This window comes from Botryllus schlosseri, chromosome 8 (assembly GCF_051294905.1).
Source record: "Botryllus schlosseri isolate E-star chromosome 8, Bs_hap1, whole genome shotgun sequence".
Classification (NCBI taxonomy): Eukaryota; Metazoa; Chordata; class Ascidiacea; order Stolidobranchia; family Styelidae; genus Botryllus; species Botryllus schlosseri.
Window position 1 is genome coordinate 16298825 of NC_137243.1, and position 573485 is coordinate 16872309.

General features: G+C 40.5%; 20 protein-coding genes, 3 long non-coding RNA genes and 5 other non-coding genes across 42 annotated transcripts; 21 read left to right on the top strand and 7 right to left on the bottom strand.

The window, feature by feature from the left end:
- Positions 1 to 2299: 2299 nt before the first annotated feature.
- LOC145445086 (uncharacterized) lies at positions 2300 to 98845 on the bottom strand. 4 transcript variants are annotated; one of them, XM_080323206.1, is made up of 33 exons: positions 98615 to 98845; positions 98130 to 98494; positions 93369 to 93512; positions 92186 to 92286; positions 85117 to 85248; positions 81048 to 81169; positions 79932 to 80041; positions 79667 to 79822; positions 76328 to 76421; positions 75557 to 75853; positions 72272 to 72423; positions 72078 to 72188; positions 68970 to 69111; positions 66970 to 67153; positions 66734 to 66908; positions 63106 to 63255; positions 62135 to 62275; positions 60102 to 60261; positions 57146 to 57301; positions 53962 to 54031; positions 25066 to 25345; positions 17698 to 17778; positions 17587 to 17633; positions 17063 to 17182; positions 15646 to 15764; positions 14440 to 14547; positions 13257 to 13580; positions 11080 to 11229; positions 10211 to 10317; positions 8021 to 8128; positions 6061 to 6219; positions 5893 to 5982; positions 2300 to 2924 (listed from the first exon to the last, which is right to left on the bottom strand). In XM_080323206.1, exons 1-33 carry the CDS (start codon positions 98703 to 98705, stop codon positions 2808 to 2810), a joined length of 4863 nt encoding a protein of 1620 aa, XP_080179332.1. In that variant the 5' UTR covers positions 98706 to 98845; the 3' UTR covers positions 2300 to 2807. The 4 variants fall into 4 exon arrangements, with proteins under 4 accessions (XP_080179332.1, XP_080179331.1, XP_080179333.1 ...); XM_080323205.1 differs by having other exon boundaries at positions 53962 to 54034; positions 98615 to 98843; XM_080323207.1 differs by lacking the exon at positions 17698 to 17778 and having other exon boundaries at positions 53962 to 54034; positions 98615 to 98844.
- Positions 25634 to 52936, top strand: LOC145445088 (kinase D-interacting substrate of 220 kDa B-like). Of its 4 annotated transcripts, none has more exons than XM_080323211.1 (19): positions 25637 to 26616; positions 26683 to 26844; positions 28465 to 28629; positions 32175 to 32402; positions 32755 to 32836; positions 35115 to 35268; positions 35516 to 36013; positions 36948 to 37145; positions 44652 to 44756; positions 46008 to 46202; positions 47591 to 47646; positions 47726 to 47776; positions 47826 to 47888; positions 49435 to 49524; positions 51385 to 51517; positions 51707 to 51800; positions 51866 to 51989; positions 52482 to 52550; positions 52618 to 52936. In XM_080323211.1, the coding sequence occupies exons 1-19, from the start codon at positions 26592 to 26594 to the stop codon at positions 52808 to 52810; spliced, it is 2685 nt and encodes an 894-aa protein (XP_080179337.1). In that variant the 5' UTR covers positions 25637 to 26591; the 3' UTR covers positions 52811 to 52936. The 4 variants fall into 4 exon arrangements, with proteins under 4 accessions (XP_080179340.1, XP_080179337.1, XP_080179338.1 ...); XM_080323212.1 differs by having other exon boundaries at positions 25638 to 26616; positions 47835 to 47888; XM_080323214.1 differs by lacking the exon at positions 28465 to 28629 and having other exon boundaries at positions 25634 to 26616.
- A 15455-nt stretch (positions 98846 to 114300) lies between the features above and the next one.
- On the top strand, positions 114301 to 130698 carry LOC145444387 (uncharacterized). Its single transcript, XM_080322353.1, has 14 exons — positions 114301 to 116688; positions 120667 to 120864; positions 120921 to 121007; positions 122238 to 122340; positions 122402 to 122526; positions 123584 to 123672; positions 124067 to 124612; positions 124669 to 124721; positions 125456 to 125623; positions 127226 to 127343; positions 127708 to 127817; positions 127877 to 128064; positions 129020 to 129121; positions 129435 to 130698. The coding sequence occupies exons 1-14, from the start codon at positions 116506 to 116508 to the stop codon at positions 130464 to 130466; spliced, it is 3102 nt and encodes a 1033-aa protein (XP_080178479.1). The 5' UTR covers positions 114301 to 116505; the 3' UTR covers positions 130467 to 130698.
- Positions 130699 to 138712: 8014 nt separating this feature from the next.
- On the bottom strand, positions 138713 to 140780 carry LOC145445493 (uncharacterized). The gene is made up of 4 exons (XM_080323679.1): positions 139889 to 140780; positions 139690 to 139825; positions 139441 to 139627; positions 138713 to 139195 (listed from the first exon to the last, which is right to left on the bottom strand). Exons 1-4 carry the CDS (start codon positions 140048 to 140050, stop codon positions 139015 to 139017), a joined length of 666 nt encoding a protein of 221 aa, XP_080179805.1. The 5' UTR covers positions 140051 to 140780; the 3' UTR covers positions 138713 to 139014.
- Positions 140781 to 148338: 7558 nt separating this feature from the next.
- Positions 148339 to 150814, bottom strand: LOC145445496 (BTB/POZ domain-containing protein 1-like). Its single transcript, XM_080323683.1, has one exon. It carries the CDS (start codon positions 150745 to 150747, stop codon positions 149182 to 149184), a length of 1566 nt encoding a protein of 521 aa, XP_080179809.1. The 5' UTR covers positions 150748 to 150814; the 3' UTR covers positions 148339 to 149181.
- Positions 150815 to 152092: 1278 nt separating this feature from the next.
- On the top strand, positions 152093 to 175160 carry LOC145445494 (nucleolar transcription factor 1-like). Of its 3 annotated transcripts, XM_080323680.1 has the most exons (22): positions 152096 to 152325; positions 154777 to 154845; positions 156003 to 156061; positions 159176 to 159301; positions 160048 to 160104; positions 160166 to 160345; positions 161860 to 162027; positions 162453 to 162569; positions 164052 to 164182; positions 166614 to 166803; positions 168014 to 168075; positions 168553 to 168748; positions 169021 to 169098; positions 169238 to 169389; positions 170112 to 170223; positions 170444 to 170602; positions 171314 to 171370; positions 171433 to 171546; positions 171698 to 171808; positions 172015 to 172152; positions 173898 to 173948; positions 174824 to 175160. In XM_080323680.1, the coding sequence occupies exons 2-22, from the start codon at positions 154788 to 154790 to the stop codon at positions 174995 to 174997; spliced, it is 2490 nt and encodes an 829-aa protein (XP_080179806.1). In that variant the 5' UTR covers positions 152096 to 152325; positions 154777 to 154787; the 3' UTR covers positions 174998 to 175160. The 3 variants fall into 3 exon arrangements, with proteins under 3 accessions (XP_080179808.1, XP_080179807.1, XP_080179806.1); XM_080323682.1 differs by lacking the exon at positions 172015 to 172152 and having other exon boundaries at positions 152093 to 152325; XM_080323681.1 differs by lacking the exon at positions 171698 to 171808 and having other exon boundaries at positions 152093 to 152325.
- A 6321-nt stretch (positions 175161 to 181481) lies between these two features.
- On the top strand, positions 181482 to 185030 carry LOC145445107 (endonuclease domain-containing 1 protein-like). The gene has a single exon (XM_080323244.1). It carries the CDS (start codon positions 182858 to 182860, stop codon positions 183932 to 183934), a length of 1077 nt encoding a protein of 358 aa, XP_080179370.1. The 5' UTR covers positions 181482 to 182857; the 3' UTR covers positions 183935 to 185030.
- Positions 185031 to 185051: 21 nt separating this feature from the next.
- LOC145445092 (beta-galactosidase-like) lies at positions 185052 to 189763 on the top strand. The gene is made up of 2 exons (XM_080323220.1): positions 185052 to 187586; positions 188791 to 189763. Exon 1 carries the CDS (start codon positions 185052 to 185054, stop codon positions 186951 to 186953), a length of 1902 nt encoding a protein of 633 aa, XP_080179346.1. The 3' UTR covers positions 186954 to 187586; positions 188791 to 189763.
- LOC145444308 (beta-galactosidase-1-like protein 2) lies at positions 189731 to 203937 on the top strand. The gene is made up of 12 exons (XM_080322251.1): positions 189731 to 189872; positions 192485 to 192732; positions 194508 to 194689; positions 194745 to 194888; positions 194950 to 195046; positions 195994 to 196137; positions 196201 to 196367; positions 197149 to 197202; positions 198462 to 198692; positions 198754 to 198999; positions 200375 to 200550; positions 203384 to 203937. Exons 1-12 carry the CDS (start codon positions 189849 to 189851, stop codon positions 203768 to 203770), a joined length of 2100 nt encoding a protein of 699 aa, XP_080178377.1. The 5' UTR covers positions 189731 to 189848; the 3' UTR covers positions 203771 to 203937.
- Positions 200805 to 371766, top strand: LOC145445111 (uncharacterized). Its single transcript, XM_080323249.1, has 8 exons — positions 200805 to 200816; positions 362419 to 362533; positions 363495 to 363623; positions 363692 to 363808; positions 369086 to 369179; positions 369243 to 369427; positions 370655 to 370741; positions 371520 to 371766. Exons 2-8 carry the CDS (start codon positions 362448 to 362450, stop codon positions 371605 to 371607), a joined length of 786 nt encoding a protein of 261 aa, XP_080179375.1. The 5' UTR covers positions 200805 to 200816; positions 362419 to 362447; the 3' UTR covers positions 371608 to 371766.
- Positions 224278 to 226051, top strand: LOC145445511 (uncharacterized). Its single transcript, XR_013917060.1, has 2 exons — positions 224278 to 224909; positions 225791 to 226051. It is a non-coding gene; the product is annotated as an uncharacterized LOC145445511 (long non-coding RNA).
- On the top strand, positions 228086 to 229393 carry LOC145444778 (uncharacterized). Of its 2 annotated transcripts, XR_013916787.1 has the most exons (3): positions 228086 to 228231; positions 228488 to 228582; positions 229146 to 229393. It is a non-coding gene; the product is annotated as an uncharacterized LOC145444778 (long non-coding RNA). The 2 variants fall into 2 exon arrangements; XR_013916786.1 differs by lacking the exon at positions 228488 to 228582.
- LOC145444940 (transcription factor E2F3-like) lies at positions 239089 to 246168 on the top strand. 2 transcript variants are annotated; one of them, XM_080323005.1, is made up of 9 exons: positions 239089 to 239241; positions 242626 to 242731; positions 242793 to 242956; positions 243014 to 243172; positions 243816 to 243965; positions 244066 to 244180; positions 244530 to 244635; positions 244926 to 244962; positions 245352 to 245492. In XM_080323005.1, the coding sequence occupies exons 1-8, from the start codon at positions 239153 to 239155 to the stop codon at positions 244955 to 244957; spliced, it is 921 nt and encodes a 306-aa protein (XP_080179131.1). In that variant the 5' UTR covers positions 239089 to 239152; the 3' UTR covers positions 244958 to 244962; positions 245352 to 245492. The 2 variants fall into 2 exon arrangements, with proteins under 2 accessions (XP_080179131.1, XP_080179130.1); XM_080323004.1 differs by lacking the exon at positions 244926 to 244962 and having other exon boundaries at positions 245352 to 246168.
- On the bottom strand, positions 315263 to 321150 carry LOC145445113 (glutathione peroxidase-like). Of its 2 annotated transcripts, none has more exons than XM_080323253.1 (6): positions 320059 to 321150; positions 318777 to 318877; positions 318182 to 318326; positions 317433 to 317587; positions 316711 to 316795; positions 315263 to 315633 (listed from the first exon to the last, which is right to left on the bottom strand). In XM_080323253.1, exons 1-6 carry the CDS (start codon positions 320137 to 320139, stop codon positions 315583 to 315585), a joined length of 618 nt encoding a protein of 205 aa, XP_080179379.1. In that variant the 5' UTR covers positions 320140 to 321150; the 3' UTR covers positions 315263 to 315582. The 2 variants fall into 2 exon arrangements, with proteins under 2 accessions (XP_080179379.1, XP_080179378.1); XM_080323252.1 differs by lacking the exon at positions 320059 to 321150 and adding an exon at positions 319292 to 319454.
- LOC145445105 (GTP-binding protein 10-like) lies at positions 356380 to 359211 on the top strand. Its single transcript, XM_080323242.1, has one exon. It carries the CDS (start codon positions 356648 to 356650, stop codon positions 357815 to 357817), a length of 1170 nt encoding a protein of 389 aa, XP_080179368.1. The 5' UTR covers positions 356380 to 356647; the 3' UTR covers positions 357818 to 359211.
- On the top strand, positions 359262 to 362418 carry LOC145445093 (natural resistance-associated macrophage protein 2-like). Its single transcript, XM_080323221.1, has one exon. It carries the CDS (start codon positions 359262 to 359264, stop codon positions 361005 to 361007), a length of 1746 nt encoding a protein of 581 aa, XP_080179347.1. The 3' UTR covers positions 361008 to 362418.
- Positions 371767 to 386046: 14280 nt separating the features above from the next.
- LOC145445097 (guanine nucleotide-binding protein subunit alpha-14-like) lies at positions 386047 to 425165 on the top strand. The gene is made up of 7 exons (XM_080323228.1): positions 386047 to 390738; positions 392755 to 392900; positions 398048 to 398165; positions 408724 to 408874; positions 416196 to 416289; positions 420802 to 420971; positions 423434 to 425165. Exons 1-7 carry the CDS (start codon positions 390717 to 390719, stop codon positions 424128 to 424130), a joined length of 1398 nt encoding a protein of 465 aa, XP_080179354.1. The 5' UTR covers positions 386047 to 390716; the 3' UTR covers positions 424131 to 425165.
- A 4611-nt stretch (positions 425166 to 429776) lies between these two features.
- LOC145444363 (mitogen-activated protein kinase 8-like) lies at positions 429777 to 443185 on the bottom strand. Of its 2 annotated transcripts, none has more exons than XM_080322331.1 (8): positions 442778 to 443185; positions 441712 to 441809; positions 441520 to 441655; positions 439999 to 440222; positions 438694 to 438856; positions 434383 to 434618; positions 433601 to 433791; positions 429777 to 431647 (listed from the first exon to the last, which is right to left on the bottom strand). In XM_080322331.1, exons 1-8 carry the CDS (start codon positions 442940 to 442942, stop codon positions 431592 to 431594), a joined length of 1269 nt encoding a protein of 422 aa, XP_080178457.1. In that variant the 5' UTR covers positions 442943 to 443185; the 3' UTR covers positions 429777 to 431591. The 2 variants fall into 2 exon arrangements, with proteins under 2 accessions (XP_080178457.1, XP_080178456.1); XM_080322330.1 differs by having other exon boundaries at positions 429777 to 431650; positions 442778 to 443184.
- A 17480-nt stretch (positions 443186 to 460665) lies between these two features.
- Positions 460666 to 464278, bottom strand: LOC145445109 (uncharacterized). 2 transcript variants are annotated; one of them, XM_080323246.1, is made up of 3 exons: positions 464012 to 464278; positions 461856 to 461920; positions 460666 to 461795 (listed from the first exon to the last, which is right to left on the bottom strand). In XM_080323246.1, exons 1-3 carry the CDS (start codon positions 464107 to 464109, stop codon positions 460990 to 460992), a joined length of 969 nt encoding a protein of 322 aa, XP_080179372.1. In that variant the 5' UTR covers positions 464110 to 464278; the 3' UTR covers positions 460666 to 460989. The 2 variants fall into 2 exon arrangements, with proteins under 2 accessions (XP_080179372.1, XP_080179371.1); XM_080323245.1 differs by having other exon boundaries at positions 460666 to 461798.
- Positions 464279 to 464792: 514 nt separating this feature from the next.
- Positions 464793 to 486580, bottom strand: LOC145445095 (uncharacterized). 2 transcript variants are annotated; one of them, XM_080323226.1, is made up of 9 exons: positions 485417 to 486580; positions 485164 to 485206; positions 481473 to 481637; positions 481311 to 481406; positions 477998 to 478075; positions 477411 to 477934; positions 472686 to 472782; positions 472534 to 472630; positions 464793 to 465271 (listed from the first exon to the last, which is right to left on the bottom strand). In XM_080323226.1, exons 1-9 carry the CDS (start codon positions 485429 to 485431, stop codon positions 464941 to 464943), a joined length of 1446 nt encoding a protein of 481 aa, XP_080179352.1. In that variant the 5' UTR covers positions 485432 to 486580; the 3' UTR covers positions 464793 to 464940. The 2 variants fall into 2 exon arrangements, with proteins under 2 accessions (XP_080179352.1, XP_080179351.1); XM_080323225.1 differs by having other exon boundaries at positions 477411 to 478075; positions 485417 to 486572.
- Positions 486581 to 497954: 11374 nt separating this feature from the next.
- Positions 497955 to 509043, top strand: LOC145445291 (fibrinogen-like protein A). The gene is made up of 5 exons (XM_080323471.1): positions 497955 to 502107; positions 502171 to 502325; positions 502385 to 502481; positions 503753 to 503849; positions 506769 to 509043. Exons 1-5 carry the CDS (start codon positions 501870 to 501872, stop codon positions 507076 to 507078), a joined length of 897 nt encoding a protein of 298 aa, XP_080179597.1. The 5' UTR covers positions 497955 to 501869; the 3' UTR covers positions 507079 to 509043.
- Positions 502587 to 503393, top strand: LOC145444117 (nucleoredoxin-like). The gene is made up of 3 exons (XM_080322045.1): positions 502587 to 502736; positions 502811 to 502987; positions 503059 to 503393. The coding sequence occupies exons 1-3, from the start codon at positions 502667 to 502669 to the stop codon at positions 503391 to 503393; spliced, it is 582 nt and encodes a 193-aa protein (XP_080178171.1). The 5' UTR covers positions 502587 to 502666.
- A 12060-nt stretch (positions 509044 to 521103) lies between the features above and the next one.
- Positions 521104 to 522829, top strand: LOC145445413 (uncharacterized). Its single transcript, XR_013917009.1, has 2 exons — positions 521104 to 521329; positions 522393 to 522829. It is a non-coding gene; the product is annotated as an uncharacterized LOC145445413 (long non-coding RNA).
- A 3701-nt stretch (positions 522830 to 526530) lies between these two features.
- On the top strand, positions 526531 to 526602 carry Trnal-caa (transfer RNA leucine (anticodon CAA)). The gene has a single exon. It is a non-coding gene; the product is annotated as a tRNA-Leu (tRNA).
- Positions 526603 to 528314: 1712 nt separating this feature from the next.
- Positions 528315 to 528386, top strand: Trnah-gug (transfer RNA histidin (anticodon GUG)). Its single transcript has one exon. It is a non-coding gene; the product is annotated as a tRNA-His (tRNA).
- Positions 528387 to 539324: 10938 nt separating this feature from the next.
- On the top strand, positions 539325 to 539396 carry Trnal-caa (transfer RNA leucine (anticodon CAA)). The gene has a single exon. It is a non-coding gene; the product is annotated as a tRNA-Leu (tRNA).
- Positions 539397 to 539401: 5 nt separating this feature from the next.
- Positions 539402 to 539473, top strand: Trnah-gug (transfer RNA histidin (anticodon GUG)). Its single transcript has one exon. It is a non-coding gene; the product is annotated as a tRNA-His (tRNA).
- A 1636-nt stretch (positions 539474 to 541109) lies between these two features.
- Trnah-gug (transfer RNA histidin (anticodon GUG)) lies at positions 541110 to 541181 on the top strand. The gene has a single exon. It is a non-coding gene; the product is annotated as a tRNA-His (tRNA).
- Positions 541182 to 573485: the final 32304 nt, after the last annotated feature.

Sequence of the window (573485 nt, forward strand, 5' to 3'; positions counted from 1 at the left end):
CCAGCCCTCATCATGTACCGGACCATGACCTGACATCGATCTCGCCTTCCGTTACTTGCCACCTGAAATTATCGCTTGCCACTTTATATTATCTTCTTTTACTTTCATTCAGTGTGCAAGTGCAATTGTGCATGCCTCCTCTTTACATCGCCCAGGCCCAGGTGGGTGTCTGATCTTAAGACTACTCCTAGTCGTTTCGGCATCTTCCTATCATTCATTGTATTGCAGTCTTGTGATGTTTTGAAGTGATGAAATTTTATGAATAAACTTGAACTTGAACTCCGGCGAAGCATGACTAGCGACACGCTGCAACGCAGAGCTCACTGGAGTTTTCAATCATCGTATGATCATAGTGTCCTATATGGTGTCGACCAGAGATGAGCATGGATTAGGATTAAGTTTTCAAAAAACAGGATTTGTGAAATTTTGTCGGATTTGGATTAAACATTTTTTTCAGAACGGATTAGGATTTGGATTGGATTTACCTATTTTCTGGGAGATTGAAATGTCGTGTGGCGAATGGCGACAAACTTTATTCAGATCAGTTATTAATGTACTTATGGTTACTAAGTTATCTTGAATCAAGTGAATCGTTGGTGGTGAAAGAAAATTTTCGAATCCCTCCATTGCATATATTAGTATTTTTTTCTGAATTTCCAGTTGGAATCGGATTAGGATTGGACATGGACTTGAATAAGAAAAAGTTATGGATTAGGATTTGAATTTGGATTTGAAGGTTCTGATTTGGATTGGATTAGGACATAGAAAATTCAAATCCGCTCATCTCTGGTGTCGACACAAGCAAATCTCACGGCTCAGTGAAATTGTATCACGTCACAATTTCCATTTGGCTACAGGCAATTTGACGGTCATTTTTGACCAGCTTGCCGAGCATTAAATTTGGTAAAACGGGTATCAATCGAAAGCTGACTCTCCACTGATGACGAAAATATAAATTTTATTCCGCTCGTGGCCCTGGAACTCCCACAATCAGCCTCAAATTTTGCATTGTTATGGAGATTGGCATTGGGACGCAACAATGCTGTCTGGCGAAACGAGAGATTGGCATTGGGACGCAACAATGCTGTCTGGCGAAGCGAGAGAGTAACGAGAGAGTAACTCTCTCGTTTCGCCAGACAGCATTGTTGCGTTTCAATGCCAATCTCCATAACAATGCAAAATTCGAGGCTGATTGTGGGAGTTCCAGGGCCACGAGCGGAATAAAATTTATATTTTCGTCATCAGTGCAGAGTCAGCTTTCGATTGATACCCGTTTTACCAAATTTAATGCTCGGCAAGCTGGTCAAAAATGACCGTCAAATTGCCTGTAGCCAAATGGAAATTGTGACGTGATACAATGTCACTGAGCCGTGAGATTTGCTTGTGTCGACACCATATAGGACACTATGGTATAATCATCGGTTGTGACGCTAATGGATTTCTCAGATTCATTAGACCTGGTGTGAGAGGCCATAGTAGCCGATCACTATATATTACAATACTAAAACTAACAACAACAACAACAACAACAACCAATCAACCAACCAACCTATAATGCGCTTACAAAATCATTGCTGTTAGCAAACTACTTGACCGAGTAGAAGCACATAACAGCCAGGGATATCTAGAACAGAGTTGATAAGCAGCAATCCACTGCGGTCGTGATCTTTCAAGTATAGCTTAACCAATCAAGAGCCGTGATTTCGTGATTACTTAAGCTTACCATATTTTGGAAATCTAAAAAGAGGACACTTTTTCAGAAATTTGCAACGTGCAAAACCGGGGTAGAATTCTCAAAAACCGGTGAATGAAAGGTCATCATTTCGCTCAGAGCTAAAATCACCGTTTTTCACTCCGAAATACCCGCCGGAGCGTCACTTCTGTGCTAATTTGCGGCATATCACTCGCAATTTGCTCTAAATCTGACCTAAATTTTCAAAAAAGAGGACAAAAGGGCGTCCTCCGAGGACACTTTCAAAAAAGTCAAAAAAGAGGACAAATCCTCTTAAAAGAGGACGTATGGTAAGCCTATAGTGATTACTAGTCTTCTCACCGTTCTATGGGCGAGATAGCGCAGTGGTTACGATAAGCTCCTCTTCCCCAGCGTCGCTGTTCTTGCGGCGACAAAAAAGCACAGAAAAATACCCGATGAAAGGGCGCACTCACTAAGAAGGAAAGCGCAAGAAAGAGCCGTGGAATTGAGACTAATATCGAAAAAGGAACTGTGAGAGCGGACATTGAAATAACCTGGTTGCTATCCAAGACCGCGAAATAAGAATATCCGTCGAGGGTCATGATATGAATTAATGAATATGTTTATTCGTCTAACAGCAAAAGCGCATCATGATGATCACTGCAGAGTGTGAAATCCGTCTCTGCACAACGCATTCCATGCAATTAGTGGGAAGGGTGGAACACGACGCACTGCAAGGATGAATCACCAGCGACTCTACACTACATGAAGCGTGATAACCTGAATTGTCAATTTATTAGTTCATAAATGAGCTTGAGCCAGGAACATATATCTAGAATTATATCAGAACAATCAAGCAGATTATACGAAATAAATCGGCTAGTGATGAACTGTAATACAAACTTTATAAACATGGCTTTCCTCCGCAAGTGATTATATCTTGGTTCACAGTAAAACTGGTTAAAATACTTATGCAATTAATATTCTTATAAAATGTAGTATAATATAGTATGTGGTGTAATTGCTGTGCATTGAATCGGGCAGCGTACGAGTGATTGCGCATTTCGTACATAACTGCAGTTGTGAAATGTGCGGTCAGCGGTCAATATAGTAGCTAGGCCGTCAGTGGGTTGGCTACGATGCGTTGGTGAATATCCAGAAACAAAGGCACGTAGGTTACGAAGTCAAGGAAGGATAACCCATCGTTGTCTCTTGTCAACTTCTTCACCATCTGGAAAGCATGGGCATACCACGAAAATCAATACACAATAAGAACTTCGAATTTATCTGCTTCCTTATCAATCGTTTCAACACTACGCAGCAGTTGCCTTCCAAACCTACACCGTCCGCATTTGCTTTTAGAGCCCCCTATCGTTCATTTTTATAGCCAGCGCCCCCAATCGGCCATGTTATGGCCAGCGCCCCCTTCACGCTCGCGAACGCCCCTAGCGGGGAGCTGGCGCCCACTTTGGGAACCACTGCACCATACTGATGACAAACACACACTCTCTCACTACTAATAAACGGTGATCAGATAGGAAATTTAGGGAGTAGTCGAATAGCATGTAGCATATACTTGCACTCTTTCTTAAACATTTGTTCGACCCAAGCGGCTGAGCTAATTAGTAGAAATATTTTTGATTTTGTCAAGTGGGATGCAGAGTTTGGTTATATTTTGCATCGATTTTACAAAACGTTGTCACTTACAAAACCAGACGATGTATTTACTCTTTCATAATATCATGGTATAATTCCAAAAATTGCACCAATTTATGACTACATCAGTATAGTTCTGTGTTGGTCGTGATTTGGTTGACATTTTCTTCCTCTAATGCAGTGTTTCTTAACCTTGTCGCCAGCGCCCCCAAGGGGCGATTTGGATTTTTTAAGGGGGCGGAAACGCTCAGGGGGCGATATAGGGGCGCTGGGCTCAGGGGGCGGTATGGGGACGCTGAAGAAAAATGGCGTTGCAGTAGAGGGTGCAGTAGACACATATGATTATATAGCAGAACAACAGTACCATGTATCTATTCGATAAAATCTGTCAGATCACGAAAGTTTTCGTCGCGCTAGTCGCGAAATATATGCCGACGACGTTTCTAACATGTTTCCATATATGCAGTGGTTTATTATAATTCATATAAACTTAGTTGAGCGTACTTTTAGATCGCCAATTCCCCGTTAAAATACTCCCATCACGCAACCTAGGGTTATTTTCCACAAATTGTTTCGAACTAGGTATTTTATCCCGCAGCGAATAGCGTGTCGAAATCGAAGAAAGAGGCACTGTACCACTTTTAAGAGTGAGAGCCCTTTGTACATCAAATATGCTTTGAAGCTTTTTGGTCAAAATGAGGACCTAAATATATTTGTATTTGAGAGCTACAAAATCACCAGAATATTTCTTCGTCGTAGCATAAAGGATGATACTGCATGTTTAGTGTTGTGACCCGCACAAGGCCTTACATGAACATTATATAATACGGGTTGTTTTGGTTTGAATACATTCATGTTAAAGTTAATCTGCCAGATGTTATGAGCCCGTACCCGATGGTTGGTAGCGTTAATTATCCGAGTGGTCCTCGGGCGCGATTCAAGCTATTTCCAATAGTGAAGTCCCAACCCGAAAAGACCGATCGACCCATTGCTTTTACTATCGTCATTAATTTTTTTTTTGCCAGACCCAGGTAATTTTTGAAAGGGGGCGCTGTCGGAAAAAAAGGACGACTTGACTTGACTCCGCGCTTCAGAGCTGCAGATCGAATCGTGACTCGGAGCCAACTTTTCGAGTCAATTTCAAGTCATCAAGTAAACGGTGTCGATTAAATCTCTATTTCTTGTTTATTTTCGGATTATTCGCGATACGCCGGTGTGACTCGTGAGAGCAACCAGTCATTCAATGACTGTAACTTTCACTGATCTTCCAGTGAAATAAATAAATTGACCGAAAACGAAATGATCACAGCTTACAGTTATGTTCTAGCAGTAGAATAATCTAATAGCAACGCATCCCCGTTTCTTAAACGGATCAGTGCTTACATAGCGCAGTGCCCACCTTAACCAACCATATTAATCGGACGAATATAGCTCATGCGTTTATATTCGCACGGATGTGTAAATGGGTAGTGTATTGTACCATATCAATTTGTTTCAACTTCTTGGCGCTTCGTATTTGGTCCTCTATTTTAGCTCACGTACTTTATTAGCAGCTCTACCTGTGCGTGAGCGAGACAACGCCTTTTTGCATGTATATTTAACTTTATACTCGTTATTTGATTCAAGATATATGACCATTCAATCTCTTTCACACACCTAGCAAAATGTAATGACTTGGAATCATCACTCATACTTCGAAAATACAATTTGACTTGAATTGTGACTTGACTCGTGAATTGACTTGACTTGACTCGACTTCACTCGAGTCACCTCCAAAAAAACGAGTGACTTGACTTGACTCTAGTCACCTTCGAAAATCGATTGACTTGACTTGACTCGAGTCAAAATTTGCAATGATTCGAGATGACTCGTAGGTATAGGGTGATATTTACAGCCCAGATCGACCGTAGCGATATGATTGGGTTGCTTTACGTCGAAGATTTTGACGTGAATTTCTGCATCGAAACGGTTTCGTCACCAGGGATATCTATATATCCAGGTTCGGTACTCTCGTCGTTTCAATCGTTGCATCCACAGTGAATGGAGCCACAAGCCACAATTTCACAACGGGTTTTATTACCCCCATAGCGTTTGCGTCACTTGTACAAAACCCTATGTCAATGATACAATAAATGTTTTATCAGGTCGTAAACCAAATGAGCAACATACAGATCTTACATCAAGACAAGCGAACGGCTGGTGATGCATTATATCGACTATATAATATTCGTTCTCCGGAGTACGACGTTATCTTTTATTCTTTTTTATTCGGTGTGCATGCCTCTCATATTTATTATTTTCTAAACATCTGTAGGCCAAGGTGAGTTTTGATTGAAAGACTATTTCAAGTCGTTTCGACTCCTTCCTATCTTCTTATTGCATGACATTCTGGTGGTGTCTTGAACATACGAAATTCCTAATAAACTGAAGTGTATAACAATATGAATGATACTGCTTGCTTCGATGAACAAGGAATGTGAACATGTGAGCTGGTATACTTGCGATGTGCGATGTGTTTTTGTTCCGTTACTTAATATAATTACCTGGTAGTACTGCGGCGATGCGTATCCGCTCGACCGAAGTTCCGATTGCAAGCATTCAATATTCGAACCAAGCAGATTATCATATATCTCCTGTTGATGAAGATACACAAACATAGCATTTGTTTCGATTTGAGCGCTTGGTGAAAGTATATATCCATTTCGCCTTACTTTGCACTTATCGATCTTGACCGAAAGCGCTTGCGCGTCCTTCGTTCGTCGTAGCTGTCTCACCAAAGGCTGTATTGACTTGGCGCTTTCACTCAGGGCCGCAAGTATACAAAACACCCGGAAATTCACGCCATTATGCGGTCGCAAAAAATCCAATGCCTGTAAATGACGCGAGATGAGAAAATTACACACCCCAAATGCAGATTTAACAGTGCCTTGAGCAATATGTGGTATGAATAGTTTGCTAATGGAGTAGTGAGTGTGCTTTATGATAACTGCCAATACTGCAGGATCACTATTTTAAATATATATACCTGTATATATACTTAACGATGTGTTTCCATTCAATGACTTAATCGGTCAATATGCTGTAGGGCCTAACCAGTTGTAGAGTTGATGCAGGGGGTGTCTGCGAAAATTTAGGGAAGTTATTAATGCTGTTCCGCATCTTTGGTAGGGCCAATTGGTATTAGTTTTCCTTCGTTACATGCTGTTATTTCTTGTGCTCCCTTCAGGATTGTCGGTATAGTGGAAAGATATTGGATTCGTCCAAACCAGGTTTGTAACCAAGTCACATGTTCCGAGTCACAAGTCAATCTCACTTTTATAGTTTTGACTCGAGTCAAGTCGAGTCATTTTCAATTCACTACCGAGCCAAGTCCGAGTCCAAGTCACGGAGCGGAGTGTCGAGTCTGACTCATAGTGTTTTGACTCGAGTCCGAGTCCAAGTCATTTTGTTGACTGTTCATTTCCGAGTTAATGTCCTGTGAAACCCACTTTTTACAACTCTGCTCGGTGATATGGAATGGTTCGCATCCATAATATACTAATTTTTCTCACTTTTAACAGTTTCTGGTAGGGTTTTCAAGTACCAGTACTGATAGACGCAAATAATAACGGTGTGATAACTTTACTATTCTTCGAAATTACAATAAAATGCCTGTCTTGGTATACCCAGTCTCGAGTCATATGACTTGGTCCAAGTCATGCGCAATGACCCGAGTACAAGTCGAGTCAATACACAAATTGACTCGAGTCGAGTCGAGTCATTTTCCGTTTTCAAGAAAATGACTCGTGTCACGTCGAGTCATCAAAAAATCGCGACTCGAGTCATTACAACCCTGATCCAAACGTAGGCCTATGCAAGAAACAAATTTCCTTCGTGACGAGGAGAACACAATTACAAATGGGTATTTCTATATGGGGCGCATCATTTTCCTCTGCTGTTCGCATCTGTACTGTGGGGCTCAGATTACAATGGACACTACTATATTAGAATCGCAAATCAACTCGCATTGAGCCGCGCGTAGTGCGAAGAAAATCACAAGAATAATTAAAACCGCTCAATAATCAAAAACTCGGTAGTCAAACCCTATAGTTTTCACTGGGTCACAAAAACAAAAATCTATCGCATTCCACATTTAACTACATATTTATTAGACTAAAAACTATACTATATGTATCATTTGTGTGTCTGGGAACGCCGGTAAAAAACATTGATATGGTATGCTGTGTTTTAGCTAGTTGCGTTTTTTTAAGGTCGTTAGTTCTAGTTCTAGTTGTGAATTTTGAAAATTGAATAATTCTAGTTCTAGTTCTATAGTTGCGAGTCATAGAAAAGGAGTAGTTTTACTTTTAGTTATAGTTGTTTATTTTGGAAATCCAGTAGTTTGTAAGTCCGGCGCAAAGTCGTAGCATTGCGTGATCAAATATCATCATTGCCATGTGCGTAGATAATGGGAAATAGTGTCGTATTGCGAAAAATAACATTTTACTAACGGTCCACACCGTGCCTCATAAGTTAGCAAATCGAAAAGTATTTCAAATTCTTGGCTGAGACTCGGGTACCTCTTATTTAAGGACTACATTACCAAAAGTGAGGAATTATTGGGTGTCTTTCACCCCATGTAAACAGACATTTCGCTCACCGGCGGTAGTCAGAAAAAACTCGAACTCTTACCTCAAATATCGCAGCGCTGTCCCGTCTGGATATCTGACCATTCACATCTCTGAGTGCCTCTGGAACGTCGTCAATATCTATCACAGGATCATCCGTAGGATGCAGAGCCTACAGTAAATCGTGTACGCTTCAGGTTCATACCATTACAGGTCTTTCTTGCTGCCACAGGCAAGCCACACAATGTAGAGAAAATCAATAAACTGCCCAATATATTTTGCACAGAAAATGTTCTCTACTTCACCTTATCGTGAAATCATTTTCATAGTAATGAATCATGAAAAAAAGATGCGTTTACGCCTGCACACCATCGAATTAAAGTAAGAAATTGACACCATATACCATACGGTAATCACAAATTCATTCTTGTAGTAGCCTACTATTTTCTCGTTCGGTAGCCTATGCAATATTTTCGTTACCGCCTGGACCCCCAAGAAGTACGCAGGACAAGTAGCGAAGCATAATTATCGACTGGAACGATGGATTACATATAGTTTATTATACTGGAAATTTTGCCCTTCGCGGTCTGCGGGTCTCTGCTTACCCTTGCCGTCATGCTTGCAGTCTCGGCTCACCCTGGTATTTATATATAGAAATATGAGCATAACATGATATCATTCATAATTTAAAGAAATATTGACTGATGGCATATCGTATTGGTAATATGTAGCTGTAGGCCTACTAAACATGTATCGAATGATAGCAACCAATCTGTTCATTGTATAGCATTGGGAACTAATGTGAACAAAATTCCAAGTATATATTTAGGGTGAATCTACACCGATCCAGAATGGAAGGACTCGTGCCTGAATTTTAGTAGTGACGCACAATTTGCACTCTCCAATACTACGGTTTTGTAATCGATTCAGTCGACTAAAAGACAATAATGCCGGAATTAGGAGGTTTGAGTAATATGCATAGCGCAATATTAAGTAATGCGCAGAGCAAATTATATCATGCATCATGCAGTGAGGTGTGGTGAGGTTCATGATTGGGAAGGCAGACTCCCTTTTGGAATCAGCATCGTTTGATTCAGCTGACGACTCGTTTCTAATCGCAATATCGCTCTTCACAACAAGGCTATGGAGTCGGTAAATTTTACCACCAATTCAAACTCCGACTCTGACTCCACACATTTTCCATATACCGACTCCGACTCCCGAGTCTTTAAACGTACCGACTCTGGCTCCGGCTCCGACTCCGACTCCTGAGTCGAACCTACTGACTCCGACTCCGACCCCAACCCCGACTCCAACAGTATTACCAATTTACTTCGAAAATTATATGCCACAGTGACGGGTATATGATTATCATATAACCATTAAACATATGCAAACATGTGATTAACGACGGCATGCAAAACTGTTTCATTGTGGCTCAGCTCGAATTATTATCTAAGCAATTAACATGAAAGAATGCCTTTCTATCATATTTTATAAGTTCTTATAACATGGACTCTCTAATATCCTAATATGTATGAATCATTCAAACAGGACATATATATAATCCTGTACAATAAAATGTAGATATAACAATCGAAGTGTAGCTCTTGTGTATGAGTCAGCAACTAATACAGAGATGTAACTTACTAATTTTCCCATTACACACTATACTGATTACAAGTACACACAGTCTCACTACTAATAGACGTTGGTCATTTAGGAAGTAGTCAAATAGCATATGTATAATCTGCGTGCACTTAGCCAAACATTCAAGGACAATAGGACTTGCAGTCTTTCTTAATCATTTGTTCGACCCAAGCAGTTAATTGGAAACGCCATTTTTGTCAACATTTGAGGAAATATTTATTCCATTTCTTAAAGCATAGCTGCCAAACATTCTTCTTTTGCTTCTTGTAACTGGGATTATAATAGACTGCAAGAAACTGTGCAACATTTGCATATTTGAGTGTATGTCTCATAAGTACTGAAGTCATTGTCATGTGTCGTTGGATCCACTGGGTGAGAAGAGGTGAATCGTTGTAGCAAAAACGATCATAACTATTTTTCTGAGAATGCAGAGATTTCTGAATATTTTCGGGGTAGGTAACGCTTGAACCGAAATATGACCTAAAGATGTATGTTGTTGTCGATTGACGGTTCTTGTGGGTCCAGAGAGCATTTTATATCTTTCAGCCCATCGATCAGACATCTCCCCTAACCATTTGTGTCACAAGAACAATTTCACATATACCTGGAATAGCTCGCTTTGCTGTCGGACGAAATTCTGCCTCCTCGCCCGTTCTGCCTGTTTCGTTTCCTTTTCTGTTTGAGCCAACGTTCTTTGCATCTCCAACCGGACTGTAAATAGGAATTTGGGGTTTATCTGATCATCCTGGTCCATGAAGTATTTGGCCGGAAAAATCACTAGGGCATCGTTTTCAGTAATGACGTGACGCCTCGGATTCATTTTGACACAATATGTTCGGCTCGTCTGATTTTTTTCATGGACACGGTGGAGAGGGTCAATAAGCGTACCTTCCGTACGTTTTAGTCTGTGTGTATTCAGGATATATCGCGAGTAGTTGTCAAGTTAACGCGATGACAATCTAAAGGATTTTTGTGGATATATACATTACCAAATCGCTCTTCTACCAGTAAACCGATTTATATAATAAAATTTAGGTAGCAATAAAGATTTTATTATAGCAACACAGCAATCATTTACATGCGTTTCATATCGTATTTTTCCCGAGTTACATATTTTCCTAATTGTGGATAGCCTACTCATTTGCCACACACGCCAATGATATGAAAATTCAGTGGAAGAAAATTCATTATATTCAAGCTTGAATTTAGATCCAGACAATTATAATGTAGTAATGCTTCTTAATTTGTTTATACACTGACTAGCAGGAGCGACTCGCTTCGCAATGACAATGTATATATTGGGCAACTGTCAATGTTTCCTGGTAACCTCGTGATCGCGAGTCGTCAGCATATATTCGCTTCCTACGGGCGAGATAGCTACTATTGAGCATTTGTTTATCTTCCCTTGGCTCTGCGTGATATATTATTAGAATCATAATGTCACTGCAATCGCCTTTTTAAGTCATGACTTACCTCGCAACTTGTCAGAACGAGATTGAAGTCTCGCTAGTTTTTCTTCGAGCGACCGTAGAGTAGAATGGTTGAATTGAATCACTGGATCGTTCTCAATAGTTTTCTTTGTTTTCTTATCGAGGATACTCATAATTTCCGTATCGTCGAGATCTGCAAATGAAGTCAAGAAGTCGTGATTCTGGGGAATGGGATCAGATTGTTGCTTTTACGGCTTTTGATTGCGGGCGGATATTTCGAAGGCAATTTGTCGGTTCATGACGTCGAATTTCGTGAAGTCAACACTGATTAAGGAGAGAGAGAGAATCGCATCTCTCGGTCTAATTGCTATCCCTGAAGCGATTTTTTTACCTAACAACCGGAAGATTACGATCTAAAAAATCAAAATTTTGGCATTTTGTTACCTTAAAAAGCTTCATTTTGACCAAATTTTGATCTAACGTATGCAAATTAGGTGTTTCCCACATAATGTCAGAATTGAAGTACTTATCGTCGTCTCTGGTTGGAACTGTCTGCCCTTATAAAGTAGTTTGGCCTGCAAAAAAACTTTTTTGACTCAAAAACTGACAAGTTTTACATGGAAAAACTTTATTTTAACGAAATCTGGCCCTGCAAAGGATTCCAGTAGTTACATCACTCGTGGTGGTAGTAATAATAATAAAAAATCGTTGTAGTACAACGAAAGATACTTTCTTACATTCTCGGGTAGAAAGTGTCTGTCCTTACTAAGTAGCTTGCCAAGAATGGAGAAAGAACATTCAACAGCAGCAGTTGTTGGCTGACATAACACTCAAGTTTGTGCATACACTGCTGGTGACACACCGTGTTGCTTCATCCTGACAATGGTGTCTACGTCACAATATTTCATCATGCTCTCATGATATAAAAACAGGGCCGGCCAACCCGTGGCCCGCGGGCCACATGTGGCCCGCGAGACGGTTTTGAGTGGCCCGCGAGGTAATTTCCGAGATTTCTAATATCATCAAATATGGATTGCACCGCAACACTTGATATGTGATGACTAAAATATCTGTTCCGACGCATTGACGGATCCATCAGCCAGTCACATAATGGTATATCTTCGTACACTACAATACAGCAGAATAATTTGCGATAGATATATCAAAGGTTAAAATTGTCTACAAGCTTAGCGCAATATAATGTCAGTCGATTTCTTGTTTTTATTATTGTTGCCCTTTTGTGAAAATGGAAGAACACCTAATTTATCAGATTGAGTCTAACTATATTCGCGATTACGAGACAAAGTGTCGTTCAACATATGCGACCTTGCGTTTGCGCTCGCAGTAAGACCGTCGACTCTGAAACCTAGGCACGAAATGATTGACGATGTTGGTCTCAGCTTTTGATATCGATATGTCCATGCGCCATGGCGATAGCCCAGTCATCGCAAACTTAGCCCAGCGATACAGTCAAGTGACAATATTATTAACCAATGAACTTTAAAAAAATTTCGCGCTTCGCGCGGATAGTGGTCCGCGCAAAAGTTCGTCAATCGAATGTGGCCCTTTGGCCGAAAAGGTTGGCCAGCCCTGTATAAGAACCATGCAATGTCCACGCAGTCTTGTTTCAGTTAGGATATTGCGGGTCGTTGAGCATAACACCATATCAACCTAATTGCATTATTTGAATGTTTATGATTCACAATGAGCAGACAAGGGCCGTCTACAACGGTAGGCCTATAAAGTAGGCTACAAGCTGTAACATTTCCAATGATAATTTCACCGACTGTGCCAATGTCTGCGATACAAACGAAATGCAGGTTGCAAATTTTTTTTGACTTTGTAAACAACTTTGTCACTTTTTGACCTAACGCTACAATTTTGACAAAATTTTAGTTATCACACCAACGCACACTCTGATTTATCTATGACACAGAGATTTGTTTTTTGAACAGCAAGTCAAAACGAAAGAAAAAACGAAAGTAGGGTAATTGTTTGCGATAGATTCTGGCGACAACTAGCCCGTGTCTCCTCACGCTTCCTCCTCGCGATTACAATAAATTAAAGTGATGAATACAATAGTCAGCTATGCTCGGGATGGATAATACGAGATATACATTTGGGCTGCGTCATGTTTTGGGGATTTCAGAATGATGAGTGATTTTTAATTGTTGACATGTTCGTAGTGATCTGAGCAATGAGCAGCATTCAAATGATTACCTTGCAGAGGAAGTTCACGCCGTCTAGGACTTGTTCTTCTCGCATCCACTATCCGTGGCCTACTCAGTGCAGAAGGTAGTGGCGTTATTTCCGACTGTTCTTCGAAACCGACCCTCGCCGATTGATTGTAGTGATATTGAGAGTTCACTAGTAGTGAATCCATTTCCGTCTCTGTGCTGTCCAAGGTCTGCTGCGTTCTCATCAAGGTACCGCTCGTTCGACTGGTAGCCGCTCTTCGTCTAGGTTTACGGTAAACTCGGAGAAGGTTTGGGTTCTTTAATACCAGTTCCCTTGCAGCCAGCACTCGAGAGCGCTCCAAGCCTCCTGAATGTGAAAAAATGTACCATCGCTTATCGTTGAGGGTGTATAATAGCTCGTGGGAATCAAGGCAATTCTAACCTAACCTGTTCGTACGCACTAATTCATAGACTCATACAACTCGGACCAGACGTGGTCAGTAAAAACGTCATGGCTTCGAAATCAAGTTACCAAAAAGGGTGTATGTTATTTTCATCCTATATTTGGATTGTTTGATTTTGGTTGTGTTCCGACTTGTATGGACTGGACATTTCAGCAGTCCAATTTAGTACCTTCACACCAGGCGGATACATAAATGTACTTTTCAAAATTATTCTTGGGTGATTACAAAACCTCTTATTCTTTACTTTTACTTGAATTAGTTTTGGCGTGCCATAATCATTGATAAATTAGCACCGTAACTTGTACTCGTGAAATAGCGATATGATGATTAAGTCCAGGAGAGGCCAGGGTATATATAGTCTTGAAGACTGCCATGTTGATGCAATGGCGCAAATTTTTCCACTATGACAATGATATGGAGCAGTTTTCGAAACGAATCAAATTATAAGTAGGAATAGAGTGGTTCGAAAAGTGTTCAATCTGTACATGTCCGAATATTCGGAAATGTTGCATGAAATAAACAGGTGCAGCCAGTCAACCAAAGCAGTCATTTACTCGAATAATCAAGAAAAGGGGAATTACTCTTACTGACCACGTCTTGAATTCAGCGACACTACTTTTTGTTTACAAATCCAAACAACTAACTAAATACAGGTTTGTAGTGATTTCGAGAAGTTTTTTTTATACATAACGGGATTATTTACTCGAAGAACAAACATATGTGATAGCTCTAACGTGCCATAAATGTAATTCTTTCACCGACCTCTTGCAGCCTTTATTTCATATTCTAATTCTTCGATGCTTTGCGACAAGTTGTCCCACAAAAACTCGCACTTTTTAAGCTCTTCGTAGGCCGGTCCGACGTCATCATCTGAGATAAGAAAATTGAAAGTCGCACCGTCGTTTACTGCTATATAGTCGTTTTGCGCATCGTTAGATCATTTTCGGTAGAATTTGTAATTAAAATTGATCTCAATGAATTAAATATATCCTTATACTGCATACTTAACATTGTGAGCATGTTGAAAACATGATTTGGCATTAACCTCTGCGATTAAAATATTCAATAACGGCAGATTACAATACAACGCCGAATGGCGTTTAGTATACGTTGTCCACAGACAGACAATTTTTCACTTCTCATGGTTCATTTTACATTTGTGCTGTGCGCAATATTAAAGCATTGTGCATCGCGCTATGTTATATCGGTGCGGATTTATGCTCCACAAGCAAAACTAATTGTCCCTTCCAAAGATTCGCCATGAAATTAAATAAAGTAGCTAAACTGTAGAAAATCAAGGCATAAACGTATGAAACTCGCGAACATAAGGCGATTGACCCTCATCAATTGATGTATCAGGGCTCTTTAGTATTCATTATACAGCATTCGGAGGCGGACTTGGACTCGTTGCTGCCAATTTTGGGACTGAAAATATGCAAGTTCCATTTGGACAGTCAAATCGTTCATAATGAGTCGTCCAAAATAGATTAGGGGTCATGCTATGATTGCTGTCATTATTATATATATTATAATAGTAGGCTAATGAAAACGGAGAATGGTGGGAGTTAGCAATTATTTATCTCAAGTGGCCAAATCACAAGCGGAAACTATTGTGGTGGGCCGAGTCAAAAGTTTAAACTATAATCTGCGGCATATTGATTTCATTTCCGGAAAGGATTGAATGACATTGTTTGCACGTGCTGCTAAATGGATATTAATTCGGGATACCATATGTCCCATTTTATGAGAATTTGTCCTCTTTTTTCGATAAAACTAAAATGTCCTCCGAGGACATCAAAATGTCTCTTTTTTGGCGATCCCTCCTCTCTTATTGTTTTGAGTGTTAGGCAAATATACAGACACGACTAAAAATGGTTAGTTCGTCACTGTCCGCGGAAATTCGAATTTAAGGTACGGTACGGAAAATTGACCTTTCTTTTAACGGCAATATAACAGGCTTTTACTCACAATGCAAATCTCTTGCAGCCTCCACTCTTTGCGCTTTGATCGATCTCTCCTGCTCCCGCATCTCCATCAGCATGATGTGCTTGTCGAATATATGTCGATACCTCGGTAAGCGATCTTCCCTGCAACAATGCGCGTTTAACGCACTTTATATTAAATTTGATTTTAACCGGCTCACGCAATCTCTCATGGATTTTTCGAAAGATGTGTCTACCATGGGATCGCCGATGAGGAGCCCAGAAAAACCACCGATACGCAGAAACTTGGCATAGTCGAGATTAAAATCAGCTAACATCCGTTTCATAGCGGAAGTGATCATCCAACCAGCAATAAGGTGATACAAATGTAGGGTTGCATTTAAAAAAATAAATTTGAAACAGAGATGTTGAAAACAGGGGCCTTGTTCAAAACATGTTTTTCAGGACGTCACAAATCTTTAATTGTGACGTCACAGTGGATTGGCATTGACAATTGAAAATATAGGGTAAATATGGCTCCTTTGACGAAAAAGGCTACCGACGCCTGCCATAATCGGACAAGAAATATTTTTAGCCTGCACTACATCGTTATGCAGCATTTTTCCGGGCCCAAAACTGATTATCTTGATGTTCTTTTGTTTCCTGTTTTATTTTGCCCTTATATTTAATTGAAAGTCGATATATATATATATATATCCGGTCGTGGTCATCATCATCAGAACATCAATTCTATGCCGATGATTTAGCAATATCTACGTTCCATAACTGTTGAACTGGCGACGATTTGCAGGGTTTCAACCATTCCATTCCATTCCACCGAGCGAGATAGTGTAGTGTAATGGTTATGCGTCCGGCTTCTCGAGCGGTAGGTCGTGGGTTCGATCCCCGGCCGGGTCATACCAAAGGCTCGAAAATTGGTATCCGCAGCTATCCTGCTAGGCGCTCAGAAATCACGGATAGTATGGAGGAGAAAAAAAACGGGGGCGCAGACTAGATGACCTCATGGGGCCGTATCGCAACTCCGTCGTCAAAGCATCTCGATGGTGCAGGCGAAAAAGAATATCATATCTCTCTCTCTCCCATACGTCGACTATATCGGGTGGAATTCAACTGAAGGCTCATACAAAATGCTTTTTCGAAAGTATTTGCACAATTATGGCTTAATTATACAACATTGATTTTTAAGCACTGTTTTATACAAGGTCTTTAAAAACGTGATTTGTTTTAAATGCAACCCTACTCGCGTAGCTATAATTGTTCGCAATCTCACATTATTAGTAAGAAAGCATCATTAACCAGCGATAAATATAAAATACAGCGACAGTAGTGTCGAAAACGGCGAACTATATAGCGACTCGAGGGGCGTGACGATAACGGGAACGTTGGCAATCTTCGCTAAAGCCTGCTTGAATCGGCAAGGCAATAGGCATATGCAGGGTTACCTAATGATGCAATATTTCTTGAGCACATCTTCTACGGTACTTCCAACCTCATACTCCAGCTCTTCGTCAGACTTGTCCATGCTCAAGCTCAAATCTTTCTGCAATGACCGGATTGGCCGCCTATGAGATACACAAATGACACAGAGAAGTAAATTTGGCGATTTTGATCACGTAAACAATATTTAATATACCATGCTGTAAACCGACCATTCACACTGGTACTCTGGTACTTAGTTCGGTATTGCTCGAAACAAAATTGATTGGATTGGATTGCTCGCTCTACTCCCCCCTAATCACTAATGTATAACCTTACTTTCCAAGTGCTAGCACTGATGTAATTTTATAAAAATATCTGGAGGTGTGAGCCGTTTTCATTTGTTATAGCATACTACAGATGTTTTCGCCACAATACAGATGTGATATCGACCCACCATGTTCATGTTTGCGACCAGTTCTCAGATCACGTCCAAAAGGAGCATAAACAAACACTCATATATCTAATACCAATAATACTTCTAACCCACCTGGCCTTCATCGACATTCTGTCAACACGGTGTGATAAATCCCGTCTCTGTAAATAGAAATAAATCAATAGGGATCAGTGGCGACTCCGAAATTGTGGCTTATAAACTCACTGGCTCGCGAATTTCATCTCGCTGCTCCAATTGTGTGTTTGGATTTGAGATCAACTCCGGAAACAGAGGGATTCTTTTACTCTATTGGCGAGGTATAGAATTTGTCAGACATGAAGTAGTTACTCAACAATAACATGTCAGTAACTATTGTTGAATGTGTTCTTGAATTAAAATTCAAAAATAGTTGGTGAATTTGCAATTGTGATATTGTCGGTTCGAATAAATGTAATGAAATAGCCAGCAGCAAATGCCTTTTTGCCTCGGCCCACATAATATAGGGAATCATTGTGGCTGTGCCGATTCAGTAGTAACATCGTACGTTGTTCACACTGCTGATCTTTCCGCCAATTAGCTCCTCGGTTATCCTCGCTACTCTTAAAACTACAGACTAGACGAAATTAATTGTTGAGTCTTCATTGCAGCAAGAGATATATTTATTTATCGTCGATGCGACCTTGTCGAGTGAATGTCCCCGTTACAAATGCAGACCCGATCGACATTGCGGCATTTTTGAACAATGAACTCGACATATTGAAACGGATTCAGCACTACTGGAGAAAACTGTCACACTTTAAATTCCAAATTTTATTGTAGTTGTAAGACACGACCTGCAAGAGCTACAAGACGACATCCCGATTACCTACGCTGAATTAGGGCGGAGATAATAAAGTTGGATTAGCAACAAAGTCGATTATCGCGTTCGTTAGCATTTATCAACCCAGGATCAAGTAAACCGGTTGATCGCAGCGCATAAAGTGTTAATCTCATGTTTTACCAAACCGGAACAAACCATAGATAACTAGTTATCTACAAAAACTGCGTATACCATTCCTTTTCCTACGTACAAATACCAGAGGTGGTCAAAGTAGTCAAGAAAGCTACCTAAGTAGAAGTAGAAGTAGCAACGAAAAAATCTACTCAAGTACGAGTAGAAGTACTTCTTACATAAGCAACCTAAAACTACTTGAAGTAGAAGTAGAATTGACTGACTTTAAATCTACTCAAGTAAGTAAGTAGTTTTAAAAACAGTTATTGTTCGTTCGCATGGACTGTCAAAGCTGCAAATTGAGCTATATGCGGAAGGTGCAGAGAGCTTGATGCATCCCAGGAGGCATCAATTTTTTGACAGAATAAGCATTCTTTCGCATCATGGGATGCAAATTATAGTATTGATATGGAAATGCGATACTAAAGCTTTGTTTACTAGAAGACCCCGTTTTAGAGAATAACATGGCATGGCGCCTTACGCCATATCATAAGGCTCCAAGTTTAGGCGAAGAGCAATACGGAAAAGTTGTATCGGATACGGTTTCAACACTTTTTGCGATTTGGAAACGTTAATAAAAAATATTGTGGATCGTAAAATTTATATTTAGTGTAGCTTTATTTTCGGAAAATCGAGGCATTACTATACTTGCTTTTATGCTTCAACATGTATGTTCTGCTGACAAAAGAATTGAAAGTACTTAGAACTCAAAGTATGATACTCGGAATTGAAAGTGAAATACAAATACCGCTTCTAAAAAGCGGAAAATAAGTTTCATGTCTTTTGTCCATAAAGCATCAAAGGTGATCTAAAAAATCTGCTAAAACAATTGTAACGTTAAAAAAAGTCGGATTTTCGAGATTAGCAGGACACGTCAGGGGCTGCTAGATTACGTTATGATAGGTTGCGAAACGGTAGTTTCAACGTTATGGTGGGTCATTTTTACTGTAGGCGCCAATGCGGTGTGAGGGGAACCAAGCAATCCGGTACCTAAATTATATTCACCGATACTTACGTAAAAACATATTTGTCACTCCATGACTATACTGTGCGCGAAGCGCAACAAAAATTTTGTGCTTTACTTGACTTTTATGGATATTAAATGTTGGTACTCCGTGAAAACAGTCCCAAAAATCCTCAGGCTATCTTTCGTATTGGGGATTAAACTACTTCTACTTGACAAACTGAAAATAGCGAAAAGTAAGTAAGTAGATCACAAAATATCAAAAAGTAGAAATAGAAGTAGAGAAAATCAGATCTACTTGAGTAAGTGCAAGAAGTAGAGGAAAACTACTTGAGTACTTCTAAAAAGTAGAAGTACTTCGTTACTAACCACCTCTGACAAATACTTCCGACAATGATAACTGTCTCCCAGTTAATAGCTTCACTAAACAATCAACGAATTATGTATCCGTCATTGCAGAGCGACATCAATATTCTATAATCCGTTTCTTTGCTGTACGTTACGAATTGGACAAGACTTTCATTTCGTGATGATGATTATTCTGTCTATTGCAGTGACAGTCTTATCGTTATCAGCAGTCTGCTGTTTCATTCAACAAATTGACAACTGACAGCGTAGAACGCGTTTTCGCATTATGAGGCAACAGAAAACTCGGGACACCGCGACTAACCATCACGCGTAACCTTTTCCAACTCTATGCGTTGCGATTAGCAGTATTTAATCACACGATTAGCATTTCCCCGGATCTGCGAACTTATTATCTCCGCCTTAGAAGTTCGTAAATGTACTGTTTATTGCCTGCTTACTCCATAGTGGATGGTAAGAAATAGTCGACGAATGGGCCTCGCTTGCAATTTCAACTTCATACTACGCAATTGCCTTAATTTAGGTGTCAAGTCAATTTATCAGAAATTAATCGTAAAATAGTGAGCTATTAAGGAGTCCTCGTTACTGCAGTTCAACTACAGGACTAATAGGAAGCCGATTCTTTGCATCCAATGTATATGTGCAACTGAATGTTACTAAGCTTTAATTATTAACGGGGTGAGTTGACCTTATTCGACCTCATTTGTGATAATGCGGTAGGGTACACAGCACTGGTTGGACGTAGTACCAATTATAGTACAGTGCAATAAATAACTCGTGGCTACAGCGTTGGTCTCGCGGGCTGGCTGGTCTCTCCAGAAACCAACCATTGTTAACCAATGGCGGTTACATACCCGGATCAACAGTGAGGATAGCATCAGGGAAGGGCTTCTGTCGTTAAAACCTTTGCCAAATCATGATACGATTAACTGTGCAGAACACTGATACGCTGTGTCAACCTCACGCGCGGGAGTAGCCGAAAGACGCTACTTCATATAGTCGCTGCTTTACCCAAATCCCTACTGGTAATATTGCCAATATTGCGAAAAATATATCCGCAATCCGCACGCCAAGTTCACCAATGACGGAAACTGACTTCGATGAAAGGCATTACACAATTAGTAATTGTTATTGCAAGTACTTATTGATGACCACATGGCAACGGTGCTCAACATGCGGCCGTTTCAACGTAATCCAATTGGTAGGGGAGACCGGGGACAATTGCAACAGTTTTTGTGTTTTCGAACATTGCGTGTTGTTCTCGTGGATATTTCATTTCCAAACTTTTATATAAAGAAGCCAACAACTTGATAGTTGATATAAAAACTAAAATGGATCTCAATCAATAATCAATCATGGAAATTTTGGGTCGCGAAAATCGTCGCTAAAACGTTACAATCACCCCGTACCCCGGGGCAATTGTAACAGTGTTATTTATAACTAAAAACCAACGAAATGAATAACAATAATGGGAGCACAAATTGTACTATTGAATTAAACTAAAAAAATAGAAGTTTGAACGCTTCCAGGCTACGCCCCATCGCATTGTGGGCATCTGAATAAATTATCATCCTTCGTGCCTTCTGCATGAGCTCAAAGTGTACAAGAAACACATTCATTTCATCATCTCCCTACACATATTCGGCCTCTTCTACCAAGGTGCTGTAGCTCAGCGTGCATAATGGGTTGGGCATTTGGTCACCTGCGAAGGTGCGAAACCGACCTGGCTAAAATATCTTTGTTGAATAGGCCGATGATAGTGTAGCAAAACGAGGACACAACATTGCGTGGCATCAAAGATAATGGTAATCTTCTGTTCCGTACAAAATTAAAGTAAATTGTTCACACCAGATGACAAAATGTAAGTGGACTATGCTCAAAGTCATGGGATGAGATTTCAGTCGTGGGCAAGCTCTTAAGTGGCCATATTGAAGGTCGACACAACAAAAGTTGATCAACACATGAGATAGGGTGGTAGAATCACGGAAATAACCGGACCCTAAGATTCACAAGAATACTTCTGTATGGCCGTTTCGACTGACTATCATGTTAGAATTGGTATGACCAGGTAGAGTCTGTTCTGGTATTAAACTTCTGGCTGTTGCAAGATTCATCTGCAGTAGATAATTAGTGATACCAACGTATGAACACATATATTCAGCATTGAAAAGATATTGTAACGGGGCAAAAGTAACAGAGTGTTACAATTGCCCCTGACACGCTCGACCATGATTAATGTCTCAGGATGGTGCCTTGCCGGCTACGTGAGTCCTAGTTTCCCTATCATCACGGTAGACTATGGTAACATTGTTCCAGCTACATATATTGCATTGTAACCACTTGAAGTTTTATTCTTCAGAACAAATTTTTCCAGATCATAAAATATTTACTCAAGGGTCCAAAATTTCGTTGTTTTTTTTTGAAATTATTCCGGGGTTTCGCGTCGTAGCTCAACGTAACTTCAAATATATTAGAAGACATAACTACCGCATGTGCACTCAAAATATGAAGGCGATTTCTTTATCCTACTAGCGGTGAGGTCGATCGTTACATTTGCCCCGTGTTACATTTGTCCCAGGTCTCCCCTATGTGTTGGCGGCCATCAACATGCAATTTGAAATTACGAGTTGACCCCCAGATCTTTGAGAAATTTAGTCAACTTAAAAAATTTCTTCACTTTCAGTTCAGTGCTTCAATGCGACTTGTTTTTTTCGATTTAAATATAGTAGTGTCCTTGCAATCTATGCCCAACTACCAATATTGTTGAAGAAATTTATTCACGATTTTGACAAGTTTTTAACTGAATGTTTTGAAGCTCGCTAATTTTCCGGCTGTCGAGATGTCAGCTTTTTAATTCATTTTGGAAGTTTCAATGGAAGTTTATGGTTTCTATGAATTATGTTTGGTCCAATGATTTATATACTTAAATATAACCCTAAAACTAGAAATGTACTACATGTTAAATATATTCTTGCTTTTGAGCAAAGAGCAACTTGCCCGTCGATATTTTGCGTTGAAGATGTGCTCCGTATATGGTGACACATTTATTTATAAAATTATGAAGTAGTTTTGCAGGTGGTTGTTGTTGTTATATGTAGGGTGCTTGAATACTATGGTCTTGTGCACCAGACCACCTCGAAAATAATATATTTGCAAATCTTAGATTGATCGGGTGATTAATAGGAATTCAATAACAGGCTGAATTGTATATGAACTCGATTATAGGGTCCGTACTGTCATGCCGACATGGTTCCGTCTATCATATAGATCTGCAGGTATGTCAAAATAAATTGGGTTGCGACCGGATCTAGTCTAGTTGATCGCTTGCGAGCCTAACCAGACAAATATTGCCAAAGGTTACGTTCAAATCAATATCATTGCTGTTCAATGGGATGCGTCATTATCAAGCCTATGTGAGTAATAAGATATTTTCGATAATTGGGGCTCTATTCTACCATCACCCTTATTCGCAAACTATACATTTGATAAACTTACAATCAATGTTCCCTCTTATCTGCGCACGTACGCAATTGCGCTGTGCTCACACGGCCTCTGCGCTCAGAAAATCTAAGCTGCGCCCAAAAAATCCGAAGTGATGACCTTTTTTAGTCGTTACACACTGTTGTCCAAGAGACCGCGCAGTGAGTTGGTGAGTCCGCGGAGACTCGTCAAAAATTAGAGGAAACATTGCTTACAATAATTGGTCTCATTAACCATAGTAAAGCTGTTGCTATTGACTCGCGTGACTCGCGAGGATACAAGAGATTTTGTTGTGACCATAGACGCTTCAAATTCGGTTCATCAAAAGGTTACGAAACCTCCAGACTGAAGTAACTCACCAAAATAAAGAAAGAGAAATGAAGAAATGATTGTTGTCATGACTGATACAATTTTAAAGTGCGATAGGTGATTAGGCTTATCATTTCGGAAGTACTCAGGTAGTTTTCTTCTATTTTCGGTACTTACTCGAGTAAATCTATTTTCCCGCTGCTCCTACTTCTACTTCGTAATATTTAGTGATTCACTTAGTAACTTTCCGCTATTTCAATTTTGTCCGGTAGATGTAGACGTATTATATTCTTCCAGTAAGATAGAGAGAGCGAGAGAGAGCGAGAGAGAGAGAGCGAGAGAGAGAGAGAGAGAGAGAGACAGAGAGACTGGGACCGAGAAATTAAGAGACTGTTTTCACGGAGTACCAACTAGAATTTAATTTTCACAAAAGTTAAGTAAAGTCCAGAATTCTAGTCGTGGTTAGCTGGAAACAGATATGTAATGAAAACTATGTTTCACGAAAGTATCGGTCAACATAATTTAGGTACAGCGGGTTGCCTGGTTCCTGTCACACAGCATTGTGGCCCAAATGACATGTTTCATCAGAGTGAATATGTCTCGGCAAAATTATCGTATCGCAATCTAGCACCAAATGACGTGTCCTAATCTGGAATAGGCATGAGTTTTGAGCATTAGACCCTGTTTTATCAGACCACCGTTGAAGCTTTCTGGACAAGCTTATGCTGCGGAACAATCATCCTGGAATGAGCATTTTCGACTTTGTGAATAACTAGCTTTCCGTGCATTTTTTCCTTGAAAACTCTTAACTCGTGTGCACTTTTTTCCCTTCTCGGAATTCGAGGTGATGTCTCAGACTTGATACTAATCATAAGTAGAGTGTATAGACGTAAGATCATCGCCGTACGGTTATCATGTGTCGCAGGAAAGATGTTCGAAATCTTCCGTCTTGAGGAACTATTTACTTGGAAGTTTATATTGATGAAAATCCTAACTCTTGATAGACATGTACTGCATAACGCCTGCATTTTTTCATTTACCCAACATTTCATCGCGGGCGTTATGTTGGACATGCCGGCTCTAAAGGTTATGAAGCGATTGAAAATTGACGAACAGAACAGAATGGCGAATTAAACTGTGGATGTCTGCTTATGGTTCTCGACCATCGAACTTATACAAGAAGTTATCCCGATAACGGACAGCAAGAACCAATATATTAGTCAACTATTTTGATGATTTTTTTTATTCTACATATATTCCCTTTACTAGCAGAAAATTATTCTTTGTGTCTCAAAAAATCCGAGAGCATACAGAAGTATCCGTTGTTCAAGCAGGAAATCAGTACATCGTCAAGAAAGCCGGATTAAGTCGTTTAATTATAAGTTTCCCATTTGCTCTCCTAATCCTCAATGTCACGTCCGTAGTCTTGGGCCATAGCACCCTGCACGAGAATAAATTCGAATGAAATCCCCTTAATACTCACTGGCAATTTCGGTGATGAGGATTTCCCAAACGCTGTCTTGAAATGGGCTGCCTCGTCGATTTCAATCTCGTCATCTGACGGAACCGAAATAGAAGGATTCTGACTCTCATTCCCTTCTTCATCGTTAATTCTTTTGATATTTTCATCTTCCTCCTCGGATGATTCTATTTGTTTACGTTGTAATCCATCTCCATTCTTGTTATGCGGAGATGAACCTTGAATTTGCGACGCAGATTTCAAATTCTCGTTTTCTATCGGCGAAGAGCTGCGTTCGTGCTTTCTGCATGGACATAAGAAAACGTCCATTTATATAAACGGCTTTGATGTTGAAGGAGAAGTTACATATATCAACAGCTGGAGTTATACAACACAATACCTGGAAATCACTGATAATCACATAAATTCAATGGTAGTCTAACAACACGTGGCATGACGCATATCCACGTATTCATAACCGTGCTGCGACATCGTGTCTCCCAATTGGTTTACCTATCGATATGTTGTAGGGTATTCACAACGTAAACACAATTCCTCTTGCATACTGCCGTGTTGCATAGGCCTACATTCCTGTCACAAAAATTGATCTCATTATCTTCGATGCTATTTCCGATTTCTGAATAGCTAAATGTATGAATGCATGAGCTTGAATTATGAATATATGTTTGGTGCAATGGAATATGAAGCAATTCTGCGGGAAATCATTTCGTCTATTGAGTAAAGTAATGTAGCCTATGGTAGAAAGCAACGGCGAGCAACACATGTCGACGGTAATTCTGTTGAGCGTGTACCCTGGACAGCGAGCAAACGGCTCGCCATTGCCAATGAATGAGTTCGGTACTGTAATGTGTTTGATACTGTTCGATACTTTGCTACTGTATCGCTCCGGTGTTTTGTAGTAGCTGTTGCAGTTGTAGTTAAGTAGTGTCATACGGCGATTAGTTACAAAGTTGAAGACAAGGCTGTTTTACTATACGGAAGATATGAAAATCAGAATCTCCTAAATGTGCGCAGGAGCCTAGTTGTCTTACTCGGCAAAATTGTATGCCATATATTTGGTCTTTAATAGGATCGACTCAAACAATGTAAAGTTCGCCCTCAACTATAACGATTGTCTTCTTGAGGTAGCCTATCTTTAGACACAGTTTCGTCATAATATCGGCTGACAAATATGTAAAACTCATTATCTGCCTTCACCAAGAAAGTGGGCTGGGACGGACAAGAATGGCAGTTTTCGTGAGAATCTTTCAGCTGCAGTTCGCATACGGCGGCTTACTGCGGAAAACGGCAGCTTTCAACTGTAATTTGAGGCCACTTCATATTTGGAGCGCCGTGCCCCTTTAACAATAACAATATTGACCGGCAGCTTTATAAGCTAAGTCTGAAGCAACCGAATGAGTCATAGAAAATTTGCCTACGTACATGGTTAATATGTTGTTGTTTCCTCATTCTCAGATAACGCGCAAACTATAACCATACGCTGCGCATCTCGCCCGCAGCAGCTGGTAATATACAAAACAAAATAGGATATGTATAAAGTCAGAGATCTATCAGGTATAAGATGTCTGTAAAGATGCTTGGATAGTAGTTTTCGATGAAATTGTCTAAAATTCGATGCAGGTAACTTGATCAATGATAAGTCGGACCAATGCGATCGTTTGGGATATCATGTTTACGCGGAGACTTTGGCTGGCTGTCTTCACAACTCTCCCGCTCCTCTGACGGTAGGAATATTTGGATCCTGGGGTATTGGGAAGACTTTCATAGCGAAAAGGGTCAAAGGTAAATTATTTGGATTTATTTAACGTGCACGTGCAGACGAATGTAATCACTCATTTCTTCATAATAAAGTCGCTTTTCCAGATATTTAATATGCTATATGTGATTGGTACATTCTCATCATAATTATTTTCAGTAACCTCCTTATATGAAAGTAAATATGTGAATATTTGGAATCTTTGCGATATTTCGGCGATTCGTCCCTGTCAATTACACAAATATATGTTTGTGGTAACGGGAATCCACATAGCGTTTTCCTAAAATAACTTGACATTGACTTGGACTCCGAGTATGCGAAATGTGGAATGACTCACAAGGACTTGGAGACACATTCCATGTTAACTTCGAGTCAGCAAATATTCGACTTAGTAAAGCATTCTACGCCGTTGAGCCGCACTAGAAATGATCAAGTCATCATGATTCCGTTTATGTTTTCGAATGGTCAATTCCATCAGCGCCGACATCGCAGACAAAATGTAGATAAAAAGACTGTGCCTATAGCGAAATACCATCATTGCAACCAACAAGTATAAATTCGTTGAATCGGTCTTGTTTGTTTGGAACTAGCTGGCACTGCGCTCGATTGAAAATCTATGTGTCACCCATTCCTGAATCCACTTCGGGATATATGCGGAAATGCAAATAAAAATGATTCACGAGCACCAACAGTTTTGTTACAACGATGTGATTTGCGAGCTGTTTCGGAAATCAGTCGTTAAATTCAAATGCACATCGAAGGCCTGTATGAATGTTGGAGACGGCTGCATACATTTCCAAAGGCAGAGATGTTTAATATCCAGTTGAATGGTTGTTCATTAAAAAGGTATTTTTCTAACAACTCAAGTTGGTCCTTCCTTGGCAATTTCAACGAAGTTAACGAGTAACAACCTACGAGACGCTCAAACATTATTTCTCGTGTAGCCAAATGACTCCGGAACTGCCTACATACCGCTGTCACGCAGCATTTCAGTCAAATTACGTAACTTGTGATTGAATTATACCCAAATTAGGCAGTACATCCCGGAAGTAGTATTCTCCGCGACCTAAATAAATAATCCGGGACTTAAATCGTCTCGATAGCTTAGAGCTGACATGGAACCAATTATGCAAATGTCTATAGCCACATATACTTATCCATCTGCATCCGCTCGCAGACTTGAGATTAATGGGAAACTAAAATAATGACGAGTCACTTTGAAAATTTGCCTAATTTGACTAGTGACTTGACAATTTTTATACGACTAGACCTCACTCGAGTAAAAATTTGTGGTGACTCGAAATAACTTATGACACAAAGGTAATGAGTCATATCACGGCTACTCTTACTAAAGACATACTGCTCACAGGTCGCGATAGATAATATAAAATGAAACTAAACACTCCTATAGATCTGATGCAAAAGACCATTGGCAGTCGTGCATCAATAAGAAACTCATTCCACCACCACCACAACAACAGGGTAGTAACTGACCCCAACATGGTACAAAACCAAAATGCTAGATGAAGCTGATTTTCTTGCCACCAATTCAGCTCATCGAACCACTAAGGCTCGCAGAAATTACGCAGCGAGATGGACTTTGGCGATGTTAAACTGAATTGGAGACATATTATTGTGTCATTCAGAGTTCCTGATGAAATTGGAAAGGGGTGAAAGTATATCCAGCAAAACTAGCAAGAACCGTACCACTGGGACATCAACGTTCGAATCGTATCGCATCCTATTTATCGTGACTACCATAGTGTTGGGTTTGGCTACATCGGTCGTTATTTTGGATCATCTTAACCGAAGTGAGATTTCAACATAGAGTAGCGACTAGGCATGGTGTGAACGTAAGGTTCACGTTCGCGTTCTGTGTGTGAACCTCGGAAATTTAGAGGTTCACGTTCACAAACGAACCTTGGTAGGTTCTGCACTGTGAACCTTTTTCATAAATTAAAATTTTCGCCTCATTATAACATCTTTGGTTGAAATTTATTGCATTTCAACGGCGGGCCATTTCTATGCATGGCGCTGGCAGCATAGAAAATTAACACTAAACGAGCATGCGCCTTGACATTCTCAAAAATTTTACCTGCTTTGTTACAAAACTTTGCTCGAAATATCCAGCTTTCCGTTTGTGAATATTTAGTGACTCTCTGCTGTGATTTTGACTCGCAATGACACAACATCAATAGCGAAATACAATGTAGTCAGCGAATGATGCTTTTGTAGCCAATCAATGGAATTGATATCGTTGTCTGATGTAAAAAAAATCCAGCAGGTGTACGGGGTCAATCTTGACTTCATATGTCTATACTCTATTGTATCATAAAAACAAAATCCGTGCGATTCGGGTGTTGGCTACTGCTGTATAACTTGTTAATTGGTTATTATCGGTAGCGAGTATAGAAACCCGTTTTACACTCTGCTCAATATCAACGTCGCAATACCCAGACACCGAATACATTGTCCGGTCTGGACTAGACCGTTAAGGCGTAAGCTTATATTCCCTTGCAAGTCTTCGCCGAAATTGTTGGCAAAGCGGCGGAAGATATTGATTTTATGGGATTATTATAACATTTGATAGCCCTAGTTGATACATTTGGCGACGTCTAAAACGTGAATATGTACTTCAGCATTGTGGCATTATGCGGCCCGAGTCGTCGCTAGCTATCGTGTACATTAATATTGGCTATCACTTCACTGAAATGTAGGGATGAAATTAGCTATATGACGTCACGGGACGTCATGTGGTTCACGTTCGCGTTCACACAGAACCTTTCAAAAGGTTCGCGTTCACACGAACCTGAATCTTTCACAGGTTCACACCATCCCTGGTAGCGACACTAACCCATTTCAAAGCCTGAAACCGAACAGCGTTTCACACGATTTACCCTTATCTGGTAGGGATAAGTGTGAATTTCGTACTGAAACTATGAATAATTGGGAGTGGGCCGCGGTAGTAGTAACTAACAGTAAATTGGTAAAATCAATGACGTCACCATAAATTACCATAAATGACGTCACCATAAATCGCTCCAGGCACCCTTGAAAATACGGTTTCGATCGATGCGAAAGACATACGAAAATATTTAACGCGTAAGTTGATGATTCTTTAATATTTTCCACACGACACGAGATGTTGCCCACCACTGGTATAGAGGCTCAAAGCTCGAATATACTGTCCACTGTCCATCCACAGAGTTGACTGTAAATCATTCATGCGCTCGTATAGAACATTTTAGTGGTGAACGCAATATTTCCTTGAAATTGCTCTAGTTTACCGATAGTAACCGAGCACGTGAATATATTGAGAGTAATCCAAAAAAGATTCAAACTGATGATCCACCTGATGGGTGGAAATCCCGAGCATCTGAAAATCCTTGCATTCGTAACATAAGCCATGCAGTTGAACTCGGCCTTTTGTGTGCGTTTACAATTCGTTTTACTTTAAGATGACAACACGCCATTAAGAATCATCAAGTCTTATGCCTTGTAGGTATTATTATTTGAAAACTAACATTACGCAATGAATTTTGCTTCCTTTTAAGAAATTCAATCAATTATAATTATTTGGCCTCAGGAAATTATAATGTCATTCTCATTTCGTAGTGAAAGTTTTCAAATCGTTTTCATAAATGCGTCCACTGAAAAATATTACATTTGTGTATCACGATGCAAAGGCTCTTTCCAATTTTGAGGTGTTTCGATTCGTGTTAGCCTACAGCAGTGTTGGGATGACTCTTGTCAAATTTTTCGTATGACTTGACTTGACTCGAGTCACTTTACAAAAATGACTTTACTCGAGACGGCGCTTTAGAAATGTGGATTGACCCGTAACTCGGAGCAAAATTTACCAGTCAATTTCAAGTCATCAAGTAATCGGTGTCTATTAAATCTATGTATCTTGTTTATGTTCGGATTGTTCTCGATACGCATGTCTGACTTGTGAGAGCAACCGGTCATTCACTGATTGTACCTTTCACTAATCCTCCATGGTTACATCACAGATAAATTGACCGAAAACGAAATGATCACAGCTTACGTTTATGTACTAGCAGTAGAATATAGCAACGTATCAATGTTTTTTTTTTATCAACGTCTCAGTGCTTACATCGCGCAGTGCTCACCTTAACCAATCCTCTTGTATGGTTTGAATATAACAAGTATAGTTTATACGTTTATGTTCTCACGGCTGTGTAGATGGGTAGTGTATTGTACCATCTCAATTTGTTTCAACTCAACTCTTCGTTTTCGATCCTCTATTTTGACTCACGTATTTTATTAGCAGCTCTACGTGTGCGTGCGAGCGATGTCACGCCTCTTTTAATGTATATTCAACTTTATACTCGTTCTTTGATTCAAGATATATGACTATTGACCAATCAATCTGTTGATCTTGCAGATATCTAAATAAATGTAATGACTTTGAATGATCACTCATACTTCGAAAATTCAATTTTACTTGAATTGTGACTGGACTCGTGACTTGACTTGACTAGACTTGACTTGACTCAAATCGACTCGACTTGACTCGAGTCACCTCCAAAATACGAATAACTTGACTTGACTTGAGTCAAAATGTGCAATGATTCGAGATGACTCGTGACGCGAAGGTAGTGACTTGATCCCAACACTGGCCTAAAACCAACACATTTAAATGTTCACCTACTTCGGTAAAATTACAAAATTCAATTCCACTGATATGTAAATCGTTCAGCGATTGTACATGATATCAATGTACGTCCGAGTCACAAGTCAATCTCACTTTTGACTCGGGTCAAGTCGAGTCATTTTCAATTCACCACCGAGTCAACTCCGAGTCCAAGTCAGCGAGCCGAGGGTCGAGTCTGAGTCATGGCATTATGACTCGAGTGCTAATTCAAGTCATTGTGTTTACTGCTCAGTTTCCGAGTAAAGTCTTGTTAAACCCACTTTTTATAACTCGGTTTGGTGATATGGAATAGTTCGCATGTATAATATACTGATTTTCTTCACTTTTAGCAGTTTGTGATGGCATTTTCAAGTACAAGTACTAATAGACGGAATCCTAATAGTGTGGTTATTTTATTATGCTTCAAAATTACAATGAAATGTCGGTCCTGGTCGTCTGAGTCTCGAGTCATAGAATTTGGTTCGAGTCATACACAAATTGACATATTATTTCCTGATTCGAATCAACTGTCGACGCCCGTTCACGCGGTTCGTTATCGCAAAGATCTAATTTGATATTTTGAAAAGCCTGTAAATTGAAAGCAATCATGTTAATATTCTTAAGGGAATAATTTTGGAAAGTTTACGAAACACTAATCTATATCATGTAATCAGATTAGTCTTTCTATTTATCATACAGGGGGAGTGGTCCAGTTATCATCGTCCAAGTCTTCTAATGTTTCGTCGAGCGTTATACATGATCCGTTCTATTATGCAAGCTGGACATCGTTCTGGTTGGTGATTCTTATATTTCTGGTTACATCTTTACCAGTGTTCTTCAGATGCAGTAACAAGAGTTGGAAGAAAATTAAGAAATATAGCACAGTTTTACTCTACACCTTGTTTACAATAATTCCCCTCAAGAGAGGTAAGTGTGATTGTATGTCGCGTTTATGTATCGACAGATAGCGACGCAAAACGTTTCGTAACTAAACTTTTATGATGGAGTAGCTCGAAATATATAGCTACACCAGGCGAGATTACGAAACGCTGGGCGGCCCATAAGACAAATTCTGAAAATGTAGATAACAACCATAGAAAACTTATAGCGATAAATGTCGTGTAATGAGAATGACTGAGGACTAAGTTGCACCGTGCAAAAGTAGATGGCATCGAATACGATTGTTAATCTCAGTGGCTTTTTGATAACTTATGGTATGGTATGGTATGGAGGTAACTGATGACCTCCAATTTAATCACCTCTATTACTCTTTGCACAGCATCAACTCCCGATGCAAGCATCGTAGATACCCAGTGCGATGTAAAGTACGAGCCAAACAGCAATAACCAAGACAAGGACAGGTAATCGAAGTCAACATCATAGTAATCTTTTGTGTGAGAGTTTATTTTCATTATAGACGACGGGGGTTGCATATAAAACAAAACGTGTTTTAATACTATTATTATCAAAAAATGTAACTCTATTCCAGCAACAGTTTTATTTGCAAATAATGTAATAAAAAATACAGGAACTGCTCAATTGAATACATTTATAAACAAAGGTGGTCAGTAACGAAGTACTTCTACTTTTTCGAAGTAGTCAAGCCGCTATCCTCTACTTGCAGTACTTACTCCAGTAAATAGAATTCCCTATTTCTAATTCGTAATATTATGCGATTTACTTACTTTTCGCTGTTTACAACTTGCCAATTAAAAGTATTATCGTTGTGTCATTATTACATGAAGTAACATTACGTTTATGGCATTCTTCGTCCTGTACTAGAACCGAAATAATCCAATTTAAATGTATAATTTTCATCTGCAAGTGATCAGATAATGGCCAAATATAACCCATAAAATTAATACCAATATGCGTCAATGGTCCATTTTTTTAAACGTCCATACGATTCAAATTAGTTTTCCTTATAAAGACAGTCCTAGGTATGACGTATAACCAGGGTTGCCATATCGTCCTTATTTCTAAGATTTGTCCCTATTTTGAAAGGCCGTGTCTTGGAAAACTCAACTGTCTTTATTTTTAAGAAATGTCCTTATTTTCGACTGGTGCCCTTTTTTGTCTTATTATTAACAACTACTACTACAAAACTTCTATCGTTTTCGCCCGGTATCCGTGATGCATAATATTATAAAATTATTTTTTTGCGTCGTAATTTTATGACACCATGAATGAACGGAACTCCCGTGGTGTACACACCACATGATTTGACTTCTAAGTGGTGAGATAGCTATGGCAGCAGTGAGTGGTATAGCAGTTTTGGCTGCAACCCTATACCAAGCTTTCGCAGCGGACGTCGTTTTAGCGGTAAACAGCAGTACCAGGTTTTCTGCTGTTTAGTCTACTGCATAATAAGCTGTGGGGAAGGCAGCATTTATTGCGTTGTGCAAAAGGGAGCAGTGCAGTCGACACTTGGGTTAAAAAACAGTAAAGCTATAAATCATTGATAATTATAATCATATTGCACAAATAGTTTTAGCTGCTAATAAGGCTAAATCTGATTAGTTATAATGACCAAGCGCAAAAGCGTTATTCGTGACGATTATGAGAAAGATTTCAAAAGTATCAAACGAAGTTGTTCACAAATATTTTTCCAATAGTCTGCCTCCTGTGTTTGATGACTTTTTCATACCTGCTAAACATGTCCATTCCCATTACACGAGATCCTCGTCTAAAGGAAACATCTACTTACCCCCACCCAATAGCAACCTAACTAAGAGATCTATCGACTACTCGGGACCTGTCATCTGGAATGCATTACCGCCACATATCCGTGAATTGACTTATAATAGATTCAAAAAAGCCCTACTTGATCACCTGTTGTCGTTACACTAACACTGTTGCCCTACCTCGCCCAGACATTGCTTCATTGATCATTTGCTACCATTGTTTAATTTTTTTCTATTTTCCTTTCTTAACTAAACATTTTTTTACAGCCAGACTGTTCAGAGTCAAGTGTACCTGTTTGATGCTGGTGTGATCAGACTAGATGACCTTCACGGTCTTATCGATCATTCCTAGCTAATACCGAATACTGTGCACGCATATTTTCTGTACCACCATCACTGTCGTTTGTTATGTATTTTGGTTCGATGAAAATAAAGACTCTCTCTCTCTCTCTTGACGGGCAAGTGTTTCGCTCATTGCAATATCTGCAATTGTGACATTAACCTGGAAGCCACATAAGTAATACCGCTTTTTCAACCAACACATGTACAAAACGCTTTTATAATGCCAATCTAATTTTTCGACTGTCCTTATTTTCGGGTCCTTGTCGATGGCAACCCTGCGTATAACTATAGACATATTCGAATTGCACTCCTATACGCAGAACAATATTTTGTAGTGTCATTTGGCCGATGCAGCAACACATATATAGGCCTTACAGCGCATATAGTATACAAATATAGAAGATGGCGTCTTTGTAAAAGGGACGAGAACGGATGTACCTACAGCGATGATATCGGCGGTAATAAATGTTGTGGTAATTAAGATAAACAAGAAAAGAAAAAGGTGTCATGGATAGGCATGTTTACATTGGGGAGTAGGCAATATCAGACCTCATTTAATCGAAGTAGGCCTTTTTTGATTGAATCGATTTGACATCATCGTATATATTTCCAGGAAAAAACTGAAGACCAAGTATATATTTGTTGATTTTAATGCCTGGCAGTACGTCGGAAGTGATGTTCTATGGGCAGGAATCATCCTTAATTTGGCCAAGGCAGTGGAGAAGGAATTTGGAGCATTTAGCGTCCGACTGTTTCGTCTATTTCAGGTAAGACAACAACAAGTGTACGTTATGCTTTGGCAAATCAGAAGTTGGCCTGTAACATCGACGTGACTGCTAGCATTTGTAGAGGGCCTCGCCACGCCATCCGCCCCTCATTCTACCAAGCGACATGATTCATCTTTGTCGACAATCTAGGCACAAACTTTAAATGTTGGTAATAAAATCGTAGTCAGTGTATATAAGTGTAAACAGACAAAGAATGCCCAGTCTATAGGAATCCATTATCTTTTAGAAAGGAAACGGCTACGAAGAATCTCATAACGATGATATTTCGAGAAATGGCTTTTATCTACGGCCAAACGGACACGAAACCGAGAGAGAATTAAATAAGATGCTTCGTCATTTTGGTCTACTCGCAAACATTAAAAAAGATGAAGGCTCTTGGTGGTTTATTAAATACTATGATCCGATTGACGAAGAGGAAGCTTATCTAAACCTTATGAAAAACCACTATGAAGTCAAAAAAGACATCTCCGGACCATCTGTTACACCTAATCCTCCAGGTAATATGCACTCCAACCCTGCATTCAGTGGTAATGGATCGGAGCCGGAGTCAGGTTATGCTCATAAAGTCGAACACAACGGGTTCTGGCAGTACATGAAAGAGAAGCCAAGAAAAATCTGTTGTTGTCCGAAACTTTTCTGCTTTGTTACATTCATCACATCATTCATCGCAAGTTTGGTCTGTTCAAGCATATTAATGGCAAGCACGTTTGGTGCCAATTTAAAGGTGAGTGCACCCAGCAATGGGGATTGCTGCTACTGCTGCTTAACTATACATATTGGCTTTAGCAGTGGTTCCCAACCGGGGATGAATTTTATGAGTACAGTGGTGGAATTCCACAAAAACCTTAAACACTTTTTCATTGAAAATCTTTCCTTAATCATGAATATATTGATTTTTAAGTTCGTGTGAGAATACAATAGGACCAATATGACATTCTGGATCGTAATTCACGAGTAATAGGCCCACCAAATTGAACGGAATACCAACGTTCGGTATCGAATTACATAAGCATGGTGATCGATACATGCTAAGCTAGCCAAATATAAACAGTGGATAATAAATATATTTATTCAACAGTATAATAGCATGCCCCTGTAGCCGTCACAGAAGTCAAGCCCATATTATTATATAACGGCGTGATGAGCTCTCTTTCCGCGGTTACTCGTCCATCAGTGAACTCGATAATTATGCGTTATATATGGGTACTGCCTTCGTTCGCTTGATCTTAACTAACAGTTAAGGCCTTTACAATAGTGAAGTCAAATATTGCGAATTTGTAGTGCCTGAAGCTGCATATTACAGCGGGAAGGCAACTCTGTCGGCTAGAAGTTAGGCGGAACGTTCACGCGTGAAATATCAGTTTTGTAATACCGAACTTCGCGGATAGTGACGTTTGTGACGTAATTGTTCAGTTCATGTTCATTTGTCCACGCTTTGCGTGAAGTCAATTACATCGGCACTTGGCAGTGCTCTCGCAGTAATTGTTACTGCGGGTTTGGGGTTTGTAATCGCGATTGTCCGCTTTTCTCGACATATGATGGTAAATGCTCATTGCTCATTCCGCAGTGCGATTGTTCTAATGCCGCCCCACGACACTCATCCATGTCTCGCAATAGTCGTCCTCGTAATAACAAGAGTTTTCTAAACCTACTTTCAGCAACAAAGCGAAGGTGATTTTTCCACTGGAATGACCCTGATTGCGGTGTTGCCTCCGTCGCTCCTGGGAGCAGTCGTGATATTGAGATTCGCGTGGGCGCTGTTTGATTCACAGATTCGACAGATAAAAAATGCCATCAACGGCGTGAAAGGAAGCATTACAGCTGGACTGGGACTAATGAGCACAATTAAGGAAGAGGTAATGTCTCATAAATATTTACACTGGCTTATTTTCCTTTACTCACTTCCGTTGCCCTAATGCTAACCCAATGATGTACAGCGCGTTCTGCTGATGTGCTAGTGAATGTGCTGTATACACGCATTTAAGGGGCACTGCTCTCCAAAAATGATGTGGTCTCAAATTGAAGCGCAGATCGAAATTATTTTGGCCGCAACCATTTTCCTCAGAAAGCCGTCGCAATGGAGCTGCAATTAAATCAATTTTACGTAAACCCCGTTCCGCTCCAGCTACCGCGTTTCTTAACCCGTTGTTAAATTTCTGGCGTGATGTCTTCACCGTCGCACTTGCTCAACGCGACCTCCATATTGTAGCTTTATTTCTTTATGTAGTACGTGGAAAGCATATGATATGCCACTTACTTTGCCTCCACAGTCCATATGATACAACAGCACGGACTTGCAACACATGCCACTTGCAACACATGCATGTATTTGTATAATCATCATACTGGTCGAGGCTCGGCTGTACGCTAGAGGTACTGTTCTGTGCTCGAACATTCTCAAGGACACATTCCAATTTACCATAAATACTAGACACAGGCCTCAACATGGAATTATCCGAATGAAGTCACAGCCACCGAAATCGTTCTTGGCCAATGGGTATTGTCGCAATACCGTACGACGGTATGCACTTCAAAAATGCTATCATTTTACATCCATAATAATGAGTCACAATCGGCACCACCTTCGATATATCATTCTTGTGAATTTTGCATTCGTTCGTATACAAATTATACATCTATATTAATTCCCTATTCGACCAGACGGCATTTGCACAGCAGGGTACCGGTAGCGTACAACAGAGCCTCGACAGTATGGTGATTATACAAATACATACATATGTTCAGGGTCGTAACAGCACTTCGCCAGTGCCCTCCCCCCCAAAAAAACGTTGGTCTTGGGCCCCCCATATGATGATAAACTGGACTCCCCCTGAGGCTTTTCGTCGTTTACCGCTACTTATCTTCTACATTGGGGTATTTTACTGAGTCAGCCTTTCTCGTCTAAACGCGCGAAGCGCAAAAAATTACCATGGTTAATGATTGAATCGGTCAATATGATCGGGAATTGCATATATATTGCTAGCAATTTTTATCCTCTCTCCGCTCACGTAATCAGATGTACCGGTAGAGCGGTGTGAGGTGCGTTTGAAAAGGTACGACCCCTCAATAATAACTAAATATTTTCGGGCGTGTACTCGTTGGCAGAAACGAAACAGCACTTCGTCAGCCCCTCCCCCCAAAAAAAAAAGATGGGTCTTGGGCTCCCATAGGATGATAAAGCTACCCCAATCACGTTGTTCGCTTTTGCCACGAAAGTATAGTCGTACTGCGTAGTGAGCCAGCGCGAAGCGCGAATATCTTCGATATAATTTATGATAAAGTCGGTCAATAAGATCGGGAATTGCATGCTATCAATTTATTGTCCTCTCTGCTCACGTAATCAAATTTACCAGTAGAGCTGAGTGAAGTGTCTTAGCGACAGTAGGGTCCGTTGGTAAGACTCCGTAACATGATGTTATTTCGTGACCTCTTGTCTGCTATATCAAAAAATATATAACCTCCCAAACGTACTAAACTAAACTAAAAGACGCACACGATTTCAAATTGGTATTTCTTCACTGGCATATAATTTTTCCCTGCGGGATAGTATTTGTATTGTGAGGTTCAGATTTCCAAGACAGGAACATTCGGCACCAGTCATTTAGGCGACTATGGACAATTAAACCTATGTGTATTTTGTATACATAACGAAGTTTTTAGTCAGCATAAGGGCAGTCCTCTTCGGCCAAGGTTTTCTCGCTGCCGATCGTTCTGGCACACTTCCTGGAGTCGCATGTTATATGGCCTAAAACTTTTTTTTTTTTTTTTTTTTTTTTTTTTTTTTTTTTGCGGCTCGCCGTATTTCCTGCCCTTCTTCGACCCTCTCTAAGATTTAGGGTCGCCTCCGGGTCAGGGGTTTTTTAATATATTTTCCAACTAAGGTGTGCTTGTTTCCAACTGAGTTGTTTTAAAGTTGAAATTAATATACGTTTTCCTTCTTGCTTTTTATTTTCAGTGGTTATTTTTGTCTTTTACATACCTTATTACAACCAAATACTCCAACTGCTGCGACGGGCAGAAGGGGCAGTATCTCCCATTGCGTTGGAAAAACTGACCACCCGTCGCGAGCAGTTGGGGGGTTTTTGTTTTGGGTCTCCATCCTCCCCTGAGGGAGTTTTTACTATTTTTTTGTTTTTGGTTGGCGTTTGGATTGACCAAGTTTTATCTTGGAACCCAGCAAACCTCCCCAACGTCTTGCGTTTTTCTTCTTGCCTCCTCTTTTTGCTTATGTTAGACTCTGTGGTCTATCTAATTTTTCCGTCAGGTCTTTCATTTCCGTGTCCGGGTATTCGAGTAATTTTAGCCTTTGTCTAAGCGTGCCGCACGTTTTTTTGAGTATTTCAGTTACCACATTCTGTGTACTTTTTGGTTTTTCGTCCCCGTTTTCCAGTTGGATTCGGCTATGTATTATTTTATGTCTGTAAATGGCCAGGATCACTTTGGCCTGTTCTTTTCTTTTTTCTGTTTCTTCTCCTTTGATCAAGTGATTTTCTGTTATTTTTATTTTTTCTCCTTTTTCGTCCCGAATGTAATTATTCAGTTTTCCTAGTATTTTCTGGGCGACGGGGCATGCGTACACGACATGTTTTGCTGTCTCCTCTCCGTGACCGCATCTCTGACATTTGGTGTTCACTCTTTTTCCGTTTTTGTTGTTTAGGATATTTTTAGAAATTCTTTTTGCCCCAAAAAGATATCCTTCGTGGGCTACTCTGAATTCTGTGATCCTTTCTTTATTAGTAATAATCCTTTCGACATTTCCTGTTTGGAAATGGATATTGCCCCACTCGATGTTTGAGGGGGGGGGGGTCGAGCCCGTATGTTCCTTTTCGAACGTGGCTTTTATAGCCTGATAGAATTTTTTCTGCGTAGCCTCTTTTATTTCCTCCAGAGGCCAGTTCAGACTTTCTATAGTTTTCGTTATTTCCCTCCAATCTTGCGGGAGTTCAGTTTTATGTGGCATGTTGTTTGTAAACAATGCCGTGTTCCACTTCCTGATTGTTGGGCCTAGACAGTACAAGGCAAAGAAATGCCAGAATTCTGCTGGTCTTTCTAGGTTTGCCAATACTTTCACCTTTTCGGCCCTAACGGCTCTCATTCTGGACTGTACGTGGGGGATCGCCATCCCCCCTGGACTTTTTGACGCACAAGATTTTTGCGTGACACCATTTCCATTTTTTCCGGGTACCAGATAAATCCGAAGAATAGCCTATTTATGGTGTTCACTATTTCCATGGTTGGGTCACTGGCTATGGTCCTAATTATTATTTTTGGCATTATGACAGTATTCAATATCAATTGTTTACCATACCAGGTTAAATTTCTTTTTCCGAGATCGAATAGTTGGCCGCGTATGACCTGTACTGTTTTTGTCCAATTTTCGTTATCCTGGTCTTCGCCGAATTGTTGTCCCAGTATTTTTATTTTTGTTTTTATTTGGCTTTGGAGGTGTCCCGCCATGTGAATATCCCTCGGGTTGTTCAAGGCGAGGATCTCTGTTTTGTTTTTATTCAATTCTTGGCCCGTGGCTTTTTTTTGTAGCTCAAATTCTTTGTAGACGTGTACGACCGAGTTGAAGTCCTTCGTTATGGTCGTTACGTCATCTGCGTATTGTTGAAGTTTAGACTCGTGTTTGCCAATTTTGATGCCACGGATATTTACGTTTTTTCTTAAGCGTTCGGCTATAGGTTCAGATGCGATATTATATAAATATGTACTCAGGGGGCATCCTTGCCTGAGGCCTCTCTTTACGAAGATGTTTTTCGTGCAGGCTCCGTTTATGTGGATTTTGTTGATCGAGTTCTGGTAAATCGTTTTTATTAACTGGGTAATTTTTCTCCCCAAGTTGAATTTTCCCATAATCTCGAAGAGAAATTGATGGGAAATAAGGTCAAATGCTTTGCGTTGATCGAAATTTGATATAATGATTGGTGTATTTTTTATTTCTGCATATTCCTTTATGGCCCGCACGTTTCTGAGGACGTCAGTCATTTGCCTCCCCGGAATAGCCGATTTTTGGGTCTCGCCAATGATATCCCCGATGTTTTCACGTATCCTGTTGGCGAGGATTTTGGACAGAATCTTGTAGTCCACGTTGGTCAGCGATATTGGCCGCCAGTTTTCTAGTTGGTGTGGGTCGCCCTTTTTGAACAGTAGTTTTACCGCCGAGGCTCCCCACGAGCTACAGATTTTCCCAAAATGAATTGCGTTATTATATAGCAGCCATAAATCGTCTTTTATTAGTTTATAAAAGGTTTTATAGAATTCTGCTGTTAGTCCGTCAGGACCGGGTGATTTATTGTTGGCCTGGTCCCTTATGGCCAGCCTAATTTCGTCTTCCGTGATGGCGGAGTCTTGAAGGTACGCTTGTTCTTGTGTAAGGGACCTGCTAACTGAGCTTGTAAGTTCTTTCCTGAGCTCAACCTGTCCTTCGTGGGTCTGGCCCCACAGTTTATTGTAAAATTCCCAAGTGGCGTTCAAGATTTGTTCTTTCTCTTCCACTAGTACTCCGTCTTCCTGTGTGACCGCGTCTATGATTTTCTGTGTTCTTCTGTTTTCTAGGCTGCAGTAAAATTGGTGTGTTGGTTTTTCTTCTTCCTCTAGCTGTTCTTTATAATGAATCTTCATGAGGAAGTCTAGTTTGTGTTTCTCCAACTGTTTGAGGTTTTTTAAGCTTTGTTGCCGTTCGTTTGATGTTGTATTGGGGTTTTCTATTAGTTTTTCCCAATATTCCCGTTGTTCGTTATTCTTTCTTTGTTTTTCCCGGCCGAATTGTATCGCTACTGCTTTTGCTTTTTCCTTCCACTCATCCCACCACGTCTGTAAATCGCCATACTTTGCTTTTTCAAATGAATGTTCCGTGTACAGGTTTTTTATTAATATTTTGAATTCTTGTTCTTGGTAGTGGGATGTATTATTTATCCATAATCCGTGTCCCCATTTCAGGAAACTTTTGTGCTTTATCACAACTTTTTGGAAATAGTTGTGGTCTGCCACAGCATTTACTTTATATTCGCTTTTCCTAGTGTTCGTACATAGATCTTTCGTCATGTAGACGCGGTCAATTCTTCTAGAATTATACGGTTTGGTGATAGTGTATATTCTCTTTTCCGGCTCTCGCCATCGGAATATATCTAGAAGTTCTTTTTCGCTTATGAAGCTTCGCCACTTGTTTGCGGTTGTTGTAAGCTTAAAATTCCATGTATTTTTCACGTCTTTTTTTGACACTACCATATTGAAGTCTCCTGCTACGATGGTGGAACCATGCTCATTCTGCAGAGCCTCTATTGTTTCCTCAAAAAACTGTTCTTGCACATTAGAGTTGGTGTGTGGTGCGTAGAGGTTATAGATGCTAACTACCTGTTTTTGGTCTTTTGTTGTAATAGCAGCGCTGTGCAGTCTGTTTGGGACACGAATATAATGTTTTACACTCATGTCCCCCAGCCATTCCTTTCTAATGAGTATCACGGTGCCCTGATAGTATAGTTTTGTTGGCTGGTTTGTCCACCTGTCGTGTTTGTCTAAGCAGTTTATGAGTACCTCGAAGTTGTGTTTTTCTGCCCACTTTGTGATAAAGTTCTTGTTTATTTTGTGGGTTTCTTGCAGACAATAGATGTCTACTTTTTTTTTTTTAATAAATTGTTGCATTAGAGTCCAGTGTCTTTCCAACCCATTCACGTTAATAGTCAGGAACGACAAGGTTGGGATTATTTTTTGGAGAGGACTGAAGATGAGGCTGCTGTAGTGGTATCTGCATTTCCTCTTACGATGCCTGTCAGTAGCTTTCTAGGTTGTGTTGGCTTTTTCCTAGCCATCCTGCTTTCTGGGCTCTCCTCACTCGGCCTTTTGATAGGCGAGGCCGGTATTTTATTGCGGAACGTATACTCAGTCATAGTTTCCGGGACACTCGGTTTCCTTGCAGATACCGGTGTCCTCGGCTCTGGTGTAGCTGTTTTGGTTCTCGATGTAGTTGTCCATACGGACGTTTGTGAAGAGAAGGTTGCCATATGTGTAGGAGTTGTTTCTTCTTCTGAGTTGTCTGCTCTTATTTCCTCTACGCTATCACTGTTTTGTTCAGTGTGTTCATGGTGTTCATCATTTTGTGTTTCCTTCTCTTGTATTACATCTGCACTGTCCTCGATACTTGATTCCTCTCCTATGACTAGTTCGCCGTCCGAAGGAGACTCGCATGTCATGTTATCTTCGTTTTCTCTGTTTGTTTCTTGGGTTGTCGGGTATTCCTGCCTCAGAATGGGGCATTCCTGTCTTCGGTGTCCCGGTGTTTTGCATTCAATGCACACCACCTGGCTCTGACAGTTTCTTGCAGTATGCCCCGACTGGAGGCAATTATAGCACTGTGGTGCATATTCACCGGGTGGGCGATATACTTTGCACCACAGCTTCCTAATTCTGATAGCTGGTGGCAGTTTTCCCCGTTTATAGTTTTTAATCATGATTCTCCTGTATCCGTTATGTATTTCACTGCCTTTGTGATTCACCTTGATTATTTTGGTGACTTTATGTCTTGGTGCATCGTGGCGCGGTAATGGCCGACCCCGATATGCCCATTTCTATAAATCTTGTGTAAATCTCGATAACTGGCAACTTGAAATTGCGCCTGGCACGAATATTTTTTAGAAAAGTTGCGTAAATATTCAAAAAATACTCTATAATTTATGCTAATTCACGAAATTATTTTGGGCCCTTTTCGAGCTTGCCCCCCCCAATTAGAGGGGGTTGGGGGTGCGGCAGTCACGGTCCTGCATATGTTGCAAGTGGCATTTAGAGTCCGTGCTGTTGTATCATATGGCCTGTGGAGGCAAAGTGAGTGGCATGTCATATGTTTTCCACGTACTACATAAAGAAGTGAAGCTACAATATGGAGGTCGCGTTGAGCAAGTGCGACGGTGAAGACATCACGCCAGAAATTTAGCAACGGGTTAAGAAACGCGGTAGCTGGAGCGGAGCTGCAAGTGGCATTGAGAGTCCGTGCTGTTGTATCATGTGGAAACAAACTGACTGTCGCACCATATGTTTACAACATACTAAAAAAAAGAAATTGAGCTACAATATGGAGGTCACGTCGAGCAAGAGCGACAATGAAGATATCGCGCCAGAAATTTCGCAACTGGTTAAGAAACGATGATGCGCAGCCGCGTCAGTTGGGCCTATGAAAAATTCATTTAATTGCAGCTCCCTTACGGTGGCTTCCTAAAGAAGATGGCTGCGGTAAATTTTTCTTTTTCCGATCTGCGCTTCCATTTCAGACCACATCATTTTTAGAGCGCGGTGCCCCTTTAACGTCAAGCGTCGAAGATGATTGTAATTACAAAGTTTCTTCTCGTAAGTATGTCAGTGTGTTACAGGTTGAAACGTTGAGCAACTTTATTAACGTCATCAGATTCACTCATCAGATTGAATACAAAATCGTTATCACCGTGGATGATTTGGATCGCTGTCCACTTGACAAGGTAACATAAGATTAATTGACCACGAGGGACATGATCTATATATGGAATAATATTGAAACAAATGTAGGAGAATATGAAAGGCAGGAATAAATTAAACGGAACAAGTGGGATAACTATGTACAATGTACATTTCAGCGAGATCAGGTCGCGTAGTCTTATTTCTTAAAAGAAAACCTCTATATTCCTGATAGCTGATGATGGAACATCTCCCAATCTGGATTTAGCTATGAATGTGGCACTTGATAATTGAGAGAAAAGTTAGCGGTCGATTAAGAAAGTTGTGAACTTGTGTAGCATGGTTTCGCGCCAGCTACGGCAATTGTGGCAGCAGACGAAATATTCACTTATTGGGAATTGAAATGACATTAAAATTAGATCAGTTATCATCCGACTTTTGAGTCGATATCCCCTATTGTTCTCTTGTGAAGTGGAACTTTTCTGCCGATAGAAAAATGTAACGTATTTCTAATAGAAGCAATAATTTGAAAATATAGCCCAATAATTCTTACTGAGTACACAATCATCAGACCAGCGATAATCTGGCACTGCCAATTCAACAACAATTTGCTAGGAAGAAATGAAGACGACAGTAATGATTAAAAACATGGTGGATGGAGTGATGACGTCATCGGACAGACCAATATAATTATTATCCGTGGGAGTTGACCGGCATCGATATTTCGACGGGGTCAGATATCGTTGACGTTCTCCATGTAACTGTTTCGGAAACAGAAAAATGTCCAGTGGCATATTACACAATTCAAAGTATCATTAGGGACATGGTCGGCCTTAGCAATTTCGGCAAATTTCATGATGGAGCCCTTGCGATCCTATACTATGCAGTTTTATGTGTGGATTAAAATCCATCGCCTATAAGGGATGCTCTGATCTTTACTAAATCTAAAATTTCTAGTACGATGAAAATCTCAGTACTCTCTGCCTCACCTATAAAATAGGCTAATACAGAATGCATTATTCAAAGAGAAATTTGAGGGATGGTATAAAAGTTCAAATCCACACCGCTGTAAGTTTGCTGGTGGCACAACGTCTGTGAAACATAAACCCTGATAGGAGGTTCGCCGAAGTTACATGTGTGTACTTACCATTTTTATTTCTATTGTCTGAGCTATCTGCAGGCCAATAATTGACTTACAAACCGCAGCTTTCCCAGGATGGTATAGTTTGGAAAGTCCTGGTGTAAAGGTTATTTAAGATGTACGTAAAACTAAATAGGCTATATCTATGTCACAGGTGAAGAGTGTACTAGAAGCTATAAATGTGTTGCTGAGTGACGAGTCATCGCCTTTCATTTGCCTCATCGTCGCAAACCCAAGAGTTGTATCGAAATGCATCGAAGGTGAAATGGCCAACGCTTTGATAGAAGCGCGCATTACTGGACACGAGTACATCAAAAAGATTATCAATCTACCTTTCTGCATACCGTCGGTAATTATTTTCAAGTTTCTGCGTGTTCAAAATGGAGTAAATCGTATGTGTCGTGATCACTAAAATTTTACCAGTAAGTGGGAAAAATATTTAGCACGATGGCCGCATTCAATACATTCGCGGGCTACACTGAAGTGAAATTGAGATTATAAGCCAAAATATAATCATTTATTTGATGATATAGTGATCAAAGAAATGGAGATAATATTAATTTGTTGATAACTCACTCTCGTCAGAAACACTAACGAAGTTTTACATAGCCGGTCATCCGCAAAAACCAATTTGTCAATATTGGGGAAGAAAGTATAGGCTGTACCGATTCTTACAACAGGATGGAAATTTGAAATTATTAGCAGCGATCTGATCATAGATTTTCTGATTCCGGTTTTGGTTTAACTTCAGAAAACACAATACTGACAGCATCATAAACCTTCAAATATTCTCCAGGAAATGGCTTAGTGTGTTACAGTGTAAAACCTGCCTTTGTCATGCTCTTGACATCAACATAATTTACTGTTGTTTCAAACATTTTATTAATTCAATTGTTTTATTTTTCAGCTCATAATTTAACAAACTGTGCCTATAATCATGGTGTTTGGTTTAAAGTGCTATTTCAAATTGTAGCCACGGTTGATCACTTGACAAGTCATACATATTGCATTATCTCCGACGCCGAAATAGAAATACATTTCAGTCGATTCTTTATTGAAAGCAAAGAATTCATCTTCAACTTGATTGTTTAGCTCAACATAGATAAGTTGTGACCGAAGTTATGAATTAGAAGTATATAACTGTCCATCGGACGATTCAATTTAACGCGTGCGCATCGAGTTTTCCAAGTACAGCACCGAAAGCAATAAACTTGCTGGGTCGCCAATCTAACATTACACTCGTGATCCGACTTAAGTCATTTCCGTTTATACTTCTGGGATGTTTATCAACCGAAGTATTTCAAAGTACGTGGACCACGAGGTCATGCTATTGCCCAAAGCAATAAAATTAGAAAGAATACTATAGTGAGACTATCAGTTCACGATGAAATATATTAAGAAAGAGTTTAATCAAGTCGCTTCAACTCAGTTTATCAATATTTTTACAACGTGTACATGCGTTGGGCCTCACAAAATGTCGTCGGCGTATTTGGCCCACCAATGGTCTGTACTAATTTGTTTAATACCGAAGGAAGCACCCTGCCGGAATATAAATCCCGAAAAGTTTCTCTTTCGAATTACCAAGTTACAAACAGTTAGATAAACATCGGTTAAATCAAAACACAACGATTTTGTTCGTACAATGTACATAAGCCCAACATGACAGGCCAGATTTCCAATTTGACAATTTAAAGTAGAAAAATTAGAGCCGTCCATCTTCACCTTAATTATTTACAGGTTAATTCTCTAAGACGGTACTGCGAGGGCGTAGCTGATGTTGCAGACGGTGCAAGGTTCGTTGAATAAAGTTGTAGAATTGCAAAATGGCCTATTGTATAATATCGAATGATTGAAATATTTTGATTATTACAGGAATGTTGATACTCAACTTGGCAGACAAGATTCAGTTGATTTCGTAATAGAGTAAGTCGCTTCCGAATCAAATTATTATGCTATACTCATTCAAATAAAGTTGTTACAGGAAACCCATTTTGGACCATTTAAAGTTGGAGGACGATACTGACAGTGATCCTAGGTACACCAATCAGAAGTAGCTGATCACGGACATTCCCGTTTAGCCCTAACATACCGGCCTCGGCTATTCTGCTATAAAACAGACAAAGTTGGTTATTGAAAACTTAATTGTAACTGAAACTTAAATCTCGAGCGACACGCGCGTGACTTTTCATTGATTGACGACATGACTAAGGTCATCATAGCCATTGCGCATTTGTATAAGTGCGGACAGTGAGAACCCACATATGATGGGTATGGGAACGGATGGCTCAACCATCATGAGCAATGCTCATTGAGCATGTTTTGTAGGCCAGGCCCTAGCTTCTGTCCGTTGGTACGGAGAGCTGTCAGGCTGTACGTGAATATAGCTTTCTGCTATAATCAACAAATTATTGCTATTGATTCAACCAAATTGGTTGGTGTTTCATCTCCCTCATGGGTGTGAAACATACCACCCGCGAGCCGTATCCGGGCCTCGAAACAATTCTGAGTAAAGTTGCTTGTATTATGCAGCACATTTCTGACAATGTTTGAGATTATGTTAAGAAATACTCCCTCAACATAGAAAATGTCGAACATATTTAATTGTTTATAAGCCGCATTAAAACCATTCGCCGGCGGTGTTGAGTTTTCACTCTAATCACTATCAGAAATCGGTATCATTTACACAAAATTCTTCTAAGGAAAAAGAGCTGTGCGTACTCAATTCATAGTTTTGTGGAACAATTAAACCGAAATAGCTATTCAAAGAGGCGAAAGGTCAATGCGAAACCGTTGTATAACTCACATGGAAAATATAAAAGTTACGCAACGAGTACAATTCAGATATCTGTTGTCGAAAATCACTATAACTTCTGACGCAAAAGATCCCCGGCATTCCAAAAACTCCGATTGTTGATTTATTAATAGTTTAACTAAATTCCAGCGTCCGCGGTTATAGTTTAATCTCTGGTATTCCTCACAGCGAATACGTAGCGCCAACCACGCATCAAGACTAAAACAAATGGACCATAGAAATATGACCACTGATATCGTCATTAAAACCACTGTTATAGCGGTTTATAACTGCATTCAATCGGTCGAGCATCATAATTTTGGCAATTCCCTTGTTGCGAATAAAGGGGCTGTTAGAATTGAGCCCCTATGATTCGTAATAGGAATATTATGTAGATAGTCTTGAAAACATAGCATTACAGTAATGTGTTTGAATCATTCGACTAGTCCAGCCGCAATCGGCGAAAAGGTTTGAATCCAGCCCGTAACCCAATTTGTGTTTGACACTCCTGCTCTATGGCGTCTGCATTTAATTGACTTATGGCTCCCAGCAAAATAACCGACGCTGATGCAAATGTAACGCCAGCTTTTTCGAATATATCCATCGCATGTCCTACATGCGGCAGCTACAATATTAAATGAAGCCACAATTTTTACAGTAAATTGATCGATGCAACTTCATAGAAGTGACCATAGTGACCATAGTGACCATGACCATAGTAGTCGAAACAACATGAACAACCAAACAACAACTTCATTGAACATTGCTGAGTAAGGCTCTTTCTCCACAGTGAAACGACAAGCCAGTTTATCAGCGACGATACCCAGAGACCAGAGAAATGTGGATTCGCGAATTTCGAGAGTTTTGAAATCAAATGCAGGTATTGTCTAAATGTCAACTTATCTGATCCATATTTGTTGCTACTTAATTGATTTATATATGCGTTTGTTTATTAATGCACTACTTACATAATTGACTATATTTCGTTATACGGTTTCAATTTAAAATTTCACTTTACTATTAGACTTTAGCGTATACACTGTACACTGTACAGGCATACTTTTCGAGTTAATAAGAGAACATGAGACGAGAAACATTATAGCAACGATTCTATCAAACCAATCAAATGATATTCAATATGAAATTTTGCTCCTCTGATAAATGTGATACCTGTCATATGCGCTTCCGGAATATTATTATATTATTACATATTGCTCGCGTTCAAAATAGCGAATGTTAAAACAGTGACTGTCATATAGGGTTACCATGTGACCTCCTTTAGGAGGATTTGTTCTCCTTCTTCAGGAAATCGAAAATGTCCTCCGAAGACGCCTAAATGTCCTCCTTTTTGAGAATCCATCCTCCTTCATAGCTTTGAAAGCCAGGTTAATGGGCAGGTCGAACTATAAAACGCCATAAATGACGCGAAATCTGTAATGCGAACGTTCCAGCGGGTCATTCGGGAGTGGGACTGGAAAATTGAACGTTTTTAGTCAACAAGACATCAGTATACGTAAAATATTGAGTAATTCGGGAGTTGAGTCAGAAAGATTACTATTTTTTTTGGTCAACACAAGAAGATTCCTAGTACAAATTTTATAATCAGCAGTTTTTAATCCGTTAATCCAAGCTAACCTGAACCCTAAATTTTACTCGCAATTCTGAATGCCTCTATATTTTCAATATATCGCTATGAAAATTATGACAATACACTCAGTTTTTGGCATTAGATCGTCTGAATGCCTGGATATTTTAAATACCTCGTCGTTATGTTACTCCAGCTATAGCTATATCAAATATTATCGCCTTTAAAGGACCATTTTCGCTGCGGCTTTGTTAGAGGATTGATCATTATTTTATAATATCACTGTGAAAATATCGGTAAAATTTGTTTTGAACTGACTGTATTGCCCCATTGTCATTTTTTAAGAATAGTAGAGAAAAGTCGTGATAGGATCCGGGTCGAACAAAATTTTGAGTATTTGATTCGACTCAGCTATATTTCGATTATATACATTGTACATCTAGTCACTAGTCATCAGTATCACTGGTATAGAATATCGGGCAGGGGTCCCCAGCCTGTGGGCCATGGTCTCCTAGAGAGGTACGATCCTCTTTCAACGGGACTATGAAAATTTACCATTTCTAAGTCTATTCCACGATAACAAAAGAAAGAAATTAAATTTAAAATAAAAAAATTACAGGTTCAAGCTGCAAGAAAATATGCAAATATTACGCTAAACTTAATGAAATTTTCATGTTCTTATCAATATATCGTCGTGAATGTGGTTTTTTTAGCAATGGGACTTCTGAAACATGGCAGTGTAGCGTATTGGATATTCAACGTGACATGCCGCTGGATCTTTTCACCGCCAGAGCAAAACAAACCCAACCATTACATTGACTTAATATGTAATAACTAAGTAGAATTAATGTACTATTATGTTTATTGTATGTTGTATTATTTATATCATGTTATCATAGCCTTTATAAGAGGCTATACTATTTTATCATGTTAACTACAGGTTAATGTATAAACCAGTATAAAATAAGGATGAAAAATGAAAAGGATGAAAATAATGCCATCGTTTTTTCAACATTTTCATAGAGGGCTATGAAAAATTGTTGGAAACTCCTGCTATAGAGTAATTTCCATCAGCTAGTATGGTGTCTGGCCTAAGTCTGAAATATTTTGTTGACGGTGCGATCTCTTACTTCTAACTGAGATTTCATTTCAAAGGAGTCTATTGGAACAATCGGACGAAGAAGGAGATAACATTCACAAATTTCTTATTCGCAATCCTCGCAATGTTAAAAGGATTATGAATGTTCTGATGATAACATTACGCTTGCTCAAATCAATAAGGGAGAAAGTGAGATCTAAGCAAAAATATACTTCGCATGACATACATCTCTGAGAGTCTTATCTGATCATTGATAATGAACCCAATTCATGGGCTTTGTGGCGCTTACCGTCCGTAACATTTGTCTTGCTGACTTCCGGCCTATTAGAGCTTGTTATCGACCATAACACCACTATGAATATTTGGCGATTTTTACAGGAAATATTTTTCAATTGGTTATCAGCGAAGTCATTCGAGCCGAAGAGGGGTAAATTGGATGATCCAGCAACATCCATCACATACCCCGTTCACGGTACTTTAACGATACAATTATCCATGATAAATTGTTTATAATAGGCCTAACATTTAATTTTCTAGTGCTGCAATTCGGAAATGACCCAGGTGACGCTAGTGATTTGTTGAAATGGATAATACTGACTGACCAATGGCCGTTTATGATGAGTTGCATCGTATATCATATCGAAAATGGCCATTACAAAGAGTGAGTGTGTTTTGGTATCTTTATAATAGGATAATATTGCCATTTATTGCGACCAGTGTTTGAAATTACGTTTGGACCGGAAGGCGCGATACTGTTGATGCATGAAATACTTTCTGATGTAAGCTTCTGAGCGAAATCCTTTGAACGGTCGTTGCACTTGAACATACGATTTGGATAGTATACTTGGAATTTTCTTGTCCCCTGGCAGATCATGCTATCGCGAGCCACGTGACATTTCATCAGGAAAATGAAAAGTATCATGATGGGAGATTTAAAAATCATCATATTCGGACCATTTCCTGGCTCATAAGCTACACCAACAAGTATAGCAAAGTTGTATTCGTGGATATATGTTCTGCAGTTATAGAATAATATAAAAGCAATACATAGAAGTCAATATTAATATTTTTCACATAGTATATCATGATTGCTGTATTGTATGGTCGTCGATGTTGTAAAATGCCTACAGAAGGCTACATAATGATTTTGCAGAACTTTTGAGGACAGACGTAGTCACATCAGAAGATATAGCGAAAACGGAGAATTGTTGAGAATTCTGGAGTGAGTTACCGCTAGGTTTTTATACGTGGAAGCGGGGTAATATTATCCAGTCGACTTGTCATTTTAGGACAGTCGAGAAGAAATTGGGGAAACGTCATGAATCTTGCAGATTATCATCACTTGACGGCAATCTTACTTCACTGAGAAACTTCCTTACCGAGTGGGATTCGTTGACTATCCGAAGACTAGTGACGCTTTTACAATTCACCGTGAACCTTGATCTTTCATTACAACAAGAAATAAAATTCCTCATGTATTGAATGGATCAGACGGCCTCTATATACCTGATAATTCGGGCCGTGCAGTTTCATGACTTCGCATTCATCCTCCTTATATGCGATTATGTTAATGAAGCGAAGTGTCATTAAATAAATACTCAAAATCAAGGGATGTGTAGTGGTTTTCTTTATCAGTCGATAAGAGACGAATAAATATACTTGCAGTGAGCCGGATGAGATATTTCCGTCGGATTATTTTGGTCGGTTAATCATCGCTATCAGTTTTCAACGCTCAGTTTTGCAAACTCAATCCCCAATCTGAGAGTGCGTGAGCCTAAAAATTCCTTTCGGGGCGTTTGTGACTACAAAACAGACGGAGACCATTGATGTAGGCCTACGCATATATCGCACAATACAAGAGTCGTGCATCAAAAAGCTATGAACTGCGTAGAGGCGTACAACTGGTCGCCTGTAACTCATAGAGACGTACGCCCGTCGCCCTTATACGGCAGAGATGAGCATGGATTAGGATTAGGTTTTGAAAAAACAGGGTTTATGAAATTTTGTCGGATTTGGATTGGATTTGGATTAGACATTTTTTTCAGAACGGATTTGGATTGGATTTACTTATTTTCTGGGAGATTGAAATGTCGTGTGGCGAATGGCGACAAACTTTATTCAGATCAGGTATCAATGTACTTATGATTACCAGGTTATCTTGAATCAAGTGAATCGTTGGTTGTGAAAGAAAATTTTCGAATCCCTCCATTGCAGAAATTAGTATTTTTTTCTGAATTTCCAGTTGGAATCGGATTAGGATTGGACATGGACTTGAATATGAAAAATGTATGGATTAGGATTTGGATTTGAAGGTTCGGATTTGGATTGGATTAGGACATAGAAATTTCAAATCCGTTCATCTATGGTATACGGGCGCGAAACTTAGCATATCACAACATTTTAATGTATTTCCTTCTATGTATGAGGCTTAGGTTGCGATCTGCTAATAAGTGATTTGGGATTGGGTCTCGCTCTAAATGTTTGAGAACCATTACTCTATTCTAATAGATTCCAGAGACTGGTAATCAATTCATTTGCCATCTTACCTATCAGACTGCACGAATAAAAATTTCCTGCGGATATAGCATTCCATGGTAATTTATCATCCAAAACTGACGATTGAATACGCTCACCCTTCTTTTTCTTTTTCTGACTCAAACTTTGTAACACGTGATCCATCTGCTTCAGAAGAGCTAGTTTCCGCTGCTGCAAAATATGGATGAGTAAGTAAATGAATGAACGCAAAATGTCGCAGTTAAAATCACGCCAAGCCACCACTATTAATCACCGCGTCAATTGATTAATCCGCGTATACTTTCAATGCGGAATCCAGTCTCTGTCAACTTTATTTCAACTGTGAAGCGTGTAATGTACCCAGAGGTGGTCAGTAACGAAGTACTTCTACTTTTTGGAAGTACTCAAGTAGTTTTCCTCTACTTCTAGTACTTACTCAAGTAGATCTGATTTTCTCTACTTCTACTTCGTAATATTTAGTAATCTACTTACTTACTTTTCGCTATTTTCAGTTTGTCAAGTAGAAGTAGTTTATTCCCCCAATACGAAAGATAGCCTGAGAAATTTTGGGGCTGTTTTCAAGGAGTACCAACATTTATTATTCATAAAAGTCAAGTATAAAAGTCCAGAAATTTTTTTGCGCTTCGCACACAGCAGTTATGCAGTGGCAAATATGTTTTCACGAAAGTATCAGTGAATATAATTTAGGTACCGGATTGCTTGGTCCCACTCACACCGCATTGTCGACTATATCAAATATTTCAACACAGTAAATATGGCCCACCATAACGTTTGAAACTCCCGTTTTGCAATCTAGCAATTACCTATCATATCGTTATCTAGCAGCCCATGACGTGTCCTGCTAATCTGGAAAATCCAGCTTTTTTAACGTTACACCTGTTTTAGCAGATCACCTTTGAAGCTTTATGGACAAAGACATGAAATATATTTTCTGCTCTTTTTCAGTGGCATTTGTATTACACTTTCAATTTCGATTATCATACTTTCAGTTCTAATTACTTTCAGTTCGTTTGTCTGCAGAACATAGGCTACATGTTGAAACATAAAAGCAAGTGTAGTAATGCCTCTATTATCCGAAAATAAAGCTACACTCGATATAAATTTTACGATCCACAATATTTGTTATTAACGTATACTAATCACACAAAGTGTTGAAACCGTATCCGATACAACTTCTCCGTATTGCTCTTCGCCTAAACTTGGGGCCTTATAATATGGGGTAGGTCACCATGCCATGATATTATCTAAAACGGGGTCTTCTAGTAAACAAAGGCTTAGTATCGCATTTTCATATCAATACTATAATTTGCATCCCGTGATGCGAAAGAATGCTTATTTTGCCGACAATTGATACCTCCTGGGATGCATCAATACGAATCAAGTTCTCTGCACCTTCTGCATAGCTCAATTTGCAGCTTTTGACAATCCACGCGAACGAATTAAAACTGTTTTCAAAACTACTTACTTACTTGAGTAGATTTAAAATCAGTCAATTCTACTTCTACTTCAAGTAGTTTTAAGTGGCTTGTTGAAGAAGTACTTGTACTTGTACTTGAGTAGATTTTTTCGTCGCTACTTCTATTTCTACTTGAGTAGCTTTCTTGACTACTTTGACCACCTCTGAATGTACCTCGAAACCGTTGCATTGTAAATATATGACTTTCACCAAACATTCCATGCCGTCGCTTACATGGCGCTAAATATACCGCTTACATTGATTATAGTACTGACTCTGCCGCAATCATTTACTCCGTTCGCCAAGAATATATAAGCTATAGGTTGACAATTACTTTCAATCACTGCCCCATAGCATATAAAGCGGATCCCAAAGAAAACACTATTGTCCGTGACGCACAAAGACGGAAACGGTGACAGGCTATACTTAAAACTCACGATTAATAATTATACTTATGAACTTTATTTGCAATTGCTGCGGAGTATACCATGAATTATAACCCTGTGTGCCGATTTTCTCGGGATATATCCAGAGGTGGTCAAAGTAGTCAAGAAAGCTATTCAAGTAGAAGTGAAGTAGCGAAGAAAAATCTACTCAAGTACGAGTAAAAGTACTTCCTTCATAAGCAACCTAAAACTACTTGAAGTAGAAGTAGAATTGACTGACTTCAAATCTACTCAAGTAAGTAAGTAGCTGTGAAAACGATGGTAATTCGTTCGCATGGACTGTCAAAAGCTGCAAATGGAGCTATGCGGAAGGTGCAGAGAGCTTGATTCATATTGATGCATACCAGAAGGTGTCAATTTTTGACGGAATAAGCAGTAGTCCTCATCATGGGATGTAAATGATATAGTATTGATGTGGAAATGCGATACTAATCCTTTGTTTATTCGAACACCCCGTGTTAGAGAATATCATGGCAAGGTGCCCTCCCCCATAATATAAGGCCGCTAGTTCAGTCGAAGAGCAAGGTATGTCGGATACGGCTTCAACGCTTTGCGCGATTAGTATACGTTAATTACAAATATGGCAGATCGTAAAAATGCTATATAGTGTATAGCTTTATTTTCGGAAAATATAAGGCATTACCACACTTGCTTTTATGCTTCAATATGTATGTTCTCCATACAAAAGAACTGAAACTGTAATTAAAACTCCACGTATAATACTCGTAATTGGAAGAAAAATACAAATAATACTTCTAAAAAGCGGAAGTTCCACTTTTTCAGACTTGGACACGTCATGGGCTGCTAGGTATAATAGGTAATTGCTGGATTGCGAAACGGTAGCTTCAAAAGTTATGGGGGGCCATACTTCTGTGATGAAGTATTTGATATAGGTGACAATGCGGTGTGAACGGAACCTCGCAACCCGATAACTAAATTATATTCAGCGATACTTTCATTAAAACATATTTGTCACTCCATATCTACTGTGGGCGAAACGCAACGAAAATTCTGGGTATTACATGACTTTTATGAAAATCAAATGTAGGTACTACATGAAAACAGTCCCGAAATTCCTTGGGCTATCTTTCTTATTGGGGGATTAAACTACATCTACTTGACAAACTGAAAATATCGAAAAGAAGTAAGTAGTTCACAAAATATTACGAAGTAGAAGTAGAAGTAGCGAAAAAAATATCTACTTGAGTAAGCATCAGAAGTAGAGGAGAACTACTAAAGTACTTCAACAAAGTAGAAGTCCTTCGTTACTGACCACCTCTGGATTTATCTACGAGGAAAATATGAAGGGATGAATGTAAATCACGGTCGTTGTACTGTACACGCCCCTTGCTGGTATGAAGAAAGATTATATTCATTTACCCGAAATCATAGTTGCGATGGGCTTCAAATCGTCAGCAGACACAGGTAAAGAGAGTAGAGATGGCGATCGGCTTCGGGAAGCTTCTTTTCCAGACTTTGGTGCAGATTTTCGTTTATTCGCTCTCATTTTCATCCTTTGCCTGTCACGCCTTGACACTAACGCGTATAGAAGAATCAGATGTTTAGACTGATGGCGTAACGTCGTAACAGAACCATAGGAATAAAGTTGCTTAGGCGGGCCCAATTAGAATTCCAGAGTAGCGTAAGCTTGTTGCAGCGACCTTTGTTTATCACGGACAGAGGTGGTCAAAGTAGTCACCGTCACTACTCAAGTAGAAATAGAAGTAACGCCGGAATTTCTACTCAAGTAGAAGTAGAAGTGATAGTTCACAGGTAAGTAAGTAAGTAGATATTCTGCGCTTATTTTTGCCTACAAAACTGAAAACTGTCAAGTAGAAGTAGAAGTAGTCAAAATCATAACTGACCACCTCTGATCACGGAACACTATATAGGGCCAGAATTCCGGATTTATGATACCAACCAACCTCATACAACTGGCTCATTCTATTACCATATCAGCGTGACGCCAATATACTGAACGAAAATGATTTTTTGTAATAAGGTGGTCAGTAATTTAGTAAGGCGAGATTGCGAGATAGCAGACTTATTTTAATTGCTAAATTGCCAATAAACTACTGATACAAATATTTTGCTGTTTAGAAATGTTTTGTTGGGGATTGTAGAAAAATTAAAAGTTGAATTAGCAAGGTCAATCACGGTGACTTTGAAATATTGACAAAAATCGATTTTCTCTTGTGATATACATATATAGCCTTTTTTCACAAGAAATTCAAGATGAGCTGCTAGATAGAAATGGCTTGCCGTTATATCTTCATTGTTCATTGCGATTGTTGCGATCATACCCAAATGTGTCGTCGGAAGCGTTACACGGTATTATTACATTCGCCACCACCTATTTTGTGGATTTTCAAGACACGACCACGTATTTCAAGAAACGCAGTTGCAGAATCTGCTTTGAAAGAATAAAAGTCAGCCCAATATCTACATAAATAGTGAATGATGTTATTTTCAGGAAAATTCGACTTTTTTTGCTGTTTATCACTAGCCCACAGTTATGATTTGCACAGGACAGATGACGATTGTGCGATAATTGAGCTAAATTTGAAGTAAAACTTCAGGGGTCCGCGGGGTCCGTGACGGTTCAAACGGGGTCCGCGAAGACAAAAAGGTTGAGAAGCACTGGTGTAGGCAGTGTTTCACCAATAGCCTCCGACCAAGGTAGGCCGTGCTGGAAGTCGTCAGTTCAAGAATCAGAATTTAATATTGATCTTGTGTAACATAACCATTGATATGGAACCGACATGAATACTAATAAACAAACATCGGGCTTCTACAATCCGGAGAATGTCCACAATGTATTTAAGTCACATAATTAGTTTTACATATGGAACAAAAATCGGAGTGGAAAAACACAGGTCGAGTGAGGCACATTATAATTTGCCACACCAAGTTCTAGGAAGAGGCATGCCAAGTGTTGTTGCTGCTTGCTGGCAACCCGAGCTAAACATGCAATCTACAACCCTACCACCGATTTGATTTCTATGAAAATCATTCTGGTTTCAGACATCATTAGCGTCGCGAATCCAGGGGTAGTGAATTGTATCTAGACAATTCGTCTAGTCCAGGGGTGTCAAACTCAACTAGCGTCGCGGGCCGGACTGAGTGCATCCAATATCTCGCGAGCCGAACCAGGTCAAATTACTCCAAAATGTTATCTCAATGTTCATGCCTTTGTTTTGCAATTAATTTATTCAATATCAAGCTTACATAATATTATATGACATTATATTATGGATAATAGGGGTTCTATTCCATCAACACCTTTATTCGCAAACAACGGAATTGGAAAAATACGTTGATTGGCAGGTTGAATGCAGTTATAAACCGCTAAAACAAGGGCACTGACGACGATATTTAATTGGCATGTTTCTAAGCTCCCTTTGATTTAGTCGTATTCTGGGGTTAGCCCTGCATATCTGTTGTGTGGAATACAGGAGATTTAACTGTAAATGTAGACGATGCAATTTGGTTTATTATGATTAAATTGCGATTCGGGTTTCTCTGGAATCCGGGAACATTTCAAGTCAGAATTGATACAGCCGTGCAACCACATATATTTGAATTTTCATGTTCTCCAATATAGTCTGCATTTATCGATTTCACAATCGTTTTCGCATGTGTGATTAACCACTTTTTCGACCATTCGTCGTTTAATAACGGTATTTATCACTGAAATCTCAACATTTCTTGGAAATGTGCTGGATAGCACAAGCATTATTCAATGTAATTGGAATTGCTTCGCAGGCCGGATGAAATCGTCTGGCGGGTCGGATGTGGCCCGCGGGCCATATGTTTTACACCCCTGGTATAGTTCGAGTTGAGTCATACCACGACTGTTGCTGTATTTTTTGTCGCAATGCAGGGTGTCAGGAGTTAGTACCCCGCCAATCATGAACCTTAACAGAGCTGGTCTAGAAAGAAAGAAAAATTCAGGAACTTATCTGGTTAGAGCTAAACGTTATGATAGGCCGTTGTTTGCAATACCTCCATAACTCATGGTGCCTTTACGTATTTCAAATGGCACAGCAAAGGGTCGCGGTAGCCCTGTTAAAAACCACTGTTATAGGGCATACTTACCAATATAATCGATTGGCCTAAACATGTTTGTTTTGAGGTATTCGTGGTGCTTTTCGACTGCATTCGTCATTTACACCAGGCCAATATTCTTCGTTTTTATTCCGTAAACGCCGATTTGCAGCACGGCCCACTTCGAGGCTTTTCGTAAGACGCAGCGTACACGGATAAGATGGCGAGGAGTCGCCTATAGCCTACATGTGATCGGAAATGCAGTATGAAATGGATTTTATCCCAATACCTTTGATCTTGGATGAGTTCCCCTCTGGTTTCTTCAGCGTCACCGGGCCGGTTTTCGGAAATTCCCGACCAGTGATAGAGTCATGCTCACTGATCATTGACCCATCGGGACTTCGGATTTCAACTTTCCATTTGTCACGGAAGTCTTTCGAGTTATAGTTCTGGTTCGGAAATATTCGAATAAAACATCAATCGCGAAATCGTAAAATGTTAAGTGCTAGGTATTAATGATGCATCATGATTACAGATTACATTAGATGCCTGTACTGTGCACTGAAGAGTGAGCGTCATCGGTAAGACGAAAAACGGATCATGTGAAACGTAGATATTGGTCACATAGTTTTGTGGTAACTATGCCCATCGCCAATGTTAGAGAGCACAGCGTTGTACTGACGTAGATATTTAAAACGTGGTTGGTCTACTGTGATGCCTATTTTGTCTCGATATTATGCATTATTTCTGCCCGCGGCCTCTATACGAAATTTGAAAAAATGGCCCGCGACCCGTTTTGAGTTGGTGATCCCTGGTACAACGATCCTGGGGTTCGCGAAGAAGACATTTGTATGAAATAGCGAACGATCAATAATCAGGAAACTTATTCACCCAACTCCGGTCGCTGTGAATTTACCAAAAGAGACCATTTTCTGAGGTGGTGGTGCTCGGAAAATCGGTTTTCGAGTCTACTTTCTGTTGTGGCGACCCTTTTTCGCGTCATATGCTGAATAAGCCTTCTTCACGTGCATTTTCTGACCGTGTTAATTAAACATATCTCATTGGACGTTCTAACATTTTCTTCCCCTATCGCCCTCAAATAGTCACCATCATCGAAAATATATTAGTTACCGCGATACCGGGGCTATTTCTCGCTGTTCCTATGATAACTTCACTAGACAGTCTACTTTACAAACTTAAAGCGTAAAACGTAGGTAGCTTTGCCAAGACAACTGTTCCAGTAAAAGTGAAAGCAGTCTACAACATGACCATTTCACTAAGTAGTACAAGTATGTAAAGCTACTTCGGTACTCCAAAAAGTAGAAGTATATCGTTACGTACCACCACTGTTTACATTTACCAGAGTCTTGTTTAGAGTGCGCTGCCCCTTGGTGTGGCCTTATTGGTATATAGTGTTCAAAAGACTTTCATTATCAAATGCAGCGACTTCCAGTGATTAAATTATCACTGTACACAGGGCAGTTCAAAATAAAACTTTTTTCCGGATCCCAAGGATTCACTGATAAAATTGTTAGGCTGCCTAAAAAAACGCTACACACCCAATTTGACTCAATTCCTACCAGTAGAAGCCAACGCAGAGACAATTGAAATTCATTATTTATTATGGAAAAAAATGAAAAAAATAAGAAAATGTTTTGCAATTTCACTTTAAACCTTATGAAATTGTAGAGTTGTCTACGAAAACGATGCAAAACAAATTTGACGCAATTCCAACCCGTAAAAGCGAAGTTATTTGAGTTTTTCATTAATAATTCTGGGTTTTCTCATCGTCAATGGTATTTTTCCAAATTTAAAACTGTAAAAGTTCAATAAATTCGCTTCTATCGGTTGGAATGGAGCAAAAATTGTTTTTCATCGTTCTTTTAGGCTACTTAACAATTCTATGGGGTTGACAGTAATATTTGTTTGTTTTGATGTTCATATTGTTTCGACTACATTGGTCATTTTACACCTGGCCGATATACTTTATTTTAGATTCCGTATTTACCGACTTGTAGCACGGCTCACTTCTAGGCTTTTTATAAGACCCCGCTTATGTGGCGAGGAAGAGTAATATTTGATTTTTTAAAATATTTTATGTTTAAACCAAAAATTGCAATTGGTTCTGCGTCGGCGTTCACCCGTTGGAATGGAGCAAAATTTGGTGTACAGCGTTTTTTTAGGCAACCTAACAATATACGCCGCTTCACCGGAATCCGGATAAAAGTTATTTTTGAACAACCCTACATCTAAATATACTGCAGTTCATCTGGGATAGATAACGGTCATGCATTTCGCAATCAGTGGAATTGAACAGCTTACCCGTCTCAATACGTCGCGTTCATAACGTTGCTCCCTTTCAACATTTAGTATGCGATCTTCAGATAATGCCGGAAGGTCATAAAGCCTGTTCTCCGAGAACGGCGAAGAGGCGCGAGTTGGCCTGAAATCACCTCTTTTCAACTACAAAAAGAAATCGGTTTGACGTTGGTTGAGGTGACTTCGCCCAAAGTGGAAACTAATGACGCTATAATGCCCAAGTCGAAAATTTGGAGGGTGCAATTCGCGACTTTCGCCCCTGGAAATGACACGGGCCAAGAAGACTTATTCCAGTAAAAGTATATGTCACGAAATTTGTGAAATCACTCAAACAAACAGGCTTCCTGCACATAAGTGAAATAGGTACACGAAGTCAACGGACTAAATACAAGCCAAGCAACAGCTGTTATAGCGCAAATATAGCATTTCTAAGGCTTTTTAAACTCTTGGACAACCCATCCATGTTATTCCGGTTATGTCATGGACGGTATCCATCGAGGGTCTTACTCCTAGTCACGTTTTTCGTCTGACCCGGCCGTGAATCGAAACCACGACCTACTGATCAAGAAGTCGAACTCCCCACCATTGCGCTGTCAGAAGGTTACAAGGCGAGGTGTGAAACTTAACAAACTGAGAAACTCCCCACAAACGACAGTCTTGAGACTCTCCGATGGTGATCAACCAAAATTATCGTCGTACATCATAGTACATCGTACGTCATAATTCCAGTAACTTGAATCTTAAAATTATTTTCATAACAAACTCTATCACATTCGGATTTTGACGCACAGAATTAACCCCATCCATAGGTGTTAAGTAGAGCCGATATTCAATAGCTGCTTCGAAGCCATATAACCTTAAGTAAGCGAATAACATAAAATATATGTGACCTGCATTTTTACCGGTTAAGCTTGCTTGGGTAGGCCTAGGCTACCTAGAACAGTACATGAATGATTTCAGTCATCAAAAGTTACCATGAAGGGTTTTGGTGCTTTCCAGAGACGTTGGCGCCTTTTGCCGGTTATTGGTGATACTGATGTCTCTTCTCGATAGTGGTGGCCATCTCGGAATGCTTTCCTGCGTCGCATCGTTTCAGTCAAACGTATTTGATTAAATTCAATCTCCTGAATGCATTGGATAAAATATCAACTTTTACTTCTGACTTGTCTATATAGAAGTGGTTCCCAAAATGTTTGGAGCGCTACGTAAATCTGAGTTCTATTAGCATCTCGTCAAAGGAGTCATATTGGACCTATATTTTCAATTGTAATTCCTAATGCGTCATATAACAATACCAATCAACGGTGACGCCACAATTGAGGATTCGTGACGTCACGTTTGCACAAAATTGAAGCTCTCTGCTTGGACGTATAGTGGTGTTCGTCATTTTTATATGTTTGTTGGTCACGCTCTTGACCAGCAGTTTGCAATTATTTTCCACCGCGGTCCAAATGAGAAGCAGGAAATACGTTGGCGAGACGAGTCAAAAAATTTAGCGGTATTCTCAAGCGTATAAATTTAATTGATAAATTTAAAGCAGTGAATTACGCTGTTAAATAATAAATGCTGCACAGTGGATGTGTTCATATTAGGGAATGAGAAATAACGGTTAATTATCGAAAAAATAATATTTATTAGCCGTCATATTTCGAAACAATATTAAACATGACATATTTTAAACTCTCTTTAAGCCCCCATCCGCGTTTTACTATCAAGACATTAAAATGTCTTTGGTATAGTATAAAGCTTTTTGTCTTGGTCGCCGCCTGCCGAGCAGTGTGCAGCTTGGCGAAATAGACGTGTTGTTGAGTGAAGTATGCAGTTCGTCTGAAATTCACCCTCGCTTGACCGAGAGTGCTCGTTTTTGTGATAAGACCGACTTGTATCATACTCCTTAACACGGTAACCTGCTCGACACTAACTACTAAAAAGGCAAATTTACCCATGACTTCAATAAACAAATATTTAGTGCTCCAAACCATCTTTAAATTTCAGCTTTCGGCTTTCTTTTCTGAAATGCCCGTTTATCCTTTATCGGTGCTGATGACATATATTAATCGCGGGTACGGATTGACTTGTTTTACGAATTAGGGATCTGGAAACGTATCTTGCAACAATTTGAAGCCCAGACAGGCGGTTTAATGAGTAGCCTAATGTAACAATGGCAATGATGCAGGTTTGGTGACATTTTGTGACTTGAATTGTTTCGGTGTAATTTGCTACATTGACTTTATTTTGAATCTGGATTACGCGTGCGACGTACTAAGGCTGCGTAATCGCGGCATATTACTGAACAGGCTTGAACGCAATCGAATTCCCGGTTCAGTTTATACAGCCTATGGTGTAAGTCTACCCAGCATCCACGAAGGTTTTATGTTTCGAATCCAAGCAAACTTTTTACAGACCGCTCATAATAGCTCCTCGGGCCACACTTTGCGCAGGACTCCTCTTGAAGATAGTCGCTATGCGCTTGGCACCCAGAAACCGCAAGACTCACTCAGGGGACTCTGACGAAATTATTGATGAAATCGGTTAAACCAGTGGTTCTCAACCGCCGGTCCGCGGACCGGTGCCGGTCCGCGACGACATTCCTGCCGGTCCGCCAGGTAAATTGCAATTTTATACTTTAATTTCAAGATGCAATGTTGAAGGTTGGTCCATTGATAAAATAAATAAAACATCAAATTCTAAACTGATTCATAACTTTGTGAGGTAACATTAGGGCTGGAAACATGTTCGATTTGACTTAAAACTTCAAGACGTTTCATTTTACGACATGCGAGCGACAAATACAGAACAGATACGAGCTCCATCATCGCTAAATAGCGCAATTTGATCATTGGTTTTCGATTCATTCATTTTGTGCAGGACCGTAACTGGGACACCCCAAACCGCCTAATTGGAGAGGGGCCGAGCTTGAAAAGGGCCCAAAATCATTTCGCCAATGAACATAAATCAGCGTATTTATTTAAAACTTTTTTCAGCATTTTTCAATTTCTTTTCGCGCTTTGCACGAATTAGTGTGCCTAAATGTCTTGCTTATTAGGTGCCCTTCTCCGAGAAATATGCATGATTTATAGGGATTTCGGCGTCAGCCAATACCGCGTCACGACGCACCAGCACATAATGAAGTTTCGGTTAACATGGGACTCCGAAAGGTGGACCAAAAATTCGGCCGCGAGAAAACCGCTTCGGTTGTGAATGATCGAAAATTTTCGCCATTGGCACGATCATTTACATAAACTATCTGCTTACGCTAAGTAGAATAGATGTGATCACAAGTACAGGTGAAATATCCACCCAACTGTAGGGTCTGGGGACGAATCCCCCGGAAGTTTGGCTTATCGCCCTGTGGGGGTCCCAAGACCAACGTTTTTGTCGGTGGGCTGAAAAAGTGCTTTTTCGTTCCGGATTTGTGGATGGCCGGTATAGCTGCTGTAAAGTGTTTTCTTGCGGCACGCATTTTATTCGTAGTTGGCAGAGTAGCCTTCGTCTGGTGGCAGTGGGAATGAGCAAGGTAGCACGACAGGATACTTGGTTCGACTCCGAAACGCTTCTACTCTCGATATTATCAAAGAGAAAAATATTATTGGAGTTGGCGTGGTCACTTAATCCCACGGCCTTCGGCGCGAGAGACTGTAAACGACTCTCGGTGGTAGCACGTTTATCTGACAAGGCAATTTAACCTCGACTCGGCAGACTCACTACCATAAAATCACATGGATGCCATCATGAATATAATTAACTACGATCAAAACCCTCTAAATGTCACTCTCTAGCACCATATAATTGCAAAAAACGGTTGCATACTTTACATTTTGGCCTCATTTCAATTTTGAAAGTTCACCGGTCCGCCAAACATTTTTTGAAATTTTACCGGTCCGCGAGGCGAAAAAGGTTGAGAACCACTGGGTTAAACCACAGATGACAAGACGTATACGAAGGAAATTGACGTTGATAAATACCCGGTGACTTGTGAGGGGAATAATCTTGCAAATCAATCCGTTGCTCAAGATGACCTATTTATGGATAACATTGACCAGAACGTGGAGAGGGAAAGCAGTTGTATTTGTTGCTCTACGCAGCGTATAGTATACTACGCACACGGCATATATGCCGCGGACTCCTCTGAGTAAAGTTGTTGTGTGAAAATAATTCTTGAATACAAGAACCACATTTGAGCATTTCTTACGGTAATTTTCGTCTGCAGGATATCGTGGCTAAAAAAATGAAATAAATGGATATGTTTTAAACAAGGTCCACGTTTTAAACTTGTTCGTTAAATTGTATAATAGTAAGCTACACAGTTTTATGTAGGGTTGCATTTAAACAAACGCTGTTTTAAAAACACTGTGTTCAAAACATGTTTTGAACAATCTTCTAAAAAAAATGCATTTAAAAAAAATTGTTTTTGTTTTCAAACGTTGTATAATAAAATATTTTTGCCGACTGAATATAAAGATTTTTTGCCGTCACTGTATAATCTATATATATAGATCTACGCATGGCCGATACTAAACTGAGGTTAATAACCCAGTCCGTTATCGACGCAACGTAGTATCCAATTGCATTTTATTTTTAGATGTAGAGAATCTCAAGTACCTTCGCTAAAAACTCTCCTTCACTTTTTCGACGAAGTTCTTCCGTTGCGACCAGCTTGTCGTACTTGAACTCTGCACGAGCCGCTTCAATAACTTGGGTGAGTATGTGACTATACGAAGCTTGCCATTCTTGGATCTGATTTTGTATTGTACCATCTGATGCTTCCTTCATGTTACTTCGTTAAAAATTATTGTTTGTAATTCACCAAGAGGAACATAGCAAGAGGCTATAGGCACCTTCGACTATCTTCACTCATATGCGGAGAATTAGGGGGCGGATACGAGCTCGGAAACAGGCGTTTTATTCTTGAGGATGGTTCCTGTTCGCAACTTGCCCTTATTTCCCTCTCTCCGAATTCAAATTTGCCGTCCCTGATAAAATGGTCCCGGTTTTCAATGTATCTTTCAATTTCAGGATCATCTAAAATGTATATGATCCAATTTCAGGAAAGGAACGGACGGAGTTTATTTTTGTCCTTGATGTTTTTGCGGCATATACACCGACTCATGATACACATACACACGATCTGTGCATATGCATACCATGAGTGCATGATGTGCATATGCCGCTGGACAAGGAAGTGCAGATATAGCCTTTACGGCTTTCTAAGTCATGCACCACCTCCCCATGCTATCCCAGTAATGCATGAGCGCCAAGCAGGGAAGTCATGGATACCAGTGTTATTAATCGGGTCTTTGGTCTGACCCGTCTGGGGATCGAACCCACGACCTACCGATCAAGAAGCCGGACGCTTCACCATTACGCTATCTTGTCGGTTCAGCTAATTTATAGGTTCATACGACAATCAGGATGACTCGAGTCATGACTTCGTGACTGGCGTGAACTTTGAGTGCAACCAATCACTCAATGACTGTGCGTTTTATCAAGCCTCCATTGTTATATCGCAATTAAATTGACCGCAAACGCCGTAATCAGAGATTACAGCTTACGTTGTTACAAACAAGGAGTAAAGCAATCTAATAGCAATGCATCACTGTTCTATAACTGATCACAGTGCCCAGGACTCATATAACTAACCCTCTTTTATGATTTAAATCGAACAAATATCGTTCATGCATATATATATTTCTCATCAACAATTGGAGCAACCTCATATTGTAAATCATGGATATGTAGGTGGGAACTGCATATTGCATCATATAATTTTTTTTCTACTTTCCGTATTTTGACTGATTTAGAGACCAGGGCTATACCGTTAGTTGCGTAGTTTAGCAGGTCTACGTATGTGTGAGCGATAGAACACCTTTTTTGAGTGTATATTTCACTTTATAGTCGTTCCTCGATTCAGAAAAAATAGTTAGCAAAATGCAATGACTTTAAATCATGCCTCGTACTTTAAAATTTCAACTTGACTTGACCAGTGACTTGACTCGAGACTTGACTTGACATGAATCGAATCCTGTTCGAAAATTGAGGGACTTCACTTGACTCGAGTCAAAATGTGCAATGACTCGAGATGACTTGTGACTCGAAGATAGCGACATGATCCCAACACTGATGTCGATTCAATTACCACCATATAAGAGGTATTCCATTTTGCTATGTAGAGTGACTGAATAAAAGGTGGGTTTTATCGATTATTGTTCGAAAATGAAAATGTTAAATATACACAAATACACAAATACCAGCTAGACAAGGTGGCTTTTAACCAGGCTTACCATATTTTGAGATCTGAAAAAGAGGACACTTTTGAAAAAGTCGGAAAGCTCTTGGTGATTTTGAAACCTTTCCGACGATAGTAGTATACTGTGTCGACTAAAAAGGTCATCACTTCAGCTCGATTCCCGAATTACCGACTTTTTTACGATAATTTGTAGTGTTGACAATAAAAGGTCATCACTTTGGCTCGACTCCGGTTTTATCTGATATCTTTCGAAACTCTGACGTTCGGGGTCAAGTTTTTTATCGAATTTTAATACGTTTTCTAGACAACATGACAACTTCTCAAGACAGAGGACATTTAGACTTTGAATTTATTGAAAATGGAGGACAAATCCTATTTTAATAGGACATGTGGTGACCCTATATTTTAACCAATCCCTGAGATCGATAAGTACTGCAGATGGGATATCAAAATGATATTTTAAGAGAGAAATTATAGACTTTTTGGGCGAATCATATCGGGTGTAGGCTATGGTCAACGAAAATGAAGACTGTCCTCACATCTTCACAGAGCAGTAACGAACAATTTTGGTTTTTATGCTACACATCTTACTCAGGACTTCAGTAACCGCCGACACGAGTGATGAAAAATTGCCTCCTCTTCTGACATAAGCATCGAGAATGTCAGGGTCGTCCGGAAACTTCTCTAGGTCTTCTCTCATAGAGCTGTCATTGAATATTTCTTCACCCACTTCCTAGGAATTATATTGGAGCTGCTCAAACCCATATCTTGGATATATCAAGTTGACGAGTACTATGTAGGAATTATAATTATAGCAATATGAGAACGAAATAAACGGACTGAAATTGAGAGGTTCGCGTTCACAAACCAACCTTGGTAGGTTCTGCACTGCGAACCTTTTTCATATTTTACAATTTTCACTTGATTATAACATCTTTGGTTGAAATTTATTGCATTTTGATTGCGGGCCACTATATGCATGGCGCTGGCAGCATAAAAAAAATCTACACTAAACGAGCATGCACGAACATTGACAATCTCAAAAATTTTACTTGTATTGTTACAAAAGCTCGAATATTAAGTGACTCTATGCTGTGAGCTTGACCCGCAATCACACAACATCAAGAGCAAAATACACTACATGTAGGTAGCAGAGATGAGCATGGATTAGGATTAGGTTTTGAAAAAACAGGATTTGTGAAATTTTGTCGGATTTGGATTGGATTTGGATTAGAGATTTTTTTCAGAACGGATTAGGATTTGGATTGGATTTACCTATTTTCTGGGAGATTGAAATGTCGTGTGGGGAATGGCGACAAACTTTATTCAGATCAGTTATTAATGTACTTATGGTTACTAAGTTATCTTGAATCAAGTGAATCGTTGGTTGTGAAAGTGAATTTTCGAATCACTCCATTGCATAAATTAGTATTTATTCTGAATTTCCAGTTGGAATCGGATTAGGATTGGACATGGACTTGAATAAGAAAAAGTTAGGGATTAGGATTTGGATTTGGATTTCAAGGTTCGGATTTGGATTGGATTAGGACATAGAAATTCCAAATCCGCTCATCTCTGGTAGGTAGTCAGCGAATGATGCTTATTCGACCAATCAATTACATTGATATTGTTGTCTGATGCGAAAAAATCCAGCAGGCGTACGGAGTCAATCTTGATTTCATATGTTTATTGTATCATAAAAACTAAATCCGTGCGATTGGGGTGTTAACTATACTGCTGTATAACTTGTTAATGGGGTAATATCGGTAGCAAGTATAGACACCCGTTTTAAACTGCTCAATATCAACGTAGCAATACTGAGACTCCAAATACATTGTCCGGTCTGGCCTAGGCCGTTGAGGCGTAAGCTCATATTCCCTTGCAAGTCTTCGTCGAAATTGTTGGCAAAGCGACAGAAGATGTTGATTTCATGGGATTATTATATCATTTGATTGCTCCAGTTGATACATTTGGTGACCTTCAAAATGTCAATATGTACAGTAGGCTACTTCAGCATTGTGGCATTATGTGACCCGAGTCGTCGCTAGGTATCATGTACAATGTACATTATAGGCTATCACTACAACACTGACATGTAGGATTGGAATTCAGGGATATCTAGAACTATAGAACTATAGAATAGTTCTATATTCCCTGTTGGAATTAGCAATGTGACGTCACGTGACGTCATGATGTTCGCGTTCGCGTTCACACAGAACCTTCAAAAAGGTTCGCGTTCAAGCGAACCTGAACCTTTCAGAGGTTCACACGATCCCTAGTAAATACCATCATTACAGTACAGACTCACATTTGCAAGATACTGTACCGCAAATTTTCACCCTTACAAGGTTTATTAAAGTATGGACCGTAAGGGTATAATTTTGGGTCGACACGGTGCCAGAGCTATCTGTTAATGTTTGTGAAATATTTGTTGAATTTGTTGCAAAACATCCTGCGATAGTTTTCATATATCCAAGGTCACTGTGTTGGGTACTGTAGCCAATAAGCGAGACACGCAGAAAACATGGCTTTATCGTGAGAATTCATGATAACATTTGTCCGACTGTTTTTTTCTGGTAAACATGGTCGAAGACCGTTAGGATGAACTAGTGTAGGGGTGTGAAACGAGCTAGTTCAGACCTATGAGACTTATTTATTTCGATGTCAACCGTCGGGGCACATGAAGACGTAACGTTTTGGCCAACAAGCCGCTGATAACATGCGGTCCCTAAACATAAGCGGCGACAAAACCTTGGCCAGAAAATGACCGATCCCGGATGGCCAAACCTTCCGATACGGATATGCTCCGTCGTCGGCACGGAATGGTCGCGTTCTTGCAATCTGATTAGACAGTAGTCACAGTAGTACAACTGCGACACGCTGAGGAATTTAATTCATCATAATTTGAAATCGCCTACGTCAGACATGTTTTGTATAAGATGTGCTGCATATAGAATTGTGGTGTGCGCGTTCTGTATGAATTCCTTTTCATTTGTGAGGCTCTGGTCGCGAGATGCCACGAAAACCCAGAGTTGGGTGATAGTATAAAAAGCTGCTTTACCGTTATTATACTGTAATGAATTCTCATGTTATATTGAGCTAAAGAGCAGAACGCACGGCGTCGTGAGATTATTTACTCTTCTCATTTACTCGCGAGACAGAAAACGGAAAATCGAAAAAAAAACAGAACACAAGTTGGAGCAACGTTTCGTATGGTAGCGAGCTCTAATGTGCCTACTCCTTGATCGTTTTGGACCTTATTTTCCAAGACATAGGGCAAAAGCCTCAACACAAACATGTGATTTTTTCACCCTTTCGACAAACTGGAGCCTCCGGGACCTTTGTGTCAGCTCTTAAAAACGATTTCTGCGCGCAAGCATTATTCACGCTGTATTTTAGATAGCAGTGCAGACCAGATTTTAAGACTAGGCCATCCAAGCACTAGTAGACGTTCTTGTACAAAACCCAACAAATTGTTTGGCCGAGAAAAAGTTGCCATTTTAATGAGACACTTGACAGCTTAAGCGACATAGTAGGCAAATTGTTGCACATCTGAACAAAATGTTGTTAAGTACCTTCATCTTTTTTGTATAGCAATTTTAGGTTAGTTTGTGCGAATGAAATTTAGCTTACAAAAAAAAGTGCGAATGGAGCTCAAAAAGTTGAAAAGCACTGTTATAGAGTACGTGATGTAGGTACCTGCAATACGTTTAGATTTCCACCGTCTTCCACGAATTTTTGAGCTTGACGAGAAGATAAGGAACACCCTTCGCCAATATATTGTTTCAGAAATAAGACTTTACCACCACTCTAAAAATTGGAGTTGAATGTGACATGAGCCCGCGGTCATTGCAATTTTAGTTATACAGAATCAGTCACGAATGAACATATACCTCGATGTATTTCCGCAAGAGATTAGCGAATGAATAGTTCTTAAAATGCTTTTTGGCAAATATTCCGATGTCTTCCAGCAGCTGCAATTTTCCGGAATATTTTTGGGCATATTGTTGAACGAGAGAATCTGGTGATCCGCTTCGAGAAATTCCTATTTCAAAAGAATATAACCCCATGATTCATAAGATGGATTTCATTAACAGATTACGTTTTCTTCACTGTCAGGAAAAAAGTGAAAATTGGTTTACTGAACTAGTTTTTACGCGGTGTATACAGGGTTTCTGGATGAGGGAATGTATGGCGCACCGACTACGAAGTCATTTCGCATCATGACACAGGAGCGCTCAAGTCATATATATTCTTTTGGGCACAATTAGATATCTTATCCTATAAGGCAAATTACGAATACTTAGTTTTCCACACACAGAATTCGATAATATGTTGTCTGCTATAAAACAGATTCCTATAATTGGCCGATGCCTGTTTTAGGAAAAGTGCGTGTCTGCTGCACTCGACCAGGGCTTTTTATTACGTGATTCCATTTAAATTTACGTTTTGGATATGCGTGCGTAGTCTAATTCCATCAGTAGCGACATCGTATAAACAAAACAGCCTCTAACCTCCGTCATAATGGCGTTACTAAAACAATGCTGTAGCTCAGTGGTTCTTAACCTGGGGGTAATTACCCCCAAAGGGGTAATTCACCAATTCTTGGGGGGTAATTCGTATTGATGTTTTTTATATACTTGTAATGGTGCACTGAAGTATTTTCGAACGTAATTACTAAATATTAATGTAGACTAACATATATATTTGTGAGCTTGTATATATTTCGTTTCACGTAACACACCATCCCTGCTGTGATATCATAGTAACCACTAGTGATTATGAATAGCAGGGCCGAATGTAGTTTAGTATAGTGCTAGGTAAGTCCAATTTATTGTGCAGTGGTGCACATCATATATTGTTGCGCATGCTGGCAAATTGAGAGACAACAAGGGGCGTCTAAGTTTAGCTCTACACCAATAATGCAGTAACAATATCGTAGAAATATAGTTGTTAGCATTGAAAAGTGTAGTGGTCCAGTCTAGGCTGTAAAATTAAGTCTGAAATCATCATAATGACTTTTGGCTTCGCCTTCAAAAGGAATAACCAATCTATGTCATGATGGCATTGAACTTTCAAATTGAATTTCTTTGAAGTTATTGCTGTGAAGTAGGATTTTCTGCAATGGTATCTATCAAAACGAAATAAGTTAGCGATTAACGATTGTATGAGATGCTGTTCATTATCCTACCCTTTGTATAGATTTGGCGACTAGATAACACGAAAACAGCAACTGCCGGATCCTATTGACTTGATATTTTTAACATGCTTTTGATTGTACATAATGTCGTCATCTTTGTGCTCTTATGCAATTAATTGAGTGCAAGCTGTAATTTGTTACTTTTTGAAAAGGGGTAACTGCATCCTGTCATTTTCTTCTTGGGGGTAACGATATGAAAAAGGTTAAGAACCACTGCTGTAGCTGATTCTTCGAGCAGTTGAATGTCTGTGTATCGCAAATGTATGAATTCGTCTCGGGCTATGTGTCAGATCGCAAATAGACTTTTTGAAAACCAATAGAATGTGCGATAGTTTTGGAAAAACGATTAGTCGGTTGTCGAATTCATATCGATACTGGCTGTCTGGATATTATTTGAACATAGAGAGACAGATATATATCTTATATTCAGTTGAATGTTGATTGGTTGATTATTAAAAAATCATGTTTTACTGAGAAAACCAGTTGGTCAGTTTTGGCTGCACATTTCTATACTTAACACGCACAAATTTTGTCTCTACTCTATGCAGCACATAACGGATATATGTAACTTGCGGAAAAAGTGAAGATTTCGCGGTAGATGGCAGCTTGATATACAGCCCTACTTATGTATAGGCCAAAAAGAAGTCCGCCATCCCGGAGTTCTATATATCCCTAATGCACATTAGGGCTCTTCAAAAATGACTTTTTTTCTCTAATCGTACTGGCTACTCGATAAAATTGTTAGGTTACCTAATTTAAGCCTACACACAAAATTTGGTTCAATTCCAGCCAGTAACCGCTTTGCTATAGGAGAAGAAAGTTTCTATTTATTATATAAAAATAAAAAATGAAAAATTTGAAAATTTTCTGTTCACCCCATGAAAGTGTTTGGCTGTCAATAGAAACGATGCTCACCAAATTTGGTTCAATTCCAACCAGTGGAAGCGGAGTTATTGCCGTCGAAAAATTTTGATTTGAATAAAATAGTATTTACGGTGACCGATTCTTTGTTTATTTATTATAGTTGTGCTCATCGTAAATACTATTTTATTCAAATCAAAATTTTTTGACGGCAATAGCTCCGCTTTCACTGGTTGGAATTGAACCAAATTTGGTGAGCATCGTTTCTATAGACAGCCTTTCATGGGGTGAACAGAAAATTTTCAAATTTTTTATTATTTATTTTTATATAATAAATAGAAACTTTGTTCTCCTGTAGCAAAGCGGTTACTTGCTGGAATTGAACCAAATTTTGTGTGTAGGCTTAAATTAGGTAACCTAACAATTTTATCAAGTAGCCAGTACGATTTGAGAAAAAAAGTCATTTTTGAAGAGCCCTAATACACATATGAGATTAGCCAGATCGGCGCTGCGTATAGCCTTCATACAGAATTTCAGACGATAAACGTCACTTACATTGAAGTGTACTCCTACAGTAGGGGTTCTTAATCTTTTTATAGTAAGCCCCTAAATTTTTATTGAGTTTTTGCGGAGCCCCCAGCAGAAAATACATCACCACTTATATGAACTATGGCATAGCCTACAGCCGTTGATATCAAGTAAACCACCGTTTAAACATGATCATTCATTCATTTAAAGAACCCGTATAACATAGCTTATGATATCTCAGTACTATGCAATATCTCATTGGCAGCTGCAAATACAGTTTATCAACCAAGGTGATTTTGCACATCTGCTGATTATTATCGAATCGCCTACGTTTTGCATAGTCAGTATCATCTACTACTTAATCGTTGGATTGATTAGTCAACGAACTTGCCGTAAATCCATGATTCATTTACTCGTTTTATGATTTTGATTGGCCTTTCACGGAATCCTTAAAACTAGTCCGTGGACCAACCCAATCACTGACTTACAATTTGTTTCAAAGCAATATTTGTTTACTATAGTTCACCATATCTTGGCCCGTACAACACTCAAATATGACGATTTTTATTTATGTAACGCTATAGGCTACCTGCGGCACGATCCGTTACATATTGCAGTAATTCGTCGAGCCTCCCACCCTTCTCCATAAATTCGAGTAGCAGAGACGCTCGTTTGTGTTCGTTCTCACGTTCGACATACTGCCGTAACCTGTTTACAAGTTGCGATCTTTTCGCTTCCTGCTCTGTCGAAGGTGAAATCTCGCTTCCTGTGAATTGATTGCCTTCGGCCCCTAACAAAAATAATGAGAGTGCCGACGCGTAATGCCGGATGATTTCAACATTTCCGCCTTTTTCCTCGTACGCGACGAATGATTTGTGCTGATCACCTGTAAATGGAATCGATACGTAGCGGAGACAGAGAAGCAGTTGCAATATCGATACTCATCCCTATGGTAGAAAAATGTATACATAACCCTACACAATGCATACATTCCCATATCGCAGGGGTCGAACATAATTGGCCGGTTAAAGAAATTTGTTGTTGTTTTTTCAGGCCAAACTACTTCGTAAGGACAGACAGTTGCTACTAGAAAGGAAGATAAGTAGCACAATTCTAACATTTTGGACTGAAATACCTCATTTAAATACATGTGGGCAAAGTTTTGTCAAAAAATGTTTTTTGGGTCGAAATCTTCCGTTTGTAGGTCAAAAAATCACCCTAGTTATCACAGACAGGCCTAAGACTGTCACTGATTAGCTTATTTCACTGTTTGAAGATGTCGTCAAGTTCATTCACATTAGCCAAAATATCGATTTATAGGCTACACCAAATTGATATGGGCTCATATAATGTAACTTACCTTCCTCCAAAAATGCAAGTAAAATTTCCAAATCCCCGCCTTCTTGAGCAATTTTCGTAAACCATTTATAGAATTGAAGATCTTCGTCTTTTTCCTTCAAACATATTTGAATTGTCGTAATGCACCCATTTCAGATTACTTATAGATTTCATATTATTAATATTTCTCATCGAGGATATCATGATAACTAAGGATTCGTCTTCAGGGGCGGGCAACTTCTCCAGTCGGCGGGCCGGATATATGAAAATTAGGTAGGGGAGATGTGGTACCGATGGATCACTGGGACCGAAAATACTTGAAAAATTCTCCATGATAATTCCATGATTACAGTCCGTGAATTTATCTACAATTACATGCTGACAGAATCTTTCCTCACATGCAAAAAAATTCGACCTGCGTGAGTTATGGGGTCTGTGACGAATGATTCACGTTTTAGGGGGTGTAAAGTAAATTTGGATCGACATTTGCATTTTTCTATATCACCTTTCAGACTAACAAACCCGCCATAATTTTTGATGTGAAGTATAGGGCTTGTATCTTGGTATAACATGGCACATATTTTTTGAATCAATACCATCCTCGAGTGGACTATTTTCAAGTCAATTACAATATTTATGGGGTGGGGGACCTATGGTACCATAGCCAAATCAAGCAAAATAGATGGACCAACTAATCACTTAACAACAGAAACTCGCCTACGTATATATAGGCTGTTAATCATAGTTACCTGTGGTGCTTCATCGCTATTACGAGGTATTTGAAAGTCAAATGTCGATTTGCGGGTGATATGTATGTGGCATTAATTTTGTAAGTTTAGGCGTAAATCAAAACATGATTTTATGCCAACATTTGAGTTGATATATTCTATTTTAGTATTGAAGGTTGCGACTAAACATTCTTCATTGGCTTGCTGTAGCTTACACAACAAAACAAGTTAACAAGTTTGAGTTTTTGAGCGTATGTCTCATAGGTTCCACGGTTGTGTGTCTTTGGGCCCACTGGGTGGGGACCGATGACACGTTCGAGCAACAAATTTTAAACGCATATAAATATTTTTTGAAAAGGCGGATATTCATGTAATGTCCGCGATAGGTTGAGATTGTATCGAAGTGTTGAGACAGCAAAAGATCTGCTATTCTCGGCTGAAGATTTGAGGGCCAGAGATCATTTTGCAATTTTTGATCCATCGGTACCACATCTCCCCTACTTGGCGGACCAGATTGCTGAATCGATGCATTATTTGCCCATTTATCCACATACACAAGGAATTCATCGTATTTAATGAATGTATTTTAACGACAGCAATGTCACTTCAAAGCCATTTCTCGTCGATGATGATGAAGGCAATGTGGATTTGAGAACAGCATTGTCATACGCAGGCGCCGCCAAGTCTGCTTCTATCTGATCAATTAACACACGGTGCAATCCTTAATTAAGATCTCAAGGCGTTTTATAAGCCCTGTACCTCAAATTTACCAAGATTTCAATTCATTAGGGTTGAGTACATGGTAAATGCCGGGCTTACGCGTAAGCTCTACTCTCGCACGCTGTTCACACACGTATATAATAACATACCGCAGTCACTAAACTTTGACGTTTAAGCAAGTAGTGGGGAATCTCGGCAGCCGGGGGCCGCGGGCCGCATTATCATGTACGACGGGAAACTGTCCGCGAGCCGGACAAAATCCCGTCGCCGACCGCATCCGGCCCGCTGGCCGTATGTTGCCCGCCCCTAGTCTAAGTGAAGTTTTCGGCGAACATCCATATTGGTATATAATACGGACCGAAAATATCATTATGCGCTTGCGCATATTCGGTAAATAGCCAGACCGAATGGCACCAATGTGAGGATGGTGCAAACCCCTGAGACGTTCTTGGTCGTGTGAACGCGAACCATTTTGAAAGGTGCTATGTGAACGCGAACGTGAGCATGAACATATGACGTCACGCTACGTCATAATGCTAATTTTAACCCTACATTTCTTTAAAGTAATATAGTAATTTACACGATACTTACCAACAACTCATGCCACATTACAATGCTAAAGTACATGCTGGCTTTTTAAAAACCACCAAATGAATCAACTATAACAATCAAATGCTATAATAATTCCATGAAATCAACATCCATTTCTACATTGATATTGTTCAGAGTGAAAAAAGGTTTCTATACTTGCTACAGATATAACCTCATAAACAAGTTATACTGTAGCCAACACCCCAATCGGATGAATTTGGTTTTATGATACAATAAACATATCAAATCAGGATAGATCCAATACGCCTGCTAGATTTTTTACGTTAGACAACGATGCACTCATTATATTTATTTCGTTGATGTCAATAATTGATTGGTTGAAAAAACACTAATCGCTGACTGCTTCCCTGGCTATTTCGTTCTTGATGTTGTTTTATTGTGGACCAGGTTCACAGCAGAGAGTCACTAAATATTCACAAATGAAAGCTGGATATTTCGAGCAAACTTTTATAGCAAAGTATCAATATTAGCATGATCAGTTTTAATATGAATCGAATCATTTTAAAACCCCACAAGACTGCGATACATTGAAAAGATAGGAAGGTATCGAAACGACTTGGAGTAGTCTTTGAAATCAGACACCCACCTGGCCCTAAGCGATGTAAAGAGGAGGCATGCACACTGAATGAAAAGTGAAAGAAAATAATACAAAAGGACAGGCGGCAAAATGAGGTGACATGTGACGGAAGGCGGGATCGATATATCATGTCGTGGTCCGGTAAACTTGAGGGCTGACTTCTATTTATTCAAGCAAGTCCTGCCAGTGCCATTTGGAAAGTGGTCCGAAGATGAAATGCAAAGAATTTCAACCGACGATGTTTTAAAAACGTGAAAAATTGTACTGTATGAAAAAGGTTCACAGTGCAGAACCTAACTAGGTTCGTTTGTGAATACGATCCTCCAAATTTCACACTCCGAATGCGAACGGGAATTTCACGTTCACACCATCCCTGCTGTAATGAGTACCAAAATTTTAAAACATTTATAGACATATATTTATTTATTCGTGTATTCATATCAGAACAGTTGAATAATAGTAAAATAGCGTGTGTGGTATGTACTTAATTGAACATTTTGATGAAGGAAACCCAGGTTTATAGTAGATGTCAGTGCTAATTCCGCTATCAGACCCCGATATCTATATGTCGATATCGAGAATAGTTACTAGTGAAAAATGTTGTTAACCAAGGCCCAGTGACGGTGCGCATTCGAATTCAGACGATGGGATAAACGTGCTTTTTGTAAATTTCCGCTTACCCAATGCATTGCAGAGGACACATATAATTGCAACGCAGGCATACCTGAAATATTTCTTTTTGTTGTTCTATGTTTTTCTCCAGTTTTTCCCTAATGTATCGTCGTAGCACAACCGTGTAATCTTCGATTTGTTGTACATTGACCCCAGTAAGCTTGAGATCGTTCAAAACATCATTGTCGAAATTGGACTCCAAGTATTCCTACAAAGAGTTTCATGAAATTCAGGTGATTCTGTGTCTTAAAATCACATATATACGATCACAATCATTGCGTTCTGCACGAACGCAATTAGAAATATCTGAAGCTTACTTTCAGGGCATTCACATCTCCCCCATTATCGATGAACGCATGGAATAAGTCAATAGTAAAATCGTCTGACAGCCATATCGCTGCATAATCGGTCCCGATAAGTGATTCCACTGCAATGCATAATTCGTGCAAACACTGTGATATTTCACAGTTATACAAACAGTTGGAGCGCGACAACGAATGAAGGACACGGATAACAATGCTCGTTAGATGAGATTCATCACGTTCGGTTCATTTGTCTTTCTTCGTTGTAATTACACTATACGAAAGGTTGCATTTAAAACAGGAGGTGTTTTTAAACATTCAATTTAAAACATGCTTTAAACAGTGTTTCAAACGAATTTCATTTCAACATTTTTTTTCAAAAGTTTTATAATTATACCGTAATTGTGGAAATACTTTCGTCAAAATGTTCCGTAAAAATACTTTCGTAAAAATACAATACTTTCGAAATATGAGCCTACGACCGTCCTGCACTGATATAATCGACGTGTACGAAATGGACCGATCTAACTAAATAGTCGTCGGTTCAACACTTAAAGCAGGTATAGTTATGGTCGCTATATATCATTGTTACGGAATGGAATATGACGAAAGGCGCGAACGTAAAAATGCTGCATAACGAGTTCTTGGTCAAAGACATTTATAACTCGTTTAGGACCGGGTTCGGAAACCTTTTTCGTTAAAGAAGCCATATTGAATCTAGCTAGATTCCTAATTGTCATTGTCAATCCTCAGTAATGCCAAAATGGACTATTCTTTCCGTCATGGCTAATTAAAACAAAAATCAACAACAATAAAAACATGATTTAAACAAGGGCCACGGTTTAAAGTTGCTTCCTTTCAATTTATTTTTGTTTTAAATATATGCCTACTCGTATGCCTATTGCTGCCTATGATATTTCAAGTGCAACAATGATTTTAAGGCAACAGTCTACTACATCTAGTATACTACTGTAATGATTAGTAATTAAAACTTGCAAGACTTCTCAATGCATACACCTTTTAAGTGAAAATTTGGCCATCTACAATCCCCAACTCACCGCTAATGGTGATACAAGTTTGGTTTTAAACAGTGTCTTGAATTTAGCCGTGTCGCAAATCTCATCTGCCTACCAGATTTACGTTGGTTGTTTATCCAAACCGGGTCATCCAATCCAGCTGAGCTTGAAAGCATCGGATTCCTGCGATAAATGGTGAAACCCCCGCCGGTTCGTACAGGTGCTTGATAATGGTAGCTGAAAGTTCACGGCAACGCCACATTGAAAAATACGCACTAATAGTTATTACTCGACAAACTTTTTTACGTGAAACAGCCTTGTTTAACAACGCACATACTCAGCTTATACTAAAGATCTTTTAAATCAGCGGTTCTTAATCTTTTTTCCTGCAGCACCCCTTTCGAAAATTGCCTGGGCCTGGCGCCTCCAATAAGGACGGTAGTAAAAACCAGGGGTAGAGATCGAAGTTCAGTCGGTATTTCCAGGTTGGGATTTCGCTTGAATCGCGCCCGAGGACCACCCGACTAACTAACGATATGATAATTGTATGTGCTATATTCGGTATAAGATCAAAGTTGTTATAACAATCATCAAGTAAGGGCTCATACCATCTGGTCGATTAACTTTAACACGAATGTATTACAAAGTATCCCATATTATATAATGTTCATGTAAGGTTGCAAGGTTGCGGGTCATAACACTAAACAGTATCATCCTTTATGATACGATGAAGAAATATTCTAAAGATATTTAATGTTGTAGCTCTCAAACACGAATATATTTGGTTAATCATTTTGACCAAAAAGATTGCAAGCATATTTAATGTACAAAGGGCTCTCGCTCTTAAAAGTGACAGATATATATCTTATATTCAGTTAAATGTTGGTTGGTTGCTTATTAAAAATCATGTTTTACCGAGAAAACCAGTTGGTCAGTTTTGGCTGCACATTTCTATACTTAACACGCACAAATTTTGTTTCTACTCTATGCATGCACATTGCACATCAGGGATATATAGACCTTGCGAAAAAAGTGAAGATTTCGCGTTAGATTGCAGCTTGATATACAGCCCTACTCATGTATAGGCCAAAAAGAAGTCATCCATTCTGGAGTTCTATATATCCCTAATGCACATATGAGATCAGCCAGGTCGGTGAAGGGTCTCTTTCTTCGATTTCGGCGCGCTGTTCGCTGCGGGATAAAATACCTAGTTCGAAACATTTCGTGGATAATAACCCGAGGTTGCGTGGTGGGATTATTTTAACGGGTAATTAGCGACCTAAAAGTACGGACAATTAAATTTACATGAATTGAAATAAACCATTGCGTACATGGAAACATATTTCGAATGCTAATTTGCAATGAGAACTCAGGGATATGGGCTATACAGCTCTTGTTCTACTATGTAATCACATGTCCCTATTGCGTCCTCTAGTGAGACGCCATTGCTATTCAGCGCCCCCGTACAGCACCCTGAGCCCCCACCCCCACCCCCATATAGCCCCCTGAGCGCTCCCCCCCTTCAAACTCCAAATCGCCTCTAGAGGGCGCTGACGACAAGGTTAAGAAACACTGTTTTAAATCATGACTCCCCAGTAATGACTCAGGTCACCCCGACCCAACACAAGTGAAGAGGCTGACATAAGACTGTATACTAGGCGTGGGTATCGGCCAATGGTTCTCAGCCGTTGGGCCGTAGCCCACTGATGGGCCACATACAAGTATTCTGAGGTAGGCCGCAGAGCTACTTTGGAAAAAATTATATAATATAGGTAAAAAGTTTAGTTCAGGTTTACATGCTCTTGGTATTCCCACAAAAATATATCCATTTCGCCGCCTTTATTTTTATTTCGAGATGTTCGGCCGACTCTCATCAGCAAGAGCAAATGTCAGCAATGCATTCAGCTGAATACGAAATACTAATATGCTATCGTCGCTACTGTACGTATAGCTATAACAAGTAAACAGGGCTCATGAATGTCATATTACCCCTAGGGCTGGACAAAATCAAGTAGGCCTACCTGAATGCTTCGATTCCATGTCGATCGAGTATCAAGCTTCGAGTTGGGTGAAGTTTACGAGAAATGTTCCTTATGAGGTCATAACAATACGAATGACTTGGGAAGTTCAACTATATATGTAAGTGTTTGCGACCACAGCGAAAATAGCCCCAGTTGCAATACATGAAAAATAATTCAAAACTTCTCGACCATGCCATAATATGACCAATCGCGAATTCGAGAATTCGAGGAATGTGAAATTCAGCATTGTGGCGTACAATGACAGCGCAGAGAAACAATGACCAGCTGAGGAACAGATGGATTTGCCTCACTTCGAGATGTTTACAAGTTTACAGTCTCAGCAAACTAGTGAGCAGTCGCTAGAAATGGAAACTGTTGATCCATTTTCTTCTGTAATATACATAACCAATACCACTGATGCTAGATAGGCATGGCTAGGCTGGACGTTCATTGAAAAATCTTTTAAATTTGGCACAAGTCATATCACGGCTGCACGATAATTGAGCTAAATTTGAACGAAAACTTGAGGGGGTCCCTGACGACCAAAAGGGGTCCGGGAAGACAAAAAGGTTGAGAGCCACAGCTCCAATCTAAAGGGTCAGTGCCTCGCCAAACGTCACCGCATACGCCACTGTCACGAAAAGTCACGAAAAGTCTCGATAAGGGTAGTGGGAAGCAACCGACACAACTAAGCGCTGGCTATTTGTAGCATTTTTGAAATACCGTTTTTTGTATGGAAGAAGTTCCAAAATTCGTGTATATAATAATTCGAAACCTAGCGGGCCCCCAGGTGATACCAGTGATACGTATAATTTATATTATAATTAGAGGTCGACCGATTATCGACCTAGCCGATTAGCGATAAACTGTGCTTCCTGCATTATAATCTACCTCTACTGGACTGATATGCAATTCTGTATCACGTTTTGCTTTTTGGATTATCCCAGATTTCAATTAATGCACGCAATTCAGCAATAATTCTTTTTAATTTCAGTTTTCTCGTTTGTTGTTCAGCTTTCTGTGGCATGTACAAGTGCCATCTTTCCTAGTATATAATATATTTGGTGAAATGTTTCTATGCTCCTTCCATATTAATATCGGCCTATGATATCGGTTATTGGCCTTGTGAGTGTGTCGATAATCGGTATCGGTATCGGCCTGCAAAAATCAATATCGGTCGACCTCTAACTATAATATGTCTTTCATTGTTACTATTACGTCACTAACATACTTTTTTGTATAGTTCAGCAGAACTCTGAGAGGTTGGCCACGGGATATTTTCAAGCCTGAAAGTCGGCCGTGGCTGTTAAAAGTTGAGAACTATTGGTGTTAGATGTACCAACCACATGAGTGGTTCAACGATTAGAAGTCGTGATATTAGATGAATTATTGTGAGCTATACTGAGGAAGTATACCAGATCTTGCAGCCACTCACAAATTCTTGGTGTTATATCACCTCAAACACCAGAATTCAGAAAAAATAATGTTCAGTCAAATTCATTCATTTTCCACATCGCTATTATTTAGACAGCGTTAAGTTGTTGTTGTTGCTGTTGTAGTTATTAGTTGTTTATTAAAAGAAAAATTTGGCGCTTATCACCTGTTGGTCAAGAAGAGAGTGTCGCCCATTAGTTATTGAGGTGTCGAAATTATAGACACCAGAGAAGAGTTCTCGAGGACACATGTCGGAGGAAGAATATGGCTCCCACCGTAACGAACTTGTTGACTGACACGCATATTCTTTGATACGTTGTGGAATTTGTTCTCGAAACAAGGTCATATATTTGAGTTTATATTTTGTAATGTAATACCCACCCCTAGATGGTAAATGACTTTTTGGATATGGCGAACAAAGCCACTTGCGTTATAATCGCCAATCAAATAATAATCAACAACAACAACTTGTTGGTCTTTTCCACCACGGTCAATAATGGCGTAAGAAGAAATGAAGAACAGTCAATGATGGCGTACGTAATGGTTAGAAGACATAATTTTGTAAAATAGCGTTAATTAATGCCACCTTATATTCCTTCAATTGCTTCCATCACCACAAAATGTCCAAATAAATAGATTGATACGATCCGATATATTCGTGAGCATGATCTCCCAGTTTGGTAAATTAAATTTAGAATGCATATCAAACAGCACATTATAAGCACTTACTGCGGCCCTCGTTTGTGGAAACATCCGAAACACAGTCCGAAATTATCAAAAGTTTCAACTTCTTTGCCATCACGTAAGGTGCGAAGCCATGGTGGTTCGTGTAAGGCCAAACGATCAGACAACGAAATGAATCTGAATATGTAATATATAAATAAATATAATATTAAGATATCTATACGGAGGGTTAGTGTATGAAACTAATTATAAGGAGTATATGGATAGTTGACACTATAGATTCGATGTATAGAGCAGTGGTTCTCAACCGTCGGTCCGCGACGACATTCCTGCCGATCCGCCAGGTAAATTACAATTTTATACTTTAATTTCAAGATGCAATGTTGAAGGCTGGTCCATTGATAAAATAAATAAAACATCAAATTCTAAACTGATTCATAACTTTGTGAGGTAACATTAGGGCTGGAAGCATGTTCGATTTGACTTAAAGTTCAAGACGTTTCATTTTACGACATGCGAGCGACAAATACAGAACAGATGCGAGCTCCCTCATCGCTAAATAGCGCAATTTGATCATTGGTTTTCGATTCATTCATTTTGTGCAGGACCGTAACTGGGACACCCCAAACCGCTTAATTGGAGAGGGGCCGAGCTTGAAAAGGGCCCAAAACCATTTCGCCAATGAACATAAATCAGCGTATTTATTTAAAACTTTTTCCAGCATTTTTCAATTTCTTTTCGCGCTTTGCACGAATTAGTGTGCCTAAATTTCTTGCTTATTAGGTGCCCTTCTCCGAGAAATACGCATGATTTATAGGGATTTCGGCGTCAGCCAATACCGCGTCACGACGCACCAACACATAATAAAGTTTAGGTTAACATGGGACTCCGAAAGACGGACCAAAAATTCGGCCGCGAGAAAACCGCTTCGGTTGTGAATGATCGAAAATTTTCGCCATTGGCGCGATCATTTACGTAAACTCTCTGCTTACGCTGAGTAGAATAGATGTGATCACAAGTACAGGTGAAATATCCACCCAACTGCAGGGTCTGGGGACGAATCCCCCGGAAGTTTCGCTTATCGCCCTGTGGGGGTCCCATGACCAACGTTTTTGTGGGTGGGCTGAAGAAGTGCTTTTTCGTTCCGGATTTGTGGACGGCCGGTATAGCTGCTGTAATGTGTTTTCTTGCGGCACGCATTTTATTCGTAGATGGCAGAGTAGCCTTCGTCTGGTGGCAGTGGGCATGAGCAAGGAGCAAGACAAGATGCTTGGTTCGAATCCGAAACGCTTCTACTCTCGATATTATCAAAGAGAAAAATATTATTGGAGTTGGCGTGGTCACTTAATCCCACGGCCTTCGGCGCGAGAGACTGTAAACGACTCTCGGCGGTAGCACGTGTAACCGCTCGGCTCCGGAGCCATAATGACTCCGGACTATCTGGTTGCGAGGCCAGTCATGCGTAAGGTAGCATGCGGGATTGGGAAAAGAGGAAGTGATTTGGAATTAGTCTTTGGTAGGAAGTTGGGTTTTGGTATGGAGTTGGTCTTGGATTGTCTTTGTGTGGAGTTGTTACTGTGTTAAGTCTTGGATTGGATTGGAAGTGTTGATGTGTTTATTGTGCCTGCCTTCGTTGTAATATATCCGTCGAATCTGCAATGTGTCTCTGGGTCCAGTCGAACCTGAAGTAACTTAGCCGCATTCAGTTAGATAGCGAAGACTATACGACCGAACGGCTACAAATGGCGAGCACGCAGCCTGATGCTGGATCCGGTATAGAGATGCCGCTTGCAGTAAGAGACGGATGCGATGGACTTGAAGCAAGACAGTTATTAAAGAGGAAAGAAGAAGTTGCACTTGCACGGTTTTTTAACAAGTTAGCAAAAGGAATGCTTGGGAAGGAAGCACGACGAATTGTGAAGTTATTGGACACTCGTGCTGTTGGGGAAATGGATAATGTGGCACGTGGTGGCTTGGAGCATGTGTCGGTATGCTCGTCTGTTGGAAACTCTGTTATTGATGTGACCCTGGAAGAGGAGGATTTCGAAAAACCGCATGTAGAGGAAATCGTTGATGTGTTGGCATGTGAGAGTAAAGTGGATTTGGTTTCTGAAGAGATTTTTACTGCACCTGTTGATGATAATGGATCTGAGATGGTAGTCATGGTACCATTGAAGTCGTGTGACGAGATAGTTGATGATAATAATGATGATACTGATGATGATGATGATGATTGTCAAGGTGAAGAAAAAGGTTTGACGGAGGAACATTTGGCTGAGGATTGTGGAGGTGAAAGTGCTACAGTGGCTTCGTCAATTGGGAACAAGGGCTTGGTTGGTCGAGAAGTATATGTATTGGGTATATTTGGTACTTTGAAGTCGCTGGTGGACTGTGAGCTGGCCATTGAACGTGTCAATGTGAATGTAAAGGAGCCCTCGCACCGTAAAACTTTTACTTTGAGAGATATTTAAATGAGATGGTGGGTCATTAGGCTTTGACACCGGACTTGGACTATGCCCCTGATATTGAGATGTTAGAACTGTGATCTTGATTCGACAGTGACCTGCTATTGTTTTTGGGTGTATTGATACCTCGTGCTTTGTTTCTGTTATTGGCTTGGTTTTAGCGCATGGGGTTATGTTGTGGAGAACTGTCTGTGACAAATGGTTGCTTTTTCGTAAGTGTTATTGGATTTTTGTGTCTGTTATTTTGTATTGTGGACAGTTGCGTGACCTTTTGGAGGTATTGTAGTGGCCTTCTTTGTGTTGTTGGTGGATCTCACTAATGTGTTGTATTTATTATTGGTGGTTGTAAAACGTTGTAACAAGTCTTGCCTGATTCTGTTTGTTCTTTGTACATATTGTTGCCATTTTTTATACTCTTTGCATTTTATACTCATTTTTTGTTTGTTTTCTTTCTGCTCCTTCTTGTCGCTTGTGAGTGATCTTTGCTACTAGATCACTCAACTTGGGAACGGGGATGTGTAACCGCTCGGCTCCGGAGCCATAATGACTCCGGACTATCTGGTTGCGAGGCCAGTCATGGGTAAGGTAGCATGCGGGATTGGGAAAAGAGGAAGTGATTTGGAATTAGTCTTTGGTAGGAAGTTGGGTTTTGGTATGGAGTTGGTCTTGGATTGTCTTTGTGTGGAGTTGTTACTGTGTTAAGTCTTGGATTGGATTGGAAGTGTTGATGTGTTTATTGTGCCTGCCTTCGTTGTAATATATCCGTCGAATCTGCAATGTGTCTCTGGGTCCAGTCGAACCTGAAGTAACTTAGCCGCATTCAGTTAGATAGCGAAGACTATACGACCGAACGGCTACACACGTTTATCTGACAAGGCAATTTAACCTCGACTCGGCAGACTCACTACCATAAAATCACATGGATGCCATCATGAATATAATTAACTACGATCAAAACCCTCTAAATGTCACTCTCTAGCACCATATAATTGCAAAAAACGGTTGCATACTTAACATTTTGGCCTCATTTCAATTTTGAAAGTTCACCGGTCCGCCAGACATTTTTTGAAATTTTACCGGTCCGCGAGGCGAAAAAGGTTGAGAACCACTGGTGTAGAGGATATCATCAGACGATTATTTCCAGCAAATGAGACTGACAACGGAATAATCGCTACCCGTCAATTCAAACTGATATCTACGAAAGCACGCGATTTCTTTTCCCGACGGACTCTCTCTCATGTGGACAAGGATACTGGTAGCACCGGCTCCATGATGAGGGATCATATTGTCAGTTATGATAAATAATACAATATAATACATTACATCATTATACGATAGTCCAACTTATTTCTACGTGTAATTTCGTATAAGCTCAAAAAAACAAGATTACGAACCAGTGGACGTTATTTCAGCTGGGATACACAAATAGATTGCTGATTATAATTACTGATCGATCGAAGATTAAATTTATCGTCGATAGTAGGGATGGTGTGAACCTCTAAAAGGTTCTGGTTCGTGTGAACGCGAACCTTTTTGAAAGGTTCTGTGTGAACACGAACGTGAACCTCATGACGTCACGGGACGTCATATTGCTAATTCCAACCTATCCTTCAATGAAATGATAGCCTATATTAATGTACACGATACCTAGCGACGATTCTGGCAGGATTACGTCACAATGCTGAAATACATATTGACGTTTTAAACGTCGCCAAATGTATCAACTGGGGCAATCAAATGATATAATAATCTCATAAAATCAATATCTTCCGTCGCTTTGCCAACAATTTTGACGAGGACTTACCAGGGAATATAAGGGAAGGAAGGGACGTAGTTTATTTTTGTCTTTGATGTTCTTGCGGCATATACACCGACTCATGATATACATACACACGATCTGCGTATATGCATACCATGAGTAGCCTACATGATGTGCATATGCCGTCGGGCAAGGAAGATGCAGATTATAGCTTTGTAGCGGGGTTGGGATGACTCGAGTCATGACTTGACTCAAGTCAGACTCGAGTCACCTTTTTCGTATGACAGATCGGAAAATGTATTCGGCGTCTGAGTATTGCTACATTGATATTGAGCAGTGCGTGAAACGGGTTTCTATACTTGCCCTCGATATTACCCCGTTAACAAGTTATACAGCAGTAGCCAACGCCTCAATCGCACCGATTTGGTTTTAATGATCCAGTAAACCAATGAAGTAAAGATTGACCCCATACGCCTGCTAGATTGATTAGTGGAATAAGCATCATTCGCTGACTAGGCCTACGTAGCTTATTTCGATCGTGATGCTTTGTGATTGTGGGTCAAGCTCGCAGCAGAGAGTCAATAAATATTCACAAACGGAAAGTTGGATATTTCGAGCAAACTTTTGCAACGAAGCAAGTAAAACTTTTGAGATTGTCAAGGTACATGCTCGTTTAGTGGTGATTTTTTATGCCTATAGCGCCATGCATATAGAGTGGCCCGCAGTTGAAATGCAATAAATTTGAACCAACGATGTTGTAATGAAGTGAAAATTGTAGTATATGAAAAAGGTTCGCAGTGCAGAACCTACCAAGGTTCTGTTGTGAACGCGAACCTCTAAATATCTGAGGTTCACACACAGAACGCGAACGTGAACCTCACGTTCACACCATCCCTAGTCGATAGGCATTCGAAATTTCCGCAGTAGTATTTTAAATAACGACTGATCTTAGGACGCTTAACCTCTATTATGTACCGAAATATCGACGCCAATACAATTGATAGTTGATAACTGACAAAATGCGCATATCTTCGTATTTCTGACACACTGCACAGTCACAGTGTCACACTGATCCAAATTATCGTCACGTAATATAAACACACTACGCGTCCACAGGTGGTAATTAGCTTAATCATTAATAAGACCATTCCAAATTGTCATAATGAATACAATGCAGGTGGCACGTATACCATTATAACTGATTGATGAATCAATGCTTTGTTATTGCGATAAAGGCGATGTATACACACTACACAATCGCACAACAAATTTGCGAAACCGAATGTAGCACACGAGTTTGCGACGTTGTCAACGGCGTAGGTTATTTGACCAAAGTCAAATATTTTTCAAGAATCTGCAAAAATTTTGATAAGGCATGTCGAAATACAAACAATTTCTAATGAATCAATACTAGTCAGCCCTCAAGTTTACCAGATCACGATCATATCGATCTCGCCTTCCACCTCTATTTGTCGCGTGTCCTCTTATGTTATCTTCTTTTACTTTCATTGAGTTTGCATACCCCCTTCTTACATCGCCTATAGGCCATAGGTGGGTGTCTGATTTCCATGACTACGCCAAGTCGTTTCGACACCTTCATATCTTTAATTGTATCGCAGTCTTGTGGCGTATTGAAATGATGAAATTGTTAATATTAAATGGAATTCAATTGAATGTTATAGATCTCACTTACTGAAACTTTATTCAGCGCCTTGCTTGAAAGACTACGACTTCAAAATATAATGATGCTTTGGTCATAATAACATGGTAATGTAAATTTCTAATTACAATTCCTGTGGTGATTTTAGATGGGCTCTTGGAGTAAAAATTGAGGTTTGGAGGCAGAGTATTTCCAGAGTGAGGTCCCGATAGGGATCGTTATGAAAATATCGCTGTCGTCCGGGTCAGTGGTCCGGGAATATAGACATGCGTAACCCATAATATAGCGCCGACACCCGGCAACAGATTGAAAATTCCATAAATCCACAAGCCTTGACGATTTGCATTGTTGTAGTTCAGTGTTTCTTATCCGTTTTTTTGTGACTGAGCGAAAATTTGGGGTTCCGCAAAGTCAGGGGTAATCGTCAGCAACTAGTAGAGAATTGTAAAGAACATAGTATATCAACAATCCTATCACAAAATATGATGTCATCAGCATGAAATTTCGAATGAAAGAGCGTTCAATATACTATTTTCAGGTGGTACACGAACTCCTTTTATTGACAGAGTTTTGGTTGGTGTATTTTGATAAAAGTCGACTCTAAGGCACACACATGGCAGTGTGAACGGCCCCTCCAGACGACGCGAAATCTGTAGTCTCGATAATTATTCGCACACAGATCGGGTTATTTAACAGATGTTTGCCGATGGCAGAATTAATGGCCTTTGATCGCTTAGCATCAAGCTTGAGCGGATGAGTTAAGGATGAGCTTTTCACCGAGCGTTATGCACGTGTTCTGGTAAATCTGGGGACATGCTGGTTTATGCGTTCCTGCAAACGCTTTTAACGTTCTTCCCACATAGGCACAAATTGCACAATCACAGTGGCACTTATATTCGTGTATTTCCACCCGTGTACCACCCCTGATACGGGTATGAATATACACTCATGGCGCACGAAAACAGAACGTGCCTCAGACTTATACAGCGGTATAAATCAAATACAACATTTTAATTCAAGTTATGCATGCACGTTGGAACGTAGGAAGAGGCATGCAGGATTTATGAGCGCCTTTGGGTGTGAATGTGAATACACGATCTTTTCGCTAGCCTAATTCATTATTAGCGTGACACTGGGATACCCATAGGCCTTTCATGGTGTAATAAATTAAATTACATCGTGCTGAGAATACGAATTATTATATGTCCATCTAAATGTAAATTGTCTTACTCGACAGGATATATTTGTGGTGCGACATCCTCGAAATCAACCTCGCTGAGTTGTCCATTGTACGAATGTAAGGAATGCTCCGTCAGCAATCCTCTTTTTCTCTAAAAAACATAGCTCGTTTCGTTTTAGCAATGCCAATCGACTGTCTCGGAACTCTAAAGTAAACAATATTCCGCCACTTCTGTACATTAGGTTTATGAAGGGACACGAGGACATAAAGAATTGAAGATCGAAGGTTGTAGATACGAATAAAGGCATGGCAAGAACCAAGACCTATCTAGACCACGGCACAGCCGAAGCTTCTACGACTACTCGCCGCTGTTAACACTCTCATTGCATGCGATTTACAACAAATCAGAAAGTCATTAACTAATATATCCAAGGTCTACTCGAGAAAGTACTGCGGCCACGCCACGGGGTGTATGGTGGTATGATATAAGCACAATGCGAAAGGCATCTGATTGTAACACAAACTTGCCTAACACAAGTCGTACATATATAAGTATTTCGAGCCCGCTAGCCAATACAACCAGGCCCAGTGGAGCATGTTTCGTTCGTAATATAAATCAGATTTACAGAGATCATATGGATGGCATTAAGCGTATACCAGTTTCCCTCCTAAAATATAGTTTTATTCAAAACATGCAACGAATCCAAATCACCTTTAAGCAGAAGGCAAAAAATCGATATGGCAGTGCTAACTAGGGTTGCATTTAGAACAAAAATCATTTAAAAAACAAACATATTTAAAACATGGCCCTTGTTTAATACATCTCTGTTATATTTAGCCATGATTTCATGCTGACGAAAAGTAACATCTGAAATTACAGTACGGTGGTTTGAGCTAATATGACACGGCATTGAATGCTCAAAGGTGGTTCTTGTATTCAAGAAATATTTTCACGCGACATGATCATTGGGAGGAATCAAGACTGTGTTGCATACGGCATACAACGACTGCTTGAGCATCACCCGATTTTCATCAATTTTATGGCTGTTACCCGTCCACCCCATTGTAGGACACATTGGTGCAAGTGATATATAACATGCGAGTTGTAATTGCTGAACAACGACGGTGACGAGAGCTATTGCCATTCCCTGTCGTATATGTCGAGTCGACTATTTCTAGGGCAAGTCGTCCGAAGGTTCATACTAACTACACTACAACCCCAAACCTACTTACCACTACCAACGTTGTATTGTGTTTTCTCTCTCTTTCCTCTAGCTTTGGTAGAGATGGATGCAGACTAAGAGAAATTCTTTTATTGGGAATCTTCCATTTTGAGTAGTCCGGCTTCATTTTTGGAACCAGAAAGCCATTTGCAATCTAGAGAATGACCACCAAATAATATTATACATCAGGTCGCAAGCAGAAACTTCGTTGTAACGAAACACAAAACTATGCCGATATATTGCTATTTTATTTCAATGACAGCTCATATGATTTTAAAATGACACCCGGACAGATTAAGTTCAGATTTCTGCGACATAAACACAGTTGGTGTCCGCAAGAACAAACACTAGTGACTAGATCAGGGGTTCTCAGACCTTTCTTGGCCGTGGCCCATTTTCCGGTTTAAAAATGTGCTGTGGCCCACCTGATATCTTACAGTCATAATCCTGTTTAATGCGTGGTCTGGTCATGGACAGCGCCGATATGCCTATTTCTCTAAAATATGCGCATGCATTTTTCTCTAAGTGATGATATTTAAATCTCGATCTCTCGGGATATGAAATCGCATGAAGCGCGAAAAAAAAATTAAAGCTGAAGAAATATCCTCCAATAAACGACCAACGAAATAATCTTGGGCCCCTTCGAGCTGCCCCAATTGGGGGTGTGGGTGCGGCAGTTACGGCCCGGGTAGATCATATGCTAAAACTCCTAACTAGATTATTTTCGTCCTCTGCTCCATTCGCGACGCGAAACACAATGATGAGATCCCCGCACTGTGCGATTAGGACTAGAGTGATACTATTGGGGGGAATATTATAATCATTCTGGGCCGCCATCAAACAATTCATTGGTGAATGGGGTACTACAGAGAAGTGGAGAAAGATTTTTCAATATGCATGATGTAGGCTACTTTGTATGTCTTGTACCAAAACAACCGAAGTTGCGATGTCAGAATATTCAATCCAATGATACAATCAATTCCTGGGACTCTTTCATTATGTACAATGATTTCCAGTCCGGACATTTTAAACCGACTTCCAAGATTAATGCGCTCCGGTAAATCCTCAATCCATAAGATTCGTTGCGGTGGTGCAGTATACCTCCGCCAGAAGTTGCTAATAATTTGCAATTACGGCTATTTTTAGCTTGCAATAATACGGCCTGCCGAAGTACAGTAAATCTGTACATCAATTGCACTTCATTGCGAGTTCATTGCATATCCCTTTCAAAGGCATACGACATATGACCCTGCTGGAATACTTGGTTACTTCAGCATTATCTTCCAGTTAGGCCTATTATACGCTTGAAATTTTTTTAGCTGCCGTTAGCTGTTGGTTGTCATAGCCAGTAAAAAAGCCACCGTTTCTCCCTAACGTTTTCGATTTGTACAAGCTGACTTCATACGTGTCACTACGTCTAATCAGAGTCGGATGAAAAGCTTCATGTAGCCTCCGTATAATTAGATAATACGCATGTATTTTTAGCGAAAAACATAAGAAATATAACTGAACTTACATTAATTCTGAAATTTTCTAAATAGCTCTGTGGCCCACCTCAAAATGCTCTGTGGCCCACCAGTGGGCCATGGCCCAACCTTTGAGAACCCCTGGACTAGATCATTACGGACTCTTTTCTTCAGTTTTGAAACCTACCGATTGAAAATAATTCTTGCAAAAATATGCAAGACGGTCGTTAAAATACAAATATGTCAATTCCATGGATTGACTTACAACCACCTTAGGCATTTATAACCGATAGCAGACATGGGGTAATCGTGATTTGTAATCGTAATCAATTACGACGATTACAGCTTTTTCAAGTATTCGCAATCGCAATCGACTACTTTCAAAAAAATCGGATTATTCCTAATTGTAATCGATTATTTACACATCATCTAATCGATTTCCTTGTAAAAAACGATTACGTTTTACTGGTGCTAGGGACTATATGACGTAAACTGAACATTCAAGAACAAGGTTGTTGATAGCATAAACGTCAAATTTTCTAACTGCGCTGACCCTTATTGCATCACAAGTATTAGCTTCGTTCGTCATTGCGTTCGTAATTAGATATCGGTCTAGTACAGAGGTGGGCAATTATTTTTCTCCGCGGGCCAAATGATAAGCATAAAATACGTTGGCAGGCCGAGTGAATTCTGCAGCGTATTTTATGACCGAGTGTCTGTCTTTGTGTTTTTGTCATAAGACCAACTGTAATTAAAATCCTTAGTCTCGGCGACATGCTTTGGCACAAACTAAAAGGTCTACCTCTTGGATGGTTGGAACCGTCGGTTCAACAGTTATAGTACGTAGACATAGCTCATTGGTACGGAATGAATGTTCTGACGATGATGACCGCCGACCGTAAAAATGTTGCATGACGATATAGACGCGGTTAAAGATATTTTGGTCAGTATATGACAGGGTTGGAAGCCTATTTCGCCAAAGGAGCTTTTTCGGCTTCCTTTTTTGACATGTCCGTTCATCCTTTGTGTGTGATAGATATTATGAGTCATATAGTAATTGCGAGCACAAATTGACTTATTTTAGGAATTAAGGATTTGGAACCGTACCACGTAGCCTAACAATTTTAAACACAGACCGTATAATGCGTTATGTGACAATGGCAACAAAGAAGGTTTGAACTATATGGAAAGAGCGATTTGTTGTGACATAATTGCTACTCAATTACTCATACTTTGCTACAGTTACTTTATTTTGAATCTGGATTACGCATGCGAGGTACGTAGGCAACGTTATCGTGGCGTAATAATTAAAAGGCTTCAAAGCAAACGAATTTCCTGTCCAATTGATACAGCCCATGGTTTAAGTCCACGCATCATCATTCAAAAAGCATGTTTTCTGTTTAAATTCCAGCATACTCTTGCGGGCCGCATTTGGCCCGCGGGCCGCACTTTGCCCAGGTCTGGTCTAGTAAGATCGATAGAACCACCGCCATGTCGTATATGTCAGCCATCAGGTAATCAATACACATCAGATGCCACTGCCTCACAGGAAGAGAATAAAAATCACCACTATGTCTAGCCAGCGGAAGCAAAACAAAATAGGCAAGGCTTGTGTGAACCTGAAAATGGGGAAGTCGCATCGGGGTTTTCGGGTGCGTGTGCCAGGCCGTTTTCACCCTCGGCTTTGGAAAGTATGTTTCGGGATTCAATCTGGCGAATGCCCACTCAGCAGTCCACTGTGCTACTTTCTTTATTCTCTCTCAATATGTCAAGGGAAGTAATTGTTGGATACTGCAGTCTGCACTTTATTTAATATTCCTAGTTCTACCATTTGCTTGAGTTTTCCATTATATGATATATATATAGATGCTACTTAGGCAGTTTTACATACAAACAATTTCATTAAGACATTTGGTTGTAATTATCCAGTGGCGAAAGTCTATCTCCGTATTATATTGAAACATAAAAAGCAAAAACTATATATGTGCTTTGTGCATATATTTGGCAACTGGAAACATTCGAGTTATGGGTGCACCCACGTAACTCGGGAGACATGGCGAGAGCATCACAGTCCACAATGTTGGTATAATTTTTGACAGGCACATGCCGTGTGGTGTCCCGTTGTTACCACAGGTTGTGTCCCGCCTTGTTCTAAACTCACATGTGGTCCGCACTAGTTTAGTGCGATAGGATACATCAACCAAATATCAAATAGTCGCCGTTACATCCTTGAAAGATATTGTAAATTCGCTCCAATCCATGAAATTACTATCCCCCTGTATTTCAGATCGTCTTATTTCACCTAAGTTTAGTTCGAGGAATGACATTAAGAACTCTGTAAGCCCTCATCAACGCTTATGATAACCATGGTAACGTTGGCGACTTATCGCTGGTGTGCCGACAGCAGGCTGTTAGATTTTGCCCCTCTTGATCATATGTAATAATGATAAGATATCACCACAGACTTTTCCATTTTGACAATATAAAATAATTCGTTTTTAGAATTAGACCGAGATTCCAACACAAAACAACGGACATACAATTTTTGTCTTCCAGTATAATGTGAAAGAAAAGTATTTCATAACAGACTACGCAATGTTGAAAATATTCTAATTACTTGTAGTTCTGATCTGATGCACAACGTGTTTCGTGTTATGTTGCAACAAGTATGTCCTATTACGGGCATGTAATATATATCAAAATATCACAGCAATGCCACACCATCAAAACAGGCCTACTATACATTAACGATTGTAGCCTACATAAGGCCTAGCCTACATTGTACAACGTGAATTGCTCAATGAGCAATGCTCGTGCTCAGTGCTTATCTCCAACTTGGACGACATCCGAAATCACGAATCAATACGCTATTTCGCAGACATCGCATATGTAAACTCTGTTATATCGAATTAGGTTAGACGAAACAGCCTGCAGTCATCTTATAGGAGTTCACGTTCGTGTGTTCGAGCTAATCTTATAGATATCCGTTATCTTAGTAAAGCACAAGCAGTGACTCTGCGATAATGAAGAGGCGACACGCGGATTACACACGTATTGTTTTCGCAGTAGTGAATAGATGCATATTGGAGGTGACCATGGGCGTATAATTTATGAAGGGAAATATTCTCAATAGCTAACACGATTTAAAACTTCGTTTCAGTCCACAGGCTTAGCCAAATGCAAATATTTACCAACTGTGGAACTACATGTCATAATACACGAACTATCTTGTCAAGACCATGTGATTCGAAGACATGTTTTATGACAAGGCATCAATAACTGAACTAAACCAACAGTATACTTACATCCTTTTCCTCGACTGGGAAATGATCAATATTTTCTCCCCTGATTAAACGCCGCCTGGCATTCCAGATAGCTCTCTGATATGTTGTATTTAGCCAAGAGTCCTTCATTTTTCTTTTCAATACACCCTGTATAAATCGTTGATATGTGGAATTTTGATTCCCTGGCTTTTGTTGTGTCACCATCTGGTTACGAGCAACGTTCGATTTCCCATTCTGAGCCGATGTATTTGACAGCTCGTTATCTCGCCCAATCGATGATTCCTTAGCAACAAGCTCAGGAAAAGACAATAACCCGTTTTCCGTCATAACTTCATCCCTGTCGGTGTCGATATTGACCGACGAATCGAATTGCCAATGATAGTAATCTAAAAATGATACACATCGAGCAACGCTAATAAAGAGTATCCCATTGTTTTTATGAAGAATAAAGTATCAGATGATGATCGCTATAAATCCTCGATCATATATCTCATGGCAGATGTCACCTCGTTCTCCACTCATGGAACGTGTGGCTTCCTTGTCGATTCGCGGTTGCTCACTCAAGTCAATACGCCAGACAATGTACAGAAAAACCATAAATATGTTGCCCTCAATGCTAGCGCAAATAACAATAATCTCAACCTAATCGCACGTATATCTGTCAAGCGCACTTATAGCCGTTTACTAATTTTGGAGTGGTCGGTCGTTCATTCAAATCTCATCAGCTAGAAGCTTTATTCTGTGTTCAACATGTTTACTCGTCTCGTTCCTGCCTAATACGTACCAAACAGCCATTGCGCAAGTAAGGATCAGTAAAACATGAGCAAATATTTTAACAAAAGCTGTTAAGATGCGCTTTCCAACACGCTCCGTTTGATCAGCACTACTTGAGCCAATTCATTTAGGCCCTATATTATATTCCGTATACCAGGGGTCAGAAACCCCTTGCACAGGTACCGCGCGAGATGATAAACTTGAAATATTTCTTCGCGCGATTTAGTGCCACATGCCATCCGCAAACGAATACGGAAAATTGAGCTTTCTATAGCTTCCATATGATTTTTAACTCCACTTCTGAAGAGCTTTGCCTCCTCCGAAATCCTATTTTGATATCCTGTAAATCGTATCCCTTGCCTCACGCATACACTCGTACAGGGTTCACGCAAATCAGATACACGACCCGACTCATGCAGGATTCTGTTCCTGCATCCAACAGCGTATGAAGCAAACGATACCAGTAACGATCAGAGTAATTTGTTTGAGTACTAAAGTAGATTATATAGCTAGGGATCGTGTGAACGTGAGGTTCACGCTCGCGTTCGGTGCGTGAACCTCAGAAATTTGGAAGTTCGTGATCACAAACGAACCTTGTTAGGTTCTGCACTGTGTACCTATTCACAATATTACAATTTTCCACGTCATTATAACAGTTTTGATTGAAATTCCTTCTATATAAACGTAAGACCAGTCTCTGGATGGCGCTGGCAACAAGCAAATATATTCAGACCGTTTGAAAAATTTCATTTGCTTTCTTAGAAACGTTTGCTCGAAATAATCAGCTTTCCGTTTGTAAATATATACTGACTATCAGCTGTGAGCTTAGCCCGCAATAACAATTAACATCAACGAATATGATAGAGCAGTGGTTTTCAACCAGTGGGCCACACAGCTATTTGCGAAATTGTGGAGTTTGTGAAAGTTTTGGTATATTTGTCATATCATTTCCGCAAACTTATATTCGTATTGTCCAATTATAGTTGGGTCACATCAAGCTTTTCAGCCGACTCCGATAAATAAGATGTATAAAGTGGGACCATCGCGTCACAAATACAAGTCGATAATGAGCAAGCATTGCGGCATAAGGTGGCCTGAGTCGTCGCTCGGTTTCGTGTACATGAATATATCACTTTGCGGAATTGTAGGGTTAGAATTAGCAATAGGACATCACGTGACATCATAGGTTCGTGTTCACGTTCGCGTTCACATATAACAGCGATTCTCAATCTTAGCCACAAAATTCACGAAACGGTCTCTTTGCAAATTGTCAACTGCCTAGTTTTCCCGTACAAAGTCAACACAAAACAACATACACCAGACCAAACTCAGGGAAAAATTCGTTTTCAATTCGCATTACAACACTGGGAGCATCACGTTCATACGCGGGTTGCATTTGTACCGCGCAGGATTACAATGACTGGACTATTCCGCGACGGCTGTTTCGTTGCCTGCACATTTTAATGTGGAAGGTTTCATCCAGCATGTGGCGATCAATTTTGGCCACGACTTTAATGCCGCTGATCTTTTCGGCAATGCACTTCTCGCGGAATCGCATGTTGGACAAACCTTCGTGTGTCTTGGTGTGTAGGCTACCCTACTGCGAGGAAATGGTCATCGCCGAATTGCCGGTCATGCACCCGCTGGTTTCACATCCATAGACTATCAAAGTATCTCAATGGCCTCAAGCGCTACTCTTATTAATTGCGAATACAGATTGACTTACTTTTGTAAAAATATGCGTACTGTGCTCGGGAGGTGGTATACTCACAACCAAATCCAGAAATTTAGTGATACTAAATCGCGCCATGCCTGACTAAAATTTCGAATTGAATAACTCCGCATCAAATACTTTCCTTTATGTTAAGTGACGATATAATTTCGGACCACCTTCGACTCTGGTTTGAAAAATAAGTTGCCTGAATATTTTATATTGCAGATGTTTGTTTGTTTTTATATCACGTGAATTTTTCGAACTTGCTTCGCGGTCCTAAAAAAATATCTCGCAGAACCCAGTTTGAGAACCATTGACATAGACTCAGGGGTCACCGACGCTGTGCCCGCGAGCGACCGGTGCAAGCCGGAAGATGACTTTCTCCGCTTCCGTGTGAGGTTTTGATGTGCTATCACATAACTAGCCTGATGCAATCTCGTTGAAACTTCGGGCTATGTGCTTGGATAGAATTTCATAAGATGTGTTTGACACTAAACTCTGCACACTACCGCATGGTCGATAAAATTAACCATCGCATCGAAGAGGCCGACCATGATCGCCCCTAACATATACGAAGGAGTAGAGACGTAGCCTATACGCACTACACGAACGTCGTACGTACACATGGATGCCAAACGCATATCAACGCAGATCGTTTTGCACGCGTGAGGATAGCAATACCTTAATAGTTCTACCGGCAGGGCAGCCACCCGCAGTTTAATTATAGTTCTAACAAACCGGGATAATGACCTCAGCGGCTGGGAAACTTGTTAACTGATATAATTTGATCAACCTTACCTCTCAATTCTGGAATTGGTCTCCTGTAACATGACGTTGCGCTCAGAGCCTACATTATACCGGCAGTGCCGGCACGCTATCTAACAATCGCAATGTGGATGGCTATCTTTGTCATTCTAATTTGAAAACGTGAACATCACTTCCAAAGGAGTTCATTTCTCGCTGGTGATAGGAAGACAATGAGGATTTGAAAACTGCATTGTGATACAGGCGCCACCATCTAGTTTTCCCTGCATTCAGCCGCGGCACGCGATATGTCGGGTAAAGCGAATTCGTTGGGGATATAGATTGTGGACATGGCAGCAATTTCGATTAGTCAAATGTACAAACTTCACACCGAGCCCGTTTTAAATTACTATTAATTGTTTGCTATAGACTAGAATTATTTTGCGCTTAATTGCAAAATTTCGAATAAATCTCTCGCGGCACCCTTGCGAGACGTGAATTTGTTTTTGTTTTTATTAACACAATCGGCACATATCAACACTTGGGTCATTTGCGCTCGCACAGTAACTTCATAAGTTCGTGTCTTTTGAGGTCTGTCCGCTTTCTTGCGTACTTTTTCTGGTCGAGCGATGCGTCCGGCTTCTCGTGCGGTAGGTCGTGGGTTCGATCCCCGGCCGGGTATTACCGAATACTCGCAGCAGCTGTCCTGCTAGGCCAGAGGTCTCAAACACGCGGCCCGCGGGTCGCATGCAGCCCGCCAGAGCATTTTGTGCGGCCCGCGACGACATTTTAGATTTTTATTAATTTGACAATATATAAGTGTCACATATATCTTTTCAGGTTATAAAGTGAATATTCCCTCTTAAATTGCCCCGAAAGCCTGAAACTATTCATCAGACTTCAGTATCACATCAGTTGCAAACGTTGCCGCAGTGGAAGATTCACTATTTCGCCACATTTCCAATTCATGATGACAAAACCTGACCCTTAGGCGATTCGTGACTGAAATTCATGAGTTGGACTTGGACGCGACCTTTTTTAGAATTACTCAGACTCGAGCTAACTCGATGGCAAAATGAAAATGACTCGAGAGGACTCTGAATACCGTGATTTCGTTAGAACCATGGACGCAACAAACTAGTCGCGTACAAGGGGGATAGTAATAGATCAGAAGGTCGCAGCTTGGTATTTCGCTAACTAAGCAAGTAGTTTTGGCAACAATTGGCAATCTGTTAGTTATATCTTTGGTCGCTAAACCATGTTATTATGGTCACTCAAAGGTTCCCATAGTACCGTAGTGGTACGCTCCAACGATGTAACAACAATGGGCCGTTCGGCGTTCCGACATTTCAATCACTAGGACACATTCATCAATATATTTATATTATATTTATATTTTTTCTGCTCCGATTATTGAAGATATTTGGCCATGAGATTAATAGCCTACTTATCACAAGTATACACGAATCCTGGATTGGAATTACAATAATCAACCTAAAAATGTTTTGATATCAGATCAGTCTCTATTATCAATCTGTTAAATTCAAAATATTCACAGTAGCTGCAAAATTATAACCCGATAGCTTTTATGATGGCATCATACGTTTGTCCGTCCATATGGTGTCTATATCTTATAATTAATATATATTATGATTAATCGTTGAGTTGAGTACAACAACAATTATATTCAGATAGTTATAACTGTGATGATTCTTTTCGTGTCAGGCCTAAATTGATACAAGAGTAAATCACATTTTGACGATGTGTGTTTACTGTCAGTCTGGTGAATCGGCTCACTTTCAATAGGACAATTCATTCCCGCCAAATAAGGCCTACTTGGAAAGACATAGATTACCCCTATAAATGATGCGGCCCGCGGTATCGTCAAAACTGAAAAACTGGCCCGCGAGCAGATTTGAGTTTAAGACCTCTGCGCTAGGCGCTCAGCAATCACGGGGGTGCAGATGACCTCACGGCCGTATCGCAACTCCGTCGTCAAAGCATTTCGATGGTGCAGGCGAAAAAGAATATCATCTCTCTCTCTCTCTGCTGCCATCTTTCTTGAATTCGGCTCTCTCCTCCTCTGGGCTTCTGAAGGCGCTGTATTTATAGCGGGGTCGGCGATAAGGAGCACATAAACCTCCGACACATAGAAACATGGCAGAGTCGAGACTCGAACCAGCAACCATTGCTGCCGTGCATGACGGTGTCGCTTAGCACACCGCGTCATCTCGCTTTCCAGCGAGACGTAGCCTAAATGCCTCAGAGTGCCGAGGCACGCCGGTTGAGGACCACTGTCTTAACGGAAACTCGCAATATCTGGATTGTATCCAATAGGCATAAGTATGTTCACTTCGACTACGTCACTACGTGAAGCATTATTCATTATGACACTATTTTATGTGTACTTTATGTTACTCTCCTCCGTGGTAGGGTACTTTAGAAGGAACCAATTATCATTTCGTGATCCTTTACTCAACATTCGATTATGCCGCCATAGCTATCCTCTTATACACCAAGTGACTGTGAATTGTAGCTAGAATGAAAAAGGTCGGGCGCGAGAAATCGTTAGCTATAGCTATATATAAAGTTTGACAATGGATATAGTGCAACTAACACGCCTCATCGCAGTCGTCGCATTGAGTACCAAGTATATCAAGTACTAGAACCAAAATAAAGTAATCGCGAGTAATCATATAATCGTATAATTGACTATATACTTCGAGAATTTGCTGTAATCGTAATGACATTTAATCGCAATCGCTTAATTCAGAAGTAATCGTTATCGCAATCGATTCCGTTCATGAAGTAATGATGAAACTAGGCAGAGTGGTGAAAATTATCCCTCTCCTACGAGGTAGTTTTGTTGGGCACGTGTATTGAAAAGATGACATTTGACATGGTATCGGGGCTAGGGATGGTGTGAACATGAGGTTAACGTTCGCATGTGTGTAAACCTCTGAAATTTGGAGGCTCACGTTGGCAAACGAACTTCAGGCCACTCTCCGCGTGGCGCTGGCAGCATGGAAAGAAATTCAGTGCCAAATCAGTATCCACCTTGCCAATTTCAAAAATTATGTGCTCGGAACTTCCGACATCGAATTGACTAGCTCGCATCACGACGATTGTATGCGGACTATAATTGCGCGACCGCAGTAAACGATCATGAGCTGGAATGAAGTTGCATTCGTTTACAGGCATAAACAATAACACACTGTCCAATTTCGCGCTATGATTAAAATCGATCTTCAACAAACGTGAATTTGCTCCTAATTCAGAGAAGAGAAGGTGTTTCGCGGCATGAGCGCCTCCAAATCGACATTTACAGCAAGGTCACGATTTTATCCTTTTGCGTCGCTAATATGTTTGGCTGATTACTTAGTTATTACTCAGCTAACACAAGCATCAGTCCTGATTTTTGAAATGCAAAGTGATCATTATTTTTCGAACCGCAACCGTATGACGAATACCCATAATACATCAGTTATATGGAAGCCGCAGCATATCTAACCGAACCAGGTTTCGCACATTTCTATGAACATGGTTAGAAACGGTGGTGCCGACGACGCAACAATTCTTGATATTGTGAACGATTACCGGGGAATTTTGTGAATTCAGACAATAGCAAGCATAGTATATTATGAATTACATCGGAACCGGAGCTGCTTTTCAAACAATCGGCCCCAGTCCGGCTCCGGCGCTTGAATTTTCTGTAGAGCTTCGGCTCCGGCTCCAGCTACAGCTTCGCTGAGAATACGCTGCTCCGGGGCTCCGACTCCGGCTTTCAAAGCCCTGCTGCACGGTCGTATCGATCATTCCTATCTGATACCTACCGTGCAGTACATGCATTATTTTCTCTACCATCATCATTGCCATCAGTTATTTTACGTGTTTTGGTTGGATGAAAATTAAGACTCTCTCTCTCTCTTTTCTTTCTGTACAGTCAAGCTGATCGAGTCTTCATCGAAATCACAGGCAAAGCGACGGAAGATATGGATTTTGTGGAATTATTGTATGATTCGATTGTTCCATTTGATACATTAGGATTAGGTGATGTTTAAAAAGTCGGCCAACAACTTATTGTTGTGTGTGATAATGATCGAGCAGTGGCGTTGGAAAATCCGACGTCTCTGCTATCAATCAGAAACGAGCGGATTTGAAATTTCTATGTCCTAATCCAATCCAAATCCGAACCTTCAAATCCAAATCCAAATCCTAATTCATAACCTTTTCATATTCAAGAGAGAGAGAGAGAGAGAGAGAGAGAGTCTTTATTTTTCATCAAACCAAAATACATAACACACGGCAGTGGTGGTGGTACAGAAAATATGCATGCACAGTATTCGGTATTAGATAGGAATGATCGATAAGACCGTGAGGGTCATCTAGTCTGATCACACCAGCATCAAACAGGTACACTTGACTCTAAACAGTCTGGCTGTAAAAAAAGTTACAGTAGTTAAAAAAATAAAATAGAAGAAAAATTAAACGATGGTAGCAAATGATCAATGAAGCAATGTCTGGGCGAGGTAGGGCAACAGTGTTAGTGTAACGATAAAGTCAATGTCCAAAGTCCATGTCCAATCCTAATCCGATTCCAACTGGAAATTCGGAAAAAATACTAATTTATGCAATGGAGGGATTCGAAAATTTTCTTCCACAACCAACGATTCACTTGATTCAAGATAACTTAGTAACCATGAGTACATTAATAACTGATCGGAATAAAGTTTGTCGCCACTCGCCACACGACATTTCAATCTCCCAGAAAATAGGTAAATCCAATCCAAATCCTAATCCGTTCTGAATTTTTTTTTCACAATTTTTTCACAATTCTAAGTCAAGCCAGGCGCGAACTGGAGTTGTAGAGCGCACAGCATAGGCGTTTAGTGAAGCACTGCTAGAGCTCAGCTGAGATGACTTTAGCATACCGAAATCAATTCTAGTTACCCGCATCCAAACCGGCTCAAAATCAGTAAGCCCATTTACATGACCGTTTGGGTAAGCTTCGAAGCTGACTTGTCAATCCGACTCTCTCGTTTTTGAAAAAGAGAAAAAGGCAGACGGCTTCAATCCGTCTTGAGCTCAATCCGTTCCGCAGAGTCGCTTGGAGACGACTTGAGCAGTACCGGTTCTTGAAAACGAATCCAGACTACAGCAACATACCAACATTTCATGTTCATATTTCACGAAACCGGCACGTATTTCAAATGGGTGAATATGAAAGCTCTATCAGTACATGATACTGCTTTTATAATATGCACGTGGTCATATTTGTTCAGCGTCACAACTAATGAAGCGAGTACAGCCAACAATATAACTTGCACAACTCACAATCAGAAAGAATATATACACGGCGTATTTGGTCATTCTAGAATTGTGTTGAAGGTATTTCTGGATATCTCAACTGCCGTAGCATATTCCCGAGCTGAATCCCACAGTGCTGTGTATCACTCGAGCTGCGATAAACATGACCATGTAAACTCGATCACTTTGGCAAGCCGTCTCATGACGTCGCTCCAAGACGACTTGGCTTCAAGACGACTTGACCATGTAAATGGGCTTAGTGTTAAGCGGATAATGATTTTTGATAATCCGAATCCGTCCGACAGATGAGTATCTGATTATTTATATCCGCCCAAATCTGAAGGTCCTACTCCAGAAATCCGCGAGAATCTGACGAATCGCATCCAAGAACCCGGAGAATCCGCATTGAATAACAAACATCCTAATTGCAAAACTGAGCTGAGATACAGTTAGGGCAGGGGCGGGCAACTTATCCGGTCGGCTGGCCGGATATCGGAAAATGAAGCACTTGGCGGGCCGGATTACATAATATATACATTATACCTTAATTAAGTATTTATCCACCTATCAGACATGTGGTAATCGCGATTATTAATCGTAATCGATTACGACGATTACAGCATTTTCAAGTAATCGCAATCGCAATCGATTACATTCGAAAAAATTCCGAAGTAATCGTAATCATAATCGACTACTTCCCATATCTAATCGATTTCTTACTGAAAGAACGATTACTTTTTATTTGTACAAGCGCCATGATATAAATTGAACATTCGTGAACGATGAAGAGATAGTATACCAGGTTCGTGATAGCACACACGTCTGATTTCCAAATGCTATCGCTCATTATTACGTCAGAAGTAGCCTATTAGCTTTGCTCGTCATTGCGTAAGAATTATCCACAGTAAATAGTAGGGATGGTGTGAACCTCTGAAAGGTTCAGGTTCGTGTGAACGCGAACCTTTTTGAAAGGTTCTGTGTGAACACGAACGTGAACCTCATGACGTCACGTGACGTCATATTGCTAATTTCAACCCTATCTTTCAATGAAGTGATAGCCTTCTAATGTACACGATACCTAGTGACGACTCGGGCCACATAATGCCACAATGCCGAAGTACAAATTGGTGTTTTAAACGTCGCTGAGGCCGGAGATAATTAAGTGTGCTGATCCGGGAGAATGCTAATCGTGTGATTAAATACTGCTAATCGCGACGCATGAAGGTGAAGAGGGTTACGCGCGATGGTTAGTCGCGGTGTCCCGAGTTTTCAATCAATTGGCTTCATCTGTTGCATCATAATGCGAAAATGCGTTATATATTGGCTGCTAGTTGGTGAATAAAACTCGAGATCCCATAATCTTCATAATGAAACAGCAGCCTGCTGACGACGATACTGCCACTGTAATAGGTAGAATTATCATCATCGCGAAATGAAAGTCGTGTCCAATTCGTACGGTACAGCTAAGAAACGGATATCGCTTTGCAATGGTGGGTAGTCCTACATAATTCGGTGATTGTTGTTTAGTGAAGCCATAACCTAGGAGACAATCGGCACGGTAATTATCGGGAATAATTAGACGTAGGAATGGTACGCAGTTTCTATACATAACTAGAAATCTATAGTTGTTCCAGTTTGTTAAATCATGAGATTAACACTAACTTTATGCGCCGCGATCAACCGGTTTCCTCAATCCTGGGTTGATAAATCCTGACGAACGCGCTAATTGACTTTATTGCTAATCCGACTTTATTATCTTCGCCCTAAATGTATCAACTGAGGCAATTAAAGGATATAATACTCCCATAAAATCAATATTTTCCGTCGCTTTGCCAACAATTTCGACGAGGACTTACCAGGGAACATAAACTTACGCCTTAACGGTCGAGACCAGACCGGACAATGTATTCGGCGTCTGAGTATCGCTACATTGATATTGAGCTGAGTGTAAAATAGGTTTCTATATTTGCTACAAATATTACCCCATTAAGAAGTTATACACTATACAGCAGTGGCCAACACTTCAATAGCACGGATTTGGTTTTAATGATGCAGTAAAGATACGAAGTCAAGATTGACCCCGTACGCCTGCTAGATTTTTTTCATCAGAAAATGATATCAATTTCATTGATTGGTTGAATAAGCATCATTCGCTGACTACGTATTTTGCTCGTGATGTTTTTGATTGCGGGTAAAACTCACAACAGAGAGTCACAGACGGAAACCTGGATATTTCGAGCAAACTTTTGTAACAAAGCAAGTAAAACATTTGAGATGGTCAAGGTGCATGCTCGTTTAGTGTTGATTTTTAATGCTGCCAGCGCCATCCATGGAGTGGCCCGCAGTTGAAATGCAATAAATATGAACCAAAGATGTTGTAATGAAGTGAAAATTGTAATATATGAAAAGGGTTCACAGTGTAGAACCTACCAAGGTTCTGTTGTGAACGCGAACCTCTAAATTTCCGAGGTTCACACACAGAACGCGAACGTGAACCTCGCGTTCACACCATCCCTAGTAAATAGATATTCGATGTTCGTAGCCTACATTAGTGTCAGTGGTGCCACTCCTAGTGTTTTAACACTAGATCTAGTGTTTTTTGGTCGTCCTAGTGTTCTAGTGTTTTTTTTCACACAATTTTGCTAATCTAGTGATTTTCTGCAATTGTGCGAACAAGGAGTATTCTAACATTAGACTACTAAATTAGACGCTAAATTTATCGCTAATAAGGCGATTTGGTGTCTCTGGCTGTGCTTGTTTTCAACAATTCTATGTGGTGGTGCAGTAACAAGCAATTATTACGTAACAGGGTGCGCAGTAAATCCGTAGTTTTGAGCGGAAGTCTCGGAAAAAATGAAGAACGATTTCGCTATAATGCTCTGTTATTTCTTGTTGAACTCACCCTGCAGATTCGGGCAAGATTTTCATTTGCCGAGGACAGCATACTTTCGTACTTTAGTGTATTGAATCCGTTAACAGCCTTGTCAACACAAAGAAAAATAAAATCAATCGTTCCTCTAGCTGTGCAATTTTCCTCTGTGATATTATTTGATGAACTTAATGATTTGTCGGAAGAATGGGCTGCTTTGGCAAATTCGCAAAATGAGCTGCAGGTTATCAGTCAATGCCCTCCAATTTTGGCAAAAATTGAAATATGTGCACAATGGATTCGGTGAATCAAAATCCCCTTTACTGGGGAAGCTCAGGACGAATCTCTTGGCATTGCTACATTCCGCTGCATGCATGGAAATGAAGTATGCTGCACATGTACATTAGACACCTCCCATTGTTTGGTTGAAGATGTACGGCAGTGAGCAAGATGCCACAAATAAGATACTTTATGTTTGATCGATGGTGTACAATCGAAAGATTATTTTTATAATGCCGTACAATTCGAAAGCGACAATATTTGATTTTTTCTTACTCTGTTGAAATCGTTTCATTAATTTTCGTTAAATAATCATGCAACATATAAATTCGTTTCATTAATTTTTGTTGAATAATCATGCAGTATATCATACATACGTATCGAATTAATGTTTAGAACACTTCTTATCTATGGATTTGTACCTTGGTCATCATGATTACTTGGCAACGGTAAATTGTTCCTGCAATTTACTAATCTAGTGTTTTTTTCGCCAATCTAGTGTTTTTTCACGACACAATCTTGTGTTTTTCCACGAACCTAGAGTGGCAACACTGATTAGAGTGATTGTAAGAACACCCGCCGTGCTGTATATCAGGCTATTAACACGTTCCACCCGCCACTCCCTCGCCGCAGGATAATTAATCTCCATTCTGCCTAGTTTAAAATAGTAACTTATGTATTGATGTTTGGCTATGCTTGGTTAAACGCAGTTTGACCGTTGCTACTTGGCGAGCAGTAGGCCTATGTAGTACGTACGTACGTCGTACACGTACACCGGACAAAGATTTGAAATTTTGTACTCGACAAATAAAACAATACGGTTTCCACAACGAAGCAGTAAAATCAACAGCTGGTGATATGTAGCCTATCATAACCGTGTTTGCCGTTTCTCGTAACGGCAGCTTGCAGTACAATATCTGTATGAAGTTGAAGGCAGAATTTTATGTTCGCTTCATCGGGCCCCAGCTTCATCATATTCTCATATGACTCTACTTGAAACGGGCGTCAATCGCTGTTTCACAATTCTTTACTCATCATTGGGACCTGCCGCCATGGCCATGGGCTTCTATACCATGTTAGCGTGGGTTGTAGCTAGAATCTGGACCTAAACAGCAATTCGTCCCCCAGTCCAAACGTTGGTCTTTGGCCCCATATTGAGGTATTTTCAAGTTGAAGATTGAATTTCGTCAATATTATTGGTAATTGCATTATATTACTATTAATTTCTAATCCTCTCTCAGCCCCGATGGTCAGATTTACCTGTAGAGCTGGGAGCATGTAGTTTATAATTATAACGTTCGGTATCTTGTTATAATTACTTTAGTTTATGTTGTTAATTCGTGTCCTCCGGTCTATTAAATAATCAAAAGATATTGAAGTGGCGCAAAAACTTTGGTGAGACGCACACACAAATTGTCATGTCTTTAATACTCTGTGGGTGCCCCGGGTGGCATTTGCATTATGGGCTCAGATTGGAAGTACCGGACTATTAGTCACGTCCACCCAGCGCGGCTATTGACAATGAACACGTACCCAAAGTTTCGGCCAATGTCTTTCTTTAGTAGCACACTTCATGAAGTCGCATGTCCTAGTGGATTGAGATTGACAATTGAAAATGTAGAGTAAATATAGCTCCTTTGACGAAATATCTGGACTATAACTGTTGAACAGACTAGGCTATTTTGAGGGTTCCATCCATCCCGTATCGATGTACGTCGGCCAATTCGGATGGTAATTGTCCGTAGGCTCATACAACATGTTTTTTGGAAAGTGTTTACACAATTATGGCATAATGTTACAACATAAAAAACACAATTTAGATTTTCTTTTAAAGCCTTTGTTTTTAAAACACCTTTTAAAACATGTTTTAAACAAAGTGCTTTAAACAACCATTTGTTTCAAATGCATTCTACTATAAATTATGCATGACTTTTTTTAGGGGGAGACGTATGCATTTCAAAATCAAGCTATGACAGAGAGAATTTTCAAGTTAATTAAATCTCTCGAAAAGACTCTATAATTTATGTTGGTTTACGAAATACTTTTGAGTCCCCTTCGATATCGCTCCCCACCCTATTGGGAAATTTGGGGGGCGGCGGTTATGGACCTGGCAAGAATACAAATCGTTGGATGCGATAAGTCGACCTCTATAAAAATGGGCAATCGGTACATTATGACGTATCAAGAAAATGGCGCATCTTTTTTTAAAGGAAGTTTGTTATCTCATTTGGCCTTTTCAGCGCAATCCATATATTGTCTTCCGATATAACTTCTAAAATGAAAAATAAATGTAATCGTGAGTAATCGTGATTACTTTTCCAATATAATCGTAATCGACTAGTTCCTGATTTTTCTGTAATCGTAATCGTAATCGTAACCAAGTCATTCAGAAGTAATCGCAATCGCAATCGATTACATTCATAAAGTAATCACCCCATGTCTGCCACCTATACAAGGAATCAATTGTATTTTTAGGTTTAAAGCTATTGAAGTCAATCAGACATCTGTGGTCGTTCAATACCATCAACTAGTTATTTGAACTCTGGTTGCATGTCGTATGCAGAAACCCTTAGTAAAGACCGCACGCGAACATCAGTTATATTGGAACGCAGCCCTCCTCGTTGTTAATGTTCGTGGCAGTTTTGGGATCAAGGCACTACCTTCGAGTCACATAAGTCATCTCGAGTCAAGTCAAGTCACTCTATTTCCAAAGGTGAATCATCGGGTCAAGTCAAGTCACTTGATTTTCGGAAGTGACTCGAGTCAAGTCGAGTCAAGTCAAGTCACGAGTCAAGTCACTGCTGGTCAAGTCAAGTTGAAATTTCAAAGTACTAGACATAATCCAAAGTCATTACATTTTGCTAACTGTTTTAAATACTGATGAAGTACCCATTTATTCTGAATCGAGAAACGCATAAAGAGTTGATTATACGCGCAAAAGGCGCTGTATCGCTCACGCATACGTAGAACTGCTCAACTGCGCAAGTATAGCGGTATAGCCTCACTCTTTAAATATCAGCCAAAATACAGGATAACGTACGAAACCTCAGAAAGTTTAAAACTGATATAGTTCAATAGGCCTACCCTACCCACCTCCATATCCATGATATAGGCTACAATTATTAACGTATTAGTGATATTCGTTTGATTCAAATTATATACAAGAGGGTTGGTTGAGGTGAGCAAGTTTACGACCACGTGAGCTATTGCATAAGCTCTGATCACTGCCTTAACGATCAATTCATTTGTGATATAACAAGGGAGGTTCGGTAAAACGTAGAATCATTGATTCATCGATTGGCAATCCGAACTTATACAAGATACAGCGATTTAGTCGACATCGATTTCTTCATGACTTGAAATTGACTCCTAAATTTTACTTCGGATCACGAGTCAATCCGCATTTCTGATTAAGCGTCGAGTCAAGTCAATTCAAGTCCTTTTTCCAAGGTGAATTGAGTCAAGTCAAGTCATACGAAAAAGGCTACTCGAGTCATTCCAACACTGGTTCATGGTCGAAAATGTATGTGGACCCGAACAGAGCAAGTAGTTTATTGTCCATCTTTCTCAGATTGGCAAACTTGGATTCATTCTGTGACGCATGAAATTTGTCAATACTTTCAGAATAAAATTTCACTTTTAAAGCAAAAACTCTCGGCGGGCCGTATGTTGCCCGCCCCTGAGTTAGGGCATATATTCGCAGAAATCAATTGTTTTTCAAAGCGGGTGGAAATAGACCAATCCATTGTAGATGTAGCCTATAGATCTACATAAAACATATTGGGTTGCTCGTTCGGTAGGCTCTGTTGACTCTTTTTTGTGTTGAATTGTGTTAGTTTCCTTTCGCTGCATCGGTTGATGACGTGTTCAGGGTAGCCGCGCGCGTTATCAAGTAAGATTTTGCGGATGTTGTCAATCTCCGTCTCAGATTGTAATCCGAAGATATCATCAACGCTCTACACACGAGGATCTATGCGAGGGTGCCTATGAGCTGGATTTTTCTGCGTCGTGGACTAAATGAATTGCAACGTAGGTATCCTATCCGTGATCCGATGGATGCTCAATGCTCATCACTGCTCCGAATGGGTTGGAAACAGTCCTCATCCTCAGTTGCGATGCTCAGATTACATGCGCCATTGGTGGCAGAATGATATGATTACACTTTGCCGTTAGGTGTCTTTTTGTATCAAATATTCACTGCGCATAATTTGACAGTCCATAGGCTACTCTCACTCTTTGAGTAATTAAATTGAAATTAGTTTTCTCCTTGGAAAATATTTTTTAATCTATGTCCCTTGAAAATCGTTACCTGGTCATCAAATCATGATCTTAAAACTCAACAATTGGCTCTTATTTAACTCGTTTGTATCTCTACCCAATTATATTTCCAGTGTCTTCTTAGGAAGGGCGTGACGGGTTAAATTTTTATCGGAGGCGCATGCGCAGAACACTAAATCACATCTGATGGAAGATGTGGAAGGCCGTGTACTCGGTGTACTGTTGGTTTGTGTACTTCTCGATGATCGACGGGCCTCGGAAGTTATAGCGTTTAGCCGTCACCTGATGTAATGCTGGGTTCTCATACGTTCATTTCATGGCATATTCGCATATAGTCTGAAATTATGCGTACGCTTCAGCATATTTTGATTGAATGTGACGCCTTATTTAGGGCGAGAATTAAATCATTATGGTGGGGTTTGTTGAAAATTTGTCTGCTGCTCTATAATTTGAACTCGTGGAGGATTTTTCCGAGTATAAGCGATGAATGACTATCCAGAGAATGAATTGTATTGCAATACCTTAATTGTTGTAAGTTTGTTAGCTTTTATAGTAATATTTTATCAGTTCAAAACCCCACGAGATTGCGATACAATGAAAGGATAGGACAGAGTGACGGAGTCAAAACGACTTCGAATATACCTTAGAAACGAGAGCCTTCAATTGAGTAATATAACCATATTGAAAAAGACTCGAATATTGGTAACTGACACTCGTCACGGTAATGGATGGTCAGAGAAACTAGTCGAGAATTTGAAAAAACATGACCAAATATGACGTCGTCGGCATGAAAATTAAAATATTTGAGGTGACAATTTTAAATTTTGATGCCGAATGCCGATGATGTCTTATATGTTGATATACAATGTTCACCTCAATTGACTTCTATAATATATAAGTTAAATTTAGTTGCTGATGATTAACTCTGACGAGTGTCAACAGAAAGTATTCGGGCTCATATTCAATTGTTTATGGAAGCTCTTTATCTCACCTCCACGAGCTTCCCAGAAAGAGTCCTCTTGATTCTTCTGAGTGTGAGGTTGCCACTCTGAATCAGTACTCGGTGACCGCCATAATAATTTGAATGGAGTACATGCCGGATGCCAATCCAGCCGCTGCCAGAGTACCACCCGTTTACGCAGGCTTGGGATTGATCTTGCTTGTTAGCTGTTTGGTTCTTTAGAGACAGCAGGCCTGAATCAATCTTGAGACCACTGGTTTATGAGACCAAAGGTACGCCGTGCAACCACTGAGCTATGGTGACTTTTTAACACTAATAACCAGAGAACTAAACATACAAAATATAAGGCATGTGCATTGCTCAGTCATACACAATATATAAAAGTGATGCTTCTTCGGTTCGGTATAGGTCCACTTCTCCCCATGTGTTACATACAAATTATGCTTTGTTAGTGTTCACTGCTGGACCTATGGTGGAGAAGAACCAGCAAAGTAACGAAACATAGCATAAAATAGACTTGAAAAACCCGTACAGGCTAATAACTGGGTACAATTTTAATCACGCAATAAAGACAATGATGAAATCAAAACTGTCTCATAAAAGTGAAAAGTACTTCATGGATATGGAATAAATTGAAGATCCTAAAAATGGTATAGTAACATTATGGTTCTTTTCTGTCAATTGAAAAGGTCATCAGGGAGGAAAAAACAATGGTAATGTTCCAATTTCTGCTTCAATCATTAGCTCACTATGTGACTGGGTATGTGGATAATGAACGTACATAGTTTCTGTATTTACTGAGGTTTCTGGTTGGTGTTCTGTGAATTGGTAGCCCAATTATATTTTTTGCTCCTGTGACAGTTTCTGGATGGTCCGGTCCGTTTTGATTTCATTCATTTGTGGTATAAATTTGGAATTGTTTGGTATTCAACGGCAGTTTACTTTAGGCAGCTTGCGTATCGAATTGACCGCTGTCAGCCAATGGACTTGGCAATATAATCAATATGAGTGGCCTACATTTGAATAAATACAATATGTCTTAATGTGTAATCTGAATATTGAATTAGGCCTATAATAAGAATGAGTGAGTGTTACTCACTGCTATATGTTGCGGCGTTACTGTAGTCATTGCTTATCATTTATTGCTAGTCTTGCCCGAAGTTCAGTAATAGAAATTGCATGTTGTTTCACCATCTGTCTGCAGTGATAATATGATCGTTGAATTTGATATTGTTCTTTTGGGGATCAGAAGTTGCTGTTCTGTATAACTTAAGTTCTGTGTAAGTTAATGTAGTTGTTCCGCTGTATGGTAATGATGTCATTATAACAATATCGTGGTAAGGACTAATAATCATCGTCATCAAATCTTTCATACAGACTTGCATTGCATTATCAGATATCTCATTGGACTTTACGGAATTAAGTACGTCAACTTGTTGTATATTTCCAACCATCAAGCAAAGCCAAGAAAATGCCGATACAAATTCAAAATATTCATGATCAAGATGACATTGTTGATTGTCCACTTTGCATGGAAACATTGGAAGTAGACGACATCAATTTCTTTCCTTGTGAATGTGGATATCAAATTTGCAGATTTTGTTGGCACCGTATTCGAACAGACGGTAATGGGTTATGCCCGGCTTGTAGAAAGGTAAGTCCATCAACAATGATGAATCCTTCTTATGGGTTCGTGATAGCTATATCGTTTGGGTCCACTTGTTTGCTGCGATCCTAACAATTCAACTAGGCGTGGACTGTTCTGGCATATCAACTTCAGGCGAACCGAGCTTATAAGTTGAATCCACATTCCTAATCAAACTAGTGTATAGCATAGATGTATTGTCGAGTCGGGCCAAAGACTTGATTTTAAAACTGGTATGCATGGCTTCCCTGGTATAGTCACTTCGGAATTATATGGAGAAAAATGATGGTGCGGACTCGATACCCTCATTTCAACCGTAACATCACTTTCATAGTGTGGACGAAAATATAACGCCTCCATCCTTGCCCTTCTTCCGATTCGAGCCACTTGTTCAATTATAATTGTGCTGCTACAGAACCACGTCGCGTTGAGTGCCTGCCGAGGGCATTTCAAATGCACCAGTACTGTAGTTGAAAACATTGTACTGCCCAGGCCATGCCCACCTCAGAATCTTTCATGGCCTTTTTGAGTTCACTCAATCTCTAGTTTTCATGATCCCTTCAATATATCTTGCCTCAGCAATAACACTGGTCAACACATATTTTTAGGCAGACAAAGGAAGAGTGGTTTTGAGGGTGCTGATTCCGAATATGACCTTAGTTTTTTCTAATTGGCTCTTGTTTTGGAGCTAACCAATGGGGCTATTTTGACCAAAATGTCCCATTTTCGCTGTAATGGCTAGATAGAAAATCAGCTCAGTCGTACTATAAAGTTTAGAAGTTTGATCTACTTGTTATCTTTACACACAAAAGACTCTTTTAAATCAAAATACAGCATCAGCACTATAATTATTTAGGTGTATTAGATTTATCATAGTTATAGACTTTCCCGTATATCATGTACATAAATAAACTTATTTCATGGATATATATAAGTATTTACCTAGATACTCAAATAACATGGCAATAATTCAATCAGTTTTACGTCGGCCACCTATTGCAAATTTGAAATAATCACTTGGAATATAATATTATTCATATACTTTGAACCACAATTGTTTTTTGTATGATTTTTGCCTGTAAGCAATTTAGTGCAGTTTCTCGAAAGGTTCCAGCAATGGTCTTGCCATAACTTGTTAATCTCATCTGCCCTAATATCTTTTCTTTTGGTGTTTTGATGTATTCGTGGAGCCTCTCGCCTTGCTAATCAACAAGATCATCAGGAAATATATCAAGATGACTGAACAGGAAGTGAATTTTTATGCACCTGTTTGTTTCAAGTTTTCCATATGCAGATATGAATTTTCAGACCAACTGTTTGTAGTTGGGTGCTTTGTGATCACCTATAAAGTTTTATTTACTACATCTTAATATAAATTCCATGCAGTGAAGGAAACTTCTTAATATGAAATTGAAATCTTTCATCCGTATTCAAATCTAAAATCTATTAAAGATACCAGATTTAAGGTTTTCGTTTGATAGGGATGATACTAGGTATACCCTCTTTGTTGACTATGTGGAAAATTATCCATCTACAATTTAACAGGCATGAGACACATATGAGTATTGTAGTTGAGCTTTTCAAAGACAAATTTTATAGCTTTATACTCCTCTTCTTTAATCTTGGTAGAATGACCAATTGATACAGCAGAATGTGTATTTCTGTTGTGTGAAAGTACAATTTTTAGGCTTGACAAACTGTTTTTTTGACAAACAAATATTTCGCACCAGGTCATTTTAATAATAATAGAATGACTGAGAAGGACATGAGGGCTCCTCATAGTCAATTATCTGTTTATGCGCAGTATAAAATTGAGAAAAACTATGATTTTCTTCCTACTAAGTGAAATATTCAAGGGTAAATACAGTAATTTTGGGATTTCTTAGGGGTATAAATATCTTCTGATCAAGAGCCAATCTGGCAAAATTAATGTGATATCCGTAATCAGCAACCTCGAAAACGGCAAAAACGGCTCTTCGATATTCTGCCAATTTTTTTTTCTTTTTTTTTTGTTTTGTTGACCAGTGTAATTCCTGTAATTTTCTACAATTACTACCTAGGTTCTTGATGATACTTATCAGTTGAAATTTGAATCATAATCAGATGAAAAAATTGGCTCTCCAATCCAGCTTTGAAGTCCAGAACACTCTATACATAATAAATGGAGTCCCCAAGTTGTAAGGGCAAATTGGACATTGTAGTCTATTAATTAATTCCGCAGGCTCGTATCTCTATGGCATCTGCTAGCCCAAGTAGTTTTGTCCTATGGAAAGGGTGGTTCATAAATGAAGCTGTAAGTGGGAGAAAAACAAAGTGGGTCAGAGGTTGTATGAATGTGAACATCAGTGTCAAACTTGATGTTGGATGTGCATCTTCTATTTAATTTCTGGTAATCTTCGACTGGTCATGTGTCGTACGTGAAGACGTCATATTTGAGCTGGGAAATACTTGGTACTTGATTTAAGGATACTCGTGAAGACTTGAACGAATATTGTGAACCGACCAGCGTTAACAAAGCCACCTCTTTATATTTCTTACCTTCCGAAATAATTATATTGTTAACACCAAATTCGCTTTTTAATTTTTTGTAGATGGTTTTATTCATATTCTGAAACATGATTTCCAATTTCAATTTGAGGAGCTTTTTATAGCTGTCTTGTCAATTTCATTTTCTTGAAAGTCTATCATTTCAATTTCCAAATTGGAAAGACCAAGCCATTGCAACTTGGCATTACAAAGTTTTCAAATTGAATTGTATAGGACAGGGGTCGGGCCCTTTTTTATGGTGCCATATTCGCCCGAAATTTTGAATTTTAATTCCCAAAAAGCCATACATCGGCGTTGACTGTTTTCGTGACGTCATTGAGGCATAACATCAAAGTTAAGAACATGGGACTTATTGCGTGCGTCATATTTTCATGCTCTACAACCCTACGTTGCTAGGTTGCGAGCAAGCTGCCCAAAAGTCGGGATTTTGGACGACTATATTTCTAAGTTGAATTTGCGATTAGGAATGTCAATTCCTAAGGAGTCTATTTCTCGCCAATGATCAGGTAGACAATTTGGCGTTGAAAACTGGTAAATATATAAATAATAATCAATTGTCATCCAGCAATATTTTGACATAAAATTTTAGGATTTTGAAAAAGGGACTTCCAAGCCACTAAAACCCCTGGGTGTGATTTTCTAGGACATACAAAGACTTGCCGCAGCTACCACAAGCATGATGACAAAATAGTTCAGCGATATTGATAAATAAGATGCGAATTGAGTGGCAAAGTAGGAATTTATCAAAGAGCCATATTATATCTTCAAAAGAGCCATATATGGCTCGTGAGCCATAAGTTTCCCGACCCCTGGTATAGGGGAAAGAATGAACTGCCGCCATAGTAACATTCAAGTCTCAAAACCAGACAGATCTTTCTGGCAGCACATCTGCGGCCTCTTCGTCAGCTGAAGATGCTTAATCGCATCATCGTTTTGCCTGTGATCATGTGTTGAATTGGTCAGCTGGTAAATTGCTCCAACAGTTGAGAAAATATTTCAACTTAGCCTGTTCAAGGTCCGCTACAAGCACAGCGAGTTTCTCATCAAATGCTTAAACATGCATGCACAATTAAACTTTGATAACAGTGTATTCACGCGTAGTATTCCTATGTAATTTGTACTACGGCATAGCTGTAGTCAACTTGGGATAATAGTGATATTTTTTTCAGTAAAAAGTTGAAACTACAAGTTGGTCACTGGAATCCAAATTTAGTGGCTCGTCTTCCCAGTCCTAAAGGTCTAACATAAATTTATTTTATCAACTCAATTGTTAGGTTGGTAGGCTGTCAATTACTTGCATGTTGGCATTTGAAAGTGTCCCCATATTTAAGTGAATTATTATCATAATTTCTCTGATTCAGATGCTCATCCCACCAATTTACTAATGTTACAGCTTACCCTAATGAATTGTATACTAATTTGCACCGTTATGAATTTTAGCCATATCCAGAAAATCCAGCCGAGTTCAAGCCATTGACAGATCAAGAATTACAAAAAATTCGACAAGACAAAAAACAAAAAGAAGTTGCACGTAAACAAAAGATCACTGACAGCAGGAAGCATCTTGCTAACGTTCGTGTTCTTCAAAAGAATTTAGTTTTTGTGGTTGGTCTCTCTCAGAGACTGGCTGACATTGAGGTACTTCACTTGTTGGCTTTACCGTGTGCTTGGTTCGTCTACCTGTTTCTTTGCAGATATTGAAGCGTCCCGAATACTTTGGGAAGTATGGGAAGATATTAAAAGTTGTTTTGAACTCCAATACATCATATGCTGGATCTCAGGTACCGTAATGAGTATGGATAGAGATGCGTAGCAGTTGACAATTTGTAATCATCGACTGTGCTTAGTCTGGTAGTCTAAACCAGTGGTTCTCAAACTTTTTTGGACATGCCCCCTTTTATGATAGTGAAAAATTTTGCACCAGCCTTATCGTCATATCACAAAATACAACCAGAATGCCGGCAATCCCAACAGATACTTTGATGGCATGGAACACCATGACTGTTGATGAGAGAATTCTCAAATATGAAATTCGGAGTATACACGAAGCAATAACTATGAATTGGACGTAAAGCGCGAAAAAAAATTCAAGAGACCGCAGCTTCGCGCCCCCCTTCAGATGCTTCACGCCCCCCCAGTTTGAGAACTACTATCTAGATTTTACGATCATGTTCGCTTCTGAGACTCTGTTATGATCATCGCATAGTTTGGGCAACTGGATTATTTTCCGCTTTTACTAAATTGTACTAGAGTTTGTGGATTTTGCAAAAACTTGTAAATTGAGTTCCGCATTAGAAAAAATACAACGAGAATCATATTCAGTTCATAGCAAATTAGAATTCATTCTCGAGCTGTAATGGCAAATGTTTGTACACCACGCTTGTCTGGTTTTGCACTACCGGTATTTACTTCCCGGGGGAAAACTATATTGGAATTAACTTACAGGCATTACTCCTTAAATAGTCTAATTATGCAACTTGAAATATCTGGTCCAAGTCGGAGTTATATGCTTATACCGACAAACGTACCTAATGACAAGTTTTGTTGCGTCTAATTCGAGCTTGCTGATAGTGATACCAGCTGCTGCTCCAGTTCTGTATGCTCCTGGTTTTACTACATCGTCCGTCCTAGTGATCACTCACTTACAAACACTTCTCTCAAATTACAACAGTTTTTCAGGAAATTCGTGTAGCATTTGTAGTACCGTAATAAGTCGAGATTTTGGATCGTATTTTTTGCCACCATTGATATGTCAATATGCGTCCAATTCACCATCATAATGTATCGGATGGTCTCGAATTTCGTGACTCCAGACTTGACTTGTTACCTGCACCTTCGAAACTTTGATTCCCAATGCAATCAGAATTCTAGTTCAATGAGTTGTCTTCACAACATTGTGGGTTGCTATATGCACTGTCAATTGGTGACTTGTACTAGTTGTCTTGTTGTAACTAGATCAGAATGTCGCCACTGAACCGTTAATTGATTTGAGTGCTGGCAATTTTTTGCAGAGTCCAAGTTGCAGTGCTTATGTCACTTACTCCAAGATGGAAGAATCCCTCCGAGCCATCCAGTCGGTTAATAACGTTTATATCGACGGGAAAACTTTGAAAGGTATATGAAATCATTCAAAAGATATATTTCTATCTGGTACAAATCATACAATTATTTTCAGCTTCTTTGGGTACTACAAAGTATTGCAGTAACTATTTGAAGAATCAAGTATGTCAAAAGCACGACTGCATGTACCTTCATGAAATTGGTGACGAAGACGCGAGTTTCACGAAGGAAGACATGCAGGTCAGTAAATTCGTGGATTGCTATCTTTGGCGGTTGCACCCCTCATCTTGCATACAGAATAATACGGGTTCGATTCCCGTTGGATGCGCTCTCATAAGCGTCTATATAAGAGTCTGAACTATGATCTGCTGTGGCAACCCCGCTTGTGGTGAAGCTGAAATACTACTCTCGTTCAATGCTTTAAATAAGCCTTGAAGTGCTGCCAGTATGAAATTATTTTACATAGGCACGCCATAGCACACAAACGCATAAAGTTTGAACAGCAGGGTATGGTAAGGTCATTTTGAAAGATAAGCTGTTTGACAGTCTTAACATAAACATAACCTATATTATTGTGTGGAGGGAATTGGATTTGAAAAGAATGTTCCCCTAGAAATCTGAGTATGGCTGAATTGGCTATCTATATATGGATGTCTCTCAACCTATATCATTCGATGGCATGTTCAATCGTTTCGCGTTGTGAATCAGAGTGGTTGAAGGTTGACTGAGCGAGTGCGCCCTTGACAGTACAATATCCGAGATAAGTTCGCGAGGGGTTCAGTAACAAAGTACTTCTACTTTTTTGAAGTAATGGAGTGGTTCTAGCAGACTGGAACTGTAGTTCAATTGGTATATAGATAGATTCGCATCACATTCAAGAGTGCAATTGCCATGAAAACTTGTCAAATGCAGACCTTATATGACGACAGCAGCTTCTATCTTCGAGTGTGGCAGCTATTTTCATCACCATTGGTCATTTTGTGTTCGTTGCGGTGATACATTGCCATTTTGAAAACATTTAACTGCTATGGACAGACTGAAGGCTACAACTCCTCATCCTAAACTGCTTATTTGAGTATGCCTACTTCTTCAGGCCTCTCGTATGATACTTCTATTCAACATGGTTTTGAATATTGCTACTTTTACATGTAATTGCATGGAAATTTATGAAATTACTTCTACCTCTACTTTAAAACCAACAATGACTGTTTCGACGCCTCTGTGATTGGCACACCCTTGTTCATGACAATACAAATTCCGAATTCATGATGATATTTATTCAATAAATTTTTCCCAGATGGCAAAGCATCAGGAATACGAACAGAAGCTAATCCAGCAAATGATACAAAAGGAAATTCAACAGGAAATCCGGGCCAAAGCAATGAGGTGCAGTATCGTGCTTTGTGATTTAATACATTTATAAACATGACTCTTGTTCGGTGTTATGCATTAATTAAATGGTAAATACACTCTGCTTGGCTCCTGCAATTGGTGTGTATGGGTTGCTGGTTTCAGAATGTCTGTACCCTCTGAATAATAATTGTTAGCTGTCGCTATTAGCTGGGCAATAACGGAATTACTGCTTCATGCGGTCAACATATTGGTATACAGGGGGTATTCAGGTACAAATCGTTGCGTTATGTTATTATAAAGCTTGGGGATTATAAGAAATATGGTTAACAAGCTGGTATCTCGATGACAATTGCCCAATGGTCTGATATGCTTCAATATTCATTGGTCTTGGCCGAGGTATTTGCTGATGAAGAATTTATGTCTTCAGGCAAGACGGTACAGGAGAGAACGGGGGCGGGTCAGAGGGCAGCAGCCCTCCCTCCAGCACCATCACTTCTGGCCTTTCGGTGGCGCAGGCCGTGAAGAAAAATACAAAACCAGCGGGCGAGATGTCCAGTAGCTCTGATCATAAGTGTCTGAATACTGGCACACTGCTAGAAACTCCTGACACTCAAGAAGACAATGCTCATAATAAAAATATCGCTAAAGGACCAAATATTTCATCTGGTGAAAAAGAGGGTGGTGGTGCAAAGGAAGCCAATGGGAGCAAATCTTCCTCTCGGCGAACTACGACTGGGAAGAAGCAATCTACAACAGCAGCACAGAGTCAAGCTCCAAGACATAAAAAACAACATAGCTCTGATTCAAAAAAGATAACGCCAGAGTCCGCGAATGATAAAGCGGTAGCCTCGAGTGCGCTAAGTGCGTCTGTGGAATCTTTGCCGCCTTTGCCTTCGACTCCATCTTCTTCTTCATCACCCAATGCGTTTTCGGCTGAACCTTCTCAACAGGACACAAAACTTTCAGAAGACAGGTATGTCGGAGTGAAGTAAATTGTAAATTCTGTGAATTCAGTTGATTTGTCTTCAGACTGTCCCTGATGCGAACATCTGCACTACCTATTGATATTCCAGCTTCTTCAGGTCAGTAGCAGATGTTTTTTGCTTATACAAATAATGATCGTGACTTGGTTTGTTATCGGGTGTGGGGAGAAACACAATTCTGAATGCTCTATTGACTAGTGCTGAGTAGCTTGACTTGGAGTAGTTCTGTTTTAGAAATAATATAATCAAACATTGGAAAGGGAAATCTGTCACAATGTCATCCACAATGTATGCATTAATTGATTAACAGATTTTAGTTGACACGTGGGGCGATTTTTACTTCAGTTCTGTTCCCATACATTTTGGCCGAATAATGCGGTTTTCCATTGTCCGAATTTAGCGAATTTGACCGTGGTTGCATCGCCAACAAATTTATTAGAAATTGGCAATGGTGATTACTTTACTTACTACTATTGAATGGGAATATTTAGAATTAGATTCGCAAATGGTGCGAAAAAATTTCAAGTTGAAATGTTTGTATGTGCCAAGTCAAACTATACATATTATTGTGTTATTTTGGCCCTTCTCTTGACCCCGCTACCCATGACCAAGGTAAATCAGGAACCCATTTTGTGAGCCACACTCCATTTCAAATTAACGCTTCTTCATGGATTATAAATCTCAGTGGTTCTCAACCTTTTTAATCTTGTAGCACCATATCAAAGGGATATATAGTACACGGTGCCCAAGCACTGGATAAACTTTACGATGTTTCAAGATATCGAAGAAAGATATAAAATAGTGCTATTGCTGAACCGACATTTGCTTTGCAGAAGATTTGGATCGCAGAACTCCTTTGAGCGATTGTAGTTCTTCGATTGGACAAAAGTCTTACGTTCAAGATGGATTTGTTCACGAAAGCAGCGCCGCGTCAAATACCAATTCTGTTGATACCAGTAGCTCAAGTCTTGCCAAGCCAAAATTTATGATGATGCATAAAGGTAAGGACAATTATGGTTCTTCCGTCACAATTTGGAATAGTAGAATAGTATCCTAGGACTCTAGAAGGCATGGCAGGCATGTTGAACGAAGTTTGGGTGTCAAGATTGAGACGCTCTGATGTGAACTGGGCATGTCCAGTGAAATATATGAGAAATCTGCAGCTTTGTTTTTCAGTGCTTTCCTTGATAAGCAGCAAGATTACTCTTCGGAGCCTGCCTATTTTGATTGGATCACTAGAGATCTATTGTGCAATAACTATAATTCTATTCATATGCAAATGAATCGGTCAAATTGCCTTTAAATATGAAGCCAAATGAGATCCTAGTACGCCTACCATAATGGTTCTGGGTTCATATCCACTTTTGTACTCAATCGACGTGGATTTTCGTGTTTTCTTTCAAAAATTCCGTCTTTTGTTGAAAATGGGTTAAACTTGCCTTTTGTGCTCAAATATTCCCCCTTCGACGGGCTGCATGTTTCCCATGCCTGTTCAATACTGATGCTGGGTGTAAAATGATTCGGCTAAGGAAAGCAACTTCTTCAACTGTAATATGATGCAGACACGGGTTACTTTTAATCGTGGAATGTATACCTTGTGTTGGGTTTGTCATAATATTGGTAAATCGCATCATGTAGTGATGTGATGAGGAAAGGTAAAAAGCTAATATAAAAATGTCATGTGGTTTTATGCTGGAATTAGACTGCGTTGGAGTCATTGCGTAAACATACTACATTTCTTGTCATAGCCGTTGTAAGGTAGGAATAAATACTAATTTAATTTGTTTGTCTTTATGGTATGAATCTATTTGATGAAATATAGTAGTTTGGTTTTTGGTATATATTGTAGTTTAGTCCTCATCCATATCCAATTATCCATCCATGATATGGTCGATAGGGTGCAATATGGTTGTTAAAGTTTTGGAGTTGAATGGCTCTTTGTAGGGAGAAGTCAAAGTAGTCATTGGTGGTGCTCAGTACAAGTAGAAGCAATGTTGGATGTTTCTTGATACAAGTAGAAAGTGGTCTGCACTCTGCAATACCGTACGCGCAGTGTGACTCATGTTGACGTAAATTGTGCAATTTTCAAATTATGATATTTTGCCATTACACTATGTCTACATCACCCAGATTCCACATGAAAGTGAATAAAATCTTCCGATCGCTGACAGTACATTAAACTTGGCAAAATCTGGATCGTCAAAGTAAATAGTTTCACTTCAAACAGTGTTAGTGGAAGTTTTCTGAAAAGTAACTACTTGGATAAGTGATAATAGCCTAATGGACAAAACCCACTGAAGTATGGTATTTTGAACAAATTGCAGACCTTTGTTACTAACCACCTCTGTTGACATTGTTTTGTATGTTTAGATAGCTTCAATTTGTGCGTGATACCTGCAATACTACACATAATTCATTAATATTGTCCTGTCCGCAAAAAATATTAATAAGAAGAGTATAAATTTATCACTCCAACACCTGGATCTACTATTTCTGTCTGTTTGTCAGTTATTATTGTGCTAAATTTAGTTCTTTGACGAGTTTTTCTATTCAATGTTAGCTAAATGCATATTTCATGTACCATTAAATATTTTGTGTTTCAGAATACACTGAAGGTACATCCGCCGCAAATGTTGTTTCAAATGGTCTCGGGTTCTCTCCATTTGGAATGAATCCTACAGCACCCAATATATTGCAAGATATCTGTTCACAAGACAGCATGTGAGTCTGCTATTTCTCGAACATATTATGCGTTGTAATTCGTGCCGATTTGAATTTTGTATTTATAAACCATGCCATGAACTATGTAACTTTTTCAACTGCAATACCATATGTGATTGTTATTGCTAGATGTAATTATCATCAGACATGTTCCCATATTTTTGGAATATGTTGACCTGAATGTGCACTAAGTAACATGTGATCGTGCCGTAGTATTAATTAGGCCTATGCTTTCAGTAAGTAATGGACCAGGCTCATCGTAGCCTGCTCCCCTATCAGTGCGAACAGAGTTGTGAATTTGAATATGTTTTCAAATCCTATTTTTGAAAGTTTTATCCTTTTTGATGGTCCGGTTATTCTTCAGAATGACAAACACGCAACCCGTGTCCCGTGTCATGCCTGCACCACCTGGATTGTCTTCCGTCGTTACAATGCACTCTGGTAATTGGCCGGCGCCGAATTCTCGTTTATGTGGTAAGAATTGGGTTTTTGGTGTCACTGACGGGTGTCTGATTTCTGTTCTTCTTTTTTAGATTCGATGCCTATTCAAAGCAGTCATGACTGGGAGGCGGCGTTTGGATTCAAGTCATCTGCGAACGAGACGGGCGTATCATCTGTCGATGATGAGTTGGGATTCGATCCTTGGCTGGAGTGTAGTAAAGGTTTTGCCGATTTAATGAAAGAGGAAAAACATACCAAAACAACTTCCGACACTAACCTGGTGAGATTATTGTACAATTTTCTCGTTTCTTCGTTGTATGACTTTCAATGGATCAGTGACTTTTACATTATACAAATTGCTGCTCGACATTGTTTTGCAGTTTTTTGAAGCGCTGCATTGTTCGGTTGCTGAGACAATTACTGGTATCAATAACTCATGCGCCTACTTATCACCGAATTTGATTCAATCATTAATGTTCTCAAGGAATGCTTCAATCGTATTGCAGGAGATTCGCTTCAACCTGATTTACCAGTGTTTTGATATATACACGGTTGCATGTGTACACTGGAATTAGAATGGGGAATGTATGGTTAACTCCCTTACATTTCTCATCAAAAATCTGAAAAATGTTTTGTGCCCGATCACACCTTTAAAAACATGATGTCTTTACCATTTCTCATCTCATTCCACAAATTGAATAGAGCAATGCTTCTTACTCTGGGTTCAGTCCATCCTTGGGGTTTGCCACATTGATTGCTGGTGGAACTTGAAAAGATAAATTACACCGCTATCAAAAGAAGTTTGTCTGAGTTCTGACGAAAACAAACTCTACATTTAAAGACGATTTGATAAATATTTTATTATAATTAACATATATTTTATCTGAAAAATGTGAGGTGATAGAAACAAAATAATGCTAGATTCGGATTCAGCGATAAAAAAGACCCAAATACAATCTGCTGTAAAATTTGTGTAGACCAGTGCTCGGACTAGATCGCAATTTACATCTAATTTTTATAACTGTGGAGAGGTTAATTCAATCCATGTATGAAGCTTTTAGGTTCCTTTGCCTCCCCAAAACGCTTAGAACCATTGGGCTACATCCAGGGCAGGCCTATGATTTGGAGCAACCAGATATGGAGTCGCGAGTCGCTAATTAATTTGAATCCACTCAGCACTCCTACTCCCACCTATCTATTTTTGCGGTTGATTCCATCTATTTTCGTAACTTCAGGGTAATACTGTGCCACAGTCATCAATGGCTTTTCAAAATCTGTTGGCTCAGACTTCTCGACCGTCCTTTGCTCAAGACCGGAATCTGCCAAAGTCGTCTCAGGTACCAAGATATCATTCTACGGTTTTGTAATTTTGTTGCTATGTATTTGCTCGTGGATGAAAAAGAGTGACGATTTGATCTAAGTCGGTAGTTCATAACCTTTTTCGACTTATCGCCCCCTTATCAAGCTCGACACAAAGTTTTGCCCTCATATTTACGGATCTGAAAAAATCAATATAGGTTTTCAACAATTGGTTATACATGATTTTTAATCGAAGTAACATTCAGTTATCAGGCCCATTTGAATATAGACAAATCTCCATCTTGTTATGCATGTGATCCTTCTAACGAATCTAATTTTCTTCATTTCCAGGCAGGATTATCCGACTTGGTCAACGGCTTCTCTAATCTCTTCACAAATCCTGCGCAGATCTATCCTCAGCAACGAATGCCATTTTCGTCGGAACAAAGCCGCTTTTTACCTCAACAGAGACTGGTGCCGGATATGCATGCATCGTTGGGACAGAACCAACAGAAAAGGCAGTTTGGCAATGCCGGCATGCACCTCCCGCCTTCCAAAGATCCACAATTATTGAAAGGCGATGGTAACATTCAAGAGATTCAGAATGAATTTCGAGCTTTGCTGCCGAGCGTGAATATCAATTTTACTCATCAAAACCACGCCCAACGCTCTGCTTCACAAAACTTGGACCTTTCCCTAGGTCTCTCCAATTTAGGAATGCCAATGGGCGGAGCACCTCATAAGCAACCTATATCTCAGCCACCAGGTATTGGAAGCTTGCCGATACAGAATAATCCTTTTATGAACAAACAGCATGTCATGTCACCCACGGGATTCAACAATAGGCATTCTCAGATTCGACATGCCTGGGGTGGCTTGGATTCTGCATTCTCAAATCAAGGGATGTCGTCTAATAGAATACCTGGACCTGCCGGCATGCATTCGTTATTTCCAGGAGTTCGTTCTGAACCCGAAGTCGCGTCACCATCTTATCCACCAGACCCGGCGATTATTCAAGGGCAAGGTTTTAACCCGACAATGCGGCGCAATAGACTATTTGAAAACTCATTTGCCGGGCCTGGCATGGGTAACCAGAATAATAATGGTAGTGATGAACAACCACATTGGATGAAGTCACTACAGTCTATGATGGATCATGACTCGCCCACAAGTCCCCAGCCTGCCTCGTCACACAGTCAGGGGTTTCCACAGCAGCGCACCAATAATAACATGCCGTCATGGCCTAATATGTCGAATTTATTCCCGTCGAACAGTGCCGGCTTTAATAACTCGCAGCCTCCTCCAGGCTTTCAAGTCAGGCCAACGCTCAGCAAACCGACCGAGTTTGGAGCGTTTCAAAATTTACTGGAAAATCAATCCTGACAGGGTCGTGTAACTTCTGTTCGGTTTTTGGCTTGGTACAAGCCCGGTGGAATTAAGATCTGGGATTGAAGTTGTCTGCTTCATACGATTTGCTCTGTCAGGATGATAGGTCTGCTCATTTCTTGTGCGTTTCTTATGAATGTGGAAATAAATGGTCTTCTCTCGTTTGTCTTCGGTAACAAGGATTCGTCTTCTTCGATAGTAACTGTAATACAGCGTTATTTACTGAAAACTCGCATTGTATTGGTTCGTTGTGTGCTGTCAGGAAACCTTAACTGACGTTTTGTACAATAGAGTCAAATAGTCGCATTTCGCCTAATTCACATTTACTAGTTTCATACTGTCCTGTATAGGACTCGACAGGCAATAGCTTTCATTTGTAACTGCAAAGAAAAAGGATTGCGTAATATATTCATATTGAAATAAACCGAAATACTTTCGGCTTACACTAGTTGGGGGTAATCGTTAGCAACTAGTAGAGAATTGAAAAGAACTTGTATATCAACAATCGTATCACCAAATATAACGTCACCTGCATGAAATTTCGTTACAACACGTTGACGACCAACGTGATTGTTACGGCAATCCAACTGGTCCTGCAACGCGCTCTCAACAAAGTAATGTATAGTCTATGGATACAAGTGCAGTGTTAAGAACGACAACGTTTACAGGACCGCATAAAACAGCATATCTTAAGTTCTATTGGAACACGCGCATCACGCTCGAAGGAAAGCTCGCCATTGGCAAACGTCTGGGAGAGGTCGTGCATAGTAGGCCTTCATCGATCTTTTCGACTCGGTTATTCGAAATTTCATGCCGCTGACGTCATATTTGGTGACAGTATTGTGGATATACAATGTTCTTTCCAAATCACTACTAGTTGCTGACGAGTGTCAGCCGAAAATGTTCGGGATATTTCATTATGAATACATTATGGAATTGTATATTGGAGTTAGTGATAATATCCTAAATGATGAGCTCTGACTTACGGTGTCCTACAGATAATCTTCGGTCGTTTAGAAGGGAATGTATATCGAATAAATATCAATTCTCTTGAAAAACGCCCATATAACATTACTGACCGTATCAATAATTTTAAATGACTTTTGTCTAGTTTGACATGAGCTCCGAAAAGAAAGTCTTCAAATATCGTTCCCACTTAAATGCAGGGCATGGTATGGATCGATATTTTGGTATGGAATATGGAACAATGCAAGTATGGTATGGAATGGACGATTTTAATCCATGGTATGGATCGACATTTCCATACGTCCATACTTTGGTGTTTTATACATTTTATCGTGATCTATGCAAGCTTCAAGAAGCGTATACGTTGTTCGCTGTTCACGGAATACGATCGCTTTTGTTATGTGTGAACGTGAACTATTGAACGCTGTGTGGGATCAAATACAGTACACGCTTGTGCAACGGTTTTACGAGCACTTGGAATGACATGATTTTGTGGTGTAATAATGACAACAGTAATGTTGATCCGATATTCTATTGAGTCTAGACACGACGTCTCCGAGCATAGTCTATCATGTGACGCAGTAATTGGTAATGTTGGCTACTCCAACTACCTCATTCCTTGAATTATTATATTGAATGTATTTTATCGATAGCAATGTCACTTCAAAGCCATTTCTCGCCAATAATGAAAATACAATGTGGGTTTGAGAACAGCATTGACATACAGGCGCCGCCATGTCTGCTTCTCTCTGATCAACTAACTCGCAGTGCAATCCTCAATGAAGATTCCAAAGCGTTTGATAAGCCCCTTACCCAAAATTCACCAAGATATCAATTCATTAGGGTTCAGAGTAGGCCTAGGCCTACATCGTAAATGCCGATAATGCAAGTCTTCTCGCTTCGAAGAACTTACCCGTAAGCTCCACTCTCGCGCAGTGCGCAGACATATATATTAACCTCCAGTCACTAAAATTTGATGTTTAGGCAACTAGTGCGGAATCTCGGCAGATTGGGGCCGCGGGCCACATGATCATGTAAGACGGGAAACTTTTCGCGGGCCGGACAAAATCTCGTTGCGGGCCGTATGTTGCCAGTCCCTATTGTGGACATTCCTAGATAACAATCCAGTGTTGGGATGACTCGAGTCACTTTTTTCGTATGACTTGACTTGACTCGAGTCACTTTGCTAAAATGACTTGACTTGACTTGACTCGAGTCACTTTGCTAAAATGACTTAACTTGACTCGGCGTATCAGAAATGTGGATTGACTCGTGAATCGAAGCAAAATTCACGAGTCAATTTCAAGTCATCAAGCAATCGATGTCGATAAAAATCACTGTATCTTGCTATCGGATTGTTCGCGAAACGCTGGTGTAACCCGGGAGAGCGACCAATAATCCAGTGTTCGTGCGTTTTACTGAGCCTCCATTGTCCCCTCACAAATAAATTGACCGCTAACGAAGTGATCGAAGCTTATAGCTTACGCTGTCGTAAATTAGCGTAGTAAAGTAATTTAATAGCAAAATGCTATTACTGTTCTCTGTTATTACCTGAACAAAACTTCTGATTTTATTGAAATTGAATTCGAAGATAGTTTATACAGTCCTCAACCATTGGGGCATGCTCGAATTATATCACATCAATTTGTAAATGGGTAATGTATTGCATCTTACCAATTCGTTTCTCTCTTTTGGCTGTTAACTATAAGCTGACGCTATGCTATTACTTACGTAGTTTAGCATTTCTACGTATAGCCTATAGTTTTGAAAATAATTTTGATTCGTTTGCATGCACTATCAAAAGCTGCAAATTGAGCTATGCGGAAGGTGCAGAGAGCTTGATTCGTATTGATGCATCCCAAGAGGCATCAATTTTCGACAGAATAAGCATTCTTTCGCATCATGGGATGCAAATTATAGTATTGATATGAAAATGCGATACGACGCTTTGTTTACTAGAAGAACCCGTTTTTGAGAATATCATGGCATGGCCCCCTTCCTCGTATTTTAAGGGCCCAAGTTTAGGCGAAGAGCAATACGGAGGAGTTGTGTAAGATACGGTTTCAACACTTTGCGCGATTTTAATAACAAATATTGTGGATCGTAAAATTTATATTTAGTGTAGCTTTATTTTCGGAAAATAGAGGCATTACTACACTTGCTTTATATGCTTCAACATGTATGTTCTGCAGACAACAGAATTGAAATTAATTAGAACTCAACAAAGTATGATACTCCGAGTATCATATTCGGAATTAAAAGTGAAATACAAACACCACTTCTAGAAAGCGGAAAATATATATCATGTCGTTTGTCCATAAAAGCTTCAAAGGTGATCTGCTTAAACAGGTGTAACGTTCCAAAAAGCCGGATTTTCCAGATTAGCAGGACACCTCATGGCAGTGGCGGCTCGTGACAATATCGGGTGGTGGGGCAAGGGCTGCGAGCGACTTTTATCAACATGACGTCACAATGGCGTTTTCCAACGTAAAAAAGTAACTTTATGATGGTCACATGAATTTCCCGACAACAGTGATTTTAACGTAGGTGCCGCGAGAGGTTTGCCGGTGAGCCGTGACTTGAAGTGTGGTAACAAATGTTTTATTCATTTATTTTTAATCAAAGGATTATTTTACAAAATGTACGTGAACTAAGAATCGTCCCTATGCAACGAATCAAGTATCAGGTCATCCTTAGTAGCATGCGTTTTGATTTCATGGTAGAGTTATAGATTACGCAAATCGATAGACCCTAAAATCCGACCGTCACCCCAAATTCGAAATCCGGATCCAGTCCGGCCAGGTAAAAAAAACATTGAAATCCTGCTCCTGAACCGGACTGTGGCCATCTCTGGTTACGACCAGGTGATAATAAGCAACCAAAGCGGAGGCACCCGGCGTACGATTGGATCAATAGACTGGACAACTTCTAGACCTCTCATTTTCGCTCTAAAGGCAACTGCGTAAACTACGTACGGAATAAAGATTCAATACGATTCATGTTCGCACTTGACTTGACCTGACTAATTCCAATGACTAGAACTCGAGAGATTGCGTAAGCCTAACTGGAAAGGTCAACGAGTTCGGACACATACGCAATTGTTATCTCATAGATTGGGCCTGTCATATTATAGATAACTAACCTACCCTAACCCGTAGGTTAGTTATCTATAGTCATATTGAATCCAGAACATCAATTTGAATGGTCTTTGAAGAACTAAGGACAGCAGCCTCGGAACTTCGGTCTCGGAACAACGTAGGACATTTTGGCCTTGAAACTGGAGACTGTGACACAACACATACGGCTTACTGTCTATAAGTCTGCTGCGAAATCGCCGTTGGAAAATATATTAATATATAAATACATGAATAAAAGCCGTAACTTAGTATACTGTTACAAGAAATCATCGAGAAGTAGCATACGCAATCTCATAACCCATTCCGGTATGGTACACTGTCAAAATCAATGCAAACAGACGAACACCGAACTTTGAGTAAAATAGATCGAGGAATAGGCTGATCGAATGATCAGCTGTTAGCCGACATCGAAAATGAAATAGCTATCGCAATTGACAGGGGATTGTAAGCAAATGGTTTGAAGGCCACAATTTCACAGTGAAATGGACATTGGCGAACATAAAATTATGCGAATACTTGAATGCAAACCGAGAATCTTGGTTAGCTGTTTCATGCGATCATCGACTCGAGATATACCATTGGAAATATCCAGTGGCGGCTCGTGACAATATCGGGCGGTGGGGCAAGGGCTGCGAGCGACTTTTATCAACATGACGTCACAATGGCGTTTTCCAACGTTAAAAAGTAACTTTAATATGATGGTCACATGAATTTCCCGACAACAGTGATTTTAACGTAGGTGCCGCGAGAGGTTTGCCGGTGAGCCGTGACTTGAAGTGTGGTAACAAATGTTTTATTCATTTTTTTTTAATCAAAGGATTATTTTACATAATGTACGTGAACTAAGAATCGTCCCTATGCCACGAATCAATTATCAGGTCATCCTTAGTAGCATGCGTTATGATTTCATGGTAGAGTTAGAGATTACGCAAATCGATAGGCCGTCCGAAAGTGTTTCGTACACGATCCTGGTGTGTTACGACCACTGAGCTGGTGGTTACGAGTTACGAACAGGTGATAGGCAACCAAAGCGGAGGTACCCGGCGTACGATTGGATCAATGGACTGGACAATATCTAGACCAGGGGTCGCCAACTCAAAATAGGTCGCGGGCCACTTTTCCAAATTCCTGGAGGCCGCGGGCCGCATGACATCAATATCGATATAAAAGTAGGCAACGCAGTTCAACAACCACGTCTGATAACTCTACGTTATTACAACGCTGTGCTTTCTAACATAGGCGACGGTTATAGTCACCACAAAAGAACTAATATTTTATTGAACAAACACAAATACAACAAAAAGTATCATGATCATCAATGTCATTATATTTTGGACTATGAGCTGTACACGATACCTGACAATGACAACACTCTTTAGCCGCTAAAACAGGGGTGGCCAACATTTTTGTAATTCACGGCCGCATTTCGCGTACTCATGTAGCCTGCGGCCGCATACCGGTGGTTAGTCGTGATAAACTAGCTGGGGCCAAATACCCACGTTATCATGTCATGTCCATTGCCGGTACACTCCGAACTAATCTATATGCACATATCGGCTTACTATGCGCACCAAATCGTTAGTAGTTATGTTGTAAAGAGCCACAGAGAAACAATCTGTAGTCGCGCGAAGCGCGAAAAATTTTTCATGTTCATGAGTGAATTTCGTCAATAAATATTATTATAGTTTCACATATTACTATAAAATATTTATCCTTTCTCGGCCAATGTGATCAGATTCCCAGATACAGCTGATGCAGGGGGTATCTGTGAAAACTTAGGGTTGTTATTACAAGTGTCGACAGCCGCATAATTTTCCTTCTACTGCTGCAGATTGGCCACCCATGGATTGAAGAATCAATATTGGGGTTAGCTATACACGGTAGGCCTACTTGCTAGACAACTATCTCCTCGTAAAGCATGGTCTTTTGGAGCGCCCGAAGTCGTTTTGCAGGCGTCTCGGTCTTGGCAGTAGTGGGCCATTGCACGTCAAGGCAATATGCCCATTCGTGCCAGCAAATTCTTCATCCATGGAATGATATTACCATGCCGAAGCCGTATCAACTAGTGAGTAATAGTGATAGTGGGCACATAGAATGGCTCACTTTGAAAAACAACAACATTATGTTTCAACTGAAATCAATTTTAGCGTTTCAACATGATTTACTAAGCGTTTTTCTGAATTTTTTTCAAATCAGGTCGCGGGCCGCAAAATAGGACCTCGCGGGCCGCGTGTTGGAGACCCCTGATCTAGACCTTTAATTTTCGCTCTAAAGGCAACTGCGTAAACTAGCCTACGTACGGAGCAAAGATTCAATACGATTCATGTTCGCACTTGACTTGACCAGACTAATTCTAATGACTAGAACTCGAGAGATTGCGTAAGCCTAACTGCAAAGGTCAACGACTTCGGACACATACGCAATTGATATCTCATAGATTGGGCCTGTCATATTGAATCCAGAACATCAATCTGAATGGTCTTTGAAGAACTAAGGACAGCAGCCTCGGAACTTCGGTCTCGGAACAACGTAGTACATTTTGGCCTTGAAACTGGAGATTGTGACGCAACACATACGGCTTACTGTCTATAAGTCTGCTGCGAAATAGCCGTTGGAAAATATATTAATCAATAAATACATGAATGAAAGCCGTAAACTTAGCATACTGTTACATGAAATCATCGAGAAGTAGCATTCGCAATCTCATAACCCATTCCGGCATGGTACACTGTCAAAATCAATACAAACAGACGAACACCGAACTTTGAGTAAAATAGATCGAGGAATAGGCTGATCGAATGATCAGCTGTTAGCCGACATCGAAAATGAAATAGCTATCGCATTTGACAGGGGATTGTAAGCAAATGGTTTGAAGGCCACAATTTCACAGTGAAATGCACATTGGCGAACATAAAATTATGTGAATATTTGAATGCAAACCGAGAAACTTAGTTAGCTGTTTCATGCGATCATCGAGATATACCATTGGAAATATCATCACCGATCTCGTTATGGAACGCAGACTAGATTAGCACAGACAGACACCGGCTTTTGCGTGAGATCCGCAATGATGTGGGTAGGCTAAGTATCAGATCAGCGCGCATCTCTACCATACTCGACCTCGAAAACGAAATAACTGCCTAATCATTGAGCGTCAACTTTAAGACTTGGCACCGCGTTCGATACTAAAATCAAGACATACCGTGCAAAAGCGGTTCCCTACTATTACCGAGAATGCTATTACCGAGATGGACATTACCGAGAATGGTATTACCGAGAATGGACATTACCGAGAACGGACAATACCGAGAACGGACATTACCGAGAATGGACAATACCGAGAATGGACATTACCGAGAATGACATTACCGAGAATGCTATTACCGAGAATGGACATTACCGAGAATGCTATTACCGAGAATGGACATTACCGAGAACGGACATTACCGAGAATGGATATTACCGAGAATGGACAATACCGAGAATGGACATTAGCGAGAATGCTATTACCGAGAATGGACATTACCGAGAATGCTATTACCGAGAACGGACATTACCGAAAATGGACAATACCGAGAATGGACATTACCGAGAACGGACTTTGTCGAGAATGGACATTACCGAGAATGTATATTACCACTGACTGACACTGTATGACTGGTACCGAACACAGTGGACTTGGATACGACCAAAGTAACCATAGACCATAACTACATTACGTACAGATTACGTACCATATTACGTACGTATAAGGCAGTAGCGACCAACTTTTTTACCCTTCGCTACCATTACTGTAAGAAGCACGGGCGTAACCGATGCCACTGTCAGCAGCAGATTGGGATTCCGGGGTTGAAACGATAAATATGACAAAATTAAAAATGTTTGGCGCGCTGCAGCATACGAACAGTTGCCGAGCCCTGAGATAGACTATGAGCTTATATTCCACACTCATCACACTGCATGTCCTATCCCCAGCTTTGACTGCTCGTATGCAAAGGTGATATAGGATTCGTGCTATATTTTCTCGCCTCTCCTTGCCTACTCGTTACTTCTAGGGCTTGCAGAAATAAGAGACTGAGGAATTTCGGATGTACACTATCCCCAAAAAATCTAGTCTGCACTTTGGAAAACAATCATTCGTTCAGTAGACCTGAAGTTTATTATTTATATGGCATGACTGACATATAAATACAACGAAACAAACGAAGTGAAAGACACTCTAATTGACTTTACACGAGAGATTCAGATTGTAAATATGTAATAGTGATTGCCATAGATTTAGTAGCACTTAGGTCTATTGAAACCTAATATCCGAAAACTTGCGGAGCTCTGCTCCGTCCTCAGAAACCTCAGGTACGAGCAGGGCTCCGTAAGCTGGTAATTTTAGTTTCAATAGACACGGCGTTACGCTAAATCTGTCTTGATCGCCATTATATATTTACTCAGTTAAGATTATGTGCCACTCTCTTCAGAAAAGTTTCTGGCATTGGGTCATTCGTCCATGTTTCCTCACAGAGTCGCTTCAAATTTTCGCTCAGTGTAACGTATTTCTTCTTTCTTGTAGGCGGTTCTTGACCAGAGAAAGTTTGAATTAAGTCCACTTGCTTTTGTATGACATCCTTCCTTCAAAAATATGCCATGTTTGTAATTAGTATGCCATGTATAATATGCCTGAATCTTAGGGCGGAGATAATAAAGTTAGCTGATCCGGGAGAATGCTAATCATGTGATTAAAACTGATTGCTCTTTTTATTATTTTTTCGGATATGACGATAAGGGGCGCGCGAAATTTTTCACTATCATCAAGGGGCGTGTCTAAAAAAGATTGAGGACCGCTGATCTACGGCAGCATACAATAAAAAACTTACTTAATACATTCTAAAAAACTCCAAATATTCACGTGGCACCCCCCAACCAGTACGCCGAAGCCACGATGCCATCCTTCAACGGAGTTGTTCGTTCGGTGCATGTCATCGATGGTACGTCGCCGCACGTTCCACACGCTGGGTGGGAATAGTGCCCGCCTGACACTGCCTTGTTGATAGTTTGTGCTACCTAACGCAGAAAAGATAATGATTGAAATATGCCTATATTGATAGAATTGTGCTACAGCCTACCTATATATGTATCTCGAAAATAATTAGCCAAGTCGTCGGCAATACTTGGCCAGCCGTTGGCAGAGGAAGTCAATCTACGAAAGCAACGTTCTACGTCTGACTCCGGCACAAAAGCCAGGGCCGTCAAGGACTTTACCTGTAACAAAACCTCAAGTTATTATCACTTAGCGATAACGTCATTGGCTATCCAAAGGCTTGCCTGAATGGAGAAGTCGCGATCAGATAGATATTGAGTTTTCAATCCTAACTCCTGCACCTTTCTTTGTACACTTTGACTGAGATGAAACAGGCACCCCGTAATTTTAACATTCGAAAATTCATCAGAGAATGCCCGAATGGCTGCCAATTCAAAGTCGTGCATAAGGGTTGTGGGCTGCAATGAAGGCCTTTTTTGTTTTAGCACCTGTTATTAAATGCATCATTATTTGTTATTAGCCTTACATAGTTGATTATGTAGAGATTGCAGAGTAGAGAAAACTTCTAAATGTAGGCCTACCCCTATATATAATCTACGGGTGGTGTGAACGTGAGGTTCACGTTCTGTATGCGCCCTAGTGTTTAAATGACCATTGTTGTCAGAAAACACTATGTGAATACCAGAAAAAGCAACAATACCACATGTGCAAATTGTGATTATTCAACTAATCAATTTTTTAATTCAACGAAATTTAGGTAAAGAATGCATCGATGTGAAATGTAAAATCTAGCAGGCGTACGGGAGTTGCCTTGATTTGATATATTATCATGAAAACCGAATCTGCTCGATTACGGTGTTGGCTACATCAATTTCAGCATTCGAACAAGACTTTACTCGGTTTGATAGCTATACGGCTGTACGCAGTCGAGTGCACCAACATAGGAAAGTTGTTGTGATAAGCATGACTCGCGGCTGGCGTAATTTACGTCATTTCGGCAAAGGCATCGCGTAAGGCAGTGCGCATTGTAATTCGAGTATAGTTGGTATTTCCTGCGGACGTTTACTCTGCCTCATATGAGACCAAACTCAATGTTATTGGTCTTATAGATCCTATTGATCGTACACAACCAACTATATGTATATTTTCCAGCTGCATAGGGCCATCGGAAGTAAATATATTTTCATTCTAGAGCAGAACGAACTGTTGGTTGATCTCAAAGAAAATGTCATTGCTGGATAGCACTAATTTTTAGTTAAATTTAACAACACTTGTAGCATTTACTTACAGACATTGCGAGCTGCCGTTACTCGTAAAAGCATGATGGTATTTGTTAAAGCATAGTAAACACTACAAAACTATAAATAACCATACCTTTGAACCACTTCTTTGGCCTCTACTGTGCCAAAACTAGCACAGTGATTATGTTCTTGGGATTGCTGTATGATACATGGTGGATCCGACCCATTAATGACTTTCAAGGAACACCGACATCTACTTTTGTCGTAATGAGTGCAAATCCAGTACGAGATGCCCTTTGACAATTTCGTTTTCCGAAATATGAATTCACCGACGGCAATTAACATATTTCCTCGTGGGGAAAGAATAAATTTTCCCAATATATTAGGACCTGATTGCTCCGCCATTTAGCCACTCACGTCTCTTAGCTGACCAACACCAGGTTAGAAAATTCTGAAGACAGGAAGTCGATTCACTCGATAAGATAGATTTCTACAACTGAATTGATACAGCAGCGTTGAAGCCGAAAATCGTTAAAAGACATCTAGAGAATTGGATAAGCAATTTGGATCTGACTTCCATCTGATATTTGCATCTGAAAGTTGGTGGTAATTCTTCGACCCATCCTGCTGCCAATCGTCAGCTATTGTAAGCGCTCGCTTCCCGTCGGAATTGGCCGGCATTCTAGCTCAATGTTGCGTGAATCGGAAAGTATAACACAAGTACATAATTAGCTGATAAATCGCGCACATGCTTTTCTGGGTCAACTCGAAATAATAAACAACAATGGCCTATTCCCGCTGATTAAAAGGTGTAATTCAATCTCTACCAAAGAAGCTTCTCCATCTCCGAAAGACCACCAAATTTTGTCTGCTCCATAGAAATGTACCAGTTCCACTGCGGTCATTGCCTCGAATATTTCAATGACGTCTTTATCTTGGAAGGAGTTTACTACATGTCATTTCTCTTAAGATGTAGTAAATAAAACCTTTGAGATGATCACAAAGCACCCAACTACAAACAGTTTGTTCGAAAATTCGTAGCTGCATTTCAAAATCTTGAGCACAAACATGAGCAAAAATACACCCCCTGTGTGGAACAGTACCACACCGGATATCCGACAGTCGTCGACTATGTCCGCATTCAAGTCGAAATACTAGCAATTTCCACTAAATGAATACTAGTCCAGTGCTCTTCAACCGGGGTTTTCGTACACCCTAGGGTGTACCAGAATTTGCAAAGGGTGTACCATTCGGATGGGGTGTACACTGAATAGGGGTGTACCAGACGGCAATAACTCCGCTTCTACTGGTTGGAATTGAATCAAATTTGAAGAACATCGTTTCTATAGACAACCTAACACTTTCATGGGGTGAACAGAAAAATTTCAAATTTTTCGTTATTTATCTTTATATCATAAATAGAAACTTTCTTCTTCCGTAGCAATGCGGCTACTGGTTGGAATTGGACCAAATTTGGTGTGTAGGCTTAAGTTAGGTAACCTAACAATTTTATCAAGTAGCCAATACGATTAGAGAAAAAAGTCATTTTTGAAGACCCCTAATGAACAGGGGTGTACCACGTCGAAAAAGGTTGAAGAGTACTGCTATAGTCTGCCCTCAAAAGTACTGGGGGACCACGACCTGACCTCTCGATCTCGCCTGCCGTGAATGCCACCCCGCTTGCTTGCTTTTCTATACTATCTTTTCTTTTACTTTTCATTCATTTCTTTTACTTTTCATCCTAGGCCAAGGTGGGTGTCTAATTTATAAGACTTCGCCAAGTCCTTTCGACACCTGCCTATCTTTTCATTATATCGCAATTTTTGTGGTGTATTGAACTGATAAAAATTGCTAATAAACCAATGATGATGATGATTATACCCGGGCACTGTGGGACGCTCTGTGTGCAACGCGGTACATAGCACGTACGAGTCGTGGCATAGAACTCGCGGGCCTTGTTGCACGGCCTAGTCTAGAGACGGACGATAACACTGGCCCCAAAAAAATCCATCGCCGTAGCCTCAGTCGAAATCAGAACTGGAAGTAAAGCAGAGTCAATGTTGAGGAAGTGCTACCTTCTTGTTTTAGTTCCAACAGTAGGCTATATCTAATTCATGTAAAAATATCAATCATCATGGTGGCTCATTAGCTCGCACAAAACTACGGGAATTACTAATTAATAACATCGATCTCGCCTTCCGCCACCTCATTTTGTCGCTTGCCTTTTATATTCTCTGCTTTACTTTTCATTCAGTGTGCATCAGGGCTCTTCAAAAATGACTTTTTTTCTCAAATCGTACTGGCTACTTGATATGAAATATATCGTACTGTGCAAACTCCTTTTAATTGCCAATAGCTCACTGATACTAACATTTTGCTGCTGAGAGATGTTATGTTGGGGTTATGTTTGCGCAAAATTGGGATTTGAATTTCTTTGTACCCGCAAAATTGTAAACAATAGTTTGGGACAGAAATTACAGACTATAAATTCCTAATCCGTCCCAGCAAAGTTATTGAGACCTCGCCACGAAATATATTTTCTTCTGTGATACACAATAACCACTATTCTAGATTTTCGAAAATCACTTTCTCAATATTGGGGCCATATGTTGCGAATATAAACAAAGATATCGTCGGAAGCTTTTACGCGTTAATAGTATATTCGCGACCACCTATCTTTGAGGAAACATATTTTAGGTAGTCGTTCATATCAAATCTCAGGCGCGGATTTTCAAGCCACTGCCACGTATTTCAAGAAATGCAGCTACAGAATTCGTTTTGAAATATTAAAAGTCTACCAAATTACGACATATATCATGGTGATATTTCAGGAAAATACAGTTTTTCCGGTTTAGCACTCTACAGTTAATGTGTGCACAAGACTGATGACGGTTGCGTGATGACTGAGCTAAATTTGACTTTACCTTGAGTCCATAAGCGCGAAGTTTCAGCCTGCTGGTGCCCGGCGTTTATCTTGATCTCCCAACGTCATACCATAAAAACTCCTTGTAAGTGCACTTGGTGACATTTCACATATTAAATCGCTTCATTTTCAACGTGTTCTCGTAACACGTGTAGCAAAACAAATATAGGTCATTGCGACACTGTCTGTCTAGCTACATCACTCATTTTTTCAACATACGTAAAACAATGATGGAAATTTCGTAGGTTTCGTAAAAACGAGTGTAAAAGTCGAAAATTGCGATTTTTCAAACGACTATTCCGAGCCCGATCGGTTCGGTTAGTCTGTACAGCAAAGGGGGAGATCGCTTATCGCGTCGACACCCTCGGGTGGTATCTGCGACGTGAGGTCGCCGAGCATTAGTGCGCCAAAGTGTATTGTCGGTACTGTCCATTCTTGGTAATGGTCATTCTCTGTAATAGCATTCTCGGTAATGTCCATTCTCGGTTATGGTCATTCTCGGTAATGGTATTCTCGGTAATAGACATTCTCGGTAATAGCTTTCTCGGAAATAGCCATTCTCGGTAATAGTCGTTCTCGGTAATAGCATTCTCGGTAATGTCCATTCTCTGTAATGGTCATTCTCGGTAATTGTATTCTCGGTAATAGACATTCTCGGTAATAGTATTCTCGGTAATAGCCATTCTCGGTAATAGCCATTCTCGGTAATAGTATTCTCGGTATTGTCCATTCTCGGTGATGTCCATTCTCGGTATTGTCCATTCTCGGTAATGTCCATTCTCGGTATTGTCCTTCTCGGTAATAGCATTCTCGGTAATAGCATTCTCGGTATTGTCCGGATACGTGCAAAAGCTCATGACAGATCTAGGTATGGAACATCGTTAAAATCAATAGAGACCAATAACGGCTTTTGCGTAAATCTGTTAGCGATAAATGAAGAGTCAGCTCTCACTCGACTTTGGAAACGAAATTACCACCCACATAGTTCAGTGACAAACTTAAAACTTGTTACAGCGGTCGATACTAACACTTACTGTGCCAAATGTCATGACCGATCTCGGTATGGAACGTCAAAATCAATGGAGACCAATGCCGGCTTTTGAGTAAAATCTGTTTGCTGTACAATGTACATGATAGATCAGCACACACTGAACTTCGGAAACGAAATTACTACCCTTATCTTTAAGTAGCAAGCCTGAAACTTGGAGCAGTGCTAAATACTACCTTCACGACATATCATACCAAGTTTCAAGAATTATCATGGTGCGAAACACCGTCAAAATCGACATATACCAGCAAAGGTCGACTCAACGCATATCATGGTAACCGAGTTCAGATATAGATACGATTGTTACATCACACCTTAAGGGCGACAGGCATAGTTGCCCCACTTGCTCGGCCATTTTACGAATAAGAGAGAGTAAATCACCGTTTCTTTATTGTGCGCGGCTTTGAGAGAATAGATAGTGAAATCTTGTTATGAGCGCTACCGGGGCAAGCCCCGGCTGGGCATTCACAAAGCGAAAACACAGAAGAGAATTCGATTTTCGCAGAGACTTCGCTATGTATGGGCATTTGTTAGCGAAAGCACAAGAATAATGCGGGTTTCGCTGTGATCTCGGTATATACTGATTGCTGTGCGTCTATAAATGGTTAAATTGTTATTGAACAGAATTTTAGGTGGGGCAATGCCCCAGTTGCCCTATAGGACGAGCCGCCACTGCCTCATGGGCTGCTAGATAACAAAAGGATAGGTAATTGCTAGATTGCGAAACGGTAGTTTCAAATGTTATGGTGGGCCACATTTACTGTGATGAAATATTTATGAATATTAAATGTTGGAACTCCGTGAGAACAGCCCCGAAATTCCTCAGGCTATCTTTCGTATTGGGGGATTAAACTATTTCTACTTGGCAAACTGAAAATAGCGAAAAGTTAGTAAGTAGATTACAAAACATTACGAAATAGAAGTATAGAAAATTAGATCAACTTCAGTAATTAGTACCAAAAGTAGTGGAAGACTACTTGAGCACTTCCAAAAAGTAGAAGTACTTCGTTAATGACCACCTCTGGTTACTTCAGAATTGAATTAAAAACGCATCGATTCTAGGACAGAGTCAAAAATATGCATCATTGGTTAATTTCTAGTGATTGTTTTAAATGATTTCGAGGCTGTGTGTTTGTTTTGCATGATTAAACGTCTCGACAGCTCTGAATATTATAATCTTTACATTTTAATTGTGGTTTCTGATTTGCCATAATATTCTACTATGAACCAGTGTTGGGATGACTCGAGTCATGACTTGACTCGAGTCACTTTGCTAAAATGACTTGACTTGACTCGGCGTATCAGAAATGTGGATTGACTCGTGACTCGGAGCAAAATTCACGAGTCAATTTCAAGTCATCACGTAATCGGTGTCGATAATCACCGTTTCTTGGATATGTTCGGACTGTTCGCGAAACGCTCGTGTAACCCGCGAGAGCGACCAATCATTCAATGATCGTGCGTTTCACCGAGACTCGATTGTTCTCTCACAAATAAATGACCGCAAACGAAGTGATCGAAGCTTACAGCTTAAGTTGTCGTAACTCTATTAGTAAAGTAATAGAATAACAAAATATCTACTGCTGTTCTTACCTTAACCAAAACTCTTGTGTTATTGAAATTGAAGTCGAATATAGTTTATATAGTCCTCAACCATTGGCGCAGGCTCGAATGGTAGCCTGTCATATCTATTTGTAAATGGGTAATGTATTGCATCTTATCAATTCGTTTCTCTATTCTCTATCTTGGCTGGTAACTGTAAACTGAGGCTACGCAATTACGTATATGTGAGCGATACAGCGCCTGCTTGTGTGTATATTTAACTCTATATTCGTTCATCGGTTCAGAATCAATGACCACTCAAACTGTATTTCAGACAGCTAGCAAATTGCAATGACGAAATCATGCCTCATACATACTTCGAAAAGGCAACTTGACTTGAAATGTGACTTGACTCGCGACTTGACTTGACTTGACTCGAGTCACCTCCAAAAATCGAGTGACTTGACTTGACTCGAGTCACCTTTGAAAATTTATTGACTTGACTTGACTCGAGTCAAAATGTGCAATGACTCGAAATGACTCGTGACTCGAAGGTAGTGACTTGATCCCAACACTGCTATGAACCGTAAGTTAGGGTTACCATACGTCCTCTTTTAAGACTTTTTTGAAAGTGTCCTCGGAGGACGCTTTTTTGCCCTCTTTTTTGAGAATTTTGGTCATATATATAGCAAAATTCGACTGAGATGCCGTAAATCAGCATTGAAGTGACGCTCTGGCGGGTATTTCGGGAGCTGAGCGGAAAGATAACCCTTTTTTTAGTTAACCACCGGACAATGTGAGGGGAAAAACTGTATTTTGAGCACCGAGCGAGAAAGATGACCTTTTTTTTAGTCAACCGACCACAGATTGGGTAAAATTTACCATTTTTTGAGAATTCTCCTCCGGTTTTGCAAGTCTGAAATTTCTGAAGTGTCCTCTTTTTAGATTTCCATAATATATTAACCCTACCATAAGTGGTCGAACTGATCAGCGTTGCTAATCAAGTAGAACAAGTAAAACGCCTCACATTTCTACTCAATTACAAGTAGAAGTTGTAATTTCTGAGACATGTCAAAACTGCTTCAAGTGGAAGGATACTAAAGGAGGGGTACTAAAGTCAGTATGTGTCTAAGTATATTTGGTTGTGGGGTCGCATACTTTTAGCAGTTATTACTCGGAGGTGTCTACTACACATACGAAATTGCAAGATGCATCTTTTCGGCTGGAGCACAATGACTATTTTGACATCCCCCACTGGTGGAATCTTCGAAAATATCTTCAGCTACTATGATACAGGGGCTATTTCACGCAGTTCTAATGACAATTGAACTCACGAGAGTGGTGGAAACTCATCTCTAAACTCCATTCTACTTTTCAAAATACGAATTGCAAATCCAAAATACTGTTCAGGTAGAAATGGAAGTAGTCTGATGACATAAACACGTCAGTAAGTACTGCAAGTCGACAAAACCTACTGAGTACTCCAAAATAGCGGTATTAATCGACAATCGACATATATGTTATCTCAAAAAGGTGATGTGATGGAGCAAAAATAAAGCAAGATTCTGATTCAGCGCCCCCAAATTAGGTACCGTAAAAATATCCCAAAGAAATTCTGGCGCACAGATCGTGTAGACCAGTGGTTATTCAATAACTCGAAAATTTTGCTTCGAGGCACAAGTCAATCCACATTTCAATCCACCCCCAGTCAAGTCACTCAAGTAAGGGGACTCGAGACATCCTAACACTAATCTCGTGTATCGCAATCTGGTGACGTATTGATCTGATGAAATCATTTATAAACTGATACTGTATCACTATGTACATTATGTGTCTGGAGCGAATGAAAATAAAAAGCCTACGATGACGTCACCAAGTCGACTACTTCTACCCTCTACATCGTATCACAATCTTTAATGAATGAACAACGAATCTTACACACAAGCACAGCCGTGACATTCGCAGTAAAATCCTAGCCAGTAAGTAGCCTATAGTTTATTAAATGATACAGAAAACTGCAGATACGACAAAAACAATATAAATGACGCAGACAGCAATTTAACAACAACTTTAAAATTCCTTGCCACAAACATAAGACTAACCAAAAGTAACATGTATCTATTTCATATCATCGCTGATACTGCTCCCATTTTCCCAATCAGACAATAGTCCATAGCTACAATAAGGCTTGAAGCAAGTCTCCTACTCATAGGACTGAAAAAACCATGTATAATAAACAGTATACTTGTGACAAACTGTAACAAATTGTCTGAAATATTATAGGGATAATCAGGGAAATATAAATATTATTAAAATAATAATGACGAAAAAGCTACCGGTAGTTGGAACCAGACCACATTAATTAAAAACTATCTAAACAATAGCTGAAGCCATTTGTGCGAGATTTCAAATATCCAATCTCCAACTATATCCATGCATTGCCTCGTTGAATGCTTGAAATATATCCAGAACCAACCAGTATTTTTTGAAAATCAAAATGTCCAATTGAGCAGTTGTCATTTTCAGTTTGTCTTACATCGTAACCAAAATTAGTTGCCCACCCTTGGTAAGCAGAATGCCGAAAACCACGTTATGACATGGTCATGGAGTATTAAACGGCGATTAGATATATTGCTATTTGCCATGGAATATGACTTTGAATTCTACTTATTATACTCCCACTGCAATTCGCGTTAGCGAGCAAAATTGCTATCTGCCATCACATCATTATAGGACCACATCCACATAACATCATGCAGAGATAAGTACAGGACAACGAGATTTGAAAGAAAAATGCTACTATGAAATCAACTGATCTCATTGTCAAGTATAGAAAATGATTTCCGGAATCTGGCCATCATCGGCTGTAGTTCCATTATTATTACCAGGTGTCGCCGAAAATATAAACGTAGCTTTTGCCCCGCCAGGGTATTCGTGATTAATTTTTCGATGACCTCTGATACCGTAATAGCTGTCTGGGCCAATCAGTGTGGCACATGCTGAGTAGCTTACGTTTGGTGATATCTCAAGAGGTTCTTTGAACATTACACGGAATTTTTTATCAGTGCCGTCTGCATTAAATCCAGTATCGTTCTGGCCGAGTATAAAGCCATTGTCTGTTTCAACAATTTGTATATTGACTTGATAGTCAGCTTGTCCGTGAATTGAGCCAAACAATCCAAAACCTACGACATGTATTCGGCGGTTGACTTTGAAGCATATCCGGTCGCTTGTACCAGAATAACCCCACCGTTGAGCAACGTCTGCGAAGCGAGAAACACATTGTTCTCTTCCTGTCAAGCAACATCTTGGACGATCTGTGAATTGGACTCTGGGTTTCGGATTCAAATGAAAGTACATGAAAAGATCGACCAGCTGTCTATCTGTAAGGATTCCAGATTGTCCAGGTCCTTGGGCAAATTCTTCGATTGACATTATCGGAAAACGAATGAGATTGATCGCATTGCCCAGAACTTTGCGTTTGTTTTCTTTTGTTGGATCCAACTCTTGTCGATTACACTCTGATTCAGCCCATCTTTCTGTGGCTAAAAATAATTTACTTTCTCGCACACCCAATGTGTCGCGTTCTAATACTGATACAAGCGTTTCAATATCTATCTCAGTGAATCCGTCCGCATTCAATGCTTCCGTTGTGTTTTGATCGATGCTTTCCAAACATAATGATGCTAGATGAGGTTCATCAAACAATCTAGCTTGAGTGAGGAGCATAAATGCATTGTGGGGTCCGAGATTTTTCTTCAAAAAATTGACACAATGTGATTCAAGAGCAGGAACAGCATACTTCTTAGCTGTATATAATGTCGTCATGACCGTTTCTGGACCAATGTTCACTTCGTCCGTGTAAAGGAATCTTAGCAATTCCAAAAAGGCAGCAGGCTCTACATCAGGTAATTCCACTTCACTAGATTGAGTGGCGAGAATTCCATTAAACATCGCATCAAACACAGCACTCCCAGCCGATAGAACAAATTTATGCGCAGGCACTCTCTGCGTTTGCATCCCTCGTCCCACAATGAATCTAACATCAGACAGAATTTCGCTATTGTGCAGATACTCGAGCCGATCTTTGACGGTTGTCTTTGTAGCTTGCCAGTTATAATGAGGCCTCGAAGGCCTTTGGATTGGTTGTGCTACTGCATATGGACGTCCGTCCCCATGATTATTCCCCCTCAAGTTGTTGTTGGGAACACCAGCGACTGCTCCTATCGGTTGACGGTTGTTTCGTGGTAATGCGGCAGCAACACCATTATTGGGTTCAACAATATCATTGTCCGGATTCTCTTCCACCATTGCAACATTATTTTCATCATTTGCATTCTGCTGCCCAATGTTATTTGCGACACCTCGATCAACATTAGCCATAAGCATAATTACTGCTACAAAAAACAATGTCTTCAAATAACGTATTCCAGTTTGTTCCTCTTAGTTATGGTAGCCTACCGTATCTATATTTGAGCATAGCCTACTTGTACCTAGTCATAATGAACGGTTCTACTATATTCATATGCTCATGATACACAATGTATTAGGCCTACAATGCGATACACGCAACAGACGTAACGAACACATAGGAGGATGTCGAAACTCAAAATGACTGGGTAAAATCTATCAGTCTTCCATCTACCTCAGACAACTGGTATTACTAGTATTATGATCATGATATGCATATGCACAGATCCTGTGTATACATGAGTCGGTTTATATGCCATAGAAATATCAAGGACACACTGACACACTAGGCTACTGTACGTCCTATTCCAATAGATCTTTCCAGCCGCCATGGATATTTTTCAACTTTTACTTTCAAATAGTTGATTTCAAGACATTCTGAACGGGTTACTTATTTATGCACACCTACGTAGCTCAAGCCAGAATCATCTGAAGGAAAACCACGCTGTTCGTTCTCTGGAATTAAACCCGCTACACACGTTCATGACAAGGAAATTTCTGTACATTAGTGACAAATCAGCAGCATTGTCTAAAATCACAACAAGATATTTACTGTCAAGATAGGCAGACTTAACATTCTTGATTTTTCAGTCGCCAAAATCTTTACAGAAAATTGTAAATTTAGGTTATCAGTCGTGTAATTATGTCTGTAGCTGATAGTGCTCATTTGAATTTTTGATACTTGCGCATGTGCAAATGTCTGATCTTAAATATGAAGTGTAGGGGTCTGTTCACTAGATTATTCAGCTATAACTTCTGTCGTGGCCACCATTTTCATGGTCTTGCCATCTTGCAGTCTTGCCATCTCATGGATCAAGGGTTCCAGCCAGAGCCAGGGATACAGGGGACCTGGGCCTGATTGGAATCATGTATCAGGTGAGCAGCGATGATTTTTCAAGTTACAGTAATGTAATGAAAATTACTTGAAAATAAAACGTAGTGTGAGCACAGGACAGCGATTCCCTCACCTGGGCGCAGTGACGAAGATTGGGAACCATTGATCTAGCATTTCCTATGTCAGAATTGCTGGCTACTTCTACTCATTGCTCCAGTATAATCATTTAAAAATGTTATTGCCCGTACGGGTGTATACGCAACAACTCCCTGCCCTATATCTACATGCAGTCTCCTCAGCCTAACTATACTCCTCACTCAGCGTATCGAATGCGACTTTCTACCCAAGACGAAACTAGCTGGTCGATTAAACTTTTGGCGACATATCAAAGCTTTCTTTTCGGCAGAGGTCTCTCGAATCACCGAGAGAAACAGAGATCGGTAGAAATTAAAGCATGTGCCTGGAATAACACGCTCTGATTGGGCGAGTTCTCACCGAAAGCTTTGGTTCGCAACTCCGGGATTGCTCGTTGATCTTCTGCTCGTGGTGGAACTGTTTAGTTTTTCACAGCGATAGATATTTGCGCAATAATAATTAAGGGTGCAACTGCAGGTAACATTCGCCAAACGAACAACTGCGTAAGGACGGGAAGAATTCAAAAAGTGAGTCATTTCAGTCTATCGCTTTTAATTGCTGTTGAGGTTCTTGAGCCTGCAATTTCTACTGAATCATAGTCAGCCCTCAAGACTACCGGATCACAATGTGACTTATCGACGTCGTCTACCGCCACATGCAACATTCATTTTGTCGCTTCTTTTTATGTTACCTGTAGCCTTCCTTGAATCCAGTGTAGCCTACATGCCTCTTATTTACATGCTAAAGACCAAGGTGATGATGATGATGAATATCAATCAATCAATCAATCAATCAATCAATGGACAGATTATATTTTCCAATGGGATCTGACTATCAAACAAATGGATCATTTGATGCATACAACAGGCATATCAGCAACTCTATTGATGTGCTGCACTGACGGAATGAATGCTGGTTTGCCCACGATGAAAATGTTTTCAATTCCTATTGCAGTTAATGTGGCCACTGCCCCTAGTAATTTTCAACTAGAGTTGCTAGACATGCACTCAGAAAACGAGCTCAAGCAATTATTTAAAGGTGAAGACTTACTTGAATTTTGAGTCACGTTTCAGAGGGAATGTATCCCAACTTGATAACCAATGCCCAGAAAAACGATTCTAGATCAACTTATGTATGTGAAGCACTTTTTCGCAAAATAGCCAGAATAAAAAATCAATATCGCAATCGATTCACCGATGACTACCTCAAGCAGCTACTGCGTACTGCATTCTCTGCAATTACTCCTCGCTTTTGAAGCTCAAAGTCAATGTCAAGTTGGACAATGAATTGATTTGTGTATTTTTTGTGTTGGTGTTGCTATTCGTTGATATGAGCTTTCATGCTTAATAATTTTTGTTATACCTAATGAGTGTGACTCGTGTGACTCCAAATGTACTCTGAAATTTGAAGTGCGGCTCCAACACCAAAAAAGGTTGAAAACCACTGGTTTAGACCCTGTCGTGGGTTTCCAACCTTTTTCCACTCGTCACCCCCTTATCAATCTCCACACAATTTTTCGCCCTCCACATTTACGAATCCGAAAAAAGAGGACATGATTATAATCTGAAAATTTGTTCACCTAACTCTGATCGCTGGTGAATTTACTAAAAAAATACCATTTTTCCGAGGTGATAGGTGGTCGAAAATTGATTTCCGCATCCACTTTCCGCCGAGTTGTCCTTTTTTTCGCGTAAAATGCAGAATAAACCTTCTTCACATGCATTTCCTGGCTGTGTTAATTAAATATATATCTCACTGGATGTTCTAACATTTTCGCCCCTGTTTCTCAGAATCGCCCACTGGGGGGCGATATCCCACACGTTAGGAACCAGTGCTTTAGACCGTTCTTGGCCATTTGCAAGGTGAAATCAAACCGTTGCCGTTTACAAGATTTTTACCCATTTGCAAGGTGTATCGTTGCCCCTTAGTAAGATTTCTTGCCCAATTGCGAGGTAAGAACACCAACCCTATCGCTTATTGTCAACGGTTGCTATGATATGGACTTAGATTGGCTTATATCTCAGTCGTCTATTCGTGATCTATCAGCCCATGATGTCAGCGTGTACTCGAAGATGGTGTGGACGTTGGGCAACATCCGGTATTGGACTGACGACAGTATCATCGAGATGCCCCTTACAAAATCTTTTCACCCATCTCAGTATGGCACACTGTCAAGATCAATTTAGAACAATGCTGGTTTTTGCTAGATGCCACGTCATCATGTACACATGCATACTCTACTTCGATAGCAATATTGCTACCCTAATCATTGACTGATAACCAGGGCAAATTTTTGTTGCATTCAAATCTGTGGAAATTTGCCTTTATTTTTCACATAAGTTGCAGTTAAAAGTTGCAATTATTTTTCACAAAGTTGCATTAAGTTCTGCAAAAAGTGTCTTGAAAAATCAAAAAGGTAAAAAAGGTCCATGAAAAAATGGAGAAAAGTTGCAATATAAGAATCCTTCAATCCTTCAAACAGCTCAAAACACCATACTACATACCTTCTAAGTATATAGGAAGCTGCCGGAAGCTGTAAAAAAAGTTGCAAAAGTTGCAAAAACTTGCCCTACTGATAACCTTAAAACTTGGTGCAGTGTTAGATGACATCAAGATATAGGCCTACCTTACAAAATCTTGTCTCTGATATCGTAATGGAACATTGTCAAAATCAACGAAGATGTGCTTTTGCGTAAAATGATAGCTGCAGACAGATCAACAATAAAAAAAATATACCATTTAATCTCGAGCGACTTCAGTTTTTTCGACAGTGTCCGCACTTCTTTTGAGTACCTGGTGGTATATCAAGGCTTGGCTAAAAGTTACTTTTTTTAGTCACCACCGTGGCTGAACAGTAGGGCTGTTCATACATAACTTGTTTTTTTCAAATTTTACTGTCTACACATAGTTTTACTTCACTACCTTGATTCAATTCCAATGCAATCCCATCGAGGCATCGACGAAATATTTTTTTTCAGGTCGAAACGACATGAGCCGGAAATCTGCTGCAAGAGTCCCAAGCCCGAAAGCAAATAATAATTGCATTGGTGAGTTGTTGGCTCTCATATTCCTGAGATATGGGTTGGATAGTCATAGATAGCCGTAGGCCTACAGTACACATACAGAAGTTCGATAGCAGATTCTCGGGAAAATGAGCTGGTCTGCGGTGGCACGATGTAGTCCTACCATGCTGTACTAGATATGCTTTAGGACAGTGGTTCTTAACCTGGTGCTCCAAATCCAAACTGAGGTTTTTACACCAAATGCGAACGTGAACCTCGCGTTCACACCATCCCTAGTATTAAGCCATGCAAGAACGGTGATCAATCACGTGATAAATCTACACGAAACAGTGAGAATAAAAATCAAAAGCTTTTAGCGGGACAGAAAATTATTTAAAGAGAAGCTATCAACTCTAATTACAAGCTAAATCCTCAAAACACAATACTTCCATGGGCCCGTATGCCACAACCATGGCATAAACATGGCATTGAGTTTGAATAACTTTACTGCATAACTGTATGATGATACCAGATTTGCTTCATCAGCAGTAGCGAAAAAATCGACTTTTCCGTACCACTCTGTTCTACAATATGAACGGTGGACGCAGTTGTGTCGAATTGAAAGCTACTATGACGCTGGCACGGTCTTATATGGGATCATTGAGGATTTTAACTGTATGGATCGCTTTGTTTCACTATAATCACACGTCTTGTATTAAAACGAACGAAGCAGGCCACCAAATGGTAGAACTTGTGAGACTGTCTGAATTAAAGATATGCTTTTGACGACGGAGATGCGATATGACCGTGATGTCACCTAGTCCGCAACCCCGTTTTTTTCTCCTCCATGCTATCCGTGGGTGTTGAGCGCCTAGTAGGATAGCTGCGGATACTAGCATTCGAGTCTTTGGTCTGACCCGGCCGGGGATCACCATTACACTATCTCGCTGGGAAAGGAGTTTTTCAATTTTAAAACTTTGTTTCGTTCCTGAGCATTTTGGCCGAATGAAGCTGTTGTCCCTTGTCCGGGTTATCTGGCGTTCAAATTAAGGGGGATTGACTGTATACATAAGTTATTTTGTGGACTATCATTTCGATTTGCTCCACGTAAAGCACGAGCTCAACAACTGATATCCATGTCTCCCCCAACTCGTCCTTTGAAGTCGAGACGCGGAAAGTTTATTTCAGTTTTGATACTTTAGGTAATGAAGAAGGCTGGGACAATGAAACAACCAAGGAGCTACTCCATAAAATGAAACAAGTGAGTTTTCATGTAATAACGGGAGTAGATCACCAAACACGTACGATCTATCTCTTTTGTTTCGTCTCATTGCCAACTATCACGGATGGCGTAATCGATTACGTCGATCACAGCAATTTCAAGTGCAAGCTGTGTTATATGCAGGCATATATTTGTACCATTTCAGGAACCAGATGCCCAAACTGCCCGAAATAAAATTTTGAATATGAGGATTTTTGAAAATATAGATTTCATGTTTTTGATAAAAATGTCAACTAAAACCCTTGGAGGGTCCGTGGACTACCTTTCAAGGGGTCCAGGAAAACCTGAATGAAAGTCTTTGGTTCGAGGTCAAAATGTCAAGTACTTAAATTTGGATATACACGCGCAATACAGGCTGCATTTAGCTCAATTCGATAATATATACCAAATTCCTAACTTTACACATGCTATAGAACAGTGGTCAGGAACCTTTTTCGTCCGAAGAGCCATATCGGCCCAATTTTTTCTATTTTAACTCCCAAAGAGCCATACATGGCAATCAACTGTTGCGTCACAATTGAAAATTCGTGACGTCATGGTAGCACATGGGATTCGTCGTGTGCGCCTCATTTTCTCCGCAAAAACTCGTACTAATCATGCTGGTAAACGTATTCGAACATGTGAAATTTCAGTTACGAAAACGTAGCTTCGTCGTGATTCTCCTTTTAAATGCGACAACCCATGATCACATGCGTGACAAGTGGACCCAAACATGATCACTACAGCAGTATATACCCAATGTAAGGTCTGATACATCAGGGACATGGGGTCCGGGGAGGCCAGCGAGGCAGTTCGCCACCTGTCGCCAGGATGAGTGAACGAAAATTGTGAAAATTTCAATTACTATTCGTATTTTTTATCGCTGTTAATGAATGACTGAACTTTAAACATTTTCCTCCCAAAATTAAGCGACTTGCATATTTATTATTTGAAAATGCAGCCCGATGCGATAGGTGAGGCACAGACGGGTCAAACTTCGCCATTGATACCGCAATTCATCGTGAATAGCTTAGAATTTATAATAACTGTTGTACAATTAAATAGTATATTCTTATTGAAATGAACCCGAATATTTTCGGCTGACACTCGTCAGGGGTAATCGTCAGCAACTAGTAGAGAATTGGAAAGAACATTGTATATCAACAATCGTATCACAAAATATGACGTCACCAGCATGAAATTTCGAATGAGAGAGCGTTCAATGTACTATTTTTAGGTGGTACACGAACTCCTTTTGTTGACAGAGTTTTGGTTGGTGTATTTTGATAAAAGTTCCATTTGTGTGCCTTGGAATCAAGTTTTATCAAAATACACCAACCAAAACTCTGTCAACAAAAGGAGTTCGTGTACCACCTAAAAATAGTACATTGAACGCTCTCTCATTCGAAATTTCATGCTGGTGACGTCATATTTTGTGATACGATTGTTGATATACAATGTTCTTTCCAATTCTCTACTAGTTGCTGACGATTACCCCTGACGAGTGTCAGCCGAAAATATTCGGGTTCATTTCAATATGAATATACTATTTAATTGTATATTGAAGTTCTGTACCTCCAAGAAGCTCTTCAAATAACTGATGTGAACTGAATGTAACTGTTGCACTGATTCCAAAAATCTACACGCTGATCGAGTTCTCAATTCTCAAAGTTTCGGCGAGAACATAAAACGTTGCGTTAAACGCGTCCTTTTTATCGCAGTACTACACAGCGACTTACCAATCAAGAACGTGGATAGCTATGGCGTTGTTTGTAATTGTGAATGTCACTTCTACGGCAGTTAATTTCGCGCCATAGATCAGGAGGACGGGGCGTATATTAGGGCTGTTCAAAAATAACTTTCTTTCCCGGATTCCAGCCATTCACTGATTAAATTGTCAGGTTACCCTAAAGAACGCTGCACACCAAATTTGGTTCGATTCTAACAAGTATAGGACTCCGCAGATCCAATTAAAATTTTTAATTTATTATGGAAAATTGAAAAAAAAAATTTCCAAATTTTTCTGCCAACCCCATGAAATTGTTGATCTGTCTTCAAAGACGTTGCAAAACAAATTTGAGTCAATTCCGACTAGTAGAAGCGGAGTTATGTGAGTTTTTCGTTGATAAATCGCGGATTATCCACCGATCAAGGATAATCCGATAATTCTCATCGAAAAACTCACATAACTCCGCTTCTACTGGTCGGAATTGACTCAAATTTGTTTTGCAACGTCTTTGAAGACAGCTCAACAATTTCATGGCGTTGGCAGAAAAATTTGGAAATTTTTTTTTTTTCAAATTTCCATAGTAAATTAAAAATTTTAATTGGATCTGCGGAGTCCTATACTTGTTAGAATCGAATCAAATTTGGTGTGCAGCGTTTTTTAGGGTAACCTGACAATTTAATCAGTGAATTGCTGGAATCCGGGAAAAAAGGTTATTTTTGAACAGCCCTAGCGTATATATTTGATAACTGCGTTGTCATTCATGGGTATCGCCATGTCTCCTATTCTCTTTGATCAATCAACGTATCGTGCAATCCAAGATTTCGAGTCGGGTATTACATCGAATTCGCCAGTGATATTGGTCTCCGGCGCGACATCAACTTAAATTTGGAAATTTTTAAAAGGGCTGCCCGAGCCCCTAACCCTGAAGACGGTACTGTCTTTACCTCTCAAGGACATGTTTATACGGTCACGAGAAAAATTATTCTGGTCGCGATGAAAATTTACTAACAAGTTGCTGCAATATTGAGCAATTCGGTAAAAAATTATATATTCGGCAAAGAGCCATATCTTATACCCAAAAGAGCCATATATGGCTCGCGAGCCATAGGTTCCCGACCGCTGCTATAGAAGAATGTCTACATGATTCAATCACTGACGGACGGTAATTTTACACACATGCGAATCGCGAATTGAGCTTAGATATTGCAGAAGCAGTCGGTTTCGTATCGAGTGAATTCGCTTTCCAACATCGTTGTCAGTTCGGTGTTTAATCTTGCCGTTTCATGGCACAGAGTTGATACTGCACATTTAGTGATAAAATCTGAAAAATGGCAAAAAGGCAGGCAAGCCATGGTGCAAAACCAAGTTGTATGTTTGTTTTCCAGGTTATACCAAAGCCGGATATCACAAAGTATAAGACCCAGCTTGAAAAATTTGAGTGGTCCAAGATTCAAGTTGCCAAATTTACATCGGAAGAATGTCAGACTCAATGGTCACGAATTTGCAAAAAGGTTTGGCATCTTTTTGTGCATACTGGATAGCCTACATTTGAGAGATTTATATTAAATGAAATGGTACTTTGTCCATGATAAATTTCTAATCTTTTAATAATCTATATCAGCCACATCTCCAACGATTATTCGATCGGTTCTCAACAATGCTGTAATATCATTGATGCTTTCCAAGTTTTTACATTTTCACCGGCTGCTGTGGCAGCATAGCAGTCATTGCTTCAACGGGGAATATTGCAGTTGCAGTCTATTTGTGAATTGCTCATCGGCATGGAATTATTAAATCATTTTGCATGGGCATGAGCTTTTATATGAATGACCACTAGGACGCGAACTTGGTACATCCGCTTCATACATACCACATTGAGTATAACGTAAATGCATTCTTGCTCATCGAACTAATGCTATATCATCTGAAATCTGTTTCTTGGCGTAGTGCCCAATGTGGTAGCATGCTTGTTGCTTCAGCCGGCTCTGGCATTACCATATGAAGTTACTATTTCATTCGCTGTAGATGGCAAAAGGCACACACAGTTCTAGATAACTTTGAAGTTACATGATTAAGAAATGAAATAAGAAGTTCTTTTACACAGAATTTAATCGCAACGGCGAGACCCATTTTTTACTCTGCGCAACTCGTGTTTGGGTCGCGACTATATTTTGAGAATCGCTGCCATAGAGGTTACCCAACCCACGCCTGGTCTCATGATGGTCAGACTTGACTCATGCTCTGTATAATGTTGCAGCTCAGAAAGTTCAAAACCCTGTCTGATCTGGTCGCTGATTCTTTGGAGTATGTGGAGGTTAGTAGAATAGTGTTGTGTTTTGAAGTGTGCCGACTAACAAGCGCTGACTATTCTTCAGAATCCTTACAAAGGAAATGTGAAGAAGCATCCAGACCATCCAAAAAGGCCGCTGACTCCATATTTTCGATTCTTCCTTAGTGAAAGAGAAAAATATGCGGCATCACATAAAGATATGTCCAACTTGCAGATCACTAATGTGTTGAGCAAGAAATACAGGGAGATATCAATGGTGGAAAAAGTGAGCAGATAAAGATTTAGGGAAATTACCCGTATCATATGATATTTCATGGGATGATAGTCACGAATGAGAAATGATATGCATTTATCATCTATTATCTATTTGTCTGATATTGAAAATATCAACCAATTTCCATGTAGTGGTTGGTAATAGTAAGCAGAGAACTCCTCGTACCTGGAAAGGATTCTAAATCCAGGCTCTCAGCTTAATACCTATTCAACTTCCATAATGATGTCGAGTAAGGACTAAAACTGAATGGCAAATAAGCAGAGTTGGTCAAAGTAGTTGAGAAAGCTATTCAAGTAGAAGTAGCGATGCAAAAATCTACTCAAGTACGAGTAGAAGTAGTACTTTCCACAGCAACCTAAAACTACTTAAATTAGAAGTAAAATTGACCGACTTTAAACCTACTCAAGTAAGTGAAAAGATTCGTGACATGTTTGCATGGACTGTCAACAGCTGCAAATTGAGGTATGCGGAATCTGCAAAAAGCATGATTAATATTGATGCATTTTAGGAGGTATAAGTCATGGGATCATCATGGGATGTAAATGATCGTTTTGCTACAGAAAAGCGATCTATGACAAGGAAATGGAAAATATCATAACATGCCGTATCGGATACAGTGTTGACACTTTGCGCGATTATTAGGCTGTAGGCCTAAAATATTGTGGATTGTAAAATGACATTTGCTATAATTCCTGCAAATTAGAGGCAATGATACACTTGGTTTTTAACTTAAACATCAACATGTATGTTCTCCAGACAAAAGAACTGAAATTACTTGAAGGAACTCAAAGTAATGATACTGCGAAATTAAAGAGAAATACAATACTATTTCTAAAAAGCAGAAATATATTTCATGTCTTTTGTCCAGAAAGTTTCAGCGGTGAGCTGCTAAAACAGATCCATTTTTTTCAGATTAGGATACGCCGTGTGCTATTAGATTTACGATACGATGGGTAGATACTAGATTGCGAAGTGATAGTTCCAAACATTTTGATGAGCCATATTTACTGTGATGAAACATGTCATATTGGTGAAAATGCGGTGGGAACCCGCCCGCCACCTAAATTTTATTCACTGATACTTTCGCGAAAGCATATTTGTCACTCTATATTGACTTGCCGCGAACGCGACGACACTTCTTGGCTTCACTTATCTTGTTGGTACTGTGTGAAAACAGTCCCGAAATTCCTCACACCCTCTCTCCAATTAGAGAAATGTAATACTTCTATTTGACAACTCAAAACAGAAAAAAGTATGTATGTAAATCGAAAAATATGAAATAGAAGTAGAAGTAGCAGAAAGTTGGATTTACTCGAGAAGTAACACACGTAGTGGAAAACTACTAGAGTATTTCTAAGAAGTAGAAGTACTTCTTAACTGCCCTCGTCAGCAAACAGGTGAAATGAGATTTTAAAAATGAACTAACAAAAGAACTAACTGTCACCGTTAACTTGAAGCTAAGTATCAATCAGACTCTGATCCCGTTAACCTACATCTCTTTTCAGGACAAATACATGGATGAATGGAAACTGGAAATGGTAGAATACAGAGCGAAACTGGAACAATTCAAGAAGGACCACCCCGAATATTATGATAAAACTCCTCCTCGTTTGTCGAGAACACCGTTACAAATCTTCAATGGGGAGCTTTCCCCAACGTTGACTTCTGAAAACGTAACGATTAGACGCCAGATTCTGTAACACGACTATAATTATGTAAAAATGCTAGGCAGAACTGATTTCGCTATAACAGTAGCACAGATCCACTATTTTTGCAACACGGTAATTATCTGAGGGTAATTTTAATATCAGATATTTATCATCACTGAACGAATCATCTTTCCAATAGAAGGGGAACTTAATTTGAATAATATCCTAAAATACGATAATAAACTTGTATTGATGTTGGCAAAATTTTCCACATGGATTTATATAGATCTGCATACAAGGATATCATAATTACATTATGCTTTATGGCATAAAAAAGAGGTCATCATCACCCAGCAATGGGGCCATGTTGAGGCTTTGCCGAGAGCAAGTGCCAAACTCTTTTAGTCACCAGCATCAGAATCTGCTAATGTAGCTATTTTGTTTTGAAGCCAAGTTATACGAAGAGAGAATTAGACGACATTCTCCGTAAAAAGTACCATGATTTGGACGATGATCAGAAACTACCATATATCTTGAAAGCAATCGAAGAACAGGAAAAATATAAGGTAAATAATGCTTGGAGTCGCTGTTGCCAATTTTCCTAGACTGGATAATAGGATACTGGCCACCAATCATATTCTATTGTTCTTTACATGAACTATCGCTCAGTTCTAGAGTTTTATTGGATACGTCTGATCCCTATTAACGGTATTATTGAGAGGGGAAAAGAAATCATTGTGATCTTGTTCAACACCCAGAAACGGAAATTATTTTCAGCATTTAGAAGTACCCTACCACATGTATTTTTCCGATATCTGACCCCTGATCGTGGACTGCAACAATCTGGTATGCCGTGATTGGTTAGGTACTAATATCTTACCTTCTTTTGTTTAAAAAGTCGTCTCATCCCATTGATGGCCAATTTATCCCCTGAAAAGTTGTTACAGCTAAGCCAGTATGATAGTAGATTCATCGTTTTCATCTGCCTTCAATGCAATACCCTACATCAGGGGTGTCAAACATACGGGCCGCATCCGGCCCGTCAGACGATTTCATCCGACCCGCGAAGCAATTCTGAGTAGATTGAAAAATGCTGGAATTGTCCTGCACATTTGTGAAAAATGTTGAGATTTCTGTAGGAAACACTTCCATTAAATAATCCCTCAAAACAGCAAATGCCAAGCATGTACAATATTTACATAGGGCACTAACTACCAGACTGCGGTGTTGCGGTTTCACTCCAGTTACTATTAGGCACTAGTCGCCAGTCGGTAACATTGAAACCCAATTTCGAGAAAGCAAGAATTGCACAATCAGTGCAGAGTTTTGTGGAAAATGAACCCAAAAGCAATTGTTCACAGAAACGGAAACGCCAATGCGTAACCGTTATATACAGGTTACATGGAGTTAGATACACAAAATATAATTCAAATATCTGTAGTCGCACTGCTGTATAACTTCTTGATCAAAAGATGCCAGAGCCCCAGAGAAACCCCAACCGCGATTTAATGATAATAATACAACCAAGTTCCAACGTCCGCGTTTACAGTTGAATCTGTTGTATTCCAGTCAACATATACTCGGGGCCAACAACAGGTTACGACTAAAAAGGGAGCATAGAAATATGCCAACTTATATCGTCATTAGTGCCACTGATTCAGCGCTTCATAACTGTACTCAACCGGCCAATCATTGCATTTTTGCCAATTCCATTGTTCGCGAATAAAGGCTTTGCTAGAATATAACCCCTACGATCCGTGATTTGATTTAATGTACCATTATGTATAATATATCAAGTCATAAATAAGGACATGTGGTAACATTTTGGTAACTGTTGACTGACGGTCCGGCCCGCAAGAGATTTGAATGTTTGAATTTGGCACGAGGCGCTATTTGAGTTTGACACCCCTGCCCTACATCAAACCACCGTTAAGATCAACCTTGAAACTTTTCATTGTTTGGATCTTAATGGGCCACAGATCCGATGTCATATTTTGGACAGTAATGGAATGTTCGGTATCAATTTCAATTCATCGACGATTTTGCAGGAAGAGCTTGAGATGTATAAAAAGTCACATCCAAGTTTTGTTCCCACTGCATCACAAACCAAATCTACTCTCACGCTTGCCGATTGGCGAATTCATGACAAAAGTTTGGGGATGCCTGACCGGCCGCCAGCGTAAGTAATGTCTATATACATCCAGGTTTGCCATTGAACTTACCTAGGATTACTTTGAAATGTATGTGGCGAAATCTCCTATCAAGTAATGCTAGGAATAATGTTTGTGTCCTAACAATAGTAGCTGTGACTTCAATGATGTGATCTGATGAATTCTGAAAATTTTTCCAACGGAAAATAGTAACCCAATTGATAAATGATCAAAATTGCTGAAATATTATTGGCTTATAGGGCTACAACTGAAACATGATCGCATCAATGTGAATAGGCTGTTCAGTGTTGAAATAGTTCAACTGGAACATGTTTGAATAAACTCGTGAAATCATGGAGGTGGACTTTATAGTAGTTGTAGGCAGGAAAGGCAAACTTCTCTGGAATTGATAAGGCTGGAAATAATTTGGGATATTAGTTTGTATTGGATTGGACATGATCATCTGTAGCATTTGCTTCATGTATATGTATCTGATTCTCGCGCAAAAATTGTTTTCAAGGTATTGGAGGAATTTATTCAACAACATTCAAATACCAAGTTATTACAGTCATCTTATAAGCAGGGTTGGCTGCAATGATTCAAGTATTCATTCTAATGAGTTAGGTAGTGAGATATGATTTTTCGAGTACTGAAATAGAGTTAATTTAGCAACGAAAACAGCATACGAAACTTGTGGTATAAAGCTACAAATTACCTTGACACATTGAATTTCGTGTCAGTTACTCACTGTAACCTAATTAGTGGAGTTAAGGCCGTAAGGTACTGCTGAACTAACAAAATTTTCCAAATTTTTTTTATTGCAGAATCCTAAAGTATGAAACTAGTTCTTTTCAAAAATGTATTGCTCTTGTCTGATTTCGAATTTAAAGTATGCTAAAACACGATTTGAAATCACCCATTTTCGCGGAAATTCACCCCCCATACAAGTTCATTTCTTTAAACTCACTCAAAATTGTCTATAATCCTTCTGCCGTGCTGATATTATATAATAAATAGAAGAGCCATATCTGTAATCGATGAAGCGTGACTTTCAAAACATTCAGCAGGCCAGCAGCTGTTCGCTCACCTGGGAATAGCTGAAAGCTGTCCATATTATGAATGTTGTTTATCATATTGTGTATTTTTCAAGATTTCCTTGGTATATTTTGATAGCTAATGGTTTAATTGACCAGTGGGACAAAGACATACACTACGAATGCATTTGGCAATAGTAAAAGATAAAACCATGGTAGAAAGGTATATCAATGGTTCCTGAACAGCTGAACTGAACAATCTAAGAAATCTTTTGAGAAAGATTGGAGCTTCTTTTACCGCATTCAACATCTGATAATGGTGGTTTGGATTCGGAGGAATCATTTTCCTCACAATTTCTACATTTTTGATGCAGTCGTTCCTAAGATTGTGAATTATCTGACTGTGGCTCATCTGGCAAAGGATATTGGAACTGCATACAGGCTACTGCATAAGGGTTATGCAACTCAAATTCGTATTGGAGTGTCATTGATGCTAAAAATTGTATGTTTGAAAGGTCTCGGGGGGAAATATGGATGTAGTATCTTCACCCATACCACCTGAAATGGGTATTTTGACAATGTCGCAGTATTCTTGATATGTTGTTTCATCTTTACAACATCTAACTGATGTCCAATTCAAGGTTTGCAAATTTATCGAATATGGTATAGCAGTTTTGAGTAAAAAATCATCAAATCACTCATACTTTATATGACTTATTTTGTATTTAGGTACGTTCAATTGTCTTCAAATTTGGCTATGTACTGAATACAGCATGCCTGCACCATTTAAAAGCAACAGATTTCAAATACCTGCTCTATATTTTCACCAAAATATTTTTCAATTTTCAAAGTTGATTTTCTCCCAGTTCTAGTTTTTGGTAATATGGTGTCACGGGGACAGGAAATTTTGATATCAGAATACCTTCAATCCTGATCAAACTTGGCTCAGTAAAAGCAGTAAGACTGTTCTACCTGCTAAGACTATTGCTTTTGCTATAGGAGTTATAGTGTGCTTACTATGGTACTTATTATCTGAATTTTATGAAATAATATCGAAAATTCGGCACCGTACTAGTACCAAACAAATATTTCGTAAAATTTTTCTTGAAATCGGAAGTTTCACGCATTTCAGCAGGTACTTAGAGGCCTCAGGACACTTTATAAAGCATTGCTTAGAATCTCTTAGCATCCATGGATGAGACAGGCGTTTCCTCGTGCTAACCGTCCGATTCACCAATCTCCCCCCCAATTTGGGCCCAAGGAATCATTGTGAAATGCTGAAATTTATACAGCACATGAAGTTGAGTATGAATAGCCTACACACCAATTTTTGGGAATCCAGCATTTACTGTTTATAAAATATCGCAATTTGAAAATTTTGTGAGTCTAGCAGTACCTTACGGCCTTAATTTGTCTATTTTTGCAGGAATGGTTACAATCTTTTCTGCACTCGAACAATGCTGAGTGAGGAAATGAAACATCTCTCGAGTCGCGAGAGAATAATGCAGTGTGGTCAGAAGTGGAAATTGCTCACCACTGATGAAAAGAATGCATATCAAATTGAATTTCTTACTATGAGAGAACACTATCGAGTCTCAATGAAAGGTTTTCTCAAGGTTTGTGTATTTGTTGGTTGATCCAACATTGTGGTGCAATTTTCAATCCTTTTTGCGAGAACTAATTTATAACCTCCTTCATTATGAATAGAAATTTGGTAGTTAAAACTAGCATGCTGGAGCGGATTGTGTCAATGAGAAAAGCTCAAGGCAATACAGGCTAAAATTCCTAAGTAACTCTTTGCCTGTAAGCATTTGTTGAAATAATAAACCATCATTCTGCAGACCAGACAGGGTCGTCACAATGTTGACCACAATCTGCTAGACCAGTGGTTCCCAACCTTTTTCGACCCATCGCCCCATTTTCAAGGTCAACACCGATCATCGCCCCCAAATTTTGTGCACCGATAATTGGGCATACAGACTGTAATCACCGGCGGGTTGACTAAAAAAAAAAAAAAAGTCATCTTTCTCCGCTCAGAGCTGAAAGTAACGTTTTTTCTGTCAGAATTGCTAGGTGGATGACTAAAAAAAAAAAGGTCAGCCGTTTTGACGCGTCATCGCCCCCTTCGCTATTTTCGCCCCCCCGTCGCCCCCTTTGTCCATTTTCGCCCCCCTATCGCCCCCCTTGATCGCCAAATCGCCCACGTTGGGAACCACTGTGCTAGACTGATTCACCTTGTCAGAAATTATTGCTGTCAATACTATACTGTTAATGAGAATACGATAGCCAATCATGTCACTGGTCACTGATACACCTGACGTATATGATATTGATTCCCTTCCATTCCTGTGGTTGCTCAAAGATAAATCCCAAGACTTTCAGTAATACTTGCAAGCGTGATCCACAGATCTATACGCAGACACAGACATATTCATTGCGCAAAGTTTTTCACAGATGATACCCATTGCATCTATTTATTCATGGTCAAGTAACGATTCGAATCATCCCAACAGGCTAACACTGGTCTGTTATTTGACCCGTCTGTAGATCAGAGTATCCCAACCTTTTTATAGGCCCGTTCTAGTTTCCGGTTTCAAAATGTTCTGCTGCAAACCTCTAAATTTGGCACAGTAGCCTGATTTCTAAAAAAATATTGAAAACCACTTTGTTATGGAAACTGCTCTGATAAGAATGGAATCAAGAATTAATTCATCCGAGGTTCATTATTTTGTCTTCAAAGACTATCTAAAAACTGCATTGATTACTATATACAGCCATGCTTTTCTGTCATTGGAATGAAGTTGTGCACTCTTTTTGCCTCTTCAGAGCCTTCTTCCCCGTCAAAGAGAAGAATATCTTGAGAGAAAAAATGAATATGAATCCAAAAAGTAAGTTCACCAGTTTGGTTGTAAAAAGTTTACTTGAATTACGTAGGCCTGATCCTGTCTTTTTAAAATGGCAGGCCTCATAGGGTGAGGGTATAGAAGTGTCTTGTTGTAGTGATAACTTGATTATATCTAATATGCATCATATAGCCTTCTTGCAAAACCACCTCCATTGGTATTTTGAAGCAATTCTGCAAATTTCGAGTACGGTTTAATATGCGATGTTGGATAGAAGAATTCAAAATCCACAACAAATCTATCACAAAGTAGAAAATTGTTGTTTCATAGTTCTGATATATTCCTATGGTTACAATATCGCATAATCTCAATTGACGGAATTGTGAATTGAATGCTTGTTGTTATAGTGCAAAGTTAATGTAAATATAATAATAAAGCATAAGATCTACCAGTTCGATGTGTTTCTGGATTTTTCTGGAATGAAAAAAGTGTGATGTACTAATGTCACATACCTTCATATAGGGGCTCGAAACGGAAATTAGTGACACAAGTAAAGGAAGAAGTCATAGACAGTCATGTGTCATCTGAAGAAGCTGCAGACTCCGAGTCTGGGTCATCGTCATCTGAAAGCAGCTCGGACGAGGAGGAGGAAGAAGAAGATGACGACGGAGAGGATAATGTTGAGAATCGATCTCAATTATCAAATCAAAAAGAAAAAGTCAGTCAAAATTTGTTGCTTTATATTTGATATCAAAATACGACATCAAGATTGATATGGCAAGCTAATGAAGCTCATGAGTGCTTGGTCACCACAGTTACTGTAGACAAAATGCATGTCCTAGGCCCTTTTCCGCACAAATTCATTATTACTGGTGCCTTATGATTCAAGTTAACAACTAGTAGCTTGAAATTCATCATATCATTGCGTGAAACATATCTTTCATTTACCTTTATAAAACACACTGAAATTATCTATATTATTTTATGCAGTTCAATTCGTCAGCACCGTTACGACCGACTACTCCGATATCCGCTTTATTTTTATACCAAAAGGCTCACAGGGAAAAGGTATTCTGCTCTATAGTCGGCTGGCTCAGCTCATATTATTTGTCAAAATTGTTGTATAGAATTGTGTCATATTGTACGGGAATAGGATATTGCTTAAGGAGGTGGTATAAATGCGCGCAGACTACTATCACTTTTCCAGTATTCCGCGAAGTATCCAAAGGCTTCAAAAAGTGAAATTACGCTCATGCTAGCCAGAAAATTCAACAATTTACCTCAAGAACGAAAAGCAAAATATCTTCAAAAGGAAAAGGAGCAGCGGGCTCTACACAACGAAAAAATGAGGAAGCATATGTGAGTGTGTTTATTGTACGCAATATGTGTATATCAGTATGTAGTGTTATAACTAGAGCTGGGCATAAGTTAGTACCTGAGATTCGATTCCGAGGCTAGTTTCAATGTTCGAGTCGACGCAAGTATGCAAGTACTTAATTACAGCAATCATTATTTTTAGTTCAATATGTGCCTTTCTGAAGCCACCACATCATCCCACATTGTGACCATATCCCGCGGGTAGGTCCCTACTGCACAAAAATATCATTTACATGAATTTCGGAGGCTTGTGCAACCTGTTTTTAGAGACCAATTGAAGTTTTGAGGCTCTCACACCGAGAAGAAAGTATTGATACTATAGTATTTGCCAATGTTATAATCGCCGTAGAATTCCTGTTGTCCTCAATACTCAGTTCGAATGGTTATAATAAATAATGCTTATCTTTTTTGGGCATTGGTTCTCAAACCTTTTTAGACGCGCCCCCCTTTATGATAGTGAAAATCTTCGCGCCCCCTTTGTCGTCATATCACAATAGGCAACCAGAATGCTAGCAATCCCAACAGGTAGTTTGACGGCATGGAAAGTTAGGGCTATTGATGAGATCATTCTCAAATATGAAATTCAGGCTGATAAATTGGAAGCGCCCTTCAGGTGCTTTCACGCCCCCAGTTTGAGAACCACTGGCCTTGCGGCTAATCTTATTTAAGAAAAGTGTGCCAACACTTCTCACTTATGTCCTCAGGCTTGCGGAACAGGAACAAGCTCAAAATGCAACAAATATGGAATTGAAACCAATTACCGGTGAGCAGATATTTCAAGAGCGAAGCAAAGAGAGTTACTTGAAAAAAAACGCGGTAAGACTGTGAGGTTACATTGTTCAGAAGTACATCAGCTCATATTGTTTCAGTGCCAATTTGGCCAAACATACACGTATTTATGAGACAGAATTCAAACAAAATATTGGCAGCATACTGGCACTCTGAAACGTATTATCATTTAATCTGTATACAACCTACGTGGGCTCAGGCGTGTGGATTTTTGTCAAATTATTTGATTCGTAAATCTTCCGGTCAGGGTGATCACGACAAAGCTCAAGCAGCAATGCGTAAAGCATGGACCCAGATGAACAAGGAGAAAAGAAGTAAATATGTCAGCATCGCACACGAACGAAATACTATTAAAATTGAGGAGCATAAGGCAGCAAAAGAAGCTGCCGAAGAAAATAAAAAGAAAGTAAGTGCTCTATCATCATTTGCCCAGCACACTTGTCGCAAGTCTGATTGCTCTTCTGTAAATTTGCTCCCAAAACAAATGTTGAAGCAGTGATTTTTTTGTCAACAGCACCAATATGGCATGGTATCCTCATTTGATTTTTAGTATTCATACTAAATAGCAAGTCACAAGTCAGGTTTTCATGCAGTGTTCTTGTTCATAAGTAAATCTGATTATATATCAATTTACCAACCATTGCTTCCACTGCGGTAAATTCAAGCGAAGCTTCTAAGGCACTTTTGCAGATGTAGGCCTATTTGCTCGCCCCATTTCAATTGGTTATTCGCCTATGTTTGTGAAGAGGTGGTGGCTACCTAGCAGTTGCAGAAACTGCAAAGATGTTACCTAAAAATATAAGTATTGATGGATGCTTCAACATTTTTGTTTCGAAGATATTCAGATGTCATTTAGAGTTGCGACAAGGAATTATCTCACAAGATTCCCTCAGGAATGTTCCAAAACATGTTTCACCCTGTTAGCCTGGCCACTGAAATTAATCAAAGACAAGGTATATTTCACGTTGCGTGTCTGTTTCCATTTCCAAGTAAAATGTAATAGGTTATACAATGATATAGATGTAATTTTTCCCGACAATATACCCTCACCAGTCCTCCACCCTGGATGTTTTTCAAATTAATATGATTGCTAACAAGATAAAACTCTTTTTTAAAGAAGCCACCACAAAAATCACCTCCTCCATCCCAGGAGATGCATTTATCACAGAAAGAAGTAAGTGACGATTAATCCGTAGTGACCCTTCTCAACTTTATTAAATGAATCAAATATCTCAGCTAAAATCATATTTATCGCTGGAACCAAGGCCGGTGGCAAAAGATGCTCAAACTCTCTTCAACAACGAGATGAGACCAAGATTTATGCATCTCACATCCACCGCCAGAAATCAGGTTTGTTAGAACATCATTTGTACAGTGCCATGCTTTTAGTCATCATTAACTGGACCTATTCGTGGATCTTGTGGATTTCACTACCTCACTCACTAGCAAACCTGTTTTGTATTTCCTTCGATTTGTTTAAACATTGTTTATGATCCCTCAGGAACTGACAAGGTTATGGTCAGAATTGGCGACAAGTACAAAATCAAAATACCGTCAGCGGGTTCAAACTGGTTTGCAGGAATATGATAAGAGACTACAACGATGGATCAAGGTTTGTTGTCTGATTCCCTGGCAGTGTGCTTGGCGCTGTACTAGGTGCTGATTCTTGGAGGGTCATGATAATGTGTATGTCAATACTCTTTATCAATTTTCACAGGGATTGTGTGTGCGATTGCTTAGCTTTGCATCAACACTAACTTTTATTGTTAGTCTTTTGTAAGCCTAAATGCAATTGAAGATTCACCCAATAATTTTTAGTCCCTTCCACCCAAAGCCTACGAAGCATATCAAGTAGCACAAAAGAAATTGAAACAGACGAAGAACACATCAACTGCCATGAAGCGCAAAACGGAAACCAACAAAACAAATAACTCAAAGAAAGCAAAATTGCAGGAAGTAAGCACTGTACTTGGTTCACCCTTGATTTCGCTAACATACTTGAGTATACGCCGTCACGAAATGACGTCCAATGTCTTGTATCACTCTCTTGAGACAGATGACCTTCATGTCAGTTCAGGTTCAGTTTAAATCGGGTGTCAAACTCAACTAGTATAGCGGGCCGCACCAGTCAAATGATTCCATAATGTTACCTTGAAATCCATATCCTTGGTTTCCACTTGAATACTTTATCGTCAAGCATATTATTATACGAACCATAGGGGTTCCATTACAGCAACACGTTGTTCGCAAGTAGGGCTGGGCACAATGATTCGAGTACTCGAATCTGAATCGAGTATAAATTTTAATGATTCGAGTCGAGTAGTAAAAGGCGATTTTTCGAGTATTGAAATTATACGCTCCTCCTCACTGAAAGTTAATTTGTCAACGAGAATTGTAGTTTCGATACTAATTTTCACTGTTGAAGCCTTGAAACTTTCATTGTCCGCATCGCAGCATACGAAACATGAAGTACAAAGCTACTAACGTTACTGGAAATAGAACATTTCCGAAGTCATGGTCATCCCACAATACTGTCACCAAGTGAAATGAAATCGGTATGGTCGAAAAATACCAAAGTATCTTTATTGTGATGGATAACAGGCATTATATTCTTTGTGGTGGCATAAAAGGTACCTATTTGAGCTTTGACATATTACATTCTGTTATGACGTCATAATGAGTGATACTCGATTACTCGACTCGAAGCATATTGCGTGATTCAGAATCGAATCACTCAGGTACTCGATTTTGCCCAGCCCTATTCGCAAGTAATGGAATTGGCAAAATACAATGATTGACCGGTTGAATACAGTCACAAACCATTAAAACAGTGGCTCTAACAGTGACATAAGTTGGCATATTTCAATGCTTCCTATATTTTAGTCATAATCTGCTGTTAGAACACTGCTGTTGGAGTTTGGTTCATCTGGCTATCATGCAATCGGGATACGGGTTTCTTTAGAGACCGGGAACTTTTCAGTCAGAAATAATACAGCATTATGATCACGGATATTTGAAATATATTTTGTGCAACTATAATATTCATCATTTACCTGCATATAACGGTTTTGCCCTGGCATTTTTGCCTCTGTGGATAACTACCCTTTAATGATTTCTTCCATTAAACTAGAAATCCATTGTGCAATTTTTGCCTGCTCGGCATTGGGTGACAATGTCGCCGACTTGCTCCTAAGATTGAAACTACAATACCATTGTCGGATGGCTATATCTTGAGTGAACATCCTCGACATTTACTGCCTCGGGAGATTGTTTGAAGAAAGTTTTTCCCTACTAAAAAACTCAAAATATGTTAGAAATGTGCTGGATAATTCAAGCATTTTCCAATCTACTTAGAATAGCTTCGCGGGCCGGATAAAAGCGCCTTGCAGGTCGTATGTTTGACACCCCTGGTTTAAATGGTAGAGTTATCAGATTAAAAAGTTGATTATAACAATCTTCCATTGCTATATTATGATTACATTGAAATGCTACTATTGATTACCACCAAAGATTACCTACCTCATAATTGACTGTATATCATCTGTGTCAATTTTTACGAAGTTAGATCAGTTATCTTCGTTCATAGCTCTATTGAATACATTTGTGAATATACTGACTATGACACAAGATTTTGCGCCAACGTGGTAACAAAACTGAAATATACCCATCTAAAGAAAAATATTTCTCGCGTGAATTTACAGGATTCCGAGTCGTCCGATGAAAGCAGTGATGATAATGATTCTTCATCTGATGTAAGTATGATTGCTATTACATCACTTGAGATGCGAATAGAGGGGATGAGTTTGCGAGTTCCCTTTATTGACAGATAGTTTTTTCATGTCTTGTCACAATTACTGTTAATCAACCAAATCGATGGCCTTGAAAATCTGACTGTTCTAATAGCAGTGTTGGGATTAAGTCACTACCTTCGAGTCGCGAGTCATTTCGAGTCATTGCGCATTTTGACTCGAGTCAAGTCAAGTCAATCGATTTTCAAAGGTGACTCGAGTCAAGTCAAGTCACTCGATTTTTGGAGGTGACTCGAGTCAAGTCAAGTCACGAGTCAAGTCACATTTCAAGTCAAGTTGCCCTTTCGAAGTACGTATGAGGCATGAATACGTCATTGGTCGATGTGTGGGCAACTACAACTCAAGAGCCTTAGTCAGAATCTGAATCTGTGTGCCTGCTATCTGTTAGTTTAAAAACTAACTCTTTTATTTACTTTTAACGTGAGAGAAAGAGAACATAAAAAAATGTTTTGTCTCAAATATTGATTTGAATATGACCTGGACGTATCAAAAACCATTGCTTCAATGGTAGTCCTCATTAATCTCATTCACTGCTAGGACGCTTCGATTCCCTAAAATTCAGTTAGTGCTTTTATATGAAATCCATTCTCAGAGAACGAAATTCTGGAGGAGATAATTTTCTGGCAATACCATGAAGTCACATTTTCACTGTAGCATTAGACTGTCAATGATGAGACATCCCTGTGACGAGTACACAAACATTTGATAGTGATATTCATAAGAGAGCATATGCCTTCAGATTAAAACCTGTGAATATTATAATGGTTAGTCTTGTTACTCACGATTCAAATTTTCACAATGACAATGTGCTTTGTCAGAGCGACGACAGCTCGTCTGATGACGACGACGATGAGAAGGATAGTGCCTCTAGTGCTGGCAGTGATCGCTTGGAAGACGGAAACAAGAAAGGAAAACCTTCGGGAACAAACATCAACTCGAGCGATAGTTCATCAAGCTCATCGTCAGATGAAGACTCTGATTCATCCGATTGAAAATGGACGGGCCTAGTCGCCTTCGCAGCAATGTGTGTGCCGAGCCAAACCGAAATTGTTTACAGGTTCACAGCTCGTTCTTACCGGGGGGGTTCACTGTTCGTTCTTACCAGGGCTTTGCTTGATGGTTTTGAAGAGTAATAAACAAAGTTGAAATCCCATATTATATATATTCAATGAAAGAAATGGGGGCCCAGGGCCGGCCGTAACTGCCGCATCGGAGACACCCCGACTGAGTGGTAAACTCGAGGGAAGCATAAAATTATTTGATAACAAAGTAGATGGAGACATGGAGTATTTTTGGAGGTTTCAGGACATTTATTCAACTTCAATGGTTTCTTCGAAATCAGCTTAAACTAGTGCTTAACGGCCACATAAATTGTAATCCGTGATTAGTAATATGCAATCGAAGCGACCTCGTTTACGACGTCGATTTCGACTCGCGTGCTCTGAGAAACACCAGCTCTCTCTACAGGACGAGCGAATTCACGTTATACTTCTCTCAATTAAATTGTATTTGCACGCATATTCGTTTACAAAGTAATTCTTGAGTTAGGATCGTGATAGCCTTTTTGATTGGACCGCGAAATAGGACAGTTGTTTGTGTATGCCTGCGAATTGAAAGTCATTCCTGCGCTAAGTGCGCATATTCAATTGCAAAGAATTGTCGCGATGTCAGACTCGGAACTCCATTGTGCCATACGCATTACGCAAGTTGAGGAATTACTGATTAGATGCGCGCTTTCTCGTTTGCTATCATCTCTAGGTTACTAATTCTTGTCTGCTTTACACACTCGTATTCCCTCGAAGACACTTATATAAGTGTTTGATCTGTTATTAACAGCACTGTGCAGTGCATTGTGCAGTGCACGGCGTTGAACTATGTTGTCAAATATTGATGTAACAAGAGATGGCGGAAATTCTGAATTTATTCGATTGGTTTGAGCGGGAACCTTTTAACTTCCAATAAACGTAATTGCTGGACGGACTCTATCGGGCACAACTATGTCGCGGATCGAATTTCAAACCATCGGGATTTGTATTTCTATTGAAAAGGTTGCGGCAGGCGCAGCCATAATGCTCCTGCAGCAATAACACCTGGATAATTGACGTAATCTGTCGGAAAAATATAGTATCTAGATGATGATTTTTAGGATAAAACTAACTATTGCTTTATCAGTGCACTACAACGCACATGTTAGTACTAGAAGGAATATTAAACTAATCTATAAGCCCATATTCATCCCCTGAAGCACGAGATAACTATCCACAAACACACTATTTTATGTTATATATAGGAAGAGACAATATCTCAAAAACAGACCCAATTCGGCAAAAGTTGTGCCATTTTCGGACTCAGCGCCCCTGATATACCCCTGAATCGATCTCACATATCATGATTTTTAAAGAAAAAAATTTATTGCACTGTGACGGGCTCTACATTTTCCAAGACACCTCACTCAGCTCTACCAGTAAATCTGATTACGTGAGCAGAGAGAGGACAAAATTTCGATAGCAATATATGCAATTCCCGGTCATAATGACCGATCCAATAATGAATTATAGATAATTTTCTGGCCTTGCGCGGTTAGGCCATATGGACGGGCTAAATAGCAGAATAGGTCTCGCTGTAAACAGCGACAAAACCGCACGGCCGGATTGTTGGGGATCTAGGGGTTAAATTATTACCCTACGATGGTTGTTTGGTTGATCACCCTGTGGGGGGCCTAAGACCAACGTTTTGTGGGGCCTGAGTGCTGTTTCGATCCTGGGTGTAATCCGAGTCACAATTAGTCAATCTCACTTCCATAGTTTTGACTCGACTCAAGCCTAGTCATTTTCAATTAACCACCGAGTCAAGTGCGAGTCGAAGTCAGTGAGTAGAGGGTCAAGTCCGAGTCATAGTGTTGTGACTCGAGTCCGAGTCCAAGTCGGCGCAGAGATAGCGTAGTGGTGAGCGCACACGCACTAGCGCACTATCTACGCAGCGGCCCGGGTTCAAGTCTCGCCGTCAGAGTTTGTTTTGGGTTCCTCGACTCCCGTGTTGCTGTTTTTATGGCGACAAAAGCCCGGCAAAAAGACATGATGCAGAAAGAAAGGAGCAGGTAATAACGTCTGTGAGGACCGAGGACGAAAGATTAACACCGAAGAAGACCGTGACCGGGTGCTAGGCCGAGGTGGATGCCTGGTTAAGAGACCACAGCTGGTCGTTTTGGCATCCCACACATCTGTTCATTACATCGCATTGTGTATTGTGTATCGCATTGTACACCGTGCCTCTTGGGTAGAGGAAAATATAATGTGTTCATTATATGTTATTGTATTGTTTTCACTGTTCAGTTTTGAGTTCAATCCGGCTCAGTCCCCATTTTTCAACTCTGATCGAGTGATATAGAACGGCTCGCATGCATAATATCGTCATTCCCTTCGTCGGCCCTTTTTTCCAAGTATCATCAGGACTGATAGACGAAATAGCAATAATGTGGTGACCCCGGTCTTGGCCGCCCTAGTCAATCAATCGATTATATTTTCATCTGCCCAAGACACACATAATGAACAATGCGCTGTACAAGACACACAACGCAGGGAAGCGAGTGGCGCAGTGTGCTAATTAAGCGACACCGTCACGACACCAATGGTTGCTGGTTCGAGTCTCGGCTCTACCAAGTTTCTATGTGTCGGAGGTTTATCTGGGCTCCTCATCGCCGACCTCACTGCCCAGAAAGTACAGTAAGCCGAGCTGGACCCTGTTGGCAAAACGTACACAGCGAGTGCATCACCCACCAGCAGAAGCAATTCAACTGGGAAGTGGCGCACAGGCTTCTAAGAACGAACGAACGCTTGCAGACCCAAATAGCCGGACCTGATGTGTGGAACAGTATCCCGCCGGCCATCCGACAGTCGACGAGCATGTCCACATTCAAGTCGAAATACAAGCAATTACTACTAAATAAATACAGTCCATCCTCAAGATTACCGGACCACGACTGACCTACCGATCTCGCTTCCCATGACATGCCGCCCTATTTCTTGTCGCTTTCTTTTTCTATACTGTATTCTTTACTTTCATTCAGTGTGCATGCCTCCTCTTTACTACGCCTAGGCCAAGGTCGGTGTCCGATTCCATTGACAAATCCAAGTCGCTTCGACATCTTCCTGTCTATTCATTGTATCGCATTTTTTGTGGTGTATTGAACTGATAAAATTGCTAATAAACCAATGATGATGATGATGATAGCGACAACAACAAGAGACTGTGTACTATGCGGACTCAGAATCGAAACACACGAGCACATCTTTACTGCATGTAAGTGCACTAAAATCGTTCTCAACCTTTTCATAGAATCGTGGCAGAAGATAACGAAAAGAAGGCTGGAAACAAGAGACTTCAAACTGATACTGGATATGACAATTGGAAGCGCACTAACAAGTGAGGAAAAAAAAATTCCCTAATAATTCTGATATCCATATATAAACAGGCAGTCTGGCGCGGCAGAAACATCAAAAAATACGAGAAAAGAACAATTGGCGCAAAGTGGATCGCTGCATCACTACTGCAAAGGCTCCGTATGCGTCACAGAAAAGACCCGGGCGAACCGACGGAAGAACTACTTACAAAAATACAGGAAGAAATAAAGCAAGCAGCAAGGATGATGTGAGTTACCTGTAATTCACAATAAACCACAAATGTCAAGTACAGTAAGCCGAGCTCGGAAATCGGCAACAAAGATTCGAAGAATGAATGCGTGTGTAAGAGAGAGAGCATGGAGAGTCGCGAACAAAATATGCATTGAACTGTTGAAATTGCCATTGTGCCATTGTCGTGGAGCACAAAGCCTCATAACTAAGCACCACTGTCATAGTGTCATATTAGGGCTCTTCGAAAATGATTTTTTTTCTCAAATCGCACTGGCATCTTGATAAAATTGTTAGATTAGCTAATTTAAGCCTACACACCAAATTTGGTTCAATTTGCGATTTGAGAAAAAAAAGTCATTTTTGAAGAGCCCTACTGTCGTATCTTATCAATACAATACAATACAATACGTATTTATACAATGCGTATCTGTGGATGGTGTCCGTTCGTCAGAGATTCAAATCGAATCAGGCGTACCACAGGGTTCTGTTCTCGGCCCATTGCTCTACCTCATGTACACGAAGCCAGTCGGAGATATTTGCCGTCGCCATGGTTTCTTCCACCATTGCTACGCGGATGATACACAGGTCTACGGTATTATGAAAAATAGCAATGATTGGGAGAGCGTGTCATCCAAGTTACAGCGATGTCTTATTGATATTGAGCTCTGGATGACACAAAATCGTCTCAAGTTAAACAAAGAGAAAACTGAACTCATCATTTTTACGCCAACCAGACGCCCCATCGACCACAATCAATTCACCATCAGATTCGGACCAGACACCATCCAAGCCAAGACCTGCGTACGTAACCTAGGTATTCACTTTGACGGCATGCTCTCAATGGAAAAACATATCGACTATACATCAAAGATCTGTTTCATGTATATCCACAAGATCAGTCGAATCAGGAACTACCTATCTGAGGATGCATGCAAAGCCATAATACTGTCGCTGGTGATATCACGGCTTGACTATGGAAATGCTCTGCTTTACGGGGTAAACCAAAATTGCATCGACAAGCTACAAAAGATCCAAAACATCGCTGCTCGTTTGGTAACTCGGTCAAGGAAGCGTGATCACGTAACACCGATTCTTAGATCTCTTCATTGGTTACCCGTGAAATTTAGGTCTGAATACAAGCTTCTTCTGTACGTCTTCAAATGCATGGAGGGAAGTGCACCAGCGTATCTTCGTGAGCTAGTGTCAATGTATAATCCCGGAAGAGCGCTACGTTCTCAGTCGCAAAAGCTCTTGTCCGTTCCAAGAGTCAGAACATCGACCTACGGCGAGAGAACCTTTTCTTCCTCGGCCGCCATTCTGTGGAACAATCTTCCAATTTCTATCAGACTATGTGACTCGCTATATGTTTTTAAACGCAAAATCAAGACCGTTTTATTCACACGAGCGTTCGAACCAGAGTAGTGTTCATTCCGCCCTACAACTATGCACTTCGTCTTTTATACATATCGTTTACTTTTATATTTTATTGCCTTTTATGTACAGCGCCCTAGTGTAGTAATGATATATTGTTATATTCGGCGCTCTATAAATTATTATATTATTATTATTATTATTACACACAACGCGATATACTGAACAGATAGGGGATGCCGAGCGACCAACCAGATGGGGTCTCTTGAACTGGCACCCACCTCGACCTAGTGCCCGATATTACAGTCTTCTTCGATGTCATTCTATCTTCCTCAGCCCTTTTTAGAAGCTATACCTTGTTCTTTTTCTTTCTTTTATCGGGTATTATTTTCTGGGCTTTTTTGTCGCCGCAAGAACAGCGACGCGGGGGTAGTGGAGCCCGGAATAACCTCTGTCGGTGGGAATCGAAGCAGGGCCGCCTGCATGGATGGCTGACGCTCACCACTACGCTATCCACCTCCGTGTCAAGACATTTGAAAAAAAAAATGACTTCAGTCAATTCGAGTCAAGGTGGGTGTCCGATTCCATAGACAACTCCTAGTCGCTTCGTCATCTTCCTTTCTTTTCATTGTATCGCTTTTTTTGTGGTGTATTGAACTGATAAAATTGCTAATAAACCAATGATGATGATGATGAGTCACCAACAATTCGAGTTGAAGCGCAGTGAGCCGTGCAGATTTACTGTGTCGGACTATAGAATGTAAACATGGAGTGGCAACGTCCGATTTTGCAGCTTCGTTGCGCTTCGTTGAGGCTGTATCCAGTATTGTTTTGCATAATCGACTGTAGGATTTCTTGCAATCCACAAGTTATCTTCCATAAATCAGAATTTACTGAATCTGGTCTTGATCGAAAGCTACTGTTGCACTGATTCCAAAAATATAAATTAAAATATGGTCAGGCTAAAGACTTTGACGAAAAATCGCCCTCAACATCTGAAATGTGCATTTGCGGATAACCGCAAAACAATGACCCGTTGCGTCTCTCAGCTGGTGCCTGAGAGAGAGAGAGAGAGAGAGAGTCTTTATTTTCATCCAACCAAATACATAACAAACGGCAGTGATGGTGGTACAGAAAATATGCATGCACAGTATTCGGTATTAGATAGGAATGATCGATAAGACCGTGAAGGTCATCTAATCTGATCACACCAGCATCAAACAGGTACACTTGACTCTGATCCAATTCAAATTTATATTTTCGAAATCGGAGCGACAATAGCTTTCGATCAAGACCAGATTCGGTAAATTCTGCGCTCTATAAGATAACTTTTGGATTGCCAGAAATCCTACAGTCGCTTACGCAATTCAGTTCTGAAAACTGCCTCAACGAAACGGAACGAAGCTGCAAAATCGGTCGTTGCCATTCCATGTTTACATTCTACAGTCGATAAGTCGGACACTATGGTATGCATGAGCTGTTGCGCTGGTTGATTGCTGCAAACAAATCTTGCTGCGAAAGCCTAGCCAATCAATCAGGTTTATTAATATTTTCATCGTTTCAAAACATCACGAGACTGCGATACAATGAAAAGATAGGAAGGTGTCGAAACAACTTGGAGTAGCCATTAAGATCAGACACCCACCTTAGCCTAGGCGACGTAAATAAGAGGCATGCACACTGAATGAAAAGTAATGCAGAGAATATAAGACGCAAGCGACAAAATGAGGTGGCATGTGGCGGAGGGCGAGGTCGATGTTAGGTCGTGGTCCGGTAATCCTGAAGACTGGCTAGTATTGATTTAGAAGAAATTGCTTGTATTTCGACTTGAATGCGGACATGCTCCTCGACTGTCGGATAGCCGGCGAGATGCTGTTCCACAATTGGGGTCCGGCATACCTTTGCCAAGCCATATAGTAGCTACTAGCTAGCAGCTATGGGCCGATGCACACTTATTCTTTCGTCCTGATGATGTAAATTTAAATATGTGGTGGTACCTATTGTCAACTATCGTAGTTCGCAGTTGCCAGAATCCAGTATGGAATCAAGATACCTTTTCCGCAATTCGTTGCATGTGGTTGGAGTTTTGAACCGTTGAACTAGACTTGAGTAGACTGGAACCACTTTACAGTTGGTATTAAACCTTATGAAATCTGTCGTAAGTGACCCACTGCACAATGTTTGGAGGGCTTGATTGGTGTTATTCAAATGCATGCAACCGAATCTACCCAGTCTCAGCCGTGGATCACCGGGATATTTGAAAAACAAATGGACGTTGACGCTGAAAAAATCCACATCCAATATTTCACCCAGGTTACCTACAAATTACTTCAAGAATAACTGTTGAACAGGAAACTGAAAGTCACCTATTACAGTCCATGATTTTGAATTTTTTGTCCTTTGTTAAAGTTCAAATATAGGCTAAGTGCTATATTAACACAACAGGTCCTATATAAAATTTTCGCTTTGTCTAAACACGAGATTCCAAAACAAGTTATACACTATGTTGAAAATGCATTGTATCATACTGCGATGGTTCAAATTAATGCTGATTTCCAACTTTGAAAGCGATTTATTTTCGAGCGTTTCCAGTGTCTTGACCATCGATTCTATACTGGAGTACCAGTAAGTGCCACCGGGACAACTGTACCGGTACTCACTTTCCACATTCAATCGGCGCTCGATAGGCACCTAAAGCGTTCAACATTAACAAATCACCTTCCAGTCTGACATTTAGCTTAAAATATGAATACAAAGTATATTTCTGAATTGAATCTGAAAGTCTCATGGCTTAATTCATTATTTTTGTCCTTATTTTAGCTTATAGCCTAGTACTAATTCAAAACTGGCATGACTTCTTCTGTTGTAAAGTTTTTGATTGGATCTTTCCTGCCGTTGCTGGTATTGCTTGGCAGCTGTTTTATGAATGGTAAACATGATAATGAAAACAGTATATTTTCGACTTTGCGGAATTCGGAGGGATCTGATGAAGTTTCATATTGTGATGAATTCTTCTTCGGATCGTACTTTCCAAGCATGAAAGGAAATCAAAGTGATTTGGTAAAGCTGTGCCAGACCCAACAACACACTGATTACCAAGGACCAGCAGTCTATGCGACTTTGTTCAATGGTTATGAAAGAATTCCTGTTTATTCAGCTACACAAGTACAATTGTACCCAAATTGCTCCGGGTATTCCAGACCAGACGAGAAATCATGGTCACGAGTATCATTAGCTTTATGTGATTCTTACGAGTCCGAATCTGCCACCCCTTCCCGCATCGGCCATGGTGGTCAGCAATTGGAAAAGTGTGGAAAGTACCAAGCACTGGATAGCGACTACAAAGGCAATAAGGAAAAAATTGATGTGGACCGAGGTCACCTCAATCCAAATGCAATCAACTGCCAAGACCAAGAAAGGCAAATGGCCACTTTCACGCTTACAAACGCAGCCCCTCAATTTGCAGCATTTAATGAAAATGCATGGCGGCAGTACGAATGCATTACTGAGTATGTGATACTGAATCATGTGCCATCAGAGAGGGTGTACGTAATGACTGGAACATGGGGCACAGCTAAAGATGCACACGGCAAGGCAATGTGGATGAATGCAGACAGCCCTGACAAAAACCCTGTCAAAATTCCGGGATATTATTGGAAAGCAGTTTGCTACCCTGGTAATGAATGGGAACATAAGGATGCATGGGGATTTGCTGTTATCCAAGAAAATGTAGTTTCAAATTTGCCATCTGATCCTGACAAATTCTTGAACTTGAGCATGTTTTCGTCCAAATACTTCATGGACGATATGTTTGGCAAATCTTGTTTGGATGCAGGTATCGGTCCTATCCAAAATTACTTTCCTGTGTGGCAAGAGATCTTAAATGCGCAATGTGGTAGTAAGCCGAATATAGTGTGCAATCGATAGTTATTATACACTCGACATTGAGCAGTGCCTGACCTCTGACCTTGGTCACATTTTTTCATACATGCCTTATCACTCAAGACTTTTGACGTACGATTTTTGTAACGAGAGATTTTGTCACATTGCCACTCTGCCAAGACGAACACAATCACAGTTAATAGGCCTATGCAATGCTTTATATCAGGGGTTCGCGAACTGGGGGGGCACGAAGCTGCTGTCAAATGAAAAACATTTTCGCCCTCCATGCGATTTTCTCAAACTCTTTGTTAATGCTCTGTGTATAGTCCGAATTTCACATTTGAGAATTCTCTCATGAGCAGTCATTAAACCTGCCATGCCATCAAGCGATCCGTTGGAATTGCCAGCATTTTCGTTGCATTTTGTGATATGACGATAACGGGGCGCGAAATGTTTCGCTATCATAAGGGGAGGGCCTGTCTAAAAAAGTTTGAGAACCACTGCTTTATATTGAAACATTTGAAAGTAACACCTTAACACCGTCTCTGTGCAATGATATGCGATCCATAAAAGAAGTTGACTGTGAGCCTCTTTATTTTCGTTGTATCAATCTCATGAATCAGTCATATTTCACTTGCACACAATGCCGAGGCATGATGATGCAACTGAGATACCTGTAACCCGTTGTTTTTTCCAGCGCAACAAATTTGCAGTGTTTTTGAAAATATTTTCCATTGCGTGAATCACAATTTAGCATGTCGCTCCCAAGTCTTGCATTCAAATACAGTAATTTTGTTTTATAAACTGTGAGATTTCTGTACGATGTATGTATCCATCTATTATATGTCATTTCTGTTTTTGAATTCTTACAAACTAACTGAAGTGAGACTAAACGAAGTTCATGTATTACTGGGATATCACACAGTCCAGTTTATAGCTTATCTATTGATTTCAGTATGTCATCTCGAGAATTGTCATGATCCAATGCCGCTGCTTCAGTTTACTGTACTGTGATGTGCCATCCTTTTGAAATAAGTATAGAATTTTTCTGTTTACAATGTATGATAAAGAAAACAAAGTGTTTGCTAACAGGGTAAGGTCAATTCACCCCGCATAAAACACATGCATTTTTGCTACTCAGGTGCTTGTTACTGCGAATGAGATGATGCATGGAGCTAGAATTACTTTGGGGATCATTGTATCGGTGCTGCTTATATCTCAAGTGACAGGAAGACGATTCACTGTTAATTACAATGAGAACACATTCATGAAGGATGGGAAACCTTTCCGATACATATCTGGCTCCATGCACTATTTCCGTGTGCCACAACTGTATTGGAGAGACAGAGTGCGTAAAATGAAAGCGTGTGGTTTAGATGCAGTCGAGCTGTATATCCCGTGGAATTTTCACTCCAAATCCAGAGGAAGCTATAACTTCCATGGACAAAGGAATGTATCAAACTTCCTGGATATCTTGAATGAAGAGGGGATGCTTGCAATTGTGCGGGGATTTCCTTACAGCGATACAGAATGGAATATGGGGGGTCTAGCCAGCTGGCTACTCAAATCTGATCTAAATCCACCGGACAATAGAATCTTCTTGCGTACATCGGACAACAGATTTTTGTCATCTGTGTCTGATTGGCTTGATGCGTTGATGCCGATATTAAGACCACATTCATATGGGCGTGGAGGCCCTATTATACTTGTACAAATCGAAAACGAATACGGAAGCTACGCTTATCATGATGATAAATATTTAAAGTTTCTGTACAATGAATTACACCGCCGCATGGATGATGAGAATGTTGTATTTTTCACCACCGATGGGGATAGTAAAATGGATCTGCAGCGGGGCCGGGTTGATGGTGTACTTCCAACAGTTGATTTTGGTCCAGGTGACTCGGTCGTAGATGCGTTCAATCTGCTACGGGCATCTCTTCCACATGGACCCCTCGTCAATTCAGAATTCTACACAGGGTGGTTGGATCATTGGGGGGAAAAGCATCATCGCACCTCTTCTGCCGTTATCTCCAAATCAATGGATGAAATTTTGTCTCGAAATGCTTCCGTGAACTTCTACATGTTTGTTGGTGGAACTAATTTTGAGTATTGGAGTGGATCGAACGGTCCAGTTGTGAATCAGATTATTACAAGTTATGACTATGATTCTCCCATCAGTGAAAATGGAGATACTACAGAAAAGTATTTTGCAATACGAAAAGTGATATCCAAGTATAAATTATTGCCTCCGATACCTGTACCGCCTAACGTAACCAGACGATCTTACGGAGAAATTAACATGATTAATAAAGGCCCGTTTTGGGATCACCTTGACATTCTCTCCCCGCACGGCCCTGTCAAAAGCTCATCTCCACTCTCTTACGAAGACCTTGATGTTGTTGGAGGCTTTGTACTTTACAGCACTGTCATAAAAGAAGCCCCGCCTAAAGCTCAGTTCTTGCAATTTGTCAATTCGGTCCGTGACATCGCAAAATTGTATTTGAATCGGGAATATGTCGGTTACATTGAGAGGGGTTCAATCCGCTTCCAATTGCCATATTTCATCCAAACTGGAGATGTCCTTGATATCCTGGTTGAAAGCTATGGTAGGATATGCTATGGTGTTAGTATGAATGATAGTAAAGGAATAGACGGGAGTATCCAACTCATTGGCCAGAATGACACATCCCTTACGCTAACTGACTGGGAAATGTGGGTTTTAAATTTAGAGAATTCTGTCAAGTCAACTATTAGTGCAGGCCGAACCTTTACGACTCCATCCATTTTCACTTCTCTTCCATTCAAAATTGAGAAGGTCGCAGACACATTTATCTCGTTCTCAAATTCTGGTTGGGACAGTGGCTATGTAGTCGTAAATGGGTTTATTCTTGGCAAATACAATAAACGGGGACCGCAAAAAACACTGTATTTACCAACTGAAACATTGGTGAATGACGGTTTGTTGCAGATAAGCATACTTGAAACAAACCCTCCTGAATCATGCTTGGCAATTGGTACCACTTGTTCCATTTCCCTGGTTGATACGCATGATCTAGGGTAGTTGATATGAATGATTTTCTGAAATACTGCTTTAAAAGGCGGATAGAATCAACCCAAAATTATATATTTCTGAATGTGAAACATGTAACTTGCTGGTATTAAATAGCTTTTAGAAAAATTTCAGCTTCAAGTAACACACTAACTATAAACATTACTTGTATTCAAACTTGTCAAGACATCAGGTCAAACCAATCTGTATGTCATATCTCACCTGCCAGCGATTGGCTGCTATACTGAAATCAAGTCATTGTGATAATCAAATTACACGGAATGTAATTAAAATTCGAAACATTTACTGTAGCACTTTATGCGGTGTAAACCAAGCAATGTAGACATGTCTGCTGAATGCGGTGATTTCTATTTCAAGTACAAACTCTGAACATCAATCATTTATATTAGCACCAATGACCAAGTCATCTATTTTGTTGTATATCCCCTGTATTAGCCTACATACGATATTGGTTGTATCACTTGAAATGTGAACAATTAGTGTGTTTTCACGACTTCGGAATTCTGTAAGAATATCGTAAGATCCGTGATATGTCTTTGAGTAGGCTAAGTGTCAAGTTTGTTTGATTTCGTGGATATTTGATGGCATATACCAGGAGTATCATGTAACTAGTTATCAGAGGTGGTCAGTAACGAAGTACTTCTACTTTTTCGAAGTACTCAAGTAGTTTTCCTCTACTTCTAGTACTCATTCAAGTAGATCTGATTTTCGCTACTTTTACTTCTACTTTGTAATATCTTGTGATCTACTTACTTACTTTTCGCTATTTTCAGTTTGTCAAGTAGAAGTAGTTTAATCGTCCAATAAGAAAGATACCCTGACGAATTTCGGAGCTATTTTCACGGAGTACCAACATTTAATTTTCAAAAAAGTCAAGTAAAACCCAGTACTTTTGTTGCGCTTCGCGCACAGTAGTTTTGGAGTGTCAAATATATGTTTTCACGAAAGTATCGATGAATATAATTTAGGCACCGGATTGCGTGGTTTCGCTCACTCCGCATTGTCGCCCATTTCAAATATTTCATCACAGTAAATATGGCCCTAAATAACGCTTGAAACTACCGTTTCGCAATGTAGCAATTGCCTATTACATCGTAATCTAGCAGATCCCCTTTCTGTACAAAATAAGTGAAAAATATTTTCCGCTTCTTTGTATTTCTCTTTCAATCCCGAGTATCATACTTTGAGTTTTAATTAATTTCAGTTCTTTCGTCTGCAGAACATACATGTTGGAGTAAAAAAGAAAGTGTAATAATGACTCTATTTTCCGAAAATAAAGCTCCACTGTATACAATTTCACGATCCACCATATTTTTTATTAACGTATACTAATCGTACTAAGTGTTGAAACCGTATCCGATACAACTTCTCCGTATTGCTCTTCGCCTAAATTATAGGGGCCTTATAATATGGGGTAGGACGCCACGTCAGGATATTTTCTAAAACGGGGTGTTCGAGTAAACAAAGGGTTAGTATCGCATAGTCATATCAATACTATAATTTGCATCCCATGATGCGGACGAATGCTTATTCTGTTGAAAATTGATACCTCCTGGGATACATCAAAACGAATCGAGCTCTATGCACCTCCCGCGAAGCTCAATTTGCAGCTTTTGACAGTGAACGAATTACGACCGTTTTCAAAACTACTTACTTACTTGAGTAGATTTAAAGTCAGTCAATTCTACTTCTACTTCAAGTAGTTTTAGGTTGCTTATGAAAGAAGTACTTCTACTCGTACTTGAGTAGATTTCTTCGTCGCTACTTCTACTTCTACTTGAGTAGCGTTCTTGACTACTTTGACCACCTCTGCTAGTTATTCAATGAGGCGGTATACAAGATTACTGCAGTAACAGTTGCATTTAAATGTTTTTCCTTGGCAGAGGTTTCAAAAGTGAGATTGAACATGATTCGTCGTATCATATGTAGTCTCTGCAGTGCTTTTAACAACATTTTATGGCAATGTTTGGCAGACTATGTCTTTTTGACTTCATTTTCAACTACTATGCATTTTGTACACTGACTCATCATTCCATTTTTGTCATGCGAATGTTTTTCCTTACCAGATGAATCATAAGTGAATCTATTGAACATGATTGCAAACTAGAAATCGCCAAGTTTATGTATCAGTTTCACTGCGGTCGTTGCCCCGAATATTTCAATGACTTCTTTACCTCTGAATCAAAAGCGCACAAGTACAACACACGCGCGTCCACGTCGTCCAAATATCATATGATCGACCGAAAAGATCATCGCTCCATCAAATATGCCGGACCTGATGGGTGGAACAGTATCCCGCCGGCAATCCGACAGTCGACGAGCATGTCCACATTCAAGTCGAAATACAAGCAATTACTACTAAATAAATACAGTCCATCCTCAAGATTACCGGACCGCGACTGACCTATCGATCTCGCTTCCCATGACATGCCGCCCTATTTCTTGTCGCTTTCTTTTTCTATACTGTATTCTTTACTTTCATTCAGTGTGCATGCCTCCTCTTTACTACGCCTAGGCCAAGGTGGGTGTCCGATTCCATTGACAAATCCAAGTCGCTTCGACATCTTCCTGTCTATTCATTGTATCGCATTTTTTGTGGTGTATTGAACTGATAAAATTGCTAATAAACCAATGATGATGATGATGAAATCTGTTGTAAAACGTGACTTGAAACTGTTATTTGAACTCTGCATATCATGTGAGGCCTCTGCTTTAAAGGATATTTTATAGCAATGTTTTATGGCTGACTATACCTTTTTGACATCATTTTCAACTACTATGCATTTTTCATGTTTTGTACACTGACTCATCTTTCCATTTCTCACACATTACTATTGATTCAGACAATAATAGCCAATTACTTCCACACCACTGATTCTAGTAGCAATGAGTTCAAAGATTCAAAAACGAGTGAGTGCATTTTTTTTAACTTCACCCAAGTCCAAGTAGTGTTTTTGTTACTAATAATTTTAATAATAAATTATTATAATAATAATAAATTTTGAACATTGTTTTCCAATTTCTACACTTCAGAGTAGCCAAATGTGTTACACTTTCAAAAGTTACAAAGTGAATCCCCCGTCCGCAAAAATACGAAAGTAGGACGTATACTACTAAAAACTGGCAATTTCTATATCATTCTTGTGTGCACAATAGTTATGTCCAATTCATTACAACAGGATTTCCCTTTCAACTTGATACCGTGCCAACTCGGAGTTGAATAAATTTGAGAAAGTCGGTGAACCAGATCAAGATATTTGTGGCATGGAATCACCAAATAATATGAGAACATTTCAGCTTCTCTGGCTCAGTACTACCATGTTATGACGTTGCGAAAATTGATGATATTTTTTACTATTAAATCAGATACTGACTTTTCGTTTGAAGTGTAATATCGACTCGGCTGTCATCAGCAAACCTAAATCGATCGGTCTAGTTGAGACTCCTGAAAACGAACATGGATCCAAGGTCTAGATCAGAGGTTCTCAACCTTTTTGAGAACCGGTAAAATTCCCAAAAAATTTTGCAGACCAGTGAACCTTCCTAAATTGAAACTTGATTTTAGCTGCCTTTCTGATATTAGGCTACATGTGCTGTACACATGATTCATGATTCCGTTGTATTTTCTGCAAGCCGAAGTCCCCTGTTAAAATCAGCAACCAGGTTTTGGTTTTGGTATCTTCTGAAAGAAAAGCAACTTTGCTATTTCCTAACTATTGAAATTTAGAAATTAAATAAATAAATAAATTTTCTACAAACTATGTCTAGCTCACACTGGTCTTGAACGAGTTCTAGGCTTAGAACCAGTATCACACAACACTAAATCTAAAGGAGACCACGAATTCCATATTACGATACGTGTAGAAAAATACGTTCTAAATCAATTTTAAATTTTATGTGCCAAGTCATACTGTGCTATCAAACTTTATGGCAGGGGTGGGCAAACTACGCCCCGCGGGCGCATGCGGCTCGTTCTGTGCGGCTCGCGAGAGTCTAAAGAAAGTTTTTAAAAATATTGATAAAATGCGTATTAAAAATCGAAATAATGCAGGGACTTGATTAAACTATTTCTTAGTGTATTTAACCATGATATTTCTAAAAATTTTGCTCCCCCCGCGATTTCCTGACAAATTCATAATTGTTGCTCTGTATTTAGTCTGATTTTGACATTTAAAAATCTCTCATCCATAGTCGTAACCTTCCATGCCATCAAACTATCTGTTAGGTTTGCTAGCAACCTGGTTGCGTTTTGTGGTATGACGATAAGGGGGCGCGAAATCTTTCACCATCATAAGGGGTGGGTGTCTTAAAAAGTTTGAGAACCACTGTTCCAAGGTAAATACTTCCTATGTTATTTTACACAGTTTGAAAAGTTTCAACTGCTAATCATCACAGAAATCCGAAACGAGATTGACATAATTCGGATCACAAGTGGGATTTCAGATTGGCATAATTCTGATTACGAGTGGGATTTCAGATTGGCCACTCCAGTTTTAAATATTTCACTGATGTGCTTATCAAAACAGATTCGCGTGTGTCTTAGGTAGATTCGTTCTCTGTATGCATAGAATTGGGGCATTTATATTTTATCTACACATAGTAGAAGCGTGTTTGAAGCTAACATGGTTATGATTCTGTGAGCATTATGTGTCCTGGAACTGAACCAAAAGTGAAATTAGTAAATCTGGGAACAGATCGCTGCTCACACATTTAAATTTCAGTCGAATCGAATCGAGAATCGAGACAACTGACTTCCGTCTCTATAGTTTTACCATATTGAGGTCGACCAGCCTATGAAATCTCGCCACTTTCTTCCTCATGCGCGTATGATATCATCAAAGCAATGTTTGGTTTGTTTTTAATAAGCACATATATTATCTTCATGTCCTCACTATGCAATCAAATACCAATATTGCGATTTGGTTTATAATCCCATTTTATATAGTGCGGCCCGCGAATGGATTCAGATGTTGAATGCGGCCCGCGAGCTCAAAAGTTTGCCCACCCCTTCTCTAAGGTTTGCCAGAGTGATATGCCGGATGTCACGAACGAGCTATTTGCTTATTTAAATGCAACTAATATCTCTGAGACGTCTGATAGTGGACACTTGCCTTTTACTGCAACATCAAAGTCCGGTAATCTGCCAAATTCCGCGAAAGTCTGATTGCACATATTGCTACTCGTACTAGATGGGTGTGTGATGTCATTATTGGTTATCCAGAGTTCGTAATTTGTTTATGCGAACAACACGCGATAAGATTATTGACGATAATCATTTGTCTCGTTAGTAGCCTACTGGATAAGGTGACCAAAGTAGCGACAGTAGGCAAATTATTCTGTTATATTACTGAAGTGGTCTATATTCTATTCAAGTAGGTCTACACATATTGGTAGAGATTTCCAAAACATGCCATGGTATGGCCAGGTATGCAGCTGTAACTTGTTCCCATAATTTCATGACAACTACTTGCATGCACTAACAAATTACTATAGTTCACTCGTCAACTTTTTTTTCTTTTCAGCGCCTTGCCACTTTCTTTGCACTCTCAATCACTGTCGTTGTTATTTGGAAGTTGCACATGTCACTGCAAGAGATTGATGGGGATGAAGGTGATCTTGCTGTAAAAAGAAAGCAATTTTTCTCGATAGTGAAAAATCGTACTGGACTGAAGGTTGAGAAGGCCGAATTCCGCTTGGATGGTACACCATTTCAAATAATTGGCGGGTCTCTGCATTACTTTAGATTTCCGGAAGAATATTGGTACGATAGGTAAGACCCCTCATACTAGGCAGCGAAAGAATTCACAAGACATTCATGATGCATTCTTTGATGCACGTTCATTCTTTGAAATATATTATTAAAAGCTCACTGCTTGCTAGAGAGCAACAGTGCACCTATGACTTTCTTACATGTGCCGTGCCATGTTGAACTGGCTAGTTTGCGCGCTGAATCGTGACCTTAGCTAAATTCCACCAATTGCAAAATGCCTATTGAACAACTGTAACTTGTGATGACTTTAGCGATATCAGATGGATTTTGCCAAAAACCAATATGCGTTTCTGTTGCAGTTGCAGGTATCGAACAAGACGTCAATGTAATTATAAGCATCTAGTTGACATTTAAGAACAATCTGCAATTCTGCATCAATACTGAGCTATTATAGCAAACTTGATGTTTAACATAATATTTTAACAGATTACATCTCTTTATATTCACAAGTCGGGTAATGAAATACTTCACTGTTTTTGCATCCTCAACTTTATTTTGTTTATATCGAAATTAAGTATATTAGGTAGTGTCTTTTCATCTGGAGACAAAAATTCTGCATGTGACAGTAATTATTGGTATTGTCGATCAGTTCATCATTTCCAAATTCACATTTTTTTCATTTCCTATTAATTTCCGATGTGAAATCAGCCAGCTATTTATACCCAGTCATAATATTTTTTATCTCAGAATTAGTCTTAGTGTTCGGTGCATTGATATGCTGATATATGTTCATAAGCTCGATATGCCAATGAAATATCAAAGAAATCTTGGTGGAAGAAGTTATAAGGGACCATTTAGTAAATCAGCTATAGACATTAGACGTGCATTAAATTCAGTGTCCGGTCAATACCAAGAAAACCATTACCGGGAATGAAAACCACCTAGAATCGACACCACCGAGAATGCAATATATGCAATGCAGGCATGTTATGCATATGTACATTGTACAGGTCGCATGTATGTGCATCGCGGCTTTGCCACATTCGGTGTCCATTCTCAGATATGAATTTCTCGACAACGCCGTATCAGTAAGTTAGATTCTTGGCATTAGCCATTCTCGGTAATGTCCATTTTCAAAAAACAGTGCTCTACTAAAGTCGTTCAGGGGTTACTTTGGCCACCACAGGAAAATCAATAAAAAATGATTGACAGCATCAAAAAATTATTGATTCCGTGTTTTATCCAGTGGCTGCGTTTCATATCGTTTTTTTTATACAAACTGTGGAATACATTACCCTTCGTATTCAATTGCAATGAATCGATACCTTATGCGTTCTGGATTATACTTTGTTTTGGCATGGTAACATTTATCCTTCTTACTATACTGATAAATTAGTAAGTTGCCCCTAGTACCTAGTTAGTCAATCTCAACAGTTGCTTAGTTTTCTTTGTCTTGAATCTGCTGTGACGCAATAGCCTATTTTAACGTGATGCCCAGTTGAAGAAATGCTTACATGATGTAGGCTATAATGCAACATTGTTGCACAGTTGAAGAAATGCTGTAGGCTATTGTGTGTGTTTTAGCTACTGCAAAGGACAGCAACTTGCAAACTAAATACATCTAAAGAAATGTCAAACTCTTTACGTTCCACTTAGAACCACTGCTCTGCAGTGGCGGGCTCTAATTTTATTGCAACTTTTATGTCTATACTTAGGTCTCATATATTTTCATTTCAGTGGAATTTAATGCAAGTTATATCCTTTGCTTCATTGCTATTATTCTGTGTGTGTCGTTCGCAACAATATTCGTACTCCTGAAATATTTTCGTCTCTAGATTATACGCTCTCAAAGCTTGTGGATTGAACACGGTGACAACTTACATTCCCTGGAATGCCCATGAACCAAGTCCTGGTACTTTTGACTTTTCTGGGATGTTGGATTTGCCAAAATTCTTAGAAATCGCTCAACAAATTGGGCTTCATGTAATCTTAAGAGTCGGTCCATACATATGTGCCGGTAAGTGTAGGCAGATTCTCATTTATTGTTCCTCCTACTAATTTATAATGTTTAGAATGGGAGTGGGGTGGTCTTCCTAGCTGGCTTCTACGTCAAGATGGGATCCGTGTGCGATCTTCCGATCCTACCTACATGGCTCATGTCAAAAGTTACTTTAACGCACTGTTACCTAAAATTGTGCCCTACCAGTATATTTATGGTAAGTTTGTTGATTGATGTACCCGGAAAGCCTGTGATAATTTGCGTTTCATCTTTACTAGGAGGCCCAGTCATAGCTGTTCAAGTCGAAAATGAATTTGCGACATACTCAAGTGACACGCGACACGTCATAGCGCTTCGTGATATGATTAAGGAAAGGTATGCAGGTCTACCGTGTTATTGTAAGTTGCTGTTACTAAGTAGGGCTTACTGTTAGACTAGCGATTCATAAATTTAGTTGAAGAAGCTCAGGGTAAGGGGAAAACAAAGTATTGAAAGTACCCAACTAGCTTCAAACAGCACACACCCACATTTATTTCTCAATAGCAATTATGCGAATTGAAATCCATTGTAACAAATAGTGCTATTTCATAACCATTTTGTTTACCATGCGAATTACTCATGCAACCATGGCAAACGACAAGGTATGGCCATTTCACTGATAACATTTTAATTCTTGTAATCTACCTTCCACAAGTAAAATTTAACTAGTCATGGAACAAGCCAACTTGAGACATAGGTGCAAATAGATTATTCCTATTTGAATATCATAGTCAGAAAAGTAGAGGTCCTCGTATTCCAAGGATAGATTACTGAAATCTGCGGGGATTTTCAACTGATTGATCTATGACAGGTTATTCGTAGAGCTACTGTTTCGCATCAAAAGATATCTGTGAACATCTTTTTAGCAGTTATTGTCAATTATTGTATTGGCTTCATTTGATAGCTCGATGGTTTGAGATCTAATCTCGCAACATGCAGGCCCGAATATAAATCGCATCGACCACTGTTGCTTCAGAACCCAAGAATTGCGGTGGGTTGCAAAAGGCGTAATACTTCAGCTCAGATATAATGTAGGTCACTGAAAAACAATGATAAATAAGATTTTGTGCTTATTTGCTATTGCTACATCACAACAACGAATATGGTAGTGAATTTTGTTGGCTTCCAAATCAGTCCAAAGCCTCGAGTGAACAAATTTTAGCACTATCTTAAAAGTTCTCACAATTCATATCCGTGCTATGTTTGTTCACTAAGTTACCAGCACAATAGGACTGCGCCATTCGATGTTCAAGAAAACATCTCGCGCTTTCCTCTTTCTTTAGCGGTATCAAGGAATTCATGTTTGTTTGTGATGATCGTCATGGCACGGAAAAGAATTTGAACTACGATGGTATGTTGAAGACGATCAACTTCCAAAACCAGGCCGCCGACGCATTTCAACTTTTGACCAAGACACAACCTGATAAGTAATGGAGACGGAGATGCACCGTTCGTTTAAAGTTAATACTTGTGTCATACTTGCCTCTCAGCCCGTTGTTTGTGTCTGAATATTGGACCGGCTGGTTCAACACTTGGGGTGGTGAGAATAACAACAAAGGCACTCCTTGGACGAAATCTTTGACTGCGGAGAAATTTGAATCTAATACAGCAGAGGCGCTGGATATTGGGAAGAACGTGAACTTCTACGTCTTTGCGGGTATGTTATGCAACTAATATTCCGTGTCACCAGATCTTGACTGATATATTGATCTGCCAATATTTTGACTTGATATATCGCTGATATTGCTGATATCGTCAATTTACATGGTCCATTCATAAATAGGGGGTGGGAAGAGAACATTAAAATGCTAGTCAGCGACACCTTCCTATCTTTTCATTGAATCGCAACCAAAATGGTGTGTTGATCTCATAAAGTTATTAATAATAAACTGAACTGGGCGGAAGTCCCTTGCCTGAATAGAGATCTCCCATGAATAATTGACCTTATGTTGCAAGTCTATTTATTAGCATCCAATGTTGAAATTAACAAATTTGGAAGATTTTCCACGATAAAATGTTTTGATGAAACTTGCAAAAGTGGAGAGCTGAAAATGGGTGACATTTGTGAAAAAATGTGCTTTCTGTAACTATGCCTCCTATAACATCAGAAAATTTAGTATGTGTTTACAATTGATATTGATATAGATTTAGTTTTCAATACTATTATTTTGATATAGGAACAAATCTCAATTTTATCAGTACAAACAGGTGATAAAGGCTAAACATTGTAGTTGATTGGATTAATCTTCTTGAATTTTCAGCTATCCTAAACCTTATTATCATTGTGGACTCCAAATTTCATAACATAGAATTATAATCAAATTTACGGACGCTAGATTTTGCAAGCGCTCGTTATCTTGATAATTTATGATCTTGAAAGCCGCAAGTCAAAATCGTATTTGGTATACAGAATGCAATCAAAATTTCTTAATTTGCAGGTGGAACAAACTTTGGCTTCATGAACGGAGGATTCAAGAATAAGGCAAGAATAAATTGAATGTTGTTGACACACTGTCACACACTGTCGGAAGGAGACAAAATTTGAACAGAAAAAAAAAATACTTGAAATGTACCAAATGATAGATGATGAAAATGGGCTGATTTAAAATGTAGAATATACATCCTATGCTGAATTAGGGCTGGCTTCAAATTAAAATTAGACTATGTCTGTCTCACTGAGTCCTAATATGTATGGAACTTAGGCGCAAAGGTTTACCAACACATGCTGTACAAAACATGTATGATATACTCGATAAAGATCATCAAAATATGCGACTCAAAGCAAGTCATGTAGAATGTTTCGAGTCACATAGCTTGATCGAGTTACGCTCAATGGCTCGAGTAGAAGGCGAATCATATCTCATTTTTAGGAGTCGTGCATAAATGAAGACTCGAGTTGAGTCAATGCAACCCTGGGATCTATTGATGTGACTATGATGGATATGAATATCCGGAGTTTGTTAAAATGTTAACTTCGGGAGACATCGAAAAGTGGGTTCGCAGGAATCTTCTGCTCCGTATCATGTCAGGTTTCAACGCATTGCGGCAAATGACGGAATTAGGTTGAGAATGTCTTTCTGACTGTCGGTAAACGCTTCCTATTCCCAGAGTTTGGCCAAGTGGTCACTGATGCTCCTCGGTAGAAGTATTGATCTCAAATTCAAGCCAAGTACCAGACATACTGGCATTCAAAGTAGGCTGAAACCACTTGAAGGGAAGGTCGAAGTGGAAGGCTTCCAAAGTACCATAGATGTTGTGAAATTAGTTCGTGCTTCAGACTTTATTGTTCGAATATACAAACTAAACTTTAAGAACTTTTGAGGTTTTCTTTGTCTAACACAGAATGGCTGATGTTGCACAAATCAATTCTATATAAAATCTCTGGCTAACCTACTGGCAACAATCATATATCACAAGTGAAATCTACAAAAATCTTCACAAACACTACTTTTTATTTGATGTTTTGAAATTTTAATGGTAAGTGGGCTGTATAAGTAAAAGCTATCTGGAAACTAAACCTCTTCAAGAAGAAAGTACAAGTTGAAATCACGTATTCTGCTGGTAGCCCAAAATTAAAATTAAAACAACTTCGTTATTGTTACTGACCTATCCTTTCTTTGTACCGCCTAGCTAATGCACTGCAAATTATACATCAGTTTCAAAGCAATCGTTTCTATGTTACCGACACAAGTTGGGCAGTAACCTCGTGAGTCGTATCTAAATAGTAGTGCTTGATTAATGAAACATTGATTTTACGTACAATCTACCGAACATATTCCAAGTGACGGAAACAATGACTTTTACGTAACTTCAATTAAGGACGTCATCTCACCCGATACCACCAGCTATGACTACGACGCGTTGATATCGGAAGAAGGGAAATTGACTAAGAAATACCATATCACGAGACGACTCTTGCAATCTCGAAAGCCTCATGAAACGTTTCCGAATATTCCCACCGAGCGTCAGTTAGCAAGCTACGGTAAGTCAAAATTGGTTGTTGCAGTCACCCTCCGCTCAATAATCTCTAACAATCAACGCAGCTTCGGTTGTTCCTGACGCTTACCTCAGCATTTTCGAGTTGATGAACGGTTTTAAGAGCTGGATGATCGAAAGCCAGTTTCCGATTTCTTTTGAAAACTTTCCGGCCGTTTCAGACAGGCTCGCTGGCCAGTCGTACGGTTATGCAGTCTACGAGTGTGATTTGAATGTCCAAGATGGACTGAATTTTGATATGAAGCAAAGCGTGCACGATCGGGCTCTACTGTTTGCAAATCGAGAATATCAAGGTATGTAAGGAGTATGACCTAAACCTAAAGCCGTAAGTATCTGTGAAGATAATTTAGGTAGTCGGTGGCGTGGTTCCGTTCAAACCACAATGCCGCCCTTCTGACATGCTTTGTGACAGTAATTATGGCTCATCAAATGTTTGGGACTACCGTTTTGCAATCTAGCATCCAGGGTTGTAACGACTCGAGTCACGATATTTTGGTAACTCGAGTCATTTTTTCAAATGCGAAAAATGACTCGACTTGATTCAATTTGTGGATTGACTTGACTTGTACTTGAGTCATTGTGCATGACTTGGGACTAGAACAGCCAAGACAGACATTTCATTGTAAGTTAAGAGAATAGTAAGTCACCACATTATTGGTATTTCGTCTATCAGTCCGGATACTTGGAAAATAGGACCAGAAACTGTTATGACTGAGGAAAATTACGATATTATGAATGCGAGTCATTCTGTATCACTGGAGCAGAGTTGAAAAATGTGGGTTGAACCGAAAACTGAACAGTGAACATGATGACGTGAACTCAGATTAGGGTCACAACATTATGACTTGGACCCGACTCTCTGACTTGGACTCGGACTTAACTAGGTGGTGAATTGAATATGACTCGACTTGACTTGAGTCAAAACCAGAAAAGTGAGATTTACTTGTGACTTGCTTACAACACTGCTAGCATCTGCGTATCGAATCCTAATCCAGCAGCACATGACGTGTGCTAATCTGGAAAGGTAGGTAGTCTCTGACTTTTTTTGAGAGCTGAACCTGTTTTAGCATACCACTGTTTCTGGACAAAAGACATGAAATATATCTTCCGCTTTTTAGAAATTATTTTTGTATTTCTCTTTTAATTCAGTTCTTTTGTGTGCAGAACTTATACCTTGAAGTTTAAAGCCAAGTTACAGTATATGGCGTTTCTACGATCCGCATGTTTTTATTAGCGTGTACTAATCGCGAAAAGTGTTAACATAAAACTTCTCCGTAGTGCGTATTACTCCTTGTCGAAACTACAAGCCTTATAATACGGTAAGGCGCCATGCCATGACATTTTCTGTAGCAAAATACTAGAATCGCTTTGCTATAGCAAAACTCATTTGCATCGCGTGGTGTGGTCGAGGGGTTATGCTGTCGAAAATTTATACCTCCTTCCGTATAGCGAAGTTTGCAGCTTTTTGCGGTCCATGCGAACGTATTATGACTGTTCTCACAGTTACTTACTTGAATAGATTTAAAGACAGTCAATTCTACTTCTGCTTGTAGTAGTTTTAGGTTGCTTTTGAAAGTACTACTTCTATTTGTACTTGAGTAGATTTTTGCATCGCTACTTCTACTTCTACTTGAGTAGCTTTCTTGACTACTAATTTTTTTCCCTCAGGCACATTACTTTCCACTACAAAGGAGCACACACTCAAGATTCAGCCGTCCCCTTCAGTGACAGTGAGCTTTCTGGTAGAGAACCAGGGCCGGGTGAACTGGGTCAGTACCGGTGACGATTACATCTTCAAGGATCAACGCAAGGGAATCGTTGGCAATATTACTGTAAATGGAAAGGTATCTGCAATATCTGTGCTTGCCGCTTTTTCCATGCATTTTGATCTCCTGGAATCCTAAAACGTTTGGATCACACTCCATGCTCTTGGTGAAATCCAGAGGTGAATGGTAACAAATTACTCCAGTATGTTTGTTTTTTTGTCTTTGTAGGCTACTTGCACTTCTAATCCAAAGTTTTTGAAACCAAACTACTTATCTTTTGTGTTTGTTAAGTAGTGTTTGGATAGATTTGCATCATCTTTTTCACTCAGATTGTTGTATTAACTGTAGCCCCTAGAATAATGGTAACAGGATGTCATTTCAAAACTTACACTTACTTGTAATTCTGTATGCATCTAAAGCAGTGGTTCTCAACCGTTTTGGTAGTGAAAGATTTCGCGGCCCCCTTATCGTCATATCACAAAATCGAAACGGGATGCTAGCAATCCCAACAGATTGTTTGATGGCATGGAAGGTTATGATTGTTGATGAGAGAATTAAAAAATATGAAATTCGGTCTATGTAAACCGCGAAAAAAAATTTCAGTTGACCGCTTCTTCGTGCCCCCCTCCAGATGGTCCACACGCTCCTCAAGTTGAGAACCACTGATCTAAGGCATTCCGGGTTGTAATGACTCTGGTCATTTTTTTTCAAATGCTTAAAATTACTCGACTCGAGTCAATTTGCGTATTGACTCAACTTGTACCCTTGACTAGGATGGCCAAGACAGACATTTCATTGTACCTTCGAAGAATAGTAATGTCACCACATAATTGGTATTTCCTCTAGTAGTCCTGATACTTGGAAAACAGGGCCAGAAACTGTTGAGACTGAAAAAAATTGCGATATTATGAATGAGAGCCATTCTACATCTCTCGAGCAGAGTTGAAAAAAGTAGGTTTAACCGGATTGAACTCATACCCTCTACTCACTGACTTGGACTCGGACTTGACTCGGTAGTGAATTGGAAATGACTCGACTTCACTCGAGTCAAAACTATTAAAGTGAGATTGACTTGTGACTCGGAACCTTGCAACTTGGTTACAACCCTGCCAGCATTTTACTTCTACTTTCACTTCATTGTGGATGCTTAGTTATGCATGCGTTTCAATGTGTGCTCGACAAGTGTCACTGTAGGATTATAATCCATTCGTTGTTTGATTGATTGTTTGGTTGGTTAGAAATTTCAATATTGCATAACAACGAACAATGTGCAGGGAGCGTTATTGACAATTTTCGAATGAATGCATCGATTCACAAAATTCAAATTCATAAATCCGTCTTTGGTTCACAGGGAGAGATAATAGTTAGTTTCACATAGTCCATACTCCCCGCGTTTACTCTCAGCACCCCCCCAATCGCCAAATTTGTAGCTAGCGGCTACTTCGAGATCAGAAACGACCCCAGGGTGGCGCTGGCGCCACTTTGGGAACCGTTGCTTCAACTGAATAAGGGTCTTGACCAATGTTCCCTCTAAGCTGCGCACGTGCTCAATTGCTCAGTGCTGACACGTTCTCAGCACACAGAAAATGTAAGTTGCGCATAAAAAATCCAAAATCCGAAGTGATGACCTTTTTTTAGTCGTTCGCTGTTGTCCAAGGGTCTGCGCAGTGAGTTGGTGAGTGTGTGCACTGTGCAGACTCGTCAAAAATTAGAGGTAACATCGGTCTTGACTACAGCCATTTGTTCGGCAACTTTTTTGTACTGCGTCTTGTTCCAGTAATCCGTCAAGTGATTAGAATTTCGTCAAACCCATCTTGATTTGAATCTATTGAATCCATGCAAGGTTCATGTATCCTTTGATATGTTGCCGATTCATTTGCCCAAATTGTGCAGGAATATAGATTCCTTACAATTAAGCATAGGTCGTGAAGTGGACATGATATCATAAATTATATCAAGTTGGCGTAGAAAACTTACGGTTTTAAAGTAGGTCACTGCAGCAATTATAAAATAAGATTGAGATGAAATACCAAAAGTTGTTCCGATTGCATGTGACAACTAGCAAATTTGCAAGATGCATTTCTGCAACTAATACATAATCAGTAACGATACCTCATTTTATGCAATTTCGAAACAACATTTTTTTATCTTGAAAAATAGGCCAGTGGGCTATATTCCTAGGGTTACTCGTATATATATCAGGAGCTCTTAGACTTTTTATCTTGGAGATTGGTCAAATTTCAGAAAAAAAAACTTATGGGGACCTTCGAAAATTAAAAGCAACCTGAATTGCAATTGTGACACCGATATACAACTCTTAAACGACTTGTATCTTACTTTTTAGCTTTTAGGCACAATTCATGAAGCATTGTGACAATGTGAAATGTGACAGATATAGAGTATAAAGTAGGACTATGAACTTCATGTTAAATCACAATGGTACGGAACTGGCAAATTTCCTAATCACTGTAAGTTTTAATATTTTATCAATGGCAGCGTATTGCATTTTGTAATTGGGAACTAAACTTTTAATATATTCTTAGGACCGGGAAGGGGCTTGACACATACCGGCATTTAACAACCACTGATAGAAAATATTATTCAAATTATCAAAAACTGGTTTACACCTTCAAAAATTTTAAATGAAAATACTTCGACTTCAGTTTAAACGGAAATAAAATTGTGTAAAATTAAAACCTTCGAAATACTGTTGACTTGTCTTGAAAATCCCTGCTTCAACATCAGTAACATCAATAATTACTACGTGCACTACTGCTTGTAACAAAATATAAAACATAGAATGGTCCTCAGGCTAATAGCTATTTTTGCATGTACCCAGCCAGCGACTATGTTTAAACATTTGCTGGACTCTGACGGTAGACTTGGGTAACTCTACTTGTTTGTGTTCTAGATCGTTTCTGGTTGGAGGACATGGCCCTTCGACTTCAGCGATCAATTCCTTTCAAAGCTTTCCGGGTACATCAAGGACAACACTTTGAAATGGAAGAAATACAAGCTTTCAGATCACATTAAGGGCCCAGCTCTACTGAAATCCGAGTTGACGATAACTGAATCCGAGCCAAAAGACACTTTCATGCAATTGGAGGATTTTGAGAAAGGTTTCGTTGTCGTGAATGGACGCAATGTTGGCCGTTATTGGAATTCGGCCGGCCCCCAGCGGCGACTTTTCGTGCCCGGTGTGTGGCTGCATCGTGGCAGAAATGAGATTCTAATTTTTGAAGAACTCCGTGTAGGCAGCGTCGTGTCTTTTCACAAAACTTCAGGCATTTCTAGTTAGTTTTTTTTTATTCAGTGACATTTTTCGAACTTTACTAATTTGATTGTTAATTTGCTTCAATTACCGTTCTGCCATCTTGCTGGTGCCTTTTTATGCGAACACTTTTGTCATGCAATAGATATGTAGATTATGCAATATCGTCGAAATATATCTTCAAATATATTGCAGTAGTTCGAAATTTATGTGTCGGTAAGTCACTGGCGTAAGTTGGTCTTGAGGTTTGTTGTGCGTGAACAGTGGTACTCAAACTGGGGTCCGGGGGGACAATTTTTTCAAGACCACAAAAAACCCTTCAAATTATCAACACGATCCCAAATAAATACATAGCCTATTTTCTAGATTCTAGAATTTCAAATTTTCAGACAAATTATTTCACACGCCAAATTCGAAGCCCGAAGATGGCACAGAATTTGGTGAAAAAACGTAGGGGTTGGGAAGTATTTATTCAATCTTAAACTTGTATTCACGCGATTTACTTTCACTAGATTTCTTTGATTTATTAGCCCCGTAATTAGTGGGGTAGGCCTACCCCTTCCGGAAATACATACGCATAATTTGTTACTGAGTAGAATCTAACAGTATTCACAAATATGAAGGAAAAGTATATTCCCAGGCTATCGATTGAACCCACCTGGATGCTTATCTTGGAGTGCAGGCTACAGCCTGCGGGTGCCGACCAATTCTGAGTTGGGTAAGTTTCGGCCTACATGCAATTCTTCCCAGAAGATCAGCAGCAATGCAACCGTGGCCCGAAATGTCCTTTCAATCTTAGAACATGAATGCTAGCTCCTTCTCACGAAAGTTTTTTCGATCTAGTTCGGTGGACGGTGGTTCTCAAACTTTTTTTGCACGCCCCCCTTTATGATAGTAAGAAATTCCGCACCCCCCTTATCGTCATATCACAAAATGCAACCACACATCCGCCTAGGGCCTAGGCCAGCGGTTCTCAACCGGGGGTCCGCGAAGCAATTTCAGGGGGTCCGCGAGACCTCTAAATTTTTAAAATTGTTGATAAGCTAATTTTTATTTTATTTTTTAATTTGAGAAAGCATGAGTCAGTTACGCACCACAACTGCTAAAACCTCATGACTCATATCATCATAATAATCGTCTGACATGGACTATCGTAGCATAGCAATTTACAACGTAGCGCTACGCTACGCTACGTTGTAAATTGCTATGATCGTAGTGTGGAAACTCATTTTCATTGCCACTTTTCCAATAACCTGCTGATACAAACATATTGCTGTTTAGAGACGTTTTGTTGACGTTTGTGGAAAAAATAAAAATATGGAGATAGTTACGTCAATCAGTCTCATCAAATTAGTGAACAGCCGTTTGAAATAACAATTTGGAGGTGACGAGTAACAAGGCCTTTATAGGCCATATCGTCACCTCCAGTCATCGTTTTATGTTTGACGAAGCAATAAATGTCTGTCTGTCTGTCTGTATATTCATATTGAAATGAACCCGAATATTTTCGGCTGACACTCGTCATAAATCGGACAATATTATACCTATGCTCTTAAAGCTCGGCTATCAGATTTGGCGCATTCTTATTGCGGATGCCCTATCGACACGGCTCATTTTTTATGAACAAGGAGTGTTTCATTGCTACCAAAGCATTACGCTCCAACCCTGAAATTCATATCACCAGTTATATTGGTATGCAGCCTTGTCTTGTTAATGCTCAATTGTTCATGGTCCAAAATATTTGCTCGTAAATATATATGTAAACCAGAGTTGGATCAATTACATTATTTCAGTTCAATTACAATTACAATTACAATTACAATTACTTTCATGCATGTTTCAATTACATTACAATTACAATTACTCCATGCTAAAAATATCAAATTACAATTACAATTACAATTACTCCTTGCATGCTTCAATTACATTACAATTACAATTACAATTGCTGCTGTTGAACATTTAATTAAATAATCATTAATTCAACCGTGCTCCTTGACAACCGTAGCGCCGTATTTAACAACAATTCAAGTCTAGTTCAGATTGTGTAGTAATAAATGCATTTATGTGCGTACATACCAGAGGTGATCAGTAACGAAGTACTTCTACTTTTTTGAAGTACTTGAGTAGTTTTCCTCTACTTCTGGTACTTACTCAAGTAGATCTGATTTTCACTACTTCTACTTCTACTTCGAAATATTTTGTGAATTACTTACTTACTTTTCGCTATTTTCAGTTTGTCAAGTAGAAGTAGTTTAATCCTACAATCAGGAAGATAGCCTGAGGAATTTTGGGGCTGTTTTCACGGAGAATCAACATCTAATTTTCATAAAAGTTGGGTAAAGCCCAGAATTTTCGTCGCGCTTCGCGCGCAGTGGAGTAACACTATGGTTTCACGAAAGTATCTGTGAATATAATTTAGGTAGCGGGTTGGCCTGGTTCCGTTCACACCGCATTGCCGCCCTTCGTCCATATGAAATATTTCGTCACATAGTATATGGATCATCATAACGTTTGAAACTGATATTTCGCAATCTTAGCATTTACTTATCATATCGTAATCTAGCAGTCCATGGCGTGTCCTAATCTGGAAAAGTGGACTCTGACATTTTTTTTAGTTTTAGAGCTGTTTTAGCATACCACCTTTGAAACTTTCTTGATTAAAGACATGATATACATTTTCCGCTTTTGGAAGTGGCATTTATATTTCACTTTCAATTCCCAGTATTATATACTTTTAGTTCTAATTAATATCAGTTCTTTTGTCTGGATAACATACCTGTTTATAAAAGCAAGTGTAGTAATGCCTTTAATTTCTGGAAATAAAGCTGCACAATATGGCGTTTTTACGATCCGGCATATTTTTTATTAACGTTTACTAGTCGCGCAAGGTGTTTACACAGTATCCTATACAACTTCTCCGTATTGCTCTTTGAATAAACTGCGGGCCTTATAATATGGGGGACGGCGCGATACCACGATATTTTCTAAAACGTGCTGTTCGAGTATGCAGAGGAACAGTATCGCATTTCCATATCAATAATACTAGCATTTTCATCCCATGATGCGGACGAATGCTTATGCTGTCGAAAATTGGATACCTCCTGGTATGCATCAATGTGAATCAAGCTCGGCACCATTCGCATAGCTCAATTTGCACCTTTTGACAATCCTTGCGAACTAATTACGATCGTTTTCACAACTACTTACTTACTTGAGTAGATTTGAAATCAGTCAATTCTACTTCTACTTCAAGTAGTTTTAGGTTGCTTATGGAAAAAGTACTTCTACTCGTACTTGAGTAGATTTTTTCGTCGCTACTTCTACTTCTACTTGAGTAGCTTTCTTGACTACTTTGACCACCTCTGGTACATACTACATGGTAAGCTATGTAAGATGTCATGGTGACGTAATATAAGCGTGTTTTGTATGCTCGGTAATTATGGCTCACGTAATTGGAATGTAAAATGTTATTTACCTAATTTCCTATGGGTTAGGATTAAGAATAGGGTGCAGTATGTCGTTGAAAAAGTATTATAATATATGCACGTGTGGGATTTGCGTGTATAGTATATAATTAAAGATATAATATTATTTTTATCGAGGGACGTTGGAATTAGGATGAGGAGTAAAAACAAAACCGTGCTTTGTCAGATAAGACGTTATATAATATCCAGTGGTCTGGTTAGTTAGCCAGACGAAGTAACGATGCAGCATCGTGATTTGAAATCGTATTGTAGATTGCCAACCCACAGAGAGATGCGCAAGATGTGAGTCACGGATGAATGCACCGACAAATGTACTGCAGAGCCGGCTAAAAGCAGCAAACTTTGTAGTCCTAAAGCTGGCGATCTATGCGTCCAAATTTGATGCATCTGGTCTTTATCGTAAGCTATTGATGTACTAATTCCGAAAATACAAAATAAAATCTCGTCAGGGCAATGTAACTGCTCCAAAATAGCCGTTTAAGGCCGACTGTTCTGAAAAGTGAGAGCGCTGCAGCAGCATGACCACAACAATTACCAATTACGCCCAGCGATTGTTCAGAACAATGCCGATTCCCAGACTTTCACGACTATTTTGGGATGGTACCATTGCCTGGAAATATACTTTTATTGCGGAATCAGTGCGACACTAGCTTTCGATTAGGACCATACATATTGAATTTCGACGCTTGGATCGCCAGCTATGGTACTATAAATTCTGCTGCTTTTAGCTGGTTCAGCAGTTCGCTTCTCGCCGTATTCAATCGTGAGTCACGTGTTGCGAATCCATCCGTTGGTTAGTAATCTAAAAATTGTATACAATGGCAGCCGAGGCCAGCATAGCGGTAAAAATAATAAAAAAAACTTCGCCGGCAAGGGCGCAGTCAAGGGCTTCCGCGAATGGATCCACCAAATCCCTTGTCGACATTTAAAGAGAATGCATTATAATTCAATTCTTTTATGTTGTGCTTGTCAGGTCTCAATAGCAACTTAATGTAATTGTATTTGTAATTGAGCAAAATTTTTGTCAAATTACAATTACAATTACAATTACACAAAATAGAAATGCCTCAATTACAATTAAATTACAATTACATAGAAAAATGTAATTAATTACATTCAATTACAATTAATTGATCCAACTCTGATGTAAACCAGAACAGAACAAGTCGTTTCATGACAGTCTTTCTCTGGTTGGAAAACGGGGATCCATTCTTTGAAGCATACAATTTGTCTCTACTTTTAGATTAGGATTTGACTTTGACGGTAAAAACTCTCTGCGGGCCGAATCCGGCCCGCGGTCCGTATGTTGCCCGTCCCTGCGCTAGATGCTGGACGTGATATGTTCATAAAATATGTGTTTCTTCATTTTGGTGCCATAAATGTTTCGATCACACCAAAAGTATCGTCGGAAGCGTTATGCGTTAATATTGCATTAGCTTCCATCTATCTTTGCGGAAATGGTTTTCGGCACTCCTCGTTCATATCAAAACGAAGACGCGGATATTCAAGACACTACCACGTACTTCAAGACATGCAGCAGCAAAATTAGCTTTGAAATAATAAAAGTCAACCAATTTCTACATAAATAGTATGATGTTATCTTCAAGAAAAATCATTATTTTGCTGTTTATCACAAAACCTACAGTTCATATTTGCACAAGACAGATGAAGGTTGCACCATAATAGAGCTAAAATTGAACTAAAACTTGAGGGGGTCCGCGAGAGTCCGTGACGGTCAAAAGGGGTCCGCGAAGCCAAAAAGGTTGAGAACCACTGGCCTAGGCGATGTAAAGATGAAGCATGCACGCTGAATGAAAAGTCAAGCAAATAATATAAAAGGCAACCGACAAAATGAGATGGCGTGACATGCCACCCCATTTTTGTCGCTTGCTTTTCTATAGGCTACTATCTTCTTTTACTTCTCATTCAGTGTGCATGCCGCCTCTTTACATCGGTTAAGGTGTGTTTCTGATTCCAAAGACTATAGTATACTCGAAGTCGTTCCGGTACTTTCCTATCTTTTCATTGTATAGGCTACTATCGCAATTTTTGTGGTGTTGAACTGATAAAAATTGCTAATAAACCGAACCGATTGGGGGCCGTAGTTGAGGCGGAGAGCGACACGGAGAAGTTGTAGCGGATGAAAATATATCAACGACAAAATATCAAACGTCCTATAATAGATCATAGATCAATAGATCATCAACGCTTTGCGCGAATAGTATGCTATATATCTATAGTAGGCTTACCATATTTTGAAAATGTAAAAAGAGGACACTTTTTCAGAAATTTGCAAGATGCAAAACCGGAGTAGAATTCCCAAAAACCGGTGAATTTTTCCCACTTTGTGATCGGTTGACTAAAAAAAAAGGTCATTACTTCTGCTCAGAGCTCATAATACCGTTTCTCTCTCCACATTGCCAGGTGGATGACTAAAAAAAAAGAAAGGTCATCTTTTCGCTCAGAGCTAAATTCACCGTTTTTCACTCCGAAATATCCGCCGGAGCGTCACTTCTGTGCTAATTTGCGGCATATCACTCGCAATTTGCTCTAAATCTGACCTAAATTTTCAAAAAAGAGGACAAAATCTCAAAAAAGAGGACAAAAGGGCGTCCTCCGAGGACACTCAAAAAAGTCAAAAAAGAGGACAAATCCTCTTAAAAGAGGACGTATGGTAAGCCTAATCTATAGACCTAATAGACGCTAACTAAAAAATCCCATAAATGTTTAATTTAACTTCCGGAAAATAGAGGTAATACTGCACTTTAGTTTAAACTTCTCAATGCCCAACGAAAATCCTGGCCTTCACCTAAATGTTAAAATTTGTTAAAATTAAATGCTTAATATAGGCATTCCGTGGAAACACCTTTTCTCTGCCGCAGTCTCTAGTCTCTATATATAGTCACTAGAATAACATATAAGACTTTCACTTGACAAACTGCATATAGTGATAAAGGTGAGCAAAATCACAAAATATTACGAATTAGAAGGAGCGAAAATTAGAATTACTTGAGTAAGTAGGCTTCTGCAAGAAGAAAAAACTACTGATGTTTTCTGTCCTTGTCCTGTGAAACGGCGATTCGAGTTACAGCGTTACCGATGAATCACAATATCGATCCATATCAGGGCGAAAATTGATGAAGATTGATATATGTACAGGTACAGTTACGTACACAAGTCAGAAATAGAGATGGCAGTGTAATTTTATAAGAGATTTCCCTTCAAAATAAGTAAAAATCTTATAAATATGATAATCTATGGCCATTGGCCATCTTGCATAGGTTTAAAAAGGCCGATAGTGTCAGTAGTTAGTATGATCGCTCTGGGGGTGGCAGGGGTTCTTATGGGCCCGCTCGCATGCGGCTGGGAAACTCGTGTTGGCATGCGGCTCTTATTTCTTATGGGCCCGCTCGCATGCGGCTATTGCGTCATATGGCCCCTCTCGCACGGTAACTCTTTTCAGTATAGGGATCGCTCGCATGCGGCTGGGAAACTCGTGTTGGCATGCGGCTCTTATGTCTTATGGGTGCGTTGGCATGCGGCTATTGCGTCTTGTGGTCGCGCGGTAACCCTTTTCGGTATAGGGATCACTCAACCGGTGCCTCGAAACTCGTCTTGAACCGGTGACCCTTTTCGGTATATGCATCACTCAACCGGTGCTAGTATAGCCATCTCTCGCGCGGTGTTGAATATGTATCAAGTAAATAGTCATGTGAATGAACCTTTGTTAATGTGTATATCGTGAATTATTATATATGATGTAGTTTAGTCGTGACAAATGACCGATCGTGTTCTAAGTCTTTCCTCGCTATTGATTGCTAGCTGAATAATACTTCAGATCGGATTATTCGCACCTTCCGTACCGCTGTTTCGCACCTACAGAATAGTCTGCTGTTCACAGTCGCAACAAGAATCACAAGTATACACATTATACATTGGTTGAATTTATTACTCTGAAATCAAACTCTTCACAAAAGCACGCACAATCGTATCATTCACTTTTTTATCATCCCCAAAATTATTCAAGTATTCCTTGGCTGAAAATCCTTGTGCTCTTTTTATCAAGAATGCAATAGCATGATCTCCACACACATCCGAAGTTTTACTCTGTAGCTGTTTCCCAGTCACGGAAAATTCATCCGGCTCCAGGAATTCGATTATCTGAGGTTTTAGCGGTCCGAAACCTAGCGAATCATGAAAATGAGTATCGTCATCTCTGTATATACACACCCAGTGAGACCCAGGCAAACTCGACTCGTCGTAATTAATGATGATAGCGAATTTTCCGCTAGTTGGTTTCTTTGGTAATTGGTCTACTGGATAAGTTCCTAGATATAGACTTCGCGTATCAGGATGGTTATAGAGAATATCATTAATCTCAGACAGAGCCGGCGTAGACGGTGATTCCAATACCAACAACATGCTAACACTCCAAATAGGTGTGAAATAGTTTGCAAAGCCCCGCAATCGCTGACAACATAATGTCTCGGTCATAGCCATCTTTTGCGACTTGGCGCTACAGACATCGATCGCTCAAGCGTTGAAATTTTCGTAAGCAGTTTGTCACAGAACCGGATTTCACTGGTAAAATTTAATAAGTAACGAATAACAGAACCGTCGCAGCGGGTGATTGGAATACCGACAAATTATCACTTATTTCTGATCCAACCCTAATCCTTTGGGAAGTTGACGCTTATTCAAAAAGGTGTGAAATAATTGTAAAACCCTACGTCACTGACATGACAATGCATCAGACATAGCGATCTAGTTATAGCACGGGTCGGAATCCATTCGCGAGATGTTCTATAGGCAAATTGAGATAATCCGAGACCGAATATTTTGACTTTGGCGTAGTGTGAATTGAAATAGGAATGACAAACATGACTACCATCTTTCCAAGTACCATTTCGATATTATACACACATTGATTTGAAACAAGTAATGGAACATCACAACTCTATTCACGATCCGACTTTCGGTTTGTCAAAGAGACATTTTAACATCTTACCATACTCAAAAGAATTATTCATAATATTAACCGGTGTTAAAAATATAGTTTTCACTTACTTGATTATATTACTACAACTTGTAAACTTTATTAATTCATCCTGGTTAACACGAATAGTGTTGCTCGCTTGTAATATTCACATATTGATCTGAATAATAACAACTCATGAGAACCTACAACTTTATTAACGAACTAGTTATTTTTTACGAAACTGGAAATGCAAACTCTATTCGTCTCGACATCTCAACATCTTACAACACTCGAAAGAGTCAATTATGAAAACACTGCCAAGTAAATCCGTTGTACTGTAAAAGCGATTGATAGTTTTCACGACGCGACAACTACAAATCAATGCTTGCGACTTGCGACTAACATTGAGTGTACGAGATTTGAATATACGAAAAATAACCGAGAATTAATTTTTCGCAGATGAATCCGTATACTTTAATGTAAGCTATCATAAGACAAGTAAGTCCTTTACGATGACATTGATTCACAATCCGATATTCTCATTATACACATTTTGAAATCCCATCATACCCATTTTCGAAATCAACTCTTAACGAAAATACGAATAGTCGTGGCAACTCGATTATAATCAAAGTAATTCATGATTATACAGATTGTATTACACCCAACACCAAAATAAAAGGACTTTTTAGTTGATTAAATTCATATCATTCGTCTTCAACTTGTGTCTTTTCTAGATTGCACGGACCAATTCGTTACGAGCGAGTTGCAACCAAAGTTAAGAAATCTTTGTGAAATCTTTGGATGAATATAGCTAACACAATCACTTATCGCTGTTTCAAGTATTTCACAGGTGTGTCGCCTATCTAAAAGTATGCATGCGTTCGATTCCCGTACCGACTGTCGCGGTATTTATGAATTAAGGTAAAGATGAAGCACCAGTGTCGTTGCTGTCGGAATTCGTGACGGCGAATTGAAACATACACGCATTACACAGTGTGAAAATATCACTTTGGATATCGAAGGGTGATTAATACTTAATCCGTCCACACTCTCTATAGAACGCGCTAAATGTAAAATATCGTGAGGTTACACTCTAACACTTTGATCATTACAAAAGCAAATTGGTATATGTTTGCTAGAAGCATCCTGTTCAACTAGAAGTGTCTAGTACACAACACTCGTAATATCAAAGAAATACTTGCTACACTGTAATTCACTTAACGTGTTTTGCATTGTTGTTCATTTGTAGTATTGATTGTTTTTGAACCCCCAAATAATAATTCCCGACATGAAACCAAACCGCTGAAAGTCGTTACCATCACAACGAAACAATTTGTACGATGTTTGTCAAATGCATCCTATAGTTAGGTGTACTAGAATTATTTGTGTAACACATACGCCGACAATGCAATCGAAAATTTTTCCGTTGTCATTCGCTAAAGTAAATGTCATCACAATACTCATCAAGCTGTCATCTGTAAATCAAGATTACATCCAACTTGTAACTGTATCGTTTAACTACCGGGTTGCATCAGTTTGCTATTTTTGTCATTTAGTGACTGCTGAACATACCAAACGATACACATTCACTTACGAAATACTGTGTTGGTCGTAATTTCCATCATCGTGATAATCGAAGTACATTTGTTTCGAATTCGTAACAGCCGACTATGACACGACGATCTTTGGAAAAGTTATGCTTGGAAGATTGGTTGTATATCACGAAAAATAATTACCACTCATATTGATACTGTTATCCCTTGTTCGGTATTTTCAAACGAGTAAAATTTATTACTTGAGTTACTCCGCTTACTATATTCAAATGTAAACACAGCTGTCTTTCAACATCACAAAGACATCGATATAAAGTATACAATCAAACGCAACAAGTTTTACTTTTGTAGGACACTAATTATTATTCCACGCATCTCATTTCATACTAAGTGTATATGAAAGATGTTCATGGTACACGAATATATTCGCTCATGCTACGAACATACGCAATGATTGGTGACGCTTTCACACTTTTCGATTTACTGTAACAAAAACAACAACAACAGTTTTCACTCTCTTGACTTACGAAAACAACAGACGAACCTTCATTCAATATTTTGTTTTTGTCAACAAGTAACTTTTTCATGAGACCCCCACTACTCTTACAAAAGTACGAAAGATATTTACATCACACAAAGTAATCAACTTTACTCGATATTCTCACATTACGAAACTAAAGAATGGTTGGTTTGACTCTACAAACTGTTTCGTTACCTCAAGACCTTTATTGTCTGAATGGTTGTTCATGTGTCTTAAGAACCGAATAGTTCAACACAGCACTAGTACCAACAGAAACATCAGAGTTGTTTACACAAAAGTTTGTATGTGTACAGTATGCGAATACCATGTGTAAGTCCAGCACAATTGCGGTATCCATCCGAGTTTAGTTAACACAAATTTATTACAACGGAGCCACGTAAACTTTCGTGAAAGAAAAGCATACTCACTTCCAGAGGGTTATTTCAACGCCATAGCAGTACTCCAACAACAAAGTACATATGTTTTCTAGTCACCGTCCTTACATATTTCACATAGATCAATCTACTTTGCTAACGAAAAGTGCTGAGTCACCACATGATTACCCTCACAACAAAACAGCTAGAAGATATTATCATACAAAAATATTCCTAACCCTTTGCGCACCAGTGACAAATCATACAACAAACATTTTTTGTGAGGTGAATTGCTGTTCAGTGTCAAGTCTACCTGTTGAAACGTACATTAAAACAACACAGTCACAATTCAATTAAAACCACGAATCTATTTTCATTTCGTTGCATACAGAAAAATAAATTTTAATTTCCCAAAACATACTTGTAGTCAAGAAATATTTTTATTAATCAAAATCATCGACTTCTGTTTACGGTGTTAGTGTGCGCATGTCATACACGTGGGGACCGTATTAAAATGGACACGACACGACTGAATGTAAGGAGATAGAAGTCTATCGCATAGATTTACATGTGGTCTTCGCTATGGTTTCAAAAAACGAATCATCTCTTTTGCGTTGATCTAGACCGAGCAAGTTAGTTAATGGCCATGATTGTGTTTGTCATATGCGAATGATAGGGTTACTGTCAAATCTACATACAACAACCTTCTGGTACTCAAAATAACAATTTCATTCTCTCCCTTCGTAGTCATATACCGCCAACTCGGCTTTTTTGTTCATCGACAGCGGCGTTTAACAAGACCAACTACACTGAACCCACGACGTTTACCTATGTAAAATTACCACTTTCACTTGACAGTCCGTCGTTTACCTGGCTAAACATATCATTTTCCTTTGGAGATCTGATGTTTACCCAGAGTAAGAAACCTTTTTCACTTGGAAATCTATTTTTTCCCTGGGTAACAAACCTTTTTCACTTGGAAATATATTTTTTCTCTGGTTAACAAACCTTTTTTCACTTGGAAATATATTTTTTCTCTGGTTAACAAACCTTTTTCACTTGGAAATATATTTTTTCTCTGGACAACAAACCTTTTCCCCCGGGTAACAAACCTTTTTCCCTGAGCAACAAGCCATTTTCACTTGGTGGTCCGTCGTTTACCTGAGTAAAAATATCATTTTCCTTTGGGGATCTGGCGTTTACCCAGTGTAACAATACATTTTCTCTTGGTCATCTAGCTTTTCCTAGAGTAACAAAACCATTTTCATTTTGAAATCTGACAAACACACCTGACAATTTGGTATTTGTTGTATTGACGATAGTTTGAAATAGATTACAACGAACAGTGACGGAAATATACACAGACTACCGGTTTCAGAGTATACCCCCATCAGACGTATCACATCAATATCATCGGTTAACCACATACAATATGCTCTTGTACACCGAAATACATGTTTTGGAAAATTGGACAATAGGCTTCGATAGTTCTGTGATGTCCGGGTTCGTGCTTTGGATTTTCCAGAGTCAAAATGTCTGAATAAAACACCTCCTTGACGATGGTTGGTATGTGGATAACGGTGTTCGGAAAACGGTTGGATTTATGTCACCCATCGCGATAACAACTCCAGGTCGAGTTTTCCTCCCGCACGTTTACTATATTGTGTCTTTATTGGTCAATGTATGTCTCGACATTCAGTTTGAAATCGGAAACCCTGATAAAGTACGTAACCGGATCCGGATATCAACTGTGAATCGATAAACCAATGAACAATATTCAAAGTAAACATGTTACACCCTGTGTTTCCACGACAAAATACCATCCAGACATACGTCGCGCTTGTTTGCCCACACCAGTATACGCGCAAATGGAGGTGTGTGACATTGCATGCAATGTGTTGGTATACAAACATCGATCCACAGACATTATCATAGCCGGTAATTTTGATGTAGATCGAATGTCACTCGATAACAATGGCATACCAATAAGCCACATTGCAATGACTCTGAGTCCGCACTATTACATCGATATTTCGACACCGTTCACTGATTTAGTCGATGGTTTTATCCCGTTGTAACATTACAAGATAGTCATGACCCTATCTCCAGACAGTCACCCAGGCCAATTGGATACATCGGGCAATATCCAGCGTGTTGTCGACACCGAAGTTTTCTGCTGAGACTGCAGCGTTTGACCAATGCGAACTATCGAAGTACGGTGCTCGAAATGATTGCGATCAGTCTTTCACTAAATCACGATGCATGGATGTCGCTACTCCCACATAACGACTCCAGATAAATATCGTGCAAATCTCGGACTGATACTGTGGTCCAATAAGGTGTGTTTCTGTGGAATGAAGACTGCAATCGTACACCACAATAGAACACTACCTCGTGATTTCACACGCAAGCATATTACACACTTTCGTAAGGGTCCAGTTCGTCCGGCGACATTTCGAAACGGTCATCGCCACAAGAGATCGGGGTTGGTCTCGTCATATCGGAGTATTTTGAAACGACATCACCACAAGCCATTGACGTTGGTTTCAGTTGGTCATATCGAAGAACATGTCAATCCGTTTTAGAATGCACCGTTTTTCAACTCCCCACACTATAGTGTTACGACACAGACAAGAAGCGTCGGTGGAAATGATAAAACACGGAAGGCATACTTTGGTGTTATTTGATATGGATTTTACACCAGACGAACCTCACATTCGAGCGATGTATTGGAATGGCGATTGTATTATTGATGTCCAGGGAAAAGAAATGTATCGATTTATCGGTTTCGTACATATCCAACAAAAACCAGGGTATATGATTGTGCATGGTTCGCATATTTGACTGTGATCACAATATTGGTATGTACTGTACAGTTCACTTTCACCATCGTGCGAATACCCATGTTACGGTTTCTATGTTTGTGTGTCTGTATGTCATGCTTCAGATTGACTCAGAGTCATTGCAATGTGGCTTATTGGTATGCCATTGTTATCGAGTGACATTCGATCTACATCAAAATTACCGGCTATGATAATGTCTGTGGATCGATGTTTGTATACCAACACATTGCATGCAATGTCACACACCTCCATTTGCGCGTATACTGGTGTGGGCAAACAAGCGCGACGTATGTCTGGATGGTATTTTGTCGTGGAAACACAGGGTGTAACATGTTTACTTTGAATATTGTTCATTGGTTTATCGATTCACAGTTGATATCCGGATCCGGTTACGTACTTTATCAGGGTTTCCGATTTCAAACTGAATGTCGAGACATACATTGACCAATAAAGACACAATATAGTAAACGTGCGGGAGGAAAACTCGACCTGGAGTTGTTATCGCGATGGGTGACATAAATCCAACCGTTTTCCGAACACCGTTATCCACATACCAACCATCGTCAAGGAGGTGTTTTATTCAGACATTTTGACTCTGGAAAATCCAAAGCACGAACCCGGACATCACAGAACTATCGAAGCCTATTGTCCAATTTTCCAAAACATGTATTTCGGTGTACAAGAGCATATTGTATGTGGTTAACCGATGATATTGATGTGATACGTCTGATGGGGGTATACTCTGAAACCGGTAGTCTGTGTATATTTCCGTCACTGTTCGTTGTAATCTATTTCAAACTATCGTCAATACAACAAATACCAAATTGTCAGGTGTGTTTGTCAGATTTCAAAATGAAAATGGTTTTGTTACTCTAGGAAAAGCTAGATGACCAAGAGAAAATGTATTGTTACACTGGGTAAACGCCAGATCCCCAAAGGAAAATGATATTTTTACTCAGGTAAACGACGGACCACCAAGTGAAAATGGCTTGTTGCTCAGGGAAAAAGGTTTGTTACCCGGGGGAAAAGGTTTGTTGTCCAGAGAAAAAATATATTTCCAAGTGAAAAAGGTTTGTTAACCAGAGAAAAAATATATTTCCAAGTGAAAAAAGGTTTGTTAACCAGAGAAAAAATATATTTCCAAGTGAAAAAGGTTTGTTACCCAGGGAAAAAATAGATTTCCAAGTGAAAAAGGTTTCTTACTCTGGGTAAACATCAGATCTCCAAAGGAAAATGATATGTTTAGCCAGGTAAACGACGGACTGTCAAGTGAAAGTGGTAATTTTACATAGGTAAACGTCGTGGGTTCAGTGTAGTTGGTCTTGTTAAACGCCGCTGTCGATGAACAAAAAAGCCGAGTTGGCGGTATATGACTACGAAGGGAGAGAATGAAATTGTTATTTTGAGTACCAGAAGGTTGTTGTATGTAGATTTGACAGTAACCCTATCATTCGCATATGACAAACACAATCATGGCCATTAACTAACTTGCTCGGTCTAGATCAACGCAAAAGAGATGATTCGTTTTTTGAAACCATAGCGAAGACCACATGTAAATCTATGCGATAGACTTATATCTCCTTACATTCAGTCGTGTCGTGTCCATTTTAATACGGTCCCCACGTGTATGACATGCGCACACTAACACCGTAAACAGAAGTCGATGATTTTGATTAATAAAAATATTTCTTGACTACAAGTATGTTTTGGGAAATTAAAATTTATTTTTCTGTATGCAACGAAATGAAAATAGATTCGTGGTTTTAATTGAATTGTGACTGTGTTGTTTTAATGTAGGTTTCAACAGGTAGACTTGACACTGAACAGCAATTCACCTCACAAAAAATGTTTGTTGTATGATTTGTCACTGGTGCGCAAAGGGTTAGGAATATTTTTGTATGATAATATCTTCTAGCTGTTTTGTTGTGAGGGTAATCATGTGGTGACTCAGCACTTTTCGTTAGCAAAGTAGATTGATCTATGTGAAATATGTAAGGACGGTGACTAGAAAACATATGTACTTTGTTGTTGGAGTACTGCTATGGCGTTGAAATAACCCTCTGGAAGTGAGTATGCTTTTCTTTCACGAAAGTTTACGTGGCTCCGTTGTAATAAATTTGTGTTAACTAAACTCGGATGGATACCGCAATTGTGCTGGACTTACACATGGTATTCGCATACTGTACACATACAAACTTTTGTGTAAACAACTCTGATGTTTCTGTTGGTACTAGTGCTGTGTTGAACTATTCGGTTCTTAAGACACATGAACAACCATTCAGACAATAAAGGTCTTGAGGTAACGAAACAGTTTGTAGAGTCAAACCAACCATTCTTTAGTTTCGTAATGTGAGAATATCGAGTAAAGTTGATTACTTTGTGTGATGTAAATATCTTTCGTACTTTTGTAAGAGTAGTGGGGGTCTCATGAAAAAGTTACTTGTTGACAAAAACAAAATATTGAATGAAGGTTCGTCTGTTGTTTTCGTAAGTCAAGAGAGTGAAAACTGTTGTTGTTGTTTTTGTTACAGTAAATCGAAAAGTGTGAAAGCGTCACCAATCATTGCGTATGTTCGTAGCATGAGCGAATATATTCGTGTACCATGAACATCTTTCATATACACTTAGTATGAAATGAGATGCGTGGAATAATAATTAGTGTCCTACAAAAGTAAAACTTGTTGCGTTTGATTGTATACTTTATATCGATGTCTTTGTGATGTTGAAAGACAGCTGTGTTTACATTTGAATATAGTAAGCGGAGTAACTCAAGTAATAAATTTTACTCGTTTGAAAATACCGAACAAGGGATAACAGTATCAATATGAGTGGTAATTATTTTTCGTGATATACAACCAATCTTCCAAGCATAACTTTTCCAAAGATCGTCGTGTCATAGTCGGCTGTTACGAATTCGAAACAAATGTACTTCGATTATCACGATGATGGAAATTACGACCAACACAGTATTTCGTAAGTGAATGTGTATCGTTTGGTATGTTCAGCAGTCACTAAATGACAAAAATAGCAAACTGATGCAACCCGGTAGTTAAACGATACAGTTACAAGTTGGATGTAATCTTGATTTACAGATGACAGCTTGATGAGTATTGTGATGACATTTACTTTAGCGAATGACAACGGAAAAATTTTCGATTGCATTGTCGGCGTATGTGTTACACAAATAATTCTAGTACACCTAACTATAGGATGCATTTGACAAACATCGTACAAATTGTTTCGTTGTGATGGTAACGACTTTCAGCGGTTTGGTTTCATGTCGGGAATTATTATTTGGGGGTTCAAAAACAATCAATACTACAAATGAACAACAATGCAAAACACGTTAAGTGAATTACAGTGTAGCAAGTATTTCTTTGATATTACGAGTGTTGTGTACTAGACACTTCTAGTTGAACAGGATGCTTCTAGCAAACATATACCAATTTGCTTTTGTAATGATCAAAGTGTTAGAGTGTAACCTCACGATATTTTACATTTAGCGCGTTCTATAGAGAGTGTGGACGGATTAAGTATTAATCACCCTTCGATATCCAAAGTGATATTTTCACACTGTGTAATGCGTGTATGTTTCAATTCGCCGTCACGAATTCCGACAGCAACGACACTGGTGCTTCATCTTTACCTTAATTCATAAATACCGCGACAGTCGGTACGGGAATCGAACGCATGCATACTTTTAGATAGGCGACACACCTGTGAAATACTTGAAACAGCGATAAGTGATTGTGTTAGCTATATTCATCCAAAGATTTCACAAAGATTTCTTAACTTTGGTTGCAACTCGCTCGTAACGAATTGGTCCGTGCAATCTAGAAAAGACACAAGTTGAAGACGAATGATATGAATTTAATCAACTAAAAAGTCCTTTTGTTTTGGTGTTGGGTGTAATACAATCTGTATAATCATGAATTACTTTGATTATAATCGAGTTGCCACGACTATTCGTATTTTCGTTAAGAGTTGATTTCGAAAATGGGTATGATGGGATTTCAAAATGTGTATAATGAGAATATCGGATTGTGAATCAATGTCATCGTAAAGGACTTACTTGTCTTATGATAGCTTACATTAAAGTATACGGATTCATCTGCGAAAAATTAATTCTCGGTTATTTTTCGTATATTCAAATCTCGTACACTCAATGTTAGTCGCAAGTCGCAAGCATTGATTTGTAGTTGTCGCGTCGTGAAAACTATCAATCGCTTTTACAGTACAACGGATTTACTTGGCAGTGTTTTCATAATTGACTCTTTCGAGTGTTGTAAGATGTTGAGATGTCGAGACGAATAGAGTTTGCATTTCCAGTTTCGTAAAAAATAACTAGTTCGTTAATAAAGTTGTAGGTTCTCATGAGTTGTTATTATTCAGATCAATATGTGAATATTACAAGCGAGCAACACTATTCGTGTTAACCAGGATGAATTAATAAAGTTTACAAGTTGTAGTAATATATTCAAGTAAGTGAAAACTATATTTTTAACACCGGTTAATATTATGAATAATTCTTTTGAGTATGGTAAGATGTTAAAATGTCTCTTTGACAAACCGAAAGTCGGATCGTGAATAGAGTTGTAATGTTCCATTACTTGTTTCAAATCAATGTGTATATAATATCGAAATGGTACTTGGAAAGATGGTAGTCATGTTTGTCATTCCTATTTCAATTCACACTACGCCAAAGTCAAAATATTCGGTCTCGGATTATCTCAATTTGCCTATAGAACATCTCGCGAATGGATTCCGACCCGTGCTATAACTAGATCGCTATGTCTGATGCATTGTCATGTCAGTGACGTAGGGTTTTACAATTATTTCACACCTTTTTGAATAAGCGTCAACTTCCCAAAGGATTAGGGTTGGATCAGAAATAAGTGATAATTTGTCGGTATTCCAATCACCCGCTGCGACGGTTCTGTTATTCGTTACTTATTAAATTTTACCAGTGAAATCCGGTTCTGTGACAAACTGCTTACGAAAATTTCAACGCTTGAGCGATCGATGTCTGTAGCGCCAAGTCGCAAAAGATGGCTATGACCGAGACATTATGTTGTCAGCGATTGCGGGGCTTTGCAAACTATTTCACACCTATTTGGAGTGTTAGCATGTTGTTGGTATTGGAATCACCGTCTACGCCGGCTCTGTCTGAGATTAATGATATTCTCTATAACCATCCTGATACGCGAAGTCTATATCTAGGAACTTATCCAGTAGACCAATTACCAAAGAAACCAACTAGCGGAAAATTCGCTATCATCATTAATTACGACGAGTCGAGTTTGCCTGGGTCTCACTGGGTGTGTATATACAGAGATGACGATACTCATTTTCATGATTCGCTAGGTTTCGGACCGCTAAAACCTCAGATAATCGAATTCCTGGAGCCGGATGAATTTTCCGTGACTGGGAAACAGCTACAGAGTAAAACTTCGGATGTGTGTGGAGATCATGCTATTGCATTCTTGATAAAAAGAGCACAAGGATTTTCAGCCAAGGAATACTTGAATAATTTTGGGGATGATAAAAAAGTGAATGATACGATTGTGCGTGCTTTTGTGAAGAGTTTGATTTCAGAGTAATAAATTCAACCAATGTATAATGTGTATACTTGTGATTCTTGTTGCGACTGTGAACAGCAGACTATTCTGTAGGTGCGAAACAGCGGTACGGAAGGTGCGAATAATCCGATCTGAAGTATTATTCAGCTAGCAATCAATAGCGAGGAAAGACTTAGAACACGATCGGTCATTTGTCACGACTAAACTACATCATATATAATAATTCACGATATACACATTAACAAAGGTTCATTCACATGACTATTTACTTGATACATATTCAACACCGCGCGAGAGATGGCTATACTAGCACCGGTTGAGTGATGCATATACCGAAAAGGGTCACCGGTTCAAGACGAGTTTCGAGGCACCGGTTGAGTGATCCCTATACCGAAAAGGGTTACCGCGCGACCACAAGACGCAATAGCCGCATGCCAACGCACCCATAAGACATAAGAGCCGCATGCCAACACGAGTTTCCCAGCCGCATGCGAGCGATCCCTATACTGAAAAGAGTTACCGTGCGAGAGGGGCCATATGACGCAATAGCCGCATGCGAGCGGGCCCATAAGAAATAAGAGCCGCATGCCAACACGAGTTTCCCAGCCGCATGCGAGCGGGCCCATAAGAACCCCTGCCACCCCCAGAGCGATCATACTAACTACTAGTGTCATAGTGGTGAGTCTGAATGTTTCGATTTACAACACCGCTTTTCTTTATGTAACATTCTATTACTTTTCAACGACTACTTCACCTCGGAATCAAAAAAGTCGTTTCAGCAAGATCAAGACAGCGTAATGGGTAAGCGTCCGGCTTCTTGATCGGTAGGTCGTGGGTTCGATTCCCGGCCGGGTCAGACCAAAGACCTGATTAGTAACACTGGTATCCATGGCTTCCCTGCTTGGCGCTCATGCATTACTGGGATAGCATGGAGGGGTGGTGCATGACTTAGAAAGTCTCAAAGGCTATATCTGCACTTCCTTGTCCAGCGGCATATGCACATCATGCACTCATGGTATGCATATGCGCAGATCGTGTGTATGTATATCATGAGTCAGTGTATATGCCGCAAAAACATCAAGGACAAAAAATAAACTACGTCCTTTCCTTTACTTTCCTAGCACCCTCCAATCTTTTCATTATATCGCAAACCTGTGGTGTATTGATTTGATAATAAATTGAGATATACATTAAAGGTCAACTGCATGTCCGAAAAGACTTTTGCTTATTTCGTAGATTATGTGGTTAGGAATAAGAAAAAAACAATGAAAATGAAAATTACATGATAGTTTTCAAGTAATTTAAATTACAAATCGAAATTCCGAAAAACGGACCCGAAATCATCCAGCCGTGAAATGACGTCAAGTAGTTGACACAACAAAAATCCTTGTTATTCCTGTTGGCTGTTAGGTGGGATTCGTTGCTTAGATTTGCTGTGGATTTGAGTCATTGAGTGAGATCATGAAGGCTGTGAAGGAGGTGATTCATAGAGTCAGATGTTATGTCGCGTATGGTTGCTCCAATACGCAATATGCCGTGCCCACAATGTCTTTACATCGCTGCCAAAATCCATCCGTATACCGTCAGGCGACCGGACGCCGCTAAGACCAAAAGTGCGGACTTATAGACAACCAAAGGCAGAGACATTTTCAATGACGTATCCGATATACGCAACGCGCAATAAAGTTGACTGTTGACCACGGAAACTCTCACACGTAGTGCCGACGTACTGCAGTAGTGCCGTTCATACTCTATTTTCACGCACCAGTGAAATTGTGGTAATGGCAGAGGAACGCACTTCTAAAGCTATGCAAAGTGTCCAAAATCGGTAAGTGAAAATGTACTGTGTTAGCTAGTATTGTAAGAGTGTAACTAACCGTTTATAGTAGTATTGACTGTGGTACGGTAGTCATCAAAGTAGTTATTGTTTACACGCATGTGCATGTGCAATCATCATCATCATCATCATTGGTTTATAAGCAATTTTATCAGTTCAATACACCACAAAAAATGCGATGCAATGAAAAGACAGGATGATGTCTAAGCAACAAGGAGTAGTCTATGGAATCTGACACCCACCTTGGCCTAGGCGATGTAAAGAGGAGGCATGCACACTGAATGAAAGTAAAGAAGATAGTATAGAAAGCGACAAGAACTAGGGCGACATGTCATGGGAAGCGAGATCGATAGATCAGTCGTGGTCCGGTATCTTGAGGATGGACTGTTAGGCAAATAACTGAAATAAGTATGCCTTGAAAAACTTTGAGAGTAGAAGTGTACGTAGTCTGAAATAAAGCCACTTAAAAATCAATCAAGAAAAAAGATGTATAAAGGCATTAGTTAATAGGAGTCTGTAACCTGCTGACTTCATGATCTATAATGGTTATGTCGCAGACCTCATTTTAATGGAAGAGTTGCTATTACTTTTGAAAATAAACTTCTGTTTGTGTACATGTTTAGTCATATAATCATATTAGTTACTTGAGTTACTGAATGAAGACTGTCAGATATCAGTGACTAAATCTCTCAAGATATCGACAGCTCAGTAAAAGATTAAAACGTATCACTATCACCATATAGCAGTCTAAAAGTTAGGTAGGATGCAGTTGGCAATCCTTCATTTTTATAATACTTCGGAACAGCATTTGGTATACTGCCTTTGATTCGACTTTATTATAAAACTCTGCAATGTTTTTGCACCTGCTTTAGATTCCTGCAATGAAGAAGTTGACGCATGTATTCAAGCAAGACCAGATACGGCGGAGTCGACCAAGTCTATTGCGATGGCTTCCTCATTCAACTAGCGGCATCGTGAAAATTAGTTGAAGCCATTGCTGGACAAAAGAAGCTATTGTTGGACACAAAACTATATTTCTCTCCCTGACACAGTAGTACTGTTGATGGATTGGTTATGTTGCATTTATTATTTTCAATACAATTATTCCTTCGCGAAGCATTGCAAAATTGAAATCCTTTGAATTTTGATCGGATGTACAGACAGGATTTCTCGTTGGTTTGTGTTGCAGAATCCCAATGGCCAGCAAACAAAACTTCCGTACAGTTTTTCTCAGCTTCCTGAAAAGCATAATTGTTGTGTTACTGACGGGTAATTTCTTGGCACACGACTCAACGTTCCATGTGAATGAGACTCATTCGCTCATGCATCAAACTAGATGGTATAATTATATGACAATATTCCTGTTGATATCTATAGTGAGATATCTCTCTGATTGAGCTACTGATTGAAATCCTGGTAATGCTGTGATGCACTAATAATTCGTTAGTTGCTCTCCCACTAATAGTTTGCATAAGTTGGCAATAACCTCCATCCTCTATCCTGTAATTGATAATACCAAGATTAATAACTGAAAAGAGGTAGGGTACTCCACCAAATTACACATACCAATGTATTTCATTTGGTATAGACAAGCGGCTTCAGCTGAACAAGCCAGGCTGATCATGCTATATATTACTAACCTCCTTAGGTTATCCATCAATAATCATATTCAAACGACCCCTCGTTTTCGGAGCAGCAAGGAGATCCACTGATACGGGATTAAGCTCATCAACACTTGATACGTGTTCACTGTTCAGTTTAAACATTACTTTCGTAAGCAAGGGCAAAAAGCATACTTACATTCGTCATCTGAGTAATCGCACTCACTTGGTGAATCCATTACAAGCGAAACCTCCGCGATAACTAACTAATATAATCGCCCTGCTACTAGGGTTGGGACTTCGGGATCAAATTTGAAATCCCGGGATCGGGATTTCCCGGGATTTTAACTTCTCAATCCCGGGATTTCCCAGGATCAGCAAAATATTAAAATACACCTACAATTAAAGCTACACAAATAGCATTTATCCCTTGTAATAATGACGCAAAACGTGAGAACATCAAGAGCAGTGATTCCAAACCGCGGCTCTAAAGTAGCCTTCTTACGGCTTTGAGTGACCTCTAAATATGCCACAAAAATATAATGGACAACAGTTATTGTTTGTGTCTATGAATAGTTATAGGTTATTTCTCTATCTAAATGCTGAAATGAGGGATATTAGTTATGCCTAAAGCCGTTCAAGGTAGCTTGTGAAAACAGGGAAGCAGAATTCTTGCAGACTAGCGTCAAACGCATGGATGAATACCCGTCAGACAATGATATATCTTGAGTTCTGCTGATCGTACACCTTTATATATCGACTTTGTGAACAGTAAATTTCAACAAAATTTTACTGACTTCAAAGTAACGGCTTTTATTCAAGTATAAATTGCAATTACTCCCACATTATTCAGCGAATAATTCTCCTGCAACGTTGTGTATCAAGTGCTGGAATGTATGAGGATTGAGGAGGTATCACATAACCACAAAATAATAAGTTATACTAATGATATGCATTTTCAGTTTATTTCAATGTATAGCAGTTGCCAATCTGCGTCTATAAATGCTAATATAACCGATATAGAATCAATAGAAGTACATGTGCATGTGCATGTGCATTGTGCATGCTTTTGAGATAGCTAGATGGTGGAATCCAGAGGTAGGTTACTAGCTACCTTTGAATTTTCGTCATAAATATATAGCCTACTCGAGTGTTTTAATGCGGCTCCCTACGTATACTCTGAAGTTTGAAATGCAGCTCCGACATCCAAAATGGTGGATCCACTGATCAAGAGTATCGTCGTTTAGACGGTTCGTAATTTGTGGCCGAAATATCCTTAAAATATGGGTGGGGGCGCCGGACCTAGGCAATTTTCAAAAAGGGGTGCTGCAGGAAGAAAGGTTAAGAAACAATGTTTTAGAGTTAGACAATCAGTCGAGTTTGTGACACTGCTTCATTACCAAAATAAGAGATATAGCGCTATGTAGGCCTTGGTAGATGCTGTTTACAAATCCCGGGATTTCATTGGGGTTAATCCCGGGATCGGGATCGCTACAAATACCGGGATCCCGGGCTCGGGATTTCTCGGGGTCCCAACGCTACCTGCTACTGCAAAAGCACCAGCCCTATAGACGATTTCCAGCGCTCTGGCGCCAGTAGTGTATGACTGGCCAAGATTAGAACCAGCCACATTTTGCTCCCCTGACGAGGTTATTCGCCGACGTTTCTGAATACCTCGCCATTGGAATGCAAGGAAGCCGCGTATATATAAGGTGATTTAATATTATTTTATGCTAATATCTTGTAAGAAGTTCAGCTTGGAACTGTAAAGAACGTAGTTCTTGGCTTCTTATTGTCGCGAACAGATGCATGGCTACCGGTGTAGCCTATGCATATTCAACAGTTTTTACGTTTGTGGACATTGAAAGGCTTGCACTGAAATTCACTTGACCTGGAAATAATAGATTATTAGCAATCTTCCCTCTAAGCTTCGCACGTGCGCAGTGCTTACACGGTCTCTTCACACAGAAAATTCAAGTTGCGCACAAAAAATCTGAAGTGAGGACCATTTTTTTAGTCGTTACGCACTGCTGTCCATGTCCAAGGCTCTGCGCAGTGAGTTGGTGAGTGTGCGCAGACTCGTCAAAAATTAGACTGCAGTGGGTCCCAACCTTTTCGACCCATCGCCCCCTTTTCAAGGTCGACACCGATCATCGCCCCCCAAATTTTGTGTACCGAAAATTGGGCATACAAACTATAATTACCGGCGGGTTGACTAAAAAAATGGTCACATTTTCGGCTCGACGTCTAATTTGACACAGTTTTGTAACTAAATTTCCGTGGGTTGACTCAAAAAAAAAATCAGCCGTATTGACGCGTCATCGCCCCCTTCACTATATTCGCCCAACTAGACCGCCAAATCGCCCCCTGGGGGGCGATATCGCCCACGTTGGGAACCACTGAATTAGAGGGAACATTGATTATTAGGCCACAAAATGTTTGTAGAATACATGGATTTCTGTATTCTCATTTTCTCAGACACAGTACCGGTACATATTAATTTACTGTGTTCGTTTATTGACATTAATGCTGCATGAAACTTATTTGGAGATGATTGCCTATCTTGATGTAGCATACCCAAAACGGCATAACAATATTGACTCCTATATGCTCATTCAATCTTTAGTTTGCAAAGATGAAGACATACATGATTGCAGCCAAGTGCCTGACTGTCAGCATTCAATGAAGCTCCATCGCATCGGAAGGCATCTCATTTTAGTAGTGAAACTATGGAATGTAAACAGTCTCTCAAGACTCTCCCGTTACAGTAACAGCTGAATCCATCGACAATGGCGAACTCGAACTGAAGGACGTACATTTCACGACATTATGATCTTACTGGTCTAATAATTGATTTTCGAGCGTAAAATTGACTTGACGAACACTCTGATGACCCAGGGGATGCTCGAAAACCCCAGATCTGGGTGGAAAAAACCCAGGGGTGGCCTGTCTCACTAGCTGAAACAGCTTCGGCGATGGTAACAGCATTTAATCGAGACAGAACCAGCTGATATGAATGGGTGGGGTATCTTGGCTTGACGTGCCACGGCGGATCGAGATACTGCCAAGACTGAGAGTCTTAGAAAACCACTTAGGGATTCCCACAAGATTAAGAGATGTCTTTCAGATAGTACTGTTATGCAAACTGTTGTTGTGATGTGCTTCATGCAAACCATCGAACAAAGAGACGCTTGGTGGCGGCTCGGAGTCGTGGGGGAGGAAGAAGTGGAAGCGTGTAGTGGACGTGGGGGAGTCTGTGTGTTGCTGTTTCAGTTGACGTGTTTTATTACTTATTTGAATATATACATCTTCGAGTACAAGCTATCGCGGCCAAGATGACAAGTGTCAAGTTAACGGATATCGTCAAGAATTACGTGGATTATGGAACGTCAGGCGACTTTGCAGAATGGACGGAGAAATTGGAATTGGTTGCCAAACTGCAAAATTCGACTGCGTCTCTCGTGAACACCCTACCTTTATTGCTCGACGGGCCGGCATTTGCAGTGTATAAACAATTGCCTGAGGAGACGAAGAAGGATTATAAATTGACTAAAAAGGGGTTATTGGCAGCTTTTGGAGTGGATTGCTATGTGGCATATGAACAATTCCGTAACCGTGTACTTCAAGTCGGGGAATCGGTTGATGTGTTCCTGTCTGATCTGAAGAGGTTGGCAATGTTGATGGGTCTGGACGGGGATATAGCTAATCCAATAATTAAGTGTGCATTCATTGCTGGTTTGCCTGCGGCTGCCAAGACACAGCTTAAGTCTATGGCTGAGGTAGAGCAATTAGAGTTGGACCGAATTGCATCTCGGGCACGTGTACTATTGCCCACAAAAGATGGTGAAAGTGTGGTTTGTGCTGCTGGGGCTCCGCGCAGAGTATACGGCCCATGCTACATATGTAAGGAAGAGGGTCACATCGCCAGAGACTGCCAAAGTAGAAATTCTACTGGTGCACGAAGATACTATGACAATGCTCCAAGGAAGTGCTTTGCTTGTGGACAATGGGGGCACATCGCCAGACAATGTAAAGGGAATCCGGCTGCGGGAAAAGGCCAGGGAGGGACGTTGGCACCGGACGCCCCCTCCGCATCGCATTAGGAGGACGAAAGGTGCTACCATTTGTGCCAGTGGAGATTTGTGGCATGGTGACAAATGGGCTGGTGGACACTGGTTGTGAGCGGTCAGTTATTCATGAGGACTTATGTAAACAACTGGGTCTGACACCAAAAGGACCTTATATAGTTGTGGAAATGTTAAATGGGACACTTACTACTTGCCCAGGGTGGGTGCGGGCAAAGGTGACGATTGATGGTATTGCTGTAGAAATCGAGTTCTTAGTGGCGTCGGATCTGGTGTACAATGCAAAGATAGTGCTGGGGGATGATATCGTGAAAGTACTTGGTGGTGTTGAGGTTGATGCTGACCTAAACGCGAAGTTTGGACTTCGTGCGATTAAAGCATGTGTTGCAACGAAGGTTGCCTCGAGTATTCAGCCAGTGGAAGTAGTTGACTGCGATTTCAAAGCTGTGTTCGATGGTGAGAAGTGGACTGTGGAATGGGTGTGGGAGAACGAAGAAGAGCCGGAGATAAGAAACCGCTGTGCAATGTACCCAGTTCCATCAGAGTGTCGTGAGGCCTTTACTGGCGAAGTTGATCAGTGGATCAAAGATGGGTGGCTGCAAGAGTATTGTCCTGCAAAGCATGGGCATCAAGACGGATTAATCCCGCTCATGGCCGTGAAGCAACCGAATAAGCAACGTAAAGTGCGGCCGGTGATGGACTACCGAGAACTCAACACTTATGTCACGAGTCACCCCGGTCTGGACACTGCGGTATGTCAAGAAAAGCTAAGGTCTTGGCGAACGACCGGTGAAAATGCATATGTCCTTGATCTGAGAAAAGCGTATTTGCAGATTCATGTGTCAGAGCGACTGCAGCGGTTTCAGGTTGTTGAGTACAAAGGCAAAAGATACGTCATGACGCGAATGGGATTTGGGCTGAACGTAGCTCCAAAAATTATGTCAAAGATTATCGGCACGGTTCTAGGTCTGGATGAGGAAGTGGCTCAAGGAACAGATCACTATATCGATGACATATGGGTCGATGCGAGTGTTGTCGATGTTGGAAAGGTGAAGAATCACCTGGCCAAGTACGGTTTGCAGACAAAAGAGCCAGTGTCGATATGTGATGCTCGCGTACTAGGCCTTAGAGTCATGGCAGAAGAAGGCGGAATGCGGAAATGGAAGAGAGATGGAGAACTTCCTGTGGTGGCGGAATCCCTGACAAAGAGAGCACTGTTTTCGCTGTTTGGGAAGTTAATAGGACATTATCCTGTGGCGGGATGGTTAAGAGTGGCATGTAGTTATGTCAAAAGACTTGCCAACGACGTTGAATGGGATGCAGTTGTTCCAGAGCAAGTGAAGACTTTGGCCGAAGATGTGATGGCTAAGGTGCGGAAAGAAGATCCAGTCGGTGGGATTTGGCGTGTGCCTCCTACTGGTCGGGCGCAAGTGTGGTGTGATGCAAGCAATCTGGCTGTGGGGTGTTGCCTGAGAGTAGATGGTGCCGTTGTAGAAGACGCGGCGTGGATGCGTAAGCAGAGGGACAGTGGGCACATCAATGTTGCGGAGTTGGAGGCAGTAGTGAAAGGATTAAACATGGTGCTGAAGTGGAATATAAAGAACATTGAAGTGGTTACGGACTCGACCAGTGTGTACAATTGGGTAAGGTCTATACTGGAAGACAGTCACAGACCAAAAGTGGGTGGGATAAGCGAGATGGTCACGAAGAGACGGTTGGGAATAATCTCGCAGCTCATTGAGGAGTATGCTCTAAAGTTGACGATTCGTTTGGTTCCATCAGGTGAGAATATTGCTGATTCCTTGACAAGGGTCCCGAAGACCTGGCTGAAACGGGTGGGTCTGGCGGTTGGGGTAACAAACGCATTAAGGAATCAAGTGCGCGAGATTCATGAGAAGCATCACCTAGGAATCGCGAGAACACTTTTCCTCGCACAGAGATGTATCGCGGATGATGTGAGTCAGGAATTGGTGAAAAACGTGGTCGGAAATTGTAGAATATGCCAACAAATCGACCCCAGCCCTGTTAGATGGGAACATGGCCAGCTGTCAGTGGAGAACGTGTGGGAGCGCTTGGCATTGGATATAACTTACGTTGGTAACCAGCCATACTTGAGTATGATCGACTGCGGGCCGAGTCGATTCACAATCTGGAGAAAGGTGGCGAATGAATCAGCCGAACAGATTATCCGGCACCTTCAGATGGTCTTCTTGGAGAGGGGACCGCCATCTCAGATCCTGACAGATCAAGGCGCTGGTTTCACATGCCAAAAGACAGTTCAGTTTCTCAAAGATTGGGGAGTTACGCATATGACGAGCTGTGGCTATAAACACTCTGGAAATGGGATCATTGAACGAAACCATAGAACGATTAAGAGAATGGCTGCTCGGTCTGGAAGAAGTGTGGAGGAAATGACGTTCTGGTACAATCACACTCCGAACGCAGAAGGAATTGTCCCGGCGGAAGCTGTCCTCCGTTATCCGGTAAGGTTGCCAGGATCTCCCGTGAACGAAATGAATAGATCAACCGATGCAAACCCATATGTGGTGGGAGAGGAGGTTTTTGTGAAACCTGGAAACGCGAAGTGTTTTACGCCGTGGAGGGAGGGAACTGTGACAGGGATAGTTGCGGATGCTGTGGTGGAAGTGGACGGCAGAAACAGGCATGTTGCTGATGTTAGGCACATGGTGGGGGAGCGACGGAAAATTGCTGGCAGTAGTAAGGTACCTTCAAGAATGTTGGAACTGGTGTTTGACGGGGATGAGGTGGGGGAGGTCAGGGATTATGACAATCCTGAACCGCCTGATGCTGTCAGTCGAAGAGACCTGGTCTTCAACCAGGAGGAAGTGGGGCAGGAGAGAGAGCACAACAACCCTGAACCACCTGTTGAGGGTGTTCAAAGAGTATCGGAAGACGGACAAGATACTGAACGCGCTTCTCGTGATAGGGTCCCGCCCAGATGGTGGGCCGATTACTTTGTTGACGTATGAGTGGACATTTTACCCTTGCTTGGTTTTTGTTCTTGCCTCGTTTTCTTTTTGCTGTCTTTGGGGTTACTACTGTAACTGCAATTTTGTGATCTTTAGATCAGGGGGGGATGTGATGTGCTTCATGCAAACCATCGAACAAAGAGACGCTTGGTGGCGGCTCGGAGTCGTGGGGGAGGAAGAAGTGGAAGTATAGAGACTGTAGGATGGAGTGACGACTGATTTAAATGCCTAATTAATATTCATCCGCGACATTATTTGTTTGCGTGGTTTTTCAGCAATTATCTTGTAAAAATGGATATTTATGGTATTTTTGCCCATAATACTATAAATATGAGATATTATACCGGTATTAGTGCATTGATATACCGAAATATCTATATAAGTTGAACTACTCTATTTACACTGCGCGCAATAATATTTTCAACTCCCTTTAGATAGGTCACGCTCCGCTTTGCGGAGGGAGCTACCCATTGTTACGTGTACCATTAATAATCCCACATTGAATTCAGACGGTGGAAAGTTGAGTGTTTGGTTGGTTTAATGCATGCTTATTGCTTATCGATGGGAATGAGTCGGAGTATTGGAGGTTGAATACTTATAACGGACTCTGTGACTAATTGGACGTCTTAATATGTTTGGCCTGATTAGTGAATATCTTGGATACTTGCGTGACGGTCTTGCGTTTGTTGCCGTACGAAGCGATGAATATACCGGTATATAATCGCTGCACAATGCGCACGGTCGGTGAATACCAGCGATGATTTATGATATAATAGCTATTATAGTGGCGTATTATATGATTATAGAGGATAACAATAATAGGGCAGGCGATGAAAATGAAACGGCATTTCGTTGCAGGCGAATTGGGTATGCCATATCATGGTCCTTCTGGAAGGCGTCATTCAGCAGAATCTGTATGTATTTTAACTTGCCGACGAGAAAATATAAGTCACTTACCGTACTATTGGAGGACATTGCTGTGATACTATAGAATTAGCGAGCTATCTTCATGTACTGTTCCGGTATGGTAATTGTTATTTGATTAGCAAAACGGAAATAAAATTCTGAGTATTATGCTTTCACAGAAATTTTGATTCCTTTACAACCGATACTTTTTCGTAAAAGTTATGGCCGAAGAATCATTGTGGGAGGATTGGGAATCCATCACCGAGGAGGAAATTTCCCAATGCTTTGAAGGATTGGATGAGTGGAGTGGAATAAGTTTTTACGTCTGTGAAGCCATATTTTCCACCGTAAGGGAACTCAAGGAGCACGGGAAAGTGCATAAGCTCCCGTCACCAACTGAGCAAATTGACATCGACCGAATAATGGACATTTTGAAGATTGCTTGCCGTAATTGTCATTCTATTTCCAGGCGTGGACCACGATTTGAGGAATTGGATTTAAATCTTATTGTTCCACTTGTCAAACGCTTGAATGCTGTGTTCTGTGACGTTGGTACTGATGGTATTTATCAATACTACTCCAACATTTGCCAGCAGGCAAGCAAACTTCTTGGACTGCAGCATCAGCTTCTTGCTGCATCTTTGCTCGTGAAGATTGTTGATGCACTTGTTCACCAAGCTGAGGAAAAAGTTTCCACTGCAAGAATGTCTGGTATCAATAGCAGGGAATCGGGTATGGTATATTGTACCAAATCTGGAAGATTTTTGTGCCTCACTGTCTCTGGCAACTCTTTTCTTGGAAAAGGTATCTTCCTTTCTTTTTATATGAATAAATATATCAATTGGAATAGTTTGGTGCATTGGTTTCTTGATCTGAGTGAGAGATACCCTGCATACCTTTATGATTGTGCTACATCTTTCAGGCAAATTTAGCTTAGGCAGAGCTCCCACTTTGAGTTGCTTTGTGGTTTTGAGCTGAATGATGTCGCTCTCCTCAAAATGATTTTCGAAGATTGCGGCTCTATTATAAATTACACTGTTAATTCTGTTGAAGTTGAGGCAGCTGCTTTACTTACGTCTCCTTAATGGAGCAACGTCTTGATACGATCTCCTTTTGAGGGGTCCCTGATGGAAAGAAGGAGGCTGGCCATTGCTGTGTGCTGCTTCTGGGCCGCTTCATTCCTTAACAGCTCTGGTCTTCGTACCGTGAATAAGGACCTCTTACGAGATTGATCACTACGCGGAATGTTCACATAGGTACATCCAGGGATAGCGCAGTTTTTGGCCATAATTGCCGCGGAGGATCTATTATTTTTAACTGCTAAAGACGCGAAATGTACAACGGGATATAAGACAATGCGATGTAGCCTAGTGAACAGGAAAGAAGATGTCAAAACGAACAAGTACAGTCTTCCAATGTAACATGGGCCTAATGCCCGATGAAACAGTGTACGATATTGATCTTTTGGATGTAGTGATAATCTTTTCGTCGCTCTTTTTCATCCGCTTTCCGTGTAGTCTATTCGTTTTTTTCATCGGTTGCTTATGCACAGAAAATAGTTTGGGCAGTTTTGTATCGGTATCAGCGGCCACTCAGTTACCGCATAAAGCCTTATCATTTATAGCATTGTCTACGAGTTTACGGGATTCGGCCGCGGAGTGTTTATCGCTGAATAAGGCATTGCGGGAAATTGATTTTAAACGTGTTCTGGGTGGAGGCCAGTTGTGAAATTTTTCTAGTGAGAACATATTGATGCTTCCTCGTAACATGCAAAATTTGAAACGTCTAGCTATAATATTTCCACCCTTTTTCGGCGGTCAAATTCGTCCATGTATTTCCGAAATCGCCTATACTTTTACATGTAAAATAGGACAATCGGACTCTCGCGAATGGAATTTTACTCCGCAAAGTCAAGCGTGACGGATCTAAACTTAGAACAATGGGTCGTCGCTCCATCCTACAGTCTCTATAGTGGAAGCGTGTAGTGGACGTGGGGGAGTCTGTGTGTTGCTGTTTCAGTTGACGTGTTTTATTACTTATTTGAATATATACATCTTCGAGTACAGTTGTCAGGTATCGTACGCAGCTCATACTGTAGAATAAAATGATATTCATGATCCCGATATTCTTTGTTGTATTTGTATTCCTTCAATAAAATACTAGTTCTTTTGTGGTAACTATGTGTGACATATTTCGTCTCGATGTTGCCTTGAGACTGGTATTGAGTTGGCGAACCCTGCTGTACAAACTGGTTGGATCTGTCTCTATGAGTATATAGAAAAATATCCACGTCAACACACAATCTGTCAGATATTCTCTTCACTTGGTGTTGCTCGACTGAAATCTTTTGCCACGGAAATTTAGATGGGACAGAGCCATATCTCGTATTCTGTCTGCAGCAATGCGTTAGCCTGATGTTATTATCGTGGAATTGTCTTCCATATACTTTTGTATTCCGAGAGCTCTAGTAATGTAAATCACTGACTGAGACAAGCCTTATATCACTATTGTGGAAATGTCTTTCACAGACTCTAATATTCTCTGAGTGATCTAGAAATGTAAATCACAAACTACAGACATACCGTATTGACAATTTATTGCTTCGTCAAAAATAAACAAATTTGACTGGAAATCATGAAATCACATGTAAAGGTCTTATACTACTCGTCGCTATTATTGCAGTGGACTAATACAGTGCACTCAGAGGATATAGCTCAGTGGAGGTAACAGAAGAAGAAACACAAATAAGGAGTCTAGGCAATAATGATATGCAGATTGTCATTATAATATGACGTTTATGATAGAAGTAGATGTTATAAATAACAAGTTTCTCACAAATATGCCAGTGTTACACAAACCTAAAATAAAATCCTTTCCACAGTTCCAACGTAATACAGCCTTTCTTTATAGCTTCTTGTCCTTTGCGATGGAAGCTACCGGTACCATTCACCATTCTCTCATTACTGCATAATGCTCATAGGGACGCAACAATGAAGGTGTGAGACACCATTCGGCTTCGTTTTTACATGCTATATGCAGGCACCGGCACATATAGAGATCTACAACTATAATGACCTACGTTACGCCCCTTCAAAAGTGATGGAGTATCAAAACCGCCGATCCGACATCTGGCCAGCCTTTCGTAACAATGGCGCCACCCATGCGCAGCCAGTGGAAATCGTCTATAGCATACATACGCAGCGGTCAGAAGAGATGTCAACCACATGACGTCACAATGAACATTTCGCTTTTTCTGTAAACATAACAATTTTGGGACTTTCGGTCCAAATTACGGCAATTTCCGATTAGTTTGAAATACGGAAAGTCGGCCATTTCGGTATGAAAAAAAATTCTGAACATGATTCCGCAAAGTTGTCTATGAAGATGCAGTTGACCTTTAAATGATGTATATATCATTGATAATAACGAACAAACGCGCCAAACACCGTCCTCTAGCGTTTTCACGCCGAATATTATTATAGATACACAGAAACGCCCACGCCCCACCCATCGATGATAATCGTAGCGGGAAATTTGATGCACTTCGCGCGCTTTGGAGTGGCCCCGGGTCCGAACTACTCATCTGAATCTTCCTACCGCCCTATATTTATTCTACGATCAAGGTATCTTTTGATTCGTGAGTATTGGGACGCAAGGCATTTCGTAGCATTCCGTCTCCGCAATATTTCGGCTTCTGATTGCTAGATGTGATCCTCGACATTGATAATGTAATGTAGTTTAGTGGTTAGAAGTAGAGGTCACTTCACGATCTGGCTATATAGACGTGAGTCAGCGCAACGGTTTTGTGTTATTTGTTGACAAAGTGTATTTGGAGATGTTTTGTATGGTAATATAAGTTTCCTGTCCCAGTATTTAAAGAGAGACCTGTATCTAATCGGTGTCCTGTCCTCACACTGTGTTTTATTTTTTATTAAGTTACTTTAACTTGGATAATCATCGCTGCTCACATGTTACATTAGGCAAAACGTACCGAGATTCCAGTAGGAAAAAGAGAGTGCCACTGTGGTGTGTGGAGTGGTACATTACATACCCTGCTCTTACTCGATTGTACGATAGGAAAGACATGCAGTCTTATTTCATTTTCGTCTCTGAACCATCGTAGTCCAGTGACAATGTACTGTTATGTTGTTGAGTCCTCCCACATTTCCAAGTAATCCCAGAGTACCAAGCGCCTATAGCCCTGAAAGAGGATGATGGTGGTCGATGCAAGTTTATTAGCAAGTCAGTGGTCTTAATCTGATCCGGCCTTAGTTCGAACTTCGAACCCATGATCATAGAATGTAGAAGCCCAAACCCTACCTACCACACTACCACTATGATATCTCGTCTTATGAAGTGAAGAACATTGGCAAAACAATTATTATGGTACAGTAGGTACACTAATGCAGTATTTGACATCCAGTCATCCACAAAACCAATAATGCTATAATTATTCCAATATTTTTAAGGCTTCAAGTGATGTCGATATCTTCTAAAATCTGAGCGATTTATTTATAAGGAAGTCTGACGTTATTGAAAAGTCTGCACTTATATGCAATTTGCTTGAATATTTGATGCATTCAAGATTGCTTTCATATTTTTCATGTTGCATCCACGGTAGTATAGTATATTTTACCACCATTACTTTAAAAATGCACTCCTTGGGACACAGAGTTTTTTCTGCTGACACTGCCAGAAAAAATCTAATGAACAACCTTGCATCTTTACAACCTGCACATAGGTAAGTATGTCGGCAGGGCTTCGGAGCAGCCGTAAATTTGCATTGCTCCGGCTCCGGCTCCGGAGCTTTCTTCTATCATACATCTGCTCCGGCTCCAGCTCCGGAGCAGCATTATTACCACTGCTCCGGCTCCAGCTCCGGCTCCGGCTCTGAAAACTATCGAAGGTGTCTGTCTGTATCAGGGGTGAGCAACCCGAGGCTTGCGGGCCATATGTGGCCCGCGAGAAGGCTTCGAGTAGCCCGCGAGCTAATTTCACATTATATTATCGAAATTATGTTATATTATCGAAATTGAATTGCTCAGATTGTGAACTCGCTAGGCCAACCAAAAATATCATTAGTCTAGCCACGGCACTTGGGATGTTATTGATGACTGGACTAAAATATCAGTTTCGACGCATTGGCAGATCCAGGGTCCAGACAAATCTTAGTAAATCGTCGTATATTACAATAAACTAAAAAAAGCACTTTACTCCGTGTCACAGCATTAAAATTCTGATGCGGCGTTTTAACACTGGCACTGTACTTATTACCATTATGCCATTACCATTACCATACAGCTTAGTTCAATCTTTAAATGTGCGATTATTATTCAACTCACAACTGTAACTGTAGTAAGGGCAAAATGGGCGGATATAACGACGTGATCAATAGAAATTCGATTTGTACCAAATGGGCAATGGTTTGACGTTCGATATTGGTGCACTCGTTACCAGTCCATCCGGTGTCGATCAAGTTTATCGGAATAATATTTTCCCGTTAAAATGAATCGAAATAAACACTCTGCCGTGCACATTGCGCCATGCCCATAACGAATTAAACTATGCCGTATGCACATTGCACATTTACAAGTTTACGAAACAGATGATTACAAATTGGAAATCGCGTATCAAATCAGTAGTTTGTCTCCAACATAGAATACTATGGGGTTTTGGCCTACTCTTCTGCCATCTCCTATTTAAGCTCGAAAATCCTTACTGGAGATGACAATGATGCGCAGTAATGAATTGCAATTAGCATGCATAATTGCATACTCGCAATAACACTGTCCACTTTCGCGGCCCGACTAAAGAACTATCACGAAAAACGAGTATTTGCTCATCCGATTCATAGCAATGATGAGACGGAATTTCTCGGCTCGTGCTCGTCATATCTACATGTGCAACGAAATAACGTTTTTAACATCTCTGCCATTTCGCGTAATACATTGTGATCATTATTTTCGAACCGTATACAATTGGCCAATAAGGTTGTGCCGATGATGAAATTGCGGGTATGCCGAATACCCACAATATTCACAGGCATATTTCGCATACCGAGGTTCGGCACTCATGTATGAAAATTGAACATTGAACATACGACTGCTCTGCTGTTAAACCCCCAGGAACATGGTTGTCGGAAAAGGTAGCACCAAAGAGGAAAAGATTCTTAATATCGCGAAGGCCCGCTGTTGAATTCGGTGAACTCAGCAGATATGGTTGTTGCATATATAATAGCATCTTATGAAATACGTCGGAGCCGGAGCTACCCCTCAAATAACTGGCTCCAGCTCCGGCTCCGGATGAATTTTATATAGAGCTCCGGCTCCGGCTCCAGCTCCGGTAAAAATGCACGGCTCCGGCTCCAAAGCCCTGTATGTCGCTGTCAATTTGTAGTCTGACTGTGCTTGTCATTGTTTCAAAACTCGGTTTACTACACTTATATATGCTGTATGTTCAATATTTTACCATGCATTACATTCAATGCCGTTACCGTATGCCCTTGCTTGTGCAATTTCTCTGCTGACTACGCTAGATCTAGCTTTAACCCCCTATGGAATCTCGGTTCATTTTTTGAAATAAATCTTGCGTGATGAGAGCTTTTCTGCATAGAATTGAACAGAAAGTTCTGAGTGACGTTGCCACCAATTCACTCTCTGGGCTTTAACCCCAGTGGTTCTCAAACTTTTCAACCTTGCCTGTGATTGCTGTGAAAACCACGAACCATTTTGACTGTCTGGTTACTTTTGAAAGAGATGCAACTATACGCTGCTATCTTGATTCTAATATAATATTGTCAAATTTCACTAAATTGCACCGTTGCATATTTTCGAATTTAGTTTGAGAAGAGTTCTTGGGTTCACATATTACTCGAGTCAAAGGACCGGAAACTAGTTTTCGGCTACTTTTAAACAATTTGATAAAGCACTTGCTTAATTTTGAGATGGGATATGTGAAAGTAGACTGTGGACTCTATATCACATCAGAAATCGTTTCAAATTATGTTATAAATTTGTGAATTTACTCAAAATTTTGTGTTTCGTTTTCCTAATTAGTGGTCAAGACTTCAACTTCTTGCAATTTTGCAATTAAACTGAAATATATTTGGCGGACCTGCCGGAAAGTTAGCACAGACCATCGGTTGAGAACCACTGCTCTAGCTCACCCCACTACAAAACGCAAGGCCGTCAATGTCACTGGAATTTGTATATTAGGCCACTGCTATTCTTGCGCATTTGAATGAGTTCATTGAAGATTGTTACGCATATCAAACCCTGCATTACCTGTGCATTGACGTGATCAGTTCTATTGAATTCAGCCCTTTATCTACTATTTATACGAAGTATAATATGTGAACAGTAAATTGTAGCAATAGTTCTTCTGATCAATACCAATCGTTGCTTTGTAAATGCACAAAAACACAGCAATTGACCAATTTTGATGGCAGACCTTCAGCCTTTATTTGTAGTCCAGCTAGTTCCCACTTTGCCTGCATGTCTGACCTTGTCGAGTTGTCAGTGTTTACTACAAATGGCTTTTGGTATTAATATAGGCCTACTTACCAGTGTATTTACTGTATAGTTGGCACTTGCTCATGCTCATATCAAGTACAGTACTCCTACTTAAAGAGCACTGAATTAGATTGCCTTTTTTGCCAAGGGGTTAAGCTGCTCGTCTACTTTTAATCCTACGACGTTGTTTCTCATGTTGAAAGTCGATTTATCGGTGAATAGAACACTTTACAGTATATTAATGCAAGAGGTTGTAAATTGCCAGTTCGGACTACAAGCAAATTGCCTTCCATGACAAGCGTAGAAGTAAAAGTAATTGAAAATCAAATTGAACAGACTGAAGATCAAAAATGCTTAAGAACAGACATACGCTCCTCTCTGGCGTCTTGTTTATTGTATCTTGTATTGATTTACATGTAGTTTTTGCAGTTCAATGCATTCTCTTTACTTCAAGACTTGCTAATTGTCAAGAAAAATACCAAAGGGTTTGCCATGCAAAACTTTTATACCGTGTAGATATGTTATGGGACTACAAGCCACTTGTTCAACATGACACTTCTTACAAATAGCATCAGCATCACCTGTATTCCTTCGTTATGCATGATTTTTTTCAGCGACTTTTCTCCATCTAATTCCGAAGTTTGGGACAGTCCGATCAGCAATCTGCGTTGTACTCCCACCTGCCAACCTGATATGGCTACCCATTCAGTTTTTTCTCTTGTGAGTATTTTGTTAGTTTTCATTTTTCGCGCACTAGATGTAATATCCTTTCCTGCACCAGGACACACAAATCACGGAAGATAGCTTCAAAACGCCACTGAAACGTCATCACACAAATAGTCAAGAGTCGACGCCATCTTCTAACAAGAAGCAGTGTCTGTCTTCGGGAAAGTCTCCGTCAGAGAAATCTCGCTACGATACGTCGTTAGGACTTCTCACGAAGAGGTCGTTTTCACTCGTGCTTTGTGCAACCTGTTATATTACCACTGTCAAATCTTTTAGGTTCATTGAACTGATGCACGTCTCGCCTGATAGAATATTAGACTTGAATTATGCCGCTCAAAAATTGTCAGTTCAAAAACGAAGAATCTACGATATCACCAATGTTCTGGAAGGAATTAAGTTGATTGAAAAAAAATCAAAGAACAAAGTTCAGTGGTCGTGAGTTAGCCTATTTCTACCTTTTTGCATTCTCCATTTTATCCAACTACCAAATGTGCCTTGTTGCCACAGCTTGAAATATATGTGCGTCAATTTTATGATGTAGACCTACATTTCATTCAGCGCAAGCTAATTGAAAACGCCTATGATATTAGATATGATGGGATAAAATGGGTGACTTTGAGCAAAGCTATAACAAAGAAGCATAGCTCTCTCATAGGATATGTTAACAGCCCTCTAGCATCTTGCGAAGAACAAATTTTTCTTGTGTAGAATTAGAAGAGGGAAACCAAGTAGTCGTCCATGTAAAGTTTTACTCAAGTAGCTTGAGGTAACGGTCCGTAATTATAATATGCGAGTAGCTCTCGTGATGGTGAGATGCTTCCATATGACTGTTTCGTGCCACAAATAGACGACATTTGAGACTATAATTCTGTGACGTTGATGCAGAATATATACTGCACAACTTATAGGCTGATGATGTGGTACAACTGAACTAGCTTTGGGGCTCGGAAGCAACCAAGGTCTCGCGTCTTCCAAATATGTAAGAGTGGAAATAGTGCAAGTACTGGGGTACGAAATGAGTTCATGACTGAATACTGATCTCTTGTGGAAAGGGTTCTGAAAATTTGTCCAATTTCAGAGTGCCAGACGCATGTTCATCCGAAGAAAGCAATACGCTACATAGCCATATGAAAGATATACAAACGCTTCAAGACCAAGAGGATAAACTTGATGAACTAGTACAGCAACAGAAACTTGAGCTGGAATGTCTGTCGGAATCAAATTCATTATATCCTTTTTTAAAGAGTTTTCTTTATCACTCAATCTATTCAAATCTAGCCACTCATCGCACTTTATAGGTAATAACTTTCCTTAACAACAATCATCACATATTCTTATGTGACTTACCAAGATATTCGCGGAATATCGTGCTTTTCTGATCAAATCGTGATTTGCATCAAAGCTCCTCAAGACACCAAGCTGGAAGTCCCTGATCCTGAAGAGGTATGTATGATTTGCAGTTATGTCAAAGCATTGGTGACTATTGTTCCCATACTGTAAAAAAACCTATTCGCACTCAATCGCTTGCAAAGGGTCGAGTTGTCTTGTATAGAGGTACAACAATTTGTATGCATGATGCCATACACACCCACCCAGCCCTAGTGATGAGATTCAGCAGAAAAACTTCGAGTGTATTTGTCTTAGCAGCATAGTTATTATTTGGTGTTTGGTGCTGCCATTCTGAGGTTTGTTGTCCACAATATATTTCAAATTTGAAATACCGCAGATGTGCAATACCATTAAAATAAAAGGCATCAACCTCGAATAGCCAATATTTGTTTTATGTTTACAGAAAATACAGATGCTTCTAAAGAGCACGAAAGGGGAGATCGAAGTGTATCTGTGTCCAGACCCAAAAGATGTTCAGTCCTGTGCTGATGATGAATCTCGATCAAGAGGTAATAACGCAAATGTTATAGACCTGGTAATTGTCAAATTATTTTGATAAAAGTGGATCACCTCTATATACCGTAACTGTAGTGTCCATTAGTGGAAATCGTTTGACAGTTGAAATATCACCATCAACTGGGACCTGGGTCGTGTTGATCGCCATGGTACACCATCTGCTGAAGGCTATGGGGATATAGGTTTATAAGTGAACACTGAAGTAACAAGTGTCCAGAACGTGGATTTACTCTATCTAATCAAGAGAGTTACTGCAGCAATCGTATTTCCTTTTCTTCCACAGTATATCACAATCTTATGTCATCTATCGAGTAAACATGGTAAGTGAAGGAATAGTGAATGCTGTCAGACGACTCACGGCTGCTTGTCTGTTTGCTTGGTCTGAATTGGAAATGACGCACTGTTCGGTCTGCTCAGCAACAGAGTACTACTTGTATTTTTCTCTGATCACTCGAGAGCAGATTTCCCACACTTGCGCCACTTGTTTTGAGTGTTTCATTTTTTGTTCTTGTTCACTTTTTAAGTCGCATTCCTTTCTAGATTTCATCAAGTGAGATTTGACTCTATTGAGTCTGCATTATTTTTACGAGAAATCCTCATAGCCGTTCGGCAATATTGTGTATCATTGTTGTTGCACATGAATAGCCGCTATTTCACTTGATTTTAGTCAAATCCTAATCACTCATATTTATTCAATATTTTTATCCAGGTGCCACTGCCCAAGATATTCCGGGTACTGCAGAGAACAGTCAGTTTTTGTTGCAACAAACGGAAGATCAATATCTGGTGGAGGATTCCGGCATTGGCGACACGTCTTCTCTCCTCATACCGCTCTCTCCCTCGTTTGACGAGAACTCGTACATGTTCAGCCTTGATGACAGCGACACGATTGGCGATCTGTTTGACCTGACTCAGACTAACCAGAAAGAAGTCGATGTCCTGGATACTTGTCTGTCCCCCGTGAACCTGGATAGAATGTAGCGATCTGTTATTTATTCCTTACATGTTAAATAATATATTCTCTATAGGGGAGTTTGTCTCTAGTGCGACTCATCCAATCATAATAGCCTCAAACCTATGTTACGTTGATAGAGCGCTTCCTTCTGTAGGCTTGCCAATGTTATCTTGGGTTGCCTTGTCTTCAATGAAATTGGAAGTGCCTGAGATATTTCGTTTGTGTATGTGGTGTGAATTGTGTTATTTGTATTTTTTCTTTTAATCTGGGCTGGGTTTCGAGTCGCCTATCGATATAAGTCAAATTATGAGAGCCAACATTTCAGTTGAGTAACAATCGAGCGGCAGCACAGTCGCACATTGCTGGGAATATTTTTCATGTGTCCACAAAGAAGGTATTTACGCAAACGTCATTGTTACTAGTATGAAGTCGTAATTGGTTGTACTCGACTTGAAATCGAATCATCCATGTACTTGATTTGGCCCAGCCCTTGTAATAGTATTTGTCTGTCCTCCGTGTAAGACGATTTTCATGTGAAGAAAAGTCTAATAGACACGTGATTTTCATGGAATGAGTTGGGAGTTGCTTCATTCGGACATTCTTCTTGTCCTAAGTTTGGCAGAAAGCGTCTACGTAGTGGTGTCAGCGCCGGATTAAGATTGCCGGCTCTTGACAATCCTTTTCAGGTGGCCAAAACTGGCATGGCTGATGCAATGTGATCTCACAAAAGAAAATGCCGCCCTATCCACATTATTCTCTCCAGACATCAAAATGTATTTGGGATACTACATAGTCTTGGTCACTGCCTTCTGAGCGGTGTGCAGCTTGGTGGCATGTAGCCTTATTGTTGTTGGGCGAAGCCTGCAGTTCGTGTGACAGCCGCCTTCCCTTGTCTGTCTTCGTGTTTTTGTCATAAGGCTGTCTTACATAGGGTTAACATCAGAGTTGGATCAATTGTAATTAGTAATTGAGCTGAATGTAATTAATTACATTTTTCAATGTAATTGTAATGTAATTGTAATTGAAGCATTTTTATTTTGCGTAATTGTAATTGTAATTTGACAAAAATTTTGCTCAATTACAATTTCAATTACATTAAATTGCTATTGAAACCTGACAAGCACAACATAAAATAATTGACTTATAAATTATAATGCATTCTCTTTAAATGTCGACAAGGAATTTGATGGATCCATTCGCGGAAGCCCTTGACTGCGCCCTTGTGGGCAAAGTTGTTTTTATCTTTACCGCTATGCTGGCCTCGGCTGCCATTGTATACAATTATTAGATTACTAACCAACGGATGGATTCGCAACACGTGACTCACGATTGAATACGCCGAGAAGCGAACTGCTGAGCCGGCTAAAAGCAGCGGAATTGATAGTCCCATAACTGGCGATCCAAGCGTCGAAATTTGATATGTATTGTCCTAATCGAAAGCTAGTGTCGCACTGATTCCGCAATAAAAGTATATTTCCAGGCAATGGTACCATCCCAAAATAGTCGTGAAAGTCTTGGAATCGGCATTGTTCTGAACAATCGCTGGGCGTAATTGGTAATTGTTGTGGTCATGCTGCTGCGGCGCTCTCACTTTTCAGAACAGTTGGCCTTAAACGGCTATTTTGGAGCAGTTACATTGCCCTGACGAGATTTTAATTTGTATTTTCGGAATTAGTGCATCAATAGCTTACGATAAAGACCAGATGCATCAAATTTGGACGCTTGGATCGCCAGCTCTAGGACTACAAAGTTTGCTGCTTTTAGCCGGCTCTGCAGTACGTTTGTCGGTGCATTCATCCGTGACTCACATCTTGCGCATCTATCCGTGGGTTGGCAATCTACAATACGATTTCAGATCACGATGCTGCATCGTTACTTCGTCTGGCTAACTAGCCAGACCACTGGATATTATATAACGTCTTATCTGACAAAGCACGGTTTTGTTTTTACTCCTCATCCTAATCCCTACTCTACGTCCCTCGATAAAAATAATATTATTACTTTAATTATATACTATATACGCAAATCCAACACGTGCATATATTATAATACTTTTTTCAACGACATATTGCATTCTGGAATAGTTCGAAAACGTTTTTTCTTTTTATCAATTAACGGGTATTTGCGCATCATGAATGAAACATGAATACTTGAATTGTTGTTAATTACGACGCTACGGTTGTCAAGGAGCACGGTTGAATTTATGATTATTCAATTACATGTTCAACAGCAGCAATTGTAATTGTAATTGTAATGTAATTGAAGCATACAAGAAGTAATTGTAATTGTAATTGTAATTTGATATTTTTTAGCATGGAGTAATTGTAATTGTAATGTAATTGTAATGTAATTGAAGCATACAAGGAGTAATTGTAATTGTAATTGTAATTTGATATTTTTAGGATGGAGTAATTGTAATTGTAATGTAATTGAAACATGCATGAAAGTAATTGTAATTGTAATTGAACTGAAATAATGTAATTGATCCAACTCTGGTTAACATACGTCGAAAATGATATGCCACAGTGATGGTTAAATGACTATCATATAGCCATTAAACATGCAAACATATGATTAACGGTTGCATGTAAAATAGTTGCATTGTGGCACAGCTCGAAGTATTCACTATAAAATTACCATGAAAAAAATGTATTTCTTAATATCCTTCTTTTTTTGTATTATAAGTTTTTTTATAACATTAGGGCTACCATACGTCCTCGTTTAAGAGGATTTGTCCTATTTTTTTAATAATTTTGGTTAACTTTAGGGCAAAATTCGACTGTACAGTAAATCAGCTCCGGCGGCTATTTCGGGAGCTGAGACGGAAAGCTGACCTTTTTTAACCAACTGATAGTGTGAAAGAAAGACTAATTCGGGGTTGGAGCTTGAAAGTTGACCTTTTTTAGTCAACCGACCACGAAATGGGAAAAATCAACCATTTTTAAAGGATTTTCCTCCGGTTTTGCAATCTGAAAATCTTGAAAAAGTGTCTTTTTTCAGATTTCGAAAATATGGTAACCCCAGTCATAGCCTACATTACACACTCCTTAAACACGGCGACCTTCTGGGCACAAACGAAAAAGACGGGTTTACCCCTGGTTCCAGCAAACAAATATATAATGCTTCAAGCCTTTGCATTTCGGCCGTTTTTGACTTGCCCGTTCATCCTTAATGGGTGATGATGACGCATAGTAATCGCGATCGCACTGATTGACCTGTTTTGCGAATTAGGGATTTGAAAACCTAACATGTAACAATTTGAAGCACAGGCCGTGTAATTCATGCTGTGACAATGGCAACAAAGAACGTTTGAACTAAACAAGGGGTTCTCAACCTGGGGGGCGCGAGAAATTTTTGTCAATGTTCGTATAAATTGTGACTAAACATGTGTTTCACAACCATTCTGAAGAGACGATTATTGAAGATTAAACTTAATTCGTATTCTAGAAAGCTTGCCAAACTCAAACTCCAGCAGTCGCGCTCAACGGACTATAGGCTGACTTCAACTTCATTTGAGCAAATTTTTGATAATCTTTGAAGATATAAAGAAATTCCAATGTGCCAGTCAATCATTCGCCTACTTTATAGCTTTGGCATCTCTGTGTGCTAGGTAGCTGTTATTGATAGCTGGCGAACTGCACTGCCTAAGACAGACTTAGATGCAATATAGGTTGCCCGGTTTCACCCTCTATTTGGCTATAAATCAACATAATTTAATTCATTTCCAAAACTGATCAAATTTAGCATGACAGGACAGAACGACGCCGTGCTCTCTGTAGTCACTACCAGCATCAGGATTAGTCTCAGTGCAACCTACCTTGAAATTAATTGATGTCCTTTTTTGTTATTTCCAAACAGGTTTGGGGAAGTTTGTCAGCAATGTAAAAGACTAAACAACTGGAATGCGGATTCAAAAATGGGCGTAAGATATACCTTATTATGTAATATGTATGTGTGTATACTATCAGATCAGGGGTGGGCAGCCTGTACAGTGTACACTTGTACAGGCGCATGCGGCCGTAGAAGGGAATTTGTGCTGCCGTCGACGCCTAATTCAATTAGTATGTGTTGGCAGTCGTAGACATGCAAATTGCAATTACGAATTTTACTCCCGAATTTTCGAGAGATTTTATTTAATCTTGAAATTGTTTTCTCGCTCCGCGCAATTCAACAAGACTTCATTTTTCGATTTTAATGCCGTAGCGCCCTTCTTAACTGGAGCAGGAATGGGAATCCTCAAGAAATAACAATTCATTCGCGGCCCTGAAAAATTTTTGCGCTACGCGCGACAATGTATGCAGTCCCAGCAACTATTCATAACATTGCCACTCGCGATTTCGGTGGGTACAATAGGCCGTTGTGAAAAGTAGAATAGTTCGGAGTTCACTGGGAATGGATATGGACAGTTTACCATAGGTATTTTGCTTCCAGATCGTTCATTGCGGCTATGCCCTGCGACCATAATTAGCAAGAAGGTTGCCCACCTCTGTATTAGATGATGTGCTCTTTTTTACATGACGATAAATGTAAGGGGGTCAGGGGGGCGCGATTTTTTTAACCATCGCCAAGGTGGGCGCGTGTCAAAAAAGGTTGAGAACCACTGAACTAAACTAAAGAGTGACTTTAATTGTTACGGGAAAGACATTGCTACATTGACTTTATTTTGAATCTGAATTACGCATGCGAGGTACGTGGGGTGCGTAATGGCGGCATATGAACACTGAACAGGTTTCAAAGTAGACGAATTTCCGGTTCAGTTTATACAGCCTATCGTTTTAGTCCAACCAGCAACATTCTACAGTAGGCTTTATGTTTTGAATTCCAAATAACTTTTCGCAGGCTGCTCAGAATCGCACCGCGGGCCATAGTTTGCCAAGAAAAGTAGCTTTCAAAGGATGTCGGACAATCAAGTTTGTGCTCTTTAACAGCTGACTTTGCAGAAACTTCAATAGAACCGCGTATAAATATCTAATACCGCATCAAACAGGTAGGCTACACTTGACTAGTCTAGTTTGGCTGTAAAAAATGTTGGTTGAAAAAAATAAAATAAAATAAAAATTAAGCGATGGTAGCAAATGATCAATGAAGCAATGTCTGGGCGAGGTAGGGCAGCAGTGTTAGTATAGAATGTAAACATTCTATAGGTTAGTATAACGACAGGAAGTGATCAGGTAAGTCTTTTTTGAATCTATTATAAATAAGGCAATTCACGGATATGTGGTGGTAATGCATTCCAGATGATAGGTCCCGAGTAGTCGATAGATCTCTTAGTTAGGTTGCTCTTGGGTGGGGGTAAGTAGATATATTTCCCTTTGACGAGGATCTCGTGCAATGGGAATAGACATTTTTTGCAGGTATGAAAAAGTCATCAAGCACAGGAGGCAGACTATTCGAAAAGTATTTGTGAATAACTTTTGATTCTTCGAAGCGATATAGTTCGTCAACTCGCAAAATTAGATGCTTACGGTAGTAGGGCGATAAATTGAGACGTAAAGGTACAGATGAGATCAGCCGTATCGCACGGAATTGCAGGGTTCAAATTCTGCACAAAAATGTTGTACATGCATTTCCCCATAGTACAGACGTCTCAAACTCAAATGTGCTCGCGGGCCGATTTTCTACTTTTTGATGGCTCCGCGGGCCGCAGCACCAATAATAGGGGAATTCAATGTATTGCCAAGTAGGCCTTATTTGATGGGACCTTGCAGACTGACATTCCACACGCATCGTGAAAATGTGATTTCCTATTGCGAATTCATGCCCGGCATGAAAAAAATCATATTTTTAAATATTTGAATAAAATTGTTGATGTATAGGCTACTTGGCATAGTTTGTCAAAATAATTAGTTGTAGACATCATGCGAGAGTACAAATGCATCAGGACATCGTAAAAGCTGTCGCCGGGGCCTACGATATTCGAATATAGTAGGCCCCGCTGTCGCGTTTATAATTTTGCAGCCAGTGTACATTTGATGTGTCACAATTACAGGTAAAATTTAAGAATTTTTCAAAGATTGTTCACAGCGTTGGAGCAGTACAGCCTAATCCATTTCGGGCATAAGCCCACTCCTGATAACTAAGCTATATTGATCATGCCATAATCAAAGTCAAATAGAATCAGCGTTTTAGATTTACGTTCGAATATTGGAACAGATAAATAACAACTTGAACAGAATAAATACTGTGCCATAGCAATAGAAATGTGCAATCGCCGAAGACTCCATAGTTGTTACAGCTAAGCGTAGGCCACGACTACTTAATGCTCGCCACATTTAATTGGCAATAATAACATATATAAAGATACCCAAAGATGACACAGGATGTAACCAACCATACATCAAAGGGGCAACATAATGCCAATGGCGGTTTCCATACCGACCTGCTTAGATATCTAAATAAGCTACGCAGCGCAATCTAGGACCTTTTGATATTTTACCATTTCTTATACCAGTTTGATAGTTTGTTGCGTCCGTGGTTGTACCAAGTCACGGCAGTCCGAGACACAAGCTCATCTGATTGTAACGTTTGACGCAACGAGTCCGAGTTCGAGTATAATTCTACAAAAGATCGCGCCCAAGTCCAAATCACAATTTTCAGTCACGAATCATCAACGGGTCATGCTCTACCATCATAAGCAAGTAATGTCACGTAATAGTTGATCTTCCACTGCGTGGTAACTTTTGAAATTGATGTACTGGTGAAGTTTGATGAGTAGTTTCTGACTTCTGGAGTAGTTTAGAGCGATTTTCAAGTTCAAGGATTAAAAAAAATTGGTAATTATGTAGGCTATTGTCGAATACTTCGAAATATAAAATGCCGTCGCGGGCCGCGTGTTTGAGACCTCTGCCATAGTACGATTCCATATTGCAGGTGAGAGTGGAAAAGGGAGAAGTAGATGGTTCGTAGCATTGATCTAGAAACCAAAGATTACACCGCGAATTTATGTTGCCAGATATCTTGATTATTGAGTGCGCCCTTCCCCAACATAAATATACGAGTGATTTATAGAAATGGCCACTTCGGTACCGGCCATTACCACGCCATGACGCACCAAGACATATGAAGTTATAGGCCATGTAACATGCGACTCCGAAAAGTGTGCCAGAAGGATCAGCAGCGTCGAATCGGCTGGCGTCGAATGTTCCTGTCCTGGCGATCTGAACCCCACAGGGAAAATTATTTGCCAGAAAAGAAATACCAATGTGAAATCGTATGCATCTTTTAGTTTTGTACGTTTGGGCGATTTCAATATCTTTTGACCAATGTTCCCTCTAAGCTGCGCACGTGCGCAAATGCGCAGTGCTGACACGATCTCTGCGCACAGAAAATCTAAGTTGCGCACAAAAAACCCGAAGTGATGACCTTTTTTTAGCTCTTACGCACTGTTGTCCAAGGATCTGCGCAGTGAGGGTGAGCGTGCGCAGACTCGTCAAAAATTGAAGGGAACATTGCTTTTGACATAGTAGATATAGGAGGTTAGGGGTCCTACCTTTTCCAACACACCTCACTAAGCTCTGCCGGTAAATCTGATTACGTGAGCAGAGAGAGGATAAAAAATGATAGCAATATATATGCAATTCACGATCATATTGACCGATTCAATTACAGGTTATACAAATTTTTCGCGCTTCGCGCGTTTAGGTGAAGTAAGGTGCCTCACTATACAGTCCATCAAATGTAGGTGATAAGTAGCGGTAAAAGTGAACAGACCGAGGGGGTCTGGGGGGCAAAGCCCCCCATAACTTATTTTTATCACCCTATGGGGGCCCAAGACCAACGTTGTTTTTGGGCGGGGGCTGACGAAGTGCTGTTATGGTCCTGGACAAATCTTCGCGCGTTTAGGCGAAATAAGGTGCCTCACTATACAGTCCATCAAATGTAGGTGATAAGTAGCGGTAAAAGTGTACAGACCCAGGGGGTTTGGGGGGTGAAGCCCCCCATAAGTTATTTTATCACCCTATGGGCGCCCAAGACCAACGATTTCTGGGGTGGGGACTGACGTAGTGCTGTTACGGTCCTAGACGAATCTAATACGTCTAGTTCGATACGGGGCTAGTTTAATTTCTAAAATAAAGTTTCTGTCACGCCCGCAACCAATATCAATGGCAAATCAGCCGTACCCGACATCGCACGTCTTGGAATTATGGATTATGCCTTGCACGATTCGTTGATTCATTGGAGAGAATAGCACACATGTCGACCACAGCATTGCAAATGACATAATGCAGTTTCTAATCAAGATTTACTTCCTGATCAATAGCGAGAAATATGAACGTCCGTCGGAGTGACACAGATGACAAATTCAAATTGCAAGCATAGCCACCCGGTTGCTAATGAGCTTTCTGGCACCGCCGTTAGAATGTAGGCTTGTAGCGCAACTTTATGAATTAATAATGAGTAGTAAAGGTAACCAAATGATGTCACATGTCAGCTAACAATTATTACCTGAATTGAATCGTGCGCGACTAGCAGTGGAACGATCGAGGATGGCCACGCTCGTGGCCGCTGCACGGATTACTTGGAAAGATAGGCTTAAAGGGGCACTTCGCTCTAAAAACGACGTGGTCTCAAATTCAAGGGCAAAACGAAAAGAAAATTGGCCGTAGCCATTTCCTTCAGAACACCACCGTAATTGAGCTGCAATTTATTCAAATTTCCACAGGACCTTCACGCTCCAGCTGTCGCGGCTGCGCATCATTCCTTAACCCGTTACACGGCACGGACTTTAGACAGTTGTCAGCCGATGCTATGAAGGAAATATGTCTGACCAAAGACCTGACACCAAGTTTTAAATTTCAGAAGTCCAATCCCTACAACTAGTGCCAAGTCAACATGATACCTTACTGAAGTTGATTGGACCCATTATTGTATACTGTATAGCCTTGTGGGAGTGGTTCTCAACCAGGGGTCCGCGAAGCAATTTCAGGGGGTCCTCGAGACCTCTAAATTTGCAATGTGATTGAAAACCTAATATGTAATTTTTCAAATTAGGGAATACATGAGGCAGTTTCGCTCCACAACTGCTAACACCTATGACTCACATCATCATAACAATCGTCTGACATGTAATGTCCTGATGTGCAAATTCATTTTCAATTGCCAAATTGCCAATAACCTACTGATGCAAACATATTGCCGTTTAGAGACGTTTTGGGGGGTTTGTGGAAAAAATAAAAACATGGATATTGTAAGGTCAATCAGGGTGACTTCGAAATGTTTGTGAAACCTTGTCGAGTTGAAGTTGTCAGTCTCATCAAATCGGTGACCAGTCGTTTCAAATAAAAATTCCGGAAGTATTTCCCTATTTTGTCCCAATGAAGGGATTGAAACGTCGCCATGAAATTCATTTCATTCTGTGTAAATAACCACGATTCCAGAATAACTTCCGAATGAGATGCTAGATACAAATGAATGTGATATGTTCTTTAAAATTTGTTTCTTCATTTTGGTGCCATAAATGTTGTGAGAACGTCAAAAGTGTCGTCGGAAGCGTTACGCGTTAATATTACTATCGAATTTTACCAGTAGCTTTCGACCAAGACCAGATTCAGTAAAGTGTGCGCTCTGGAAAATAACTTTTGGATTGCCAGAAATCCTAAAGTCGCTTACGGAAAACAATTCTGGATCCAGCCTCAGCGAAGCGGAATGAAGCCTCAAAATCTGTCGTTCCCATTCCATGTTTACATTCGATAATATTACATTAGTGTGGAAATGGATATTCGGCATTCGCTCATATCAAATCGAAGATGCGGATTTTCAAGACACGACCACGCACTTCAAGACAATCAGCTGCAAAATTAGCTTTGAAGTAATGAAAATCTCTCCAATTTCTACATAAATAGTATGGTGTTATTTTAAAGAAATGTCATTTTTTTCTGTTTATCACAAGACAGATGACGGTTGCACCATAATTGAGCTAAATTTGAACTCAAACTGGGGGGTCCGCTCGGGTCCGTGACGGTTCAACGGGATCCAAAAAGCCAAAAAGGTTGAGAACCACTGTCCTTGGTATACACTCAGTTATATCGCTGGTGTTGTCAAGATGTAAAATTTTTGAAAAGTGACTTAACTTCTTAAACCATAAACCTGAAGTTTAAATTTGCCTATAGTGATTAGTCCATGGTATTTTTAATTTGTTACAGTGTTCTGGGTTTACTTCTTTTGATTCTTTGACTGTGGAAAAACTCGAAAACCACTCATTGTTATGCGAGTCTTATTACGCTCAACCGACTTTCATATCCCTCACTCGAATTGGATTGGATAGAAGGTAAATTTGCAACATTCAACTTTTGAGCCTAAGTAAAATTCTGTTGTTGGGAACTAAAATGCTTGACAATTTTGTCTCATATCAAAAGATTGCAGAGAACGTGATGAATTTGTCATTTGTAAAATTTTATCATAACGTTGTCGGTGTTATTAACTACACCCCCATCATAGTTTATGATTTACTCTTAAGTTTTAACCTAAATTTCAAAACTGGTGTATTTTTTATTGTCGATGTGATTTTTTTAGTTGGAAAATCTAGTGTTTTTTCACAAACCTCGAGTGGCAATTACACTCTTCTTCCGACTTTCCATATATAGATTTAGTGAAGCAATCCCTGTTATTTAAGTATCATGTTTAATTGATGATACGTATGTGTATCATCATTCCCCATCCCTCGTTTGTTGAGTTTGTGTAACAATAGATTGAAAATACCTCCACTCGATTAGCAAAGTTAAAAAAATTAGTTCATGTTGTGATTGAATGTAGATCAGTTATTCCTAAACTGCATGTGAAGCCGCAGAGATTCTCAGATGTGCCGATAACCTCTTTGGAATTTTGTTAAAGAATTGTCACAATATTTAAAATAAAATATTCTAGCAGCGACTTGACAGGCATTCGCGAAGTCATTGAAACTATCGAATTTTTACATTCGATATTGAAACCCTCAATATTATACACATGACACAACACGTATGATTGTTTATCTTCTCTTTAGTTCTCCCTATAAACCTGTGGATAAGGTCACTATGTTAATTGTGCAAAATTACTTGAGGTTTTAACAGCAACAATTGACATGGGTGAGTCTACACTTTATATTTCAGTGATACACGGAGCATGTAATTGTGTCAATGGCAACAGAGAATGTTTTGAACTGAACTATATGGAATTTGGAAACAGTGCTTTCTTGTGACTTTAATTGTTACGGCTCACTTCGCTATACAATGACTTTATTTTTAATCTGGATTACTCGTACGATATAGGTATAGGCTACGTAATCGCGGCAAGTAAATAAGCAGGCTCATAGTGAACGAAATTCCGGTTCAGTTTATGCAGCGTAATGATTTTAGTCCACGGATTAACATTCAAAAAAGTTTTTTGTTGTTCGCGGGCCGCTCAAAATCGCCTTGCGGGCCGCATTTGGCCCGCGGGCCACATTTTGCCCAGGTCTGCAAACGATTCCGTTCAGAACATGCGGAAGAATCCAACGTGACAGCCTTGCAGAGATATCGGAAAAAAGGACGAGCGAAAAAGTTTGGGGTTTGAGTTTCGTCATAAAACTTCAAATCAGAATCGTTGAAACGAAATCTCTTTGCAGATATTTCGGGACGGAAGGCAACGACGTAGGACAGATGAGTCACCCGGACGGCATTTCCTCAACGGCTGCTGATGATATCGTAGTCGTAGATGCTGGCAACCATCGGATTCAGGTTCGTCAGTTGTGGTTCAACAACTCGCGACCGCGCTACAATATATGCTTCAAGATCTTCGACGTAAATGGAAAAGTGAAGGGAGTCTTTGGAGGCAGAGGAGCATCAGTGGGTCAATTCGATTACATGCATGACGTGTGTGTGACGCCACGGGGACGGATTGTCGCCCCAGACTTTGGTAATCACCGAATCCAAATATTCGACGAACACGGGAACTTCGTTCAGAAGTTCGGAAGTGAGCGATCAGCTGACATGTACGTGACGTAACAGTGGCCGATTATCGTGACGTCGGTTTTTATCCAGGAAATGGAGAACTGAACAGACCTCATGGAGTAGCAACGGACGACAATGGGCTGATTCACGTTTGCGACTCAAGTAACCAAGTTCAAGTCTTCTCGAAGAACGGAAAGTTCGTTCGGAAGTTCGGTTCGAAAAGTTTGATAAGTCCGGAATATCTTTCTGTGACTTCATACGGCAGAGTAGGTTCAGACTCGTAAGTTTCATATCAACTCTCGTGACCTTTGATCTCATCGCAGGTCGTCGTCAGTGACCGCTACAATAATGTTCATGTTTTCGACTCGTACGGCCGCCATCTTTTTCAGTTTGGAACGGGAGGAACGAACGATTTTGACGAGTCTCAGTTCCGGAATCCGTCGGGAATCGCCACAGATCAATATGGCAACATTATCGTGTGTGATTTCGGCAACCACCGCGTTCAGGTTTTCTCGAGCGACGGAGAGTTCGCGTCTTGCTTTGGGAGCAAGGGTTCTGATCCGGGACAGATGAAGAAGCCAGTTGGAGTTTGCCTTCTGTCAGACGGAGGAATAGCGGTCAGTGAATATGGCAACCACAGAGTACAAATCTTTTGAACAGCGAGATGCGAACAGGAAACGTTCCGAGATTTATTTGCCTTTTCATGGATGAAACTAAGTTCGAGTCGCTCGGGCCTGTTGCTGAATTCGTGAAAATCGTGTCTCTGTTTTGATATATTTCATACGACCTCCTTTCGTGGTGTGCAATGATTGTGACGTCAGTGGATTGCGCTTCTTTGCAGTAAAAACCCTCTTCCGCTTGCAGTCCGCAAATCTGAACCTTCTCTCTAAAATTGATATTGCGTCTGCCATCGATATTTTTTCTAACCAAAGGTGATCTACTGATCAGTGATCACTGGATCAGTTAAGTGATTTTTTAACCTAAAAAACGGAGGATTTTGACACAACAAATGAAAATTTTGACATTTTTTTATCGCAAGAAACGTAATGTTAGAATTGTACTACTTATCTTCATTTCTGGTTGGAACTGTCTGTCCTTACGAAGTAGTTTGGCCTGAAAAAAAATTTTAACTTGAAAACTGACATAGGCTGTTTGCATGAAAAAACTTTGTTTTAACGAAATTGGGACATATGAAGAATTCCAGTAGTTGCATCACGCATTATGGTAGAAATAATTGAAATTTGTTGTAGTCAGGGCTTTGGAGCAGCCGTAAATTTAAACTGCTCCAGCTCCGTAATTTCCTATTATATTATCGAAAATGAATTGCTCAGATTGTGAACTTGCAATGCCAACCAAAAATTACAAGTCTGGCTGCGACACTTGGGATGTTGATGACTAAAATATTAGTTCCGACGCATTGGCAGATCCAGGGTCCAGTCCCATTTTCAGTAAATCGTCTTACATTAGAATAAACTAAAATAGTAGTGAAATTTTTCTCCACGCTTCGCTCGTTTAGTTGTCACAAGATTTCTTTCTTCGTAGCCTACCCCCTACTGAAAATGAGAAAAAAATCCGCCTTTTTCACCTGATTGAGTCTAACTGTATTCGCAATTACGGAAGAAAGTCTTTTCGCGTTTGCGCTCGCATAAAGATCGTCGACGATGAAATGTAGGCACAAAATGATTGCCGCATATTATCGGAGACCTTCGATATCGATGTGGCCAGACGCCGAATAGTCGTGTCCTTGCAAACTGAGCCTAGCGGGCGGTATACACTATACAGTAGACCCTCAAATTACTCAAGTAATAATATTATTGACCTATAGTTTATTTATAAACTTTGAAAATTTTACCCGCTTGGCGCGGCTAGTGGACCGCGCACTCGTTTGTCAATTGCATGTGCCCCTTCAGCCGCAAAGGTTGGCCATTCCTGGTCCATATAGATTACTAATCCACCCATAGGTTAGTTATCTATAGTAATCTAGAATCTGTGACATACCGTGTTGCTTCATTCTGACAATGTTGTCTACATCAAAATTTTTCATCATGCGCATCATGATATAAGAACCAATCCCCACGCCGTCTTGCTTCAGTCAGGATATTGCGGTACATTGTGTTATCACCCTACTGATCATTTAACGAAATACTTCTACTTTTTAGTAATTTTCCCCCTCTTGCTCACACTCAAGTAAATCAAATTTTCCGCTACTTCTTCTCGGTCATATCTCGTGACTTACACTTTTCGCTATTTGAAGTTTATATATATGTAGGCTATATGTGTACCCGATATACAATGTTCATGGGTATTTGGCGTCCAGGCGGTCTAATAAACGACTGTCCTCTGGAATCCGGCCGTACGCTATATGTTAAATAGCTGGTTCGTGGTACAGAACTTGAATATAGCTTTCAATACAACATCCATTGTAACAGAATATTTATTAAACTCGAAGACTTTTCGGGTGCCTCTTTTCAAGAGTTATCGGCACACTAAAGGGATTTAAACAGATTTAAAAGCAAAACCAAAAAGGCGAAGTATGGCGCAACAATCAAAATCACAGACCATGACATTCGCATTGTATCAATGGCAACAATAACTAACTATGAAGTATACGGACATACGGTACTATAGTAGCAACGCAATTCGGAAATATACAGTTACACGCATGAAACAACACGCACTGATGAGAAATTTTAAGGTTATAGAGCAGTTGTTTCCAACCTTTTTTCACCCACGTACCATTTCGAGGTTTTATGCAGTGCTCGCGTACCACCTACATAAGTTACGCGCGCTGAAGGCGGTCAAAAATGTTTCCGTCATTTATGACGTCATAATGACGTAGTTGAATCATGTGAGGCGTAATAGCAAATACTATTAAACTAGGCATTATCAGCCAGGGTTAATCGGATGCATGAAATTGTTTTTCACCACCAGTCACAAAAGAAGAACAACGTAATGAAATAACAGTTTATGATAGTGAAAAATTTCGCGCCCCCACCCGCCCTACCCCCTTTTTGTCATATCACAAAATGCAGCCAGAATGCTAGCAATCCCAACGAATAATTTGATAGCATGGACGGATATGACAGTTGACCAGAGAATTCTCAAATATGCACGCAGAGAAAAAAAATGAGTTGGAGGTAAATCGCGCGGAACGCGAAAACAAATTCAGTTTGTCGCAACTTAGCGCCCCCAATTTTGAGAACCACTGCACTAGCTGGTCGATGGGTGGCATATATTTGCTCACATCGCATCGAAAGTCATGCATGGGCGCAACAAGTCGGTTTTGTTTCTTCAACTTGATAGTCATCAGAGATCAAAATCCTTGCTTGCACTCCCACATAAAAGATTATGTGGATAATTTGCAGCAGGGGAATAGCGTGAGAAGTTCGAGTTGAGTATGAGGAGGTCATGCTAAGACTGAAGTTTATTGGTGAACGATCTTTGTGTTCAACCCCCCCCCTCCCTTAACTAATAACTCCCTTCGGTCGAAGAAATAACAGAATCTACTCGCGTACCACCTGGAAGACCTTCGCGTACCACAGGTTGGGAACCACTGTTATAGAGGAAATCTTTTTGTCTACGTAAAATAGGTTTGTTCAACTGAATAATAGTAGACTCAGCACTTTTAGATGAAACAAAGACCTACCACGCGCAATGAAAGTGAACATATTGTCATCATAGTGCTGTGCACAGGCGAGGTTTTCACTCAAATGCTGACCACTTGACGAAGCATATGCTTGGTAATCGTCATAGCAGTCTGTTTTGGCAGCCAATTTGCACTGACGTGCGAGCTCCGTGCGATAATGCATGTTTTTGACCGAATCAATTTTGGGATATGCTGCTTGATACGCTCAAACAATCTTTGAGATGTACGTCCTACATACCTGCTATCACAGTGGCACTTGTATTGGTAAACAACAGTACTTGCATTAAAGGCAGTAAGTACATTGGGTGAGTACCTTGGGGCGTCAATTTACTGAAGCAACGATCGCTTAATAAATGCAAAGACAGAATTTCGTGACTTGCAGACTTGGTCGTGAGGAAAGATGGCTCCACGAGTTCAGACTTGAACGAACTACAAGGTTTTCAATATGCGTTATATAGGGTTACAATAGTTTCAGATCCGTAAATTGGACACTGTTTTCAAGTTACAATAGAAACAAAAATGCGAAATTAATACAGATAATGCCAATTGCCGGATCGGTTTTCACGTGTACATCAAACATACATCAATAATGGTACATGCACAATGCACACGCACGTGACGCGTGGATACGTCCGATAATAAACCAGCATAGCACGTTTTATGAACGAAGATTGGTTACTTCTCTTCATTTGGAAGCAGATGAATGGTGTAGGGATGGTGTGAACGTGAGGTTCACGTTCGCGTTCCGTGTGTGAATCAGAGGTGGTCAAAGTAGTCAAGAAAGCTACTCAAGTAGAAGTAGAAGTAGCGACGAAAAAAATCTACTCAAGTACAAGTAGAAGTACTTCTTCCATAAGCAACATAAAACTACTTGAAGTAGAAGTAGAATTTACTGACTTTAAAAGTACTCAAGTAAGTAAGTAGTTGTGAAAACAATCCTAATTCGTTCACATGGATTGTAAAAAGGTGCAAATTGAGCTATGCAAAAGGTGACGAGCTTGATTCATATTGATGCATACCAGCAGGTATCCAATTTTCGATAGCATAATCATTCGTTCACATCATGGGATGAAAATGATAGTATTGATATGGAAATGCGATACTAATCCTCTGTTTTCTCGAACAGTACGTTTTAGAAAATAGTATGGTACGGCCAGGGCCGTAACTGCCGATTGCGCGATTTCAGGTTGCCAAATACCTTGATTATTGGGTACTCTTCCCCGAAGAAAAAATACGCAACATTTATAGAAATGGGCATATCGGCGTTGGCTATTGCCGCGCCACGACGCACCAAGACATAAAGTTTTAGGCCATGTAATATGCGACTCCAAGAAGTGTGCCAGAAAGATCGCCGGCGAGAAAACCTTGGCCGAAAGGTACTACCCTTATAATGACCGAAAACTTCGTTATATATAGGCATACAAAATAGCCTACACATAGGTTTAATTGACTGGCGCCGAATATTTCTGTCTTGGCAATCTGAACCTCACAAGACAAATACCATCCCGCAGGGAAAAATTATATGGAAGCGAAGAAATGCCAATTTGAAATCGTGTGAACTTTTAGTTTAGTACGCTTGGCCGATTCTATATTTTTTGAAAGAAAGGAGGTCACGAAATAACATCATGTAACGAAGTCATACCAACGGGTCCGCCCACCCGAATATGTTTAATTATTATTTATGGACTCTACAGTTTCGAAGACACCTCACTTAGCTATCCATGTAAATATGAGTAGATAGGACAATAAATTCATAACAATATATATGAAATTGCCGACCTTACTGACCGATTTATCATGAGAGTCTTTATTTTCATCGAACCAAAATACATAACAAACGGCAGTGATGGTGGTACAGAAAATATGCGTGCACAGTATTCAGTATTAGATAGGAATGATCGATAAGACCGTGAAGGTCATCTAGTCTGATCACACCAGCATCAAACAGGTACACTTGACTCTGAACAGTCTGGCTGTAAAGAAATGTTTAGTTAAAGGAAAATAGAAAAAAAAATGAAACAATGGTGGCAAATGATCAATGAAGCAATGTCTGGGCGAGGTAGGGCAACAGTGTTAGTGTAACGACAAGAGGTGATCAAGTAGGGCTTTTTTGAATCTATTATAAGGCAATTGACGGATATGTGGTGGTAATGGATTCCAGATGATAGGTCCCGAGTAGTCGATAGATCTCTTAGTTAGGTTGCTATTGGGTGGGGGTAAGTAGATGTTTCCTTTAGACGAGGATCTCGTGTAATGGGAATGGACATGTTTAGCAGGTATGAAAAAGTCATCAAACACAGTAGGCAGACTATTGGAAAAATATTTGTGAACAACTTTTGATACTTCGAAGCGATATAGTTCATCAACTCGCAAAATTCGATGCTTACGGTAGTAAGGCGATAAATTGGTACGTAAAGGTACAGATGAGATCAGCCGTATCGCACGGTTTTGCAGGGTTCGAATTCTGCACAAAAATGTTGTGCATGCATTTCCCCATACTACGATTCCATATTGCAGATGAGAGTGGAAAAGAGAGAAGTAGATGGTTCGTAGCACTGATCTGGAAACCAAAGATTGGAGCATCTCGGTCTTATCTGCATTCATACTTAGTTTGTTTGCTTGGAGCCATCTCGACACTTTTGGGAGTTCCATATTCACAGATGCATGCAAACCATCGACAGTGTTGGAGGTTATGAAGAGGTGAGTATCATCAGCAAATAGCGTTGTGCGGAATAAAGATGCATTAACAATGTCGTTAATATAAATGAGGAAAAAAGTCGGCCCAAGGATTGAGCCTTGTGGCACTCCACAAGTTATATCTCTGGTAGTCGTTCTTAATGACCCCAGTTTAACAAATTGTTTGCGGTTTGCCAGGTAGCTTTCAAGTAGAGTTGCTGAAATACCCCTGATTCCATAGTGTTCTAGCTTGTATCTTAAGATTCTGTGGTTAACTGTGTCGAAAGCTTTGCGGAGATCGATAGAAAAGCTGCAGCCACTTTCTTTTTGCTTGATGGTTTTGTAAAAGTCCGTTACAATTGATAGTATTGCATGGTTGGTGTTGTGGTTGGATCTGAATCCATGCTGAGTCGGAGACAGTACTGCATTCAATTCAAAAAAGTTCTTTAGTCGGCAGTCAATCAGTTTCTCAAAAACCTTGGCAAGATTTGGCAAAACAGATATTGGTCGGTAGTTAGAAATTAGCTTTTTACAGCCTTTCTTAAACACTGGCATTACTCTGGCAGTTTTCAGTGCATCTGGGAAGATGCCTAGACGTATCGACTCATTAAAGAAAATGCATATAACACAGTGGCGGCTCGTGACAATATCGGGTGGTGGGGCAAGGGCCGCAAGCGACTTGTTATCAATATGACGTCACAGTAGCGTTTTTCAACGTTCATGATGGTCACATGAATTTCCCGTAAACAATGATTTTTAACGTAGGTGCCGCGAGAGGTTTGCCGGTGGCGTGACTTGAAGTGCGGTAACAAATGTTTTATTCATTGTTTTTTATTCAAATGATTATTTTACAAAATGTACGCGAACTAAGAATCGTTCCCATGCCACGAATCAATCATCAGGGTATCCTTAGTAGCATGCGTTATGATTTCGTGGTAGAGATTACGCAAGCGCCGAGTAAGACTATACCAAAAAATACACAGACCAACTACCTACAAAGAGCATTCGCATGACACCTTGTGGTGTTTTAATCGTTCCATGCTCAGCAATTCTGTAAAGTGCTGCAGCGCCTCCGACCTGATTTGTATATGGTAGGATTCTCGTCCCGAAAGCGAGTCAAATCGATTTGCCCTCGTTTTTCTAAGCCCGTCCAAAAGTGTTTGGTACACGATCCTGATGCGTTACGACCAGGGGATAGGCAATCAAAGCGGTGGCACCCATAAACGTAAAACATTATAAAAAGCCAGCTGTTATCCATGGAAGATTAATTACGAGTCTGCCTGCCATCATTCAAGCAGGAATCCAAGCATTGTGTTAAATAGAAATGCGAGCACATATCGCATTAAACAATTTCATGAATAAATTATTTCATCTTGATGAATTTTTTACTTTTTTTCCATGGCCATAACAAAATATATCGGTAAATTAACTGTCAGTGTGCCTCGAGTAATAAGGATGAAAACCACTCACTTTTCCTTAGCCATAGACATGGTTGAGTTACCTGGGCTCACTTTTGATTGAAATTATTCGGAAAGAACATGATGTGTACAGTCGTCCGCACACCAGAATTAATTTATGTCTTGTATAAGTATTGTGCGCGACGTGATTTCTTATTAGCAAAATGTTCAATAACGAGTTTATTGAAATCTGGAATTCCCAGAACCACGTCGTTGTGAATCGAGAGAACAGCCAACGCATTAAGCCTAGCTTGGCCCATCCTGTTTCTGAGAAAGGACTTGATACGTTTCAATGTGCTGAAACTGCGCTCGGATTCCGCGGATGAAATCGGGGTGGTCAAAATGATATTCAGAAAGCTAGTTACTGTAGCAAAGTTGATCGAAAGCGAATTTTCAACTAGGAATTTTGAAAGTTCACTAGTGGTTTTAACTTCCGAAAAGGATGTATTAGAATACAAACAAGTCAACTCGCTCTCCAACCGAGCAATGTCGATCATCGGGTAATAACGAGGCACGCTGCGCAGTAGTCCAGAAGGAAAATGAATTTTGTAGGCAGGGAAATTTCTCGGATTTAACAGGGCGAAAGTATCCAACTGGTCACTATTCAGACGATGTTGGATTTGGGACATCAGTATATCGCAACATTCGTAAGCCGCAACAAGCAGGTTTTGCACACTTATCCCACGACGTAAAAGTGCTGTGTCACCAGCGAAGTTTACATTCTCCCGAATATGCGAAATTGCCTCACAAAAATGTGCAATACACATTTGCGCAGTAGTACCATCGGCCATACGCGACTGAAAAGTGCTGTACAGTGTATCGACGTGCATGAAGATGTCACAAAAAAGCTTCAAAAAGAACAAAAATTATTCGTCTTCCAGGAGTCGTTTAAGCCCCGCCGCTTCACGTATGGAAGTATCATCCCAGACAGGAGAGCTCTCAATCACTGAGAAGCATTCCAGAAGCTCCACCCTACTATCTGACACTCGTTGCACAACTCTGGATTGGAAGTTCCACCGTGTTGATACGCATCTAGGTAACCGGTGCTTGCATATGTCGCGCAATAAATCAGATCGCTTTGGCGAAACAGAGAAAAAGGAGGAGAACCCAGAAAGATTTGCAAAGAATATCTTGACAGAAGATATTCCTAAGCACATTTTTTTCACTACAAGATTGAGCTGATGCGCGTAGCAATGCAAAAAATGCGCATGCGGGTAAACTTCTTTCAATAAAACTTGTGCGCTATGTCGCGATCCGCTCATGACTGCTGCGCCGTCGTAGGTTTGCGCAATAAGTTTCGACTCAACTGAATAGGGCTGTAATGTTTTTTTTAATACGTAAGAAATTCCGACAGCCGTGCGATCGTCAACAGCCACAAAGCTGTGGAATCGTTCGACTGGCATACCAAATTTCGTGAACCGAAAAATCACGACTAGTTGTGACAAACACGTAATGTCAGTTGTTTCGTCAGACTGAATAGATAGAAATTCAGCGTCAACAATCTCGGTAAACAAATGCTGTAGATAGATGTGATATATCGAATCAAGCACATCATTATGAATAGTCTTTGAGGTACCCTTAGCTACTGTCGCGGTGTCGAGATGTTCGCGCAAAATGCTATCCATGGAAGCCGTGTATTTAATTAGATCCAAAAATACCCCCCTATTGAGAGAGCATTCCTTCTCATCGTGGCCTCGAAGGGGCAATTCATGAACTCCAATAAATTTAATGGCATCAATCACCCGAGAGAGAACATGCCTATTCTTATCTACAAGCTCATCGTTCTTGCAGACTGATACGCGATAACTTTCATTGAGCTGCGACATTACATTTACTCTGCCAAACAATTTATATTCAACTGCACTATAGCCATGTACACTTGGGATTTTGGTGCGCTTTCACACGCTCTGACAAATGCTTCAGATCGCGATAACCAATTTTGTTTCAACAAGAGCCACTGCTTCCGGTACCGGCACTGTCGAATAAAAGACAGTAAAAGCAAAACAAGGCGTTTTTATCCTCGCTATAAGTAAGCCATTCATTTTTATCGAAATGCGCTGAAGAAAAGGCACGAGTGCGTTTTCCTCCGGCGTACGATTGGACCAATGGGCAATTTCTAGGCTGATACGGACCTAGTCGCTTTACCTCTAATTTTTGCTCTAAAGGCAGCTGGCTAAACGGCGTACGGAGCAAAGATTCAACACGATTCATGTTCGCACTTGACCTGACTACTTATCTGCAGAAATGGAAATGACTATAAATCGAGAGATTGCGTATGCCTTACTGGAAAGGTCAACGAGTTCGGACACATACGCAATTGTTATCTCATAGGTTGGACAAGGAATGTCATATTGAATCCAAAACATCATTCTGAAGAACTACGGATAGCAGCCTCGGAAATTCGGTCCCGGTACAGCTTGGGAGATTTTGACCTTGAGGCTGGAGATTGTCACACGACACATACGGCTTACGGTCTATAGTGTCTACTGTCTATATGTCTGCTGCAAAATCGCCTTCGGAAAATATATTACCGAATAAATACGTGGATGAAAGCCGAAAACTTGGTACACTGTTACATGAAATCATCGAGAAGTAGCCTCATGACCGTTTTCGGTATGGTACACTGTCAAAATTAATACGAATTGATCAACGCCGAATTTTGCGTAAAATTTACTGAGGAATAGGCTGATCAAGCGATAAGCTGTTAGCCGCCATCGAAAACGAAACAGCTATCGCGCTTGACAGGGGTTGTAATTGTGAGCAAATGGCCCGAAGGCCACCATTCCACGGTGAAATTGACATTGGAGAATATAAAATAAAACTAAATATTTGAATGCAAACCGAGGATGTTAGTAAACTGTTTCATGATATCATCATCTCATCACCTATCTCAGTATGGAACACAGATACACCGGCTTTTGCGTGAAATCCGCAATGCGTTAGGTAGGCTAAGTGTCAGATCAGCGCACATCTCTACCATACTCGAACTTGATAACGAAATTGCTGCCCTAATCATTGAGTGCCAACCTTGAGACTTGGCACAGCGTTCGATACTAAAATCAAGACATACCATGTAAAAGCTCATGACGGATCTAGCTAAGGAGCATCGTTAAAATTAATGGAGACCAATACCGGCTTTGCGTGAAATATGTTTGCGATACATGACGGATCAGCACACACTCGACTTTGGAAACGGAATTACTACCCTAAACTTTGAGTAGAAACCCTGAAACTTGGGACAGTGTTAAATACCACCATCACGACATGACATACCAAGTTTCAAGAATTATCATGGTGTGAAACACCATCAAAATCGACCTATACCAGCAAAGGTCGACTCAACGCATATCACGGTATCCGGGTTCAGATATAGATACGATTGTTACATCACACCTTAGGGGCGACAGGCATATATGCCCCGGTTGCTCGGCCATTTTACGAATAGGAGAGAGTATATCACCGTTTCTTAATTGTGCGCGGCTTTGAGAGAATAGATAGTGAAAGCTTGTTATGAGCGCTACCGGGGCAAGCCCCGGCTAGGCATTCACAAAGCGAAAACACAGAAGAGAATTCGATTTTCGCAGAGACTTCTCTATGTATGGGCATTTGCAAGCGAAAGCACAAGAAGAACGCGGGTTTCGCTGTGATCTCGATATATATTGAGCGCTGTGCGTCTATAAATGGTTAAATTGTTATTGAACAGAATTTTAGGTGGGGCAATGCCCCAGTTGCCCTATAGGACGAGCCGCCACTGATATAACATCACCAATAATATTAAAGACTAGCTTCAGAAAGTGAGTTGGGATGAGATCGGGTCCTACTGCTTTGTTACTTTTCATTTCAGATAATACGATCGCAACTTCTCCTTTACTTGTCGGCTCAAGAAAAATGGATTTCTGAGGGCCAGGACTCAAGTACGAGAGAAAGTCATCGGAGGAGTCTGGTATTGAAGCTGCAAGATCCGGACCAATGTTGCAAAAATACTGATTGAACTTTTCTGCTACTGCAAGCTGGTCTTTGATGATGCTGCCATTCTCGAGTAGCTCGATGTCATCAGCACTCTTGGGAGCATTACCTTTAGTTAGGTTGATAATTCCTCCAATGGTTTTCCATGTGTTCTTGGGATCTTTGGAGCACTCTTCAAATCTTTTTTGGAAGTATGCTTTTTTGGCATCTTCTTTCATATGCGTCACTTCGTTTGCATATTTTTTGTACACTTTTTTGCCTTCGACGGTGCCTTGCAGATAGTAGTGCTTATGCATCCAATCCCTTGTTTTGATCGCAACTAGTATGTCATGACCAATCCAGGGTTTCGATTTCAAGCGCCTTGCATTCCGGCTGGCTTTCCTAATTGGGAAAGATGTGTCGAGGGCTGCCCGCAGTTCCTCAATAAATTTTTCAAAATGGCGGTTGTAGTTGTCAATTGTGAGTGGAGGAATTTTGTAGTTGTTGAAGGTATTGCTGACAATTTCAATATACTCCTCAATACCGCGTGGGTTTAAGGGCGTTCGAGATTCAAATTCTTTAGCACAATGTGGCAGGGCCAATTTCATGTGGCAGATGATGGGATAGTGATCAGTCATACTGTGTTGGAGCACAAAAGGGGACAGGTGATATTGATGAGTGTTGCAGTAAAAGTGATCTAGTAGAGTTTTGGATTGATCAGCTATTCTTGTGGGTTCAGTGATTATCTGAGCTATTCCATAAGAATCAAGCATTTCACGGTACCTTGTGTTAAAGTTGGTGGTCTTCAGCAAATCAATATTTATGTCTCCGATAATAAATATTTGTTCGTTAGCTGCCGTTAGCTTTTCCAGAATATTTGAGAATTCGTCAAGAAAAGTATCTTGCTTTGTTCCTGGGTGTTTGTAGATGACTGCCACTGTGAGAGCTTTTTGTACGTGTACAAATATATATTCTACGCCTTCGGTTTCAAATTTTACGTCGGGCATCATGTCATATCTCAGACCTTCGTTGATGTATAGTCCAACACCTCCAGCGTTCGTTTTAGATGGCGAGTGTAAAAAGTTGAAACCTGTCAGGTTAACATTAGTCGTTGGATGTTCTTTCAACTTGGTCTCAGAGATTCCGATGATGGTTGGTGAGCAATTGAACATTTTAAACAGGGGGGGGAATTTCATCTATTTGAGCTTGGAGGGATCTTGTGTTTAAGTGTGCAAGTAAAATTCCTTGAGATGATGGGATATCACTACTATTCGTTGAATTGATAGATCTGCAGTTGCTCACGTTGAAAAAGTTTTGAGTCATTTTTTAGTGTGGGTTGCGTTTGCAGTGTGAGAGCAGTATAGCAGTTTCTATTTGAGTTTATCAAGGTCATCCTTTGACTCAATGTGGATTCTGGGTGCGCCATCATTCTTTTTCATGTAGATATTTCCATTTGCAGTCCAGAGGTATTTGAAGCTTTTTTTTGTTTCGCAGCTCGCGCTTCAAAGAAAACATCTCTTCTGTAATTTGTTAGATTTTCGTTTAGGAAGAGTTGTTTCATTCCATCTACAGTCTACACCAAATTCCTTGATATCCCTTTTGGCCTTTTTCACTTTGAGGAATTCTTTTTTTGGTTTCTCTGAAGAGAATTTGGCTATAACCGGTCCTGTTTTGTCCTTATTTTTGAAGCGCACTCTATAACACTGCACAATCTGTGGCGCAGTAATGACTTATCAAAAATTTGCGCACCTGGCTCGCTGGCTCGCTGGCTCACGAAACGGTACCACTATAATTTCGTTGAAAAAGCGAACAACGTGATGGGGGCCGGTTTATCGCCTTATGGAAGCCCATGACTCAAGTTATTTTTTGGGGGGGTGGGGGCGTGACGAAGTGTTGTTTCGTTCTTGGCAACGGGTATACACCCGGAGATGTTTAATTATTATTGAGGGTTCCTACCTTTTCAAACACCCCTCACTCAGCTCTACCGGTAAATCCGATTACGTGAGCAGAGAGAGGGTAAAAACTAACAGCAATATATATGCAATTCCCGATCATATTGACCGATTCAGTCATCGGATTATAAAAATTTCTCGCGCTTCGCGCGTTCAGGCGAGAAAAACTGACACACAGAATGGACAGCCAATGTATATAGGATAAGTAGCGGGAAACAGAGCACAGGCTGAGGGGGGTCTGGGGAGTAATATAGGATACGGTGTAAACACAAAAATATGGTGGACCGTAAAAATGTCATATTGTGTAGCTTTATTTCCGAAAATTAAAGGCATTACTACACTTGCTTTTATACTTCAACATGTATGTAATCCAGACAAAAGAACTGATATTAATTATAACTCAAATTATATGATACTGGGAATTAAAAGTGAAATAGAAATTATACTTCTGAAAGTGGAACATGTATTTCATGCCATTAGTACAGAAAGTTTCAAAGGTGGTATGCTAAAACAGCTCTAAAACTAAAAAAAAGTCGGAGTCCGAATTTCCAGATTAGGACACGCCATGGACTTGCTAGATTACGATATGATAAGTGAATGCTAGATTGCGAAACATCAGTTTCAAACGTTATTATGAGCCATATATACTGTGATGAATTATTTCATATTGGCGAAGGGCGACAATGTGGTGTGAACGGAACCATGCCAACGCGCCACCTAATTATATTCACCGATACTTTCGTGAAATCATACCGGTCACTCCGTATCCACTGCGCGCGAAGCGCAACGAAAATTTTTGGCTTTACTCAACTTTTATGAAAATTAAATGTTGATACTGATACGTGAAAACAGCCCCGAAATTTCTCAGGCTATCTTCCTGATTGGAAGATTGAACTACTTCTACTTGACAAACTGAAAATAGCGAAAAGTAAGTAAGTAGATCACAAAATATTACGAAGTAGAAGTAGAAGTAGCGAAAATCAGATCTACTTGAGTAAGTACCAGAAGTAGAGGAAAACTACTTGATTACTTCGAAAATGTAGAAGTACTTCGTTACTGACCACCTCTGGTGTGAACCTCAAAAATTTAGAGGTTCACAAACGAACCTTGGTAGGTTCTGCACTGTGAACCTTTTTCATATATTACACTTTTCACCTCATTGTAACATCATTGATTGAAATTATTTGCATCTCATTTCTGGGTAAATCTATGCATTATGGCCCTGGCAGCAAAAAATTCAACTCTAATCGAGCATGGACCTTGACAATCTCAAACATTTTACTTGCTTTGTTACAAAAGTTTGCTCGAAAGATCCAGCTTTCCGTTTGTGAATATTTAGTGACTCTCTGTTGTAAGCTTGACTCGCAATCACACAACATCAAGAGCGAAATACACTACATTCAGGTAGTCAGCGAATGATGCTTATTCAACCAACCAGACATGGGGTAATCGCTATTAGTAATCGTAATCGATTACGACGATTACAGCATTTTCAAGTAATCGAAATCGCAATCGATTACATTCGAAAAAATTACGAAGTAATCGTAATCGTAATCGACTACTTCCCATATCTAATCGATTTCTTTGTGAAAGAGCGATTACTTTTTATTTGTACAAGAACTATGACATAAACGCAACATTCGCGAACAAGGAAAATACATTATACCAGGTTAATGATAGCACAAACGGCTGATTTAGAAACACCACTGCTCATTATTACGTCAGAAGTATTAGCTTCGCTCATGATTGCGTAAGAAGTATCCACACATTGTATGTAAATAGATATTCGACGTACATTGTAGTGTGATTGTAAGAACACCTGCCGTGCGATATATCAGGTTATCGCAACACTCCAGACGCCACTACCTCGCAGCAGGATAATAATCACGATTCTGCCTAGTGGCAAATGGTAACTTGTATATTGATGTATTGTTAAAGGTTATGCTCATAGTTAAACGCAATTTGTCTGTTGGTTATTGGCGAGCAGCAGGCCTATGCAGTACGTAACAAGGATGGTGTGAACGTGAGGTTCACGTTCGCGTTCTGTGTGTGTTGAACCTCAGATATTTAGAGGTTCACATTCACAAACGAACCTTTGTAGGTTCTGAGCTGTAAACCTTTTTTCACATATTACAGTTTTCACTTCATTATAACAGCTTTGGTTGAAATTTATTGCATTTTAACTGCTGGCCACTCAATGCATGGCGCTGGCGGCATAAAAAATATCATCACTAAACGAGCATACACTTGAGAATCTCAAAAATTTTGCTCGAAATAACCAGCATTCCGTTCGTGAATATTTAGTGACTCTCTGCTGTGAGCTTGACCAGCATTGCACAACATCAATAGCGAGATGTACTACATGTAGCCAGAGAATTATGCTTATTCGACCAAACAAAGGAATTGATATCGTTGTCTAATGTAAAAAATCTAGCAGGTGTACGTAGCCAATCTAGACTTCATATGTTTATTGTATCATAAAAACAAAATCCGTGAGATTGGGGTGTTGGCTACTGCTGTATAATTTTTTAATGGGGTAATATCGGCAGCAAGTATATAATCCCGTTTTATACTCTGCGCAATATTAACGTCACAATACTGAGACGCCGACTATATTGTCGACCGTTAAGGCGTAAGCTTATATTCCCTTGCAAGTACTCGTCGAAATTGTTGACAAAGCGACAGAAGATATGGATTTTATGGAATTATTATACCATTTGATTGCCCCAGTTGAAGCATTTGCCGACGTTTAGAACGTCAATTTGTACTTTAGCATAGTGGCATTATGTTGCCAGAGTCATCGCTATAGGTATCGTGTACAAGTACATTAATATAGACTATAGCTTCACTAAAATGTAGGGTTGGAATTAGAAATACGAAGTCACGTGACGTCATGAGGTTCACGTTTGTGTTCACACAGAACCTTTCAATAAGGTTCACGTTCACACGAACCTGAACCTTTCAGAGGTTCACACCATCCCTAGTACGTACGTACACCGAGCAAATACTTGAAATTTTGTACTCGCCAAACAAAACATTACAATTTCCACAACGAAGCATTAAAAATCAACAGCTGCTGATATATCATAACCGAACCGTTCTTTGCCGTTTATCGTAACGGCAGCGTGCAGTATCTGAATTAAGTAAAAGGCAGAATTTTATGGTCACTTTATCTTATTCTCATATGACTCTATAGTCTAAACCAGGGGTTCTTAACCTGGGGGGGGGGGCGTGGGAGGCTCTCAGGAGGGGGGGGGGCGCGAGAAATTTTTGTCAATTTTGTTAATGTCTGTATAGATTGTGACTAAACATGTGTTTCACAACCATTCTGAAGAGACGATTATTGAAGATTAAACTTAATTCGTATTCTATAGAAAGCCTGTCAAACTCAAACTCCAGCAGTCGCGCTCAACGTAGTAGAGGCTGACTTCAACTTCATTTGAGCAAATTTTTGATATTCTTTGAAGATTTAGAGAAATTCCTACGTGCAAGTCATTCATTACTTTATAGCTTTAGCAGTAGCCTAAATCTCTGTGCGTTAGATGCAATATAGGTTGCCCGGTTTCGCCCTCAATTTGGTTATAAATCAACACAATCTAATTCATTTCCAATACTGATCAAATTTAGCGTGGTAGGACTGAACGACACCATGCTCTCTGTAGTCACTACTAGCATCAGGATAAGTCTCAGTGCAACCTACCTTGAAATTAATTGATGTCCTTTTCAATGTTTTTTTTTGTTATTTTCAAACAAGTTTGGGGAAGTTTGTCAGCAATGTAAAAGACTAAACAACTGGAATGCAGATACAAAATTGGCGTAAGCTATACCTCATGTATACTATTAGATCAGGACTGGACAGCCCGTACGGCCGCATGCGGCCATAGAAGGCAATTTGGGCGGCCGTCGACGCCTAATTCAATTAGTATGTGTTGGCAGCCGTAGACATGCAAATTGCAATTACTAATTCACTCCCGAATTTCGAGAGATTTTATTTAATGTTGAAATTTTCTTCGCGCTCCGCGCAATTCAACAAGACTTCATTTTTCGATTTTAATGAAGTAGCGCATTTCTTACTTGGAGCAGGAATCGGAAGCCTCAAGAAATAAAAATTCATTCGCGGCTCTGAAAAATTACACTCCCAACAACTATTCATAACATTGCCACTCGCGATTTCGGTGCGTACAATGGGCCGTTGTGAAAAGGAGAATAGTCCGGAGTTCACCGGGAATGGATATGGACACTTGGACAGTTTACCATAGGTATTTTGCGTCCAGATAGTTCATTGCAGCTATGCCCTGGAATGCGGCCTTAGGCTACATAAGTAATCGAAATGCGGCCATGATTAGCAAGAAGATTGCCCACCTCTGTATTAGATGATGCGCTCTTTTGACATGACGATAAATGTAAGGGGGGTCAGGGGGCGCGATTTTTTTGATCATCGCCAAGGGGGGCGCGTGTCAAAAAAGGTTGAGAACCGCTGGTCTATACCTTAAACGGGCGCCGGTCGTTATTTTCCAATTCTTTACCTGCTGCTATAGCCATCCGCTTATATGCCATGATAGCGTGGGTTGTAGCTAGAATAAGGACCAAAACAGCAATTCGTCCCGCACTCCGAACGTTGGTCTTGGGCCCCAATAAGGTGGTCAATTTTCAAGTTGAAGACTGAATTATTGTCAATAATATTAGTAATTGCATTATCTTACTATTCATTTTTAAGCCTCTCTAAGCCCCCGATAGTCTGGCTTACCAGTGGAGCTGAGGGCACGTAATTCATAATTATATCATCTGGTATGTTGTTGTAATTACTTTATTGTATGTTATTAATTCGTGACCTCCGGTCTGCTATATATAGCATCAAAAGATATTGCAGTCACCCAAACGTAGATGACGAAAAGAAAAACTTTCGTGAGACACACGCACAAATAATTGCCCTGTATTTATTCATCTGTGGGTGGCCCGGGTGGCATTTGTACTGTGGGCTCCGATTTTAAGGATAGGATTATTAGTCACGCACACCCAGCGCGGCTATTGACAGTGGACACGTGCTCAAAGTTTTGGCCAAGGTCTTTCTTTAGTAATACACTTCTTGGAGTCGCATGTTGGCCGAAACTGCATTTGTCTTTTGGTATGTCGTGGCTCGGTAATGACAGGCACCGAAATGGTTATTCCTGTAAATTATGCATACTTTTTCCATGAGGGTGAGAGGTATGCATTTCAAAATCAAGCTATCAAGAGACATTTAAATCGCGAAGCCCGAAAAAAATGTTCAAGTTAATCAGATCTCACGAAAACACTCTATAATTTATTCTGGCTTTACCAAATACTTTTGAGTCCCCTTCGAGCGCTCTCACCACCCTATTGGGGAGTTTGGGTGCGGCAGTTACGGACCTGGCAAGAATGCAAATCGTTGGATGCGATAAATCGCCCCACATTAAGTTGGGCAATGGGTACATTATGACGTAACAAGGAGATAGCGTATCCTTTATTGAGGTAGTTGTTGTTATCTTATTAGGTCTTTTCGACGCAGTCCTTATATTATCTTCCATATATCTTGTAAGATTAGTTCTAAGAAGCAAAATAAATGTAATCGTGATTACTTTTTCAATGTAATCGTAATCGTAATCGACTACTTCCTGATTTTGCTGTAATCGTAATCGTAATCGCGTGATTCAGAAGTAATCGTAATCGCAATCGATTACATTCATGAAGTAATCACCCCATGTCTGCAACCAACCAATGAAATTGATATCGTTGTCTGATGTGAAAAAAATCTAGCAGGCGTACGGGGTCAATCAAGCTTGACTTTATGTGTGTTCGTATACCATAAAATCCAAATCCATGCGATTGGGGTGTTGTCTACTGCTTTATTGCTTTTTAATAGGGTAATATCGGTAGCAAGTATAGAAACCCGTTTAACACTCTGCTCAATTTCAACGTAGCAATACTCAGACGCCAAATACATTTTCCGGTCTGGCCGATACCGTTATGACGTAAGCATATATTCCCTTGCAAGACCTTGTCGAAATTGTTGGCAAAGCGACGGAGGATATTGATTTTATGATAATATATTATCATTTGATTGTCCCAGTTGATACATTTGGCGACGTTCAAAGCGTCAATATGTACTTCAGACATTGTGGCATTATGTGGCCCGAGTCATCGCTAGGTACCGTATATAGATTAATATAGGCCATCACTTCACTGAAATGTGGTGTCGGAATTAGCAATATGACGTCAGGAGGTTCACGTTCGCGTTCACACAGAACCTTCCAAACAGGTTCGCGTTCACACGAACCTGAACCTTTCAGAGGTTCACACCACCTGGTGGTATGATTAGACAAGTGAATTGCTTACAACGATAACCCCATTCCTCACAACATCATATAATATAAATTCTATGTATTTGTACATGGAAAAATATAAAATGCCGTGACCAGGATTCGAACCTGGATTACCACGGCCGCAACGTGAGGTGCTATCGGACTAGCCACCACACGATCACAGCCACCGTAGCAGAGGATGGTTTCGATCCATCCAGGGCCGTAACAGCACTTCGTCAGGCCCCCCTCAAAACTTTGGTCTTGGGCCCCCCATAGGGTTATTGACCGAACTTATGGGGCCTTCGCCCCCCCAGACCCCCCTGAGGCGATACCCTGTTTACCGCTATTTATCATATTCGTTGGGACTTTGTTTAGTGAATCAGCTTTTGTCGCCTAAGTGCGCGAAGCGCGGGAAATTTCTAGAATTAATGACTGAATCGGTCAGTATGGTCGGGAATTGCATATATATTGTTATCAATTTTTATCTTCTCTCTGCTCACGTAATCAGATTTGCCGGTAAAGCTGAGTGAGGTGTGTTTGAAAAGGTAGGACCACTCAACAATAATTAAACATCTTCGGGCGTATACCCGTTGGCAGGAACGAAACAGCACCTCGTCAGGCCCCAAAAAACGTGGGTCTTGCCGAAGAGTCATGATGCAGTCTGTTGTCGATCTTCGAGCCCGGAAACCACTTTGCACAGGACTAATCAGATATTTGCTCTCCAGAAACCAATTAAGGCGATTCGCTATCATTCTCTCCATTACTTTGCACGTGGTGTTCGTTAACGATATGGGTCGATATGACGCTGGGTCGAACCCTGCTTTGCCCTCTTTTAGCAATGGGATAATTATCGCGTGCCGCCAGTGATCCGGGCAATGCCCATCTTTCCAATATCTATTGAAGATTGACAACAGATAATTTCGACTGCCTTGGTTAAGATTTCTTATCATCTGATAGCAAATTTCATCGGGTCCTGGAGCTGTACTTTTTCCTCGATTTAATGCTCTTTCCAGCTCATTCATGGTGTAAGGCTTATTAATACCGTCGTCTGTTGTATTTTCTGCTTGCATAATTGGCACAATGTATTCGTTTTTGAACTCTTGTCGTCTGACCCTGAACTGCAAATCTAGATTTTGGTCGCAACTGACCGACGCAAATTGCCAAGCAAGCGCGTTTGCTTTATCGGCGTTGTCTGTTAAATTAATGCCTTGAGACTTGAGGCTATTTAGGACGTTCCACGTACGGGTTCCCATCATTGATCGTACTGTTCGCCAAACCTTTGTTAATTTCGAATTGCTATTCAGCGATAAACAGAAATTTTCCCAGTGTGATTTTTTGGCAGCTAGAATTGTTTTTCTTGTTTCTGCACGCTGCTTCTTGAACGCGATCACTGAATCAATATGAAATGATAGTTTCATTTTCAGAAACGCCGCTCGTTTGCGACGAACTGCTCTGGAGCAGGATTCGTTCCACCAAGGAACACAGCTCTTACTGTGGGGTTTTGATACAGGAATGCATGTTCGTGCCGCTTGTATGATTGCTTGGACCGCATGTTCAATAGTATTATCACCCTTTTGAAGTCCTGACATTAATTTGTGTTCAGCAATTCGCCTATACCTGTCCCAATCCGCTTTGTGGAATGACCATGAGCGAAAGTGATTTTCTGGTATAGCGATTGGGATATTGATCGTGTTGAATATGACAAAGTGATCGCTTCCTAGTAAGTGGTCTGTGACCCTGGTTTCTATTTTGAGTGCGATATCCTTTGATACAATGCATAAGTCCAACAGAGATGTGACACCAAAATCCGACGCGATGTTGATGCGAGTGCCTGTCGTGACGTTGGTAATCACAAAATCATTGCTGTCGATCACTTCGTAAAGGTTCCGCCCATATCTGTTTGTGCTGCTGCTACCCCATAATGGATGATGCGCATTAAAATCGCCAACAATAATTGATTTCGAAGACAGAGAGTTCATGCATGCTTCTGGAGTGGCCTTAGAAAGTGATTGATTTGGTGGAGCGTAAATGTTCATGATGTTGATCCCTTCGACCTTGATGAGCTGTGCTTCTATCGGGTCCAATCCGGTCAGTTCAATTTCCTCGTATTGTACCCTTTCCTTGATAAATAAGCAGACCCCACCCCATATATGTCTCGGTCTTTTCGAATGAGCTTATATCCCCGGATTTTCGGCTTGTAACGGGACACCAAGTGTGACTCTTGTATTACTATTATCTGCGGCTCTTCCGCTAATTCTTCTAAAAAATGTTTCAGCTCATTGATCTTTCTATATGTGCCGCGGCAATTCCATTGCATTATTGTGAAGAACGTCCTTTGTCCCTACCCGACTTTTTTATGACATCTTGTACGTCTTTCGCGAGGAGTGGACCCCCACCGTCAGTCACATTCGTGGTATTCTCGATTGTTGGCTCGCTCGTTTGTTGACTGTTATGCGATTCCATACACTCTAAATTATCCATCTTATTTCCTCCACTAAAGGTCAGATCGATCGCACCTCCAATATCGACTTGAGGAGTCGTCATCATGGCATTGAGTTGGTTAACTTGGTTGCCGTTACTCTGATTGAATGCGTGATTATTGGTCACCGAGATACCAAGATTTTCCCCCGCTGATTTTTCTATGATTCCTTCAATGTCGATTCGTTTTTTTTCTACAAAGCTTGTTAGCGTGTTTTTCATGACTTCGGCAATGAAATTAAAGGGACCGGAAACTATCTTCTGCACTATTGAGCTTTGTTGCTGAGATACTCTTTGGCGATACTGGTTTTCATCTGGTAGGCCTGGGAGGGCGTTTTTATTCGACACTTCTGGAGAAATGTCCGCAATTATATACGAGGTAGCGTTCGGTTTCGGCAATGGTGGGAATTCACTGAGAGGTGGCACTACCGGATTACTAGCTTCGTTTTGCAACGTATTCCGCGCAGTCCAATAGTCTACCTTGGTGTTCGCCATTATTTTCTGAATCCTAATTTCCTGTTGATACCTTGGGCAACCAGTGTATCGAGCAGAGTGAGAATTGCCGCAATTAACGCAGTGGAGAACACTACTGTCACACTTGTCATGGGTGTGGCGGTTTCCGCATTTAGAGCAACGCTGCGCGCTTCGACAATGCTTCGATTTATGACCGAAGCGATTGCAATTATAGCACCTAGTGGGCGGTTGATTGTATATACGAGGCCTAAATCGTAAGAATCCTATCTTAACCACGGCTGGCAAGATTGTCGACGCGAAGCACAAAAGCACTGATTTACCGGGTATAGTTTCTCCATCAGCGCGATAGGAGAATCTACGCGCGAACGTAACATGTTGGTTTGTCAACGAATGCAATATCTCCTCATCCGACATTTCTAGTGGCACCCTGGCACGTTTGTAATAACTCCCTTCACTTCTACTGGTCTGGTATTGTATAATTCCGTTCGCACCTCTATCGGATTTGTGCTCGATCCGAGATCGGTGCATGACAGTAACTTCGAAACTTGGTCACTATTCGCACATTTTACACATATATCTCCAGAAGGAAGGACTTTCACATCCTTGTAATTACCGCCTAGAACTGCGTATAACGATTTATTTATAGTCAACGGATTGTATTGCCGAATGCGCTTTTTTACACCTTTTATAATCACTGACTCATCAATACCAAATCGTGTAAAATTCCCCGTCGCTACCTCCTTCGAGGAAGGCTCAGGAAGTTCTGAATCTGCGGAGCGCTTCTGCGCCACGCCACTACCTGATATAACTTGACTGTTTAGATCACGCACCAATATGCGATACAACTATTGTATACAGAGCTACAGAACGTTTCAGCTGAAATAAGCCTACTGCTACGCAACTGTCGACTACGCGGCTAGTCGTTAATTAGGCGTGTCACTATACGAGATCACGATGAGACGTCTCGACGGCGCTCAACACACGAATCTGGAAACTGCCGTGTCGCAATCTAGCATTTACCTATCATATCGTAATCTTGCAGTCCATGCCATGTCCTAATCTGGAAAAGGGAACTCTGACTTTTTCTTAGCTTTACACCTGTTTTAGCAGACCACTTCTGGACAAAAGATATGAAATGTATTTTCCGCTTTTTAGAAGTAGTATTTATATTTCTTTTTCAATTCCCAATATCATTCTCTGAGTTCCAATTAGTTTCAGTACTTTTGTCTGGAGAACATACATGTTGAATTATATTTTCCGCTTTCTAGAAGTAGTATTTATATTTCTCTTTCAATTCCAAGTATCATACTTTAGGTTCTAATTAGTTTCAGTTCTTTTTTCTGGAGAACATACAAGTTGAATTATAAAAGCAAGTGTGGTCATGCCTCTATTTTCCGAAAATAAAGCTGCGCTATATGGCATTTTTACGATCAGCCATATTTTTTTTAAAATAACGTTTGCTAATCGCGCAAAGTGTTAACATCATATCCGACACCACTTCTCAGTATTCCTCTTTGATCAAACGTCGGGCCTAATAATATTGGGGAGGGCGCCATACCATGATATTTTCTAAATTGGGGTGTTCGAGTAAACAGATGATTAGTATCGCATTCCCATATCAATGCTGTCGTTTTCATCCCATGATGCGGACGAATACTTCTGCTGTCGAAAATCAATACCTTCTGGGATCAATATGAATCAAGCTCTGCAGCTGCGCCTTTCGCATAGCTCAATTTGCCGATCTTGACAGTCTATGCCAGGGGTCGGGAACCTTTTTCGACTGAAGAGCCATAATGACCCAACATTTCCAATTGTGTCTCCCAAAAAGCCATACATGTCAATCAACTGCTACGTCACAATTGAAAAAATCGTGACGTGTTGGTAGCACTAATATATTGGATTCGTAGTGTGCGCCATGTTTTTCTGCCCACATGCGTAGGTGGAGCCAAACATGGTCACCACAGCAGTACATACCCACTGCAGGGTGTGATACGTCAGTAACGAGGGGTTATATAGGGCAGGCAAGTGAGGCAGGGCCTCACATGTCGTCAGGGATGAGCGAGGGAAAATTGTGAAACCTTCAATGATTACACTGGTCAGCAGAATAATTTTTTTTGGCAGAACATCTGAGAGCCGTTTCTGGGGTTTTCGAGGTTGCTGATTACGAATATCACAGCATCAGTTTTGCCAGATTGCTTCTTGTTCAGAAGATATTTATACCCATAAAAAGCCCAAAATTACTGTATTTTCCCTCGAATATTTCACCTGATAGGAAGAAAATCGTAGTTTTTTCTAATTTTATACTGCGCATAAATAGATAATTGACTATAAAGAACCCTCATGTCATTCTCAGTCATTCTATCAATATTAACATGACCTGACGCGAAATATTTGTTTGTCAAAAAAGCAGAAAACAGTTTGTGAAGCCTAACAATTTTACTTTTGCACAACGAAAATACACATTCTTCTGTATCAATTGGTCATCCTACCAAGATTATTGAGGAGTATAAACCTATAACATTTGTCCTTGAAAAGCTTAACTACAATACTCATATGCGTCTCATTTCTTTTGACTTGCAAATGGATAATTTCCCGCTGAGTCAACAAAGTGGGTATACGTAGTATCCCTATAAAACGAGCAGCTTAAATCTGGTATCTTTGATAGATTTCAGATTCGAATACGGATAAAAGATGCCAATTTCATATTAGGAAGGAGTTCACTGCAGGGAATTTCTTTTAAGATGTAGCAAATAAAACTGTTGAGATGATCACAAAGCACCCAACCACAAACAGTTGGTCCGAAAATTCGTATGTGCATATGGAAAACTTGGAACAAACACGAGCATAAAAGTTCACTTCCCTTTCAGTTATCCTGATATATTTCCTGATCATATTGTTGATTAGCAAGGGGAGAGGTTCCACCAAGACATCAAAGCGACAAAATAAAGATATCAGGGCAGATGAGATGAACATATTATGGTAGACTATTGCTGGAACCTTTCGAGAAACTGCATTAAATTGTTTACAGGTGAAAATCGTACAAAAACAATTGTGCTTCAACATAAATGAATAATATTATATTCCAACTGATTATTTCAAATTTACAATAGGTGGCTGACAAAAAACTGACTGAATCAATGCCATGTTATTTGAGAAGTCTGCAACTATGATAAATCTAATACCCCTAGATATAGTGCTGTTGCATTTTGATTTAGAAGAGTCTTCTGTGTGCAAAAAATAACAAGTATATTGAATTTCTCAAGTTTATAGTACGACTGAGCCGATTTTCTATCTAGCCAGTACAGTGAAAATGGGAGATTTCGATCAAAATAGCCCTATGGGTTTTCTAGAATACAAGAGCCAATTTGAAAAAACTAAGCTCGTATATTCGGAATCAGTGCCCTTCAGAACCTCCAAAACCACTAACACTTTGTCTGCCTAAAAATATGTGTTGACCTGTGTTATTGGTATTTTAAGCGATTTGTTTATGAATGATTCGATTTTAAACACTTCTATCCCCAAAATCCCGGAATTTTCATACTTATTGTTAGAAAATAAAGCGCGAAAGGAGGGTTAAGGCACAGATGAGGTACAATCGGGCCAAGCTTCACATGTGATAGCGCAACTCGTCGTAAATACCTCGAATTTATCCCCAATTATATTATTCAAATAAAATTGGCGCGCTGATTCCGAAAATCTAACTATTGATCGACTTCTAAAGAATTCGGCGTAACATAATGCTACACACCTTTACGGCGGTTTGTTTGTTTGTTTGTTTTTGGTATTCATGGTGTTTGTCGACTACTATTGTCATTTACACCAGGCCGATATTCTTCTTATTTTCCGTAAGTGCCAGTAGTAGAGAAATGGTGGATATAGCCGCATATCGTCTTTTAACTTAAAGAAACTAAAATCTCTAATAAAATAAAGAAACAAAGGATAACGGACTTACGCATTTTGCAGAATTGCAGTTCGTGACGGATTGCTGCAAGCGATCTGATTGATATGTGGCTGTTTGATTTCCGTTTGAAATGAGTTTGGTGTAATATTTGTGACGTAATTCTCGCGGTTGTGGCGTGACTCGTTATTTATGAGTGGATTGATCACTGGTTCTGCCTGTTGATTTCAAAACCCGGCTGACCTATCGTGTCGCGCTTTCTGGAATTGAGTAAGGTTGCTATCTGCGTGTCAAAACTCGTTTGCGGTGAATATAATTTTATTATCAAGCGAGTAATATCGAAGTTATCGTATTCTTTGCTGTAATTTTCCACGTATGATCATCGAATCTTTCTGGATCTCTATGGTGTGTACTCCGACGAAACGGAAAAGTTCTCCCAGCATGACTCGGTGTATGATTGTGGGTTGGTTGATCCAATTTCTCTTGAATGTGATGGGATGAGGAAAAATTTGTCCATTGAACATTATATCTGTGAAGTCAACGTTCCTCTTGATTCGTATATGGGAATCTATGCTATATCTCAAGTCCACGGTCAAGGCGTTGGGCCAAACGAAACGATGCAAATTCACGCTTGCCGTTTGAACTGGCATACTCTGGTCCGGAACGATAACCTTTCAGCTCCGTATTAGAGTGATATATGTGTATTGGTATCATTTTCAAGGCTACTTGCAGAATTACGTAACTCACTATCGGGCGATGAACGGATTCCGAAACTAGAAATGGTCCTGCCTGGCGATTTAAAACTCGGCTGACCTATCATGTCGATCAATGATTTCCGGTTCAATTGAGTACGGCTGCTATCTGCGTATAATCAAAACTCGTTTGTGTTAAATTAAACTCGTTTGAATTTATTATCTGGCGAATATACTCAAGGTTACTGTATTCTTTGCTGTAATTTTCCGTGTATGACGATCGAATCTTTCTGGATCTCTGTAGTGTGTAACCCGACGAAACGGAAAAGTTCGCCTGGCGTGACTCGCCGTGTCAGCGTGTAATGGCGGGTTGATTGATTGATGGGTATATGATGACAATTTATGCTATGTTTCAAGCGTACGGTCAAGGTCACACGAATCGATGTAAAGTCTCGCTTGGTTGGATTGTCGTACTTGGATGGGGTGGGGGGCGGCTGACTAAGGGGCAACACATCCAAAACTACTTCCGTGACCCAATGTCAGTCAGGCGCAGAGACGAGCAGATGTAAAAATTTGGTATTCTGAAACCATCTTGCTCCGGCTTATATTTTAAAACTCAACTGGCGTATGATTTCTGTTGAATCTCTTAATTAATAATTCCCGGTTCAATCGAGTGTGAATGCAAGCTGTCTCTGTGGTGCACGCGTTATCAAATCAAACTCGTTTGTGTCATTGAGTCCATGGTAGGCCTATATCACATTGATATCATTGTAAGCAGACAGTTTTGAGTAACTATGTGGGATTCTATTGAAAACAGTTTTATTACAAAGAAGCCGAGATAAGTCCATCGCTGTTGCTACTTGCTAGCCGCCATTTTCAAGTGGTTTTTAACGACGTCCAAAGCTACTTCCCGCAGCTTACGACAGTAGAGGGCGAGTGTGACAGGAGCGAGCCTCGTATATACGGTACAAAGGAGTGTGGATTTGAATGGGAAAACAAGGCATTGGGGGATCTTTACTGGATTACTTTTGGATTTACGTTTATCCGGACCCGGATTTGTGGATTTTACATGCTACTCGCGAAATAATATCGCGGGCAAGTGATCCCCATGAATCAGCCGTGATCGATCGGGGGGTGATGCGATGATGTCAGTCGGGATTCAAAATACTCGTTTGGATTAATTACATCAAAGTAATCAGTTTTCTTCTGACTCGTGACTCTTGCATCGATGTGGTTCCTGTATTGAGAACTATACGATACTCGATTCCATTGTACGCTGACGTATCGGTAAAGTTCGCCTCGTTTCGTAGGATACTGGTGGAATGGCTTAATCTCGCTGAATACGAGTTTGGGAATATTTGGCGTTATATTTGAGTGATAAAAAACTTATCTCTAGGCAAATAGACGTACTTGCTGAGTGATTATAGCCTGCGACCCGAATTCCCATTGTCTCTGTCCACAATCGCTTGTGAAGTGGTGCAATGAATCGGTGATCCGGCTCCTATTTTTCATATAATCCGTGTAAGCGACGCCTTCTAGAAGCTCAGAAGTGGGCAGTGCTACAAGTCGGTAGCTAAGGGACACAAATGACGAAAATCATCCTGGTGTAAATGACCGTATTAGTAGTCTACAAGCCCCATGAATATAACAAACAACGAATCAAACTCTACCCCCCATGCTATCAACTCCAGCAGGACGTATTTTCAATATATTGAGATATGTAAACTTCATTGCTAATATTTTCAATCTTGCAAGCGAACCATCTTTTAAGGCGGCAATAATACAAGATTTGTCGTTATCGGCTAACGCTCTCAAGGGCGATTTGGTGTATGGATATGTGAATATTGATTACGACGGTGCGATCTTGGACGGTTCGCCGCGGTAAACAATCCTTCATATCAGGAAACAATCATGCGCAGTCTGAAAATATAGTCGAACATTCGTACCATGCTACAATACCAAGCACAAAGCGTTATTGGAAAAAACATTGCGATGAAGCAGCGATCGACATGCATTGTACAAAGACATAACAATAGTCACGCACACATACACACTAGTATACTAGTCAGATTATCGGACCACGACCTAACATATCGATCTGGCTTTCCGCCCCATGCCACCTCATTTTGTCGCTTGCCTTTCATATTCTTTGCTTTAGTTTTCATTGGGTGTGCATTGCTCTTTTCTACTTTATCTATGCCAAGGTGGGTGTCTGATTTCAATGACTACTCCAAGCTCCAACTCGTTTCGAAACCTTATGTCTTTCATTGTATCGCAGTTTTGTATAGTGTTTTGAAACGATGAAAATATTAATAAACTGACAATGATACACTAAATTCTCCCAAGAACAGCTACAATACAGTAACGGTCAGAGGTGGTCAGTAACGGAATACTTCTACTTTTGGAAGTAGTCAAGTAGTTTTGCTCTACTTCTGGTACTTACTCAAGTAGATATGATTTTCTCTACTTCTATTTCTACTTCGTAATATATTGTGATCTACTTACTTACTTTTCGCTATTTTCAGTTTATAAAGTAGAAATAGTTTTATTCCCCAATACGAAAGCTAGCCTGAGGAGTTTCGGGGCTGTTTTCACGGAGGAACAAGATTTAATATTTATAAAAGTCAAGTAAAGCCCAGAAATTTTGTTGCGCTTCGCGCATAGTAGTGATGAAGTGACAAATATGTTTTGATGAAAGTATCAGGGAATATAATTTAGATACCGGATTGTTTGGTTCCTATCACACCGCATTGTCGCCCATATCAAATATTTCATCACAGTAAATATGGCCCACCATAACGTTTAAAACTACCGATTCGCAATCTAGCAATTACCTATGCTAATCTGGAAAATCCAGCTTTTTTGAACGTTACACCTGATTTAGTAGATCACCTTTGAAGTTTTATGGACAAAAGACATGCAATATATTTTCCGATTTTAAGAAGTGGTATTTGTATTTCACTGCAAGTATCATACTTTAAGTTCGAATTACTTTTAGTTCTTTTGTCTGCAGAAGATACATCTTGAAGCATATAAGCAAGTGTAGTAATGCCTCTATTTTCCGAAAATAAAGCTACACTAAATATAACTTTACCGATCCATAATATTTGTTATTACCGTATACTAATCACGTAAAAGTGATGAAACCGTATCCGATACAACTTCCACGTGTTGCTGTTCGCCTATACTTGGGGCCTTATAATATAGGGCAGGGCGCCATGCCATGATATTCTCTAAAAACCGGGTCTTCTAGTAAACAAAGTGTTGGTGTCGCCTTTTCATATCAATACTATAAATTGCATGCCCATGATGCGAAACAATGCTTATTCTGTCGGGAATTGATACCTCCCATGATGCATTAATACGAATCAAGCTCTCTGCCCCTGCCGCATAGCTCGATTCGCAGATTTTGACAGTCCATGCGAACAGATTAAGACTGTTTTCAAAACTACTTACTTACTTGAGTAGATGTAAAGGCAGTCAATTCTACTTTCACTTCAAGTAGTTTTAGGGGGTCATTTTCGTTGAGCATTAAAATACGGTCTCTTGCAGAGCGTGACGGTAAAAAAAATGTGTGTCTCAAATATTCAGCGGAAACCGCCGTGCATTATTATACGAGACTCTTATATATGGCTTGGAATACAGCACCGATGCCTTGTAATTCAGAGGCTGGTGTATCGAGAGCGTCCATGGCAGTTGATCGAATAACCATATGAGAAGATGGTCAAATATGATTGTTTGCCTCTCTATTATAAATATTCTATTTCGGACTGTTCCTTGTATATTCCCGAAAGCGACGACATAGAGCCGATTATTACTGATCTCCCGATGTGAGAATGAAACTCCTGACAAGAAGCTTGTGATCTATAATGGATTACAGAATATCCCGATGTCAACGCTGACGTTCGTGAAAATGGTGCGATTCGTTATAGTTCTGATCTTGTGTTACTACCCCAAACAGTAGATTCTCGACTATAAAACGTTTATGTAGCTATAATTCGTATCCAAGTTGTTGAACTAAGACATATGACGGTAGAATCGAATGCCATACATAAAAACTTATTCAAATAGGCCTACCTATACTAAGAGTGAGCATTACAACGTTGAGTCACTTGAAAAGTTGTCGTGGTAGCAGAATATTGTTTATGAATCGATATGGCCAGTAACAGTTGCATTGTTCGCACATTTAATGCTATTTATCGATATCGGATCTCCTTATGAAATATCAGTGTGATAACCAAATGCGTGCCAACTGCTCTTTGTCGATGGAAATAAACACCTGTCTCCCATATTGCTGTCTGAAAACAATCTGTTTTCATGCAATACGCATATTTGCACCCCCAAGTCCTGCTAATTATGTTGTCCGTTCGTTTTTGTATTGACATTAAGTGTCTTGTATCGCTCCTTTGGCGATGGTAATTTGCCGGAAAAAGTCAGCACCTAAGATTAAAAATTACCCAGAGAACGAGCTATGTCTTCGTGACCTTTAATATTCACCTATGGTTTTGAATTCACAGCAAATGACATTATTGTTGCCAATATGTGAATTGCTATCGAAGATTCGTAGTAATGGTTTTGTGTGTTTTTAGGATGATATATTTCTCAAATAGTTTCCCAAAATGAGAGACTGTTATGGAAAGACACTTCGATCCGGATCCGCCAATACAGGGATGTGTATATATCGCGTCGGGCTCTCGCCGCTCCGAATTATATAGACTCGCAACGTTCGCCAGGTTTTCGAGATTATCGTACCCAAAACGTGCAGATTTAGCATCTGACGGATATTACTGGCTAGGGTTCGAAGACAAAATTAAATGTTTCGGATGCAGTATTTCACTCGAAAAATGAGTTGAAAAGGATTCGAATGTAAGTTGTCATGAAGCGAGTTGTGTTCGAGACGTTTTCAATATTCCCGTTGAAAGATCGAATTTCAGGAGTCTATTACGGGAATTTAAGTTCCAAATCGAGACACCGCAAGTCAATAACAGCGACATAAAACTTGCGAATATCATTGACCGAGAACACGCGTGTTTGATTAAGAACCTGGACTTGAAAAGGGAATCGAAGCGACGCGAAACCTTCGAGAAATGGCCCAGCTATCCAATACCCCACGCAGTAGGCGAGTTGGCGAAACAAGGGTTTTTCTATCTCGGTAACTTAGACAGAACGCAGTGCTTTAGCTGCTTCGGTGTTCTTCGCAATTGGAAACCCATAGACGACGTATCGGAAATACACCTTACACATTTTCCAAAATGTACTTTCGCGCGTGGTAGCTTTTCAGGAAATATCGCACTAGCTGAGCACGACCGCGGCAATTTGGACGACTTGCTTCACGAGAAAATACGACGGCTCACCATTAATGTGAAAGAACCAGATGAGCCCTCCGAGGATGAAAAACACTATATTGCTGAACTATTCCCTTGCCTAAACCCCGCGAATCCTGTAATGTCGTCCTTGTCACGAAGAATAGCAACCTTCGACGAAGGTTGGGATCCCGCTAAAATCAATGCTAGCGTTGAGCAACTAGCAAATGCGGGGTTTTATTACATCGATTCGGACAAGACACAATATTTTTTAACTGCAATGGTGGACTTCGGTGGGACCGGACAGACGAGGTTTGGACGGAACATGCTAAATGGTTTCCGCAATGCGAGTACGTACTTCGTATGAAAGGTGTCGAATTCGGGCGACGCATCGAAAACACATATCCAAATCTCAATCGTCCGATTATTAGAAACCCCATCACGAAGTTGGAGTTGACTAAACGCCAAAATGTTCTGCGGAATCGTCAATCAAACGATGGATCACCGTTGAATTGCATCGAAAATGGGAGAGGCCGTGACGTGTAAACGATGTGAAATAAACATAAATGAATATGACTATAGCATGTGGACATCTTTGTATTGTTTCTAGACTTGTGGGACTGACGTAGAACGCAGTGGTGGCAGTATGTAGTGTGATTAGGTAAAACCTGTAAATATCGTTTTTACATCTTTATACTTGCTTATAGAAGAAAAACCCTTTGTTTCGGTGAAATCTCGCCTATTATCTCCGTATCGGTCAACTTTTACCCCTTAAACGTGTGATAAATACTTCTTAATAAAGTTATGTTTCATTTTTTTTGCTGTCCGATTGTTAGTTTGCTTTGCTGATAGTAATGTTCCAATTTATAATGTTGTATTCTGTTATTAAGGTGTCGTATTCATCGTAGTTTAGCTTATAATTGTATTATAATGTTAGGCAAAATCGTGCTCTATCCCCTGGCACGTTTTTGGTCATAACTTTTTTTTTTCCCTAAGGTAAAAAAAATGACAAAATCCATCATTGAAAAGCTGATAAAATTATCTTTCCAACGGTATATAATACGTCTGCATGAGAATTTTTTCTAGGTTGAACCCAAATTCTACAGGTCTATTACTACGAATCTTCGATAGCAATTCACATATTAAAACCTATCACAATTCTGAGAAAAAAATAGAAGTACTTCATGACTGCCACCACTGCGTTCTACGTCAGTCCCACAAGTCTAGAAACAATACAAAGATGTCCACATGCTATAGTCATATTCATTTATGTTTATTTCACATCGTTTACACGTCACGGCCTCTCCCATTTTCGATGCAATTCAACGGTGATCCATCGTTTGATTGACGATTCCGCAGAACATTTTGGCGTTTAGTCAACTCCAACTTCGTGATGGGGTTTCTAATAATCGGACGATAGAGATTTGGATATGTGTTTTCGATGCGTCGCCCGAATTCGACACCTTTCATACGAAGTACGTACTCGCATTGCGGAAACCATTTAGCATGTTCCGTCCAAACCTCGTCTGTCCGGTCCCACCGAAGTCCACCATTGCAGTTAAAAAATATTGTGTCTTGTCCGAATCGATGTAATAAAACCCCGCATTTGCTAGTTGCTCAACGCTAGCATTGATTTTAGCGGGATCCCAACCTTCGTCGAAGGTTGCTATTCTTCGTGACAAGGACGACATTACAGGATTCGCGGGGTTTAGGCAAGGGAATAGTTCAGCAATATAGTGTTTTTCATCCTCGGAGGGCTCATCTGGTTCTTTCACATTAATGGTGAGCCGTCGTATTTTCTCGTGAAGCAAGTCGTCCAAATTGCCGCGGTCGTGCTCAGCTAGTGCGATATTTCCTGAAAAGCTACCACGCGCGAAAGTACATTTTGGAAAATGTGTAAGGTGTATTTCCGATACGTCGTCTATGGGTTTCCAATTGCGAAGAACACCGAAGCAGCTAAAGCACTGCGTTCTGTCTAAGTTACCGAGATAGAAAAACCCTTGTTTCGCCAACTCGCCTACTGCGTGGGGTATTGGATAGCTGGGCCATTTCTCGAAGGTTTCGCGTCGCTTCGATTCCCTTTTCAAGTCCAGGTTCTTAATCAAACACGCGTGTTCTCGGTCAATGATATTCGCAAGTTTTATGTCGCTGTTATTGACTTGCGGTGTCTCGATTTGGAACTTAAATTCCCGTAATAGACTCCTGAAATTCGATCTTTCAACGGGAATATTGAAAACGTCTCGAACACAACTCGCTTCATGACAACTTACATTCGAATCCTTTTCAACTCATTTTTCGAGTGAAATACTGCATCCGAAACATTTAATTTTGTCTTCGAACCCTAGCCAGTAATATCCGTCAGATGCTAAATCTGCACGTTTTGGGTACGATAATCTCGAAAACCTGGCGAACGTTGCGAGTCTATATAATTCGGAGCGGCGAGAGCCCGACGCGATATATACACATCCCTGTATTGGCGGATCCGGATCGAAGTGTCTTTCCATAACAGTCTCTCATTTTGGGAAACTATTTGAGAAATATATCATCCTAAAAACACACAAAACCATTACTACGATTCTTCGATAGCAATTCACATATTGGCAACAATAATGTCATTTGCTGTGAATTCAAAACCATAGGTGAATATTAAAGGTCACGAAGACATAGCTCGTTCTCTGGGTAATTTTTAATCTTAGGTGCTGACTTTTTCCGGCAAATTACCATCGCCAAAGGAGCGATACAAGACACTTAATGTCAATACAAAAACGAACGGACAACATAATTAGCAGGACTTGGGGGTGCAAATATGCGTATTGCATGAAAACAGATTGTTTTCAGACAGCAATATGGGAGACAGGTGTTTATTTCCATCGACAAAGAGCAGTTGGCACGCATTTGGTTATCACACTGATATTTCATAAGGAGATCCGATATCGATAAATAGCATTAAATGTGCGAACAATGCAACTGTTACTGGCCATATCGATTCATAAACAATATTCTGCTACCACGACAACTTTTCAAGTGACTCAACGTTGTAATGCTCACTCTTAGTATAGGTAGGCCTATTTGAATAAGTTTTTATGTATGGCATTCGATTCTACCGTCATATGTCTTAGTTCAACAACTTGGATACGAATTATAGCTACATAAACGTTTTATAGTCGAGAATCTACTGTTTGGGGTAGTAACACAAGATCAGAACTATAACGAATCGCACCATTTTCACGAACGTCAGCGTTGACATCGGGATATTCTGTAATCCATTATAGATCACAAGCTTCTTGTCAGGAGTTTCATTCTCACATCGGGAGATCAGTAATAATCGGCTCTATGTCGTCGCTTTCGGGAATATACAAGGAACAGTCCGAAATAGAATATTTATAATAGAGAGGCAAACAATCATATTTGACCATCTTCTCATATGGTTATTCGATCAACTGCCATGGACGCTCTCGATACACCAGCCTCTGAATTACAAGGCATCGGTGCTGTATTCCAAGCCATATATAAGAGTCTCGTATAATAATGCACGGCGGTTTCCGCTGAATATTTGAGACACACATTTTTTTTACCGTCACGCTCTGCAAGAGACCGTATTTTAATGCTCAACGAAAATGACCCCCTAAAACTACTTGAAGTGAAAGTAGAATTGACTGCCTTTACATCTACTCAAGTAAGTAAGTAGTTTTGAAAACAGTCTTAATCTGTTCGCATGGACTGTCAAAATCTGCGAATCGAGCTATGCGGCAGGGGCAGAGAGCTTGATTCGTATTAATGCATCATGGGAGGTATCAATTCCCGACAGAATAAGCATTGTTTCGCATCATGGGCATGCAATTTATAGTATTGATATGAAAAGGCGACACCAACACTTTGTTTACTAGAAGACCCGGTTTTTAGAGAATATCATGGCATGGCGCCCTGCCCTATATTATAAGGCCCCAAGTATAGGCGAACAGCAACACGTGGAAGTTGTATCGGATACGGTTTCATCACTTTTACGTGATTAGTATACGGTAATAACAAATATTATGGATCGGTAAAGTTATATTTAGTGTAGCTTTATTTTCGGAAAATAGAGGCATTACTACACTTGCTTATATGCTTCAAGATGTATCTTCTGCAGACAAAAGAACTAAAAGTAATTCGAACTTAAAGTATGATACTTGCAGTGAAATACAAATACCACTTCTTAAAATCGGAAAATATATTGCATGTCTTTTGTCCATAAAACTTCAAAGGTGATCTACTAAATCAGGTGTAACGTTCAAAAAAGCTGGATTTTCCAGATTAGCATAGGTAATTGCTAGATTGCGAATCGGTAGTTTTAAACGTTATGGTGGGCCATATTTACTGTGATGAAATATTTGATATGGGCGACAATGCGGTGTGATAGGAACCAAACAATCCGGTATCTAAATTATATTCCCTGATACTTTCATCAAAACATATTTGTCACTTCATCACTACTATGCGCGAAGCGCAACAAAATTTCTGGGCTTTACTTGACTTTTATAAATATTAAATCTTGTTCCTCCGTAAAAACAGCCCCGAAACTCCTCAGGCTAGCTTTCGTATTGGGGAATAAAACTATTTCTACTTTATAAACTGAAAATAGCGAAAAGTAAGTAAGTAGATCACAATATATTACGAAGTAGAAATAGAAGTAGAGAAAATCATATCTACTTGAGTAAGTACCAGAAGTAGAGCAAAACTACTTGACTACTTCCAAAAGTAGAAGTATTCCGTTACTGACCACCTCTGACCGTTACTGTATTGTAGCTGTTCTTGGGAGAATTTAGTGTATCATTGTCAGTTTATTAATAGTTTCATCGTTTCAAAACACTATACAAAACTGCGATACAATGAAAGACATAAGGTTTCGAAACGAGTTGGAGCTTGGAGTAGTCATTGAAATCAGACACCCACCTTGGCATAGATAAAGTAGAAAAGAGCAATGCACACCCAATGAAAACTAAAGCAAAGAATATGAAAGGCAAGCGACAAAATGAGGTGGCATGGGGCGGAAAGCCAGATCGATATGTTAGGTCGTGGTCCGATAATCTGACTAGTATACTAGTGTGTATGTGTGCGTGACTATTGTTATGTCTTTGTACAATGCATGTCGATCGCTGCTTCATCGCAATGTTTTTTCCAATAACGCTTTGTGCTTGGTATTGTAGCATGGTACGAATGTTCGACTATATTTTCAGACTGCGCATGATTGTTTCCTGATATGAAGGATTGTTTACCGCGGCGAACCGTCCAAGATCGCACCGTCGTAATCAATATTCACATATCCATACACCAAATCGCCCTTGAGAGCGTTAGCCGATAACGACAAATCTTGTATTATTGCCGCCTTAAAAGATGGTTCGCTTGCAAGATTGAAAATATTAGCAATGAAGTTTACATATCTCAATATATTGAAAATACGTCCTGCTGGAGTTGATAGCATGGGGGGTAGAGTTTGATTCGTTGTTTGTTATATTCATGGGGCTTGTAGACTACTAATACGGTCATTTACACCAGGATGATTTTCGTCATTTGTGTCCCTTAGCTACCGACTTGTAGCACTGCCCACTTCTGAGCTTCTAGAAGGCGTCGCTTACACGGATTATATGAAAAATAGGAGCCGGATCACCGATTCATTGCACCACTTCACAAGCGATTGTGGACAGAGACAATGGGAATTTGGGTCGCAGGCTATAATCACTCAGCAAGTACGTCTATTTGCCTAGAGATAAGTTTTTTATCACTCAAATATAACGCCAAATATTCCCAAACTCGTATTCAGCGAGATTAAGCCATTCCACCAGTATCCTACGAAACGAGGCGAACTTTACCGATACGTCAGCGTACAATGGAATCGAGTATCGTATAGTTCTCAATACAGGAACCACATCGATGCAAGAGTCACGAGTCAGAAGAAAACTGATTACTTTGATGTAATTAATCCAAACGAGTATTTTGAATCCCGACTGACATCATCGCATCACCCCCCGATCGATCACGGCTGATTCATGGGGATCACTTGCCCGCGATATTATTTCGCGAGTAGCATGTAAAATCCACAAATCCGGGTCCGGATAAACGTAAATCCAAAAGTAATCCAGTAAAGATCCCCCAATGCCTTGTTTTCCCATTCAAATCCACACTCCTTTGTACCGTATATACGAGGCTCGCTCCTGTCACACTCGCCCTCTACTGTCGTAAGCTGCGGGAAGTAGCTTTGGACGTCGTTAAAAACCACTTGAAAATGGCGGCTAGCAAGTAGCAACAGCGATGGACTTATCTCGGCTTCTTTGTAATAAAGCTGTTTTCAATAGAATCCCACATAGTTACTCAAAACTGTCTGCTTACAATGATATCAATGTGATATAGGCCTACCATGGACTCAATGACACAAACGAGTTTGATTTGATAACGCGTGCACCACACAGACAGCTTGCATTCACACTCGATTGAACCGGGAATTATTAATTAAGAGATTCAACAGAAATCATACGCCAGTTGAGTTTTAAAATATAAGCCGGAGCAAGATGGTTTCAGAATACCAAATTTTTACATCTGCTCGTCTCTGCGCCTGACTGACATTGGGTTACGGAAGTAGTTTTGGATGTGTTGCCCCTTAGTCAGCCGCCCCCCACCCCATCCAAGTACGACAATCCAACCAAGCGAGACTTTACATCGATTCGTGTGACCTTGACCGTACGCTTGAAACATAGCATAAATTGTCATCATATACCCATCAATCAATCAACCCGCCATTACACGCTGACACGGCGAGTCACGCCAGGCGAACTTTTCCGTTTCGTCGGGTTACACACTACAGAGATCCAGAAAGATTCGATCGTCATACACGGAAAATTACAGCAAAGAATACAGTAACCTTGAGTATATTCGCCAGATAATAAATTCAAACGAGTTTAATTTAACACAAACGAGTTTTGATTATACGCAGATAGCAGCCGTACTCAATTGAACCGGAAATCATTGATCGACATGATAGGTCAGCCGAGTTTTAAATCGCCAGGCAGGACCATTTCTAGTTTCGGAATCCGTTCATCGCCCGATAGTGAGTTACGTAATTCTGCAAGTAGCCTTGAAAATGATACCAAGAATACACATATATCACTCTAATACGGAGCTGAAAGGTTATCGTTCCGGACCAGAGTATGCCAGTTCAAACGGCAAGCGTGAATTTGCATCGTTTCGTTTGGCCCAACGCCTTGACCGTGGACTTGAGATATAGCATAGATTCCCATATACGAATCAAGAGGAACGTTGACTTCACAGATATAATGTTCAATGGACAAATTTTTCCTCATCCCATCACATTCAAGAGAAATTGGATCAACCAACCCACAATCATACACCGAGTCATGCTGGGAGAACTTTTCCGTTTCGTCGGAGTACACACCATAGAGATCCAGAAAGATTCGATGATCATACGTGGAAAATTACAGCAAAGAATACGATAACTTCGATATTACTCGCTTGATAATAAAATTATATTCACCGCAAACGAGTTTTGACACGCAGATAGCAACCTTACTCAATTCCAGAAAGCGCGACACGATAGGTCAGCCGGGTTTTGAAATCAACAGGCAGAACCAGTGATCAATCCACTCATAAATAACGAGTCACGCCACAACCGCGAGAATTACGTCACAAATATTACACCAAACTCATTTCAAACGGAAATCAAACAGCCACATATCAATCAGATCGCTTGCAGCAATCCGTCACGAACTGCAATTCTGCAAAATGCGTAAGTCCGTTATCCTTTGTTTCTTTATTTTATTAGAGATTTTAGTTTCTTTAAGTTAAAAGACGATATGCGGCTATATCCACCATTTCTCTACTACTACTGCCGCCTTATAGCACGGCCCACCTCTAGGCTTTTGCAAGAAACCGCTGACGCGGATGAGGTGGCGAGGAGGAGCCTAGGTAAACCTCCAACACTTAGGTATCGGGATTCTGAAGTCGACCTCGGTCGGACTCGAACCCGCACCCATTGGTGTCGTAGCCGCGGATTACACCACTGCGCTATCTCGCCACCTTTACGGCGGTTCTAGCATGCTACTTACGTTTCCTAGGGTTAGCATATTTTGGAATCGAGAAAGGAGGACAGTTTATCAAAATTTTCAAACTTAAAATAACGGTGGAAAATCCTGAAAAATTAGTCAAATTTTCCCCCCTTCGTAGTCGGTTGACTAAAAAAAAGCGGCTCAGGTGCCAGAATACTGTTTGTACCTTCCCTTTATCAGGTGGTTGACTAAAAAAAAGGTCAACTTTCGCTCAGCTCCCGAAATACCCGCCTGAGCGTTAGTTCAGTGCTATTTTATGGTATCTCGGTAGAATTTGGCCCTGTTTTTAAACAAAATTCTAAAAAAAGAGGACAAAATCTCAAAAAGGAGGAAATGTAGGCGTCCTCGGACGACGTTTTCAAAAATCCGAAAAAGGAGGACAAATGAGGACGTATGGTAACCCTACGTTACCAATCAAGAATTTGGAGAGCAATGGCGTTGTTTTAAATTTGGATTTGTAATTATTATTGATGTCACTTCTAAGGAAGTTTATTTAATGGCATGGATCAGGAAGACAATGTGTATTTGAAAACTGCATTGTCCTACAAGCGTCGCCAGGTCGAGATATCAATCAAGGTATCGTGCAATCCAAGATTTCGAGGCGCGCGGTGGCGGGTAGATCGAATTCGCCAGTTGTGTTAGTTGCCGGCGTGACAGTGACTTAAGTGTGAGGAATTTGAAAAGGGGGTACCAAGCCCTAACCCTGATTATCCCACTGTCTTGACCTCTCAAAGACATGTTTATGCTGCCACGAGAATAATTATTCGGGGCGACATGAAAATTTACTAACAAGTTGCTGCAATATTGATAAATTAAGTACAAAATTGAAAATTTGTCAAAAGAGCCATGTATGGCTCGCAAGCCATAGGTTCCCGACCACTGATCTATGCAAACTGATTAAGATCGTTTTCACAACTTCTTACATACTTGAGTAGATTTGAATTCAGTCAATTCTAATTCTACTTCACGTAGTTTTAGGCTGATTCTAAAAGGAATACTTCTACTCGTACTTGAGTAGATTTTTTTCGTCGCTACTTCTACTTCTACTTGAGTAGCTTTCTTGACTACTTTGACCACCTCTGCACGAAAGTGGGCTGGAGCGAGATCACAAGCCTATATTTTCACGCACAACGACAGAGTTAACTATGCCCGATGTAACCGAAAATTATATTTGTATCCAGTTATGCAAAATTTGTCCACTCTCAGATTGAAAAAATCCGCCTAACAGCCTGAAACACATTGGATGCAAATTAGTGGCCAATGCGAACCGAAAACTGACGGAAAATCGATTACAATTTGAGAATGGCAACAGAGCTATTTAAAAATGTAGCGTAGGTGGACCCGTCCGTTAATTAACAGTCAACTTGTTTTGTTAGACATTTTTATGTTCTCTTTATGTATGAGTTTTGAGAATTTGGCGACCAAGAAAATGTAACAGGTTTTGTGAATCTAGCAGCTTTTTTGAATCTATCTCTAGGTCGGGTAATCCACTGAGAGAAATAAAATCATTATTGATGGTCCTCTATGCTCTTCTTTTGTAGAGTTGCTAATATTCCAATCGACATTTCATTTTATACTTATCAATAGGGCGATTTTTTACATGTCAAAAAAGTCAAAATTAGGTCAAAATTGTAGCGTTAGGTCAAAAAATGTCAAAATTATTTACAAAGTTAAAACTTTTTTGCAACCTGCATTTCGTTTGTATCGTAGATTTTGCACTGTCGGCGAACTTATCATGTAGCCTACTTTATAGGCCTACCGTTGTTGACGGCCCATTATCTGCTCATTCTGAATCATAAACATTCAAATAAAACAAATAGGTTGACATGGTGTTAAGCTCAACGTACCGCAATATCCCAACTGAAACAAGACTGCGTGGGCATTGCATGGTTCTAATATCAAGAATATATATATATATACCGACTTTTCAATTAAAAGGGCAAAAGAAAACAGGAAACAAAAGAACACCGAGAGAGTCAGTTTGGGGCTCGTGTTAAGCGCCTCCATCGTAGGCAGTCGAGAGTGTCTTCAAGCGACAGCCCGAGTTGCGCTAAATCAGTCTCCATTGTCGAGTGCCATGTTGTTCGATTCCAGCCACATCTGCGCCATGGGTCCGTGGGAATGTGTCTGGTGATGGCGGCGGCTGGTTGCTCGTCTTGATGCTGCACTAGATGACTGATTAGGCGAAAGCGTCGTTCAGCTGCCAACAAACGGCATGGACCATTCATGTGAGTTCGCGCAATGCATGTGTGGATATGTGCTCCGGGTGGTGAATGCCGAGTGCGTAGCGGAGGATTGCATCGTGGATATCAAGAAGCGCGCGATGAAAAATTGTGATGTAGACACCATTGCCAGAATGAAGCAACACGGTTTGTCACCAGCAGTGTACGCACAACTTCAGTGTTGTCAGTAAACAACTGCTGTTGTTGAATTTTTTTTATATAATAGTTACTTTTTGGTTCAAGCTGTATTTGCGCAAAATTGTATTCGCACCCCAGAGTCATTCCTCCCCTACATCAATACTGAGAGAATACGAAGTTTATGAGCCACTGTATTCCACAACCATCGGAGCATAGGTGTGATACAGAGATGCACAGTTGCACATGCACATTGCACAGTATTCTGCATCAGATAGGAATGATCGATGCGACCTTGGAGGTCAACTAGTTTGATCACACTCGCATCAAACAGATACACTTGTCTCCACAACAGTGATTCCCAACCGCGGCTCCAAGGCCGCCTTATTGCGGCTCTGATTGACCTCTAAATATGCCACAAAAATAATAGACGACAGCTGTTGTTATTGGAACCCCCAAACGCATCAAATAAACTAAATGAGAAACTCCTTTCGCAAGATGAACACGATTTCAAGTTGGCATTTCTCGACGGGTGCATCATTTTCTGCTGCGGATAGCATTGAACGGCTGCTCGGATTGTCAGGACAAGACTATTCGACGCCTGTAATTTAGGCGCCTATACGAACAAACATTAGACAATTGAACTCGTGTATATCGAAGGTATCGGCGAACATGCGGCAGTCATTTTCGGCCAAGGCTTTCTCGCCGCCGATATATTGGCAACACACTTCTCGAAGTCCCATATTTAGCGAAAGCTCACATGACGTAGCCTGTCGAGGCGCGGTAGTGACCGGAACCGAAATGCATATTTCTAGAAATTATGACTATTTTTTTTGGGTGGGGGGATATGCCGATATTAAAACCAAGACGCGCGGGCAATGTTCCCTCTAATTTTTCACGAGTCTGCGCAAACACGCCAACTCACCGCGCAAGCCCGTGGACAACAGTGCGCAACCAGGCCCCCCATGGGGTGATACACCGAACTTCTGGGGGGCTTCGCCCCACAGACCCCCTCGGGCTATACGCTTTTTGCCGGTACTTATCATCTACATTGGATGCCCGTATATTGGTTGTGTCGCCTAAACGCGCGTAGCGCGAAAAAATTATATGATGCATGATTGAATCGGTCAATATGATCGGGAATTGCATGTATATTGCTATTAATTTTTATCCTCTTTCTGCTCACGTAATCAGATTTACTGGTAGAGCTGATTGAGTGAGGTGTGTTGGAAAAGGTAGGCCTTTTAAATAATAATAAAACATCTTCGGGCGCACCCGTTGGTATAATGACTTCAATAGCTGGTTCGTGGTACAGAACTTGAAAATAGCTTTCAATACAATATCCATTGTAAAATAATATTTATTGAACTCGAAGACTTTTCGGGTGCCTCTTTTCAAGAGTTAACGGCACACTAAAGGGATTTAAACAGATTTAAAAGCAAAACCAAAAAGGCAAAGTATGACGTAACAATCAAAATCACAGACCATGAAATTCGCATCGTAACAATGGCAACAATAACAAACTATGAAGTATTCGGACATACGGTACTATAGTAGCAACGCAATTCATAAATAAACAGTTATACACGCACGAGACAACACGCACTAATGGGAAATTTGTAGGTTATAGAGGAGATATTTTTGTCTACATAAAATAGGTTTGTTCAACTGAATAATAGTAGACTCAAGCACTTTTAGATGAAACAAAGACCTACCACGCGCAATGACAGTGAACATATTGTCATCATAGTGCTGTGCACAGGCAAGGTTTTCACTCAAATGCTGACCAATTGACGAAGCATATGCTTGATAATCGTCATAGCAGTCTGTTTTGGCGGCCAATTTGCACTGACGTGCAAGCTCCAGTGTACACAACGAAACCTTTGTTGCCCAACTCTCGAAAAGATGTACTTCCTGCCTTTAATGCAAGTAATGTTGTTTACCAATACAAGTGCCACTGCGATAGTAGGTATGTAGGACATACATCTCAAAGATTGGTTGAGCGTATTAAGCAACACATTCCAAAATTGATTCGGTCAAAAACATGCGCAAATGATCGCACGGAGCTTGCACGTCAGTGCAAATTGGCCGCATAATTGCTATAACTGCGTACATAGTCGTCAGAGTCCCATATGGGCCGCGAGTAGGTTTGGCAAGGTGCTCACCATTTTTGCTGTCAGCACGCCAAAATTGAAAGGTGGGTTCGCGTAAAATTTTCAAATCGGAATTAGGTGTCTCAAGGTCCCGACCATAAAAAGGTTGGGAACCACTGGTGTAATCGGTTAATCCACGGCCTACAGCTTCCGACACACTGCCGCAGAATTTCATGAATGCCGTCATGAACACAAATAAAACCCGCAAAATGTTCATCTCCCGTAGCATTCTTGCAAAACATGGTTGCATACTTTTATCGTAATTGCATTTCGAGTTTATTCAATTTTTGAAGGTCCACCGGTACGCCGACTATTTTTTGAAATTTTACCGGTCCACGAGCTTAAAAAGGTTGAGAACCACTGATCTAATACTCGATATAGGCCGCAATTCAGGTATCAAACACCCCCGCCTACTTTCGGAAAAGACTTCTTTCATTGTGCAGTCACCACATTGCCGCGTAGACTTTTATGTTGATCTAATTCAGGGGTTCTTATCCTTTCGAATTATCTGCATGTATAGCATACTTCTTGAAAATAATATTGCATAAAGTGTACGCAATTTAAAGAGAGAACACAACAAACTATAAATGTATTCACACATTCAAACATCACTTCACTGCGATGGATGAGTTTGATGCTACCATAGCCTTGGCTATGGTGCTAGTTCAAGAGTGAATTTATTTTTGGAAGTGTTTTCGAAAAATGTCTGTTACATAAAATTGTCACGGTGCCAGAAAAACCAAGTACCTTGCGTAACCGCGAAAACTCTCTCGCGTGTAGCCTACTTCAGTTTGAGAATAACTGATCTAGTTCTTTGGCTGCGGGATTTTCGGTATGTTCATTCTGTCAGAGTCGCAACTTTGAACAAATTCTATGAAAGACACAATCAGTGAAAACAGTATAAGGTAATTTATCTACGTTATCGTGCGATATTGCGTTATCGGCGGTTGTGCATATCGTATTATGGACTCATAAGAAGAGACTCATGTACGCTGTAACTTACTGCTTGAACTATCCGGAATACTAATCATATGTACAATATATCTGTGAAGGCAATATTGTCTTCTATTGAACTACCATAGTCAAGATCTCACTCAGAAGCGTTCGTATCAGTTACTGCCAGTTAAGTATTTTGTAAACTCTGCTATCCGCCCCATACGGACTTGTAAATACCATCGCAGACTATCGGACAGACAGCTCCTCCCATTGCAATGTTTATGTCAGACAGCATACATTCAAAAAAGCTAAAATATCTAAATAATTTCCCTGAAAACCTTGACATAGTCAGAGATGGGCTAGGAGAAAATGTCCCCCAACATCGGAAGATAATGGGGGTAAGATACCAGAGTAGATTGGACCCCGAAACTAGCACTTTATTCGTCCTGTAGAAGCAATATCGGTTTAAATCAACCAAATAAAGCAGTACAAATGTTTGTGTGAAGTCAATTGATTTACTTTTGACTGCTTGTGGTTTTTGAAGCGTTTTATACTATAAACACAAAGTATTAAAAGTAGTGCTATTATGTGGGTTATGGGACAATGTGGTGGGTACCTAACCCAAAAACTTGACGTGATAGAGAAAAACGGAAGTCATTTTTGAATTCAGCGCCCAAAAGTTAGTCAAATTCAATTGTCTGATCAAAGTCAACAAAAATTGTGTAGACCAGTGAATCAGTCTATTCCAGTGGTCGGGAACCTTTTTCTACCGAAGAGCCATACTGGCCCAATATTTTCAATTGTGACTCCCAAAGAGCCATACATACAAACCAACCAACTGTTACGTCACAATTGAAAATCCGTGACGTATTGGTAGCACTAATATATGGGATTCGTAGTGTGTGCCATATTTTTCTGCCCACATACGTAGGTTGAGTCAAACATGGTCACTACAGCAATACATACCCACCATGTGATTCGTTAGAGATGCGGGGTTAGGGGTGGCAAGTGAGACAGTGCCACAGATATCGTCAAGGATGAGTGAAGGGAAATTGAGAAACCTCCAATGGTTATTGGTATTTACTATCGATGTTTTTGAATGACTAGATTTTGAAGATTTTTATTCACAAAATCATGGGATCTTCATATTTATTGTTCGAAAATAAAGCGCGAAGGGAGAGGTAAGGCACAGATAAGGCACGGGCGGGCCAAGCCTCACCTGGGATAGCCAAACTCAATGGCTAAGAATTTATATTCACTGATATTAATCAAATATAATAGTCGCGCTGATTCCCAAAATCCAAGTACTGATCGACTTCTAAAGTATTTGGCGCACGTGACGCTGCGCTATATTTCGACATTTTACGGCGGTGCTAGATAGCTTTTTACCAATCAAGATCATTGATAGCTATTGCGTTGTTTTCAATTCGAATTTGTAATTGTGAATGTCACTTCCAAGGCAGTTCACTTCTCGGCGTAGATCACGAAGACAACGCGTATTTGAAAACTGCATTCTCCTACAAGCGTGACCAACTGACCGTGACCATGTCTGCTATTCTCTTTCATCAATCAAGGTATCGTGCGATCAGAGTGTACTCTGGTGCAATCAGCGTGTACTTGATTGGTGGAAAATACGAGGATTATCAACGAAAAACTCCAATAACTCCACATCTACTAGTCCGAATTGAGTCAAATTTTGTTTTGCAGCGTCTCTGAAGACAGCTCAACAATTTCATGGGGTTGACAGAAAAATTTGAATTTTTTTTTTTTAATTTTTCTGTATAAATTAAAAATTTTAATGTGATCCGCGGAGCCCTATACTTGTTAGAATTGACCCAAATTTGGTGTGCAGCGTTTTTTAGGGTAACCTGACAATTTAATCACTGAATGGCTGGAATCCGGAAAAAAAAGTTATTTTTGAACAGCCCTACCGTGTCAGCAGTGTGAAAATGCGCGCGAGCGCAGCTTAGAGGGAACATTGCTGACGCCCACTTGGGAACCACTAATTTAGATAAGCACTCAGTTACGTGATCTTGCCCAGCCTTACATCTATAATGTCCAATTACCCATACTCAAGAGTCAAGACTATGAGCGATACGGAAAAGTCGCGTCGTAAATACCACTATCTATAATTGGAATTGGAAAATCAGCGTTGATGATTGGGGATACAGATTTCTTTGGAATAAGATCCGCAAATATATAAAACCTAAAAGGTTAGCTGATTGAGTTGACGACCCGTTTGTTCACATTAGCCATCTTCACACGCAGCTAGGCTATATGTAGTTGTAGGCTGCTCCCCGCCTTCTGGTCTGCGTCAGCGGCGTCTTCGAAAAGCCTAGAAGTGAGCCGGGCTACAACCTACAAGTCGGCAGATATGGTATCATAATGTTATGATATCGGCCTGGTGTAAAATGATCATTGCAGTCGAAAACATCATAAACGCCACAAACAACAACAACGCAGGCTATGTTAGCAGCCTATAGCCATTAAGCATCAGACATGGGGTGATTACTTCATGAATGTAATCGATTGCGATTACGATTACTTCTGAATCACGCGATTACGATTACGATTACAGCAAAATCAGGAAGTAGTCGATTACGATTACATTGGAAAAGTAATCACGATTACTCACGATTACATTTATTTTGCTTCTTAGAACTAATCTTACACGATATATGGAAGACAATATAAGGATTGCGTCGAAAAGACCTGATAAGATAACAACAACTACCTCAATAAAGGATGCGCTATTTGCTTGTTACGTCATAATGTACCCATTGCCCAGCTTAATGAGGGACGATTTATCGCATCCAACGATTTGCATTCATGCCAGGTCCGTAACTGCCTCACCCAAACTCCCCAATAGGGTGGTAAGAGCGCTCGAAGGGGACTCAAAAGTATTTGATAAAACCAAAATAAATTATAGAGTGTTTTCGTGAGATCTGATTAACTTGAACATTTTTTCGGGCTTCGCGATTTAAATGTCTCTTGATAGCTTGATTTTGAAATGCATACCTCTCACCCTCATGAAAAAAGTATGCATAATTTACAGGAATAACCATTTCGGTGCCTGTCATTACCGAGCCACGACATACCAAAAGACAAATGCAGTTTCGGCCAACATGCGACTCCAAGAAGTGTATTACTAAAGAAAGACCTTGGCCAAAACTTTGAGCACGTGTCCACTGTCAATAGCCGCGCTGGGTGTGCGTGACTAATAATCCTATCCTTAAAATCGGAGCCCACAGTACAAATGCCACCCGGGCCACCCACAGAGGAATAAATACAGGGCGATTATTTGTGCGTGCGTATCATCTACGTTTGGGTGACTGCAATATCTTTTGATGCTATATATAGCAGACCGGAAGTCACGAATTAATAACATACAATAAAGTAATTACAACAACATACCAGATGATATAATTATGAATTACGTGCCCTCAGCTACACTGGTAAATCTGACTATCGGGGGCTTAGAGAGGCTTAAAAATGAATAGTAATATAATGCAATTACTAATATTATTGACAATAATTCGGTCTTCAACTTGAAAATTGACCACCTTATTGGGGCCCACGACTAACGTTCGGAGTGCGGGACGAATTGCTGTTTTGGTCCTTATTCTAGCTACAACCCACGCTATCATGGCATATAAGCGGATGGCTATGGCAGCAGGTAAAGAATTGGGAAATAACGACCGGCGCCCGTTCAAGGTATAGAGCAGTGGTTCTCAACCGGGGGTCCGTGAAGCTATTCCAGGGGGTCCGTGAGACCTCCAAATTTGCAAAATGATTGATAGCCTAATTTGTATTTTTTCAATTAGGTAAATCACGAGACAAATTCCCTTCATAACTAGTAAAACTTCACGACTAACATTACCAAATTGGCCGTCGGAAATGAAATATCCTACTGTGCAAACTCATTTTAATTGATAAATTGACAGCAGTCTAATGATACAGACATATCTTGCTATTTGAAGATACGTTGACGGGGTTTGTGAAAAAATAAAAAATTAGGGTATTAGTAAGGTCAATCAGGGTGACTTCGAAAGATTATAAGTTGTCAGTCCCAGCAAACTAAGGAGCAGTCTCTGGAAGTGGAAATTTTCGAACCATTTTCTTTTAAAATATACATAACCATTATTCAAGAGTAACTTCAAGATGAACTGCTGGATAAACATGGCTCGGCTGGACGTTCATTCAAGAATCTGTTTCTCTATTTTGGTGCCTTAAGGCGCTGTCGGAATCGTTACGAGTTCAAATTACATTCGCCACTACCTATCTTTGTGGAAATGGATTCTCAGCACTCAATCATATCAAATCAAAAGCGCGGGTTTTCAAAACACGGCCACTTATTTTAATAAATTCACCTGCAAAATTCGCTTTGAAATAATAATAATCGATGCAATTACTACACAATGTATGATATTATTTATAAGATAGCCTAAGTCATTTCGTTGCTGTATATCACTGCAATTTCTGCATAATGTAGGGTATGATATTATTTATAAGATAAGTAATATCACGGTTCCACGATAATTGAGCTACATTTGAACAAAAACTTGAGGGGTCCGCAGGGGTTCCTGACGGCCAAAAGGGGTCCGCGAAGACAAAAAGGTTGAGAACCACTGGTATAGAGTCATATGAGAATAAGATAAAGTGACCATAAAATTCTGCCTTTTACTTAATACAGATACTGCACGTTGTCGTTACGAGAAACGGCAAAGAACGGTTCGGTTATGATATATCAGCAGCTGCTGTTGATTTTTAATGCTTCGTTGTGGAAATTGTAATGTTTTATTTGGCGAGTACAAAATTTCAAGTCTTTGCTCGGTGTACGTACGTACTAGGGATGGTGTGAACCTCTGAAAGGTTCAGGTTCGTGTGAACGTGAACCTTTTTGAAAGGTTCTGTGTGAACACGAACGTGAACCTCATCGCGTCACGTGACTTCGTATTTCTAATTCCATCCCTACATATTAGTGAAGCTATAGCCTATATTAATGTACTTGTACACGATACCTATAGCGATGACTCTGGCAACATAATACCACTATGCTAAAGTACAAATTGACGTTTTAAACGTCGGCAAATGTTTCAACTGGGGCAATCAAATGGTATAATAATTCCATAAAATCCATATCTTCTGTCGCTTTACCAACAATTTCGACGATTACTTACAAGGGAATATAAGCTTACGCCTTAACGGTCGAGGCCAGCCCGACAATGTATTCGGCGTCTCAGTATTGTGACGTTAATATTGCGCAGAGTATAAAACGGCATTATATACTTGCTGCCGATATTACCCCATTAAAAAATTATGCAACAGTTGCCAACACCCCAATCCCACGGATTTTGTTTTTATGATCCAATAAACATATGAAGTCAAGATTGGCTACACGTACACCTGCTAGATTTTTTACATTAGACAACGATATCAATTCCTTTGTTTGGTCGAATAAGCATAATTCTCTGGCTACATGTAGTACATCTCGCTATTGATGTTGTGTCAATGCTGGTCAAGCTCACAGCAGAGAGTCACTAAATATTCACAAACGGAATGCTGGTTATTTCGAGCAAAAGTTTTGAGATTCTCAAAGTGCATGCTCGTTTAGTGTTGATTTTTTTTTATGCTGCCAGCTGCCAACGCCATGCATTGAGTGGTCAGCAGTTAAAATGCAATAAATTTCAACCAAAGCTGTTATAATGAAGTGAAAACTGTAATTAATATGTGAAAAACGGTTTACAGCTCAGAACCTACAAAGGTTCGTTTGTGAATGTGAACCTCTAAATATCTGAGGTTCAACACACACAGAACGCGAACGTGAACCTCACGTTCACACCATCCTTTGGCACGTACTGCATAGGCCTGCTGCTCGCCAAACACCAACAGACAAATTGCGTTTAACCATAAGCATAACCTTTAACCATACATTAGGGTTGCCATGCGCCCGGAATTTCCCGGACATGTCCGGAATTTCACTGAAAAATCCGCGTCCGGGAGGAATTTCTAAAATATGCCTAAATGTCCGGAATTCTGAAGGCTTGAAGCAGGCTCAAAAGTTTTTCGTAAATCACATAAACAATATTATTTTCATGCAGATTAATTCAATTCAAAATTGTTCTTCGCGCCGCGCACGAGTTAATGCAACGTATAATGATATTAGTATGGGCATCAGGCACCACCCTCGCCAAAAATGCAATCAAAATAAATATAAATAACCACCATTTACTGAAATAAGTCTGATTGTAATCGCAATTATAAGCTAACGGTATATTCCTAGAGTTGATTAAGGCCTGGTTTGAAATTTTGGGGTCGTTCGCCTGTATCTGGGGATCGCGATGATGTTGGACGTAATCTGCTTCCTAGGCCGTGAGTAAGTTTGGGCAAGCTGAATTTTTTTAGTGATCAGCTTATTCGGTTTTGAGCTTTGCCACGGAACATTTTCAAGTGGGAAATGAGGTCGCGACCATAAAAGGTTGGATATCACCGGATGTGCAACCTGCTGGTGCATTTTATAGTAGCCCAATATATGGAAGAATCAATATTATTGACAGAATTCATACATAAAATTTAACAGCCAAATGCATGTAGCAAGTGCCCAACAAGTTACATCGACTACCCTATGATGGGCCCAAGATCAGTGCTTTTTTGGGCGGAAGGGGGGAGAAAAAATGTTGTCGGACCTGATTAAAACATACATAAACAGATAGCCGCACCGACCTAACAGTATAGCAGGGCTGTCAAACACAATCCTGACAGGCCAGACACGGCCTGCCAGATGATTTCATCAGACCCGTGGAGGAATATTGCAGACCCTAGTAAGTAGCAATGGATGGCCCAATTCCTGACCTATGTTCCACTCCATTCCTGTATAGTGTATACAGTCGATGGGCAATGCTTTGCTAGTGTGACGTCATATTGACGGTCAATGTGTTACACCTCATTTTGAAATCCGCTAGTGGGCGCTGAAGAGTGTCCGGAATTTATGTCACAAAAATATGGTAACCCTACATCAGGGCTGGCCAACCTTTTCAGCCAAAGGGCCACATTTGATCGACGAACTATTGCGCGGGCCAGTAGCCGCGCGAGGCGCGATAATTTTTCGAAGTTCATAGTTCAATAATATTGTCACTTGACTATATTGCGGGCTTGCTGTATATGGCTGGGCTCAGTTTACAAGGAATGGGCTATTCAGCGCCTGGACATATCGATATTGAAAGCTTCGACCAACATGCGTCAATCATTTTGGGGCTAAGTATCATAGTCGACGATCTTTCTGCGAACGCAAACGCAGGGTCGCATATGTTGAACGACTCTTTGTCTCGTTATGGCGAATATAGTTAGACTCAATCTGATACATGAGGAGTTCTTTCATTTTCGCAAGGGGGCACAATATTAAAAGCAAGAAATCCAGTGACAACATGATGTGCCAAGCAGTGGTGGCTTTTGGGGTGGGCGAGGTTGGCGGTCGCCCGGGCCCCCCCCTGGTCGAAGGGGCCCCCTATTAGGATTATGCGCTTTTTTTAAGGATAATAACGAATAAACATGGAACTCCGTGTACCAAGCAAGAATATGATTCCGTATGGATGTGTCAATCATCATCCAATATCTGCATTTGTTAGAAAAGTCCCGTATCCCGATGTTCAACACGTCTCTGCATGCGGTAGAATTACTTAGTCTTGATGTAGTCTATCCTTAGACACATGCAACAATACACATAGTCGAATCCAGCTCCTGGCCAAACCTTTCCGTGGGAAAGTGGGTCTGGGGCGGAGCCCCACAGAAGTTACGGTTAGATACTTATAGCCCCCCCCCCCCGGTAAGTCTCCCCCAGGCCCCCCGTTCGTAAGGCCACCACTGGTGCCAACCATGTAGAAAATTTTTACTCTTGAAAAAGCGATCGCAAATAATTCTGCTTTATTGTACTGTACGAAGATCTACCAATATGTGACTGGCTCATGGATCTGCCAATGCTTCGGAACTGATGTTTCAGTCTTCACATCTCAAGTATTGCGACCAGACTAATCAAATTTTTGATTGGCCTTGCAAGTTCACAATCTGTGCAATCCATTTTTGAGAATAATAGAAATTTCGGAAGTTACCTCGCGGGCCACTCAAAACCTTCTCGCGGGCCACATGTGGCCCGCGGGCCACGGGTTGGCCGGCCCTGCCCTACATACATCAATATATAAGTTACCATTTGCCCCTAGGCAGAATCGTGATTATTATCCTGCTTCGAGGTAGTGGCGTGGAGTGTTGCGATAACCTGATATATCGCACGGCAGGTGTTCTTACAATCACACTACAATGTACGTCGAATATCTATTTACATACAATGTGTGGATACTTCTTACGCAATCATGAGCGAAGCTAATACTTCTGACGTAATAATGAGCAGTGGTGTTTCTAAATCAGACGTTTGTGCTATCATTAACCTGGTATAATGTATTTTCCTTGTTCGCGAATGTTGCGTTTATGTCATAGTTCTTGTACAAATAAAAAGTAATCGCTCTTTCACAAAAAAATCGATTAGATATGGGAAGTAGTCGATTACGATTACTTCGTAATTTTTTCGATTGTAATCGATTGCGATTACTTGAAAATGCTGTAATCGTCGTAATCGATTACGATTACTAATCGCGATTACCCCATGTCTGTTAAGCATGCAATTTAAGGTGGATATGGAGATAAAATGCATAGCTACACGAGGGAATGCATTTGCTCGGCATTGAATTGGCCGTTGCTACTCCACGATTCATGCATTGCCAATAGCGCGTTTTATTGTGCTGCGTTTATCCAATATTTAGCGAAGACTGAGTGAGGCACATTCGTCAGTGCCTCACCTGGCTATTGTTTCTCTGTGCTGTTATTGTACGTAATAAAGTAGAATTTCACATTCCTTGACGAGTTCTGATACTCTGACACTGTTGATATTCGGATTTTCGTAATCACTGCAACTATATAGCATTTGACTTCTACCAGTTTTCTGAGCTGTTTATGATGAATTGCATTATCCCAGGTGAGGCACGACTTGTCGGTGCCTCACCTATCCTTTTGTGCTGTATTTTTGAACAGGAAATATGAAAATTGGCGATTTTGGGTAAAAAAATGTTCAAATTTAGTTATTCGTGAACACCGACGGAAAATATCAACAATCATCGAAGGTTTTCACAATTTTCTTCAACTCATCATGACGACAGGCGGGGCACTGCCTCACTTTCCTCCGCCGACCGCACGTCATTGCTCTAGATCAGAGGTCTCAAACTCATATGCGCTTGCGGGCCAGTTTTCCAGTTTTGACGACGCCGCGGGCCGCATCATTTATAGGGGTATTCTATGTCTTTCCAAGTAGGCATTATTTGGCGGGAATGAATTGTCCTATTGAAAATGACCCGATCCAGCAGGACTGACAGTAAACACACATCGTCAAAATGTGATTTACTCTTGTATCAATTTAGGCCTGACACGAAAAGAATCATCACATCCATAACTATTTGAATAGAATTGTTGTTGTACTCCACTCAACGATTAAACATAATATATATTAATGATAAGTAGGGCTGGGCATAATGATTCGAGTACTCGAATCTGAATCGAGTATTAATTTGGATGATTCGAGTCGAGTAGTAAAACAAGATATTTTCGAGTACTGAAATTATACGCTCCTCGCAACTGAAAGTTAATTTACTAACGAGAATTATAGTTTTGACAATATTTTCCACTGAGGAAGCCTGAAACCTTAATTGGCCGTGTCGCAGCATACGAGACATATCGCAAAGCTACGAACGTTACTGGAAATAGCACATTTCCGAAGTCATGATCATCCCACAACATTGTCAAGAAGTGCAATGAAATCTTTATGGTTGAAAAAATACCAAACTATCTTTAATGTGATGGATATCGGGCATTATATTCTTTGTGGGGACATAAAAGGTACATATTTGAACTTTAACATAGTCCATGTTGTTGTGACGTCATAATGAGTGATACTCGAATACTCGACTCGACTCGAAGCATAATACGTGATTCAGAATCGAATCACTCAGGTACTCGATTTTGCCCAGCCCTAATGATGAGTAGACACCATAGGGACGGACAAACGTATGCCATCATAAAAGCTATCGGGTTATAATTTTGCAGCTACTAAGAATATTTTTAATTTAACAGATTGATAACATAGACTGATCAGATATCAAAACATTTTTAGGTTGAGCATTGTAATTCCAATCCAGGATTCGGATATACTTCTGATAAGTAGGCTATTAATATCTTCAAGGAGCAGAAAAAAATATAAATATAATATAAATCTATTGATGAATGTGTCCTATAGTGATTGAAATGTCGGAACGCCGAACGGCCCACTGTTGTTACATCGTTGGAGCGTACCACTACGGTATTATCGGTACCTTTAAGTGACCCTATTAACATGGTTTAGCGACCAAAGATGTAACTAACAGATTGCCAATGGTTGCCAAAACTACTTGCTTAGTTAGCGAAATACCAAGCTGCGACCTTCTGATCTATTAGTATCACCCTTGTACCCGACTAGTTTGTTGCGTCCATGGTTATAACAAATTCACGGTATTCCGAGTCCACTCGAGTCATTTTCATTTTGCCATCGAGTTAGGCCGAGTCTGAGTAATTCTAAAAAAGTCACGTCCAAGTCCAACTCACAAATTTCAGTCACGAATCGTCCAAGGGTCAGGTTTTGTCATCATGAATTGGAAATGTGGCGAAATAGTGAATCTTCTACAGCGGCAACGTTTGCAATTGATGTGATACTGATGTTTGATGAATAGTTTCAGGCTTTCGGGGCAATTTAAGAGGGAATATTCCCTTTATAACAAGAAAAGATCTATGTAACACTCATATATTGTCAAATTAATAAAAATCTAAAATGTCGTCGCGGGCCGCACAAAATGCTATGGCGGGCCGCGTGTTTGAGACCTCTGCTCTAGATATTATGAATGTCCAATATTGATCATTCATAAAGACTTGTGAACAAACATATTCTGGCCTTTATCGCATCATTCATATTAGGTACATCTTATGTGAACCAAGTTTCGCGCATCACAGCTACTTTCTCTCCATGACGCGAAAGGGTTTTGTAATAGCTTTTCTTGCGAAAGCAATGAATATATGATAAGTTCACAATTTGCAAAATTGTTGCTCGAAAATATAATACAAGATGAAAATTGCTGTGATACACTTTATAACTCATTCGACGTTATCTATAAACTTCGTTAAAATGACAAGACCATAGTATTCAGTGCTGGGGTGCCGCTAACTGATTATCACTCTGATAGGATGCCGCAAGGTCGTAAAACATTGAAAACCACTACTAAGCCAACATGAACCACCAACTCGACAAAGTACACAGTATAATCGAATTTATTGGCAAAAAAGAATTACTGTAAACAACATAATTGTCATGAGATTAGCTCCGAAAGAAACGCGACGCAACGCCAAGTCGAACCCCACGCAAAATGCACGCAGACACCGCCGCCAGTCGGAAAAGTACTCAGAAACCGATCTGCCGGCGACGCCTGCGAAACACCGCATCCAGCCTGCTTCAACTTGAAGCTTTAAAAGCAGACCTTCATAAATTCGCGAGGTCCGTTTGATGCCCCGTCACGTCTGGTACGGTGACAGTGATTCGCGATTGATTACAGAAAAGGAGAAAAGGAGTGGAACTACGCCTCCTGTTCGAGGAGTTTTTCAATCTTCCCCGTGATCTCTTTGCTCTGAAAACAAATACGGCAGCGTCAGACAATTTCTCACGTACAAGCTACAACAGTGGCTCTGTAAGCCTTTTAGCTTGCGGCCTATAAATTTCGCGGACGGGTGAACCTTCATACATAAAATTAGAAACAAAATGTAATGTAATGACGACAAATGGATCCAACCGGGGCGATCAAACTCATCAGCAAATATTAAAAACTTCAAATTTCACGATACATTTGCTGCTGCGCTTTTGATATTACAAATGTTATACGTGGGACTATAGAAGCTTCCGAAGGCGCTGTCCATTTTAATAGAGGAATATTCCGCTACCATTTTGATATTATACTTGTAGCAGTGGTTGTATTGGAGTTTGTGCAAGGCAAAGCTCTGCGGTAATGGGACTCAAGTTCATTTTGATGTTCGCCAGCCTCAAGTATACTGACGAGTGTCACAAGTGGACGAAGTGGTGCTGTCGAAATTTGACGGATTCTGTTTTATAATTACGATATTTCACATATGGCTGGTCTTTAGAGTTGTAGGGTACTTGGAAACAGCTTGGTACAACAATGTAGCATTGTGACGAGCGTACGACTATGCTCTCTATTACAACACGATGCAACGTTCTACATCAACACAAAACTTGAATTAATGGACGAGCGTCCAACGTATTTTGCAATTGAGATATAAATTGCGATATATCTGGCTGGCCGACTAGCAAGAAAGCTGACGCGGACTGGCATCGGCGCTTGAGAACGATATAATAGGTTGCGCCTACACCTACACCACGGGATTTTTCGTCACGTCACATGATTAAAGACCGTCGTTAAAAACAAGCGATGACTGGAAGTTGCTGTACTGCCGAATATGACGGCTACTATAAGCTTCCCACCGGGTAACACTTGACACTGCAAATGGAAATGACAATTCCACAAGTCAATCGGCACACGCGAATTCAGCCTCACACCTGTGATGTCATCATGGTAGCGAGAGACAGATGCATTTGCAGTTGCCAAATCATTCCCAAACAGTTTTATGTTTGGAAAACGAACTACATTAAAACAAGACTTAAGAGAATGGTCAAGTTAATAAGCCCTCACCATTGGACCGACGTTGGGCGCATATCGGGCGGCGACTTCTCCTTTGCGGTCGATCAAAAACTTGGAGAAGTTCCACTTGATAGAACTGAAACGCGAAGTATATTGTCAATATAGTACCGGTACGCAACCGGTAACATGCATAACTGTAGTTTAAACTCTAGTCGTGAACTATTCCTAATGCCCTAGTTGTCACAGAATAAGATGGGAAGCGACAATCCGTCTCATCGCACCAGTAATCTTTAAGCTTCAACAACCAGGGCCGGCTCACTGATCATGCGATAACGAGCAAGTCAGCATTATTTGCAATCGAAACAGTAGGGGAGATTCAAACGCTGTGCTCGTAGTCACTTTAAAGATACACGCTTACATACCGGCGTGGAATTGGGCATTATGTAAGTCAACGAGACAGCCGGCCTTCCTGAACTCCACAACATCGCAACTTTGAAATTGCGGCGAATCGATTGACACCAACACATAGCGGAAAAGTACAAGTTAATCATTTCATTACTAGTGGCCGTGTGCGTCACCAGCACATTGCGATGATTGCACAACGACGAGATTGATGGAGGGTCCAAGATTTTAAACACACAGTCCCACAACTGCTTACGCTTAAATATCGCAACCAAAACATATCTTACACAACAACGCCTAAAAGCGCTATGCAGATGGTGACAGCTGTTCCAGCGGCCCAAGCGAAACGCAGGTAACAGAGTGCTACTTACTTCGTCAGCGTCCCTTTTCCATATTTCTGGCTCTTCATCCATTTGAACAACGATAAAGCGCTGTCGCCGTTGACTTTAATTTTGGAAAAGAGGTCATATTTGGCGTTATACGTTTTTTGCGCGAATTCCTTGATATTTTCATTAGTTCCTGGTTCCTGTAAAACATCGCACTTTTATAAAGACTTGATTCCTTTGGGGGACATCAGGTAACATTTGCATCTACGCTTAGACAGACTACCACATTCCATTATACAACACGCCTTGGTTCACTCGATAACGTTAGGTTTCACAGGTCACGTACAGTGATCACACAACCGGTGTAACAAAATACATCCAGTTGTATAATCTTGGGCGTGATATGATTCAAATCAGGGTCTGCACACGGTATGGGAATACCTATTCATTTATTTACGTAAACATAGTTTCACACGTTGATAAACGATATGAAATTCTTTCGGCTCGATCATGCTGCAAATGAGCAACGTCATAGTAGCATGGCTAAATCACGATTTGAACGTTAATGATTGAAAGATACCGGTACCACAGATAATTAACCAACGGCTAAAACTAAGCTATAAGAAATTTGATAAGCATGTATATTTTCCATTGATTCGATTATTTTAATATCAAACCGTCACAAGATTGTAACAAGAAGTTCAACTTGGTTATCTATACTAGTGGAGTTGCTGATAGCAAACGACACATTCTAAAAACAGGTAAGCACGCTGTAACTGTAGTTTAACACCCACTTGGCTATTAAATTGGTTACACGGGAAAGCCAAAATGCTGAGTCCTTTTGCTGAGTACTTTTCATGAAGTTGTTCCATCTGTTGATAGTTGGATTTCGTCATGCCTCATTGCGACGCGACGTTTACTACCATACAAACTCGGCCCCTGTATGGAATGCGTCAGTTCCAGGTAAAGTGTTTGAAAAGTAATTTCAGCAGCCTATGGGTCAAAGATCATAGATACGGACATACGGTGTTTAAAGCATTGATGGCACACTGGCATAGGATCTAAAATCGTACAGAAATTGTTCTTAATACATGTAGCTATAGCCGAAAATGATTCTACTGCATTTCCATAGCCCGGATCGACAGGGACCAGGTGATATAGAGATGGACCGTCGTCCGTTCTACCTGAAATGAAGTAGGCAAGAACCCTATCATCCTGAAAAATTCAAATTTGCGACTGCAGCAAAATAAGGATTTCTGTGATAATAGAGCCCTACTATGTTATAGCAACCACAATACGAGCCCTTCTCACACCAAGGCGTGAACAATTAATTCATCATTGGAAGTTGAATGAATGCAAATCATGGCATGCATCATTCCAATAAATTACCTGTACTTGTCCAGAGAAACAGAATTGCCATCTATGTCGTCAACAGTGAACTCATAAATGGTTTTAGCCGTTTTCCAACTGTCATTAGAGCCAGAAGAAGCCTGTGAACCAATACACATATAGGAACACTAGCAAACTTCACTACAAAGGCGCGTGAAATTGATTGATGCTATGCCGCAAATCGTCTACTCAACAGTGCACATTCATAGGTCAACTTAACTCCATGCGAAGTATCACATGTCAAAACAAGCAATTGAAACTACACCTGCACAAGAGGCATACCGTACCACATGGAGTAAAAGCCTAGTTGGTATTTCAATCAAAATAAAATTAATTGGTTCTGTAATTCAAACTTGTTTATCCGATTAAATTTTTGATTTCAGCCAGTTGTCACCTTTGACACATGCGAAACTGGTATGCCTACAAGAGACAGATGTACGCAAAACTACAGGACACATCCAGCACAATGCAGATAAGAAACAGGATGGGAATTCCCTGACACAAGAACAACTTACCGATGACTGATAGTGGCGAACCGAGGAAGGCGATACATGAGCAAGAATAGGGCTTTTTCCATACTCAACAAATCTACACAAGGCTCTAATTCCCAACATTTCAATTACAGTATGGTGACGTAATTATTTATAATCAACTGGAAACATACCTTTCAGTATCAAGCATCTTTTATAGACACTTATTGCCTACCAGTCATAAATTTAATCACAATTTTTGTCGATATGGTACATCCATATGCGAAATTTTACAATAACCGCCATAGAAGCTCGGGTAAATCATGTTCACGGCAAGTAATTATGTACGTTGGAGGAATTTGTTTGAAATCATTTTCCATACTTACAGTATTGAGTATCGAGTATCTTAAATATCATAGGTTGTATCGAGACGAAAGACACTAGGTAAATCAATGTGCAACATATCCACATACTTGAACGATTAAGTCGCTAACAACTACAACTACATGACCAGCAATATTAGGCCCTAAATGCTGCGACGTTAATCCGGTTCGACAAAAAATTCTAGCATCATATATGTATTGATAATCGTTCGTTACACCAGTCAGCAAACACAAGATCTGTTACCATTCATTACATCGATTCATGTTAGTATTGACTTCACACCACCTTTTTACGGATCGTTCAAACCGAAGAAAAAAATGGCCAGTAGCCTATATAGCCGGAATAAATTGTTGAGTTGTAGCCTAGATAATCAAGTTCAGCACCAATATGCACAATCCACAGTAACAAATATTATGAAATTGACTCACCATAATATGATCTTGGATCAAATATGCCAACGCAACTAAACTAGCGAGAACAACAACTGCTTTGTATTTCATGAAAAACATAGGCAATTCAACTTATTACAGCTCCTTCATAATTTATAGATTCGTTGACATCTAGATGAGTGCAACATATAGCAAGAAACAGGAACAAAACATATCGTTCAAAGTTCAAACACAACACAGGCTTCTTCACCACTGCGGCTCATGGATGAATAGATTCAATACATGACAGTTTCATATCCAAAGATTAATACTGTTACTGAATGAGAGAAGTGCTCATTTTAATCTGCACGATCAAGGTGCATAGATGTATATCATGTAATGGAATTAAAAGTCAGCACCACGAGTTAAGCAGGTCAAATAATGTTAAATTATCGGTTAGATACGACTCCTTTGGGGCAGTTATCAAGAAATTACAACCTAACAACCGCTTTCATATTCACAAGTTACGGCACCAAAAAACCAGCGTACTCTTGCCCTTGTGGCAAATGAATCCGTAGATCAAATTTCTTGCGAAGATGTTGAGAATACAAGAGTACGGGTAACATTTTTTTCTAATGCGGTTCAATATAACCAACCAAACATTCGTATGACGTGCACCTGCCAGTAGGGGTCTACTTCAAGCTCAACATATGAAATCTGGGGGTAGCAATCTAAATATATAACACGAAAACATTGCAGAAGAGGACATATTCACTAAGTAATTCTACAATCTCAGAGTAAGTCCGATTTGTTACATTACATCAGGGTCAGTTTGTACTTCCCTTTATGTAAACTGGTACAAGATGCCACCAAAAGGGCTTGGGTAATGCAATATAAATTGCCCCCTATTGAGTCTCGGTTCATTTTTCGAAATGAATCCCGAGTCATGAGCTTTTCTGCATAGAATAATTAAGTAATTAAACAGAAAGTTCTGCGGGACATTGCCACCAATTCCCCTCTAGCCAATTGCCATGCCAGATTCATACAAGTCAACCCAGTCTCATAACACTAAAGCAACATGAACTGAAGGGTGGTGACAACTGACAATATTAGCATCATCAGCACTGTCGTACAGACTCTTGAGCTCATTGCATTCAATATCAGGCGTGCACTACTGCACGGGTAACCCTAAAAGGAGGGAACGCGGAAACTGCGGAAAACGCGGAACTCGCGGAAATGGCCCCTAAAACGCGGAAACTGCGGAAAATGCGGGAAACCTCGATTCCTAAAGCGCTGAAACAGAGGAAAACGCGGAACGCGGAACAGTCGGTCATTGACCTCTATAGATCACAAAGTAGGCACTAAAACGAGGAAACAGCGGAAAAGGCGGAACGCGGGACAGTCGATCATTGACATTTGTAGATCTCACAGAGGAACTCTAAAGTCTAAAACGACGAAACTGCGGGACACCAATTTTAGATTAGGGTTAGGGGAGGTGGGATATTAGGGTTAGGGGTTAGGGTTAGCTTAGGATTAGGTTAGGAATAGGGTTAGGGGAGGTGGGGTATCAGGGTTAGGGTTAGCTTAGGATTAGGGTTAGGTTAGGATTAGGGTTAGGGGAGATGGGATATTAGGGTTGAGGGAGGTGGGATATTAAGGTTAGGGGAGGTGGAATATTAGGGTTAGGGGAGGTGGGATATTAGGGTTAGCTTAGGATTAGGGGAGGTGGGATATTAGGGTTGAGGGAGAGGGTGATATTATGGTTGAGGAAGAGGGGGATGTTAGGGTTGGATATCATGTCCCTAACCCTCTTCTCCAACCCTAATATCACCCCTCTCCCCAACCCTAACATCCCCCTCTCTCCAACCCTAATATCCCACCTCCCCTAACCCTAATATCCCACCTCCCCTAACCCTAATCTAAAATTGGTGTCCCGCAGTTTCGTCGTTTTAGACTTCAGAGTTCTCTATGAGATCTACAAATGTCAATGATCGACTGTCCCGCGTTCCACCTTTTCCGCTGTTTCCTCGTTTTAGTGCCTACTGTGTGATCTATAAAGGTCAATGACCGACTGTTCCGCGTTCCGCGTTTTCCTCTTGTTTCAGCGCTTTAGGAATCCAGGTTTCCCGCTTTTTCCGCAGTTTCCGCGTTTTAGGGGCCGTTTCCGCGAGTTCCGCGTTTTCCGCAGTTTCCGCGTTCCCTCCTTTTAGGGTTACCCCTACTGCACTCACTCACACTGGTGCAATACTCATATCCGGGGGGGGGGGGAAGGATAGCAGCTAATCTACCATTACAGAAATTATTAAAGCCACGAGCGCTTATAAAACCGGAAATGTACCGTACTCAATTACTTCAATTACAATTCAAACAACATTCAAGCAATGGGTGTGGCACTCTGGTGCACTCTGCACTGGAATTCCTGGTTATTCGTTCTTCAAAATCATTCAGAATAAAACAGAATTAGAGCTTCTAGAATTTCCAACAATTCTTTCAATACATGCACTGCACGTACTGCATCGTAGTGCACGGACTGCAAACAATGCAATTGCAAAACATTAACATGCGTTTCTCGCGACCACCAATCAACACTATAGCACAGTGCTCCTCATGTACCTTGTTCGATGCGGATCACTGACTATGCTCGGGCTAGGTTTCCAGTTTCGAATATGCCCGTTCCACTGGTCACAGTGGTTAGTCATTTATAATACATTCAACGGACGGGGCACGTTACACTGGCGTAGCCAGAGGGGGGGCGAAAGGGGCGGTCGCCCCCCCCCCCCAAATTTTTTGAAAATTTTCGTAAAATCAATAGATATTAGAGTATTTTTGGGCATATGTATGCAACCTAAAATTTTTCTTCGCGCTTCGCTCGATTTAGTGTCCGTTGATTTTGTTATCGGTATCACGGAAAAAATATATTCCGCAAATACCCATTATTGAATTTAGCTTCATTCTCAATTATGAGAATACAACAGTACCAGTAGATACACTAGACTAGCCCGAGGTCGTTGGGTTGATTGAGTCTGTAGGAGTGTCAGTTCAGTATGGGGGTTGGGGACTGTTAGCTCCGGCAACTTCCGTTCCGGGACACACGAAGATATATAAAGTATGCTACATGCTACTCCGCAAAGTGCGCTCCCAAAATGATTGACCACCATAAAACCGACCCATGTATTCCGAAGCCTTCGATATAGATTTTCGGGTGCTTATAAATGGCTGGCGCCGAATGATCCTGTCCCTGCAATCAGACCCCTCCAACATAAACGCAACTGGCACAGGGAAATATCAACACCTCCCGTTAAAAATTGCTAATTTGAAATTGAACGAGTCTGATCAAAGGAGTTTTTTAATTTGGTCTGGTATGTATCAGCGATTTCAATCTTTAAAGTAGCGTCAATCTCTACCAGAGGTTACGAACAAAGTAATAAGAATGGACATCACTTGCTCATATAGACGTACCAATATTATTGATCAAATTCTTTCATTGATTCAAAAAAATTTCCGCTCCGCGCGACTAGGGCCGAAATTCACATTGATTGTTCATCACTTTATGTCAGCGATTTGGGCTCATCCGTACAACGACCGCCTAATAAGCTATAGTTGGCAACTGGAAGCTTCCATAGGGTATGTGTGTGTGTGCGTCTAAGAATCGTATGTATAAAGGGTAGTGATGAAATTGCCTATGGCTGGATGTACGGTTCTGCGAGATGTTCCCACGGAGAGCTCCCCTAAAGTCATAAATCCCCCCCCCCCCCAAACAAAATAAAAATAAATTGTTTTTCTGGCTTGGACCTTGCGTGTACTCGATCTCTTGAGTGGTGACAGCTTTCTACGCAAGTCATGAAGTAACAGCAATAAATGACAAATGTCCCATCCGGCGTCCACCCTCTAGAACAGGGGCGGCCAACCCGTGGCCCGCGAGAAGATTTAGAGAGGCCCGCGGGTTAATTCTCGAAATTACTAGCATTATCAAAAAATAAATTACCAAAACCGAATAACTAAAATTTGATTAGCCGGACCGCGAAATTTGGGATTTTGCCGACTAAAATATCAGTTCTGAGTTCCGACGCATTGGCGTAGCCAGGGGCCAGTCACATTTTTCGCAGATCGTCGTATATGACTATATAATGTACCATATTTCGCGTGGCTAGGTTGGGGATCCACACCAAGTCTTCATGTCATAATTGTCATTTGATTTTGATGCGTATTAATATAAGTATTGTTTTCAACGTTACCTATTATCCGGTACGCTCCTATCGGAAGACTAAAAAAGGTCATCAACATTCAAGTGGCCCGCGCAATGGTTCGTAAGTCTCATGTGGCCCTTTGGCCACCCTGCTCTAGAAACTCTAAATAGTCTTGCCGTGTGTTATGAACATATAGCTCAAGATGTATATTTAATTGCCCCCTGAATGTTTGATGACACCACTTCTATCAGCCCTGCCGGCAAATCTGATAATGAAAACGTATTTGCAATATGCAAAGACCAATATAATGAACAAATTTCATTCATTAACCATGAAAAAATTTCGCGATTCACGCGAAAGTGTTGTCGTCCTGGTTTTCCACAATCATCATTTGAACACATCCGTCTGTGAGTGGAATATATATAACGATCGCCCCAGATGTTGTGTTAATCATCCAATAAGTGCCCAAGTCCATCGATTTTACCTATTTTTTCCTTATCTTTAAGGGGGGGGGAGGAGGGGGGGTTCATTTACGTCATCGAATTTTTCGCCCCCCCCCAAATATTTTTTCTGGCTACGCCCTTGGGCACGTATCGTAAACATATTCATGCCGAGTTGTTGCTAGTAATTTTCCCTCTTCTACCGCGTACCATGTACAGTACATGTACTGTAAAGTAGTGTACTAGTCGTGAAAAACTGACTTCATGGTACTAGTGGACACCTGTGATGGTAGTACACCTATAATGTCCTGAAATCGTCGATTTACCAAAACCTTGACGCGGTAGGGTAGGCTAGACGTACACAACTCTAAGTAAAATAGATCAAAGCATAAGTACGATCTTACACAATGATCAAAAGCGTGTTGACGACGCTGTGGACTGGCGTTAGCTGCTCGCTTCAATTAATCAATCAATCAGGTTATTAATATTTTCATCGTTTCAAAACATCACAAGACTGCGATACAATGAAAAGATAGGAAGGTGTCGAAACAACTTGGAGTAGCCATTAAGATCAGACATCCACCTTAGCCTAGGCAAAGTAAATAAGAGGCACGCACATTGAATGAAAAGTAATGCAGAGAATATAAGACGCAAGCGACATCATCCCTCTAACAGACGAAGAATACTAGCCTCACTGTTCTGCTACTGGGGAAGGGAAGACGGGCCAACAGCGTGATGATTAACGCACGAGGGCGACGGTAGATAATTAGATTGGATCATACGGACGCGGGTAGTGGAGCTCCTAATCGTGCGATTCGGTCGAAGCGAACTAGTAAGGATATTGATAATTTCAGGTAGCTTAATCATTTTAAACGTCCACTTGATGCAGTTTTGACATGTATTGTAAATTGCTGCTTGTAACTGAGTAGAAATTTACGGCTTTACTTCTACTTCTATTTGATTATAGCACGTTTAGCCTACTGCAGCTGTCCCGCTGTGATTATTCGCCTATGAATATCCCTCCATTATTATATCTGGCAGAAGAAAACTACTTCTTGTTGTGATGACTCGAGACTCGTATATAAGTGTATGTAACACGTGTTAGAGCAGAGGTCTCAAACTCAAAAGTGTTCGCGGGCCAATTTCCTAGTTTTCGATGACGCCGCGGGCCGCAGCATCAATGACAGGAGTATTCAATGTCCAATTTCCAAGTAGGCCTTATACTTCACGGGATCTTGCACACTGGCATTCCACTAACATCGGGAAAATGTGACTTACTATTGTAATATTCACACTTGACACGAAAAAAAGCACATTTTCAAATATTTGAATAAAATTGTTTACGTGTTGGGTATAATTTATCAAAATAATGAGTTATCCACACCATGCGGCGAGAGGACAAATGCATCATGGCATCGTCAAAGCTATCGCGTTATATTATTGCAGCTATAGCGGACATTTGACGTGACACAATTATAAAGTAGAATATTCTAGAATTTACCAAAGATTGATCAGATATCAGAGCTTTTGAGGAGTGATCCGGGAGTCTGGTATAGCCCTGATAAGTAGGCTATTGTTCATGTCATTGCCAAAGTCAATTAAATCAGCGCCGGATGTCCCTTCAAATATTGGAACAGATCAAGAACAACTTAAATATAATAGTTATTGTGTCATAGTAATAATAGTGTTTCATAACCTTTGTAGCGATCGTACCCATTGTGCTTCTAATGAGATTTCTCGTACCCTCCGTCCATTTTCAACACAATTTCTGATGGTACCTATCAGAGTTGGATCAATTGGAATTTGTAATTGAGCTGAATGTAATTATTACATTTTTTCATGTAATTGTAATTGTAATTGAAGCATTTCTATTTTGTGTAATTGTAATTGTAATTGTAATTTGATGAAAATTTTGCTAAATTACAATTTCAATTACATTGTTATGGAAACCTGACAATCGCAACCAGACATGGGGTGATTACTTCATGAATGTAATCGATTGCGATTACGATTACTTCTGAATCACGCGATTACGATTACGATTACGATTACAGCAAAATCAGGAAGTAGTCGATTACGATTACGATTACATTGGAAAAGTAATCACGATTACTCACGATTACATTTATTTTGCTTCTTAGGACTAATCTTACAAAATATATTGAAGACAATATAAGGATTGCGTCGAAAAGGCCTAATGAGATAACAACAACTTTCTCAATAAATGATGCGCTATTTGCTTGTTACGTCATAATGTACTCATTGTCCAACTTAATAAGGGACGATTTATCGCATCCAACGATTTGCATTCTTGCCAGGCCCGTAACTGCCGCACCCCAAACTCCCCAATAGGGTGGTGAGAGCGATCGAAGGGGACTCAAAACTATTTGGTAAAACCAACATATTTTCGTGAGATTTGATTAACTTGAACATTTTTTTCGGGCTTCGCAATTTAAATGTCTCTTGATAGTTTGATTTTGAAATGCATACCTCTCACCCTCATGAAAAAAGTATGCATAATTTACAGGAATAAGCATTTCGGTGCCGGTCATTACCGAGACACGACATACCACAAGATAAGTGCAGTTTGGCCAAAACTTTGAGCATGTGTCCACTGTCAATAGCAGCGCTGGGTGTGCGTGACTAATAATCCTATCCTTAAAATCTGAGCCCACAATACAAATGCCACCCGGGCCACCCACAGAGGAATGAAGACAGGGCAATTATTTGTGCGTGCGTCTCACGAAAGTTTTTCTTTTCGTCATCTACGTTTGGGTGACTGCAATATCTTTTGATGTTATATATAACAGACCGGAGGTCACGAATTAACAACATACAATAAAGTAATTACAACAACATACCATATGTTATAATTATGAATTACGTGCCCTCAGCTCCACAGGTAAATCTGACTATCGGGGGCTGAGAGAGGCTTAAAAATGAATAGTAATATAATGCAATTACTAATATTATTGACGATAATTCAGTCTTCAACTTGAAAATTGACCACCTTATTGGGGCCCAAGACCAACGCTCGGAGTGCGGGACGAATTGCTGTTTTGGTCCTTATTCTATCTACAGCCCACGCTATCATGGCATATAAGCGGTGGCTATGGCAGCAGGTAAAGAATTGCGAAATAACGATTGGCGCCTGTTTAAGGTATAGAGTCATATGAGAATAAGATAAAGTGACCATAAAATTGTGCCTTCTACTTAATACAGATATTGCACGCTGCCGTTACGAGAAACGGCAAATAACGGTTCGGTTATGATATACATCAGCAGCCTTTGATTTTTAATGCTTCGTCGTGGAAATTGTAATGTTTTAGTTGGCGAGTACAAAATTTCAAATCTTTGCTCGGTGTACGTACGTACTAGGGATGGTGTGAACCTCTGAAAGATTCAGATTCGTGTGAACGTGAACCTTTTTGAAAGGTTCTGTGTGAACACGAACGTGAACCCTTCAGACGTCACCTCCTCATGACGTCACGTGACGTTGTATTTCTAATTCCAGCCCTACATTTTAGTGAAGTTATAGCCTATATTAATGTACACGATACCTATAGCGATGACTCGGACAAGATAATGCCACTATACTAAAGTACAAATTGACGTTTTAAACGTCGGCAAATGTTTCAACTGGGCCAATCAAATGGTAAAATAATCCCATAAAATCAATATCTTCCGTCGCTTTGCCAACAATTTCGACGAGGACTTGCAAGGGAATATAAGCTTACGCCTCAACGGTCCAGGCCAGCCCGACAATGTATTCGGCGTCTGAGTATTGCGACGTTAATATTGAGCAGAGTGTAAAACGGGATTCTATACTTGCTACCGATATTACCCCATTAACAAATTATACAGCAGTAGCCAACACCCGAATCCCACGGATTTTGTTTTTATGATACAATAAACATATGAAATCAAGATTGACCACGTACGCCTGCTAGATTTTTTACATTGGACAACGATATCAATTCCTTTGATTGGTCGAATAAGCATAATTCTCTGGCTACATGTAGTGCATCTCGGTCTTGATGTTGTGTCAATGCTTGTCAAGCTCACAGCAGATGGTCACCAAATGTTCACAAACGGAATGCTGGTTATTTCGAGCAAAGTTTTTGAGATTCTCAAGGTGCATGCTCGTTTAGTGTTGATTTTTTCATGTTGCCAGCGCCATGCATTAAGTGGCTAGCAGTTGAAATGCAATAAATTTCAACCAAAGCTGTTATAATGAAGTGAAAACTGTAATATGTGAAAAAAGGTTTACTGCTCAGAACCTACCAAGGTTCGTTTGTGAACGTGAACCTCTAAATTTCTGAGGTTCAACACACACAAAACGTGAACCTCACTTTCACACCATCCGTGGTACGTACTGCATAGGCCTGCTGCTCGCCAAACACCAACAGACAAATTGCGTTTAACTATAAGCATAACCTTTAACCAAACATCAATACATAAGTTACCATTTGCAACTAGGCAGAATGGTGATTATTATTCTGCCGCGAGGTAGTGGCGTCTGGAGTGTTGCGAATACCTGATATATTGCACGGCAGGTGTTCTTACAATCACACTACAATGTACGTCGAACATCTATTTACATATAATGTATGGATACTTCTTACGCAATCATGAGCTAAGCTAATACTTCTGACGTAATAATGAGCTGTGGTGTTTATAAATCAGACGTTTGTGCTATCATTAACCTGGTATAATATCTTTTCCTTGTTCACGAATGTTGAGTTTATGTCATAGTCCTTGTACAAATAAAAAGTAATCGCTTTTTCCCAAAGAAATCGATTAGATATGGGAAGTAGTCGATTACGATTACGATTACTTCGGAATTTTTTCGAATGTAATCGATTGCGATTACGATTACTTGAAAATGCTGTAATCGTCGTAATCGATTACGATTACTAATCGCGATTACCCCATGTCTGATCGCAACATAAAATAATCAATCAATCAATCAATCAATCATTTATTCGTCACGCCAGTGAAAATCCGGTACGGACCAGGATGACGACGAGGGGCCGCAAGGCCTTAGTACTACACAGTCACCACCTGTAATAATTAACCTATTTACACCGGTGTTCTATGCGTGCCGCGTTCTTACAACTAGATAATTCAGCCATGCTAAACTGTTTCCCATACTTCAGTAGCAACAGAAAACTTTGTGAATTACGTTATAGGCTAAACCACTGGTTCTCAAACGGGGGGGGGGGGGCGGCGTGCCCCCCTTGGGTGGCGTGAAAGCATCTGAAGGGGGGCGTGAAGCTCCGGTAAACTGAAATTTTTTCCGCGCTTGGCGCGATTCACCTCTATTTTATAATTATTGCTCTGTGTATAGTCCGAATTTCATATTGGAGAATTCTCTCATCAACATATATATATATCGGTTTTCAATTAAATAAAAGGGCAAAAGAAAATAGGAAACAAATGAACATCAAGATAATCAGTTTTGGGCCCTTATTAAGCGCCTCCAGCGTGGGCGGTCGTGGGCGTCTTCGAGCGATAGCCCGCGTTGCGCTAGCTCGGTCTCTATTGTTGAGCGCCATGTGGTTCTATTCCAGCCACCTCTGCGCCATGGCTCCGTCGGAATGTGGTTGATGATGGCGGCGGCTGGTTGATCGTCTTGATGCCGCACTAGATGACCGATTAAGCGTAAGCGTCGTTCAGCAGCCAGCAAACGGCATGGGACTGTTTTTGTGAGTTTGCGCAGAGCATTGGTGGATATGTGCTCCGGGTGGTGGATGCCGAGTGCGTAGCGGAGGAGTGCATCGTAGTTGGCGTTGAGTGTCTTAGCCAGCTTTTCTGTCAGCGTGAGTGCTTCTATTCTCATCAACAGTCATACCATCAAACTATCTGTAAGGATTGCTAGCATTCTGGTTTCATTGTGTGATATGATGATAAGGGGGGCACGAAATATTTCACTGTCATAATAAAGTTAGAGAACCAGTGGGCTAAACGAAATCTTAATATTTCAAAAATGGATGAACAGCAAATAAACTCTTCTGAAACCTGTGCCGAACCATTTCCCACACCACGATCAGAGTTTTATGTTCAAATCTCTGACCAGTACCGAGGTTTGCTGCAACAAGTGCAAAAAGAAATTCAAGTTTCCAACCAAGGCTTCATCAAACTTGATCACGCATTTGTTGAGGTGTTATCCCAATCTTACCTCCATTCTTGGCCCAATTTACTGGAGCCAGAAATTTTCGCACCCTAATGTTCATCAAATGCAATTTATCAGGAGGTTTTTTCTTTTTGCATTTATTTTAATTTTACACATCTTATCAGTATCATCCTTATCGCTGACGCCTTACCAATTACATTTCATTATCCTCACTCAGCTCTGAGTAGCCTAATCGTTTGATTACATTTCATTGAAGGTCCTGTAGCCTATTCGCTGTTGGTCGCTCAAACTTTTGGTTGTTAACAGTCGCTTGAAACATTGTTCTGTGTAGTAGTGTTCAGCAGGGCATGGTATGGTATGGTATGGAATGAGAATTTTCCATACTCCATACTTGCCTTACTCTCTCCATACCATACTTGCAATTTTCCATACCATACCAACATTGTTCCATACCATACTTGATACATATTCCATACTTTCAAATACTTCAATATCATAAGTATAGTACCTTTTCTAGCACCTATATTATTGATATTTCGGATGTCGTTATTGCTTCAACTAGCCATGATGCGAATCTAACTCCTGGTAATAGTTTTACAGAGTCTGTTTTGGTGAGGTTTTTCTAGCACCTATATTATTGATATTTCGGATGTCGTTATTGCTTCAACTAGCCATGATGCGAATCTAACTCCTGGTAATAGTTTTACAGAGTCTGTTTTGGTGAGGTTTAGTTCACAGTGGTGAGGTGCCGTGTACCTCTACTCGACAGCTTCCGCGAGCAAAATGAGATAATCAGCAGATTGTTATCTAGGAATGTCCACAAAAGGGACTGGCAAAATACAGCCCGCAACGAGATTTTGTCCGGCCCGCGACTAGTTTTCCGTCTTACATGATCATGCGGCCCGCGGCCCCAATCTGCCTAGATTCCCCACTAGTTGCCTAAACATCAAATTTGATGACCATGACCAATGACCATGAGATATGACCAATAAGATATCTCTGTATGTAAATAGTATATATATGTGCGGATAATGTTTCAGAAGAAATGTAATTATCAATCACATTGAGCATTAAGTACGTTCCGTCATGATTGCTTGTAAGCTCTCGTCGCTCAAGGAATGAGGTAGTTGGAGTAGCCAACATTACCAATTACTGCGTCACATGATAGACTATGCTCGGAGACGTCGTGTCTAGACTCAATAGAATATCGGATCAACATTACTGTTGTCATTATTACATCACAAAATCATGTCATTCCAAGTGCTCGTAAAACCGTTGCACAAGCGTGTATTTGATCCTACACAGCGTTCAATAGTTCACGTTCACAAATAACAAAAGCGATCGTATTCCGTGAACACTGAACAGCGAACAACGTACGCTTCTTGAAGCTTTCACAGATCACGATAAAATGTATAAAACACCGAAGTATGGAAGTATGGAAATATCGTTCCATACCATAGATTAAAATCTTCCATACCATACTTGCATTGTTCCATATTCCATACCAAAATATCGATCCATACCATACCATACTTCCATACCATGCCCTGGTGTTCAATACTCATGATTAGGAATAGTTCGAATACGTTCGAGTTTTTTTTTTTAATTAAAGGGTTTACGTATCCTGAATGAAACATGAATAGGTTGAGATTGTTGCTAATTACGTCGCTACGGTTGTCAAAGAACACCTCTCTGCCGAATCAATTACATGTTTAACAGTAATTATAATTGTAATTGTAATTCATTACATGTTCAACAGTAATTGTAATTGTAATTTGATATTTTTAGCATTGAGTAATTGTAATTGTAATGTAATTGAAACAGGCAAGGGAATAATTGTAATTGTAATTGCAATTGAACTGAATTATTGTGATTGATCCAACTCTGGTACCTATATTAAAAATCGAAAGGCTATTCACAGAAAATCGCGCGTAGCGCGAAGAATAATTTTCACTTGAATAAAATGGCCCGGAAAATATTCCACTTTTTGTTGGTTTGTAAGACAATTTTAAGCTATAGATATCACAGGTCGAATTACACAATGCATCTGGTACTCCCTGCTGATGCTGTACTTCGTATCCTGATGGAGTCCATGGACCCCTGGTTCAGAACCCCTGAAATAAAAATGTCCAATCGCCGAATAATCCATTGGTGTTACAGTTGAGTCCATTGGTGTTGAGTTGCTCGCTATTGGCGATGATAACACGGATAAAGAAACCAACTATCAACCAGGATGTAACTAACTATACATCATGTAGGCAACACAATACCAATGATGTTCATACTGACCTATAGTTGGATAGCTATATACGCTATGCTGCGCAAGCTATATATTACTATTCCTAATGACAGTTTGATAGCTTGTTGCGCCCGTGGTCATACCAGTGTTCCGAGTCACAAGTGTCGTTCTCTGATTTTGACGTTTGATCCGACTCAATTCGAGTCAATTTTATTTATCACCCAGTCAGTCCGAATCCGAGCAATTTTCCGCACGGTTTCGCAAAAGTCCAAATCACAATTTCCAGTCACGAATTATCAACGGGTCATGTTTCATCATCATGAAAAATTGTGACATAATATTTCATCGTTCACCGCATGGTAGCTTTTGAAAATGATGTGATAGTAAAGTTTGATGAGTTTTCAGTTTTTCAGAGTAGTTTTAGAGTGAACTTTAAGTTCTTCAAACTAAAAAAGATATGTGGAAGTTAAATATATTGTTGAATACCAGGGGCGGGCAACATACGGCCCGCGGGTCGGATCCGGCCCGCGAAGGGATTTTGTCCGGCCCGCGGACAGTTTCCCGTCTTACATGATATGTGGCCCGCGGCTCCAGTCTGCAGAGATTCCCCGCTGCTTGCTTAACTACGTCAACTTTTAGTGACTGTATGATATTATATACGTGTGAGCACAACGTGCGAGAGTGGGCTTACGCGTAAGTTCGTCGAAGCGGGAAGACTTGCATTATCGGCATTTACGATATACGCAGCCCTAATGAATTGATATCTTGGTAAATTTTGGGGTGCCGGGCTTATCGAACGCCTTGAAATCTTAATTAGGGAATGCACCATAGTGTTCTATATGGTGTGGACACAAGCAAATCTCACGGCTCAGTGAAGTTGGTCTACGTCACACTTTCCTTTTGTCTAAAGGCAATTTGACGGTAGTTTTTGACCGGCTTGTCGAGCGCGAAATTTGATAAAATGGCTATCGATCGAAAGCTATTGCAGTACTGATTGCGAAAATATAAATTTCATTCTGCTCGTGGTCCTGGGACCCTCCTATACCAGCCACGAATATTGCATTGTAACGAAGTTTGGTATTGTGACGCAGCGATGACGTCTGCGAGGAGGTGAGAAGCCGCGCAAAACACTAGCCTATTGGCCATTGTTGCACAACCGATTGAGCATTCACAATCTCAACTTTGTGCGCACTTGCTCCTGAGCTGCTTAGACGCCATGTGGTGGCGTTACAATACCAAACTCCGTTACAACGCAACATTCGAGGTTGATTTTGGGGGGATTACATTGCTACGAGAAGAATGAGCTTTATATTTTTGCAATCAGTATCGCGGTAACTTTCGATTGATACCCGTTTTATCAAATTTTATGCTCGGGAAGTCGGTCAAAAATTATCGTCAAATTACCAAATGGAAAGTGTTACGTATACCAATTTTACTGAGCCGTGAGATTTGTCTGTGTCCACACCGTATAGGATACTATGATTGCACCGTGTGTTAATTGATCAGAGAGAAGCAGACATGGCGGCGCCTGAATGACAATGCTGTTCTCAAATCCACATTGTCTTCGTCATTATTGGCGAGAAATCGCTTTGAATTGACATTGTTGTCGTTAAAATACATTCATTAAATACGATTTATTCCTCGTATATGTGGATAAATGGGCGAATAATGTATCGATTCAGCAATCCGGCCCGCCAAGTACTTAATTTTCCGATATACGGCCCGCCGACTGGAGAAGTTGCCCGCCCCTGCTCTACACGCAACTACTGCATCAACGTTTGAATAAACCGATAGTATTGAGTATAAGAAGAACTTCGAGTTACGAAGAACTTCACCACAAGGCAACAGGCTTCTCGAATTAAGTATTCCAGTATAACCGAAATCCCAAAATATTTGGTTATAGCCAGGGTTGCCATCTACATGGACCAAAAAATAAGGACAGTCGAAAAATTGAATTAGCATGAAAAAGCGTTTTTGTACATATACTGTGTTTATACGAGCCGTGGCATATCACATTTCATACTTTTCACCAGAAACAATCTGCTCCAGCAACTCCCTGTTATTAGAAAGTGCTTCATGGATCTCGCGACAGCTCAGTTCTAGGTTTACCTTTATTTAGGGCCAAAACAGCACTTCGTCAGCCCCCCCCAAAAAATAACCTTGGTGTTGCCCCCCTGGGGTGATAAACCAAATTTCATCTCCTCGTTAAGGCGAGGCGTCAAGCAAAATGGGAAAAGGCCGCACACCAAGTTTAGACAAAATCATTTTTGAGCGTATGGAGAAACAACTCCAGTAACAATACTTGTAGTCTTGGTCCTGGCCGAAGTAAACTTATTTGCAATGTTGGAATCCGGGAATATTGCTTTGAACAATTGCGATGTGTAATCGTTGGTGAGGAATGATTGCTGGTGTTTGACAGTATAGAATGCCTAGGTACCCTCTGCAGTAGCTGCCTTGTAGTCTGCGGTCGTTGGTGCTGATCGACTTGTGGAAAAATTATTCATCGACTGGCTCAAATTAATCGTCATAACACACTTCTTGTGTTTTGGGGTATCAATGTAAGTTGAAGTAGCGGTCTCTCCTATGGCCTCCAGGTTACTGTCACAATTGCAAATATTGCTATGTGCGAAACACTCGCCCTTCAATCTTGGTTAGATACCGTTGAATTCTCTCTCATAATCGACACGAAAAACATTTTTACGCCTGTTTATTTCAACTAATCAGATTTAGCCTTCTTTGTAGCTAAAACTATATGCGCAAGTGCAATATAATTTGGAGAAATTTATCAATGATTTATAGCTTTACTACTTTTTAACCAATGTGTCGACTGCACTGCGCCTTTTTTCACTACGCAATAAATGCTGCTTTTCGCACAGCTTGAGCTTATTCTGCTGTAGACCAAACATCAGTAACCTGGCATTGCTCTTTACTGCTAAAATGACGTCCGCTGCGGTAGCTTGTTACAGCCAAGACTGCTGTACCACCACTCACTGCCCTAGCTATCTCACCACTTAGAAGTCAAATCTTGTGGAGTGTACGTCACAAGAGTTCCTTTCATTTATGATGTCATAAAATCTCGACGAATAAGCTTAATTTTAGAATATTATGCAACATAGATACCAGAGGAATACGATCAAAAGTTTTGTAGCGGTTGAAAATAAGACAAAATAAGGACGCAAGTCGAAAATAAGGACATTTCTTAGAAATAAGGACAGTCGAGTTTTCTAAGACGTGGCCCTTCAAAATAAGGACAAATCTTAGAAATAAGGACGGTATGGCAACCCTGGTTATAGCTATACTTCTAACACATATCACCAGAGACTGAAGCTCTAATTGCTGCACTACTACTTAGTTAAAAGTTCTTGCTAAATACTGGTCCAATGTACATGCTTCGTTTTAGCATGTGTTTTTTATGCATGCGAAAATGGGAGATCGATATAGACTGCCCTGAATAGTTTCTATACTCGATACATCTGCAAAATCCTGCTATATGATTTTGCAGATGTATCAAGTCAAAAGTGTGATTACAAACCAATTCGCCTAAAAACTGCAGGAATTAACATTTCCTGGTAGTAAAATGCAGTAAAAACAAGTAACATGGGACTTTTCTAACGAATGCAGAGATTTGATGATTAACTCATCTGTACGGTATCTTCTTCTTGATGGGTTCACGGATAATCGCGGTTATTCGTCAAACGATAACGCTTGAAAAAAGTACGTAACCCAAGAAGGGAGCCTGATCCTCACGTGAAGTCTTTACAAGGGCTTCTGCGACCAATACGCAGCGAGTGTTTAAGGAACTTTGATCGACCACATATATCTCATTCTATTCAACAGCTACATTCACGTTACTGTTTTAGTTCAAGTATCAGTTTACTAATATTCTCATCATTTCAAAACACCACAAAACTTCGATACAGTGAAAGGATAGGAAGGTGTCGAAACGACTTGGAGTAGGCTATAGTAGGGTTACCATATTTTGGCATCGGGAAAAGAGGACACTTTTTCAAAAAAATTTTAACTTAGAATACCAAAGGTAAATTTTGAAAAAATGGTAAATTTTTCCCACTTCACAGTCGCTTGACTAAAAAAAATAAAGGTCAACTTTCTCGCTCAGCACCCAAAGTACAATTTTTCTTTCAAATTTATAGGTGGTTAACTAAAAAACTTTCCGGCTCAGCTACCGTAATAGCCACCGGAGCGTTACTTCAGTGCTGATTTACTGTATCTCAGTCGAATTTGGCACTGTATTTAACAAAAAATTTCAAAAAAGAGGACAAAATCTAAAAACGGAGTACATTTAGGCGTCCTCGGAGGACATTTTCAGAAACCTGAAAAATGAGGACAAATCCTCCTAAAGGAGGACGTATGGTAACCCTAGCTTAGTCTTTGAAATCAGACACCCACCTTGGCCTAGGCGAAGTAGACAAGAGGCATGCCGCATGCACATTGCACATGCACACTGAATGAAAAGCAGAGAATATAAAAGGCAAGCGACAAAATGAGGTGGCATATGTGGCGAAAGGCGAGATCGATATGTTAGGTCGTGGTCCGGTAATCTTGAAGGTTAGAAGAAACTTGAAGTCTATATTATATACGATTTATTCCTTGTATAAGTGATAAGGTGAATCAATATGCGATCAATGTATCGATTAGGAATCCGGCCCGAGGCCTGCCGACTTGAGAAGTTTCCCGCCACTGCAGTGTTGGGATGACTCGAGTCAACTTTCTCGTATGACTTGACTTGGCTCGAATCACTTTGCGTAAATGACTAGACTGGACATGACTCGGCGTTTCAGAAATACAGATTCGTGACTCGAAGAAGAATTTACGAGTCAATTTAAAGTCATCAAGTAATCGGTGTCGACCAAATCGCTGTGTCATAAGCTCGGATTGGTAACGATAACGCTCGTAGGGGCCTATGAGAGCAGCCAATCACTTACTGATTGTGAATTCTACTGAGCCTCCAGTGACCGCAAACGCTGTGATCGGAGCCTACAGCTTATGCTGTCGTAAACTACTAGTAGTAGGCCTAGTTGTAGTAAACTAGCATTGTATCTCAGTTCTAAGTTCTATAAACTACTCACAGTCAGGGCTTTGGAGCAGTCGTAAATTTTAAACTGCTCCAGCTCCAGCTTCGGAACTATAGTCTATCATAAATTAGCTCCGGCTCCAGCTCCGGAGCTCATTGATACCACTGTTCCGGCTCCAGCTCCGGCTCCGCAAGTTATCGAATGGTTCGGTTATGTAGCCGTCGCAGGGAACCGTCATTTTTTTGGGTATGCATGCAAAGTCCTGTGACGTGTAATTCCTTCGAGTCGCCTATCGATGACGTCATAGCCGCACTAGAACGCACTCAACTCCCTGTCATAGCTATGTACTGTAGTGTACAGTGTACACATTGTACACTTTGTACAGCTTTAAAACAGGGACGTGACGTTTTCATACCGGCACTGAGCTCGTTAATATCAAGCCATACAGTTTAATTCAGGGGTGGACTACCTTTTCGGCCAAAGTGTCGCATGCAATTGACAACCAATGCGGGGGCACATAGCCGCACGAAGCGCGAATATTTTTCAAAGTTTATAAGTCAATAATATTGTTACCTGAGTATTGTGGGTCTGCTGTATATCGTTGGGCTCAGTTTGCAAAGGCCGTACTATTCGGCACCTGGACTCAATCATTCATTTTCAGGAGGGGTAACAATATTAAAAGCAAGAAATCGAGTGACAACATATTGCGCGAAGCGAGAAGAAAATTTTTACTTTAGATAAATCTACCGCAAAATATTATACTTAATTGTAATGTACGAAGATCTACCAAAAATGTGACTTGCCCATTGATCTGCCAATGTGTCGGAACTGTTATTTTAGTCCTCGATATCTCAAGTGTTGCGGCCAGACTAATCAAATTTGTGGTTGGCCTTGCAAGTTCACAATATAGGCAATCCATGTTTGATAATATAATAAATTTCGAAAACTACCTCGCCAGCCACGTGTTGGCCGCCCCTGATCTAATTTAATTTTGAAATGGTGCGATTTGTTCTCGAGTAACTGCGAAAATGAGCGTAGGTCGCGACCTTTTCACCTGAAATCCACTTTCTACCACATAACCAATGGTTTGAAACTCGATATTGGCGCGCTTGTTACCAGCCCGTCCGTCGTCGATCAAATTAGTGGGATATATAGAAGGTTCCCCTTCAAACGAATCGAATAAACTCAGAATTAATGCCACCCAGAATCAGGTGTTCCATCAATATTTAGGAACCTTATTCAACGCCGTGCACTGTACAAGTAAGCAACGAATTAAATTACAAGCTCACAAATGAAATTGCGCGACAATTCAAAAATACGAGTGTATCAAGCAGACAAGAATTTATACACAAAATTGATGATCACAAATTGAAAAACGCGCATCCAATCACTAATTGCCCTCTTATATCCAACACCAGGGGCAGGGGGTTCGGACATCGCATTGACTAGCTCGCATCACGACAATAGTATGCGGACTATAATGGGCTGCTTTTATGCTTTTCCCTATTTACGTTCGGAACTCGTTACTGGAGTAAACGATCATATGCGTAGGAATGAATTTCAATTCTTAGGCATACACAACAACACACTGTTCAATGTCACGCTACGATTAAAAAACATCAACAAAGAACGAGCATTTGCTCATCCAATGCAGAAAGGCTAACGTTGTTTCTCGGCGTGCGGCATGCGCGCCTCCAAATCGAAATGTGCATCCTCTGGCGTCGCTTCTATATTCGTCTCATTTCTAATTATGGTTAAATTTCTCAGCTCACATAAGCATCAATACCGTTTTATGAAATACATGGTGATAATGGTGATTTTTCGAACAACATAATTGTCAATCAGTTTTGTGCTGATAAAGACATTGCGGGTATAACGAATACCATAGTACAGTAATTACGCAGCGAGCGCGGCATATCCAGCCTACCCATGTTTGGCGCCTGAACATGGTTAGTTAGAAAAGGTGGTGCCAACAAGGCAACAATTCTGAATTTTGTGAACGATACCGTAAAATAATGCGAATTCAGCCATTAGTAGTAGCATTGCATCTTATGAAATATACATCGGAGCCAGAGCTACTTTCCAAACAACCAGCCCCTGCTGCGGCTTCACTTGAATTTTATTTTGAGCTACGGCTCCAGCTCCGGCTCCGCTGAAAATGCGCGGCTCCGGGGATCCGGCTTCAAAGCCCTGCTCACAGAACCCAGTGCCCATAGCCTATAACCTACCCTCTTGAACACTCTAAGCCAGGGGTGGACAATCTTTTTAGTTCGCGGGCCGCATTCAACATTAGAATCCATTCGGGGTCCGCACTATATAAAATTGGGATACAAAGCCAAAATTCAATATTGTTATTTGAGTATATAGTGACCAACGACATGGCAATACTATATATGTATTTGTATATTTAAAACGAACCAAATATTGATTTGATGATAGCGCACACGCGTCAGAAACATCGATGAGACTTTAGAAGCTGGTCGAGTGGTTGTCCTCATGGTCAAAATCAGGGATGAAAGTCGGTTGTCCCGATTCTTAGAACTGGATGTAAATTTGAGTCTGTGAGCAGCGATCTGTTCCAGACATGGGGTGATCGCGATTAGTAATCGTAATCGATTACGACGATTACAGCATTTTCAAGTAATCGTAATCGCAATCGATTACATTCGAAAAAAATCCGAAGTAATTGTAAACGTAATCGACTACCTCCCATATCTAATCGATTTCTTTGTGAAAGAACGATTACTTTTTATTTGTACCGGCACTATGACATAAACTGAACATTCGTGAACAAGGAAGAGATATTATACCAGGTTCGTGATAGCACAAACGTCTATTTTTCAAATGCCATTGCTCATTATTACGTCAGAAGTAACCTATTAGCTTTGCTAGTCATTGCGTAAGAAGTATCCACAGTAAATAGATATTCGATGTACGTACGTCGTACATTAGTGTGATTGTAAGAACACCCGCGCCGCGCTGTATATCAGGTTATGAACACGTTCCACACGGCAGTAGCTAGCAGCAAGATAATTAATTACCACTCTGCCTAGTTTAAAATAGTAACTTGTGTATTGATGTTTGGTTATGCTTAGTTAAACGCAGTTTGACTATAGATAACTAAGGTAAACCGGTTTACCTTAGTTATCTATAGTTTGACCGTAGCTGATTGGCGAGCAGTACGCCTATGTAGTACGTACACCGGACAAAGATTTGAAATTTTGTACTCATCAAATAAAACATTACGGTTTCCGCAACGAAGCATTAAAAATCAACAGCTGCTGACATATATCATAATCGAGCCGTTTTTGCCGTTTGTCGTAACGGCAGCTTGCAGTGCATTATTATCTGTATTAAGTTGAAGGCATAATTTTATGTTCACTTCATCTTATTTTTATATGACTCTACTTAAAACGGGCGCCAATCGTTATTTCACAATTCTTTACCAGCCCCGACCTGCCGTCATAGCCATATATATCATGTTAGCGTTGGTTATAGCTAGAATCAGGACCAAAACAGCAATTCGTCCACCAGTTCAAACGTTGGTCTTTGGCACCCATGGGGTGATATTTTCAAGTTGAAGACTGAATTTCGTCAATAATATTGGGACTTGCATTATATTATTATTAATTTTTTATCCTCTCTCTGCCCTCGATGGTCAGATTTGCCTGTAGAGCTGGTGGCACGTAATTCATAATTATAACGTGTGGTTGTTATAATTGCTTTAGTGTATGTTGTCAAATCATGACCTCCGGTCTTTTATATAATCAAAATATATTGTTGTTTCCAAAACGTAGCAGACTATATGGAAAACGTTTTAAAGACGCACACACAAATTGTCATGTCTTTAATGCTCTGTGGGTGTTCGGGTGGCATTTGCATTGTGGGCTCAGATTGGAAGGACCGGACTATTAATCACGACCACCCAGCGCGGCTATTGACAATGGCCACATAGGCTACCTTAAGTTTCGGCCACGCTCTTTCCTTAGTAGCACACTTCGTGAAGTCGCGTGTTGGTCGAAACTGCAATGCATATGTCTTTTGGTGTGTCGTGGCAAGGTATTGACTGGAACCTAAATGCCTAGTACTATAAATCAGGGTTGCATTTAAAACAAAAATCAATTTAAAGCAAACATGTTTAAAACAATCCCCGTGTTTAAAACATGTTTTGGTTTTGTTTTTTAAGCCATGACGTCATCAATGTGGTTTGGCATTGACAATTGAAAATATAGGGTAAATATAGCTCCTTTGACGAAATATATGTACTATAACTGTTGAGCCGACTATTCTGAGAGGTTCCAACCATCCCATATCGATGTACGTCGGCTAAATCGGGTGTTAACGGTCCGTAGGCTCATACAACATGTTTCGGAAAGCATTTACACAATTATGGCATAATTTTACAACTTAAATAACACAATTTAGTTTTTTTAAGCCGTTGTTTAAAACATTGTTTAAAACATGTTTTAAACAAAGTGTTTAAACGATCACTTGTTTTAAATGCAACCCTAGTATAAATTATGTGTGCCTCTTATGTTGAGGGGGAGAGGTATGCATTTCGAAATCAAGCTTATCTAGAGAGAATTTTCAAGTTAATTAAATCTCTCGATAATACTTTATAATTTATGTTGGTTTATGAAATACTTTTGAGTCCCCTTCGAGCTCACTCCCCACCATATTGGGAAATTTGGGGTGCGGCAGTCATGGACCTGGCAAGAATGCAAATCGTTGGATGTGATAAATGGATAAATCGTCCTCTACAAAAATGGGCAATGGGTATATTATGACGTAACAAGCAAATGACGCATCTTTTTTAGAGGAAAGTAGGCCTTTTCAGTGCAATCCATATATTGTGTTCACGTATAACTTCTAAGATGCAAAATAAATGTAATCGTGAGTAATCGTGATTACTTTTCCAATGTAATCGTAATCGTAATCGACTACTTCCTGATTTTACTGTAATCGTAATTGCGTCATTCGGAAGTAATCGTAATCGCAATCGATTACATTCATGAAGTAATCACCCCATGTCTGATCTGCTCATATATTTGCTTATTGTACTTTTGGTCTCCAGGGCACACAATGCTGACAGCATCATATCCATGCTACCTTTAAATACTCTTCTACAATATAAATATTATAAATATAAGTAGTCTACTTATCCACATACAAAGAACGAATCTATCTTACACCGTGGTTCTCAAACTGGGGGGCGTGGAAGCATCTGAAGAGGAACGCAAAGCCGCAGTCAACCAATTTTTTTCGCTATTCACCTCTGTTTTCTATAGTTATTGCTCTAAATACAATATATATTGCAGTAAAATATTTATTCAACTCGAAGACTTTTCGGGTGCCTCTTTTCAAGAAAAGAATTTACCGAGGGTCGAATTTACCAGGCCGAATTTACCGCGGGCCGAGTTTACTGGAAATCCCGTACCGTACAGTTCAAAGTCTGTTATTGTTGCCATTGTTACATAGCGGACTTCATGGTATGTAATTTCTTATTGTTGCGTCATACTTTGCCTTCCTGGTTTTGCTTTTCTTTCTGTTTAAATCCCTTCAGCGTGCCGTTAACTCTTGAAAAGAGGCACCTGAAAAGTCTTCGAGTTGAATAAATATTTTACTGCAATGGATGTTGCATTGAAAGCTATCTTCAAGTTCTGTACCACGAACCAACTGTTTAAGTTATTGCTCTGAGTGTAGCCCTAATCTCATATCCAAGAACTCTCTCATCAATAGCCATAACCTTCCATGCCATCAAACTAACCGCTAGCATTCTGTTTTCTCTTTTTAATATTTTGTGAAATATTCTGTGATATCACGATAAGGGGGCACGAAAGTTTTCACTATCATAAAGAAGGGCGTGTCTTAAAAAGTTTAAGAACCACTATCTAACACACTCGCGAATCGTTTTTTTTTTCGAAGTATAGCACCAGAAGTAATAAACTTGATCGTGTTGCCAATCTGAAACCACACTCGTGGTCCGAATTAACTCATTTACGTTTCACTGTCTGTAATGTTTAGCAATTGTAACCTTTCAAAATGGATGGACCTCGAAGTCGAGTTATCGCGCCGTCTATAACAGTGGTTCCCAACCTTTTTGTCTTCATCCCCCACTTCAGATTTATTCCGAGCCTTCATTCCCCACCAGGACCGTAACAGCACTTTTTCAGCCCCCCCCCCAAAAAAAAATAAGAACGTTGGTCTTAGGCCCCCTGAACCCCATCAGCCCCGCTGAGCCTGCACGCTTTTTCCCTGCAACTTATCAGCTACATTGGGTCTACTGTTTAGTGCGCCGCCTTATTTCGACTAAACGCGCGAAGCGCGAAAAATTTATATAATTCGTGTTAGAATCGGTCAATATGATCGGGAATTGCATATATTTTGCTATCACACTTTTTTCCCCTCTCTGCTCACGTAATCAGATTTGCCGGTAGAGCTGACAGCTGAGTGAGGTGTGTTGGAAAAGGTAGGACCCTAAATTAGAATTGAACATCTTCGGGCGGACCCGTTGGTATATTGACTTCGCTACATTATGCTATTTTGTGACCTCCTATATCTGCCATGTCAAAAGATATGGAAATCGCCAAAACTAAAAGGCACACACGATTTCAAATTGGTATTGCTTTACTGGCAAATAATTTTTCCCTGCGGGATGGAATTTGTCCGGTGGGGTTCAGATCGCCAGGACAGGAACATTCGGTACCAGCCATTTAGCCAATCAAACATATATTATATAGCCTATATATCGAAGTTTTGGGTCACCACAAAGGCATTACTTCTCGGCCAAGGTCTTCTCGCCGCTGATCGTTCTGGCACACTTCTCGGAGTTGCATGTTCCATGGCCCTACAACTTCATATACCTTGGTGAGTCGTGGCGCAGTAATGGCCGACACCGAAGTCTCCATTTCTATAAATCCTACGTATTTTCGTGGGGGAAGGGTACCCAATAATCAGATATTCGGCAATATTAAATCGCGGGGGGTTTGGGGTGCGGCAGTTACTGTCCTGTTCCCCATTGGCCACTACCCAGCACTTTTGTCAACATAGAGCAGCTATTTGCTGGTTTGACTACACAAGACACACAGCCACACCAGTACGTAAGACAATCGCCTATAACTGCAACATAAAACGTATTGTGAACCGATACCATGCAGTAACGCTCAAAATTTCGCGAAATCGTTATTTCACGTCAAACTAGTCGTGCTGGATGCGTTTGTGACGCCATCATTGGCCATCCAGAGTTAAAAATGAGGTTTTGTGAACAACACGCAATATAATTTTCGATACATACGTTCCAGAGCAGTTAACTGCGATGGTAACGGTAATTGCGCATGTGTCTACGTGAATATGTATAGACTGTCCTCTGTATAATTTTGAACAAATGCGTCTATTCCCCACCAGAAACGATTGAATTCCCCACCAGTGGGGAATTCCCCACCGTTTGGGAACCACTGCTCTATAATAAAAAAATATGGTAAGAATATAACTTATTATTATCATGTCGAAAGATACAAAAAAAAGTTCAATAAAGTACCCTGAGTAATTTGATTTTTAGTACGCATTTCATCAATATCTTTAGAATGTTTCTTGAGGCTTACGCGGGCCGCACAAAACGGAGATGCGGGCCGTAGTTTGTCCTCCCCTGCTCTAAGCGAAATAAGTGTGTTTGTGTATTCCACCCGTGCACCACCCGTGACACACGGTGTGAACTGTGAATATACACCCGTGTTATAGGCCTACACGAAACCGGGAGCTACCTCAGACTTAGACCACGGTATAAATCAAACAAAACATTTTAATTCAAATGATGCTTGCACGTAGGACTGAGGAAGGTATGTATGGTGTCTGATTTCAAACACTAGGCTACTCCAAGTCACTGCGACACCTTCCTTTCTTTTCAATGTATCGCAATTTTTGTGGTGTATCGAACTGATAAAAATTGCTAATAAACCGAACCGATATGACCGCGATATAATTCCGAGTAAATGACTGTCTCCGTGTATCACCTTTGGGGTGTGAATGCGTACTAACGTATGCGATCAAGAACAGGGTGCATGAGTTCGTCTCTCTTGACGGGTAGCCTACATCACACTAAAATGGGCGACCAGCACTATTGCGGAGAGCATGGGTTATAACAGAAATGTAACTGCTGTAATATAATTATTTTAATAAATCATGTGACTTGATTGGATGCAATGCTGGCACGAAGAGGGTCCAAAATTATTTCGTGAATGCATAAATTATAGAGAGCGTTTTTTTGAAAATTTGTGCAAGTTTTTAAAACTGTTTTCGCGCTTTGTGCGATTTCGTGTTCAAGGTTTTGTAGAAATAGGCATATCGGCGTCGGCCATTACCGCGCCACGGGACGCCGAGAAGTGTGCCAAAAGTTCTGCAGCGAGAAAAACTTCGCCGTCTAATGGTCTATTAACACCTTAATGGCTGATAGTACCGAATCTTCCCCTCTTGCCAAGCTGAACCCCACAGGACAAATGCCATCCCACAGAGAAAAAAATTGGCAGCGAAGATATACCAATTTGCGATCGTGTGCGTATGGGCGATTTCAATATCTTTTCACATAACAGACAGGAGGTCATACAGTGCAGTAAAAACATCTAAAGAAGTATTATTCGACGGCAAAGCTGGATGCTCTGACCAGTGATCAAATTCCCAAGGTGCATGAGTGGACGACCTGAAATAACCTTAGCATAAACGCCTCGAAATTCCAATTGCTGACAGTAAATGCAAAATAAAACACAACTGTTAACATCGCTGGTCAGCCCGTTTCCAACACAAAAAATGCCAAATACCTCAGAGTTTTACTGGACTCGGACATGACCTGGAAGAGTCCTGTTGCGTCCCTAGACACTAAATTATCACCGAAGTGCAGCCTCTTCGCAGCCTTAGACGTTCCAGGCCAGCTTGGGTTCTTCTGATACTCTCTAAATCCTTAATCCAATCGAAGTTACAACATGGCATCCTCTGTTGGGGGGATGCCAGTAAAACTGCACTCGAGCCACAGCAAAAACTACAGCATAACGTACTCCGTATCATAGCTAGGGCCCCAAAGGGGCCTCTGGTTGTCCATCCAAAAAATCGCTGCTGAAGAGATTCGGTGTCCTAAACATAAACGATATGCAGAAACTAGAAATCGCCAAGTTTATGTATCAGTTCCACTGCGGTAATTGCATAGAATATTTCAATGACTTCTTTACCTCGGAATCAAAAGCGCACAAGTACGACACACGCGCGTCCACGTCGTTCAAATATCATATGATCGACCGAAAAGATCATCGCTCTGTCAAATATGCCGGACTTGACTTCTGCAACAGCTAGTATCCCGCCGGTCATCCGACAGTCGACGAGCATATCCACTTTCAAGTCGAAATACAGGCAATTTCTACTAAATGAATACTAGTCCGCCCTCAAGATTACCGGACCACGACCTGACCTATCGATCTCGCCTTCCGTGACATGCCACCCCATTTTTGTCGCTTGCTTTTCTATACTATCTTCTTTTACTTTTCATTCAGTGTGTATTGCCACCTCTTTACATCGCCTGGGCCAATGTGGGTGTCTGATTCCAAAGACTACTCGTCGTTTCGAAACCTTCCTATCTTTTCATTGTATCGCAATTTTTGAGGTGTATTGAACTGATTAAAATTACTGATATACCGAACCAAAATTATGCCTACGGGCCTGGCCAAATATATGTGTATATATTACGGGCCTTAAATTTTCCCAACACCACATCTAGGTCAGCTCTGCCGCTATTTGACTAAGTGGACTGAGAGATGATAAAAAAATTCCAGCAATATATTCTATATGCATATGCAATTACCAGTAGTCAAGAAAGCTACTCAAGTAGAAGTAGAAGTAGCAGCGAAAAAAATCTACTCAAGTACGAGTAGAAGTACTTTCTTCATAAGCAACCTAAAACTACTTAAAGTAGAAGTAGAATTGACTGACTTTAAATCTCCTCAAGTAAGTAAGTAGTTGTGAAAACGATCGTAATTCGTTCGCATGGACTGTCAAAAGCTGCAAATTTTGCTATGCGAAAGGTGCAGAGCTTGATTCATATTGATGCATACCAGGAGGCAGGGTTGTAACCAAGTCACATGGCTCCGAGTCACGAGTCAATCTTACTTTTGTGGTTTTGACTCGAGTCAAGTCGAGTCATTTTAGTTCATCATCGAGTCGAGTCCGAGTCCAAGTCACCGTTTAACGGGTCAAGTCCGAGTCATAGTGTTATGACTCGAGTCCGAGTCCAAGTCACAGTATTGAAGTCATGTTCAACTCATGTTTTCAATCCTGCATGGGTGATATCGAATTCCGCTATGCTACAGATAGACGAGACAGGCCGCCAATATGATAACTCTACTAATCTTAGAACTTAAAATTAAATATTTGTCTTGTCAGTCTGATATACATCACAAATACAAGCATTCAGTTTTTATTTCGAGCACAGCGACGACAGCTCACAAATAGGTGATAGAGAACCAACGAATTCACGTCAACATGCTATCTGATAGAGAACCAACGAATTCACGTCTAGATACCAGCTAATAGAGAATCAACAAATGCATGCTTATGTCTGGATAAGGTATTTGCACCAGACCAGCATGCTGTCAAAGCGTGCATGCAGCTATGTGCACTGTGCAGTGACAAAATAACTGATACCTTTTGATATTACTAAAGGTTTTCCCAATTGCATTACAGACTACATCGCAGTTACAGCATTGGAGAAATAATTGTACTACGGGGCTGTTCAAAATCATTTTTTCAAATTTTTCTACTACCTCTTAAAATTATACATAGTAATTGTACATAGTAAAGTCATGCTCATGTCACATCGATAAGATTATTTATCAGCCTGTGCCTGTGCGCAATGCATCACTGAGCTACACAAACACCGCACACCTGGTGGTTTCCAACCGTTTATGGTCGCGACTCCATTTCCAACATGAAAATGTTCCGTGGCCCAGCTCAAAATTTGATAAGCTGATTACTAATTAAAGGTCGGCGCATTCGCCTAGACCAGGGGTTCTCAAAGGGTGGGCCATGGCCCACTAGTGGGCCACAGAGCATTTCGAGGTGGGCCACAGAGCTATTTGGAAAATCTCAGAATTAATGTAAGTTTAGTTCTGTTTCTTATGTTATTCGCTAAAAATATATTCGTATTATCAAATTATACGTAGGCTACATAGCTACAAAGCTTTTCATCCGACCCTGATTAGACGTAGTGGCACGTATCAAGTCAGCATGTACAAATCGAAAACGTTAGGGGGAAACGATGGCTTTTTCTACTGGCTATGACAACCTACGGCTAACAGCAACTAAAATAATTTCAAGCGTATAATAACTGGAAGATAATGCTGAAGTAACCAAGTAGCCTATTCCGGCAGCGTCATATGCCGTATGCCGTTGAAAGGGGTATGCAATGAATTCGCAATGAAGTGAAATTGATGTACAGATTTACTCTACGTCGGCAGGCCGTGTTATTGTAAGCTAAAAATAGCCATAATTGCAAATTATTAGCAACTTCTGGCGGAGGTATACTGCACCACCTCAACGAATCTTATTGGATTGAGGATTTATCGGAGCGCATTATTATTTGAAGTCGGTTTAAAATGTCCGGCCCGTAAATCATTGTACACATAATGTAAGAGTCACAGGAATGGATTGTATCATTGGAGTGAATATTCTGACATCGCAACTTCAGTTGTTTTGGTACAAGACATACAAAGTACATCATGCATATTGAAAAATCTTTCTTCACTTCTCTGTAGTACCCCATCCACCAATTGTTCGATGCTGGCCCAGAATGATTATAACATTCCCCACAATAGTATCACTAAAGTCCCAATCACACAGTGCGGGGATCTGATCATTGTGTTTCGCGACGCGAATGGAGCAGCGGGCGAAAATAATCTACTTAGGAGTTTTAGCTTATGGTCTACCAGGGCCGTAACTACCGCACTCACACCCCCAATTGGGGAACTCGAAGGGGCCCAAGATTATGTCGTTGGTCGTTTGTTGGAGGATATTTATTCAACTTGAAAATTTTTTTTCGCGCTTCGCGCGATTTCATAGCCCGGGAGATCGAGATTTAAATATCATCAGTTAGAGAAAAACGCGCATATTTTAGAGAAATAGGCATATCGGCGCAGTCCATGACCACGAATTAAACAGAATTATGACTCTAAGATATCAGGTGGGCCAAAGCACATTTTTAAACCGGAAAATGGGCCACGGCCAAAAAAGGGCTGAGAACCCCTGGCCTAGACTTATCCACGGCCTATTTGGAAACTGATTTGATTGCATTCAACATCTTCGCGAACCCCAAAATAAAGGCAAACTACCCCCAGGTTGAGAACCTCTATCTCTGAATAAATCATCGAAACGGCGTAAACCGACTCTATACGAGTATACCGTTATCTTGTAATTGTAATTGCGATTACAATTAGACTTAATTCTTTAAATAAATGTTATTTTTATTTATCTTTGATCGCAGTTTTTGCGAGGGTGGTAGTCCTTCATATTAAAGCCGACATATGTGATACTAAATCGCGCGTAGCGCGAACAAAAATTTCACGTAGCATGAATCTACCCAAATATAATATTGTTTATGTTGATTTAGGAAAAAATTATGAGCTTACTTCAAAGTTCCAGACATTTCGGCATATTTTCGAAATTCCTCCCGGACGCAGTTTTAACAGTGAAATTCCGGACATGTCCGGGACATTCCAGACGTCTTGCAACCCTACCTTAGAATAAACCTACCTCTACAGAATACACGTTCCACTGGTGCACTAGATGCAGGAATGGACAAGCATTTTTGAACCACAATGAAGAGCATTGGATACTCATTCTTTCTAGTCACCAAAAAAAGCAAAGAATCATCGCCTTCAAATCTACAAGACCTTATCAGTCTAGCTCTTCCAAGCACTTGACCATCTGAGTCATTGCCTTGGCTATAATTGAACTTTACTTCGATTGTTTTCTTGTATAATTGAAAAGTCTTGAGTACTTTGATTACGGATGATCTATTACACCTTCATTACTGGATCATTTTGTGCAATGCATTGCTAATATGTGCCATTGTCTGTTGTTTTCACGGCTGCATATCTGATATCAGGCGAGTGCATCGGAAGCAGTGGTGACAAATAGCGATGGCGGCAGAATTCGTCAGATGCGTTGATCTAGCCATTACGATTTGCAAATTTCTTCATCTTCAAGTCATATAAAATAAGCCGAGTCAATGACTTGGGTCGAGTCATGCGTAATGACTCGAGTCCAAGTCGAGTCAATCCAAATATTGACTCGAGTCGAGTCGAGTCATTTTCCCATTTCAAGAAAATGACTCGAGTCAAGTCGAGTCACAAAAAAATTGTGACTCGAGTCTGACTCGAGTCGAGTCATGACTCGAGTCATTACAACCCTGCCAGGAGGTATCCAATTTTCGACAGCATAAGCATTCGTCCCATCATGGGATGAAAATGATAGTATTGCTATGGAAATGCGATACTAATCCTCTGTTCACTCGAACAATCCGTTTTAGAAAATATCGTGGTATGGCGCCCTCCCCCATATTATAAGGCCCGTAGTTTAGTCGGAGAGCAATACGCAAAAGTTGTATCGGATACGGTCTAAACACTTTGCGCGATTAGTAAATGTTGATGAAAATATGGAGGATCGTAAAAATGCCATATTGTGTAGCTTTATTTCCGGAAATTTAAGGCAGTACTACACTTGCTTCTATACTTCGACATGTATGTTCTCCAGAAAAAAGAACTGAAACTAATTAAAACTCAAAGTATGATACTGGGAATTGAAAGAGAAATATAAATACTACTGAAGCTGAAAATGTATTTCATGTCTTTAGTCGTGAAAACTTCAAAGGTAGCATGCTAAAACAGGTCTAAGCTTAAAAAAGTCCTAATTCACCTTTCCAGATTAGGACACGCCATGGACTGCTAGATTACGATATGATAAATAAATGCTAGATTGCGAAACATCAGTTTCAAACGTTATGATGGGCCATATACTGTGATGAAATATTTCATATGGGCGACAATACGGTGTGAACAGAACCACGCAACCCGCTATCTAAATTATATTCACCGATACTTTCGTGAAATCCTATCGGTCACTCGTCCATATCCACTGTGCGCGAAGCGTTACGAAAATTCTGGGCTTTAATCAATATTTAAGGAAATTAAATGTTGATATTCCATGAAAATAGCCCCGAAATTCCTCTGGCTATCTTCCAAATTGGAGGATTAAACTAGTCCTACTTGACAAACTGAAAATAGCGAAAAGTAAGTTAGTATATCACGAAATATCACGAAGTAGAAGTAGTGGGAAATTAGATCTACTTGAGTAAGTACCCAAGTAGCGAAAAGCTACTTGAGTACTTCAAAAAAGGGGAAGTACTTCGTTTCTGACCACCTCTGACAATTACCCATATTATTGACCTATTCAATCATGAATTATGAAAAATTTCCGCGTTTCGCGCGATTAGGCCAGATGAAATGATATATATAAATCATCTGGCCCGATGAAGTTTCTGATTTCTGAGCAACCGGTTCGCGGACCGGTTCAGAAAACTAAAAAAAAATTCTCGCTCCGGCGTTCAAAAACGCCAGTGATGTTTCCTAATCTAAGGTTCAATGTTAAAAATTGATTGCACCTCATACGACACAAGATCAGTAACGGGTGCACAGTGCACACTGTACAGTAGGGTTATGACTAGAAAAAAATTCAAAATTTTGTGTGTCCTGTAGTCACAAGCGATGAACTTTTGTGTCTTTATTTCAAAATTAACAAAAGTTAGGACTGGTTGAACAAAAACCTCCAGCAGATAATTTTTTCAGTTTCCACTGTATAGGCTTTTTTTTGTATATACAGACTATATAATATATATACCGACTGATTTGAATTCAACTGACACAATTCCAATTGCGAAGATTTAAAATAGTATTTTAGTAAATTGCGATTGCCCAGATTGAATTAATCCGATCGTTTTCTTGCTTACTGTCCAAATTAAATAATTATTAATTTCGATTTTAAATGTAGAGAGAGAGAGAGAGAGAGAGAGAGATATGGTATTCTTTTTCGCCTGCACCATCGAGATGCTTTGACGACGGAGATGCGATACGGCCTTTATAGTAAGGTCATCTAGTCTGCACCCCCGGTTTTTTCTCCTCCATGCTATCCGTGATTGCTGAGCGCCTAGCAGGATAGCCGCGGATACCAGTTTTCGAGTCTTTGGTCTGACCCGGCCGGGAATCGAACCCACGACCTACCGATCGCGAAGCCGGACGCACAACCATTACACTGTCTCGCTCGGCAAACTGTAGACATCGTATAATTTCAATTTCTCTTGCACAAATCGAACTAGTTGTTCGAAAAGGCGAAAGTAGAACAACTCAATATATTTTCAGCGGTCTAGAAAATCGATTAGAGGAATATGATGAAAATTTGAAAATGCCATATGATATGTGACTCAGCATCTGTTGATAGTGGATGGTAGAATGGCGTTGTTGTGAAACTGCAAAATGCAATGAAGAGCAAGGGTTTTCATAAACCACAATACATTGGTTGCCAACTTAATATTATCGATTCTTAAAGCATACATCAGAGTTCTTCAATCCAACATCCTCAATAAATCCAACTCTCAGCTACAAATTTGGAGATGATATGGTAAAAAACTACGAAAACTTGGTACAATCCACTAAGCCAGAATTTCAAATGAAGATATTAGAAAACCGAGGATGGTGGGATGATTTTAAGTTTATCTATGTGCTGTGCAGAGCATGCCGCTCTTTCAGAGAAAATAGTAGTTACCACTGTAATCAAATGGCTTAAACTTCCATCTCTACGCAATGCCAGATGGAGCTCAAGGGCTATAATTCCGTACTTCCAAGTCCCCAGATGGAGAGTAACTCTTGAGATATCATCCTTATTCATCGCAAATGCGTGTCAGGAAGCCTGGTATTCTAACCAGATGTCTATAGATGGAATATACTGGAGCCCGACCGATTATCGGTTCGCCGATAATATCGAGACGATATCACACTTTGAAGGAATTATCGGTATCGGCCATTGAAGCTGAAAAATTATCGGCAATTTTCGTGACGTCACAACATGGCGGTAGGGAGTCAAAAACTATAATCTTTCACCGCTAGACTGAGAATATTGATATATTTCGCATAGCTTACACTTAACAGGTGTCCAGATGTAGCATTTCTAGTTTATTTCATGTTCAAGTATAACAATGGCTGTCAAGATGATCAAATAAATGCTCTGAAGCTTTGAAAATGTGCTTAGCCTATGTATATCCAACTTCTTTTGAATGTCGGCTGAATGTATTGGGGTTCTCGGTCAAGGTGTGAGATATCGGTTTTATCGGTATCGACCCAAAAATCCAATATCGGTCGGGTCTAGAATATACCAAAGATTATTTGCTGCTATCTTTGCGCTCGAATAACCTGCAGCGATAAAGTGCCGTAAAATCCCATTGGAAGTCGGATATGTCCGTTGTAGAATTCCCTGGCACTAACATAATAACAGAAAGGGAAGTCAAATTGATGGATGAACTTTACCAAAAATGCGAAAGGGCATTATATATGAAGATTAAATTTGTAGCAAAGAATACTTTTGTATTGTAAATATTTTTCATATATGGGGACCAGTGTCGAAAATTGACGTTAGCTTGTGCGGGACATTATATTTTTGATTTGAGCAAAATGATTATAATTTTTTAATTCATACCAAAATGTTCATTAATTCCTGCTACATGCAATTTTTTTTTCAATCATAACCCCACTGTACAGTGTACAGTAAGGCAGTGACACATATGGTTCGATTAGATTAACTTGATTCGCAAACTCGCAAATCAATAATGCTATACTCAGCGCCGTAACAGCACTTCGTCAGCCGCCCCCAACGTTGGTCTTGGGGCCCCCACATGAGGGCTTCGCACCCCAGACCCCCCCCCAGATTATACGCTGTTTACCGCTACTTATCATCTACATTGGGGGCCGTTTAGTCGAGTCAGCTTTTCTCACCTAAACGCGCGAAGCGAAAAAAAATCAATAATTCATTATTGAATCGGTCAGTATTATCGGGAATTGCATATATATTGCTATCAATTTTTATCCTCTATCTCTGTTCACGTAATCAGATTTACCGGTAGAGCTGAGTGAAGTGTGTTTGAAAAAGGTAGGACCCCTCAATTAAACATATTCGGGCGTATACCCGTAGGCAGGAACGAAACAGCACTTCGTCAGGCCCCCCAAAAAACTTGGGTCTTGGGCTCCCTTAGGGTGATAAACTTGCCCCCCATCACGTTGTTCGCTTTTGCCACGAACTTAGATGTAGGCCTGCTGTTTAGTGACCCAGCACGAAAATTTTTGATATTTCATGATAAAATCGGTCAATAACATCGGGAATTGCATTGCTATCAATTTCTTGTCATCTCTGCTCACTTAATCAGATTTAGGCTACCGGTAGAGCTGAGTTAGGTGTCTTGGAAACTGTATATGGCCCGTAAATAATAACTAAACATCTTCGGGCGGGCGGACCCGTTGGTATGACTCCGTTACATAATGTTATTTCGTGACCTCCTGTCTGCTATATCTAAAAATAGAGAATCGTCCAAACATATAGGCTGCTAAAAAGACGCACATGATTTTAAATTGGTATTTATTCACTGGCATATAATTTTTCCTTACGGGATGGTATTATTTTCTTGTGGAGATAGATTGCCAAGACAGGAATATTCGGCGCCAGGCATGTAGGTGCCTAAGGACAATTAAACCTATATGTATTTTGTATATATAACAAAGTTTTCGGTCAGCATAAGGGCAGTCCTCTTCGGCCAAGGTTTTCTCGCTGACGATCGTTCTGGGACACATCTTTGAGGCCTAAAACTTATATGTCTTGGTGCGTCGTAGCGCGGTAATGGCCAACGCCGATATATGCGCATTTCTATAAATCTTGCGCATTTTTTCTTGGGGGAAGAGTACCTCGACATCAAGATAATTGGCAACTTGAAATCGCGCAGAGCGCAAAATTTTTTTAAAAAAGTTGCATAAATTTCTAAAATACACTATAATTTTATGCTAATTCACGAAATGATTCTGGGCCCCCTTCGAGCTCGCCCCCACCCCAATTGGGGGGTTTGGGTGCGGCAGTGGTTACGGTCCTGGATACTGAAGTTCTGTACCACCAAAAGTCTATTCATTTCGGCCCCGTAGGCTACTCATCAAATCCACGAAAGTCGTGAAGATGAGCCATATCTTGCAGACACGTGATATCGAGTGAGAATTATTTATACAAATATATCCAATTTATATTTAGACGCGATATAAACATTACCTAATTGAAAATAACTTGGGGATCTGAAGTGTCTTTTATCCCTGCGTGACTATTCGCTGCACCGCCGAGTACGTTTGCTTCGTTGGCGAATACGCGCTTTCATCGCGAAGAGCGTGTCTGCCATTGTGCAGCCGTGCTGGTGGACTATAGCTATCGAGCTACTTTTGCTACGGTCATTTAGTAATTCGAGACCGACTTGACGCTGCTTGCCTGGTCGTCAGTCCATCAATATGGTTAGAATAAGCCTAATGTTGGGCTGGATGGAGCGCAAATACAGCTCGTCCTTCATAGACACTCTGCGGATGCATGTCAAAGGTGGAACAGGAGGTGCGGGGATTATGCATCTTGGCGGAGTCGGAGGCAGAGGTGGTGATGTTTATGTCGTCGGTGCCAAAGATCCAGATCTATCTCTCAAACAGTTGAAACAGAAATTCCCGCAAAAAAGGTTTTCTGCGGAGCCTGGGGAAAGCAGCAATAGACGTGCTTTGAGTGGATTGAAAGGTAGAAGCATCTACGTTCAAATCCCCCACGGAATCACAGTACGAGACGCCAACACTGGAAAATCGTTAGGAAATATTGATAAGCCTGGTGACCGTCTTCTAGTTGCGAAAGGTGGCAAAGGGGGTGATCGTTACAATCGTTTTGAATCAGAAAAAGGTATAGCAAGAAGTATACTTCTGGATTTGCGACTCATCGCGGATGTCGGATTCGTAGGTTTTCCAAATGCCGGTAAATCAACATTACTGAATGCTATTTCTCGTGCTCGAGTTGAGGTTGCCGATTATCCATTCACTACTCTACAGCCACATGTCGGCATTGTACATTACAAGGACAAAAGAAAAATTAGTTGCGCAGATATTCCAGGTTTGATCGAAGGATCGCACATTAATCTTGGAATGGGTCACAAGTTCTTGAAACACATTGAAAGAACCAAGTTACTCCTTTTCATGGTTGACCTATTCGGTTTCAGTTTGTATGTTGATAAAATTCAACGTGACGCATTTCAAAACATCCAGTTGCTAACCAAGGAACTTGAGCTTTACAACCCTGATTTGATCAATCGTCCGGCAATTTTGGTGTTCAACAAAATCGACATAGAAGGCGCAGATGAAAAATTAGGCATTGCACTTGATAAATTAGCGTCTTATGAAAATCATCTTGATTCACTGCCTAACGGTATGATACCCAAAAAGCAAATTAAGTTTTCAAAGACGTTATGTATATCTGCCAAAAGGGGTGATTCAGTGAATCATTTGAAGTCAGAAATTCGTGATGCGATTGATAAATACTTCACTTCTGAACTTGATTTAATATCTGGAACTGCAAAGGCTGTTGGCTGCGGACAATCACATACTGCTGAAAATAACGTTATTAATCCCACAAAACACATTTTGATATGATTGCAATTTGCAATACCGCTATCATCATTTTTGTTTTTGTATCACATTGTACTAAATAGGCCTAATTATGACTTTTCAACTGCTGTTTAAGGACGGGCATTAAATTGTATAGGATTCATTTTCTTATCAGAACTGCTGGGCAGGTATAGCAGCTACAATGGGAAACAGACTACACAGTATCTGTCAGTATGTTCTGTTTTCTAACCTTAAATTTGAATACATGACTGGCGGTACTAAACTTGAATATTGCTTTCAAGACTACTTTCATTGTAGTCGAAGACATTTGATTTGATTCTTATCAAGAGTTAATATCCTAGGTAGCCTATCCTTGTATTAGGTGCACTGAGAATTTTTAATATTTTGATTAAACTCGTCATTCCCTTGAAATTATCATCTTGTGTAACTATTTATCACGACTGGAATCTGTGGATGTTTTGTGCCATAAATTATGTGTGATAAATCAGTTGACATAATAACACATTTCCCATGGCCGATTTGAGCATCATATGTTGTTTAGGTTGATTGTGGGACCGAAGGCTTTGTAAAGTGCAATTTATCTTTGTGCTGAAGTCCTGCCGTCATAAAGAGCGCACTTTGGCGCTTCGTCACCCAATCGTGGACAATTAGCCACAACATGTGGCATTGTGGCCCACAAATCACAGTAGCGTAATATCTGAATTCAAGTGCCACTGTGATTTTAGGTAGGGAGAACTACCCAATGATCACATGACCATATCAAACAGCATATTCCAACCTTAATCTAATCCTATATCGAAGACTCGCTAGCACAATAATCTGTTGGCTTTTGAATTCAATCATGGAATGGCTCATAATTTAGTAGGCCTAAGCACTTTTGCTTTTAATCCGCACATGTTCCGACAACTGACGAGCAGATATGTTCTCTATCTTGGCAACGGGTTACTAACTTACTATATATTTCATTTGTCTGTACTCAAGTCCACAATTCGTCAAGCCAGTCATAGCTAAAAAATAAATTGTGAATCATTTGGTAATTGCGCATGATAGCCTAATGCTGATACACAAATGCTAGGCTAGCCAGCTAGGCCTAATGCTAGGTTACTGAAAACCATATATTGATGATGGTTATCATTTGTTTCAATTATCACTGTATCACCATGTATTCCATCGTTGTTTTTTTCTTCATTTGGTGGTCAATTGAGGTGGAAATGTTGTTGCAACACTGTTATTGATATTGCAGCCGTCAAACCATGTCTTGTGTAACTGCATGTCACATGCTGATTCCAGTCATTATGCAATAGGTCTATGTTTTGTAACCTTCGTCACGACATGTCAAAAGTGACGTCTGCAGGTTGGCACACTCAGCATGGAATTGTTCATCGTTTTGATTTCATAACAAATTGTTTTGATTGCAGCTAGTGTACATATATTGAAACCACAATATCAAATATTGACAGTTTGTATAATGGAAGAGGAAAATATGTCGTCGAATTCAAAAGAGGGTCTTCTCGAAACCGATCATTCTTTGAATAATATTCATAAAAGAGATGACAAGGATGAAAAGTTTTCTACCTATTTTGAACAGAAGGTTGTTATCCCCAAAGGCAATGAAGATGGGAATTTTGGGGTTGGTCGCTGGCAGATGGATATGCCGCCGTTCAGTTGGAAAAAGCTGTGGGCATTCACAGGTCCTGGTTTTCTCATGAGCATAGCATATCTCGATCCTGGCAACATCGAATCTGATTTGCAGTCTGGCGCCGTCGCCGGATTTCAATTACTCTTCATGCTCTTCCTCGCCACCATAATAGGACTTATGATGCAGAGACTCGCTGCAAGGCTTGGCGTCGTAACTGGAATGCATTTGGCCGAAGTCTGCAACCGTAGGTACAAGAAAGTGCCGCGGCTGATATTGTGGGTTATGATCGAAATTGCCATTATCGGATCTGATATGCAAGAGGTTATCGGTTCGGCTATTGCGTTTGTTCTACTCTCAGGAGGTCGCATACCTCTTTATGCGGGAGTTCTTATCACCGCTTGCGATGCGTTCGTTTTTCTTCTGCTGGATAAGTACGGATTGCGTAAACTTGAAGCCTTCTTTGGCGTGCTGATTACTATTATGGCTGTTACGTTTGGTTACGAGTATGTCGCAGTCGCGCCGGATCAGAAGGAAGTGGTTTTGGGCGTAATTACTCCTGTGTGTAGAGGCTGTGGGAGAAGTCAGCTACTACAAGCCGTTGGGATTATCGGCGCGGTCATCATGCCGCATAATATCTACCTCCATTCAGCCCTCGTGAAATCGCGAGACATCGACCGTCGCAAACCTCGCGCCGTAAGGGAAGCCAATTTTTACTTCTTGGTTGAAGCTGCAATTGCATTGGGAGTGTCTTTTGTCATCAATTTGTTTGTGGTGTCTGTGTTCGCTGAGGGATTCTACGGGCGTACCGCTGCCGAATTGAACGCGACTTGTGCCAATGCGTCGATTCCTAATTCAGCCGGCACGTTTCCCTACAATGCCTCATCTGCGAATGAGACGGTTGACACAGACTTGTTCAAAGGTGGGGTGTTTTTGGGATGCTTTTATGGGCCTGCCGCTTATTACATTTGGGCGATAGGCATTTTAGCGGCAGGGCAAAGTTCAACCATGACAGGGACATACTCTGGACAATTTGTTATGGAAGGCTTTTTGGATTTGAAATGGTCCAGATTTAAAAGGATTCTTCTGACCAGATCAATCGCTATAGGACCGACTCTCTGTTTGGCGATTTTCAGCGATGTACGCAAATTGACCGGTATGAACGATCTCCTGAACGTATTGCAAAGCCTTCAACTCCCGTTTGCCTTGATTCCCATTTTGCATTTCACAACCTCAAAAGCGGTCATGGGAGAATTCAAGAATTCGTGGGTGTGGTTCATAATCGGAACTATAATTTCTGTGGTGGTGGTCGCTATCAATCTATTCTTTGTTATAGTATATGTAGAGGATCTGCCATATGATTATTTATATGTTATCGCAGGATTGGTCGCTGCTGCGTACCTATGCTTCGTCTTTTACCTTGCTTTCCAACTAGTCGCCAATCTGTTCGGATTGTGCATTGGTAGCTCGTGGCTTTCAAATCCCGTTGACGAGCAAGGCATACAGCCCTTGAATACCGAAGAGTTCCCCCGTACAATTCCAAATACCAATAGTAAATATCCGTCTGGTTATATATAAATATATTGCTGATATTTCCACCAGCAGTGCAGTCTGCAGTGTTTCTATTTTTTCAAATTCCAAATTATGCATACTGATATATTTACACTGGTAACTACTAGTAAGTCTCATAAGGACTGGGGCATAAATAGCCCTGTGAAACTCCAAATGCTGTGTTCTTGTTGCCACTATTTGCTCAACTCAGTGACCAATGTGGGTTTGTAATATGAAGATTCATATTACATATGAGTATATTTGAATTTACATATACTATGCGAGTGCGACCCCAGTTGATATATGATATATGGGGCCAATGGGGGGTTCATGACACTTATAGTGCAGTGAAATCTATATTCTTATTGCAGCATGTAGTTCTATGTCTTCTTGAGATCAATCGAAAATATTTAGCTATTGCCGTTTGTTTGCAGAATATCAACTTGTTCTCACATTCACGTGTGAATTCCTGTATGTGATCCTTGTGTTTCTGTGAGGTTATGAAACAGTTCGCACTATTTGATGAATTTAGTAAAATTGGGATTTGGTAATATTTTTTTTGTTATTTTGCGATGTTCTAACATACTGTCTATGGATGTCATCAAAATATACCCTCAGTTAATAACCATTAATTAATGAAACTCTATTGTGGTACTCATAATAATTTTAATATCTCCTACTACCTAGCTTTGTGTTGACCTACCCCTGGCTTCATGAAAACATGAGATATTGTCTCAGCTTCTGGCAATACAGCAAGTGACAATGACAATGATGGTAGATTATCAATATATCTATACTATGTCCATATAATTGTGCGATTTGTAATCATGCCAAGTTTCACTGTGATATCAAAATAGCATTTCCTGGGTATGGTCGGATATATATTGTGAAATAGATAAGGCTGGGGTTAGGTATGGGATAGGTCATATCAGGTCCGTAGTATGTATAGCAATCTGTGGCAATGAATTTTCATCTACTGTGGTTTATCATACCTCTGTAGTGCATAACTGCATCATGCATCACAGCCGTTTTTCTACACTTGAATGAAATCGTTATAGCTGTGAACATTATACTGTCCCAACTCAACTATTACAATGTTGAATGTATAACGTCCGCAGCTGAAGATTTATTAATAATAATTGTGGTTTGGCCACTGTAAAATTTAAGCAGCCATTCTAGTCTTTGTTAATTTATCGTAGGCCTGTTGTAAATTATTGAATGTGATTACCAACGGAATGTTTGTCATGTATGTTTCGCAATCTACCGTTGAATCTCATTTTAGAATTAAAAAATTAGTTGCCTTATATTGTACGAATTGCATAATACTTTATTGCGAGAAGCGCCGTATCTTGATGATCAGAATTGTCTCTTGCATGTATTTTTTTTCACCTGGCCGCCTTGAGACCTTACAGCTATCGCGTGTATTGTGTATCACAAGGTGCCCATCTAGAAAACTAAATCACTACCATGGCTATTACTCCAAGTAAGGAGAAGACTGCCGAAGAGACGGCGCGCGGCCGGAAAAAAATTCGCGCGAAGAGGGCATCCTCGAGGTAAGTCAGTAATCAAGACTTTAATTATATACGTTTCTCACAACATTTGTGTTGCGTCTGTAGAATTCCATCCTCATGAAGTCTTATCTCACTTTTCTTTATTACACATCTACCCACGACTGTATGAAGCATGTATAATGGAAAGGCCTATTTAATTCCAGTATTGTAATTAGGAATGGAAGAAATTATGTACCAGAGTCGAGAATTCGAGTACTACTCATGGCTCCATAACCCCGTGAATGACGTAAAACTCAAATATGTCTCATTTATATCAGGGGCGGGCGACTTCTCCAGTTGACGGGCCGGATATGGGAAAATGAAGTACTTGGCGCGGGTCGGATTCCGGAATCGATACATTGAACGCGTACTAATCGCCCTATACGCTAATTAATCGTAACAAAGAACAATTCTTAGTGTCCGAAAAAATGAAAAACGAAAAACCTGCAGTCACTAGATTTTGACGTAGTGAGCAAGTCCAGTGGTGAATTGCGGAAAATTGTGACCGTCGTCGACCATATTAACATATAAGACCGAATTCTGTCTGCGGGCCGCTCAAAATCACGTCGCGGGCCGTATGTTGCGTGTTCCTGATTTATATGATCACAAAGAAAATGGTGGCTGCTGGCCTACACTATTTGGTACTTTCTGACCGTGACCATTTCATAGTGGTTGGTACCGACTCCACTGATGGTTCAAATATAGTCTGCGCGTCAAGTTTTGTACTTTATGTATGTTACAACAAATCGAGTCTTCAATGATGCGATAGCCTAAAGCATTGAAACTATAGATATAGTACCTGTTGATGCGAAAGGCCGTATGATCTCGGTATTTGACAAAAGTAGTCTCTCACTACCCAATTAAAATTATAATTAATGCTCGGTATTGATTCGAGAGCTTCAATCAACTGGACTTACATGTTGTGTCCAGTAATGGTAATGAACCTGCTGAGTTTTGTTGCCAGCTCTGGAAGCAGTTCAGGCAGCGGCCGTAGTTCTTCGTCAAGCAGTAGTTCTTCCGCTGCGTCCAGGAGTAGCTCGTCTTCAAGCAGTGGATCAAGCTCCAGCTCTGAGTCATCGACAGACCGAGCCAGGTATGAAATCTCAAAGCTGGGTCATGCCTAAATTTTACTCGCAATGCCATTGGCGTAACAATTTACAGAGGGAGAAGTCAACGAGAGAGAAAACAATCAACTTCGCCACGACGGAGACGGCCCGCTGCTTCGGCCACACGGCGATCAAGGTCCAGGTCACCACGACGACAGAGACGGGAGAGAAGGTAGTTACTCACCGCAATTACACCTGATCTCAAGTACCGTAAATAAGGTACTCGGTCCGGGTCTACTATGCTTTTTTAGTCACATCGAGGAATGTTACTCATGAATATGAGTAATTAGTGTTAGTGTTACCAATTGGCCTAATATGCCAAAATCTATGGTGTTTCACCCACGTAACCCGGGAGGTGGATAAGAAAGTACACTAGAAGACTCCTCAATCCATGTGCCCCATCGACAGAAGAGTAAAATAATGTGACGTGCTCACGGAATCTTCAACGAATCATTTTCATCACTTTTTATGATGTCACAGCCGCATAAATGACTACGAATATGATTATTCAGATTTGTACCGTTTATGCGACGTTACCAAATGAGATAACACCATTTCCACCACATCAAAAATAATTAGGAATTTGTTAACCGTCCTGATTTCAGAGCAGCTTTCGCGAAGATTCTGTGATTAAGGGAGTTGATCTGATATTTGAGGGGTGATATGTCGGATTCCACATTAAAAATTACAATGTTTGTGGTCCATCTGGATCAGGGGTGGGCAATTATTTTTCTCCGCGGGCCAAATTAGGAGCAGAAATATGTTGGCGGGCTGAGTCAGAAATTTTAGAATATCCAGCGTATTGATTTTATTTCTAAATTGGAAGCAGTGTATTACACGAATTGGTGCTCAGTGGATGTGTTGATATTGAGGAATGACAAAGTGACGGTTAATTACCCAAAAAAATATGTATTTGCCGTCATATTTTGAAATAATGTTAAACATGATACATTTTGAACTCTCATTAAACCCCTATCCGCGTTTTTCTATCAATACCAGCCCCCATCGAGATGCACGATGCACGAGATGCCTTGTATGCCCTAATCGCGCGAAGAGCGGAATTTTTTCATGATTCATGATTCAATCGGTCAATAATATTGGTAATTGCAAATATGTTGCCATATTTTTTAACATCTCTCAGCCCACGTAGTGGCCTACTCAGTTTTACCGCTAGAGCTGAGTGAGGAACTGTCTTGGAAATATTCGGGAGGGCGCGTTGGTATAATTACTTCGTTACATGTTGTTATTTCGTGACCCCCGTCTGCTATGTGAAAAGATATTGAAATCGCCGAAGCGTACCAAACTAAAAAGACGACCCCGCTTCCCGATTGGTATTTCTTCACTGGCAAATATTGCCTATGGACAATTTGACTTTGTGGGTTTCGGTCAACATAAGGGCAGTTCTTTTCGGCCAAGGTTTTCTCGCTGTCGAGCTTTATTCCCTTTACTTAGTTAATTTGATAAGCAGCTGCAATTGCAGTGTCTTCTCGGAATCCCGTCTTGGCCTAAAGTTCATTTATCTTGGTGCGTCGTGGCGCGGTAATGACTAACGCCGAAATGCCCATTCTAAAAACCATTGAATGAAGTTGCATAGCGAAGGTTGCAGTTATTAACCATCTTTGAATTTAAACTTTCGGCTTTCTTTTTTTGACATCCTTTATGGGTGGTGATATATTCGTAGAAATCATGGGCATTGATTCATTTGTTTCATGAAACACATCACGTAACAATTTGAAACACAGACCGTGTAATGCGTAATGTGACAATGGTACCAAAGAAGGTTTGGTGACTTCTTGTGACTTCAATTCTAACGGCATAACTTGCTACATTGACTTTAGTTTTAATCTGGATTTGGCATGTGAGGTAGGCTACGTATAGGCTGCGTAATCGCGGTATGTTAATGAACAGTAGGGTGGAGTGAAAAAAAGAAAATTTTGAATTTCAAAAAGTGCCTCTGATATTTGGTCCCAAATCAAAAATGAATAACTTCTATCATAATTTCAAGTTCTTACGCCCTCTAGTGGCCGAGCTAATTCACCAAACGAGTCGAAAATAGCTAATTTTGCCATATCCTGTTAACCGCTTATGCTAGAAAGCCAGTTTTGGGTTTAAAATCTGCGGAAGCAACATGTTTCTATCTCACTTCCATAGAACTTTGTCCTGAAAATGTACAGAAAAAAAGTTACAAGCAAATTGTCGATTTTTAGACCGCTATTAAAAGTGTTGGATGGTTGTACCAAATTTGCAATGCCAATTAGCATGTGACTGTTTGTTACATTGCTGCTTTAACAACAAAATCTTGTTTGAAGGACTTATCAGTTGATTTTTATATCAACCTAGTATAATTTGGATAGTAGAGAGCATGATTGAACTTTCTTCATAGTTGCAAAGGAGCTACATGACCATTGGATTTGGTACAATGTATTTTCCATGAATGAGTTTCCTATCGCGCGAAAAGTCAATTAACTGATATTGAAATTTAGTCAACTAACTCAGTATCACAAGAAATCTAGAACATCAAATTCTTATAAAGAAATGTAAACTACGTTCTTGCAAGATATTGATAAGCTTTTTGGCATCTTCTGCTGCGATAGCAAACAGAGAGATGAAATTTCACTCCAATGTGGCTTAAGGATGGCACCGAAGGATTTGAAGATCAAAAAGCAGAGCGCAAGGGAAAATGTTTGGTTGACGCTGTGTCTCTTTCATCAGCTGACAAAAGATTTCGAAGGCAGTCAAGCTCAATCCAACAACCCGGTGCTTCTAATGCAGGTGCCAGCACTTCTATTGGGCAATTCAGCTTTAATCAAAGTGATTCAGAGTCAATGCAATCTTAATCAACATCTTCTGGTAATGATTCAACTTTTATGGGAGGTGCTCAACCATCAAACCAAAAGCATGTGTTGGGGATCAACAGGGCAAGCGTTTGTGAACGGTATGATGTATTGGACCTTACAGGAGCTGCTGCTCCAACTTGTGTATTGCAATATGTTGGAATAATCAACTAAAAAAGTGATTCGTTTGTGGTAGATCACGGCAAATAACGAGGAGAGAGAGAAAGGTGCAGAAAAGAAATTCAAAGAAGAGAAGCGGAAAACTTGAATCTTGTGTATGGACTCTACTTCGACGGAAGAAAACATGACACTTTAAATATGGTTGAGGCACCCACTGAGAATTCTCTATGACAACAGAGCTGGAGGAACATATTGTTTTAGTAGGAGAACCAGGTGAGTATTACCTCGGTCACTTGTCACCTCCCAATGGAAAAGGTCGTATTTTGGCAAGAAATATATCAGTTTATTTCCAACATCGACCTCTGCAAAAACCCAGCTATTGTGAGATCAGACGGTACAGCTTCAATGACAGGGAGATTCAAAGTCTGCATTTGTGCAATGGAAGAAAATTTACAAAGACCACTTCAATGGGCTATCTGCTTGCTTCATGGTAATGAGCTGCCATTCTACATATCCGCCTTGAAAGTTGTAATTCATAATCTTGTATTGCGTGTTTGAATTACGCATTGCTGTGAAAACATATCGTAATGGCAGCTCATTACCATGAAGCAAGCAGATAGCCCATTGTAAAAGTTCATTGCACGAATGCAGCCTTTGAATCTCCCTGTCATTGAAGCTGTGCTGTCTGATCCCACGACACCTGGGTTTTTGCAGAGTTTGGTGTTGGAAATAAACTGATACATTTCTTGCCAAAACACGACCTTTTCCATTGGGAGGTGACAAGTGACCGAGGTAATACTCACCTGGTTCTCCTACTAAAACAATATGTTCCTCCAGCTCTGTTGTCATAGAGCATTTTCCAGTGGGTGCCACGACCATATTCAAAGTGTCCTCTTTTCCTCCATCGAAGTAGAGTCCATACACAAGATTTAGGTTTTCTGCTTCTTTTCTTTGTATTTCTTTTCTGCACCTTTCGCTCTCTCCTCGTAATTTGCCGTGATCTACCACAAACGAATCACTTTTTTAGTTGATTATTCCAACATATTGCAATACACAAGTTGCAGCAGCAGCTCCTGTAAGGTCCAATACATTATACCGTTCACAAACTCTTGCCAAGTTGATCCCCAACACATGGTTTTGGTTTGATGGTTGCGCACCTCCCATAAAAATTGAATCATTACCAGAAGATGTTGATTGAGATTGCATTGACTCTGAATCACTTCGATTAAAGCTGAATTGCCCAATAGAAGTGCTGGCACCTGCATTAGAATCACCGGTTGTTGGATTGAGCTTGACTGCCTTCGAAATCTTTCGTCAGCTGATGAAAGAGACACAGCGTCAACCAAACATTTTCCCTTGCGCTCTGCTTTTTGATCTTCAAATCCTTCGGTGCCATCCTTAAGCCACATTGGAGTGCAATTTTATCTCTCTGTTTGCTATCGCAGCAGAAGATGCCAAAAAGCTTATCAATATCTTGCAAGAACGTAGTTTCCATTTCTTTATAAGAATTTGATGTTCTAGATTTCTTGTGATACTGAGTTAGTTGACTAAATTTCAACATCAGTTGATTGACTTTTCGCGCGATAGGAAACTCATTCATGGAAAATACATTGTATCAAATCCAATGGTCATGTAGCTCCTTTGCAACTATGAAGAAAGTTCAATCATGCTCTCTACTATCCAAATTATACTAGGTTGATATAAAAATCAACTGATAAGTCCTTCAAACAAGATTTCATTGTTAAAGCAGCAATGCAACAAACAGTAACATGCTAATTGGCATTGCAAATTTGGTACAACCATCCAACACTTTTAATGGCGGTCTAAAAATCGACAATTTGCTTGTAAATTTTTTTCTGTACATTTTCAGGACAAAGTTCTATGGAAGTGAGATAGAAACATGTTGCTTCCACAGATTTTAAACCCAAAACTGGCTTTCTAGCACAAGCGGTTATCAGGATATGGCAAAATTAGCTATTTTCGACTCGTTTGGTAAATTAGCTCGGCCACTAGAGGGCGTAAGAACCTGAAATTATGATAGAAGTTATTCATTTTTGATTTGGGACCAAATATCAGAGGCACTTTTTGAAATTCAAAATTTTCTTTTTTTCACTCCACCCTAATGAACAGGCTTGATAGTAAACGAATTTCCGGTCCATCAGTTTATACATCGTATGGTTTTAGTCCACGCAGCAACACTAAAAATTAGGTTTGATATTTTAAGTTTTAAGCAGCCTTTCGCGGGCCGCACAGAATCGCTCGGCGGGCCGCATTTGGCCCGCGGGCCGCACTTTGCCCAGGCCTGATCTGGATGGTGGCAGAAAAACTAATGCCAATTCATTTTTCATCGAGTGGTTCTATGTATACGGTGTCGGCCTACACTGGTTCATAGACGTAACTATTTTGCGGTCACCCGTGGCTCGCTTCCTTGTCTTCAACGTCAATGAAAAATATTAATCGTACGTTGCATGACGATGGATATTCAATTTCGACAGCCCGACACCTAAAGCAACCAAACTTCACATCGGAAAGTTGACAAAGAACGTGAATAAGGATCACATACAAGAGATATTCGCGTATTTCGGCAAGGTATTGATTTGTGAATGTTTTACCGAAACTCCGTGGAATGTTACAGAACTCTTCTCGTCTCAGCTCAAAAACGTTGATTTTCCGATGGAACGGGCCGGGGCCGTGCCTCGATGTGTGGCGTACGTCGAATACGACACCTCCGAAGAAGCGGAAAAGGCCTTGAAATTCATGGACGGCGGACAAGTTGATGGGCAGGAAATCTCCATCCAAGCTGTGCTGCCTTTGCGAAGTCGGCCACTGCCAAGGAGGTCAGATTGCTAGCTACGTAGATATTTCGGTTTTAGATTACAGTCGGTTCACCCGCACATTATATACCGATATGCCGTGGACGCCGAACCTTATTTTTGCGGATATACCATAGTGGTGGTCAAGAAGGTCATCGCTGGTGCTCAAGCAGAATTAGAAGTAACGTCGTACATTTTTACTCGAGTACAAGTGAAGGTAGTGATTTAGTTATAGTTTTGAAATAGTGGAAGTCGCCCAAAGTCATAAACTATTGCAAAATCCGATATGCACTGCCAAGCATAACGTTGAGCGTTTTTCCATTTTATGTGATGGAATATACTGCGATCAACTTTGAATTACGAGTAACTTTCAAGTATTTGAAGAGCTTCTTCGAGGCTCAAAACTTCAATATACAATTAAATAATATAGTCATATTAGAATAACCTCTGCAATTAGCCCTGACGAGTGTCAGCCGAAAATATTAGAGTTTATTTCAATATGAATATATTTTACAACTTTCAATTGTTAACAATCATAACCATAACGAAAAAGCTCAAGTAGGCAAAATCTATTCGTGTACGGTACTTCATAAAAGTAGTACTTTCTTACTGACTACTTCTGGTATGCAGAAGCCTGTGACATCACAGTTGTAGTAGATTCGTGTTATCATAGCAGCACGAAACCGAGTTTGGATATGTGTCATTTGGTCTTATCCACAGGATTCACTGTGCTAATCTGCTGATGTATTGTTTTTACGCCCCCACCATACTCAATAATATATATGTGCCGTAGTTAGATTTTGTTGCGTAATGTTGCTCTTATGCAACTGTGTTGTCAGCAAAAGCAGGATGAGTGCTAGGTGATTGGAAATGTTTTATCAATGTGCTCACAATCGCACACCCGGTCTGGAAATTTCTTCTTGTTGCTACATTGCAAGTGTGCTGCTTATCTAAAATAATTGCAGGTTATGTGCAACATACCTTGGCTTGACGCCTATGTGCATGCGATTGATAAACTTAAAGAAGGGACGTAGAATAGTTTTAGAATAATTTGCTACGGGCGCAAGCGGTATGTCGTGCTCATCGACTATTAGGTGTTACTGAAAAGGGTCAGCACCTTAGCGCCCCCCAGAGAAAAGGCAAACGACTCGCCAGGTGGGAAACCACTGTGTTAGCTCATTCTGAAACTTTCGCTCTATGCCGAATTTTGTAGAAATTACCAACTGTATAATGTGATCAATCTGATTTCAGGAGGACCCCACCACCTATGCGGGGACCATGGATGCCACCGCCGCCACCACCCATGTGGAGAAGGTCACCCCCGAGACAAAGAAGGAGGTATGTTCGACTGCTCATGCTATCACCAATCGGCACCGGGCAATTCAGGGTTGTAGGGTTAGGCAAAATCGAGTCGGTGACTGGTTTGATTCAAAGTCAAGTATTGCTCCTATCATAGAACCAGTTATTATGACGCTATAAAAATGGAGATGACTATCATGCTGGCTTAGAAAGCCTTACAAGGCTGTACCTTCCTTGTCCAGCGGCATATGTACATTCTACATCATGCATGCCGCAAAAACATCAGGGACAAAAATATACTACGTCCCACATCCTGTGTAAGTGTGATCACAATCATGCCATTTGCACATTTACGTAGAAGATTGCACACGATATCGAATATATATACATGCCATTGGGATAATGTGGATATGTGGTTCGAACGGAAGTTTTGTTTCCGTGTGCATGTGATGCTATCTTCAACGTACTTGACAAAATGCCGCTGGAAAACGAAGGTGCAGAAATAGCCTTGCAAGGCTTTCTAAGTTTTGCACCACCGCTCCCATTCTATCCCGGTAATGATGAGCGCCAAGCAGGGAAGTCATGAATACCAGTGTTAGTAGTCGGATGTTTGGTCTGATCCACCGTCGGATGGAACCCATGACCTACCGATCAAGAACCCGGACGCTTTACTAATACGCTATCGTGAAGAAAGCCACACCACACACACATAGAGTAAAGCGCCTCGAATAAGAAGTTTAGTGGAGTGTCTTGAGAAGCCTACTTGAAAAAGTGCTTCTCCACTGATCACCTCTAGTTACAAAATCCCTTGTTACAGATCGCCACTCCCCAGACGTAGGTCACCGCCAAGAAGATCACCACCTAGAAGACGAAGACAAAGATCAAGCTCTAGCGATTCGCGGTGATCTTCCAGCTTGGTTTTGGGCAATGTCTGGTGAAACGTTCTGTTGTGCTGTGCTTTCTGAAGGCATCCTCGTGGCCAGAGGTTGTGCAGCGTTTTTGGCAGTCATCTTTTTTATCATCTGATCTTCTACTCACTGAATAAAGGTTTTGGAAGAAAACAATACACGTTTTTTGTCATATCTAGGGTCTGATGTTTTATGCGATGAGGTGGTATGGTGGTAGCAGTGAATATTGGACGTACATACGAGAAATTTGCAGTGACTGGTTACTTGGAGTCAAGTGTTCGAGTCATGGAATATTTTACTTGACAGAGCATTCTCAACCTCGCAACCGTACTTAGAATAGGGTTACCATATTTCAGAAACCCAAATTCCGGACACTCTTTAGCGCCCACTAGTGGATTTCAAAATTATTTATTACGTCACACCAGCAAAGCTGTGCTCAGAGACCAGATGTGCTGTTCACGATCCGGTTCAGGAGTGTGTTGCTGTGTCTGTGTGTTGTGTAACCGGGACCGAAAGCACATGTTTACAGCCTCCTCCCACCCAAATATACAATGATATTGAGCCCACACTATAGGGTAATCGATGCAACTTCTGGGGGGGGGGGGGGTGCTTGCTATGTGATTCTGATTTATACATGCATCTGGTCGTTAAATTATTTGAATGAATTCTGTCAATAATATTGGTCGTTCCATATATTACTATATAGCTACTGCTCTCCACACACATGATCAGACTTAGCGTTAGAGCTGGTGGAGGATGATCAGTTCGAAAATACAGGGAGCGTAATTGCACATGGTTAAGTCATTTCTTGTCCTACCGATAGGATTGTTTATCAGCCTTATGCCGGTGCACACTGCACACCACGGAGCTTTATAAACACCCAACATCCAGTGGTTTCAAACCTTTTATGGTCGTGACTCCATCTCCAATTTGAAAATGTTCCGTGGCCCAGATCAAAATTTGACGAGCTGATTACTAAAAGAAGTCAGCACCTTTGCCCAGACTTACTCGCGGGCTATTTTGGAAGCCGATTACATTCAACATATTCGCAAACCCCAGAATAAAGGCAGACGACCCCCCCCCCCCCCCCACCGTTTGGAACCATACTATCTTTGAATCAAGCATTTAAACGATTTAACGATCTCTAGGAATATACCCTTCTCATATAATTGCGATTACATTTACATTTACTTATTCCAGTAAATGAAGGTTGTTTTTATTTATATTTTATTGCATTGTTTGCGAGGGTGGTAGTCTCCATATTAAAATCAATAAATGTGATAGCAACGCACGCGCAGCACGAAGAAAAATATCATGCATCAGCATAAATATTCCCAAAAAATATTGTTTTTATGCTGATTTACGAAAAAGTTATGAGCCTACGCAAGTCTTCAAAATTCCGGACATTTGGCTTATTTTAGAAATTCCTCCCGGACGCTAGTTTGAACAGTGAAATTCCGGACATGTCCGGGAAATTCCGGACGTATGGCAACCCTAACTTAGAAGGTGCGAGGTAATCGATACGGTACTAATTCTTGGCGTCACACCATTTACGTTTGCCATGTGGTTGGTTCCGCCGGCAGCGACATCGCAGAAAAAAGTAGCTGAGGCTAGTTGAATACTTGTGTACGTACAGGACGGCTGTTAAGTTGGGGTCCGCGAGTCTCAAAAATTGGTTAGCGCTCCTCGGAGTAGGAGTCGTGAATAAGTTTCTGGCAAGAGTCGGGGACGTAGAGAGGGAGAGATATGATATTCTTTTTCGCCTGCACCTATAGGGGTTCTCAACCTGGGAGGCGTGAAACATCTGAAGGGGGGCGCGAAGAAGCAGTCATCTGAAAAAAATTTTGCGCACCACGCGATTTATCTCCAATACACGCGTGTTTCTCTCTATATATACCCAATTTCATTTTTTTTATTCTCTCATCGACATTCATAACCGACCATACCACCAAACAATCTGTTGGGGTTGCTAGCATCCCAGTTGGATTTTGTGATATGACGATAAGGGGGGGGGGGGCGCGAAATTTTTCATTTATCAAAAAGGGGGGCGTGTCTGAAAAAAGGTTGAGAACCACTGATCTAGATGCTTTGACGACGGGGTCTCGATACGGCCGTTAGGTTATACAAGCAATTACTATTAAATAAATACAGTCCATCCTCAAGATATACCGGACCACGACTGACCATTCGATCTCGCTTCCCATGACATGCCGCCCTATTTCTTGTCGCATTCTTTTTCTATACTATCTTCTTTACTTTCATTCAGTGTGCATGCCTCCTCTTTACATCGCCTAGGCCAAGGTGGGTGTCAGATTCCATAGACTACTCCTTGTCGCTTCGACATCTTCCTGTCTTTTCATTGTATCGCATTTTTGTGGTGTATTGAACTGATAAAATTGCTAATAAACCAATGATGATGATGATGATGATAGTCTGCGCCCACGTTCTGTTCTCCTCCATGCAATCCGTGATTGCTGAGCGCCTAGCCGGATAGCGGCGGATACCAATTTTCGAGTATGTCGTATGACCCGGCCGGGGATCGAACCCACGGCCTACCGATCGAGAGGCCGGACGCATAACATTACCCTATCTCGCTCGGTGGACCGTATAAATGCTCCTGACTCCAAATTCCTTGAAAACAAGTGCTTTCAAAGGTCTTCTAAAGTTACTAACATTCAGGGCCGTAACTGCCGCACCCCAAACCCCCCAATTGGGGGGGGCGAGCTCGAAGGGGGCCCAAAATTATTTCGTGAATTAGCATAAATTGAAGAGTATTTTTTGAAAATTTAAGCAACTTTATCAAAAATTTTTCGCGCTGCGCGCGATTTCAAGTTGCCAAGTATCTTGAATATTGGGTACTCTCCCCACAAGAAAAAATACGCAAGATTTATAGAAATGGGCATATCAGCGTCGGCCATTACCTCGCCACGACGCACCAAGACGTGTAAAGTTTTAGGCCATGTTACATGCGACTGCAAGAAGTGTGCCAGAACGATCGGCAGCGAGAAAACCTTGGCCGAAAAGGACTGCCCTTATGCTGACCGAAAACTTCGTTATATATACAAACTACATGTGGGTTTAATAGTCCATAGGCGCCTAAATGACTGGCACCTAAATGTTCCTGTCTGGACAATCTGAACCTCACAAGACAAATACCACCCCGCAGGGAAAAATTATGTGCCAGTGAAGAAATACCAATTTGAAATCGTGAGATCTTTTAGTTTAGTACGATTCGGCGATTGTATATTTTTGATATAGCAGACAGGAGGTCACGAAATAACATCATGTAACGAAGTCATACCAACGGGTCCACCTGCCCGAAGATGTTTAATTATTATTTACGGGCTCTACATTTTCCAAGACAACACCTGACTCAGCTCTACCGGTAAATCTGATTACGTGAGCAACTGAGTGTAGAGGACAAGAAATTGATAGCAATATATATGCAATTCCCGATCTTATTGACCGATTTTATCTTGAATTATCGAAAATTTTCGCGCTTCGCGCTGGCTTACTGCGCAATACATCTATACTTTCGTGGCAAAGTGAGCAACGAGGTGGCGGCCTGGAGGGTCGGTCTGTCACCCTATGGGAGCCAAAGAATCCAGTTTTTTGGGGCCTGACGAAATGCTGTTTCGTTCCTGCCAACGGGTATACAATACATCCGGAGATGTTTATTTATTATTGAGGGGTCCTACCCTTTCAAACACACCTGACTCTGCTCTACCGGTAAATCTGATTACGTGAGCAGAGAAAGGATAAAAATTGATGGCAATATATATGCAATCCCTAATCATATTGCCCGATTCAGTCATGAATTAGGCTATAGAAATTTTTCGCGCTTCGCGCGTTTAGGCGATAGAAACTGACTCACTAAACGGACACCCAATATAGATGATAAGCAGCGATAAACAACGTAGAGGCTGAGGGGGGTCTGGGGGGCTGAGCCCCCCAGAAGTTAGGTTTATCACACTATGGGGGGCCAAGACCAACGTTTTTTTTTGGGGGGGGGGCTGACGAAGTGCTGTTACGGCCCTGCTAACATTAAGTGAAATAGGATTTGTCTGTACCAACAATCACTTATATATAAGTAACGATATTGATAATATTATAGATTATCTGCAAATAGCGAAATGCATCTTCGTGACCAATACCAAATAACTGTTGCAGTCAGAAAGAGTTGGAATTATGCCATGATACTGTGAAAGTCAAATAAATCGTCTGGTTTTGAAAGTTACAACATCACTTGTAAAATTGATGAAAATATAACCAAACGGTGCTTCCCACATGACAAAATCAAAAATATTTCTTGTAAGTAGCTCAGCAGCTTTGGTCAAACAAATTTTAAAGTCATATACCAATACCGAGAAAGGCCAATGCCAATAATGTAACTTACTGAGAGGGCGTTGTCAAGAAATTTATATCTGAGAATCGACACCGAATGTGGCAAAGCCGTGATGCACTTAACACATACGCACGAGTGCACGTAAGCTATGCGCATAACATGACTGCACTGCATACATTGCATACATTGCATCCTCGGTAATCTCCATCCTCGTTAATGGTTTTATCGGTATTGACTGGACAGTGGACACCCTAGAGTCGAATGCATGTAGAGGTAAACATGTTATTTGACTACTCCTTATATCACGTTTCTGGCGATCGTTTATTAGTAGTGAGAGAGTGTGTTCTTGTCATCAGTATAGCGTGTGGTGAGAAAATTTCTGCATCTCTCTATCCGTACCTTTTCAAAAATTCTGAAAGCTCATGCACCAGAAAATAAAACTCTTAAACCAATAGTAGTGTGCTGACGAAAAAAAGGTCATTACTTTAAGTTGACTCCCGTGTTTTACGAAACTCTGATGTTCGCTGTTTCGGGGTCGAGTTTTTTTTTATCGAATTCGATTATTTTTTCTAGAAAAAGACGACGAAAAAAAATGTAGACGTCCTACGAGGTCACTTTCAATTTAAAGAAAAAAGAGGACGTATGGTAGTGGTTCTCAACCTTTTTGTATTCGCGGACCCCGCGGACCCCCACAAGTTTCAGTGCAAATGTAGGCTAAACAGCAACAAAATGACTTCTTGAAAATAACGTACTATGGGCCTACGTAGAAAAGGGGAGACTATTTTTTCAAAGCGAATTCTGACGCTGAATTTCTTGAAATACGTAGTCCTCTCTTTAAATTCGATTTGATATTGTTACTGTTGTAAATTCAACAAAAAGATTTCCTGCTTATCGCCTGACGAGTGTTGATGAACCATTTCCACTGAGATAGGCGGTGGCGAATATTATTAGCGCGTAAAGCTTCCGACGACACCTTTGGCTATGATCGCAATGTATAGGGCACTCAAATTGAGAAACGGATTTAATACTGAACATATATTACACTGGTCAACAAAATGATTTTTTTTTATGCAGAACATCTGAGAGCCGTTTCTGAGGTTTTTGAGGTTGCTGATTACGAATATCATATTAGTGTTGCCAGATTGACTCTTTGTCAGAAGATATTTATACCCCTACAAAAGCCCAAAATTACTGTATTTACCCTTAAATATTTCACTTGGTAGGAAGAAAATCGGAGTTTTTTCTAATTTTATACTGCGCATAAATAACTACTTGACTGTGAAGAACCCTCATATCATTCTCAGTCATTCTATCAATATTAACATGACATGATGCTAAATATTTGTTTGCCAAAAAAGTAGGTTGTCAAGCCTAAAAATTGAACTTTTTCACAACGGAAATACATATTCTCCTGTATCAATTGGTCATTCTACCAAGGAGTATAAAACTATAAAATTTGTCCTTGGAAGACTTGACTACAATACTCATATGAGTCTCCTTTCTTTTGACTGCTAAATGGATAAATTTCCGCTAGGTCAACAAGTGAATATACCTAGTAACCCTATCAAACGAGAAGCTTAAATTAGGGTTACCATATTTCTGTGACACAAATTTCGGACACTCTTTAGCGCCCAATAGAGGATTTCAAAATGTGTTATGACGTCACACTAGCAAAGCTTTGCTCATAGACTAGAGGTGGTCACGATCCGGTTCAGGAGTATGTGGCTGTGTAACCGGGACGGAAACCACATTTCCTGCCCCTTCCTAAACCCAAATAAACAATGGTTTTGAGCCCACCATAGGGTATTCCATGCAACTTCGGGGGGTGGGGGGGGGAGGGTCTTGCTATATCAGGGGCGGGCAACTTCTCCAGTCGGTGGGCCGGATATAGGAAAATTAAGTACTTGGCGGGCCGGATTGCTGAATCGATACATTATTCGCCCATTTATTAACATATACAAAGAATAATTCGTATTTAGTGACGGCAGCAATGTCACTTCACAGCCATTTCTCGCCGATAATGACGAAGACAATGTGGATTTGAGAATAGGGTTGTCATACAGGCGTCACCATGTCAAGATCTCTCTGATCAATCTACACACGGTGCAATCCTTATTTAAGATTTCAAGCCGTTCGATGAGTCCAGTACCCCAAATTTACAAAGATATCAATTCATTAGGGTTGAGTAGGTGTCGAGATAGCGTCGTTGTTCAACTGTGGCCCAATTAATCTCGATATTGAATTCATGCGGCCTGCGTCTTCTACGAAATTTAAATAGTGGCCCGCGACCCGTTTTGAGTTGGCAACCACTGGCATAAGCGGTGTCTTACAACAGCCCAGAAGTGTGCCGTGCTACATGTTGGCAGTTACAGAATCAAAAATAAGAAATACCAGCCTGGTGTAAATGACGACTGTAGTCGATAAACAACATGATTACCACAAACGACATTAGGGTTGAGTATACATCGTAAATGCCGATAATGCAAGTATTCTCGCTTCGACGAACTTACGCGTAAGGTCCACTCTCGCACGCTGCTCAATCAGTGCTCATCCACGTATATAATAACATACAGTCACTAAAATTGGACCTAATAAGCAAGTAGTGGGGAATCTCGCATAACTGGGCCGCGGGCCACATCATCATGTAAGACGGAAAACAGTCCGCGGGCCGGATCCGGCCCGCGGGCCGTATGTTGCCCGCCCCTGTGCTATATGAATCTGGTTTCTATATGCATCTGGTCGTTAATTTTTTTGAATGAAATCTGTCAATAATATTGGTTGTTCTACTATATAGTTACTACTCTCTGCCCACATGATCAGAGTTAGCGGAAGTGCTGCTGGAGGTTGATGAGTTCGAAAATACAGGGAGCGTCATCGTACATCGTTAAGTCATGTTCACGTCCCACCGACAAGATTGTTTATAAGCCTTATGCTGGAGCGCACCACGGAGCGTTATAAACACTCCACATCTAGTGGTTTCCAACCTTTCATGGTAGCGACTCCAACTCCAATTAAAAAATGTTCCGTGGCCCGGGTCAAAATTAAAGAGCTGGTTAATAAAAGAATACAGCACCCTTTGCCCGGACTTACTCACGGGCTCGTTTGGAAGCTGATTACGTTCAACATATTCGCGAACCCCAGAATGAAGGCAAACGACCGCCAAGAACCACTATATATCATTGAATGAAACATTTAAACGGCCTTAACGATCTCTAGGAATATACCGTTCTCCCATAATTGCGATTAGGCTTACAATTAGGCTTATTCCAATAAATCAGGGGCGGGCAACATACGGCCCACGGGCCGGATCCGGCCCGCGAAGGGGTTTTGTCCGGCACGCGGAAAGTTTTTCGTCTTACATGATAATGGGGCCCGTCGGCCCCAGTCTTCCGAGATTCCCCACTACTTGCTCACATACATCAAATTTTAGTGACTGTATGTTATTATATATACATGTATGCGCAGCGAGCGAGGGTGGAGCTTACGCGTGAGTTCGTCGAAGTGAGAAGACTTGCATTATCGGCAATTACGATGTACTGAACCCTAATGTCATTTGTGGGAATCATGGTGTTTGTCGACGACAATGGTCTTATTTACACCAGGACGATATTTCTTATTTTTGATTCCGTAACCGTCGATTTGTAGCACGGCGTACACTTCTAAGCTTTTGTAAGACACCGCTTATGCCAGGTGTCGCCAACTGAAAACGGGTCGCGGGCCAACTTCAAATTTCGAAGCCGCGACCCGCATGAATTCAATATCGAGATAGACAGGCCACACAGTTTAACAACCACGCTGTCTCGTCACCTAACTAACCCTAATGCATTGATATCTTGGGTGATTTTGGGGTACCGGGCTTATTGAACGTCTTGAAATCTGAAGAGCTTCTTGGAGGTACAGAACTTCAATATACAATTAAATAGTATATTCATATTGAAATGAACCCGAATATTTTCGGCTGACACTCGTCAGGGGTAATCGTCAGCAACTAGTAGAGAATTGGAAAGAACATTGTATATCAACAATCGTATCACAAAATATGACGTCACCAGCATGAAATTTCGAATGAGAGAGCGTTCAATGTACTATTTTTAGGTGATACACGAACTCCTTTTGTTGACAGAGTTTTGGTTGATGTATTTTGATAAAAGTTGATTCCAAGGCACACAAATGGAATTGTGAACGGCCTCGAGGTGACGTCACACAACGGTCGAGACCGTTCACAATTCCATTTGTGTGCCTTGGAATCAACTTTTATCAAAATACATCAACCAAAACTCTGTCAACAAAAGGAGTTCGTGTATCACCTAAAAATAGTACATTGAACGCTCTCTCATTCGAAATTTCATGCTGGTAACGTCATATTTTGTGATACGATTGTTGATATACAATGTTCTTTCCAATTCTCTACTAGTTGCTGACGATTACCCCTGACGAGTGTCAGCCGAAAATATTCGGGTTCATTTCAATATGAATATACTATTAACTATTTAATTGTCTTGAAATCTTAATGAAGGATTGCACCGTGTGTTGATTGATCAGAGAGAAGCAGACATGGTGGTACCTGTATGACAGGGGTGGCCAACCTTCAGCCGCAAAAGCAAATTTGTGCGGCCGTAGACACGTAATTCAATTAGTAGGTGTTGGCGGCCGTCGACGTGGAATTTGAATTTACGAATTGACTCCCGATTTCTTGAAAGATTTTAATTATTCTTGAAATTTTCCTATATCCGGCCCGCAGACTGGAGAAGTTGCCCGCCCCTGCAATAAATGAAGGTTGTTTTTATTTATATTCTATTGCACTTTTTGTGAAGGTGATAGTCCCTATATTAAAATCATTAGGTGTCGTAGTAAAGCAGAGTATCGCATGATTAAATCAACTAACTTGAAATGTGAAAAATGGGTATTTTTGAGCGTCCTGGGAGGACGATTCATTTTCTCAAGAAAGGAATACAAATCCTAGGTCTAGTCCAGGGGTTCTCAGCCTTTCTTTGGCCGTGACCCATTTTCCGGTTTAAAAAAGGTTCTGTGGTCCGCCTCTTACCTCAGAGTCGTAATCCTGTTCAATTCGTGGTAACCGACGACGGCGATATGCCTATTACTCTAAAACAGCGGTTCTCAACCGTTTTTGACACGCGCCCCCCTTGGAGATGGTCAAAATAATCGCCCCCCTGACCCCCCTTACATTTATCGTCATGTCAAAAAGAGCACATCATCTAATATCGAGGTGGGCAACCTTCCTGCTAATCATGGTCGCATTCCGATTACTTATGTAGCCTAAGGCCGCATTCCAGGGCATAGCCGCAATGAACGATCTGGACGCAAAATACCTATGGTAAACTATCCATATCCATTCCCAGTGAACTCCGGACTATTCTACTTTTCACAACGGCCTATTGTACGCACCGAAATCGCGAGTGGCAATGTTATGAATAGTTGCTGGGAGTGAATATTGTTGTGCCAAGCGCGAAAATTCTTCAGAGCCGCGAATGAATTGTTATTTCTTGAGGATTCCCATTCCTGCTCCAATTAAAAAGGGCGCTACTGCATTAAAATCGAGAAATGAAGTCTTGTTGAATTGCGCGGAGCGCGAAGAAAATTTCAAGATTAAATAAAATCTCTCGAAAATTCGAGAGTGAATTCGTAATTACAATTTGCATGTCTACGGCTGCCAACACATACCAATTGAATTAGGCGTCGACGGTCGCACAAATTCCCTTCTACGACCGTATGCGGCCGTACGGGCTGCCCATCCCTGATCTAATAGTATATCTTACGCCAGTTTTGAATCCGCATTCCAGTTATTTAGTATTTTACATTGCTGACAAACCTCCCCAAACTTGTTTTAAAATAACAAAAAAACCTTGAAAAGGACATCAATTAATTTCAACGTAGGTTGCACTGAGAATAATCCTGATGCTGGTAGTGACTACAAAGAAGACGGCGTCGTTCTGTCCAGCCATGCTAAATTTGATCAGGTTTGGAAATGAATTAAATTGTTTTGATTTATAGCCAAATTGAGGGCGAAACCGGGCAACCTATATTGCATCTAAGTCTGTCTTAGGCAGTGCAGTTCGCCAGCTATCAACAAAAGCTACCTAGCGCACAGAGATTTAGGCTACTGCCAAAGCTACAAAGTAATGAATGACTTGCACGTAGGAATTTCACTAAATCTTCAAAGAATATCAAAAATTTGCTCAAATGAAGTTGAAGTCAGCCTATACTCCGTTGAGCGCGACTGCTGGAGTTTGAGTTTGGCAAGCTTTCTAGAATATGAATTAAGTTTAATCTTCAATAATCGTATCTTCAGAATGGTTGTGAAACACATGTTTAGTCACAATTTCTACAGACATTGACAAAATTGACAAAAATTTATCGCGCCCCCCCTGAGAGCCTCCTGCACCCCCAGGGGGGGCGCGCCCCCAGGTTGAGAACCCCTGCTCTAGAATATGCACATTTTCTCTTAGTTTACTGATGATATTTAAAACTGGACCACTCGGGACATGAAATCGCGCGAAGCGCGACGAAAAGTTTCAAGTTAAATAAATATCTTTCAGCAAACGACCAACGAAATAATCTTGGGCCCCTTCAAGGTTCCCCAATTGGCGGTTTGGGTGATCAGTTACGGCCCTGGTATATCATATGCTAAACCTCTGGCGTATATTATGCTCCACTCGCGTCGCGAAACACAATGATCTAATCTCTGTATCCACTGTGTGATTGGGGTTGTAGTTGCACTATTGTGGAGAATAATATAATAATTCTGGGACAGCTTCAAACAATTTACATAATTGACTATGATGAACACTGTGTCGTTCTCAGTTATTCCATCAATATTAACATGGCCTGATGCGAGAACTTTGTTTGTTAAAAAGCAGTTTTTCAAGCCTAAAAATTGTACTTTTGCACTATGGAAATATATTTTCTCCTGTACCAATCGGTCATTCTATCAAGATGAAAGAGGAGTATGAAGCTATCAAGTTTGTCTCTGTAAAGCTTAACTAAAATACTCATACGCATCTCATCTCTTTTCACTTGTAAATGGATAATTTTCCGTAAAGCTAACAAAGTGTGTATACCCCGTGTCTATGTCAACCGAGAAGCTTGAATCTGGAATCTTTGATGAATCTCCGATTCGAATACGGACTAAGGATTACAATTTCATAAAGATGCTCACTGCATGGAATCCCCTCTAGGATGTAGTAAGTAAAAAATTTTGGAAGATCACAAATGGGTTACCATATTTTGGAATCGGGAAAGGTGGACACTTCGGCGTCCTCGGAGGACATTTTAGAAAACCTGAAAAATGAGGACAAATACTCCTAACGGAGGACGTATGGTAACCCTATCACAAAGCATCCAACTACAAACAGTTGGTCCGAGAATTGGCATCTGCATGTGGAAACCTTGGAGCAAACATGAGCATTAAATCTCACTGCCTGTTCAGTCACCTTTATATATTTTCTGATAATATTGTTGACTAGAGGGAATAGAAAGGAGAAAGGTTCCACCAACACATGAAAACAACAAAACAACGATATCAGTGCAGGTGCGACGAACATATTATGGCAGACTATTACTGGAACCTTTCGAAAAACTGCACTGAATTGCTTAGGGCCTACACGCAACAAATTTGCTTTAGGATAAGTTATTAATATTATATTCACACAGATTATTGTGAATTTAAATGAAGTGGCTGACATAAAACTGATTCAATTAACGCAACGTTATTTGTGTATTTAGGTACATTTTAGTCTATTTAGTTTATTTATGTACATGATATCCGAGAAAGTCTCCAATTATGATAAATCTAATACCCCGTAATATAATTCTGTTGATGTATTTTGATTTAAAACAGTCTTCAGCGTGTCAAAATAGCCGATAGCCTGTATTGAATTTCTGAACTTTATAATACGACTGTGCCGATTTTTTTATTCAGCCCATACAGCGAAAATATGAGATTTTAGTCAAAATAGTCCCATGGATTATCGCTAAGAATTGAGCCAATTTGAAAAAAAAACTAAGGTCATATTCGGAAGCAGTGCCACTCAGAACCCCTAAAACCACTCTTACTTTGTCTGCCTGAAAATATGTGTTGACCAGTGTTGGAGATTTGTCTAATGCATTGTAAAGAATACGCCCATACGTGACTCGTAGTTTCTTGACGCGACAAAGGATACTTCTAGATATGGAGAATCTCTTGGGGAAACATATTTTCCTATATTTGACCTCCTTACCAGTTTATATCCTCTTCGTGGTCATGTATTTCTGTGATGGAAGTATTTTATATGCGATCTATATCAACGTCATTTTAACGAGGTTATCTTAATAAAGTACACTAATTTTCAGTTTGTCGTGTTTTTCATCAATTAGCAATTTCTTTACTCAAACGCCACCGCATCTGAAGGTGAAGTCGCGTGGAAAAGCATCACTCTCCATTCAACAATGCCTGATAAATGATTTTTGGTATGACCAGACTTTCGCAACTACATAATTCTAGTAGTCTAAAATTTAAATAATTAAGTAGTTGTAGTTGTAGTTCTAGTTGCGAATTTTGACAATTTGGGTGGTTCTAGTTTTGTTCCTAAATGCGAGTTTCAAAAATTGAGTAGTTCTAGTTCTACTTCTAGTTGCGCTTTTTGAAAATCCAGTAGTTCGTACAAGACTGTTCGGGAGTCGTTTCGGAAAAAAGACCTTTTTTTAGTCAACGCAACAAGATTTCTAGTACAAATTTCAGAATCAGCAGTTTTCTTGTCCAGTAATCCGATTTTTATGGTTTGTAGACAGTGTCCTTCTTTCCGAATTCTAAAATATGGTAATCCTAGTCTAGATATGTCCAATTGTCCATGAACCTATTAAATCTTTACACATACTTCGGACAATAAAGCAGTATTTCGTTTTCACAACAACTTGACATCAGAAACCTATCGCTGTTTAGGCATTGAGCCATATCGCTTACGCGGGTTGAAGTGTACGGTCAGTCTCATTCGTTCGCGGCGTTATTCAATCGCGGTGGTTGCTACGTATAGGCTATAGCGAATCGTAGCCCTATATAACCGTATGCGTTTAGATATGACGCGCTATTTGCTAGTATGTGGTGAGTGCGGAAATCGAAACTCAGCTTAGGTCGTTCAGAAGATGAGGTGCATTCGAGGTATCAGTTTGTGCGCGTAAGGCTGTGATAACAAACTACTATAAGCATATATCGGGAGCAATGGTAGATTGCAAGAAGTAGTTTGGAATACGCATATTCCAGATGCAGGCTTATTTGTGAACCTTGAGAATGACGAGGAGAAAATTTATGCATCATTGTGGCATGCTTAATTCCATAAACAATCCGCCTCACTTGATTGACTGCGCAATTGGCGAAGCTGTATTTGTCAATTGAATTCACCCTGAGGCTTTTCTGATATGCGACGCTCAAACAGACGACGTAATCTTGAAAAAGCACTCAGTAAATTTGGCGAGCATTCGAAAATTGCGTGGTGATCGTGTAGATGAGATAAGACGACAGGGTATTGGCGTTATGCTTTTCTGGTGCGTACTGTATACGTGAAAATTGCAGCTTTGATATCACAATAGAGTATGTAACTGGTGACACGGCTGGCTAATGCAGCGTAGATGCAGGTCTTGACCGCAGTTTCACTTATGTATACTGGCTTACAGATACCAGATACGTTCGGTGGTCAATTTCTCCCACATATTTAACTGATGTAAAAGAAAGTTGCAAAAATCAGGCGTGGGGTCGGATGAAAAATCAAATTCTTGCGCCGATTCTGTCAAATGTAGTCTACATAATAACAAAATAGACAACAGCATTATCCATAAATCCAGCGTCTGCATACATCGAAACAGGTACCCTTAAATTCTGCGTTGGAGTGATGGCGATAAAGGATGTTTTGACTGGGTTGACTACCTACCCACGGTTTTATGCATCTGTATATCGTATGGTATTCACTATTCAGATATGCTTACACCACGACTAAACAGACAAAAGAGATCTTCAATCTCTGTGGATGATTGCTGCTAAAACATGTGCTGGCCAGCCAACAACCAACTTACTAATTAATCGTGGAGCAAATAAATGAGTGTCAGTTTCATCATGAGAATTTCTGGTTTTTCATTGAGCGGATAAATTCACAATTTGATGCAAGGCACAGTTAGTATACATTGAAATAGACTTCACTTCGTTTTCTGAGCCGGTTCGAATGTCAACAAAGGAATTGAAATTGAATCGAAACTCTCCTCAGAAATCGTGACAAATGGAATTTGCTACAAAGTTACGTGGTGTTTGTCTCCTCTGGCGTATAGCATATGTACTGTTCCTATGGAAATCGATTGGTAATAGGAATAACATAACTCCAAAAGTAATATTGCTTTCACGAATAACTCTCTTTCGAGAATACCTTGAATACGTAAGTAAAGAGTCAAGGCATAATTTGGTGGTGTTCTTGGAAATCGCATTGATTTCGGAACTATAAAAAGTTATAGTATATACCACATTCCATTTGAGCTGGCACTCTGATCCGTTAATATTGGTGGCACGCAGCATCTCTAGATTTAGGGAACTTAACTGCTATTTATTATGTGTGATATATTCGCATGCGTGTAGGGCATGTTATTCGACGGGTTTGGAACACCTTTGGTCACATTCCAGCGGGGTTGATGTAGCCCGGCTAAATTCGAGCCATAATAGATCCAGATGTAATGTTTGATTTTCTCGTTTATTATAATTAATCAATGAGCAACTCCGCATTCTTCGAAGCCGAGGCTACCGCATCCGTTGAATGCTTCGGTACATCTATAATATTGACAGCACTGACACTAATTTGCGATAGGTGTTTACATAGGTGTATGATAGAGACGCGCCAGCTGCTTCGTCAAGATTTTATCCAAACCTTCATGCAATGTTGGGGTAATGTCTGCCACGTATTCGGGTTTAATTTTGTAGCCTTCGCTGTCTCTGTATGTAAATCGGTAATGTCCCAGTAATACACACATTCACAATAGGAAATTGGTAGATTATTGTAAGCTATTAAGAATAGACTCGCCAAATCATCATTAGCAGATTTCATTAATTCATAACAATTATAAGCTTTTGGACGAAATTCGACTGAACAGAACTCAAAATAGTTCTGATGCGAGTGCATATCGTCCCTTTATTAAAACGATGTTTTAGTATGTATGTTACATTTGTGGATATTCATGCAGCAAAAAAATGTTCGCGCTTCGCGTGTTCTCCTGTGGTTAGTTTGTACAATTCCAAAGTTACCATGTTGGTTACCATAGCCTATAAACGAGACACGTAGAAAAGTGGTTACGACAATATGGATTGACCACGATAATATGCCGATCTTTGTAGCACATTAATTGGTTTGATGTTATGATCAGATTTGTCCGACATTGGCTTCTCTGGAAAGCTCTAACGAGCACTGGTAATACTCAGGATGGGTAGAGGGAGGGAAAGAACGGGGCCGTAACTGCCGCATCCCGTGATTTTACAGTCCATAATCTACAGAAATAAATAAGACTGTATTTACAATTGAGAAAAGTATATCTTAACGTTGTTGGAGACCGTTGGGATGCTTTATAGTTTGAGCGTGTGCGGGTGTGTAGCCATCAGACACATGTAACACGGGCCGATCCTTTCCTGCGTTGCGTACAACTGATTGTCTGAACCTGATTTTCTGCAAACATGCCGGCAATAACGTAGCATATGCTAACCCTAAAATTACAGTATTTTGATGTGTGAGGCTCGGGTAGCAAGATGCCAATAAAACTCAGATTCGGGTGTAAGAACCATTGGTTTATAATTCAACTAAGACATTATTGTTATATTATACATCAAACCTCCAAACTGACCTTTGGTCGAACCCAAATGAACGCGATCTGCTAATGTAATTTAACTGCGTTGTGTAGGGGTTGTGTTAAAAAGCCTACAGGGGGATCGTGCTGCACCTTGGCAGATACAGAATCATAATGAAGAATATCTTCCTGGTGAAAGTAAAAATTTTAATCGGAAAAAAACAGTCGATTGTTAAGATTTTGAATTCGGTAGTCCTTAATAGTTTAGAATTTAAAATGGATTTATGAAATAAAGGTCGGAATAAGACTCCCTCGAGATCAAAACATGCCTTGTTTATCACTTGATTACAGGGTTTTTACTCATGCGTCATGCTTAATTTATTACGAAACCATTAGAAATAGAGAGTCTTCCGTTTTGACTTTTGTTGTTGAATTCGAAAAACCAGATACATTGTACAGTGACAAATTGACTACGCTCTAGAGAAGTAAATCCACCATGCCTCTAATTTAAATTTCGTAATATATATCCCCGTGAAATATCACGTATTGGAAATTAACTCGACGCAGAAAGATGAAGCCGTAACTGGAGCAGAACATAAAATTAACCCCCATAAATTACAAAAGGGCATGCACTAATTTTTGATCTTCATTTTCAAATTAGAAGTGGACCCACATCAGTGTGAAGCGTCTTATGCGACATTAGACGACCAGAGCACTTACCATGGAACCAAAAAGAATAACGTTATTCGTTATGGTGGCATGTCATGTTATTTCTCATTTACGCTTGAGTTGAGTTAGCCTTCGTTCGCATGCGTGTCATACTACCTAAGCGTGTTCCAGCTACTCCGATAGTAGGTATCGAATGCCTTCATGCTAATTTTGGCATAACTCTTCTGCAGTTCCTATAACTCGCCTCGTTTGAAAGGATGTACTAAGATAGACGAGCTCGATCAGCTCCATCGTGAATTGCTCGAAAAACGTACGAGGTGTTTGTTTACCAGGTATATTTCATCGGAGACCAGGCCGAGCCGAGGTACATGTGCGATGACAGCGAGAATTTATCGAGTACGGGATTTTCTGATGTAACGTGTTAAATGTAACATAATCGACTCGTTTGATAAGGAATGTGCAATTTGACGTGGTATATTATCATCAATCCGTAAGTTTGATATAGTGATTCAAGTAGCCTGAATTAAAATGTTAATTTCTGTTATAAGTGTGACGATAAACATAAGATGCATGTTCATTGTTTAACCCCCGCAATATAGAGAAGGGGTCGGCAACCTATCGTATGCAACGTGCCAAAGTAGGCCTATGTCAATGTTAAATTATTGCCAACTGGATGGCGTGCTGCCTAACATTTTTAGTTGCGGCATCGGTAAAGCCAGTGGTTCTCAAAGTATGGATCACGAAGGTTATAAATGTTGCTCTCTGCCGCAATAGAGCTATTGTCTGATTTATTAAAAAAAAAAATTGATTCGCGCTAGGATCGATTTCCTGTAATTGTTTTGGTCCTTTCCAAGTCCAGTGTGTTCTGATACCATAGCTAATAAGCAGATGTGGTCAAAGTAGTCACTGTAGTCACTGTCGGAACTCAAGTAGAAGTAGCCATTTACAAGTAAGTAAAAAAGTAAGTATTCTAGGCCTAGTTTTGTCTAAAAAACTGAAAGCTGCCAAGTAAAAGTACAAGTAGACTAAAATCATAAACACAGGAAGAATTAGTGAGAGTAGGCAAAATATACTTGACACGCGACGATATGGCTTGACCATGAAAAATGCCCACCCCTGTATCTTACAAGTCAGTTTAATGTCGTCTGCAGTGGCGTATACGCAGGGGAGTTTGGGGTTCGAAGTCGAAATGCCAATTCTATCTCCATTACTAAAAGCTCATTTACAATTGGGCAATTGGTATAAAGCTATTTATTTTCGACCGAACAATACTATGACACTTTTCAAGGTGAAGTCTCGCCTTTACGGACTGGTATCTGAAAAGGAGCAGAAGAAGTTACCCTGATTTTAAATAAATATTCTTTATAATGTTTTCGTTTTGTGTGAAAATTATATTCTAATGGTAACGCTCTTTTAATACTTTGTTGATTCACAGTTCGTATTGTGCGCCAGCGATCTATAGCAATGTATTAGAAGTGTAGTTAGCTGTGTTTTGTGGTAGATTTTGATTTTTATGACTCGACGAAAATTCTCATTCCGCGAAGGCCTGCAAATTAGTGTTCCACGGCTTTGTTAAGGTTCAGAATCACTGAATTAAACCGTAATACAACACAATATAGATCGTTGTGGTGTAACAAAGACAGCTGGGTGCTGCGTTTTATTGAGTCTAATGCGTGGAATCGATGAATCAAATCTTCTAGCCATCATAACTTATTATTTATCGGCTGCTGATAGTAGGTAGATATTCAGTAAATTAGCTCATCAGGTCGCACAGCCACATTTATCAAACATAGCCATGCCGAACGTGATCTAGCTATCTACGCCTCACATACGTACAGAGCATAAGCGTTTTCGCCCATGTTATGCATGTGATGTTATTCCTAGAATGCTACTAACGTTGAGCAATTTGCTCATCTCCGTGAGCGTACTTTTTTCCTCGAGAGAAACCGCGGTTATGAGCGTTCATTTATATTCCGCCCGATGATTCAAACAGATAGCGAACAGGCTTCAGCACGATTACCGCTATAATGCTAGCCAGCCATACAAGGAACAATGTCGCGGCTCAGCATTACGATTTATGAAGTTTCATGAAGTTATTAGAAGCAGCAGTCTAGAGATAGATTAAGTGGGTCAGATCTATACAGAGTATGATTGCTGAAAACCGGTTGATGGAAATCGACCACCAGTTCTTAACAAATTGCAACTTTTGCAGTAATCTATACCACAAAATCGGACCGAATTGGGATTAAGTAGCAACAAAACTGGACTTAACTGTTGGATATTGAGGATGTCTTTGTCATGCTTATTGCGTAAGTAGTACATCATTCCTACTAGTAGTGTATTACCTCGAAGTTGTAATTCATCAATAGTAGCAGTGACCAGGGAAATCGGCTGGCTATGTCTTCAGAAATGCAGTTCTGGTGATTGGTCTATATGCTGATGTTTGGGTATGATCACAGTTTCGCATTATATTTAAAAAGTCAGCAGGCGATCGACGATTTCATTCCCTTTTACGTCAAATGAGGTCGCTTGTACGGCTTGCACGCGTGATTAGCTTATATTGCATGACTTTCGGCTAGGAAGTGTATTGTACCTCGCACAAGCCTACCCGCATACCATTCAGTGAATGGAAATACCCGTACCTTATATGTTCTACTGATTCAAGGCTATGACTATGGCTAATCTTAAGTAGCAGTTGAAGAAATGATAATATCATATCAGGCAATTCGTAATTATTACTACACTTTCGTGCGTGAGCTGCAAAAGAACTTCGATGTGCAACTGAAGAATTCGCTTGTGCTGTGGTAGCTGTCATGCGACTTCTCTTGATCTCGCAAACGCCTGTGTTGTTATCGGCGAAGCAGGCGAAAGGTCACAGCCTCGTGAAATAAATCTTTGCTTATGGGGATGATTTTCGTTACACGCACGACTCGCCGCGATATAGTTAGCAGACATCATTATTTGAGACTCACAACAGTTTGCATGGCAACTCCTGCGATTCTATGTTCCGCCGAAGAAGCCGCAGTCAACTCACCCCGTATCAGCGGGTATCGCGCAGTCATTTTGCGAGATACATTCATAATTCAGTGTGAATTCAGCTCGGCGGTTACATGCAGCAGATTTGGAAAATAGTATGTGGAAACAGTTAGGAATCTAACATATGCATAGCAACCTCAGATAACAGTTAACACACAAACATGTTATGCGGCCTAAATGGTCAGCAATTATAAATTTCAGTCCATATTGCCTTACTACAAGATATATTAGTATTGAATTTACAACGTTCTTATTTCCCATAGAAAACGCGCTTCACTAAGTCTTGTTATATTGTTTCATCATAAATTACTCAAATTCCCCATTACAAAAATTACAAGGATCAATTGAGCCCGACCGACATCAAAATTTCAAGTCGAAACTGATATCACTGATAACATATCGTTGTCGTTATCAAAATATTACATCTTTCAACTATAACTTCTTAAGTGGCAGAAATTTACAATAAAACTACTCCTTAGAAAGAAACTAGTACTTGCACCCCAACAGGCGTATAATATAGTTCCCGAAGAACTCACATGGAACAATTTTAGGGGATGCGGCGTCATTGAATAGGCCGATAAATATCAGCCGGAGTTTGCTGATATCGACATTTCTATGGAAATAGATATTGCTTGGTCGGCTGACCATCGTTTATTCGTCTCCCATACTATTTGTTTGTGTTGTAAAGTTTTATAAAGCCCATCGAGTTAATTTGACACACGACTTCACTTATAGCCTATCACTGTTAAAACCGATTCTGATGTTGAAGATTCAAGTACTCGACTCCGAACCCTTTATCACTCGAAATGATTCGACCACCGACAGTCGACTTAGGCAGTACGAAATTCGTGAATCTGGCAGTGGTATCATGTTTCACGAATGATGGCTACCGTTTTGTTTCGGTACTTTCCAGAGAAACCAAAGTCGTCGTATGCGTCAAAATCTTGTTGCATATTTATTGTTTACGTTCATGAAAGCGAATAACGAATCGGTGAACTGTAGGTTTTAAGAGCAAGGCACCACATGACGATTTTTGGTTGCCACAAGTTTTTCTTGAAGTATGTAACATAATTGCATTTGTGATCGTGTTAAGTGTATACAAAATTGAACTGCTTGGCGTATTTCGTCATTTAGGTATGGAAGCTGATTATTCGGTTCGGAATCGAATTAGTAAAGTATTTACCCAACTACAATTATAAAATGATCTATTTGACGAGTGAAACAGCCGTTTGAACCCCGATTTTTGGGTTCTTTCGATGTAACACTATCCCAACACCCCCATCGTTTAGCGAAATCAGCAGAGAAAAGCTTGGCGAAAAAGATCAATCAACAAATCGAACAAGAGATCAAGAATGACAAGAAAATCGCCCGTACGCAGGTGAAACTCCTAGTGTTGGGGACATCCGAAAGCGGGAAGTCTACATTTCTGAAACAGGTGGGACCGTTTCCGTTACTTACTCTTGTCGCTGTGGGCTGGAATACTGTCAACAGGAAACCGTGTAATACTACCCGCGTATTCGAGTGGCATGATGGTTATCTATTTTCATATTGTGTGCATAAACTGCATTGCGTATGTCACGGGCGCGCAACCTTTATAACTACCGGGTCAGATACAAATTTCGCTTTGAAACTGCGGGTCGCACATGTTTATTCTGGTAGTCGCAAGACCCACACATTGATAACCGTGATGGCGGGAGGCATGACTTATCAATACAATTTCGATATCAAAATACACATTACAATCGTGAATACCTGAAGGCAAATCGCGCCAGACGCGAATAAAAGTCAGGTTATTGAATACATTTTGTCAGGATACGCATATGTCATTGATTTTATTATCATTTGGTTCTCTCTCATCCATCTTGAGCTTAGCTCAAAGGCACGAAACCAAGCAAAATTAGAAACCCTATTCGCTAGATGCGCAACCTTTCGAAATTGGCATTTCGTTGTGGGGAGCAGTCATTTTGTCTGCGTACCGAATGTTGCACGCTGAGGCATATGCAATCGCAGTGTTGTCGGTATGACAACGCCGGATACAAAATACTGCATAAATCGTGTTCGGCATTCGTATGCTACTATGCATGCATGTACGCCTGTACGGTAGTTTGAAGTTTGAACGCCAGACCGTGTTTTCATTTTCGGGTTCACGTCATTCGCTGTCATCTCTTGCTTAGCAAAAGCTGTAATCGAAGTGAACGCGGCTTGCCTATATGCCGCCAAAGATATTGCAGACTGATGCTTGTACCTAAATCTTCAGTCAAACAATTCCTAGTCCATGTAAGAGACATCGGCTTTGTTTCCTGTGCTTTGTCGCACTTTGACCGGATCGATTGACAGCAATCAGTTGGAATATTATCCTGTTTTGACCAATGTCTGCGCAGTGCGCAGTTTACTTCATAAGGCGCAATCCAATTCTGGTTCTCTCGCTGTATGCAGTCGATTCTCTCAACATAACGGGATTTCTTAAATCTGCGAAAGGGCCTACCACTGCGTGGTACAATATCGAGTTTGGCCTGGTGGTGTAGTTCATACTGGCTATCGGTTATTGCACTGTAACTGCATCAATAATTATATGTGCACTTGTGCAGTTGTGCAACGCACAGGCGAGAGTCGGCGCTAGTCACATCGCATATTCACTATGTGAAACCGATTCCATGATATATTACAATCAAGGATTTAACTATGCTGGTTTAACATTCTGCTTCGGAATTCCTGACTTTGGGTGGATGTCTCTTTTAAATGACAGCGTCAATGTACTTTATTGCCATCGCATTGCGGATTGCGTGATTGATTGTCAGACATAAAGTCAGTTCGACCTCGGACAGTTTTTTCGCTGTATCATAATCTTATAAACTAATGAACACCTCGTAGATCAAGATGTCCACTATAAATATTTGTCACTATTTAATACAAACTCTCCACCTGCTATAACATGGACACTAGCGATTACATTTGCAATGTTCGCGTGTTTACAAACAGTTTACATCTCATATAACGTATCTGAAGAGAAATTTGTGCGCCTGATATTAGGGAAGTCCGATCGGCAGCCTTTGAGAAGATGCTCCGGGCAGATGACACGCAAAATCCCACACGACTAAAATCGACGTAAAGAGTGACGCACGTATCGTCACCCGTGACCTGGGTTGGTGACTCGCAGCGTCGTAGTCGTTTCTTCTCGCAACCCTGTTTCTTTGTGCCCGTGGTAACATCACGCAACGCAGACGCAGACGCAAAAGAAATGTTAGTTTTCATAGCCGATTTCTCGAAAAGGACCTTTGCCTAGCTGATAGTTCTTTGCATTATGGTAACATGTCCTAGATGAATGAAGTCATTTCCTGAATTGTCACCGAGCATATCGTTTTCCACGCTGCTTCTAATCGCAAAGCCGGACGTTACTGATTCCCATGTAAGTGTTGCACTACCCAATTCAGCTTTCCAAGAAAGCAAATGGCTGCGCTTAGTAATATCGCACCTATAAAATCGGCGGTTTTTGCAACTTGTTATTGCACCCAATTCAACGTCACGCGCGAATTGGGTCATTTCAATACTGAAAAGTTAACATGAAATAATTCTGCTTGTTCATTAGCAATCATGCAGACAGAGGGTCTCTTCACTGATGAAATCTTACTGACACATTGAGGTGTATTGAGCGACGCGTTTAACGACGAGAATTGCATTAGAAAGCATTTTGCTGCAGAAGCGCTCAAATTGTGGTTATTCATCTACATGTAATCGCGTTACCTGAATTATTTACTCTGAAGCAACGACAACTCTTGGAGTACGCGAATCCCCACATGATTTGATACAATCGCGCGTTTCGTTTGCGGTCGTGCCTCCAAACTGCGGTCGATTCAGTTGATTCGGAGTTGTAACGTCGCTTTATCCGATATCGGATCATTTTATTCATTTTCGTTTTCTTGAAAGATTAACATTCATCATGCACCCTCTAACGAACCACAAGTTCTATAATGCGAAACGGAACGCTGTAAACAGCAATGTGTATCAGCGTACCGTCGGGCCGCGAACACATGAGATAAACGATCGGTCATTGAACCAAATGTTGTGTTGTACCTTCGCCTTCGCCCAAGGCTGGGACAATTGCTGATAGCTCTGTGATGGGAAACTCGTTATTGTCAATGTATATTAACTGTGCAGTGGGCTATGGAAGCGCGCTATGATTGTAATCCGATTCGGGATCATGAAATACATGACCGTAGTATTATACATTCCTCTTCTATATTGATGGCCGTATCGAAGCCTAGTTTCAGGACCGGACTGTGTTGAATCGTTGATTTACATTTCGACTTCGTCTATGGACTTGTCATATTGGTTATGGTCATTACTCAGATTAATTGTGATAGCAAAACAGTATAATTCGAAACCCAGTTACATCAAGTTTGTTTAAGCATGCTGTGGGCGGACACGTGTAGATGAAACAAGAAGTCAATCTTATTTTCATCCAAAAAGTATCAAAACAATAAATACGCCGCTGCACTTATGTAATGCATTTTAAAACAAAGAAAACAGATAATTTTCAATTGAGCACAAATTCAACGCCACGGAAGTAGAGATTTATATACCGTTTCCGTACATAAACAATTTTCGGAAAGGAGAAAACTCAGGTGTAGTGACATGGTGAGAATTTGATACTGCGTAAGTCAGCAGTGCCTCGCAATCGCAATATGTCAGATTTCAACGCCGACGCTGGGAATTGAGTCACATTTGCAGAGCTATTTAAAATCTCAGTATAATTTTGGAATTGCCTTTTTTCGGAAAAAGGTCAGCGATTGCTTGTCGAAAGATACTGCAATTTTAAATTCTGACAAGTCGTCGAGTTTGAAATCATATAGAATATAGACGGTGAAGAAATATACAACTCGGAGTCTTACTATTGAGTGTCAGTCAATGTATTCAATGTGAACGTGTCTTTTTTCACCAGCGCGGTATCAAGCTTTTCGCGACTGTGTGAGTGCCACAAACCCACGCCGTGGATATGAAGTTTCTCAGACTCGCATAGTATGAGAATTATTGACTTTTCGAGACTTTTAACGTGAATGGTACGGAAACATTGGCTTGAATTGCCGTCCGTTGTTGATCTGAAGTGCGATGTCTGCCATATAATCCCTCCAATCCAACGACACATCGAATGTTATGACCTGCGTATCCATGAGGACGCGTTGCGGGTGAGTTTCTCTTATCCGGAGGATATTTCGGCCCGGAATAAATGAATGAGCCGGATATTTTTATCGGATCTCTTCGCAATTAATAATAGATACCGTTTCGTGAAACATGAGTAAGTCTCACAACGGAATTGAGGAACGTTAGACTTGCTTCGTAGAATGAGGCGCTGCAAGGTTCAGAATTTCTCAGATGCTGACGCGTTCCCATCGTATAACGGTCAGTGTGGGTTTGAACCTATTGCGATGCTGCGGTCACTAACGGATTGATTTTTAGGCCACTCGACGATGCCTTTACTTGTATCTGACACATTTCCTCAATAAGTAGAACACTCACATGTATTGGCCAATGCGGTCACATAGTCTATTGCCCTTCAACAATTCCTATAGTACCGGTATCCTTTATTGTCTTATGTAAGGTCCTATCAGTTCAACTTCTTTATAACTAGGGGCTATCCATCCCATCAAAGTATTCGAATTAGCTTTTTGCTTACAAGACGAATCTTGTATTCTATTATCGCGTCACGCTTGAATTGTGACGTAACCAATCCAACGAAAAGTGCAAGCTGGAAGTTGATTTAATGATATGGCATAGGCTGTTTTTGCCTTGCTCGACCACTTTACCGTGGGGCTTTGGCTGGTGGGACAAATGATCCAAGTAATGCGGCAACATCTCGTCTCGGTGTATGTTCCCCCAACGTTCTTACCACTGCCTGGCAGATGAAAAATCTAATATGGTACCCTTATATTTCGTGGTATCATTCAATTTACAACGATTCTATCAAATACTGTATTGTCGAGTCGACTAATCACGGTGGTTATAGCAGCTTGAGAATTACTACTAGAGCGGAGGTTTCCCTGGTCGTCAGACTCCGTCTCCTTACAACACAGGGCGTGAGGGACTGTTGGAAACCACCATGCTAGGCGGAAAATTACCCTTACTGTGTGAATTATTTAGTTCCAACTTTTGGAAAATACCCCATCTTACTCCTGATCAGCGGTTAGCGTGTGTTAATGGGACTTGAGACTATCCCTTCCAAACCCAAGCGTAATCTGACCTGTTACCCACAAATCACGTGGAGATAATATCATTCATCATGGACGCAGAGCGGATGTTGATGCATGGTTATTTTCCGGTATGTTTCCCTTGTACAATTCTACACAAATTACAGTGCACACCACTTCAAATATCCCAAAAGAATGTGAGACAATGCTGTTCTAGGAACCGCATACGATAGCATGTTCTTTCGATTTAGGCACCGCTGAGAGTATATCGTACAGCGCCACGCAACTTTGACTTCACGTTTAGCGTTTTCCTCAATGGCGCCACACTATAGCGGTTAAGAGCTTTTCCTTTGTATAAGCTTAATTCACTTGATACAAATTCTTTCTTATGGTCACACAGATGAGGATTATTCACGGGTCGGGCTATACGGACGCCGAGAAGACGTCGTTTGTGCCGCTTATTTCGAAAAACATCCAAAGCTCAATGAAAACTCTTATCAAGTCCATGGAGTACCTCGGTAAGTGAATGCTGAGAACAGGCCTAGCATTAGTATTGTTAGATCGCGTTGGTAACAGGAACGGTTATCGCTCTATCTAGCTTTATGTACTATAACGATATGCTCAATGGTGCTACTTTTGTGGGGGTTTGTGGACGAATTTACATCCTTGCGCAAACGCGGTGTTCGTTCATCTCCAGTCATTCTCTCTTTCGTGAGCTCATCTTTGAGTCTCCCTTGCCAACGCCGAAGCTCGGCATACTCTATCTCTGATTCAAGACGCTGTGTTTACCCGTCTATAGATCTGAGTTACCCAAACTAGACAGTTTATTCATGGTTTTGTTAGAAACACTAGGCCACTCCGATGGTCGTTACTTGGGATCGGGCGATGTGTAGTCATTTGCAGGCGTGAATTCGCAGGAGACCCTCACTCAGTTTGTCTGTGCGCAGCGTGGGCACTTTTGAAAACAACGAAATTTGTGGATATTCTGCTTCGTGTTTGGCAAGCAACCGCATTAACAAAAACCGCTCTGTTCCTTCTGGGAATTGTATTATATAGGCAATATATCGGCCATTGATTTTTCTGAATTTTAATATAGGTTGTGCTCCAGTTAGTGGCGTTATACTGAGGTACATCTAGATATGACCTTTCAAATTCACCGTGTCTCAGCGATACATTCTAACTCGCGAGACGCAGCACCACATTCGGAGATTGGTATCAGCGCGGGGTTAGATAGTGAGACGTTTGAGACATGATTAGTACCGTAGTTGCCTCAAAAATTTGAGTGCTTTTGCAATCATTGCAACACCGTTTTCGCAAGCCATAATAAACTGCGATGCCTTTTCCTATACATAAGTGTTGAAGGTTCATCTAGACTCCTCCTGGCCACCTCATCCGCGCAAGCGGTGCCTTACAAAAAGCCTAGAAGTGGACCGTTAGTTACGGAATAAAAATGAAGAATATGGGCCTGGTGTAAATGGCCATAGTAGTCGACAAACACCATGAATACCTCAAAGCAACTGCGATGCCTTCTGGTTTAGCCGGAACCACCGCCTATGATACGTTCGGGTTACGTGCAATTTTGCTTTAGCAATGGGACATCATAATTTATGTTCAGCGTTCATTTTCACTACGAACTCTTTTGTGAAGTTCGAGGTCGTACAAAGTCAAATCTCCATAGATTTGTTCTAGTTTGACTGTCGTTTGCGTTTAAGTGATGTCATTAAAGATCTACTGTCTCATTACCCTATTAGAGATTTGCCATCAATTTACTCGATAGTTCGATCGGGTATATTACAGGGAAGCAATCTGCACATCACATTTTCTGGGCATAACGTAGAGTACACACACCTGAAAGCCAAGAGAGTGATGAACCATGCAATTTTCTATAAACTAAACTCCTGACCTCTTGGCGATAGTATTATTCGGGAATATCTGTACGGCAATGTGTGTGATGAAGTAACGCGGAAGTTACGCGGTTGAGTATTATAACGGTTTTCGTTTCCAAATAGACATGCAAATATATTTAGTGTTTTGAAATGGTTTAAAATAGTGTTTCGCGTACGCTTCGTGTTGACCGCGCATCATGCGGATGGTAGATGGTGCAATGGTGATACTCTGGTTGTTAGACGGCATGAGTCAGGTGACGTTTTCAATATGTATTATGTATACGATAGTAACTTCCTGCTTACGTTTTCCTAGTTTCAAGTTCGTCTGACGCTATGCGTGAGTAAATTACTTCTAGCTTTCCATGGGGATTACTCCCGCGCAGTCGGTCATGGTAAGTCAGGGGATCTCTTCGTAAATTATTGAGTCTATTTTGGGTAAATATAAATTGCCGCTTTCTCATATTTATCTTGATGCGTTTCGATCTGTTAATACTATACTAGGGTTACCATATTTCAGCAACCCAAATTCCGGACACTCTTAAGCGCCCATTAGTGGAATTCAAACTGAGTCATGACGTCACACTAGCAAAGCTTTGCTCATAGACCAGAGGGGGTCACGGTCCGGTTCAGGAGTATGTGGCTGTGTGTTATGTTACTGGGACCGAAAGCACATGTTTTCAGCCCCCTCCCGCCCAAATAAACAATAATTTTGAGCCTACACTATAGGGCAATCGATGCAAGTTCTAGGCCGGAGGGGGGGGGGGTGCTTGCTATATGAATCTGGTTTCTATATGAATCTGGTCGTTAAATTATTTGAATAAATTATGTCAATAATATTGGTAGTTCCATATATTACTATATAGATAAGCCTACTACTCTCCGCCCTCTCGATCAGAGTTAGCGGTAGTGAAAATGTTCCGTAGCCCAGATAAAAAATTTACGAACCGATTACTAAAAGAAGTCAGCACCTTTGCCCAGACTTACTCACGGGCTATTTTGGAAGCTGATTACGTTCAACATACTCGCAAATCCTAGAATAAAGGCAAAAGACCCCCGTTTGGAACCACTATCTTTGAATAAAGCAGTGGTCGGGAACCTTTTTTGTCCGAAGAGCCTTATTGGCCCTATTTTTCCATCTCAACTCCCAAAGAGCCATACATGCCAATAAACTGTTTTGTCACAATTGAAAATTCGTCACGTCATGGTAGCAGTAATTCGAACTCACTATACATGGTATTCCTTGTATGCGCCATATTTGCTTTGTATGTATTGTTCGAAAATAAATCTCGAAACGAGAGGTAACGCACAGACGGGCCAAGCCTCACCATTGATAACGCAATTCATCGTAAGTAGCTTAGAATTTATTGTAACTGATATTAATCGAATGTAACTGTCACACTGATTCCAAAAATTTAAATACTTATCGACTTCTAAATTGTCAAGGTATTCGGCGGTAACATAGCGTTGCGCTGCACGCCTACATTTTATCGCCGGTACTACAGAGCTACTTACCAATCAAGAACGTGGGTAGCTATGGCGTTGTTTGTAATTCGAGTATGTAATTGTGGCAGTTCATTCCACGCCTCAGATCAGGAAGACAAGGTGTATTTGAAAACTGCATTTTGAAATGAGCGTCGCCATGTCCGCTATGTTCTTTGATTAATCAACGTGTCGCACAATTCAAGATTTCGAGTCGAGTACATAGAATTCACGAGTGGCATTCACCGCCGGAGTGACAGTAACTTAAATTGTCTGATTTTGAAAAGAGGGGGACCGAGCCCCTAAACCTGTAGACGGCATTGGCCTTACCTCTCAAAGACATGTTTATACTGTCACGAGAATAATTATTCAGGTCGTGGTGACAATTCACCAACAAGTCGCTGCAATATTGATCAATTCAGTACAAAAATTAATATTTGGCAAAGAGCCATATCTTATACCCAAAAGAGCCATATATGGCTCGCGAGCCATAAGTTCCCGACCACTGGAATAAAGCATTTGGACGGCCTTAACGATCTCTAGGAATATACCGTTCTCCTATAATTGTGATTACAATTAGGCTTATTCCAGTAAATGAAGGTCGTTTTTATTTATATTTTATGGCAGTTTTTGCGAGGTTGGTAGTCTCCATATTAAAATCAATAAATGTGATAGTAAATCGCGCGCAGCGCGAAGAAAAATATCATACATCAGCATAAATATTCCCAAAAAAATATTGTTTTTATGCTAATTTACGAAAAAAATTATGAGCCTACGTCAAAATTCCGGACATTTGGCATATTTTAGAAATTCCTCCCGAACGCTAGTTTGAACAGTGAAATTCCGGACATGTCCGGGAAATTCCGGACGTATGGCAACCCTATACTATACTCATATACAGCAGAGTTGGACAATGCCTAGAAGTAAACCTGGCAAAAATTCGTCAGAATTGATGAGTTATGCCATGGCCTACTAAAGTACCTAGTAGGCCATGGTTATGCCAAGTGTCCTTTGAGGTAACGTGGTTCTTATTCGGTAGCATATCTAATCGGAAGATTGTGTATTGAAGAAATGTTGAGCTTTGTTGAACACATTCGTAAGTTTTATTCATTTACTTCCGCTACTGTCATCTCTCATATTGCCAAATTTATTCCATCATGAAGGTCTATCACAGGAGAAAAGGCCAGTGAACGCGGTTGGTTAACCGAATTTTCTCCAAGACTTCATCACGATAAGCAATTAGACTAGCGAAGTACCCCTGTCCCTCATACATAGGCCATTTTACATCGAAATATCCAAGTTGAATGGAAAAATCGATGAGTTATGCAAAGCTTCTTCAAGTTGGGTATACAAATTAGAAACTAACTATATTATTTACGTGATATCTAGAACGTTATTCATATTGCTTTCATCCTAACTCTGTTAATAATAAGTTAAAAAACAAATAGGCCTACATCCATCGAAAAATGCCGCCTCGCGTTCGGACATTCAAGCTGAGGATTTCAATGAGCCGTGACGCTCATTCTCGATACCGAATAAGACGCAAAACAAGAATATTGTGTGTTGCGTGTATGTATTGTATATATAGGTTTGGGTGAAACCGCGGTCGGTGTTTCTATTCAAGGAATCGCGTATGCATGCATGCTAGTTATATTGGGGAAGAAGATGGTTGTCTCTGTCTACGCCAGGGCTTTCCAAACTTTGTTGCGCACGGCCCTTTTTATTCTTGCTTTTTTTTCTCCTATTTATTTCGCGACTCCTCGCGAATAATATATGATGTATGAGTACGAATATGAGTATATCAAAGGCTTTTTGTGCTGGACGTGAATATGACGTGTTCAATCTTACTTTTCAAAATGCACATGCGCAATGTCAAGGTGCAAGTTGAGGAGGCATCTGTCTACGCCGATGCGTCAACATCAATTGCAGTAGGCTAACTACCACTGTAGTTCGATTAGACCCAACAAGCCATTGATTTATTCGATTAGTGTTACATGTTCAAGTCTAATTATAGACTACTATAGCAGAGAGGTATGCAACCAATAGTTTTCAAATAAAAATGCCCTCAATTTGTTGCGGTACATTGATGGTTGGCAACACTGTGAAACAAAACAACGCATATTCAAGTCGCGGGTTTATTCGGTTCGTCAACTGTATGTGTCGGTGGGAGAAATACTTCTGTACAGCGTGCGCAATTTACGCAAATGCCAACTACTTGAAATATCGTATTGATGAGAATGACAGGGAGCATTCTTAAATTTAGGAAGTACGCCCACCAGTATTATTGTTGATGGTGCGAAAGTAAAACGAGACTACCGTCATTGAATTATCCGTAGTACGGCTAACATAGTATTTATCTGACGAAATATCACATCATATGTATTGCATACATTACACCTGGGTTGAAATTCGTGGAACTCGTTCAATAGGAACATTACGTGGCGAACTATATCTGATATAGAGTTACATTCTGTCACGATATAGCACTGGATCATGCTTGCATGTTATGATCATATGTACGGTATACGTATAGGCTACTAGCGTCCCTTTATTGCAATGTGAACGCAATAAGCAGCAGTGTATGATGTCGAATCTCCATGTCATGACCTGGAATAACTTTGAAAAGAAGTTGCGTGCCACTTTGTGGCGGCATTTCGATTCCGAACGCCGATTGTGATTTCAGTCATCCTATCCATCTGTCACTATTCGCCAATAACAAAGTAATCGATTCGAATTTCCCGACGCAGGCTTCTTGCCGAACTTTATCCCTAAAATACACAAAGCGTTGTAAAGAATACTATAATTGCTCCAAATAAAGAGAGGTTGTTTTAGTGGAAATATTTCTACGTACTTGATAACGATACAATGTCAAGATGATGTGATGGAAATTTACCAATCATTTAATTAACACAACGAACCTCACGAACGTCACTGTTTAATGTTTCTTGTCATGGCGCCTCATACCATTTGGGCAATTCTCACGATGGTGATATGGTATCTATGTTTGGAATTGCTTCAACGGCACCAGGCTGAGCATATTTCAAAGATAACAAACACATGATTCAAATATCAACGGGCAATCATTCTTTATCCTTTCCCAATAATGTTTCTTGTTATCAGGAAACTACAGGCCCACAAATTGACTGGTCTAAAGTAAATGCAAGAAAAAAACGTTGACCCGATTATGGATTGCGTTGGGTGGTGTCTTACTCTTGATCGCAAGCAAGCTAACATCAATACAGTAGCTTCACCTTGAAACTATTATTCGACAGAAAAAATGTAAATAATGTGCTCCAGAGCCAGATCGCGTGGTCCTAAGGACCTATGATTTCATGCTACCCTTTGCCTAAACCAAATATCAGTTATAGTACAGCTACATGAAGCATACGGGAAACGGCGGATGAGACTGAGACTAAAATTATTTGACGAGTCCTCATTTGCCTATCTATATCCATGCGTTGCTGTTATGGCCAGAATTATCTCGCATGACTGTTCTTGAATGTGTAGCAAATTGCAGTGAGTTCATGAAAATTACTGGGGCGCGGTCCAACTTACAGGCTCAAATATACAATATATACATTGATTGTGTAGGTGTCCGGTCAATACCGAGAAAACTTTCCGAGAATGCCATTACCGAGAATGGACACCACCGAGAATGGACATTAACGAGAATGGACACCAACGAGAATGAACATTGCCGAGAATGTAATGTACGCAATGCAGGCATGTTATGCATACATGCATATGTACGGGTCGTGTGTATGTTCTCCACGGCGTTGCCAATTCGGTGTCGATTCCCAGATATAAATTTCTCGACAATGTCCGTCTCGGTAGGTTAGATTCCTGGCATTGGCTATTCTCGGCAATGTACATTCTTCGTGGTGTCCATTCTCGATGATGACCATTCTCGGTAATGTCTATTCTCGGTAGTAGCATTCTCGGTAATGTCCATTCTCGGTAAAGGTTTTCTTGGTATTGGTATAGAACCTATTGTGTCACACGCCAATGTGACACATTAGGTAATTGTAGGTAATCGCCCCAATATTTCCGCTGCGTTGTTTCGCGAACCAGAGTTCGTTTGTTCAATTCTGGCTTGCTGTTTCCCAGAGCCCAGCCACTGGCGAGAAAAACCTGTGCCACGCCAACGTTTGGTTAAATGATCACTGGACAATAAACAGTGTAGCGGTAGGAAGGGCATCAGGGGAAAAGCTTGAGTCAACTCATGATACTCACCACCGATCATGAGCAATTCAGCACCGCTCCGCTGTAGCGAACCGACACATGGGAGGAGCCAAAAGACTCTCTCAATGTAGTGAAATAAATGTTGATACCCAAACTATTTCTCTGTCTTTATCAATTTGACGACATCGTGGCATGTAAGTAACCAGCCAAATCTTATCTGGTTCGAAAACGACTTAGTACAGCACAATCATATGTCGCTGCGTAGTGCAATCCGTCAGTTTGATATCAATCTGATGCGGAAACGATATTCCAATGGTGATTGTCTAAGTCTCTAGTCAGCTAGGGGTGGGGTGTCGACTTGTTTGGAAACTGCAATTTGCGCATCAATCCTCCCCATCAATTCGAAATATTGATATTCAAGCTATCGATTCGTTACATTAAACAATTGGGGTAATTAGATATTACACTGAGATGTAAGGAGACTACTCGAAAACGGCTGATCTCGTGAAACTGCCGACGTTGCTCGCACAAAGCTTGATGATAGGTAAACAGTAAATGTGTGCTTGAGAAATGAAAATGGCGTTCTGTGCGGAATTTCTGGTCCGGAAACAGCTCAAATCACTTGATGCCGCTCTTATGTTGGTCTGCAGCACAAATGAACGTTCATTTTGCGCTCATATTCGGGGGTGAACGTGTCGTTTTGTGAAACTGAAGATTGTTAGTATATCTTCTATGGAAGTGGAAATATTTTGGAACCGCCATTGGTATGTAGCACATACCAGAGATGTGATCACATGTTGAGTTACAGATGGTAGTAAATCGGTAAATTACAACCATAAAATATATTTATAATTCTATAGCCTAAATTTCACCTACGATTTGAGCCAAAATGTTGCAAATACCGTCATGACTTATATATTGTGATGAATTACCGAACGAATTTCGAAAATGCTGGCCAGATTCGAACTCAACAGACAGCAAGCAATACTTTCTAGACCTAACCCGAAAAATCCGTCCAGACGCCCACCTTACGCCTAAACCCAATAGATTAAATTTCAGCGCGTTCGGACAATGAAAAATGGGTTTCGAAACGAGCTCTGCGATGATCCAAACGCATATGACATCAAATTGAGCGTTTTTGCGTACCCCTTAGTGGAGACAGTTAATTCAGTTCAGTTACAAAGGCAAATGTAGTCTCTGTTTTAATTTGTCTTTACATTCCCAATGACGTGACGTGACAATGTTTGTTCGAAATGGACTATTTGAAAGTTGTCGAGGGCAAATATTACTGCTCTCCGAAAATTTTGCCGAATATCACATCATGTGCATATTTATCGATGCCGGGTGACATCCGCTCACCATTTTGGATACGGTGAGCGGATGCCGCCCGGCTTCGATAAATATTGCACATGGTGTGATATTGGGCAGTGTTTTCGAAGAGCAGGTATGTGCCAATGATCCGGATAAATGCGGCCCGGCAAAATAATGATATCGATGAACAACCATATAAGTGCCTTGGTTTTCGTGCGATTGAATTATTCACAGGACGCGATTAAATCATGACAACGCAGGTCAAGGAAGGTGTTACGGATTACGCAAATTCGCTGTAATCCGGAAAAATGCGAGCGTTGTGGAGCATACAAGGAGGTTTAAATTAATATTTAATCCCATTTTCCACGATGCGCTCAATTTTAACTAAGCTCGATTCGGTGCGCTGCATTTTCATTACCATTATGACATAACAGGCCATAACCACCTGACTTGGATATGGTCAAGTCATGTCTAATTGTCTATGTATGACGGGGTTGATGATGCAATGCTACATACGAGTTCCATCCGAACCGTTCCTTAGCTATGCGAGATAATCATAAATGTATTTATTATTGTTAATATTGTAAAAGACTTGTGGAGCTGGGCTGGTCCTACAAAGTCCATAGTCTGTGAAAATGCGTTTTGAGCGGGTCTTTCTGGTGTTACTAATTTCAAATTCTGAATGAATATATCGTCGTCGTCAGAGAATAAAGCTGCAAAAAGCCTGACAATGATTTCGTAAACATCCCTTTCTTTCCTATTGTGTTACGGAATGCACCGATTCTATTCCCATGTTGTATGACGTATATCGACCTGAACAGCAGTATAACTTTAACGAACCGGATAGGATACAAATATCGCATATCAAGAATTATATTACAAATCGGATTGTATCGCTCGATTCAGTACCCATCGTATTTCAAACCATTGGTTTTTCGCCTAAATTGTCAATTGAAAAAGACCCTTCATCCAATTACATTCGAAATAGTATCCATCACCTGACGGAGTGTAATTCCGGAAAATCCAGTTGACAAAGAGTACGGGGTCACGTGGCATCTAAAACTATCTTGTGATCAGGATAAGTCGAGTTCCTTTCAACTGCGATCATGCATGATTAAAGTCCGTTTCAAGTCACAAATCACAATGTTCATATTGTTCAAGCCTGTAAGGTACACGGTGCAGGTTCATGTTCAATAGCGGTGTTTTAAGTGAACACCATCGGTGATTGTATCGTATCCTTCCCTCGGTGTCACGGATACATACGCTACGAATAAAGGCCAGCACCTAGTGATTCTCAAGCGGTACGTTCCGTCTCCCAATAAGAGGCCGCGTAACGTCTTTCCTAATGCTCGAGCACGGAAGAATTGGCAATAAGTTTTCAAATCTTGATGTACTTGTCCAATCGGTGCACACTGCGCACTTCTTAGTGATGTTGGCCTGGGTGACCGTAGACAAGGTATAGCAACAGTCAGTATGAGGGTGTCACGGCCTGTGGACAAAATTATCGAACAACATGATAGTACCTGCGTTTCTTTCCCTGTGATTTTGTTCGTTAGCTGCTTCCACTTTGGTGATGATTATGAGTGAAATTGTCATATGAATCGGGTAATAAGATCCTTATATTGCGGTCGCAGAATCTGGTTATGAGATTACGTTCATTGTAGGCGCAATATAGTCCTATTATATTATATCCGCGTAAGCGCTGTCTTACACAAGCCTATGGAATGAGATGGGCCGTGCCGACTGATGTTTCGGTAGATATTTTTTGGCTTCGCATCACTACTGCATTCATTGCAGTATATTTAATTGAACTCAATACGCGTATCCCACGTTTAATCAGGAGCCGCGGCACAATAATAAGCAACACACAATAGAATCAATAACTACTCTGAACCCCTCTGTATACATAATATATGTACAATTGTACATCCGTGATAATTAGGCATTCTACTGAAACACAGAAACATCACAAGCGACCGAAAGGGGCCGCTTCCGAAGTTACACGCACCCGGTCTGGAGTAGAACCTCGCCAGGGTTCAGGTCCGTTGAGAGAACTTAATTATCCACAAAATGCTTTTCTGTCACTAATTAGCCCGGAAATGTTACGTCAGATCCGACTCCTGATTCGCGCAATCCACAATGTTATAAACTTCTAATAATGACTAAATAATTGCACATACCAAGTTACACAATTGAACGAGTACGTCTATTTCCACAGGCATCCCATTTGTACACGAAGAGAATAAGAAAACTGCCGAGTTTTACATCGTCAACGATGATGAAGAAGACACAATGCGAACTATTTCCAAAAATGTCGGTGCCGACTTCACCAGACTTTGGGCCGACCCCGGTATCCAGACTTGCTACTCGTAAGTACTGACACCAGTAGAGCTAACAAAGATGGATTGCATCTGCCGTATTCCTTATGGCATCTTAGAGATGGGAAGACCATTAAGATCGAGTTCTATAGATGCAGTATTAGGTTGGACCTGTCAAAAATCTTCTAAAAATTGAAAACCTCATCTTATAAAATAGTTCTCTCCGGACTAGTTAGATTAAGAGGAAAGCAGAACATTCTGCTATGCACAGGGTTGCAATTTAAAACAAGTGGTTGTTAAAAACACTTCGTTTGAAACATGTTTTAAACACTGTTTAACACAAAGGTCTTTGTGCCATAATTGTGTAAATACTTTTCAAAAAACATGTTGTATGAGCCTACGGACGATTATCACCCGATAAAGTCGACGCATGCGATATGGGATGGCTGGAACTAATGTTCCCTCTAAGCTGCGCACGTGCGCAAATGCGCAGTGCTGAGACGGTCTCAGCGCACATAAAATCAAAGTTGCGCACAAAAAGTCGGAAGTGATGACCTTTTTTTAGTCGTTACCCACTGTTGTCCAAATGACCGCGCAGTGAATTGGTGAGTGCTCGCAGACTCGTGACAAATTAGAGGGAACATTGGCTGGAACCCTGAAATAGTCCGTTCAACAGCTATACTACGTAGATATTTCGTCAAAGGAGCTATATCTACCCTATATTTTCAATTGTCAATGTCAATCCACTAATACGTCACAATTCAATATTCGTGACGTCATGGCTTAAAAACAAACAAAAAAACAAACAATAAAAATATGTTTTGAACGAGGGCATTTTAAACATTTTTGTTTTAGGTTGATTTTTGTTTTATATGCAACCCTAGCTATACATGTAAAATCTCAAATACGAATTGCAAACCTTTACTGACTTTATATTGTGCGGCAGGCCCCTGGGCTGAAGTAATCCTTATTTGTGGAAACCAGCTATTACGACACCGTGGTGTGACTACTCGCTTACAGAACGCAATATCAGTGCGAAATATATCTGCTTAAGACGCAGACCTGTTTGTACTATACGATAGCTCGTTGCATCATTTGAAGATTGTGTTTGGTGAATTGAATTACATGAAATTTTGAAGTCGACATAATAACTATTGGTGACACTGTAAGATATAAGAATTAATCATAAAAACTTTATTTATACCTAATAGATATTTCGAATGCTGTTGCGAGAATGTATCTCGTCTGAAATGACACGGGTTGCTTCACGGCAATAATCTGGCAAAGTCATCGACTGGGGGTCAGCTGTGTAGGGCCAGATAACCACTACCATTGAGAAATGTTGAATCACTCTGTACGTACACGAAACAAATATATCGTAAACTGTGAAATGTACTATACTACTGAAGCACGTGTAAAGATTGTCTTTCCGCGCATTGGCTACGTCATTTCCACAGCGAGCAAAACGATAGCCCGATGACGAAGTTCTCAATGCAACTAAAAGCATTTGAAAATTCCTCAGTCCGAGAATCGAGACCAAATGGATATCATCCGAAATTACCGATACGCCGTCGACATTAATGGGGTTTTGCCACGCATCAATGTCGTCGATAAACGTGGACTATTATTGGGCCGGTTTATTTTTACAAGAAACTTTTAAAAGGAATCGGTGAACTACTGAATGTAAAATATAACATCGACTCTAGATAACGCGTCAACAATTCAGCGATGCATTGCTAGTTGACGCACCTTCTCGGTTCGGTGATATTATTTGTATTGTTTCATACTTAAAGACTTAGCGGACTTCCTAATGATAGGTTCTGGCAACGTTAAACTTTCAATATGGCTACTTATTACGCGCTGCCCTCAAGCTCAATAACGGCCAATATGTATTCGAAAGTAGACGTGGTTACTCGGCTCAGTCGATCGAGATATTGCAGCTGAAATCCCGCTAGGAGCAAATCGTTCGTTCGTTTATTAGTATCGTTTTCATCGATACAAATCACCACAAGACTTCGGTGTAATGAAAAGATGAGAAGGAGTTGTATCGACTTGTAGCAACCGAATAACCGTCGATTTGAATTGGACTCCAGTATCCTGGCCCGAACCGACGCGGATCGCAGTTTTCGGAAACTTTTTAATAGCTGAAATAAAGTACTGGTAGTAGCCTATTTAAAACACAGTTGTCTCGAATTACCGGGTGTAAATCGCCCTGAAGTGTATACGTAGTTGCTTGTATGCACATTGCACAATCGCTCGCAGCTTTGAAGATCTTTTAGAGGGGATCTTCGGTGCGCTGGTCGGTTAACTGAGTTATTGGGAGCTGTTTATCGAGGTCACTTGTCAAATCATAGAATATCAATTTTCAGCAATGTGATCAACTGACCATTCCTGTTGATTCACTTCGTATCAGTGATTGGTATTCCCTATTCCGTGAGATAGCTCTGATAAAGAATACATGGATGAATTGATTTATCATGTGGTAAACTGCCATTCAATAGATACTACGCGGTTAGCACCAAAGCTCTGAAGTGTTTCGACATCATTCACAATTTTCGATATTAAATTAATTGTAGAACCCGAAACGCTGCATAAAACCGAGTGTAGATGAGCCGCCGAGTGATTAAGCCTAGTTTTAAAGGTTTAGTCAAAAATGAGAGATGGTGTTTATTTCTGCACAGTGCACAGTAATGAACCGATGTTGGCAATGTTGAATTGAGTCGCTATGAAACTCGGCCGTGTACGCCGAGATCGTTGTATAATACCTATCAATCGAGTCAAATGCTTGTCCGAACTCCTCATCAATTTCCCAAGCAATAATGGGTTGATTGCATCGATGCATACATGTGCATTGTGCAATTGTGCATTGTGCAGTGTGATCGTGAATGCAATAACTATTGCTGCAAATAGGCTTTCAGACCGCATGAAATCACTGATTTCCAAAGTGGGCGCCAGCGCCCCCTGGACAAAGACAGGGTGGTTAGATTACTATGCATTCGAATTAGAGGCTTTAACTGGTTAATCGACATATAATGATATGTTTTCGCCTTTGCGGACATATGCTGTTAATGGCAAACTGATAGCAACGCAAAGCGATTTTAATTTCTAGGCGAAGTTCTGTTATTCTGGTCATAATCAATCCCGAAACAGAACATAATTAAAGACGTTATGCAGCGGGGTGAATAGTTATGATTGGTTACCCACCTAACACTCGGAACAGCGTCACGCCAGTACCGCAACCGCAGGCTGCGCGATAGCTAGAGAATAGATATGAAGACTTGAAATAGTTCTAGTTTACCACTGGTTCAATCTTAAGTCCATTCACGTGAGGTTGATGTCATAATTGTAATTGGACCAGCATCGTCCGCTGCATAAGATTCAAGTTGTGATGTATGCATAAAATCTTTTTGGTTTACTTGTTTCATCGTAGAGCCGAATGACGTCATGTCACCAGAAACCAATGCAATCAAATTCCGAATCATGGCACTGGAAGGCCAAGTCTGTTGTCAGTATCGCCGGCCTCACTGCAAAGCAGTGTATAGAGAAGCCTAGCAGATTCTGTATGTGCAAAACCTAACAGTTTTGCCAGGGTGTTTCAGTACCTGGTATGTAACCGAGGGGGCGTGTCTAAAAACATTGGGAAGCACTCCTTCAAGTCAATAACGTCTCCTCGTCTATCGACCAGCTTCCTTGTGATTTATCGGGCTAGAGTTTGAACTTGCGAGGATAGTTTGGTTGTTTTGTGTTTGCAAATGACCTCGGAGATGTATAGTATATACCCTTCATTCAAATATGCCTCTGGCCAATTGAGGAGTGTACTTAGTACAACTGTACATAGCGCAGAATTAATGTTATTGTAACTTTGTTTTTGTTATTGGAAAATCAAACCTCTTATCGTTCCAAACCATTTGATGTCCGTATTCAAAATAACCAATTTCGGATGACTTCTAGTGTATACATTATACAACAGCCGCAAGAGCCGCGAGAAACCTGATAAACGATGGATGAGCATTGAGCACGGTGCAGATTATTTTGATCGCGTATCGCAGATACTCTTTCGTTCCTCCAATCTAGATGCTACGCGATCCAAATTATCGTAACCTTAATCACTGAATTTCCACCGCACCAATGCAACTTGCAATGGAATTGGTGGTTGGTGGTAGGTGGCTGTGGAACTATAGATAGTTAGTTAGTTAGTTAGTTATCTATAGTGGAACGTACAACTACGTTACTCGCCATCCAGTCGCCTACAGCCATGCATCTTTCAGATCGTTAACTCGTGATCGCAGCGTCTCACGCTGTCTCGTACTTTTGTGCTCGAGAGCTCGATACCGTCACGTATTGCTGCTCGATAAACAATGAGACCGTGCAAGTATCCAGTCATGCTGTGCGATACGGACCCAGAACAGTCATTATTGCAGGCGCGCAAGAAACGTTATTGAAGCGCAACTGTCACAATACCAGATAAACGCAGACATAAGTCTGACAATCGTGACAATAAAGGCCGCAGCTGACGTGACAACGCTCTGACAGTAGCGTTTTCATCTTCGCGAATGACAACAACCAGGCGCGACCATATCTGGTGTATGATTCTCCTGTAGGAAGACGCATGCGGTTTATTACCATATGGTTCTGGCACAAATTCATCGCAACCTAAGTACAGCATAGTCACAGATTCAACAGTCAGTCCCGCATTTGCAAAGCGTTCGAAAGCAAATCCTACGGTCTTCTAACAGTACTATTGGTCTCAAACGGCGTGATATGGAGGGTTGGCTCCGTTCCGTGTGAAATTAAAGCGGATACATATATTGTTGGTCATGTGATGAAATGCGATAGGAAATATATTAGTAGGGGTGAGCAAAAGCGAGTACCTAATGATTCGGTTCCGAATAGATATCTAGTCGAGTGTTCGAGTATCAGTTGTCATGGCGTCATGACAGTGGTATAATGTGGACAGTTCAAATATATGGTACCTTTTGCACCACCTAATATATAAAATAAATAATATTTCCAGTTCTACACCACATAGAATATAATTAGATATTTTTTCTGTCATGCCGATGCCATTGCACGTTGTGGCAAGGATGTCTGTTGACTGTTGGTCACATCTTCATATTAAAGCCATTTCCCTCAACGAGCGTGCGTGAGTTGGATGGGGTGATACGACCAATCGGGGCCTCGAGTCTTCCAGTGGGATAAAAAGCATCGAAACTAGAATTCTCGTTCATAAGATAGGTCTTACTAGAAAGGTGCATTCTCTTATAAATCGCGCCCCTTGTGGCCAATAATACACGTAGTATCTCCTTACTAATACGGTAGCTCCGCAATATTTCCCATATATCTGTATACTCGAGGTTTAGAAAATGTAGAATAGGCTTTTCTAAGTACAGAACTTCAATATTGCAGCAAACAATACGCTCATATTGTTAAATTTCTTCCACTGGAAGCTTTTCGACTGGCTCTCTTCAGCAGTGAACGCCAGTATATGAGGTTAACCAAGTTCGAAATATAGGAAGTCGAAAAGCTTCCAGTGGAATAAATTTAACAATATGAGCGTATTGTTTGCTGCAATAAGAAAATGTAGAAAAATTAACTGTTACACCCCGGCTTTGCGACATCGACAAGATTCTGATGATAGGCTTGTCACAACAAGTTCGAAAAAAGTAACCTTACTCACAATTTACAGCCCATGCATATCTCGCAAATTGATATTTACGACCTGTTCAACCTTTGATGGATTATGGCCGACATATTTCGAACTCCGATCGGTATAAATTGATCGTCACCATTTAGTTTGTACTCGATGTAAATTTATGCAGTTTTATCGTCGTTTTATTGTAAAATTGACGGTTGTCGCGTTGCCACGCACCGATATATTATGGGCATTCGCCAGTCGAAACTGCCGTTGATAAAGTCATGGTTTACTTGCGGCTGCTGTCGTGAAACCTCTGTTGTGGTCTTGATCTATCTTTCATTGCGGATATTCGCGTACTGAGCATTAGACATTCAGTAAGCCGGATAATGCTATAAAATATTGATACATTTTTTTCGAATTTATTTGCAAATTCGTAGATTTCATTAATATCGAATATTGTAAAGAGTGTTTCGCAAGCTCCCTCGATGTGGGCTCGCTGGGATTGGTTGGGAAATGTGGACGCTGGATTTTACTCGATATACCTCCTATACGATATTTTGTATTCCATACCACGGAATAACATGGCACAATGTTTCGTATGTGAATAGCTCTTTGGATATTGGTCCACTATAAATGTGTCGCTAAACGATACGGACCGTAAAGCGTGAGGCGGACACCGGTATATTCTTTTTCTCAAATTATACCACGTTTGATCTCGTATGTAATACTGGGGTAAATAATAAAATAGGATAGGACGTTATGTATTTTAGTCCTTTATGTTTTTGCGGTATATACATCGACTCATGATATGGGGTATACTACAGACGATGTGTATTAGTCAGAATACATATGAATGCGACTAGGAATGGCCCGTATAGGCCTGGTCGTGGCTGCGATACTCGCAATAATCGAGGTTTAAAGGGGGTTGGGATATTACATTATCGAGACCGCAACTCTTGTTGCTGAAATGTTTTTTAGTCGAGCTCTGCCATTCCGATATACCCGCACGGTGTGCATAACCACCGCCAAAACTAGACCCGAATAAATACGATCAATAACTGACTCAAATTCGAGTGTTAGAAGATTTAAACCGTTTCCCGTGCTGAAGGAATTATAGTTATTTACTGGGAACCAACATCTGAAGTATTTCAAACTGTCTGCATGTCCAGCACTTGCGTCATCGCTATATTTAGCGCCCGTCACTAACAATAGATGTGTGCGCTCGAATAAATATCCGATTACCCCATGCGTCGCGTTTCTGGGTATACAACAATTCATATGGTGTTGTGTTTTTGACCTTCAAAAGTCACTTGGGATTCAAATCGACGATACTTCTTCACTAGCCTCCGAGGTCTAGCAAATTCCGACGAATGCAAATTAATTAAGGTGAAGGAAATGAAAATCACACCGACAGCATTTAGCTATATTCCTATCATCACTCCGATAACCACAGTAACTTAACTAGTAGGATGGGCCCAATCGAATATTTTAACTGCTATGATTGCGTAAACGGATAATTCATTTTGATGCACTAAATCGACGACAATGTCAAAAATGTTAGTCAATAAGAACTAGGTACATTTGACAACCAGCCAAAGTGACATAAAGCCCTCGTTCTCTAGCCTCTATACACCTGGTGTTAAAACACGTAGAGGCGGATAGAACAGAACCATTTGTAGATTCCACCCATGTAGTTCAATGCATTAAGCAAATGCGTATCACTGTCGATTTTTTCAGGAGACGAGACGAGTTCCAATTATCCGACTCGACGGGATATTTCATGAGTAACCTGGACCGCATCACCGAAAAGGGATATGTTCCATCACTACAGGTAAAGTTATCCATTACCACTACGTATCATGTGCAAAATCTTAACGCTACTAACTTGTTGCGTACCCAACCACCCATTCACCATATTCGATGTAGCATTTACGTGGTGAGCCGTGACGCAAATTGAGTTACCTGACAAGGCACGCGAGACGTCATAACTCCCCGAGTACCGAATATGAATCTGTTCGCCGCGGCATTCATCAGCGCCATCCCCGCCATATTTAGACCGATACTGCCGTAATTTCGCGGCGAAAACTTTCTGTGACCCAGCGAGACCACACACCGTCCCCGTCGGGATTACGTGACTTGTGTTTTCTTTCGCGTAAAACCTTTATTGGCAGCTTCTCAATTGCCGCTCGTTTATGATTTACCGAATCGCATCGCGAGCATTGATCATCAAGTGTTCAAAAATGTTTCCTGTTTTACGGCATTACAGCGAAAACACTAATATTTCTGTTGCGTTTTACGATTAGTCACCCCGTCTACATAAATTCATAAAGGTTTGCACTGTGCATTGGCGTACGCTCATAATATCACGAGCCGGCAATACATAACGAGTTTCACAGGCCGTGTATAACAGGGGTGGGCAATTATTTTACTCCGCGGGCCAAATGAGAAGCAGAAAATGCGTTGGCGGGCCTAGTCAAAATTTTAGCTGCATTCTCCACCGTATTAATTTTTATTTCTAAATTGAAAGCAGTGAATTACAGTGTTAAGAAATGCTGCTCAGCGGATGTGTTGATTATAATTTACAGGGAAAGGGAAAGTGACGGTTAATTACCAAAAATTAATATTTATTTGCCATCAAATTTTGAAACAATGTTAAACATGATACATTTTGAACTCTCTTCAAACTCCTAACTGCGTTTTTCTATCAAGACATCAAAATGTATTTGGAATATGACTAGGATTGCATTTAAAACAAATGGTTATTTAAAACACAAATGGTTGTTTAAACAGTGTTTTAAACAAGGCCTTTAAAAAATAGTGTTTTTGTAAGTTGTAAAATCATGCCATAATTGTGTAAATACATTCCAAAAACATGTTGTATGAGCCTATACGGACAATTACCACCCGATATAGCCGACTTACACGATATGGGATGGTTGGAACCCTAAAAATAGTAGGTTCAATAGCTATAGTACGTAGATATTTCGTCACATGAGCCATATTCACCCTATATTTTCAACTGTCAATGTCAATCCACCATGACGTCACAATTGAATATCCGTGACATCATGACTTAAAAACAAAAAAAGCAATAAAAAAAATGCTTGTTTTAAACATGTTTGTTTTAAATTGATTTTTGTTGTAAATGCAGCCCTATAGATACGACAAAGCTTATTGTCTGGTCGCTGCCTTCCGAGCTGTGTGTAGTTTGGCGAAATAGCCTTGTTGTTGAGGGTGGCTTGCAGTTCTCGTGATATTCGTTCTCCCTTGACCGAGTGTGTGTCTTCGTGTTTTTGTTACAATCCTTAAACACGGCGACCTGCTCAGCACTAACTACTAATAAGTAGGGCTGGGCAAAATCGAGTACCTGAGTGACTCGAGTCGAGTCGAGTCAAGCAATAGAGTATCGCCATTATGACATCATAATAGAATGTAATACGTCAAAGTTAAAATATGAACCGTATATGCCACCACAAAGAATATAATGCCTCTTATCAATCTCATAAATGATACTTTGGTATTTTCTAGAGTCCTGACCATACCGATTTCATTCCACTTGGTGATCATGTTGTGGAATAATCAGGACATCGGAAATGTGCTACATCCAGTAACTTTCGTAGCTCTGTTCTATATGTATCGCACGCTAGGATACCGCCAATCAAGGTTTCAAGGCTTCAGCGGTGAAAATTAGTATCGAAACTATAATTCTCGTTGGTAAATTAACTTTCAGCGGCGAGAAGCGTATAATTTCAGTACTCGAAAAAATCGTCTTTTGCTACTCGACTCGAATCATTAAAATTGATACTCGATTCAGATTCGAGTACTCGGATCATTGTGCCCAGCCCCACTAATAAGGCGGGTTGACCCCTGACTCTAGTAAACAAATATTTAGTGATCCAAACCGAATTTGAACTTCAGCTTTCGGCTTTGTTTTTCTGACATGCCCGTTCATCCTTAAAGTATAGATAACTAACCTACGTAGGTTAGTTATCTAGGGTGATGATGACTTATATTATAGTAATCCCGGGTACTGGCTGACCTGTTTTACGAAATAGGGATTTGGAAACGTATCACGTAACAATTGGAAACACAGACCGTGTCATACGTATGATGTGACAACGGCAACAAAGAAGGTTTGGTGACTAAATGAGACTTTAATTGTCAAGGCCTAATTTGCTACATTTTATACACTTTATTTTGAATCTGGATTACGCACTGGTACTTGGGCTGCGTAATCGCGGCATATTAATGCACATGAACAGGCTTGAAAGTAAACGAGTTTTCGGTTCAGTGTATACAGCCTACGGTTTTAGTCCACGCAGCAACAATAAGAAGTACGTTTTATGGGTTGAATTCAAAGCAACTTTTCGTGGGCCGCACTTTGCCCAGGTCTGGTGTATAACCAGTACCGTGTTGCAGTCGCGTGTTGTTGGGTGTTCGGAAATGCGAGTGTGAAGTACGTCCGTCCAATGCTTTCCCGATTGGAACCGTCTTGTCGCGCTATCAACTGTTCGCCTTCCCGTAATGATTACGAGATGCAGTTCCACCCCGGAAGTACATACACGACACAATCTAACACTGTGCTCAACCACGAATTTTGCAATTACGGCAGTAATGGCGCTCGTATGATTGACTACGAACTGTGCTGACTGTGTCGAATACGCCACATGATCGCGCACTTTGATACTAACATAAGCCAACATGGTTACTTTCGCTAGCAACGGAATATCGCATAAGTCATCGTGTGCAACTGTGCATGTGCAGTGCATGTACCAGACTTTGATGTTATAACCACTCGCAACGCGGAACCTATTGTTGATAAAGTTACAAGCAGGGCATAGCATGATATTGTATGGTATATTGAAATGTGCAAGTATGGTATGACATGGAAATTTACAAGTATGTTATGGGAATAATTTGTCATGCTTCGATGCTTTGGAAGTCTTTGTCAGAATTGAAGTATGTCTAGAACTAGAGTTCTCAATAGCCTACCCTGGGTCAAAAGTCAAAACCTTGTCAAATAACATGCATGTGATAATAAATTGATTGCTTGCCTCATGCGATCGGCGGACAAGTCGCCATTTGAGATAGAGTTGAGACGCTACAACGCTCTAACTCACCTCGTTGCCGCTGTCACTGCACTATACCAAGGGGGCTTTAAAATTGTAGACTCTTGAGATTGAGCACTTTCTAAAATAAATTTGTTGACCAGGTAAATCATTTCCTGCGCTTCCATTTAACATCACGTCACGCCGATCTTCCCATCTGCGTGATAAAATAATTTTAAAGGTAGCTTTACTGAGTCTCCTATACCCATAGTAACCTTAATAAATCTGGCTAGCTCTGATCAAAGACTTTTCACCTCTAATATAGGCTATTGAAGCACATGCATGCGTCAGTGTAATTGGACGTTTGTCACATCTAGGGTTGCTTTTAAAACAAACGGCCTTTTAAAAAAAAACAAATTTTATTAGTTGTAAAATTATGCCATCATTGTGTAATGTGTAAATATTTCCCAAAGAACGTGTTGTATGAGCCTACGGACAATTACCACCCGATATAGCCGACATATATCGACATATTTCCTTCATAACATCGGCTGACAACGATATAAAGTTCGATATCTGCGTGATCGCTGGAGCGTGAAGTTGCTATCGAAATTTTATTAAATTGCAGTTCCATTACGGTGGCGTTCTGAAGAAAACGGCTGCGGCCAAAATTTATATTTCGTTTCGCCCTTCAATTTGAGACCACATCATTTTTAGAGTGCAATGCCCCTTTAAGATACAAACAGAGTGTGGTAGAATCGCAGCGGGGTCGACTTAAGACCCACGTATGCATTGCCTAGATTTATTTATGTCATCCACCCATAGCCTCTGGGCGTTGAGTGACTTACAAAACCCCAAATCAAAACTGGTGGATAGTATTGTAAGTCCACATGAGAGGAACCAACACGAGCAATCGACATGCCTCGTCTAATTGGCCACAGCAGCCGATACCCGGTGAATAACAAATGAACTAAACCGTCAGGAAGTGACGTAACTGACATCACCTCGCTACCTACAGCGCTGACAGCATTCGACAGGTCGGTTGCGAACGCACACCGAATATCTCAAAGGTTAGTGGGGGGCGTTTTTCAGAAAATCGCGACGCATTCCGGCACGACGTGACTTGGGCATTGTGCTACACGATGCTAATAGAATTCTATTGTCGAATTGCGTGACGCGGAATCACGAATCTGTGGCAACCGCTATTCGGACGGCCACTGATCATGACTTGACCGCTTCCTTGTATTCTTGTGTGTTTAAACGAAGCCGAGAATGTAATCCGTTGCGCGTTGCAGGACATACTGCGATCCCGGATGCCGACGTCAGGAATACGAGAGTACCAGTTTGATATCGGTAGTTTTGCGTTCGGCATTGTTGACGTCGGTGGCCAGAAGTCGGAGCGACGAAAATGGATCCATTGTTTCGAAAACGTGACATCAATTATATTTCTGGCGGCGCTCAGCGAGTGAGTATACGCGTCGGCGGGGTTTAAGCCAATCAGCTTGACTCTTACATTTGTGTCGTTAGTTCAGCATCAAGTTACCCCCACATCCGTTTTAACGGTTCAATAGAAACGGGGAAAGTTGACTACTTCACGTACTAAGCCTCTAGTTATGATCGGGATTAAATGATTAATACGTCCTTCCAATAGCCTACCTAACTACACGCACGAGTGCCATATATTTCGTCTGTGTTAGACTTGCAAATACGGATTTGGATCGTAAACTTGTGGGTCCGATTCAGATTTGGACATGCAGTCTAAAATAATTGTAACAGTCATGCGGTTTTTGCTCGAATTCGAGTCGGTGCCATGTATATCTCACCGTGAATTCGATGTTAATAGTATAATCAATAATCATCCAGGATTCGGATTTTGAGACTGAATTTACCAACAGTAATTGGATTTGTGAATAACTTGTGAAATTAAGCCATCTCTGTGATAACCAAGCAACCTCATGCCACGCAACTAGGCATTTTGAAAACGCGTCACAGAATGGTCACACCACGAAGGGCTGGTTATGCGTTTCTGACATACCATTAAGAGCGATTTTATTTATGGCAGACACCGTATTTGACTATTATAACTGTAGGGTCACACGATATATAGCTCCACCGTCGCTTTACAACCTATGACATGACGGGATGGTTCGTAAATAAGTATGACGCGCGGGTATGCATCGGAGTCGAGAAAGAAGTTCTCATTTTGTGTGCTCTACAGAGTAGTATGCTTCCACACGATGATTGGTGATATCCAATTTTAGACTTTGATCGGATGGGGATTTACGATATTTTTGAAGATGAATTTTGATTGGAAGTCAAATTTCTAATATTTTCCCATCTCCATCCAGCGTTTGAATAGATTACTGTCATTGTAGGATTTGTACTTGGATTTAAAAATATTAAATGAGCTCATCTATAACGCCCATGATGCCCGTGCATGATGCCCACTGAAAGTCCTATTTCGGGAATTGATCTGAGTTACGACTACCTAACCACACGCCGCGCGGTCCTCTATTTTACCTGTCAGGTATCGACAATGAATAATCCTCAATATCAAAATTTCAATGAAGAAGGCACCCCGTGAACCCGTCACTCAAATCTCATCGTTTATTCCACCCGAAAACCAGACCCGCAGAACTATATATATGGCTCACTGGTAGATTGCGCTCACCGCAAAGAAAATTATTTAAACTAGACAAAAATTCAGTGCTCTCGAGTCTCGCTAGACACAACCTGACCAGGGCCCAATAAGTTAGGACATTACCTCGTACCTCGTACCTTCGTACGTCACGGCATGTTTAAATAAATAACAGGTAGCTTAACATGCCTCGCGAATCACCGCACCCTTGTGTTATGCGCTTCCGTTACCAGTGCTTTTCCGTATTTCGTGGGTTTACCGTGCCTTGTTAACGAGAAACCGTCATTTCTCTGGGTACAAACTCTAAAATAAGCGATGTTCTACAATTCGTTGACTCCGGAACAGCACTAGATGATGGATGAGGTGACAGCACAACTAAATCTGAATTATTTAAATTTCATAGACAGACATTATGTGATCGATTTGTATCTGCATTTCTGGGGAATTCAGAGTTGTTATACTGGCTCAATTACAATCCGGCTCGAATATCAAAAACGGCATTGCGGTAATTGGAAGGTTACATCTGTAGTTTGGCATAGTAATGCTATGGAGTTGGGTTTCATTCGGTATAGCCACTGATATTACCTTTTTAGTTCAGCAGAAACATCGCGATTATGAATACACGTCAGAGCTCATACCTTTGGATTATGATGCTACATCAGAAATTTGGATTTCGTCCCTTTTAATTGCCCTGGTACGTTGCTACCATGTACGGCACTGTGCGCAATCAGTAATTCGTATCTTGAGCAGTCGATGCTGCGACATTCTATTGCTTCGTGTGAATTCGAGTATAGAATTTGGACTTGAGTGAAAGTTGTTGTAGCGATTTGCAAGGCACCCATATGCAACGATTCTGGAATGCGACGGCGAATTGATTACATTCAGTGATAATTTTAAATTTCCACAATCAGTGACATGGTAAATAGCTTCAACAAAATCAAACAACGCAGATTATGAATGATATGTCCCTTAGTAATCGAATCTATACTGGGATTAGTAGTGACTATATATATTGATGATCAATGATATTTTATTCCTCTATGATTGATATCTATAAACTCCGTCTCAGATGTCGTAATTTATGTGATCATGCGTCTTGGTAAGCACAAATCTATATCTAGGTTAAGTAGCTTCTGGAACAAGCGAGTGATAAACTCGTTATCCTTTTGTTCTTTGTAGTTTCTGTTGGTATTTGAGCTGACACTAGGGTCCATACACTCGCCCTACTGAAGCACTTGCAAAAAGTAGAATCACTTCGTTACTGATCTCACCATGTTTATCTCCCGCAGATACAACATGACGATTCCGCTGGAAGAGGTCAGCCAAGACGTCCGTGCCAGCCTCCGTCAGCGGCAGCGTCGCCAGGCCATGCGCCACAAAGACAAATCCGCCAGCACGTCCTTCATGTCCGGCGTTTCTAACGGACACGAGACGGCCAACGGCTACGCCGGTCACAACCACTCTCACCGAAAGCGCACCAGGGCCCCCGGCCGGCCGCCACCTTTCGTGGCCACTGACTTTCCACAGGTCACCACGGCCGCCACTGACTCGCATGACCAAAACGGAAACACGAGAAAGCACTCCAACGACTCATCACAATCCGATTCTACGTTCGGCCCTTCTTCTCATATCAACCGCATGAAAGAGAGCCGGGCCCTTTTCAAAACCATAATCTCATCCGAATACTTCCAAAACACCTCTGTGATCCTGTTCCTAAACAAAAAAGACATTCTAGCGGAGAAGATTATGTCCCATCACATCGCCGATCACTTTCCGGAGTTCGACGGCCCGAAGCACGACGCGGAGCACGCGCGGAACTTTATACTGAAAAAGTACGCGGACTGCTTCGAGCGGCGGCGCACGCCGAAGCGGGACCTGTACGCGCACTTTACGTGCGCCACCGACACGCGCAACATCAAGTACGTTTTCGCCGCAGTCAAGGATATTATCTTGAAAAATTATTTAATCACTTACAATTTGGTGTGAGCGGAGCGCGTGTCAACCTCTGTACCTATACGTGCGTTTTTTATCTCTTAACTTTGGTCGACGGTGGTCATATAGTAACTATAATAGAAAGAAATTAGTATGACGCTTTTTTTTGCCCGAATATCTTTTTAGAACTGCGATATCGCCGGTAAGTGACGGCTCAGTGGCGTGATTGCCTGCAGACCCGCTGGTTTATGATGACAGTGTGCCGGTTTTGGGTCTTGATCGCACTCCGGACTTTTTTCGAATAATCACAGATATCGATCCATGGTCGGAGAAAGCGCCCTCTTGCCCTCTCAAATTTAGGCCAGTGAATGTTTAGGGGAAATGTCGGTTGAAAACATCTCCATCCAATATTTCATCCTGAATATGCCTTTACCCGTGGATATCCATCCGGTCGCAGATAATATTTTTACACTGCACCTCTTGGCGAATTCTTGTTTTTATAGGCCCAGGATGAAAATATCGAATCTGATTTTGTTACGTCAGTATGATTGTCAACAAAACGGCTTAGTACTCTTGATACGATTGATATTGTGGCTCTCTTGTCCTTTGGGACTTAGGGTACCGAACATCGTGTCTTCATATTTCTTCGTTTTGTTGCAGTATAACAGTGTATACGCTTCATTCTTTATGATACCCCTCTAATGCCAAAAGAAGCGAGTGCATTAGCTCAAAAATATGGGGTCAGCTTACTATAGGTTTCGATATCGTGATCAAAACGCACTACTGCTACACTGTCAGTAATGGTCGATTTTCATATATCATCAAACAGCTGCTCGCTCGATTTCAACGGGCGCGAACTGCGGAATTCTCTAGAATTCATCATTTCGAAGCGAGTTAATTTTTTACGATCGATCTCCTTTCTTATCATTCGCCAGTCTTCATTCTTTGTTACTAATTTCATTCGCATTTTTTCGACAGTTTTCGTGTTTTTTTAATTAATTTTACTGTGCTCATCGTTTCATTTGATCTGAAACTGGAACTAAGTGACATTTATATACACGATTGGTGTCCAGTACAGCAACTATAGAACGGGTTGTTTTATCGGTGTTGGGCGAATCATACTACAGAGCGATAGTTTTCGCAAAGTCAGACAGCATCTGGTTGAATTTTTTGTTCTTGGATAAGCTAGACCATTCGTACGTTTTGCTCAGTTTCGTTATTCGAAACGTTACAAGATCAGTATAATTCGAATCGTACTTGACCGTTCAGGGCATCGCATTCTCTTGGTGTTTTGAAATGATGAAAGTCCGTGACTAAACTGAAGTCGATAATGTGGTTTTCCGACATGCGGGAAAGGCGCATGTACGCGAGAGTAGTACAGTAACAGTTCGGCAACAATTTGCGATTTTTTTTCTTTTTAAACGTTATTTGTGAAAGCTGGTAGAAACACGTTAACGAGGTTTGACGAATTTACGAGTCTGCCGTAAATTGCAATGAATATCTTAACAACTGCGGGAAGTATTCGCGGACCGCTACATCTGACTCACGGAGTGCATGACAGGGTTGGAACCACCCAGGCCTTGGCAAAATCGACAGAACCAGTACGAGATCTGATTACTAATTGCGAGTCGTTATTCTGCGCAAAGGGGTTGCATTTCGGCTCGAATGCGAGCACATAGGCCTACCCATTGTTCGTGATTCGAATCTGAATATAATAACTCGCAAAATTCCGTTTGCAATTACGGTCCAGCGAGATTGATTGAGCGTGTGGTGTGCCTGTGTGATTTGAACTACAACAACGCGTAGAACGAATGATGTCGATGTAACGAATGTTAATTTGACAGGACATACATCACAATTATGCACGGGTTTAATAATTTCTAGTTGTAATAAACCATAAAGAATAGATTATGGCTATGTTCAGGAAGGGCTGTCTCCGACTTTTTCTCTAGCGCAGGGGTGGTAAACATACGGCCCGCGGGCCGCATCCGGCCCGTCAGACGATTTCATCCGGCCCGCGAAGCGATTCTAAAAATGGCTGCATTATGCGGACCATTTCTGACAAATGCTGAAATTACTTTCAATAAATATTCCCAAAAACAGAAAATGTTGAGTATGTAATGTTCATAGGCCACATTATAACTATCCGACAGTGGTCGAAGCGGTCAAAGCGGAGTTATTGCCGTTGAAAAATTTGGATTTGATTAAAATAGTATTTACGGTGAGAGGAAATATAATAAATAAACAAAGAATCGGTAACCGTAAATACTATTTTATTCAAATCCAAATTCTTTGACGGCAATAACTCCGCTTCCACTGGTTGGAATTGAACCAAATTTGGCATCGTTTCTATAGACAGCCTAACACTTTCATGGGGTGAACAGAAAATTTTCAGATTTTTTATTATTTATTTTTATATAGTAAATGGAAACTTTCATCTCCTGTAGCAAAGCGGTTACTGGCTGGAATTGAACCAAATTTTGTGTGTGGGCTTAAATTAGGTAACCTAACGATTTTATCAAGTAGCCAGTACGATTTGAGAAAAAAAAGTCATTTTTGAAGAGCCCTAATGCTCAGATTGCGCACTTTTCATTGAAACGTAGTTGCTGACGACTACGCCTAACGAGTGTCAGCCGAAAATAGTCGGATTCATCTCAATATGAATATAGCCTACTATTGCGACTATGCAATTGCATGATGAAATTATGTACCTTCAAGAAGCTCTTCGAATAATAAATAACGAAATAACATGACGGAAAAACGTAAATGTAGGTAATGATATCAAATACAACATTAACGCTGGCGACTTTAGCTTGACTCGCTGAAAAAAAGTAGTGCAGTTTACCTTCCACATATGCTTGGCCACCTGAATTTCAGATATAATTAATGGTTCCGCACGGAAAATAATATCAGTATGAAAAATCCGACCAATGAACGTATCCTTGTTTTCGTAGTATGCATAATTTAGGGTTTGAGTGTGTGCCGTTTCTGAACTGAAAGTTTTAATTATTTGCATCATCAGGTAGCTTTTGAGGTATTGAACTGAACCGTGGTGTGTGTGGCCGTGATTGGGCTAAAAGTGGTGATAATGATGTCCGTTGTTTTAGACGTGAGGTATAGCGTTCTAGGGATCAAATATACCAGTACCAGTAGTCCTCAACCGGAGATCTGCAAAGCAGACAGCAAAGAGGGAGCCCACAAAACTTCTTAATTTACAACATGAATGATGAAGATGATAACCCACTTTGTGATTTTCTGTGCTTGGGTAAAATCCTCACATCGTTAATTTCTACCCGATTACAAGTCGTGATTTCCAAGACATGTCAAAGCATGCCCTATACTAGTAGTAGTAGGTAGGGCTGGGCAAAATGATTCGAGTAGTAATTTTAATGATTCGAGTCGAGTAGTAAAATACGATTTTTTCGAGTACTGAAATTATACGCTCCTCGCAACTGAAAGTTAATTTACTGACTAGAAATATAGTTTTGATACTATTTTCCACTGAGGAAGCCGTGGAACCTTGATTGGTCGTGTTTTAGCATACCAGGCACAGTACAAAGCTACGAACGTTACTGGAAATAACACATTTCCGAAGTCATTATCATCCAACAAAATTGTTAAGAAGTCTAATGAAATCGGTATGGTCGAAAAAATACCAAAGCATCTTTAATGTGATGGATAACAGGCATTACGTTCATTGTGGTGGCATAAAAGGTACATATTTGGACTTCGACATATTACATCCTATTGTGACGTCATAATGACTGATACTCGATTACTCGACTCGACTCGAAGCATATTAGGTGATTCAGAATCGAATCACTCGGGTACTCGATTTTGCCCAGCCCTAGTAGTAGGCCATGGGTGAGGCCCTGATAAACATATAAACCGGAAAGGAATGCTTATAGAATTGTCTTCTTGATATGGATGGAAAATTCATAACAGCTACACGAGTAGATGGAAAGTATGCAACCGTTTTTTGCAATTATATGGTGCTAAAGGGAGATATTTAGAGGGTTTCGATGGTAATTAATTATTTTCATAATGGCATCGATGTGATTTGATAGTAGTGAGTCTGCTGATTCGAGGTAAAATTGCTTTGTCCATACAAACGTGCTACCGCCGAGAGTCCTTTACAGTCTTTCGCGCCGAAGGCCGTAGGTTTGACCGACCACGCCAACTCGAATAATATTTTTCTTTTTGACAATATCGAGAAAAGAAGCGTTTCGGAGTTGAGCCAAGCCTCTTGTCGTGCTACCTTGCTCATTGCCCACTACCACCAGGCTCAGGCTACTCTGACAACTACAAATACAATGCGCCGCACGAAAACACCTTTCAGCAGCTATACTGGCCATCCGCAAATCCGAGCCGAAAAAGCACTTCGTCAGCCCAGCCCCAAAAACATTGGTCTTCGCCCCCCAGACCACACAGTGGGTGGATGTTTTCACCTGTACTTATGAGCACATTCATTCTACCGAGTGTAAGCAGAGAGTTTATGTAGCTTAGTCGCGCCAATAGCGAAAATTTCCGATCATTCATGACTGAATAAGTTTTCTTGCTGCCGAATTTTTGGCACACCTTTCTGAATCCCATGTTAGCCTAAACTTCATTATGTGTTGGTACGTCGTGGCACGGAAATGGCTGACGCCGAAATGCCTATTTCTATAAATCATGCGTATTTCTTGGAGACGGGCCCCTAATAAGCAAGACATTTAGTGACACTAAGTCGCGCAAAGCGCGAAAAGAATTTAAAAGATGTTGGAAACAGTTCTAAAAAAATAAGCTATGGTTTATGTTCCTTTACAAAATAATTTTGGGCCCCTGTCAAGCTCGGCCCTCTCCAATTGGGTGGTTTGGGGTGACCCATCAGCTACGGTCCTGCACAAACGAATTATTCGAAAACCAATTGATCGCGTAAACTGCGCTGTTTAGCGATGAGTAAGCTCGTATCTGTTCTGAACTTGCCGCTCGCATGTCGTTATATGTCACCACGTCTTGAACTTCAAGTCAAATCGAACATATTTCCAGCTTTAATGTTACCTCACGAAGTTCTGAATCAGTTTAAAATTTGATGATTTTTTTTAAATTTTATCAATGGATAAGCCTCCAAAACTGCATCTTGAAATTAAGGTATAAAATTGTAATTTACCTGACGGACCGGCAGGAATGTCGTCGCGGACCGGCGGTTGAGAAACACTGCCTACACTATATGCTAGCCGTCACGACTCCACATTCATAGTACACCGTCGGTTTGCGAAGTCGATAGCGCATGTTCCAATGCTCAGCAAATGTCGGATTGTTGGCCAACAAACGGTGGAACAGATTGATCTGTTCTCACCTGGCTATTGTTTCGTTACGCTGTCATTGTACGTCACATAGCCGAGTTTGTTGTCGATTTTGGGAGGGTTCTCGTGTTCTGACATTTGGATTTTCCTGCATCAGTGTGAATATAGCAGTCGATTAACGCCAGAAATTATAAATTCTTTTCGCCATCACAGAAGAGGCTTCGCTCGTATGTTCCTCACCTCGCCTTTCGCGCTGTCTTTCGAACCGCTCATTACTTGGTTTTGGTCGTAAAATATGTACTAAATTGGTTATTCATGAAGGTCGACAGAAAACAACGATTTCATTTTGCTCATCCTGACGACAGGTGCGGCTACCTCACCTACATTCCCTGAACTCACGATACTAAGCACAGACTACAGAAGATCACTTTATTATGTCACAAATCGACATGATATCAACGGCACAACGAAATGTTAACATCATGAAGCAGCAAAGATGTAGTTAAATAGAAAACGACCAAACTCTATTGAATTTTATGCATCACTTGAATCGGACAACTCATTACGCTCACAAGCAAAATGGTGTATTTTCGGCACAGGGTCATCAAAGTAACGAACTAGAAGATGCAAGCATATAGTTGTTCGTTTAAAACCCGAAAAAAATCACCCGACTACGCCCAAATCACGATGCAACAGCCGGTTTCTCTTGGTGCCGAGTATGAAGTTCAATACGCCAGAATTAAAGAACATGATGACATCAGATGAATTCGGTCTCTATGCTGGACAGGACATATCATCTTTTACGACCTAACTCGGCATCACAACAATTAATATGAACCGCACATAGTAATTGCTGCAATATTCAAGTTGTTTAGCAGCTTACAAAGCAATGTAAATTTGCTATAGTGGGACACCACATTTTGCACCTACTTCAGATCGGATTTGCAACAAAGATAGTTCAATCACGCAACATACCTCACGAAAGCATCACAAGCACAGGAAAAAGGCATTGTACATCATCGTTGGAAACACAGATCTACAGCGTTCTATACAAGAACACGGGGTCGCAATTGTCGGGACAGACTTGCTTGAAGTAGAGCAAGACATGAATGGTTGAATGCGCGTTCAAATCGCAAAATTGACAACACTTTCGTAATGTCCGAGCAAGCTGTTGAAGTCAATCAGCAGTTTCCCATTAGCACCTAGCTAACACCAACGTACTGGACGACATAAACACGAAGAATTGAAAATTCTTTTACCAAGAAATGTGAAGGATAGCAAGAAATATCAATGTGGTAGCCAATCCGAGAGACCTGATTTTGAAGCGTGTGACCACATGTCTCATGCGCCATCAGCCACTATATGATCAACGTCAAGGGCTGGACAAAATCTAGCGCCCTACTGCGTATTAGGGCTTCAAGTGGAGTACCAATCATTACATCATCACAAGAGTATGGGTGATGCGACATGTTCAAATATGTAACTTTCATATGGCCCGAAAGAAGATAATGCCAGTTCTATATCACATAAGATAATTTTAGAGTTTTTGGACTTTCACTATTTCATTTCACTTTGTGACAATGCTGCGTGTTGATCACAAATTCTAAGATATGTCACATACACTAACATGCGTAGCTTTGTACTACATGTTTTCGTTACTGTGATATGACCAATGTTGCATGAACACCATACTTCAGTTAACAAAGTAACAGCTGAAATGGGCGTACACCTACAGTACTCGAAAAAATCTTCTTCCACTACTCGACTCGAATCATTGAGCCTGGCCCCAGTCGGTGGTTGACAGCTCACTCAATATTCTACATTTGACGCGCTACCCACATCTATTAAAAGAACGTTAAAATTAAATTCATGACACTCGCTAGCACATTATAGAAACATTGCCACACCGATTCCTAATTCGTCTTAGTTTCGTGTATGCATCATGAAAGATGGATCGCTATGGTTACACGCACACACACGAAGAATCGCGGGTATTACAAATTCTGACAAACAAATAAAAACACCGATAAATTTTTTACTATGACGCAAGTTTCGAGGTAACAGGAAGGAAAAAAAGAACGTTCGACTGGTCGCCGACCAACAGCGACTGCCGCGAAAAGCCTCGGTCATCAGAAGCACACTCCTGGCACCAAGTATTGAGGCGGATCCATCGAAACGAAGCCTCGCGCTACTCATTTTCATCGACGCCCAATCGGTTCAGTTGCTTTGATCATACTTCCTTGGCGCTCGCTTTTTCCGTGTTCTTACTTTTTGCTTTAGAGTTGTCTGCTGCAATGCAAAAGAAATTAATCTTCCTCAACAGTTGACAGTGGTTCCCGACCTGATGGGAAATCAGGGAATTCTGGTACACGAGAACTTCTATGTTGCAGTAAAAGGTGATTTTTATTGTCTACTGCACGGTTGTAATGACTCGACTTGACTCAAACTACGGGATTGACCCGACTCGAGTCATTTCAGACATTCAAGAACTACATTTCATTGTAATTTCAAAGAATAGTAAAGTTACCACACTGTTGGGATTTTGTCTATTGGTACTGGTACTTGAAAATGCGCCCAGAAACTGCTTGAAGTGAGGAACCATGCGATATCACCAAAACAGACTGGAAACTGAGCAGTCAACACAATGACTTGGACTCGTGTCATAATACCAGGACTCGGACTTGACCCCCTGCTCGCTGACATGGACTCGCACTTGACTCGGTGATGAATTGAAAACGACTTCTGACTCGTGGCCTCGTGACTCGGTTACAGCCCTGGTCTATTGTGAGACTTGCCAAGGATATTGGAGGAACTCAAATAAGCTAATAGCTTGTCCGCGGTATTTCATATCTAGCTTTGCAGCACCATGGATAATTTTGCGATAGCCACAGTGACGCATCTGGCGATTCGTAAACGTCATCGTCGCTGGTTACCGATGAAGTCCTCGACTAGTTTTTAAAGATTTCGTTCTCTACTTCAAAGTATCTAGGCTAATTCCTATTCGCGGCGGAGTTAAACATCACGGTTGTAGCCTACATCCAACTTCAAAATTCAAATTTAATGTCGCCCCATCACCAGTACATTTTATACAACACTACCTCAGTGGTTCCTAATCTTTGCAACTTGTGTCACCCTCTGGAAGGTTAGGTTAGTTCGTAGCACCCAAGCACTGATGACTAATAAAAGGTTAACCACCTACATCATAACTATCACTGTTCGGTCCCCGAATCCGATGGTGGTGAATAAAGAAAGGAAAAAAGAGGCCGGCACTTTCGACCTGAGCCTCAATATCCCAGCCTCGTTTCCAGTTAGGGTGGAGTGAAAAAAAGAAAAATTTGAATTTCCAAAAACGCGTTTGATATTTGGTCCCAAATCTCGTTTAAATGACTTCTATCATGATTTCAGGTTGTCGCGCCCTCTAGTGGCCAAGCAATTTCACCAAACTAGCCGAAAATAGCTAATGTTGCCATATCTTGATAACCGCATATATGTTAGAAAGCCAGTTTTAAGCTCAAAATCTGCGGAAGCAACATGTTTCTATCTCACTTCCATAGAACTTTGTCTGGGAAATGTACAGAAAAAAAGTTACAAGCTAATTGTTGATTTCCAGACCGCCATTAAAAATGTTGGTTGGTTTTACCAAGTTTGCAATGCCAATTTGCATGTGACATGTTCGACTTATAGCAGATTGAAGTTTATCATATGTACAAGTAATTGACATAATGTTGTCAAGAAACAGATCGAAGTCTGTTGGTGCTTGCAAGAAGTTGCACGGTGGAGAAACTTTTCTAATTGTTGATGGTTTTCCTTCTGGCATACTCCCAATTAAAAGACAAGTGATTGAGCGTATGCTCAACTTTGTTCTCTGTAGAAAGTTGGAAACGGCGCGAATAATTGCAAAGGAGCTACATGATCGTTGGATTTGGTGCAATGTATTCTCCATAGCTATTTTCGGCTCGTTTGGTGAAATTGCTCGGCCACTAGAGGGCACAGAAAACTGAAATCATGATAGAAGTTACTGATTTGAGATTTGGGACCAAATATCAAAGGCATTTTTTGAAATTCCAATTTTTCTTTTTTTCACTCCACCCTATAATGCCGGTTCTCTATTTTCCGCCATCAGCTTCCCAAATTGTACTCAGAATTTAGATGTTAAATCAGCAAACCGGATGAGAATCGCTGCACTACTGTAGCCTATTTAAATACATTCCAATCTCGAAAGTCGAATGCTACACTCACCATCTGACGGCTTGCTTGAAGCTTTCTTCGTGGTGTCCCCTTCGGCGGGCGATGACGTATCGTCGATTTCCGACCAATGCACTACTTCTTTCCAAATGACTTGCTTCCATTTTTCCACCGTGTACTCGGCTTCGTCGATGCTCTGGTCGATCATTTTCGGGGGAGGCCCCTCCACTTCGCTTGGATCGTACCTGAACGTGAGTAACGGTACAATCAAGCGCCGAGCCCGATTCGACTTGTTAGATTGCTATCAGCTACAACAGAATTGATCCAGACAAAGTGATGACACTATCTCGTGTACTTGGAATTCAAGGAATTGTACCCGTGGACCTATTCTCAAACATAATCAACTTTCAAGAAGCAAACACCAAATAGGTCATCCTCGATAAATATCAGTCTGAAAAGCTTTGAGCTCGATACTTGAATTCAATATCACAACAATATTTCAGATTCTTTTCCTTACAGCCCAACGCCCGTCATTAAAAGGGCAAAATATAAAAGTCAACGCTACATCTTGTTGCCAATGGCAGTCAGGGATACCTGTATATCACAGTGCACATGATTGAATGTACACTATCATTCTTTGCAAGTCAATTCAACCTTGAAAAAGCACCGAAAGCCATTCAATAATCGGTACAATTTGCAGACAATGCGCAGATTATATCGATTCCCTAATCTAACAAGACAATTCACTTATCGGGATGCATGAGGCAATGTTCCTCCGCTAGATGGTGAAAAACCAAATTTTCAAATTATTATCTTATCGCAGCGAGTGCACTTACCAGACATTTATGTAGGGGTGTTTCAAAGCTTGATCGACGGTGATTCGGCCGGCGGGGTCCACGACGAGCATTTGCGCTAGCAGGTCCCTGGCTTGACTTGCCTTAAGCCTCGGATTGGACTGGGAATCGTCTGGGAATAATTCGTCCGGGAATATCCTACTTATGGTGTGACCCCGTTGGAAGGGACGCGCCTGCACGTAGTTTCGTACCGACGGTTGTAGTTTGTTGATGAAATCCTTGTAAAACAAAACAGCACATAAAATTCTTCACATATCAAGATGCCGTCTTACATATTCAACTTTACAGGCCCACAGAATAACGATCAGACAACTCATGAGCTCGCAGACATCGAGCAAAAATTTGGTATATTTACGATATGGAATGAAAATGACGAAATGATAGGTCAATGCACTGCTACTATTATTCATCTACATCTGTGGTTTCCAAAGTTGGTGCCAGCGCCGCCATGGTTTGGGAAACAGTGATACAAATTATTACAACACTAGTAGCCTAATTCGCATTAACTAGATAACGTGATAGAGATCAATGTTAGATGTAGCAGCGGTGAACGGAGAGAAAAAGGACTCACAGAGTCATGTGGATTACTTTTTCATACTGAGTAAAGTTACGGAGGACAGTGACAGTATCTTGCCACGCGACTAATTGATGGCGGCTTAACACAAAATCCAAAATTTGAAAGGGGTGACATCGACATTGCATTTTTCCCTCTCCTATAATATCGTGTCGGCTGCTAGGACAGTGGCGGGCAGACTACAGTCCGGTGGCCCGCAACACCATTTGCACAGTAACATTGGAATGAATACAGAGACTTGATGAAACTTTTTCTTAATATATTACGTCATGACATTGGTAATTTATAATGTTACTACGGTATTTTATGATTTTATTACTGACACAATACCGTGACGTCGGTGTCCACTAGGGTTGTCCATAATTTGGAAAATCTTACAAATCCTCCGTTGTAATGTCTTATTCTATAGATTATTGATAAAAAACGACACTGAGCCTGAAAGAAGCTCACAGGAAGGCCGTTAAGATTTCGTGCAAAGCGTTTGAAAGTAGCTGCCGAAGAATGGGCGTGCCACCGACCATAGAACGGCGAGAATACTAGCAATCACGAAACCACGGCTCTTGATTGGCTAATCGGCTATGCTTCAATGACCACGACAGCAGCAGCTTGCTGTGTAAGTGATCAAGGAGTCTGCTACCGGTGGTGATTCTGAAAGCGCATTGTATGTAGGTTGACAGATAATGATTTAGGATTGATTCAGGATATGTTGAGGTACGAAATACATGATGAACAAGCAACAGCTGCTTCACAAAAACGTCTAAAGCATGACCGGTTTATTTTGAAGGTAACCCCCGTAGCCTATATGCCTTGTTTTCAACGAGGGAAAGAATAGGCGCTTATGCAAATAGCGACGGATTCCTAGTTTCAGAAAGGCTATAATGATATTATCATTAACGAATACAAAGATAAAGCTTAACAATAATTCCTAGTTTCAGAAAGGCTATATCATTAACGAATACAAAGACAAAGCTTAACAATAACACTATAATTTGTGTGATCTTATTGGGCTCAGGTTGTAGTACAAAATTGAAGTTTTGAATGCTCTAGGGATCGGCTGAATCAGACGTAGGCTTGGCACTTATCAGATGTTAACAGCAAATTGAATTCACTTGTAAGTGTTTTCAAAGTCCCTAATGATGCCGCAGAAACGAGGTTTAAATGCAAGCACAGACTATGCTTGATATGATGTACAAACTATGCTGGATGCTATGCACTATGCAGCATTGTCTGTGCCTACCTTCACACCCCTTTTCTGCGCGATTATTTAGGACTTTGACGTATCATGTCCAGCATAGTATGTGCTTACTTTTACACCTCTTTTCTGCGTCATCATCAAGGACTTTGACAACATTTGCAAGTGAATACATTTTGATGCAAGCACCTGACAAGTGCCAAGCATAACCCGCTGATTCAGTCGATCCTTAGAGCTTTCAAAACTTCAACTATATACTACAACTTGAGCCCAATAATATCACACAAATTATAGTGTCATTGTTAAGCTTTATATTTGTATTCAATAATGATATATTCTTTCTGAAACTAGGAATCCGTCGCTACTTGCATAAGCACCTATGCTTTCTCTCGTTGAAAACAAAGCATATAGGCTACGGCCAGCACCGTAACTGCCGCACCCCAAACCCCCCAATTGGGGGGGGCCCGAGCTCGAAGGGGGCCCGAAATTATTTCGTGAATTAGCATAAATCATAGAGTATTTTTTGAAAATTTATGCTATTTTATCAAAAATTTTTCGTGCTGAGCGCGAATTCAAGTAGCCATTTATCTATATTATTGGGTATTGGGCCATTACCGCGCCACGACCTACCAAGACATACAATCAAGTTTTAGGCCATATAACATGCGACTCCAAGAAGTGTGCCAGAACGATTGGCAGCAAAAAAAGCTTGGCCGAAAAGGTCTATGCCCTTTTGCAGACCAAAGACTTCGTTATGTATGCAAAATACATATAGGTTTAATTGTCCATAGGCGCCTAAATGACTGGCGCCGAATGTTCCTGTCTTTGCAATCTGAACCTCACAAGACAAATACCATCCCGCTGGGAAAATTTTATGCGAGTGAAGAAATACCAATTTGAAATCGTGTGCGTCTCTTAGTTTAGAAGCCTACGTTTGGACGATTCTATATTTTTGATATAGCAGACTGGAAGTCACGAAATAACATCATGTAACGAAGTCATATTAACAGGTCCGCCCGCCCGAAGATGTTTAATCATTATTTACGGGCCCTCCCGTTTGCAAGACACTTCACTCAGCTCTACCCGTAAATCTAATTACGCGAGTAGAGAGGACAATAAATTGATAGCATAGTATATATGCAATCGCCGATCTGATCGACCGATTTCGTCATAAATTATCGAAAATTTTCGCGCTTCGCGCTAGCTCACAATACAGTACAGATAATTTTGTGACAAACGCGAACAACGTGATGGGGGGGGGTCGTTTTATCACCCTATGGGAGCCCATAACCCACGTTTTTTGGGCCGGACGAGGTGCTGTTTCGTTCCTGCCAACGGGTATACGCCCGAAGATATTCAATTATTATTGAGTGGTCCTACCTTTTCAAACACACCTCACTCAGCTCTACCGGCAAATCTGATTACGTGAGTAGAGAGAAGATAAAAATTGATAACAATATATGCAATTCCCGATCATACTGACCGATGAAATCATGAACTCTAGAAATTTCCCGCGCTTCGGCGACAAAAGCTGATTCTCTGAACAATCTCCCAATGAACCTGATGAATAGCCGTAAAAAAGTGTAAAAGTGTATCGCCGGAGGTGGGTCTGGGGGGCGAAGCCCCATAGAAGTTCGGTCTATAACCTATGGGGGGCCCAAGACCAAAGTTTTGGGGGGGGCCTGACGAAGTGCTGTTACGGCCCTGGCTACGGCGGTTCCCTACACGATAAAGCGGTAATGCTTAAGATGTTTTTGTGAAGCAGCTGTTGTTGTTCATCATGTATTTCGTACCTCAACATACCCTGAATCAATCCTAAATCATTATCTGTCAACCTACATTAAATGCGCTTTCAGAATCGCCGCCGGTAGCAGACTCCTTGATCACCCACACAGCAAGCTGCTGCTGTCGTGGTCATTGAAGCATAGCCGATTAGCCAATCAAGAGCCGTGGTTTTGTGATTGCTAGTCTTCTCGCCGTTCTATGGTCGGTGGCACGCCCATTCTTCGGCAGCTACTTTCAAACGCTTTGCACGAAATCTTAACGGCTTTCCTGTGAGCTTCTTTCAGGCTCAGTGTCGTTTTTTATCAATAATCTATGGAATAAGACATTACAACGGAGGATTTGTAAGATTTTCCAAATTTTGGACAACCCTGGTGTCCACGCAAGGCTTCGTTTACTGAACATCCCATAGAACCGAAATAGAAATGACTGAATTCGGATCACAATTGTGATTTTAGATGGATGGCCTATAAAATCTCATTAATGTTTCTGACCAGTGTGTGTTTTTATCGAATCAATATTTGATTCTTGTAAATATATGTATGCGTATATCATCTCCATCTCTTCAGTCACATTATAGTCAAATAAAAGATTGTGTTTCGGCTTATAATCTCAATTTTACTGTAGTGCGGACCGCGATTGGATGCAGATGTTGAATGCGGCATTGCGTTCGTCGAGCTGAAAAGTTTGCCTACCCCTGCACCCAGATTTGAACGAGAAGCAAACTTTTAGACAGCGTGCTAACCTGCGACGGAGTTCCCAAAAGTTCCGTTATCTTGTTCCACTGGTCGATGTGATCGTTGCCGGGGAATATAACAACGCCACGGATCATTTCCCCAAAAATACAGCCAACCGACCAGATGTCGACCACCTCCTGATAGCCCATGCCGAGAATAACTTCTGGAGCCCTGCAGCAGGATCATAAAAGAGAACAGTAATATTCACGAATATAAAATTATGTGCTTATTTCAAGTGATGAATCAGCTGCAGATTCTGAAAGGGCTTTTATTTCGCCTACTAGCTCAATTGCTGTCTTTCAAAACATGGAGACTACAGAATAACAATTGTTAGCATTTAGTTTCATGAATTTTAAATTTCATAAATGCAAAACACACCAAGACATGTCGGTTTTGAAACAGGAGATGGCATTTACGAAAGTGAATTGTAACATAGATATAATCAAAACAGAAAAAAGCATTGAAAATACAGGTTCCCACTGCTGACTCGTTTGCCCCTACAAATACAAAATCTTAACCAATACCAAGTGAACATTTATATCTTATCATGTGCAGTTGACAATGGCTCTATGATGTAGACCAGGGGTCTCAACCACACGGCCTGTGGAAACCTTTGTGCGGCCTGCGTGGAAATTTTTGATTTCTTTTTCTAGATTTGGAAGCTAAAATTCACTCTAATAATTCGCCAAAAACCTGAAACTACTCGTCAAATTCAAGTATCACATCACTTTAAAACGCTACGAAGCGGTGGAACAACTGCTATTACGTCACATTATGACGATTCATACATGATGATATAACATGACACTCAAAAACTAGGAAATTCGTCCACATTTGATTTTGAGAACCCTGACATAGATCAAGGGTTTGTAACCTTTATAGCAACGAGGCCAGATAAAAATAACTATGGGCTGTACGCAAGCTTTCTAGTACACTAGTTAGAAGGCTATTATTAAGGAATTATTAATTGCTAACACGGTGACGGCAAGAGTTAGGAGACTTTGGCTGCTCGAAGGGAAATAGCAAAACTTTGAGCTTGATGAACAAACTTTGTTGAATATATTCAAGACAGTGCAAGGTCAACATGAGCATATTTTAGGGATTGTATTGTTGCTTTTAGCCCAAATCAGTTTTTCTCGAACTCACCAGACTAAGCTAAATTAGAAATTCCATTATCAGTCCACACACAATTTAAAATCAGCACTTTGCTGGCAGTAAAGGATTTGGGTTGCAGGTTTTACACCCCGATATAGACAACAGAGTATTCTGACATCAAAATAATGTACACGAACACCAAGAGACTCGTTACATACCTGTAATAGCGAGTCACAACATACGGCGTCATGGTAAATCCGCCGCCCGCAGCACGAGCAAGCCCGAAGTCGAGAATTTTCAACGTGCAATCAGATCTCACAACGATATTCGAAGGTTTCAAATCCCTATGAATAATTCCGGCGGAATGCAAATGCTTGATGCCACATAACAATTGGTAGAGCAGATAAGAAAGTCTTTCATGGTCCAGATCCATTTGAATAACCTGCAAAGCAAAAATTCGAGCAATCTTTGTTTTTGACATTGGCAAGAAAGAGTAGGCTACTTGGATCATAGAGGCACACATTCATCCAGGTACAAGTAGGCTACACCTCGCCCGCAGCAAAATCACGAACATGGATAATCACCAGGATTTACATATACTTGAATGCTCCATAGGTACTGAAGTGATTTTCATTGTTGATGCATCGCTTCAACGACGTCCAAATTCACACACTTGAGCTAATGCTATTTCCATTCTGGCAAAACCAACTTCACTGCATAGAGAACTTGGGTATTGTGTGACGTAATGTACCATACTCTTCCATAACAGACCATAAATAATTTAGTCACAAAGAGTCTTAGATATTGCCAGGTAATGCAGAGTAGATTGGCCACGCAAATTTTATATTAGACACCGGCAGAATACGAAACGTCAATGAACATTTCAATTTTGGTGCAGTCCCACATAATTCAAGTTGCTGTCATAGGTCACCCTTGAAAGAACATCTATAATTATAATTTGATTTGACTCATTACAGAAATGCCTCAAAACATCAAATGTTTTCATTATACCGGTCCGGTATAGGCTACTAGCTACTACTCATCTCACAAATGCTGCGTAGGAACAAAATACAGGACATAGGCCTATTATATACCAGGTTATTTGTCTTGAAAACAGTTGGTTTAATAATACAGTTTTTATAACACGCTGATCTGTTCAGTAATAATACCTATTATTAGTATATGACTGTGTTGAATGCATATAGATAACAATTATCGGAGATACCCATGGCAGCATCATCGCCCATCAGTGTTTGTTCTTTATTATTAACAGATTTTAGTTCTTTGCAAACGCATGATCTAGCCTAATTTTCAATTCATATAATGATTAATGAGGGGAAAGTTATCTCTCCAGGTAGCAAATTTCAGATGCCTACACCTACAGTCCTACAGTTAGCTTGAAAGATTTGGGGCCTCTGTGGACATAATCTTCAGACGTTCTGCATATTCCAAATATTCCTATATGTTTCAATTCCAGTATTGATTCAGTTGTTCTTCTTTGGACTAATTTCAAGTAACCAATTCTCTTGATTAGATTAACGAACCCTACCCTGCCATAATTATGTTTCAATATTCACCTCGCCAGCCTCTTGTAAAGGCAGGAAGATCTTTGCTCCAATCTGGGTATGACTGGCCTAGAATGGGTAGTTCGTAACCCAACCAGTAACTATCACACTAGGCCACATCATGTTGAATTATTGTAACAGTAATAATAACCATACAAGTAGCAGTACCAGTACCTGACATAAACTTGCGTCCATTAGTTCCATGACGAGATATACGTGAGAAAAATCTTCATATGTAGACTGAGGCGAGAAAACGTTTACAAGCTTTATGATGTTTTTATGATCCACAGCGCGCATTAGCACCAATTCACTAAAAAAATAGATGTGAGATAATAATATGGTTTTACAGAGGAGTAAGTTTCTCACCGATAAGCTCGTTTAGCGTGGGTTGGATTCTGAAACGGACGACTCAATTTCTTGATTGCAACATTTTCACCCTTGATTACGTCATGAGCTGCACATACCTGGAAAAGGGAACAGCTCTACCTGTAGCAAGTACACCTAACTACAGCAAGAAATCTTCTAAAAGGGTGAGAGTGGGTCATGATTCATAAGCATGGATCCAATTTTGTTAGCTTGGACATGACATATCACATTGTGGACTATTGGAATACACCAAAACAGGCCTGGACATTCCTCTCTATTTTTGAATTAATCAATGAAGTTCATAATATTCAGAGAGAAATAAGAGAACGAATACTAATGTATGTAAGAAAAAAATAAAGACAGCTATGACTACATAGCCTACTGTTCATTACTCATGAAACAATAACCCCATTTATATCAATTTCCTTAACAGTTGGGCATAAATCAACCAGCAAATATACTTTTGGTAACATTGATATGCACTCTAGTCTAGTCCATAAGATAACTTCCATTACTAACCTAGGCCTACTCTTCAAAGCATAAAGGCTATTCGGCATAGACATAAAACATAGCTTATTATTGCGATGTTACCGATGTAGGCTAAACAAAACTTCGACACTATATTCGCATGATACCTCATTAAACGGGAATGCAAGAATAAAAATGCAGTATCAATCAATATAGTTTAGGAACACTTTTACGACGAGGATATTATACATTTAAGCCTATACATTACTTTAGTAGGCCTAATGGTATTTTTTATCAATTTCCAAACAAATTAAATGACTTGGGCCTGCAACATGTTAAGATATAGAAATGTAACTTTGATATGTAATTCCAATGTGGGACAGGGTAACAGGACAGCGTCCTCAAGCTACAGGCCTACCGTACTTAATTGGTAATATATGGACTTTTGAAGTGGTTTCATTGCTTTACCGTTCGATAAAAGCTATCTGTACCATAATTTCCCATGCTTCAATGTTTTAAATCTGTAAGCCTATATATATGCTGGTGGTTAATTAATCATGGTTTTGCGACTGTCAAAATATGGTTGAAGCACACTTACCATTCCTTGAGCGCCCGACCCAATTGGTTTTAGGGTTTGATATCTTTTCAGCACAGTAAAAATGGAATCGGAAACTTGAGTCGTATAAAATTCGCTATTTAGCGCTTCTTTCGAAAGGCCACTGAAATCCGGTCCAGAATTCTTGCTTGGGGCTGGTGCAGCCATCTTCGGCCAGGAATTGCTGAAGCTATAGAAGCTCGATAGATGGGTTTGTTTCAATACACACTCTGCACTACTCCAACGTTGAATTTGCTGTCATGGCCGGTGAGTGCTTGAAATCCAATGCTAGCATACAGTAAAAGGTGTTTTCAACGCAACGTTCTCAACTTATTCACTCGGGGATTTTACGGTGACACCACTTCATTCGCTGCACTGCAAAGTAACGCCCTTATCCAAGCTACCGAAATCTGAGCATGCAGCGACACCTATCGCTGTACTATCGATATGTTACCATCCTCCAGGTGGTACAATAACGCGAGATACCAAATACTATCATCATCATCAACATTTGATCAAATCAATCAATAGACCATCAAGGATAATCCTCGAATTATCGATGAAAATCTCAAATAGCTCCGCTTCTACGGGTTGGAATCGAGTCAAAATTGTTTTGCATCGTCTTTGAAGACAGACTGTTGCCCTACCTCGCCCAGACATTGCTTCATTGATCATTTGCTACCATTGTTTAATTTTTTTTCTATTTTCCTTTCTTAAAGGTCAACTGCATCTTCAAAATGACTTCACCTTATTTCGTACATTATGTGGTTAGGAATATGAATAAAATAATGAAAATTGAAATTACCTGATAGTTTTCAAGTAATTTGAATCAGGGCTGTTCCACTTCATTTTGAACACGCGGTGGCGACAAAGGTAACTCGACCCAAATCTGTTTTGTTTCTTTATACTTTACTATGGGACTGGACTAAGCGTCGACCTGATTTCATCCCTTGACGTACAACGAGGATGGTGAAAGTATCCATATCAACTTAAATCATCCATATGGATATCAAATAGCTGGGCAATTCCCTGCACAGACAACCGATGTTCCCACCACTACCTCTCCAAATCTCCTGAAATTTGGTACACGCACAGATGAGCTAATTCCAAACAGGATGAACTTTATTTTATGAAAATTGGACTTGGGGGTCAAAAGTTACGTCACTTTGAAAATTGACAATTTTCTGCTCATTTCGGGTCTGCACTTTCAGGTTTTATCAATGCAATATTCAAGAAGGTGTAGCTAGATGTTAGACGACAGTTGAGATACGGCACTTGGATTTATCTGAAGCTTGTCTGATCGTCTATATTCCCAAGTAAAATTTAATGCCCTGTAGGTTAGGGTCAAAGGTTAAATTGAGGGGGAATTTGGTCAATGGTCTAAAATCAGTCAGGCGTTACACGATTTAGACTGCGGATTGCTCAAAAACATATTAAAATATTTTGGAAAATAGGATCTTAAATGAAAGTTTGCTTCAAGGAGACTTCGTTCATAGCTGTTTGATTTTGGCTATTAGACTGTAAAGTGATGAAATTGCAGTTTCAAGAGCACACTTCATTTGCACATGGAAATGCAGTAGTAGTAGGGTGCGTTCGGACATCGAGTCTGGGGTGTGTGTGGACATCATGTCTGGGATGTGTTCCGACATCATGTCTTGGGTGTGTTCGGACTGTGTTGCCATTGAAACGTAGTGTCTGGGGTGAGTTCAGACTGTTTTGCCCCTCGGACATCGTGTCTGGGGTGGGTTCAGACAGTTTTGCAACTCGGACATCGGGCCGAGGGTGTGTTCGGAATGTGTTGCCATTCGGACATCGTGTCTACGGCGTGTTCGGACATCATGTCAGGGGTGTGTTGCTACTCGGGCATCGTGTCTGGGGGGGGGGCTCGGACATCATGCCTGGAGTGTGTTAGGATTGTGTTGTCAATTGGACATCGTGTCTGGATATTTTTGTGCTGCGCCAGATATGCCTCAGACCTGATATATATATATATAGGTCTAGCTCTGTCTGCGTTCAGACTTAGAGCACCATCACCGAGGTGATGGAAGTATCCATCAAAAAAGAGAGCATCAAAGATTTAAGTTATAAATTAAATTTCCCTTGAAAGTGCTGCTTTTGAGAATGTCCTGATGTCGGTGTCGTTCCGATTGAGGACATTGCTCATCAGCGGTGCGGAGGGTCTTCCTTTTTTCGTTCTCCTTTCATCTTCAAACGTTATTGACTTCACGACACTGTCATTAGGTTTTCGAATTATGTGTGCAAGAAATTTAGCTTGTTGGTGATCAATGAATACTGAAAGGTCTTCAGTGCGACAGATTCTATGAAGATTCTGATTGCTAATTTTGAATGCGTGATCGGTTCCCCTTCGAGTGTAGCCTCCGTGTACCATTTTTCGCAAAAATTGTCTGTAGCAGACATCCAGGACGCTTCTTTGATTTTCCGAAAGAGACCATACACTGATATCTGCGCACAATTCTTATCCAGACATGCTCCGGAGCTGATGCCTGCGTACTAAATACCTTCAGGCATTGTCCGAAACGGAGATCTGCTCACTCCTCACTTAGTGGACACAGACATACGTCAGACGTGATACCCGCGTACTAAACGACGCGTGACCTATATATGACCTCTTTACTTGCGGTTTTTCCTTATATCTGCGAGAGCGGGGTATATTCACAGTAGTGATAGCTGAGTGTATCCACATCCACAGTATCACAGATATCATTACTGCGGATGTGGAAATACTCAGCTATCGATACAGTGGATATACTCAGCTATCGCAGATATCATCAAAAACCGCAAATATGGAGGTCATAGGTCAAACGTCGTTTAGGACGCGGGCATCACGTCCGACGCATGTCTATGTCTATGTCTATCAAGTGCGCAGATATCCGGTTCGGACCATGCCTGGGGGTATTTAGCACACAGGTATCAGCTCCGGAGCATGTCCGGATAAAAATGATGCGCAGATATCAGGTCTGAGGTGTTCGGATTATTTTGCAACTCGGATATCGTGTCTTGGGGGTGTTCGGACTGTTTCGCAACGCGGACATCGTATCTGGGGGGAATTCGGATTGTGCTGTCACTCGGACATCGTGTCTGGAAGGTGTTCGGACATCATGCCTGTGGTGTGTCCGGACTGTGTTGTTACTCAGACATCGTGTCTGGGATATGTTCGTGATGCGCCAAACATGCCTCAGACCTGATATCTGCCACTATTTTAATCTGGACAGTGGACATGCGTCGTAGCTCTAACCTGCGCACCAAATACCCCCAGGCATATTCCGAATCTGATATCTGCGGGCTTAAGGGACACATACATGCGTCAGACGTGATACCCGCGTCCTAAACGACATTTGACCAATATATGACCTCTATATTTGCGGTTTTTGCTGATATCTGCGATTGCTGGGTATATCTACAGCAGTGATAGCTGAGTATATCCACATCCACAGTAGTGATATCAGTGAAAGCTGAGTATATCCACAGTAGTGATAGCTGTGGATGTACTCAGCTATCACTAAGTACTGTAAATTTGGATACACTTAGCTACCACTACTGTGGATATACCTAGCTATCTCAGATATCAGCAAAAACGTGTCGTTTAGGACGCGGGCATCACGTCTGACGCATGTCTGTGTCCAGATATCCGTTTCGGACAATGCCTGAAGGTATTTAGTGCGCAGGCATCAGCTCCGGAGCACGTCTGGATAAAATAGTGCGCAGATATCAGATCTGAGGCATGTCTGGCGCAGCACAAACATATCCCAGACACCATGTCCGATTGACAACACAATCCTAACACACTCAGGCATGATGTCCGACCCCCCCCCCGCCCAGACACGACGCCCGAGTGGCAACGCAGTCCTAACACACCCCTGACATGATGTCCGAACACGCCCTAGACACGATGTCCGAATGGCAACACATTCCGAACACACCCTCGGCCCGATGTCCGAGTTGCAAAACTGTCCGAATCCACCCCAGACACGATGTCCGAGGGGCAAAACAGTCCGAACTCACCCCAGACACTACGTTTCAATGGCAACACAGTCCGAACACACCCAAGACATGATGTCGGAACACATCCCAGACATGATGTCCACACACACCCCAGACTCGATGTCCGAACGCACCCTACTACTACTGCATTTCCATGTGCAAATGAAGTGTGCTCTTGAAACTGCAATTTCATCACTTTACAGTCTAATAGCCAAAATCAAACAGCTATGAACGAAGTCTCCTTGAAGCAAACTTTCATTTAAGATCCTATTTTCCAAAATATTTTAATATGTTTTTGAGCAATCCGCAGTCTAAATCGTGTAACGCCTGACTGATTTTAGACCATTGACCAAATTCCCCCTCAATTTAACCTTTGACCCTAACCTACAGGGCATTAAATTTTACTTCGAAATATAGACGATCAGACAAGCTTCAGATAAATCCAAGTGCCGTATCTCAACTGTCGTCTAACATCTAGCTACACCTTCTTGAATATTGCATTGATAAAACCTGAAAGTGCAGACCCGAAATGAGCAGAAAATTGTCAATTTTCAAAGTGACTTTTGACCCCCAAGTCCAATTATCATAAAATAAAGTTCATCCTGTTTGGAATTAGCTCATCTGTGCGTGTACCAAATTTCAGGAGATTTGGAGAGGTAGTGGTGGGAACATCGGTTGTCTGTGCAGGGAATTGCCCAGCTGTTAGATGACGAAATGATGCTATTTCTTGGCGTCTTGTCCTCGTGATGGAAGTGCTGAAATTATGATTCTATCCTTATCACCAACTGCAATGGTTCCATCATTATCATTTTCGCCATTTAGCGCCCAATACACCAGGTTGGACTGGGTTCAACACAAACCCTTTCTAGATATATTATTACCTTAACCAAATAGCTGTCTGGTTGAAAGACTTAATGTCCTTCCAATACCTTCCTATTCTTCAATCTCATCACTATCTGTTGGTGTTTTTAAATGATAAAATACTAATAATACCAACTAGATCTCGTCCTTTCTGATGATTGACAATTAAACAGTGTACCAGTGGTATTGTAGCAGTTATAATACTACTAATACCAACTATAGATCTCATCCTCTCTGATCATTGACAATTAAACGATGTACCAGTTGTATTGTTGCCGTTATTTTGTTGAATAAAATGGAACGGTTATAAACTGAAGTCGCAAAGCGTATATAGTCTATAAAGCAAAGGTTCTCGAATATTTTTTTGCCCGACCCGAAAATAAATAGTATGGTAAGCACATAAACATTGGATTATAACATTCTAAGCAACGGATTTATGCATGCTCATTATTACACATTACCATAATTCTTAGGAAGAAGGAATGTCAACCTGCTATTTGACAGACCCATGTATGGGACTGAGACAAAAAGCAAAATACTATGGTGTAAACCAAATTGATACAAATAGCATTACCATATCCAAGAATTGTAAAACACAAATATGAGCTTGTGAGCCTTGGTCATTTTTGATCATCGAGTTTGTACTTGAAAATCTTGAAGGTTGTAGCAAAGTTCGTTGTGCTACCAACATAATAGGTATCAGATAATCAGATACATATAATAAGAGTCCATGTAGTGAGCAACCGACAATAGTCCTGTTTTGTTGAAGTAATATGAGAAATAGTTGTCATACAACTAGGCCTGATTGCCAAGTCTTTCAGTTGGAAGTACACAAATGACGCCATGCTTTCAATATCCGACAGTGCTGAGTGTTCAGGATTTATAATTGGAATGATGGTTGCTTTACACTATCAACTATAGCAGTGGTTCCCAACCGGGGAGGAATTACCCCCTTGGGGGGAATTTTGCCATTTTTAGGGAGGAATTCCACTATAGAATTGTAACGGATTTCTTCGAACTGTCATGTAGTCAATCAGTTATATCCGAACGTATGCTCCTTATGGCTGTTTTTTGTTTCCTGAAAGTATATCTTCAAATGCTATTTGAAATCACTTTTTCATATACAAATCCCCCCCCCCCCACTCCTTTTTTAACTAGTTCAGATGTGCTGCAGTTCGCAAGACAATTTTGTAGGTCAGCGACGGCCTCTCAATCAAATATATCCTAAGCGAGTAAATGTCGTGCCGAATCTATCACAACAAGGCCTCTAATGAAAGTATTTATCTTATATTTTCAAGTCAACATTTTCATACAGTGACTAAATATTCCAACGTCATCGATTCAAGTCAAAGAGTTCGATAGCCTTGCTTTATTTTTAGTGAACAGCTACCCGATCGAAAAAAGACATGGTAAACTTGGTGCAATGTTGCCGAAACTCAATGGGTGTCCTAAATTTCAATGAGCTCCAGCAGGGAATCTGATCACGGGTATGTTATATATCAAGGCTAAAACCCAGTCACGATGCTTGGAGTCACAAGTCAATCTCACTTCCGTAGTTTTGACTCGAGTCGAGTCATTTTCAATTCATCATTGAGTCAAGTCGAGTCATTTTCAATTCATCATCAAGTCACCGAGCAGACGGTAGAGTCCGAATCATGGTATTATTACTCGAGTACGAGTCCAAGTCACACTCAAGTCGACACTGTTTGGTGATATTGAATGATTTGGATTTATGATATACTAATTTTCCTCACTTTGAGCAGTTTCTTGTCGCATTGTCAAGTACCAGGATCAATAGACGAAATTCCAACAGAGTGGTCACTTTACTGTTCTTCGAAATTACAATGAAATGTCGGTCTTGGCCGTTTTGTAGTCTTGAGTCATATGACTGAGTCGAACTCGGGTCAATACCCAGATTGTCTCGAGTCGAGTCGTTTCCGTATTTTGAGAAAATGACTAGAGTCAAGTCGAGTTATCAGAAAATGGTGACACGAGTCAAACTCGAGTCTGGTCAACCCTGCTATTTATGAAAGTACCACTATTGTTGGCCAAATGTATAAGCATACTTGGGAAAAAAATCGCGAAAACAGTAAACTTATTGATACTGATTTTTCACAGCAGTTGTATTTGCGATTCGGGCATGGTAAGCCGAAAACACAAATGAAAGTGTGGGGGTCTGTTGAGTCAAGCCTTCCAGAATTTGTGTGATTGGGACCAAGACCATGATTTTTGGAGGTATACAAAGAGTTATTACAGCACTGGTAGAAAAACGCGCGATACCGCGCGTCTTATTCTCTCAGTCAACAGGTGTTTGCGCGGTAAAAATGACCATTTTTAATCATCGGGCAGATTTATCCTAAGGGAGGAATTTTGGCTAAAATTTCGGCTAAGGGAGGCACGAGATGAAAAAGGTTGGGAACCACTGAACTATAGAGTATGCTTCTTTCAATAACGGGTGAATCTCTGTAGATTCAGCTATACCCTTTTCCGAATTGTTGAATTGTCAGAACAAGATGCCGTGACTGATGACTTGTACGGTCTATTCTTTTGCAACAGCTTTTGACACTGACGTCTCTTCTGCAACCTCTTTCATTGAAAACAGAATAGATGAGGCTGCCTTGACTGCAAAGTTTCATCAGCTTCATTGTAATTCAAACGCATGATTTTTATATGTTGTAGGACATCACAGCAGCAAATGTACAATGTACATAGCATAATTTTCCACAACACACAACAGTCATGGGGGTACTGATTTACTGCAGCGGAAGCAGGATAAATCATGCTGGTGAAATGATACTCTGCAGACTACTTTTCCAGGAGAGGACCAGGCATCCATATCTCTTCGTCGTAAACGGAACCCATCCACCTGATAACTTTTCGTTTCTAATCGATGCATCTTCTGCGATCAAATGACCGTCATCCTTACACAATGAGGCATAGAACACTTGCCATATCAACGACTCTCGGAAAATTTACAGCAATGTACCGGTAAGCTGCATTGCTGCAACCTGCCAGGGTGCCAATGTCCAGCACGAGGACAAGACGCCAAGAAATAGCCTCATTTTCGTCGGTTAACAGTTATTTGATATCCATATGGATGATTTATATTGATATGGATACTTTCACCATCCTCGTTGTACGGCAAGAGAAGAAATTCGGTCCATGTTTAGTCCATTCCCATAGTAAAGCATATAGCAACAAAACAGATTTGGGTCGAGTTACCTTTGTCGCCACCGCGTGTTCAAAATGAAGTGGAACAGCCCCATTACAAATCGAAATTCCGGAAAACGGAAACGAAATCACCCAGCCGTGAAATGACGTCAAGTAGTTGACACAACAAAAGTCCTTGTTATTTCTGTTGGCTGTTAGGTGGGATTATTGCTTAGATTTGCTGTGGATTTGGGTCTTTGAGTGGGATCATGAAAGCTGTGAAGGAGATAATTCATTGAGTCAGATGTTATGTCGCGTATGGTTGGTCCAATACGCAATATGCCGTACCTACAATGCACTGACATCGCTGCCAAAACCCATCCATATACCGACAGGCGACCGGACGCCATTAAGACCAAAAGTGCGGACTTATAGACAACCAAAGGCAGAGTCATTTTCAAATGCGAATCACTAACAAGTATCTTGCTTCAATGAAGTATCCGAGATACGCAACACGCAAGAAAACTGACTACTGAACACGGGCAACTCTTGCCGACGTACTGCAGTAGTGCCGTTCATACTTTATTTCCACGCACCAGTGAAATTGTGGTAATGTCAGAGGAACGCACTTAGCTATACAAAGTGTCCGAAATCGGTAAGTGAAAATGTACCGTGTCAGCTATAGTTTTGTAAGAGTGTAACTAACCGCTTATAGTAGTATTGACTGTGGTATGGTAGTCATCGAAGTATTATTATTGTTTACACTCACGTGCATGTGCAAATAACTGAAATATGTATGCCTTGAAAAACTTGTTAGTAGAAGTGTACGTAGTCTGAAATAAAAACACTTGAAAATCAATTAAGAAAAAAAGATCTATAAATGCATTAGTTACTATAAAGGGAGTTCATAACCTGCTGACTTCATGACGTATAATGGTTATATATCGCTGACCTCCTATTAATGGAAGAGTTGCTATTACTTTTGAAAATACACTTCTTTTTGTGTACGGTACATGTGCGGTCATGTAATCATATTAGTTACTTTAGTTATTGAATGAGGAGTGTCAGATATCTGTGACTGAATCTATCAATATTGACCGCTCAGTGAAAGATGAAAACTTATCACTATCATCATAATAGTCGTAAAGTTAGGTAGGATGCAGTTGGCAATCCTTCATTTTTATGATACTTCCGAACAGCATTTGGTATAGGCCTACTGCCTTCGATTCGACTTTGTTATAAAACTCAGTGATATTTTTACTCCTGCTCTAGATTCCTGCAATGATGAAGTTGACGCATTCATTAAAGCAAGACCAGAAACGGCCGAGTCGACCAAGTCTATTGTGATGCACTAATAATTCATTCGTTGCTCGAGGGACCTGTTTGCAGCACTTCAACTCTCCCCTGATAGTTTGCATAAGTTGGCAACCTCCATCCTCTCAACTGTAATTGATAATACCAAGATTAATAACTGGAAGGAGGTTCTCCACCAAATTACACATACAGGCGTATTTCATTTGGTCTAGACAAGCGGCTTAGGCTGAACAAGCTAGGCTGATCATACTATATATCACTAACATCCTTAGGTTAGTCATCAATAATCATACTCAAACGACCCCTCGTTTTCGGAGCAACAAGAAGTTCCACTGATATGGATCGAGCACATCAACACTTGGAACGTGTCCTCGTTTCAACATTACTTTCGTAAGTGAGAGGAAAAAGCATACTTACATTCGACATCTGAGTACTCGGACTCGCTTGGTGAATCCATTACAAGCGAAACCTCCGCCATAACTAACTAAAATAAGCGCCCTGCTACTGCAAGACCGCCAACCCTATATCATACATCTGCAGCGGCCAGAAGAGATGTCAACTACATGACGTCACAATGAACATTCCGCTTTTTCTGTAAACATACCAATATTGGGACTTTCGGTCCAAATTACGGCAATTTCCGATTAGTTTGAAATACGGAAAGTCGGCAATTTCGGTATGAAAAAAAATTCTGAACATGATTCCGCAAAGTTGTCTATGAAGATGCAGTTGACCTTTAACTAAACATTTTTTACAGCCAGACTGTTCAGAGTCAAGTGTACCTGTTTGATGCTGGTGTGATCAGACTAGATGACCTTTACGGTCTTATCGATCATTCCTATCTAATACCGAATACTGTGCATGCATATTTTCTGTACCACCATCACTGCCGTTTGTTATGCATTTTGGTTCGATGAAAATAAAGACTCTCTCTCTCTCTCTCTCTCAGCGCAACTCCTGCGATAACCTAACCGTTGACATCGCTGGCCAACCAATTTCCAACACTAAAAATGTCAAATACCTTGGTGTTTTACTGGATTCGGACATGTCCTGGAAGAGTCACATACAATCACTCAAACCACAACTATCGAAGGTATGTGGTCTATTTCGCCGCCTTAGCTACACTCTGCCAGTCAGCGTGCTGTTGATACTCTTCAACACTCTATTCCTATCAAAGTTACAATACGGAATTCTTAGTTGGGGTGCTGCCTGCAAGGATACAATTGACCCAATGCAAAAACTTCAAAATCGGATCATCCGTATCATTGCTAAAGCCCCACGGGGGCCCGGATGTGCAACTGATAAATCGCTTCTCAAAAGATTTGGTGTTCTAAACTTAGAAGATATGAGAAAGCTAGAAATTGCCAAGTTTATGTATCAGTTCCATTGCGGTCAATGTCCCTCAAATTTCAACGACTACTTCACCTCGGAGACAAAAGCGCACAAGTACAGCACACGCGCATCATCCAAGAACAACTACCATATGATCAGGACTGAATACAAGAAAATGCATTGCTCTATCAAGTATGCCGGACCCCAATTGTGGAACAGCATCTCGCCGGCTATCCGACAGTCATGGAGCATGTCCGCATTCAAGTCGAAATATATCTACAAGCAATTTCCTCTAAATCAATACTAGCCAGTCTTCAGGATTACCGGACCACGACCTAACATCGACCTCGCCCCCCGCCGCATGCCACCTCATTTTGTCGCTTGCGTCTTATATTCTCTGCATTACTTTTCATTCAGTGTGCATGTCTCTTATTTTTTATTTATTTCGCCTAGGCCCTAGGCTAAGGTGGGTGTCTGATCTTAATGGCAACTCCAAGTTGTTTCGACACCTTCCTATCTCTTCATTGTATCGCAGTCTTGTGATGTTTTGAAACGATGAAAATATTAATAAACCTGATTGATTGATTGATCATGGGGTTGACAGAAAAATTTGAAAAAAAAAATTGTTTGCATCTTCGCGTAAATTCAAATTTTCAAACTGTACGAAATCCGCGATTATTGGTTGGAATGAATTAAAATTTGGTGTGCGTCGTTTTTTAAGGCAACCTAACGATTTAATCACGCAGCCAGCAAGATTCAGGAAAAAAGTTTTTTTTTAACAGCCCTTTGGACAGGTTATGTTTTCATCTTCCCAAGACACATACTATAGGCATAGCAATTTACAACGTAGCTACGTTGTAAATTGCTATGCTATTGGGTTACCATATTTTGGAAATCTAAAAAGAGGACACTTTTTCAGAATTTTCAGACTTGCAAAATCGGAGGAGAATTCTCAAAAAACGTTAAATTTTACCCACTTCGTGGTCGGTAAACTTTCCGCTCAGCTCCCGAAATACCCGCCGGAGCGTCTATTCGGTGCTGATTTACGGCATATCAGTCGGATTTTGCTATAAATATGACCAAAATTGTCAAAAAAAGAGGATAAAATCTCAAAAAAGAGGACAAAAGGGCGTCCTCCGAGGACACTTTCAAAAAAAGTCAAAAAAGAGGACAAGTCCTCTTAAAATAGGACGTATGGTAACCCTAACACACACACAACGTACAATGCGATATACATCTACACAATACGATGTCATGAACAGCTAGAACAACTTGGAGTCACTTGAACTGACATCCACCTCAACCTATAGTGCCCGATGAAACAGCCTTCTTCGATGTTATTCTTTTTTCTGGGTTTTCTGTCACCGTAAGAACAACGACGCGGGGGACGAGGAGCCCAGAATAACCTCCGACGGCGGGAATCGAACCCGACGCACCTGCTTGGATGGCACCGGCGCTCACCACTACGTTATTTCCACCAAAGGAATGCGATATAATGAAAAGATAGGATGGTGCCGAAACGACTCGGAGTAGTCTTTTAATCAGACACCCGCATTGACCTACAGCATCTAACCACGCGACCCGCTACCTAAATTCTATTCACCGATACTTTCGTGAAATGATATTGGACACTCTATAATATACACTGTGCACGAAAGGCGACGAAAATTCTGGGATTTACTCAGTTTCTATGAAAATTAAATATTGATACTCCGTGAAAAAGCCTCGAAATTCCCCGGGCTATCTTCCTGATTGGAGGATTAAACTACTTCTACTTGACAAACTGAAAATAGCGAAGAGTAAGTAAGTAGATCACGCAATATTACGTAGTAGAGGTAGAAGTAGCGGGAAATTAGATCTACTTGAATAAGTACCCAAGTAGCGGAAAATTACTCGAGTACTTCAAAAAAGTAGAAGTACTTCGTTACTGACCACCTCTGGTCGGTAGTCGGTAGGCAAGGTCGATAGGTTGTTCGGTAATCTTGCAGACTTCATGAGCAAAGGCAATATATCTGGAGTCACCTTTCTCGTATGACTTGACTTGACTTGACTCGACGTTCCAAAAATGCGGATTGACTCATTACTCGACGCAAAATTCACGAGTCATCAAGTGATCGATGTCGACTATAATCGCTGTATCTTGTATAAGTTCGGATTACGATACGTTTGTGTGACTTGTGAGAGCAACTAATAACTCAATGATTGTGCGCGTTTTACCGAGACTCCATTCTTATATCACCAATAAATCGATCGCAAACGCAGTGATCGGAGCTTACAGCTTACGCTGTCATACACTAGTAGTAAAGTAATCAGTGGCGGCTCGTCCTATAGGGCAACTGGGGCATTGCCCCACCTAAAATTCTGTTCAATTACAATTTAACCATTTATAGACGCACAGCAATCAGTATATACCGAGATCACGGCGAAACCCGCATTATTCTTGTGCTTTCGCTAACAAATGCCCACACATAGCGAAGTCTCTGCGAAAATCGAATTCTCTTCTGTGTTTTCACTTTGTGAATGCCTAGCCGGGGCTTGCCCCGGTAGCGCTCATAACAAGCTTTCACTATCTATTCTCTCAAAGCCGCGCACAATAAAGAAACGGTGATTTACTCTCTCCTATTCGTAAAATGGCCGAGCAAGTGGGGCAACTATGCCTGTCGCCCTTAAGGTGTGATGTAACAATCGTATCTATATCTGAACTCGGTTACCGTGATATGCGTTGACTCGACCTTTGCTGGTATATGTCGATTTTGACGGTGTTTCGCACCATGATAATTCTTGAAACTTGGTACGATATGTCGTGAAGGTAGTATTTAGCACTGCTCCAAGTTTCAGGCTTGCTACTCAAAGATAAGGGTGGTAATTTCGTTTCCGAAGTTCAGTGTGTGCTGATCTATCATGTACATTGTACAGCAAACAGATTTTATTCAAAAGCCGGTATTGGTCTCCATTGATTTTGACGATGTTCCATACCGAGATCGGTCATGATATTTGGCACAGTAAGCCTTAATGTTAGTATCGACCGCTGTAATAAGTTTTAAGTTTGTCACTGAACTATGTGGGTGGTAATTTCGTTTCCAAAGTCGAGTGAGAGCTGACTCTTCATTTATCGCTAACAGATTTACGCAAAAGCCGTTATTGGTCTCTATTGATTTTAACGATGTTCCATACCTAGATCTGTCATGAGCTTTTGCACGGTATGTCTTGATTTTAGTATCGAACGCGGTGCCAAGTCTTAAAGTTGACGCTCAATGATTGAGGCAGTTATTTCGTTTTCGAGGCCGAGTATGGTAGAGATGCGCGCTGATCTGATACTTAGCCTACCTACATCATTGCGGATCTCACGGAAAAGCCGGGGTCTGTCTGTGCTAATCTAGTCTGCGTTCCATAACGAGATCGGTGATGATATTTCCAATGGTATATCTCGATGGTCGCATGAAACAGCTAACTGAGATTCTCGGTTTGCATTCAAATATTCACATAATTTTATGTTCGCCAATGTGCATTTCACTGTGAAATTGTGGCCTGCAAACCATTTGCTTACAATCCCCTGTCAAATGCGATAGCTATTTCATTTTCGATGTCGGCTAACAGCTGATCATTCGATCAGCCTATTCCTCGATCTATTTTACTCAAAGTTCGGTGTTCGTCTGTTTGTATTGATTTTGACAGTGTACCATGCCGGAATGGGTTATGAGATTGCGAATGCTACTTCTCGATGATTTCATGTAACAGTATGCTAAGTTTACGGCTTTCATTCATGTATTTATTGATTAATATATTTTCCAACGGCGATTTGGCAGCAGACAGTAAGCCGTATGTGTTGCGTCACAATCTCCAGTTTCAAGGCCAAAATGTACTATGTTGTTCCGAGACCGAAGTTCCGAGGCTGCTGTCCTTAGTTCTTCAAAGACCATTCAAATTGATGTTCTGGATTCAATATGACAGGCCCAATCTATGAGATAACAATTGCGTATGTGTCCGAAGTCGTTGACCTTTGCAGTTAGGCTTACGCAATCTCTCGAGTTCTAGTCATTGGAATTAGTCTGGTCAAGTCAAGTGCAAACATGAATCGTATTGAATCTTTGCTCCGTACGTAGGCTAGTTTACGCAGTTGCCTTTAGAGCGAAAATTAAAGGTCTAGAAGACTACTCCTTGTCGCTTCGACATATTCTTGTCTTTTCATTGTATCGCATTTTTGTGGTGTATTGAACTGATAAAATTGCTAATAAACCAATGATGATGATGATAGAAATTGTCCAGTCCATTGATCCAATCGTACGCCGGGTACCTCCGCTTTGGTTGCCTATCACCTGGTCGTAACTCGTAACCACCAGCTCAGTGGTCGTAACACACCAGGATCGTGTACGAAACACTTTCGGACGGCCTATCGATTTGCGTAATCTCTAACTCTACCATGAAATCATAACGCATGCTACTAAGGATGACCTGATAATTGATTCGTGGCATAGGGACGATTCTTAGTTCACGTACATTATGTAAAATAATCCTTTGATTAAAAAAAAATGAATAAAACATTTGTTACCACACTTCAAGTCACGGCTCACCGACAAACCTCTCGCGGCACCTACGTTAAAATCACTGTTGTCGGGAAATTCATGTGACCATCATATTAAAGTTACTTTTTTACGTTGGAAAACGCCATTGTGACGTCATGTTGATAAAAGTCTCTCGCAGCCCTTGCCCCACCTCCCGATATTGTCACGAGCCGCCACTGAAAGTAATATACTAGCAATGTATCTCTGTTATATATATTGCTCACTGTGCCCAGTGCTCATCTTAGCCAACCATCTGGTATGATTTAAATCGAACGAATATCGTTTATACGTTTATAATTGTATATCATAGATATGTAGGGAGGTAGAGTATCGCACCATATCCCTTTTTCAACTCTCTGAGGTTTCGTATTTTATCCTGTATTTTGGCTGATAATTCTAGACTGGGGGTATCGCTACTTGCGTAGTTTAGCAGTTTTACGTATGCGTGAGCGCCTTTTTGCGTGTATAATAAGCTCTTTATTCATTCCTCGATTCAGAATAAATGGGGACTTCACCTGTATATAAAACAGTTAGCAAAATGCAATGACTTTGAATCATATCTCGTACTTTGAAAATTCAACTTGACTCGAACAGTAATTAACTCATGGCATGACTTGACTTGACTCGAGTCACCAACAAAAATCGAGTGACTTGACTTGACTCAAAATGACTCGTGACCCGAACGTAGTGACTTGATCGCAACACTGCTGCCTATGGCGTACAGTGGGATAAAAAGCACACTTTTCAGGTGGTTGTGCTTTCGTTATTTCTTTGTATTTTCAAATCCGTTTTTCTTTGAAAATATACCTTTTATGTTCATCCATCGTTTTTCTGAAGAACATTTGTATTTCTGGATTCGGGTATAGCTGATGTCATCGTGAATGTTGGTGAAATGCATAACAATATAAATCTTAAAAATTAATCTCCATGCCGCACTATTAGGACTACTTAGGACTACACTAAACTGAAAAATTCCTTTCGTGAGACTGACCTATTCCTAATTAGAATTTCGTCATGACTCAAGTTATTTATTTCTACGCGTCGCATACGCGGTACTCAGATTTCAAGGGCAAGACTATTCGGTGCCGGACATTTTGGTGCATGGACAGCAGTGTTGGGATGACTCGAGTCACGACTTGACTCGAGTCAGACTCGAGTCAACTTTTTCGCATGACTTGACTTGACTCGAGTCACTTTGCAAAAATGACTTGACTTGACTTGACTCGACGCCTCAGAAAAGTGGATTGACTCGTGACTCGGAGCAAAATTTACGAGTCAATTTCAAGTCATCTAGTAAACGGTGTCGATAAAATCGCTGCATCTTTTTGATGTTCGGATTGTTCACGAAACGCAGGTGTGACTTGTGAGAGCAATCAGTCATTCCCTGATTGTACTTTTCACTGATCATCCATTGTTACATCACAAATAACTTGACCGAAAACGAAATGATCACAGCTTACTTTTATGTACTAGCTGTAGAATAATCTAATAGCAACCTATCTCTGTTTGTCAGACGGCTCAGTGCTTACATCGCGAATTGCCCACCTTAGCTAACCCTCTGGTATGATTTGAATCGAACGAATAAAGTTTATGCGTTTATAATCTCACGGATGTGTGGACGGGTAGTGTATTGTACGGGTAGTGCCTGTACCATCCTCTATTTTCGCTCACGTATTTTATTAGCAGCTCTAAGCGTGCGTGAGCGATAAAACGCCTTTTTGCACGTATATTTAACTTAATACTCGTTATTTTATTCAATATATATCACCAATCAATCTGTCATTCACACAGCAAGCAAAATGAAATGAGCAATGACTTTGATTCAACACTCATACTTCGAAAATTCAAATTGACTTGAATTGTGACTTGACTCGTGACTTGACTTGACTCGACTTGACTCGAGTCACCTCCGAAAAACGAGTGACTTGACTTGACTCGAGTCACCTTCGAAAATCGATTGACTTGACTTGACTCGAGTCAAAATGTGCAATGACTCGAGATGACTCGTGACTCGAAGGCAGTGACTTGATCCCAACACTGATGGACAGTTGGACACATATCGTCGCGGTGAAATCAAAGAAGCATTGTTTAAAAAAGAAAACTTTACGTGAAGTTGATCAAAATATGTAAAATGGACATAAGCTACTTTGATTCCGCACAGCAACGTCGACGATATATCGAAGGTTTTTGTCACATGTGAGGTCATTTTCGGCCACGGTTTAGTTCCAGGTTATCGTCTTGACAGCGCCCGAGTCGCATGTTGGCCAAACCTTAAATGTCATGGTGTGGCATGGCGTGGAAATATTCGGTAGCGAAATGCCGATGCCTCAATGCACTGCGCCTGAAGGTTCGACGCTCTAAAAGACCAAGCAGTTGTGCTCATAGCATTTTGAGGCATTGCTCTCCACGATAATGACAATTTTCAACAGGTCATTGCATCTTTCTGGACGTCCTTTCCTTGCACTCTTTCTTCCCCGATTTGGTCTCTCTCTCCCTATCTCTTTCAGTTTGCAGAAATTGCAGTGAGGTCGGCGATGAGGAGCCCAGATAAACCTCCGACACATAGAATCTATGGATGGAGCCGAAATTCGAACCAACAGCCGTTGGTGTCGTGACGGTGCTGCTTAGCAAACTGCGTCAATCGCTTCCCCACTTCCATACATGAAAACATTACAATGCTAGGAATGTAATTTTTGTCCATAATTGTGAATACAGTTATACTCATTTCTGAAACTTACGAGTATTTTTCACAATAAAATCAATAAATGTCGTGACAATAAATCGCTCACACATGGAGTGAAAAAATGTATATGATTCTGATATCGCGCACCGTTATGATTATAATTTTATTTCGTAAGCAATCAAATAACAAATATATATATATTATTATATCAAGACGACACCGTCCATAAAGCATTCAACTATGCGGAGATTTGAAGGTGTGGCATAGGCGAGGCATGTGAGATGGTGAATGACTTTCAAACGAAGAGCGAATCAGCGAACGCGAGGATACCACTCGAGATATCCGTTCTCAGACATCGTTTCTCGAAGTTTCTGCAGCAAATCGTGGATTTTCTTTCTCGAGTCTTCGTAAATCCATTTCACGGAATCCAAATGTTCCTCTTTAGATTGCTTGAATCGTTTCAAAACTTGTTCGAAATCGATGTCGCCCCCGGTTTCGGGTAAAGCGCGTTTTTTCACTGCAGAACTCTGACTGCTTGTCGGTATGTCCACGTTTGCTTGAATATTTGAGTCTGGCGTTGAATTGTCTTCCACGGACGAGTTTTCAAAGTCAGAATAATCGACGAGGTCGTCGTACGCGGGTGCGGGAGAGTAACATGATTTCAATGGTGACGGAACGATGGCTCTTCGATCAAACTTGGCGACCGGAGATTCTTCGAAATGCAAAACGTCGTCGTCCGGGAAGAACTCCATTCCTGTGACTGGCTGTACGACAGGGGGAGCGGTTTTGGGACCGTGGTCGAATCCTGCTGTTTCTGACTTGGTTTCGGCCTTCTCTGTCTGGCTAACTGACGAACTCCAAGCGATTTCCGAGTCAGACGAGAAGGAAATACGCTTCAACTCAGCGTCACTGCTTTCGGAATTCTCAAAGTTCCCCTCGGGCGCATTTGCGTCAAATATGTTCCGTTCTACCTCGTCCTTTGTGGCGTGAGAGGCGTCGTAACGCCATGGATTTGGAGTGAGCAGAGACGTGTAGTTCACCGCCGGTGGCTCGGGGAATTTGTCGTCCAGGCAAGAAGCCGAAAGAGGGCGCACTTTTCTGTAACTGCTTGGAGGTCCTTCTAAAAAAAAATCGGGAATGGATTTGAAAATCGGAAAGTCAACGGTTGATCGCCTACTTCTGGCCTGGAATGTTTTTCCATCCTTTTCGTCGAATACCGCGGCGGGTGTGAAAACTTGGAGGCTGCCACACAACAGAAAGAGACTTGTTATAAAGTCATATCATAGAATTCAGAATTGCACGAGAACGCTGACAGGCGTCGACCATGTTCACGTTCACATTCATGTCACAATAGAAGGAGAATTTTTGTATAAACGAATACCGACTCGCTAAGTATAGGCAGATACGGAATCATCAAAATAACCAAAAACTATATATCGGCCTGGTGTAAATGGTAGTTGTAGTCGTAAAACACCATGGACACCACAAAAAAGGTACTCATCAACGGTTGTTGTGCGCTAGACTACCGTATCGCACTCTCTACTAAGGCTGGGCTAAATCGATTAGCAGGGGTAATCGTCAGCAACTAGTCGAGAATTGGAAATAACATTCTATATCTATAATCGTATCACCTGATATGACGACACTCAATCAATCAGGTTTATTAATATTTTCATCGTTTCAAAACATCACAAGACTGCGATACAATGAAAAGATAGGAAGGTGTCGAAACAACTTGGAGTAGCCTTTAAGATCATACACCCACCTTAGCCTAGACGAAGTAAATAACCGGCATGTACACTGAATGAAAAGTAATTCAGAGAATATAATGAGCAAGCGGCAAAATGGGGTGACATGTGGCAGAGGGCGAGGTCGATGTTAGGTCGTGGTCCGGTAATCCTGAGGAATGGCTATAGTATACATTTATAGAAGAAATTGCTTGTATTTCGACTTGAATGCGGACATGCTCGACGACTGTCGGATAGCCGGCGAGATGTTGTTCCACAATTGGGGTCCGGCATACTTGATAGAGCAATGCGCTTTCTTGTATTCAGTCGTGATCATATGGACGCATATTGGAAGGCAACATTGTGAGTGCGATGAGAAGGTCACGGACGGAAAAAAGTCTTGCAATTTTACGTCATTTACTTACAATATATCCATTGCGCAAATTAAATGATTTTCATTCTAGCTGCAACCCGCGCTAACATGGTGTAAAATCGGATGTCTACGGTGGGATATACAAACGTTGAGTAATACTTACGGTCCCAAGGAATGCAATATTAGAACAAGAAAAACTGAATATAAAATTCTGCCAAAATGAGTAATAGTGCATAGCGTAGTTGAAGATACCAGATACATATCTAAATCGCCTACACTCAACTTAACGAAGATACCGAATACTGTGCATGCGCATTTTCTGTGCCACTATCATTGCCGTAAACTTGTTATGCATTTCGGTTCGAAGCAGCTGTTGATTCTGCTGCTATGTTTCATTCGACTATTTACAATATTTCAAATCTTTGACCGGCGTACGTACATAAGCCTACTTGCCAAGCAGCGACGTTCAAACGGTGATTAACTAATCCTAATCAAACATCGACAATCACGTTACTACTTGAAACTAGGCACAGCGTTGATTGTTATCCTCCAGCGAGGTAGTGATGTCAGGTGTGTATTGATAACCTGCTATACGTCGTGCCAGCGGTTTTTATAATCATACTACTACATCAAATATCCATTTACTACGTGCGGATAATTCGTTGCGCCATGACGAGCAATGCTAATACTTATGATGTAATAAAGAGCAATGGAGTTTGAAAATCGGACGTTTATAATACCAGTAGATATAATATCGCAGTAGTCCATGTTCGCGAGTATTCAGTTTACGTATACATAGTCGTTGTCAAAGTAAAGAGTACTTGTTCTTTCACAAAGAAATCGATAAGATATGTGAAATAATCGATTACGATAACCACGACTTGAAAATGCAGTCACCTCCGTAATCGATTACGATTACGTCTGTATGTCACACAGACAATATTCATACATTTCGTATTTGCTTCACCTTATTGTTACTGACTTTGCTACAGCCGAGAGACAGTCGAGAAGCTTTTAGTGAATAATTTACCAATATCAAGTTATAGTTTCGCGTAATTGTGAATTTTTGTACCCTCAAATGGGTTGCTAAGATGCTACCAAATAAATATACAAGGTAACGCTCGAGATTACCGGACCACGATATGAAATATCGACCTCGCCTTCCGACACAGCCCACTTCATTTTCACCGCTTGTTCTTTCTATTCCATTTCTGTTAGTGTTGATTCATTTACCTGTTGCTGAATTCCGTCCACGATCGAGGTCTTCCGATGTTCACGCGAGGAGCCGTGACAGATATTTTAGGCCTACGAAGTTGAACTGAAGAGCTCATGACAAGGCAACTCACGAAATACTGCCAGGCATTTGATCACACCGAAGAGTCACCGTCCTAACTTCAAAATCTCTGGGAATCAAAATCGCCGAACTCCCGTAAGTATGGATGATGTGACGCAATAAAACGGGGTGAGTGTTTGGGTTGCCCGAAGGCGTGATCAACTTCGCCTCGAATGCACGCTTGATCGCCTGTCAGTTACAGTAAGATTTCGTGCGAGACGGTGTCGTGACAACTATCAACAAATCTGCTGCTCGATTCGAAAACGAAGCTTACTGTGATAAGTTGCAATGAAATATCGAGCAATGTCAACTTTATACAATCGCTATTGCGCGAATCGACATTGACTGCGATTTAAAGTCAAAGCATCGAGTCGGTCATCATCAGTCTTAGCGCTAACCCACAGCTCGCGCTACGTATGCGCAGATCACTGAATCTGAAATATGTGAGATGAAATGCACTCTCAATCGCACGGTCACGCCAATGCTTCTAAAAGCAGCGACTTCCGACGATTCGCTTCGCTGCTTCTGACGACTTTTCGTCATACGTCACAATGATCGCGAAGTGCCGGATTTATCAGAGATTTGAGAATTTTGGCCGGGTTAGGATTGGATGTGGATTTACCATTTTTTAAAGCTGGATTTGGATTTAGACTTGGACATGGGATTTCTAACACATGGCAATTTCTATGAGACTTTTTAATTAAATTTCAGTCATATCCGAATACGGATTGAAAGTTGACTGCGATTCGAAATAAATTCAGTATTTGGATCTGAAATCCGGAAAGAATATTGAATCCGGTTATTATCGCGGAAAATCCATACAACGCTTTCAATCCATTCGCCTGAACTTGAGTTCCGTGAATCTCAAATCGATCCATCGCGGTCTCTGCCACCAAATCATTTGGTTTGATTCGGTCCTTTTGTCCATCGAACCATTCGGGTTCGCGTCCATGCATCTATTGTACCACCAACCTCCCCGCCACTTGGATGCGCAGTTCCCCTCCGGGTTGCTGTCGTTGTCCGAGTCCTTCGTGGAAAACTGTTGACCGTTCGCGTTGTTCCAAGGTTTTCTCGGGTTCGTCAACGCGTCAGACACGTTGCCGTGGTAACCGCCGACGTGGAGACGGTACTTCTGCGAGCCTGGACCGACCTCGAACTTGCTGTGTGGTAAACAAAGATGGGCAAAGTAGTCAGCTACTCAGATAGAAGGGGCATGCATTTCTACTCTTATTACTAGTACAACTAGCTACCCCACACACATATCAAAACTGCTTCAAGTGGGAGTAGAAAATTTGCAGTGATTCCCAAACTGTGTGCCCTCATAGATTCTCAGGTGTGCCGCAAACGTTTTTGGAATTTTGGAGAACCGTATAGATATTTTTAAGAGGCCTGAAGACTGGTATCCGCTCTTAACTTTTTCAATAGCCGATAAATAAGCTCAAGTGGCAATGAAATCAGATATGGCATCCTAATAAATCAACCAATCTTCCCGCAGAAGAGCAGCCAATTGATTTACGATAATTTAAAGCTATTTCTTCAAAAGAAATTGGGTGATTTTGAGCTGTCTGCTAGCAAATTCTATTCGGTGCAAAAGCAATCATTATTGGATTAAAATTTGCATCTTCATGGCTAAGTGGATATGGTTTTCTTTTTTGAGTGAAATTAAAAGCTGTAAACCAGAGACACTGCTTGGAGTTAATGACAAAATACGGGTTGTTATTGTTGATTATGTTTCAACGCAAGTGGTTTTCGCCATATCCAAAAATTCTTTTTAAAACCAAGGGATGTGCATTATAAAATGCGGGTAAGTTTGTGATATATTCAACGTATTTTCTATTGTATATGTTCTGTTCATGTAATAAAAAAAACGATATTTTCTAAAGCATATTTTGTCGGCCCAAGTGTGAGAGTTTTATAACTTTTCTGGTGTGCCACAAGCCAAAAAGTTGGTATCACCTGAAATAAAGGTATAAAAAGTACCTAAGTAAGTATAGCTTCGAAAAGCATTATTGGTCGACGGCTCGCATACTTTTTGCAGTTAATCGAATGTGACTTCTGGCGAAACGGCAATATGTTACATCGCGGCTGACGCAAAATAAATAATGACAGTACGGATAGGTAGAGTCTTCGGGAATATATACAGTTACGCTGATACATGACGTACACCGCCCAGTTTAAATGGCGATTTCACTTATAGAATATATGCAAACCTATCCCAAAACTACTGCCTATACCCTACAAAATACAATGTAAAAAGTGATTAATTTGTCCTAACCAACTGTTCATGTGGAGGTGGAAGTCATCACAAAACATAGCTACTTGAGTAAGTATTGCAAGTAGATATATTCTGCTTGAGCACTAAGAGAATGCAGAGATACTATTACCCCCGCTGATCAGTAACTACGACAAAAATGTAGCCCATTCAAATAAAATGATGCACATTCGGTACATCACACCAATATTAGCCTATTCAGTAGACAGATCAAACTATCACCACTCAAACTTTAATGTATTTTTCCCCATACGAATTTAGAAAATATGAGTTAATGCCGAAAAAAGTGATCATTGGATTTAGTAACATAAGTTTCAAGTGTGAATGGGTCAAATGCCAGTGCCCCTAGTACGTAATTTCATTACGACTCAGCTATATGCAAATCTTTGGAGGTGGCCGCTTTGCAATTGCAAGAAGTATCTTAGCAATGACTAATGACTAGGGCAAGTTTTTGTTGCAGTCAAATCCGTGGAAAGCTGCACTTATTTTTCCCAAACGTGGCGATATGGATTTAATTTTCACAAGAGTTGCACTAAAAAGTTAAATTTATGCAGGGCTTTGGAGCAGCCGTAAATTTGCATTGCTCCAGCTCCGGCTCCGGAGCTTTCTTCTATCATACAGTAGTTCCGGCTCCAGCTCCGGAGCCACATTAATACCACTGCTCCGGCTCCAGCTCCGGCTCCGGCTCTGAAAACGAACGAAGGTGTCCGTCTATATCACGGGCGGGCAACCCGCGGCCTGCGGGTCATATGTGGCCCGCGAGAAGGTATTGAGTAGCCCGCGAGCTAATTTCCCATTATATTATCGAAATTGAATTGCTCAAATTGTAAACTTGCAAGGCCAACCAAAAATATGATTAGTCTGGCCGCGACACTCGGGATGTTGATGACTTAAAATATCAGTTCCGACGCATTGGCAGATCCAGGGTCCAGTCACAATTTGGGTAAATCGTCGTACATTACAATAAACCAGTGTTTCTCAACCCCGAGTCCGCGGACTCATTTGAGTCCGCGGAAGGTCCTGGGTGAGTCCGCGAACCCAGGAATTTTAAGTAACTTAATTGGCACACACGTTGACAGATTGTCAAACTTGTATTTCCTCGTGTTTTTCAATGAAAAGACGCCATTCTCATGGTGAATTTATTATTTTAGGTAATTTTATATCGACAAAACCTTACGAAACGATCATGGATCCTAATTTAGGGGTGTACGGACTTAGTTTTAGATTGAGAAGTCGAAAATCCACGGAAACGTCAAAATCTTCAACGTTTTCTTCCACTTCGGATATGATTTCGAAACATGTAATTGACAGACCTACGGGGCTCGCTCACTTTCGGACCAAAGTCATTGCAGCCTTACGGAGAAAATAGCTTTTTGGTCCGAAAGTGAATGAGCCCCGTTCTGGTCCGGTTTCGTCAAATTCCGATTTGAGATTAGGCTGCATGATTCGCAAAATACTTATTTTGAAATGTTAGTAACCTTAATAGCTTTCATAAAAAATGCATAGATACCTCAAATATGTGACTGGCGGCACTCAACTTGAATAGTGCTTTCGGAACAATATTCATTGCAGTAGAATTTATTACCTCGGTGACTATTCGGGGAATTAAGGGCACCATAAAAAGGATAAAGAGTTTGTATACAATCTTTAAACATTCCAATAATATATTCAGCTGATCGTCTGTGTAGCGTCTTCCGAGTATTGTATAATTTGATTCTCTATTATCCCGTTGTTATGACTACCGCAGTACCGGTACAGCTGACTTTGGCCAGCTACTGTTCCTTTTTATCATTGCATTGTAACGTCAAATTTTGCCAACATGGATTTCGTTTGAATCTCTTTCTATATGCTTCTTATTGTGCCGATAAGGGGCATACGAAATCCCTGCAAGTTAATAAATTATACTGCAGTGAATGTAGTTTTGAAAGCAATATTAGAGATACCCCAATAAGCGATGTTTGGCCACGTATATTTCAAACGCAAGAACAACGAAATAGCACCACTACAAATTGATCAGCATTCCAAGCATTATTGCTTCTCCTGAGATTTTCTGTGTCTTGGGCAAACCAGTTGGTTGCAAGTATCACAGGCAAAACGGGTATGCTTTGCACATCTGTCGCATCATCCTGGTTTGATACCAATCACGCCTGGTATAAAACCCCTATTATGGCCAACTGGAATTTTTCAAAATGCCCTACATTTATGTTCGAGGTAGCCTATTGCTAAAATTGTCATAAGCAACTCTATCACGGTCATAAACTCTACAATTTTGGTCGGATTGACTTGAATTTAGTAGGAATGGACTCGTAATTTAATGCTGCGTATTCACTATTCACAATTCACATACCGAATATGCCAGGTATAAACCCCTGGGACAGCTCTTTCTACACACGTATGCAGGACCGTAACTGCCGTACCCCAAACCCCCATAATTTAGGGGGGAGCTCGAAGGGGGGCCAAAACTATTCGTGAATTAACATAAATTATAGGGTCTTTTTTGAAAACTTATGCAACTTTTTAGAAAAATAATATCATTATATCATTTTCCGAAACGCCTCACTCAGCTCGGCCGATAAATCTGAATGCATGAGCAGGGATAGCATAAAAAATTTACAGCTATATATATGCAATTCCCGATCATGTTGACCGATTCAATCATGAATTAGGGAATATTTTCGCGCTTCGCGCGGTTTATTCGAAATAAAGCGATCAAATGAACGGTACAAAAATTTAGCTGAGCAGTAGCGTTAAAAGGTATCGGAAGGGGGTCTGGGTGTAAAGCCCGCCAGAAGTTAGGTTTATCGCCCTGTGGGGCCCAGGACCAACGTTTTGTTATTGAGGGGGGCTGACGAAGTGCTGTTACGGTCCTGCACGTAGGCACAATGCACAGGTTTCCGGCGGGATATACGCTGCGTGCTGGTAATTGATTATGGCGACTTGTTCACTTACAGACTATTTCGAAAATGACAAATGGTAGGGACATGTGCTAATCACAGAAACAATCTATAGTTGTCTATTATAAGTAGAACTCGAGATGTGGACTGCATTACTGAACAGTTGCTTGAATTGCAAAGCCGACAGACAGATGTGGAAAGACAGGTTTACGAAAGCTTCCTTGACTCAATTTTAGCCAAATGTGCAGACGATGGAGCATAATCTCTCAGGTCTTTGCTAGCAAGCTGCAACAGCTCTTTTGCTATTTCCGACCACATCACCTACCTGTGTGAATCTGGCTTTTCAACTCTGACGATGAGCAAAAGAAGTTTAGCAATAGACTTCAACCGGAAGATGACATCAGATGTAGGCCTACATTGACAAACACAATGCCGGAATTCAATAGCCTTGTCAAGCGAGATCAAAGACAAGGCTCCCATTGAGCGTGGGTTGAGTGAAAAACAGTGCTTGTCTTTTTGTTGATACCGTATTACACTCTCTTGGATAGAAATAAAAAATAAACTGTTTTTCGGTAATATATAGCTTGAGTCCGCGGATATACTGGCGAGCTTGAGATGAGTCCGCGGGTCAAAAAGGTTGAGAACCACTGCAATAAACTAAAGACGTAGTAAAATTTTTCTTCACGCATTGCGTGTTTAATTTTCACACGATGTCTTTCTTTGTAGCCTACCTCCACCGGAAAATGAAAAAACGCCTTATTTAGCCGATTGAGTCCAACTATATTCGCAATTACGAGAGAAATTCTTTTCGCGTTTGCGCTCGCAGAAAAATCGTCGACGATGAAATGTAGGCACAAGATGATTGTCATATATTAGCGGAAATCTTCGATATCGATATTTCCAGATGCCGAATAGTCCTGCCCTTGCAAACTGAGCCCAGCGGGCGGTATACAGTCGACCCGCAATATATCCAAGTCATGATAATATTAACTTTGAAAATTTTACGCGCCTGGGGCGGCTAGTGGGCATCGCACTCGTTCGTCAATTTTATGTGGCCCTTTAGCCGAAAAGGTTGGCCACCCCTGGTCTATATAGACTACCAATTTACCCGTAGGTTAGTTATCTATAGTATTCTAGAGTCTGTCAGCCGTCAGTAACATCGGATGCATGAAGACATGGGTGCCGCCGTGCCGGCTTGTGACGACATAATGAATACTTGTCAATAGTCGATAACATCATAGTTGCACTAGAACGCACTTTACTCCGTGCCATTGCTGTTGTACAGCATTCAAATTCTGATGCGGCGTTTTAACACTGGCACTGTACTCGTTAACATTAAGCCATACAGTTCAATTCAATCTTTTAATGTGCGATTATTATTCAACTGTAACTATAGTAAGAGCAATATGGGCGGATATAACGACGTGATCAATAGAAATTCGATTCGTACCAAATGGCCAATGGTTTGGCGTTCGATATTGGAGCACTCGTTACCTGTCCATCCGGTGTCGATCAAGTTTATCGAAATATAATATTTTCCCGTTGAAACGAATCGAGTAATCGAATTAAACACTGTGCCATGCACATTGCGCCATGCACATTGCGCCATGCCCATAACGAATTAAACCATGCAGCAGGCACATTGCACATTTACAAGTCACAGTGCGCGATAATCCGGGAATACTGGAGTATCAAGCAGACATCAAGAATGAATTTACGAAACAGATGATTACAAATCGCGTATCAAATCAGTAATTTGTCTCCAACATAAAATACCATGGGGTTTTGGGCTATACTCTTCTGGCATCCCCTACTTACGCTCGAAAATCCTTACTGGAGTGAATGACGATGATGCGCAGTAATGAATTCCAATTAGCATGCATAATTGCATACTCAATAACACTGTCCAATTTCGCGTCCCGATTCAAGAACTATCACAAAAGAACGAGTATTTGCTCATCCGATTCCTAACGATGAGATGGAATTTCTCGACTCGTGCTCGTCATATCGACATGTGCAACGAAATCACGTTTTTATCCTCTCTCTCTCTCATTTCGCGTAATACATAGTGATCATTATTTTCGAACCGTATACCAAAAAGGTTATGCTGATGATGAAATTGTGGGTATGCCGAATACCCACAATATTCATAGGCATATTTCGCATACTGAGGTTCGGCATTCATGTATGAAAATTGAACATTGAACATATGACTGCTCTGCTGTTAAATCCTCAGGAACATGGTTAGTCGGAAAAGGTAGCGCCAAAGAGGAAAAAATTCTGAATTTCGTGAAGGTCTGCTGTTGAATTATGTGAACTCAGCAGATATGGTTGTTGCATATATATCATCTTGTAAAATACGTAGGAGCCGGAGCTACCCCTCAAATAACTGGCTCCAGCTCCGGCTCCGGCTCCGGCTGAATTTTATGTAGAGCTCCCGCTCCGGCTCCGGCTCCGGTAAAAATGCACGGCTCCGGGGCTCCGGATCCGGGCTCCGGCTCCGGCTCCAAAGCCCTGAATTTATGGACAAGCTCCTTGAAATTATTAGGGTATGAGATACTCCAATCGTTCCGTATCGAAGGCATTGTGGCAAAATTCAATGATGACGATTTCAACAGAATCAATAGCCTGAAAAAATTAACCCAGTGAAGATATAATTTTCGGCGGTGTGGCCTGTATGTACGTCAAATCAGAAAGGACCTCAACTTTTAATGACAATGAAATAATCAAGCGATCTATTTACATATAGTGCCAAATATTTTCAGTTGAAAGTTAGTTGCATGAAACATCGAAAAAAGTTGCAAAAAGTTGCTTGAAAAATCGAAAAAGTTGCAAAAAGTTGCATGAAAAAATGATTAAAAGTTGTAATATAAGATTTCTCCAAAATCTCCCGACGAAGTGTTTAGTATTTCAAAAATATATATAGTGGTTACTATACTTCATGTTAAATTCAGATTTGCAAAGTCTCCCTTAACAAAAATTCTATCACACTAGATGACGGTTTTCCCGACAAAATGTTCCGAAGTGGGGATTTTTTCTTGCATCATCAAAATCTGGAAACGTGGTTCTATATCGCCTTTGAGAGTGGGGATGGTGCGCCAGCCCACGAAAATTTCACAAAGGGGCGCTGGAAGAAAAAAGGCTAAGAACTACTGCACTAGAATACTGAGAAAAAGTAGATATACTCCGTATACCACACAATGTGATAAGCATGACTAAAATTGTCGAGTCGTGATGATTTCTAACGTGCTCCAACCTGTATTCCGCAAAATATCGATTCCTCGCGCCGTCGACCATATCTATCCTGAGCGCGTACGTACCAACGCTGGTCATTCGATGAACGGCCTCCAAACCTGAACGTGAGAAGATCGATCTCGCGTTCGCCATAGTGTGCCGGGTGCCACTTACCGAGCCAAAATTCCTTGCTCACATCTCCAAAACCGTTCACGTATTCTTTCCAACTCTGATAGAAATCGACGGAGCCGTCCAGCCTCCGTTGGAAAACCTGCGTGCATAGACTCTTAGAGAAAAGTGTGTGTATTCATACACTAAAATTGATACACGAAAAGAGAACATATACTTCATAATTTGAAAATCCCGTTCTCGGGGTGTCGATCGAACATCTCACCGGGTTTTAGCGACTGAACAGAATTTTCTTATTTGTGTGTTTCAATTTAATCTAGTGTTTTCCAAACTTTATTTTACACAATGCGTCCCTGGGCCACAAATCAGGTATCGACGCCTCCCTAAACTCCTATTCCTGACCCAAACGTTTTGGTTCATTACACGTGCACAGTCACATTACCAGTGGCTCTCAACCAGCACTTTCTCTTCCAAATCATTGTACTTCGTTGTGGTTCTAGTTGCGCTAAAAACATTATCGTCCTCATCGTAAATGAGATTGAAGTATGCTCATAACTTGCACTCGTTTAGTGCCACTGAATAATTAGTCAATTATATTCGTTGATTGATTGATTGTCTGCTTAGTTAGAATATAAAAACTCAATATTCCTATCAGGGCTGTGGAGTCGGTAAATTTTACCACCGACTCCGGCTCCGACTCCACACACTTTCAATATAACGACTCCGACTCCGACTCCTGAGTCTATAAACGTACCGACTCCGACTCCGACTCCTGGGTCTTTAAACGTACCGACTCCGACTCCCGACTCCGACTCCAACATTATTACCAATTTACTTCGAAAATTATATGCCACATTGTCGGTTGAATGACTATCATACAACCATTAAACATATCCAAACAAATGATTAACGGTGGCATGCTAAATTGTTTCATTGTGGCACAGCTCGAATTATCCACTATGCAATTAACATGAAAGAAAGATTTGCTAAATATCCTTCCTTTTTCAAGTTTTTATAACATGGACTAATATCCACTAATATCCTGAAATGTATGAATCATTCAAATATGGCAGATGTCCAATCCTGTACAATAAAAATGTAGATAAAAATCCAAGTGTAGCTCTTGTGTATGAGTCAGCAACTAATAAAGAGATTGAACTTACTAATTTCGTCATTGCACACTATACTGATTACAAGCACTACAAGCCTATGTCTAGTCTACATGTACTTAATCAAGTATTCAAGGATTGGGACTTGTAGTCTTTCTTAATCATTTGTTCGACCCAAACAGCTAAGCTACACTAGAAATATTTTTAATTTTGTCAAGTGGGAAGCATCGTTTGGTCATATTTACATCATTTTTACAATTTTACAAAACCAGCCGATGCATTTGCTCGGTAACAGTATCATGGTATAATTCCAAAAACTGCATCAATTTTGACTGCATCGCGAAAACGCATATTGCGATTTTCTTCCCCAGTGCAACTGAGTTGCAATTTGCAAATCATGTCTAATTTTATCTATATCAGGGGTGGGCAAATTTTTCGGCCAAAGGGACACATGAGATTTACGAATCATTGCGCGGGCAACTGGAATGTTGATAACCTTTTTTTAGTCGTCCGATATCCTATAGGAGCGAACCGAATTAGGCAACATTGCAAACAAGACTTATATTAATATGTTCTAAAATTGATAACAATATGTCATGCAACTGTGCAGTGCGCAACAAGGCCCTGGTCGCGCGAAGCGCGAAATTTTTTTGCAAGATAATGACTGAATTATATCAATAAATATGTTGCACTCGCAGCGAGATCGTCGACAAAACATTTGCACAAAATGATAGAGGCATGTTCATGTTCACTGATACCGTCGATTTTGCTATGTCTAAACGTCGAATAATCCTGTCCTTGCCAAATGAGCCCAGTGGTATACAGATGCGACCCCCAATGTATGTTATCAACATATTTATTGATATAATTCAGTCATTATCTTGCAAAAAAATTTCGCGCCTTGCGCGACCAGACCTTCATTACGCACTGCACAGTTGCATGACATATATTGTTATCAATTTTAGAGCGTATCAATATAAGTCTTGTTTGCAATGTTACCTAATTCGGTTCGCTCCTATCGGACGACTAAAAAAGGCTATCAACATTCCAGTTGCCCGCGCAATGGTTCGTATATCTCATGTGTCCCTTTGGCCGAAAAAGTTGCCCACCGCTGATATAGATAAAATTGGACATTACTTGCAAATCACAAGTCAGTTGCAGAGGGGAAGAAAATCGCAATATGCGTTTTGGCGATGCAGTCAAAATTGATGCAATTTTTGGAATTATACCATGATACTGTGACAGAGCAAATGCATCGGCTGGTTTTGTAAAATTGTAAAAATGATGTAAATATGACCAAAGGGTGCTTCCCACTGGACAAAATTTAAAATATGTGTAGTGTAGCTTAGCTGTTTGGGTCGAATAAATGATTAAGAAAGACTGCAAGTCCCAATCCTTGAATACTTGATTAAAGTACATGTAGACTGGACATAGGCTTTGACTACTTAACTAAATTCCATTTATGACCAATAACTGTTAGTAGTAAGAGTGTGTGTGCTTGTAATTAGGATAGTGTGCAATGGCAAAATTAGTAAGTTCAATCTCTTTATTAGTTGCTGAATCATACACAAGAACTACACTTGGATTTTTTATCTACATTTTTATTATACAGGATTGGACATCTGCCATATTTGAATGATTCATACATTTCAGTATATTAGAGAGTCCATGTTATAAAAACTTGAAAAAGGAAGGATATTTAGCAAGTCTTTCTTTCATGTAAATTGCATAGTGGATAATTCGAGCTGTTCCACAATGAAACAATTTAGCATGTCACCGTTTGCATATGTTTAATGTTTGTATGATAGTCATTCAACCGACGATGTGGCATATAATTGTCGAAGTAAATTGGTAATAATGCTGGAGTCGGAGTCGGGAGTCGGAGTCGGAGTCGGTACGTTTAAAGACCCTGGAGTCGGAGTCGGAGTCGGTACGTTTAAAGACTCAGGAGTCGGAGTCGGTATATTGAAAATGTGTGGAGTCGGAGTCGGAGCCGGAGTCGGTGGCAAAATTTACCGACTCCACAGCCCTGGTCAGAACTGTTGTTTTAGTCATCATCTAATTTCGCAGTCATGCTAATCAAATTTTGGTTGGCCTTGCAATTTTACCTGATGTCATAAATAATTTCGGGAATTACCTCGCAGGCCACACCTAGCCTTCTTGTGTGCCAAATTTGGCCTGCGTGCCAAGGACTGGCCGCACCTCATCTATATGGTTATTAATAATAGTGATTGGTGGTACATAAAAATTCTATTGAAAATTCTTTGAAAGCAAATGTTTTCATGATACAGAAGTTGGAGTCGGAGTCGGAGTCGAAGTCAGGGTCATTCTCACAAACTCCTACTCCGACTCCAGTCAGTATTTTCCCCGCGACTCCGACTCCGACTCCGACTCCAGCTATTATAGTTTTCATGACTCCGACTCCATCAAGCGAAAATTACCCCGACTCCGACTCCACAGCCCTGATTCCTATACAATGAACAACCGCATGGAGCGTTAGTTACGATTTTCGATTGAACGCATCTGATGCGACCGCAAACGACGTGACCACGTATTCATATATCAGACTTTGTTGCACAGAAGGAGCTATTCATTTACGGATTTCCCAAACGGTTTCCCATATTCCAAAGCGCCCACGTTTACTCTCAGCGCCACTCAATCGCCCAATTTGTAGCTAGCGCCCCATTCGAGGTCGCAAACGCCTCCAGGAGCAATGTCGCCCATTTGGAACCTACTGATTTAGCCTACTCCAATTAGAGCCAATCATCATTATAAATTGGCGTTTTCTTTCTCTGTATATATTTAATCGCTACTTTGCTTCTTTTGACTACTTCGCGGAAGAGACGGCTGTGATTGATTTGTGGTTTAAGGCATGGTAATGAATCCTACGTGCTTACAGGCGTATGCCTTCCAGCGTTCCTATGTGAAGTACATACGTTCCTTCGTAGGCTACTCCATTCGTGCTTATTCTAGTTTGTCAAGAATCATTTGGATTAATATGTTTTGCTCGAATCGGTATAATTCTGAGGTAGGGACTAGGGCTGGGCATAATGATTCGAGTACTCGAATCTGAATCGAGTATTAATTTTAATGATTCGAGTCGAGTAGTAAACGACGATTTTTCGAGTACTAAGATAATACGCTTCTCGCCACTGAAAGTTACCTCATCAACGAGATTTATAGTATCGATACCAATTTTCACTGTTGAGGCCTTGAAACCCTGATCGGCGGTATCGTAGCAAACGAAAAGTATAGTACAAAGCTACGAAGGTTACTGGACATAGCACATTTCGGAAGACATGATTATCCCACAACATTGTCACCAAGTGGAATGAAATCGGTATGGTCTGAAAAATACCAAAGTATCATTTATGAGATGGATAACAGGCAATATATTCTTTGCGGTGGCATAAACGGTGCATATTTGAATTTTAATGTATTACATTCCGTTATGACGTCATTATGGGTGATACTCGATTACTCGACTCGACTCGAAGCATATTACGTGATTCAGAATCGAATCACTTAGGTACTCGATTTTGCCCAGCCCTAGTAGGGACTGTTTTTGTGTCCTATCGGGTATTATTATACACACTCTGTTCCCCAAGACTTTAGTGCGGAGAAAATGGCCAAGGATCGAGCATTGTAATGCAACACTCACATTCCAGCGTCGGTCGTCCGTTGTCAGGTCACAATAGATTTCAATCACCCCCAAACCGTCGACACGAACATCGAAAACTCCACCTGACTTGTGTATGGATTTGGCGGCCGAGAGAGAAACGTTCTGGCAATCTGTCACGTGACCAGTGTCATCACGTGACTGGGTTTGTTGCGTCTCGCCAACAGCGATTGTGGTTCGATTGATGTCGGCAGAAACTCGTGTCTGAGTCGATTTGCTGCAGGGTAGTTTTGTGAAGCTGCCAGGCATTTGTGTGGGATTTAGGCGTTGCTCGCTCGTAGTTGCGTTGTGGCGCACTTGGGGCAGCACGCGTGACATCACCGTTCTGTCAGACTGCGATACTGATGTCGAAGGCGACTCAACTCGTGACTGAGTCGATTCGCTTCCTGGCAGCTTTGTGAAGGTGTCCGGCTCTTGGGGGAGAATATGAGATTGCTCGCTCGTTGTTGCGTTGTAGTGCACTAGGGACAGCACGTGTGACGTCACAGTTCTGTCAGTTTGCGATACTGTTGTCGAAAGCGACTCAACCCGTGATTGAGTGAAGTTATCGGTAGGACTCGTCCTTTTACTTGCCGTTGACGTCATCGATGCAGTGTTTGCCGTCGTCATTTCCGTTTCTTGCATTCTCGGAGTGACCAATGACAAATCTGCGAAAGATCCACCACGTCATGGTCATAATCGCCCTCTGTTTACAGCAGGCATGTCAAACATACGGACCGTGAAGCAATTATGAGTATATTGCAAAATGCTTGTATTTTCGAGCATATTTCTAACAAACGTGAGAAATACTTCAATCGAAGTCAGCAAGTCACCAAATTGAGAACGTGTCCAATGTCCATACGCCACATTATTACCAATACCATCCTACGACAGTGTTGTGGTCGAACTGTTGTCACCATTAGAACAAGTCGGTGACATTGACACCAAATTCCGTCAAGGCTAAAAAGCTCATACTTTAATTGAAAAATGCACCAAAATCTTAATATCCACAGAAGCGAAATTGCCAATGGGAAACGTTGTATGCATGTTGGCGCGAATATAATAGCTGTTCAAAGAAAATATTCAAAGTACCTACCCTCGTACGCTCTGACTCAATAGGTAGCAAGCCTTCAGAGAAACTGGAATTGTCATTTCATAATAATGAACCAAATTCCAACGTCCGCGTATACGACTATATGTATATCTTGTGTACGTCACAACGCATACGTAGGACCAACACGGCATCACGACTGAAGGAAAGGAGGCATAGCAACTTTATCGTCGCTACTCGCTAGATCCACTCATTGTTTTAGCGGCTTATTAGGCTACTGTATTAAATCCGTCAATCATCGTATTTTTTGCGAATAAATGTGTTGCAAGAAAATATTCCATATCATAAGTAATATAGTGTAATGTACTGCTGTGTGTATGGACTTGATAAATATAAAGTATTCAAGCGAAAAACAAGGATGTATAGATTTAGTGTTAACATTTTAGAATTATTTAACCCAATGCTTCTCTACCGGTGGGTCGCGAAGCTATATCAGGTGAGTCGCGAAGACCTTTTAAATGTTTCAATTTCGTAGTCAATTTTCCAAACATTCCAAACACTTTATATTCTCAAGATTAGAAGAGTAAGTGCACGTTCTCCTCCAAATCAAATTGTTTTGCGCCCATAAGCGCCACATGTTACAATAATGAACTCACAATAATTCGTGAGCCAGATTCTCGTCACAGTCATATTGATTGGAGCTCTGTATACGTGAGATTGAAATTCATTCTTTCCATCACAGTTTTTGCGAACGTTGATCGGGAAATGCAACAATCCAGTCCGATTTGTCGTTATAAGCAGCAAACAATTGCCGTAACGCAGGCTCCTCATAACCCCTTTGTATTCAACGTAAGAGACGAATTGCTGATTAAATACGCGCTTTCTAATCTGTTGTTGTTTGTGGTATTCGTGGTGTTTTATACTACATTGGTCATTTACACCAGGCCGATATTCTTTATTATAATTGCGAATCCGCCCACTTGGAGCACGATGTACTTCAGGACTATTTCAAAACACCGCTTAATCAGATCGGATGACCAGGATCCTAGATAAGCCTTTCACGTCTGTACTCATCTGCTATATATGTAGGACCTTAACTGCCGCACCCCTCCCCCAATCGCTGCATCGAGCTCGAAAAGGGGCCAAAATTATCTCATGAATCAACAGATATTATGGAGTATTTGTTTAGAGAATTATTGAACTTCTTTGAAATTTTCTTCACGCTTAATAATACGCATAATTGATAGAAAGAGACCTTTGGGTGCCGGTCATTACCGGGCCACGACATACCAAGACATATGAAGTTCGGCCAACATGCGACTCCATGAAATGTGCTGCCAAAAAGATCGACAGTGATAGAAAACTGCCGAAAAGGATTAAAACCTTTGGTATATATATGCCGAATTTTCCATTGACTTGGGCGCCTAAATGGTTGTCTCCAAATATTGTTGTCGCCCAAAATTCATAGTAGTATATGCAATTGTCAATATCATTATCCTAATGCCATCATAAATTAGGTAAAACATTTACGTACGGTGCCACCAGATAACTGTAACGTACTGACAGTATTAAAACTGGCGCCCACGGGCAGTGGTTTGAATGTTAGTCGCGAAAGGATCTCTGATGGGTCGCGCAATGAAATTTGGAGAAAAAGTGGGTCGCGAACTGGAAAAGGTTGCGAAGCACTTTAACCTATGGGTCAGGAACCTTTTTCGACAATAATGGAGCCATATCGACCATAAATTTTCGATTGTAATTCCCGAGGAGTCATACAGCGATGTCAACTGTTACGTCCCAAGATCTGTGACGTCATTGAGGCATGAAATCAAAGGTAACTGCACAAAGGATACATAATGTGAGCCATGAATTCTGCCTAAACACTGGTGTGATGCTATGACGCCCGCACCAATCTAGCCGGTTGCCAACAATCATAGACAACAGTAAACGTGCGAATTAACTGCATATTCTTCAGTAGGACGACTTTCCAAGGAATCCGTGCAGCGCGCGAGGGTAGCGATACCTTATTTGTTCTATTGACAGTGACACACTGTTCAATTAGCTACTCGAAGCCAGGAATAAAACTTCACCGGGGGATACCATTGTTAACCCATATCATTAGGTCAACTTACCACTCGATTTTCAAATTCTTCAGCGCCAACATAACGTTGCTCTACAATCTTACATTTTATGGCAGTGCGAGCAAGCTATTTAACAACCGGGATTTTGGATGAATATATATATTTATAAGTTGATTTGTAACTAGGTGTAAGGTTAAGCGAATTATGACATTGCATGGTTCTTGGTTGCCTGCCAATAGCAACTTTGATTTTGCAACTATACAAATTATAGAAACCTTACAAATTATTGCACTCGACGGAGTAGATTTCTGAGATGATTACCCCCCCCAAAAAAAAAGTGAAGTTGTTTTCACCATTATAGAAAAAATCTAATATATTGGACTGTTTAACAAGCAATCATCAGCTGGCAATATTTGACATAAATTTTAAGATTTTGGGTTTCGATGGGGTATGGCCCGGGAGTTTCGAGCCCCTCTATAATCTTCGGGATGTGCCACTTTTTTACTCAAGAAAGACTTGTCTGCGCTACTATACAAAGCATAGTGAATTCGATCGTTATCAAAATTTACAAAAAGAATTAGCAAATTGATGAATAAGATACGAATTTGTCAAGAATTTGTCAAAGAGCCATACCATATCAGCAAAAGAGCCATATATGGCTCGCGAGTCATAGGTTCCCTGATTTGACCTGAACGCCCGCGAGCGATCAGATGGTTTGAATCCGGCCCGCGGCCCAGGTTGAGTTTAATACCCCTGGTTTATATGAAGACTCACCTGTGATATTTGGCGGAGGCGTTAAAAGGCGCGAACGGTCTCGAAGGCGGGAACTTTCGTTCGATATCCGCTGTGTCGTCACAATCGGCTCGCTAACTGACGACAAGAGAACGAGAGTGATGGCGAACTTGAGTGTAGTTTTGGCGGCGCAAGATCGCTCACCAGTGACGGTTGTCGATACTGCGTACAATCTCGTCTCGTCCTCGGATGTCGCTTGGCTGAGAATCGATCCGGCAGCAATGGCGGCGATCAGCGCGAAGAAAAGGAAAAGCACCACAATAATCAGCTTGCTTTCGTTTCGATGCAGCCACGAATGTTTGGCGACGTCTGTAAGAACAGTCGATTTCCAGGGATCACCACTTCCACCGCAATCATACTTGTACAAGCTACTGGATTTTCATAATGCGTAACCAGAACTAGAACTATTCACTTCTTAAAACTAGCAACTAGAACTAACGACCTTTAAAAATCAAGATTCTAGCAACTTTCAAATGTTTATTTTAGTGTAAGCGGATAATCGTTCCACATGAACATCAGCACAAAGTTGTAATGGGCTGACTGTGAGTAGTGACGACTCTAAGGCTAGCACCGGCTGGAAGAACATTAAGCAACAGAGCCCCGGTATCACGATTCACGCCAAACGTCTACACCTGTTTTTAAGTATAGTTCGGCGACTAATCATTATTATTTTTAAATGCGTAGTAACCAATAGAACTAGAACTACTGACTTTTCGAAATCCCAACTAGAACGACACAAAACAGTATAGTTACTAGTTGGTTTAACGTCAACTAGATAGTTCGGTAACGCAGCGTATTTTTGGGGGTCATGACGTCACATAACCTTGCTAATAGTACATATCCTAGCGTGACATCGCAGCGGGGTCACTTGACAGTGACGGTCGTTAACTGTGTTGTGCTTCTCGCTTTCTCGGGCCATGTGTGTCGGGCAAGATTATCTTCATTAAAGACTTGTTTCTCTCTCCACAGTCCTAAAGAATCAGCTATAAAGGACACGGCTCTCGCTATCACTGCATCGTGATTGAATCCATTCGGTATTTCAACAATTAAATGTACATTGCACATATCTGATAAGGGATCTATGAATTGTCGCCATTAATACTGATTTATGGCTCCTCGCCATGTGATCAGCAGAAGAGGTGTCTTAAAAGCCCAAAAAGCATAGAACGAAAGTGGCTGTGTTACAAGTCGTCGAATCAGCAATCTTAATAAGAAATATCTGCCTAGTGCCTATGGTGTAAATGACCATAGTCGAAACACCATGAATTCCTGAAACAACTGATTCATGTCTGCTGACCTAAGAACTGCATTAACTGTCGAACGCAAATAAGTTCCCGGGATAGCAAGGTTACCGGATTACATATTTAACCAACCATACGTCGAAGACAGTCAAGATTCTTCCTTAGGCGCTCGCATTACCTATAACCAGTCAGTGTTATTTTTATCATTTTTAGGATTTTATTTTGGGCAGTTTTGGCATCGCCATGAATTCATATATGTATACTCGAATTAGTGAGTATCATAAAACAGCGAGAGTAAAAAACCGAATTCACAACGGTTTCGTTCGCGGTAATCGTGGTGTTTGTCGACAACTGTGGTCGTTCACACCTGGCTAAGTTTCTTCATTTTTATTCCATGCTGCCGACTTATAGGCTTTTATCGGACACCACTTACACGGAAGATATGGCGAGGAGGAGCATATAGATAAACCACCAACACTTGGGTAGGAATTCTGCAGTCGAGCTCTGTCGGATTCGAACAAGCAGCCCATTGGTGCTGCAGCTGCGGATTATACCACTGCGCTATCTTGCCACGCAATTGAAAACGGTGTTGGAGTGTCCATTCAACCAATACTAAATCGACTCCTTCTGCAATACATAATCCAAAAAGTCGATCCGATATGAGTGCATAATTACCTGCATTCACACAGGTCACAACTCCACTTATGATTACAATTCAAAATCGTTGCTGACACGTTTGGATCTCAGCCCTTAACTCGCTTACCAACTGTTAGAAATCAAGAGTGGCTTTATTATTCAATATAATATAAAAAATTATCCAACCGGCAAAGAAAAAAAAACGTAAAAGACTAAATGTTTGTAGGCCTCCATTGATGAAGGTTTCGTCTATGCGATCGAGGCATTTTGCAGTATGTGTGTATGTTCAATTGTTCAAAATGTTCATTGATGAAACTATCCCTATTTTCCAACGAGATTCCGTCTATCAGTGATTGCACCATATGCTGATATTTTCATTAACAAGTTTAAAGCAAATGGAGTTATATATACGCATTAAGTAAAACGGAGCAGGGTTGCGCATGTCGGCCACATCAGGTAACAAAATGCACGAGGGGTGACAGCAGGAAAATTCATAGTCATTGAGCTTCACCTAAAAATTACGACTCTCGTTAACGGACTCCAAAATATGCTGATGACCAACTAAACCCTTGCTGCTGCGGGCAAGGATCCTCTTCTTCCTAATCGCTGGATATCATCTACTATAGTGGTTCTCAAACTGGGGGGGGGGGCGTGAAAGAATCTGAAGGGGCGCGAAGCTACGGTCAACTGGAAAAAACTCGCGCTCTGCGCAATTTACCTCCGATTCATGCTTATTGCTCTGTGTATAGTCCTCATTTCATATTTGAGAATTCCATCATCAACACTCATAGCCTTCCATGCCAACAAACTATCCGTTGGGATCGCCAGCATTCTGGTTGCATTTGGGATATGATGATAAGGGGGCGGGATATTTTTCACTACCATAAAGGGGGTAGTGTAGAAAAAAGTTTGAGAACCACTGATCTACTACCTGGATTGATCAATCCACAGTACACCATACATTCATATTTCAGTACTCGATTTTTTGGGCTCGACCCTAAGACTTTCATTTGTATTATCCCTTGGGCGGTTAACCGCTGCCTTGCGAGGGGTTCACGGATCTCAATTTACAAATTTTTAGGGTTTCATTCTTGTTTTTTCGCTTCAGGCAGAATCATTTTAATACTTATTACCATTTCTATCTAAAACTTTCATAAAAATCTATAATTTCAAGAAGCCCTATTTTTGGTAGTTTAAAATTGTCATTTATGCACATTTGGCAGCTGGTTCTCGAAATTCCCAAAATAAAATGCCCGCCTATATCCCACAAGGTGAGCATTCAGCGGTCCACGACTATGTTCTGGCCATGATAATCAGACATCGATGTAAGACTTGATTCTACAATAAAATTATCCGTAATTGGGCGTTGGTTGTAATCCAACTTGTTAATATGTGATATGTGATATTACCTGTCAAGTCAATTTACCAGAATTCCGTCGGAAAATAATTTGCAGTTACTCGTTACTGAAGTTTACCAGCGGCCAATAGGTAAATGTATTAGCTTTCAATTCTTCCCAGCCAATGAATACTACATGAGCAACTGAATGTGACGAAATTATCATTCTCAAGTAGATTTGACCCGATTCTACCTCGTTCACGAAACGGGTAGGTTTGCCCAGTATGCTTCCCAGAGACAATATTCTGAGAGTGTGGCTAGACGAAACCATGTCGACATGACAGTACGGGCCCTTTTATCCAGTGCATATACAATTCAGCCTGTTATTGAAGTCGTATTAGTCACCCGATTAATCTAATTTTTGCAGATATATCATTTTCGAAGTAGTCTGGTGCACAAAACCATAGTATAGTGAAGCACTATTAACCCCACATACAACAACAAATGGGTAGGTTCTAAGGAACGGCTGAAACAAGTACTAATTTTAGTATAATAAAACATAGTATAGATAACAATAAATGCCGTATGCCGTATGCCGTATGAAGGATATAGGCCTACTCACCTCTCTGTGAGTTGTTGACGGCCGCGATTCTGTCGCGCTGTGCCTGTCAAATGATTCGGAACTTGGATTAAAATATACTCGTACTTTTTACTGTTGCTATATCTACTCGTGCAGAATCGTCAAGAGGTCGTGATAAACGCGAACTCCTAATTTAGTTTAGGAAAATTAGACAAGATGATTCGATCTCGAGTATACATTACATTCGATACTGGTTTTTCGGGGCGTAATGTGACGACGTTCCCTTCGATCTTACCTCGATGCCCGACATGTTTCCCGCACTATTTGTCGCTTTGAGGACGAACCGAATACGTATGATCTGCCGTTCCTAATCAACAGCGGAATAAATCGCTCATTTCCAAGTGATTACCGATCCTGATTACGTTGGATGGAATGATAGGTCGCGGAAATAATGGGCCCTCTCAAGCAAGTTCGTAATCGTTAGCGAAGCCTTTCTCCTCACAGTACTCGCACTCAGGGCTGAGCACAGCGATTCGATGACTCGAATCCAAATCTGTTATGAATTTTTATCATTCCAGTTTAGTGGTGTAGTCAGAGACGCTATTTTATTGTATGAAAACGGTTGACCCCGATTATTTTATGAATTATCGTGGCAAAAATAGTATTAGACTGCGGCAACCTTGAAGCATATCATTCAAAAGATGTGGCAACCCACATTCATAGAAACTATATTCCCCTGATGTAATCATGGCGGGCTGGTGGTATTGTGTCAGATCGCTTACGGCTTATTAGTAGGGCTGGGAAAAATCAAGTACCAGAGTGATTCGATTCCGAATCACATAATATACTTCGCGTCGAGTCGAGTAATCGAGTATCACTCATTATGACGTCATAAGAGAATGCAATACGTCAAAGTTCAAATATGTACCGTTTATGCCACCACAAAGAATAAAATGCCAGTGATCCATCTCATAAAAGATACTTTGGTATTTTTTTCGACCATACCGATTTCATTACACTTGGTGACAATGATGTGGCATTATCATGACATCGGAAATGTGCTTCGTCCAGAAACCTTCGTAGTTTTGTACCTTATGTTTCATATGCTACGATACCGCCAACCAGGGATTCAAGGCTTCAACAGTGAATATAGCGTCGAAACTACAATTGTCGCTGATAAATTGACTTTCAGTGGTGAGAAGCGTATAATTTCAGTACTCAAAAAAATCGTCTTTTACTACTCGACTCGAATCATCAAAATTGATACTCGATTCAGATTGGAGTACTCGAATCATTGTGCCCAGTCCTACTTATTAGCATCAGTATGTTGGAACTAATTCAACTTCAAGTGTAACTGTCAATCTTTACATTTGAACACCTCAAGTCTGTCTTAGTGTTATGACGTCACATCGACTCTGAATCAACTTAGTGTTTGTCAAGCCTTATACCCGCGACCCTAACCTGCAACTGATTGCGCTCAACTGATCGCTGCCGCAAATTCAATGAATATTCCCATTACACCGCAAATACAAGGTTGTGATCGAAATGGTGAAAACACGGGAAAATTCCACAATTTTGCGACGCAATTTAAAAGCCTCAGGCATAGGTAATTTAATAATTCGTTTGCGATCATTTTAATCATCATTCCAGCACTTGAGTTGCCCGTTGCATCATTGTTAATCATGTCGGTTCATCGAAAAATTTAAAAACACAATGATGAATTCGCTTTAGGTCCGGTTTTGATTTACTTCTCTCTTCCCTTCAAACGCCAGATACAGCGAAGCAGAAATGTCCAGGCGCACCAAAGGCATTGTCTGACGTTGTGTGCAGCAGATATTTCCATCTTCCCTGATTCTATAAATCTCAAGAGCGATCCGATCTTGTTCTTTCCTAACCCTGTGGTCAGCTTGATTCGATAATTTGCGTCTAGAAGCGCCTCTGGTAGAGTCTGAGTCGTCAGTTTGATAACCCATGGTATAAAATTTGTGGCCAATATATCTTTATGATCGGAGATGAGGATGACCCATATTTCATCTGCAATGCGAGGGAGCTTCTTTGAATTTGATTTCATGCTCATAAAGAAGGTTTTATTGCCTAGCTTTTCATGTATTCATGCGTGTACGAAGTAATGATCAATTTCTACAAGCTCCGAAGACACTTCACGTTATCATTTTGCTCCTATATCTGGAGTAGCCAGTGGTACATCCGTTCATGACTATGGCCGAGCCCAATGATTCGAGTACAGCAATCTGAATCTAGTATTAATTCTAATGATTCCAACATACTCTGCAGAAATATGCAAAATGCAATAATATCAAATTTCAATAATTCCTGCCGGTGACATCATTATTGGTGGTACGGTTTTTCATACACAATATTCATTTCAATTCTGTAATAATTGCTGACGATTACCCCTGGACATCATGATCAGCAGAAATATTCGAGTATATTTCAATATGAATATATTGGTCAATTGCATTAGCAGCCCAGGGGTGAGTAAATCTGTTACTTATAGGGTGGCATTCATCTACTCAATGCATTTGAGGGCCGCACTAATTGAGATTATAACCCAATACCGGGACCTGTGATATCGTAGGCCCCGCCAATATCCTACCTGTTTATGTAACTATATAGTAACCAAGGACACGGGGATAATACATTTATATACAGCTAATCACATATTGATTCGTCAAGAAATCAACCAGATTTGAATTCAACTTCAGGACACACAATGCTGACATCATCATAACCATTTTACCTTTAAACACGCTTCAGCAAATGGTTTCCTGTGTTATTATTATCCAAAACCTGCTTTGTTTACGTTCTTTCGTGAAAACGACAATAACGTAAATTGCTGTTGTCTTAAATATTATATTACTTCGGTTGCTTTATTTAGCAGCTCGTAATTTTATAAATTGTGCCTATAATTAAGATGCTCGGTCCGTGGTGCTTTAAATTGCTGCAACGTATTCGTTATATGACAATTCAAACATGCATGGTGACGTCTGCCGTCGAAACAATAATCCAACAACAATAGTCGAATCTTTATGGAAAGTCAAGCATTCATCTTCAACTTTTCACTTTTTGGATTACTGTGAACATCTTATTATGAATGAAATGTGACCGAATATATGAATGAGTGTTACCTAGCTGCACCTACAATCCTACATAGGGGACGAATCTAACACGCGCACTACTTTGTGTTTCCAAGCATAGGCGCCGACTTTTATTTTTTTACGGGGTGGCGAATCTTGTGACGTCATAATTGTGCCATATCGATGACGTCATCGTCGTACTAAAACGCACTTTACTACATGCCGCTGGAGTACGTGCGGCGTTAAACCATTCGTATGATATTTTAATACTGGCCCTGCACTTATAAATATCAAACCAAGCAGTCGAGTTATTAAATGGAATCTTAAAAAAGTACGATCATTCGAAAATGTAACTGCGCTACTAGTCCGTCCGACGGAATGCATCGAACAAAAATCAGAATTTACGTCACTGAGAATTTTGAGCTGCATCAATGTTATTCACGCGCAATGCGCCGTGTGAGGTGTGAGTAACGAAATAAATTAGACACTGGCCTGGCAAGTTCACAAGTAACACACGACAACTATCGCACACGAGGTTTCAAGCAGACAATAATGATGATTACAAACGCGAAATCGCGCAGCCAATCAGTAATTGCCTCTTGCGGTTTCTGGCTTCGCGTTGATTAGCTCGCATCGCGTCAATTGTTTGCAGATTAAACAGCGATTTTCGCGGTATTGGTATATTTGCCGATTTACGTTCGCGAAGCATTTTGGGACTACATCGGTCAATTCGTAAATTCAATTTGCATGTCGAAGGCCGCCAACACATACTAATCGAATTACGTGCTGACGGCTGCACAGTGCACATATTTCCTTCTACAGCCGCAGGTTGGCTTCCCGTGGGCTAGAACTAATTCCACTTCCGGGCGCATGACGCGATCTTATCAATAGAAATTCACTGTCCACCAAATGCCCAATGGTTTAATGTTCGATATTGTTGCTCTCGATACGAGTACATCCAGCAAACAAGTTTATCGGAATATAGAAGGTTCCCTGTTCAAACGAATCGAATAAAATCAGAATTTGTGCCACCCAGAATCTCGTGTGCATCAATATTTGACAATGGCATGGCATCGCCTACTGCACGTTAATAACGAAAGGAACACTGAAAAATGACTTTGTGCGACAATTTCGGAGTACGAATGTATCAAGTAGACAACAAAAAAGATGGATGATTGCAAACGAGAAAGCGCGTATTCTAATCAGTATCGCCACGAATGGGTTTTGAATTTGGCACCGTATCCAGTAGCTTTCGTCGCGACAATTTTTCTCATCATATCGGTGTTTAAACAGTATTGCTGCATTTCCCGATTAATCACACTGGCATAGCCTTGCTAGAGAAACGAATATGCGCAGAAATCAATTCCAATTTGCAGGCACACACCTACACCAGGGTTATGACTAAAAAAAAAAAAAATTTGCCTGTAGCAGGAATTGATGAACATTTTATTATAAATTAATAAAATTATAATTATTTTGTTCAAATCGAAAAAAATGTCCCGCACAAACTAACATCAATTTTCGACACTGGTCCAAATATGGAAAAAATTTAAAATTCAAAGATATTCTTTGCTACAAATTTAATCTTCAAATATATGTCCTTTTTCACTTATTGTAAAGTTCAATCATCAATTTGACTTCGTTACATGATGTTATTTCGTGACTTCCAGTCTGCTATATCAAAAAATATAGAATCGTCCAAACGTAGGCTTCTAAACTACGAGACGCACATGATTTCAAATTGGTATTTGTTCACGGCATAAAATTTTTCCCGGCAGGATGGTATTTGTCTTGTGAGGTTCAGATTGCAAAGACAGGAACATTCGGCGTCAGTCATTTAGGAGCCTATGGACATTTTAACCTATAAGTATTTTGTATATATAATGAAGTCTTCGGTCTGCATATGGGCATAGACCTTTTCGGCCAAGGTTTTCTCGCTGCCGATCGTTCTGCGACACTTCTTGGAGTCTCATGTTATATGGCCTAAAACTTGATTGTATGTCTTGGTGGGTGGTGGCGCGGTAATGACCCAATACCCAATAATATAGATAAAAGGCTACTTGAATTCGCGCCCAGCGCGAAAAAATTTTGAAAAAATTGCTAAAATTTTCAAATAATACTCTATGATTTATGCTAATTCACGAAATAATTTTGGGCCCCCTTCGAGCTCGGCACCCCCCAATTGAGGGGTTTGGGGTGCGGCTGTTACGGTGCTGATTAACGGACAGGTCTACCTACGCTACATTGTGAAAAAGCTCTGTTGCCATTCTCAAATTTTAATAGATTTTCCGTCAGTTTTCGGTTCGCACCGGTCATCAATCTGCATCCAATGTATTACGGGCTGTTGTAGGGATGGTGTGAACCTCTGAAAGGTTAAGGTTTGCGTGAACGCGAACCTTGTTGAAAGGTTTTGTGTGAACACGAGCGTGAACCTCGTGACGTCACGTGTCTTCGTATGAATTTCATTGACTGGTTGAATAAGCATCATCAGCTGACTACATATACATATAGCGCAGTGGTTCCCAACCTTTTTCTCCCCGTTACCCAAAACCAGACTTTCCAGACAGGTTTTTACCCCCCTCTTCCATCAAAACCACGTTTCATCACTAAACACTCAAAAACGATCGTCCAGTCCAGGATGGGAGTTTTACCTGAGGGAGAGACCGACCTGAGAAAAAGCGACATCAAGTTTGAAAGAGAAATAAATTGGTTTATCAGTGGAAAAAGGCTGCAGACGTTCGTTGCCAAGGAACAAATGCAAGCAAGGGATAGCAAACACCAAGACAACTGTCGTGGAATGACAAAGATAATATTCAATCAGTGCGAAGGTTGAGCTTGCATATCTACCACTAGCTTTGCAATTCTGGGTTTGGTTGTACTGAGGGCAATTCTTGCGTCGTTTTCGACATCCAGGCGATTCCGCTTTTTGGTTTTCAACCCTACAATGGTCGAAAATCCTTGTTCGCAACGATATGATGTCGAAAAGGAGATGAGAACATTCAATGCCCGTGTGGCCAATGTTGGTGCATCCTGAAGTCTTTCTATCCAGAATGCATCCAAATTCTTTTCTTTGAAATCAATTTTCAAGGCCTCACTCATTCTGAGGGCGATGAATTCCTCCTTGGCGGGAAAGTCATCGTCGTCCACTTGGCTGTCAAGACACCTGAACGGTTCAGTTAGCCATCCCATGTTAGTGGTGTCCAAATCCGGAAAATATTCTTCCATTTTCTCGACTAGCTGTCCCAAGTGGTCAGCTATGTTCCCTTTCAACGCCTCTGTGAAGTCGGGTTCATTCTCTGTCTCCAGGCCTTCGAGATACATGTCGAGCGTTGGAAACTGTGCCAGTACACCTCTGTTGACCCGCTTAATCCACAACTTCATCTTCGCGATAAATGCTGCTACAGCTTCTTTCGAGTGGATCACAGTCACACACTTGCCTTGAATTGACAGATTCCCTTTGTTCAACTCAACAAAAATATCGGCCAGGTAGCCAAGCTGGGCAATCCAATGGGGGTCTGAAAAGTATTCGGCCAAGCCCGACTTCTTTTCTATCAAGAAAATCTCAACAGCCTCACGAAGTTCAAACAAACGGGTGATCACTTTGCCACGAGATAGCCATCGCACCTCTGTGTGGTACAGTAATGCCTCATATTTTTGCCCCATCTCCTTGCACAGTTCCTTGAAAAGACGACTGTTCAACTCCTTCGCTTTTATGAAGTTTACAACCTTCACTGCTTGGTCGAACACTATTTTCAAGCTCTCCGGCAGAGATTTGGACGCAAGCGAGTAGCGGTGCAGTGCGCAATGATCCACATGAATGTCCGAGTTTTCCCGCTGCACAAAGCCCCTGAAACCGCGGTTTCCACCCATCATAGCGGGACAGCCGTCAACAGAGATTTGCTGCACATTGTTCCACTCCAAACCGTGCATGCCCAAGAAATCGTTCACAAGGTTGAAGATATCTTCTCCTTTCGTTGTTGTCTTCAAGTTCTTGGCAAGCAAAAATTCCTCCTTGACAGAGTACTCGTGAATGTATCGAACGTATCCGAGTAAAACTGCGCAGCTGCTTACATCCGTGGATTCATCGAACTGGAGAGAAAACATTTTGTGAGGACTTGCCTTCACTTCGGCAACGACTTGGGCAAGGATGTCAGCTGCAAGATCATCAACCCTTCTTCGAATTGTGGTGTTCGAGACTGATACTCCTTCCAGCTTCTTGGCCTGATCTTCCCCACACATTTTGGAAACGATCAACTTGGTACAAGGCATAATAAGGTCTTCTGCGATTGTGTGGTTCTTGGAACTTTTTGCAATTCGGTATGCCACCTCGTACGAAACTTCAACAGCGGCCGTTAGCTTCTCCGAAGCCATGCCACCTGATCCAAATTGAATGCCTCGAAGTTGCTTCGATTTGCCCTCAAAGTATCCTCGACTCTTTCCGGCCAGTAGCGGATGACGCTTCATGAGGTGCTCGTTCAGTTTTGACGGCTTTAGGCTTTCGTTGGTCAAAACTTTGAGACAAATGACACACTGTGGTCGATCGTCACCATTCAGTTGTGGTGTGTTTACAAAGCCGTGATTCAAAAACGCCTCTGCATAATGTCGCTTCTTGCCCGGCATAATGACAGTTCTTCTGAGGAGCGTAAAAAGCGGATGATTAGAGTGCATCAAATGCTAAGGTGAAGTAATGTGGTAATAAGGAACTTTTATCACACAAAGAATAAAATCTCTAACAAACTCAATTATAAACTGACCTATGAGCTATGAGAGCAGTCACGGAGGAAAAAAAACAACTTCAAGAAGTATAGGACCATAGCAATTTACAGCGTAGCTGGCATGGAAACTCCGTAAGCAATGTTGCGTTTTGCACTGCCTCCAGTGGTGGCGTACAGATGCTGCTGCTTCAACCTGCTTTAGTGTGTTTCTGGGTAATCTTCCAGCTGGGACCAGAGCACAAAAGTAAATGAAACTGGTATCAATCGAAAGCAAATTTCGCACTGATTCCAAAAACATAAGTGGAAATCCGGCCCGGGAACTGAAACCCTCTGAAAATTGACTTCAAAGTCTTAAATCGTCATTGTTTCACACAATGGGGTCGCCGGCCGACAATCGCCGATTAACTTTTCGTATGATTGTGACGCCACTGAGCGGAGATGAGCCGTGCTGTAACGCGTATCCCAATACCAGTACGGTAGTTCACGTCGTTGCGCAATGCGCATTTACACAACCGTCGATAAATACACGGTATAACACAGAAGCCTCCGCATATCATCGTAGAAGAAGTTACTTGACTATTTTTGGAAAAATGATGTCACTGATCTGTCAGCGTATGGAGTTGCAGTTGGAATTTCAACTTTTATAGTTAGGTCAGCAAAATTTGCACTCATTCTTGGTTCACATATTGTCAGTCTGTAGTTCATACATAAGTGCTCGGACTGCTCACTGTTCAATCAAGTTGTCACATTATGGCCACTGTAAATATGTTCTTTCTGGAGTATTTGCAATAACTGGATATAAATATACAGAATGTAAAAAATCAGGCAGGTTCCACTCGTTGGAATAATGTACACTCGGAATCTGCTTCAGCAGAATAGATGCAGTCATCACACAGAAGAAAACATTGCTTTTATATATCCTAATTTAGCAACTATTGAAATGATCTCCACAAGTATCGGAAGACAGCGTTAGTACGGCTAATGTTTACATCTCTGTTCTGAAATCTGAATGACGGCTAAAAAGTATTACGCTAGCGATAGGTGTCGCTGTAAACCACAACATCGATCGTATTCAGATGGAACTCTCCATGCCAGCTACGCTGTAAATTGCTATGATAGGACGGCGCCATTATGAAGTTTGGAAAAGCTGTGCACACCCACTGACGAAAGTCACCTTTGAATTTTTATATTTTTTTTCACAAAAGTACGAAGAAAACAATGAATACAACAATTATTTTTTTACTTAAAATCCGACCCCTTTTTACCCCCCCAAAAATGCCAAATTACCCCCGGGGGGTAATTTACCCCCAGGTTGGGATCTTGATGCTGTGTGATTGCGGGTCAAGCTCACAACACAGTCCCTAAACATTCACAAACAGAAAACATGATATTTCGAGCAAACTTTTGTAACGAAGCAAGTAAAATCTTTGAGATTGTTAAGGTGCATGCTCGTTTAGAGTTGATTTTTTATGCTACCGGCGCCATGCACAGAAATGCAAAGAGTGTCAACCAAATGACGTGGAAATTTATAACATATGAAAAAGGTTCACAGTGCCGAACCTACCAAGGATCGTTTGTGAACGTGAACCTCTAAATTTCTAAGGTTCACAGACAGAACTCGAACGTAAACCGTACGTTCACACACACCCCTAACTGTTAGTTAGATTTATGAATTCGAGAGTGGACTGATTTTTCATCACTGGATTTAAATATCATTTTCGGGTACATAGGGCATAGTTAACTCTGCCATTGCGCGTGAAAATACAGTCTTGTAATCTCGCTCCATCCCACTTCCTGCAGGGCAAGTAGCTATGACGACAGTGAGTCGTAATTATCATTTTCAACCGAAATAGCGTGATTTTCGAGCAAAATTCGCGAGAAGTAGTTAATGACAAAACAGAGTGCAGTCTCCGCATTATTCCTGAATATTAGAGAGGGTATATGTGGTACCGATAGATCACTGGGACCGGAAATTATTGAAAAATTCTCCATAATAATTTCAGATTACACTCCGTGAATTTGTCTTCAATTGCATGCTTGCAGAATCTTTCCTCTCATTCAAAAAATTAATCGACGTGCGCGACTTATGAGATCTCTGACAGATGTTTTATGTTTTGGGGGTGTAAGATAAATTTCGATCGACGCATACATTTTTTGTAACTTTCAACACAAACAAACCAGCAGTCATTTTTAATGTGAAGTTTAGGGCTTGTATCAGGCGACATAATGGCACATATTCTTTTATTCAATACCTTCCTTGAGTGGAATATTTTTCGATTCATTTATAAAATTCATGGGGTGGGGACTGATGATACAAAAGCCAAATCAAGCAAAATAGTTGCACTAACTAATTATGCAACAACTGAAACATGCCTACATACAGAAACTCTTTATGTGATAATTGCCTGCTATGTTTTATCGCTAAAACCAGGTAGTGGTAAGTCACAATGTCGACTTACGGGTAATATGTATGTACCCTCAAATTTATAAGCTCTAACATAAATCGAAACTTGATTTTATGGCAACATTTGAGTTATTATTAATTCTATTTTTTTGACGGTTGCGACAAAACATTCTTATTTGGCTTGCTGTAGCTTAGATTATATAACACAGCAAGAAAATTTTTAACACTTGAGTTTCTGAGAATGTGTCTTATAGATCGCCGGGTCGTATGTCTTTGAACCCACCGGAGGGGGGGGGGAGATGATCCGTTCGGCAACAAATTGTGAACGTTTATAAATATTATTTGAAAATACGGATATTCATATGTACGATAGGTATAGCTTGTGTCAAAGTGTTGAGCTAGCAAAAGGTATGCTGTTACCGGCTGAACATTTTGGGGCCAGATATCATTTTTCAAGTTTTGATGCATCGGTACCATATCTCCCCTATATATTTAGTTGAAATGGAGGAGTTTTATTAAATTAGTAGTTAGTCCGACTTGGACCGTCTTTTTTCCTCATTTATATAAACGACATTGTTAATGCATCTTTATTGCGCACCAACCTATTTGCTGATGATACTCACCTCTTTACAACCTACAACCTACAGCACTGTCGATGATTTGTATGCATCTGTAAATAGGGAACTCCCAAAAGTGTCGAGATGGCTGCAAGCAAACAAACTAAGTTTGAATGCAGATAAGACCGAGATGCTCCGTTTAAATAATGCCGATCATAAGTTCACTGTGAACAACTATACAATTCCGTGAATTAAAAAATCGTAATCATTCAAATTCTTTTCGGAAGCACTTAAATGTAACATATCAATGTGAATAGCGCAGTTAGAGTTGACAGCCTGGGACCCGCGGGTCAATTATGGCACACATATAAGCGTGAAGCCAGCGAAGAAAAGTGTATAAGACACCGAAGACTGCCACTTGTAGCTATGGTGTGCGACTTAGCGGTCCACAAATTGCGTTTCTAATTAACCTTGACGCGTTTGAGCTGTTTTTCAGCGCTACGTGCGATTCACTTTCAGTTCTATGCCATATTCTATCTTATTTGTACACGGTTACTGTTATGTTCGTGCATTTTACGTTGGTATCGTTTGTCTCTTATTTGTCTAGGGTTAGTAATTACCGCCAATCATTATTTCCTCGTGTGTCGTGATCTGTATTTATACCCTGTGTTCTGTTATCTACTGGTCTTTCGTTTAACTGTACTCTGGATTGTGTCGCTGCCTAAAGTTATTCTGCTGATAATCTACTGATTTCATATTGCAACCTCGTGGTATGAGTCATTGTTCAAACAAGATCAAGAACATTACAGTTACCGGCCTTGATACAGAAATTGCGGAGCTGGGGATTTATTGTAAGGACGCGATGATTATCGCGGCATCAACAAGAACTCCGCAAGAAATATTGGTATTCTTGTTTGATTATTGTTATTTAAACGCCGTACGCTTGAATTATAGGCTTAGCCCGAGGCTGGCACGACGACTGGCGGATGTTATGTTCTTGCGAGGTTGCATAGCCCATCCATTGCGCCATAACATATCGGGATAATACGAGGTGTTGCGCGTTGTTAAATGAATTTAGAGCATAGCGCTTGTAACGAAACCAAATCACAAGCAACAAACGCTTTTAAAGGAGGTCGAGTTTCAGTTCATTTCATCAAGAATGTCGTCAGATTCAAAACATCACATGAAGTTCATCCATGACCTACTAAACACATGGCCTCACTCCCAACCTTTTGACCTGAAAGTTAAGAAGCCTTAAAGTCTATCTTCTAGCCGTTACCAGCTTTGCACTAAACTGGTCAGAAAATGTCGCATTGCCATAATGGTCCCTGTCTCTGGTACTCTACTAACACCCCGAGTCTATTTGTCTATTTCAGGCATATATAAGGAAAATATATGCTGCGTGACTAGATGCTCGTTAAACCTTATAAGTATGGTGCATATAACTGAAAAACGATTTTACATGTGCTGGGAAGTGCTACTTTCACTTGTACTTGTACTTTACCGCGTTACTTTCACTTCTACTTGAGTAGCAACGCTCATTACTTCGACTAACGTCGAGCGTATGCACAGGTGCGAAGTACTCGCTGCTATTGATGACGTACAAACATAGTATAAAAGGAAGACGGGGTGCAGACTAGGTATGACCTTACGGGCGTATGTAGGGTTACATTTAAAACAAGCGGTGTTTTATAATACTTTGTTTAAAACATGTTTTAAACAGTGTTTAAAAAGGGCCTTTTAAAAAAAATAAAATTGTGTTTTTTCAAGTTGTGAAATTATGCCATAATTGTGTAAATACTTTTCAAAAAACATGCTGTATGAGCCTACGGACAATTACCACTCGATATAGCGGACGTATATCGATATGGGTTGGTTGAAACCCTCAAAATAGTCGGTTCGACATTAATGGTACTGATATTTTGTCAAAGGAGCTATATTTACCTCATATTTTCAATTGTCAATTTCAATCCACTATGACGTCACAATGTGATATAATATCTTGAAAAAAACAAAAAATCAATAATAAACCTGTTTTAAATTAGGGCCTTGTTTTAAACATCCTTGCTTTGAATTGATTTTTGTTTTAAATGCAACCCTAGGCGTATGACATCTCCGTCGTCAAAGTATCTCGATGGTGCAGGCGAAAATGAATATCATCTCTCTCTCTCTCATTTGTTCTCGATTTGCAACCCAACGGCGCTTCTTCAATGTACGATACAAAACAAGCCGATGTCAACCGTGCAACCAATACATGATTCCCATGAAGATTATAGACAGGTGTGCAGAGCAAAACGGGGATGCTTGTGGCCTTTATTAGACTGCATTTAAGTACAAATTTGAAAACATATTTATTTTATAGCAATATCTCATCTCTACGCGGCCGTTTCCAACTGATAACGTCACAATAGCTATAAACCGGTGACATGGTCAGCACTACTGATCCAGTAGTAAGGAGAAGTGCCCCGTGGATCTTTATGGGATCATTTGGATCACAAGCAACGAAGTTTCCTGAATATTTTGTGCCTGCGGTCAACTCAGGATTCGCAATAATACGAAACCAATCGGCAGTTGTTTTTTCGTAAGTGAGCGATGTTCCGATGCCGATACGCAGAACAACGATGATCTGAGCTAACGTTCGAACTATATATAATTTCAGACACGCGATATTAGCTGCCGGCGAAAATAGTTATAACTTTCAGTAATTCCGCTGTCTAAGGACCTATTTTATGCCTATATATTATGCATACAAAACAAGAGAACTGTGCATATATAAAGGCATGCTGACAACCGAACTTGTTAAAAAGCGTTCTATCGACGAGGTAGCATCGGACATTCGCGATCATTGCGTGTTGACAGAGTCAGCATTGTCGAACCCATGCGTTTGCAAATTGTGGGTCGCCCTGAGTAAGGCGTTTCCACATTAGCGAATAACGGGCTATGGAACCATTGGACGTCCAAGTGGGATAAATTATATGCGCCCTTTTCATTGCTAATGATATGCAATGTAATCACGTGATGACTATGGATCCTAATTGTTTGGCTGATAACTAAAATTGCTGTTTAAATCTATCTATGGTTTGCGCCTGCTAGTCTTGAATTCAATTCTGCACGATGCTTTAGTTTACACTGCCCCGGTATTGCTTGAGACAATGTCGCTAGCGTACGGGGGCATTGTTGGCGTCGAAAGTGATCGTACCAGCTCAGTATAATGAGACAGCAAAACCAATTCTATCAATGCAGAGTAGCGTTGCACAATTCTACTAAATGACGGAAGTAGTGCTTCTTGAAAAGCCAAACATACTTCAAAGGAAGTAGAATTTGCTGTCTTTGAAAACTACTCAAGAGGGCAAGTAGTTTTAAAAAGCAGTCATTAATAATTACGTTCTCCTTGACCATCAAAGCCAGGCAACTGACATATGCGGACGGTGCAGAGAGCTGGGTTTGTGTTGCTATACATTCCATGCGGAAGATAAATATTTCCAACAGTATAAGTAATCGACCGCCTCATGCGAATCAAATGATAGCTTTGCTGTAGAATAGCGATACTATCCCTCCTTTCAGACAGTGGCCCCTTTCAGGAAATGTGCCTGTGGGGCGTCATCTCTCGTATTACAAGGCAAGCAGTTAATAAGACCATGGATGCGCCATACGGATATGTTGTATTGGATACTACATTAACACATTGGATGATTATTAAGGCAACTGAAAATATGGTGGATCGTATCATTCCAGACGTTTTTCTGAGCTCTATTTACATCGACAAAAGGGCGATAACAGATACAGAGCAAATACTTCCACTTGACGAACTGTAAATAGCGAAAAGTCACCAAGTAAAGTCACAAGATATGACGAAGTAGAATGAGTAGAGCTATACTTGAGCATTTCGCAAAAGCAAAAGTATGCTTCGTTATTGATCATCCCTGGATATCCGGGCGCTACATACGTAGTATTTCCGTGCCGGAATTTTCAGAGACATCGAACGAGTCCAACACATCTAAATTCATTTTTTTAAACACCCCGAGATTGCGATGATTTGAAAGGATAGAAAGTAGTCGAATCGACTCTGAGAAATTGAAAGTACTTGTTAACTGACCATATCTGGATATACGTGCGGGATGTACCTAGTAGCCTACGTTCATTCCATGCTTTTGTGAGACATCGGATCGGTTACAATACTCGTAAATTGCTCATTTCAAAACACCACAATATGTCTGTTGGAAGTGAATTCGGTCGGAATCGAGCTATTGGCGTTGAAACAGCTGAACGTAAGCTACCATGAGTTAATATTCCAAGTCATGGGTTATCAAATGGTGTTCCATGGAGCACTGGTGGTTCTGTAAAACTTGTCTTGGGGTTACCGCAGAGGTCACGACGCACACTTAACTCCTGCATATGATTTGTGATGATACGCTCGTCTTGGTTATCATTCGACGACGGTAATTCCGCCCGATCAGAAGTCGAGTTTGAACTGTGGCGATGGCACGTCGTATGCAGTGGCGTATAGACGGGGTGAGGTAGGGCTCGAAAAGCAGAACCCCGCCTTTCTGACATCTCCAATGTTTATAAGGTCTTCTATAATTAAGCAATTGGTTATTCAGCGCTTTGGTATTTAGCGCCTCGACCGAACAATACCATAGAACCTTCCAGGGTAAAGCCTTGCACTTCTGAAGCGGTCTGAACGGAAACACCATATGTCAAACTGATTTGCAATAAATATTCACTGTAAGGTTTTCGTTTTGCGTCAAATTTATATTTTATTGGTTTTGTTATTTTAACATTTCCTTTCCTTGATGAACAGTTCATTCTAGTAGGGATCTCAGCTTTTCCGTGGTCACTTATAAGCCCTGATGTTTCTGTGGCCGGCCACAGTGAATATCATGACCGGCCATACGAATTCATCATGGCCGGCCAAAATCTCGTGGCTAGTCCGTTATTTTCTCACATCTAGTTGGATACAAATTCGGTCTTTACATTCATTTTGACTACTCGAGTAGATATTCCTTGTTTGAACTATGTACTTTGCGGCTAGATTTGTAGACGGCTACCATTAATACAGCACGTTCTGACCAGTTATACCCGTTTACCACCGACGTTATTGAGTATAGTTCTGGGCTTGATTTTAAATTACAGCGGTTCTACACCTGTCTATCTTTATCCTGTGTTCGTTGTAGAAACGAATTTAATTATTTCTGAATATTCCAAATTTACTGTATGAAGGTGCCCTTGTAAACTTTCACTGAAACACGAGCTCCTGAAACCTTCGAGATAGCGTAGTTGTCAAGTTGGCTCATGACAATTGACCAGCCATGAATATGAGTTTTCCATGGTCGGCCAAGGAAGTTTCATGTCCGGCCTCAGCGCAATCTTGTGGCCGGCCATGAAATTCCCTATGACCGGCCATGGAATGGCACTTTTTATGGCCGCCATGGAATATTCGTTGCCGGCCACGATAAAAATCCGTGGCCGGTAAGTGGCCACGAGAATACGGAAACTCCTGCATGTTCAGTCAGTGCACCAGTATGTGTATTTGTAGTATATCTTTAGTTTTTATGACATTTGGGGTTCCTCGAAGGCTTGTAGTTTAGCGTAGGTGTTCCGGGGTTACTAAAAACTCTACGTTTATGCTATATTCGACGCGAAATGTGTTGCAGCAAAACAGATATGCTGGTGCGCCAGCTCACATGTCCACGATACCACACAAATAAACCTGACAATACAAATTCCTAGTATGTGTTCAGTAGAGCTGTTCAAAATTGACTTTTTTCACATTTTACTGGCTGCTTGATCAAATTGGTAAGTTACCTAAAATAACACTGCAAACAAATTTTGATTAAATTTCAACCAGTGGATGAGAAGTTCTTGTGGTAGAAAATTTTGGATTTATTTATTATAAATACTCTGCTATCTCCCTAAGTGGTTTTTGTTTAATTTTAATTTCAAATTTTTGATGTTTTTGCGTATTTTGTAATATTAGATGAGATTCCGTATTCCTAGCATGTTGTTTTTAATTGCCTTCAACACATCATCAACGTGGGCAACGAATAATCAACCATCCCTTTACAAAGAATTTTTCTGCAACCAGTGCCAGCGTTCGTGTAAGAACACCAACACCGGAAACCGTGGTAGAGTTGGTCCAGGTGGGGCTACAGGCCCCCGAAGGGCTATTACCATGGCTCTGATTGAGCAAAGCATGGATAGGAAAATCAAAGAAGGTGAGATTTCAATCGCTGTCATTGATAGAGTGACGTTTATGAAACGAATTTTATGACTTCTAGCGCTGCAAATGTTCAACGTGAGAATTTGTGATGGTGCTAATTTGAAATCAGCAGTTGCACGTAATAAATCTGGAGGTGTCTTTAACTCGTACATACCCGCAGTTGGATTCAAGAACGTATTCTGTGACTTAACTGACGATGGTGGAAACTGGACCGTAAGTTGAATGCACGATTTTTGTTGAAAAACTGAGATAAATATTCGGCTCCAATACAGGTTTTCCAGCGACGAATGAACGGGGATGTCGATTTCTACAGAGGTTGGGATGAATACGTGAATGGATTCGGCCATCTGCAAGGGGATCATTGGTTGGGTAAGATTTCGCGCATATACGTCTAGTTGCCGGATCTCTCCGGAAATGCACCAATGACCAATCCATGAAAGATTACGAAGAATTAAATATTATCATTATAGGTGAAAGAGAAAGGACATAACTTTGAAATAGTCTTCGCTTCGAGTGACAAAGATGAGAACTCTTTCAAAGAATATTTCTCGACGATGCCTTGGAAAGCCATTCCTTTTGGTGACTATCGCAAAGATGCTCTGAGCGGCAAGTTCGGTGTTCAAGGTATACACTGCATTCGAAAGCTGATCGAAGAAAGCTGTACAGTGTACACTTCCAATGTAATGATACCCTTATAGGCATACCAACGTTCGTGATTCTTGACTCCGAACTCAATATCATAACGATGAACGGTCGCAATGCGGTATCAAAGGATGACAATGGCGATGCCTTCCCGTGGCGCCCCGAACCAGTGAATCCCATCTCGGAAGTTGAGGGCTCATTCAATGTCGGCCCTGTGCTCATTCATTTCACAGGTAAAGGCCGTTATATTTGCGTTTTACAGCATATGTGATCTTATACCACTTATATACAATGGGTATTCCAGACGGTACCGACGAAGAAGTTGAAGAAAACGGCAAGAAATTTCTGCTCCCTGTGGCAGAAAAATTGGGAAAAGCGGCACTGCCTGGTGATGACGCGGTACTACTATCCATGGTTAACCTGCTAGAAAAGCAGGAAATATATTTTGTGACTTTATTGCGACTCTATTCGAACGAATTTAAATCGAGCTATCGACACCCGAATCCATGTATATCAAAGGCGTGGTTAGATATCACAAATATTGTTACTGAACCACGCGTCATCAAGTTGACGAGTTGCGATTGTAACTGGAACGTTCAGACCATAGTGTCCTATATGGTGTGGACACAGCGAGAATGAACGGCTCATTTCATTTGGGTGACTTCATACTTTCCATTAGACCAAAGGCAGCTTTACGGCCATTTTTGACCGGCTTGCCGAGCGCCAAATTCAATAAAACGGGTATCAATGGAAGATGCTGCTATACTGATTACGAAAATATAGATTATTCTGTTCATGGTCCTGTCACCCCCCAAAATCACTCTCGTTGTGTCCACACCATATAGGACGCTATGTTCAGACTATATGAGCCAATTGAGTAATCATAATAATTCTGTCAGGACGGAAGTACTTTCTTACACAATAGGTGCCGCTATCGAGTTAAAATTTACTACGAGAAAAAGTAATGCTGTTCGAATCACCTCAAAACTTCATTCTAGGCCTGGAAGCATTGCATCAAATGACCAAAGAAGGGAACATGGAGTTGAAAATCAAAATGACCAGGACCACTGGAATGAAATGGGTTGCTAGATACAGGTGATTATGAATTGTGTATGTTGAGATTATGGTTCATATCATAAATACATATCGGTCAATACATGCAGTTAGTCTTTGTTCGATGTACCTTCTGAAACGACACATTGACATATCGTAGAGCCGGAGTTCGATGAGACTCTTGGAGGCAGTGGCGTAGCAGCCACTTGGAGGTTCTGGCTTTGCATGGGCCAGGGTGACAAAATGAGGCTGTACAATTCACAGTGCACACAGCACAGCACAGATGGGTGGATTGCTAATCACGACCTAATTCGGTACGATCCATACTGGAATCGGTGGTTGTTTTCGACAATATGTTGAGCGTGACAGCGTTTGATGTTTAACTAAATCACATCTAGTTGATTCGACACCATATTGATGCTTGTGTCTGAAACATTATCTTCATTAGTGTCTAAAAGCTCAACATGGTACATTCGTATATACGCTCTACCGTGAATGATGATCGATTCCTTCTATAGAAATGGACTACGTTCACAAACTTGATTTTCAAGATATAATCGCTGATTTTGCTTCGGCGAAAGCTCGAAAAGTTCAAATTTGAGGCGCATTGATCTTTCATTTGCCTAATATGCCTACATTTGTTCTCCATTTGTTGTCTTTTATTCTTAGCTTTAACGCTGAGACAGTGAGGCTTCTTTCTCGAGTCATATAGAGCTTCTGAGACGCGGCACATTATTTTAGTAATTAATTTCATTGATAGATTGCTTGAACATGAAACTATATTTCAAAATTTGCTGCAGTCTACTTAGGGCGGCATTTTCAACGAAAGTCAGGGGGCGGCAGCATCTGCTCCTACGGCGCTACGCCACTGCTTAGAGGTAGGCTACTCAGGGCATGGTATGGTATGGTATGGTATGGTATGGAAGTATGGTATGGTATGGATCGATATTTTGGTATGGAATATGGAACAATGCAAGTATGGTGTGGAATGAAAGATTTTAATCTATGGTATGGAACGACATTTCCATACTTCCATACTTTGGTGTTTTATACATTTTATAGTGATCTGTGCAAGCTTCATGAAGCGTACGTTGTTCGTTCTTCACGGAATACGATCGCTTTTCTTATGTGAGAACGTTAACTATTGAACGCTGTGTAGGAACAAATGCACGCTTGTGCAATGGTTTTCGGAGCACTTGGAATGACATGATTTGGTGATGTAATAATGACAACAGTAATGTTGATCCGATATTCTCTCGAGTCTAGACACGACGTCTCCCAGCATAGTCTATCATGTGACGCAATAATTGGTAATGTAGGCTACTCCAACTACCTCATTCCTTGAGTGACGACAGCTTACAAGCAATCATGATGCAACGAACTAAATGCTCAATGTGATTGATGATTACATTTCTTCCGAAACATTGTCCGCACATCTATACTATTTACATACAGAGATATCGTATAGGTCATATTTCAAACGATGTCGCATTAGGATTATAGATCAGGGAGTGGGGTAGATATAGTTTGGAATTCTCGCCACGCTAACCCCAACCAAATACTGTACTAATAATCACGCAGATCGCTGCAGTATTGATCGCCTGAAGCTGGGATCTTTTATGGGTGCGCCTATATTATAAATTATTTTGCAAGTATTTACTTCAAACTTGCATGTGCATCATGCCAATGTACCGGAAATGAGATGATATCCTTATGGAACAGGGGCGGGCAACTTCTCCAGTCGGCGGGCCTGAAATAGGAAAATTAGGTAGGGGAGATGTGGTACCGATGGATCACTGGGACCGAAAATTCTTTGAAAATTCTCTATGATAATTCCATGATTACACTCCGTGAACTTGTCTACAATTGCATGCTGGCGAAATCTTTCCTCACATACAAAAAAATTCGACGACCGCGAGCTATGGGGTCTCTCACAGATGTTTTTTGTTTTGGGGGGTGTAAACTAAATTTAGATCGACATATACCTTTTTCTTTGTAACCTTCAACACGAACAAACCAGCAATCATTTTTATTGGGAAGTGTAGGGCTTGTATCAGGCTATATAATGGCACCTATTATTTTTTCAGTACCTTCTTTGAGTGGATTTTTTTTCGATTCATGTGTAAAATTCGTAGGGTGGGGACCGATGATACAATAGCCAAATCAAGCAAAATAATCAAGCACACTAATTATGAAACAAATGAAACATGCCTACGTACAGAAAATCTTTATGTAATAATTGCATATGATGTTTTATCGCTATAACGAGGTATTTGGAAGTCACACTGTCGATTTTCGGGCAATATGTATGTACCCTCAAATTTATAAGTTCGAGCCTAAATCCAAACATGATTTTATGACAACATTTGAGTTACTATTTATTCTATTTTTTGACATTTGCGACCAAACATTCTTCTTTGGCTTGCTGTAGCTTAGATTATAATACTGAGCAAGAAAAGTTGTCACATCTGACTTTTTAGGGTATATGTGTCATAGGTCCCCGGGTCGTGTGCCATTGGACCCACTGGGTGGGGACCGATGATACGTTCGAGCAACAAATTTTGAACGTCCACAAATATTTTTTGAAAAGTCGGATATTCATGTATATGTGCGCGATAAGTAGAGGTTGTATCAAAGTGCTGAGCCAGCAAAAGATCTGCTGTTTTCGGCTGAACATTTTGGGGCCAGCGATCATTTTCCAATTTTTGATCCATCGGTACCACATATCCCCTACAGTTGTGCACAACTAGTTGATAATTGCAAATATACTCAACTGAAAATAATAATTGATCAAATGAACCAGTTGGCAGCAAGCTGTTAAGCTAGAAAACAAGTTATTTTTTCGGCGATTTTAGTGCATAATTGCAATAAATCCTAATATTTTCGGCGGAGACTCGTCAGAAATTACTTATATTCGTATTGACGTATTGATGTAAACCAGCAAATTCTCATCATTTCCAGCAATTTTCGCGTCGGGCCCAAATCCGACAAGTACAGATTACACGTATCCGGTTACTCCGGGAATGCAGGAGATGCTCTCTCATGGCACAACAATCAACAATTCTCAACGAAAGACTCGGATCACGACGTTCATTCGTCATGGAATTGCGCTTCTTACCACGAAGGAGCCTGGTGGTATAAGGACTGCGCCCTATGCAATCTGAATGGAAACTTCCACAAAACAGCCGAGAACAAGGGAATTTGGTGGTTTGATGCCATCAGCTTCAAACTGCTGCGTTACTCGGAGATGAAGTTTCGCAAAAGATTATGAAAAATTCAAACTACGAAATCAATGAAAAATCAACGAAATTGACTTTTGCAAATATATCTTCTCGAAATATGCAATTCGAGATGGGTTGTACGTGTGACGTCACACTCATTTGTCTGACTGATGTAAAGATGCGTAGTACAAGTAAGAAATGAGATGTAAAAGCGTCTTTCTGCCAGTGGCTTATGATAACCACTCGCGGCAAACAGCTACGAAAATAATGTAAATTATGCATTCATTACCTTAAAACAGTGGTTCCCAACCTTTTTCCTTCCGCGTACCATTTCGAGGTTTTATGCAGTGCATGCGTACCACCTACAGAAATTACGCGCACCGGGGGCGCGTTCAAAAATGTTTCCACCGGATTGAGCTGCCGAAGGCAGCGAAACAGAAAATAAACTGCCCATTTAAGGTGCAGTATATGATTTCTGTAGTGGATCCATTTGGAATTCTTGTGGTCAATTACATTAAAACGGAATTTGGTTAGGTAAGGATCCAAAGGTTTTACGACTAGATCTCTTCCCCGTAGGCCAGGGGTGGTCAACCTTTTTGCCATTCGCGGCCGCATTTCAACTATATATACTCATGTAGCCCACGGCCGCATTCCAGGACATAGTCGTAATTATCTATTGGTGGACGCCAAATGCCTACGTTAGAGTGTCTATGTCCATTTCTGGTGAATTCCGGACTAGTCTACCTAATCATATAGGCTTGTTATACGCACCGAAATCGCGAGTGATCTCTGGTGATGTTTTGGGACGTAGGCGCCGCCGCGCGAAACGCGAAAATCTTTTCAGATTTACTATTGAATTTCGTGGTTAATATTAGTAGTCTTACATATTACTATCAAACATTTGTCCTTTCTCAGCCCATGGATGTGGTCAGATTCACCGGTAGAGTTGATGGAGGTGGTGTTTTCGAACATTTAGGGCAAGTTATAAATGATGATGCATCTTCAGGTGGGCCAACTGTTATTAGACACTTTGCTGCATGCTGTTATTTCTTGACCTCCCATCAGGATTGTTGCTATAGTGAGGTGTACACGATTCCGAGTTGGTATTTCTATATGCGGAGCACATCATTCTCCTCTACTCTTCGAAACTGAAATGTGGGGCTCTTATTCCGAAGAGCCCTACTATATCAAAATCGAAAAATAAAGACACATTGAATCGCGCGCAGCGTGAAGAAAATTTCAAGATTAAATAAAATCTATCAAGAAATCGGAAGTCAATTCGTCAATTCAAATTGCATGTCGACGGCCGCCAACACATGCTAATTAAATTACGTTTCCAAAGCCGCACAAATTACCTTATATGACCGCATGCGGCCGCAGAGTGGCCACCCCTGCCGTATAGGCCGTCATTGGTGGGATTGTCCCTGCCCATGACGACGACGGCTTCAAAAAACATAAAGTCAACCCCACCTGAACTAATACCACCCTTCGGTCGAAAAAATCAGCATCTACTCGCGTACCCCCTGGAAGACCTTCGCGTACCACTAGTGGTACGCGTACCACAGGTTGGGAACCACTGCCTTAAAAGTTCAGATCGAATTCCTTCTCTGCTTTAACGGAACTATGACTCTGATGCAGGGGAGATAGTGTAGTGGTTACGACGCAGGCGAACCGCGTTCGATTCCCGTCGGAGGTTTATCTGGGCTCCTCTCCCCCTGCCGTTGCCGTTCTTACGGCGACAAAAAAGCCCAGAAAAAGACCCAACGAAAGAAAGCACTCACAATGAATGGAAAAGAACTAGTAGAAAGGGTCGCGGCTTTAAAGAGATCAACATCGAAAAAGAACTGTGACATCGGGCACTCTAGGCCGAGGTGGATGTTAGAGTTAAGGATCGCTACTGATGCGTGTCGTTCTACATCCTCCTATCTGTTCATGACATCGCATTGTGTCTTATCGCATTGTACATTGTGTGTGACTTGTTCAGATAAAAATATAACCCAACCATGTTATGTTATGTTATGTTATCTAAAGCAGGGGTGGGGAATTATTTTTCCCGGTGGGCCAAATGTGAAGCAGGAAATACGTTGGCGGCCGAAGACAAAAGTTTAAACTATATTCTGCGGCGATATTTATGAATGATGATGAAAATTTCTAACTGGTCTAATGGAGTGTCTTTCCAATATTTCTGTGTTGAAGATTGATCAACTGAGCAAGGGGTCATGTCATCCGAGCAGAAACCACAGCAGCAGAATAAGTTTACCTTCCTCTATCACTGGTGATATGAAACCCAACGGATCATACACGGATTTAGCTAATGATAAGATTAAACGCCTGCTCACTAGGACTGTTGAAAACACTTTTATTCCCAAATTTTATCTGCTTCATGATTAAATCGCCAGGTTGCCTAAGAAAACACTGCTCGTCAAATTCCGCTCAGTTCCAGTTGGTAAAAGCCGTGCAATCTTAAATTGAAATTTCGACGATTTTTCGAAATAATAGTATTTACGATGGTAAATTTCGCCACTTCGCCATGACCAAACATTGTGTTCCATTATGTTTCATGTCATTTCATCATGTGAAGGACCTTTAAAGAAGTGTGGACAAATTCATCGCAAATTGGTGAGAAATCATTTTGACGCTGATGAGTTGGAAATATTTATAAACGTTTAAAATTAAATTTGTTGCTCGAACGTGTCATCGGTCCCCACCCGGTGGTTGCTTGATTTGGCTTTGGTACCATAGGTCCATCACCTTATAAATACTGTAATTGAATTGAGAATAGTCCACTTGAGAAAGGTATTGATTCAAAAAATTTGTGCCATTATATACCCTGATACAAGCCCTATAATTCACATCAAAAATTATTGCGTGTTTGTTAGTCAGGAAGGTGATAGGGAAAAATGTATAGGTCGATTCAAATTTACTTTGCACCCCCTAAAACGTAAATCATTTGTCACAGACCCCATAACTCACGCAGGTCGAAGTGTTTTGCTTGCAAGGAAAGATTTTGCCAGCATGCCAATGTAGACAAAGTTGCGTACTGTAATCATGTGATTATCACATAACATTTTTCATGCATTTTCGGTCCCAGTGTCTCATCAGTACCACATCTCCCCTATACACTGTCTGTGTTAATTTGTATGTGTGTCTCTGTTCCACACAAGAAACCCCTGAATACACTACACCACCAGCGGGGAATTCCCCACCGGTTGGGAACCACTGATCTAGTGCCAGTCGAGTCAATATACAAATTGACTCTAGTCGAGTTATTTTCCGTTTTTAACAAAATGACTCGAAACAAGTCGAGTCATTACAACAGTGTCATTTATGCCGTTCGGGTGATCGACCGAGGGTTCATACTATACATTTTTTAGAAAATATTTAGACATAAATATACAACGTTTGCAAACAAATTCATTTTGTCTTTTTGAGTGCCATTGAACGACCACTTTTCAAAATTTGTAGAGGCCACGGCCAAATGACTTCAATATCGAGATAAAAATTGGCAACGCAGTTTAAGAGACACGTTTTATTAACGCTAAGTTAGTAGAACGCCGTGTTCTCTAACATGGGCGACGGGCATATAGTTACCACAAAAGGAATAAATTTGTTAATAAAGAAATACAAATGCAACAAAAAATCATGATCATCACTTTCATTTTATTTTGAACTATGAGCTGCGCACGATACCTGACAACACTTTTCGGCGACTAAAGCAGGTATGGCCAACGTTTTTGGTGTTCACGGCCGCATTTCGATTACTTATGTAGCCAACGGCCGCATTCCAGTGTTTAGCCGTAATGAACTATCTGAAGACCAAATACCCACGTGAAGCTGTAAATACAGCGCCATGAAAAGCCCAGAGGAAGAGAGAGCCGAACTCGTGAAAGATGGCAGCTAACGACCAGAAAAAGGAAGCAAGACCGCAAAAGACATTGTGTTAATGCAATTACCGTGTTGGGCGCAAATAATCTTATAAGCGATAAGTGCCAGTGTCGTGAATAAAACAAAACAAACAAACAAACCCACGCGAAGCTGTCCATGTCCAATTATCCATTGCCATTGAGCTGCGGACTAATCTATTTACTCATATTGACTTACTATTCGCGGATAAATTGTGAGTAGTCATGTTATGGATAAACACAGGTATCCCTTGTCTAGTCGCGCAAGGCACGAAATTTGTTTACTATTCATGAGTGCATTTCGTAATTAATATCAGTATAGTTTCACATATTACTTCTCAGCCCATGTGATTAGATTGACCGGTAGACTTGCTGCAGGGGGTGGGGTGTTTTCGAAGATTTGGGAAGTGATTAATGCTGTACTGCATCTTTGTGTGCGCCAATTGTTGTTAGTCCCCTTTGTTGAATGTTGTTAATTCTTGACATCCAATCAGGATTGTCGGTATCGTGGAAAGAAATTGGATTCTCCCAAACGTAGGCCTAGCACGCAGAAACAAATTTCCTTCGTGATGAGGAGAAAACGATTACAAATTGGTATTTATTTATGGGGCGGATCGTTTTCCTCTGATGTTCGCATCTGTACTGTGGGGCTCAGATTACAAAGGACACTACCATATCAAATCGAACGTCAACCCTCATTGAACCTCGCGTATCGCGAAGAAAATTTCGAGAATATTTCAAACCTCTCATTAATTATGGAGTCGATTCGTAAATCCAATATACATATTGACGGCCGCCAACTCATCGAATTAAGTGTCGACGGCCGCGTTATTTTCGTTTTACTGCCGTAGATTGGCCACCCCTGAACTAAAGAATCGATATTGGGGTTAGCTATAGACACGGTAGGCCACTTGCTGGAAAACTATCTCCTCGTAATGATAGGTCTTTTGGGGAGCCCGAAGTCGTTTTCTAAGCGTCTTGGTCTTGGCAGTGGTGGGCCATTGCACGTCAAGGCAGAACAACCTACTTCGAACAACAACAACAATATGTTTGAACTGAAATCAATTTCAGCATTTCAAACTAAGCGTTCTTTCGAAGTTTCAAATCAAGTCGCGGTCCGCGTGTTGCTGACACCTGCTCTAGACCGTCATGGACCCACGGACCACCTCAAAGGGTTAGTTCTAATTTAGATCAATTATCGTGCAACCTTCATCTGTCACGGGAATTTATTTACTGGCTAGTGGTCAACAGCAGCCTAATTGCTTTTCTTGAAAATGACATCATATTATTTATGTAGAAATCGGGAAGAATTTAATTTCATAGATAGGTGTTGGCGAATGTAATAATATCGCGTACAGCTTCCGACGACATCTTCGGGTATGATTGCAACATATATAGCACCGAAATTGAGAAACATATTTTTAATGAACATTTAACGTCCTGCGTAGTCATTTCTATCCAGCAGATCATCTTGAAGTTATTTTTGAAAAGCGGTTATGTATGTCGCAGGAGAAAATATATTTTTTGCAAACAATTTTTTCCTAAAACCAGAATAAAACATATTTAAACAGCAATATGTTTGCATCAGTAGGCTAACGGCAATTTGGCAATTAAAATGAGTTTGCACAGTAGAATATATCATCTAAGACTGCCATTCTGATTATGTGAGTCCTGAAATTTTAGATCAGTGGCTCCCAACCTGAGGTCCACGGACCCCTTGGGATTCCGTGAGGAATCATTTGGGGGTTCGTAATACCTTGAAGAATTTTTGTTTTTACTTTCATTTCTCGGCCCTGGTCTTCTTCTCCTTTTGTGCAGATGTAGCGGGTAGTTCGTCACCCTGTGTTTTTATTTATATGTTTTACCAATTTTTTCAATTTCTTTATTTTAGTATTATGTCAATTCTTGTCTAAATTTCATGCAAATGGTGCATTCAAATTTTCTTCTTTCGTTATGTTGTTCTTTCTTCCTTCAACAACCACAACAAAAACAACAACAATTTGACACAGTATAGTAGTTGAGTAGCATAATTATTGCAAAGATCAAATCGATAGTGTAATAAAATAGGCAATATTTTAACAGGCAATATTTAGGCAGGGGCGCGCAGAATTAATAATTTGTTAAGAGAGGTCCGTGATAACAAAAAGGTTGGGAACCACTGTTTTAGATGTTATGAAGCGAAACTCCCTCGTGATTTCTCTAATTAAAAAAACTGTTATCAATCAACATTTCGAGAAGCGATGCCTAATAGTGTATGATGGCTCTGATGTCGTTCGTTGACAACGAAACAATACATCTGTTACGTCACTTAATCACTGAAATTTTGCCCCACGTACCGCCACTTAGCCGAAAGAATTTAATAGCACTGACATAGCAATATTGTTGAGATTGACGGCATGGCGAAATATCCTCGAATACGGACATGGCCATATCCTTTCATTTTACGGGTACACTACATATATATCTAATATTTAATACACACGAACCTATTTATGGGGTCTTCATTATACACGATCAGCAGCCCAGTGCAGTGTTCCCGCGGTTTATGAATTACTTAAGATGAACTGCCACTGACTAACTGAATGCAAACTTTTATTTCAAGAACTTCACATAACAGATAGCAGGGTTATCATATTTTGAGATCCGAAAAAGAGCAGACGTTTCAAAAATTTTGAAAGCTCTAGTACCGGAAAAGAATAACGGCGATTTTGGAAATTTTTCGACCAATATATAGTATTGTGTTGACTAAGTAAGGTCATCTTTCCAACTAGACTCCAAAATTACCCACGTTACCGCATTTCAGCGGTGCTCACTAGAAAAAGAGGCTATCTGTACTATATCTACTCCCAAAATATCCGCCGCGCCGTATTTTTCGTTGATTGCCTTGTCAACTGTAGCGTTCGCTGCATCGGAGTCCAGACTTCGATCGCATTTTAACACTTCTTCTAAAAAAGGAGAACAAATTCCGAAAGAGAGGACATTTAGGCGTCATCCGAGGACACTTTCAATCCACTGCAAAAAGAGGACAAATCCTCTTAAAAAAGTACTTATGATAAGCAAGGAGGGGACGTAGTTAATATTTGTCCTCGAAGTTTTTGCGGCATATACACCGACTCATGATATACATAACACACGATCTGTGCATATGCATAACATGAGTGGTGCAGATATAGCCTTGTATGGCTTTCTAAGTCTTGCATAACCCCTCTATGCCATCCCAATGATGCATAAGTGCAAAGCTGTTGCGATTCGGTTTCTAGTATGAATTTCGTCATTAATAATGGTAGCTTCACATATTACTGTCAAAATTCTATTCATTCCCGGGCGAGGCCGCGTAAATAAATTAACCGGCAGGTCTGAAGGAAGAGGTGTATTCGAAAAATTTGGGCATAAAATTAATGATGATTCATCTTTCGCTTTTTATTAATCAGTTTGCTGTATGCTGTTATTTCTTGACCTCCCATCGGCATTGTCGATATGATCAAAATATATTGGAATCGCCCAAACGTACCAGAACAACCTTCATTCGTGAGATGCACACGATTCCAACGTGGTATTTATTTATCGGGCGCATCATTTCCCTCTGCGGTTCGCATTTGTACGGTGGGGCTCAGATGGCAAGGGCATTAAAAACGAAAAATCCAAGTCTCCCTGAATCGCGCTAAGCGTCAAGAAATTTTTTAGGTTCAATTGAAACCTCCGAAAGATTTGGGAACGAATTGGTAAATTCTAATTGCATAATGACGCCCACGAACGCACGACCGCATAATTATGGTTTTACGGCTGCAACCGGCCATACGTCCGCAGGTTGGCCGCTTCTGGCCTAATCGAATAAGGATTAGCAAGGCTGCAACATACAGGAAGTGCAAAATACTCAGCAGGGATCGAGGTTGCAGGAACACCATCAAACACGGTGCTGGTTCTCAAATCGACCACCGACAAGTCCTGGCTATGCCCCTATGCAATTATGTGCACTGCTCTATTTACAAGCTTATCGCAGGAAGTACGAATTCAAAATGTCTGATCTGTCTGTTCCACGATAATCTATATAGATAGATTTCGAAAGCTGAAAACATGCTAACTCCATCCTGTTCGGCTGCAAAAGGAACCAATAAGTCCAATACCAACAGTTGTATGATAAAGAGAAAAATTTTCCTATATATGACATGACAAAAGGAATGCAATTTACGGGCTGTATACAGTTGATATGTAAACTGTACGATATTACCCATCCAATCAACCTGTTCTGTTCTGTCTGTTGTGATAGATCAGTGGTTCTTAACCTTGCCCCCATCGCCCCCCAGGGGGCGCTGGCGATTTTGAAGGGGGGCGGAAACGCTCAGGGGGCGATATTGGGGGCGCTGGGCTCAGGGGGGCGGTATGGGGGGCGCTGGAGAAAAATGGCTTCGCAGTAGATGATGTGGTGATAGAACATATCCTTAATGAGTATTCAGAGCAAATTAACACCGAAAACTTCGTTACATATAGCCTTCAAAATACATATAGGCTTAATTGTCCATGGGCGCCTAAATGACTGACACCGAATGTTCCTGTCTTGGCGCAATCTGAACCCCAGAAGACGTATGTCAGTGAAGAAATACCAATCTGAAATGGTGTGCGTCTTTTAGTTTAGTACGATTGGGCGACAGGGATATTCCTGTTGGGCGATATCCCCGTTGAGCGATTCTATAATTTTTGATATACGGCCGTAAACCAAACTTTACGCTGATTGGTCGAGAGACAATGGCCATGGATACGACGCAGCAACGGAGGACGCTGCATTTACTTCAACGTATAGTCGGCACTACGATGTATTCCTATAGCCGTGCAGACTGTATAAAAACGACAAGATTACAGTTAAATGTTTATTTCTTCATCAATAATGAAATTAGGAAAGGAAATAAAATATTTAATAACATATACTGAAATATAATGCCGAAATACTACTGTGTTTATGAATGCAGTGCCACCAATGGCAATGAACTGGGGAAGAACAGATCTTTCCATTTATTTTCTTCCAACGCAAAGGACAGAAAGGCTTGGGAAGGCAGAGTATAAGAAGGCAGGACTATTTGTGGCATACATTTGGGCCTGAATTTGATGCCAATAAGAGTGATTTACTTGTAATTATCTAGCAGCAGTCAAATAAAAACTACTTTCCTGTGATTTCTGCCCAAGTTCAAATTTCATGAACTCATTGCATGTGCTGTTACGATACCTCAAGCACACCAGTGCAGATGAGGTCTGCTCAGCTAGAATCACTCTATCATGTGAAGCACCCAGATATCCATATGGAAAAAGAACATGACCAATCTTTGCTACATTCACATGCGTGATGCTTAGTAGTCTTGAATGGCGCTTTCTTCGTGCAATAACCCCCACAATATTGAATACCAGTTGATACTGTACTGTCATTGAAGTGATTTGAAAAGAGATGTTGCATATGGAGTACATGCTGTCTTGTTCCCCTCAAAGCAGTCCAAAATCCTACCAAAATTGCTACTTGTGAGTCGAAGAGCCCTATGTATTTACCCCATTCTGCACATCCTCTCTGTTCTGATGTTCTGTGGGCTTAGGTAGCTAATCTGCATATGACTGACTTCTATGGCTTCTCACCCTAAGATTCAGGTGATGGATTTGAAGATTCCATTTCAAGGCTACACGATGGCGATTCTAGATCAGGATCACCAGATGACAATGTAAGATTTGCATGTGCAGCATCCACAACATTGCAGGAAGACAGTTGACACGGCATGGAGTTCAGGGTCCGCCTCTTTGCAATGCGGATAATCTTCTGCTTCACCACGGAGATTGCGACTGGGAATCGCACCTCTCTTTAGACGTGACTGTATTGGTATATCTATAATGCACTAGCAGCAAAATCTTCCTTGCAAAATTGGTAGGAGCAAATTATTATTATTATTGTACACAACTGTGGTGCTTTCAGCCTGTTTAAGGCTTTGTGCTCCACGACATGACAGTATTCGAACTGATCAATGCATTTATTCTTGTCTTTGACATTCTTTCCACTCTCTCATGCATCGGCTCGCGATTCATCGGCTCTTTAGCTGCCGACTTGTAGCTCGCCTCACTGTGATTTCTGGGCTTTTTAAGTCAGTGCAACTGCAGTGAGGTCGGCGATGAGGAGTAAATGAAGCTTGTGGAAGTAGGCTTGAAATCCTGCCTTCTTACTCTGCATTCCCAAGCCTTCTTGGCCTTTGCGTTGGAAGGAAATGAATGGAAAAATCTGTTCTTCCCCAGTTCATTGCCATTAGTGGCACTGCATTCATAAACACAGTAGTATTTCGGCATTATATTTCAGTATATGTTATTAAATATTTTATTTCCTTTCCTAATTTCATTATTGATGAAGAAATAAACATTTAACTGTAATCTTGTCGTTTTTATACAGTCTACACGGCTATAGGAATACATCGTAGTGCCGACTACATGTTGAAGTAAATGCAGCGTCCTCCGTTGCTGCGTCGTATCCATGGCCATTGTCTCTCGACCAATCAGCGTAAAGCTTGGTTTACGGCCGTATTGCAGACAGGGGGTCACGAAATAACATCATGCAACGAAGTCATACCAACGGGTTCGCCCGCCCGAGTATGTTTAGTTATTAGTAACGGGCCCTACAGTTTCCAAGAAACCTCACAATGTTCGCTTTAAGTTTTGATGAATCTGCGCACACTCAACGACTCACTGCGCTGACCCCTGGACAACAGTGCGTATCGACTAAAAAAAGGTAATAACTTCGGATTTGTTGTGAGCAACGTAGATTTTCTGTGCGCAGAGACCGTGCCAGCACTGCGCACGTGCGCAGCTTAGAGGGAACATTGCACCTCACTCAGCTCTACCGGTAAATGTGTTTACGTGAGCAGAGAGAGGATAAAAATTAATCTCAATTTACATGCAATTCCCGATGATATTGACCAATTCAATCATTAATTAGTGAAATTTTTCGCGCTTCGCGCGACTAGGCGAGAATAGCTGCCTCAGTAAATGGACACCCAATGTAGATACCTAATAGGCTTTCAGCAAATAGAGGACAGCCTAATGGTGGTCTGGGAGTGAAGTCCCCCGGAAGCTTGGTTTATCACCCGATGGGGGTCCAGGACCAACGTTTTTTGTTGGGGGGGGGGGGCTGACGAAGCGCTGTTACGGCCCTGGTAACGAATAATTGTACCTGCGGGCACGCCCGAATATGTTTAATTATTTATTACGTGCCCTTTATCTTCCTATGCAACAGCTCACTCAGTTTATCGCGACTTATATATGTAGTTACCACCTATTCATTCATACATTATAAAAAATTTTGGTACCTATAGGGCGACCAGGCCACACAAAATTTGCTGACCATCGAAATCACGATAGGGGGTTCGAGGGGGCGAAGCCCTCAGAAGTTCGGTTTATCACGCTATGGGTGCCCAAGGCAATCGTTTTTAGGGGGTTGACGAAGTGCTGTCACGGCCCTCCCTCTTACTCATTGTCTTTATTACATTCCTTACATTATGAAGTTGGGGGGGGGGGGGCGCTGGAGCGCGATAATTTTGAAAGGGGGCGCTGGAGGAAAAAGGTTAAGAACCACTGTGATAGATAGTCATTAGTCATCGATTCATTGTAATGCAGATCTGGTACACCTCAGTACACCCCATCCGAGTGGTACACCATTTAAAAATTATGATACATCATGGGGTGTACGATACACTCGGTTGAAGAGCCCTGGCATAGAGCATTTACTACTTTACTAATTTACACTTACTACCAACGGCAAGAGATAATAAAATAGGGATGGTGTGAACGTGAGGTTCACGTTCGCGTTCTGTGTGTGAACCTCGGAAATTTAGAGGTTCGCGTTCACAACAGAACCTTGGTAGGTTCTGCACTGTGAACCTTTTGGTAAATTGTAATTTTCACTCCATTAAAAGATCTTTGGCTCGAATTTATTGCATGTCAACTGCGGGCCACTCTATGCATGGTGCTGGCAGCATAGAAAAAATCAACGCTAAACGAGCATGCACCATGCACCTCGACAACCTTAAAAGTTTTACTTGCTTTGTTGCAAAAATTTTCTCGGAAAAAACAGCTTTCCGTTTGTGAATATTTAGTGACTGTCTGCTGTGAGCTTGACCCGCAATCACACAACATCACGAGCGATATATACGTAGTCAGCGAATGATGCTTATTCAACCAATCAATGACATTGATATCGTCTTCTGATGCAAAAAATCGAACGGGCGTACGGGGTCAGTCTTGACTTCATATCTTTACTGTATCATTAAAACCAAATCCGTGCGATTAAGGTGCTTGCTTGCTCCGCCTAATACTCACACATTACGAGGAAATCGAAATCTCTAACAACACAATTCGTCTGTTAGGTAACGGACAGGTCTACCTACGCTACATTTTGAAAAAGATGTGTTGATATTGCCACATTCCAATAGATTTTCCGTCAGTTTTCGATTCAAGGGCGTCTAATATGCATCCAATGTTTTCGGGCTTTTGAGTTGATTTTTGAATCTTAGATCTGACCGATTTTACATCACTGGATACAAGTAACATTTGCGGTTACATCAGGCATAGTTAACTCTGCCATTGCACGTGGAAAGATAGGCTTGTGATCTCGCTCCAGCCCACTTTCAGACCGGGCAAGTAGCTATATCGAAAATGAGCAAATTTTTTAATCATTATTTTCAACCAATATAGCGCGATTTTCCAGTGGTGGTCAGTAACGCAGTACTTCTACTTTTTTGAAGTACTCAAGTCGTTTTCCGTTTCTTAGGTACTTACTCAAGTAGATCTAATGTCCAGCTACTTCTACTTCTACTTGGTAATATTTTATGATCTACTTACTCACTTACTGATCGCTATTTTCAGTTTGTCAAGTAGAAGTAGTTTAATCCTACAATCAGGAAGATAGCCTGAGGAATTTCGGGGCTGTTGTCACGGAGTATAAACATTCAATTTTAATAAAAGTTGAGTAAAGCCCATAATTTTCGTCGCGCTTCGCGCACAGTAGACTAATATGATTTCACGAACGTATCGGTGAATATAATTTAGGTAGCGGGTTGCGTGGTTCCGTTCACACCGCATTGTCTCCCATATGAAATATTTCATCTCAGTAAATATGCCTCATCATAGCGTTTGAAACTACACTTTCGCAATCCCGCATTTACCTATCATATCGTAGTCTAGCAGCCCGTGGCGTGTCCTAATTTGGAAAGTGGACTCTGACTTTTTCTTAACTTTACACCTCTTTTAGCAGATCACTGTTGTAACTTTCTGGACAAAAGACACGAAATATATTTTCCGCTTTTTAGAAGTAATATTAATATTCTCTTTCAATTCCCAGTATCATACTTTGAGTTCTAATTAGTTTCCGTTGTTTTTTCTGGAGAACATACATGTTGAGTTTAAGTATAAAAGCAAGTGAAGTAATGCCTTTATTTCCCAAAAATAATGCTACACTATGTGATATTTTTACGATCATCCATATTTTTTATTAACGTTTGCTAATCGCGCAAAATGTTAAAACCGGATCCGACACCACTTCTCCGTATTGCTCTTCGATCAAACTACGGGCCTTATAAAATGGGGGAGGGCGCGCAATGCCATGATATTTTCTAAATCGGGGTGTTCGAGTAAACAGATGATTAGTATCGCATTCGCCTATCAATGCTATCATTTTCATCCCATGATGCGGACGAATGCCTAAGCTGTCGAAAATTTTTACCCCATGGGATGCATCAATATGAATCAAGCTCAGCAGCTGCACCTTTTGCATTGCAGAATCTGCAGTTTTTGAAAGTCTAGGCTCCTAGAGTGGATGCCAGCGTCCCCCTAAGGGCATTCACGAGCGTGAGGGGGCGCTGGCCATTAATTGGGCGATTGGGGGTGCTGGCCATAAAATTGGGCGGTAGGGGTAGCGCTGAGAGCAAATGGCGGTGGTGTGGATTTAGAAGGCAACTGATGCGTAGTGTCGAAACGATTGATAAAATAAAGCAGCTAAATATGCAATAAAAATGCAAAATCGATTCTCTGAAGGCAATTTAAGATCGTCCGTCTATTTAATCAGCTGTACCAGGAAAGTCCATTGTTACTTGACAATGTTGATCCTGCCCAACAATTGACTAATTTAGCAGCCGCCAGAATCCCTAGAAAGCATGGCTCATTGTGTGATGTGAGAACTACGTAGTATTTGAGCAATTATTGTTCACTGCAAGGTGTGATGGCTTTTTGAGATAAATTGTCTTGCTTTGTTTTAATCTCTGCTTCAAACGATCGCGGATTATCCACATCCACAGTGCTGAAACCGAGGCCTTCGACACGACGTTCTGGTTGCGAGAACCGATATCCCTTCTAGTCCTATACTTCACGGCCCTATTCTTCAAAATTTGTGAGTAGAATATTTCTGTTCTTCGTAATAATGAAATGAACTGTCCCGGTTCAGTGATAAGTCCGTGATATTTCACCGAAATTTTGCAAGACGTGAACTGTTCAAATTCTCTGGCTTGCATGAGCTACCGGTACAGCTCGAATACCTGATTTTGACGGAGAAGCATAAATAGCCTAAATCATCTCAGAAAGGAGGAAAATATGGTGATTTGATTGCAGGAAATATTCCTATTAAAAATTCCTAACCGGATAATTTATCCATTCTGTAAACATTCCGAGCATGAAAGGATTGAGGGGCTGATTACATTGTAGTGCAGGTATAGAACAATTTTGAGTTCAAATTATGATTCAATATCTCCAATCAATCGTTCTGGAATGAAATCGAATATAAATACAGTCACTGGAATCGGGCTGACATTTTTGTCGTTGCCCTTCCCCACTCATATTTGATAGATGATGGTTTTCTACTGGACGCATCCTCACGTCACAAGCGTGTGCCTCTCTGTATGACTCTTACGTTGCGATGTGTGTGGAATTCAGTGGCCTAGAAACTTCGAAATCACTCAGTGTTGGTGTAGAGGAGGAAAGAGTCTGGGGATGCGAATACAATGTGGCACAAATACAACTGACCCAAAAAGTAACTATAGACTAAATAGCGTAGAATAATAAGCAAAGAAGAAACCTGAAAGCATTACATGCACATTTAGGATGTCGCAAAAGTAGAAAATGAGATGACGATTGGAATAATAACACCATTACAAAACAATATCAAAAAGCACAATCAATAATGACTTTATTTCTCTCAGAGGATTACCCGACCTAGAGGTACATTCACTAAAGTTGCTAGCTTTACAGAACTTGTTACATTTTCTTGGTCGTCTAATACTCATACATCACGGGAAAATCAAAATTTCTAGCAAAACAATTCAACTGTTAATTACCGGACACGTCTACTTACGCTACATGTTAACAAAGATGTGTTGCTATTGTCACATTTTAATAGATTTTCCGTCGGTTTTCGATTCGCAAGGGCCACTAATATGCATCCTATGTGTTTCGAACAGTTGGGTGGAATTTTGAATCGGAGCGCGGACCGATTTTGCATCACGGTATACAAGTATAATATGCGGTTATATCGGGCATATAGTTAACTCTGGAATTGCAACGACGCTTCTGCCTAATCGGTCATCCAGTGCAGCATCAAGACGGGCAACCAGCCGCCGCCATCATCAACCACATACCAACGGAGCCATGGCGCAGAGGTGGCAAGAATCGAAGAAAATGGCGCTCGACAATGGAGATTGATTCAGCACAACGCGGACTGTCGCTTGATGACGCCCACGACCGCCTGCACTGGAGGCGCATAACACGAGGGAAAACTGAATCTCTTGATGTTCGTATTTCCCATGTTTTCTTTTGTCATTTTTATTTAATTAAAATGTAGTTATATATATATATTATATGATTGCGCTTGGAAATATAGGCTTGTGATCTCGCTCCAGCCGCACGTTTGTGGACAGGGCAATTATAGCTATGGCGAAAGTGAGCTTATTAATTATCATTATTTTCAACCATAATGGCGGATTTTCGAGCAAATTTCGCTAAAAGCATATAACGACATGACAGAACGCAGTCTCAGCATGATTCTTGAATATTAAATATATACATATTTGAAATGGACGCCATACATTGGATTAAATAGATAGATAGTCCGACGCGAGCAGAGTGGCGCAGCGGAAGCGTGCTGGGCTCATAACCCAGAGGTCGATGAATCGAAACCATCCCCTGCTACGTTGGCTGTGATCGTATAGTGGTTAGTACCTCACGTTGTGGCCGTGATAACCCAGGTTAGAATCCTGGTCTCAGCAGTTTACATTTGCCTATGCGGAGAAATCTAGAATTAAATATTTTGTGATGTTGCGAGGAATGGGGCTAGTTGTAGCATGGGAAAATACATGTCCAATCATTTATTCTGATTCCAAAATGACAATAAATACCCTATTCGTATTTCATAGAACGAGCAATGATGGTTTTGCACATTACGTATCCTCACGTCATGTGCATGTGCCTCTATGTCAGTGGTCGGGAACCTTTTTTGTCTGAAAAGCCATTTTGGTCCTATTTTTTCTAATTTAAATCCCAGAGAGCCATGCATGCCAATCAACTGTTACGTCACAATGGAAAAATCGTTCGCACTTACGCACTTACTACATGAGATTTGTCATTTTCTCTGTAAAAACTCGTACTAATCATGCTGGTTGCCTTATTCAAGCTTGTAAAGCTTGAGGTACGAGAACATAGCTTCGTCGTGATGCTACTTTTGAATACGAGAACCCATGATTATATGCGTAGGTGGAGCCAAACATGGTCAGTACCGCTGTATACCAGCCTACCCACTCTAAGCTGTGATAAATCAGTGATGTCGGGTCAGGAGAAGTAAGTGAGACAGTACCTCACCTGTCGTCAGGATGAGTAAACGGAAATTGAGGGACCTTGAATTGATTTGGTATTATTAATCGATGCACAGGTTCATGAACGACAAGATGTTGAACATTTTTCTTCCATAATCACACAATTTGCATATTTATTGTATGAAAGTAAAGCGCCAAACGATGGGTAAGGCACAGATGTGCCAAACCTCACCATTGATTACGCAATTCATCGTTAATATCTTAGAATTTATTATAACTGATATTAATCGCACGTAACTGTAACGATTCTGAAACTCTAAATACTGATCGACTTCTCAATTGTCAATGTATTCAGCGTTAACACATAACGTTGCGCTACACGCCTACATTTTATCGCCGGCACTACAGACCTACTTACCAATCGAGAACGTGGATGGCTATGACGTTGTTTGTAATGCGAGTCTGTAATTGTGAATGTAACGTCTAGGGTAGCTCATATCGCGCCGAAGATCAAGACGACAATGGGTATTTGAAAACTGCGTTCATATGGGCGTCGCCATGTCTGCTATTCTCTTTGATCAATCAATGTATCGTGCAATCCCAGATTTCGAGTCGGGTAGGCCTACACCGAATTCGCGAATGATATTAGTCGCCGGCCCGACAGTAACTTGAATTTGAGGATGTTGAAAAGAGGGGTCCGACCGAGCCCCTAAATCTGAAGAGGGCATTTTCTTTACCTCGCAAAGACACGTTTATACTGCCCCGAGAATAATTATTCTGGACGTGGTGAAAATATACTAACAAGTTGCTGCAATATTGATCAATTTAGTAAAAAAAAAATTGGCAAATAGCCATATCTTATACCCAAAAGAGCCATAGGTTCCCGACCACTGCTTTTTGTGTTACTCTCACCTTGCGATGGTTGCGCAATTCAGTGACCATTTCAACCAAAATATCGCGATTTTCGAGCAAAATTCGGGAGAAGCAAATAACGACAAGACATGACACATGATTCTTGAATGATAAATAAATTTATTTGAAACGAACTGAAAATTTTATTAAATGAATACCTTAGCCGACACGAGCAGAGTGGCGCAGCGGAAGCGTGCTGGGCTCATAACCCAGAGGTCGATGGATCGAAACCATCCTCTGCTACGCTGGCTGTGATCGTATAGTGGTTAGTACCTCACGCTGTGGCCGTTATAACCCAGGTTCGTATCCTGGTCACAGCAGTTTACATTTTCCTATAGGGAGCAACCTAGAAATAAATATTTGGTGATGATGGGGCTATTTGGGCTAGTTGTAGCATGGGGAAATACATGTCCAATCATTTAATCTGATTCCAAAATGACAATAAATAACCTCTTCGTAGGGCGAGCAATGATGATTTTGTATATTACGTATCCTCACGTCATGTGTATGTACCTCTATATCAGTGGTCGGGAACCTTTTCAATCTGAAAAGTCATTTTGGCCCCATTTTCGTTCGCACTTACTACATGAGATTCGTCATTTTCTCCGTAACAACTCGTACTAATCCTGCTGGTTGCCTTATTCAAGCTTGTAAAGCTTGAGGTACGAGAACATAGGTTCGTCGTGATGCTACTTTTGAATACGAGAACCCATGATTATATGCGTAGGTGGAGCCAAACATGGTCAGTACCGCTGTATACCTGCCTACCCACTCTAAGCTGTGATAAATCAGTGATGTCGGGTCAGGAGAAGTAAGTGAGACCATACCTCACCTGTCGTCAGGATGAGTAAACGGAAATTGAGGGACATTGAATTGATATTGGTATTTTTAATCGATGCACAGGTTCATGAACGACAAGATGTTGAACATTTTTCTTCCATAATCACACAATTTGCATATTTATTGTATGAAAGTAAAGCGCCAAACGATGGGTAAGGCACAGATGTGCCAAACCTCACCATTGATTACGCAATTCATCGTTAATATCTTAGAATTTATTATAACTGATATTAATCGCACGTAACTGTAACGATTCTGAAACTCTAAATACTGATCGACTTCTCAATTGTCAATGTATTCAGCGGTAACACATAACGTTGCGCTACACGCCTACATTTTATCGCCGGCAATACGGACCTACTTACCAATCGAGAACGTGGATAGCTATGACGTTGTTTGTAATTCGAGTTTATAATTGTGGATGTAACATCCACGGAAGTTCATGTCGCGCCGAAGGTCAAGACGACAATGTGTATTTGAAAACTGCGTACATATGGGCGTCGCCATGTCTGCTATTCTCTTTGATCAATCAATGTTTCGTGCAATCCATGATTTCGAGTCGGGTAGGCCTACACCGAATTCGCGAATGATATTAGTCGCCGGTCCGACGGTAACTTGAATTTGAGGATTTTGAAAAGAGGGGTCCGACCGAGCCCCTAAATCTGAAGAGGGCATTTTCTTTACCTCGCAAAGACACGTTTATACTGCCCCGAGAATAATTATTCTGGACGTGGTGAAAATATACTAACCAGTTGCTGCAATATTGATAAATTAGGTAAAAAAAAAATTGGCAAATAGCCATATCTTATACCCAAAAGAGCCATAGGTTCCCGACCAATGCTTTTTGTGTTACTCTCACCTTGCGATGGTTGCGCAATTCAGTGACCATTTCAATCAAAATATCGAGATTTTCGAGCAAAATTCGCGAGAAGAAAATAACGACAAGACATGACGCAGTCTCAGCATGATTCTTGAATGATAAATAAATTTATTTGAAACGAACGGGACATTTTATTAAATGAATACCTTAGCCGAAACGAGCAGAGTGGCGCAGCGGAAGCGTGCTTGGCTCAAAACCCAGAGGTCGATGGATCGAAACCATCCTCTGCTACGTTGGCTGTGATCGTATAGTGGTTAGTACCTCACGCTGTGGCCGTTATAACCCAGGTTCGTATCCTGGTCACAGCAGTTTACATTTTCCTATAGGGAGCAACCTAGAAATAAATATTTGGTGATGATGGGGCTATTTGGGCTAGTTGTAGCATGGGGTAATACATGTCCAATCATTTAATCTGATTCCAAAATGACAATAAATAACCTCTTCGTAGGGCGAGCAATGATGATTTTGTATATTACGTATCCTCACGTCATGTGTATGTACCTCTATATCAGTGGTCGGGAACCTTTTCAATCTGAAAAGTCATTTTGGCCCCATTTTCGTTCGCACTTACTACATGAGATTCGTCATTTTCTCCGTAACAACTCGTACTAATCCTGCTGGTTGCCTTATTCAAGCTTGTAAAGCTTGAGGTACGAGAACATAGGTTCGTCGTGATGCTACTTTTGAATACGAGAACCCATGATTATATGCGTAGGTGGAGCCAAACATGGTCAGTACCGCTGTATACCTGCCTACCCACTCTAAGCTGTGATAAATCAGTGATGTCGGGTCAGGAGAAGTAAGTGAGACCATACCTCACCTGTCGTCAGGATGAGTAAACGGAAATTGAGGGACATTGAATTGATATTGGTATTTTTAATCGATGCACAGGTTCATGAACGACAAGATGTTGAACATTTTTCTTCCATAATCACACAATTTGCATATTTATTGTATGAAAGTAAAGCGCCAAACGATGGGTAAGGCACAGATGTGCCAAACCTCACCATTGATTACGCAATTCATCGTTAATATCTTAGAATTTATTATAACTGATATTAATCGCACGTAACTGTAACGATTCTGAAACTCTAAATACTGATCGACTTCTCAATTGTCAATGTATTCAGCGGTAACACATAACGTTGCGCTACACGCCTACATTTTATCGCCGGCAATACGGACCTACTTGCCAATCGAGAACTTGGATAGCTATGACGTTGTTTGTAATTCGAGTTTATAATTGTGGATGTAACATCCACGGAAGTTCATGTCGCGCCGAAGGTCAAGACGACAATGTGTATTTGAAAACTGCGTACATATGGGCGTCGCCATGTCTGCTATTCTCTTTGATCAATCAATGTTTCGTGCAATCCATGATTTCGAGTCGGGTAGGCCTACACCGAATTCGCGAATGATATTAGTCGCCGGCCCGACGGTAACTTGAATTTGAGGATTTTGAAAAGAGGGGTCCGACCGAGCCCCTAAATCTGAAGAGGGCATTTTCTTTACCTCGCAAAGACACGTTTATACTGCCCCGAGAATAATTAGTCTGGACGTGGTGAAAATATACTAACCAGTTGCTGCAATATTGATAAATTAGGTAAAAAAAAATTGGCAAATAGCCATATCTTATACCCAAAAGAGCCATAGGTTCCCGGCCAATGCTTTTTGTGTTACTCTCACCTTGCGATGGTTGCGCAATTCAGTGACCATTTCAATCAAAATATCGAGATTTTCGAGCAAAATTCGCGAGAAGAAAATAACGACAAGACATGACGCAGTCTCAGCATGATTCTTGAATGATAAATAAATTTATTTGAAACGAACGGGACATTTTATTAAATGAATACCTTAGCCGACACGAGCAGAGTGGCGCAGCGGAAGCGTGCTGGGCTCATAACCCAGAGGTCGATGGATCGAAACCATCTTCTGCTACATTGGCTGTGATCGTATAGTGGTTAGTACCTCACGTTGTGGCCGTGATAACCCAGGTTCGAATCCTGGTCACAGCAGTTTACATTTTCCTATGGGGAGAAACCTAGAATTAAATATTTGGTCATGATGTGAGGAACGGGGCTAGTTGTAGCATGGGGAAATACATATCCAATCATTTAATCTGATTCCAAAATGACAATAAATAACCTATTCATATTTCATAAGGCGAGCGATGATGATTTTGCATATTGCTTATATTCACGTCATGTGCATGTACCTCTATGTCAGTGCTCGGGAACCTTTTCTATCTGAAAAGTCATTTTGGCCCCATTTTTTCTAATTTAACTTCATCATCATCATCATTGGTTTATTAGCAATTTTATCAGTTCAATACAGCACAAAAATGCGATACAATGAAAAGACAGGAAGATGTCGAAGCGACAAGGAGTAGTCTATGGAATCTGACACCCACCTTGGCCTAGGCGATGTAAAGAGGAGGCATGCACACTGAATGAAAGTAAAGAAGATAGTATAGAAAAAGAATGCGACAAGAAATAGGGCGGCATGTCATGGGAAGCGAGATCGATAGGTCAGTCGTGGTCCGGTAATCTTGAGTATGGACTGTATTTATTTAGTAGTAATTGCTTGTATTTCGACTTGAATGTGGACATGCTCGTCGACTGTCGGATGGCCGGCGGGATACTGTTCCACACATCAGGTCCGGCATATTTGATGGAGCGATGATCTTTTCGGTCGATCATATGATATTTGGACGACGTGGACGCGCGTGTGTTGTACGTGTGCGCTTTTGATTCAGAGGTAAAGAAGTCATTGAATTATTCGGGGCAACGACCGCAGTGAAACTGATACATAAACTTCCAGAGAGCCATGCATGCCAATCAACTGTTGCGTCACCATAGAAAAATCATTCGCATTCACTACATGAGATTCGTAATTTTCTCTGTAAAAACTCGTACTAATCATGCTGGTTGCCTTATTCAAGCTTGTAAAGCTTGAGGTACGAGAACATAGGTTCGTCGTGATGCTACTTTTGAATACGAGAACCCATGATTATATGCGTAGGTGGAGCCAAACATGGTCAGTACCGCAGTATAACTGCCTACCCACTCTAAGCTGTGATACATCAGTGATGTCGGGTCAGGGGAAGTAAGTGAGACAGTACCTCACCTGTCGTCAGGATGAGTAAACGGAAATTGTGGAACCTTGAATTGATATTGGTATTTTTTATCGATGCACAGGTTCCTGTACGACAAGATGTTGAACATTTTTCTTCCATAATCACACAATTTGCATATTTATTGTATGAAAGTAAAGCGCCAAACGATGGGTAAGGCACAGTAGTTCCAAACCTCATCATTAATTACGCAATTCATCGTTAATATCTTAGAATTTATTATAACTGATATTAATCGCACGTAACTGTAACGATTCTGAAACTCAGAATATTGATCAACTTCTCAATTGACAAAGTATTCAGCGGTAACACATAACGTTGCGCTACACGCCTACATTTTATCGCCGGCACTACAGACCTACTTACCAATCGAGAACGTGGATGGCTATGACGTTGTTTGTAATTCGAGTCTGTAATTGTGAATGTAACGTCTAGGGTAGCTCATATCGCGCCGAAGATCAAGACGACAATGGGTATTTGAAAACTGCGTTCATATGGGCGTCGCCATGTCTGCTATTCTCTTTGATCAATCAATGTATCGTGCAATCCCAGATTTCGAGTCGGGTAGGCCTACACCGAATTCGCGAATGATATTAGTCGCCGGCCCGACGGTAATTTGAATTTGAGGATTATGAAAAGAGGAGTCCGACCGAGCCCCTAAATCTTTACCTCGCAAAGACACGTTTATACTGCCCCGAGAATAATTATTCTGGACGTGGTGAAAATATACTAACCAGTTGCTGCAATATTGATAAATTAGGTAAAAAAAAATTGGCAAATAGCCATATCTTATACCCAAAAGAGCCATAGGTTCCCGTCCAATGCTTTTTGTGTTACTCTCACCTTGCGATGGTTGCGCAATTCAGTGACCATTTCAACCAAAATATCGCGATTTTCGAGCAAAATTCGGGATAAGCAAATAACGACAAGACATGACACATGATTCTTGAATGATAAATGAATTTATTTGAAACGAACTGAAAATTTTATTTAATGAATATCTTAGCCGACACGAGCAGAGTGGCGCAGCGGAAGCGTGCTGGGCTCATAACCCAGAGGTCGATGGATCGAAACCATCCTCTGCTACGTTGGTTGTGATCGTATAGTGGTTAGTATACCTCACGTTGTGGCCGTGATGACCCAGGTTCGAATCCTGGTCACAGCTGTTTACATTTTCCTATGGGGAGAAACCTAGAAATAAATATTTGATGATGATGTGAGGAATGGGGCCAGTTGTAGCATGGGGAAATACATGTCCAATCATTTAATCCAGTGATTCCCAACCGCGGCCCCGATGGCCGCATGCGGCCCCCAGCTAGCCTTTCTGCGGCCCCCACAAGAATATTGAGAAATCGATTTATGAAAAATCAATTATATTTATAAAATACTCTTGCTTGGCTTGGAGTCTGGAGTTTTCAATTAGGATTGCGGAAAAGTTGTGAGTAGACTGCTAAGATTACGTCACTGCTGTTTCAATGCAATGTGCCCTAACTTTCCAGTTGAACGAGCAGTACCTATAGATATAGGTATAGATATAGGTATTGACAGGACCGTAACTGCAGCACCCCTAGCCTTCGTTATGTATATACAAAATACATATAGGTATAATTGAACATAGGCGCCCAAATGACTGGCGCCGAATATTCCTGTCTTGGAATCTGAACCTCACGAGACAAATAGGCTACCATCCCGCACGGAAGAATTATATGCCAGTGAAGAACTACCAATTCGAAATCGTGTGCATCTTTGAGCTTAGTACGTTTGGGCGATTCTATATTATTTGATATAGCAGACTGGAGGTCACGAAATAACATCATGTAGCGAAGTCGTACCAACGGGTCCGCCCGTCCGAATATGTTCAATTATTATTTTACGGGCCCTACAGTTTCCAAGACACCTCACTCAGCTCTACCGGTAAATCTAATTACGTGAGTGTGGTGATTCGTATAATACTCTTTTGTATTCAAGCCATCGCACATCATGTAATCATTGCTTTTCTAATCATTAGTTTCCAATTCCTCTGTTACTTAAATCGCTACTGTTACTGTTACTGTTCTATTTGATGCCGAGATTTAAGTTAGTAAAAGCCAACGAAACAAGAGTCTTCTGTTTACTGGTACGACAATTTTACTAACTTAAATTATATCTCGCTGCTTGAGATAGATCGCCTGTAGTAATGTCCGGAGAGAAGTATATTAAAGTTCCAACGTTGGACGTTCTACCGGACTCTGCAGATAGTGTAAAGATCTTCTCTCATTGGGAGCGGATGTTGAAGAGTTTAATCGAAGCTATAACTGCTCCTTCAACTGATGTAAACAAGCTCGCTATATTGTCAGGTTATTTATCACCTGAAGTCTTCTCATTTATTGAAGAAATTGATAATTACGATGCTGCTATCACCGAGCTGCAGTCCCTTTACAAAAAGAAGAAAAACGAAGTCTACGCCCGACATCTGTTAGCAACTGCAACGCAAGAGGTCTGAGTTAACGTGTCAGAATTTTCTAGGAAATTGATGGCATTGTCCAAAGATTGTAATTTTTTGGCCGTTAGCCTAATGCTCAAAAGCATAAAGAGGAAGCTGTAAGAGACGCTTTCATCACTGGGCTGAGGTCCCCTGCAATTCGACAGAGATTACTGGAATGCGATGAACTAACTATGCAAAAAGCATTCCAGACTGCGGACACATTGGAAAGAGCCCAGTTGTTCGCAAGCTCTTACAATGTCACCACTCCTTCGTCTGACACGGTCGCTTCTACGGAAATTGCAGCAGTTCGGCAAAGAGATCAGGAACACGGGACAGATTCTAGCGCCGCTGTAGAAAAGCCTGGAGCACCGAGATTACTGCGCAAATGTATCTTCTGCGGCGGATCTCATGTGGCAGACAAGCGATATTGTCCTGCAAAGGATGTCGAATGCCTGAAATGCGGAAGAAAGGGGCATTTTGCAAAGGTATGTCGATCCCCTCGTTCGTATGACATCCGAGCGACCGCCAGCATGCTTCTAGCCGGAGTTCCAAATTGTCTCTGGCGTGCGTCATGCACAGCTAAAATTAATCAATTACTTGTGGGCGTTCTCTTAGACTCCGGCTCCTTCGAAAATTATATGGACGAGTTGCTAGCTACTAAACTAGGATTCTTGCCACAAGGTCAGCCCACCACCATATCACTCGCATCCAAGACAGCGACAGCTGAAGTATCCGGCACCTTTACTATTTCTTTCGAAATGCTATCTCGAAACTATGTGGGTATCACATTCGGGGTGGTTAAGGATTTGTGCGCTGATGTAATTCTTGGTCATGATTTCATGAAGAAGCACAGGAAAGTCATCTTCGAGTTTGACGGAAACGAAGAACCGCTGACAATACAAAGTCGATCGTGCGCTTTGTCTCCTGCTAAGGCAGAACCTCTTCAGCTATTTCGGTTCCTAGATTCCAATTGCAAGCCTATCGCCACTCCGTCAAGAAATTATAGTCGCGAAGATCAATCGTTCATCAAAGACGAAGTTAATCGCTTACTCGAAGAAGGAATAATTGAGCCTTCTCGCTCTCCTTGGCGTGCTCAAGTATTAGTTACGAAGGATTCCAGGCACAAAGAGAAGACTTGTGATTGATTATTCGCAAACCGTAAACAGGTATACTCCGCTTGATGCGTACCCCTTGCCAAAAATTGAGACTATCGTAAATGAAGTGTCGAAAGGTAAAGTATATTCGACTATTGATCTGAAGTCGGCTTATCACCAAGTTACGCTATCTTCATCTGACAAGCCGTTTACCGCCTTTGAAGCTTGCGGCTCCCTTTATCAGTTTTGCAGGTTGCCTTTCGGCATCACCAATGGAGTGGCTGCTTTCCAACGTTTTATCGATTCGTTCATCGACGACCACAGTTTGAAGGGGACTCTGGCTTACTTGGACAACATCACTATATTCGGTAAAGATGCCGCGGAACATGACGAGAGACTTCAAGCTTTTCTCAAAGCCGCATCTGATTGTCGACTAACGTTGAACGAGGACAAATCCGTCTATACCGTGAGTGAATTGCGTCTATTGGGCCATCTGGTGTCGCACGGATCCATTAAACCCGACCCAGATCATCTGAAACCGTTGATTGAGTTGCCACCCCCTAAATCGGATAAAGAGATGAAAAGGATCTTGGGTATGTTCGCATATTATTCAAAGTGGATTCCAAGCTTTTCTGATAAAATCAAACCAATGCTTAGCAATTCAGTTTTTCCACTGAGTGGGCCTGCCCTGACCTCATTCAATGTTCTGAAGGAAGACTTGATAAAATCATCCCTTTGTTATATTGACGAATCTGAACCGTTTGAAATTGAATGTGATGCGTCTAACAACGCTATTGCTGCTATTCTCAGTCAACGAGGTAGACCTGTGGCATTTGCATCGCGAACATTTTCTAAAAGTGAACTAAATTATCCTGCTGTCGAGAAAGAAGCAGCCGCAATCATGCATGCTATAAGAAAGTGGGGGTATCTTTTACATGGTCGTAAATTCCGATTGATAACTGACCAAAAGGCCCTGTCGTTCATTTTTCAGAAAAAGCATCGCAGTAAAATAAAAAATACTAAATTGACACTGTGGAAGCTGGAATTAGTGTTTTCGAATACGAAATTGTTCACAGACCAGGTGTAGAAAATATTGCGCCTGACACTATCTCTCGGATTTGCAGTCTAACGGCTTTGTCCACTGATTTACGCGAACTTCACAACATTTTGGGACATCCGGGCATCCGTAGGTTGAGTCATTTTGTTAAATCTAAAAACCTACCCTATTCAATGGAAGACGTCAAAGGTTTGTGGTAACTGTAAACAATGCTCCGAATTGAAGCCTAGGTTTTTCAACAACAACGAGCATCATAAACTTGTCAGAGCCACTCGCCCATGGGAACGCATCAGTATGGACTTCAAAGGCCCCGTGGCTGGGAGAAACAGGTTTTTATTGATTGTTGTGGATGAATACAGTCGATTTCCCTTTGTGTTTCCATGTCGTGATATGTCAACTCCAACCGTGATGCGCAACTTGAAGACGCTGTTTTCGCTCGTAGGAGTTCCCGAATATATCCATAGCGATAGAGGAAGCTCTTTTATCTCCAGAGATTTGATTACATTTTTAACCAAACGTGGTGTCGCTACTAGCAGGTCTACTCCGTATCACCCCACTGGTAATTCTCAGTGTGAACGCGTCAACAACCAAACGATTTGGAGAACTATCAAATTGATTCTTGCTACGGAGCGGCTGCCGGAATCTGCGTGGGAAATGGTGTTGAATGATGCGCTACATAGCGTGCGATCGCTGCTTTGTACAGCTACTAACGTGACACCACATGAACGATTTTTTGGTTTTCCTAGACGCTCGATGATTGGACCCTCGATTCCTGATTGGTTACTTTTCGCCGACTCCGTACTCTTGCGACGTTTCCATCGATCCTCAAAGTCTGAACCGCTTTGCGATCCGGTCGAGCTGCTTGATGTGAATCCTAAGTACGCGTTAATACGCCACGAAGATGGAAGAGAGTCCACCGTGTCCGTGAGAGACTTGGCTCCGAACCCAACCATCGATGTGGAGAAGTTGGGAGCGAGAGCCGATACGTCAAGGGCTGAAATCATTCCGACATCGAATGATCGTGCCGAAGCATCGGGTGATAAAGAGCCCGAGAATGAGACATCTCTAATGAAGGACAATTCGTCGTATACGCCAATGCCGCGCCGATCTAATAGAGTTAGAAAGTGTCCGGAATGGTACGGCGACCGTGTAAAGTGATTTTGATTTTGATGTGCTGATATGTCAATTTTGTATTTAATTTTATTCGGTGGGGGAGATTGTGGTGATTCGTATAATACTCTTTTGTATTCAAGCCATCGCGCATCATGTAATCATTGCTTTTCTAATCATTAGTTTCCAATTCCTCTGTTACTTAAATCGCTACTGTTACTGTTACTGTTACTGTTCTATTTGATGCCGAGATTTAAGTTAGTAAAAGCCAACGAAACAAGAGTCTTCTGTTTACTGGTACGACAGTGAGCAGAGAGGACAAGTAATTGATAGCAATATATATGCAATTCCCGATCTTATTGACCTACTTTATTTTGAATTATCGAAAATTTTCGCGCTCCACGCTGGCTCACTAAACGGTGATCCTGATTTCGTGGCTGAAGCGAACAACGGGACGGGGGGTCGGTTTATCACCCTATGGGAGGTCAAGACCCAAGTGTTTTGAGGGGCCTGACGAAGTGCTGTATCGTTCCTGCCAACGGGTATACGCCCGAATGTTTAATTATTATTGAGTAGTCCTACTTTTTCAAACTCAAACTCACTCGGCTCAACCTGATTACGTGAGGAGAGAGAGGACAAAAATCGATACCAATATATTTTCAATTCCCGATTTTATTGACCGATTCAATCATGAATTATAGAAATTTTTCGCGCTTCGCGCGATCAGTCGAGAGAAGCTGCCTAGAACGGACACCCGATTTAGATGATAAATAGCGGTAAACAGCCATCTGGCCTAAGGTGGCCAAGAGCAACGTTGGGGGGGGGCTGACGAAGTGCTGTTACGGTCCTGGGTATTGATAACTTATTTACGGATAGATGTGCAACAAGTGACTCACGATTAAATACGCCGAGATGCGTACTGCTTAGCCGGCAAAAAACAGCATAATTGGTAGTCCTATAGCTCGCGACCCAAGCGTCCGAATAATTTGATATGGCGGTGTTTATCGAAAGGAGGTGTCGCGCTGATTCCAAAAATACGAATTGAAATCTCGCCAGGGCAATAAAACTACTCCGAAATAGCCTGCAAAGGTTGATTGTTCTGAACAACGGGAGCGTGGCAACACAATGACCAATGGCGTCAAGCGAATGATCGGAACAATGCGAATTTTCATATTTTGGTGACTATTTGGGGTTCCTTTCATTGCCCTGGTATTCGTGCGGCCCCGACCGTACTCTGAAATTCTAAATTTGGCCCTGCCACTGAATAAGGTTGGGAGCCATTGATTTAATCTGATTCCAAAATGACAATAAATAACCTCTTCGTATTTCATAGGGCGAGCAATGATGATTTTGCATATTACGTATCCTCACGTCATGTGCATGTACCTCTATGTCAGTGGTCGGGAACCTTTTCTATCTGAAAAGTCATTTTGGCGCCATTTTTTCTAATTTAACTTCCAGAGAGCCATGCATGCCAATCAACTGTTACGTCACAATTGAAAAATCGTTCGCACTTACGCACTTACTACATGAGATTCGTCATTTTCTCTGTAAAAACTCGTACTAATCATGCTGACGAAGTGCTGTTACGGTCCTGGGTATTGATAACTTATTTACGGATAGATGTGCAACAAGTGACTCACGATTAAATACGCCGAGATGCGTACTGCTTAGCCGGCAAAAAAACAGCATAATTGGTAGTCCTATAGCTCGCGACCCAAGCGTCCGAATAATTTGATATGGCGGTGTTTATCGAAAGGAGGTGTCGCGCTGATTCCAAAAATACGAATTGAAATCTCGCCAGGGCAATAAAACTACTCCGAAATAGCCTGCAAAGGTTGATTGTTCTGAACAACGGGAGCGTGGCAACACAATGACCAATGGCGTCAAGCGAATGATCGGAACAATGCGAATTTTCATATTTTGGTGACTATTTGGGGTTCCTTTCATTGCCCTGGTATTCGTGCGGCCCCGACCGTACTCTGAAATTCTAAATTTGGCCCTGCCACTGAAAAAGGTTGGGAGCCATTGATTTAATCTGATTCCAAAATGACAATAAATAACCTCTTCGTATTTCATAGGGCGAGCAATGATGATTTTGCATATTACGTATCCTCACGTCATGTGCATGTACCTCTATGTCAGTGGTCGGGAACCTTTTCTATCTGAAAAGTCATTTTGGCGCCATTTTTTCTAATTTAACTTCCAGAGAGCCATGCATGCCAATCAACTGTTACGTCACAATTGAAAAATCGTTCGCACTTACGCACTTACTACATGAGATTCGTCATTTTCTCTGTAAAAACTCGTACTAATCATGCTGGTTGCCTTATTCAAGCTTGTAAAGCTTGAGGTACGAGAACATAGGTTCGTCGTGATTAGGGCTGGGCACAATGATTCGAGTACTCGAATCTGAATCGAGTATTAATTTTAATGATTCGAGTCGAGTAGTAAAAGACGATTTTTTCGAGTATTGAAATTATACGCTCCTCGCAACTGAAAGTTAATTTACTAACGATAATTATAGTTTTGATACTATTTTCCACTGTGCAAGTCTTCAAACCTTGTTTGGCCGTGTCGCAGCATACCAGACATAGTACAAAGCAACGGACGTTACTGGAAATAACACATTTCCGAAGTCATGATCACCCCACAACATTGTCAAGAAGTGCAATCAAATCGGTATGGTCAAAAAAACACCAAAGTATCTTTACTGTGACGTATACCAGGCATTATGTACCTTGTGGTAGTATAAAAGGTACCTATTTGAACTTCGACATGGTATATTCTGTTGTGACGTCATAACGAGCGATACTCGATTACTCGACTCGACTCGAAGCGTTGTACGTGATTCAGAATCGAATCACTCGGGTACTCAATTTTGCCCAGCCCTAGTCGTGATGCTACTTTTGAATACGAGAACCCATGATAATATGCGTAGGTGGAGCCAAACATGGTCAGTACCGCTGTATACCTGCCTACCCACTCTAAGCTGTGATAAATCAGTGATGTCGGGTCAGGAGAAGTAAGTGAGACAGTACCTCACCTGTCGTCAGGATGAGTAAACGGAAATTGAGGGACCTTGAATTGATATTGGTATTATTAATCGATGCACAGGTTCATGAACGACAAGATGTTGAACATTTTTCTTCCATAATCACACAATTTGCATATTTATTGTATGAAAGTAAAGCGCCAAACGATGGGTAAGGCACAGATGTGCCAAACCTCACCATTGATTACGCAATTCATCGTTAATATCTTAGAATTTATTATAACTGATATTAATCGCACGTAACTGTAACGATTCTGAAACTCTAAATACTGATCGACTTCTCAATTGTCAATGTATTCAGCGTTAACACATAACGTTGCGCTACACGCCTACATTTTATCGCCGCCACTACAGACCTACTTATCAATCGAGAACGTGGATAGCTATGACGTTGTTTGTAATTCGAGTCTGTAATTGTGAATGTAACGTCTAGGGTAGCTCATATCGCGCCGAAGATCAAGACGACAATGGGTATTTGAAAACTGCGTTCATATGGGCGTCGCCATGTCTGCTATTCTCTTTGATCAATCAATGTATCGTGCAATCCCAGATTTCGAGTCGGGTAGGCCTACACCGAATTCGCGAATGATATTCGTCGCCGGCCCGACAGTAACTTGAATTTGAGGATTTTGAAAAGAGGGGTCCGACCGAGCCCCCAAATCTGAAGAGGGCATTTTCTTTACCTCGCAAAGACACGTTTATACTGCTCCGAGAATAATTATTCTGGACGTGATGAAAATATACTAACAAGTTGCTGCAATACTGATCAATTTAGTACAAAAAAAAATTTGGCAAATAGCCATATCTTATACCGAAAAGAGCCATAGGTTCGCGACCACTGCTCTATGTGTTACTCTCACCTTGCGATGGTTGCGCAATTCAGTGACCATTTCAACCAAAATATCGCGATTTCCGAGCAAAATTCGCGAGAAGCAAATAACGACAAGACATGACGCAGTCTCAGCATGATTCTTGAATGATAAATAAATTTATTTGAAACGAACGGTATATTCTATTAAATGAATACCTTAGCCGACACGAGCAGAGTGGCGCAGCGGAAGCGTGCTTGGCTCAAAACCCAGAGGTCGATGGATCGAAACCATCCTCTGCTACGCTGGCTGTGATCGTATAGTGGTTAGTACCTCACGCTGTGGCCGTTATGACCCAGGTTCGAATCCTGGTCACAGCAGTTTACATTTTCCTATAGGGAGCAACCTAGAAATAAATATTTGGTGATGATGGGGCTATTTGGGCAAGTTGTAGCATGGGGAAATACATGTCCAATCATTTAATCTGATTCCAAAATGACAATAAATAACCTCTTCGTAGGGCGAGCAATGATGATTTTGCATATTACGTAACCTCACGTCATGTGTATGTACCTCTATATCAGTGGTCGGGAACCTTTTCAATCTGAAAAGTCATTTTGGCCCCATTTTCGTTCGCACTTACTACATGAGATTCGTCATTTTCTCCGTAACAACTCGTACTAATCCTGCTGGTTGCTTTATTCAAGCTTGTAAAGCTTGAGGTACGAGAACATAGGTTCGTCGTGATGCTACTTTTGAATACGAGAACCCATGATTATATGCGTAGGTGGAGCCAAACATGGTCAGTACCGCTGTATACCTGCCTACCCACTCTAAGCTGTGATAAATCAGTGATGTCGGGTCAGGAGAAGTAAGTGAGACAGTACCTCACCTGTCGTCAGGATGAGTAAACGGAAATTGAGGGACATTGAATTGATATTGGTATTTTTAAACGATGCACAGGTTCATGAACGACAAGATGTTGAACATTTTTCTTCCATAATCACACAATTTGCATATTTATTGTATGAAAGTAAAGCGCCAAACGATGGGTAAGGCACAGATGTGCCAAACCTCACCATTGATTACGCAATTCATCGTTAATATCTTAGAATTTATTATAACTGATATTAATCGCACGTAACTGTAACGATTCTGAAACTCTAAATACTGATCGACTTCTCAATTGTCAATGTATTCAGCGGTAACACATAACGTTGCGCTACACGCCTACATTTTATCGCCGGCAATACGGACCTACTTGCCAATCGAGAACTTGGATAGCTATGACGTTGTTTGTAATTCGAGTTCATAATTGTTGATGTAACATCCACGGAAGTTCGTGTCGCGCCGAAGGTCAAAACGACAATGTGTATTTGAAAACTGCGTACATATGGGCGTCGCCATGTCTGCTATTCTCTTTGATCAATCAATGTTTCGTGCAATCCATGATTTCGAGTCGGGTAGGCCTACACCGAATTCGCGAATGATATTAGTCGCCGGCCCGACGGTAACTTGAATTTGAGGATTTTGAAAAGAGGGGTCCGACCGAGCCCCTAAATCTGAAGAGGGCATTTTCTTTACCTCGCAAAGACACGTTTATACTGCCCCGAGAATAATTATTCTGGACGTGGTGAAAATATACTAACAAGTTGCTGCAATATTGATAAATTAGGTAAAAAAAAAATTGGCCAATAGCCATATCTTATACCCAAAAGAGCCATAGGTTCCCGACCAATGCTTTTTGTGTTACTCTCACCTTGCGATGGTTGCGCAATTCAGTGACCATTTCAACCAAAATATCGAGATTTTCGAGCAAAATTCGCGAGAAGAAAATAACGACAAGACATGACGCAGTCTCAGCATGATTCTTGAATGATAAATAAATTTATTTGAAACGAACGGGACATTTTATTAAATGAATACCTTAGCCGACACGAGCAGAGTGGCGCAGCGGAAGCGTGCTGGGCTCATAACCCAGAGGTCGATGGATCGAAACCATCCTCTGCTACGTTGGCTGTGATCGTATAGTGGTTAGTACCTCACGTTGTGGTCGTGATAACCCAGGTTCGAATCCTGGTCACAGCAGTTTACATTTTCCTATGGGGAGAAACCTAGAATTAAATATTTGGTCATGATGTGAGGAACGGGGCTAGTTGTAGCATGGGGAAATACATATCCAATCATTTAATCTGATTCCAAAATGACAATAAATAACCTATTCATATTTCATAAGGCGAGCGATGATGATTTTGCATATTACTTATATTCACGTCATGTGCATGTACCTCTATGTCAGTGATCGGGAACCTTTTCTATCTGAAAAGTCATTTTGGCCCCATTTTTTCTAATTTAACTTCATCATCATCATCATTGGTTTATTAGCAATTTTATCAGTTCAATACAGCACAAAAATGCGATACAATGAAAAGACAGGAAGATGTCGAAGCGACAAGGAGTAGTCTATGGAATCTGACACCCACCTTGGCCTAGGCGATGTAAAGAGGAGGCATGCACACTGAATGAAAGTAAAGAAGATAGTATAGAAAAAGAATGCGACAAGAAATAGGGCGGCATGTCATGGGAAGCGAGATCGATAGGTCAGTCGTGGTCCGGTAATCTTGAGGATGGACTGTATTTATTTAGTAGTAATTGCTTGTATTTCGACTTGAATGTGGACATGCTCGTCGACTGTCGGATGGCCGGCGGGATACTGTTCCACACATCAGGTCCGGCATATTTGATGGAGCGATGATCTTTTCGGTCGATCATATGATATTTGGACGACGTGGACGCGCGTGTGTTGTACGTGTGCGCTTTTGATTCAGAGGTAAAGAAGTCATTGAATTATTCGGGGCAACGACCGCAGTGAAACTGATACATAAACTTCCAGAGAGCCATGCATGCCAATCAACTGTTGCGTCACCATAGAAAAATCATTCGCATTCACTACATGAGATTCGTAATTTTCTCTGTAAAAACTCGTACTAATCATGCTGGTTGCCTTATTCAAGCTTGTAAAGCTTGAGGTACGAGAACATAGGTTCGTCGTGATGCTACTTTTGAATACGAGAACCCATGATTATATGCGTAGGTGGAGCCAAACATGGTCAGTACCGCTGTATACCTGCCTACCCACTCTAAGCTGTGATAAATCAGTGATGTCGGGTGAGGAGAAGTACGTGAGACCATGCCTCACCTGTCGTCAGGATGAGTAAACGGAAATTGAGGGACATTGAATTGATATTGGTATTTTTAATCGATGCACAGGTTCATGAACGACAAGATGTTGAACATTTTTCTTCCATAATCACACAATTTGCATATTTATTGTATGAAAGTAAAGCGCCAAACGATGGGTAAGGCACAGATGTTCCAAACCTCATCATTAATTACGCAATTCATCGTTAATATCTTAGAATTTATTATTACTGATATTAATCGCACGTAACTGTAACGATTCTGAAACTCAAAATACTGATCAACTTCTCAATTGACAAAGTATTCAGCGGTAACACATAAGATTTTTCTATGGTGACGCAATCCATGATTTCGAGTCGGGTAGGCCTACACCGAATTCGCGAATGATATTAGTCGCCGGCCCGACGGTAACTTGAATTTGAGGATTTTGAAAAGAGGGGTCCGACCGAGCCCCTAAATCTGAAGAGGGCATTTTCTTGACCTCGCAAACACACGTTTATATTGCCCCGAGAATAATTATTCTGGACGTGGTGAAAATATACTAACCAGTTGCTGCAATATTGATACATTAGGTAAAATAAAATTGGCAAATAGCCATATCTTATACCCAAAAGAGCCATAGGTTCCCGACCAATGCTTTTTGTGTTACTCTCACCTTGCGATGGTTGCGCAATTCAGTGACCATTTCAATCAAAATATCGAGATTTTCGAGCAAAATTCGCGAGAAGAAAATAACGACAAGACATGACGCAGTCTCAGCATGATTCTTGAATGATAAATAAATTTATTTGAAACGAACGGGACATTTTATTAAATGAATACCTTAGCCGACACGAGCAGAGTGGCGCAGCGGAAGCGTGCTGGGCTCATAACCCAGAGGTCGATGGATCGAAACCATCCTCTGCTACGTTGGCTGTGATCGTATAGTGGTTAGTACCTCACGTTGTGGCCATGATAACCCAGGTTCGAATCCTGGTCACAGCAGTTTACATTTTCCTATGGGGAGAAACCTAGAATTAAATATTTGGTCATGATGTGAGGAACGGGGCTAGTTGTAGCATGGGGAAATACATATCCAATCATTTAATCTGATTCCAAAATGACAATAAATAACCTATTCATATTTCATAAGGCGAGCGATGATGATTTTGCATATTACTTATATTCACGTCATGTGCATGTACCTCTATGTCAGTGATCGGGAACCTTTTCTATCTGAAAAGTCATTTTGGCCCCATTTTTTCTAATTTAACTTCATCATCATCATCATTGGTTTATTAGCAATTTTATCAGTTCAATACAGCACAAAAATGCGATACAATGAAAAGACAGGAAGATGTCGAAGTGACAAGGAGTAGTCTATGGAATCTGACACCCACCTTGGCCTAGGCGATGTAAAGAGGAGGCATGCACACTGAATGAAAGTAAAGAAGATAGTATAGAAAAAGAATGCGACAAGAAATAGGGCGGCATGTCATGGGAAGCGAGATCGATAGGTCAGTCGTGGTCCGGTAATCTTGAGGATGGACTGTATTTATTTAGTAGTAATTGCTTGTATTTCGACTTGAATGTGGACATGCTCGTCGACTGTCGGATGGCCGGCGGGATACTGTTCCACACATCAGGTCCGGCATATTTGATGGAGCGATGATCTTTTCGGTCGATCATATGATATTTGGACGACGTGGACGCGCGTGTGTTGTACGTGTGCGCTTTTGATTCAGAGGTAAAGAAGTCATTGAATTATTCGGGGCAACGACCGCAGTGAAACTGATACATAAACTTCCAGAGAGCCATGCATGCCAATCAACTGTTGCGTCACCATAGAAAAATCATTCGCATTCACTACATGAGATTCGTAATTTTCTCTGTAAAAACTCGTACTAATCATGCTGGTTGCCTTATTCAAGCTTGTAAAGCTTGAGGTACGAGAACATAGGTTCGTCGTGATGCTACTTTTGAATACGAGAACCCATGATTATATGCGTAGGTGGAGCCAAACATGGTCAGTACCGCTGTATACCTGCCTACCCACTCTAAGCTGTGATAAATCAGTGATGTCGGGTGAGGAGAAGTACGTGAGACCATACCTCACCTGTCGTCAGGATGAGTAAACGGAAATTGAGGGACATTGAATTGATATTGGTATTTTTAATCGATGCACAGGTTCATGAACGACAAGATGTTGAACATTTTTCTTCCATAATCACACAATTTGCATATTTATTGTATGAAAGTAAAGCGCCAAACGATGGGTAAGGCACAGATGTTCCAAACCTCATCATTAATTACGCAATTCATCGTTAATATCTTAGAATTTATTATTACTGATATTAATCGCACGTAACTGTAACGATTCTGAAACTCAAAATACTGATCAACTTCTCAATTGACAAAGTATTCAGCGGTAACACATAAGATTTTTCTATGGTGACGCAATCCATGATTTCGAGTCGGGTAGGCCTACACCGAATTCGCGAATGATATTAGTCGCCGGCCCGACGGTAACTTGAATTTGAGGATTTTGAAAAGAGGGGTCCGACCGAGCCCCTAAATCTGAAGAGGGCATTTTCTTGACCTCGCAAAGACACGTTTATATTGCCCCGAGAATAATTATTCTGGACGTGGTGAAAATATACTAACCAGTTGCTGCAATATTGATACATTAGGTAAAAAAAAATTGGCAAATAGCCATATCTTATACCCAAAAGAGCCATAGGTTCCCGACCAATGCTTTTTGTGTTACTCTCACCTTGCGATGGTTGCGCAATTCAGTGACCATTTCAATCAAAATATCGAGATTTTCGAGCAAAATTCGCGAGAAGAAAATAACGACAAGACATGACGCAGTCTCAGCATGATTCTTGAATGATAAATAAATTTATTTGAAACGAACGGGACATTTTATTAAATGAATACCTTAGCCGACACGAGCAGAGTGGCGCAGCGGAAGCGTGCTGGGCTCATAACCCAGAGGTCGATGGATCGAAACCATCCTCTGCTACGTTGGCTGTGATCGTATAGTGGTTAGTACCTCACGTTGTGGCCATGATAACCCAGGTTCGAATCCTGGTCACAGCAGTTTACATTTTCCTATGGGGAGAAACCTAGAATTAAATATTTGGTCATGATGTGAGGAACGGGGCTAGTTGTAGCATGGGGAAATACATATCCAATCATTTAATCTGATTCCAAAATGACAATAAATAACCTATTCATATTTCATAAGGCGAGCGATGATGATTTTGCATATTACTTATATTCACGTCATGTGCATGTACCTCTATGTCAGTGATCGGGAACCTTTTCTATCTGAAAAGTCATTTTGGCCCCATTTTTTCTAATTTAACTTCATCATCATCATCATTGGTTTATTAGCAATTTTATCAGTTCAATACAGCACAAAAATGCGATACAATGAAAAGACAGGAAGATGTCGAAGCGACAAGGAGTAGTCTATGGAATCTGACACCCACCTTGGCCTAGGCGATGTAAAGAGGAGGCATGCACACTGAATGAAAGTAAAGAAGATAGTATAGAAAAAGAATGCGACAAGAAATAGGGCGGCATGTCAGTAGTTATATAGATCGGTCGTGATGCGCCATGGGGTTCTTATGGGTGCGGCGGCACGGTGCCGAGAAACTCGTGGTGGCACGGTGACCCTTATCTCTTATGGGTGCGGTGGCACGGTGCCATTGTGTCTTATGGCGGGGGTGGCACGGTTACCTTCTCAGGTATAGGCTGCGGCGGCACGGTGTCGTGAAAACTCGTGGTGGCATGGTTACCTTTTCAGGTATAGGCTGCGGCGGCACGGTGTCGTGAAAACTCGTGGCGGTATGGTTACCTTTTCGGGTATAGGCTGCGGCGGCACGGTGACATTTCATGTAGAGATGCGTCGACATATCGCCCTTTCGGGTATAGGCAACTGTCGCACGGTGTTGAATATGTATCAAGTAAATAGTCATGTGAATGAACCTTTGTTAATGTGTATATCGTAAATTATTATATATGATGTAGTTTAGTCGTGACAAATGACCGATCGTGTTCTAAGACTTTCCTCGCTATTGATCGCTAGCTGAATAGTACTTTCAGATCGGATTATTCGCACCTTGTATACCGCTGTTTCGCGCCTACAGAATAGTCTGCTGTTCACAGTCGTGACTTCACCGCAATAGCGCAATTTTCGAATCAGTCGCATGGTAATGTTTTGCTATTTAGTTTACCACAGAGCCGGTGTAGACGACGATTCGAATACCAACAATAGCCGCGTTCACATACTAACACTCCAAAAAGGTGTGAAATATTTCCTACGACCACTCACAAGATAGCACATCAGAATAGTCATCTCTCGTGGTTTGATGTTACAAAGATAGGGATCACGCACAAGTAATATTTTGGTAATAAGTTTGTCACATAACCGGCGTAGACGGTGATACCAACAATAGCCGCGTTCACAAACTAACCCTTCAAAAAGGTGTGAAATAGGTTGCAAACCCCGCGATCGCTGACAAGATATTGTCTCGGACATAACCATCTTTCGCGACTTGCTGTTACATACATTCCAATCACTCACAAGAAACTATTTTGGTACTTAGTTTGTCACAGAACCGGATTTCACTGGTAAAATTTAATAAGTAACGAATAACAGAGCCGGCGAAGACGGTGATTCGAATACCGACAAATTTTCACTTATTTCTGCCCCAACCCTAATCCTCTGTGAAGTTGACGCTTATTCAAAAAAGGTGTGAAATAATTGTAAAATCCTACGTCGGTGACGCGATAATGCATCAGACATAGCGATCTAGTTATAGTACGGTGTCGGAATCCATTCGCGAGATGTTCTATAGGTGAATTGAGATAATCCGAAACGAAATATTTTGACTTTGGCGTAGTGTGAATTGAAATAGGATTGACAAACATGACCATCAACTTTCCCACAGTCCCATATTGATATTATACGCACATTGATTTGAAACAAGTAATGGAACATTGCAACTCTATTCGCGATCCGACTTTTCGTTTGTCAAAGCGATATTTTAACATCTTACCATACTCAAAAGAATTATTTACAACATTAACAAGTGTTCAAAATCTAGTTTTCACTTACTTGATTATATCACTGCAACTCACAAATTTGAATTAATTCATCCTGGTTGTATTCGTATGATCGGTCTTTTTTATTCAATTGTAAAGGTCGTTACTATTCTGAAGACAAAGTAAGCTATTTACTAATCGACACATAAATGACTTGACATAAACATATTATATTTTGAGTATACGAGATTTGGATGTCTGAACAATAACTGAGAAATAATTTATCACAATAAAATCCGCATATTACAGCGTAAAAGATGTTTGAATGTCAGCAACTCTGTACGGCCGTAGTTACTATCACTAATTTACCCGACCAACTCGTCATGATCATTCCTGAAATCAACACAAATATGACCACTGACTTGAGTTAACCACAAAACAGCGTCAAGTTTTAAATCCACTTGTAGCTTACGGCTTATTTGAATGCGAGTTATTTTTTGTTGCAATCGAGTGAACGGAAATAGTATTACATCTCGACATCTTACCATCTGACCATATTCAAAGAGTCAACCACGAAAACATTGTCAAGTCAATCCGTTTGTAACTTACCCAACCAACTCAAGCAGTTAGCCAAGCATACACGAGTCCATACAAACACTAAAACCTAAAATCCATAACAAGGTCGGTTGTATTCATATCCCTACACTTCATTTTTTATTCAACTTTAAAAGTCGTTACTATTCTGTAAGAAAGAGGAATTACTACGCGGTATATTCTACAAGACAAAGTAATTATTACTCGATATATTTTTGCAAGACAAAAGTAATTACTACTCGGTGTAGGTGACTTGAGATTAACATGATATGTTTGAGTATACGAGATTTGAAAGTCTGACCTTCGTAGTTTCTTACAATCGAACGCAGGTGTTATATTGAAAATTATCATGATGTAAACATAAGGATTGACACATTGATTTGACATATGGGATTTTGTAATGGTCTATCATGACTTGATTACTAATTTATTTGTGTTAATTAGACCCGTCGATGTGGTGAAGGTTATTATGACAGCAACAAAATTTTCACTATCATCACTATTAACATATCGAGTTGTAAAACTATATGTGTCTGAAATGTTCTTGATTGACAAATCATTCCACCTTGGTACAAATCACTCTGCGTATCGCCGATATCAGAAAATACTTTACAAATGTAATCGTTTCAGTTACCAAGACTAAAGATCAAACAACAATTCCGTTTACTGGTTAACATCCGGTGCAATACTTTATTGTCAGAATCTGCGACAGTGAATTGAAACATACTCATCTTACGCAGTACGAGTAAATCACTTTGGACTCCGGGTGGTGTCATTTAATCCGTGTTAAACTCTGTTCACACTCTCTGTCGAATGCGTGAAATGTAAAACATTACGAGGTTACACTCCAAGCCTTTGATCATCACGAAAGTAAATAGAGGTATACTTGTTGGATACATCCTATTCAACAGATTTGGTTGATACAAAACTCACAACAACAATAAAATCGAAGTATGTGCTGCACTGAAATCTACAAATTGTGTTTGTATTGCTGTTCATAGTAGCGATATCAATTTGAACATCAAGAATAATTGTCATCATCTAACCAAACTACTGAAAGCCGTTGATGGCGTTCACTGATTACATACTAGAACTATTTGTGCGACGCACACGATCAGAGAAATTGGACATTTTTCCATTGCCATTCGTCAAAGTAAATGTCGTCACAATAATCAGTCACTAAAATACCTTACTTGTATGTGATTGAATCGCCGACAATTAACTCGGTAAATCAAACCCCTGAGAAATTTCACTCAGTCATTGGATAGGAAACAGCGTCGCTTAATGTGTGCTTTTCTAAATACAAATCATATCTGTCCAGCCAAGCGCGATTTTCACTCACTTGGGTAACGAAACCAGTATCCAATATCAATACAAGATATTTTCATCACACAAAAATAATCAAATTCACTCGATATTCTCGTACTACGAAACTGTACAAAGGTTACATGTTTTTGTATGACATGGAATTAATACCGATCGAAGTAACCGTATTGGAAATAACTTTTAAACAAACACACTCTACGTGGTTAACATTCTCGTCGATTCTATTGTGATTAATGTATACTTCACGTGATCTGGATTCATTTCGATATGCCTAAACATTCAACCTCGACGGATACGAATTGTCACACACTCAAGTAATATCATACACCAAATAGTTATTTACAAGACGCAGAAAATTTGTTTTGATCGTTTCGATTTTATTACTGGAGATACTCATCACTTCGCTTAATACAATCTAGATTTAAACTCCATCGAACCTTTGGTGTCTATCGTTTTGCTGGATACGAATTATGTTAGTCTAAGAGTACACAATTTTCACTATCTTGGGTTATGAACTCAGTGTGTTAGCGATCATTCACTATTTTGTAGTATCAACTAGCTACTTTGTAGGATACGAATGATCATCCTCACAACTCTTACAAAAGTACGAAGGATATTTACATCACACAAAGTAATCGACTTTACTCGATATCCTCACACTACGAAACTGAATGGTTGGTTTGACTCTACAAACTGTTCTGATGTCACAAGAACTTTTTCATACGAATGGTTACGTATCTAAATATTCAAATAATCCAACACACCTTACAGAAATATCATAGTTCTTGTAACAAAGTTGTATAAGTATAATGTTTATCGTAAGTCCTACATAGCCATAATATCCGTCCGAGTTTGACTTTTAGAAAACATTATACCGACATCGCGACATCTTTCAAAATTAAAACCCACGGTGACTGCTTCAGAGACCTACCAATGATATTGCAGTAATACAGTTACTTCCACAAAAGAGTATGTATTCGACTTACTTACCACAAATCTAACACACAAAACAATTTACTTTAATTACGAGAAGCACAGAGCCTCACATCAAAACAACTAGAAAGTGGAACTATATTAAAAAACGTCGCTAACCTTTGTGCACCAGCTGTAAATCACACGAGCAACAAGTTTCAAGATTCTGGTTATTGAAAACACGTTGAAGTGTTTCTCCTGCGTCAAGTCGTTATGGTGACGAAAGCGTATATTGTAATACCATGATCGATTTGCATTCGTTGGTCACAAACTGTCACTACTCTAAATAATTATTTTTCACTCAAACGCATACTTGTCGCCGATCGTTTTCATCAAGCACGAGTTCAAGAAACCTGCTACGACACGAATTTTTATTTTTATGTTGTGTAAATAGGTAATAATTCAAGTAACACTATATCAACATCATCGAGTTGTGCTAATAGATTTACATGTGGTCTTGTGGTTTTCATCGGGACATACAGCACGAACTAACTGTAGACTCCTCTCTGTTGTACAGCTACTCGGTAATCGAAATGCATTAACATGTAAACAACGATCTTGTTTCGTCACACCAAAAATATGTTCACTGTCGCGATACTCCGCACAATACGTGCATAGCCTTTTCACACTCGTAATAGTATACCAACGTCAAGCGATAACGTTTAACAAGACCAACGACACTGAACCCACGACGTTTACCTATGTAAAATTACCACTTTCACTTGCCAGTCCATCGTTTACCTGACTAAACATATTATTTTCCTTTGGAGATCTGATGTTTACCCAGAGTAAGAAACCTTTTTCACTTGGAAATCTATTTTTTCCTTGGCTAACAAACCTTTTTTCACTTGTAAATATGTTTTTTCCTTGGCTAACAAACCTTTTTTCACTTGGAAATCTATTTTTCTCTGGTTAACAAACCTTTTTCCCCGGGTAACAAACCTTTTTCCCTGAGCAACAAGCCATTTTCACTTGGTGGTCCGTCGTTTACCTGAGTAAAAATATCATTTTCCTTTGGGGATCTGGCGTTTACCCGGTGTAACAATACATTTTCGCTTGGAAAAATACTTTTACCTAGGGTAACTAATCATTTTCTCCTGGGTAACAATCCCTTTTCGTCTGGAAACTATCATTTAACTGAGTACCAATACCGTTTTCACTTGGAAATACATTTTTTCCCTGGGTAACAATACCATTTTCGTTTTGAAAACTGACAACCACACCGGTCAATTTGATATTTTTGTATATTGTTACAACGAACAGTGACGGAAATATACACAGACTACCGGTTTCAGAGTACACCCCATCGGTCGTATCACGTCAATATCATCGGTTAACCACATACAATATACTCTTGTACACCGAAATGCACGCTTTGGAAAATTGGACAATAGGCTGCGATAGTTCTGTGATGTCCGGGTTCGTGCTTTAGATTTTACAGAGTCAAAATGTCTGAATAAAATACCTCCTCGACGACGGTTGGTATGTGGATAACGGTGTTCGGAAAACGGTTGGATTTATGTCGCCCATCGCGATAACAATTCCTGGTCGAGTTTTCCTCCGGCATGTTTGCTATATTGTGTCTTTATTGGTCAATGTATGTCTCGACATTCAGTTTGAAATCGGAAATGATAAAGTATGTAACCGGATCCGGATATCAACTCTGAATCGATAAACCAATGAACAATATTCAAAGTAAACATGTCACACCCTGTGTTTCCACGAAAAAATACCATCCAGACATACGTCGCGCTTGTTTGCCCACATCAGTATACGCGCAAATGGAGGTGTGTGACATTGCATGCAATGTGTTGGTATACAAACATCGATCCACAGACATTATCATAGCCGGTAGTTTTGATGTAGATCGAATGTCACCCGATAACAATACCAATAAGCCACATTGCAATGACTCTGAGTCCGTCTGAGCATGACATACAGACACACAAACATGGAACCGTAACATGGGTTATTCGCACGACGGTGAAAGTGAACTGCACAGAATATACCAAATGAAATCGAAATGGCACCGGGCGAAATGGACCATTACGATGATGTGTTTTTTGATTGCGTGTGAAATCACGAGGTAGTGTTCTATTGTGGTGTACGATTGCAGTCTTCACAGAGACACACCTTATTGGATCACAGTATCTGTCCGAGATTTGCACGATATTTATCTGGAGTCGTTATGTGGGAGTAGTGACATCCATGCATCGTGACTGAAAGACTGATCGCAATCATTTCGAGCACCGTACATCAATAGTTCACATTGGTCAAACGCTGCAGTCTCAGCAGAAAACTTCGGTGTCGACAACACGACGGATATCGACCGATGTATCCAATTGGTCTGGGTGATCTGTCCGGAGATAGGGTCATGACTATCTTGCAATGTAACAACACGATAACACCATCGAGTAAATCAGCGAACGGTGTCGAAATATCGATGTAATAGCGCGGACTCAGAGTCATTGCAATGTGGCTTATTGGTATTGTTATCGGGTGACATTCGATCTACATCAAAACTACCGGCTATGATAATGTCTGTGGATCGATGTTTGTATACCAACACATTGCATGCAATGTCACACACCTCCATTTGCGCGTATACTGATGTGGGCAAACAAGCGCGACGTATGTCTGGATGGTATTTTTTCGTGGAAACACAGGGTGTGACATGTTTACTTTGAATATTGTTCATTGGTTTATCGATTCAGAGTTGATATCCGGATCCGGTTACATACTTTATCATTTCCGATTTCAAACTGAATGTCGAGACATACATTGACCAATAAAGACACAATATAGCAAACATGCCGGAGGAAAACTCGACCAGGAATTGTTATCGCGATGGGCGACATAAATCCAACCGTTTTCCGAACACCGTTATCCACATACCAACCGTCGTCGAGGAGGTATTTTATTCAGACATTTTGACTCTGTAAAATCTAAAGCACGAACCCGGACATCACAGAACTATCGCAGCCTATTGTCCAATTTTCCAAAGCGTGCATTTCGGTGTACAAGAGTATATTGTATGTGGTTAACCGATGATATTGACGTGATACGACCGATGGGGTGTACTCTGAAACCGGTAGTCTGTGTATATTTCCGTCACTGTTCGTTGTAACAATATACAAAAATATCAAATTGACCGGTGTGGTTGTCAGTTTTCAAAACGAAAATGGTATTGTTACCCAGGGAAAAAATGTATTTCCAAGTGAAAACGGTATTGGTACTCAGTTAAATGATAGTTTCCAGACGAAAAGGGATTGTTACCCAGGAGAAAATGATTAGTTACCCTAGGTAAAAGTATTTTTCCAAGCGAAAATGTATTGTTACACCGGGTAAACGCCAGATCCCCAAAGGAAAATGATATTTTTACTCAGGTAAACGACGGACCACCAAGTGAAAATGGCTTGTTGCTCAGGGAAAAAGGTTTGTTACCCGGGGAAAAAGGTTTGTTAACCAGAGAAAAATAGATTTCCAAGTGAAAAAAGGTTTGTTAGCCAAGGAAAAAACATATTTACAAGTGAAAAAAGGTTTGTTAGCCAAGGAAAAAATAGATTTCCAAGTGAAAAAGGTTTCTTACTCTGGGTAAACATCAGATCTCCAAAGGAAAATAATATGTTTAGTCAGGTAAACGATGGACTGGCAAGTGAAAGTGGTAATTTTACATAGGTAAACGTCGTGGGTTCAGTGTCGTTGGTCTTGTTAAACGTTATCGCTTGACGTTGGTATACTATTACGAGTGTGAAAAGGCTATGCACGTATTGTGCGGAGTATCGCGACAGTGAACATATTTTTGGTGTGACGAAACAAGATCGTTGTTTACATGTTAATGCATTTCGATTACCGAGTAGCTGTACAACAGAGAGGAGTCTACAGTTAGTTCGTGCTGTATGTCCCGATGAAAACCACAAGACCACATGTAAATCTATTAGCACAACTCGATGATGTTGATATAGTGTTACTTGAATTATTACCTATTTACACAACATAAAAATAAAAATTCGTGTCGTAGCAGGTTTCTTGAACTCGTGCTTGATGAAAACGATCGGCGACAAGTATGCGTTTGAGTGAAAAATAATTATTTAGAGTAGTGACAGTTTGTGACCAACGAATGCAAATCGATCATGGTATTACAATATACGCTTTCGTCACCATAACGACTTGACGCAGGAGAAACACTTCAACGTGTTTTCAATAACCAGAATCTTGAAACTTGTTGCTCGTGTGATTTACAGCTGGTGCACAAAGGTTAGCGACGTTTTTTAATATAGTTCCACTTTCTAGTTGTTTTGATGTGAGGCTCTGTGCTTCTCGTAATTAAAGTAAATTGTTTTGTGTGTTAGATTTGTGGTAAGTAAGTCGAATACATACTCTTTTGTGGAAGTAACTGTATTACTGCAATATCATTGGTAGGTCTTTGAAGCAGTCACCGTGGGTTTTAATTTTGAAAGATGTCGCGATGTCGGTATAATGTTTTCTAAAAGTCAAACTCGGACGGATATTATGGCTATGTAGGACTTACGATAAACATTATACTTATACAACTTTGTTACAAGAACTATGATATTTCTGTAAGGTGTGTTGGATTATTTGAATATTTAGATACGTAACCATTCGTATGAAAAAGTTCTTGTGACATCAGAACAGTTTGTAGAGTCAAACCAACCATTCAGTTTCGTAGTGTGAGGATATCGAGTAAAGTCGATTACTTTGTGTGATGTAAATATCCTTCGTACTTTTGTAAGAGTTGTGAGGATGATCATTCGTATCCTACAAAGTAGCTAGTTGATACTACAAAATAGTGAATGATCGCTAACACACTGAGTTCATAACCCAAGATAGTGAAAATTGTGTACTCTTAGACTAACATAATTCGTATCCAGCAAAACGATAGACACCAAAGGTTCGATGGAGTTTAAATCTAGATTGTATTAAGCGAAGTGATGAGTGTCTCCAGTAATAAAATCGAAACGATCAAAACAAATTTTCTGCGTCTTGTAAATAACTATTTGGTGTATGATATTACTTGAGTGTGTGACAATTCGTATCCGTCGAGGTTGAATGTTTAGGCATATCGAAATGAATCCAGATCACGTGAAGTATACATTAATCACAATAGAATCGACGAGAATGTTAACCACGTAGAGTGTGTTTGTTTAAAAGTTATTTCCAATACGGTTACTTCGATCGGTATTAATTCCATGTCATACAAAAACATGTAACCTTTGTACAGTTTCGTAGTACGAGAATATCGAGTGAATTTGATTATTTTTGTGTGATGAGAATATCTTGTATTGATATTGGATACTGGTTTCGTTACCCAAGTGAGTGAAAATCGCGCTTGGCTGGACAGATATGATTTGTATTTAGAAAAGCACACATTAAGCGACGCTGTTTCCTATCCAATGACTGAGTGAAATTTCTCAGGGGTTTGATTTACCGAGTTAATTGTCGGCGATTCAATCACATACAAGTAAGGTATTTTAGTGACTGATTATTGTGACGACATTTACTTTGACGAATGGCAATGGAAAAATGTCCAATTTCTCTGATCGTGTGCGTCGCACAAATAGTTCTAGTATGTAATCAGTGAACGCCATCAACGGCTTTCAGTAGTTTGGTTAGATGATGACAATTATTCTTGATGTTCAAATTGATATCGCTACTATGAACAGCAATACAAACACAATTTGTAGATTTCAGTGCAGCACATACTTCGATTTTATTGTTGTTGTGAGTTTTGTATCAACCAAATCTGTTGAATAGGATGTATCCAACAAGTATACCTCTATTTACTTTCGTGATGATCAAAGGCTTGGAGTGTAACCTCGTAATGTTTTACATTTCACGCATTCGACAGAGAGTGTGAACAGAGTTTAACACGGATTAAATGACACCACCCGGAGTCCAAAGTGATTTACTCGTACTGCGTAAGATGAGTATGTTTCAATTCACTGTCGCAGATTCTGACAATAAAGTATTGCACCGGATGTTAACCAGTAAACGGAATTGTTGTTTGATCTTTAGTCTTGGTAACTGAAACGATTACATTTGTAAAGTATTTTCTGATATCGGCGATACGCAGAGTGATTTGTACCAAGGTGGAATGATTTGTCAATCAAGAACATTTCAGACACATATAGTTTTACAACTCGATATGTTAATAGTGATGATAGTGAAAATTTTGTTGCTGTCATAATAACCTTCACCACATCGACGGGTCTAATTAACACAAATAAATTAGTAATCAAGTCATGATAGACCATTACAAAATCCCATATGTCAAATCAATGTGTCAATCCTTATGTTTACATCATGATAATTTTCAATATAACACCTGCGTTCGATTGTAAGAAACTACGAAGGTCAGACTTTCAAATCTCGTATACTCAAACATATCATGTTAATCTCAAGTCACCTACACCGAGTAGTAATTACTTTTGTCTTGCAAAAATATATCGAGTAATAATTACTTTGTCTTGTAGAATATACCGCGTAGTAATTCCTCTTTCTTACAGAATAGTAACGACTTTTAAAGTTGAATAAAAAATGAAGTGTAGGGATATGAATACAACCGACCTTGTTATGGATTTTAGGTTTTAGTGTTTGTATGGACTCGTGTATGCTTGGCTAACTGCTTGAGTTGGTTGGGTAAGTTACAAACGGATTGACTTGACAATGTTTTCGTGGTTGACTCTTTGAATATGGTCAGATGGTAAGATGTCGAGATGTAATACTATTTCCGTTCACTCGATTGCAACAAAAAATAACTCGCATTCAAATAAGCCGTAAGCTACAAGTGGATTTAAAACTTGACGCTGTTTTGTGGTTAACTCAAGTCAGTGGTCATATTTGTGTTGATTTCAGGAATGATCATGACGAGTTGGTCGGGTAAATTAGTGATAGTAACTACGGCCGTACAGAGTTGCTGACATTCAAACATCTTTTACGCTGTAATATGCGGATTTTATTGTGATAAATTATTTCTCAGTTATTGTTCAGACATCCAAATCTCGTATACTCAAAATATAATATGTTTATGTCAAGTCATTTATGTGTCGATTAGTAAATAGCTTACTTTGTCTTCAGAATAGTAACGACCTTTACAATTGAATAAAAAAGACCGATCATACGAATACAACCAGGATGAATTAATTCAAATTTGTGAGTTGCAGTGATATAATCAAGTAAGTGAAAACTAGATTTTGAACACTTGTTAATGTTGTAAATAATTCTTTTGAGTATGGTAAGATGTTAAAATATCGCTTTGACAAACGAAAAGTCGGATCGCGAATAGAGTTGCAATGTTCCATTACTTGTTTCAAATCAATGTGCGTATAATATCAATATGGGACTGTGGGAAAGTTGATGGTCATGTTTGTCAATCCTATTTCAATTCACACTACGCCAAAGTCAAAATATTTCGTTTCGGATTATCTCAATTCACCTATAGAACATCTCGCGAATGGATTCCGACACCGTACTATAACTAGATCGCTATGTCTGATGCATTATCGCGTCACCGACGTAGGATTTTACAATTATTTCACACCTTTTTTGAATAAGCGTCAACTTCACAGAGGATTAGGGTTGGGGCAGAAATAAGTGAAAATTTGTCGGTATTCGAATCACCGTCTACGCCGGCTCTGTTATTCGTTACTTATTAAATTTTACCAGTGAAATCCGGTTCTGTGACAAACTAAGTACCAAAATAGTTTCTTGTGAGTGATTGGAATGTATGTAACAGCAAGTCGCGAAAGATGGTTATGTCCGAGACAATATCTTGTCAGCGATCGCGGGGTTTGCAACCTATTTCACACCTTTTTGAAGGGTTAGTTTGTGAACGCGGCTATTGTTGGTATCACCGTCTACGCCGGTTATGTGACAAACTTATTACCAAAATATTACTTGTGCGTGATCCCTATCTTTGTAACATCAAACCACGAGAGATGACTATTCTGATGTGCTATCTTGTGAGTGGTCGTAGGAAATATTTCACACCTTTTTGGAGTGTTAGTATGTGAACGCGGCTATTGTTGGTATTCGAATCGTCGTCTACACCGGCTCTGTGGTAAACTAAATAGCAAAACATTACCATGCGACTGATTCGAAAATTGCGCTATTGCGGTGAAGTCACGACTGTGAACAGCAGACTATTCTGTAGGCGCGAAACAGCGGTATACAAGGTGCGAATAATCCGATCTGAAAGTACTATTCAGCTAGCGATCAATAGCGAGGAAAGTCTTAGAACACGATCGGTCATTTGTCACGACTAAACTACATCATATATAATAATTTACGATATACACATTAACAAAGGTTCATTCACATGACTATTTACTTGATACATATTCAACACCGTGCGACAGTTGCCTATACCCGAAAGGGCGATATGTCGACGCATCTCTACATGAAATGTCACCGTGCCGCCGCAGCCTATACCCGAAAAGGTAACCATACCGCCACGAGTTTTCACGACACCGTGCCGCCGCAGCCTATACCTGAAAAGGTAACCATGCCACCACGAGTTTTCACGACACCGTGCCGCCGCAGCCTATACCTGAAAAGGTAACCGTGCCACCCCCGCCATAAGACACAATGGCACCGTGCCACCGCACCCATAAGAGATAAGGGTCACCGTGCCACCACGAGTTTCTCGGCACCGTGCCGCCGCACCCATAAGAACCCCATGGCGCATCACGACCGATCTATATAACTACTCATGTCATGGGAAGCGAGATCGATAGGTCAGTCGTGGTCCGGTAATCTTGAGGATGGACTGTATTTATTTAGTAGTAATTGCTTGTATTTCGACTTGAATGTGGACATGCTCGTCGACTGTCGGATGGCCGGCGGGATACTGTTCCACACATCAGGTCCGGCATATTTGATGGAGCGATGATCTTTTCGGTCGATCATATGATATTTGGACGACGTGGACGCGCGTGTGTTGTACGTGTGCGCTTTTGATTCAGAGGTAAAGAAGTCATTGAATTATTCGGGGCAACGACCGCAGTGAAACTGATACATAAACTTCCAGAGAGCCATGCATGCCAATCAACTGTTGCGTCACCATAGAAAAATCATTCGCATTCACTACATGAGATTCGTAATTTTCTCTGTAAAAACTCGTACTAATCATGCTGGTTGCCTTATTCAAGCTTGTAAAGCTTGAGGTACGAGAACATAGGTTCGTCGTGATGCTACTTTTGAATACGAGAACCCATGATTATATGCGTAGGTGGAGCCAAACATGGTCAGTACCGCTGTATACCTGCCTACCCACTCTAAGCTGTGATAAATCAGTGATGTCGGGTGAGGAGAAGTACGTGAGACCATACCTCACCTGTCGTCAGGATGAGTAAACGGAAATTGAGGGACATTGAATTGATATTGGTATTTTTAATCGATGCACAGGTTCATGAACGACAAGATGTTGAACATTTTTCTTCCATAATCACACAATTTGCATATTTATTGTATGAAAGTAAAGCGCCAAACGATGGGTAAGGCACAGATGTTCCAAACCTCATCATTAATTACGCAATTCATCGTTAATATCTTAGAATTTATTATTACTGATATTAATCGCACGTAACTGTAACGATTCTGAAACTCAAAATACTGATCAACTTCTCAATTGACAAAGTATTCAGCGGTAACACATAAGATTTTTCTATGGTGACGCAATCCATGATTTCGAGTCGGGTAGGCCTACACCGAATTCGCGAATGATATTAGTCGCCGGCCCGACGGTAACTTGAATTTGAGGATTTTGAAAAGAGGGGTCCGACCGAGCCCCTAAATCTGAAGAGGGCATTTTCTTGACCTCGCAAAGACACGTTTATATTGCCCCGAGAATAATTATTCTGGACGTGGTGAAAATATACTAACCAGTTGCTGCAATATTGATACATTAGGTAAAAAAAAATTGGCAAATAGCCATATCTTATACCCAAAAGAGCCATAGGTTCCCGACCAATGCTTTTTGTGTTACTCTCACCTTGCGATGGTTGCGCAATGCGCAATTCAGTGACCATTTCAATCAAAATATCGAGATTTTCGAGCAAAATTCGCGAGAAGAAAATAACGACAAGACATGACGCAGTCTCAGCATGATTCTTGAATGATAAATAAATTTATTTGAAACGAACGGGACATTTTATTAAATGAATACCTTAGCCGACACGAGCAGAGTGGCGCAGCGGAAGCGTGCTGGGCTCATAACCCAGAGGTCGATGGATCGAAACCATCCTCTGCTACGTTGGCTGTGATCGTATAGTGGTTAGTACCTCACGTTGTGGCCGTGATAACCCAGGTTCGAATCCTGGTCGCAGCAGTTTACATTTTCCTATGGGAAGAAACCTAGAATTAAATATTTGGTCATGATGTGAGGAATGGGGCTAGTTGTAGCATGGGGAAATACATATCCAATCATTTAATCTGATTCCAAAATGACAATAAATAACCTATTCATATTTCATAAGGCGAGCGATGATGATTTTGCATATTACTTATATTCACGTCATGTGCATGTACCTCTATGTCAGTGATCGGGAACCTTTTCTATCTGAAAAGTCATTTTGGCCCCAATTTTTCTAATTTAACTTCATCATCATCATCATCATTGGTTTATTAGCAATTTTATCAGTTCAATACAGCACAAAAATGCGATACAATGAAAAGACAGGAAGATGTCAAAGCGACAAGGAGTAGTCTATGGAATCTGACACCCACCTTGGCCTAGGCGATGTAAAGAGGAGGCATGCACACTGAATGAAAGTAAAGAAGATAGTATAGAAAAAGAATGCGACAAGAAATAGGGTGGCATGTCATGGGAAGCGAGATTGATAGGTCAGTCGTGGTCCGGTAATCTTGAGGATGGACTGTATTTATTTAGTAGTAATTGCTTGTATTTCGACTTGAATGTGGACATGCTCGTCGACTGTCGGATGGCCGGCGGGATACTGTTCCACACATCAGGTCCGGCATATTTGATGGAGCGATGATCTTTTCGGTCGATCATATGATATTTGGACGACGTGGACGCGCGTGTGTTGTACTTGTGCGCTTTTGATTCAGAGGTAAAGAAGTCATTGAATTATTCGGGGCAACGACCGCAGTGAAACTGATACATAAACTTCCAGAGAGCCATGCATGCCAATCAACTGTTGCGTCACCATAGAAAAATCATTCGCATTCACTACATGAGATTCGTAATTTTCTCTGTAAAAACTCGTACTAATCATGCTGGTTGCCTTATTCAAGCTTGTAAAGCTTGAGGTACGAGAACATTGGTTCGTCGTGATGCTACTTTTGAATACGAGAACCCATGATTATATGCGTAGGTGGAGCCAAACATGGTCAGTACCGCTGTATACCTGCCTACCCACTCTAAGCTGTGATAAATCAGTGATGTCGGGTGAGGAGAAGTACGTGAGACCATACCTCACCTGTCGTCAGGATGAGTAAACGGAAATTGAGGGACATTGAATTGATATTGGTATTTTTAATCGATGCACAGGTTCATGAACGACAAGATGTTGAACATTTTTCTTCCATAATCACACAATTTGCATATTTATTGTATGAAAGTAAAGCGCCAAACGATGGGTAAGGCACAGATGTTCCAAACCTCATCATTAATTACGCAATTCATCGTTAATATCTTAGAATTTATTATTACTGATATTAATCGCACGTAACTGTAACGATTCTGAAACTCAAAATACTGATCAACTTCTCAATTGACAAAGTATTCAGCGGTAACACATAAGATTTTTCTATGGTGACGCAATCCATGATTTCGAGTCGGGTAGGCCTACACCGAATTCGCGAATGATATTAGTCGCCGGCCCGACGGTAACTTGAATTTGAGGATTTTGAAAAGAGGGGTCCGACCGAGCCCCTAAATCTGAAGAGGGCATTTTCTTGACCTCGCAAAGACACGTTTATATGGCCCCGAGAATAATTATTCTGGACGTGGTGAAAATATACTAACCAGTTGCTGCAATATTGATACATTAGGTAAAAAAAAATTGGCAAATAGCCATATCTTATACCCAAAAGAGCCATAGGTTCCCGACCACTGCTTTTTGTGTTACTCTCACCTTGCGATGGTTGCGCAATTCAGTGACCATTTCAACCAAAATATCGCGATTTTCGAGCAAAATTCGGGAGAAGCAAATAACGACAAGACATGACACATGATTCTTGAATGATAAATAAATTTATTTGAAACGAACTGAAAATTCTATTTAATGAATACCTTAGCCGACACGAGCAGAGTGGCGCAGCGGAAGCGTGCTGGGCTCATAACCCAGAGGTCGATGGATCGAAACCATCCTCTGCTACGTTGGCTGTGATCGTATAGGGGTTAGTATACCTCACGTTGTGGCCGTGATGACCCAGGTTCAAATCCTGGTCACAGCTGTTTACATTTTCCTATGGGGAGAAACCTAGAAATAAATATTTGGTGATGATGTGAGGAATGGGACCAGTTGTAGCATGGGGAAATACATGTCAAATCATTTAATCTGATTCCAAAATGACAATAAATAACCTCTTCGTATTTCATAGGGCGAGCAATGATGATTTTGCATATTACGTATCCTCACGTCATGTGCATGTACCTCTATGTCAGTGGTCGGGTCCCTTTTCTATCTGAAAAGTCATTTTGGCGCCATTTTTTCTAATTTAACTTCCAGAGAGCCATGCATGCCAATCAACTGTTACGTCACAATTGAAAAATCGTTCGCACTTACTACATGAGATTCGTCATTTTCTCTGTAAAAACTCGTACTAATCATGCTGGTTGCCTTATTCAAGCTTGTAAAGCTTGAGGTACGAGAACATAGGTTCGTCGTGATGCTACTTTTGAATACGAGAACCCATGATTATATGCGTAGGTGGAGCCAAACATGGTCAGTACCGCTGTATACCTGCCTACCCACTCTAAGCTGTGATAAATCAGTGATGTCGGGTCAGGAGAAGTAAGTGAGACAGTACCTCACCTGTCGTCAGGATGAGTAAACGGAAATTGAGGGACCTTGAATTGATATTGGTATTATTAATCGATGCATAGGTTCATGAACGACAAGATGTTGAACATTTTTCTTCCATAATCACAAAATTTGCATATTTATTGTATGAAAGTAAAGCGCCAAACGATGGGTAAGGCACAGATGTGCCAAACCTCAACATTGATTACGCAATTCATCGTTAATATCTTAGAATTTATTATATCTGATATTAATCGCACGTAACTGTAACGATTCTGAAACTCTAAATACTGATCGACTTCTCAATTGTCAATGTATTCAGCGTTAACACATAACGTTGCGCTACACGCCTACATTTTATCGCCGCCACTACAGACCTACTTACCAATCGAGAACGTGGATAGCTATGACGTTGTTTGTAATTCGAGTTTATAATTGTGGATGTAACATCCACGGAAGTTCATGTCGCGCCGAAGGTCAAGACGACAATGTGTATTTGAAAACTGCGTTCATATGGGCGTCGCCATGTCTGCTATTCTCTTTGATCAATCAATGTATCGTGCAATCCCAGATTTCGAGTCGGGTAGGCCTACACCGAATTCGCGAATGATATTAGTCGCCGGCCCGACAGTAACTTGAATTTGAGGATTTTGAAAAGAGGGGTCCGACCGAGCCCCCAAATCTGAAGAGGGCATTTTCTTTACCTCGCAAAGACACGTTTATACTGCTCCGAGAATAATTATTCTGGACGTGATGAAAATATACTAACAAGTTGCTGCAATATTGATCAATTTAATACAAAAAAAATAGGCAAATAGCCATATCTTATACCAAAAAGAGCCATAGGTTCCCGACCACTGCTCTATGTGTTACTCTCACCTTGCGATGGTTGCGCAATTCAATAACCATTTCAACCAAAATATCGCGATTTTCGAGCAAAATTCGCGAGATGCAAATAACGACAAGACATGACGCAGTCTCAGCATGATTCTTGAATGATAAATAAATTATTTGAAACGAACGCGACATTTTATTAAATGAATACTTTAGCCGACACGAGCAGAGTGGCGCGGCGGAAGCGTGCTAAGCTCAAAACCCAGAGGTCGATGGATCGAACCATCCTCTGCTACGCTGGCTGTGATCGTATAGTGGCCGTTATAACCCAGGTTCGAATCCTGGTCACAGCAGTTTACATTTTCTATGGGGATGAACCTAGAATTAAATATTTGGTGATGATGGGGCTATTGGGGCTAGTTGTAGCATGAGGAAATACATGTCCAATCATTTAATCTGATTCCAAAATAACAATAAATAACCTCTTCGTATTTCATAGGGCGAGCAATGATGATTTTGCATATTACGTATCCTCACGTCATGTGCATGTACCTCTATGTCAGTGGTCGGGAAACTTTTCTATCTGAAAAGACATTTTGGCCCCATTTTTTCTAATTTAACTTCCAGAGAGCCATGCATGCCAATCAACTGTTACGTCACAATAGAAAAATCGTTCGCAGTTACTGCATGAGATTCGTCATTTTCTCTGTAAAAACTCGTACTAATCATGCTGGTTGCCTTATTCAAGCTTGTAAAGCTTAAGGTACGAGAACATAGGTTCGTCGTGATGCTGTTTTGAATACGAGAACCCATGATTATATGCGTAGGTGGAGTCAAACATGGTCAGTACCGCTGTATACCTGCCTACCCACTCTAAGCTGTGATAAATCAGTGATGTCGGGTCAGGAGAAGTAAGTGAGACATTACATCACCTGTCGTCAGGATGAGTAAACGGAAATTGAGGGATCTTGAATTGATATTGGTATTTTTAATCGATGCACAGGTTCATGAACGACAAGATGTTGAACATTTTTCTTCCATAATCACACAATTTGCATATTTATTGTATGAAAGTAAAGCGCCAAACGATGGGTAAGGCACAGATGTGCCAAACCTCACCATTGATTACGCAATTCATCGTTAATATCTTAGAATTTATTATAACTGATATTAATCGCACGTAACTGTAACGATTCTGAAACTCTAAATACTGATCGACTTCTCAATTGTCAATGTATTCAGCGTTAACACATAACGTTGCGCTACACGCCTACATTTTATCGCCGCCACTACAGACCTACTTACCAATCGAGAACGTGGATAGCTATGACGTTGTTTGTAATTCGAGTTTATAATTGTGGATGTAACATCCACGGAAGTTTATGTCGCGCCGAAGGTCAAGACGACAATGTGTATTTGAAAACTGCGTTCATATGGGCGTCGCCATGTCTGCTATTCTCTTTGATCAATCAATGTATCGTGCAATCCCAGATTTCGAGTCGGGTAGGCCTACACCGAATTCGCGAATGATATTAGTCGCCGGCCCGACAGTAACTTGAATTTGAGGATTTTGAAAAGAGGGGTCCGACCGAGCCCCCAAATCTGAAGAGGGCATTTTCTTTACCTCGCAAAGACACGTTTATACTGCTCCGAGAATAATTATTCTGGACGTGATGAAAATATACTAACAAGTTGCTGCAATATTGATCAATTTAATACAAAAAAAATAGGCAAATAGCCATATCTTATACCAAAAAGAGCCATAGGTTCCCGACCACTGCTCTATGTGTTACTCTCACCTTGCGATGGTTGCGCAATTCAATAACCATTTCAACCAAAATATCGCGATTTTCGAGCAAAATTCGCGAGAAGCAAATAACGACAAGACATGACGCAGTCTCAGCATGATTCTTGAATGATAAATAAATTATTTGAAACGAACGCGACATTTTATTAAATGAATACCTTAGCCGACACGAGCAGAGTGGCGCGGCGGAAGCGTGCTAAGCTCAAAACCCAGAGGTCGATGGATCGAAACCATCCTCTGCTACGCTGGCTGTGATCGTATAGTGGCCGTTATAACCCAGGTTCGAATCCTGGTCACAGCAGTTTACATTTTCTATGGGGATAAACCTAGAATTAAATATTTGGTGATGATGGGGCTATTGGGGCTAGTTGTAGCATGAGGAAATACATGTCCAATCATTTAATCCAGAGGTCTCAAACACGAGGCCCGCGGGCCACATGCGGCCCGCGAGACCGTTTTGTGCGGCCCGCGACGGCATTTTGGATTTTGAAGTATTTGTCAATATTTAACTACCATTTTCTTTAATTTGAGAACTTAAAATTTGTTCTAAAACTACTCCAGAAGCCAGAAACTACTCATCAAACTTCAATATTACATCAGTTTCTAAAGTTACAATTACAACGCAGTGGAAATTTACCTATTAGGCTATGTGACATTACTTCTTTATGATGGTTAAACATTCATGTTGGGGATTCGTACTGAAAATTGTGATTTGTACTTGGGCGCGAGTTGAGTCGCGTCAAAAGATACGAACAGAGAAGGACTAGTGTGACGCGGACCGCCGTGACTTTGTGCAACCACGGACGCAACAAACTATCAAACTGGTATGGAAAGTAGTAAAATATCGAAAGGTCGTAGCTCGCGTTTCGTAGCTCATTCCGATATCTAAGCAGATCGGTATGGCAACCATTCTCATGATGTTGCCCTCTTGATGTATAGTTGGCTACATCGTGTGTTAGTTGGCTACATCGTGTGTTATGAGTAGACGATCTTTATCCATGTTATCATATTCAATTATTGTGACGAGTATAAAATAGTCGTAGCCTACGCTTCACAGCTGGAACACAAATGGATTTTTCAGCGATTGGACATTTCTATTGCTATTGCACAGTAATCATTATATTCAAGTTGTTATTGATCTGTTCAAATATTCGAAGGTAAATATAACGCTGATTTAATTTGACCTTGGTTATGACATGACTAATAGCCTAGTTATCAGGAGTATATCCGATACCCGGATTATAGGCTGCTCCCATGTTCTGATATCAGATCAATCTTTGTAAAATTCTAAATTCCTCCCTCTAATTGCGGCACGTCAAACGCCCACTAGCTGCATAATTATAACGCGACAGCTTTTACGATGTCCTGATGCATTTCCACACTGACATGATGTGTACAACTAATTATTTTGACAAACTATGCCAAGTACACCAACAACAAATATCTACAAAATGTTATTTTTTTCATGCCAGGCGTGAATTTACAATACTAAATCACATTTCTACGATGCGTGCAGAATGTCAGTCTGCAAGGTCCCGTCAAATACTTCATTGGAAATACATTAAATTCCCCTATTATTGGTGCGGCGGCCCGCGGCGCCATCAAAAAGTAGGAATTGGCCCGCGAGCACATTTGAGTTTGAGACCTCTGATTTAATCTGATTCCAAAATAACAATAAATAACCTCTTCGTATTTCATAGGGCGAGCAATGATGATTTTGCATATTACGTATCCTCACGTCATGTGCATGTACCTCTATGTCAGTGGTCGGGAAACTTTTCTATCTGAAAAGACATTTTGGCCCCATTTTTTCTAATTTAACTTCCAGAGAGCCATGCATGCCAATCAACTGTTACGTCACAATAGAAAAATCGTTCGCACTTACTGCATGAGATTCGTCATTTTCTCTGTAAAAACTCGTACTAATCATGCTGGTTGCCTTATTCAAGCTTGTAAAGCTTAAGGTACGAGAACATAGGTTCGTCGTGATGCTGTTTTGAATACGAGAACCCATGATTATATGCGTAGGTGGAGTCAAACATGGTCAGTACCGCTGTATACCTGCCTACCCACTCTAAGCTGTGATAAATCAGTGATGTCGGGTCAGGAGAAGTAAGTGAGACATTACATCACCTGTCGTCAGGATGAGTAAACGGAAATTGAGGGATCTTGAATTGATATTGGTATTTTTAATCGATGCACAGGTTCATGAACGACAAGATGTTGAACATTTTTCTTCCATAATCACACAATTTGCATATTTATTGTATGAAAGTAAAGCGCCAAACGATGGGTAAGGCACAGATGTGCCAAACCTCACCATTGATTACGCAATTCATCGTTAATATCTTAGAATTTATTACAACTGATATTAATCGCACGTAACTGTAACGATTCTGAAACTCTAAATACTGATCGACTTCTCAATTGTCAATGTATTCAGCGGTAACACATAACGTTGCGCTACACGGCTACATTTTATCGCCGGCAATACGGACCTACTTGCCAATCGAGAACTTGGATAGCTATGACGTTGTTTGTAATTCGAGTTTATAATTGTGGATGTAATATCCACGGAAGTTCATGTCGTGCCGAAGGTCAAGACGACAATGTGTATTTGAAAACTGCGTTCATATGGGCGTCGCCATGTCTGCTATTCTCTTTGATCAATCAATGTATCGTGCAATCCCAGATTCCGAGTCGGGTAGGCCTACACCGAATTCGCGAATGATATTAGTCGCCGGCCCGACAGTAACTTGAATTTGAGGATTTTGAAAAGAGGGGTCTGACCGAGCCCCCAAATCTGAAGAGGGCATTTTCTTTACCTCGCAAAGACACGTTTATACTGCTCCGAGAATAATTATTCTGGACGTGATGAAAATATACTAACAAGTTGCTGCAATATTGATCAATTTAATACAAAAAAAAATAGGCAAATAGCCATATCTTATACCAAAAAGAGCCATAGGTTCCCGACCACTGCTCTATGTGTTACTCTCACCTTGCGATGGTTGCGCAATTCAATAACCATTTCAACCAAAATATCGCGATTTTCGAGCAAAATTCGCGAGAAGCAAATAACGACAAGACATGACGCAGTCTCAGCATGATTCTTGAATGATAAATAAATTATTTGAAACGAACGCGACATTTTATTAAATGAATACCTTAGCCGACACGAGCAGAGTGGCGCGGCGGAAGCGTGCTAAGCTCAAAACCCAGAGGTCGATGGATCGAAACCATCCTCTGCTACGCTGGCTGTGATCGTATAGTGGCCGTTATAACCCAGGTTCGAATCCTGGTCACAGCAGTTTACATTTTCTATGGGGATAAACCTAGAATTAAATATTTGGTGATGATGGGGCTATTGGGGCTAGTTGTAGCATGAGGAAATACATGTCCAATCATTTAATCTGATTCCAAAATAACAATAAATAACCTCTTCGTATTTCATAGGGCGAGCAATGATGATTTTACATATTACGTATCCTCACGTCATGTGCATGTACCTCTATGTCAGTGGTCGGGAAACTTTTCTATCTGAAAAGACATTTTGGCCCCATTTTTTCTAATTTAACTTCCAGAGAGCCATGCATGCCAATCAACTGTTACGTCACAATGGAAAAATCGTTCGCACTTACTGCATGAGATTCGTCATTTTCTCTGTAAAAACTCGTACTAATCATGCTGGTTGCCTTATTCAAGCTTGTAAAGCTTAAGGTACGAGAACATAGGTTCGTCGTGATGCTGTTTTGAATACGAGAACCCATGATTATATGCGTAGGTGGAGTCAAACATGGTCAGTACCGCTGTATACCTGCCTACCCACTCTAAGCTGTGATAAATCAGTGATGTCGGGTCAGGAGAAGTAAGTGAGACATTACATCACCTGTCGTCAGGATGAGTAAACGGAAATTGAGGGATCTTGAATTGATATTGGTATTTTTAATCGATGCACAGGTTCATGAACGACAAGATGTTGAACATTTTTCTTCCATAATCACACAATTTGCATATTTATTGTATGAAAGTAAAGCGCCAAACGATGGGTAAGGCACAGATGTGCCAAACCTCACCATTGATTACGCAATTCATCGTTAATATCTTAGAATTTATTATAACTGATATTAATCGCACGTAACTGTAACGATTCTGAAACTCTAAATACTGATCGACTTCTCAATTGTCAATGTATTCAGCGGTAACACATAACGTTGCGCTACACGGCTACATTTTATCGCCGGCAATACGGACCTACTTGCCAATCGAGAACTTGGATAGCTATGACGTTGTTTGTAATTCGAGTTTATAATTGTGGATGTAATATCCACGGAAGTTCATGTCGTGCCGAAGGTCAAGACGACAATGTGTATTTGAAAACTGCGTTCATATGGGCGTCGCCATGTCTGCTATTCTCTTTGATCAATCAATGTATCGTGCAATCCATGATTTCGAGTCGGGTAGGCCTACACCGAATTCGCGAATGATATTAGTCGCCGGCCCGACGGTAACTTGAATTTGAGGATTTTGAAAAGAGGGGTCCGACCGAGCCCCTAAATCTGAAGAGGGCATTTTCTTTACCTCGCAAAGACACGTTTATACTGCCCCGAGAATAATTATTCTGGACGTGGTGAAAATATACTAACAAGTTGCTGCAATATTGATAAATTAGGTGAAAAAATAATTGGCGAATAGCCATATCTTATACCCAAAAGAGCCATAGGTTCCCGACCACTGCTTTTTGTGTTACTCTCACCTTGCGATGGTTGCGCAATTCAGTGACCATTTCAACCAAAATATCGAGATTTTCGAGCAAAATTCGCGAGAAGAAAATAACGACAAGACATGACGCAGTCTCAGCATGATTCTTGAATGATAAATAAATTTATTTGAAACGAACGGGACATTCTATTAAATGAATACCTTAGCCGACACGAGCAGAGTGGCGCAGCGGAAGCGTGCTGGGCTCATAACCCAGAGATCGATGGATCGAAACCATCCTCTGCTACGTTGGCTGTGATCGTATAGTGGTTAGTATACCTCACATTGTGGCCGTGATGACCCAGCTTCGAATCCTCGTCACAGCAGTTTACATTTTCCTATGGGGAGAAACCTAGAAATAAATATTTGGTGATGATGTGAGGAATGGGGCTAGTTGTAGCATGGGGAAATACATGTCCAATCATTTAATCTGATTTCAAAATGACAATAAATAACCTATTCGTATTTCATAGGGCGAGCAATGATGATTTTGCATATTACGTATCCTCACGTCATGTGCATGTACCTCTATGTCAGTGGTCGGGAACCTTTCCTATCTGAAAAGTCATTTTGGCCCCATTTTTTCTAATTTAACTTCATCATCATCATCATTGGTTTATTAGCAATTTTATCAGTTCAATACAGCACAAAAATGCGATACAATGAAAAGACAGGAAGATGTCGAAGCGACAAGGAGTAGTCTATGGAATCTGACACCCACCTTGGCCTAGGCGATGTAAAGAGGAGGCATGCACACTGAATGAAAGTAAAGAAGATAGTATAGAAAAAGAATGCGACAAGAAATAGGGCGGCATGTCATGGGAAGCGAGATCGATAGGTCAGTCGTGGTCCGGTAATCTTGAGGAGGGACTGTATTTATTTAGTAGTAATTGCTTGTATTTCGACTTGAATGTGGACATGCTCGTCGACTGTCGGATGGCCGGCGGGATACTGTTCCACACATCAGTCCGGCATATTTGATGGAGCGATGATCTTTTCGGTCGATCATATGATATTTGGACGACGTGGACGCGCGTGTGTTGTACGTGTGCGCTTTTGATTCAGAGGTAAAGAAGTCATTGAATTATTCGGGGCAACGACCGCAGTGAAACTGATACATAAACTTCCAGAGAGCCATGCATGCCAATCAACTGTTGCGTCACCATAGAAAAATCATTCGCATTCAGTACATGAGATTCGTAATTTTCTCTGTAAAAACTCGTACTAATCATGCTGGTTGCCTTATTCAAGCTTGTAAAGCTTGAGGTACGAGAACATAGGTTCGTCGTGATGCTACTTTTGAATACGAGAACCCATGATTATATGCGTAGGTGGAGCCAAACATGGTCAGTACCGCAGTATAACTGCCTACCCACTCTAAGCTGTGATACATCAGTGATGTCGGGTCAGGGGAAGTAAGTGAGACAGTACCTCACCTGTCGTCAGGATGAGTAAACGGAAATTGTGGAACCTTGAATTGATATTGGTATTTTTTATCGATGCACAGGTTCCTGTACGACAAGATGTTGAACATTTTTCTTCCATAATCACACAATTTGCATATTTATTGTATGAAAGTAAAGCGCCAAACGATGGGTAAGGCACAGATGTTCCAAACCTCATCATTGATTACGCAATTCATCGTTAATATCTTAGAATTTATTATAACTGATATTAATCGCACGTAACTGTAACGATTCTGAAACTCTAAATACTGATCAACTTCTCAATTGACAAAGTATTCAGCGGTAAAACATAACGTTGCGCTACACGCCTACATTTTATCGCCGGCACTACAGACCTACTTACCAATCGAGAACGTGGATGGCTATGACGTTGTTTGTAATTCGAGTCTGTAATTGTGAATGTAACGTCTAGGGTAGCTCATATCGCGCCGAAGATCAAGACGACAATGGGTATTTGAAAACTGCGTTCATATGGGCGTCGCCATGTCTGCTATTCTCTTTGATCAATCAATGTATCGTGCAATCCCAGATTTCGAGTCGGGTAGGCCTACACCGAATTCGCGAATGATATTAGTCGCCGGCCCGACGGTAACTTGAATTTGAGGATTTTGAAAAGAGGGGTCCGACCGAGCCCCTAAATCTGAAGAGGGCATTTTCTTTACCTCGCAAAGACACGTTTATACTGCCCCGAGAATAATTATTCTGGACGTGGTGAAAATATACTAACAAGTTGCTGCAATATTGATCAATTTAGTAAAAAAAAAAAATTGGCAAATAGCCATATCCTATACCCAAAAGAGCCATAGGTTCCTGACCACTGCTTTTTGTGTTACTCTCACCTTGCGATGGTTGCGCAATTCAGTGACCATTTCAACCAAAATATCGCGATTTTCGAGCAAAATTCGGGATAAGCAAATAACGACAAGACATGACACATGATTCTTGAATGATAAATAAATTTATTTGAAACGAACTGAAAATTTTATTGAATGAATGCCTTAGCCGAATGAGCAGAGTGGCGCAGCGGAAGCGTGCTGGGCTCATAACCCAGAGGTCGATGGATCGAAACCATCCTCTGCTACGTTAGCTGTGATCGTATAGTACCTCACGTTGTGGCCATGATAACCCAGGTTCGAAACCTGGTCACAGCAGTTTACATTTTGTTATGTGGAGGGACCTAGAATTATATATTTGGTGATGTTGCGAGGAATGGGGCTAGTTGTAGCAATGGCAAATACATGTTCCATCATGTAATCTAATTCCAAAATGAAAATAAATTACCTAATCGTCTTTCATATAACCAACAATGATGGTTTTGTATTGGACGTATCCTCACTTCGCGTGCGTATTACTCTTACGTTGCGAAGTTTGTGGAATTCAGTGGCCT

Excerpts from the sequence above, each read along its gene's own strand:
- LOC145445088 (XM_080323211.1), top strand. The coding sequence starts at position 26,592 with ATGTATAAAGTCAGAGATCTATCAG. Across the intron at positions 47,647-47,725 it reads GATGTTGCAGACGGTGCAAG|GAATGTTGATACTCAACTTG; the intron begins GTTCGTTGAATA and ends TGATTATTACAG. Across the intron at positions 51,990-52,481 it reads GAAAATGGCCATTACAAAGA|AACTTTTGAGGACAGACGTA; the intron begins GTGAGTGTGTTT and ends ATGATTTTGCAG.
- LOC145445086 (XM_080323205.1), bottom strand. The coding sequence starts at position 98,705 with ATGGTTTTTCTGTACATTGTCTGGCGTATTGACTTGAGTGAGCAACCG. Across the intron at positions 80,042-81,047 it reads AAACAACCAACGTAAATCTG|TGGAATCACTTATCGGGACC; the intron begins GTAGGCAGATGA and ends TATGCATTGCAG. Across the intron at positions 62,276-63,105 it reads AAGCACCAAAACCCTTCATG|TTGAAAAGAGGTGATTTCAG; the intron begins GTAACTTTTGAT and ends TTCTTTTTGTAG.
- LOC145444387 (XM_080322353.1), top strand. The coding sequence starts at position 116,506 with ATGCCGATACAAATTCAAAATATTCATGATCAAGATGACATTGTTGAT. Across the intron at positions 121,008-122,237 it reads CATCATATGCTGGATCTCAG|AGTCCAAGTTGCAGTGCTTA; the intron begins GTACCGTAATGA and ends AATTTTTTGCAG. Across the intron at positions 123,673-124,066 it reads ATCCGGGCCAAAGCAATGAG|GCAAGACGGTACAGGAGAGA; the intron begins GTGCAGTATCGT and ends TTATGTCTTCAG.
- LOC145445493 (XM_080323679.1), bottom strand. The coding sequence starts at position 140,050 with ATGCACGACTTTGAATTGGCAGCCATTCGGGCATTCTCTGATGAATTT. Across the intron at positions 139,826-139,888 it reads ATCGCGACTTCTCCATTCAG|GTAAAGTCCTTGACGGCCCT; the intron begins GCAAGCCTTTGG and ends GTTTTGTTACAG. Across the intron at positions 139,196-139,440 it reads AGTTTTTTAGAATGTATTAA|GAAGGATGTCATACAAAAGC; the intron begins GTAAGTTTTTTA and ends ATATTTTTGAAG.
- LOC145445496 (XM_080323683.1), bottom strand. The coding sequence starts at position 150,747 with ATGCTTATGGCTAATGTTGATCGAGGTGTCGCAAATAACATTGGGCAG.
- LOC145445494 (XM_080323680.1), top strand. The coding sequence starts at position 154,788 with ATGAGCCGGAAATCTGCTGCAAGAGTCCCAAGCCCGAAAGCAAATAAT. Across the intron at positions 154,846-156,002 it reads AGCAAATAATAATTGCATTG|GTAATGAAGAAGGCTGGGAC; the intron begins GTGAGTTGTTGG and ends TTGATACTTTAG. Across the intron at positions 160,105-160,165 it reads ATTCTTTGGAGTATGTGGAG|AATCCTTACAAAGGAAATGT; the intron begins GTTAGTAGAATA and ends ACTATTCTTCAG.
- LOC145445107 (XM_080323244.1), top strand. The coding sequence starts at position 182,858 with ATGACTTCTTCTGTTGTAAAGTTTTTGATTGGATCTTTCCTGCCGTTG.
- LOC145445092 (XM_080323220.1), top strand. The coding sequence starts at position 185,052 with ATGATGCATGGAGCTAGAATTACTTTGGGGATCATTGTATCGGTGCTG.
- LOC145444308 (XM_080322251.1), top strand. The coding sequence starts at position 189,849 with ATGAGTTCAAAGATTCAAAAACGA. Across the intron at positions 192,733-194,507 it reads GAAGAATATTGGTACGATAG|ATTATACGCTCTCAAAGCTT; the intron begins GTAAGACCCCTC and ends TTTCGTCTCTAG. Across the intron at positions 194,690-194,744 it reads CGGTCCATACATATGTGCCG|AATGGGAGTGGGGTGGTCTT; the intron begins GTAAGTGTAGGC and ends TATAATGTTTAG.
- LOC145444940 (XM_080323004.1), top strand. The coding sequence starts at position 239,153 with ATGCACTCCTTGGGACACAGAGTTTTTTCTGCTGACACTGCCAGAAAA. Across the intron at positions 239,242-242,625 it reads TCTTTACAACCTGCACATAG|CGACTTTTCTCCATCTAATT; the intron begins GTAAGTATGTCG and ends GATTTTTTTCAG. Across the intron at positions 242,957-243,013 it reads TTAGGACTTCTCACGAAGAG|GTTCATTGAACTGATGCACG; the intron begins GTCGTTTTCACT and ends CAAATCTTTTAG.
- LOC145445105 (XM_080323242.1), top strand. The coding sequence starts at position 356,648 with ATGGTTAGAATAAGCCTAATGTTGGGCTGGATGGAGCGCAAATACAGC.
- LOC145445093 (XM_080323221.1), top strand. The coding sequence starts at position 359,262 with ATGGAAGAGGAAAATATGTCGTCGAATTCAAAAGAGGGTCTTCTCGAA.
- LOC145445111 (XM_080323249.1), top strand. The coding sequence starts at position 362,448 with ATGGCTATTACTCCAAGTAAGGAGAAGACTGCCGAAGAGACGGCGCGC. Across the intron at positions 363,809-369,085 it reads CGACAGAGACGGGAGAGAAG|CCCGACACCTAAAGCAACCA; the intron begins GTAGTTACTCAC and ends CAATTTCGACAG. Across the intron at positions 369,428-370,654 it reads AGTCGGCCACTGCCAAGGAG|GAGGACCCCACCACCTATGC; the intron begins GTCAGATTGCTA and ends ATCTGATTTCAG.
- LOC145445097 (XM_080323228.1), top strand. The coding sequence starts at position 390,717 with ATGTCTTTGTCATGCTTATTGC. Across the intron at positions 392,901-398,047 it reads AGTCTACATTTCTGAAACAG|ATGAGGATTATTCACGGGTC; the intron begins GTGGGACCGTTT and ends ATGGTCACACAG. Across the intron at positions 398,166-408,723 it reads CAAGTCCATGGAGTACCTCG|GCATCCCATTTGTACACGAA; the intron begins GTAAGTGAATGC and ends CTATTTCCACAG.
- LOC145444363 (XM_080322330.1), bottom strand. The coding sequence starts at position 442,942 with ATGGCTGCACCAGCCCCAAGCAAGAATTCTGGACCGGATTTCAGTGGC. Across the intron at positions 440,223-441,519 it reads TGGACGCAAGTTTATGTCAG|GTTATTCAAATGGATCTGGA; the intron begins GTACTGGTACTG and ends TTTGCTTTGCAG. Across the intron at positions 431,651-433,600 it reads TTCAAGCAAGCCGTCAGATG|CAGACAACTCTAAAGCAAAA; the intron begins GTGAGTGTAGCA and ends TTTGCATTGCAG.
- LOC145445109 (XM_080323245.1), bottom strand. The coding sequence starts at position 464,109 with ATGAGCTCTTCAGTTCAACTTCGTAGGCCTAAAATATCTGTCACGGCT. Across the intron at positions 461,921-464,011 it reads TGGACGGAATTCAGCAACAG|CCTCCAAGTTTTCACACCCG; the intron begins GTAAATGAATCA and ends GTTGTGTGGCAG. Across the intron at positions 461,799-461,855 it reads AAAAACATTCCAGGCCAGAA|AAGGACCTCCAAGCAGTTAC; the intron begins GTAGGCGATCAA and ends ATTTTTTTTTAG.
- LOC145445095 (XM_080323225.1), bottom strand. Across the intron at positions 478,076-481,310 it reads GCCTCCGCCAAATATCACAG|ATTTGTCATTGGTCACTCCG; the intron begins GTGAGTCTTCAT and ends GATCTTTCGCAG. Across the intron at positions 472,631-472,685 it reads GAGCAAGGAATTTTGGCTCG|GTTTGGAGGCCGTTCATCGA; the intron begins GTAAGTGGCACC and ends TCTCACGTTCAG.
- LOC145445291 (XM_080323471.1), top strand. The coding sequence starts at position 501,870 with ATGAGATTCCGTATTCCTAGCATGTTGTTTTTAATTGCCTTCAACACA. Across the intron at positions 502,108-502,170 it reads GGATAGGAAAATCAAAGAAG|CGCTGCAAATGTTCAACGTG; the intron begins GTGAGATTTCAA and ends TATGACTTCTAG. Across the intron at positions 502,326-502,384 it reads ACGATGGTGGAAACTGGACC|GTTTTCCAGCGACGAATGAA; the intron begins GTAAGTTGAATG and ends GCTCCAATACAG.
- LOC145444117 (XM_080322045.1), top strand. The coding sequence starts at position 502,667 with ATGCCTTGGAAAGCCATTCCTTTTGGTGACTATCGCAAAGATGCTCTG. Across the intron at positions 502,737-502,810 it reads CGGCAAGTTCGGTGTTCAAG|GCATACCAACGTTCGTGATT; the intron begins GTATACACTGCA and ends ATACCCTTATAG. Across the intron at positions 502,988-503,058 it reads TGTGCTCATTCATTTCACAG|ACGGTACCGACGAAGAAGTT; the intron begins GTAAAGGCCGTT and ends TGGGTATTCCAG.